This window comes from Rhea pennata, chromosome Z (assembly GCF_028389875.1).
Source record: "Rhea pennata isolate bPtePen1 chromosome Z, bPtePen1.pri, whole genome shotgun sequence".
Taxonomy (NCBI): Eukaryota; Metazoa; Chordata; class Aves; order Rheiformes; family Rheidae; genus Rhea; species Rhea pennata.
The window spans coordinates 55,744,098-56,320,813 of record NC_084702.1 but is presented as its reverse complement, the minus strand read 5'-3'; the positions used below and the strand labels follow the sequence as shown (position 1 = coordinate 56,320,813).

The 576,716-nt window shown below is 38.0% G+C and overlaps 12 protein-coding genes across 24 annotated transcripts; 6 read left to right on the top strand and 6 right to left on the bottom strand.

Annotated features, from left to right (window-relative positions):
* The first annotated feature begins 140,066 nt into the window (after positions 1-140,066).
* On the top strand, positions 140,067-166,441 carry POC5 (POC5 centriolar protein). Of its 3 annotated transcripts, none has more exons than XM_062600223.1 (12): positions 140,067-140,101; positions 143,333-143,432; positions 146,947-147,094; positions 154,066-154,262; positions 154,652-154,828; positions 157,529-157,633; positions 158,621-158,800; positions 160,115-160,277; positions 162,548-162,666; positions 163,447-163,560; positions 164,437-164,580; positions 166,010-166,441. In XM_062600223.1, exons 2-12 carry the CDS (start codon positions 143,349-143,351, stop codon positions 166,157-166,159), a joined length of 1,581 nt encoding a protein of 526 aa, XP_062456207.1. In that variant the 5' UTR covers positions 140,067-140,101; positions 143,333-143,348; the 3' UTR covers positions 166,160-166,441. The 3 variants fall into 3 exon arrangements, with proteins under 3 accessions (XP_062456207.1, XP_062456205.1, XP_062456208.1); XM_062600221.1 differs by having other exon boundaries at positions 164,404-164,580; XM_062600224.1 differs by lacking the exons at positions 140,067-140,101; positions 146,947-147,094 and having other exon boundaries at positions 143,350-143,432; positions 164,404-164,580.
* Positions 166,442-167,061: 620 nt separating this feature from the next.
* ANKDD1B (ankyrin repeat and death domain containing 1B) lies at positions 167,062-198,471 on the bottom strand. Its single transcript, XM_062600497.1, has 14 exons — positions 198,396-198,471; positions 194,017-194,120; positions 188,794-188,892; positions 185,834-185,932; positions 185,626-185,730; positions 184,429-184,527; positions 182,595-182,693; positions 179,504-179,602; positions 178,109-178,207; positions 175,842-175,940; positions 172,586-172,681; positions 169,054-169,252; positions 168,206-168,337; positions 167,062-167,860 (listed from the first exon to the last, which is right to left on the bottom strand). The coding sequence occupies exons 1-14, from the start codon at positions 198,469-198,471 to the stop codon at positions 167,802-167,804; spliced, it is 1,464 nt and encodes a 487-aa protein (XP_062456481.1). The 3' UTR covers positions 167,062-167,801.
* Positions 198,472-202,416: 3,945 nt separating this feature from the next.
* Positions 202,417-238,350, bottom strand: POLK (DNA polymerase kappa). 3 transcript variants are annotated; one of them, XM_062599835.1, is made up of 16 exons: positions 238,103-238,350; positions 235,192-235,281; positions 228,997-229,175; positions 226,403-226,522; positions 219,801-219,953; positions 219,343-219,474; positions 217,630-217,783; positions 215,956-216,177; positions 214,107-214,231; positions 213,734-213,900; positions 211,592-211,624; positions 209,101-209,197; positions 207,649-207,820; positions 205,833-206,783; positions 204,577-204,628; positions 202,417-204,448 (listed from the first exon to the last, which is right to left on the bottom strand). In XM_062599835.1, exons 3-16 carry the CDS (start codon positions 229,132-229,134, stop codon positions 204,364-204,366), a joined length of 2,601 nt encoding a protein of 866 aa, XP_062455819.1. In that variant the 5' UTR covers positions 229,135-229,175; positions 235,192-235,281; positions 238,103-238,350; the 3' UTR covers positions 202,417-204,363. The 3 variants fall into 3 exon arrangements, with proteins under 3 accessions (XP_062455819.1, XP_062455820.1, XP_062455821.1); XM_062599836.1 differs by having other exon boundaries at positions 235,192-235,278; XM_062599837.1 differs by lacking the exons at positions 235,192-235,281; positions 238,103-238,350 and adding an exon at positions 228,390-228,506 and having other exon boundaries at positions 228,997-229,078.
* Positions 238,351-238,525: 175 nt separating this feature from the next.
* CERT1 (ceramide transporter 1) lies at positions 238,526-313,469 on the top strand. 2 transcript variants are annotated; one of them, XM_062599675.1, is made up of 18 exons: positions 238,526-238,960; positions 242,278-242,412; positions 258,366-258,482; positions 282,122-282,229; positions 283,035-283,173; positions 284,053-284,130; positions 291,391-291,548; positions 295,736-295,828; positions 300,443-300,529; positions 300,944-301,036; positions 301,625-301,702; positions 307,437-307,532; positions 308,137-308,269; positions 308,373-308,443; positions 309,795-309,923; positions 310,638-310,767; positions 312,200-312,336; positions 313,235-313,469. In XM_062599675.1, the coding sequence occupies exons 1-17, from the start codon at positions 238,865-238,867 to the stop codon at positions 312,325-312,327; spliced, it is 1,869 nt and encodes a 622-aa protein (XP_062455659.1). In that variant the 5' UTR covers positions 238,526-238,864; the 3' UTR covers positions 312,328-312,336; positions 313,235-313,469. The 2 variants fall into 2 exon arrangements, with proteins under 2 accessions (XP_062455659.1, XP_062455660.1); XM_062599676.1 differs by lacking the exon at positions 301,625-301,702.
* A 7,272-nt stretch (positions 313,470-320,741) lies between these two features.
* Positions 320,742-321,724, bottom strand: MED18 (mediator complex subunit 18). Its single transcript, XM_062600021.1, has 2 exons — positions 321,607-321,724; positions 320,742-321,418 (listed from the first exon to the last, which is right to left on the bottom strand). Exons 1-2 carry the CDS (start codon positions 321,677-321,679, stop codon positions 320,865-320,867), a joined length of 627 nt encoding a protein of 208 aa, XP_062456005.1. The 5' UTR covers positions 321,680-321,724; the 3' UTR covers positions 320,742-320,864.
* Positions 321,725-326,995: 5,271 nt separating this feature from the next.
* Positions 326,996-346,061, bottom strand: HMGCR (3-hydroxy-3-methylglutaryl-CoA reductase). 3 transcript variants are annotated; one of them, XM_062600075.1, is made up of 20 exons: positions 345,967-346,061; positions 342,291-342,486; positions 341,762-341,873; positions 341,195-341,282; positions 341,014-341,098; positions 339,651-339,756; positions 339,195-339,301; positions 338,662-338,778; positions 337,780-337,931; positions 336,576-336,820; positions 336,264-336,436; positions 335,439-335,633; positions 334,586-334,744; positions 334,245-334,402; positions 333,051-333,156; positions 331,955-332,125; positions 329,762-329,902; positions 329,504-329,662; positions 329,067-329,221; positions 326,996-328,930 (listed from the first exon to the last, which is right to left on the bottom strand). In XM_062600075.1, the coding sequence occupies exons 2-20, from the start codon at positions 342,453-342,455 to the stop codon at positions 328,876-328,878; spliced, it is 2,649 nt and encodes an 882-aa protein (XP_062456059.1). In that variant the 5' UTR covers positions 342,456-342,486; positions 345,967-346,061; the 3' UTR covers positions 326,996-328,875. The 3 variants fall into 3 exon arrangements, with proteins under 3 accessions (XP_062456059.1, XP_062456057.1, XP_062456058.1); XM_062600073.1 differs by lacking the exon at positions 345,967-346,061 and adding an exon at positions 345,201-345,250; XM_062600074.1 differs by lacking the exon at positions 345,967-346,061 and adding an exon at positions 345,201-345,250 and having other exon boundaries at positions 336,264-336,409.
* A 2,330-nt stretch (positions 346,062-348,391) lies between these two features.
* ANKRD31 (ankyrin repeat domain 31) lies at positions 348,392-411,641 on the top strand. Its single transcript, XM_062600496.1, is given in 27 exon segments — positions 348,392-348,495; positions 349,345-349,400; positions 351,096-351,178; positions 354,810-354,856; positions 355,459-355,553; positions 356,631-356,677; positions 361,345-361,438; positions 361,441-361,648; positions 361,650-361,989; positions 364,914-365,191; positions 365,521-365,651; positions 368,276-368,455; positions 371,585-371,727; positions 374,127-374,277; positions 376,126-376,187; positions 378,538-379,081; positions 379,639-379,887; positions 385,097-385,309; positions 386,633-386,775; positions 390,127-390,286; positions 390,749-390,858; positions 391,626-391,704; positions 393,949-394,045; positions 396,661-397,711; positions 400,053-400,193; positions 400,811-400,907; positions 411,490-411,641. Coding segments are annotated over 27 exon segments (5,055 nt in total).
* Positions 411,642-432,754: 21,113 nt separating this feature from the next.
* GCNT4 (glucosaminyl (N-acetyl) transferase 4) lies at positions 432,755-434,654 on the top strand. The gene is made up of 2 exons (XM_062600084.1): positions 432,755-434,058; positions 434,526-434,654. The coding sequence occupies exons 1-2, from the start codon at positions 432,755-432,757 to the stop codon at positions 434,638-434,640; spliced, it is 1,419 nt and encodes a 472-aa protein (XP_062456068.1). The 3' UTR covers positions 434,641-434,654.
* Positions 434,655-506,251: 71,597 nt separating this feature from the next.
* On the top strand, positions 506,252-521,531 carry FAM169A (family with sequence similarity 169 member A). Its single transcript, XM_062600076.1, has 12 exons — positions 506,252-506,386; positions 507,913-508,012; positions 509,175-509,260; positions 510,645-510,816; positions 513,458-513,637; positions 514,884-515,012; positions 515,225-515,337; positions 516,172-516,226; positions 516,563-516,701; positions 518,890-519,055; positions 519,983-520,189; positions 520,968-521,531. Exons 1-12 carry the CDS (start codon positions 506,252-506,254, stop codon positions 521,529-521,531), a joined length of 2,046 nt encoding a protein of 681 aa, XP_062456060.1.
* Positions 521,532-527,852: 6,321 nt separating this feature from the next.
* NSA2 (NSA2 ribosome biogenesis factor) lies at positions 527,853-532,423 on the bottom strand. Its single transcript, XM_062599286.1, has 6 exons — positions 532,315-532,423; positions 532,003-532,190; positions 530,734-530,884; positions 530,204-530,383; positions 528,763-528,955; positions 527,853-528,126 (listed from the first exon to the last, which is right to left on the bottom strand). Exons 1-6 carry the CDS (start codon positions 532,315-532,317, stop codon positions 528,059-528,061), a joined length of 783 nt encoding a protein of 260 aa, XP_062455270.1. The 5' UTR covers positions 532,318-532,423; the 3' UTR covers positions 527,853-528,058.
* A 472-nt stretch (positions 532,424-532,895) lies between these two features.
* GFM2 (GTP dependent ribosome recycling factor mitochondrial 2) lies at positions 532,896-564,838 on the top strand. Of its 6 annotated transcripts, none has more exons than XR_009961301.1 (23): positions 532,896-533,008; positions 533,443-533,532; positions 534,214-534,301; positions 536,105-536,150; positions 537,116-537,213; positions 538,279-538,404; positions 538,810-538,898; positions 539,496-539,584; positions 539,822-539,882; positions 539,976-540,161; positions 543,412-543,492; positions 544,204-544,352; positions 544,891-545,031; positions 545,113-545,212; positions 546,076-546,265; positions 547,627-547,703; positions 548,166-548,304; positions 548,409-548,594; positions 550,039-550,154; positions 550,394-550,576; positions 551,136-551,258; positions 551,338-551,546; positions 564,017-564,838. XR_009961301.1 is itself a non-coding variant. In XM_062600603.1 (22 exons), exons 2-22 carry the CDS (start codon positions 533,458-533,460, stop codon positions 564,059-564,061), a joined length of 2,388 nt encoding a protein of 795 aa, XP_062456587.1. In that variant the 5' UTR covers positions 532,896-533,008; positions 533,443-533,457; the 3' UTR covers positions 564,062-564,838. The 6 variants fall into 6 exon arrangements, 4 of the variants coding, with proteins under 4 accessions (XP_062456587.1, XP_062456589.1, XP_062456588.1 ...); XR_009961302.1 differs by lacking the exon at positions 564,017-564,838 and adding an exon at positions 553,774-554,008; XM_062600603.1 differs by lacking the exon at positions 551,338-551,546.
* Positions 550,942-569,060, bottom strand: HEXB (hexosaminidase subunit beta). Its single transcript, XM_062600608.1, has 14 exons — positions 568,738-569,060; positions 568,391-568,542; positions 565,697-565,762; positions 564,874-564,920; positions 564,543-564,653; positions 561,964-562,065; positions 560,320-560,449; positions 558,418-558,598; positions 557,240-557,326; positions 556,626-556,698; positions 555,825-555,999; positions 554,754-554,844; positions 554,454-554,558; positions 550,942-552,388 (listed from the first exon to the last, which is right to left on the bottom strand). Exons 1-14 carry the CDS (start codon positions 569,034-569,036, stop codon positions 552,325-552,327), a joined length of 1,683 nt encoding a protein of 560 aa, XP_062456592.1. The 5' UTR covers positions 569,037-569,060; the 3' UTR covers positions 550,942-552,324.
* Positions 569,061-576,716: the final 7,656 nt, after the last annotated feature.

Genomic DNA, 576,716 nt, shown 5'->3' with positions numbered 1-576,716 from the left:
CTATCTCACATCTGCCATGGTCGTGTTTCCTGCTGCACAGAGAGACGACAGTCTCCTCTGCAAGTACAGACCTATCAGCTGTCAAGAACTGCTATGAACCACTCAAGGGGGGGAGAAGAAATGGAAATAATTCCCCTCACAATGGAGAAAACAGGCAGAAAGCTTGGGGATAGACATCTTGAAGAATATATTTTAAAAGTGTTAACTGAGACTAGAGTTCTAAAAAACAATGGAAAGGAATCCTACCCTCAAAGAAAAATGAAATAATACATTGTAGAAATTCTACAGGGAATAAAATCTGCAAATACAATGGAATCAGCCTCAGGGACTCAAGTAGCCACTTTAGGAATTAATCCATATGAATTTGTGAGGCTCAGGTACTATGAAACAGCAGTCATACAAATATTAGACTGACAGATGCCACAGAACAGCACTTGAGCTCAGGGAGTACATGGAAAGGTTGAGGAGCATCTTGTAGGGCAAACTGTATTACATCTTGGAATCAAGTGCCTTTCCTTTCCTCCTGGAATAAAACAGGAATTTTTCTTACATTTCAGTAGAAAATACAGGAACACCGTCTCAGCTCCCATTGGGAAAAGATTTCTGAAAAGTATCATCCTCTTGTGCTACCCCTTTTCTGCAGGGGCGCCTCATCCCTGTGCCTACAGAACTGAGTCCCAAGACTGTTCTCAATTCTGAACCAATACGTCTGCCAACTCTCTCATTCTCTGCTGCTGGTTTACATCGTCCTCCTCGTGGGGAATCAGCTCTTACAGCCAGCACACATGGATAAGAGAGCAGCAGTTTCCTGGCATAATGTTAAGAGATACTTTAACACCTTGTTTTTCTTAACCTACTGCCTTGCAGGCATTTGGCCATTCATCACTCAAAGCATATACTCTTTTTTATTTTTTAACCTTTAACACCTGTTATTTTGCAACAGGCGATAAAAGGTTGGAAAATAAAATCCTTCTAATTTCATAGTTCTCCTTTCTTAAATGTTTCACTTTGCTACATTTCCAGCATGGCAACAGTTGAACTGTGGGAGACCAAGCATTCACCAATTTGACTTAACTAGCGAGGAGGGAAAAAAAAGAATTGTAGGTGGTAAAAGCACTTGGTATGTAGTTTATCTCAGTAGTGCAATGAAAGAAATGCTGCTGTTAGGCACGGCAAACAATGTACTCTCCAAGGACCATATTAAAATAGAGGTTTATTGTTTCTCTCTCTCATTAAGCTAATGACACAAAAATGCAAGTTTCAGATGGGAATGTATTCCCTTAATGAAATCAACACACGCACAGATTACATTTAATACAGTGCATTAGGTCTGCAGAAGTAGATCTGGGTGCAGGTGAAAAACAGGCTGAACAGGAGTGTGCAGAATGAAAGATGGGCTGCCGCTGCGTTGCATTAGCAAGGGTCTTGCCCGCAGGTTGAGGGAACTGATTTTGCCCCCCTACTTGTGAGGCCACATCTAGACTAGTATGTCCAATTCCCCCCACCACGACCACCCCAATATAAAAGCAAGGCAATGACAAACTGGAGAGAGGATCACAAAGATGTTTAGAGGGCTGGGACATGTGATGTACATGGAGAGGCCAAGGGAGCTGGGTTCATTCAGCCTTGGAGAAGGCTTAAGATGTCTTCCATCACCTAATGAGCGATTACAGAGAAGATGGAGTCAAGCTCTTCTCAGAGGTAAAAAAAAAAAAAAAAAAAAAAGGAAACAGCCACAAACTGCAGCATGGGAAATTCCAACTAGATATATGGAAGAAATTCTTCATGACAAGGATGGGGAAGCGCTGGAACTGCTGCACAGAGGAGCTGTGAGATTCCCAGTCTCACCTAGGTTTGGAGCTATCTTGGTTTTGAGCATAGGATTAGATTAGATAACCTCCTGAGGTCCTTTCCAACCTAAATTATTTTAATTCTAATACAGATCTAAGAAATTTCAGTAGTCTCTTATTATAAAAAAAATGCTTCTTGTAAAAGAAAATTAAATGACACATGCTGAACTTCAGAGTATACAAATGTACTTTTCACAGAATAATTGAGAAGCCTTCAGAATCCAGACTGAATAACTGGAAAAAGGTTAAGGGGAACTTCAGAGGCCTCTGGAGGACTCATGGCATATACAAACCAGCAGGTCATACAGCCTAAAAGGTTGGCTAAACTGCATTGAACAGTCATTGCTGATAGTAGTATCGGAAAATCTCCTGGTTTCACAGAAGTTTGATCTGGAAAAAATTTGGCAAAGATGTCAGATAAGAATATAAATTAAATACAGATCAGGTATTTGTCACATCTCTGCCAAATGACTTTGACTGGCAACATATTTATGCTTTTGCTCTAGTCCAGAAAATTTGTAATGTCCAGAGATTTTGAAATTCACAAAAAATTCACTTCCATTAACTTGCCGGCTATTTCACCTCCGCTTCAGAAAGCAAAGTTAGATGGTATATAGCCTCTACACATTTGCTGTGGAGAATGACTTAGGGTATAAACGCAATATATCACGAATCCTTTAGATTATAAATGCTACAAAGTACAGGAATTTGCTTTTAGACAAGTATCTTAGACAAAATATCTAACCACAGGTAGGCTATTGAATTATTTTCACTTTCCCACTTCGAAATAGTGGCAACTGAAACACAGAAAAGTTGGGTCACTTGCCCAAAGTCACACAGAATGTATCAAAATAGGAGCTAAAATGAATATTTGGTAATTTCCCACATTGTACTTTTAACTGCAGATTTTTTTTTCTTCCTTGTGTTGATCCGTAAACTTGCTACCTGTGAGAGAAAACGACTCAAAGAAACAAACTCAAAAGAGCAGGCTGTCCACTTATGAAGGTAAAAGCTGCACATGGCAGGCATGTATTCTTCAGGTAGAATACAGCAACGAGCAAGTTGATAATAAGAAGTGTACTTGCACATAAAAAGTAACCGTGACTTCCTGAGTCTATGACACAGAGATTCATTAAAACAAGTCAACCATAATCAAGAATGACCAGAAGAGCATTCATTGAGCACTATAATGGAAATTATCTGATAATAGGCAGGTAACAGGTATTTTGGCAAAATGTGTTTTCAATACTTTTGAAGCAGAGCTCTAAATAGCTAATCTTTTTCCTGTATATTTAAATAAGAATTACGTTTAGAGGATTTATATAATTTTATTTGAATTTTCTTTCTGAAAGTTGATGATCTGTCTTCAAGTATCTTGGCACCTCATTCAGCACTCTCTTATTATTTTTTTTTTTATTCTAACATGCTCATGGGAGCATTACAAACTTTTATATTTATCTTATTAGATAAGTCTTTTATTTAATCTAAAAGAGCGAGTATATCTGAAATGAAAGAGGAGAATTTCAATGAACAGATTATTTTATTTTAAAATTAGGCCTCTCCAACACGTTCTTCTCCAACAGTTGTGCAACAAGTACAGCTAGCTTCTTGCTGTAAACAAAGTAATCAGGTTTCTCATACACGTTAGCTTTTTTTCTATTATTCTTAAGAACAGGGTATTTTATAAATTATTCCTCCTGTTCCTTTCAGGGCTTTCCAGAGACTGTTTGCTGCATTCTAGCAACCACTCTAGCAGACATACTGTTTTCACTGGAACATGCTGAGTTGCTATCCAAATGTCTAATATACTAAAATTCATACAAAAAAAGAAAAACATACTTGTATGAGAAACAAAACACAAAAATAAACCTAACTGCAGCAGGCTAACAATACAATTTCCAAAACAAAAGCTACAATGAAAGACAAAGGGTAACACTACTGGATGTGATTAGTTTATTGCATAATGTAAACCAAAATATGACAGCATCAGGTCATCTTTAAATTTAATTCTAAGGTCTGTGTACTGTCTACGTTTTTTGTACTCAACAAATTTCTGCATAATATATATAACTGACATTGTAGAAAAACATTTGTAAACTACCAGAGGTGACACATACTCCCAACTGTATTCCTAAACTAACAAGACAACACATTGCTACCGAAAATGTTTAATTCTCATTATTTGCAAAATGGAGTATCCTAGCAGCCTTTCTGGGAACTGACACGTGCAAGAAACAAAAAACTGAAAAAGGAGGATTCATACAAGTAAATCAACACAAGGGAGAAGATGGATCTATTTATCTTTCTATTTGAGTAAATTAAGCTGTCTCCCAGTATCCTAACTGTTGGTTTCCTTCAGTACTTTGTTTTTGAAGATAAATATAGAACACTGAAAATAAAAATCTTCAAGATTTTTCCAAAAGCTCAAACCGAGATTTAGAAAGTTTCTCACTAAGCTCATTATCAGAAAATCCTTGTGATGAAAACAGAATTAAAAGCTATCTTCAGAGTATGAGTTAATGAAAAGCAGTAAATTCTGTGTTAAAAGCCTATGTTCACAATAACTCATCACTCCGCTTCAGACGTAGCTTAGATATTAAAGATTATGCAGTGTGCTATCCAAATAGAAGGCTAGATCTGCTGCATTCAAAAAAGTGATTTTCTACACTCATAAACTCGTACCGCTCCCCAGGGCAAAATGTAAGTTTAAAGTAGATTTTTTTTTTTTTTTTTTGTCATTAAGTCTGATTCATTGGCTTCCAAATTTTAACCTGGCAGCTACAGTTTTTCAGCAACTACAAGAAAGCTTAAGTCCTAAAATAAATAACAAATCCAAGTGGCTGCATGACCCCCATTAAGTCATAAATTTAAAATTTTAACAGTTTAAAATTGTACATCCCTAGCTGGTTCAAAGTTCATAAGCCTTTATTTTGCAGATTTGATAACCTGGGTGAGATGGGAACACAGAGAGAGAGACTAAAATAATGGATAAACAAACTATATGAAAAAGCAACAGTGTCTAGCTGCTCAGATGCTGCAGCTTAGACCTCTGCTAAAACCAGTTTCTCCGTACGCCAAAGCGCGTTACGCGGTCTGAGTGCTACCTCCGCGTGGCCTTCTCCCCTCGGGTGGAGGACGCAGCACTGTGCATATACAACGCCCTGTCATTTAAAGCACACAACAGTGACACTAACAAAGAAGAGCTGGTGAATATTTTTCAATCTCAGTAAGCTTCAGCTACAGCTTATTTTGAAGACAGCCTCTCTGCCAACCTGAAAGTGTTCTGTTCCCTACATCTAGCCCTGCACAACAAGGTTAGGAGAACCAAAACACCTCAGAAATAAATTCCGCCATATGAAACCATTTTTATTTTATTCTAAAATACAAAGATACATGACAACTGTTTTTTTCTCTGTGTGGCTTATGGGTTTATACAGTATTTCAATTCACTGAGATCCTCAATGTTTCCACTTAGCCTAATTCTTAGCCTGATGCTTAAAATCGGACACTGAAGTGGACCACTTTACTGCGGCTCCATACTCGGCAGTTTTTTCCTCTCCTCCTCTTGACAAGCTTTTAATGATCAGACTGTGAGGGCCCTGGGCACCCCAATAGGCCTTTGGTGCCCACACCAGCCTCAGCTGGGACCCCTGCACTCACTCAGATGGAAATCTGTTGCTCGGGCCACCTCTGCTCACTCCGCTCAGGGACCTTGCCCCATGAGCAGGGCTTGCACTGCCCAGCCTGGGCTGTGGTCACCCTCAGCTCTGAGGTCCCCTCACCTTGGGGAGCAGCCTCGAGCCTGCTGCCCCCACACAGTTAGCTCCAGCAAGGAGCAATTTCTGAGCTTACACGGAGCTCCTGGGCCAGCGGGCAGAGGGTGCCTGGGTGGTGGGGAGGCTGGTGAGGGTCTGTGGGAGCACGCAGGGTCCTGCCAGGTGCTCAGGAGACGCGCTATCAGCTGTTTGCTGAGGGTAGCCCCTGATCTGCACAGCACCCTTAGGGCTGTGAAAGCTCACCAAGAACAGCAGGCTTCTTTACTTCTACGTGCTACCTCCATGTTTTAAAAGTTGGAATAGCAATCATATTTAGAACACCTGATGTGACAATCAGAAAAGCAAAATATTTTTCAAGAATATATGCCACAAAATAAAAAAAAGAATCTATTAATTTCTACAAGTCTGACATCAACCTGGCTTATTCCCTAGAAACCACATATTCCTCAAAAGGTAAGAAGGTAAGAATTACTCCTAAGTTTTTCACCAACTTATTTTAATGTTTGCTAGACTTACAGCAAAAATGTTCTCGCTCTCCACCACTCCAAGTGTAAATAAGGTACCATTCCGACAAGCTGCATTGTAAAGTCATTCGAATCATAGTATGGTAAGGTTGGAAGGGACCTCTGGAGATCATCTAGTCCAACCCTTAGTGTAGCCCATACAGGGACTGAACCCACGACCTTGGCATTAGCAGCACCACGCTCTAACCAGCTGAGCTAAACCATTTCCTTTGAATTTATTTCTCTAGCTTGATTATTTGATATCCACATTTCCACCCTGGCTCTTTGCTGATATTGTCTTTGAACAAAAACCAATCGTAGCTCTTTAGCAGTTACTCAAATACAAAAGCCTTCATAGTCCTATCATGTTCACATTTACCATAGAGACTTTTTGTATAACTAAAAACATTGCTATTATCAGTAAATCAGTGAAGCACTGCTACATCAATCACGTCGTCTGAGTGCCACAGATAAGCTGGACCACACCGTTATCAACACTCAATTACAGGTACTCACAAAGCACACTGAAGCAGCACTATTCACACTTGGCAGGCTCTTCCAATGTTTTTTCACTTGTCTAGTGCTTGGGCAGCAAACTCTTTAGATGTTCCACATTACTAATTGGCATTTATTTCCTTTTTTTTTTCTCTCTACGCTGGTCCTAACGTTATCAGTTTTCTTATTCAAAAGGGACATTAAGACTCCCCCTACTCACTCACAACAGGGCTCCTGGATGACTCATATCAGGTAATAGGTTTGCTTCAACACAGGGATATGATGAGTACATTACCAGTACCAGCTGACCAATGAAGGAAACTGGTGTTATTCTCCGAGTAGGCCTCTTGCCTACTTTGTAGCTAGGGAAGACTGAAGAGACCATAAGAAGAAACAACCACTTATGTACGTATGAAGTTATAAATGAAAAGTAGGAAAAATAAACAATGAGTTAAATTCCAATAAAATACATCAGCCAAGCTCTAAAAGTCATTTTCCTTTTCTGGGGGGAAAATCCAGATGTCATAAATGTTTAAATTCAATAAGCAAAGCAATTTTTAAAAAGAAATTCTTGCTTCATCAGCCAATTAGTTCTCAATTCTAGCTTACAATTAGCTTTCTAAAAGCATCACATTATGGTGGCCTCAGGATATACAGCATATTGATTAAGTGCTTAGAACTGTTCTTTGAACGAATGTGTATTGGCTTTCATTGAAAAAATTACAGTGTTGCAGATAGTAGAGCTGACTCAGTGCTCATTGCTGGCATCCCTAGAGTAAGTTCCAGTCAACATGGGACATTCCTGTTAAGGAAATGCAGTTTTTAATTCAATCCCGATCTTGACCAGATACTATTCTGACATGAGTAAAGGGCTTACAGGAAGAGGAGACCGAATTCCATGACGTACGAACTTTCCATAACATAGACTCTTTATGCCAGTAATCCATTGTGTAAGTAGAACCATAGAATAACTTAGATGTGAAGGACTTCCAGAAGTCTTCTGCTCCAGCCTCCTGCTGAAAGTCAGGCTAGTCTCAAAATGAGAGAAGGTTGCTCAGGACTGTGTCCAATTAAATTCTGAACATCTCCAAGGATATGAATGCCACAGCTTCTCAAGCCTGTCCTAGTGTTTCACCACCTGCACAGTGAAGAATTTCTTCCTAGTTGGAATTTCCATTCCCTAGCCTGACTCCATCTTCTTTATAACCACTCATCAGATGATGGAAGACAGCAATCATGCCTCCCTGCCCCTTCCCTTAGCCTTTACTTCCTAGCTGAGCAAACCCCCAGCCTTTCCCTGCTCCTCCGGTGCCCGAGCCTCCTGCAAGACTGACAGTTTGTCAATGTCTGTCTGTACTGGGTGGGCCTCAAACTGGACCCTGCAATTCTTCTGTTCTGAAAGACTGCACATTGACCAAGCACTAGGAAAACCTACCAGGTAGCAAACATTTCCTTCCTACCCTTACCAAAATAAAACACATCCCTTAGAACATTGACTCTGATGACTTATATAAGCAACATTCACTTCAGATAGAGGAGGGGAGAAAATGGAACAGAAACAACGCCAAGTGCTACGTTGCTCATTCGTAGTAATAAGATGTGATGTATGATCTCTGCAAAAATCCTCACTGTATCTCAAAAGGTAAGGTGATCAAAGTACTGTATAGATGATACTTCTCATCATTTATAAAGTTATTAGGAAGTCATAGAAAGCTTGTCATGCTATGTGGGAATGGGAGCATCATACAGCTAGCAATTTAGTATTCTTCCTAGAGAAGAAGAGCCAAATATGAGAAATAAATATTATTCAAAAGGTTTTGTGAATTTCAATCACAGACAAGGGATTTGAGCACAATTTCCTGAATTCTCACATATACCGAGGAGTCAAAGCTATTAAGTACACTAATACTTTCTAAATTGGTAAGATAAATAATGTCTTTGACACATTATAGGAGAAGCTATCCTAACGTGGGTTATTGTTGAGTTTGTCTTTAACTACTTCAGTTAAAAGATGTCTTAGAGAAATTCTTAGTATTTTCATATTTAATACTTCATTTTTATAGTTGTCTCAGTTTTGTAATCAAAAACAAAATGCTGTTTTACCAGGGAAAAGAAGGGCATTGTTTTAAACACTGGACAAACTTGAACTGGAAGAGAATTTGAGGGAACCTCCTTACACCTTTACAAAGGAAGTTACTCCAAATAAAATACTTCTCGAGATAAAATTATCTCAAAAAGGTAAGGTGCCCAGTACCAAAGTGTTAGGTTTGCTTACAGATTAGTAATGTGCAGTGACACACCTTGGACAGATACTTTCTCCAGGTCCACCTGGACATGCGCAGGGAGTGAAGACGCAAGCTGTAATTCCAGGAAATATCACATGAGATATCTATACCTTGTTGATTTTGATTTTAGTTATTAAGGTTCTTAAGTTAGGAGCATGTTTTTCTCTGTTTCGTTACTAAATAAAGATCTTCCTTTCGTAAGAAATCATTTTAGCCAGTTAACATCCTTTTTATTATCCAGTTTCTACCCGACTTGGAAAGCCCTATGAAATATTTGAAACTTAGGAGTCTTTTTTGATAGTTTAGAACACTTAAAAATATATTATAAATGAAATACAGCACACTTAGTAGCTAAGGGATTAGCCTCTCAATATGCAAATGCAGTGACCTCTACTCATCTAGGAATCTGACTGTTGTACACTTGCAGGAGATACATATCCTTATGTCAGATTTGGCTTGATATTTTTCTATTGCTATACTGAAAGAACATATAAATATATATATATATACACACATACACATATATATATGTATAATATCAAACAACATTCCTCCTTCACACTGTACTGTATATGGTAATATTTAAAAAAATAACTGTAATACTACAGAATAGTGGACTATTCACTCCTTATAGATACTATGCTCTAAGGAAATGTTTTCTTCTGAATTTTACTTGTAAATAGTCAAATTATGCAGCTGATAGGAGCAACACTGCATACGTTCGAATGAGACTGAATGAGACTAGGATGATAAATGGAGCTAAAGGGATGCCATCAACTAGAACTTTATTCTATTTTAAAAACTATTTGAAAGTGATTGCAGTTTTTTTATGCTTCCTCTTTCCTCTTTTCACTCCAGTTCTGTGTGAATGTAGAACCCTTCTAAGTGACAAGAAATGTGGGAAAATCCATGAAACTAGCTATATGTGAAATGATGTGCAGTGAATAAAATCACTGGGGAAAAAGGCTCTTAATTCCTTTAGACAGTCACTTTTTTCTTTGGTAATTTCCATATTTAGTCTTTTTAGATATAATAAGCAACTCCAAAAGGATAAAAAGTATATAAAAATAATATTTTATTTCTTTAAAGCTGAAGGTTTCCCTCTATAATCTTATGTATACATGATTTTATAATATACGGATACACCAAAAAAAAAGTGATTTTTTTTATTTATGGTACTGAGAAACACATCCACCTGAGTTTTCTCATGCTAATTAACATGACAATATCTTCCATGCCTAACCATGTAGTTTCTATTTTAAATTTAAGTATTAGATATCCAGATAGAAGGAATTTTAGGAAAGTACACATTTTCTGGTGAAATGTTTATTTTTTAACAAAATAGTTAAGATATTATATAAAATCAAAGAGGAAATAATGGCTTATGCAGCCCTTTTTATCCAGCAAAATCTCTAGATTGACAGATTTTGAGCCAAATTCACATAGAATGTAATTCCATTCACCTCATCTGAATTACAATGGGGTGTACAGGGACCTATACTAGCGAATATATGTATGTATGTAGATTTATAATAATTTTAATGTGGTTTCCCTCATCTCACAATTGAGATGCAGCCACCTGTGGAGGACATCTTTGTTAACTGGCACTTGAGCCTGTACATAATACTTAATAGCTCAGTGGTACACTTACCTTCATGCTGTTTATACACATTCAGTATTACATGTCTCAAAATATTTTTCATGGATTATCACACTCCAAAAATCATGCACAGTAACATTTTTCTGAGACATAATGGAAAACATTTTCTACAAGAAAAATCAGGGCACCTGTACCAGTGCCAATATTATAACAAAAAGGGACCCATTTTAAGTCATGCTGCTACAGTGTACCCTGTGGTGATGAAGGATAACCACATACTGGGTTGCATTAGCAAGAGGGTTGCATTAGCAAGAGGGTTGCCAGCAACAACTATTCCTTTCTGCTTGTGAAGCCAAGTCTAGCCTCACCACCCTCACCACTGCCACAATATAAGAAAGACAGTGACACACCAGAGAGAGAGGACCATGGAGATGGTCATAGAGGGCTGGGACACCCAATGTACGCATGCACAGAGGCCAAGGAGCTGGGTTCGCCCCGTCTCCAGAGGAGAGGACTTAAGGGGGAATTTAATCACTGCCTTCCATCACCTAATGAGTGATTACAGAGTGGACAGCTCTTCTTAGAGGTGAAGGGGAAAAGGAAAAGAGTAAATAAACACAAGCTGCAGCAAACAAAACTGAACTCCCAACTAGATATATGGAAGACATTCTTCATGATGAGGGTGGCAAAGCACTGGAACAGTTATGCAGAGGAACTCGGGGATCTCCCTCCTTGGGGATACTCAAAGCTCAACTGGACAAGGCTCTGAACAACCTGACCTAACCTTGAAAGTTAGCCCTGATTTCAGAAGCTGGCTGGACGAAATGACCTCTAGGAGTCACTTTAAAGCTAAGTTATTCTATAATCCTTTTGCACTGCTGTAGTATCGTGTAGAAACTTTCTTACCAGTTTTAATTAGCTAGCTTTGGATGGAAGGCAATCTAGCTGCAGCATCACGTTCGTAACTGCGGGATAATCTCAAGCTGTTTAAGGTTCATTCTGAGCATCATACTGTTGTACGACTTGGTAATAGAAACCAGCTAGTTTAAACATCTTCATTATGTTTACAGTATCCTGCAGTCAGTGAAGAGACAGCATACCAATGTAAAGAAAAACAGATGTCATCTGCATAGCAGATGACTCCTACTTGCCTTAATACTCCTATTCTTTTCTGAACAGATCGCTCTTACAAGATTTCCAAACACAGTAATGAGGGTGCTGGCTACAAGTCTGACATCATTTACATGCATTTTTCTTTGATATTCTACCTACTGTCCAAGTTTGATTTGTTTAAGACAACTGACAGGAAAAAGCAGTTGAGTTATTTGAAAAGAAGTTGCTGCTGGCAAACTGAAACAGAATGTTATGCAGGTAAGTGAATCTGGTCTGAGTGGCAGTCTGTTCACCAGTTACACATAAAGAGGTCTCCTGTGAGTCCTGTTCACAAAAGGTGACATCTAGACCCCAAGAAGAATACTGTCCAAAAGTAAAAGATATCATTAACTGCACAGCTGTACACTGATATGAAAAGCAGGAGGCTGAGACAGGTAAGATGTTAATATTCTGTATATTCACCTACTGCATTTAGAGCTCGCTATTTTCCACTCATGGATTTAAAACAAGTTAAGTGTGGCTTAGTTAAAATAATGAGAACTCTGCATTATAAAATAAAGAATATGCATTTTCTAGAATCAGAAGGAGACAGAGTAATAGTTTATCTTTCCTTTCAGCACCAGCCTAGCACGATTTATGAAGAAGCACCCCAATCATTCACAAATCTATAAATCCCCTCAAAGATAGCATCACTACAGGATCCTTTATAATCTCTACAAAGCAATTTACTTCCGTTGGCCTGAGAGTTAAAAAGGAAAATGCCAAATACTATCTGGTGCCTTCATATCTGTACAAGGAAGATATCACAAATGCCCTGCAGAGAGCTTTCAACATGATCAGGAAATGGAAAAACATATATTTGATCTTATCTTTATTGTTGGTGGTGCCTGGATACATTTTGTGATGGAATTTTCCAGTGTGTTACTTTTAAATGAAAATAAATAAGTATCTTGTTCCATTTTTTACAGACTGCAAGGACTTAAGATATACCATTAGCTGTCCAAGAGGAAAGATTTCAAAAATCCACATTGATTTTAAATACAACAACAACAACCTGCAGTTCTGAGGAATCACTCCTTTCTCTGCCTTTGGAGCAGCTCAAAGGATCCCTTCATTTGCAAGGCTGCAGCAATGGCCGGGGTTCCTGAGAAGGGCAGAAACTGCCATGGTCAGGGTGGGAGCAGGGAGTGGTGTGGGTGGAATCTAATCTGCAAAACCACCTTCCTGGGATTAGTACTATTATTCCTACAAAAAGTGTAGTTCTGTTATCCTCCGGCTTTACAGGTCATGAAAATGGTGCCCACTGAAGACCCAAAGGCCCTATCAAATGCTAGGAGCAAAGTTACCTCTCAATTCCACGGCTGTCTGTACTTCTGAACAACGAGTTTCTATGCTGTATTCCCTGGAGCTCTTCCCTATACACAACTCAGACTAGCATCAAAGGGAAAACAAGCCTACGGGCTGCTGAATGCTGCTACCTACTGCACTCATTGCAACTCGGACTGTCGGTCAGAAATCCGCACCTGCTCGTGAGGTGCAGACTACCATCCTAGAACAAAGCACGTAACCAGACCCACGGGGCCCTGACCACAAAAAATATCTCTGTCGAGAAGGGGAGAGCTGGTTACAGGGATGTTGCTTTATCTTAAAAAGAAAAACCTTGCTGCTGGGAAGGAAACATGAAGCAGCAGCAACACCATATTCCTCATGGGTCTCTGATCAATATAAAGCTTTATACCATGTGTGCTGAAACAGCTACATTAAGCGTTAGGTGTTATTCATGTTTTCACTATCATACAGTTCAATTAGAAATGTTTGAATGATTCGAATGTCCATCTAATCTCTGAAATCTGGTGCTTGCTGTTGTGTGTCAAGTCTTTACTGCTAGCTGTTGGTCAGCAGAAATGCAGACAACCATACATAAGATTTCAATCTTAAAAATGAAAGAACATTGCATCTTAAACAATGCACTGCATTACACCGTAAGCAATGCGATGGTTATGTCTGCAGCATGTAAACTTCTACTAGCTTCTCTGGGTGGGGAACCGATAGAGATTTCCAGCCCCAGAGAAGGAAAGAAGGATGTTCTTGGCTCTGCTTATAAAGAGACAACAGTTTCAATCACAGTCATGGTAGAGATATCTGCGTATCATCGTATTTAATGCACATATTTATTTCATTAAAATGGTTATTTTGAGACCAAGCCTGACCGACATACCACAGACCATCAACATTATATTTATATGAGAATAGTTACTTTATATGTTTAGAATGTCTCTAAAAGAACAAAGTAGAAATACACAAAATCACAGATAAATTAAAAGCTTATAAGACTAATTTTTATAGCTATCAACCAGTGTTCTAGGGAAAAAAGAGCCATCATGTTTTATAACATAGTTTTAAGCTAAAAGTGATATGTTTTCTAGTAACTGAAACGGAAAAGAAAAAGATAAATATCTGTTTGCTTACCAATGTTATTATCATCAATACTCTGAGCATACTTCCAATTATTTTTTTCATTTAACTGCTTACAAACACTTAAAAGAAAGCTAGCTCTAAACTCAGTCATCTGGATAATTTTAAAAAGGACTCTGATCTGTTCTAAGATGAAAATATTATGCACTAAACAATACGAAGGCGGTGGCAGCAGCTGGGGGTTCCCTATCATAGGTTTGCAAACACATTTAATCTAACTGATGAGCTTTTGTTTAAACAAGCATTAATATGCATCCTGTGATGCATATAGGTTGCAAAGATTCTCAATAATAAACAGCCCAAGTGATCTGCCTGTACAGATAAAACAACTTTTATCCAATTGAAAATATGAAATATCTTCATTAATACTATTTTCATACAAAAAATATTCTATAATGTTATAGCTGTATTTGTTCTGGTGCCCACTGAAATCTATAATAAAATACCCACTGAGCTGAATGGGAGGATGACGGCTGTTGGGAATAAGCGTTTGCCCTCTGCTTTGGAACACATCATTTTAACAGTTCATTTGAAACAAGCCATTACTCACGTAATCTTATATAATCATGTACATATAATCTCAGTTACACATCTCAGGTTGTCACCTGCAGTCATACTACGTCTTGAAAATATAACTGAATGCTTCACATGATCTTCCTTTGTTGCAAACATCTTTCTTGCATGTTGCTTAGAACTGAGAAGAAAACAACTCTTTCATTTTACAATTATTAAAAATGAATTAATTTCACAAATATATAATCAGAAAACACCTGGCTTGACCTCATTTGATCAAATACAGATCTGTTTTTTCAGAATGCAATGGCATGTGATTTTACAAAAGTTGCCATTAGGGAAAGTCTATGTCTAGTCCATATCACTGATATTCATGGTCATCTTTATTAAATTAGCAGTAGGAATATAGCTTCAGAAACACAGACATTAAACTTTGTTTCTTTTTTTTCCCCTTCAGGTATCATTTAAAAGTACTTGGAGGCACCACGTGTGTCAACAATGTTAATTGGCAAATTGGTTTTTTTTGGTCAATATTTGGCCTACAGGAAGCTTTCCTCCAAATACATAGAAAACTCCGATTGGAATGTACTGTGACTACCTTTCACAGAATTCTGCGTTTCTCAGGAATACAGAAAAGAAATGCTGCCTGTCCTTATGTGTTACAGAAACAGATAAAAACAAAAACCACAACTACCCCAACCGGTAAGATCAAAAGCATGTTACTGTCCAGTAAAATAGCAGAAAACAACGAGTTGACGGGAAAGGAATGGAGGCTCCAATTTACCACAGTGCCTTGTTCTCTACGGAAATATTGAACACGTGATTAATTAAAAGGAAAATGATTATTATTGGAAAAAACAACTGAATGGTAGTTTCCATTCCCACAAGGACCTCAATCTAAGAAAAGAAAATTCATTGAAAACTTCAGTAATTCAGGAGGTCATACAACATAGCAAAGCAGGGCTCTTTCCTATGAAGAACTCAGAGAAAGAACACTTCAGACAGAAGTAAGATATCTACAACGATTCTAATTAGAGAACTTTGTAGTTAATTGTAAATTCACCAGGAAGTTGCTTCCAAAAGCTCCTTACACTTCTGTTTCCTGGTCTATCTGCAATTCCCACAGAAAGCAAAAATCTTCACGTAGTTTGTGCTACCTCCACAGACAAATTCAGCAGCTCCCTCTCCCTCCTCAGGCAGAAGTTGCTGCGAGCTCGCTGCACCGCAGTGCAGCGCAGCCCAAGCACCAGCAGTAGCAGTTGTGCTCGCCTGGGTAGGTTTCCCTCGGGTTGTACTAACCTCTGCAATCCCCCCACCACCGCAGGCACGCTCACCAGCCTCCCAGCCCTTTACGGGAAGGAGAGCAGGATACTATCAGTCGCTGAGGAGCCTCTGGATTATCTCAGCATCTTCCGACGAGCCGACCTCCCTGCTCCCCGCCTACCTTGACCCCCGCCTCCCCGCCTCCTCCTCCCCGTCGGCGCACACGTGCTGCGGCCACCCCGCGCAGCGTGACTCAGCCGCCGCCCTCGCCCCCGGCACGCACCCAGCGCCGGCTGCTCCCCTCGCGTCGCCCAGCCGCGCTGCTCCGCTCGGGGCTGCCAGCCCAGCTCCTCCGCCTCTTCGCGCCCCTCGGGCTCCTCTGCCCTGCAATCCTCATTAAATTAGGAGGGGATCGCCTCAGAAAACCTCACCGCGCCCGAGGCTTTTCCGAACCCCAGGACCCGGACTATCATTTTCCCCACCGTGATTTCACTAAGAGATATGTCCAAGAAATCCACCCTTCTCCGGGCTCCCCTCCCCACACAAGGTACGGCGGGTTCTTAGGATCGAATCTCCAAAGCAGCGGAAAGCAGTAACTTCGCGTGTTTTGGAAAACTCCTTTGTTGAAGCTGTCGGGAAGGGAGTCCCCCCTCCTCCCCTTACGGGTGGCGAATGCTAAACTATTCTCCCAGCGCAGGCAATGTGAGTCACGATCTTTGCAGGCAACCTATAGTAAGAAAAGGAATATAGTTTTCAAAAACACTGAAATTGTTTATTTTTTTCCTTTTCTGTTGCATATTCCGAAACACTGCCTGTTCTCTTTAAACACATCAAAGAAAGTGCCAGTTCCCTACGGAGCTGGAATCTTTACATCCTTCCTGCATCTTTGATTTTCTTTACCATCCTTGCCGCTAGGACATTTGCAAGCTTGTTTTCTTCATGCATGTGAGCCACTACGGACGTACACACCCCTGGTTTTTGCTCCACTAGCGTGCAAAAGTTGTGCCAGCCTTAATATGCTAGTCAGCTTCAAAAGCAGATTAGACATTCACACCACCTCGAATCACAACCTAGTCCCTGTGCAAAAGAGTGAGCGAGCTCAGGAGAGGGCTGGAGCGAGCAGGCGGCAGCAGCGCAAAGTCGGCTCCCGCTCACCGCGAAGGCGCCCTGCACTCCCCTTAGTGCGCGACCTGCCCCAAGAGAGCTCCCCCCACCCCGAGCCCCTCCCCGGCAAGCAAAATCCCTGATAAGTCCTGCGGAAAAGTTGAAGTCCTTCTCTGCCGCATGCATGCATTAATAATAATAATAATAAAAGGGAAAGTTGCCCGGGAGCACAGGCGGCCGAACTCCGCGGAGCCTCACCTACCGCCGGGGCCGGCCCGGGGCCGCGGGGCCAGCGCGGGGAACGGCGGCCGCCGGGCTGCGGGGCGCTCCCGGCTCCCTCCTGCCTCCTGCCTCGGCGCGATGCTGCGGGAGGCAGTGCGGATCCTCCCGGAGGAGTCGCCAAGCGTGACAGACCAGAGGAGGGGCGGGATAGCGCGGCTGTGCGGGCTCCACGTCGCAGTCCCCTCTGCCTCTGCTGCAGTGCCGGGGAGCGGGCGCGGCGCGGCGCGGGCGGCAGCAGCCGCGATCGATAGCTGCGGGCGCGGGAGCGCGGGCAGGGCGATCCCGGCGGCGGCAGGAGCCAGCGCCGGGCGGGAGGCGGGGGGAGGCTGCAAAGCCTCTGCAGAAACAAGCTCCGTTTTCCTGGGAGAAGGGGAAATAAAAATAATAACCTCCCCGCGCACGCACCTCATTTCAGAAGACAGCGCTCGACGAGAGGCAGCAGCAGGGGAGGATGCGAAAGGGCTTGTTTTGTTAGGGGGTGCAACCGGCCTCCCCTCCGCGGCGCGGAGCTGCGCGCCCTCCACCGCCGCGCCTGGCCTGCGAGCCGGTGTAGCGGCTCCAGCAAGCGGGATCTGTGGATCCGAGTGGCAAACTTGCTGTGAGAATGAGGAAGCGTTAAGACAGACTGCCTAGGGCGGTAGCGGAATCACCATTACTGAAGGCTTTTAAGAAAATATCAGAAAAACATACGTGGAAAGGTCTTGGGACAAATGGATAGACTAGATAAGTCTTTTTTTAAACTTATGAACAATAGGAGGTTACAAGGTTTTTTTTAACCACCATCCTCAATATTCTTAACGCACTGGCACTTAAGTGATATTATAACTTTATTGCACTGGACACTAATAGTCACTGTGGAACAAAAAGCATGAAGAGAGCTCCTCCTTTATGGCTACATATGTTTACATCCAATTGCACTAGCAGACAGTGTGTAATGTGCTACAGAGAGTCGTATCACCAAAATGAAGGCAAGAGAGCAAGTGAAAAGAGCAGACAAGATTCTGTATTAAAACTACTTTTCCAAATGGGCAAATTCCATTAACAGACGTGGGCTTTGGGTATATCTCTCCAAAAGGTGTTAAACTACAAATCAGACCAGTGGCAGGAAGTCCGGGTAATGGGCAGACACCAACCCCCACCACCCTGTGCTCTGAACATGCCTAGTGTGTGGCTCCTACAGAGGAATTTCTGATAGCTCATCTGCCTTTGAGACTTCCTGCCAATTCTTGTGAGTCTACAGGCTATTTGTGCTATACAAACAAGAACTAAGGTGAAATGATTTCCCCCATCCATTTGTAGACTATCTAATCACAATAGGAACCTTTCTCTATGTAACATGCATCAAAAAGCTTATTTTATAAAATGCATTTTATTGAAATAAATTGATTAGGACAGCAGACATGCTCCTTATAAGTTCTTGAGCAGATACAGCAACTGAAAAAAACAGTCATGTAGGTTTTGAATAGGAAGGACTAAAATACTAAGGAAAAAAGATCACTGTAATCAAATTACAAAGAAGAGACAGCCTCCACTGATAAAGGGCCCCTGCAGCAGCTACCTTCTTCCTCATCTACCACATTAGAGGGAGAGAAGTCCATGTAACAGATGTATAGGCATCTCCTAAAAACCAGACATATAGACTAAAGGATAAACACAAGAATTTTATGTACAAAACCACAATTTCTGTACCAAGGCAGAGGAGCATGTAAGCAATGTGATAGCAAAGAAACCAAGCAGTGATACATATGAAAGTGCACACTGGAAGAAAACAACAATTTGTATACCCTCACAACAGTGGATACAGTCCTGACGTAACAGGACAGGCAGAGGAGAGGTAAAAGGCTGTGTATCAGGTGGATGGCTCTACCTAAGTGGTATTGCACATGTGCAATGCATCTGGAAGTGCTAAAGGGGAGGATCGAGGGAACTACAGTCCACCAGGACCCTTCAGTAAACCTGCACCTGCCCTTACTGGATTGTAACTGAATTATGCTGAATTTAAAATAATTAGAAAACTGGTCAGCGTATATGTAGTTTTAATCACCCAAAGTGAAAAATACTGCAATATACAAAAAAGATTACTAAAAGAGTATTGTAATTTATTAATATAAATGGATGGTATGGGCTTAGATTGGAATACTGAGTGTGCAGTTTCCTGATCAGATTAACCCATAGTTAGACTGTGTTGAAATGAACAGTTTGTAGACCTGTCTGTATGCTCCACCACTTTCTCAACCCCAGCTTTATTGTGTGTATGGCTTCAGGGTAAGATGGACTGCTGAGCAGATCTGACTGAAAAAATAAGCTTGGCAACCAAAGAAAAGTATGAAAAAGCCTGATGAGTTTGCAGTTAGATCAGTGACTGACTCCCCTGTCTCAGTTAGACTGAGTTAAGCCAACCACGAGACTGCAGCGTGAGTATAGACCTGACTGTGCCAGCGCAGAAAGGGCAGGAGTGTGGGACGCATCAGTGCAGTGGGAGCATGAGGCATCATTTCAGTGAAACTGTTTAGCTTCTCCTGCTGCATTTTCCATACATGAGGAACATCTGTCTTCCCCAAAATGTCCCCATTATAAGTCGGCTGAAAGCAGGTCTCATTCCTACCACCATGAAACACATCCAGAGGTGGATTGCCTGCACACAGGCAATTCTGAGGGAAATAAGGTCTCTTAAATATTTGAAAGAGTTTTATTGAGGGAGTTTATCTACCTCCCCTGTTCCCAGGCCACAGGGCTTAGGCCTTCCCGAAGTTTGCTGTCAAGGACACTCTATCATATCATATATAAAATTTATTCACATATGCAGTCAATTAAGCTCATGACTTCTGATATTCTGTCAGTTTTCTGAAGAGACTACATGATTTATTTACAACTATCACGGACCCAATAACAATATTTTGCTAGCAGGTACTGGAGCCAGGATGCTGCATCAGATGATGCTGGAATATGACTGGCATGCATTGCATTCCACTGCAACAGGACAAAACAGAAGCACTGTATCTAGGTGGATGGAGAAACAACGAAACAGAAGAATCTCTGGAGTTTGTAAAGGAAGTTAAAAATGTAGACCCTGTAATCCTTCCAAATTACACATTCCACGCGAGTTTTAAAAGTACTAGACAAATCAACTTCTGTGAGGAATACTGTACGATTGTCTTTGCTTTTGCTTTTTTTTAAATTTATTTTAACTTGCACCTTCAATGTTTATCCATGTAATCAAATATTAGCTTTGTTTCTCCACTATTTTCTTCACTCCACAAATACAGTTATATCTGGCTACTGAACTAAAAACAGGTCTTTAACTAGCAATAGAATCAGGGTCTTTCACACCATGCTGTATGTTCCTTTGTACAAGGCCCACATTTATCATGGGTTCACTCCTGCAAGTACTTTCATTGACTTAAATGGGACTGATTATGGGAAATCAGTAGAAATCATACAAAAAGTGTCCATCTGCACAGAAATGCTAAGAGTTAATCCTAAACAAGGGATCAGTTAGTCCACAAGGACCTCTCGGTTGTGCTAAACAGGCCCCTGCAGATATTGAAGCACTCTAGGGTTTTAGTACGTGCAGTGCAGACTATACCCACAGCAGTATACTTTAAGCATGTACATAAACATTTGAGACTATACGTGTGTACAGTGACCTAACACAGTGTGACCTAGTCCTGAATAAGACATTTGAATACCATCCGAGTACCACTTTATTTTTTAAAAGTAACATCAGGAAAACTCCATCTAAAAGTACAAAAGGAATTCACTACAGTTCCAGGTAACATAAACAGACCCCCCTCCCTTACAGTCTAAGAAAAAAAGAAGTATTATATCATCTAAAAGAATGTCATTTACCTCAAGTTTTTTTCCAAACTCACAGTTTCACACCAAACAGGCAGGATGTATTAGAGACAAACCTAACTTTACAAGAATATACTGAGGCTGCTTTACTATGCAAAGCTCAACATGTACCACAAAAACAAAACTTACATTTTTGGGCTGGGATTTAAATGAAATCAGGAGGGAAAATGAAGCACAATTTCTGAGTAAAAGCAATCACAGGAGTAGGAATTGGAATGTGATTAAAGACAGCTCCATTATTAGTCTGCTGTATCAGACAAGCAAAGTGTTTCCTCAATAGTTCAGTTTCATAACACAGATTCATAAAGCTTACCCTATATAAAGATTTTTTTGTTATATATGAGATCTTGTCTGGATTTGACCCTAAAGAACATGTATAAGAATATTTTGCCTCACCTACTTGGAAATATTAGACAAATAAAAAAGTGAAAGGTAAAACTCAAATACATAGCTGCCAAATGAAAATCACTTTTTAAATCAACATATATCAACCTATATCAACCTGAATCACATGCCTAATATATGCCAGTCCCCGTTTTCCTGGGGCTTCATGAAACAACAGCAAAAAAATCTTAGTTGAAGGCTGTCATTGATCAAAAGGTCCTCTACCTGTTCTAAAATTAAAGATGGAGAGTCACTAAGTAAATCTTCACATGATGTAAGTAGGAACAACAATATCAGCTGACTAAGTACTCTACCAAGACGAGGGCTATTAATACCTGAATTCTCTTGGTCATGGTACAGATATGAAACAAAGGATATTTCTCCTTCCTGACACAGCACTTTCTTATTTTGTCTCACTGACGTCTAAATTTCAAAATCTTCTGACAAGAATGAGTATATTCCTGGACAATAAGGAATATTACACATACATCTCTTGGGGGTCAGAAGACCCCTAGTTTGAGGTTTTCTGACCTGCTATTCTCATCTTGAGCAGATCATTTCCTCAAGCCCCTGCTTCCTTTTCTTTTCTTTTCTTTTCTTTTCTTTTCTTTTCTTTTCTTTTCTTTTCTTTTCTTTTCTTTTCTTTTCTTTTCTTTTCTTTTCTTTTCTTTTCTTTTCTTTTCTTTTTTTTCTTTTCTTTTCTTTTCTTTTCTTTTCTTTTCTTTTCTTTTCTTTTCTTTTCTTTTCTTTTCTTTTCTTTTCTTTTGCCTGTCTTGTTTATATGTTGTATCTTTAAATACAAGGAATTATGTGATTGTACTGCATGCAGCACTGATCTCAAAATTGTAATCCGTAGCTCTCTGCTTCTAAGAATAATAAAAGAGTTAGGCCTTATTTCCACAAGGACTATGGCGTGATTTTAACTAAAAAGTCCCTAGTAATTTATATTACTAGGGAAGTATATTACTAGGGAACTAGTCCCTAGTTCCTTTATATAAAATAGTCCCACTCAATGCTGTAAATCTTCGCTGGATCAAGATCTAAGTTTGCAACAAAATAAATCCCCCTTTTCTTGATGGTAATGGAAGCTTGACTGAAACATTTGTTTTATTGATTAGATTTATATGTATGTGCCTCTGTGTGTGTGTGTGTGTGTGTGTTTGATCACTCTTGTTCAAGTGATTCTTGGTGCTGTCATGTATCATTTGGAGAGGATTGCTCTTACAGGCTTCCATAGTGTTAGAGCACAGATCATACTAGCACACAAGCTGTATTGGTATATTGGTATGTATCGACAGCTATCACAGCGTAACCGTATATAGGGGCTTTACAGACAAAAGCAAGCAACTGTCTCTTTTACTGGGGACAGCACACAGATATTAGGAAGAAAAATTACTGAACAAAGGACTCAAAAATGAACTTAATCCAGAGAAGAATTAGTTATTCGAAGATATAAAAGTGAAAAGTGATGGCAAAAAGTGCAGAAGTTCTCAAAATTTTGAGTTATTGGATGACAAAATGGTAGATGAATTTAAACGGTGACAAATATGAGTCAATGTGTTTTGGGACAGCAATCTGTTGTATGTGCACAATGATAGGACCCAGAATAGCAAAAATTACCTTGTTTGTATGTTACATTAAATTGAATTTAATTAATTAAATTAATGTCATATTGAATACCTTCAGAGTTTTGTCTTTTTAAACATATTTGCCTTTTTCAAAAAAGTATATATATTCCTATTGTGACATGACTGACTGCTGCAAGCCAGTTTTACAGGTGGTTTTTTCAAATATAACAAGGCACATAGACTATACCATTTTCAATCAAAAAGACTGTAACACATCTTTCTATTTTACTGACCAGCACCTGCGGAAGTACATGGAGGTTGCAGAACAATCTCATATTTCAACAGATACTTATTTGCACCTGTGTTCTCTGAGGTATGTTGTTCTGGGCTAGATAAATGGCTTGAAGGCATAGTGAAATTACACCAGGATTGTCTTTTAAATGAAGAATTTCAGCAACAGCATCTCTTACAACCAAAAATCTGTAAGTGAACTGTGTAAATAATCTGCTCTTTCAGTCATGAATCCACAGCCATGAATCCACAGCAGGTATTGCAGTCATGTATATGATACCCCGAGGGCTGAATATGGCATACATATTTTAGGAATAATGAAAAGGTATGTAAGTTACAAGTGACTGAATGTTTCTTATAGCCTAAATATGTGTCTGAAGAGACTTGCAAACATTGTTTATAGCGAGAAGTTGGAACATATCACACAGAGCAAATGTGAGTTGATATGCTAGTTTGACAAAGAATTACAGAAAATAACTAGTTCAACGGGCTATATCTGAACATTGTTATTTGTTCCTTGCTTTCTTTCTGAAATCTTTCAAAATAAGTAAGGGAAACGAGTGTATTTGTCCCACTGAATTTCTGGAAGAAAGTAGATTAGTCCTGAGACTAATACAAATTCCAGAGAAGACTTTGGGGTTCTTTTCATTACATATATTGCCTCTTTGTTTGGAGCTATGTATAGTCTGATCAGCGATCAGAATCAAGCCACAAGAAACTTAAATTCTAATGATAAAAGAGAAACTAACAGTTGAATAGATCTATATAAAATACATAGTGGTGGGAGTGGATGACTCACTGTGGACTAAAATAAAGTACTTTATTAGAAATGGAAGAAAATAAAAATCAGTAAATATCAGTCAAAGTATCAAGTATGCTTTGCACAGGCACTGTTCATTCTGGATAAAGCTTATTGAGAGAATCTGAATTTCCTGGAATTGTTCTAATGAGCTTGGCATTTCTAGAAGTCTTTCCTTGATTTTTTAATGCTCTGAGCATAAAAGACATCAAAGCCTGGACTACCTTCTTTTCTATTCTATCTTCAGAGATGTGTTGGCAGTTTTTGAACCTTTAATAAACCCATATCTAAAAGGCTCTTCTGTGAGCCCATTTCTGACAGCATTCTCATTTGGGACAGCCCAGTCTGTATCAGAAGCCAAGTTATTTGATGACTGAATGCTTTAGGAAGTCCCTTTCTTTCCCCTTCTCCTCTCTTCCCTTGATTTGGGAGGTTGCTGGGTGTATTTTAACTGTTTCTTTAATGAAACAGTTATGGTTTGATAGGTCATTAAAAAAAAAAGATTGAAACAGTTGGAGAGGCTACAGATCCGTGATATCTTTTGGATTTTGCTAGAAGAGTCTCCAAAGGCAATGAGATTTTGCGTTAGCTCAAGGCACTTGAAATAAATTGATATGGACTCTTACATGTTGAAGAGAGGAGAAGAGGCAGTTTCTGTTAGGACTTAATAAACACCAACTTCTAATCTAAACATTTCAAATGTTCATTTCCCAGAAATAGTAATGTTTTTGGCTATATTTGATTGCAGTGATTTTAAATGTCAGAAATTGTATTTATAAAGGGAACATACTCATAAGCTTAAAAACTCTGCCACTTAAAATATAAAACAGTCTGTGAAACAAAGAAGAAAAAGGGTTCTTAGTGGGTGCCATAAGCAAGTTGTGATAGGGCTATCTGGTTACTTCATGGTCCACATAAATTGCTTTGTTCCTAAGGATATAGGCCAAACTCTCTCTTGCTACCTCTTCTCACTGCACTGACACTAGTGGGATAGTTGATTTACACTGGTGCACAAAAGGAGAACTAGGATTTCTGTGTCTGCTCTAGGATGCACCTTTGTTAAATGCTTCTTTTGTAAAAGGCAATTCTGTTCAAAAGAATAAAATATATGGGTTGAATCTTGCTCTCTATAGACTCTTTACCACCTGGAGCTGGAGGCAATTTCTTTAGAATAAAAGCAAAGACCTTAAGGCTATTTACATTGAAATTCAGGGCAATACTTCAACAAACTGGAGTAATTGAAAGATACAGCAAGGACTGCAGGATTTGGTTTAGGATTTCAGGAACTTAAGGTAAGGTGAATCCTTGAAACAGGCATTCAACCCTTGTGTAGCAACTACCAGTAGTTATAGAACTGAATTCTCCTTTTCTCAATACAAAGGGAAGTAAAATTTGGTGCAAACAGATGAAAATCAGTACTCAATTCTGCAGCAAGACATAAAATCTCTGAGTTAGAATTGCTATTTTTCATGCTCTTGTACAACACGTGGCACAATGGTGTCCTGATTTGCCTGGCTTCCACATGCTACTGTAAAAAACAGCAAATAATATACATGGTAGTGCAATTTATACATTAATTTACTAGCAGTTAAACTGGCATTGTGCATACGAGTAAAACCTGAAATCACAACAAAATTGTTAATAGGGGTCCTCATATCCTATTTTCTTATTAGGGGGTTTCATGCTATCTTCATTCTTTTGGATGTTAAATCCAATTTACAAACACCCCACATGCAGTCACAAGCCCAAGGTCCAAATACCTTATAGCAGGCCATGAGAACGGCACATCAGCTTGCAGTAAGTTATGAGCAAGCTATGAGCGGTGCAATGTAGAGCAACCTTTGAGATGCTTTATACTTAAGGTTCAGGAGACAAATCTTGATCCCACTGAAATCAGTGGAGATTTTCCATTTTGACAGGTGTAGAGATGAACTATAAATCTGCTAAAGAGAATGGGTGGCTCTATGGAAATAAGATGTTCCAAAGGATCGTATAATTTAAAATACATCCTTATTAAATATTCCAGAAATAGAGTGAAGCTATGAGTGCTGGTACAGTCCATCCATTAAGCTTCTTTTGATTCAAAAATAAAGATGCTTTTAATGGTGTATCTAAAGTTCTAGCTGAGTCAACAACATAAATCCAAAATATTCAAATATGAAGCAAGTGTGGCCCCAACTGGAGAAGGAGTAAGTCTAAACTCTGTTGTTTTCTTTCACCCACCCTAGAATTATCTGAATCAGCTATAGCAAACACCTACACACAGTGAGATACCATTTTGGCGATTTATAAGCATTCAGCAGCCCACAATTATCACGTGCTCTTTGAAGGTTAGACTTGGAATGCCCTATTCCTCCTGGTGATCAGTTTTTCACATATGGGGCTCTAATTAAATATCTATGTGACTAACTGCTCACCAATGGTCACGCCTAGCTACCTCACACTAGGTTTCTGAAGGACATTTACTTTCCACTCTGTTTACTTCTAATGATGTCCTATAAGTTCTACATTCTAAAACTTTACCCAAATAATTGGTAAAACAAATCTAAAAGTGCTCAGTAAGCCTTTTCCAATGTCATACAATTAACGTTATCTCAATGTTCGTATGTTCACAGTAAGTCAGTTTGTTAAGATTATTCTCTTTCCTGGGCAGTATCATTTACCTAATGTTTGTCTTGAATAATTTTCCCAACTATACTTTACAGGTCTTCAATTAGTTTTCATTCTTTGATATTACCTTTTTAATATTAAGAATGCTTAGTTCCCACAATAGGAAAAATTGCATAAAAAGCCTACCTGAAGTAAAATTTATTTCTATCTTTAGAGTGCCATAGCTTTTAGAACCAAAACTGATCAACTTGTAACGGGGCTTTAGAATTTTACACAGGTCTCTATTTTTAGAAAGCATATCAGAATACCAACACAAAATGAAATTTGTGGACAGAAAACACTGTATAGGAAATATTCTCCTGAAAGATTTCCGACTTCTGCTGTTTCATAAACCAGTCAATAAGGTGTGTGTCTTTAATTAAGAAATACTATCTAGAAGCACAATACGCCTCTATTGTCTGTGACAATCTAACCCCAAAATGGACCTGAGTGTTCTAAAAATACTGAGAGGATTTAAATTAATCACTTTTTTTCATAAACATGTGCAGCTACTGTTGATCTTATCTTCCACCTAATGATTTATAAACTTTTTTTATAAACAAATTTTATTTTTGCCTTAGATCAAATACACGATATAGTAGCATCTACAGAAGATGACAGGAAGACAGAATTCAGTTTTCTTCATCTAATGACATTTTTCTGAATACACACAATGACCACAACCTCTAAATTGAGAATTTTGTTGCTAGGAGCAACAAGATAAAAAGTATTCTCCCAACTGCCTCAGTCATTACAGTTCCATCTACTTATCACTACATGTATTCTCTACATGTAATGTACTTATTACTAATTTCCCACTCATAACCTTCCAAGCCAACCATTTCTTCCAGAAAGCCTAAAGAGATCTCATCCAAATGGTCATTTGGAGAGGTAGAAAATATCAGAATATAGTTAATGCCAATTTTTGTTTCCCAGAACAAGACATAGAAAATAGCACCTTCTTGCTTCCATTTGAAATTCTCTGACTGATTTTAAATCCAAGTATTATATTAGCTTCCTTAGCCATGGGATAACATTGGAATGTCCTACTCAGCTGGCTAGCCAACATATTTATTGCTTTCCAAGTTCCAGTCCTTCACCCTAAAAGTGTAACCTACATTTGTGGTTGATACATAGATGGCCTTACTATCCAGGTCTAGTCTGCCGGACTCACCTGACATTGCTATTATTGTCTCCATCGGTTTCAGTTTCACAAACTATTTTTTGTTTTCTCCTATACCATTCATAAAGGTATTGGACAATAATGGGCCCTAAAACACAATTCTATTTGATACTATATTGTAATAACTCTTTTTAGATGATGCCCCATTTTCAGTTTTCTTTGAAACTTGTTAACTATTTTTTAACTCTTTTAACATGGACATTTTCACCTACTGTATGGTAATAATTTACACACCTAATAATTTTAATTTGTTGACACAGTTGCACTGAGCGAAGATATTGTCTGGGAAACATATTGTCTGAAGGATTTGTAGAACATAAAATAATGTGAAACTCATAAAACACATTGTTCATTTTTCTCTTGTGTAGCTTTTGATTTCTCTTCCAAAAATTACTTGCGTTTAATCTATACTAACTGTTGATGTTGATACATTCACAAAATTATTTTTGTAAGGTAGGGAGCTCACTAAATTTTGCAGTTATTGACAAGGTTATTTAAAAGTGAACTGAAAAGGGATGTAGAACTATCTAAAAACATATTTATATAGTTAACTTTGGTAATAAAAATAGAATTGCCTCCTGAGAGCTGATAACCAGATAAGCAAACACTGTCAAAACTTCAGTGCTAAAGCTTCTTAGCTGGATGTTCCTTTTTGCAGACATATTTGATGGAGATAAATGAAATAGCTCTCTAGGTAACCGAATCACTTATTTTGTTCTGCAAGATTTGTCATTATCAGAATAATATCTAACCTGGCATCCATTAGCAGAATATACTTTAAAGTGATCTTTCAAGCACTGAGCTAAGATTGTAGCCATTTAATTACTCTGCTTTTTGCATAAAAACTACATAGATGTATAAATAAATAAATAGAACCTTCCTCATAGCATGAACTCAAGGTACTCAAACTCATCCAAAGTTTCAGACATCTCAGTCGTCTATGTTAATGTTTCATCAGAATTGCAACTTTGGGTATCCGGTAGAAATCTCATCTCTTTCAAACACAATTGCCTTCCATTTCAGTATAGGATAACAATTTTTAACAATTATTTTATTTACTAAGACTTTCAGTAAAGCACTTAAATGTGTGCTTTTAAGTCCTGTGCTGAACAGAGGACTTATTTACCAGCCTTTCTAGTGGTTCAGACTCATATTTGGGCACACGTTGAAGCACAGAAAATTTAGTACTTTGGCAGACGTGTCATGAATGAGTTCACGTGCAGGAGCTCATTGTTTGCACTTTTAAAGACAGCCACTGTAAGAAAGTGGGTGTTACTGAACTTTCAGGGGATGAAGCCAACAGCAGATAAAATGATGTTCACCTACATCTTTTGCACTTGTGGAATGGACATAAATTCAATTACTTTTCCTTCTAGATATCTAGCTTATGCTCTGCTATGAATTTATTAGAAAAGTTTGGGTGCTTAGGGAGTTTCTGCTATCTTAAAGGCTAGGACTTTGACTAAATGGGATTTTACATGTTCAGATGCTCGACTTGAAATGCTTAGAGGAATCTAATTGCCAAATTTGTGGGTGCTCAAATCCAAATGAAGATAAATTATACCTTTATTAGGTCTGGGTTTTCAAAAGATCTTTATACTTCTAATGCCAGGGAGCAGCAGGAGCAGGCTGCTCTGTAAGGAAAGGTGAACTAAGCGTGATGGTAAGGCAGGCAGGAGCAGTGACCTCACTGACAAGCCACACAGGCCCACAGGACTCAAACAAGGTGAGCAGAGCAGATCTAATGACAGTAATGAGACTCAGCCCAAGACTACAGGGGTGATGCAAGTCAGGGTCAAGCCAGGAAGTCAAGTTAGTAAGTCAGTGTCAGGATCAGGTCTGGAGACAGTAACGAAGATCAGCCGCAGTCCAATGATAGCCAGACTAGTTCATAGTAATGAGGCAGGTCTGAGATCAAGCAGGTCACAGGTAGGGCCAGGGAGGTACATGGCCAGGCACAGGCACAGCTGCAGCGCAACTAAGGTGAAGACCAATGGGGAGAGCCTGGGGTTAAAAACAGTTCTCAAGTGAAGGGTGAGAAGCCCTACTTCTCACAGCTTTTTCTCGCAAACCTCTTTCCAGACGGCTCATTCATGCAAGGCCAGGCAGCTGCACTACCAAGGCGGACCCTCAGCCCAGGCAGCCAACTCACCTAAAAGGGCGGGTGCGTCCAACTTACTGACACCTAATTCCTATTCCTACCAGGAAAATGGCGTTTATGTTCACCTACTGCACTCTATGCATTCCCTTATCTTTTGTAACACAAAGCTTACTTGCAATTTCTTGGCCTTTCTTGGTTTAGGTTATGTGTTTGAGTGAAAAAAGGTTTGCATCTTAGGATGCAACAAAGACTAGATGGGGAGAAATTTCCAAAGCATTCTTCCCTGTAGTAACAGGTATTATGAATATAATGGCAGTACTCAGCTATATAATACATACTGCCTGTATGTTCACTGTGTTATATACTCATGCATATATTTATGTAAATCTGTACAAACACCCACACAAATACACACATACATATATATATTTATATATTACACATACAAACATGTACATATGTGCGCACACATGTGCACACATAGGTACGTGTATGACCTGAAATATAGCCTATTCACTTCAAGCATTATTCTCAGTATTATAAGTTGTTAAATGTTTTTATAGCACGAAAGAATCCTTTGTTATACACAGAATCTAAAGCAGTACACTTAAGGGGGAGAAAAGGTCAAGCCAAGGTTAATTGCATTTCTTGACATTTCAGAGAAAATATGAGTTCTTTGCATAGTAAAAGTGTAAAGGAGCAGCTGGCAGTACTGGCAGAAGACTATAGAGTTGTGCAGAAATAATCAATATACCATTAAAAGGGAAAAGCTACCCTTTAAGCGTAATTAGTAAGGCATTGTAGAAGAGTGGGAATGATATAATTGTAAGTACAACATTAGCTCAGCAACGATGAAAATAACCCAACTGTTTGCTTTGTGAAAGTGATCTTTTTTTTCCTAAACATACTCTGTTTAGAAACTGGAGAAGAGAAACAAAAACAGAATAAGGGATCAATAATGACTTTCAAAATACTTTAAATTCAAAAGCTTAACACCAAAAATATATGTAATTGAAATGAATATGCATATTTAAAAGAATCTCTCCTATTAAAAATCTAATTTTGGTTACATGTTCTCTGCAGTTTGCAGAGTAAACTTGAACTCAAAGGAAGACGAATGGGAAGACTTGGGAACAGTTATTGTGAAATATAATAAAAAATAAAATCACAGCCAACTGCACTTCTAACAGAACACTAAATTCTAACACATCCAACTTCAGAAATAGCTGTTGCTAAGATTTCATGTGTGTAAACTACATGTACCTCTGATGTTCCTAGATACCTTTTTAACATTTGGGATCCATAACATGGATCTTCCCAAAGCAGTAAGCTGTTTCTACAGCTTACTGTTTGTCAAATGGACAACGGTTATGATAGCCAAGGGAAACCTCTTTCCACTAATCCTGATTTTGATGTTACTAGGCCTTTAAACTGACCATTTGGGGTTAGTGGAAAAGATATACTCAAATCCCTGTGAATCTCAAAGAGAAGGAAATGGAGTAACTTCTACTCTCGTGCTAGATTCACACACTGCTGTAAGAGGTTCACTGAAAAACAGACTGCCCAGATCTCTTTGAGAAGTATTTTTGCAGAAGGAAAAGAAAGAGCTGATGTTCCTTGGGCATTGTAGGCTGCTAGAGCTTTGATTACACAATTAATTCTGTAATCCAGTGTCAGAAGCTCATTACAAATTTTTAAAGACCCTGCCAACAAATCTGTGTGTCACACCTGACAAGTCTGTCAGCCCAAGTTAATCTTTGTATCTGCTCTGTATCTCCAGACTGGAGACTACAGCACTTCCCTACCAGAGTGGGTTAAGGGAAAATATGTACAGTACTCACTAAGACATACAGATACTATAAAGAATGGGCTGTATAAAACAGAAGATTTTTGGCCAAATTCTGAATGTTTTAAACTGCCTTAAATAACTACTAGCCCTGGACAAGTACTACATTCTTCTGTTACAAATTACAAATGATATAGCATCATGACTATGTTTAATGCATTATGAAAGGTGCAGTAAGACAGTATTCTCACTTCATAATGCTTACAGACACTATACTATACACATGCTCAGAGAAAATTCAGTCCTACTCTTTATACCATTGGCAGCTTTGGTATTTGTAGTTGTGTAATTCTAAAGATTACCCTTCTCATGTCTCAGATTTACCATGATTACATTTTTTTTCAAGTCAATGTTACCTGCTCGGAAACAATACATTATGAAGGAATTGAGGGAAAAAAAAAAAAATAAAATAAAAATAAAAAAAGCCAGTCATAAACCTTTCTTATATTTCCTCTTTTTTATTGTAAGACCATGCCTAGTTCGCAATTCCCAGTTTACACTTTTGCTGACATAATGAGCAGAATTTTTATAATCCTGCTCAGTTTTAGTAATCACAGTATATCATCCACAGGCACACTTTAAACAAACAGTAATGCGAGCAGTACAGGGTGAATTGTTGAATAGCATTACAAAGTTGTCAATACAACTGTAGGAAGAAAATATTTTAATAAAAGCAATCTAGTAAAATCTTTAAAGAAAAGCTGCAGTTTGCAGATACAGAATAAATGGTCTATGGAAGGATGGGCAGACATATGCCTGTTCCAGTAGAAAATACTGTCAGAAGTGTCTTGGGTAAGTCAAGTATACTTATGCCTGGATAACAGAACATTTGTGATCTTATTTAAAAACAGGATAACAAGTGGATTTGATTCTGTCATAAAATGGTAAGTTTATCTATCACCAGGCTTATGCTATGTTTATGTATCTGCTGTGAGATTACCCACACATGCTAGGCTTCCTAGATATTCAAAGTGTCTGATCTCTCCATCTTATCTCAGAATGAGACTGTAGTTAAAATGCTGTTGTGTCACCAGCTAATTAGGTCAAAACAGCTGTGTTCATTAGAAACAGTAAGGTCTTGGGTAACACGACTCTAATTACAAGTATAATAGCTGTTCATAATTTATTAAATATGAACAACAAATTATTAGGCAGTTCAGTCTAAGAAGCTGATAGCTATCTGAGATGAGCCTGAGAATAAAAATTAATAAATATACTCCTCTTTCACATTATGGTATTCCTTCAATCATCAATAATTACCTTTTACATAGTATTTTTCACACCAAAGTACTTTTGCACTTCATGAACTTTTAAATTTCATGTCCTACAGAAATGCAGCAAGTATAATGCACCATGCTGAGGTAGAGAACCTGGGTCATAAAACATCAGAGGCATTCATACTTGGAAAAAACATAATGGGATAACATATAGCACTGTGGTTCTCAAGGTATCATCTAAAGGATGTCTGTAGAGAGGATGTAGAAAGGATGTCTGGAAGTATGCTCATTTTGAGGCAAGCATTGAACAGTGGAAAGCAGCCAGCACAATATTATTACTTAATATGAATCTGAAAACTAAACAGGACTTTTTAAAATTTCATAATGGGCAAAGTCATGGGAAGCATTTTAAGAGCATAAATATATAGACAAGCAAAGTCACACACATTTTTTTAATAGATAGAAGTGCTAGAGCAGACAGAGAATGAAGTAAACATCATGTCCTCCCACATCCCAACTTCACTTTTTTTGATAGTGAATTGCTGAGGAACACTACAAGGAAAAACTTTCATTGCACTTTATTTTGGAAAAGTCACGTAAATTGGATATTGATTGTCAGAAGACAGCAGTCAAGGTTGCTCCTCATAAAGTAATTGTTAAAACTTTATTTTTTCTGCAATAAAATAGACTTTCTGAATCTAAAAGGTCCCAGTCTTAAAATTTACTAATGCTATTTACTGAGTGACCCAAAGTTACTATATGCAAATAAAGATCTCATCTTTTCCTCAGCAATAACACTGATGAGTTGCTTACTTGAGAAGTATTTTGGAGTACTAGAAAAGCAGGTTTGGAAGGAACCTCAACACTTCACACCTCTTGCCTACCTCAGAACAGAGTCAGTTATATCTATCTCACTGGTGAAATAGGCATCTCTCTTTAAGATAATTTGTTCTTAAAGAACCACAGTGATTGAGACCCCAGGCCCTCCACAGACAAGCTACCTGAGGGCTTCATTACCCTACCATTAAACTGCTAGTCCGAGTAAAATATATCACAAGCTGGCATGCCATAAAGAAAAAATGATAAGGCAAGATAATGTAAATGTAAAGTAAAAGAAGACTGAGAACGAGTGATGAAATTGTGGCAATCTACTCAGCTCTGTCACCATATCAGACTACAAATACAGGAAGGAAAAACTATACTAAAATAATATAATGTATTGCAATATAAAAACAGCTGCATGACAATTATATCAATAAGATGGAATTAAGAAAAGAAAATTTAGCCCGATCTTTTTAGATGTACGTATAATATGATCTGATGAATTGTGAAACACTCTAGGGAAATAAATGGAAGCCACTGTCACTGGACTTTTAGAACCAGAAGTATAAGCAATATTGGTGGGCCCCATGTTTAAACTGCAACAATATCCCAGTCATAAAAGGTCTACTTCGAATCTGCCAGGTCTTCAAAACCAGTGCAAGAGGCAAGAATCAAATGGGTCATTCTTGTGCCCCTCCAATGATTCTTTATAAAGACTTATTGAGTCAAATCAAGTCTATGGCACTACAGAGGCAAAGGCAGCATAGAAATATTTGAAGTCTAAAGGAGATGGTAGCCTTCCCATGAGCAGTATCAGAAGCAACAGAAATACTCATGGCCATTTGATATAGTTGGTATCCATTCATACTAATGATGGCCCTAAGCCCATGCAAAACCCAACAGTACTATATATATATTCTTTACAAGGGGTTAAAAAAATAAGAAAATAAAACACATCCTGGTATATAAAGCCAGAAGTTCTAACCTAGAATAGACAGAAGAAGCAGGTTAGATGAGCTAAGAAGCTGCCAATGCTATACAGTGACTATTCAATTGGATTTTATGTTTTTAAGTGTCAGGCAACAGCAGCACAGACATAATGAATTAACCCAGGCATTACAAGAGCACTGATTAAATGGGACTGCCATCCATCATGTGGTGCTGCACCTGGTTACTATTAAACCTTAAGTAGTGATTAAAGTCCTGAACAACAGAATTTTGATGGGTTTCTACAAAGACAAATGCTGCAAAAGTTGGCATTTGCTAATGATCTTTAACTGTGAAAGGAGGAGAGAGGGTTTGGTGCTGAATCTATTAAGGGAAAAGTTGGTTTCTGAACCTAAAATGAAGGTCATTTAGGATCTATCAAACTTGCTATTTGCTTATAATAGAATTATCATTTGTGTTACTGGAAGACTATTAGAACCACACTTTACTAACATATTATACTAAAGTTACATTCATGCATTTGAGAGATTAATTTACAGTGTTGATAATTTATGAGAAGAAGATTCTAGGAGGCTAGAGAAAAACTTTAGCATCTTTTACCAATTTACACTGGTGAAATTGTACTACATAGTTATTAGAGATACAGGAACACAATATTCCATAAATATATAACTGTATGTACAATTTATGCATGAAAGTTTCAGCTTTATTAGTGTATTTACTTTTAAAATGACTATTTTTTTTCATCAGTATCTGATTACCACAGTAGTAAACACAGAATTTGGTATTTTTCCAAAAAGCTGCTCTAAAACATGATTGCTGATAAGCTAATAATGAACTTCAAAAAAAATGAAAACTAAACAGCTGTGTATTTGATCTGTAAATCAGATGCAAGAGAGAAAAGTTTGGCATTATAAATCACAGAGACATTCAAGGTTAGGAAGCACCTTGATAGATGAGAAATGGCGGATGAGTTCTAGAGTTCTCCCAGAGAAGACTGAATAGAACAGAAAAATTCTTGTTTCTGTGAACATGCTGATTTGTCTTAACCATGCAAATAAAACCTCAACACCAAAACATATGCTAGAATAGATATTCAACAGACCAAAGGCCCATTTAGCCCACTAATTTGGGCAGTGGTCAGAAGTGGATGCTTAGGCAGGATACAACAGCAGGACAAATGTACGATGATCTATCCTTTCAAGGCATCTTTCCTGCTCTAAGCAATCTGTGGTTGAGGAATCTTCCAAATTAGAAGTTGCCTCTTTATGGATGATTGCTTTGATGGGTGTTTCTTTCTTAAATCTGTCCAAACGCTTTTTGAAAACAAAGGTCATACCAAAGACTTAGTGCTATGGTGACAGTGTAAGGAAGCACTGACATGTGTCATCTGTGAAGCAGGGGCCTACATAGAAAGACTGTCAGCCAAACTGTGAAGAGTATTAGAAAAAGGTGTAACTTTACAACGGATATTTTGACTCTTTCCTGCCTTGCAATGTGATCACACTTGTCTTTCACGTTTTACTGTAATGTAACATTCTCTCTGAGACCTCTCAGGCTGCTGAAAAGAAAGGATCCCTGCCCCCCATTATTTACTGTAACCTTTACTTGTGTTTATTTATTTACCATGGTTTACCTATTTGATTTTTTTCCTGTGTCAAACTCTCTATCCCCCACACGTGAAAATGATACTCAAAATACTTCCTAATACATGCTTAATCCTTGACTGAAGTGGCTAGGCAACATAAATATTTAATAATAATGATGATAGTCAAGGTCTCTGCCTGTCTGCCACAGCAGCTATTGCTGATGAAATACTTAAACATTAAAGTTGAGTCTAAATTGCGAGGCAAATACGTTCTGCCTTCCTGGTTCCCAGATAGATTATGTGCAGAATGGCGCTCGCTGTCTGAGGGCTTCCCATGGAAAGCAGCATGCAGGCATGGGGCACTTCCACCAGGTTTCATCCCAGCATTTAATCAGGAGACATGGAATATAGACATGGAAGTTGGGAATTGCTCCCAAGGTCACCTCAGTTACATACTAAAGTATATCATTATAATTTACCTCATCACTATGGGTATGGAGGTCTTGCTGCTAACACCAACACAGCTGTGTTGGATAAAAGCTATAAAGCCACAAAGAAGGAGACCTTATACTTTCTTTCCCAGAGTTGCCCTATTATTGGATTTTTTACAAAAAATACAATAAAATGTCTAAATTGAATTTTCTAGTATGCTTTTCTGAGCAAGCATGCACAAAGCAAAGTTGAAATTAACTCCATTATGTCTTTGCTGAGTGCTCCCTTATATAGATGCTTGGTAATGAAAAAAGCAATGATATATGTAAATAGCTAGAGTTTACTTGCAAGAAACATTTCATCTCCTCAGAGCTATTTCACAAGCTATTCAACTGCTGTAAAAACTGTAAAAGGATTTAATTCCAAACTCTCTTCCTTCCAGCAGTTTAGAGTATGTACTTGCATAGTCTCTGTGTCTAACCGAATACTGAAATTAGTTCAGTAATTTCTTGAAATAAAAGGATAACTCACTTTAGCCTCTCACTAACTTTCTAGTTATCACCAGTATTTTATCTTTTCTTATTACAGAATACATTTATGGATGCAATTAAAATCAGTATTTTGAATTCTGTTCACTTTTCTGATTTGGCAGTACCTTTTATGTTAACATTAATCCTTTCACAACTCTTTCTTAAACATATTCAGAGAGCTCTTATTTTGCATGGATTTGGTTTAATCTTCATATATATGTGATAAATATGCTAATCTAACCCAACAATCCCTGTGAGATGGGAGAAGCATTCTTTCTATATACTGGAACCTACAAGAAATGAAAAAACTTTAAAAATCTTCCTCCGTTTATCATTATTTTTCTAAGGGTTTTTTTGGCCTTCACTGTGGTATATCCCCATGGAAACAGAGATCATAGGTCACCCAAGCCTAAAAGTCCTTTCATTATTAAAGGACTGCAATCAGCAACATGTTGAGAAATAAGTGACTGCAGCAAATGTTAAATGAAATCTGAAGTGTACCACTTCAGAAACTTAATTTTATCCCTATTGTGATTATAAAAGTTGGACACTAAGTCTGCCAAAACTCTCTGAAAACTAAGTAAGCTAGCACAATGAAACATGAGGATATGGTCTATATCTGTGCTACTTTCTTTCTGCTAATGGACTGACTTACATTTTATGGAACTCATGCATACAAATACAACAAAACCAACAGTTAAGAGAAGAAACAATTGATAAAGCCTTTTTTCCTTCCTCTTTTCTATTGTCAGGTTCTTTTTATGCTCTACTTGTGTACGACAATCAACCTTTATAATTGCCTGACCTTAGTCTGAAAATACAGCATATAAGCAGAAATTATTGACTTACTTTCATACATGTTATGCAAAATACTGCAGGCAGGGATTATGGATACTATATTTGTCACTAAACTGCTATTGCCAATAGAGATCTGCAGCTTGCTTTCAGTCTTTCTAAAGCACATTCTAATATTATCCTGCTGTTATCTCAGATACATACATTTAAAATTGTTGCATACACTAGGAAAAATTCCACTAGCCACAGACACAGCAGAGACCAGACCACCCAGATTCACACAAGGAATGGAAAATCATTAGTGTCAATGTAAAATGTTTTCTGTTTAGGGGTTCTAGGTTTTTTAAAGTGCTCCTTCCTGCACTTCACTTCACCTCAATAATCAAATAATATCTCAGCCACATTTTGTTAGGCACACTGACCACCACCTTATTTACATGGCATTATCTGCAGTGTGATACAGATATCTGGAAAATTTTCTGATTACTATCTGGTGGCAAACAAAGGATTAGGATACCTATCACCCAAGAGTAATAGCTATTCAATGGGATAGAAAAGGTTTCTTCCTGTCATCACAGTACATCATAAGGATCAGCTAGCACCAAAGGTATACAACATTTTTGATTTTGAACTTCAGCAGTTTCTCTTGCTTGCCCAACATCTTCATTTCAGCATGAACTCTGAGCAAGAACAAGCAAAGCTTTGCAGTCACTCCTACATTCTCACTAAGGAAGCTCTGATTTCTGCATGCATGGGCATTATCTTTGTGAAGCACATGCCACCATTCCTAAGGAGAATAGCTGCTGTCATACCACATCTCTAGGTAATCTGAGCATCACAAAATGATATATAAAAGAGTGTCTTAAACATAAGGACCAAGAAACAGCTTTGGCTCCCTTTTCATGAGCTTGCTAAGGAAAAGGAGCTGATGAATCTCTTCATTATTGCTAAAATGTTTAGTGATGCTGTGAACCCTTGGCATGCTGGGAATTAACACACTGGCCTTGATTCTGATTTCTATTACATGAGTAATTACATGAGGTTATGGATTTGAACTTACAGTACTTCCATCTGCCTTCTGTCTTTTAAAGATTCCTGATGAACTGAATAATCTACTAAAATCTGAACTAAATACACAGTTATCATGTTTTCTTACTGATTTTGAAGGTTTATTTTGCTGTAGCCAAAAATGCCCTGGCAAAAATAGAAGGATATGCATCTGTGACATACTCCCTGTGACCTTTGTGGTGCAAGCATGCACCTCAGTATCTTAAAGTCTTTTTGATCATCAGAGGATGTATCTTCTTCTCTTGCCTCTGTGGTGTCCCTATTTCCCTATCTGGTCTTTGCAGATGAAGCAGAGGTCCACTCTGTTAACCCTTGGCTACAACAGGGGATGTGCTGGGGAGCTAGGGAACATATTTGTCACATGTTTGAGAGAAGACTGCCTTATTGCCCAGCTAACTTATATCATGCCTATCATAGGCTACTTATAGGTCAATCTAAACAAAATAATTTATGTATGACATTCCAAATAGACAATATACTTAAAATTTATAAAAGACATAAGTAAATAAACAAGATACTCTTAATTTACTTACACTAAAGCTACATCAGAAATTTTCTCATCCCATTGACTTGCTGCTTTATTCTGTCAAGGCTGCAGCAAGGTTTCAGTCTCTGTGTATGTCTTATGGATGAGGATGCATCTATAAGAGAAAACGCTTCCATGAGAGAAGTCACATAGGAGAGAGTGCATCAAGAGCTTCTTTTAGAGAATTCTTTCAGAAGCTCAAATCCTCCCATCTTTGTGGAATATGTGATGGCATGATTTGAAATCCTAGGAGAGCCTAACAGATACAGCCTTTTACCCTGAAACTCAGTCTTTTCTCTTCTTATCTAGGATTTGATCTGGCCATTATTTAAAAAGTTGTTTCACTTTCTAAAATACAGAAGTATTTCTTCTTTGATTGTTAATTACCCTCTTGATGCAATCACCTGTGCTTGACTGGCTAGTTACTTTCTAGTAGACTGGAGAATTTAATCAGGACAAGGTAATGAGAAAGCTCCCCTGGATGACTTATTGCCATAAATCAGTCATAAGTATTTCTTCCACGAACACTTACTTCTGGATCAAGCTATAAATTAACAAACATATCTGACATAAGAACACTAGGAAAAAATTCTTCATTTGGAAGGTAGTACAACCGTGGAAATGGTTTCACAGAAAGGCTGTGGAATCTCCATTCCTGGAGATACTTTGCATGTGCCTGAACAAAGCCCTGAGCAACTTGATCTGACTTTGAGGTTAATCTTGCTTTGAGCAAGACATCGGACTCCAGAAGTCCCTTTCAATCTTTCTTTTTTTCCTATCATTTATCTAAATGAGACATATGTAAGTAGTTTATGATTTGCTCTTGACTGAGACCAGATGTTACTAAACACTTTGGGGTGACAATGGACTTGGGATGAACTTGGCAGGCTTACAGAAGACCTACATTAATTACATATTTGATTCATTTCTGCTGTTTCTGTTGCTGATGGTAAAATTCCTAGTGAGGTATCTCCAGATAGCCTTTTGTTCTATGGGAATATACCTCTAGTTAACAAAATACCTGCCACTAATCTAGTGCTTATTCATGGCAAATTTTAAATCCTAATAAATATCTAGGCAAGTCTTTGATTGTAAGGAGAGATTCTGTGTAAGAATTTCTGAGCTTAGTGGAAAAATAAACAAACAAGCCTTTTCATAGCAACTGATATCTGACAAAATTGCTTTGCAAATCCACAAAATAGTTTCAATTCATGTACTGCTTCTCATATTCTGTTTGTTGTCATATTATGTTCCTCAGAATATGATATCAATAAGGAAGGTACTAGTAAATGTTGAAAGATAAAAATTAAGGTAAAAAATTAAAATGTAAAAGAAAAAAAAAAGTCCAAATGATGATATTACAATACTGTGAAAATGTTCTTAAATTGACAATGTTTTTACTGATCAGCTCATCTGAAACAAAATAATTGAAAGTATCTGCATTTGCAATTTCCATTACCTTGCCTTTTTTTTCAGTTACACTTTATGCAAAACCATCTTGCAAATACTTTGTATTTTGCTTGCTATTAGCACAGGGAATTCAGACGCAGTCATGTACACTGACAGATATGCTACTTCCATTTTCTTCAGAACAAGAATGTACACAAAAGCATTTGTCACAAAGTAGCTGACACATTGCAATATCATTCCTCACTCAACTTTTCAGTAACTTTTCTGCCAGTGCTCACATTCACATTGCCCAAGAAAGGAAGAAGAAAGATAAAGAAGGAAGAGAAGGAAGGAGAAGAAGGAGAGTAGGTGTAAAATATGCAACCAAGAGTTGAAAAGTGTCAGAAGGCAGTACTTCTCAGTGAGAAAGAAAAATGTCAAACAAATCCTTCCTGCCTCCTGTTTCTGGTGAGGAATTAAAGACAAGCTGCATTTATCAAAAATCTGCCTGGGCAGGATTTTGCAAACAGAAAAGAAGGACTGTCCAGAAAAAGCTCCCTTACTATCTTGGTGAGTCTACGCTGAATTCACTTCATTCTTGTGTGAGGGGTCCAAAACTAGATGAACAATTCTAGATGTGGTCCACTGAGTGCTGAGTAGAGGGATAATCACTTTCTCACTCTGCAGGTTGGATTCTTGTTGTAATACAGCCCAGGATACTCTTGGCTTTCTTTGCTGCCAGGGTACACTGCTGGCTCATGTTCAGCTTGCTACTCCCCACAACTCCAGGGCCTTTTCTGTAGAGCTGCTTCTCAGCCAGTCAGTCCCTTGCCAGTATTGGGACTGTAGCAAAGGGTTCTTCCTTCCCAAGTGCAGGAATCTGCATTTCTCATTGCTGAATTTCCTGAGCTTCCTGTCAGCTCATTCCTCCAGCCTGTCTGGGGACCTCTGAATGACAGCCCTGCCCTCCAGCAGGGCTATATCAACTGGTCACCCCATCCTGGTGTCAACTTCCATCCTGACAAGTGTATACGCAGTCCCCTTTTCCGATTATTGATAAAGATGTTAAACAGGACAGACCTCTACAGTACTACACTTGTTATTAGCAGCCAGATTGAGTACAACCTGTCAACCACTATCCTTTGAGCCTGATCATCCAGTTTTAAACACATTTAGTTGTGCATCCATCCAGACTGTAAGATTGCAACTTATGTACAAGAATATTGCGGCAGATAGTGTTGAAAATCGCATTAAAAGACATGTGCTGTTCTTTTTTCCACTTACATCATTAATTTTTAAAATGGCATACAAATGACATTATTTTCCAGGATAGAGTTAGGATATATACCACCAGATATCAGCACCTTTCACCTACCTTTTGGAGTGAACTTTCTAGTTCACTTTGCTTTGTTTTTCCTGTTTTATATTTCTAAGAGCTACTTTAAAATTTAGTGGAGGCAAGGATGTTGCAAAGGAAAATCATAAATGAGAGTATGAAATGATGGCACTGCAGTTCAAGTGGAAAAGCTCAGTTCCTCTAAGAAAACAGGTCAAAAGTCCTAAATATGATAGACAGTCTGTCGAGAACTCTGGACATGTCAGCAACAGAAGGTCAGTTCTAAAATGCCACATACTCCCTTCAGCCCATCTGATCACATGTATTCTGGAAATCAGAAAAGTTTGAAATGAGGGATAGCTGGGAATGCTCACACTTCTCAGGAAGAGAGAATCTAACAAAAATTAAAATAAGGATAGTGCAACCAGCTACACAAATTCAGAATAATTCTGTGACATTTACTTCCAAAAGTACAGATTCTACCATGTATATTATTCAATCAAGACTGAATAGCAAGGCAATAAAATTAACCACAAATATTACAGAAACACAGTTTTAAGATACACTTTACATATATGATTCCATTTTCCCTAATTACCTGATTAGTTGCCTTTTCTTGATGCAGGTCAACATATCAGCCTAAAGAAAGATTACTGAACTCAACTCAGAAACACTGCTTAACAGAATTTTCCAAAATGAAGTGGATAAAAGTGATCGGACAACCAATCTCTATACAAAAGTACAAAGTCATAATATACTATTTATAAAAAACAGAAGAATTCATTTCAAGAAACTAAAGGTGAATATTGTCCTCCGGATCTTTTTCATGGGGACAAAGCACTAATCTCTATATTGTATTTCAATAAAATGTTTCGTAATTTGGAAAAAGAATTGTAGTACAACCACATTTCAATTTTCAATAAAGTGAAATTAAAAAGCCTCCCTTTCCAAGTTCAAAGCTCCCTTTATTAATACTATCCCAGAAATTTAGGCTAGGGTAAGATGGATACGTAGCCTCTCCAAAATTCTTACTGTATATCCAGAATCATGTAACTACTTAAATACTTTGGTACTTACTAAACACAGATGTTAATATAGCAAATGCTTATTTGAGTATTCCAACCAAAACTCTATAGAAGTTGGAAGTATAATATAGCTGGGCATCAATAGTGAATCATGACAATAATGGAAAATCTCAAAGTTACTACAAAATCAGTGGCAAATAATATGAGGTTGCACATTGTCCCACTCAGTTTTATTATCCAACTCTCTGAGCATCCAAAAGTACATAGTCACCTGAAGACAAACTAAATCTGACCATATCTAAAAGTATAAACTGCACTAAGTTCTTCACTTTCCCAGACAAAATCAAATCACTTGGAATCAAGGAATCCAATAAATTAGAACAGGCTTAACATTCATAGTGATGAAACCTATCCATCCATTGCTAGCAGTTAACCGCTGTTAAGGAAAGATAGCAGTAGCAGTGCTTCATTTTACCATTCAATCATTTCTCCTTATAATTAAAAAAATTGGAAAAAAATATACACATCATTCTCTGAATGTTCTCTGAACACTGCCCAAGCAGCCTATATGATAATTACGATGACCACTATAAAACGCCACCTGTCACTGTTAGCAGCTGGACACTGCACAAGCTGCCCTTCCAATCCAACTCATGAAAATGAACAAAATGTAATGAGAAGTTTTAAAATTCTGTTAAGTTTTAGTGGTGATAATATTCCATCTAAGGATTTTAGAAGACTAGATCTTATTAAGTCCAAACTCTCTGAAATGCTTTGAAATCCCTAAAAAATCCCTAAAAATTAGATGAATTTAGTTGATACTCTCTGTGTGTGCATGTGCATGTGTATGTGTGTGCTTATATGCATACAAGCACACGTACTCAGGGCTCTGTTTACCTCCGTAAGTACTTCTTAAGGAACAAAACCAGGTTTGAGACATCATTTGACACAGCTAGTAGTATTTTTACAGAAAACTAAAACCAAGAATGAATCATTGCCATATAAAGAATTTAGCAAAAGAGATTTTATCAGTTTTGGAATAAGGAGGAGAGAAATCTCTCACCTCTAGTACTTTCTTTAAAGATAGCCGATTCTTGCCTATAAATTTTCAAACTCTAAAAAATCCATGTTATCAAATAGGATTTAGTAAACTGATATCTAGAAGATATCAGACCATTAACTTCAAAGTGAGAAGGCTGGCACGTCATTGGAGTCAGTTTCCTGGCTGTATTTTCATGCTTGTCACATACAATATAAGTGCTTTGTTTTTTCCTATTTCATTTAGTTTATGAAAAGTCATTCCATTTAATTTGTCATTTTTATATAAAGAACCCAAATCTAACTGTGCTAATGCTTTTTTTTTTCCACAGAGCTGTCATCTGAAATTCATGACGAAGCAATCTGAGTCTTCTTTCGCAACACTGAAAATAGGATTTATGCTGAAACCTGATTTAAACTTTGAGTAGGAGATTGGACCAGATGAGCTCCAGAAGTCCCTTCCAAAGTAAATTAGTCTTTGATTCTATACGATATTATTGTGCAACTTTGCTGGTTTAGGAGGCACCAAATCAAAAAGAAAGCTAGTCAAATTGCCAAACTGTCTTCATTGATGCTACGTTTTCTTGGATAAATAAATAAAAATTGTACAGAAGTTTTAGGAGCAATTGTGGAGACCAGTTTTAGCTTAAAAGAATATGTATTAATTTGGATACACATTTGAATCTCTTAGGCCTTCAGAGGACTTCACTTGGTGAGCGAGGCAGTAATTCTGTAGTCAAGCTTGTGGCACTGAAAGATGAGAAGGGTGAAAGAGGACTCCTTTCTAGTTTCATGTACATTTAACGTTCAATTATTTCATGAAAGGTAATAAGAAGGATTTAGAGATGTTTATCCCCAAATACCCTACTAATCATAAAGGTGAATAATTCATCTGAGAGGTTAGTAGATACAAAATCCATTTTGTACATTAACTGTGCATTAATATGTGTCATTAACAAGTACCTGAGCACTTATAGAAGTTTTCTGAGGAAAACACTGGTGGCCAGTCCACTAGGTACTCCTGAGTTCAGAGTCAGGTGAACTGGAGTTTGGGGATGTTTTGCCCTTGAACATCTAAGTTTTATTTGTGGATCTAAGCACTGACGTTTAAAATAGGGCTAAATAAATGGAAAGAACTAACATGGATCTGGCAGCAGTTAAGAAGTCATGTGAGAGAAAGGAAAAGTCCATCAGTCAGTTTGACAGTGGTGAGAGGGTGCTTTTAATACAGGAGAGTGCTCTCTCTGTAATGAAGAAGAAATTGCTGCCAGCAGAATGGAGACCAAAGGGTCAAAGGAACAGCTTTGCCATGCAGAAGAGGCAAAAAAACCCCACACACTTGCATTGGAAATTTAATGGTCAGGTTAAAATTTCTGCAGCAATCTTGCATGCCTCTGTCTTTTAAAATTTTTTCCTTTTCCCCAGTAGCTTTGATGTACATACAAATTTAAATTTTAAACTCTGCTCTAGTTTTGAGCCGAGTTACATTAGCCCAAACTGATTGCTCCGAAGAAGGGTCTGGTCATTTTGAGGTCGATTTCTTTCCTTTCACCCTGCAAATCGTTCCTAACCGGAGAGCTGCACCAGGAACTGACAAAAACAGGGATAAGTTTTCTGGAGATTGCAGGCTGTAAAGGGAAAGGATGTTTTTCAATGGTGAGGAAGGGCTGGCTTGCTCTTACATTTCCTAGCAGGGCTGGGGAAGTCTTACGTGGGTGATTTTTACCCTTCCCTGAGGATGGAGGAGGGGTTTTTTGCTCTTAGTCAGTTCTCTCCCTTACACTGGGAAAGAAAAGAAGAAAGAAACCAGAAATCAATTTCTGGATATCAGCCAAGGAAAGATATGCCTGAGTCCATTAAGCGAGAAGGTTTCATTGTGTAGCTGTTCCAAAAGATTAAGTAGCATGGCTGACTTTGGACTAAAGAACATGAATTAGAATTACAACATTCACTGATATAAGTGACTGACAACGGATGGCAGACTGTACTTTATAGGCCAGCACAATATCCTGTCCTGATGTAAAGGTGACTCAATAGGCCAACAGTGAGAGAACAGAATTTAAATATTAGACTTTGTCCTGCTGAAGTAGAACAAAATTGAAATGGCATTTGAAAATCAAATTATGAAAAAAAGGAAAACACCCTTGTCCTAAGGGAGTATTTATATTTAACCTGGCAAAACTCAAAAATATTTTCAGATAACAACTCGACAGTGCCAACTGGAAAATATATTTGTATTCTCTTTCTTCTCAGCCATGACTAAAGAAGAGATATTGAAAATTAGCACTGCTTTGGTATGATTTCCTCTTTGTCCTCTAATTTATACACAAGTCCAGAAAAAAAACCCAAAACCTGAAGTTAAGACACCCCCCTATACTAAGATCACCAGCAGTTAGGCACAGGAAGAGTAGGGCAGCTTGTTTTCTGCACAATAAAAGAATAGGATGTTCTGTGCAACCAAATGCAGTAACAGTGGCAAGCGAATATACTTTATATTCGTATTTACACAGTCCAAGGAATTTAGTGTCACCTCTTATGATTTATATCAGAGAGTTAAGGTCAGAAGGAAGCAGGTTATCTTGTCTAACTCTCTGTGTCATAGGACACAACATTTGAGGACTTCATATCTTAAGTCATTATCCAGCTCATAAATCATTTTTGTGAACCTTCAAATCTTTTAATCTGCAGAGGACAGAACTGCAGTATTCCAGCAGCAATCTCACCAATAACACAGGCAGAGGTAAAAGTCACTGCCCTTCTTCTTGATGCCACAGTGTCATCCTAGTTCATATGAAGGTACTTGTCCACTATATGCCCTAAAGTCCCCAAATAGAGACCTCATAATGCATGCAGAAATCCCATTCCTTGATTGCAGACCCACAACACTGTGACAGGGTGTTGAAACCACCCCTTGTTTGAAAGGAACAATTTTACCAAATGAGGCAGGTTATTCTATTTTCACTATTTACTCTTCCCCTCACTTTAAATAATCCCATAATGTCAAGATTATAATATTTATAACCTAATTTCAGATCACCGATAAAAAAATAAAAGAAACAGAATCCTTTTGATGATGAATTCCCAACAAATTTTTGAGATCTATCAGTCAGTTCCTAATATTCTTTGACATTTGATCCATCAATCTTAAAGAATGGTAACATTTTGAAACAGGATTCTATGTAATAATGAATTAGCCTTTTATGAAATCTTAAAGTTATTACAACTGTGCCCTTATTTTTATTAATCTAACTTACAGTTTTCTCAAGCATGGAGGATGATGGCTTATTTAAAACAGAAAATGTATCTACCCTATATGGGTATGCCTTGCACATACGCTAAGATAACATATAAAAATAATCATCATTGATCACTCAACTCTCCAACCTTAAGGTACAGCCCTGCCTCATCCTCCTCACCTTTGCATTACAGGCTTATATTTCAAAGATTATTCTTCCATAAACATCCACCTCTTCCAAAATCAAATCTGAGTACAAAGAAGGAAAAACAGGGCAATCCTTATACATTCTCTTGAAACAGAAAACTGGCTTCCTAAAGAAGTATACTACACAAAACCTGTACACTATGGCTCCACTGCAGTGCTAGGCAGTGCTCTCCCTTTCACTACAACACAAGGGGTCGTGTATCTTCCCCTCGGGACGTGTGGTGGTAGGACGTTCCTCAGTTCCAAATCAGAGCTCATTCCCACCACATAATATAGCCACTTATGAACAGGAGTTTGGGGAAGAAGAGCTCAAGTATGATGCTGCTAGAGTCTATACATAGAGTTATAGAGTAAATATTACGGGGAAATGGAAGGAGCAATTTTAAGCAAAAATGGGACTCCTTATGCCTCTGAACGAAGTCTAAGTTTGCAAAAGAGACAGCTGATTTGGGCCTGAGAAGAAGCCACTTCTAGGATGTAAGGACTATCATATAAACAGATTGTTGAGCCAATGGAAGAGAAATATCAGCAAACAAGAACTTCAGAGAATGTCTCATACACTTTATCAATTATACTCCATAGCATTTTGTGGTAGGTACAATTCAGATACCATATGCTATGCACAAATACATAGGAAACAAAAGACAGCCTTTTCAGATTAGTAGGCAAAAAATGCCAAAAATATCTCTTTCAACACTACGACATTAAGAAACACAAAAGACAAAAATGATTATGAGTCACTGCCGAAATATTCCTGCCTTTGTCAGAAGCTACATAAGCATAAAAATAACTATTCACCATGTGTGAAGGAACCCCTCACCAAGATAAAACTGTTCAACATAATTTCTGTGAAATGCGTTGAGGAGAGGTTTGAGTCTTTTGCCATACTTGACAAAATTAATGCTACTTAGCTTATGAAATCTGTAGTATTAGAGCTGCAAAAATTCCCTTGGTCCTCTCAAAAGACAGTGACTTAAAGGAGATAAACTGAACAGAAATGTAGATAGTATTTGTAACACTCCCAGATTATATGAATATGCAGTCAGATTTTCCACTTTTGCTATTTTCACTTTCATTTAAAAAATAAAATAAGTTGCCATTTTAGTGTCCGGAATAGTAATGAATGGTCCCTACGTTCTAGTAGAATGGCTGGAATGACAGTATTGCACTGCTGTTCTGAGGTTTTTTTTTCTTTTTCTTTTTTTCCTCTTGTTAAAGGAGGTTGATTTTGAAGCAATACTTCATGGTAAGTTTTATCAAATGAAAAGCTTCCTGACTTGCTACAATGCAGTCCAATATCTAGATTTTTATTTCATTCATCAGTGTCCCTCAAACACAGTATGACTGCGAGAAACTAGAACAAACACTTAGTAGGAGGTTTTGATTTGATGGTGATTAAAAGTTGGAGAGAGAAATCTCCAGTGAGTTTGGCCTTGGTTTAATACAATTCTGAAAACTCTTTATCAAGGACCTACATCTTCCTCTTTAATTCTACATTATGAAAAAAATTAAAACACGTATCAGGCCGCTCTCCATCATCTTTGAAAGGTCATGGAGAACTGGAGAGGTGCCTGAGGACTGGAAGAAAGCCAACGTCACTCCAGTCTTCAAAAAGGGCAAGGAGGACCCAGGCAACTACAGGCCAGTCAGCCTCACCTCCATCCCTGGTAAGGGGATAGAACAGCTCATTCTGGATGTCATCTCCAGACACGGAGGAAAAGAAGGTGATTAGGAGTAGCCAGCATGGATTCACCAAGGGGAAATCCTGCTTAACCAACCTGATAGCCTTCTATGATGGAATGACTGGCTGGGTGGATGAGGGAAGAGCAGTGGACATTGTCTACCTTGACTTCAGCAAGGCTTTTGACACTGGCTTCCATAACACCCTCCTAGAGAAGCTCAGGAAGTGGGGGTTAAATGAGTGGACAGCGAGGTGGATTGAGAACTGGCTGAAAGGCAGAGCTCAGAGGGTTGTCATCAGTGGGGTGGAGTCCAGTTGGAGGCCTGTGGCTAGTGGCATCTCCCAGGGCTCAGTACTGGGTCCCATCCTGTTCAACTTCTTCATCAACAACCTGGAGGAGGGGACAGAGTGCCTCCTCAGCAAGTTTGCTGATGATACCAAGCTGGGAGGAGTGGCTGACACACCTGAGGGCTGTGCTGCCCTTCAGAGAGCCCTGGCCAGGCTGGAGAGCTGGGCGGACAGGAACCTCCTGAGGTTCAACAAGGGCAAGTGCAGAGTCCTGCACCTAGGGAGAAATAACCCCATGCACCAGTACAAGCCGGGGGCTGACCTTCTGGAGAGCAGCTCTGCAGAGAAGGACCTGGGAGTGCTGGTGGATGACAAGCTGACCATGAGCCAGCAATGTGCCCTTGTGGCCAAGAAAGCCAATGGTCTCCTGGGGTGCATTAGGAAGACCTAATGCAGCAAGTGCCAGCAGGTCGAGGGAGGTGATCCTGCCCCTCTACTCAGCCCTGGTGAGGCCTCATCTCAAGTACTGTGTCCAGTTCTGGGCTCCCCAGTACAAGAGAGCCATGGAGCTACTGGAGAGAGTCCAGCGCAGGGCTACAAAGATGATCAGAGGGCTGGAGCATCTGCCCTATGAGGAACAGCTGTGAGAGCTGGGCCTCTTCAGCCTGGGGAGGAGAAGACGGGGGGGGGGGGATCTTATCAATGTGTAAAAGTACCTGAAGGGAGGGTGTCAAGGGGACGGGGACAAACTCTCTTCAGTTGCCCCATGTGACAGGACAAGAGGCAATGGGCAGAAATTGAAGCACAGGCAGTTCCGCCTGACCGTGAGGGGGAATTTCCTCCCTGTGACAGTGACGGAGCACTGGCACAGGTTGCCCAGAGAGGTGGCGGAGTCTCCTTCTCTAGAGATCTTCAAGGCCCACCTGGAAGCAACCCTGTCTACCATGCTCTAGGTGACCCTGCTTGAGCAGAGAGGTTGGACTAGATGATCTCCAGAGGTCCCTTCCAACCTTACTGATTCTATGATTCTATCATAGAGAACTATGCATGATAGACACTGGAGATGTGATTCCTCCTTCATTTGAAAATGTTTATTACTGTATATGCAAAACCAACTCAGGCCTGGATGCCAGCAGATTTACAGTGCACAGCAACCCACCATTTTTTATACAGATCCAGTCTCAAGACTAGAAGCAAACAGAGGAATGCCTGTAAAGCTTTAAACTAACCAGCTCCTGTCAATTACTAGTCAAATGCTACTAAAGCAAGCCACTGAGAGAATCTGTGCAAACAGTAAGTTTTACACTCACTGTGTGAAAACAGTCTTGTACCAAGCAGGTTTCTAGTGCTACTAAAATTCATTAAGTGTTTCAACTTTTTAGAGAGGAAATTATAATATTAATGACAGAACAGACGAATTAGTCTGAACTCTTCCACATCCATTGCCACACTGTGAAATCAGAATTCTCTAGTTTCCTGGCAATGGACTTATATTTGCTGCCCAAATATTTTAATGTGCTATGTAGAAGAATGGTCCTGTAAAGTTTGAAGCCTCAGATGCAGAGATAAGAAGCCTGAAAATCCAGTCCTAACACTCTAACTGATGTTCCTCTTGAGAAGAAAATCTTGATGGCCTTAAAAACTGAATGTCCCTTTGATTGAGATTAGACAGAGAAAGCTATCCAGTGAACACACAGTACAATCTGGCATTGATTTATTGCCCTACAGAGATGATTTATTTATTATGATTTCCAGTTGTTATGTCACTTAGATTCTGCAATACAGTACAATAATTCAAAATGAAATCTTTAAAGAATAATATTTGAGTAATCTCTAAGTAGCTTGCCATCCTGAAAACACTCCTAAAGCAAATTCCTTTATCAGTCACTTGTTAAAAAACAAAAAAGCACCTGAGGACATCATCTGGCTCTTCATCCTGAACCAAAGTATTTCTGCATAGTATCTAGCCGGAAGTATGCCTCAACTATTTTGGAAAAACTCTGGTCATGATTTCCCTATGCAATTTATTGCTATGCTCCATTATTCTTAGAGTTAGGAGGTTCTTTCTGACATCTAACCAAAGTTATCTTTACAATTTCGGTTTGTTACTTCTCATCTTGTCCTGTGACAAGCTCAAATTGCAGAGGGGGAGATTCGTTTGCATTGGTTTTTATTAGATCAGTGATTTATATGAGGCTACTCATTTTTGCACCAAATTAGAAGTCACAGCTGAGTCACTGACATAACTCTGCTGTCTGATTTCCTCTGTGAAAGAGGGGAACTTTGTCATATTTCTCCCATATGCCCTAATACAGATAAAAGGAGTAATAACACTGGACTCTTCCAAACATTTACTAACTGATTTAACTCAAGACAGCTGCAATATGAAACATCTGTCACTTCCCTGACAATCTAACCTAATCCCTATTTTATAGCGTCTGTAACACATGCATCTCCAGGTACTTCTCTTAAAAAATTCATTAAAACACATATTACACCAAATAAGCTTTTAGAAACAAAGTGTCTTTCACTTCAGTTCCCTGGGTCACAGAGAGATGCGATGCTGTATGTTGAAAGGGTTTACTAGGAAGACGAATCCAGGGAACATTTAGAATACGAATCAAATGAACGCAATGTATTAATATGCTGATTCTTAACATACACCATAAGAGAAAGACAGTGATAAATCTCACGGATGCATCAACAAGATTTTCATATTAATTCCTGCAGCAATTGACAACCAATATACCTGAAACAAAACAAGATCTATAGCATGTGGAATAAAATTAGCTTGCATTAATATGCACGCTGCAGTGTTCATTACTACCTGGGGGAAAGAACTAAAGTAAGATCAAAACAAGACAAAGTCAAACGTTTATCTATTTGTGTTTCTCTTTGCAAAGTTTTAAAACATAGTAAATACATGTATTAAACAACATTTCTTAAATAAGAGAAATGGCACTAAGGAGCATGAATTAAATGCCACTGCAAGATAGTATTACTTCTTTACTTCATTAATCCTTTCAATTTCCATAAAACTTCTTTTAATCGCTATTAAAAAATAAAAATGAAGTCCACTTAAAAACTGATAAACAGAAACAGAAAACATCTTTTCTCAAAACAGAAATGTCAGGAGGTTTTTTTGTTGGTCCTCTTACCATTTCTGTTGGCAATGTACCTTCTTCAAAAGTGTATTAACGGGAATGATGAAAAGTACATAAGAAACAAACAGATTTTTAATACCAGAACTCAGTGCCCTTGAAAAATTATGTTTGTGTACATAAAGATTTCATGTAACCCAAGAATTTCTACTTTAGCAGCCCAATGAACAGACATACTACAAGAAGGCAGAGAAAACTGTATCCTCTAATATTCTGAATGCTGTCTCTGTGAAGCTGAATGATTTCAGATTCTGTTAAGATAGGCACTCATTAGAACAAGTGCAGTAAGTTCATCATCATAGTTTTAATTCTGAGAGATGTTCTTTCTGTATTTGCTCTAAAAAGGGTCCTAGTTTAATTAAGAGCTCTTGAATCTCCATCTTATTTAAATGTTACTATCCCTTTGCCTTTCCTCTCAGGTTATAAACATAAATACTACAATTTAAATGACCAATTTGTAGTTTTAAAGTTAGTTAGGTTGGACTACTCCAAAATGGCTTTGAAATTGGGATATCCAGCTTGATATAATTAGAGCAACCCATATAAAACTGATGAATGCAGATCAAGCCCATACAGATCAGGATTTCCATACAGGTGCAAAAATCTTTATAAACAATTATGCTAAACAAATTTACTGTACAAAAATTTCTGTAAGCCCCAGTAGTTACTGCTAATCTCCATTATACAGAGAGTGAAAAACTAGATGTCCCTAGATGTCTGAATAGATAGGCAAGTTTTTTATATAAATGATGTGTCAGACACAAGATCTTCCCTCTCGTCAGCTGCACTGGGCTACATAGTTGTGTGGATGTGAATATAACCAACAAAATCTCCTAACAGCTGTGATAAATCCAACCTAACCTGACCAGTGTTAGATAGCTTACACTTGCAGTAATAGAGGGTATCATACAACTTTGTCATATCCAGCTCATTTGAAAGTGGCCCAAAGCAAAAAAAAAAAAAAAAAAAAAAAAAAAAAAAAAAAAAAACGAGTAAGAAAACTATAAAAAATATAAAAAAGGACAGAACAAAGAATGTAATTAAAACAGGGCCTACTGGACAAATTAATCATCTCTTTGAGAACAAAAGAATCCCATCTTTCCTGAACTTTAATTTTGTCTCTTTCTGAATACTACCCTTCCTCATCCACATTTTATTCAGAGCAGTGATGGGTTTGTAAAGTTCAAGATCTTACAACTAATTTGGTGTGCAAGGGCAATGGCAAGATCATCTGTTCAGGGGCAGCAGAGATTTAACATCAGAATATGCAACAAGAAAACATGGCTGCCCCAAAAGTCATGCTGTGATTATTTCATCTATGATAAAATTAATGAGAAACACTGTTGGTACTAAGAACATCTACAGACCTTTTGCTGTATTCTGCATATTCCTTTTTGGGCTTTTTGTTCCAGCTTTTATCTCTTCTAGTCTCCTGCTTTTATTTTGTCTCACTTTCAGTTAGTGCATGTGTTGTTGGTCCAAGAATATAAATTAAAATGCTAATGGCACCAGAAGTCTGACAGTATAAGCAGAGGCCAAAAGACAATCTGCTTCAAATTTAAATGAAAAAATGAATAACTAAATACAGGCAATGATAAAGTCTGCCTGGAGATCTAGGCTTGAGAAAACAGAATGTACACAATAATGACTGCATATTCATTTACCAACATGACCGGATATTGCTATTAATTTGTTTTCACTGTGAGAATATCTATGCTTTTTCTGTTTGTTTCTGGTCTCCTTTTCAGCCATGGGAACAACACTGTTTATTTATGCCTACTCATACATTGGTTTGTCTCTGCAGACACCTACTTGCCTGCATGTTCATGGATTTTGTAAGTGCTGTTGTACAGCCATTCTTTTCTTCTTTTCTCGCTTTTGAATACAGTAGTGTGGTTAACACATTGACCATTAAGAAAAAGAAAAAATAGTCATTAGAAACATGCTTGCAGTGGTGATATTGCTTAGGAAATATCAATTTCTTCAGTGTTAATGTAGTTTTTGTAGAGCGAAATCCTTGCCTTCTCAGATCAGTGGTAGATTTACATCTGATTTTGATTGCACTCATGTTTTATCCACAGAAAAGATCTCTTAAGTTCCCTGTCTAAAGACTCAGAATCCCAAACATGTCTTCCTATGATATTGCCAACGACTGCAAATATATTTATACCATATACTATAACATGTATGCATACATGCACACACAGTGCACATGTACACATAGTGCATGTATACATGACATGTCTGTATGCATACCTATATATATGTATATGCACTATAAGAGCACATACCATATATACTAAATATACATCATAGTGAAGTGCATTTTTTACTTCAGTCACCTCTTACTAACTAGCACTTTTCAAAATTCGTATTTCTTATACTGGACAAGAGAACCAGAATAGGCTTATTGGAGATACTGGAAGTTTTAAGACATTCAGTCTACAGCTATTTGAAACACATTAACTGCAAAAGTTGGTTTTTGAGGGTTAGGAAACAATTTTTATAATAGATATATTACAATAATTAATACTAACATAGTGGTAATTGCATTTTATTTCACTATAGTCTTTTATACTTGAGGCAAATTTGCATCTTTTCTGGCTTCCTGTTTAGAAGGTTATTGCGTACAAAGGATTTAATATAGAAATGTCAAACCTGTATCATTCTTTTTCAGTGAATAGTTGAACAGTCACATGAAACTGTGCAACAAAATTGATTATTCTTGTTTTCTCTTTATAATCATAAAGGTAATCTTCCAGCACAGCAGTGGCTGCAAAATTCTGCTCTATCTTGTATCCTTAGCAACGCAACCTATTTCCTTTATTCAGAGAGTTCAGTGTAATATAAAAGTGTCACATCCTTTCTGAAGGGGTATGTATCAACAATTTGTACCACTTAGTATGCAAATACAGTGAGGAGTTCATCAGCTCAACAGAAACATGTAATTTAGGAGGCCAACTGGTGTTACAACTCTAGCCCATCTTCTTTAGAGCTATGCTTCAATTAAAGTGAAATTCATAGTAAAACTGATCTCCTGGTTTTGTCTCTGTTACAGACTGCTCCATTACAGACTACAGTTTATGCTCATAGGTAAAATGCCAAACATATTAAAAAATCCCAACTGCTTCTGTTTAGGATCATGACATTTTGAAAGTTATAGGGACCAATAATTTATTGAACTCAGAGTCAGTCATAATATCACGAACAAGCCAGTGCTAACATCAACATTCAGTGAAAGAAGGTGATTATTAGCTCACTCATATTGATTTCATAAGAACATGAAGAATGCAAAGGAGGAATAGCAAAGCAATAGCACTGATTTTAAAAAATCCTAAAAATGTTAGGTTTTTATTGCTTTGTAATCCACAAAGATGTCATTTCAGTGAGGAAATATATCATTTAATCCTATGCAAAGAACAAGTCATTTACTGTTAATTTTATCTACGATAAAATCTGACTGCTATTCTTTGAAAAGTTATAAAACAAAGTATGGAACCTTTCATGGATTTGATATGGGTGATATTACTGTCACATGAAATCAAAATGAAAACCCATATATGTCTTTAAGTGTAAGAGGTGAAAATGCAAAGTTCTATCTTTTTGATATTGTCAGTTCTTGGTAAATTTTACAACCTTTTACATAAATAATATTTGGAAAAAAATAATTGCACAGCTAATTGCACTCCATTTTTCAGCTCGTAAAAGTAAGCCTAGTGAAATGTATCTTCTTTCAGTAATGACCTGCTTCTTGGTATATTTATGCTATTCTGTTTTTTTCCGTACCTGACACCTATTGATCAGGGCAAACAATGGTACATTTCAGATGTGCCCCTGAAAGCAAAATAATCTCTGAGTACCAGACAGGACTGCTGTTTGGAGATATGTCCTTTGGAGAGATCAGAGAGAGATCCTCTAAGATTCTCTTACTTTTCTTCCAACCCAATTAAGGTTCCATCTGTCTGACCTGTCTGTGTAGTAATACAGATAAACCCGCTCACTGGAGTCAGTCATAACTGCTCTGAAGTGGCTGGACAGTAACAGAGGGTATCTCCCCATTGCAGAGCTTGTATTATGTCCACATTTATTCCATTTCTGACAACAAACACCGCATAGAACTGATATATTTCAGATTATAAAACATCTCCCAGCCTTCTTTTTCTAAACAAGCAGATAGCTCTGATCATTCTTATTAGCAAGCTCTGCCAACTGACTTTATATCTCTATCCAGTGATGTATGCTTATGAGCCTGAATATGCTGTCAGGGCAGAAGGACAAACCACACTTGAGCTCTGTATTTTCAGATATACCCTGTGGATGACCAGGATGTTCATAGAAAAAGAAAAGTAAAAAAAAAAAAAAAATTCTATGCTGGATCGTATTTACCCCTTCAAAACTTCTCCTGACTGCTTCTACAATCTCCTTCCCTCCAAATAAATCCACCTACGGTTAGGTGAAGCAGACAGTCCTAACATAGTGTGCTTTCTGTCTGTGTGACAAAGGCAACCAGTCAGACTGACTGACAACCACCGCAGTTGTCTGGCTTGCTCGTTCACGACACCCCTTCCATTCCCAGCAAGGTATTAGGGTTGACGATCCTCTTCAGTACCAGCTGTTGTCTGGAGAAGAGTGAACCAGTCCACCCGTGACGAATTGGATGGGTAGTTTCTTCTTACTGTTATCAGGCCAGTGTTGGCTGAAATCCTCTGACGTATACACAATACTTACAAAGTCAATACTGATACTTCAGTATAAATGTGACAGTATAAATTAAGTGAGATCCTTCATGAAAACATTTGTCCTTGAAAGATTGCTTCTGATCATCTGATACTTCAAAATGTACTCAGGTTTAATAGAAAGCCATCAAAACTTTCCTGTACTGTATAACAAACCACTTAAAGCATAGTGTTTAAATACACAGTTTTAAGTAAATGAAAATTCACGTCAGATAAGAAATTAGGAATAAAGGAAAAAGGCCAGACAGGAATCAAGTGAAGATGATATAACAGGAGTTTTCTGTGAAATAGTATTAAAAAAAATAGTATTTCTTTGAATGAGATTACCAAATTCCAGTCAGTCCCCCCCACTGGAAAATACTCAAATGAACAGCACATGGGAAAATATTTCATGAGCTAAGTCTCTCTAACAGGCAAACACTTCTGTCATTGCATGGTCTTTAGTAAGTGAAAGAACATACACCTTAATTATCTCAACAGAGTTATATTATTAAATAAGCCAACTTAGATGCATACTTGATGAAGCAGTAATGACATAATATATACAGAAAAGTTTCTACAAAAGCAGTACCAAAAAAAGAATACATCAGTGAAACAGTCAGGCAGCTTCACAAGAAGCCTTCAAAACTCTATTTAAAAAGTTGTTCATTATATTCAAATGAAGTAGACTGAGCAGTCAACCTCTTCCTCTTTTCTAGATACAACTGGAAAATGTGTGGGATTGTGTATAGCTGGGAAAGATGAGAGAAAGAGATAGGCATTAAAATTGATAGCAGTTAAAAGACATAGATATCTCTTCTCAATGCTCTTCTTCACAGCAGATGAAATGCATCTCATCTTCTGAGACAGATGATACATCACATCATCAGAAAAAAATCAATACTTTATGCTTTTAGAAAGTTTATTCTATTTTTCTCCATTGAAATGTTTTTTGACAAAATGAACAGACAAGGTATTGTAGATAATGCAGGCACAGTGGTTTTCCATGTAATTACATTCAGGAGTGTATACTGACAAATATCTATTGGAGATTAAGTTTAAGGAAGTACCATTTCTGACACAATATTCTTTATGGCTGCGATTGCCACAGTCTAAACCGAGGATATGAGAGAAAAGCAGACTCTAGAGGTTTGCTTCATCACACCACAACAGCTCTTGCCAACTTACACTTTTAGGCTACACGGGACAGTGGTAGACTATCATAGTAAGATAACTACAAGGGGAGTGTGTAACTCTTGTCCATTAAAACTTGATCAAAAGGTTAAAACAGTGATAATTCTTCCATACAGTTTATATGTTGCAATTTTAAGATACTATTTCATCATATAATGATGTTTAGCTGCAAACACAGGAGTACTTTGTCAACCACTCAAACACGGCAAGAATTATGCATGGCATTCATTCAGAAATGCATAATTTTATCTGTTGAATTAGAATTTAACAGACTTCTGAAAACTCCAAAAATAAACGGATAAGAATTAAAAGAATATGTGAAACAGTCCAACAGATGAATGTGCGAAATTCAAAGAACTCTATATATGAACAAGTTGAAACTGAAGTGAAGGCTTTTCTTGAATGAAGAAGTATCTGATTTAGATGCAAACATTGTCTAGAGAGAATGTTCATACTGTGCGGATACCAAATTTGGCATAGCAAATTCTAAATTATAACTACCTGAGACTAGCACTTTACAAATCTTGGGAAGTTTAATACCCATGGTAATCTCCTGTGAAATCAATGATTTTTTAATCTGATTTTCCCATTGAAAAATAAAGCTGATAATTCAATTTTATTGAAAAAAGTGCCACAGACATCACTTGGGTCTTCTTCAGAGTCTTCTGAAAAGGTAAGAACACAGGACAAACAACTTTTGCCAAAAGACGTGATTTACTCTTTTATCAAAATTTTACTGTACAAAGTATTGTTGGGATCAGGGCAACAGTTAAAAACATTCCTGCTTCAAGTACTCCCTTGTGAATTCTTTCTGCTGTCAGAGAGCTATGAGGGATGCATAGGACATCAAATTCAGAACCTGAGTTTTCACTTCCAGATTTTGTTTAAAAAGACATCTGCTTTTGCTTTCATAGTATGTGGCACTGCCCTTGAGGATGTATATTGACACGCCATTGAGGATGTACAATGGCACGCCATTCAAAAACACCATTTCTGTTTCCCTGAAAATTTTAAGATCAGCAGAGCCAATAAAGACGGAAAGACACAGTTATGCCTGATGACTAAGAAATTCCTTAAACCAAAGACTGACAAGTGAAATGGATTTAATCTCTCAATAAAAACTGACAGATTATGGTCATGACTGAAAAATCTCCCAAATCAAGTAGCAAACCATAATCACCATATGAATGTGTACTTTGACTAAAAGCCTTATTAGCTCTGAATATCATTTTTCTGCAAACAAATGAGAGAGAAAAAAAAATCAAGGCTTTGAAAACAAAGTATGTAGCTTATGATAAGGGTGTGCAAAGGCATAAACTACAGAGAGCTGTAAATCAGAACAATATCAATTCATGCCAGCAGCTAGTATGGAATAAAAAGGTAAAATCTTTAGGAAATCTGATGGAATGTAAGAAAAGTTCTTCCTGTCCTTAAAAATATAAAAGAAAATACTTTTAAGAACAAAAATCTACTCAGCTATATTCATATCCAAAGTACATGTTACATTATAAGGATGTCTGGAAAAAAGAACCGATCTATTCTGGCCTTTTAAAACTTAATGCTGTATCCTTAGCAAGACATTTATCTATTGAAATGCCTATATTTCCTTCTGACATAAAGAAGTAAAAACATTCTTCCTCATTCTCTTCTGAGATTCAATTGTAGTTCCAGCTTTGCAAGACGCATATTTGCCATATAAGTAAAGATCTGCCCTTTTAAAGGAGAATGAGCATCCAGAACTTGGAAGGAGACCCTGAGGTAACTGTGAGAGGAGGGAGGGAAGAATTCTGTATTCTTTACCAGATTGTCAGGATACAGTGTTTATTTTCTTTTGTCAATTGAAAGGTGACCTGCTTGCTTCAGATTTTGAATTAACATCATAGCTTGTGAGAACAGAGTAGAACTCAACGAAGAGTGAACACTGCTCCCACTGCTCTCGAGTGAAAGTTGGTTTGTAAGAACCTAAAATGAACAAAAAGAGTTGTATTTATGACCTCTGTTGATCTGAAAACCATTTCCTTAAGACATGAAGATCTAGATTCAGCAAATTGTGTTCTTAACACTAACCTTTCTACTAACCTTCAAAAAAGGGTGGATTCATCTGACCTAACATTTGTATCTACATTTACATTTATACTAGTTGTATAAGTTTTCTCTGCAGCCACCAGAAGGTGATTCTTCCTATTTATTTTAGATACTTAATCCAGTATGTTTTGTTTTCCATCCTGGAGTCATCTCCTTTTCTCCATTAACCGTAGAGGAACCCAGGCAACTAGTTTAGCCTAGCTAAAATTAGGTGAGCCCATTACCATCCTGTATGTATTGGTTAATCAGGAGCCATTCAAGCATGTGATCCCACAACTAATAAAAAAGTCGGTCATTATTTTATCTACGGCACATTTTGTTAAAGCCCGAGCAGAATTGTGGTAGTCTAAAAACTGACAGAAAAAGGTAACATTGTAAAGAATTCACTGGTAAGTTTTGAATTTTCTTGCACTTGCAATTCCTGACAAACGATGCAATTGTTTTGTGTACTGGACCTTCATATTTCTAGGGGGCATCTGTTCATTGCAGCTAACAGCCATTTTATGTTCAGCCTAGATGCAGCTCACCACAAATCTCCTGATTCCTCACTTTCTAATATTCTAAAATATGACAAAAATGAATACTTTGAAAGTATGAGTTCGGTACACATTAAAAAAAGTATCATACTCTTATGAAATATGTAAAAAGAAAAATTAAATGAAGAACGATATGTAATTATTTCAAAATGAAAGTAAGATACGTAAAAGCTATTTTCTCTGGTAATGAACCATAATCACATACCAGTAATAACAGCTGTATGATAATTCTTCAATTTTAAGTAACAAGAACCTTCTCTCCAGTTTCTTTCCTCTAAACCTTATTTTTACTATGACAAGTAAATCATAAATAATAGATCTGAAATGAATCTTCTAGATACTCCCTTTCTTATTGTTTGGGTTTTGTAATTCCTATGTGGGATTTCATATATAAGCCACAGAAAAAATTCTGAAACAACAATCTAAAAAAGCCTCTGTAAGCAATTACTGCTAGATTTGCTATGACTTCCAGCCAGTAAATGCAGGATTGTAAACTGAAAATGACAATGTAGTATGAATCCCAGGAGATAAGCCTTCAAACTGTGATGAATGATTCTTGGAACTTCCTGAACTGAGAGGGAAAAAACGTATCACAAACAAACTGCATTGCATTTTAGGCTTTTTCATTTCTCTCACTTCTCTGTAGAAGAACCGTGAAATATTTCATTTTAATAAATATCCAAAGATGCACAATAAATATATGCCTTGATCAGAAATCAGACAAAAATTCTAAGCTATACGTTAAATGGAACACACAACCTAATTGATTATACAAGAGGAAAAATGAACAAAAAGTTTCACTGACTTATGTAAAATAAAATGTAAGGATAAACAAAGCAATTTTAAAGAGTTATTCCTGTTGCCAAACCACAGAAGAGATAAACATATCAGATAGTAATGCCGGATATCAGTTAATTCACAACTTAGAACTATATTTGCAATTTAATTAAACCAATTTTGCTGTTTATATGCATGCCACATAAAAGTGTTTTAACTAAAATACTTTATAAATGTCCTTCTATAAACTTATCCTCTTTTCACAGACAAAAAGGAGTTGGTGAATATGCTATCATTTTTCTATAGTCTCCTTGGGATGAAAATGATATTGATGAGTTCAAAATATACAATGATACTACATTTATAGAGAAGGATAAAAAGGGCCTGTTATCCTTTATCAACTAGCAGAAAATGTGAATTCCAAACTTCAGGCTTTTTAATTCAAAGTTTAAGATCTTAGTGACTTGTCACCCTTAAGTCTCACACTAATTTACTGAAACACATTTACTGAGGGATACCCAAAGGGGGTTCTGATCTGAATCTATTCTTTGAAGAACTGGCCATTATCTACTCAAAATTTAAGATGTAAACACTCAAAGGAATTCTGCACAAATTAACATTCTGAACAACCACAAAAGGGAGCTGAGAGAGCAGATGAGTGTGCATGTTCACCCCTACCTTCTAAGACTGCATTGGTAACTGGCCACATATGACATATGTAATTATTGGTTATCATTTACATATTTTTATTTAACAAATTGAAAACTGTACAGCCATGCACAAGAGGTAGATAGTACCTCTTTCTTAACTTTTGAATTATGCTTTTGAGAACATGTATCTTCTTTTTCACTTGGTTTTTAGGGCCCAACACTCAAAAGTCTCTAGTTCTGATGTGCCACAGGACTAATATCCAGTATGTGTAAGTTGCCTGTGCTTTAAATATCGATCCTGTGAAGACAAATGCAACTAACTGAGTTTATGCACAACAAACCTACCTGTGTATAAACCTAAGTATGTTCATAAAAGCTTGCAAGTTCAGGGCCTTAGACCTGAACTTAGCAATAACTAAGCTTACAATGCATATATAGCTTGCAATGTATATAAACTACTCAAAGATTCCTCATACATATACACACACTTTTTATTACTCCATTTAGAACTGATTCGTAAATAAGTGGTTTGGCAGAAATACCAGCCTTTAGCTCTAACGAGTGAGGCAAGCAATTACTCCCAACAATTCGTTGCTCCCTGTTAATCTCTTCTAGTAAAGCAGCACATTTTACGACGCAACTCACCATAATCTACTGACTTCATCCAAAGGGAAATTCTTATGTAGCTAACCTTGCTAAAAAGAAATGCGGGCACAAAACCCTAGATACTAAAAAAAAGGGAGTATGATCCAAGTATATGAAAACCAGGCATCGCTCCTTTCTCAGGTTTAGATGAAGACACTCAGGCTACACAACATACAGCATACGAGGCCAGAAATTGATTTTCTGAGACAGAGCAATCCCCTTTCTATCTCCATTCCCTTCCAAGTGCTTTGCATTGTAACACAGCCCTTTTTCAAATGTTTTAACAGTGGCTGCTGGCAGCACTTCCTCTCCCACCCATATTATAGCTTCATCTACTCTTGAAGACCATCATTTGGCAAGAAGCTGTGGGATCGCATTGATATTCAAATTTGGTCTAACCATCTGAGGAGCAGCAGGATGGTGATGGGCACACATCTAAAAGTCTGATATTTACATATAGATATATCACTCATCCAAATGAACTGAATGGGAAAAGTCATCTTTCTTCATTGATCATCCCTGACAACATGGAAAGAAGAGATGGAAGGTAAAGACAGTAATTTCTCACAACTAACCTCTTGTCCTATCTGAGAAAGGAGTAAGAAAGGATGCTCTGCTGCAGAGGAAATGAGAAACATATGAATGGGCAGAAAAAGAGAGCGAAGAATTCTCAGCATTGTCTAACCAAAGAAAGGAATTTGCAGCTTACAAAAATGCAGGCTTTGCAAATCTTCTTTGAAAAGCTATCTGCCTTTAAGAGCACCAAGAACTACAATCCATGCCAAAGGGGCTTTTTCCAGTTGTTTTTTTTTTTTTTTTTTTGCTTATGTCTTCACATCAGGTAAAATAATCTTGGTACTCAGATCCATTTATCTCTAAAGAGAAAATCAATTCTGAAGAACAAATAATGGCTTCTTTTTTCTTACATCTCATCTCACTGAAGTAACAAAAACATTTTCACCATCTGCAAATATTTGACAGGATATATGTGTGTACCTGTATGTTTCTGATTTAAAAAATGTAATGCTGGTATTCTCTAAAAAAAGCTAAATTAATTCCATACAAATAATTTTCATCAGGTCCACACCAACACCTAGCATTTGCTTTGGTTATTGTAACTTCACCTTGCATTTCATCAAAACCAAAAACAATTCTAATGCACAACCTAAGTATGCTGACTTAAGAAAATAAAATGTTGTTTTTATAAACAACAAAGACACTGTAACTTCTCTAGGTAATAGAGTCACTCTTGTTTATCAACTTATCTTCAATCAAAATTGATTTATATCAAAGTTCTTAGGCTAATATATCACCCAGCTGTATTCCTGAAAAACTGAAATGCTTTAACTGAGCTAAACATTTGTAACTAGCTTGTTTGATGGCTCTGGCCTCAGTATTTGTATCAGGGATTCTGTGTTCCCAGAAGACTGGGATCTACTTGTTTCTATCAGCTTGCAAAAAAGAACTAAGATGAAAGCACAGTTAAGCTTTTCCCTGACAAAAGAATCAGCTAAACCAGCTAACAAAGTGAACAGGTCAGCAACATCCAAAGCACTCAGGATTTCTTCTTAGCTTCTGAGTTCAAATGTTTGCCTTTGTCACAGCACCACCAGGTACCAGGGGAGGCCCAAGAGCACACAGCTCTGCTTCTCTGCGGACACTGCTTTCTGCAGAAGGTAAGCCTGTGGGTGTGTGCCGGAAGGGATGCACAACACTCCTCAGAGCATCAGGACTCAAGGGCTTGCCACAAAACAGTTAGGCAAAAGGAGTCTAAGATTTTATTTTCCTTTCCTTTACTCAAAGGCCCTAATATTTCATTTTTCTTTTCAAGTCTAATAATTTATTCTAAAAAGCCAATGTACTGTAAAAGCAGAACCTGAGAAACAACTCAGAGATCACAAGGTTGCAGCATCATACAGTTGTTCTGACCTCACTGTACTACTCACTCATCCCCATCTTTCTTCTTCCCTCTGTGTCATGAAATGACAATAGTGAGTATGTGGGTGGAAGGAATTACATGAAGTCGACAATTTGCTACTGTTCTTAGAGCCACACATAACTAAGTAATTGTAGCAGTAGTAGTTTTCTTTTAGTTACAGAGTTGCCCACAGCAAATTGAAGCCTCTTGCTCCTCCTGCACAAGAACATACTTCAGACACAAAAAGGAACACTAATACCTGTAAGTGGCTCAGACTAAAAGAGAAGTAACATAAAGAAGCGAGTATCTGAAAACCACACTTGCCCTTCTCATTTTTAGTAGTTAGATTAGAAAAAAAATACTTTGTGGAATTCAATTTATACTCATAGAGAGGCTAAAGGCATTTATATGACACCTGGGGCACCCATGTCCAAAATATACACCCCAAAAATTACCATCTAAACCTGGAGGCATGTGAGTTTTCTCAGTAAAGTTGTCCAGCTGCTACCGGACAACTATACAATCTAATGGCTGAGAGCGCTCAGTTTTTCTCATGTTAAGCACAAGCAAGAGTTACATAGTAGGAATTCCCCACCTATCTTGCCTCTGGGTCTCAAATTTTACAAGTAGCACTTAGAAAATTACTAACTGCCCCACAAAACAGAGCCAAAAAGAAATGCTGTTTCTCATCCTCTACATCAAATACACATAGCACTCACTCAGAAGCTGGTAGGGAGGTCTTGAAATTCCTTCTGGCTGGATGTAAACTGTTCAACAAACAGGTCACCCGAACAAACAGGTGAAACGTAGGTCCATACCTTAGCATGACAGTATTTTAGTATTTTCAAATATTTTAAATAATATATTTTAAAAATTTATATAGTATTTATTTTGTTTCATTCACAAATGCCGTGTATAGACATCTGACATTCCCCAAGCAATGCATCTAACTTGCGGGGCTGAATTCCAGGTCAAAAAAAGGCATTAAAGAATTAGTTTCTTCAACCTGAAATCTTCCTTATAAGTTTACCTATTGTCTTTTTTACACGAATTAACATAACCTCAAATTCGTCTTTTTTACATGAATTAACATAACCTCAAAGCACATATACAGATATTTCCTACCTTAAACATATGAAAAGCAGGGTCACTTGGCAACTCAGTTTATAACGCTGACAAACAGCAAACGGAAGTGGGATTTCCTCCCACGTTTGTCTGCCATACGACACAGGTCAATTGTCTAAAAAAAATATTTCAGTGGAAATCAAAGGCATCCAGTAACTCACATGCTGTAGTCCTTAAAACCTGAAATATCTGAGATTGTATATCCTAAGACCTGGTCTATCTAGAAAAAAAGTGAAGCTCAAGTTAATATTCAAGGCTCTGTAAAGGAGATTTCTTACCAGCAGATCATCACACAGCACCAGCTTTCAGTAGTACAATAGTGTGTAGCAGAACAAACAACAGATGGATTTTGAGTACCATTTAAAGTTTTCAGTGGGTAGCATCAGCACCAAAACAGAACAGCATGCTAGCAGAAGACGGCAAAGGTGCCCAAACCATACTTGAACGTTTGATTGTAAGATGCGGGTGCCAGACAAACTGATGAAGCCTGAAATTCTTCTGCTTGTACTGTAACTGCCTAATCTCCAAAGTCGGCACTGCCTCAGTCTCTGAAGTATAGATTAGAGATCAGGAAAGAAAAAGTGGATGCGGCTTTTTGTGCAATTCTGTCAACACCATTTAACATTTTTTTTGCGGAAAAAAACGTTTTTGAAACAAAGTACGTGCAACTCTTATGGAGTAAATACGACATACAGCAAAACTTGATCTTCTTACATAGTTTGGCTCCAGATGCTAGAAGCCATGACAACCTCACCAACGAGCAAAATCCACTGTGTGATCTCCTCTGGATTACAGCACTCTATTTCCTCATTTTGCTTACTGACCTCTTCATTCATTCTTGTCAGCAGCATTTCAATACGCACACATGATTTAGAATAGAAAATCAATTCCAAGAATCAAGTTCCCCTTTTCACATAGTTGATGAAATGTTTTGTATTCAAACACATTTGTAAAGAGATCAGGAAAATACCAGTCTTAAACAGGAAAGAAAAAAAGATGAGTTTCAAAGAGGCCTTGCACTTAGTGGATATATTTAATTACAAAAATGAGAGAAAGAGCCTGAATTTAAAACGTTAATTCTACTTCCCTGATAAATTATGCAATTACACACAAGAAAGTATAAGCAATGACCCTGCTGACAGCTGGTGCTTGCCAGTGCATATTGGAGGTTAACACAGTAAGCCTGTAGTAAAAATAAGTCTTTGTTTTCAATATTACACTTCAGTTTTTGCACCTCATATGGCCATATATTACACATCTTTAGAACTAGTACCTTGCAGCTCTTCTGTATCCTACTTTAAAACTTCAAGGATGCTTAATATCTATAGCACTAACAAAAGGCAAGGAATATGGAGAATATACACAAGGGGGAGTGCCCCGGTGCTTGTGAGTGACATTCTTCTATAGTTTCCTTCATCACTACTTTCACCTTTGTCCTGTCTCTTACAGAAAATGATTTTTTAATCTACTACTACAAAGAGAAAAAGATCTTTCTGTTCATACAGGAAGTAAAATACAAAATACAAAACCAGCAAAAGCAAAAGATGGGTACATCATTCTACTTCAGAAGAATGTCATTTGTAATGACATTACAAATTTGTCATTAGTCAGCTGCAAATAGGTTGAAGTATCAACAGCAATTGCCCGTTTCTTTTTTTTTCTATATCTTATCACTCACAAAAGAATGCTTCTAATTATCTTCAGCAAAGGAAGAAATCTTTCTCACTAATATTATAGATGTAAGTATTTTTAAAAGTAAATAAGCCAATACAGAATCTCAGAATCAGAATAATTAAGGTTCAACAGGACCTTTAGTGGACATCTGTTGCAACCCTTCACATAAAGCAGAGTTAACTTTAAAATTATAAGCAACTTCAGAGTTAGATCATGTTGCTCAAGATCATATCCAGTCATGATTTCAGTATCTCTAAAAGTGGAGATTCCATAGCCTCTGTAGGCAACCTGTTCCAAGGTTTGACCACCCTCATTGAAAAATTATGGCCTAATATGTAATCCAAATTTCCCTCGTTGCAAGTTCAGATGTGTCTCATCTGCCTCATGGGCCTGAGTTAACCCAATTTGCTCAACTGGTCTCTAAATCCATCTACCAGTTCTTTCCGAGACTAACAGATCTAGCAGAGCACGTTCCCTAGTCAGCTTGCTCATCAGCTATGTCAAGAAACTGTCTTCAGCACACTCAGAAATCTCCCAGAATGCTTGTGTCCAGGCAGCTCTCAAGAGGTATTGCAGTGGCCAAAGTTCTTCACTAGAACCAGAGCCCACAGAGCTGTGGGCCTTCTTTTGAGAAGAAGGCTCTTTGTCTAGAGAAAGCTTCACCTACTTCTTCTTGATCAGGTGGTCCATAGCAGACACCTACTACGAAGTCATTCTTGTAGGTCTCTCCTTCTCTCCTTTGATGCTTACTCATAAGCTCTCAAATTTGAGCTGCTCTGCACATCTGAGTCACTCATTTGTATAAACTGCAAACTCTTCTCCTTGTTTTCCTGACCTGGAAGCTACTCAAGCAAGCTACCTCACCATGTCTCTGCAATCCTGATGCGACCATAGGCCTGCAGCTGCACATGGACTTCTGTGTGTTTCCCATGCTGCACGCATTTATGTGCAGGCATTTCAGATGGCCTCACAGTCATGCGGCTTTCTCAGCAAAAGGATCATACTCTCCTCCTTCAGCTGACCCTCATGCACTTCCTCAGTGCATCTGATACCTCCCTCCACTTCTCTTGGAGCCCAATATTAACAAGCTGCACCCCACTGGGGACGCTATGGGAGCCCCTAAATTATGCCTACTGGCTTGTGAACATTTCACTTTTCTTTTGCCTCTTTTCAACTCTTTCTGTTCCACTATGATTTAACCACTACCTCATGATGAATTACATCTTTTTTTTAGTTTTCCTCATCTGTCAAAATATTAGTCTTTACTCAGTTCTATACTGAGAAAAGTTACGAAATGTTTCCACCCCAAATTATCAACACAAATTTTATTTAAGAAACGATCACAGATTGTTTGTCTGTACATTAAGACTGATTTAATTAATTAGCTTGTCCCCCATTTAATACTCTTTTCCATATTTGTAAATATCACTGTTCCCCCTCAGTTTCCTTTTCATCAAATTAAGGAACACCAGTGCGTGCACACTTTTCTTGTAGGTCTTATTTGCTAAGCCTCTTATGTTTATTGCTCTTTTTAAATTTACAACAGAATTTTACACTTAATATTCAGAGAATTCTAAGTATTTATTTTACATTGTGCATTGCTATTCTCAAATTAAATCCAAACTCATGTGCATGAATGGATTAGCATATGGAATGCATGTGCATAAAGAAGAGTCATCAGGATCTTCATATGCAAGACAGGAAATAATCCATTCTATTTACTACTAGTATGTTGCACATGCTAGCAGTATGAAAGCTGCACACGTATCTGAAGAAAGATACGGTTCCTTTAGAAAAAAGCTCAAGGGATCCTGGATGATCAGAGGCTTAGGAAAGGTGACATATGAAAGAAGACTGAACGAACTGGATTGATTTAGTCTAGAGAAGATTGATGGGATAAGGAGAACAATCTTAAAATATACACAAGTTTTCCATAAAACATAACAAATGTTCTCCATGCCTCTATGAAACAGACAAGAAATAATGGACTAAATATAGTAAGTGAGATTAGTTTAAACATTAGCAAAAGGTTCTCAGAGGTAAGGCAGTGAAGTAATGGGAGACATTGCCTAAGAAGACTGTAAACTCTCTATCACTGCAGGATTTTTAATAAATTAGTTAGACAAATATCTATCAGGAATTATTTAAGAAAAAATTATCTGGCTTTGGATCAAGGAGATGCCAAAAATGATCGCCTAACATCCTTTCCAGTCCAACTTAGCAAGATTGGATATTTCTCTTACAACTTTCAGAAAACAAAGGGCAGGCCAAGCCAATAAATAGCAAGATAAGGAAGTTCCATTTAAACATAAAAAACCCTCTTTTTTACTTTGAGGGTGGGCAATCACTGGCACAGGTTGCCCAGGTAGGTTATGCAGTCTCCATCCTTGGAAATATTCAAAACCCAACCGGACACGGTCCTGGGCAACCTGCCCTAGCTGACCCTGTTTGAGCAGAGGGCTTAGACTACATGATCTCCAGCGGTGCCTGCAATGTCATCCATTGTGTGTATGAGAGGCAATCAAATATATTTAAACCAATGATCTCCATCTGTCCCTCAGGCTGTTACCAAGGCCTTGGTCCAGCTTCTTTTAAGTTAGTGGTCTTATAATTCATTTATTCTGCCTTTTGTTCAAACTCAGGCTGTCTTGTTTCTCAGATAAACAGCATCAAGAGGTGGCTTGGACAATGGCCTGAAGTGCCAATAACTGCAGTCACACAAATCAGTTCAAAGGGAAGCAGCTCAGGCATCTTGGTATTCGATCATGAATTTGAGCAAAGAATGTCTATTTAAAGAAGTAGACAAATGTTCATGTAAACTGCTAACATGAGCTGTATTAAAGAAGAGTCCTCTCAAGACAATCATGTATTGTAAAAAAACCAACATCGCCTTCCAGTGGAACAGTATGTGTTTCCATCCTATACCACAGAGATTCTTGTGATCGGTGCATTTTTCATCATGATTCTTTTAAATAAACAGTTACTGAAATTGGAACATAGGCATGGAATAACTGCTCTATTTAAAGTGCAAATTAAATTAAGTGCTTGTCTTCGGACAGTAGTAAATAAAACAACTACATCATTTTGCTAAGTTGCACATAGAAAAATAAAGATTTTAGCAATACACAATTCTTCTAATCTTTTAAAGGCATTAAATATTAACAATCTATGTAGTATTTGGAAGTTCTGAAATACATTTTTTTTAGTGCAAGCATTGTGACTAGTTTATATTATAACATCGGATTTTATGAACAGGAAAATATTTAAACACAAGCTAAGCCTCACTTTCCTTTAAAATATCATTTTGTGTGATCTGATTAATGCTGATATATCTAGAGAAGACAAGAACCAACGGCTAAAGCTGCAAACTAGATAAAACTAAATAAACAGACCTGACATTTTAACTGAATACTTAACTGTTTGAGCATCTTCCAAAAACTAGGATGAGTTTTCTGTCCTTGGAAGGCTGAGGTTGTTTTTCTAAAAGATATACTCAAGTTAAAGGAAGACGCATAGCCTAAAGAATGGAGACAGTTGATTACAGATGTAATCAACTGTAAAGATGATTACAAATGTCCCCTCTAGCTTCATAATCAACAAATATGCTAAAGTCCCATGGCTCTTATTGAAATCTGAGAAAATTTAATATCTTGCCAAGTTCAGCCCTAACTGGTTTGTCAGCAAAATGCTTATTTGTTGCCTTTCACTCTTTCCCTTAGCCTCTAGAAACAGTTAATTTTGTAATTATTAGTGTAATACACATTTTATTAGGGTATCTCAATAAATTTGCAATGTAGTTGCTTTCCAAAGCAGCATATTGCCTGAAAGATACCTGTCCAACAGTCATTTTACAGTGCTCAAAATTTTGTATTATATTATTTTGGTTATGGTTACTGAAATTTTCTGTACCTCATAAATTGTATTAATTTTTAATGGAAACCCTGCTCAGAAAGTGGAAGCCATACTCAAAAAAAAAATCCACACAAGTAATATTCAGGAGTATATAAATGAAAATAAACAAGTCAGTAAAACCAGCTGAGAATATGAAATATTTGCAGGCTTTGAAAAGATTTTTAGGGTATTAACAAAACTATTTCTCAGACAGACTATTCTTAGTATTTTCTCTCTGCTCCTAGGTTTATTTCTCAATGTGTCTTTTCATAAGGGTTCTTTCACTCAGACCCATTTACCTGTTTTCTTCAATTGCCTTCTGGTATACCTAGCACTTTAAAAATATATCCCTGATACTTCCATTGTCTTTTACAGATAACTTTAGAGATAAGGGAATATTGAAATTTCTGACTGGTCATGTCACACATTATAAATTTATTCCATTTAATACCAATTTTTTGTCTTAGACACTTTCTAACACATCTAGATGACTATCTACTGTGGTAGTGGATTGCCAGATTTCACTCCCATAAATTAAGGCAGTAATACTAATTTAAGTGAAGATATATCTGGGTTGCAAATTTTTTAATGATTAATTCTTGGTTTAAATTTAGTCTTCATAATGTCTGCTTGCGACATTTTCTTCTTCTGGGTATCCCTGTTGAATTACATATTACTACTAACTGCATAAATTGACTCACTTTTTGTGTTCTTTTGTTATCCTTGTGAAAGGACCTGTTGAGGGGTTTTATTGAATAAATTTTGTTTTCATAACTGATCATTTGTCGCATCTTCATGGTCATGTTGCACTGAGTATTATGGTCATTTTTGCATGTAGGCTGAGCTCAGAAAAAAGCGAAAGCCACTCAGAAAAGCTGAAGATTGCTAACATGCAATTCCTCTTTCTGCTGGCAAAGTAAACAGCAGTGATAAAGAGGAGAAGTGAGGGAATGCGTTCTTGTCTAACACCCATACCTGTATCAAACCATTCATTTCAGGCTACATTTGCTTTAACTGTGAATATTGAATTTTGTAGAAAATAGCCACAGTGAAGAAGTGTATGGATTTTCAAAGGACACAAGTGGGAATAAAGTTTTTTTTTTTTTAATAGTGGGAGAAACTCCTTTCTTATGCTCAAATAACTAATTTGAAAGGATTCTCTTCATATTTTCTCATTAAAAATAATCACTTTTGACAAAGAACAAGCATGAAAAATGCCAGATGAAAAAGTAATTTTCGGAAAGTCACAGAACACTGGAAAAGCTCTGAACACATCTATCTATCCTCTGACCCATAACCACAGAACTCTGAGAACAACGCTATGCTAAAATAAGCCTCGCTCTGCCAAAGCATGAGACAAACTTGTACAGTAATGCTGAAACTACTCTTTGTGCAATGCCAGCAGACATAACATTTTGCTTTCGGTGCCCGCCCACAGCTACTCAGCAGAAAAGACACATGTGCTACACTCGTACAATTAGCCGGGCAGATAGATTATTAGTAACCATTCAGTTCTGCCAGCTAAGGAGAATGGCATTAAAAGTACACCTAATAAGGGTGTAAATGTGACTTTCAATTCATTGCATCTGCAGTGAATCTTCATGAGTCCTCTAACACTGGATAGAATCAAAACTGAAAACTGGTAAATTGCAGATTTCATGGTCTGTAAAGGGCAGGGGACAGTGTCTGGCAATAAACAGATTGCCTCTATGGATGGTGAAGCACAGTGGAAATTAACCCAATCAGAGCGGAAATTCTGAGCGAGAACTGACTCTCCTTACTTTCTCACCATTTATGGAAGGACCTAATGTCATTAAAGCAGCTAAGCATTTCAAGAAATACTGACTCAGGAAAAGAGACAGATTTTGGTGTCACATATATGCACAATGTCTTTTTGCAGGCACAAGCCTCTAGAAGTTACTTTGTAGCATGCAAGATAGGAAGACTCTTAAAAGAAATGGTGATACGAAGAATCTATGAGGAGAAACTCAACAGTGATGACAACCCTACAACAAATGGCTTTGGAGAAGCCACTCAAAGATCTTGCTCTTTCTCACTTCCAAATAGAAGAAGGAATTTTCCCTCAAATTTCTGTGATAAGTGGAAATTATTTTCTATCTTTTCTTTTTCTTATTCCACTGCAACACAAGTCTATCCTGCAAAGAGCAAGAGAATCACACGATCACGTTCAGACCAGTCCACCATCAAGGTAGATTTAGGTACCAAAATTTCACAGAGCAGTGAAATTGCTCTACTGACATCTACTAATGACATCTAATCTGCTGACATTTGCCATCTCTTCAGAACTGTAGATGATAGATCTGTTAAATACCATTGTAGGGAGTCTAATATCTTGTATCAATACAGAAGTCGCAGCACACTTGTATTTTCCCTTGCTTCTTGGCTGTTTTACTTCCTGTGTGGCTACACTGTTACCAGGATTAATAATTTTGTATTATTTATAAATATTCAATTATTTAAACTGCTGTTCTTTTTACTGCCTGCAATATGAACATACTCACAGGTAAAATGTTCTCAGTTTTGTTAAACCTTACACTGGCCACTGCTGTTCTCCCACTGCGAAATATGAAAGCTGGAACAGAGAGCAGAAAACTGTATTGTGTAATAAACTTGAACTGATGCTATTGGCTTATAGAAAGTATAACTATGAGAGTAGATCTAAGGCCAAGTTTCTCCAAGATATGTTTGATTACAAAACTATTTCAGAGAATCTCTAGAAGTAAATTCAAAAAATTCAGCAAATTCAGCATACAAATAAAACATCTATTATGTTTCATCTGTTGTCCCTCCTACCCCAAATAAAGAAATAATCAGAAACCAGTGTCATGCTCAAATGCTGGGGACTTCTGCAGTATTTGTTAATAAAACTACTGATAGGATTTTTTTTCTACTGAATATTTTAAAGGAATCAAAATTGTTTTCTTATAAGGAGTAAGTTACTAGAGACAGTAAAACTGTGGAAAAATTAATATGATGCTTCCATGCTTATGCTGTTTAAGGCCTGGTTCATGTTGCTCACCATGCAGTGAAGGCTGGATGAAGTGGTTCTCACTGCTCGTAAGTCTAAATCCCTCAATGCCAGTTATCCTCCCTCATTTCTTTCTAACCAGATTTGAGCTTCACTGTTATTGAAACTGATCTCGAAAAAACACATCCTTGAGTAATTCCTTTCTTGCCTCATGGTTGGAGGTTGTCCAGTCAAGGACAGACTAGATAAATCCCTGAGCAACCTAATCCAATCTCACAGCTGCCCCGGCTTTGAGCAGGAGGTTGGACTACAGACCTCTTGAGATCCTTTCCAACGTGAATTTTCCTATGATCCTATGCTTGGAAGCAGGACTAGGCACTAGAGTAACAAGAGAGTAATGACAAGCCAGCTAAACATATTGGGTGGAAATAACGTACCTAGAAGTGGAAAGAAAACACATACCAGAGCGGTGTCTTATTGTAACTCTCCAAGACACTCAAATGATTCTCTGATGCTCAGCTGCAGAAACCCCAGGAGCTATTGTAACGCTGCATATAGTAACTTCAGCAGACAGCCATGTCTGAACTTTCTTTTAAATCCACCATTTGTCAGAATACAACAACTACCAAATACAAAGCATTAAAATGCATAAAGCATGTAATTATATGGGTCCATGAAAAGTAACTGAGACAAGAATACCTGCTATCATAGATTCAAATTTGCTTAAGGGAATTTGCACCACAGAAAGTTTAGAAGCCTGCAATCAAATAATATTTGAATATCATACTACTGCTCATTTCATATTCTTTACTTACAGATAAATACCTGATGCCATAACAAAAAAAGAAAGTGAGTTTAGAGTCCTAACGGTTTTCATTCATAACTTCAATGCAAGTGGTTACAGGATTCCATTAAGACCTTTCCATTTCCATTCTTCTCCCTTCCCATACAGAAATCACTGTTAAATCACTATATATATGAGGCAGTTGTAAAAGAACAAACCAAAGAGACTGCTTTCATTCAAATATCTTTGCTTATTTAACAGATCAGCAACACAGAACTCCCACAAATATGAGATTAAATTTCACTTCTAAGTCCATTTATAGTCAATTCCGGAGGCAGACTAATACATCCAGACTGAAGAAAAACCAAAAAAGCAAACTTCACAGTAATACGATTCAAAGAAATCATAACTTGACACAGTGAAGCAATCAGTACAAGTTCCTCCTATATGCAAAGCTGTAAAAAATATGGATGAGAGAAAAAGTAAAGATGATGGTGACATCTAAAGGAAAGACTACAAGAAAATTAGGAGGAATATCCTTTTGCAAGTGAATTTATTTGGAGAAGCAGTTCATCTGCAAACACAAAAGTAAACTTCAATAAAACCTTTGTCATGCATTAAAACAAAACCTGTATGTGCTGAGTATGTTGTAAAAAAAAAAGAAGAAGAAGAAAAAACCCAAGTGACTGTGAAAAATGTTACAACTGAGGTAAATCTCATTCATTTATATACACTTGGAGTTCAGATTTTATAACAACAGACTTGATAATAGAAACTGTCCTGCAGAAGGTAAAGCAGAAATGAGACCTATCATGATTTCCTATTCAGAGAAAAAGACTTATTTAGTCTGGATGATTATCTCCAGTTAAGGAAAACAACAGAAATGACAAAGAAGTTATAAAGCCTCCACATAAAGGGAGACTGACTGACTAATGGCTTGGCAACCAGAGACAACAGTAACAGCTGCCTTTCCAGCATAGTAGTAGAGACCTATACAATTAAACGTAAGTTTACAGAGAAACAAAGCCTGTGTACAATCTGAACTTCCTCCAAATTAAAAGGACTTTGGAAAACAGCCTCTAAATCCTTGGCTCATCCTTGCCAGGGAGAAAAAAGGTTTCCCATTCCAAACTACAGGAGAGAGAACAATTGAAAAAACATATACAGGAAAACTGAATCAACACTTCAAAATATATCTACCAAACAATATGCAACTGAAAAATGCCTAACAAAGAAAGGAATGAATGCATTTACTATTGCAGTCGGCAAGACCTTTCAGCAGAATATGAAAAGTCTCTCCTATACCTCTCAATAGTTTAATTTTACATGGACTATGTACAGCAACTGTCCCTGAGACAGTTACTTCGAGCATGTATGTGTAAACAAAGAAGTAAAAATATGCATTAACTTCAAAGTGGAGAATTTTAGAAACTGAAAGATGACATAGCCATGGGCCACACATTTGCTAGAGCACCAGTGCAAACTAGCCATTGCTTCAAGTTAAGACAATTATGCCTTGTCAAATCTAGTTATATTCTTTAGTATCTTGCTTTAGTTGCCCTCTCCGAAAGAGGTACCCGAGAACAGCATTTGCACAAAGGCAAAACGATGTCAAAGGTAGTGAGGCAGACATGCCTATGCCCACACATTTCTGAAAAGCAACCACCAAAACTAGTTAATTCCAAAAAGCACATACTGTATCTCAGCAAAACCAAAACTCATTTCAGTTAGTTGAATGTGTCTATGCAAGGCTAGTATTTTCTGAGAAGAACAGAAGAGAAATCCATTATAGCAAAGGCAATTAAATGAAAGCTAAAGATTCAAAGCATCAGTAAAAAGAATGAGAAAAATATGCTGTGAAAAAATGAGCACAAGAAGAAAAATAACCAAACTATTTTTCTGAAGGTCAATGAAAATATCAAAGTAACTGTTTAATGGAAACGTCATTAACTCTAAGGTCCTGAGAGTGGAGGCATACGGCAGTTCTTATACAAAAGGTTTGCTGGAAACATACCCTGACTGGCTTTTAGTACAACTACATTTAAATGCGGTATTGTATTGCAACTATGCTTTTGTTTAAAAAAAAAAAAACAAAAAACAAAAAAGTTGCAATCAACATTGTTTCATGTTGCAATGGAGAAAAAGAGAGAACACTCTTTTACTCTTTATTAGCCTAACATACTACACGTAATAAAAGCAAGAAAATCATTGTCTCCGTGAACATAGACATCTTAGAGATGAATGAAGTTGAAATCAGAACCGCAGTGAATCAGGTTTATTTCAACATGTCAAGTTCAGCCAGAAAGTTCAGACGTGTTTTAGTAGATGAACGGCATAGATGAATGGCACCTTCTGTTTTTCCTGTAAACTGGTTTCGATTTCCTGTTGTACAGATTCCTACTATCTCTTTCAGAATACTTCAGTTACATAGAAATAGTTTTGCTTCTTACAAATCCTTCTTATTTTTTAAAATTTCCATAGTAATCCTCAGCAGCTATTTATCCGAATAAATTTTCAGTTTCTGAACAGAGGAAAAATAAAGGCTAAAATTTTCTCACACTTTTGTTTCCTGTTGGAATATGGACTGTGTCTCATTTAGATCAGACAAACAAAATGTCAGGAAACAAGAGAACAGTAAAGAAACATATTAGATCCCCAATATTATTTTAAAATGTAACAGTAGTACTAAAGTCTAGGAATATACCAGAGAACCTAAACTGCAGATTAGCAAAGATGTGAAGAGAGATGGTATTACAGACCTGGTCTCCAGGAAAATAAAACGGACACACACCTTTCAGCCAGGCCAGAACACAATTGGATCTTTCAAAAGAACAGCAGTTCAGCTCACCATTTTTACCATGTAAGTCAATCTTTGAGATGTTTTTAATCTTGTCTAAAAGAGTTACACTTAAATCCAAGGAGGAGATCCCCAGGATTCTGCAGTGTCTGACAAGTGACTAGACAAGACCGAGTATTGGTAATACGTGAAGGCTATGGGTAGTCTAATCAAAACTGACTATAACTAATGAAATCTGGAACCAAGCTAGATACTCTGCCTGCAGTGTTTAGTCTGGATATGCTTATATACTATTTAACACAAGTTTGTAGTTTGTGGTTTTCACTAAGCTGCTTTTTTTCTCATGTGTCAAATAAGTTTCAGTGGAAATTACTGGAATTACATGTGGGGTTTAATTTAGTTGTCAGATATCTCGAAGAGAAGGAAATACGCTTCTGATGTTAGGTCAAGAACTGGTCACAGCTTCCAGAAACTAAGAGCAGATTCCAGCCTTCTCTGAAGCTTACTGGAGTCTCTACAGTCTTCTTTATGTGAGGGAATGACTAACAGTCTGGAAAGAGCATTTATTCTACAATGTTATTTCCACAGTTTGATGAGTCATTTTTAATTGTAGTAATAACATATGACTGTAGTGCTGAATTAAGGACAGACAAGTTCACACAGCTACAGAATTATGATATTTAATAGTAATAGCAATAACAAATGCCCTTAAGAACTAATAGGAAAAATGTACCCTTCTGTTAAGGATAAAAGCTCTCTGGGGTTCTGCTTATATCCTGAACAAGGTGTATGTCCAAATCCCTCACAGTGAAGTAATGAAATGGTATCACAGCTAGCACCAAATAAGCTTACTTAGGTCCTGGAAGCCATCTAGCCATAGTAGTGAAGAACTCCACACTATTCGCATTATACTGTTCTACTTCCCAGGGCAGCTCTTCCAGACCTTGCATCCACTGTATTATGACATGTAGTAAAAATGTATCCACAGCACACAATCTTTTATTGCCTCATTCCCATCTTAACTAGTTCTTCCTTGGGGATCACTTACAATAAAAGACTTGAATCTGCCTTTCCTTCTCCCAAAAGAGACAGAGACAATAAAACCTGTAGATTCTGATTTTGATGAAGTGTTGCCTTTTACTTCAGAGTGGGCAAGTCAATTCAATACTAAGTTTTGGGGTTTCTTTTATTTCAGACACGCTATTTAGCTTGAAATGTTCTGTCACGCATCTTGGAATCATATTATAGGGAACAAAATCCTCAGATGAGCAATGTCAATGGAAATAATATTACAGATACTTTGCCAAGTTTTCCTGTATGCAAAAGTAAGCACCTCGGAGCAGGGCTGGTGAATGAATTTCCAATATAATAATTTTTGAAAATGATGACTTGAATGAGGCAATATTTTGATGTTTTTATCGCTCCAATACAGTTATTTACAGGTTATTAACCAAATCATGTCATTTCACAAAGATTCCACCCTGTAAAGCAGCAGCAAACCTCTCACCTCCAACCTGGAGTACTACCAACTAAAAGTAAGAAGGAACCACCAGCTGCCAAAGAGAAGTCTGGTGTATGATCTGGAAATCTCAATAACTATTACAATAACAAGAGGAAAATATTTAAGATGACTCCAGGCAAAGACGATGATTCACAGGTACAATTTTGATAAAAATCAATTAAAGCCAAGCTTTATATCTCCACTCTTCAAGAAAATAAAACAATATAATTAAAAGTTGAAATTAACCATACAGATAAACATTTAATTAACTAAACTAATTAGAAACTGTCATTTTGATTCTGAAGTGATCTATATTCATCATAGGGATATGCAGATCTCTGAGACAACTGAATCAATTTTACTCTGCAGCAGAAAGTCTGTTAGCTCTGGTAAGATCAAGTCTTGAGTGTCAAGTTGTCACTTTAAATTGAGAATTATTAAAAATGAAGAGTTATTGTATATAATTTTAATAAGGATATAGCACTAACACATAGACGTCTCAGCCAAACTATCAAGAGTCTAGTAGGAAAATAAGAGCTTAAGTGTTGCCATCTCAGCATAACATGTAGACAGCAAGCATCAAAGCCAACTAAGTATCAGTTAACGAGGAAAAAGAATATAGAGACTCAAGTGACAACTTGTGACAACAAGTCCTGCAGATGCAGACAAATATGAAACAGATGTTTATTTTTAAAAGATCCACACACCATCTCTGCGACAAACTCAGATTAACAAAATCATTCCAACACTTTACAACAAATTTAAGACCTGTAGAAAAAATATGATGTTCCAAAGGATGAGAGAAAAGGTTATTCCTAATGATCTAGAGCCCATAACTGAGGATGTTTTAAAAGAAAAATGCCTAAAGACTCCAGAGAAGTGGATCATGTTCCATGTTACAATGAGTGACAAAAGATATGCTGATGACTGTTGCTAATCTGAGAGAAGAAGAAATTTCCTGCTGCCCCATGTCTGGCCAATAAACCATGAATGTATGAGGAGGACACATCAACCCGTTATCTACAGGTTACTCAAATATCCACATATGTATATGCATATACACCATTATTGTGATCATCATTAACATTTGAAAGGAAGAAAGAGAAAAAAACTCCATAAACTAAATTATGTATATAGAGGAAAATGAATTTCTTTCTGGTGATGAGTCTGGAAGCAAGAGATTAAAATAAAATAAATGATGCAAATAATAATCTTATTACATGTCTTTTTGGATTCCAATCCTCTTGGACTGGAGCCAGTGTTCTAAAATTGAAAACATTCTTATATTCTGTCATGCAATCCTTCAGCAGTTTACCAAACACAGAATCAAAAAGGATATAAATTGATACTAAAAATAATTTAGAAAGTAAGGTGGGGAATCTGTCTCCTTCACGGCTAGAACAACATGGTGTCTATAGAGGACATTACAGTAGTTATGTGCCAAATTAAAGGTGATCTCTCCCTTCTCCCAACTAGAGTGTTCATCATTATCAATTTTGACAAAGGAAAGCATTGGCTGAGCCACAGAAAGTCACAGGGAAATTAAAGGAGAGAGCCATGGGATGTACCACAGGTCAAGACTATTTAAAGTAATTTTTTAGGCAAGACCAGTCTACCAATGCACCCACATTTCAGGTCAAGGAGACAGCTTTTCCATTATGTGGAATGGCCCTGAATTCAACTGATGAGTCTGAGTTTTCTTAGAAAGTTGTGGTAAACTTAAGCACATCTAGTTGTTTTATTCTAGCTGATTAGACAAGTGGTAATGCTAGTAACTCAAAGTCTTCTATAAGGATATGCTTGACAGTTGTAATTCTTTTCCTAAAAACTACTAGAAACAATCACATGAAGACCAGCTGCCCCCAGGAATATTTTGGGTAGAACTACTGAATAATGTCTTCTGAATTCACCAGGTAATCCAAAATCCTACTACCAAGACCAAGCCATCTCAACCTGCCTATGTTCTTACCTGCCTTGAGACTTCATGAGGTAGGAGGTCTACTCTCCTTTTAAAGATAAGGAAAATATATTTTCTGTGCATCCATGACATTAGTAGGAATGGGCTAACATCTCATGACTGCATATTTGCTCTTGTAACAGTATCACTGCTGTGACTATTATTTCCAATCTGAAATATATGTTATTTTTTAAAATAAAATGTAGCAGCTCACAGAACTTCAAATCATATTGATCTCCTTTGTTTTTCTCTGTTTTTTTATATATGTACAAATCCATAATGGCTCCATCTTCCATTTCTAAAAATGCAGGCATTCTTTTCAGTTTTCAGTTCTCTTCTGAACAAAGTGCCAAGTATCACTATGTTCTGTTTACTGTGCCTAACAAAAATATATTTGAAAAGTATTATGGCCTATTAAGCAACAGAAAAATAAGAATTGTACTTTATGATAGATACATAGACAGCTTTTGCCAGCCATGTAAATAAATACAGGCCTACCTTCCTTTTTGGAGAAGAGGAGGTAGGAATATGTCCTGTGCCACCGTTAGAGGCCTTTCTGTTCTACCAAGATAGATAGAATATACAACAAGTGTTAACATGGTATAACATGTATATCAAGGGTTAGCAACTTGTTCATCCTACTGCTCCCAGAATAAGGCATATTTTCACTTTTCTGAAATTCTCAGATGACCTTCTTGTATCCTTTAATATATATGTTTGTAACACCCTAGGAGTCCCCATCCTACCTTTTCTAAATAAAATTGTACCTAATCCCAGAAGCTCTCTCAGCCAATCTGTGCTAACACACATCTATTATTCTGCCAGGTCTCATCCTCACTTTTACTTGTGGCAATCAGTGGATGCTTACATATTGAAGAGAGCCTGTTTAAACAAGCTGGTGTGTCCATAATCTGACTCCGGATTTGAATTTTCTGCACTTTTGTCATATGATCTGAAGACTGTTTACAAAAATTAGTTATCTCAGATTAGCACCAGATTTGTTGTGTCTGAAGCTGAAAAAAAAAATCTGTATTTTCATGGAGTTAGTGGTGAAGCTTTTTTGGCAATGGAATGAGTAGCCTAGAATGAATTTCAAGTAATGCTGACTTAACTAGTCATCTAACTACAAAAAGTTTTTTTTCTCTAAACTCAAGACTGAATACTACGCCACCTTCTCTTTCTGAATCTGTTGAAAGTCAGTTTTTGTTAGTGCCTGCCTATTCTAGCTTTGACCACAGCACTGTAATATATAATATTGATACTATACTATATAATATAATTGATACTATAATAACGATACTCATTAGATGCAACATAGTGATATGCAGTGCAAGGAAAAACTGGTAGAGAATCCAGTCAACTCTCTCCAGTATGATGATCTTTACATTTATACAGTTTAGTTATACAAGATACATGATATATTTCAAATGTTAACCTCTTCAATTTACAGTATTACACAAATTCTAGAAACTGTCATGCCAAATTTCTATCTAATCATATTTCATTCTAAAATCTGTTTCCATTTTACTTCTGTTTTGAGTAGGTGTATAACCCACCCATTCTATTAGAAATATGTATCTACAATACTTCTTGAAGTTCTCATAAAACAACTGGCTTTGAGAGAGAAAGGAGCTTACTGGATTGCAATATAAAAAATACGATTAAATAAAGGTAATATCAATCTGGATTCACAGAAATTAGCTTTCTATGACATTGTTTTATGAAAAATATAAGTTAAAAGACTGGGCAATGAAATTACCATGCTCTCTTTTTTAAGCACTAAAGGGAAGAAAGCACTACAGTATGTGATTGGTCTCATGAGAACACTAATAAACACTTAACTTTTAGAAAGTGGTGATTTAGGAAACAGTACGTGGAAACTACCAACAATGTTACTTTGTGTGATTGCATTTTAATTGTTTTCATGGATGATACCAAGCTGTGCATGATCAGATGCTATTTTAATTCTAATCACAAAAAACATCTTTGTATTGCTAAAACAAAACCGCACAAAACTTTTGTAGGACGGTACTGTTGCTGTGACTAACTGTAATTTTAGTTAACAGGATCAAAAGTTACAAGCAAGCTATTGTGGTTTAACCGGCTACCACCTATCAGTTTAAGTATGCAAACTGTTTGTTTACACACTTCCAGTCAGCTGAAATTTGCAGAGGAGAGGTCACCCAAGTCAGTGAAGCTGCTACAGAAAGACATCAAAGCTATTCAAGTTACTTTGTGTTTCTTACAGGCTAAAAGTATGCTCACAATTACTGTGAATTGCCTGATACAGAGTTACTTTTTATTTCATAGTAACTTGTTAATTTTTCTGAGCCCACAGTTATACTTGAATTGTATTTCTTCTTCTAAAACATTTTTAATTTTATTTTTGTTTAACAACTAATTTCTTCTGTGTTGCAAAGAAAATAATCCTCCTAAATTTCTCCTTGCAATGATTTTTCCCTAAAATAAGACTTTTTCCTTGAAGTATGATACAACTTATAAAAGTTACGGTATTTCCAAAATGTGCCTCTCATTTACATTTTTGTTTCAGACTTTCAGTACTTGCAGAATGATTTGGTCTGCAAAGATTTGCTTCTTAAATCACCTGCTGTTTTTCATGACAGTGTGCAGAGGGATAATGGGAGGATTATACACTCATAAACAGCTAATTTAAAAGAGAGAAAGGGAGAGCACCAATACAGACATTTAAAGGAAATAAAGTGCATATCAGCATAAAGGGAATGCTATTTGTACATCAATAATTTCTTTTCTCTAACTGCTTCTTTGACTTGGACCCCATAAAGAAGTGCTGTTTATGAGCTGACACTTTCTCTGGTTCTGTAATATTTTCCAGCTTCTGCTTCCAGTTTTTTTCTACTTGTAACAGTCCTGACAAAAGCAGTAATCTCTGCCACCCCAATTCTCATTTGGAGAAACCTCTTCAGTTTAGACCCAGTTTCAATCTTCTCTTAAGCTGCTGCTTTTCGGTGTACACGTGTGACCCATGGAGCCTGTATGTTGCATCAAGCTGATAAAAAAATTGAAATCATAACACCTAACTGGTTTTCAGTAATTACATATAAGCAGATAAAAAACATCAAAAAGGCAGACATTGCTCAATGGATAGAGCACAGCAATATAGAGACAAAAATCCACGTGTCCATACTCATTTGGAAGGGCAGAAAGACCTCTCCAGTCAACTCAACGACACAGGTTCCATCACATGGTATTTAGCTGGGTATAACGTCTAAAACACTTAGTCATTTACAGCATGGAAGTACCCTCCACCTGGCTTGCTGCAGTGCTAAATTATGCACTCTTCTATATGGAATAGAAAAATGAAGGAGCTGGGCCATTCCCTCATGGTGAAAGACCCTGTTTCTTGCCTACGAGTGCCTCTTAAATTCCTGGCCTCTTCAGCATCAAGGCTCCTCTAGTAACCACATTACCATCAGCACCACAGATGGCTATTGCATATGATTTTGCTTTGGACAAAACAGCCTGAAGGGAGAAATTACCACATATTCCCTCAATTTCATTCTCTTCAGTCCCTGGCCTACTTCCTCTATGCCTGTGATGTGCCACTATGCAGAAATAATATATACCTTTCCAGGACCACCTCTAAGAAGTTGTAATATACTTTTGCTTCCTTTCAGTCACAGCAAATACGTGTATTTTGAACCATAAAGCTATTGAACAGTACAAATGGTATATAACTTAAAAGAACATCATCACAGAGAAATTTTTGAAAAGAAAAACATTTGATTCTATTCTTTAAAGATCTGAGTAATATTCAGTGATGAACTTTGCACATTTTAAGTAATGCCAGATGAATGTTAAATTCAATAATAGGAGAGCTAATAAAATCAAGGGTGCTAGAAATAGAAAAGTCATGTGTGTTCTTTGAGAAGTAATGAAGAAGAATGAAGAAGTGCTCAAGAATAACCTATCCAACACACCAGCTGGGAAGAAAAAATACTGCAAAACAGAAAAATAATAGCTATTATTTACATTTTTTTTACTGTACGTCACAAAAAAGGGTATACAATTTAGGCTGAGGTCAGAGCAGAAGCAGTGTATCACTACGGCTATAGGGGAGCACGCAGAGATCCTCGGCTGACCCAAACCCCCCCCAGTGAGCCCGTCACACAGTCCATATACCTTTGGACTATACAAACTGTCCTTCGCAGGACAACAGGCGTGTGAACAAGCAGAAAAAAGGAGTGAATAACTTCAGGAGAGGGGGCTCCAACAAAACAGACAGTACAATTCTTACAGACAATACATTTTTTCGATAACTGGGAACACAGACTTCAGCAAGGTCATTGCAAAAGTTTTTTTTGCTAGATAGGCCTGTAAAGGCCTAGGAGGCATTAACTGTTTTCCTTCTACAGATGTTAACCATTTTACTTCCACAGTATAACAAAAACACAGAAAAGTTGGCAGGCTTGCAGATTTGGACTTTTCAACACAAAATTATTACAAAGAAACAGAACCATCAACAAAAGTAAGCTTTAATTCAAAACATTTTAGCAAACTGGTAAATTTTCAAGAATGCAATTATAACAATTAAAGGCTGAAGATGGCATTCAGTGATAAGAGAACAGGCTGAAGACCAAAAAGGGTTAGTTTTGGGTGATCTAGAAGTCTTACAACAATTCCATGTTGCACAGTACTTCTCTGATCTGCCACTATTTGCTTATCTTTTCCCTTGCCACTTCTTTCCTACTTTCATTTCTTTCCTTATCTCGGTGACATTTTGTAGCCTCAAAGTTAACCCAGCAATGCCAATGCAACATTGATCAGCCAACAGAGCAGCAGATCCCTGACAACCACAACCTAAAGGCAGCTGTGTACATCAGGATGGGGGTCCGTCAGCAGTTACAAGTTCCTGACATTTTGACCGGCCTCAGTCCTGCAGGCTGCTCTAAATTCAGCCAGTTGACTATGATTATAGCAAATCATACCTAACTTGCAAGTCACAGCTCATTTTTCAGTCTCTAAACACCCCTGAAATTTTCTGAGCTAGGAAAATCATTAGATAACTAAGCATAGGTTTCATCCACACCTACAGATAACAGCTGAAATTGAAGTGAACAATCACATTTGCACATCTTTTCATTTTCTTCACTTTTAATCATAACTTATATGATTATAGCTTATATGCTTATAGCTCATCTGGAGACAGATGGGTATTTATAGTCTTCTCCTTATGAGTTTTATAACACATGACACATTGTATATGTATTTGTGCTCAGAAATACTCTGTTCCTACAACTTAACAACATCTTAGAGATAGTTCCAAGATCTTTTGAGAAATTTTTAACTATTTGGTAAGGTTACCTTTATGTCCTATAAGTATGGATACACACATAGAAACAGAACCAGCATCACTAAAGATTTTATGAGTAAGAGGGAAGTTAATACCATTTAGCTGGCAGAAGTGTCTTAAAAGCGTAATTATTTTCATCTCATGACTACATCCCATCTTCTTCTAGTGATCACTGTCTGCTCATTATGTGGCTGTATTTAGGAACAGGGTTACAACTAAAAATGATGACTGGTATCTTTATAGAGAAAATATCTGCTGTTTTTAATGGGTATCTCTAACATTCCTTCAAGCATTTCATGCAAATTTTACACAAAAACTTTAATGAAACTGTGATTTTTGCACAGATGTAGACACACACATATTTTTTTCATTTCTTTTATCTCCCCACATATAGACAGGAGGGACCAAATATCAAAACTGTAGGAAAGAAGAAATATTAAAGATTCCCCAAATTTAGAAAGATGGAGCTGCAGATTCTGTATTTTATGAAGTCAGTACCCTCTGTTATTCCATTTGAAGTACTTAGCCTCTTCATGATACAGTATATTTAAAAGCTAGAGTTTCTTATTCTCTACCAAGGTGTTTTTCAGGCTATTGATTTTGGTGTAGAAATGCTGCTGAGATTCTGTAGGGGTTGGGAGGATATTTGCAGAAATAAAGCCCTGTTGGAAGCTGATTATATTTGTGATTATAAGAAAAATTCCCCTAGAGATCTTTGTAGGCGGAATTAGCAACCATAAAGACAGGAAAGTTTAATTATATGTACTATTCTTCTGCTCTGCACAATGTAATCTTGACAGGCAGTGCAGATTATCTGTAACATTTTTCTTTTTTTTCATACGTTCAGTATATGCGTATCATCTGCCAGGAACAAAAAAAGCTCTAAAGCTACAGCTAAGGATGTGATAGGAGGGAAGAGATATTGCAGTATTCCTCTTTCTTTTGTTCTTTATGGTTAACTATAGGAAGAGCCATTGTCTGTTTGGAGCATGAATACTTTTAAGAATATGATTACTACTAAAAAAATCGTGACTGGTTTCTCTTCTTTCGTTCAGGAGAAACACTGTATTATGGAAGCTTAAATTTCACTCTGGAGCTGTGCTTTTGAGAAGGCATTTCCATTGCAAGGAGAAATTTCATTCTATTGTTAAGTGCTCCTCCCAACAGACAGCGAGGTGGGGGGGATCCCCGGAGCATCTGCTTGGAAAAGATCTTAAAAGACTACATAAAGAGAATGCATAAAGAGAAAAGAGCTCAACCTTTCTTCTTTTATTGTTTTCACAACAAAAAATAAGAAAGCAGGACATAACATTTTCCTCTCTAGATATTAGTAAAGCACAAATAGCTATGACATGAAATATCAGCTCCTACAAACCGTAGACCTGTTTCAAAATTTATTGAAGACCACAAACTTCCTATGGATTCCCAACAGGCATGCAGAGAACCAGGTGCTTTCAAGCTGCAAAGTCACCAAAGTCAAGCTGCAATCACAAAGCTAATTCCAAATAACAAGAAGGAATTCTGAGAGTAATTACAGAAAGTATGCAGCAGTATACATTGCTGTGTACAATATAGATTGTGAAATGACCAGTTTCTCAAAGGCATTCAGATATTTAGCTCATATGCAAACTCTTAAACCATCCTGTCTAGACCAATATACTCAATCATATACAATCCAGACAATCTGTCATGAAGTCCTACTCCATTTTTGTTTTGTTTCCTAGTAATATCTTCTCAGTACATCACTTGACGTGGTATCATTCAAAAAATAACACACATTTAATTACATATTAAGAAAGTTTAAAGAACAAAAAAAGAATTAACTGGAAATGAGTTTCTGTCCTTATTTAATTTCCCATATTTACTTCAAAAATAATGAGAGAAGATGACGACAATCAACATCTTGGAACACTGCATAGCTTAAAACATACTGTTGACTTTCATTTTAAATAGCAAAACAATGCTAACTGATTTGTATTCCAGTAAATAAAATGAATAACAAGTATCTTTCCCCAGTTTGGAATAAAGTGGCGTACGAACATCACTTGAAAGTGTCATTACAACATCACTTTTCTGGAAAATTTTAGCAGAGAATAAGTGAAGTAGTGGTAAGAAAAGTATGCATTAAAACATCTGACATGAACTATCCCAAGAAGAGAGTAAAAACTGTGCAGTAGAAGTATACAAGAACTTCAACTTACAAAGTTGCACATCAAATTTAAATTTAACTCTTTTTTATGTAAGCAACAGCAAACACCTACAGCAATCTGTACAATAGGTACAGAATATCAACCTGTTCCCTTTCCTGTTCCAGAAAAAAAGTGTTCCTTCTAGGGAGTTATACTGGCATAACCATGTGTTTATTTACTGTATTATTCCCAACCAAAACCGGAAAAAATAACCTGTATACAAGTCTTCCTGAAGAGTGTCCTCAGATCTGACAGGGACTCCTGACTGGGAGGCTTCAAATTAGACATGAATTTGAGCCAGCTGTGTGCCACAGCAAGTTGCCATATCCCTCCAATGGCCCTAACAGGCTAGTATGGAACTTGACAACACAGTAGTGTTACCTCCTTTGCCCTGGTAAGCAGAGCTGGACTCTGTCGTCGAAGGAAACCGCTGCGTTGTAGTAAACTGCCTGTAAATGGCTATCGCAATTTTTGGTCTGCCTCGTATCAGCAACATGCTGTTTACAGGATCTAGGCCACAGAAAGTATCAAAAAGCACAAAAGGAAGTTGGACATAGAGGAATGACCTGTCATATGAAAGCACCAAGAAGGTTCTGAGCCTACATCCATAACACACATCTGACGGAGGAGCTGTGAAACTGCTGAAATTGCATTTAACAACATTGCTTAGTCACACCATATACAAAGGAATTTGGGCTTCTGGTAACAGCTTGCTAGCTAGCCTAGACACTTATTTTTAAAGACAAGATACAGTATTGATGGAAACTAAAAATACAACTAGTAACTCAAATACAGTCATCAGATTGTCAGATTTATCATGAAGAGTATCACTGAACTGTGTTTGACTTATCAAACTAACACACAAACAAAAAAAGGCAAATGCCTTAAGTAGCTAAGTATTGGTGAGGCATTACAGAGAAGTAAAGCAGAGCAGAATGTGGCTACTCTTAATCTGCAGTATATTATTACCCTACTGCATGCTATGACATTGCAGAAATCTAATTTCAGGTACTCCATCCTTTAGATTACATAAAAGCACTGACTGACATATGGAAACAAAGGAAATGTTCTTGCTGAACGCTACCCTAAAATACATTTATAAGCTAATATATCGTTTATCATCAAAATTTGCAGGTTTGCTGTTCATTTCCATTACCTGCAGGTTCACTTCAGCACCTTGTACTATTTATCCCATCAGGAGTTACAATTCCTATGCACTCAGTTACTTAGGACTCTAAACCATGTGAGCAGCCGGTAAGCACAGGGCCAACTTCCATCATTCATGATACTCTGGCATCCTCCGCGACAGCATCAGAAGGGTGGCTCCCAGCTGAAGTCCCATGTGGGGCTGTGCTTCGGGAGGCATGCAAACAGACCTGCCCACTGCAGGGTAGACTGCACTCAAAGATTTTAAGCATTTGTTTAACCCTCAGTGATTGAATAAACCTCACAGATTTCTACAGGTCCAGCTGCCTTTGACATTCTTCCTCCAAGGTGTGAACACAGACTCAAGATCCTCTCCAGAGCATCTGCCTAGAAAATGAGGTATAGTCTCTGTCTTCTCTGTCCTTTCAGCGGCCTCAATGACTGAGCCTGGACAGTGAAGCAGATGTGCTTTACAAAGCATGTTACAGTCCTGGCTCTTGTCTATCCAGATGGGGATTCTGGCTTGAATATGCTGAGTTTTATTTGCCCATGTTTTCCTCTCATAGCAGCTAGGGCAGCATAGGAGCAGACAGCAGTACTATGCATTCCTAGTCTCATCCCAACACGGTATCACGGATTTGGCACACAACTGTAGCATATATCTGGACTTGGGAGTAAACCCTAGGTCTTGGAGCTTAGGCACAGCCAAGAGTATCAGAAGGGGGCAAGCCTGTGCTCATGGTTTTGTTGGGATTTATGAGGGAGGATAAGGTATTTGCCATTTCTCAAGAATTTATGCTGAAATGTACTTACCTCTTTTGGGGCTTGTCTTATACAGCTTTGCATAAATTACATTTTAAAATGTTCTACTAGCAGAATGTTCAGGTATATTTTTGCCATTGGATATCATTTATGATAGCTCATAAAACTTACTATTTTAACAGTAAGTTACTTTTTACTTCTTACATTTTAATTAAGAATGTACTTTTTATACTTTAATTTACATTTTAAGTGTTGTTATTATTAAACTTAATTACATCAAATACATTTTATTAACCTTCTCGGGATGTCATGTGGATCAATTAGTCAATGTATGTATGCACAGCTCTTTTTGAAAACATACAGCACAAAACAAGTGCCGAGTAGCAATATAATACCTAGATCACTATATGAAATTTTGTATGAATATAATTGCAGTCTGAATTGGGACTACTGTTGGTGAATGGCTTAACACATTTGTTGGCATAACCAATGGAAATGACAATAAATAAAATGAAGGCCAAGAAGGGAAAAGATTGCTCTGGATAAGCACATCAGACAGCTGAACACCAGAGACAGAGAATACTACTAGTTCTGACAAAAGAACAAATGGGCATAAAGCGGTCATGACTAAAGCAGTTAGAAGGATTTGAATGATATAAATATACAGAGAATATAGGGGCAAGAAATGTAACTTGTTTTCAGAAGGAATTCAGTAGGTTTCTAACATGAATTATGTGTCATTCTGCTTGTGAGTGAAAATTTGATGATGTAGGAAGTTCCCACCCATCTAAGAAAAATCATCTGTATCAGAAATACTTATATTCAAGACATAAAACTCCCTTTTCCAATATGCTAATTATTCCAGAAAAACATATTTTTAACAGTTACAAAATTGTTATTGAAAAATGTACTACTCCTAATCTTGATGAATCTGATTAATTGTATTTTAATTTCTTATTTGGTGAGAATTATTTCAGGATCAGAGCAGACATAATATTGACCTGAATGCAGGAGTATGTAATCATGTAACTGTGACTAGTTTGTATGACCAAGAATGTTTGCCCAGCTCTAGACTTTCTTATTGAGAGGAGTAACACTCTTATCTTCCTCTTCCTGTAAATCCACATATCCTTCTGGAAAGAAAATCTCTTCTGGATATTTACCATTTGAAGAAAACTTATCAAGACATGTTAGCCCAACAACTTTCTCAAAAGTTCAGAGTAATTAGCCTTTTCCTATATGGAACTTTCATATAATTATTATTTAATACAGAAAACACCGTAAAGAATTCAGCCAGTTTGTAACAGTTAGTCTACACCACAAACATTTTTTTTGATACAGCTATATACACTGATAGTTACAGTGATGCAGTTATGCACTTCTAGAGACGGAGTTACAGCAAATTAGCTGTGATTTTCTATGCGTAAACTTAAATCCTGCCCTGAGTGACATGAAATAGGTTAGAAAAAGGAAATCTGGATCTGTAAGAGATTTTGCAAGCATAACTACATTGTTTAGGGAGGTGATTTCTTTCAACATTTTTAATTGGCACAGTCAGCCCAGCATTAATCTACGGATTAGGCTTCCAGCAGTATTTTATAGAGTGGACTTGAGTTAAGTAATTTTCTTTTCAAACACAGGCATGCTAATTTAACCTATAATGATATATTGAGGTTAACCAAACCAAATCTAACAAGGAAACAAGTAGAATTCTCAATTGATTGATTCTTCCTTTTTTGTTGATAAGAAATGAATGACAAGCCTTCAAGAGACATCCTGTTAAGAAAACTACAGCAGTACCTACACAGTATGGAATCGAAATGGCTGGTCCTCAGTGGTCCTATACTGTAGTCATGGATATAACCAAACCCAGTCTCTTAGCTTTCTAATATATGCTTATACAAACTATCCTCTTAAAATGAATATAGTATCCTCAAAATAAAGATAGCAGTTTACCAAAGAAAAGAGACTTACATAAAATCGTATATTCAGGGTTCTTACATGCTTTCTCAGGTATATTCAGGTCAGAATATATAATTGAAGAGGAAAGACCAGAGGCTTATTCAATTGCATGACCTAGAATCTTCAAGCATTCAATTAGACACCAAATTCCAATAATAAAAATGCAGTTGTTCACATTATTCTAATAGGGATATTACAGGTAATGTCTATGATACTTAACACAATGCTGAGATCTATTTTCAACACTGAATCACAGCCAATACTGTGTATTCCTAAAACTGCAAAGTTACCCAAGTCATCTCAGTGGCAACTGCCAAAGACTGCTCTAGACATCAGAGAAAACATTTGAGCACTCTCTGCAGAACTTACACAGACTTTGAGATAAGCCCTAATACGTGGCTGATTGATTCACAAGTTTAAAACCTTTGGTTAACTGGTTCGAAACACTCTTTCCTGCCACACAACGCACGCTATGCCAGGGATGGTTGATTAGATACAGATGCACTTTTGGTGTTTCTTTCACTGTATACACTTTTGGCTGCCCTAAAAACATTTTCACAATAACCACAATTTAGTAGTATATCTTCCAGTATTATCTCTTTCAGAAAGAGCTCCTAACTTTATTCTGCTTGCTAATCAATCCCCACATAGCCCTTGATTTTTCTTGATAAGAAATGGGCAATTTTGAAACATGATCTTCTGGGGCAATCTGTAGAAATCCTTTGAAATCTGGATGTATCACTGACTCACGTGTCATGACCAAATACTAAAATACTAGAAACACCTGTCATCTGTTTTCAAGATACCCATTTTTGCAGCCCTAAGTAATGAATTCTAGGCACAACAGTAATAAAAGGAGACAATTTGGGGGAAGATCAGGGAATAGTCAGGTTATAGTCAGGTAACAGGCTCACTGCAACAGAAATGTCAAAAGAGAAATATCCAAACTTTCCAAATTCAGAAGCAGAAAGTAAAAAACCAGTCTTCCAATCTTTTGAACAAAGTTATTTTTAGTTACAGTACTTTGGAAGAAAATTTTCCAGTGTTCAATGAGATGTCATATATTTCACAGTCCACAACGGGATAAAGCCACCTATAGAGTGAAAAGGACTCTTTCTGTCAAAAATATGAATAACATTTACCGTATCACCTACTTCACCTCAGCCACATTTTCAGTCGAATAATGTTGCCAGTATCACAAATGCTAATATTGTAGGAAAAATAATACACATCTTTCATATTCAAAATGATTATAAATCACACCCAAAGGAGTCATTGGAAGAGATTCACACAGTGGCAATTTCTCATCACCTTCTTCTAGGTTTTTGTACCAGTCAATTTTTTTTTGTATTTTCCTTCTAGATAACATTTATATAGCAAAATTGTATATAGAAAGTTTGTTTTCACTAATATGAATAAAAAAACCCTCAAAATATTTCCAATGACTTCCACATTATAAAGAACATTAAAAAAAATCCTTTTAAAAAAAATTAAAAAAAACTGCTAGAGTTTTACTGAAGTCTGTCCTCCATACCCTGTGAAAATTATTGAGCCTCATGTCCAGAAAAATTTTCTCCCACATGTTCTAAGTACAGGACTGAATTAGTTTCACAATTTCAAACGAAATTACTTTTTTCAAAGGCTTGCAGTCTGTCCTAACTCTTTTCAGAGCTTATTTCCAATTTATCTAACATGGCAACTTTCCTAGTATTTACAACAGGGTGTAAATCCTGTGGTTTTGCAGTCAAAATAAAATGAATGTAGATAATTAACTGGCACAAAAGCTTGATCTGTAAATGGAGGGTGTCAAATTTGCAAATATTTCACTCCTGCATCACAAAAATGATCCAGAATGTAGTCATTTCAAAATTTAACCTATACTACATATACCTTTTCCTTCACTGAGTGAAAAAATAGGTCACATTATGATAATGTCCACACCGCTATTTATTAGATTACTTGCCTTTAAAAGTCCAGGAAAATTAATTATTTGATATCTCAGATAGCCTCCCCCCTATTTACTGAGATACTCAGAGGAGTTAAAGGCAAATTTGTTGCTTCAACATCAAAAGAAACAAAACTAATCAATGTTTTTCTGGAAGAGAAGCAATTACATTTAAGAAAGTAAAAAAGATGGTTACCAAGCAACTACATTCAGCCTACGTACATTGTCTATTCATACTCTCTAGCAAAGTACAGGAAATGACAGGCTGTCACTACAGAACAGAGACATGTGGAACTATGCCATTTCTTCCTTGTGTTCCCTCCTACAGGAGAAAGATCAATTATATCCTACATACATTGATTAGGTTAAATAACTACAGTAAGTTTAAAATACAAGGGTGTCTCAGAGAAGGCAGAAAATGCAGTGAGAATGCATTCAGGAATATAGCTAGTTACCACTAAGCCATCACTACCACCTCTACTCTGGACAAACACCTCTTGCATTGCTCTCTGGTGACGAGAGGCCGGAGCTTCCCCAGAGTTTTGGGGGCAGAATTAGCATTTGGGTTTGGCCCATCAGTGTTGTAATTTACAAATCATTCTCTTGCTCCTGCAACTATAGCAGATGGGCAGATTGTTGTGCCAGCAGGAAACACCATTAACTGCACTGAGACTCTGCATGGGTGTAACCATCGGTCTACATACAATAAATTACAGGATGAGGGTCTATGATTTTTTTTTTCTAGACTTTTAATAAATGACAGCATCCCACTTTACCAACAGTTCAGCCTTGATTACTTTCTGAATATATGACAAAATGAAAGCCCAAATTAACTCAGTAAGAATTTTGCCATTAACTACCATGACAACTTTATAAACTTTGAAATAATTTTCATACCTGAAAGGATCATGAGACTAAGGGATATTTATTTGCAAAACAAATTTGAAAAAAAAAGGACAGCTTGAAAGCTTACATTGTCACAACTTTAGCAGTATAGCTGAGATAATGAGAACCGATCCCTCTGTTGCAATAATGACAAACATACTTGAATGTGTACTCAGGCAGTATGTGTTTCATTGCCAACAGCAAACCAAACTGTAAAACAAAATTTGGAATTTTGTAAAACCATTCATTTGACCATACATTCTCCATTCCCCTGATTGTTTTCCCAAATAGATTCCTCTTGTCATAGACCAAAAGAGAAAAATAAATTTAAAAACAGTTGGTTTATTAGTTCACCAACTGAAGAAAAAAAGGATACACACTTTCTTCTGTTTTCCAGTAAAATGATAAAACAATAAATAAACTAAACAAACACAAAGATATAGAAACATGAATATCAATATTTGTTTGTCTTTAGATGATGAACTTTATTCTCCAATTTTCTCCATTTTTTCACCCTCTGATCACAAAAAACCTCTTTCGAATGTATGTTCTTTGCCTTGTTACTGCATTCATACAAGTTTTCCCATCCAGGAAAAAGTTCATCTCTTCAAATGCAGGAACTGAGATATTTCCCATCTTAGTTTGTACTAAGATCTATAAATCCCTTACAGAGTTCAGTCCCTTCAAACATCATTATGTATGGAGTTAGAGAAAGGCCAGGAGAGAAGCACAGAGTGGGATCTACTTAGAGGAGCAACAGAAGCTACATCTGCCCCAACCTGAAATACTGTTCGCAAAGAAAATCTATTCTGCTCTCAGATGAGAGTAAAGCAGCCTTTTAGATATCTCCACAACAGCCTGAACAACCATGTAGGTCCAGCACAGGAAACGGCACCTCTTGCACCCATATTCTGTTCCAAATAATACACCCTATAAACAATTTTAATTCAGTTATCATTAATGTTGGGAATATTATAACAAAAGTACCGTTCTGAGGCCAAAAGACCGAATTGCAAAGATTGGCAGGGAGCGAGGAGGAGGGATGCTCAGATATGTAAGAGGTATCAATTTCTTTATGTTGGGCTTCTGAACTACGCATTTCTGGAACCAGTGGAATGCATCATTTATATATGCAATTGTATACACTCAGTGCTTTGTTTAGCATAATAAAAGCCTAAAAATAGTCTGTTGGAGGTTGATACACAAGAAACAGATTTAGGAAATACCTGGCTTACTTATAGGATTTTAATTGACTTAGTCCATGTGTTCACAACCGTGAACAACTACAGTTATTTTAAAAATGGCCCTTGTCATGAAAACAGAGATGCCTCAGAATTTTGCCTGAGCCCTCGATAAGTCAAGAAAAGTGAATAGCATTAAATGAATGATGGTTGTTTCTTCTTACAAAGAACAGGGCTAGACCCTAGGGAGGGGAGAATATAAAAGGAGTAGAATCAACAGTTGCTGTGTGTTCAAAGGAAAAGATGCAAATAAATGATAAAAGATAAGAGAGTGACCACTGATCAAAGTGCAGAAGAGGAGTAGAAATTCTTGAGTTAAAAGATAACAGAAATAACCAGTTCATCATGAACAAAAAAAATCCTTCCACAGCTACAGAAAAATTTTTGCAATTTTTGCTACTAAAATCTGTTTGGAATTTAGTCTCTTTGCTTTCACTTCAAAAAACAAACAAACAAACAGATATATCACTAACTTTTCCCATCTACTGCAAAAGTATTTTCCAACATCCAAATTAATTTTTCTAATGACTTGCTCTCATTAGCGGCAGTGCTTTGCAGTCAGCTCCTTGTTACAATTGTTAAGTATATGTGATATGTACATGATAAAATCACAAAGTGGGACACAGTCCATACCCTGGAATGCCTTTTCAACACAACTCATGTTAAAATTCTGTATCCTTTGCAAGATTAAGTGGTTGTTGGAATAATTCTGGCAATGTGTCCAAAATGATGCTCATAAGCAGAAATACATGCAGTAGAGACTGGATGCCAAACATTTTCTTAAACCTAGGCATTTTAAACAAAAATTTTTTTTTTTTGCTAGTTAGCTTGTGACTAGGAACATCTACAGAAACTCTTCTAAGGGTTAGTTTAGCTAGATGTATGTAACGGCTTTATTATGATAGACAAATAGCTAGTACCCTCGGGTTTTTTTTTCTGTCACTGAACCAGTAAGTTGCCAGTTCAAATGTAGTAACAGAATAACTTTATCTGGAGTAATAAAAAGCTTCAGAATTAATGACTTTGTTCTTGAATTTTTATTAGAGAGGAACTGCTGGCACCGATTTAAATTTCTTAGATTTGAGGAAGGTAAGTATTAACTTACAGTGAGGCAGAGTTGCACCACAAATTGCAAATGCCTGGGTAATAGCTGCTGCTATAAAATGACCATTAGAACAATTTTTCAAGCATTTATTTAGACAGTAGAAGGATTTAGGAGGTGCACAAAGAACCTTGAAAAAAATCGAGAATAAGGGCAAGCAGCAGGAAATTTGTTTATTCTGTGCTCTCATTATTATTTTTAAAGTTGTTTCAGATTTACAGAGGCTGAGAAAGTCTTTTATCTTAATTAGAGACAAGGTAGTGGCGTGTATCAGTAGCAGCTGTTGTAGAGGGAGGCTCATGCTTTCATTTATTAGCCCAGGTGGTGAAATAGAGAAAAAAACAAAACTAAACAAAAGATTCCAGAAGTGCTCTCTCTAGTTTTCCTAAGTTTTTGAACACCTTTTTTAAAGGGTAAAAAGTGTGTGTGTTGGGGGGGGGGGGGGGCAGACGTTAATGTTTAACATTAAGCCCTTCTCACTGCATTAGGCCTAGGAGCAGAATCACTTTCTCATCAGAGCATTAAGTCTCCAGCTTGGAGTCGATGTCACTTGACTTGCAGAGAATCCATTTTGTCAATAGGTTCTTGAAGATGAATAGTCTCAAATGGAGTTTGAGATTTCTCCAATATATAATACAGGCTGGGAGTTCACAGGTGTGGAAGATCTGGATATAGATCTGTATCTAACTATCTCCTTATCATAGGCTATTTACTCCCAGATAGCTAAGATTCAGAAAAAACTTATTTATCAGATGACAGCTAAAGCCCTCCTGTCCCTCTACTTCTGTATTTTTCTGTTTTTCTTTCCTCTCTCCATTCTTTCTTCTTCCCTTTGCTGGAGGAGTTATAAACAATGATAAAGACTTTTATATTTGAAGATGAAGAAGAGAATATTGCATTTTTTGCATCAGTGTGTTAAATTAGAACTGTCTTAAGTACTGCAAAAGCAAGTTTCACAGACCTGCCTTGTTGGTATCAAACTAAGTAACAGCTCTGTAAGTAGCAACACCTATTTTTTAATCTCTAAAGGGCATAGATAAAGATGCAGCCTCCAAAAAACATCATGCTTCATTCATTAATGGATCTGCAGTTTTAGACAAGGATATTGAGTTCAGCCCGGTAACAGATGGAGAATGTAAATCTTTCAAAACATTCTGTGTGAATGGACACACTTTCTCATAAAGCAGGAGATGTAAATAACTGCACCTGCCATGGCTCAGCCTTCCTCTCTGAAAGCAGAAATCTTTTTGGAAAGGAAAGCTTTGAGAAAAGGCATAATCTGTAATGCCCCAATATATTTGTTTGGGCCTTTCTTCTAAAAACCATCAGTATATTGACCATAATGGACCCTTTCCTAGAAAAGCTTTCAGTCTTGATAAATGAACATTTCTCAACTATTCAGAACTCTGTATTGAAAATCCCTAACCAGCTTCAATTCTGAACCAGATGATAATTCTAAATTGTCTTCAAAAGGATCCACTGCCATAAGACACTTAGTCTGACACAAGCAAAACACTAAGGGATGGCTATGGTAAGATTTAGAATGGGGAGATAAAATTTGAAGCTGTTGTTTAGTTACAGACAAAATAACCTGAGTTTCTCATGCCTTCCTGACTTTTAAAAGCAGAAACAAATCCAGCCACGTTTCAGGGCTGAACAGAATGAGTGGCTATGTACCATGAGTTGATTAAACAGCACCAGGCAATGTTCCTGGAAACTGGATTTTGACCACCGATCCCTTTCTGTTGTTAGAATGGTGTCTGGCTGTGTTTAGAGTTGTGACCACTAGTGTTTTCTCAAGCAATGACAGGTTTGGGAACTAACACAGACCAGAGACCAAACTACCTTCTAGGTAGTTTGGATGTGACTACCGTGGTTTAACAGGTAGGAGAATTTAACAGCACAGACACAGACAGCTCTGTGCCAGTTGACATCAGCTGTAGAGAACGGAGGCCCGCATATCTGTTTTTGCTATCATAGCTGTATGGGCTGTACTTTAAGCTAATTTTCAGATTAGTAACACTCCATGATCAATAACACTGAACACTGCTGCTAAGTCTAATATAACTAGTCTGGACATGTACACAATTCTGTTTCCTAAAACTCTCTGCAATACTCAGGTTATCATGTATGTGTAAATATTTAGTGCACATCTTTGAAAACCACCTGACGCTGAATATGGTTTACCATTGCTTTCATAGCAAACTTTTCCACAATAAAACAGACCAGCAGCTTTAGCTTTAGCAGTGACTGTGAAATTTGTTTGTATGAACACAGTGGTTTTTTTTGCAGCAACAAAATGTTGCTGATTAAAGGGTTTGAGAACTAGCTGCCCTCTTTTGGAGAGCTTTCAGCCACGGCTGGCACCATGTCCTCTCTTAACGGCTATAAACACTAGTCAGCAAAAAGGCAACGGTATAATATCACAGAACTTCAATCTGACAGGAAATCTATACAGTACATGCACAAAATATACAGAGTAAGATAAAATATATGATATTAAAAAGGGTCAAATACATACATCTCACATGAGCTTGGGCAAGACTAAACCTCCTTCATCTCAATATGACAAATGATGTGCTTCAGATTAGCAAAATTTGTTTCTAAAGAATTAGTTACATTTTTTATACAAATAAAACATTATCAGAAAGTGAAGGAGATCAATATTATTATCTTAGTGGCTGCCATTGAGAGTTCCAGGATCAGCTGCAGAGTTCTTTTTGTTTTGGTTTGTGTTTTTTGTTTTTCCTGAAATGAACCTTTTAAAGCTTGTTTTACCTTTCTTATGGTGATTTCAAATAGTAGGGACAGGCCTCTGACATCTTCCTGTTGTAGAAATTTTTTATCTGATATTCCTTGTCCAGTATGCTATTGGCAATAAGATATTGGCCTAGAGAAGCCTTTGATTAATCCATTAATGTGATATCCCTGTTCCCACAAGAAGAAAGCAAGATAATACAAGGAAAATGTGTACTGTTTGGCTCACATGTTCATTTATTCCAGTGTCATAAATGGATAAAGCCTGGAAGAGCACTGCACTTTTTTCTTCCTCTCTTAGTTACATTCTCATACTTCTGGTCCATGTGATGCTTTAACACTCATTTCCCAAACACACCAGTGACATTACTATCAGACATGGGGGCTGAAAGCCAACACTAGCACAGGTTGTGGCTGACTTCGTAGTATCATCTGGATGTTATATATAAAACTTCCTTGCCACTACAGTGACCTATAACTTGAAAATGCCATCAATCTCTTCCGTTCACTCTGTTCACTTGCTAAAGTGTGCCAGAGGTGCTCTCCCCTTTCAACATCAAGATCTGGAAAATCCTTGTTTGTAGGACCCTAGATCACCTATTTTCTTCTCATAGATGTCAGCCAAAAGCCCACTAAGGAAAAGGACCGCTTTCTGGCATGTTGTTCATCCATCAGATGGGCAGATTTCATTCTTGGTCCTGCTCAAAATATTCTATCTTAAGAAGTCTCCTCCTGATAAGCGGGCAATAAAAGAACAGCTTGGTACACTTTTCAACAAGAAGTTCAAAAAATCTCTTGGATGAATCCTATCCTCTTTTAACAAATTTTAATTAACTGTATTCACAGAAGATAAATGCGTTTGTCAGTTCTTGAGAAAGCTGATGTCCACAAATATCCAATTCATTAGACAAAAAGGAAAGAACCGAAACATAAGTATCAGGCAGTAAGACAGAAACTTGGCTAAAGAAAGAAACTTCATTTTAAGCTTCTATGGAACTGGTACTCGCATATACTTAATGAGAACATCTAGTTCAGATCAATAATGGGAATGTGTAGTAAGTAACCAGGCCCAGAAAGAGAAAAGACACAAAGCCAACTATGACAGTCACAAAATTAGAATGGTTAACAACAAATATGGAACCCAAACATACTGGATAGCAGAAATGGAACTGCTGAAAGAAAAATGGGTTACTGAATTATGATATTTAAATGTTCCCCTTTGCAATAACTATCTGAAAGAGATACATTTATCTGAGAGAGCTGTGATGCTTTTAAGAAGTATTTGAAGATGCCTCATGAAAACCTGTTTTGATGGTCTTTACTCTTTAACTTATGCAGTATGAAAAACATACAAATTTTCTGTCTTTTGCTCTCCATGAGGTTTGATTTTTCTAGAAAAATATCCACACAAAAAAGTAAATTAAGATGTTGATTTGCCTCCCTAAGCCAGAATGTTTTAGCTGCAGCAAATTTTGTTAAGTTTTCTTAAACTGCTTGAGAGCATATCTTCCTCCCTTTAGTAGCACTAGCAGTAATTACCTGGTGACTTAGACTGTTAGTGTCATTATAAACAACTTGCGCTCTGTACCACAGCAGCTGATCAGGCCAAAGAGTGTCACAAAAAGAAAGTGAAAATATTAACTGGCATGGTAGTTTGTGAGAAATCTTCAGAAAACTGAAATAACTTTTGTTGCTCGTATACAACTAATCTCTCATTTTCCTCTCTTGCTTGTTCTGCAAAGCTTAGAACACACCCCTGCATCCAAGCCAGACTCCAGTCAAAGGTACTATACTATCAGAATTGGAAGCATAAAAGTAGGCCTAAACAAGATTTCTTGGGATTTAAATTTAATTTTTAAACCAATTCTTCAAATGATTTGTAGGATTGAACTGTAGAGGATAAGAATGAAATCAATAGGTAGCAAAAAGCCTTTCTTTACGATTGGTTGATACACATTTTATCTGCAATCTGCACACTAATCTTTTTATGAGTACTCCTTAATTACCTGACATGCTTTACTTCCCCTCTCCTGTGCTGTGAACACCACACCTAAAACACTAAAACAGCACTTGGTACACAGCCACTAGGTCATACAGTATCTATTTGCAAGACTTCTACTCCTTTGTTCATAGAAATTAAATGCAGAGACTGGTGTTTTTAGAAGTACAAAACATTTCTCCAGCCAAACTAATAAAAGGATAATATTTGTTAGCTTAGCAATGTGCAAAAGGATAGCACTTTAAAAATAATGAATAATAATATATGGAATATGAGGTAACAGAAACGACTTGAAATAGCAGGAACATACTGGATGGGATCTGGGATAACACAGAAGCATTATTTCTATTGCATAGTAGTTCATTTATTGCATATTTTATTGCACACAGTAGGCTATATCCAAGGTGTAGGACATGGCAGTGCTCCCCAACGTAAGTGTGCCTGTACAGCTTAGCCACCTCTCAAACCACACTGAGACAATATCCCAATCCACTATTCCCTTCCTTCCCAGGGATGGTAAGGGATGAAAGGAGACCTCCATGCAAGGGCTGGAAGAGAACTCGACCATATACTTTCTGGTGACCTTGGGATCAGGACTTCTGCTACGCTACCACAATAGTACTAGGAGATTCGGGCGTAGATCAGGATGCTAAAACTGAGGTACAGAACAAACTGTCACTTTTTTGATCAAAGTCAGCCTTCCTCTAGACATTTAATGAACAAATAATAACTTGTAAAACATACCGGAGGCAGGTACAGGATTATTATTGTTCCACCTTAAAATCTCCCACATTTATAACGGATAAATGAAAAGCATATTGTCTTTGATATTTTGTCATTCCATTTCTGAACTGGGGGGAGGGGGGGTGATACTTGTGACAGACTGATCCAAATTCTTCTGCAGAAGAACGGTACCTACTTCAGCTAAGTTATACCAAAGATGAACTTGGTCTGTTGTACTCTTTCTTTTGACTGAACTGGCAGGCTTAGATTTCCAAAATGTAGTTTCTCAGATCATCTTTCCCTGAAGGCCTGAGCCTCAGATTGACTCAGGTTAACTTGGTTTTACCTTATGTACTATAAAGATCCAGCTACAGTCTATGCAAGTAACATAACAAAGTCAAGCAAACAGTTTATTTGCTTGGGAGAAAGAAAAGTAAAACACAATCTGTGATACTGTTTATAAAATGGAAAAAAAATTACAGTCTAAGCATTGCGAAGAGGAACACATCACAGACAGGAGAAATATGTGCTGCTAGCAGAACTGGAACATTTGATATGGCACATACTTTTTTTCCAGCAAACTTGCTGGCTTTTCTTTTTTTTTCCAGAAAACTTGCCAATACTGGATTTTCCCAACTGGTAGGGACATACGTTTTCATAGTGACCCACAAAAATTAGATCTTAAGTATATTATTTTATTATAATTGAGGCTAGGAAGGAGAACTAGGAAAAAAAATATCAAGTCCAACATTTACTCTGGGGTAAGTATGTAATTAGATAGCCTCAGGAGGAAAAATGTCCTAAGAGTAAAAAAAAAAAAAAAAAAAAAAGGAAAAAAAAAACAACTTGTGGACCTGTTAAAAACAGAGCATGTTAGGCAAATCAAGAGCAATTAATATGTAACAAAGAGCTTGATATCATCAGATTAGATAGCCACCAGTACGTGTTATACGATGGGATAAGCAAGTGTTATCCCCTGATACAAAACAAAACAGAGTTCTCTTCTATAGCAATCTCTTCTCTTGACTCAGTAGAGGGATCAATAAAAAAATACTACAGTTAAAACGTATTTTCTTACCCTCAAGGAAGTGATCTAAGTTACAGTGCAGTTCCTTTCCCTGTTACCTTGCAAGTGTTACCTTGCAATAAGAACCCTCCAAAGGGAAATATATTTTAGTAATTTAATTATTCAGGAGATAAATATTTTGGCTCTTGTCATTAAGATACAGATAAAAGTAAGTAATAACTAAATTTTCATAGGAAGTAGTGCTTGGAGTATTTCACTTGTTGAGACTGTGTAAGCCTATTTTTATTCTAGATATACTCTAGCTAATGAGCTGAACCAGCATATCTGAAAAATTAGAGAACATAAGCAAAAAAACAGAGCCTGGTTTTGGAAATTTGGACACGCCAAAAGAGTTCCAAACCCAAACATTAAACTTTTTGCCTAATTACACCAAAATTACAGATGAAGTATTTCTGAAAATTAATAAATAATAATGGATCTGACTGATCTCTTGCTAGTGCACCTTGACAGGAGGCACAAAGGAGGATCCTCAGAATCAGACCGCTGAGCATTCAAGAGGCATGTCTGAACAGGTCATATGCTGGAACAGATGGCAGCACAGGACTGAATTAAAATATAAGTTCTTTCAGGAATATACATTATCCTTTTTGTTACTAGGCATCCCATTTCATGGATTTTTTTTTTTTTTTTTTGGTACTGCACATTTGATTTTTTCTTTAAAAAGAGGCCTTGGGCAAAATAAGCCCTCTTAGCACAGCCTTATTGAAAAGGTTGCTCCGAACAGGTAACAGGCTTTCCAAACAAGTCCATTCTGTATGCGTCCTTTTACAGATGCTATACAACCTGCAGCAAAAGGCTCAGTTAAAAATGAAGTAAAAGCCATCCAAAGTACGCATACCATCAAAACTAAAAAGACCAGTTAAGATGCAGGACACAAATGCAGAGCTGTTGCTAGATATAAGCAAATTTTAGAGCTGACAAGCACAGAAGATTCCTGGAGGCAGTAAATTGTCACAATCTACTACTTTGCCTCTATCAGAGCTCTAAAAAAATCATTCACTACTGCTGCCACCACCGAGAGTGGGATCAGTAACTACTACTGGAAGAGAGAGGGGTAGGAAAATGATCTCTCCCTGCAGTGGTAAGTATCACCTGTGAGTCTTCCTTTCTCAAGAAGACGGCAAGAATGGCAGGCTTGATTCTCTGGGACTCTCCCCTGGCTCTCCAGCCCATCTCCAACCTTTCTCTTTTATTACATGTGTCAGCAACAGTCTAATCCTAACCTGGTTTTAGTCTTTTGTCATCTGCACAGCCAAATTGCATTCCAGCTATGTTGTTACAAAGTTTTGAGCTGGCCCTTTCTAAATCAAAACTACAGTGGAAAAACATGAACCTGCAAAGATTCTTCAGACGTGCTCGTTACCAGTCAAATCTGTTCATTAAAATCTCATTCTTAGACCCATATTACTGATTATGAATGTAACATTAAGTTCAATTATTGCACATTTCCAATAATCTCAATTATCTTCATTGAATATTTGAGCTAAGGATGAGTTGTTAAGTAAGAACCATCTCCTGGTATCCTTCACATTAATTAATGGAAAATTTGCAGCTCTGTAGCCAACATGATTTGAAAATCCAAGCCAAACCAACTAAAAGCTAAAAATAGTGGGCTAAAATAAGTTTCCAACCACAGATCAATGTCATGCATAATTAAGGAAGCAGTAAAAAAATCATGTTAGCTTCAAGTCCTACTAGCAGTTCATTTCTAGAAAAGAAGTTTTTAAATGGATAAGATGACAAAACTTAAAAACACCTTTCTCTTCTCCCTTTCCTGACACATATACTTTTTCCAAGTTTTTAAAATGCATTCTGATATATTCCAAAAGCTAGCAAAGTGCAAATGCTCATGCCTGACTTTAACTGTTCATAACTGTATGCTACACTAGATATACATTTGTAATAATATAAATGCTAAAATAAAATATGGTATGACAATACATAGTTAGAAAAATTAAATAATCGCTGTCAATATTTATTAATCAAACAACAATCAGTAATCAGTGTTCAGAACAGATTGCACTACATGCTCGTAGGACTTTGGCACTGCAGCCTGTAAGCACAGTGGGTGAAATCCTAGCCCTTCTCAAGTCCAGAGCAGACCTCTCTGGGACTTCAGCAGGGACAAGGTAAAACACGCCACTGTTACTGTTACCAGAACATTTTCTATCTTCAGTATCAGCCAAGGAAGTTACCCCAGCTTTGGCACTGCCAGAAGGCTTCTGCAGTTTTGTTGCTAAATCACAGCTATGCATATACACACTTTTGAGAGTCCGATAACCTTCTGCTTACACAGGCAGGTCTCCATTACCTCACTGGCCCAAATTCTGTTGGCCTGGAATATTACACTGTACTTCCATGTAAAAGATCGTTATGGAAATGAAATGGCTCTGTTTCTTTTCAGGAGTATTTCACTCACAGATATCCATATGCTCCCAAGCACAGAGAAAAATAATACAAATAGGTTTCTGCAAGAAATATGATTAGAGGAGTAAACTTCCAACATTTTTACTATTGCTTCTTAAAATACAAAGGAAAAATAGGTCTCTTTAAGAAATGTTGGAAATACTGCAAAAGTCAAGCTGGATCCCAACTCTAGCAATTCCAATCAGATTCTCATCCCACAGTCAATATAGTACCTCTCCAGTTTTCTCATCCTGCACCTTGCTGTTCAGTTTTCTTACTGCTTTTAATACGTCTTTTTAAAATTTCCCAGTTAACACCTAATGTAATAATCGGAAAAGGATTTTAAGCCTAAACTACTTTGATTTAAATTCAGGTCAAAACTAAATAAACAAGCTATTGGAAAGGGCAAATGTGACAAAATCTAACAAAGATGCCAGGAAAGGAACATATTTAAGTATGTGCATAAATCTGATCCCTGTTCAGCAAAGCCACTTGGTCATGAACATAACTTTATGTTTAAGTTAAGTTGTCCCCAGCAGGACATAAGAATTTTTAAAAATTTTTTCTAAAGATAGTGCTACAAATAGTTTGCATTATTAGCATTTTTGTACATTTCCATTTAAAGTAGGTGAGGAAAGGGGAAGCAAGGATTAGCTTGATGTACACAGCGTGAGACTAGGTTTTGCAGGTTTAGGACCTCAGCATGTTGTTCTTTCATTTTTTCTCACTCATGCTTTCAAATTATTTTTTTCTCACTCATGCTTCCAAATTTTTATCAGATGGAAGACTGGTCACAGACTGGCATGTGTAATCATGCTAAGAAATAAACAAAACCTAAAATTTTCGTTTTACAATTTATTTAAATGCTTCAGCCAGGAAATCATCACTTCGTTGGCTCCATACTCTGCAAAAGCTGACAAAGCCATTTTGAGCAGACAACTGAGGCTCAAGAAGAAATGATGTTTCCAACAGCCGCTTACAAGAAAGGTATTAGACACTGGCTTGTAATGTTGATTTGACTGAAGAGCAGCTGACAGTTTCATCCAGAACCCCTCTGAAAACTGACATATTAATACCCAAGGCAATCCTATTCCAAGATTTCTCTACACTAATCTGAGGGTCTTCTTCAGTTAAAATTCAGTTATAATTTTCTTTCCATTACAAAAATAGAAAAATAGCTGCATTTTACAGAGTACTAAATCAGTTTGTGGATGGAATTTCAAATGCCAGTAATATCCTGTGAAGGACTGGAAGCAGTAGCACCTTGGATACTGTAATTTTACCACATATTCTCCTCTTTCATTCAAAGCAAGAAAAATCTTTCGTTTTATTTAAGATTTTTTTCTTTCTCACCTCTTCCTCCATATCAGGAATTACAGAGTTTGTCTCCAAAAAAAAAAAAAAAAAAAAAAAGCTGTAAGAAGAACTAGCTATTACAGTTCAGCGATTTAACAAATATCCCTCAGACGTCTTTGTGGAAGATGGAAATGCTGACTGAGATTTCCACAAAAGGTTCAAAAGATGTATATGCCAGTATGGTACTATTATCTTGCCCAGAATTTGGATGACAATGTATTTCAGTTACTACTAGCTATTTTTTTCAAATTCTGCCTGACAATTTTATACTTTAACCAAGCCTGTAGCTATAAAGGAAGATGCTTCTAAATTCCTTACTTGGTTCCATTTGAAAATGTATGCCTTCCATTCTGCAGATAGGGCAAAACTTCAGACAAAAAAACATGTTGAATTTGCATGCCCAAGAAATGAAACTATCCATTCAATTCCTCATCTAAATTTCCATTACATTGATTTAAGAAGCACAGGTTTAAAAAAGGTTAAAACTGTCAGCAAGGCTGTAATTTCCAAACCTAGCCTTAATTGGCATGCCTGCAATTGTTTATACACAGCTCTTTAAGCTGGAATTTTTGACACTGTCACTTGATTTGGACATTGCCACAGATGACGGAATTCAGATTGCTGAGGTCTCATTTTGATGTTCCTTTCCAGTTTTCCCCTTACAACTCCTTAGCTGACTTCTAGTACTTCTACCTCAACTTGCTCATTCTGTGCTGTCAAACAGAAAACCTCATCTCGTACAGCTTCTATTGAAAAAAAAAAAGAACAGACATACCCCATTCTCTCTGAGAAGGACCAATGATTTGCTGTATTAGATAAAATCACATGGTCAAAAAGATTTTAAAAGTTTATTGAAACATGAAATCAATAAAATCTTAAAGCTGCAGAAGCAAAAAGATTACATTTACAACTAAGGTATTAACTGACACAGAGAAATATGGGGAACACACTGAAGGGGAGGTGCATTACAGCCCCAATTATGTTTTGAGGGGCTGTTTGTGTGTATGTGCGTGTGTATGTGTGTGTACACATGTACGCATGCAAGATGAATTTCTGAGCAGGAAATGGCAGGGGGAGAAAACAGCTTTTGTTCCCTGAAGCCAGCTCCTGCTGAGGCAATCAGTGCAAGCTTTCATAACACACACAAGTATATACACACACTGCTGTGAGAAAAGCTTTTAGCATTCTGGACCCTTCCTTTGATTTCCAACCAAAAATAAGTGCGAAACGGGGAAAAAACGAAGAGGGAAAGCAAGGGAAGATCAGATACTCAAATTAACATTTTATTTGCCATTTATACCCAATTGTTTTTTATCTTTGTAATTCCAAAATAATGGTGGCAAATTGCCAATCAAAAGCAAAACTACTGTTTCTGCTGCATTCTATGGATCAGACTTTGGGTATTACACCGCTGTAGAAGCAAAGATCATCCTGAATACTTAAACAGCAGCTATATGAAGATTTCGTTGCTTACGGCGAATTTTTAGCTGCCATGAAGTTGGTATAATTTTTCTTATGGTCTTTTCCCCTTAGTGTAGGGGAATGTAAAATGGCATTTAAGAATCAAAATGTAAGTCTATAAAGCTGATGTTCCTCAGTGTCACAGCATTTTCTAGCTGCCACAACAGCTTCACAGTGGCTTTAGCAGTCAGACACAGCTTGAAATGGCCCAGCACATCTTCAGTTAGACCATAAGGTAAACAAAGACTTGGGCAGCCTCAGAATTGAGACAGGGAGAATAAACATCACACAAAGCAACCCTCCTATTCCCAGGTGCTCTGAATACAAACAGGGAACTGACTACCTCGGTCAGTATTTGTATCCTAAAAGCTTAACCTTTGTACATGTGTATGCTGATATTTCTTGATGATACTTGATGATCTGAACATTTCTAAAATATTATACACCTGTAGTATTTCCTAAACTTAAATGGTTGTATGTTGCTATTTGTATGTTGTACACTGTTTTATATTTACAATAATTACGAGAGGGTCCATGACACTAATTGAGACATTTGGATATAAGCTCTTTGGAAGGATATATTTAAGGCTTTTCTTCACCACATAGACTTCAATCTGCAGCATCACTTCACATTACAACACATTACAACACATTACAACACATTACAACACATTACAACACATTACAAGTGAGGTACTCTGTTGCCAACTTCATTGAGATCAGAGAAAACAAAGCCAGTCTTTCTCACTTTTATATTGCATGCTTCCATGCTAAAACCATTAATAGATTCAAAGGCATAGGACCTAGAATGCAAGTTTCTGGCGACTTAGGCCTTTGTATGAAGATAATGAATTACATTCCTATTCTGCTGTTTTTCATATGGGGCACTTATCTCATTCCACACTGAATGGCCTATGCTCATTTAGTAATTAGCTATTTTGTTTTTTGTATATTGTTTAGTGCAAGGATGCTAAATCCAATTTACACCACTCCATTCAAACCTTTGTCTGATATCAAAAAAAGTATTAAAAATCTGTTGAATTTTTTCAGTATAGTCACGAATTTAATATCTGAGTGCTTTGTAAAGATTGGGGTCCCAATTCAGTTGCTCAATCACAGGTATCTAGTGCTATGCTGTAGAATATATATTATATCTGCACAAGGTAGTCAGATATGACACAGGATCTACAGAAAATTCCTGTCCTTCTAAACTAGCAATTCAAGGCCAAGTGGGATAATTTAGGGAATCTCAAATGACTGCAACTGCAACTGATGCAACTGATACAAACTCTGTAAAGTTTATTTACAAGATATCTAAAACGCTTCCTACAATCCCTTGTCAAATTCAGTGTGAAGCTTTCATTTCTTGCAATAAATGAGGCAGGATACTACAAACAAGAGTTCCCATACTATCATCATACACTATCATCTATAATCTGGAAAATATAACAGAAGGTGAGCTTGAAATTAAAGACAGTTGTAAAGATCATCTACAAAACGGCAACCTTAATTTTTTATTTTTGTGATCTCAACTTTGTGAGAATTTAATACAGTAAATACACACACAATTAAGTTTTAATGAAAGAAAACTGAAAATCCAAAATCCCATCATACATTATCTTAGTGACACCTCCATGAGTCATACCTCTGTCACTTAAACAGAGTAAGCTCAGTTAGGCTGGCATTCTCTTAGCATCTCTGTCAGCATGTTTTACATCTTCTGACCTAGAGGAATTAAATCCTTGATACCATTTCAGAATATAGTTTTCTTCAATGGATGTATATTTTTAACCCATTCCTCTAAGCCTAGACCTCTTGCATTGTTCCTTTCAACAAGTTCTTGTCCCACCTTCACCAGTTCATGACCTCCAGCCTACTCCTATTCTCCTTGTTTAATGAGTCTGGCATTCAGGGTTCTCCTTCCAGTCACAGCCTCCTCATTCTGCCTGACTTAATTACTCTGCCTACATGTCGTATGCATGGTCTTGTCAGTATTAGGAGCTGTATGAGCTTGAAGCCGGCCTGTCCTGACAGACCAGGACAGACCTGACAGACCTTCTAGAGAAGCTCTGGAAGTGTGGGTTAGATGAGTGGAGAGTGACGTGGACTGAGAACTGGCTGAAAGGCAGAGCTCAGAGGGTCATCATCAGTAGCATGGAGTCCAGTTGGAGGCCTGTGGCTAGTGGCGTCCCCCAGGGCTCAGTCCTGGGTCCCATCCTGTTCAACTTCTTCATCAAAGACCTGAAGGAGAGGACAGAGTGCCTCCTCAGCAGGTTTGCTGATGATACCAAGCTGGGAGGAGTGGCTGATACACCTGAGGGCTGTGCTGCCATTCAGAGAGACCTGGACAGGCTGGAGAGTTGGGCGGAGAGGAACCTCCTGAGGTTGAACAAGGGCAAGTGCCCAGTCTGCAGCTAGGGAAAAATAACCCTAGGCACCAGTACAAGCTGGGGGCTGACCTTCTGGAGAGCAGCTCTGCAGAGAAGGACCTGGGAGTGCTGGTGGATGACAAGCTGACCATGAGCCAGCAATGTGCCCTTGTGGCCAAGAAAGCCAATGGTCTCCTGGGGTGCATTAGGAAGAGTGTCACCAGCAGGTCGAGGGAGGTGATCTTCCCCCTCTACACAGCCCTGGTGAGGCCTCATCTCGAGTGCTGTGTCCAGTACTGGGCTCCCCAGTACAAGAGAGACAGGGAGCTACTGGAGAGAGTCCAGCATAGGGCTACGAGGATGATCAGAGCGCTGGAGCATCTGCCCTAGGAGGAACAGCTGCGAGAGCTGGGCCTCTTCAGCCTGGGGAAGAGAAGACTGAGGGGGGATCTTATCAATGTGTATAAGAACCTGAAGGGAAGGTGTCAAGAGGACGGGGACAAACTCTTTTCAGTTGTCCCGTGTGACAGGATGAGAGGCAAGGGGCAGCAACTGAACCACAGGAAGTTCCGCCTGACTGTGAGGGGGAATTTCTTCACTGTGAGAGTGACAGAGCCCTGGCACAGGTTGCCCAGAGAGGTGGTGGAGTCTCCTTCTCTGAAGATCTTCAAGGCCCACCTGGATGCAACCCCATCTAACACGCTCTAGGTGACCCTGCTGAGCAGGGTGGTTGGACTAGATGATCTCCAGAGGTCCCTTCCAACCTTACTGATTCTACAATTCTATGATTTTTTGCAATTTGAGTTCATTAACACTAAAATGCTTATGCATATGTAGATTAGAACTTTTCATGGATTTACATGAACAGAAATGGATAACAGAATGTTATCCAAACCAAAGAAGCATGCCTTTGACTCAAAGGCTATTCCTATGGCAAATTTTAATTCCTTCCAAGAAGGCACAGGAATATCAAATAAAATAATTTTTATTTACCTTTATTCTAAGCACTGCAGAAAAGGGTTTTTTTTTTTTTTTGTCTTTATTCTTAAGACTGGCTGAAAAAAAGTATCACACTGAAGTAAATGACCTACTGGAAAAACTTCAGACCAAGCAATCAAAGTCTGAGCTAATTCTAAGCAAGACTTTCATAATGGGAAATGTTGGGTAAATTTAGGAACAGCTAATAATACCACTCCAAAATATCATACTGAAATCCCTAAAATGAACTTTACCATAGGAGCTAGGCTCAGTTCTTGATATGTGGCACATCTTATGACATGCTTATCATAGTCTGACTACGCAGTCAGACTATAAGAAACATATGTCTTGAAAACTCAATGCATACATATGAAGTCTTCCTTGATTTTTCTCTAAACTTGTAAGATATGGAACTGAGAATCTCATTATATATATACAGTTATCAAAGGCTTGTATTCAAACCAAACTGAAATCAGAAGCTCTTCTCAACAGAAATGTAAGACTGAATTTTAACCTTCTACTGCCAGTGTTTTATTACATATAGTATATATACGCATGCTACATTGCAATATTTTACACGTATCAGACTTCCATGGACAAAAGCATTGATCCACATAGCATGTACATTTTACAGAATTTCCTTTGTCCAGAACTAACCCTCATTGATCAAACAAGAAACCAATATGAAATGAAATATTTCATATCTACAATAGGTTAAGACCATGCTCAGATGCGCCAGGACAGCACTTCTAGCTGATCTTTTAATCATGTTTCTAACCATGTCCATTACCCTATTACACAAGTTTAAGTTGTCCATCTGAACCATATTTCCTAATAGAACATAAACCAGTATATCCCTTGCCTTTCATAAATGACTTCCCCAGCTGCAGTAAATGAAGACCACAGAACATATCATTTCGTCTGTCCACTGTGTAACACAAGCATTTTTTTTCAGTCAATATCCTTTCCATTTTACCCCAATACACATCAAGGATAGTTGCTAGTTAATTCCCAATTAAACAAATTTGTTATACAAAAAAGGAAGAACAGACCAGATAATTACTATGTCTGTTTCACAGTCAAATCATGCTACAAATTAAATATATTAAAATCAAAGCTTCCGTTTAAAAGGACACTATCAAAATATTTGTCATAAAATAATCTTTTCTTTTTTATAACATAATAAAGTATAGAGTAAAAAAATTGAAATCTATTTCTCTGCAAAACCTTTGTCTTTCTTCCATGCATACACACTGCTTTTTTTCTGTATGTTTCCTCAGGAATAATAGTTTGCTGGAAGGTATTCATCCTTTTTAGAAAGTAACAGTAAAACATTTGTTTTGGGAAGAAAAAATAGGTAGACACTGCACTTTGTGCTTGTTTGTATAAAGAGAGAAATACTTACAGCAACTCCCCATGTATTATCTTTGCAAGTTCCTTTCCATGTTTCTATATGAGCTGAAACTCCTCAAGAGGAACACTAACACAAACGCCAGGGAGTCCCTGATGCCTTGAAAGAAGGAGGCTGTGCTCCTATGAATCCCAGTAGAATAATGTTGCTAAAAGGCTCTCCCAACCATTCTCTTACCAGCCAGCATCAGAGCTCTCTGTTGAAACTTGTTGTAGTGATCTTTCCACTAAATTTTAAGTATTTTTCCTTTAAGGGTAAGAGAGAGAATTAAAACTGGCTGGAACAACATTGCATAAATTTACCATTCAGTAGGCTGTGGGGCAATGCGAGCCTACACAAAAGACCCAAGGTTTTCAAGATCTCAAGCCATACTGTGCAAAGTTTGAAGCCTATCAGCTCTGAGTCTGTCAGGCTCAAGCCTAGCAGAACACACTGAGCTTATTTCAGCAAACAAGTAAAGATTTGAACTTTATATGAGTAGCCTACTGAAACTAAACTAACTTGTTTCAAATCAAACATATCAATGACATAGGTCTAAAAATGGTAATCAGATCACCCACATTTCTGGTAAAACTGATTTAGTGTTCCTCATTTGAGCACAATTTTCTTGCGTAGGTAAATAACAATCAAAATACCCTAGCTTCTTGAAGCTTTCCACAATATGCTCTACTTTTCTGAGAACATGGTTTTTCTGTAAAAATAACATGGGTTGCTTCTTTTGCAGCCCTCTGAACTACTATGATCAGACAGGTTGCTCAGCTCCTGTCTTTGAAAAGCTTCATCTCACTATTAAGAAAACACATTAAAAACCGCACAGAGTTGCAGCTTTCTTCTAATGTTCTTTATTACTGTATTTAATATTTAACTTAACTCTACCAAAGTCCACATGATCTCACACCAGATTTATGATCTGCCCTGCTGAAATCAATGGAGTTACAGCTGTGCAAAACTGGTTTGATGTGGCAAAAAAATATCAGGCCTTCAATTTACAGAAACAACCTTTTAGATCATGAACTCTGTTATCTCTGAAGTTAATAGGAGAGGGTATTTTACAAGAAGCTGAACATGTCTTTTTCTGGCTTCACTTCATGGCATGCAGATTAAGCTCGCAATCAAGAACACTAATGAGTTAATATATGAATACCTCTTTTAGATACAATATTGCAAAGACCTGCCGCTCCAGGATTTTTTTAACTGGGCCAGTAATTCGGGGAAATTATCATCGTTCTAAAAGGAAGGTAAGTATATTTTTTCCTGTACTAGTAAATCTTTATGATGATTTTGCAAGGCTGCTTAAAGATTTTTTTCCCTCTTATACACACACAATTACAGTATCACATGTAACTGGGAACAAAGACTACAGGGAACAGAGTTTAATGGACTGTGATTACTGTTCTGGAACAGATTGAACCTCTTTATAGCCTATGAGAAGATGATGTGAACTGAATTCAAACAAAGAACTGATAATGGATTTTACTGAAAGCTACACAGTTAAAAAAAAAGACTCTCATAATTTACAGCTATGCAAGGTATTTCAAAGTAAAAAAAAGGATTCCAAATAAATAACAGCTCTGTTATATGGAAAATAGACTAATGCATTTTTTCTTTACAGTACTCTGTTCCCAAGAAAGGAATACCAATAATATTTTTTACATTAATTTTAAATATTTTCATTAATAGTGTTATGTTCTGGCTTTTTTTGTTTCACTCCTTGCTGTTTATGCAGTTCCGTTCATGCTTCTATCTAATACAAGTCCCTGCTGCTACCAAAGCAAATCAATTTTAATTTAACCAATGCTTTAAAAATAAAGCATATTTAATGTCAGCAATTCTGTTCTGCTCTACTTCTCATTCCAAATGAGCTATCAAGATATTATATTCTTCTGTCATCAGTAACGTGAAGGAAGAGGTGATTTTTCAGCTATCGATAATATTCTTCTTGACTAGCTCACAGCACAGGGTTAGGAAGTGCCTGATCCCTGAATAAATACCCTCCTTTCGGACTATATATGTCATTTCTGATGTACTATCCTTAGTGGCTGTTTTAATCTGATACCTCTCCAACTAGTAGAGGAGTAGGCTGCATCATTCTGAGTAAACAGCTTTTGATTTTTAGTCTGCAGATGAGAAAATTAATTTAAAATATATTTACTGTAGTGCTATCACTGCTTCAAATTCAACCTTTGACACACAGACAGAACCCCGTTTGTAAACCAAAATATATCTTATTAAATTTCTTACCAAATGAGACTGATGGATGAAGAACAATGAGTAACAGCTGCCTGTGCTCTATTACCAATGGTACTATTGAGTTAATCCATAAAACTCACAAACTACTAAAACCCAGTTTGTGATTTCTGATACACATTTTCAAACACCATTTCACTAATGTCAGCCTTGAGAACTGACCCATTACCAGAACTGGGCCCCAAATCTCCATACATAAATCTTCACAGACCTTTTTCACTGTATTGAAGAGAATCTGTTCTCCATATGAGCAATCATTTTCATACCTCAAATTATTTTCTACATTTTTAAAAATAGAAATACTGGTGAGTTTGTAATAAGCAAGCTCAGGCTGAAGTTTTTCTAAAAGGTATTTTTCCTCTAACTTTGAATCCCCCCCACTAGACGCCCACATCCTTCTAGTCTTTTTGTATTGCCTGAGTAACAGACATCTCCACTAGAAAGACTCAAACAATTACCTAATGGTGCAGAACTAGCATGACAGCCCTCGCTGCTGTGCACCCCATTTCAATGAGGATGTGTTTTGTATGACTCAGAATGCATCAGACGAGGAAAGAGAACTGCAGTCCCAGAAATAATAAACAGCAGCACACAATTTGGAATAAAGATACTATGCTGCTTATTCATCAGTGCCCAACAGCTAATTGCATTGCATATTTTATTATATGCCTAATAGGATATGTGTATGGATGTATGATCATGCTCCTAATGAGCTCCACAAAAATGAATCAATGCTCTTTGTTAAAAATACCAAGCCCTACTCAGTTATACTCTGATATTGATAGAAAGCTAGATGCATTATGTAAAGAAAAAAGTGACACAAATAAATTGCATTCCCATGCCCATATATCAGTCACCAAAAGTCAGACTGGTGCCTGGCTGTGGAAAGGGGCACATCACTTAGAAGGAGGCATAAAAATACTTCTTCCAAGCACTCAGCATAAAGGCTAGGCACGACTGAGTTGTGGACTCAAGGTTTCACAAAACGGAGAATATTTATGCAACAGCCATTTCTCATAACTAACCTTACAGACAGCAGAATACTCGCTGCTTTTGGAGGGATAGCAGAGCTGTGATTCCAAGTTTCCCAAAGGAACAGTGCAATACCTATTTCATAGAATCATAGAATCAGTAAGGTTGGAAGGGACCTCTGGAGATCACCTAGTCCAACCACCCTGCTCAGCAGGGTCACCTAGAGCATGGTAGACAGGGTTGCATCCAGGCAGGCCTTGAAGATCTCCAGAGAAGGAGACTCCACCACCTCTCTGGGTGGTGCCAGGGCTCTGTCACTCTCACAGTGAAGAAATTCCCCTTCACGTTCAGGCGGAACCTCCTGTGCTTCAATTTCTGCCCACTGCCATTTAAGTGAACCCAGATGCACGGTCTTCACAGCAAAACCATACACACATTGAGATGCTCTTGACAGTTTCTGCACCTTGCTGTGTGCATGGTTTGGGAACAGCCTGTTACCTCAGAGAGAGCTGTAAAAAGCCACTGAAACATTCCTAGACTGAAGTGACCCCACATTAATTTTTCCTGTGGAAGTACACAAACTCCAGCAAGGGTTACACCAGAACTTGAGCTCTAAACTTTCATCCTAGCTGCGTAGGGCACAACACACTTCCAAATTCAGGTGAGATTTTTTTTCTGCAGGGATAATGTTAAAATCTATAGAAGATATATGCAGTGAAGGTCTGTCCTACCTCAGCCAAAGTTTCTACTGGCTGATGAGTTTGCAGATGAGTGCTGCCCTCTCTTTCATTATCAGCTACTGCTCAGAACCCTACTCTTCTCTTAAGCACGGATTTGAGACATCTGCATTTAATGACAGAAAATCCTACCCTATTTCTCCTTAAAAACAAAAAGGAACAGTCCCTTCGTTAGTTGTTATTTATATATAGTACTTTCAGTAGAAAGGAAAATGAGAGGTTCTCTTAGATAATATAAAGCAACAATAAAATTTCTGCATTTCTGTATCACGTTCCTTTTTTTCTCCCTAATCCTCCAGGTGTTTACTTTCTGGTCTGGTTTAAGTCTAGCTTTTTCTTGCATATATTGATGCTTCTAAGATCAGTAGCTGTTTAATCTGCTTCTTATATTTATATAGAGGGTAGAGACGTCATTTTATTCCCCTTTTTGCATAATGCCTCTTATTTTCATGTATTTTTAGAATGAATAGTTTTTGTAGATCAAATTTTAACAATCCACCATGAAGAGCAATTAACCTCAGTAAAGTCACCAACAAAATTCCATTCCTTTACTTTTAGGAAGAAGTTCAATTTTTAAAATCATTGCACACAACAAAAATCCTTGAGATGTCTCCTGTACTGCACCATCTCACGGCCAGCTGAATCTGTTTAAAAGACTTGAAAGTACTGCAGTACTGCCTTTTTTTCTACAGAGGAACACATTTCCCTGAGGCAGTGTCTCAGGGCTATTGCAGCTGCATAGTTTTCCAAAAATCGTTATTTATTGGTGTTTTCAGTTCATTACCTATATAGACAAAAAAAATGCCAACATTTTACATCCTCAGAGCTGGAAACACAATAGAACTGGGAAGTGCTTCCCTAGAAGATTTCAGCTTTCTCCACAGATAGGAGGCATGAATATGGGTTGGCTTTTTTTCCAACTTAACTCCAACACTTATTTAATATCAAAAATTTAAAAGACAGCACTTTTTTATTTTTAAAAGTAGAAGAAACTAAAAGATAAATGAATTCAACACTCAGCAGTTATGACTACTTTTGTTTTATAATTTCTTCAACAGCTTTCTGTTCTGCCAAGGATGACTGACTACGGGGCTTTGCTTTCCTACCCAGACACTATGCTGCACAAAGATAAGAGAAAGGAGCTCTGGAATCTTCCCACAGACTGATAATGCTCAGAGGCCCCATACTTCATATCACTAACCTCCAAGTCATTTTCTCCCCATAGAAAAGGGAAGATACAAGGAGGTTATTGAAAGGAACCGCAATCAGCGTAAAGGTATTCTAACTTCTTCTGCTATTTTGTCTTCCATCTTTCTCTCATTTATTCTCTCAGATACAGGAGTGCAAGCCTTACTGTACTGAATTCCTGCAGGGCAGAGAGAGTTGCTTGGGGAGAACAGACATAAACTGGGCTTTTCTTCTCCAGATCTCTGCAGGCTAGCAGACGACTGACAGCGCATTACTGCCTATGCAGCATTAGCTTGCTCTCGGGGTCTGAGAAGCTAGCTTAAGGGCAAAAATATTATAGTTAGCAGGGAAATGCAGACCTTTACTAGCAGTGTATTAATCCACCAGGCTGTTTGTACAGACAGATTCCACTGAGCCTTCACAACTAAGTATCTGTAGTCTGGTTTCTGCATACCCTGTGAGCATAGCCTTCAGAATGATCCTGAAATTGCCCTGAAAGAAACTAGACATGTCGACTGAAAAAACATCTTATTTGCAAGCTTTTCAATTAAAAACAACCCAATTAATATAAATCTAAATAATTCTGATTATAGAGTGTTAAAGTGACCAAAGGCACAGGTTAATCATAGGCTTTAATGATCCATATACTTACTCAAATCAACACTTCTGTGAGTCTGGGCTCTAAACTTCAGGATAACTAATACCAAGAAATCAAGATCCAGATTTTTTTTATGCTGAACACAAAAAAGGTAGGTTTCCTGACTGGAGAGGACCATTATCATTATCTACTCAGATTTCTCACATAAGACAGTTCACTGAACCTCACCACTAACTGAGTTGAGCCCAGTACTCAAAGTACATTTTTCTTTCAGAAAGATACCCAAGCAACCAGCAGAAATGGAAATACTGTGCATTATGCCCAGTGATTAACCCCCTGAGTAAGAGCTGTAAAGATGTAAAACTTACAAGCTGCTTTGTGGGTTAAGATTGCTGATGGAAGACCACTCCCTGACTCTGGGCTGCAGATGATAATTATTTCAGATTTCTGCAAAAATGGTGTCACCCACCTCAGACTATAATCCACTCTTTCATATTCAAGACTTTGTTTATTTAGCAGATTAAGTCTATTTTATACTGGGAAAAACACTATGCCATTAGCTCCACACAACAATGGGCAAAGGATTTATTCATATTTTAGGGGAAAAAAAAGCAGGATTAAAATGGTTGAAATTTAAATAATTACAGTAAGAAAACAATTAACTATATTTTAAAGATACTGTCACTCAATAGGAGCTTCAATTCACAAGCAAAACTACTGTGAAGTTAGTGATTAACTAACAGGTTTGAGAATGCTAATGCTTGAAATCATTAAAAAATATATCTCAGTGAACCTCAGTTCCAGAAAAATCATTTAAAAATACATAAAACTGAGAAAAAATCACAACTTTTACCAGGCAAGTGCCCACCTCTTTTTATATTCAGAAGCCTTGAGGTAAAAATCTTACTCTGCTGTTCAAAGCAGATCTCCACACTATCTAAAATTCCCCTTTATACAGAAGGTTCAGTCTGAGCCTAGGAGTTTAGCATTCCTTTTAAGATTAAGGGATATACAATATAAAGTAGTTGTAAAATTATTAAAACGGCTATAAAATTATGAAGTTCAACCACTAAGACGATGACATGATTAATTTTGCATGCGTAACATCAAAGACAATGTACCATGGTATCTGCTGAGATACTGAAGAACAAAAACTTGTAGTTTCTTTTCAGTAGGTCTTCTTAGAGTAGGAGCTCTTTGGAAGAAGAAATATTTTTTCATTGCAGAAGGAGCCTAACAATAAGGGCCTGTAGGAACTGCTTCAGTTATTGCAAGAAAGCAGATGTATCTAAATGCATCTAAAAAACACATATGCAAACATCAGGTCACTATAAAAACTAAGAAGTTCTCCTAAAAGTGGAATATTCTTGTTTCTCGTTCAGATGCAGTAATGGACTGCCCTACGTATACTATCAATCAAGGGCAAAACTTTCTTCTGAGATGATGAATAATTGCCAATCCCAGAACAGACTAGAATTCCTTACTCCACTGTAAAGGCAATTAATAAACAAAAGTGCCACGCCAGGAAAATGTGCAAATGTTCTATCTGCTATTTCACAGTACACTAATACACATGTAAAATATCCAGGATTACACTTCCAGAAGGCTATGTCCAGGACACCATTATATTCTCCTTTGGTAACAGTCAGGAAAGTTGATGGAAACCAAATGCACCATAGTGCTTAGCATACTTGTATTGAGTCTTAAGCCTGCTCTTTAATTCACTGAGTGAGCATAGCTTCAAGCTCTTAAAGAGTCAGATTTGAATGACTTTCAGCATGTTACTATCTTACTGAGCCAGATGGTATCATGGCTTTGAAAAACTGCTAATGCAATTTTCAACCTCCATTTACAGCCTTCCAAAATTTTAGATTATGCTTAGTGGACTCCAGTTCCCGTTCTCATAAATTTACATCAACCTTATACCAACATTAACTGTTTAGTCGGAAGGTATTCCTTCACCTGTTCGTTACTGGATGGAGGTAACTATCTTCTAGTCCTTTCAGCTTCTCATGTTTGCAAGGTGGTTTAATTCAACAGTTTAAGGGAGAGAGGAAAATAGGCAGCCTGTAGGGATGGTCTTCTGCTTCTAACAGCCCACTGTAGCAATGCAGAAAACAGCAATTTAAGCATATTTCTCTCTGTCTCAGGTCACTGTGGACACTGCAGATGTAACAGCCTGTGCATGTATTGCCTAGTTAGGCGTAGTGAAGCTAGGCCTTATTAGCACTTAAGGTGGGGAGCACGTGGGAAACTGCTGAAGAAGAATCAACTCGCATTGCGACTGTCCAGGAGCCACAGGAAGGGAGTGCTATGCTAATGACCACAAGTCGTACCTTGAAAGAACACTAATGAGTTACACAGGTTCAGCTCCAGAGTTCTATACATCCTTTTGTTTTCTATGAGTTTTCTTGAGTAAAGAATATGTAACATGTATTCTGCTTTTAACCTTTGGGGTCAAAAAACAGCACTGCTATCATTGATTTTCACGTTATATATTACATACATACATATATACATACATATATACATACATATATATATATATATAAAAAATGTTATAAAATTGCACTCGATAAGATCTGCAGTAAGTTCCATTATTTGTTACATTAACCCAGGCTTTGCTAGTAAAAATCAGCCCTCAACTCAAATATCTACCCAGTCATAGAACATATATGGAATTCAAAATGTGCATACTGAGATACTTTCCTGCTGATTTCTAGTAGACTGCCACCCCTCTAGTTCCCTAAGGCACACTGATTGTAAACAATATCCAAGAACATCTCTCAACATTGAGCTTATATGCCTATACATGCAAACTGTCAAAATATTCCCCAAAACAATTCTGTCATGTACCAGGTAGCCCTCTCCCAAAGAATGTGCAAGCATGGTTTGGGAGGCAGTGTTCCAGGAACTATTCCTAATAGGGAGTTTGCACACAACCATCCTGTTTTTGAAGGCTAAGTGAATTTAATAACACAGATACAGGACATTATGTGCCAGTTAGTGCCTGGGAGAGTTTTTAACTTACTAGTATAGACACAGCCTTACTTTATCATATTTATTGCTAACAAATGTTTGCATTGGTAGGTGGAAGTAGCAGCTAACTTATTTATTTGATGGTCCACATTATCTGAACAACTGCTGAAGACATCATTAATGAGTCAGACCCAGTAAGATGTTGTGTGGCTCATAAGGGGTACTGAGGATCTTAAATTCCAGCCTACCTCTAGAGGAAAATTCTCAGTACAGCCTCCAAGAATGGAGGGCACAAAAAGGATTATGCATGAATGTGATGATAATACTCATTAGACATTCAGATGCAGTGGTAAGAAAAGGCACTTCAGAAAGAATATAGTAGCTAAAAGTTGGCTCAGTACCTTTCAGGAGTGAACATAGTATCAGTGAATATAACAAAAATAACAAAAGCACTGACAGCAAAAAGCAACTTACACTGGCGAACTGTGTTCAAGTGAGGAACTAGAGAGGTTAATGAGAGAAGGAAAAGAAACAAGCAAAGAGGACTCATCACACCTTTATTTGTCTTCCTCCTATTATTTTCTTATTTCTGCGTACTTTTAGAAATGATTTAAAATTTACACTTACTCATGTCATTGCAAGACATATGTATTTTAAAATTTACCTTTTTACAGAACCTATATCACTGCCTTTCAAATTGGATGGATTTAATAGCCCTTTTCTCGTTCCTTCTCACTTTTCAAATTGCAGATGTTCCTGCTAGAAAATAGGTATGCTTCTCCTTATCAGAATATGTCTTTATATAAGAAAACTGCATTTCTTCTGGAAACACAGTTAACTGAGGCTACTTTTTCATTTACTTTTATAAGAAATCCACAAAATGTTCTGCTGAGTAAAAGAGGGAAAAAAAAGTAAAGACCATAGACCCTTTCCCATTATTCTTTTGCTTGATGAACTGGACTAAAAAGTACCCAGCATTGACAGCAGTTTAGAAGAAAAAAGAATCCCAAGTCTGAGTCTTGTCACAGCCAGTTGCTGTAGCTCCCCTACACAAAACTACATCAGCAGAGATCTGGCTCAGAATCAGAGCAGTTAACAGAAACTATGAAAAAGATACAGGCAGTCTGACTGCTAATGAGCTAGCTAGCCTTACTCCTGAAAGAATGAAAAGCAATGGGATCTCTATGAATCATTACCGGCCATGTTCTGCAAGTTTTGGTTTTTCCTGCAGTACCTTAATACCTGTTATTGTTAACTTCAAGAGTGCCTATGCTACATGAGTAAAGGGAGGAAATGGCTTGTGACTAGCCAAAATTTCCAAGTGTCTGTTAATACTTGCTGACAAGTTCAGCTTCACATGTACTGAACACCTGCAGATTCTACTGCTTTCAGAAGGCTCTGAGTACTCAGCGTTTTGGGGGGAGGGGATAAACAACACAAAGTCCTAAGCTCAGTGGAGACTTTTCTCTGATTCATTCTTGTTTATCTCAGATTTAGCACACCCAAATTGACACATTCAAAATTAACAGCTAATCTGAAATCTGTAAGACTGAAGTTCTCTACACTTTAGTTTCTTAGTTTCTCAAAGCAGGACAGCAGCTTATCATTCAACTGAATGAACCAATTCAGCTACCTCATAATTAAATAATATTTGAATAATATTATGTAAGCATAGACCATGATTAAGACCCATTAGCTTTAGGAATACAAGGCTAACTCCAAAATTCCTATCTTTTATGTCTGTATTTATTTCATTGAATCATGGAATCATCATTTTCTTTCTTCACTCACTCTTCTCCTTTTTTCAAAATGGGGATCCACATTTTTGCTGGAAAATTTCTTTCTGGAATTTCACATACTTCTCTGAGAAAAGTTTTCTTTCTTCAAATATATCCCCACAGTACCTGGAAATCCTGATCACAAAACTGTTCCCCAAAGCCTAGATTTGTTCATTTGCAAGATTATGTGAAATGAACCAGTGAATAAATAAACAATTACAAAGGCTATCTCACAAAATAGAACTAAAAAATTCACAGCACTGTTCTTCTCAGTTCCACAGTCGCAATTGCTTACTTATTAAATATTTTGGGAAAAGAGACAATGCAAAACAATCTAAGCAAATACACAAAGGATTTGTATTTGTGTGAACAGTATCAAGGAATCTTCACACTGGTATCAATTTATCCAGACAGGGGAGGAGCATGACATAATATATAAGTGCTAAATCTTCAGCACAACATAACTGAAATATCCATAACCAAATCTCAAGGGATCTTAATAATAAACATTGAGGAACTAATATATATGAGATCAGATAGAATGATAAAAGTAATTTTTATTTTCTATGAATGTTAAAGATGTTAACATCAAGGAAAAAAAAAAACAAAAACTAAAACACAATCATTACAATAAGCCCGGCAAGTATAACAACCACATTTAGTACTGTCTACTAGGATAAGTTTATCAGAGTATTTCTGAGACAATCTGAGACTACTGTGCAAGCACTGCTTTGTTAAGAAAAACTACCACCAGACATCAGCGAAAACACAGCTTTTGGAAAATGTACTGTAGCAATCAATCAGTCAAATTATAATACTGGACCTCCTTTAAGGCTTTAAAAAACGTATGCTTCTATTTGGGATTAAAAAAGAACAGAAACCACTGAAGAAATCAGTGATTAAGAATACAAATACCTTATAGCTTTCCTAACCATGAGCAGAGTCAGGCATTTCCTTGATTTCCCAAAGCTGTCCTTTCAAATCTCATTTTTCATTCTCATTTTGTTGATCTGCTGGTCTCATTGAATGCTGCCTGTGACCTGAATGTAGAGGGAGTAAATAAAAAAACAAACAGATGAAAAATGATGTTGGATCTGATTGCTTGTTATGAATACTGATTATCTAATAAATAGGGGTACTTTGCTGTATATATTAGAACCTTTTCCAACATGATTTCCAAGTGCTTCACAAACATATTAGGATACCAAGCAATAAATCAGATGTTCTTAATGCCAATTAGTTTCTCTGTCAGGAACAGTAAGTATTTCTCTTTATCAAATTTTAGCATGGGCAGGCAGTAGTATCTTTGTAAATTCTGATTTTCTGTAGAAAGCAAAGAGAAAGCTGCATGCCTAATTTTAGAAATAGATATAGTCAATATAATGTAAAGAAAAATGAAGGGTCAATATCACCAAAACCCCCATCTCTAATTAAATATATTACAACCAATATGTATTTTGTAATGATCTTGTCCCTTAAGTACAAGGAATACAATGAGCCTGGTGTCCCATCTGCATTTCAGACCTAAGAAGTCTCTGTCTCTGGTAAGTGTCTAGACTGCTTGACTTGAAATGTATTGCCATATAACACTGGTGATTATAACACTTAAGTGCTTTGCTCTGATTAAATGTTACATCTAGGCTGTCTGAAAGAAGAAGAAAAAACTACTGCTTTTTGCACAGCAGTGTAAATTTTCTTAAAGGTTTGCAATGGCCACCAGCTAGAGTTCATGAGTCTTTATGGAAAGTTCTTAATACAACACTTAAATTGCTCCCCTTAGAACTAAATAAAAATATTGTTTTAAAGACATAGCAGTCTCTCTGTAAGAGCTCAAGTAGAAATGATAAACTGCAGCACAAGTCAACATTAAGAAGTTAACATACCATCCTGCAAATAGTAAGTCCCAATGGCTAAAAATTAACTATTTAAAGAGGGCACAATTGAGCCTGTGCCGAAGACACCGTCTTATTTCCTCAAAATATGTTGAAAATCTCAACACAGATTATGGTCTTGGCTTACTGCTCACATAACTTTCTTTAAATAAAGCTCTTTTTAAATATATTTTAATATTAATTGAAACAAAATATCTCAAATCGAGAAGTTTAAAGCTTTGTGTCAATTTGAAATGGTCAGAACATTTTAAGAACTAAAGCTTATGAAACTGATACCAACTCTTGAAATAGTTATTCTGTTAGATCTTAAAATTGAAACATAGCTTAACAACGTAATTAGTTAAAGCTTGCTTTTACATTTGCTTCTGTTTTTTTTTTCTAGATTAGACAGTTAAATTTAAGGTTTTCTAGTCCTCTGCTGCATCTCCTCTAGTTTTTCCTCCTCTGCCCTTAGCCACTGTGTATCAAAGTGACCTTATTTCCCAAAAAGAGATTGGTACTGATATATTATTTAAAGGCATACTTCCTATAACAGTCTTCCATGCATTGGTGACTGTGCACACTTTCATAAAGAATCTTCATACACTTTTTTTTTTTACAAGTTTGCCTACTGAAAATTTTGTTTTAAACCTGTTTTCGAACAATCAATTAAATACGATTTAAAATCAGTATTGGTTCTAACAAAACTACCATTCTAGATCAGAGCAAATGTATCCTTTCTCCAAAACAGCATCCAAACAAAAAGAGTTGAAGAATGTAGCAGGCATGTAGGAACACTTCTCCTGTATGATCTCCCAACCTCCAAAAATATGTGACATAGGGACTTCCTCAGTCAGAGATAATATCTTCATATTCAGTCTTCCCTTGAATGCAGGTGATCTTTGTATAGTTAATTTGTGGAGCTTCTCGTGACAGATGCTAAAAGATGAAGAACTCTCTTTTGTTGCCTTTGAACCAGGTTAACTTCATTTGATACTTCCCAGGTTTTTCACTGGAAGAGTGAGTAAACAAGAAATCCCTAACACATCACATTCGTAATAATTTTGCTTTTTTAGCCTTGTTATATTTCCACTGAATAAGCTCTTCTCCACACTGAATAATTCTCGTTTCTTAATTGTTTTTCCTGTGGTACCCACTTTAGATAATACTTTTTGCCTTCCTCTGAACTTTTCCCAATTTGGCTGTATCTTTGTTTTAAGAGGGCAGAATAACAGCAGTAGCATAATGATATACTATGTTTGGTATTCCCTTCCCAATAATTCCTAGCACTTTGTCTACTCTTAAGCACCAAATTGATATTCTTATAAAACTATCTGTAGTTAACTGAAGATCTTGTTCCTGAGTTAAGATGGTCAGCTCAATAACCAACATTTTACGTGTAAAGTTGGGACTGTTTTTACATGCATTACAATGAAAATCTATCTACATTTGCCATTTCAGCCTCTGGTCACTGTCTCTAAGTCTTCTCGTAAAGATAGTCAGAGATGGTCTGTGAGTACTAGACAGTGTTTATTTTACCCTATGCTGCTAGTATTCTTGAGATAAGAAAACCTTGCAAAGTGGTAGCTTCCACAGCAAAAAACCAAATAATTAAAGCTCTGTTATTCTCCCAGGATTTCTGGAACAGTAGCCTATGACTGTGCTGATTAATCAATTCATTGTAAACTTGTCCCATACAAGTGTACATGACACCAATTCTGTTTGGCTTTGCCCCAACATCAAAGCTATTGACATTCTGCCATAACTTTTGTTGCTTATCTACACAAACATGCCTTTATCTTCCTCTGCCTCCTCCTTTCATTTGAGAATGCAAACATTTTCATAAGTATTTTTATTCTCTTAATTTCAGTTCCATCTAACTGATTAGATTTTGTTGACATCATTTCTTTCTTATATCCTTTTCCTATCATCTTTCATAATACTATCTTCCCTAATGCCCCATCTATCAATTTATTTATTTGCACTTTAATACTTCACAAACTTTTATTAAGCATATATTAAGCTTATATTCACAAGCTTATATTAAGCATATAGTTACATTTTGCTCTTTACATTATTGTACAAACTTCAGAGAATAAATTATTTAAATCTTTTAACAGTTTTCTTTTACACTACATTTATTATGTTTTTCTTTCTATAACATAGTGCTCTAGAACAGACAGGCACTAGCAGACTCATCCTTCACCTAATGTAATGGATATTATGTCTACTTACTCCAGAAATGGATTATTCAGATCAATATTTAAGACATACCTTAAGACTTTAGGTGCCCCAAATGAAAAATCTGGGGTTTAATGACCAAAGCCGCTGAGAGTTTCTAGTTCCATTTGAAGTATAACTACATTTGAAAGATAGGAATCATCTCAGCAAACACAAATGTCTAAAACGTAGACATCTGAACTAGCTGTCTAGACTCTCTTTATAGTCACAACAGAGAAATAAGCACTTTTGTGGAATGATTCATCTGACCTTTCAGAAATGTATGAGATCAATTGAATCCTACTGGCAACTATTTATCTACTAGAGCTAAAAAGGACTGAAAAACTTTTCAGATGAAGACACCTACAACTCAGCTGTCCCCCTAAGCAACTAGAAAGTGAATCCAGAACGAGCAGCCCAGAAGTAGATGTCTACAATAAAAAAGCCTCAAGTCAGCGAGATGAATACTACCCAGAACATTCCAGCCTGAAAGTCACAGGCACATAAAGACAAGAGCAGACTTTCTCAACACTTGTTTGAATGTCATTTTTATATCAACTTTTTTTTTTTTTTTTTTTTTTTTAACAATCTGAGTTGGAGATGCCAGTCCTTCAAAGACTAGGAATCTTTCCATTAGCAGAAAGAACTTACATATTAGTTGCGTGCCAGAAAATTTGAAAGAAAAAAACTGCAATATGGCATAAACCATAATGTGTAATATTCTGGATCTTAAAATTCCCTTTAAAATCTGAAAAGGTATCTTTAGTGTACAACATCTAGACTGTCTAGATTAAATGACTTTCTTACTACCAGATAACAGCATTCCATCAAGAAAATGTTGGCAAAGCCAGGAAACATCTTTTGGCTACTATGTTCATGATTCTAGGAGTAATCAAGAATATTGTTCCAGTTGGATGCTTATAAAATTGTATGAAATGGCTAACTAGAACTAATCTACACTAATGAAACTCAGTATCCAGTATTTTCTTGTGACTGTCACAAAAGTAAGTATTTTCACTAGGTCCCCAATTCTAGAAATTCTACAGTTCTAAAAGGTATCCAAAACACTCGATCACATCCTATACTGTGACCCAAGCAAGAAAGACTGAACTGAGTTAAGTGATCTTTGTCCCCCTCTCATCCTAGCGAGTACAGTGGAACACAAATCACAGATTTTAGACAGTTTTATGATTGAGCAAGCTCAAGCTTCACACTAGCATATGCACACCCTGTATCAGTCCTGAGACTGGTCTAGAGAGCTGTCCTATAGCTGAATGTCATGACTTCTCTCAGGGAAAATCTCTCCAAGATGATAGGAGAGTTTATGGGCTCTTTAAAATGGGCAAAGTTCCTTCAAAGTTATCTAAAGGAGCCTTGAGGGGAGGGTTAGTAGTGGACAGAATATGAATAAGAAGGAATGAATGCCTAAAGCTGATTCTTTCTTTCTGTGCTTACTGCATTCTACAGACCGCCATATATGAGAAGCGTGTTTTTTTTTTTTTTTTTTTTTTTTTTTTAATCCAGATCACTAGCACAGCAGCATGATGTGTTGCCATCTTGTGCAGACACGATATAAAAATCTTTGCTGACCTCTGTATGAGTAAAGGCTGTGTCACTGCAGAGGCAAATCTCTGTGCAGAACATCCTAGCAATGTCATCAGCTTTCCTGCTTGCTGACTCATGTCTTGGGAAGAAATCAGCTCTTGAGAAAGCAACTGCCCTCTAGCCTGTGATCCTGTGGAACAGACAGGTAGAGAGACTAGAGAACTTGCCTGAGAAAAGGGAGAGAGGAAGCAATGACTGCTGCCAAAGGAACTGGATGCACCCAAACTGGAAGGCAAATGTACGTGTTTACGTCAACAATGAAAGCGTTGATCCTGCCAGAACATGCTGTAGAGATGCTGAAACATTATGACTGTTACACAATCACTTATGTAAATGGGCTACTCTTAGAGGCAGGATAAGTCTGCTTTACAGTAATCATTTCAGCTTTTCTTGCATGTCAGTTGCCAAACAGATCTGTGCTTTATAATGGAAATCTCACTCAAAGAACCTGCCTAGTATTCTATTGCACAAAGAAACTCTTAAAAGTGAAAAAGCAAATAGAGTGCTCAGGTTTTTTAAGACAGAGATAATGATGACAACAATTGTTATTTATGAAGTCTGTTTTCCTTAGGAATGAAATGTTAATATAATTAAGCTTTGAAAGCCTTTTACTTATTTTCATAGAAAATCGTTTAATTATTGCCAATTACTGTCTGTAGATTTCTGCAAGTTAGATGTTTTTATCTTTCTTTAAAACTCTATACACTGCTGTGAGGAACAATTAGAAACCAAAAACCAGTTTTCTTTCTTCAGACATGATTTTGAATAGCAGATTTATGGACAGCCTTAATGCTAGTCCTAAAAGATGTTGATACTGTTCATTTTATGGTCATTCAATACTCAATAGCACAGTGGTGTTCTATGCCCCTGCAGCAGAATATGTCATCATAAATACGTTATACATGTGCACCCTGCCACTAAAAAACTCTAGGGATGTTGATCTTTTGATTTCCTATCAAAACAGATTTAACTGATCATCTGTTCTCTACAATTTAAAAGGAGAAAAGTTTCTTTACCAGCAAGATAGTTTTTGGAAAATTTTAACACATATTTTTGGGATAAATTGAAAAGTATTTTTATAGTAGGAACATATCCAGGACTCTAGCAGTAGAAGTCATGGATATGTTCCTACTTCCTTCCTGGTTTATCCGGTGTATTCACTGCACTGTAAAATTTTATCAAGGCTTATTATAGTTCTTGTCAATTCAGAAGTTTGTAGCAAAAATTATGCTTTTAATTATTAAAATCAGAAACAAAATACCTTGCTTTACATATTTGACCTAGATGATTCCTTGACAGGAACAGTGTATTTTAGCGACAGTAGCGCTCCTATTATTTGCCACGGAGCAAGAGCTGATTCAGAAAACACATATAGATACACAAAAGAGCTTAGAATATAGAATACAAGCAAGGAATTCAAGCTTCTTCCATTCTGATTCAATATTCAGAATATAACAATCATTGAAACTCCTTTCTTCTAGCCTGCTGGTGATCCCATTTCACCCAGGAACGGTAAACACAGCAGAAGATTCTGTACTTCTCTCATCTGAGAGAAAACATCTGGCAAAGTAAGATCAGGTAACCCTGAGGAAGGCATTTTATGTACATTCAGCCAAAGCATACAGATCTGCTTTTGTATGTGGTAGCACACAGAGAAAAAAAAAAGTTACAGGCTTGAAAAACAGGTAAGTGCAAGTGTTACCAGCTCCACTTAAAGATTTTCAGTTACATGGAAATAAATGTTTCTCTTAATCTAACATGCCAATAAGTCATTGAGGTAGAAGATCCTTTTTTGCAATTCATGCACAGTCCATTCATAACTTTGGTCATCACAGGTTCTGTTACTGATGTGGAAAAGACTGACAGAAAGCTTACTTGAGTGAAAAAACTCAGATACTCTAGCAGAATCCTCTAAGCATGTATGCATATGAACAGGCCTATAACATTTATAGATCCTTCAACAGTCTCCTATAAATAGCCGTCAGGCTATAAACTGATACTTCCATGCAAAAAACGTGAAGATGTATTTTCAGATACAGTAAATACTAGACTCAAGACTATCTTCAGTCTCTCAATACTAACTTAATTCACATCTTTTCTCTGAAAAGTATATCTATAGATGCGTTGAAGTACCATTACATGATAGATGCAATGATTAAAACAGCATTTCTACAAGGGGATAGAGCACTATTTGATAGAAGACCTTTTTAACAATGATGTATCCAGAATTCACAGGACACAATTGTTTACTTCTGTCATCATCATCACAAGGAAAGAATGCCACTAGCTTTCAAAATATACGGAAATGAACTGTCAGTTGCCTAATGCATTATGGGGTACACACTGCCCATATGCATTGTCTCTAGTTATTAGGTTTTGTTTATAATTAGGGTTTCAATTTTGTGAGAAATGCTGATATTTTGAAAAATGTTTCTTTATTTCAATTGGAACAAAATATTTATCTGAATCTTGAAATGTGTGATCTACCAATCAGCTATATCTAATATTTCAGTTCATGTAAAGGGAAAGGAATGGTCCTAGGCCACACAAGCACAAAGACCCATAGTGCAAGGCTGTGGCCATAATGTGTCAGTCCCCCAAAGCCCCCCCAAAACACAGCTCTGTAGTTTCTCTCTGGATTTTGCCTCCACATGCTAGCTCCTTCTGTATGAGGCATGTGAAATCACAGAGTGGAAGTTGAAAAACTGTACTGTGTAAGATCCAGGTCCACCTAGTGGCCAGAGCTGCTTCTAACACTATTCATGAGTCGAGACAAATACTGCATTCATACAGTAAATATCCCAATATTTAATACAGCAGAGTTAAACAGTAATTACTCCACTAGCCACACTTAAGTTATTATAAAGCATCTGTTCCTCTGTCAAACTAACCCTGATACCTACAGGAGAAAAATCACGCTGAACAGGTATATCAACAAGCTATAGAATTACAGATGACACTAAAAATTCATGAATATTTAATGTAAAGTAGACTATGTTTACTTCACACTTTGAATCCTTCAAGAACAATTTCAAAGAACAAGAGATGTGCTCTTGTAGCTGTGCAAATGCTAAATTCCTATTCTAAAACTAATTCCTATTCTGTACAGATGACTGTATTTTTTTCTGGCTCAGGTCACCACTGCAGGTTTTGTTTGGCTAGAGCAAAAAATGAACATATGTAGTCACGAAGGCATGAAATAATCTCCTTCCTTCTGTGAAAATAACTGTATGCTCTAATTTATTATACAATTCAACATTAAAGATGATCAGTATTTTTGATATACAATTAAGAATCAGAAAGTTTCAACAGAAGGTTTTACCAGATACTCCACAAAATCAAAAGTGTGGGAGTAGGATAATTATTGTCATTTCATTGCACTCTCTCTAACTAACTACAATTATCCCTTTATACTAGTAATCAGCTTTATACCATTTGGTCTCCTTTGCTTTTTATCCATCTAATTAGAAAGTAGCAGTAGATTTTTGCATCCCAAAGATTGGTTTGAGTATTGCAATCTGTTTCAATTTTCAGATGTCTGCATTTTCCCAAAGGAAAAGGAAGACTAAAACCTAAACACATATTTAGAGGCTACATCTTACATGCACTGATGGTAGTCATGTATTTTACGCTGAAAGACAGTTCATATTTTTTACAGCAGCAGCATGTAACACAAATTGCATGACAAAGCAGATTTCATTACCAGGTCTAAGACACGGAATTCGTGCCCCATTTTACTAATATGCACTGGACACACTACAGCATAAGACTTGTTGAAAAGTTGGATAATATGTAAAGATATGACTGTCATTTCAAAACAACACAGTATTTCTAAATTCATGTGACCTTATTTTAAATACTAAACAAATATCTAAATTAGGAGGGTAGTTTTATAGTACTGTTAGCAGAATCAGAAAAATTCACGTAGAGACCAACTAGATGCTCTAAAAACACTCTCTGGAAGAGCTTCCGTCATGCTCTTAATTATAGTCTCTTAAACATTAGAGGTATGCATAGAGAAAGTCCTGTGACCAAAAGTCTTGCCCAGCTTCATGAGTACAAATGCTACTGTGCCTCCTGCACTTTAATGCAAGTCAACTCAGTCCAAGTACACACAGTATTATTCATCACAATCCTCAGAATTTTTAGGGATGGTCCAATCCTACAAATTCATGTTAACATTCAGTGGCAACTCTGTTCCCTTTTCCCCAGAGACAGAATTTCAGGAAAAAAATGTTGAATACTTTGGATTATTATAAAATCCTGCTTCAGCTGCTACCTTGCTGTATGGCCAGTTGTGGCAATGAAAAATATGTTACATTTTGTTTTGGTTGTAGGCATTGGTCATCTAGATACACTTACAGATGGATTTGGAGGTTTAATTTATTATTCAAGAAAATTCTGGGACAAGACCTTAGACTAGCATTCTTCCTATTCATGCAGACCTTCCAAAATGCAGGAAAAATCTGAACTCAAAAGTTTCTCTTTTCCCCAGATTTAACCTTAGCTGTAACCCAAGACCCTCTCTATCATACATACCTGCAAACAAAACAATAAAAACATATTTCTGCATTACCATAATCCATCAGCAAAGACAGTTCTTTGCTTTTCAAAAAACTAACCTTAACAAGCATCATCATAGGCCTTAATAAAGCAGAGGTTGCACTATAATTAATGAGTTACTCAGACCTGCTGGAGCTCTTGCTCATCATAATCATGCAGACCCTACCCAAAGATACAGTTAAAACAGCCCTCTGTCCCCACTTTGGCTAAACTCTAGCTCCAAATGTAAGTCTTCAAACTAGACTTAAACAAATTCCATAAAAAATCCAAAAATTGTGACCAGTCAGTCATTTGTGTAGACCTCAGCCTCCTTCCCCTTCCAACCAACTTCACAGTATGTTGAAATGGCAAACAATCTTTAATCACGATGGGTTAGAAACCAAACCTGACTATTTCCCAATCCAGTCATAACCAGAGTTCAGTAAGGCACACATGCAGCAAAAGCAATCACATGCGTCACTTCTACCAATGCAAGGGCTCATCCTGGGTCTCAAGCAATAAACCATGATTTGTATTTATTTTTGCTGCAGATACCGCTCACCTGGCTATAGCCAGAAGTAGGGATGCACTTAGGGCCAAGGTTTGTGAAAAGAATGAACATCTGTTTATTGTTCCATTTCAAGTAAGTAGACGGCTAAGATGAAGCCAACATAGGCAGCGCTGAATATATTACGTTTAATTTTGGAACAAGTATGGATGTACCTTGTTAAGACTTAGATAAGGTTTAAGGTTGGGGCTGTGTTACTGCTTGGTAATCAACAGCTGAAGGGTTTGGTTCATTGCAGGATTCACAGTGACGATATTGCTGAACCCAGGGTGGCACTAATAGGTAGAGAATGATTTAATTTCAGAAAATGTGTAGCACTTTGGAAAAATTCTAGTTGCAGTTAGTTACAATCTTATGAAAAAGAAATGGAAAACTGAATTTATTCCTTGAGCTTCTAGGCCTAAAGGAAAAGTCTAGTGTTGATAAGTGCTGATTGCTTTTGCATTTAATTTTAACCAAGTGAGCACCTCCCTGTGGCTAAGGCTAAACTGAAATTATGATTAAGTCTTTAAAAAAGAAAAACAGAATCCCATATAACAGATGGCTACTGTGTAGACTGCTAGAATGGAGAACTGAAGCTGATAAGGGATAATATTTGCTGTTAATTCAGATAGTTGCTGATCATTTGGATATGGACTGAAGTTAAGGCTGGGATTAGAGATAAGGCTTCAGAAAAGCAGGAATGAAGAATTTAGTTTACTGCATGGAAAGGGTATGGCTGAGCTAAGGAAATGGCTTTTGTTTATGTCTATACAGACATCAGTTACCTGGTTGTGATTAGGGTTAAGCTTGAGTTAAGAACTGGGGAAATATGTTTATGCATCAAAAAATACCTGAACATATTATAAATACTAAAGAGAACAAAGCAACATATTAAAAAAAAGTTATGAGATTTTAAAAATATACCTGGTATGTGCCACGCTAAAAAACTTATCTTGAAATACTTGGAGAAATCTGTAATAAAAAAAAATGAGTGTATCATATTTGTATCAGTCTACTAATTTTAGCAAATCATGCTTAGAAATATTTAAAACTACTAATTTTGTTGTTGATCTAGTTGCACATTTGGGGTTTCAGAGATCACCTAGATAGCATACATTTTTGCAATTAATACAGCTTACACATTATTTGCACAAAACTTCACATAAAGAATTGTATAAAAAAAAAAAAGGATATTGACATTACTATTTCTACATTTCCCTGTTAGGAAAAAAAAACAGTCTTTGGGTGTCCTCAGTATCCTTTACAAGCAATATGAATAAGTATTCAACTTTAGTATGATGTGTGCTAGAGCCTAATCCTTGCATCTCCTTAGGCTTGAGTCCCTTGAAACTAAAGGAATATCCTGGTCTCAAAAGCTTTCTTCGTATCTCTGAAAGAAAAAGATTTAATCTTTTCTAATAAGTTGAAAAAAGTTGCTAGAAAAGAAAAACTTTCCAGTCATTCTTGTCATTAGATGTTGGCAGCCACTTCAGTTTGAAATGTAATCTAAGAGGAAATAAAGTCTTGGTGTGATCATATTCTGTATGGCTCAGACCTAAAATTTTGCTAGAAGTAGCAAAGGCATACTCACTTCAACTTTCTGAAGCTTTCCAACAGATAAGGTTGGCAATTAAGGAGATGCTGCAACAGCTAGCAGTTTAGAGGGAAAAAATATGAAGAAAGCCTTCTATTACTGAAAAAAGGTCTTACTCTGGAAAGAGTGGAATGCCTCCAAGAAAGATGAAATTTTGTGGTGGTTTCCTGACTTCTTTAACAGTGATTCACAGATATAAAATGTTCTAGAATAGGGCAGGTGTATTTCCGTACATATTTACAAAGGCCTAAACAAATAAAACACACATTCTAGTTTTGTGTATGTTTAGATATTTTTACGTATCTTTCCTGTATTATCAAACTACATTTTGGTGTAATATCAAGTATATTCACACATCTAGAGCTTGGCTAGGAGATTTGTGGCTCTAGGATACCAGATGGTACAGCTGTAAACAGAATTCAGTACTGTAAATTACTGTGTAAGGAGTTTCTGTGTCACAGCTTGCATTACAAAAGGAGCAATGAAGATGGTATAAGGATAAATGAAGAATAACAATGGAAGGACTCTCTACTCCCTGGTGCCTAATACAGTATCTTTAAAACTTGATGTTTTTATTTATTCTAGGCCAGAGATAACTGATACAAAAGCATCTCTCTCCTGGATCACATGCAGTAGTTTCTGCTCCAGCTAACACAAAAGCACCAGCTAAAATGGAGTATTGTGTCATTAAACTAGCCACACCTCTCTACCATAGGGTAGACTTAATTCAATCTCTGGATTATATAGCATGTCTGCCTATAAAGTATTTCATGGAAAGAACAGATTGCAGAAAAATGATAAAAAACACAAAGCCACCTGGCGCTCCTTCCGTAAGAGCGCTACAAAAATAATTTCAGGCAGCTACACAGCCGACTTCCCTAGCTTGCGAATTATTGTTTATTTGAAAGATTTGAGTGAAGGAGTTCCAATAAAGATTTCTCTTTTTTAACCTAGAGTCTCCTTTATTTTGCACAGAAATACCTTTTGGCAGCTAATTCTCGACTAGGAGAAAACCGGGCCCTCCTTCCGAGGCCCGTTCGCCAGGAGCGGCCCCAGCTGCGGGGGTGACACAGCCCGCCGACCCCTCAGCGCGCTGGCCCAACGGCGACGCCGCCCCCGCTTCGCCTCTCTAACAAGAGCGCGAACGAAGGCGTGGAGCTGCCGCAGGCCCGGGACGGCGCAGACAACCCGCACTGACTACGCTCGACCAGGCTTCAAGGGCGCGCAGGGGAGACGAAGGACGGGTGCCACGGCTTGCTCGTGCCACCGGCCCCGCAACCGCCGAGCCGCGAGGCCGCCGCCGCTACCGCGCAGCCGCCCCGCCCCGCCCCGAGCCTCGCGCCGCCGCCCCCAACGGCAGCTCGCGGCGCGCGCCCCAGCCCCGCGAACGCTCCCGGCCAATCCGCGCGCGGCAGCCGCTGACGAGCAGGAGCCGCCGGAAAGCGGCGCCTATAGGTAAAGGAGGGACGGGAACGGGAACGACCAGCGTGTCCCGCCCCTGTCGCTAGGCTCTTTAATTGGCTACTTCGCCTCCAGGCTGCCCAATCAGAGAGCTCTTTCTAAAAGCAAGCCGAGCCTATCAGAGAAGTGCTTCTTCTTCCGCCCTGGCAGTTTGAAACTGTCACGCCGGGAGCGGCTGCTGCCCCGCAGGTGAGAGGCGGCGGGCCCGGGAGGGGCGGCGGGGCCGTGCCGTGCCGTGCCGTGCCGTGCCGTGCCGTGCCGTGCCGTGCCCGGCGCCCTCCACCGCGCACCCACGCCGAGCTGTGCACAGCCAAGCTGGGCCCCCGGCCCCCCGCGGGCACCCGCCGTTAGCGCCGCCCGCCGCCCCCTCCCCGGTTAGTTGGGCCAGCTGCTTTAAAAACAAGCGGTCTCAAAAAAAAACCAACCAACAAGCCTGTCCTTTTCGCATATGAACTCGTGTTCCTGCCCGGCTGTGTCCCCCCGGGGGGTGTGACACTTCCACCCCCCACACCCTGTGATTTGGCCCCCTTTTCACTAGCCAGCGTGATAGCGGTCGCTGTAGTCTCACCTGTGCAGGCACCAGGGGAGACTGCAGAGCTGCTGTAGTGCGAAGCTGGAGGACGTGGGTTTGAGCAGTGTTACTTCGTATGGGTACAGTCAAGGGGAAAGGAGGTGTGCAGACTGCACTGGGAGAAGGAGTAGCTTGCATTTTCTGATGTAGACTCCCCTGACTGGAGTGTAACAATATTAAATTATTTGAAATGTATCAGTCAAAACAACGAATTGATTTTCAGTTATAACAAATTCAAAAATGTAAAATACAGAGCAGAGCTCAAGCAATGTAAAATCAAATATAAGAACAGACATGATAGATCAGACCAAGGATCTTTATAATTCTACATCCTATTCCTAAAAGTAGCACTCTTAACACGGGAGTGATATATTTATGGTTTGGAAGAAGTTACTGCTGTTATCAGGAATCTGCCTTTGATGAACTCAGATATATGCATTGGCAGATGCTTGGAGGAGACTGGAAGAACATCCTAAATGTAATGATGCTTGTGTTGCTGCTCTCCCACCATTCAGTGATTTTCAGCGTCACAACTTACTGACTCTGAGCTGGTGTCTTACTTAATACGTGCTGAGAGATTTCTCTTTTAGAAAGGAACCCAGTCCATTTCTTGAACTTAACATGTGCTTGCTGAGATCAAAGCAGATCACTTGGTCTCAGCATAAAGTGGTGGTGATGTCTGCAAAGAACAGCTTCAAAGAATTTAATTTATCATACTAATCTAATCTGTTTTTCTCTATTTGATCAGATGTCTAGTATTCTAGGTTTGCTGGAATTTTTCATTCATTACTGATTTTTAAGCTTGAAATAACTGTTATTGTTCATCTTATTAGAGACCCTAAACACACTGCAGTGGAAGGACCAGAACTCCATAGACCTGATTCGCAGTTTAAAAGGAAAAGGGGGGGGGGGAAAGAGAGATAGACCAGTTCATAGTGTGAGAATATGGTCTGATTTATGATCTAATTGTAATTTCAATTTGTTATTGGCAAAAGCATACAAAAATGTAAGGAAAGGTGGCTAGTCTGATCATCAAGTGGCTTTTGATGGTCAGAGTTCTTCACGCAGATGGCAGAATAAGCAAACTGGTTGCTGGAAAACTGTACTTATGAGCAGTACAGGCTAGCAACTTGGGCTGAGTAGAAGGAAATTAAAAATGATAGGTACAATAGGGATAGCTTATAAAGGATCCTGAAAGTAAGGATAAGCCACTTATGTTTGAGAGAGAAGGAAAGTCATTAAAAGGATTCCTGAAAAAGGTTTAGAAGGTCAAGGGACTAGCTAAGAAACTGACCCCTTGCAGCAGGATTTTGGGTGGACATCTGTATGGAAAGGTTGCATTTATCAAGCTCAGGAAAAGGATGTTGTAATAATCAAATAAGATTATACTCTGAGTAAGTCCTGAGGCCTGTCCGAGTCCTACATCTGCAGGGTTTAGAGTTATCTTTGCTACTAATAATTGGCATTTTCATTTGTCAGTTCATTTTGTGAAGTGAACTGTTAACAGACTAGCTGTTTATGAAGTCCAAAGTTCTTTCAGTGTTTCCATTTCAAATACCTGCTGTTATGGGCATTTAATTTTGTAAAATACAGTCTAGCTAAAATGTGACTTTTTCTGGAAACTTTTTTCCCATAGGTCAGAAGCTAGGGGAATTAGCTTGGCAGAAGCCAAATGTGGAAAAGTCTTACCTGTGGCAGAGCTTTTATACTGCAGGAAAAATCAATACCTAGAATAACTCGAGGAATAAAAAGACAACTAACTTCCATCTGTATTTCTACATAGAGAACTATGAGATTACTGCATTTTTTGACATTTTGAAAAAAGATGATGGCTCTTTTTCTTAATAATTGGCTCCCGCTCATGTTTTTAGTTTCTTCTGTTTCTCCTTGGCCCATATCCTTTAGAGTTCTTTTCCCCATATCCTGTCAAATTTTCTATCAAGTGCTTCAGTTTTGCACTGCAACTACTGCAACTTTGCAAAGTTGTAGTAGATTAAAAAAAACTTCTAGAAAGTCTTCAAGTTTCTTACCAGTTCTGCAACATCACTGTTTCCCAGATATTCAAGAATACCTCACTACCTTTCTTAGAAATTGCTGGAATGACTGACATTACCTGTAGCTAAGGAGGAGTTGCCTGTCCTGTCAGTATCTGGTCATCTTCCTGGGCCTATAAGGTGACAGCTGAAGCAGAGTGTAAGGTGGAAGAAGACTGATGTTGATCACGATGAAGAAGCAGCAAGGTGTTAGTAAGGGCATCATGTCAACTTGGACTGTGGTTGAGGTAGTTCCAGGGGAAAAAACATCACAGTGGAGCTTAGAGATTCCTATGTCACTCTGTAGGAGTTTCATACTGAAACAAGCTAATAAGCTCCAAAATATGAGTAAGATGGAGGAACTGACACAGACATGTAATTATAAATGGAGGCTTCTCTCGCTCTTTATATGTCAATTTTGGTTTTAGTTACTCATATAGTTAATGTAAAATTTTATATTGTGTAACATGAACCATTAGTTATAAGAAGCTTATTCAGTTAACTTAGAACAATAGTAAATTTTTAGTTTGTTGCTTTGGAGTCTTTTGTTTTATTCAGAATCCTTTAAAGTCAGTGGAAGTTTTTTCATGGTTTTGAGTATGGATTGAATCAGACAATTAAATACCTACCAGTCTATACTCATAACATTAATACAGACACTACACAGTAACATCACACACCTTCAGATTAGCACACCAATGGGGAATTGAAGTAGTTACTACAGCGGAGTTTGTGTTGCTAGAAAAAATAGAACATAGGTGAACACAGAGCAAACCAGCTAGAACTAAAAAGTGAAGTTCAGCTTCTGTTTTATAGACTGACTTTGTGCAGAATGTCATCAGATGAAGAGAAAAGCACAAGTCCTGTTTTGCCAAAAGACTCGGTTCGTGGCAGTTCTGTTTCTTCAGATCTTCAGGTAGGAAACAAGCAAGCTCATATGATTCTCTATGACAACTTTTCTTTTTTCTTTGTGGCAAAGGATAATTTTGACGAAATGTTGCAAATAACTCATGCATCCTCTTTATATTTTAGGTGCATGGGAAAGTAATATAAATGTTAGTGGAAGGAAGTAAATTAGACAAGTAAAATTTGAGAGTAAAAAAAATCTTCATTTGGATTTTTCTTTTGTGCATTTCACAAGAAATTCAATATTTGGGAGAAGTTTCATACAACCTTAGGAAACTGATCACTGACAGCTGTAGGTAAAATAGTGCAGATTTCTTTTTTTGTGTGTATTATGTTTTATCTATGTGTTTAGTCCGGTTGAGAAGATTCAATTTGACACAGGAGGATAGAAACCAATTATTTATGAAGGAAATAATATGCTATGTATTAGACTTCATAAACAATATTGTAAGAACGATCTTTTTTTTTAATGTGTAATGGATTTTTTTTCTCTTGGAGTAGGATTGTGCCTAAGCTGGTGTCTCAAAAGAAACATTGTTTTTTTTCCTGCATCAAATGTGCCAAGATATACTAGAACTTTAGTGGTGGGATTTTTTTTTTTTTTTGCTTTGCTTTGCTGTGCTCAGCATTCTTTTGAGAGGATTTGAAGGTACTGGATAAAGTCTTTATCCTGTTGTCTTGAAAGAGGTAGATTTTCATCATTTAATAATTGGCTATTGCAGTTTGGGTGGTATTTTTACCTCGATGGGATTCTATCCAAAACAGGCTACTTTTGCACTAATAACTTTTGCTATTTGTCATGTAGGAATGTGTCCTTACTTTTGTCATCCAAAAAGCAATGGGTGCAATGGATGCAATGGGTGTGTACAGCTGAAGCACTGTTAAATTAACGTTTTCTTCCTGTGAGTTGACTTTGTCCATTTTAAACTATCTGTTTAGGGGGAATTTTGTTTTCATGCTTTTTCAAACTTATGGATAAGATTTCTTAACCTGTATTCAGGAAAAATAGTTAATCTGTCTTTCCAGTGCTTGTTGTAGTTGAAAAACAGGTTGCATGTGTGTAATACATTCTTTTCCTGCTGTTTAGTTACCTTGACTACCATCCAGAGGACAAATTACATGCAGTATCTATAGAATTTTACTATCCTTTAAGAAGGAGGGGGGGGGAGGGAAAACTTCCAAATGCTTTTGTGCCCCTTGCAACACTAATTATTAAAAGATACCTGAGTTCTTTATTATTCTGATATCTCACAGAATCTAAACTGTACTTGCAGAGGAAATAAAACACTTCTTTCATCAGACTTAGAAGTCTGCAAGTTTTAATATCAAGGTTTAATACCAAGATTTCCTTGCTCAGATACCTGTCTGTGTCTCTTTGTTGACCTGGTTAACAATAATGGCTGGTTTTCTGAGTATCAGCTTACGTATTGAAGGTTCTTATGCATTTGGGGCTCAAGCACATCAGAATATGCTAGACAACAATTTGCTTATCATCTTTTGGTCTTCCTATAGCATGAAATATAAAAGAATTATGCTCATATCAAGGAGTTTAAGTAAGTACTTAATAAAGTTACACAATACACAACTGCAGTTAGGCCATGTATATTAGCTTTTTTTAATGAAGCATGTAGTATTATCTTAGGGCTTGCATGTATTCTACAGGAATATTATCCAGTTCTTACACACAGTAAGAACATACATTGAAGAATGGTTCCCCATTAAGAAAAAAATAAGTTTAAGTCAGAATCTGAATCTGGATTTACTTTTGAAATCCAGAAGTCTGGATGTAAACAGTTCACTCTGTAGCTCTATCTTGTTATTTCTGCACTTTTATTATTTCCTTTGGGGGTTAAATCTAAAAAAATGATAATTTGCAAACATATGCTATGCATACTTGTTTGTAACTGTATTGCTTCATATATGATTACTTGGGCTTTTAATTTTAACATGACAGACTAGAAGACGTGGAATGGAAAGTTGAAAGGAAACTAAAATTTAGTTAAAACACAAAACCTAGCTTCTTAAAATGTTCTCTGATTAGTTGAAACCCATGTGAAGGTTACATTGAAAATGTTAAAACATTATGTATTTAAGGTGATCGATTCAGGGAAGTATTACGTGTAACTGGTACATTCAAACTGATTGTTTCCACTCTGACTTCTCCCAGCTTGAACAAGAAAATAATTTTTCAATTCACAATTGGTTTCTGAGCCTTGAGCCCATTAGGATGCTCAGAACTAGTGCTCAGAACTGAACTAGTGAAATAATATTAAGTGAAGAAAAAGCTACTACTTGTGTCCTGGTTTAATACTTTCAAACTAATGTTTCCAAATGTTTCAATTAGTGGCTTTGATCGGTAGGCATTAACTGCAACTGGAAGGTTTTGTTTGTTTCCTTGTTTTTATTACTGTTGGAATGGTTTGTTTAATGTTTAAGCTGTAATGCAGATTGTTCAGTTTCACATTGAGCTCTAAATACTTCCATTCTGAAAATCTGTTTAATTAGGAAACTTCAAGAAAACATTAACTTACTTGGTTTAAATTTCCATGTAGTATAAAGCTGTAGTCCGGTTACACTGGTTCATAATTTTTTAAAGGTCAAGCGTATATATTAGTTTTACACATACACGACCACTGTAACTATATAACTTAATAAATGTGTAATATATGGTGAGAATAACCATATCTAATCTAAAGAAAATATTAGCTAATGATGATTGGCTTTATAACTCCTCCCAAAGAGACTGTAATGTTACAGAATGTGAATGTGACTCTCTGCTTAGTAGCATCTTTGTCATGGATACAAAAATCACAGAATCATAGAATCAGTAAGGTTGGAAGGGACCTCTGGAGATCACCTAGTCCAACCACCCTGCTCAGCAGGGTCACCTAGAGCATGTCAGACAGGGTTGCATCCAGGCGGGCCTTGAAGATCTCCAGAGAAGGAGACTCCACCACCTCTCTGGGCAACCTGTGCCAGGGCTCTGTCACTCTCACAGGGAAGAAATTCCCCCTCACGTTCAGGCAGAACTTCCTGTGCTTCAATTTCTGCCCACTGCCTCTTTTCCTGTCACACGGGACAACTGAAAAGAGTTTGTCCCTGTCCCCTTGACACTCTCCCTTCAGGTACTTTCCCCCCTTCTGTGGTAACAGTGATGCTCAAATATAGTATTAGGTGATTCCTAATCTGGAATCTATTTTCGTAGGTCATATTTTTTGAGGTGCCTATTATACTGTCTAGTTCTGGCATCTAACAAAATCTTCAGGTATAACTACTGTACTGCATCTAGTAGTAAATTGAATGCATTTTAGAACATGAAGCAAGAGAGTGATAAACTACTACAACTAACTTCTAAATACTAAGTAAACAGCTGGCTTTTGCAGTTTTAAGGCAAAATCTTTTAGTTTCAACCACAATACAAAATAATCTAAAAAATTATCTAAAGTCATTTCGACTTTTTCCTTCTTCTACCGAAGTTTTGGATAATCATAGCTTTATAACTATTTGTCCCCATTTTATGACAGGATGAATATGAAGAGCTGCTTCGTTATGCTGTAGTGACTCCAAAGTTTGAACATCATGGCCCAAAGTGGTCAGAACCTGCCTCAGAACTGAGAGCAGGTGACAGGTTTTCAAATATAACAGATGATGTCATTCACCGTGAGACTCCAGGTAATATGTGCAAAGCTGTGAGTTGAGTTTACACAAGCAATGATAAAATTTTGTCAATAAAAGTTTTCTAATAGCTTCTATTTAAAAAGAATATACAGTTCATGTATAATACATTTTGAACAAGAAAAAAATTAGGAAGATACTATGTTCACTGAAGGTTCTCTCTCTAACTTAGCTTTCAAGTGATAGTATTGATGTGCTGACAGTCTAGACATGACATAAAGTGTAAATGTTTAAGGTGGTTGGTGTAATAATGCAGAGGTGGTCCTCACTTAAAGTATTTTTTAAAGAAATTTGAGAGTTCGTGGCTGGTTTTGCTCATACCTGTGTTGCCATGAGAGATACATGTGTGTTTAAAGCATTGTTATTTTGAAGTAAGAATTACCTGAAATGGGCTTTGTGTAATGGCTAATCAAGTCACTGCATGAAAGTCATTCTTCTAGTTCAGTTCAGTAGTTCATTCTGTTCTAGTTCTTGGTCTTTAAGATTGTGTAAATTTTGTGTCTTGTGATGCATTGTGATGTGACGCTTAAGAGTAACTCTGGTATTCATGGTTATGAAGGGAACTTGACTTAAAGAATCATGAAGTACTTACCTTAAACTAATTTCTGTTGTTCAAAAGGTCTGCCATTTCATGATGAAATTACTTACCTACTGTTTTTTGTTACCTGTTTTTCTGTGTCCTGTCCTTAAGGGAAGTTAGGACCTTGATGCCAGGTCTCTCTCTACTATTTAGAGGGGAATGGGGTGTAGAAGTTCTACAAATCATTCTACAAATAGAGATCAAGTGTCTTGAAGTGGTATGTAAACCTGGTGCTAATAATCTTAATCAGAGTAAATTTTGTTCCTGGCTGACATATACAAGAGTTCTGAACAGGCTGATGACAGCTAAGTAACTTTGTGTTAACAGGAGGTTACTAGTGCAATTGCAAAGGACAGTGCAGACACTGGCAGAAGTTTATCTGATACTAGAAAGAACCATGACCAAAAATAAGTACATATTCTGAAATTGCGCACTGTTTTGACTAGAATATACAGCAGCCTTAGTAAGCTATCAGTTGCCATTTAGTTAACTCATGTTAATACATTATAGTATTCTTAAAACAAAAAGCAATATGATTAAAATGAGGAGAGCAGTATTGGTTATGCTCTGTGTGCTTTGCCTCCCACAGTGAATGTGTGCAGTAGAATCTAGGCACATTCAGACCCTCAAATCATTGCACCCCTCCAGCATGCCATAAGGAGAAATGTTTTGTCATTTTATCAAACGCTGGAGCAACTTAGTCTCTGTGGACTTCCCCTCTGTGCAGAATTACTGTAGTTGTTTCTCTGAATATGAGACTCCCGTGGGAAAGTAGAAGGTATGATTTTGTGCTCATTGAAAGCAGGAGAATGGTGGTTTGGAGAGAGCAAATGTTCTGTAATGGAAACAGGATCTGGAATTGGAAAGTGAATTATTTTAGTAAAAATTCTGCTAACATAGAAGTTTCAAGAATAGTCTATGGAACTTCAGGTTTATGAATTTCACAAAAAGAAGTTTATTAACTTCATCCAGCATAGTTATGTCCTATGTGGGAAGTGTGCCAAGACTGTATAAAAAAATGCAACCTGTAGAAGCTGTTGATATTTTGTACCCTGGCAATTATTCCCAAATAGTCAAACATTGTAGAAAAAAAATCCTCTGTAGCAACAGATACTCCTGCAACTCCTAGAATGAAAGCAGTTAGTTATGGGTTAAAAAACAAACAAACAACAATTATGATACAAATTGTTTTAATTTAGGGAGCAAAGCATCCTTATTTGTTGTATCACTAGTGATATAGTCAAGGTAGTGAAAATTGCAGTCTGATAGATTAAGCTGAAGGTTAAAAGTGTCCTGTGGCTAATAGGTTGCCAGTATTCAAATACAATTGCAGAACTCTAGAATTCTAGAGCAATTTCAAGACCACTGCTGGAAACATCTCTGTGCTTGAGAAATTTCTCTTAGAAGATGAACAGAACAATTCCAGTCTGAACCATTTGGAACAACATTATGGAGCAAATCCCTATTCAGATGTCATCCACAGAGTCCTCTGTGCTTATACAGGTAGATCTTGTATGGCTGGCTATCTCTGGCTAATCATATGATTTTTCTTCAGAATTATAAAAATATACAGCAGAGTTTAGTCATTCAGTTTGAGTGGAACTGTATTTTGTAACAGTATTTGTGGTGCATGGTATTGCACGTCCAACTCTTTTACAAAACGCTCAATATTGATATGAGTGACTGAATATTTGAGTGGTATTTGTTACAGGTTTTTTTTTTTTTTTTTTTTTTTTTTTTTTTTTTTGAGTACTGATGACACAAGGCATTGGATGAAAAATGGAAATGTAAACAATTTCAAGCTCAATGTTTCACCTCTGGTATTGGTAGATCAGCAGGTTGTTTCAAGAGGATAGTTTTAACTTTTTTGTTCAGCTCCATTCTTTTGGGATTGCTACAAGTTCATATAACAAACCAGGTTCTTTGACATTCTTTTCCTATCCGGCTATAATGTTGTGACTGTTAAAATACCAAATCATAAATTATTCAGGTTATTATTCTGTAACTTTCTAGAACAAAATGCGGGTCTACACTATGTATAATGTTAAGACAAAATGTTCACTCTTCTGCAGAAATTCTCAAAGCTTCCCCCCCCTCCCTCCCTCCCCACATGGTTTTGGTATTGAGAGAGCAATGGAGTTACCAATGCTACTTGATGCCTTCTCAAATGAAGGTGTGTTTGTGGAATATCTTTTGCTACTACTGCTTGATTTTTTTCAATTTTTTAAAATTAAGGTGACTGTTTTCAAGAATTTGAGTGCCCTAGTGGTGTACTATGACTGTAGTAAATCTAATAACTGGTAACCTTTATTTGTTTCAGCAAATTTAATAATAAATAATTCACTAAACTTCACTAAAAGCTTCCAGTCAAATATGAAAAATAATTGGCATAAAGCTTGCTGTGCTATTCAATCCAATGTCCAGATGCTTTTAAACTTTGAAACCCAGAATTTAATTTCCTGTTCTTGTTATCAGTCTGGTTAATTAAATCTAAAAACATTTAAGACTGGAGCAATAAAGTAGCAAAGAGGTGGAATGGTGACTCATACCCAAACAGTGGGAATTTTTTTTTTTTTTTTTTTTTTTTAATCTTCAGGCTATCAGTCCTTAGTGTTGAGACATTAAACTTGTGAGAGCATTAAAAAAAAAAAAAAAAAAAAAAAAAGATTTGAACAAACTATTACCTCTACCTTGGTCCAATGATAACAGTTCATGTATGAGGTAAAAAATTATATAATCTTTCTAACCTTCATCTGTTAAAGAGAATAGTTTCTGTAGCATGTTTTGAAGGCCAGAAGAAAGAAGTATTTGGTGCTCCTTTTTTTTTGTTTTTGTTTTTTTTGTTGTTGTTGTTGTTTTTTAATTTCCCTGTAGTGCATAAGGAAATAGGGAGTAACTTGTTTTTAGTTTTTATATTGAGAAATATCTTGACTGAGTCTCCTAACTGAAGGCATCTTTCAAAGACAAGTTGAGTAGGACCTAGTTGATCTCAATTAAAATGATAGGGGGTCTTTTATTCGTAGCAATTTCTTCCAAGTATTCTCAATACCTGTTTCACTAAAATTCTCAATCGTGTTTTTCATTCTGACAAAGAATTGTTAAGACTTCAACTTTTTCTAAATTTACTTCTTGCTGAGGAAACAAAATTTGATAATTTGGGGGGCGAGGGGGGAGAGGTGAAATAGAAAAGCTTTTTTTCTCTACGCTTCATGAAAACTGATTAAAATTGTACATTAGGAAAAAGATGGCCATTCATGCATTTATGAATGGGAGCGAATGAGAGCCTCAGCTGTATTCCATGAGATCCTTTATCTACTCTAATGCATATATTTTCTTCCCTGAAAATTTTCTCCTTAAAAGGTGGTATTATAGTATTCTATGCCACTTAATATACCCAGTACTTACAGTATCAGCAGAAAACATTAATCCATAGTGTGCATCTGAAGCATAAAACTGCAGATGTTGCTGGGTTACATGAAAAATAGGCATGCAAATATTTTATCTATTCAGTTTGAGCGGTAACATGACAATTTTAGCCTTAAAAACTAGGATGTTGCTTGCATGCAAATTGAAATAGAACTAATATAGATTCCTGAAAAATTCAGCTGACTAGAGACAACCCTGGGAGTCACGTGGCACATTTTTACAAGACCTAATGCTGAACTGATCAAACTTCAGATAAATTCTTCTTGATTTACTTGATAATTGTATTTTTTCATTTTCTATTATGAAAGTGCAAAGAAGTTGGAGCTCGGTGTTGGTGTTTCTGAAGGCACTTTTAGTATGCTAATATAAAAGGTGCTGAGCAGTTATCATTCAGTATAAATGGAAATCAAGATTATATACTTAGGATACAGTGAATCTCTATTGAAAATAATTTTTGGCTAATTTTACATCTGAATGCTGCTTCTATGCAAATCTGTCAGAGCATATTTACTTAATGAAACCAGAAAAAGTTAGATATTAGAGGCACACAGAAAAATGATCAGTAATACTGGGATAACAGACATCTAGAAAAACAGATAATTTAATGATTTCTGCTATAAAATACAATCTAGAGATTTTGGAGTAAATACATATGGGTATTATTATAGAAAGTACATTCCATGTACTTTCTTGCATTTATTACATCTGGTTCCATGTCCTTGATAACTTAAGTGTACTTAACTGAGTGGCATCATGTAATGAAGTAAAGGACTAGGTGACAAGAATGACTTTTAATATGCACACAGCTGGGAAATTTGGACAGTACTATAATATCAAGATAAATTACATAGGAGGATAATAGAGATATGTAACAAATCCACTCACTGGTTCAGAGGAAGATATATCCTGTGGCAAACAAGAGGGAATGAAAGCTAAGTTAGGACAATCTGTCCTTAGGGAGAATTAAGGTGGGAGCAAGGGGGAGGTGAACTGGCAGTATTACAATCCAGGACAGTGATAGTTGTCAGTCTAGTTTAATATCCTGCTTTTTACCAGTTTCCTTTTTTTCCTTTCTTTATAAGTATCTTGTAAACTGTGCAGTATACACTGGATGTCTTTGCAATCCAAACAAACAATTAAAACCTCCCTTTGTACATTTTACAGCAATGGCAGAGCTGAAGTTGGAGCATGATGCCGCAAAAGGGTGGCAGCAAGTGGTGAAGGACTTGGGAACTGGGAACACTTGATAGTAATAATGCTGCTGAAATATTTTGTACTATGAAACCACAGCCAAATTCTACATCACTGAAAGCAGATGATCAAAACTACTTGAAATACTTCTATTTGGCATGTTACATTTTTTACAGTCCTTTACAGACACAGAATATTCAAATTCTGCCATTATGTGAGCAACACTTTTCTCATTTGCATGAGAAACAATGACAAACTCTGGATGCCAATCTTGGTATACTGGCGTGATTGAGAGTAATCTACTTTTAGACTTCTGCTTAAGTAATGGCGTGTAGAATTTAGTCTAGAGAAATGGTATGTTAGACGGGGCTGCTTCAGGCCAGTCTGATGGTAAGTTTGATGCATAGTTGTACGCGACATTGGAAGAAACGCCAAAAAAGAATGCAACTCTGCCTCTGCACCGCAGCTCATCCTCATCTCCTTATTTTGAAGCACGAGTGAGGTAGTTTCAGTGCAAACTACTTGCTGGGAGTGAATGTTAGCCAGACAGCTCTTCTGTCCATGCACTGTCTCACCTCTTCTGCAGGAGATTTAATACTTCCTGCAATGGTTTGTGACAGTGGCTGTAAAAGTGTCAGTCATCAGTCTCAGATAGTGTTAAGTTAGAAACAAAGATTTCCAGCATCCACCAAAAACACTGCTTTGTGATAAACAGTCCAGCGTATCTGTGCTTGCTTGTACTACAAAGCAGTACCTACCCACTATGAAACCAGACAACATTCATTTTCAAAAATGAAAATTAAAATACTGGAGTTTTGCTCTCTTCATCTATGCAAGAAGGAAAGTGTTCTTCTAAAATTGTCTGAATTGTCATTAATATAAGGAATTTGCTAATCCCTTTTCTTCCCAAATTTTTCAGCTGTCAACTCTAACATTTTCTATAAAGCTCAAGTGACTATGAGACAAGATTTTAATTACCTGTGTTCAGTTAAATGTGAGTCCATTTCATTTAAGCCTGTTTTCTCACCAGTTGGTACTCAAGCCTGTGTCCATTATTTTCTGGGCATATCTTAATTTTTATTGTAGTCGTAGTTAGTGACACAACCTGAAAATATGACCTTATTGTGTAAGGCACTGTCTAACTGCATAGTAGACATTTCCTGTCTCAGAGAGTTCAAAGTATAAATACATGAACAAATTAAAGGATGTAAGGAAAATACTATGAAGAGTTGAACTGGGAGGTGCTAACTCCTAGCTGGGGTGGAGGGGCGAGAAGGGGCCATGCAATGGTTGCTAATACTTACCAACCTTAAAATACGCGCCACAGTGTGCAGCTGCAAATACACAAGGATACCCAAGCCACTGTCCTGCAGAGTTTACAGGCGTGTTGAGGAAAATGGCAAAAGTTTGTAGATTTCTGATGCGAAATGTTTACCTAAAAGCAGTCTACATTAAGAAATAGGCTTTCCGTTTTTGGCAAAACTATTTTCATGGCACTTGCTGTAATCATCATCTTTAACATGAATGACCTCACAAGTTTCATTTTTTTAAAAGAACATTAGTTTTGATTTGACTACTGTTACAGTGCAACTACTGGTTTAAATTATCTGGTTTCTATCTTAGAATCTTGAGTTCAGTTTGTTTTACACAGGAAAAGGAGGGGTTTGGTGATATATATATATTTTTTTTAATGCTTCGTTTCGGACTTGCATCCAGAATTCAGAGCAGTTAGTCTTCCAGAGTATCAATCCTTACTCTGTTTCATTTTTAGTTTTAATGTCAGTGAAGGGGCCTTGTGAGGCCAACATGGAACACCTTTGCCCTGTCCTCTCAGAGGAGACTTCTTCACAAGGATCTGCATGCAGTCCAAGAGAAATCAATGAAGAAATAGTGACTGAATTAACTGTTCCTGATGAAAAAGTGACCCAAATAGAAAACATACTTGATCTCTGGAGCGGAAGTCTTAAGGTATGTATTTTGTATTGAAACCGTAAGAATAACATACAGATGTCAGTGCCTTATCATAGAATAAGTGATAGTGCTGGTAAAGTGTGTGACTGCGCTGGGAAACGGTGGGTTTTGCAGTGGACTTTTGGTGGTGCTGCTGTTTACTGCCTGTATGCACTATCTTGTACAAGAGCTAGGGACCTTTGGAATAATTTTTTCCATTAGGGATGTTCAATTGTTATCATTCAAGGGTTCATAATCTCTGGTAATGCTTATAAAAAGCCTTCATAATGAAAGCTTCACTGTAAATGTTCATGTTCACTTAATCACTGAGTGTTTTAAGATTAAAAGTTTGGGGAGGAGAGAGTATTTTTACTAATTTCACTACTATTTTTCCTTTAACTTTTCAGACAAATGTTCTGACTGAGTTGAAAAAATGGAAACTTAGTTTTATCGAACATCACAAGCTTGAAATGAGACAAGAAAGAGAGAAACACGCTGCACATGTCAGACAATTGAACAATCAATTGGAAAACCTGAAAGAGCTGCTGCATACTTATGAAATCTCTGTTGGCAGAAAAGATGAGGTGATATTTCAAGTTCATAATTCAGTTGTTCTCTCTTTTTACAAATCTCCACATTGACACATTTGCATACATCTTAATTGTACTTGAAGAACAGAATTCTTGCAGCAAGTAAAACGGAAAAGTAAATAACATATTTAGATTCAATAGTAGAAAAAATCATTTCTAATGAAAATCATTTCTATTAACAGTGGAAAGTTAATAGATTTGTCTGTAAATATTTTGCATTTTTTGCTTTTTTGAAATCTAGAGGCTATTCTTGTACTTCGTATGTTGTTACTTTCATGAGACTCACACCAGTCTGGATGAGTCTATTAGCTCTTACACTTGAAGAGCTTTTAATTTTTGTCAAGATTGGATGGGTTTTCCCATATTTAAAATGGACAGCAATCCCCCAAATGTTCAGAGAGTTTCTTATTTGGTGAATTCTTAGGACTGTAGATAGATATGTACTCTTTCAGATACTGTTTTTTTTTACTAGCATAACAATTTTGGAATTAACCAAAATTGTTGGAGTGGATGTAAAATTGCGACAGCCCTACAGTCAGATAACCTAATTGGATCTTCTTATTTCTATGCTGAATTATAACCTTCTACTTGAGAACACTTAATAGAGTTTAGATTTTCAATTCCTGTTTTCTTATTTAAAAAAAAAATGTTTTTGCACTGTAATGTAGAACATCTGCTGAAGGAAGTAAAATGTGGAGAAAGAATGAAAGGTCACGTTCCATGTCCACCCGGAAAACAGTCAGATTTTACAGACCAAGCAAGTACAATGTTGTAACATGACAAGCACAGGATTAGCACAATATCATTTAACTAGTACATACATTCAGACCCATAATTATTTTAGTGTATACCATTCAAATCTACTTAATTCTGTCGGATATCGTTGTACACTGCGCATGTTTAATGTGTCGTAATTCTTGGTGGTACTTATCTGCTAGCAAATGAAACAATTTCCTTATCCAATTTTACTATTCTGTTTCTAAAATTCTTCTTACAGAAAACGATTTGAGTTAACGGTAGGTGGCAGTACTTCCATGTGTGACAGTACGGCCATCAAACCCGATGAATTCTAACATGGTCACAACCTGAAGCCAATCAACCTCACAAACATTATTCACAACTTAGTTTCTTGTTCTTACTTTGGAGTTCTTTTGTAAGATTTCTCATGCTTTTTAATGGCAAAAATGTATTAATTAACAAACCTATTTAGGTCTGTTTGCAGTAGCAAAAGGTGATGGTTTATGTTAGTATATCACTATTTCAACAAAGGTAATAAATTATTTATACTCAGTTTCTTTGCTTTCTCTTTTCTAATTGATTTGTTTGACAATTTGTGAAAATTTAATTTTAGATCAATTCAAATTATTATTTACTATATAAACAACTCATTTTTATTCTGACACTGCAAAAAGTTGAATGTAGTCATACTTAAGCAGAAAAAAGTAGCTTAATTAAATTAGATATATTAAAACATAGGATTATGAAGAACTTATTCTTAAAACTGAAGACAGCTCTGCTCTAATTACTTTCAGTGTGTTAAAATGACATTCATGTGTTGCTAGGTTTGATATTTTCACCACCTTAAGGAAACCAAGCTTTTTCCTAGTAGTATTTCTTAAATATTCTGCAAATTACAACTAGAGCAGTGTGTATGAAATTCTGTACCAAAACTTAGGAGTTTTGAACTATTTGCTAGATAATAGCTTTGATTTAAAGGTAAATTTTATTTTGCATGTTAGTCATTTCATTGACATATGTTCAATGACTAATAGCATATAACATCATAAAATACTGTTCCTTACCATCTTTATGCAGTAATTAGAATAACTTTAAATGCAAGAAACGTTTTTACCCAAATTTGTCAGTGTTACTCATTAGTGTTTCTCACTTATGAGGGGAGAATCTAGCTTAAGAGGCTAGGCAAAAATGTAGAGAACAGCTCAGTGATTTGGTATAACCAATTTGTGTCATACCTGGACTAAATTTTAATCAGTGAACCTCAGGTGTTCCTGTTACACTAATTATAATGTATTTAGAGGTTGGTGCCTGACGTCCTCAGTTACTTTCGCAGCCCAGTAAGCCATCTTGTGTCCCAAATGTTTTGATTGTCACAGGCCTCGGGATAGTATCTTTCATGAGACCTTTTAAAGAGAATGACAATTTTTAATTTGATTATTTTTTCTATTTCTTAGCAATTCTTTAGCTTGCTAATTCTGTTCAGAGCTTTGAATAAATTTTCTGCAGATCAACAGTTGTTTCCTTACATTTTTCAGTCAATCAATTTTGCAGTGAAGCAAACTTTTAACGATATAAATCATAATTGATTCACCAAGCTGTTTTTGTAAATGTTGATTCTTCTGACCTTATTCTACAGTAACATTTGGTTACAAGGAAGTAAAACAGAATCCTGCAGGTGTTGTAGGATGAAATGACAATTCAGTTGATTTTTTTCTAAAACTACTTAATGAAAGTTTCTTAAGTGCCACAGAGTCTTGAGTGTTGAAGCCAAAAGAATTTTACTCCAGATTTGAACACTGATTGTGTTTTGCTTGATTAGACTAAAAGGAAGATTTAACAGTAAGGCTCTTCTAAAAGTGAGTGCTTTAAATGACAAATAACTGATGAAGGCAGTGTATCTTATTTTATCTTACAAAAATTATAGTTATTGATATAATGTTAATAATATTTTTGCAGGTAATTGCTAACTTGACTCAAGCATTAGAGAAGCAAAAGGAGAGAATAGAATTGATGAGAAAATTTATGCAGTGGCGGATTCAGCATGTTGAAGCCAAACAAGAGGTACGTGTGCAAACTAAAAATGAGGCGAAAGTGGAGCCTCTAAACTCAAAAGGGTCAGAGTTGCTGATGTTCTTCTTACAGTTAGAAGAAATGACAGTGTTTCTCTTTTGACATTTTTGGCAGTGTTGAATAACAGTTTGAAAACATCAATTCAAAAAAGAACACTGCTGTCAGAATACCTATGGGATGAAGAAAAAAAAATCAAACGTCTACTTTTTTTTAATATATATATTGATTCAATTATTGTGATCAGCGTACAGTAAATCACTGTAGTTTTATTATCCATAGAGAGAGGCAGCGTTTTCTCTTTTCTTTCACTCCATGCTTAGAAATATGATTTGGGAATTTACACTACTTTTTCTTTTTTCAAATTAATTTCTGAAAAAATAATTTAATTGTGTGTGTGTGTGTGTATATAAAATATATAATATTTATTATTTTTATATATATAATTATATATATACATAATATATGTAATTATATTGTATATGTAATTACATATATTATGTATATATATAATTATGTGTGTGTGTGTGTTTATATACATTTTTTTTCCTAGGTAATTGTATCACAGTTTATGCTAATCATCATGGATCATTGTGAATGCAGGTTTTAAATGGTTCTTGCAGTGACTCAAAATATGCCATGTATCAACTTAATGGCTTTGTACATGTGTGCTGACAGCGTATGTGTGAGATGGTTGTTTAAATGTCATTAAACTAAGATCAAAAAGAGGGTTTTGTGTTATCTAGGAGTTCTCAAATGTATTTTCTATACTGGGAACAGTAACGCTCTTGGATACTTATGCAGGAAGAATCGAACTGTTCATGCAATGTTTATGTGCTGCTTCACTGTAGCACATGTAGCTTAGTTTAGGCATTCCTCCAGTGATCTGTGTAATATCTTGCAAAACAGTCATCCACGCTCTCTTGAGTACTTAAGTTTTCACAAAGCTTGCATATAATGTGGTTGTATTTGTTTCCTAAGGAATATGCAAATCGTATAGCAGACAGACAATTCCAGACAGCTTTGATGAAGAAGGTTTGGGCAGCATGGCGCTGTCTTAGTGAAGCAAGATGGAAAGAAAAAGTAACAAAAGCCTGTCAGTTAAGGGCAGAAGATGTCTGTGTTCAGCTCACTAATGATTATGAAGCCAAAATTGCAGAGGTAAGATAAGGTTTCTTCTTTCTTTCTTCTCTCTCTTGCCCCACCAAGTATCTCTTTCTCAGCAAACTTGAAATACATGAGGACTTTCCAGAAGAATAGCAGAAAAAAGCTCCAAGTACAGGAGGAGATCTGAGGAAATCTAAGATCTCTAGTATGGAAGTTCACTTTCTAGATGTGAATTTTTTTTTAATTTTTTCCTGCAGCTGATATAAAATAATGCTGATCAGCACATGTAAGTGAAAAAAATTTGACTCATCCTGAAATGAGATGAACCTCTGTTTGCCCACCCTGTAAAGCGGATGATACTTGTTTCCTGATAGCACGTTGTTACTATTTGCTGTGCATTTTGAGGTCATCTTAAAGAAGACATAGTGGAAATAAAAGGCTATTACTGTTATGACTTCAATTAGAACTTTTTTTTTTTTGTGTGTGTGTGTGTATATATATATATATATATATATATATATATATATTAGCTATTCCATTAAAAGCTGAATTTAAGTTTGGTTTTGCCTTTGCCTTGCCAGTTAAGCTTATCAAAGTATTTTGAAAGTTTTTAAAGGTGAAATCAATTTGTCAAGATGCATATTGGTACCTAGAGTAAATTAAAGTAAGTTTTAAAATACCTATTTTAAAAGCTGTATATTTTAGCAAAAAGTTAAGCCTAGAAATTTTAAGAATGGCTTACCAGCCATATTTGCTCTGAAATAAAATCTCTTGTATGTACAAGCATAGGCATTTTTTTGATAAATTAGAAATTAAAGCCCAGTTTCTAATGAGTGGGCATTTGACTGAGTCCTTCCAAACAGTAGGAGTTTTGTTATGGGACTTTTGAGAATCCTACCTGAAAATGCTGAATTTTGGAAAATACAATAAAGGAAAATGCAATCAGTGAATTACTAGAGCCACTTGTTTTGTCATTTTTCTTTTTATAATGACTAGAAAAGTGAGATGTCTGATAATTATTGCTCTGACTATTAAGGGAATCCAAATTAATGACAAAATTCAGCCTGGGCTAGTTGCCTAATCTGTAGACAAGAAAAATTAGCAAGATAAATTTCTATTTAGTTGGTTAGGGTCTGCCAGTCCCCCTGAACCCATTCGAGTAACCTCTGTGCTCAAGTATGAATAATATGCTCCAGCAGAAATAGATGACAAATAACTAACTGTCTTTTACCTGATGAACCAGAGATTTTGAAGTGAAAAGGCTTATCTTTGGAAAAGCAGTAAATGGCTTCTAAAGTAATTGAGGAACATACTCAATGATTTGCGTTCAGAAGTACAAAACAGTTGTTCTCTTATTCTCTTTTGTAGCTAAATGCTACTTTGGAACAGACAAAAGCTGAGATTCTGCGACTGCATAGTGAAAGAGAACAGTACGAAGACACCATGAAGAAAGCCTTTATGCGTGGTGTATGTGCTTTGAACCTGGAAGCAATGACCATGTTTCAGGGCAAGGAGAGTAGGACGGATCCTGGTCAGTAAAAAAGCTGTAATCTGATAGTGTTTTTAAAGGATTCTCCCCTTTTCTTTAATGTGAGAGCTTATAGCAACACATGGTTTAACAACTTGTTACTGTTTTTAAAAAAATAATCCCACAGGTTGTTAGGATATAATTTGGTGCTGAACTTTGTACTGCTTTGTTGGGGGAAAGAAAAGTCCTGCAAAGCCTTCCTCTATTCTCTGGAAGCTTACAGTGTACAATGAATATGCTTTTCCCAGACTGTCCTCCCTTTTTTTCTTTCCTAATCTTGCCTGATAATGCAAAAAGGGCAGGAAAGTCTTCTAGGCTCTGCTTTTAGTAGGAGTGCTCTGCTAGTACAGAAAACACCAGTTTAAGTAAGTATTTGAGCAACACACTTACTTACTTACAAAACACCTGCAGCTCTGCATGAACGAGCTATACTCCATTACTGGTGCAAAAAATTCATCCCCTCAAAGTGAAACAAGGTACAGCAGTACAAGCAGCGTCTGGCTGGTGCAGCAGTTCACGTTACAGAGTGCAGCTGTGCTAGCCACATGTACAGCTGTGACATTTCTGCTTAGCTACTAGCCGTGCTGGCAGGAGTTCTTAATGGCCTTAGACAGGTAACTTCAGCTACTAGACTTAACAGTCTTATACCAGAAGTTTCTGAAGTATTTCAGAGAAATTCACGAAGCCAAATCGTCAACACGTTACAGCCTGTGAATGTAGCTGTGAAGAAGAAATAGAAACGTAACGAAGGTGTAAGATCATACTTGTTCGAGTAGCCGTCTGATCTGGTTAAACATACGTGGCCTTTAAATGTATCTACTGGAATAATGTCCAGTTGCTTAGGGAACCAGGATATAACATCAGCTATGTATAGTAGCTATGTGCTACAACAAACAGAATCAGTATTTGGGGAAGGACATGAGGAACTAGTTTTTCAAGATACAGCATGTGGCAATAAAGTTACAGGGCATTGCCAAGTATTTCATTTTCCACTATAAATGCTATAAATGAAGAACTAGTCTCTCTCAAGGCTTTGTCTTCTGCTTGTTTGTTTGTTTTCCAAAAGCACGCAGTGCAGCAGGTCTCACAGGTAACGATGGGTAGCCGAGTGATGGAAAACCGGAAAGCTTTGCTTTGTAAATATTTAAGAAGAGATTGGGCAGGAAGGGAATGAGGAAAACTGAGCTCTAGAGCTGTGACATGACCAGCAGCTGGGATTGATGGACCAACCATTTTTCTTGATTTACAATGAAGTAGGAGCTGATGCTGTAGGCCAGTGCAGCAACGCGAGTCTGCTGCGCTGGACGCTGCAGAGGTGCCTATCTGTGACTGCTGGGACATCCAGCATTGTGCTGCTCAGCTTCCCATAGTCCCTCTAGTCCTCACTGGCTTCAAAACATCTTGTAGCTTCTGTAGCCCTTGCTGCAATACCAGTCATCTCCCCCCAGTGCCTCTCACATCCATCTCCTCCCCTGCCCCAGGCACATGAATCTTTCTTAGAGCTGCCAGGTGCTTTTAATGACCTCAGTTACACAATTAGTTAGCATGGTTGCACAGCCATTGATTTACATACATACCCCTTCAGGAATAATGGGACACCCACCCAGACACTGCAGGATTTAAAACATCATGTTAGACGATTATCATGTTTTGTTCCTGTCTTGTTATCTACGGCCATGAAAACTTCCTTGTGCCACAATGCGTCACTGGTTACGTATTATACAAACACTGAAGCGTCATCTACTTTGGTCCCATAATAGAGTTGTAGGAAGTGGATTGATACTGTGCAAGTATCTCAACCTTAAGGGCTCCATAACACATGGAGTCAATGGTGATCATCAAAAATCTGCCTTGTTGATTTGTTGATGGATTTAAGGAAGTGAGAAGAAGAAGAAATTGTCACCTCTTTATGTATTTAAAGAGAGGGGTATCAAAGCCACAGAATTAATATCCCTTAGTGCAAGTAGCTCTTTGTGGTGGATTTTGTTCATAAGCCATATTCAGAATCCTAGTTCTTTGCACTACCACTATGTGACAAGTGCACTGGCATAATGCATAAATTAGCCCCTTGAAAATTTTATCATCAAGCCTCTGAAAAGAAAGTTCAAATACAGGAAAGTTTTTTAAATATATCCCTACAAAGAACAGAATAATCCCTTTAATTAGATTACACAGAAATCTCAAAGGAATAGTAAAATCTTACTGTGACTCATCTCTATTCCCCTTAGGGTTTGCTAGATTCTGTGCTGATCCCATTACTTTGTGTTTAATAGATGCAGGAAGTAGGAGAGAAGATAATGGTACCGGTGTGGCAGGAAGGCTGCCTTCTTCACAATATAATCCTCCCTCACCACCACCTCCAACAGCAACTAGTCTTCAGCAGGAAGACATGGTGAGTATGCAGCTGGAATAAAACTATGGTCACTAGGGATGAGAACTAATTGCCTGTGTTGGTGCTTTTTAAACATAAATGCAATAGCCTGTGAACTGAAAGAACTTGAACTGAATCTGAGATTTAAAATGAAACCTGCGAGTACATGAGACTGCACTGTGTAAACAAAGTGGCTGTGGCATGGTTTCTGCAACTTACAGGAAGCTTAAGCTCTGTTTTTTCTTCTAGTAAAAAATCATTAAACTAATGAAAACAAGGTCTCTTATAAGCAGAATTTGCTTTCTAAGGATCTTTCTGGTGGGAAAAGTATTGTTTGCAAAGAACCTGAGTTTAATGTAGTCTTAAAAAAAATAGAAGTTACATAAAAAAAAAAAAGGCTTGAAATCAAGGTAAGTATATAGATACTGTTGGTACTCAACTTTCTGTCCTGTCACATCAGCTTAGCCAGGTCATTATCCAGTAGCTTGGATGTTTTGGACCTGCATCATTGGAGTCATGGTGAAGAAGACATAACCATAAAAATTTCATGCTACTGAATAGAATAGAGAATAAATGCTTTCCTCTCCCCCGAGTTTTTCATTCCAATAGTATCAAATATTACTGAGTTTCTAACATCTTTGATGTGTTTTAAATTAGCCAGAAAACAGAGGGAAAACGGCTATAATATCTGTAAAGAAGTTAAATTTAGCAGAGTAATTGGAATAATCAGAAGATTGACTAATTAAAGAGTAAACCAGTATTTCCAGAAAAGTTATTCTTTGTAAACTGCTTCATTTGCAGTTTTCTGCCCACTTGGGTCATGCCAGCACTTCTCAGACCAGGCTAGATTCTGAGTCTCCAGCAATCATCACTAGCACAACTGCAGGACCTGGTCTGGCATCAACTCAAAAACTGGTAACATGCTGAAATTAACCTTTTCATAACAAATACTAGTTTGGATATCTTCTCCTAGTTTTTTTCAGAGCAACATTATGTATTTGAGGAAACTGGTGTAGAGTTTACATAGAAGGGTAAAGAGAGAAGCTTTAAAATGCTCATTAATGTTAAAGAAAAGCCATTCGTATCAACAGCAGTTTAAAATTATTTTGGTGTGTGCGGGGGGGGGGGAAATGTGTGACTAAATAAAATGAAGAATAGGAAAGTATACACATACTTACATACAACACAATGGTAACAATCAGTGTTTCACATGATATCGTGTAGTTTTGGAAAAAGTCTGTTTTGCTTTGTCATCCTGTAGTTTGCAATCTCTTCCCCCTCGCTTCCTTTTTATTTGTTTCTAAACTATCCTTTTTACTTTTCTCCACTGTTCTGCATTGCTCTTCTTTCCTTTTCCCATTTGATAGTTTGCTACCATCATGAGAGAAAGATGCAGCATTTCATTGCATGGAAGCTTTTTCTGTAGCTGCTCTGTCACCGCTAGAACAAGCTGCCAGGGATGCAAATGCCTGCAGCTGTCACTGGTGAACGCAGCTAGAGAGAAAAGCTAACTTAGGCGTGCTGCTTGCTTGTTAGATTAGGCTTAGTCCCTTCAGCCTAACAGTCACTTGTGCTAAACACTGTCTCTTAGAGTGAAAAAAGAATCAAATAAACCAGGTAATTTACTAAGTCCCATAGAATGTAACTGGATTACCAACAGTGTCCCATGTTCTGTTCAGGCACCTGGCTTATAAATTTAAATAGCTATGCTAAATTCTGCTAAGAATTTTTACCAACTAACATCTAGTTTATTTTTAGCCCATGGCAAAAGTAATAACATCTGCTCAACAGAAAGCAGGAAGAACAATCACTGCTCGAATCACAGGCCGATCTGATATGGGACAAAAACCAAGAATTTGTAGTAGTTTAGCAGTGATGGGAGTTGTTCCACCCATGAGTTCAGTCATTGTTGAAAAACATCATCCAGTCACTCAGGTAAGCCAGAAATATGCTTGTAACACTATTCTTTCTATATATGGTAGCGATATTTTTTTAAAATGACCACGATGAAGAGAGACTTGATTCGGCTCAGACTTGAGTCCTGTTTAAAAATAATAAGCAGTACAGGGTAGAAGGTATCACACATTCAGGTTCTGAAGAGGGGACATAAATATTGCAACTTTAGTCTGTCTTGTTTTTGTGGTAGTAATTTCAGAGGTAGATTAGTCTTGGCTGTCTCTTCCGGAATCCGCCTCTTCATAGAAGTGTTCAGGTGGCACTGCAATGATTGCTGTTCTCACCTCGCAACTTACTGACAATTTAAAGACAAGCTTCACCAAGGGCAGGGAGAAGAGTGACTGCCCCACAGGCAGTAGAGATACAGGTTAGACTAACAGGCTGAAGGTAGGGAATCTACTGGAAGAAATTAAAACCTGGGACCAGAGGTAACAAAAATTTATTTATGCTGTATTTTCATACACTACTCCACCCTCCCCATATTTCGTTCAGAAAATACTGTAAGTGCAATAACAGGGTATGAAACACTATGCCAGAGGGCTATGAACAGTGGCCTAAATGGCTTATGCAGTTACTGCACTTTCTTAGATCACTCTCAGCAATTTTTTTTTATTTTACTTTTTTTTTTTAATGACCAGAGGTGTTCAAAATGTCACTTAGTTGATATAACTTAGTTTTGTAAAGTTTTATACTTTAATCTGTAAAGTAGCATCTGAGTGTTCTGTAAGCTATTTAAAAGTCCAGCCTTTCCCGAGTGATGCTACCAGAACAAGCAAAGGTATTTCAGACCTCTTCATCTGAGCTGATGGAGTTACTGGCATCTGTTCCTGTGAGGGATGTTTTGCTTTCAGTTGTGTGACACTCAGAGGTATATACCATGTACTTTTACTGAATTCCAGTTAGGCATTTATTTACAAGAAGATTGAAGTATTTCTTTCAAATTAATCTGACAGCGGAGAAAGCTTACCTTGATGAAAAGCAGTATGACTACTGTCTATTACAGGAACAGTCCTAGCTGTTTCACTCCTGTCAAGGAAATGCAAACCTCTTCTTTTCAGAGACCAATTTAACTTCGTCATAACAAATATTGAACTTAAGGAACGTTGGCATGATTAAATCAGTATTACAGAAAAAGAATGCAAACAATCTGACACAAGATTGAGGTGATACAAGCTCAGGATGCCTAGTTAATCAGAAGTCTAGCACTTTTCATTTGGTGTTCTTAAGAAGTATCTATTACAGATGAGGAAGAAAACAAAAAGAAAAATCACTCACACCTTTAAAGTCACCTTATGATTTTTTTTAGAAGTATATAAATAACAAAACTTTAAACTACAGCTCATTTAAAGCTAATTTAATGGCAATTTTTCATCCTGTAAGTGTTTTGTTGTATCTAATCATTTTTCAGCAAACCATATCCCAAGCTACTGCTGCTAAATACCCTCGAACTGTGCTCCACGCTTCTGGCTCTACCACTGTGAGACCTGCAGGGCACGCAGGGCGAGTGCTTCAGAGCCAGCCTCACAGCAGCGTGCAGTCAATAAAGGTTGTTGACTGAGTGAATCTCGCACGCACACAAATCTTTCTCACTGGTGGAGGGTTTTTACGAAGGTACAATTTAAAGCTCTTCCCAGTGTTTTCAGACTTGACATAGCAAGGCCTCAAGGGTGTATCATGTTTTTACTTTTAAAAAATTGCAAAAATGCTTATAGTAAGCGTGTGGAGGGAGGAAAATGACCTTGAAACATTGTTCTACCTCCAAACTTTTTGAGAACTTATTTTATTAAAGATAAATACTTTATTTAAGGAATCTGTTGAATACTTTTAAATAAAGGATCAAATGTGACATTTTTGTCTGAAGCTCTTTTGTTTAGTTACAATGTTACTAATATCCATTTTCAAGTAAAAATCAGATTTATGTTAGTTACATATGCTCTAAAAGATCCTGTTATAACTTCAGACCTAAATCCTACATCATACTTAAATGAAGAACAAGGGGGTAGCCTTCACAACCAGGATGTGATTTGGTTCAGGTGAGTTACCTAATTCAAATCACTACGCATTTTAATTTTTCAAGCTAATATTGTAGGAATTATAGTTTACCCATTGTAGATCAAACACTTTGTGATTTTTCTCAGATCCCCAGTTTCAAAACCAGGCAGTTGCCTACCTGTTCTTCACTTTCTGGTAGAACTATACAGCCATGTCAAAAGATGTTGCACGCAGGAGGGCAGAGTTCATAAATTTTAATACAAACAGTAAGGTTCAGTAGAAAGTCATTTTAGGTTTAATGAAGGAACTGAAATACTGCCTTGTCTGTCTGTACATAGCTAGAACTGCTGTTTTGGTATAAAGGAGACTAGGAAGATAGATATTTACATTATTTTTTAGATGTAAAATATTTTCAGTAATCTAAACAAAACCTTTAATTATCTTCAGAAAAACACTACCAGCTATTAATTCAAATCATGAACTAGGTAAATATGAATATTCTAAATATGTTAAGTATTACAGTATCAAGTGTCCTTTTTTAAGTATGTATACAAGGATATGCCATGATTGGAGAAGCTCTGCAGCCAGATGGTTATAGACATGGCATTTTTGTGTATTTTCACTACATAAATCAAATGCTTAAAAAGATATATTTGTTTCAGGTCCTAGCACTAATCAAGAGGAAAAGCCCTCTTCAGATAGGAAAATTATAATCCTAGCAATAGACTGTATAAAAACCTGAATCCCAAATGAGGCCAGATGCCAACCTATTTCTGGAACTGTTGATTTATACACATAATTTTCACTTCTTAATTTCTTTCAGCTAGAAAACATCTCAATTATATTTCATGTCAAACAAAATAGCTTAATTGTGCAGTTCCAACAGGGAATTATTATATCAATGTTAAGCCAGCTACAGAAATTTTCACGGGATGGGAGGGGCAGAAAGGGCACCTCTTACTTAACCATGTAGTCATAAATGGCCACCCAGCCATTCGCTCTTAAAAGCTGTAAATTACTGTAGGGCAAAGCACAAGAGAAACAACTAACTGGCATTTCAGGAGTGCAGGTTCTTCTAGGTTAGAAAAAGTTGTACAACTTCAAAATAGATTTTACTTTCCCCCCCCCCAAAAAAAAAATCTGTATTTGAAAGCTACTTTCCATCTGGCATATAATTCCATTGTATATACCATGTTCTCTTGAAGAACTCATAAAATTGCACATTTTCTGGACTCCTTGTCAGTGCTACTTTCAGCTCTGATCTTCTCTGTAAAGCAAGAGGAGGAAATAATTGCTTGAAGGCACTGCGTTTTATAAGGTCAGCACTAATCTAACTGAAGGAGGGCTGAACAGATTTTAACTATGTTTGCAAGAAAAAGGAGGGAAACAGTTTGCATATTTTTCTCTTCCTTCAGAAATACCAAATTTGACTTCAACTCTCTTCCTCAACCACTCTCAACTCCTACCAAGGGCAGATTCCCAGAAGGAAGAGAATGACCTCCAGCTCTGCTGTAGCTATGTATCTCCCCTAGCAGGGCAGGAACCTCAGCATCACACTGTATTTGTGCAGAGGACACCACAAATATGCTACCCACATCATGAAACTACTTACCAGCTAAATGTTGAAATCCTGCTTCCTTTAGATCTTCATATATATGTTTGACAGGATTCTGATGAGCCAGCAATGTACCATGTAACCAGATGAGCAGCATTCTGTGTCCATGTTCCTTATAACTTTTTTTTCCTATGCAATATACAAAGCATTTTTCTGTTCCATATGCTGGAAACATTGTATTTTGTGCTTTTGCACATACAGAGTTCTAAGAGGATTTAAAACCTACTCATTTATTCTTATTTCCTTTCTCACCTTAGAAGCAAAATGAAGACTGAGACTTGTAAAAATGTAGTTTTAACTGAAGGCTAATAGGGGGAAAAAATCAGTGCTAATGGATCTTAATTTCTTCCTTTCACTTTTGTTTAACTTTTTGAAATATGCCCAAGAGTTACTGTAAATGAATGCAGTATGTGCTGTAGAAATATCAATTTCCCACCATTAGCCTTCCCTGGAAAGAGAGACAGCTGCTTCATGAAGGCTGTGAAAGTAGAGCAATGTACAAGGTCCTCCTCTATTACACTGTTGCTGAGAGCTTCCCTTGCAGCAGCAGATGAACTGCAAGACCCTTCCCTGCTGCTCTTTGCTCCTATTTTTGCTTCCCAAAGATGATTTCTTCAGCTAAAGAGGGAAAATGCAAGTGGCCTGTACTTCTGCAGCAGCATTTGCCAGGAACTAGGGACAAGGGTGTATCCGCTCACCTCAAGTTTTTAATATCACTGCTCATTTTTACAAACAATGAAAGCAGCATGGCCAACATGCATCTGGGATACTCTCAGAGCCTAAAAAGCAACTATCTGCCCTGTTGTGATTTATTACTTATGTCTATCCATTCAAATAATTGTTACCTGTCCACTGTTCTTCAATAGCTTTAATTTGTCCATCTGTGAACTTCCAGAACAGAGCCAGTTTCTTCCATGCCTGTGGTTTCAACTGATTATATGCTAGATTCCAAAGGGAGGAACGGATTTGCTTGGTCTGTGTACTGTGATCTTGTTTGAAAGACAAAACAAAGTCTGACTCAGCATCATTATGCTCTAGATGTTCCTAAAATGGAAAGCAGATGATAAATTTTGTAATGAAGGAACACTTTTCTGCTTAGCCTGCAGTGAACACTGTGGTCTATACAGTCATAAGTGGTTGCTGACAGGTGATTTGCTCAGTGCAGATAAAGGAACTATAAGAATTATCTATTTTGCTTGGCTACCAGAGCACTTTGGGGGAAAAAAAATCTTCACATTTTTGGAAAATATCTTAGAACAGGTGACATTATTACAGTTTTAACACCACAACAGACAGGAAAGAAAAGACTTCCTGTGTTTATTGCTATGTATCACTAAGTTAAATACAAAGTAAGACACTTAATTTTGCTAGCACTTGATATACAATAGTAACACAAAGTAATATTCAAGCATTACAATGCTCTTTGGCTGCATCTGCATTACAGGTGATGTTTTAAATGTTTTTGGGTTCAGCCACAGTTCTTACTCTTTCCTCTTACTTAACGCTAACCTCTCCCTAAAAAGAGGCTCGCCACTGTCGGCATGAGGCTTTCTCAAAAACATTCCTGTCTTTGCCCTATCAGTTCTGCTTGGTTGCAGTGGGCCCAACTAGGTCACGCAATGGCAGTACGAACTGCTGGGTTTGGCTTGCAAGGCCCCGTTCAGCAAAATGTCCAAGCACCAATAAACACATGTGCACTGAACCTAGATCCAGTTTTACTGCCTGCATAGGCAAAACCATATATATACACACCAAAACCAAAAACATAACTAAACCACAGGTGTATTACCCACCAGGTTAAAAATGATGTTGCTATAGTATCTGTGGCTTGCCTGAAACAGGAATGATGGGGTTGGTTGCTTCTTGTTTGGGCACCTCTGCAAAAGCAGTTTCCAGCAGTTATTTCAGCCCCAGTTGAGTGCTGCCTAGGGGAAATCCTATTTCCTCATGTAGGTAAGCTCAAACTACTTTGATACTTCATTGTGTTTACATGCTAGTCTTGTTTCAAGTCAGTCTCCAGAATAAAATCTCTTCAGGGAGTTGATATAGGATTTCAAAGCAGATGCTAGACAAGAAAAGGAAATGGCACCATGCTACATTTTAGAGGTGCTAAGCATAAAATACTCCATTCTAGAGTAAATGCCAAGAATTGTAATAACAGTATTATTTCCTAACTGTATGAGAGACTTGCAAGAAAAAAAAATCAGTTCAATAATTAGGCAGTAATACATGCTAGATCACATTTTTCTACTGCAGTCTCTCTCATGGTTCGTGAAGCATGCACGGTGAGGTTTAGGACATGTCACAGGATAACCTTGATGTGGTTCAGGCTCTCTCCAGGACAGTGCTTCCCTTCTGGGCTTAAAAAAAACGATCAAAAACCAAAATCTTCTCTCTCCTCCCTTTCAGCACCACAGCTTCCCTTTGCTGCTAGTTATGTGTCTAGGGTAGGACACAAACAGCAACCCTCAAATCCAGTCAAAAACAGCCTTGGCAAGGGTGGGGAAGGGCAATAAATAGAAAAAAGGAAAAACAGAGAACAAGACAATCTTTCACACAAATCTGTATCATATGCACTTCCTTACAGCAGTGTGATACTTCTTTTTGTAACAGATGCCCTGTCACAGATCACAGTCAGCTCAATATAATAAAAAGATGACTCTTACAGTAATGGTTCAAAACACTGTAGTTTCATGCACGGTAACACTACTTGAATGACTTTATATTCCATAACTGTAACATCTGAACTGCTCCCAATGGCTGCGTGCTTAGCTTAGGTAATGGGATACAAACACATTTCTATTTCCCAACATCTGTTGAGCTCTTGAAGAAACCATCTGCTTAAACATCTTATCCTCAGGCAGTTCAGTAAACAATGCCAAAACATCAGGAGCATCACTATCACTTGCTCACTGCTATCAGACTTGTCATATCTTCTTTGGTAACAAATGATTTCACTTCTAATTTGCCTTCAAGCCAAAAGAAACAATAAAGTACCTGACAACTCTGAACTGAAACAAATCAGCTTCATGTGAACTGCCTGCACAACACATGCAGTTCATGAGTGTGTTTTTCGTTAGAATTAATCTAGATCTATGATTTACCAGCACAGATCCCTGTACCATTAAATATCACAGAAATGGACATGTAGGGCTGGAGGAGATGGTAAAAGACCAGCTAGTTCATGCACCTGCACACAGACAGGATCGAGTATGCCTGTACCACCCCTGAGAGGCACTTGTCTGATCTGGTAAAACAAAAACTTGCTAGCACAAAGCAGGAATGAGAGCAATTTACAAATTTACAGATTTAAATAGCAGCTTAGCAATGAGAAAGAGCAGCAAAATAGTTTTCAAGCTACACACCAAAGCAGAGTCAACCAAATACCTTTCACCAGTCCTTTTAGCCCAGTTTGCTAGTTCAGGTGCTTACAGAATTACTTGCTCTACATAAATAGCTGTAGCACCTTCATTCCTGCAGTTTTTATGGTGTTTGCAACAAAAATAGACAAGTTTTACTCCCTCAGGAGCGCCAATCTGAAAACAGAGCTTTTATGATAGCTTGGGAATTTTAGGTTGCATTATGTCAAAACCCAACAGATTCAATCAATTCCTGGAGCTTGCATAAAACTCTCTCTCCAAACAGCCCAATACAAGACTGAATTATTTATGGAGCATTAGTAAGTCCCAAAATTAACCTTCACCATCCTTTGAAATACTTTCCTTTTATCTTAGCAAGTATGTAGGTATAGCACATTCTTTGTGGTTCACTGCTAATGTCATCACCAGAATAAATACTTTCTCAGAATTGTAGATGGCCCCAATCAAGATCCTGTGCCATCATTAAGCAGCCTATGTTTTAAAGTGTGGCAACTAGAGAAACAAACTTAGAAATTCAATCGAGGCCAATCTAACAATGTCCTTACTTGACATGGTTGCCTGGTTCTTTCCCTTTTTATTTCTTGAGCTTTGTAATTAACTGCATCAAACGGAAGAGGGAGCACTCACTGCAGTAGCTGAGCTCACTGCTCTCACTGGCAAAGAAAGGACAGACACCTGCACTCCATTTTTTTATTTGGCTCATCCCAACTCTGATGTTCATGGCACAGTCTGAATTTGGGTCAGAATATGTCTCCACTTCTTCTTCTGTTTAGTGCATCTTGCTGGAAAATGATACATTCAGTCTACAATTTTATAGTTTGTCAGGGGCAAAACCTGGACTGGATAAAGGCTTTCCAATTTCCACTCCTAATCTCAATTTATCAAGGATAGTCTTACAACTTGTCAAGAGGAAATTATCTCAGGCAAAAGCCACTTTAAGTTCAGCATCAGCTTTTCCCTTATAGCTTCCTTTAGTGTAATGAAAGATGTCTCTTACCTGTTTTCTAGCATAATACCTTTCTGCTTTAATGATCATATCTACGATGAGGGCATAATTGCTCCTTGATGCCACAGCTAGTGCAGTTTTTCCATGCTGAAAGCAGAGATAGTGAATCATAACATGATCTCACATATATATATAAAGAACAAGTACCTTACCGAATTTACAGAGCCCTACTATTTTTTTTCCAGAAATTACATCTACTTCAATGTTCAATGTTATACCTTCCAGGTGGCTATAAGCAAAGTTCTTCTATGCTTTATATGAGTTGCAACCCTTGAATCCAGAGGTGGTCAAATTTTCTCAACATGTGGACCCCTAAAGAATTTCTAGTGAGGTACAGTTGGCTTCAGAAACCTCTTAAATGCAGACCACCGCACACTTTTTAATCAACACACTTTCTTCAGTCACTGTTTCCAAGTTAGCAGAATCCCAGACATCACCCATTCACCCCAGGCTGAAAACTACTGCAAATACAGTTCATCCCCCTGCTACGGTTTAGCTGGCATTTCAGAGGGATTGTGCAATAAAGCTGCAGAACTCCTAAGGATAAACCTATGTCTTGTTCTAGATGGTAGAGCTGAGTCACACAATAAACGGGGACGTTTGCATGACTTCATCATGATAACTGAAGAGTGCACAACCGAAGGCAATGTTTTGAGGGTAATACAATCAAAGGAATTAAAAGACATTGCTTTAATTCCAGTTACAGGGGACTCAGTTCAGTTTAGCTGATTAGTTTATCTGAACTAATCTCTGTTACCAACACTTTGATATATAGCCATTTCAATGGCTTTAAGGGTTCTCTCTGTAATCTTCCACTTTCAGTGGATTCCACTGAGCAGAGCTGCCTCCGATATTAATATCCAGGTATTTTCCACATATCAAGAGCTAGGCATTCTAGAAAACTAAGTCTAAAGAAGCCAACCCCTTAAAATTAGAAGGCTCAGTAATTAAATTATAAGGCATTTCAACTCTCCAGCTATTATGAAGTTCTCTGATGCATCCTTTTGAGTTCTAGCTCCTGGCTCTGTTCAGGATCATTTTAATTATCCCATTTGTAGAAACCATCACATTGGCAGCCAAAGACTTCACATTTTATGAAATCTTTATCGCATAGAAGTACTTAACATGAGGAGATGCTACAGACTGTGAGAGCTCCTTGGGGCCCACATCTGGAAAGGCACTCTGCATTCCCAGGGATGGAGGTGGAAAAAAAAAGAAGGTGCCTGGCCTCCTTTGCCAGCTTCAAGTACCACTTGGATCCTGTATGCACATGCAGCAGAGCAGCCTTATACAGAGAAATTGCTCTCCTGGCTACCAGCACATCCTATCAAAACCATACCTGAAAACAGGGATAAGTAAAGTCTCCCAAGAAAGCAATTCCTGAGCTTTAACAGCAGGCAACTCATACAGATGCATTACACACCCTGGAGACTGCAGATTCCTGCTGCCAGGGAACAGACATCGGAAAGACATGGAGCTGGCAACCCAAGCAGGCTCCCTTCTCCCAGTCTGCTGTTCAGGGAGTAAGAAGGGGAACATCTTTAGCACCCCAGTACCAGTTCAGCTCAAACTCTTGTACTTGCCAACGTTCCTAGCTGTGAAATGGTCCTAGGACTCACCCAGCAAACAGACAAGGAAACAGCTATATCAAGAAAAAAAAAAGCAGTGCAGAAAGATGACAGCATTTACGCTGGCACAAAGCCACACGCTCATAACATGCCTTGAAATCTGTCAACATTGCTATAACATCAGGGCACTATCCAGCTCAAAGGCTTGCAGGTACTTAAGGTCAGAATGAGCATCAAGATGTAATTTTCAGTGTCTCCCTATGGAATATAAAAAGGCAGAGACATTTTTCCAATAGCCAAGGCACTTTCTAAAGTGGACAGGTCCTCAGTCAGGGTTAGCCTATATAAGAATACCAGTTCTCTGACCAGTGTAGGCATGACTGAAGACTTAACTGCACTGCAGTATCTTACTTCAGCCTCCTAAAACATATCAACCACATCACTCATGCTCGTAGCTCTGAGCCTCTTGTCAGACTGGGGAACAAAGTGGTGATTCTAGTTCATAGAATCATAGAATCAGTGAGGTTGGAAGGGACCTCTGGAGATCACCTAGTCCAACCACCCTGCTCAGCAGGGTCACCTAGAGCATGTCAGACAGGGTTGCATCCAGGCGGGCCTTGAAGATCTCCAGAGAAGGAGACTCCACCACCTCTCTGGGCAACCTGTGCCAGTGCTCCGTCACTCTCACAGTGAAGAAATTCCCCCTCACATTCAGGCAGAACTTCCCGTGGTTCAAAAAAAAAAAAAAAAAAAAAAAAAAAAAAGCTTCCATGAAGCCATCTGGTCAGTTTTCTGCATGACAAGTACTTGTCTTCTTTTTTTTCTTTCCTTTTTTTTTTTTTAATGAAGAGCTAGATTTTTCTCACTATATACATCCAATGTCAATTCAATCATACAGAAAATCCATATAGTAAGAGCATAAAAAGGACATGGTTAATCCAGTGGTGACAAAATTAAAAAATAAAATAAAATAAAATACTATTCCCCCAAAACTGACTCAGTGCTCTCTCCCTACACAGCCACTTCCTCAGAGACTTCATTTTGGTATTTCTTCCAGTCATTGCCATTCTTGTCTCAGTCCTTGCAGACTGGACTTTCAGTAACAGATGTCTCACGGTCTAAGCACCCACCTGAATGCATCTTGGAGGAGTCCTGACAGACGCTGGGCACCACAAATTTCAGATGACCCAGTGTACTAAAGAGCAAACTCATCATCACTGCAGTTAGTGAAACCTGAACTCTCTTCGTCCCTGCTGGCAACGCATTTGACTGTGGGTGCACAGCTGTACTGGCTGCACACCACTCCCACTCTGCAAGACTCACGCATCCTTTTCAAATCTGAGGTCTGACAGCGGGGTTTACTCTCCAAACTATGGAGTTTAGAAGTTTTACATTTTTAAGCACACTGGCTTTCACAACATCCGAATGCAAAAACAGCTCTTTGCTAAAACAATTTCAAACCTCTGCAAGCTGCAGGCAAGGCCTTATTAAAGTGGAACTTTTTCTGTAATGAGCTACTAGTAAAAGGAACTTCCCTTGTAACAAACAATGCTTAGCTGCATTCATTTTACTAAAGATGGCTGGACACATACATTTCCTGCATCTTGAGAAGGTTATAAGAAAAATAAAACAAAGAAATCACATAATCCTTGCTTGCATGAGAATTATACACAGTATACCTTATCCACAGTCTTGAGATCACAGCCTGCCTTCAGCAGCAGTTCCACCAGCTCCACGTTGCCAAGATCAGCTGCCAGATGTAAAGGGGTTTCCTGCCTCTAGAAGGAATAACACCAAACAGATAACATGTGAAACTCTCTCAATGAATGGAAATACTTACAATATAAAACTAAATGAGATTCACAATGAGAGACAGTCTTGGCTAGAAAATACTGAACAGAATGAAAACATTTAACTTTTGAATGATCTAACTGCCAATTTTATTTAAAACAAACAAGAGAGCATCTGGGACCTCTACATGAAAAATACACACGAGTTCCAGATGGCTTCAGAAAAGGTCAATGTAATTCCCCACTAGTGTGCTGTAATGTAACAAACTCTTAAATTCTCTTAAAACAAAGTGTTTGTGGAAGAGTGCTTCATGCAACTGCCAACCCCCACATCACCCTCTCAGGTAACCCTTCCCACGCAGAGACAACGAGGTATCCCTAACTTTCGATAGTACATTGTGCCACAGTCTGCAATAGATAGCCAGCCTGCCAAACAGTTGGATTGAGTGGATCTCTGGCAGAACAGAGATCTACCTGCTCCATAATGGTTCCAGTGAACCTTAAACCACAAACAAAAACATTAAACAAAAATAAACTGTTAACAAAAAGTATAGTGACTGGGATGTTCTGCTTCAAGTCTAATCTTTGGGTCCAAAATGAGAGTTGTGTAGTCTCCACGCTGCTACATTTATCCACATAAAACCTAATTATTTATTCTTCTATAGACTGTTATCAAGAAACTCAGTTCTATCAGCAAGCAGGATGGGAATTTAGCAGTCTAATGATCACAGTAGGTATCTATTCCTGCCACAAAGTATTTGCTTCTTGCTCTTCTCTTTACTATTCTCAGTTACAGGAAGGTATTCCAGATTTCTGTGGCTGCAACGCAGCAGCAAATAAAATATGTTATCATTTATAGAAATCTTGCATATCTGGACACATCTCACAGCATGTTTCATATGACACAGCATCCTTTTAATTTGAACTGTTTGTGACTATGCTCGTCCAATAATGCAAGTCTACATTCTGCAGATGTGGTTAGAACACTTTTAAGGTCCTCATGTAACTTAAAATTGTACCTTAAGTTACAGGTTGCAGAGTTAAACAGATCCTTACACATCAAGATACACCAGCTTTAGGGTTCTGCATACAGTCTTACTCAAGGTCTGATCACTACACTGATTACATGACCTCCGACTTCCTCCAACAAAGCATCCTCCTTTTTCCTTCAGTAATTTAGAAATATGTATCTATTGTATCTATTATGTGCAACTTTAAGTATGCTAGAAAAAATGCAACATTTCTAAAAGATATATATGAGAAGTTTACAAAATTGTCTATTCTATTCAACAAAATAGCTTATCACCACACACATTTTGACTCTAGCTACAAACAACAGATTTTGGGGGGTTACCTATCTTCCACAAAAAAACATACAAAATTTCAATAAAATGAACAATGGGATGGGGGAAGCCACAGATTCCACAAAGACTATTTCTTTCCCCCCAAACAATATACATAAACAGAAAAACTCTGCATCTTCAGTGTTCCATGTCTACTTGGGAAGCCTTTATTTTTCTTTCAGTGCACTAATCTTCATGGGATTTCATTGCTTTTCATTAAAAAAGTATCAAGGAGAACCCTTCTAATCTAAAACTATATGACTAGACCTGCCCAGAATTGCTATTAAGAGAAAAAATCCTGAATCAATCAAACCTTCATGTATTAGACTAGTTTTTCAATGGGACAAGTTTGAAGTTAAAAGCGCCGGTGACAAACATCTCTCTCTCTCCATACTTTAGAAAGTTTATAGGGGAAGAAATCTGTGAGCTAAAGACAGGCAAACGGTTCTCTGCCACTGGGTTTCCTTCCAAGAGCCATCTCTCTGAGACATTTTTGTCATTTATTGTTCCTAAACCACAACAAACAAGAAACTAATCCAATAATTTTCTGGATATACACTATTTTGCTATGCAGATCTTGCACAAACAGCACTAGCACAGCCTATACCAGCGACTAACACTGATGCACACACACAAAAAGGTACAGAGGGAGCTGCCTCTTATAGGTGCAATAGCACCTTGAGCCCATGAGGAAAGAAACAAAACAAAGCAAAAAAAATCCAAAGAAACCAAACTTGTGATTTCCATTTCAAACAAAATCCAAATAATCTCTTCTTTCTCAGTGACGTTATAGTGCTTCCCACTTTTTCTTACATGATTTAAGGAGTTTATATCATGATTGGCATCCAAGAGGCTTTTTACTACAGGTAGATGATTTTTGATGACTGCTAAATGGAGAGGGGAATTCTTCTGCTGTGGAGGAAAAAAACACTATTATACTAGGATACTTTCAATTAAAGTTTAATTCAGATAAAAAAAGACATCCTTGTCAAAATGTATCCCCTGCAAATAGGGGACAGGATATGCTCCAGAATAGATTAAAGCTGCAGAAAACACAACTTCATGTGCTGAGTTACACCACTGAGACTCTGTTACAGAGCCGCATGACTAGCCGCCTCCTCCTCATGCGATAACTACAGCAGCCTGTAAACAAATACATTCCAAAATCTATCATTTTTCAGTGCACAGTGCTTACCAGTAAGTATGTCACTGCTTATAAACTGTCAGCAAGGCACTCATTTTAATGTATTCATACGTGAAATGTGGTTCACAGAAAAAGACTTCAGGGCTGCATTTCTTTTCCCTCAGACAACTTGATTTGCCCTCATTTGAATAGACTGGAAACAATATAATTCTAAATCAGGTATACGACTGTCAAAATCTACTTTCTAGGAATAAACTCTTGTAATACATTGCTTCTTTAATATTCTTGTAGATTATACCTAGAAAGAAATTAAGTTTTGTTATTTGAGTGATTATTCATGAAAATAACTGTGGCACAAGTCCAACACCAGTCACAATCCAACCAGAAGATCAATTTGCATGTTGGACCTGTGATTCATTACTTTCTTGTTAAACATAGCTAAACAGAAATCATACCAGTGCCAATCACCAATGCTAGAGATTTATTCATTAGCATCTTTATAAACCACAGCCTCATCTTCAGGGCTACAGGAAAATAATAAAGCTCTTACACAACACTGTACTAGAAATGTTTCCAATGCTTATATTACAATTTTAAGAGTTGCTTTGGCTACAGAAAGTTAAAAAACTGATGGATCTTTAAAATGAATCCTTTCAAAGACATTACAAATTATTCTTTTTGACAACATTAAATGACAGTCAAGTAATTACGGCAAATAAATCACAAAGACTAGATTTCTACTTTCATCCTGTACTGCAGAAGTGTAAAATATTTTCCTATTCACAGAAAGTCCCAGATGTAACAACTGTTGTATCTGAAGTGAGACAACATTTGAATACTAAGAATACTTAAAACATTCAACGTGTTTGTGGAGCAGGAGCTTGTTTTGGTTAGTCCCTTCACACTGCTAACATTCATAAACTATAAAATCATTAATATTTACAGTAAAATAATAAAAGAGCTAGTCAGTCTCATTCAGCTGCAGGAATTCTCAAGGAAGGCCTTAAAGGCAGAACAAATTTGTCCTGCACATCTGCAGAAAAGTTGTGTTAATACATGCTCACCTCTGGTTTAGGGACAAGGTCAATATTCTTATCAAGAAGAAATGTGACCAAGGATAGATGTCCATTCTGGATTGCAATTTGCAAAGCACTGGTATTGTTCTGAAATAAATGTTACAAACAGCAAAAGTTTACGTTTTTGCTATTGGAAAAAACAGTAAGACTATTGCTATCCACGCAGAATATTGCTATCCATATGGAATAATCTTTCATTTAAATTTGTGCTATTTTCCAAAAAAAGGTCCCTTTGATAACATGATATAAAATTAAGTAGGGCATCAGTTAGTATGATTTGGTTTTATAAATACTAAAGGAGCTTTACATCGTTACTATATTACAACAAAAAAACACCAACAGTCCATAGTCCTGTTCAATTTCTCTAAAGGAGAGATAAACAGCTTTGTCAGCTATCCTGTATCACAGACGATGACAATTCCAATAAATCTCCTGGCCCTTCAGTGTGACCTTTAACAAGCAATCACATTCACATGAACAAATTTTTTAAACTGATAGAAATTTCTCCCTTAATACTTCCGCTAAGTAAAACAAGCACTGTCTTCCTGGAACCAAATTCTTGGTTTGCCTCTTGCAAGAGGCAAACCAAGGCTGTTAAAGAAGTCTGAGTTATCCTGGAATCCAGGAACCAGATGTTGATAACAGGTTTATCATCAGCTCAGTCATACGCACTGCCAAAATTGAGGATTTTCAATCACCCTATAATTGGTTACATTTCCTAGCCATATATTTTACTATTGGATAAACAGCAAATATTTGACAGTATGCTGCCAAATAAATCTATACTATATTTCTTCCACATAAAATTTGTGCTCTTAACATTCTCCACATTCTCATTCATATTTTAATAAAATTATTACCTTTCATTGTTTCATAAAAATAAGTAGAATAAATATATTGCTAGCGCACAGAGAAAAGAGAGGATAAAACACTTCCCATAGCCCAGGATGTCCCAGTAACAGCATGTTAAAGGAATATTATTTACATACTTGAGTTAAAAGGTTGATGTCACTCCCTGCTTCCAATAAGAGTTCAGCACATTTTTCATGACCTCCTTCAACAGACAAATAAAAGGGAGTTTCTCCATTCTAAACCAACAAAGGAAAGGAAAATGTCCATTCTAGTTTATATGTATAGCCGATTTTATAAAGTTCTGACACAAGACAGATGAGTTTAATCAGACTCATCCAGATCAAAGCACAAGAGAGATGGTAACAAGAGAATATCACCCAAATGCTCCTATGTGAACACACAAATGAAATGACAACTCACCACCCCTTAAGTGGTGGATGTCATTTATGTCAACATATGTCCATTAAAGTGTAAAGTGTAACTATTTCATAGCTCTTAATTGCGTTCTTTGTTTTGAGAGAACATTACAATCAGCAGACACAGATACAAAGACGATGGGTAGAAATTGCTGCTATTCGGCACAAAACAATGACACTATCATGTCAGCACATGCCACAAAGGCCAGGTTCTGCTAATCCAATGCCACAAATCTCTGATGTATTCTCAGTTCTAGCACTAGTTAAAAGAAGCAGTAATCCTGTTGTGTATTTTTTTCAAAACTTCTCACCTCCCCAAAATCTCCATGTCTCCAAAGCAAGTCTCTAAAATAAGTTACATTAGCTGCCCAATGATCTAACCCCTGCAAGTGAAATATTACAATATGCAGAGGTTTATTTAAAGTTACTCCAGTGTTTCAGCATTCACCGAAGCATTAATAATTCCCTATTTTTCCTTGCCTGAACTTCAGCCACTGTTACTCTGTTAAACTTTAATATATGCTAGTACATTGCTAGTGTTGAGCTCTGTTTATTCACAGAATGGAACATCTCCAGCTAGCACTTTTTAAGCCATGACAGAGTAGGGCCAAAAGTAGTACAAGCTCTGGGTACAGAAGGAATATCTTTCTTGGACAAATGTTAGAAACACAAGGACTTCAAATTTCAAAAGGACTTGTGTCTCAAAGCTTGCACAGCTGCAAAAAAACAGAGTTATTTAGCTAAGAGATAATCCCTCTACCCATAAATCTTTTCTTGATGAATGAAGCAAAGGACCTTCACTAGGAATGAATGTCCTGTACTCATTCTATACAGTCTTCTGCTAGGACAGCAGAAGAGATTGTCAGCCACGAAACATGTTCCTGTGATGGGCATGCCTGCCCACTGAGAACTGAACTAATTCACTCAACTCATTCCAGCTCCCCCACAAAAGAAGTGGAAGAGACAGTTCCTTTTGCAAAGCAATAATTATGAACTGAGTGACTAGACTTAAGCATGCACTCCCCTCCTTCATACCTACTTTATATCTTAAAATGAAGCATGAATTACACATGTACTCATGAGTGCATTAACTCAGGGATACAAACTCCATAGACAGTATGTACTTTATGAATACTCTGGCTGAACTCATCAACACTAACCCGGGGGGGGTGGGGGGGGGAAGTGGGTTGACAATGTCTGAAGTCAGTTTTGTGCAGCCAAGTGAGATCAGGTGAACAACATATAAATCTGAGGCCTCCTTGCTGAGCTGCCTGTGACAGCATGAGGAACTGTCTCACAGAGCGCTATAAAGCACCAGAGGCAGTACAAGGAACAGGATCATGTGGCCAGAAACATTGGAGGACTGCAAACAAGGCAAAGGATTGGACTCATCTCCACTCAGCCACTCATGAAATCATAGCCATGAATTCCTACAAAGTTCAGTAACTGAAAACTAGCGATCAGATTAACATCTTGAGAGGTTGTACAGTCACCACCCTTGGACATATGCTAGAACATAATCTCTATATGTCACAGAAGTAACACCTGCTTAGATTACAACCAGCCACATTTGTTCCACCTTTTGTTCTACCACGGTAGTTAGGGTATGTAAGATGTAGAGGAGGCCACTGCGCATGGAATAGAGGACAGAGTAAGAGACATTGAAGGAGTTAGCACAGCCGAATCTATTGAAGGAGGGACAAAGAAATAGGACACCAACAATGGAAAGCAGCAGAAGTAATGAAGTCTAGTCAGTGCAACTTTTATTATTATTATTATTAGATTTTTTTCCCCTATTCCTGTGTCCTCACCTGATTGAGGTCATTTATTTCTTCCCACTGTTTGAGCAGAATTTCTACAACTTCGCTGTGTCCATTTTTAGCTGCTAGATGCAATGCTGTGTTTCCTTCCTTGGAATTCAAATGACAAAGAAGATGTTTTAAAACCCAGGTTAAAGTAGAAACGTTAAGTAAAAACAATAGCCTGCACTGACATGTATTTAAATATAAAACCTTTGGTCTTTCCAGGTCACACTCTTGCATACAAGGAGAAAGGGGCAGTTCCACAGAATGTTCCAACATTCAGACTTTTTGGTAATTCAAAAGGAGCTTTTTCACATGTACATACACAGACATAACTTTGATGGCCTGCTGAAAGAGAGAACTGAGGACTTCACAGTTTTTTCATAAATTATGAAAACCTCAGAGTATTACCAGTGGAAAGGCCTGAAATTCTAACTCTTAAAGAATGGTTCAGAAGAAAATTGTTAACTTTGGGCACTGGATCCTACAAGGACGCGGATTTGGCCAAGCCTCCTCCCCCCGCCCCCAAAGTAGCAGTGATTTAATAATTTAGGGCCAAAATCTAGGCCTTTGATACCACTGCAATCTTCAGTCCTCGCCAACGGCAGCACAATTCCTTGCTGGTGGAAAAAAAAAACCCAGCACACAAACAAGCAAATAAAAACAAAGAGCAATCTAGATAAGCATTAGAAAGAGAGCAGCAGCTTTTGAGCTAGAAGACGATCGTGGTACAAAAATAAATAGAAAACTGGCTAGAAACAAACTGAAGCTGAAAACTGGGAGAAGGATAACCCTCAGGGGAATTCCAATCTAACCAGTGAGGGAGAAAGGTTCTTTTTTTACAAAAAGGTGCATTTGTTCAGTGATGTACATGTGCAGTGTGATTGCTTATAGTGACCCAAGAGATGAGTTCCTGTCCTGTGTTCTAACCTACTTATTCTGCTTCTAGGATTGCAGCACTCTCCCATCATTGCTGCTTTATCTATTCAGCTGGTTATCTTTCTGGGACAATATGCTCTTTTAACCTCTGCTGATAAAGTGCTTAGCATGGGAGAGCTTCACGCTGTATTGTAGTTTTTAAAGTAACACTGGAATACAAAAGTTTCATTTCTTTTCTAGTGTAACTTACTGGATTAGAGAACACATGGTTCTCTAATAACAAATACCTCCCCCATTTCACAGTTTTTAACGCATTTATCCTTGCAATGCCTAGGATGTAGAGAAACACTGACATCCTCACTCCACAAATAGTGAAGCAAGGAGTAAGCACAGATTTTGAATGGTTGGTTGAGGTTGGAAGGGACTTCTGGAGATCATCTAGTCCAAAAGGTATTTAGACACCTTAAAATTCAATCAGATTTAAGTGTTCAGGTACTTCTGAAAAATCCCTTAAGGGTTTATTTCTGTCTTGAAGTATTTAAAAACCTTTTGAAAAACTTGTCATGCAGGTCATAGCAGTGACATACGGACACAGCTGAGCTGAGCTGAAGGCTGGACTTGGGTCTACCAGTTCTGGAGCTAGCACCTTACTCACTAGACTGTCCCCTTCTTCCAATGGACAGCCTACATTTGTCTTTCTTTACATGAATTATTAATACATATGGAAAAGATTCCTGACAGTAAGACTAGAAATTCCACTGTCCTCCATTAATTATTGAAAAATCATTATCTTTGTGTCACTGTTGGTCCATCCAACATATACCATATCCAATATATAGCACATCCAGCACTATGACATTTGCACACCTTATTCCTATTCCTTGGTTATGCAGTAACTACATTGAAACAAAATAATCTTATAAGCACATTTTCATTTGTACTTCTACTGAAAATAAAACTTTACCTTATCTTTTTCAGATGTAAACAGCTTTAGAGTAATCAAACAGTTCATCATGTCAGCATGGCCTTTTTCAGATGCCAGAAGAAATGGCTTTTTACCTTTCTAGAAAACAATCATGCAAAGAATACAATATTATTGAAAATAAAAATATTCTGCTTCTACTTACTAGATATATCGCATATATATAGGCATGTATACTCTGCATAACTATTTATATATCATATGACTAAGTTTATCAACAAAAACGTAGACATATACAAGAAGCATAAGAATAAAAAAAGGCAAAATTTTTTTTAGGGTAAAAAGCAGAATATTCATCTTACACATCTTGAAGAAAATATTTGAAAACTGACCAGGAAAGGTAACAAATGAAGCAGAGTATGTGCTCCAAACATTGAGTTCTTAATCATTTTTAGTATAGAACTATTCATCATACGAACTGTTTCATTAAAAGACTTGAGATGCTCAGAAACTGGCCCCAAAGCAGCTCAAAGATTTATTTCCATGGCATAAACATTTGAGAAGAATTCTGCAAACATAGTCCACAACCTGTATATCCAAGAAGTTTCATGCAGGAGACCTGAATTTAGTGTTCTACATTTGTTTTCTCTTGGTTAACACCAACAAAAACTCTTCCACCTGCTTACAATTCAACCTAAGAAATTTCTCTTGACATAAAATGGTATCACTGGTCAGACATCTAACCAAAGGCTACCTGATAGTGGCCTTATATTACATGTCTAAGAAAAAAGTGCAAGAAATGCACTGATAGATAATGATGAAATGATCTCATCATAGGTAAGATTCTGAAACACAAAGTCTGAAACATGAAGTTCTGTGAAATTCACTCAGCTTTATTGGCCTTGTCATATGGAGAAAGCATTCAGAATTTTGTAGCATCAGGTTAATACAATACAATGCTCCAAAAGAGGATGGGGAGGTTTGCTATTTTGGGGGTAGACCCTATGTTTTTCCCTCTGTAAAGGTAAAATATCCTACTTGGCTAGACAAGCCTTCAAAGAGAGATCACCACATAGTGAGGTACAGAAATACAAGCACGGAAAACCCATTGAGGACAAGGTTCTCACACGACTGCAGAACTGATGCACCTCCACTTTTCACTATGTAAGATAGCTACATGTAGACCCACATCCTCATTAGATGACATCAAAGAAATAAACAGAAAGTAACATACTGTACCCCATCAGGCTTGTTCAAGTCATTCAGGTGAAGATCTCTGAGAAAATAATCGACTATTTTAACACTGTTGTTCTGAGCTGCAAAATGCAGTACATTCATCCCTTCCTTAAAAAAAAAAGAAAAAAGAAAAAAGCAACTCTGTAAAGACAAGTTCAATCTTTTCATAATAAACATGTTCAGAGTTGATTAAAAATTATCATCAACAAACCTCATTCTTAGCCTTTTGATCAGCACCTGCTTTAACTAATTTTCGCATTATATCCAGATTTCCAGACCAAGCTGCAAGATGAATCACTGTCAGGCCATGCTTCAAATAAAATGAAAAAGGCAGAAATTACCATCAAAATATATATTTATTCTTTTTTAAAAAGAGTATTTTTTAATAATTCAGTGCATGAACGGGTTCTGCTCTGCAGGCACAAGAATGTCAGTTAGAATGTCAATCACCTGGCACTGTGATTGATACTCTTCTCACTTAAATATCATGAATCAATACTTAGCTAAGTGTTCCAGCTCTTTCTCTTCTTAACAAAAGGGCTTCTCCAGAGAGAGATTAATCCCATTCTAAGATAAAGATTTCTAGAGAGAAAATTTCTTACTGTGGCTTACAAACTTGTCCTGAAAAAAGCTTTCAAACTAAACAGAAGAGCAAAATTAAACGTTGATTTTTAAAAGGGTAATTTTAAAAAGACTTTAAACTTCAGACCATAATATTTAAAGGCAGTATCATTAAAAAAAGAAAAGACAAATCTTATGATCGTCTTTTATTCACATCTTCAACTCGCAATCGCATGTGCCCAATTGCAGCAGAAATATTAATATGCCCATAATTCAACATATAACAAAGCATTGACAGAGTAAAGCTCTTAAAACGTACGTTCAGTAGTTCTGTAGCTACTTGGATCACAGCTATAATCTAGAACTAGTTGGTACATGGTAGAAATGCTAAACTGCCTGGAAAACAGGAGCACTATTTTCCCAGTACTAGCAGAAAGTTTTCTCTAAGTCACATTTTCATAAATAAACAAACAACCCCCAACAGGCTAGAATAAAAAGACGTTTCCTATCGTAAACAAGAGGTCCTACTGGAACACCAGGCCTCCGAACGAGCTAAAGCCACTGATGAGAGCCACAAGTGCGATGAAAATTGTTCAAGGACAAAGATATCACGCGAGCACAAAACGGCTTATATTGCTGCTCCAGTTTGCAAGCTGTCTGTGTATAACATAAGAAACCACTTGTGTTTAACTAGAATTAGGTACAGGAGTTAAATCTAAAGTCAGAAAATTTTGCCCAGAAAAGCATATAATGTAGGTGAAATGTAATGAAATGGAATGCATGAAGGTTCAGAAGGGAGTCTTGGGATGTCAGGTCACCTTCCCATATATAGCTGCATTAGTAACACCACATTAAGCCAAAATAGCGACCAATAACAAAAAAATTAATTAGATCTGATAGCCTTCTACAAAGAGACGACTGGCTCAGTGGATGAGAAAAGAACAGTGAATGTTGTTTATCCCAACTTTCGTAAAGGTTTTGACACTGCCTCCTACAACATCCTCTCACACAAACTGATAAAGCACAGGTTAGATAAAGTCAGTGAGATGGACTGAAAACTAGGCGAACTGCTGTGTTCAAAAGGGTTGTGATCAGTGGCATGCAGTCCAGATAGAGGCTAGCCACTAGCAGTGTACCCCAGGTACACTGGCGTGTACCCAATGACACGGATGGCAAGACTGATAGACCCTCAGTAAGTCTGCAGGTAATACAAAATTGGGAGGAGTGCTTGACAGACCAGATGGCTGTGGCACCATTCAACGGGACCTTGGCAGATCAGAGAAATGGGCTGACAGGAACGTCATGAAGTTCAACAAACGGAAGTGTGGAGTCCAGCATCTGTGGACGAATTACCATAGGCACCAGGATAGACTTGGTGCCAACTAGCTAGAGAGCAGCTTGGCAGAAAAGGACCTGGAAGTCCTAGTGGACAAGTTAAACATGGACCAGCCACATACCCTTGCTGCAAAAAAGACCAACAGTATCTTGGGCTGCATGAGGAAGAGTGTAGCTAGCAGTTTGAGGGAGGTGAGCCTTCTACTCTTACCTAGTTAAAGAGCTATCAAACTGTTGATTACAACAGTACAAGATTTGCTTAGGAGCTGATAGAATCCAAAGGAAAGTTATATTTCTTCAAAGAAATGCCTTTCAGCACCTTCCTTCTGCATGCAAGATATTCACAAGAAGGGAAACTCAGCACAATGTTTCAGAGCAAATCAAGCTAAGCTAAACAGGACGTGGGTTTCCTGTACTACAGGCAAGTACTCAAGCTAGAGACTGCTGGTAACTGGGATGAACAGGGCTCTTTCATCTTCTTTTCAATCAAACAGAAAGTGAAAGCAAACTAGGAAGCTTCTTCCCCTCCCACCCACCCGCCCCCTCCCCAACCTAGATTTTGCCTTACTTATAAATTAAACACTGCAGCATACAACGGTAAAGAGAGGAATAAACATGGGATGGAGGAGGAGGAATCTATTTTCATTGCTCTGGTAGAAATATATAAAAAAAGAAACAAATAGCTTATCTGGAAAAAAGGTCCATACACTTACTTTTAAAACTTGTAAAATTTGAATGGCCTGTTATTAATAACACCACAAATTTGGCTTTAACATCTGAATCAAATCCTGCACTATGCATCACCATGCGTGTCACCAGCCATAGACTGCTCAACCCTTAACACCTTGGAGGCTGCAAAGTAGCTGACAGTTTTGCATTAGGCTGCTCACATAAAAATAGAAGAAGGGAACGCCAGCAGTCACCTTCTGAGCTCCTAGTGATCTCTGGATCTAATAAGATTGCTTTTATACAGATGTGGCTATAGATCAATACACGGCTACCACACAGACAGCTTATTTGTACAAGTGGTTTCAACCATCTTTGTTCTCCAACAAAGTATTCAACGTAGCCAACGGTCTGGGCCATGCTTTTCATACCAACAGTTCTTTCATATAAATGTATGCGGCCTTGAAAAAAAATGGAGCATTTACAAAGCATAAAACTTTGTAAAATAAGAAGCACAAGTAAAGTATCTACCTTTATTTTTCCCTAAGTTCCTATAATGTATGAATCAAAATATGTAAAATTATTTTATAAAAAAACAGCTTTGCTTACCTGATCTGCGATGTCAAGTCTAGCTTTGTGATGGAGAAGAAAATCCACTGCAGATACGTGATTTCTTGCAACAGCAAAATGAAGGGCAGTACGCTTCAACTGCAATAAGCAAAGCTTTGGTTGTCAAATCCATAACAGAGCTTTTTTCATTATGTAGATGATCAGAAATTCTGATCATCTTCACAATGAAATGCAAACTGAATTCTCTCCTTATTAACAAATACACATTTGTATATTTCTCTAGCAACAGTCAGAGAAAAGTCTTTATCTGTATTTCTGTTTGCTTAGATAGAATTTAGATATTGATCTTAAAGATTTATAGTAGAACCAGAATGGTTTAGTCACTCTATGTAGCATTATAATCCTTTCACTGAAATTCACTGAAGTGTCAAAAGAGGATAAAGTACTCATACACTGCCTAGAAAAGATGCATGTAATACAAGAAGCATTCAAATTTATTACTTTATTATATGGTTTGATTTGAAAAAAAATTGATTTCTGCAATTAGTTTTCATTTCGGTATCCTACTCGCTTTTGACTCTCTCTTCAACGCACGATGAGACTTCTCCTTCACTCAGTACTAGTCACCTTTCCAAACTGACCCATTATTTAAGTAAATGAAATAAATATTTTTTTTATATATTTAATATAGTCAGTAATTTTTTATATATTTTTAATATTTTTAGTCAGTAATTTCACACTTGTGAATAGGCTCAAGGCTTATCAGAAACACTTGATTAATTTTTCATTTGGTAACTAAAAGCATGAATTTAAAATAGACTGGTTAAACCGAATTAAGCCTTAGTGGAGGCAGCTTCATTTACAATTAAAATAACCATAATTGGGTTTAACATGATTCAGAGAAAGTTCACATACAGAGATATAACGTGATCTAACCAATTAACTTTAAAAGTGAGTTTAGATTAGTTTTCTTGACTTCCATGAAGACTTACTCATGTGTTAAGCTAAATTCACAGCTATACGAGTTAGAAGCATAAAAAGGTAGGATTTATGACTGTCAAACTTATGCCAGAAAGCCTCTTAGCACAGAAGCAGTTATATCAACAAATTCACCTTTTGGCAGCCTAGCTTATTTTGCTTGGAAATAGAGTGGCTGGAATAATCAACACGAACAAAAGAACAGTTTTGCCAGTACAGTCTCGACTATGAACAATCAACACACGACACCCAAGTAGCTACACTGCTAAGTCTCCCACAGGATAGATTTGATTTAAGGATGAGGGAGCAAAAATTCAAATTACTGCTCTGTAAGAGTATTTGGTTTAATTTCCTGTATTCTGGAAAGGAATAAGGTGGCAAGAACTGTATTTAAGTAAGTGTGTTCTACTGTTACTTTCTATGTATTATTTATCGTAATTTGTAGTTACTGGAAACACTATTTCTGTTCTTTGTAACTTTACTCATAAGAGTTCTTATTTTCCTTAGTTTGTTTGTTAACCAAAAAAACCAAAACAAATCAGAAAAAAACCCACTAATTGTACATTCTCATCAACTCCCAGTGGTGAAAAATGCACGTGAGCATGACAAGTAAGTTTTTTTCAGAAGCCACGGTTAAGTAACATTAGGATGTTCATGCTTAGATGATTTATACATAGCCATTGAGAGCAAACTGTTCTTCATTTCTCCTTATCTATTTATGGCAACTCTGAACGCTGATCTCAACCTGAAGACAAAAAGACATGGTAGAACGTGCCTATGTTTCTGCACACATTGAACGATATAATTTCACTGGCATTTTAAATCTCTAATTTTAGCAGCATAAATTCATTCTTTAAGTATCTGTGAGATTAAGTCTTCCCATTCTAAAAAATGGGGAACTTGGGACAAAGAAATTAATCACCCAAGAGCACAGAGGCAACATTAGAGCAAGGACCACAATTCAGAAGTCCTCAGTTCCCAGTTTTATGCGCAAACTACTGGCAAATTCAAAGGCCCATGAGCTTTGCTGCATGAAATCCTACAAAGTCTAACTAGACATGTGAAATACTGCTTACCCAGATTCTAGAAGAGGATTCTTAGCCTCATCATGCTGCTCTTTCATGTGGGTGCTAACAATACAGAGAACAAACTAGACATAATCAAAGAAGACTTCAAGGCCTTGGGCACAGTGGTCAGTGGTCTGGGAGCCCCGGTGGTCTCATCAGTCCTGCCGATTAGGGGGAGGCATAGGAGGAGGAGTAGGAAGATTTTCCAAATCAACAACTGGTTATGCCGCTGGTGTTGGCAACAGGGTTTTGGATTCTATGGCCATGGAACATGGTTTGAAGACCAACAACCGATGGGGAGAGATAGGATTCACCTCACCAAGCGGGGCACATTTCTCTTTGCAAACAGGTTGGCCAGCCTAGTAAAGAGGGCTTTAAACTAGTTGTGTGGCGGATGTCATACAGACAAGGTAGACAACAAAACACAAGTTGGGTTGGGGGGACTCCAACGGGTGCATGCAGCTGGGGATGTGCATTTGGGACATGGCTATGGGGGACCCCCGTACACCCTTCCTGGGAAACCTGCAGGCATGACTGCCTCTCTGAAATGCCTGTACACCAGTGCATACAGCATGGGAAACAGGAGGAGCTGGAGATCTGTGTGGGATCGCAGGGCCATGATCTCATTGCAATCACAGAGACTTGGTGGGATAGCTCACATGACTGGAATACTGTCATGGATGGCTATGTGCTTTTTAGGAGAGACAGGCCAGGAAGGTGAGGTGGTGAAGCTGCTCTTTATGCGAGAGCACAACTGGAATGCATTGAGCTCTGCCTAGGGGTGGAGGAGGCAGTCAAGAGCTTATGCGTAAAGATCAAAGGGCAGACCAACACAGGGGACACTGTTGTGGGTGTCTACTACAGGCCACCTGACCAGGAAGAGAAAGTTGATGAGGCCTTCTATAGACAGCTGGAGGTAGCCTCACGATCACAGGCCCTGGTTCTCATGGGGCACTTCAGCCACTCTGACATCTGCTGGAAGGACTACACAGCAAAGCACAAACAGTCCAGGAGGCTCCTGCAATGCACTGATGATAACTTCTTCTCACAAATGGTGGAGGAGCCTACAAGGAAGGGTGTCCTGCTGGACCTTGTCCTTACCAACAGAGAGGGACTGGTTAGTGATGTGAAGGTTGGGGGCAGCCTTGGCTGCAGTGACCATGAGATGGTAGGGTTCAGGATCCTGCAGGAAAGAGGGCAACAAAAGCAGGACTGCAACCCTGGACTTCAGGAGAGCGGACTTCGGGCTCTTCAGAGATTTAATTGGTGGAGTCTTATGGGTTAAGGCCCTACAAGGAAGGGGGGGGTCCAGGAGAGTTGGCTAGTATTCAAACATCATATCCTCCAAGCTCAAGAGTGGTGCATCCCTATGAGTAAGTGCAGCAAAAGGTGCAGAAGACCTGCATGGGTGAGCAAGGAGCTCCTGGCCAAATTCAGACGGAAGAAGAAAATACACAGACTGTGGAAGAGGGGACAGGCTACTTGGGAGAATTATAGGAACGCAGTCAGAGTATGTAGAGATGCTGCAAGGAAGGCTAAGGCCCAGCTGGAATTGAGTCTGGCAAGGGATGTCAAACACAACAGGAATGGCTTCTTCAAATACATCAGCAGCAAGAGGAGGACTCAGGAAAATGTGGGCCCGCTACTGAATGGGGCAGGGGCCCTGGTGACAAGGGATACAGAGAAGGCAGAATTACTGAATGCCTTCTTTGCTTCAGTCTTCACTGCTAAGGGCAGCCCTCAGGAATCCTGTAGCCTGGATGTGAGGGAGAAAGTCTGGAGAAGGGAAGACTTTCCTTTGGTTGAGGAGGATAGGATTAGAGACCTTCTTGGCAGGCTAGACATCCACAAATCCATGGGCCCGGATGGGATGCGCCCACAGGTACTGAAGGAGCTGGCAGATGTTGTTGCCAGGCTGCGCTCCATCATCTTGGAAAAGTCATGGAGAACTGGAGAGGTGCCTGAGGACTGGAAGAAAGCCAATGTCACTCCAGTCTTCAAAAAGGGCAAGGAGGACTCAGGCAACTACTCAGGTGAGGCCGGTCAGCCTCACCTCCATCCCTGGAAAGGGGATGGAACAGTTCATCCTGGATGTCATCTCCAGACACAGGGAGGAAAAGAAGGTAATCAGGAGTAGCCAGCATGGATTCACCAAGGGGAAATCCTGCTTAACCAACCTGATAGCCTTCTACGATGGAATGACTGGCTGCGTAGATGAGGGCACAGCAGTGGACGTTGTCTACCTTGACTTCAGCAAGGCTTTTGATGCTGGCTCCCATAACACCCTCCTAGAGAAGCTCAGGAAGTGTGGGTTAGACGAGTGGACAGTGAGGTGGATTGAGAACTGGCTAAAAGGCAGAGCTCAGAGGGTTGTCATCAGTGGGGTGGAGTCTAGTTGGAGGCCTGTGGCTAGTGGCATCTCCCAGGGCTCAGTACTGGGTCCCATCCTGTTCAACTTCTTCATCAACAACCTGGAGGAGGGGACAGAGTGCCTCCTCAGCAGGTTTGCTGATGATACCAAGCTGGGAGGAGTGGCTGAGACACCTGAGGGCTGTACTGCCATTCAGAGAGACCTGGCCAGCTGAGCGGAGAGGAACCTCCTGAGGTTCCACAAGGGCAAGTGCAGAGTCCTGCAGCTAGGGAAAAATAACCCTGGGCACCAGTACAAGCTGGGGGCTGACCTGCTGGAGAGCAGCTCTGCAGAGAAGGACCTGGGAGTGCTGGTGGATGACAAGCTGACCATGAGCCAGCAATGTGCCCTTGTGGCCAAGAAGGCGAATCGTGTCCTGGGGTGCATTAGGAAGAGTGTTGCCAGCAGGTCGAGGGAGGTGATCTTCCCCCTCTGCACAGCCCTGGGGAGGCCACATCTCGAGTACTGTGTCCAGTTCTGGGCTCCCCAGCACAAGAGAGACATGGAATTTCTTCCCTGTGAGAGTGACAGAGCACTGGCACAGGTTGCCCAGAGAGGTGGTGGAGTCTCCTTCTCTGGAACTCTTCAAGGCCTGCCTGGATGCAACCCTGTCTAATATGCTCTAGGTGACCCTGCTGAGCAGGGAGGTTGGACTAGATGATCTCCAGAGGCCCCTTCCAACCTTACTGATTCTATGATTCTCTGATCACCTTGCAGCTGACTGCACTAGTTACACCAGGATCCCACTAAACAAACCAACATGACTCACATTTCAGACCACTGATTTGTCATATACTTCATACTCACAGTATCTACAGCATTTATGTTAACATTCTTTTTAAATATTTTTTCCATCGTTTCCAAATTGTTCATTTTAGCAGCATACTGAAATTCTCTCTCATCTGGCAATACTGTGAAAACATGACAAAGAAATTATATTACTAAAGAAATAGCCATAGCAAACTTAAGCGATGATACTGTTCTTACCTTCTGTTATTTGTCCTGATCTAGTATTTCATATGAATCATTTGCTTTTCATCATAGATTGTTCCAGGATTGTATTTTCTCCCCTAGAGACATCTGGCTGATGTTTCTAGTTTCAAATTTTAAGTGCAAACAGATTCCTTGCAGCACAAAGTATCATTACTGTCCACGGTAATGAGAATTCATTTACAAAGTTCCTGCTATCAGAACAGATCTCAATGCATTTTATAAATGAAACAGCCAACAGTACAAACTACAGAATTCATTTCATATCCTTGGAAAAAGTTGCTCTGTTTTACAACAGAATACATCACCAAAATATGTAACAGTGTACACCAGTAACCAAACGGTATGACCCAACTTAATCAGCAGGAGGATTACAGGGGGAAAAAAATAGTACTTGAACTGGATTAGCTAACATGGAAGTCAGAGTATTTCTCTATCAGCATGTTCTACCTTATCATTTAATACTTAAATGAAATTAGGATATTAGTTGCAAGAAATGTTATCAGCTACTCTTAATTTACTAACATATCACAGTCAAAAAAGTTAATTGCTTAGCTTTCAGACTGAAAGACACTAGAGAGGATAGCTAAGAACGCATTTATCCAAGGTTATCAACAAAGAGGACAGCACTATCTATTGAACTAGAAACTGCAGCAACAATTTGTTCCTTAGAGAGATTTCATGTGAGTCTGTCCTCCTGCATTCTGTCTATGTTTATTAACAGCTAATGAAAATACAGCTTGAGGCAGTATGACTGCAGAGCACACTAAAGAAAATCAGCATGGCATTCACTTAATTGCATCTTACACATTACTCATGATTATGATCTCAGTGGGAATAATCACAGTTGTTCTGCACAAAACAAGCTAAAAATTAAACTGGACAGTTCCAAAGTTATTTCCAGGCTTTCCTCCACGCACTTCAAACAACAGAAGCATACTATTTAGCCCATTTTACAGGACAGGGGCCAGGGACCAAGCAAATAAGCAGTGGCAAACAAAAATGCTCATATACACTAAATATTTAAATAGTAATATCGCTATAACTATGATTATTGTCTTAGTTTTCAAATATTAAAAGCAATATCCTGCTTTTATTTTATTTTTTTTTATCAGTTGAAAAAGTCACCCAGTTTCACCAAAACAATGCTATGTTATTACAAAGAATGGTCTCAGCAGATCAGGCCAAAGGTCCATTTGCAGGAATATCCTGCCTCCAACCATGGCCAACAGAAGATGCCTTGGGAAGAGTGTAAGAATTGAACATAGTGGTAGCAATATTTCCAGAGAATATATGTCCAGAATCATGCAAAAATTTTAACCAACGTTACTATTATGCATATGGAAAAATCCATTTCTTCAAATTCTCCATCTCTAAAAATGTGTTATTCGCAAGTTTTCAAATAAACTGTATGTCAGGAGTGTTCCATAAAACTCACATCTGTGACAAAGAGCATGACTGACAACAAAATCAGCACGTGAGCAGCGATCTTTGCAGAATATACACCTCACTTGTAGTTTTCATGGTCTAGAACCCATAAAGAAGTACCTGCCAGAGATCTCCACTATCTCAAACATAGGTATGCCAATGGTCACAAGATATTTTTTTCAAAGAAAATCTGTGGCAAAAACAGAAACAAAATGTAGAGCACTAAACAGATGTAATTGGGTCAAGTCACAATTAGGCCACATCCATTCCCAGTGATTGCTGACAAGCCCTTGTACATACACCTTACATGAAGGTGCAGAGACAAATACTTGCAACACTCAGGAACAATCCCAACGGATTACTTACATTGCCTTCAAGGAACAAGAGAAAGCAATGTTTCTTTATCTGCCCTGGAAAAGACAATTTTGCTGCAGTTCTGAAAAGGAATTAATGATCGCTCTTCTCTGTCCTGTTCACAAGTGATGAACTATAAGTACACAGATAAAAATAAAACCTTTTGCTCAGGGTATGATGTTTTCTAATCTCTCTCTTAACACCTCTTAATTCAGGAAGAACAGCAGCATTCCAGGCACACTGCTGTGCTAACTTTCTGCACAACCTTTTCCTACTTCTGTAATTTTCTGCATGGAAAAAGCATTTTACAGAAGTATAGAATTGTCAGACAACAGATTTATGGAAGCTTTCTGCCACAGCTGCAGTTTCCTGAACTTGGTGTTCCTTGCATTATTAGCAAGAAATATTACTCTATTTTTGAGTAGCAGCAGCAACACATAATCCACTTGCGGCTGTTAATTCTATTTTGTTTTCCATGGCTTCATACAAAATTTCTGGCTCACTGATCTACAGGTTTCAAAGTAATTACTATTTCATTTTCAATTTTCCCTTTTGAGCTAATTAAAAACAGATATTTTACCAGCTGATTTCATCTGTAGACAGTCCTGTCCACAAACAATACATAGCAGGATTTAACAGTGTGTTGGCCATTCCAATATTGTTCCTCTTTTGGAAAAGCAAGGAAGTAAAAAGATGCAGAGAACTAAACAGTTTAACTATCTTCAACAGAAACTCAAGCTTTGAAATCTCTTCAGTTTTTCTCTTCTCATATTTAGCTGTTATTTGTAAGTATGTAAGTGGCCTTCATCCTCCTTTCAGTAATACAACAAATAACAACTTCCACAGAAGTCAAAATGTGAACCAGATATTTCAGTATTCAAAAGACAGAAGTTCATACAGGATTTTTTTTTTCCTCTCTTGAATTTCCTTTTGTGGTATCCACAATATGAAATCTGTCAGTATCTTTAAAAAACTAAGACTAAAACAGGAATTTGGATGGGCTGAAGAGTTCTAAGGAGGGAAAATACAAAAATAATGACAACACTATATCCCAAGTTGTTTTCACTCCAGTTTCTAAAAATTAAATCATAGTAAACATTTTTGGTAACTTTTTTCTTTCAAAATTCTATTTTCATACTTGTTACTGAAAAAAAAGACTAAAGTGTTTATATCTTAAAGTCATGAGAATCTCTCTCTAAAATAATCATTTTCCACTTTAAAGTAATGGGGAAACTATCTATTGAACATTACAGTGATATTTCATTCATACGTTTTCTTTTCCACTCTCATCAGCCTTTTTCGCAAATCTGGAAACAGGAAGCATGACCCAGGCAACAGCGCTTGGTTATCACATCGAGATCACAGGACATGGTCACAGTACGGGTTAACACTTGCCATTCAGTTCCCACAAATAACCCATCTGCACTATTTGCAGCCCGCGCTGTAACACACTGTTCTTGAACAAACTGATTGGCACGATGAAATCTAGAGTCCACAGTCACTGAGTCATGCCACTGACTTTCCCAAGACTAGAACTTCCTCCACTTTTTTTTTCTTCTTTCTCCACCCTCCTCCCCCTTAGACTTAAGGGCCTGAATCAGTTGGGCTGTTCACACATATTTAACCTCACTAGGATTAGTCACCTACTTGAACACCCCTGGACAATTTCAGGAGTGAAATTAAAGTGGGGTGCTAGACAGTTTGCAAGACCAGACTCTTGCAAGATGGACATGCCAAACCCCAACTCCCGATCCCAGATCTTTAAGAGTCTTAATAATAAAGATGCTTCATATACTTGTTGCTATTTTTTACTACATATAAAACAGCTCACGTTTCTCTTCCTTTTGTTCACAACTCATTTTGATCTTTGCTCGAGACAAGAAAGAGACTCAGGTGGACCCAATGGTGCTGGCAACACTGACTTCAGTCTGTGTGCCACCTCGCTCCTGCCTGGCCCGTTGGCTCTGAGCACGGCCTGCAGCTCCTCCGCTGGGGCCTCAGCTTGACCAGAAGAAAATGGTGGACTAGGGCAGCAGTGGTGCAAACCCAGCTCTGCCCACCTCAATTCCTGCTTCCCTGCTTGTTTCCCTGGGACACCAAAGCACAGTGGAGGTCTCAGGCATCACAGGGACCTGCGGAGGGGCAGGAGCCGAGCTGCCTGCTGGGACTGATTGCTCAGGTGGGTGAAGGCAAAAGGAAAACTCCTGGGCTCCCAGGCTGACTCCCATCACAAAGTTCAACGACTACTGATTTTAAAACCCATCTGCTCTCCCCTCATCTCCAGCCCAGCACAGGAGGCACAAAATGCCCTTTGGCGCTTCCAACTATTCACTTCCTGGAGGGACGCTCTGAGCTGCTAACTTAAAGACAGGCCTCGCCTGGTGCCCCGTGCTGCCCTGGTCCAGCTCACTCACGACTCTCGTGGCCGGCTGCTGTGGCTGCCTGCCTCACATCCTCCCTGAAGCCAAACAGATCGCTCAGCCCCTTCATTGCAGTCTTCTTCACGTCCTCTTTCTCCTCCGAGGGAAAGGGCCTCCTGCAGGTGTGCGGAGGGAGGTGCTGGGCATTCGCCGGGGGTGTGTTTTCCCTGCAGCGCTGAAAAACCGGTTGTAGGGCTGTAACTGAGCCAAGCAGAGGCAGGCAGCCTGCGGGCCTGGCAGCGCTCCCCCAGCACGCCTGCAGCCTGCAGCACTGCCTTCCACTAGCACTTGGCCAGGACGGCCTGAAGAGGGAAGGGTGAGTCGTAGTTCTAGGTATTTGCTTCACAAGCCAGGGAGGACTAAATACACAGAGCTTCTGACATTAGCTAGGCAACATGTCGCCATTGCAGAGTCCTGGCGTTAGTTTTAGCTCAGTTGGTCAGAGTGTGGTGCTAATAATGCCAAGGTCATGGGCTCAATCCCTGTATGGGCCAACTTTTGAGGGCTGGACTAGATGATTTCCCGGGGTCCCTTCCAACCTTACCAATTCTATGATACAGAGTACGTTAAGCTGTTCGCCTTGGAAGCAAATAGCAATCGGCACATGTAAACACCCGCATCGACAAAGAGGCGGTCCTACTTATTTCTGCAGCACTTCCCAATCATCACACAAACGAGAAGCACTTTCGAAAGCGATGCCACAAGGAAACACATATGGGCACATACACAGGGGGGTGTGGGTACTCACAGAGTGGGCACTACAGCTTGCATGGACCCCAAGAGCCAGGGAGTGCTATTACTAATCGCAAGGTAGTCACAGAGCTCTGTGTAGGCTGAAGGGCATTTTGGGGGAGAAATTCCTCTCGGAGGTACTCTACATTAGACCAGTGTTCACTGGATCAGAGAGGGAGACTGTGCCCCTTGCAGGCCTGACTCACTATTGGTTTGCTAGTGACTGAAGTGCTTCTGGCATGAATTATTCAGGGCAGAAACATGCACATAAATAGTAATATCACAAGACAGTTAATTTTCAGGTAGAGGATACTCTCTTTCATCCAAGTCCAATTGAAAATTGATACATACATCCCCAAGGTTCAGTTTTAGTGAAATGACATCTTCTTGAGACCTATTTAATCAGAATTCTTGGCTTATCCTGAAATTCTAACTCCACTATTACTTTCATCTACTTAAACCCGCATTGCTGTTTTATTTTATGGTTACCTCAGATTACACAGTTGTCTTAGCTTCTAAAGTTATTAACACTATAAATATCCATGGTAACTTTAATCTGAAAGACTAAGTAGTCTGAATCAAACAAATCTGGATATGAAACTATTTGTTCAAACTCTGCTTATTGTATATAAATGGATTTTATGGTTCTTTTCTCCCTCCCTTCAATATTTTTGATACTGTCAGGCTGTTACGTACAGTATTCAAGTGATACACCTAGGTTTCATAAGATAGTTTTTATCAACTGTACTCTACTAGATGAACTCTATTCAGCTAAAAAAATCAGTAAGAAAATAAACTCTGTGTGGCAAGAACAACTGATTTAGCCATAAGATTTTGCTTTTACTCATTTCCTGTGAGTCAAATGTCCCAGCACATCATCTTAAGAGGAAGAGCTTTATTTTTTATGGGGACTGAACATGTAATACAGGCCCACTGTTTGCAGTATTAGTGCTCCTTCCCCACGTGAAAGAAAAAGAACAATTTTACCATTATTAGATTCACTTCTCACAACTGACACCAAAGACATGATAGATTTGCAGCCTCAAACATAACCAGAGTTGCAGCATGAACCTTGAAACCAGGAACATAGTTGTACATGTAGTCTAGAAACACCGTCTATCAGTTTCAGGTTCTAATCACTATCATACAGTATTATCATTTCATAGCTTATCACTTTTCTCTTAATTAACTTTTTCAGTACAGCTGTTTTATGTACTCCAAAATTGCTAAGTTAACCACGTTCTCTATACAACTCACCACAATAGTGACTCTTTCAAAAGGTCCCAGCAATCTGCAGAAAAAGCCAAGGCAGAAACCATCCATACCAGAGGGCAGAGTAAGGGGTTACTGGAACATCTTCCTCACTTTTCTTCATAGGTCCCTCTCTCCCAGGAACTAAGACGATCAGGAATTCAGAGTATTTGTTAATATCGAGAAGTAAGAAGAAAAAAAAATGTAAAGTGAGAAAAAAAAGTATGGCTTTAAGAAGAAATAACAAACCAAAATTAAGTCTTATAAAAGGAGGTGAGACCTGAAGCTAGTATCGTGGCAGCAAGCATTAGATTTTAATGAAAAGTATTAAACTCTATTGGATTCTGAGTCAAGTGGTGTGTAAATTGTTAGCCTGCGCAACTGTAGCACCTTACAGTTACCCCCCCACTCCCATCTGCTGTTGTTACAACTAGACTAGCTGCTGTGGCTGGCCTCAAGAGCGCTCATGGAGAGGCCTAATCTTGCGCTGTATACCAATAGAAATAAGAAAAGATATGCAAGAGAGCCTACAAAACGTCAGCTGGACAACAAACCGAGGGAACCTGCAGGCTGGCTTGCAGACAATGTGACTCTTGACGACTGTGTTGATACAATCTCTTGCTTGGCTCTGCATGCTACAACGTAAGAGACAGAGGAGGCTATTTTAAACAGGGTAATAATTCCAACAAGAATTAAGCTACTGAAAGACCAATTACAGCCCAAACTCTGTCTTGCTGAAGTTCCTTCCTGTAGGATTACTGCCACTTTAAAGATCAACCTTAGGAGCTTTACAAATTAAACAGCATAAGCGACAGTTTACCAATATTTCCAATGTGAATAACTGGATGTTTTCCAGATCTCCAACCTTTCCAGATACAAAGAATTTATCAAACTCTCAGGTCAGACAGCTAACAGACTTGCACAAAACAAGTGACTGGCATCCAACCACAGCAAGACATTCTATAGACAAGATACTTCAAATCTAAAATAAATGAAGATATTATTATAGATGACAGTAAGCAGATTTAACAGGAAAACGCTATTCTGTAAGTTTTTATGTCCTGCTGATTTACAAGAGACTCAAGTCTTGTACTGAGCAGAGAGAGACATCTCTATGACTATCCTAGTCATGTCAAGCACATAGTCCTTAGAAATAAATGCTCTGTGGCCATGCACATGTTGTCTGCATTTCTCTTCTGAAAAAGTGGTGGACAGAAGAATATAAGATCACAGAAGTGTCATCCTTCTTTCCGTCATACACAACTAGAAGAGAAATTCAAGATGATGTACATATTCAGCCACCGTAAGCAACAGATACTGACACTACATAAAAACTCTCATCACACACAGAATAACCTATACCATAAGTTAGACCCAGGCAAGCCATAAAGAAATTTCCGGATGTAAAAGAAAGCAGATTTTAAGTTAAGGTCAGTTATCACCAATATAACACACAGGTATTATATACATACTATATGCACTGAGAAAAATACAAGACAAAATATTCACTTGCACAGTTTTCTCCCTAAGAGCTGAAGAAACAAAACAAAATCAAACCAGACAAAACATGACAGAAAAGTTACGACATTACTAGAAACCACTTAAGGCTTTCTTTAGATAAAAACACTAATAAGTGCTGTATAACAACTTACGCTGAGTAGAGAAAATGCTTCTGTTTCAAGTTGCAATAAATATTTTGCATGGAAAACATTTAAACAATTTCACTAGACATCTTCTGTAAATATCCAAAATCATTTTTCTAAAAGGTGTTAACATTTTGTATACATCCCAATACAGACATTTCTGGCTTATGAATTTTATTTCCACATTAACTCTAAGATACTCCATAATTTTGATTTTCAATACTCAAAGATAACTATATGACACTCTTGTAGAGACGATAAAATAACTTCCCAGGCTAAGACAGACTTATTTTATTGTTCAAAAATTTACAGTAGTGTTTTTTTTTCCCCTAAGTAATACACAAATAAAAATAAAAATTTTAAAGAAATACACACAAGGATATTGAAGATAGTATTCGAATTCTACACATTTATTGAATCAGATCTTGTTTTAACATGTGACAGTGAGAAACAGTCTAGCAACTCAAATATGGGCTTACGAGGCAGTATACAGACTGATGTAGGCTAATTATGGGACAGATGTTCGCTTTCTAAACAGCAGTGGAAACTTAAGCTATTGCTCCCCCAGTTGCTTTTATGCCTCTCTAACCAAAAGTCTCCATCCCTCAGCTCCATCAGCAGAACAGCACATGTTGAATGCTCACTGACCTGCTCTAAACAAAGTCAACCTAGCTAGCTTACACAGCAGTCTGAACTAGCCCAGCTGATTTGGTCCAAAGGAGATTAGGGAGCACTGACACAAATTCAAATGACCGAGCTGTGGGCATAGTGGCTTCTGGCAAATAAGCAGATATGGGGAGGTAGACATGGTGAATTTTTAAACCATTCCAGCAAATCTGGAAGTGAAGCAGTAGATCCTGGACGTAACCAGAGCATCCAGTACAGCTCACGTACACATTTTTTTTTCTCCTCCAAACAACCCCTCCCCCTGCAACATGCACACACAAAAACCCAGAAAAATAACCAAAAAATCACCACACAGTAATCTCAATACAGTTTGGCAACAAAACAGATGCTTCTATCATCGTCATTTCTTTAAAGATTATACAATTTAAAAAGCAGCTTATATTTCATCAAGGGCTTGTCATTGTTTGTATAATTTTAAGTATGCTAGCATCATAAATTGTTTGATAAAAAGTAGTTAATTATAATAAAATATCTACATTTAAATAATCTGGTGTGGAGAGGAAAATATCTTACCGCAGTATTTTAAATATTTGCACTTTACAACTCCCCCTCCCACACACGTACTCATAAAATACAGTTTATTAAAAAAATACAAAACATTTTTCAAATAGAAACATGAGTAATAATAAGCAAGTTGTTTCATTTCAGCATCATGAATATTTGCATGTCATTCATACAATTATTGCACTGTAAGATTTTTTAGTTAGAATGACTTTCCTGCCTTTGAAAGGTACTGACTTGACAGTTTCAAAGAAACTTGAAGCTCTGTCTCTTTCAAAAAGGCCAAGGATCAAACAGCGTATGTCTGACTAATGTGGAATCATTCTTTTGTCATCAACAGGTTTATTACATTTTTTACATCAGTGAAATCATTTTGTATCTGGTAGGACTGAGCATACTAGGATTGGTGCATCACCTCTTATTCAAGTAATTTCCAGGGACTACAGTGGAAACCTGCCTGGGCTCTGAAATCTTGCTCTTTTCCTTTGAAACTGTAACACTAACCAGTTTTTGTCTCAATTCATGAAACAAATGTTCTTAAGAACTGAAATCAGGAAACGCAACTCTTCTTTACTATAACACAGCTAATACTGCAGTTTGGCTTGGTGCTGAATTGTCAGAGGAAGCACAAGCCCGAATTAGTACGTCTGTCACATGCAACACAGCACTGGTCCTGGCAGAGATGCTAGTGCGGGTGTGTGATGAGCACCCTCGCGTCAGCCCAGCCTGGCACCCTGGCTAACGATGCCTCACCTGGCACCCTGGCTAACGATGCCTGCTTTCCCAGGCAGTTGCCCTGCCAGCTGGCTCACTGGCAGCTCCAACCTCCTTGCTCCATCTGTTGAACAGTGGAGGCAACCCACAAGACTGTTGGCAACTCCAACAAAGTAGTTTCACATTTTCAATATAAACAAACAAAAACTAAGTGCTAGTAAATTTTGTTTCTCAGAAACAACTGAGAAAATTGTATTATTCTCAAAAAAATTAAATGACCTCAGTTGTCTTCTACCTCAAACATCATGTTCATTTTATACTGGCATACAATAACTTAAAAGAGACAGTCATCCGACCCAAGCCTACCACTGATGCTAAGTTAATTTGCAGTCATAAAACATGAAATTCTTCATACAGAATACATTGCTACATAGTCATTTAAAAAACATTTCAATTGTATGCTTGGAATTGCTTGACTTGGCCTTTTTTGATACTGACTGTGAAGTTGCAAGTCCAGACCTAAAGAAAAAAAAATATAAGAGGGAAACATTCACAACACATTCTCATAACTTTACAAAACTGAGTAACTTGATAGTTTTATTATTTTAAAATAAAAGTTGTGTGATCAGTTTCCAGAAAACTCTTACCTTTTTGTTCCTTGTGATGGGTTTGTACACTGTTGTCCTCTACTTAAACTTCCTGAAGAATAATCGGGAACAACCAAAATGAATTACTTATACAGAAAGAATGCTATGGAAAATACACGTCCAGCAAAACTTTTAAAAGAATAGCTCTGGGTAAAGCTTTTCCTCCCCTTTTCTGACATACCTGAACTCAATCTCTCTCAAGAAGCAGGAAACATTTTACTATCTGCAGTTTCAGTACTGTCATTTATAGTAACACATTTAAAAGAGAAAAAACAAAAACCCTTAGTTACAGAATTGTAAGGGATTAATTTGAACCCTATTGCAGTTTTCATAAATATTTCAGCAAAGTGTAGTTCATTTTCAAGCTGGCTTAAAAACTATTAAAAAAAAAAACTTACAAACACATTAAAACTATGTTTTTAAATTGTTTATCCTTTAGGAGAAAAAAGAACCTTTACTAACAGAAATATATTCATTTAAAATAAAGTCTGTCTGCACAGCTAATGACAATACCACTTATAAAATTTTCTTTGTAAAAGATTCATATTGTAAGTCTTAACTGTGTTCTAGTAATTTTAACACATTATCATTTTAATTTTATCTCATTACAAGCTAGGTAAGAAACAAGGTATTTTAAGCAGCTACAGAAGTACCTGTGCACAGCCTCTAATCTTGTCAAGGATTCTTCATCGTCATAACCCCAGAATTAACTCTTCACCAAAAAGAGAAGCTACTTGAATAAACAAGCTACTGGTTTGGCACGTTAAAAGTATAATTCTGTGATACATTTATTGGCGGAGTGAAAGAAAGAAAAAAAAGGGGAGGGGGTTGCAAGTTCCTAACCTCCTCGTTTTTGCCAACACATTACTTAATGGAACTTCTCTGTCAACTGAAAGAAATGACCCAGGTTAAAAACATTTTCACTGATAGAAATCTCAGTGTGACCTTACAAACACCTTTCTGAGCAGGGCGGGGGGGGGGGGGGGGGGGGGACAACCATGGGGTTGGACAGAAATGAGTAATTCCTACATCACCTGCACCACAAAAGAGAATATACTGTGTAATTACCATCTCATTCATAAATCTAATTTGTCATTGAAAGGGATTTGATATTTTCCTTTAAAAAGGTTTACTCTTACATAGTGTGGAAGCTATCTCAAAGCCCTGAAAAGTTCCAAGTATATTATAACCAAATTGTTTTTATTACGCAAATGAGCAATTCGAACAATCAAATAAATCTTAATGTGCATACTCACCAACTCTGTTTGAATTTTCTGTATCATAAGTCTTAGTAGGACAATCATTTTTTTCTGTCAGCTCCTGGATAATGCCTTTGTTTAAGCAGATATCCACATGTCTATTAAATGAGATAAGACTAGCAGTTTTCTGTTCTAAATTACAAACTGGACAAACAAGAACATTGTCTTCTTTGACTTCAAAGAAGCAGGATGAACTAGTTTCTCCCGTATTCTCAGTCTTTTCAAGATGGTCTGCATTCTTTAGAGAAATTCTTTGGGGAACATGACATTGTTTTACACACACGTTTCTAGCCATATCACTGAGTTGGTTAGGCTGTCTTTGTTTGTGAGGTTTATCAACAATTATCTGAGTGAATTTTTCTGCGCTATTGCTAGCAGAGTTGCTAGATGTACTTGCTGACTGGCATGTACCTGCTGACTGATCTGTTTTATTTTTCTGACATACATCATTTTCATTTTTACCGCACGGAAAAAAGTTAAATGTATTTTCTTTTGAACTCTCATTCTCTGATATTTCCACAGTATCTTTAACAAGACTCCCAGCAAGGCACTCATCAATGTGTCTGTTAAGCTCTTCCAAATTACTGCTTCTTTGCTCCTCAAAGCAAACAGGGCAGGTGAAGATTTTACACAGAGTAGAATTCTGTACAGCTGTGACTTTGTTCGTTTCTCCTGCAAAACTTGCTGATTTCTTATCACGAAAGAGCTGTTTATCTGCTGTTTCATTTAGAAAAAGATTCTCACTGTTTTGTTGCCTTGCAGCTCGCTTTTTATCAAAAAAACTCGCCCTGGGAGTTGCTTCTGAATTTTTTGTGCAGTGTTCCTGGTTGGATTTTCCTGGCTCAAGTTTAAGAAAACTGATTTCTTTTCCTGATTTTAGAAAACTCTTAATACTTTTTTGTTGGTATTTCTTCTCCTCTTCACTCAGAAATCCTGATACTCGTACACCTAATGACAAAAAACAAGTTATAATTTATAATACCAATTTTATTAAATGTTGATATTAGTACTTAATGAACCCCTTTCTCAGGTATATATCCACTCAATAAAAGTACACTTAACTCTAAACAGAAGCTATACCACCTGCAAATGCTAAAAGCAGATCATTACATCCATACAACTTTATCATTACACCTGAAGACTTGCCCAACTCTATCACTAACTTCAGTACCCATGAAGTATTAACTGATTGCAGTATAATGAGAGGCTATAATACAGTTACGTAAAATCAAGTCTGAAAGATAGTTCTGCCTGAAATTTCTCCATTAAAATATTTCTTCCTTCAGTATATTTTAACAGAACAAATAAGTTTTATATGTCACTGGATGGTTCACATAGAAAAATGTATAAGCACCTGAAGGAGGTGGATCTTAGAATCCAAACACACAATTTACTTCTGCAAGAAATCCAGTAACTTCTGTCAAAATACAGCATCTTCAAATTAGAAACACTTTAAATTAAGGCTTTTGTTTCTAAAAGCAGTTATGGACAGAAGCTAGTTGTTGCTGTAATACAAAGCAGATTTAGAAGCTCTTTTAAGGCAGCAGAATTAAAGACTGCTATGCATTAAGTTTCTGCTCTCATGCTGATGTGTACATTGTTCCAGGGATAACAGGTGGTAGAAAAGAGTTTGTCAGTCAAGCAATCCTGAGTCATTATTTAGCACTCCAGAACTGTTCCACTTTGCAAAAACTACCAGGGTAATGGAAAAAGTATAAATCCATTTAGATCAATTTTACTTCAGAGTAGAGCCTACTATTTTGATACATGATAATTTCTAACTCTAAAGATGAAAAAGTTTGAAATAGCATACCCATAAGTCTTATCCGTAAAGGATGAGGAGAAACGGCATCAATTTCTGTTCCTAACAAATCTTTAGCAACAGCATATATTTCCTCCTCAGTAGAAACAGAAGATGGCACAGTTGAAGCTCTTGTTTTTACTTCAAAGTTCACGTTCTTCAGCTTCAGGGTAACAGTTTTACCCTACAAAAGAAAGTCAAATATATACCACAGAAACAATTCTTATGTAGCTTCTGTATAAAGACATTAAAGCCATAGTCAAGACTATGGGTATGGCAAGGGGCATTGCCAAGGACTTGTCTATAAAACTCTGCACTTACTCTTAAACTGCTGCCAAAGTCAAACTCTCTAAACTGGTACATTCAGCTATAGTCCCCAGCAGACCATCTGCCAACAGTGTACAGTCAATACATTTCATGCTCTGGCTGCAGCCACAACTTCTGCCCCTCCCTATCAGAAATACATTTCCTGACTTGAGAACTTTAAGCACCAGTTACCTCAACCTTGCTAGCAAAATGAATAAGCATCCTTAGGTGATATCCAGTGAAGAGTCTGGTGAAAACTTCCACCTGCATGGTACTATCACAACAATACACAGCACTTACGTATGTAAATGCCTATATGCAATTCAGTAACTGCACAATAATTCCCAAAATCAGTAATCTGCTAATCTAAAAGTGATTGCCATCTTTTTCTTCAAATATAAACCCTTTGGAAACACTTTCAAAACCATTTGTGTCACTTAGCACATCCATCCAAACATAAATAAATGGCTTGCTCTGGTGCTTTCGAAAGTTTACCCCTTGTCCTTCACAGTCAGTGATTTCCCCTTCTACCTGTCATCTTTTCAGACAACTTTTTATGGCTGAAGAGGGCTAATCAGAATTCTTTTAGGTCTTGAATGTTATTCCTTGCTTTACTATGAAGACCTCCATAGAAAATATGAACTATTCTTTCCACAGAATAAACAGAAATTGGGGGAGAAGAAATATGAGGGTGTTTATATTAGTCATACCATTAGATGGTACAAACAACTTTTCAGCAAGCATAGGACACACTAACTTTTTAGAACTACACTATGGGCTACCAACTGGATCCTCTGTGAATACCTGACAAAATACAGTCCTCTAAACGCATTAGAATTTTATAATTGGTTAAAGCACAGGTCCTAGACAGTCTGCTCTTTTCCTCAGCTCTGTTTATTAATACTGCTTTTTAGCATAAAATGTCTTATATGCCAAATATTCATGAAAAAATAAACTAATTCATCAAGTTATTATTAAACAGCCATCAGTGTAAAATCAAATTTCTGTCTAAATCATGTGCAAATTAAAGAATGGAATCTTTTGAAAACAGAATGCAGGGTAGGATACTGCTGAAAGCATTTGCACTAACACTGCATTTAATAAACTTGAATGCCAAATGCTGTCTTTCTGCAAGTAAATAAAGAATAACATAAATACCTTAAGTCCCTCTTTCTGTAACTCTTGAGCCAAGTCTCTGCAAAGTTCTTGACACAAGCTGTACTGATCTTCTGCTGTGTTAATTTCACTGAACGTTCTAAGATAACGATAAGATTTTTTCAGTATGAATCTTAAAACTTGTTCAGTGACTGCTATCTAAATATACTTTTTATCACTTTAGCAAAAGTGCATCAGAAGAAGGTTGTATGGGTTTAAGTGTTGACTTCAAAAAGAGAATGAATATTAACATGAATATTATACAGAAAGATTTATACACATGCACGTATTTCAAAAAAGATCACAAACTCCTCCAAATAATTTGACATTTCAACTTCTCATGCAGTATTTGAAGATGTAGCAGATTTAAACTCATGAATGCCTAAATATTTACATCAGAGAATACTAATGGCAACTGAATTCATGGAGCCAGCCAAAACATTTGTACATGATCTCCTTTGTACAGTGCTGTGTAACATCAGAAGAAAGAAAGAATTAGAAAGTCAACTTCTGAGCCAAGCAGCAGAAATAAACAAGGCAAATGCTAAGAAAAAGGTTGCCAGCTAGGATAATTAGGCTAGCCTCAGAGGAGGAAAAACTAGCTTTCTGCCCAAAAGAATGCTAACTGTCTTCCTGAGAGCTCCTTAGCAGGGAATGACAGGTGGTTTTTTTGTTTGTTTGTTTGTTGGTGTATATCTGCCTTTCAGTAATAACTGGAGAGGAAAGGTAACCACTAGCCAGCAGTGTTTTTAAGGGAAGCTGGTAGCAAAGCTTATGGCTGCCAGATGCTTTTGGGAAGGTCTCAGAGACCTATTGTTTCACGCTAGCCTTTGTATTTAGGAATGTGAGGTCCCTAAACTTGTGGATTTCACACCTCTAAGTAACATTCAGGTTTACCTGACTGTATTGAAAAGTCATCCCCCTATTATGATTCACATTCCCCTAAGAATGGTTGTAGGCTGTCAGAATAACAAAGGATGAACATTTTACTGTGGGTCCTATAACATTATCCAACTGTTATAAATTATCCAGCTAGTGCTATATTGGCAGCATGTCAACGCTGCAGTAATTGGGAAGCTGTAAAAGCAGTAGCTTTGGAAGGGACAGGATAGAGAGTGCTATTGCAGGCTCATCTCTTCTGCCCATACAATTAATCATATAACTTCAGCAGCTCATCTACCTCACTGGTCTAAACCCATCTCCCTTAGGAAGGGGAGATGAAGGGAAGAAAAACAGATTATCCATCTGCCTCCAAACCAGCACAAGACTACAGCTCTGTATTTCTCAGTTCTGAAAAGGCTCTCCAAATCTTCTGGAGCTTATTTGGGCTGCCCACAACTATTGTTGCACCAGAAGAAGCAGATAAGAAACAACAACAGGGAAAAGAAGGTATCAGGTTTTTCTCAATTTCTCTTTGAAAAAATTGAAGGAGAGACTAAGCAAGAATACATGGGGAAAAGACAGGGAAACTTTCAAGATGATTCACTAAGGTTGTGAAAATGTATCTATGATCTCAAGCATAAGATTATACGGGACTATACCAACTGGGAAAAATACACCGGGAAATGAAAGAGAAAACATAAGAATGTGGCTGGTAACTCAGAAAAATATCTTGGCAAAACTTCATCACAGAAGACACACACAATGCACTTATCTTGGCAAAAAATAGAAACATGCCAAAAAACTATATACACTTTGAGGTTTTCTGTCATTATATAAAGCCCTTTGTGAGCCAATGTGACATATCTGTCAACTGTATACTAAAGAGTACATATCATGCACAGAAACTAATACAACTATTTTGTATTGATGGCCTGGACTCACTAAATCAGGTGATAACATAGAAAAGACAAGGGGTGAGTGCTATATAACAGTCTTAAGTATACAAAAAGGTTTTGCAAGGAAGAAAGAAAGAAATTATCCCTCAGATCAACTAGGGCTTAACTTAACTGACTTAACTTGCAGCAAGTGTGCTCCAAATCATATACCAGTTAAGCAGATTTATCCTAATTGCAAAGACAACGAAGCAGTGAAATAGCTGATCTACAGGAGTTTTCAGGTTTCCCTAGAAATATTTTCTATGATCTCAGGACGGTAGACATTCCTTTAGAATGCAATCAGAACAAGAACAACAATAGTTAAAAACTGGAACACGTTAAAGTCATTAAGCTAAAATACAAAAAAAGAATTCAAATCCTTATATTCCCACCATATATTATGACTTAAAGACCATTTTGATGCATCAGGCATTAGGAGAAGCAGATAATGAGAAAACAGAAGAGATAAATAGACAGGAAGAACTATAAAATTCTAAAGAGGAAAAAAATCTCAATTTGATAATCTGACATACTGAACTTACTGTACATGCAATTAACATGCAAATAATTTTTAACACAGGGAGAGATATAGTGAAGTTATTTGACTAAAAAATTTTCATACTACCTTGTACTACGTAAGTGATTAAGGTAATCTTTTCAATATTAAAAAGGCATACCTTTCAGTGCTCATACTTTTTCTTTCTCCATCCCTTTAAAAAGAAAAAATATTTTATATACTCACTTTACTTAGAATTATTGTCCTTTTAATGAACTCTGAGTCAATCAATTGTGTCTCGATAAGCAACAGCAACCTTTTCTATAATCCGGATGTTAGCTTTTTCTACAAATCTTATGCATCAAACTTAAGAGAGTGCAAAAAGGAAACTGTATTTCTTCATGAAACTTAACCTACTATAGGTGAAGCAGAGTCATAGAATAATCACAGATGTCAATAAAAACTTAAATTTTGTAAAATTAGTCAGCCTTCTGCATTATTAGAAGTCTGTTAAGGTAAAAACTAACAAAACTACAATTCCTGTACTGTCTTACCACGCTATGTACCATGAAGTACTTCAATAAAAATCCTAAACACACTATGAACGTTTAGGATTGTTTTCTAACGGATTGATCTGAGCAATTAGTTTACTTGCTTTCTTAGACTATCGCCCTTTTTAAAGGGGATGTATAGTTTTTTTTTCCTCACATTTGATTTGTTCTTTCGACTGAGCATCCTTTAACAATTCTTCTTTATAAAAGGAGTTCCCCAGATTTTCTTTTCAAGTTCTTTTTCTGTTTATAAGTACAAGAAGTAACAAATTTATTATGCTCACATTTTCCTAAAAAAAGCTGGTCAAAGACAATGACCATAAAATGAAATATTTACTGATGAATCAGACATGTTACAGGCTTGCTTTCTTGACCTTAAAAATCACTGAAATCAAGTTGGTGCAAATAAAAATCAATTTCTTAGACAATACAATTCAAAAGATGAAGGGGAAAATGTTTTTAAATATTTCTATTATTTTTTTAAACATATTACGAGATTTCCCAGACTACACAACACCTAAATAGTGTAAACAAAGGAAGAAAGGTCACCAATTTTTAAATAAGATTGCATTATCAGAATAGAAACAAGTATTAGGACAATCCCATTTTACCTTTTGACAAGTCCCCTTTACAAAATAAACCTTACTGCATATTTTGTTTCAAGTTAAAACTTCCAAAAAGGAAAAGAAAAACCCATTAGACTTGTGGAAGTACATTAGTGGCCTGTGTTAGCCGAAATCCTGACTGCACATATTATTTTGAAGTCAAATGAAAAACGGAAGATCAATTCTTGTCAGAGAAGTAATGGAAATAAAATGAAATAGGTTTTTCTGAAGAACTTAAAGACACTTTGGAACCTAACTCCTAATGAAACCAAACCAAAATCTCAAATTATTTTTAAATAGAATTTCAACACTTTTGAAAGCTACCTATAAGCAATATTTAAGGAAGAGCCCAAAAGTAAGGGCTCAGAATCATAATTAGGATTCTTGTTTACTTAAGACAGAAAAATTTTTGCTTGCTTGTTTGAAGAACAAGACAGAGTTACACATCTGTGCTCAGGGCAGCCTTAGAAGTGATGTATATTATTGAAAAGATGTATTCGCTAATAAGAATCATTTTCTCCCTTTCAAATAGGAGGCTAAAATGCATTCTGATACCCGAGTAGTACAACCTTCAAGGAACAGACACAAAGAGGGATATAAACATCTTCAGTTCTAAGTGCAACAAATTCACAAATTGTTATTTATGTTATTTAATACGCACATAAACATGAAGGGAGACACAGAATTGAAGTCAGATACTTGACTTACTTCCAATAGAAGTATGAAGAAGATCAGACATCAATGTGAATGTTACGATCATATAATAACAATCAAGAGCAACAAAAGTTGCTCTTAGGATCTCTCATTATGATAAAAAATTGATTTGTCATTAGTTATTTCAGTAATTATGAGGTTATCCTAAACAATACTAACTTAATTTCTTGATGTACACTTATGCACAACTTCTTCAACAGACTTTTTTGATTTCACATATTAGACATGGCTGTTACACATAATGACTAAATATTAAAAAGTTTTGTATCGTACCTATAATCATACTAACAACACTGGCATAGCCACAAAACTATTAAAAGATACACATTAAATGAGCCAAATTTGCATTCTGAGGATTTAACAGTAAGATGTGTCTTAAAATGTATTGTATGCAACTCACACAAGAAAGCATTTAGCAAACCGTAAATGCATTAAAAAACTCCTAAAACATACTTTTCCAAATGTGTTGAGCCTAAACCAAGGGAGATATCCAAGAAATTATGCCAAGATGCTTCTGAAAAGAGAAGAGAAAGCAGTGCCCTCTGCTGATAAAGTTCTGAGCAAGTCACAATTCCAAGGGCTTTTAACATCTTCTCTGTTACTTTTCCTATACCTGGCACCTAAAAAAGAGTAAGCATTAATAAGCTGGAAACTTCGTGTTTGTAGATTCAACATCACACAATTTACATCAATAATTACTGGGCAAATTACCTAAAGAAAGGTACATTTCTTCAGTAAAAATCTTGCTTTTAGAGCATAAAAAACATACATGATTGTATAAAACCATAAAAAGTAGATGTCATGTTTGTTTGTTTGTTTGTTTTACCTTCCTAATAGGCAAGTCTTTCACGAAGTCTAGCACAGCTTGTCTGTCAGGTGCGATTCTGTATTGTCCATTAGGTTTATTCTGATCACTGCACATTTTTGCTAACATTGTATTTGGAGCTATTCCTTAAAACAAACAAATAAGCAATAAACACACTTTATTTAAAATACATGACAATCTTTGATTTCAGTTGTCCAAGACCTAAAGGTGCAAGTGTAACCTACACATTTGGCAAAGACTAAACTTAAAGAAAAGGAGATAACAAATTTGTTAGCATCAGTTATAATTCTGCAGAAATGTTTGTAATAGACATGCAAGAACTTAAGCATATAAATACATATGGCAGCTTAAATATAATCAATGCACCAGATGAAGTGTACCGACTATTTTGAGACAGTCAGGGTAACACAACACTAAACAGTCATTAGAGGTTAAATACCACATGTTTAAAAAATAACATCAGTTACATAACTGAACAATTTCATGATAGCAATAACTACAGTAGCAGAAAGGAAATGTTTACAATACTTACAATGAATTCTAATCTAAAGGAGATATTTCTTAGTCACATTTCAGCAAAAGGACTAAATTAATTTTGACAAAACGTACCAAACTAAATTCTTCTGGGGACTATCACTACTATGTAGTTATTTAGTATTAAAAGATAAATATTTCACTGATGCCATTTGGTGGGGAGGAGACTTTTCCATCAAAGTAAATTTTTAAAAATAGTTACTAACAGACAAATAGAATTATTCTGCTCTGCACTCCAAGTGATCTAATTTTTGATTTACTTAATAAATTATTGCTGTAATTTATTAGTCAAAATGGTATAAATAATTCTATTTATTACTGCTTATCAGTATTTTTCAGTTTTCTGTTTTTCACTCTTGGGTATAAAAATCCCTGATGCACTTATGAGAGCTATGTCTACTCTCTAAACAGTAGCTCATCCTTAGGAAGACAAAACTTCAGTAGAACAAAAATCTTATTTTGCTATCACCCATGATATATTATATGCTGCCTCTTTCTGTTAGCAGCTCCTTTACCTCTGCTTACATTTGACATTTCCCTGACTACTTCTTGGCTGCCCATTCTTCCACATCTGCTTCGTAAAGCTCAGCACTCCCTGATGACTCACTGACCTGGATCACAAAGCCACAAGGACAACATCCAAACTAAGTGGCTATGAATTTATTCTTTTCTAAGGAGCTAATCCAGACATCATCAGAACAGTTGAAACTTACAGGTACGTTGCACAGAGTTAAAGATCTAAAACTTGAAAGATAAATATTAAAAAGCTGGTAAATAGCTTATTAACTTTGATGCTTCTCAGAGAGCTGACATTTTAATGAACGTTAATACTGGCATAATCAAGGAATAGTGTGGAGCACTAGAATATTTAACTATATAGAATTCAAACTAACAGCAGCCAGTAACAGATTTCTCTATGACCACAGACTTACAAAAACAATCTACCTGAGGCACTAAAACAAGTGTTAAGTGTCATCAATGTTAAGACTAGCACCTGAGCCCCGGTCATTCTTCCACGTTGCTTCTATTTCAAAAAGAAAGAAAAACTCAATTATATCATTCTTTTTGCTAATGCCATAAGCCACTGCAAATACTAAGAACGCTTTTATAATATATATGCATAACTGCATTTGATTCCTATAACATTTCTTGAGAGACCTGAAAGTCAGTCTTTACAGACCTACAAACAGGGCATACTACTTTGCAGCAAAGAATGCTGTGGTAATGCTGATTCCTTATACCCGTAGTACCCTCTGAGATTTGTGTGTGGAAGACATCATGGTACTACAAAGCATTATCATTCATGTCTGAATACCTGCACTAGCAGTCAGTCTAGTTTTCTGTTCAATTCTAAAGCGAATTTCCTTCACAACTTCCTCTGCAGAAGTTCCAAAGACAACTGATTTCACTGCTGACGGACCTCTTTGTTCAGGGTGGCCATCTGTCAGAGACGTGTTGTCTTCAAACAGCAGTGGTGAAGAAGAGAATGCATCTTCATTTAAACCGAGTTTGGCAGAAATATTTGTATCCTGTTTATCTACGTTATAAAAGAATTCACAATTAATTAATCTATATACAATGTATATTTTATTGACTGCCTTCTGCAGTCACTGAAGAGTTGAATAGCAATTTCACTTTTTCAGTTTGAATTTTAAAAAGTATGTAATTATTTACCTAAAATAATTGCATTCCTTTTTTTTTCAAGAAAGGGGAGCCACAACTGCTTTGTTCTAATCTAAAATCAATCCCAAATTGTAGTAAGAAGAATTGACTAGGAGATTGGACTTTACTTCCAGAAAAACATCAAGGTTTAAACCCTGTTGCTGTAACAGCAGAATAATGTCAAGCTTTTTGCATTATTTTTGTTTCATATTAGAGTGAAGGACAAAGGGTCCCCTTTTTTGCAGAAGTAGAAATCCTTCAGAGAAGTGCTTTTTTTTCCCCCCCAATGTTCTCCAAGAAAATTAAGGTTCTAGAGTATCTGGTTCTAAAATAGCCAGCCTCAGGAGTTTATTTGTGCCTGCAGTCATCACAGAGATTGTAAAATCAGCAGTCTTGTATCTAATTCTACAAGCACTTTCCTATTACAGGTTCACATTCTGACTGTTTGTCTTTCAAAAGAACATAGACTTGAAAAAAAGCAGAAGAGACATGTCACTACACATCAATGACACTTCCTTTGTAAAGAAAATATCAGTTTGTTTCTTTTTGTTTTACTGATTTTTTCAGTATAATGTATCCTCGATTATCCTCTTGGCTATTTCAAAGGCTACTTCAGTCATTTTTGAATACTGAGAATATAAATGTTTTGGTTTGTACATCAAGCATTAGCATGACTCCTCCTTTTATATTTGTCCCAACTGTGCAAACAGCTGTGGTTGTGGTTCCAACTACACCTTCTAGAGTCAAATGAAAAGCAGTCATATTTTAATCATTACTGTACTGTTGCAAAGCTCACTTTTTTAATATATTTTTATTCTTGTGAAACAGTCATATTAATAGAGCTTATGTACACTGTCTTTCCAAGGTAATTTCTCATGTTCCTGCTATACAGGACTTACTGCACCACTAGGAAACACCCTTTAAAATATCAGTAACTTTACCTTAACATTTATTTATTCTACCACCTTTTTAAGTCATAAAGTTATTACTACTCACTTGTACAATTAACATGTTGAATTGTAAATGCAAAATACATATCTAAAACTTTCAATTGGAATTAACAAACCTAGCACCATTTTTCACAGGTAATCATTCACAAGTTAAAAGAAAAGAATATTCCCTCAACTCTGATTCATCAGTAGCACACCTTTTATGCATGGGTGAGTAGTAGAGAAAGTTAACGTGTAACCTATAGAAAAAACAGAGGCAGAGAACATATAGGAGTATAAATTATCTGAGGACTTGTATTTAAGTACTTGCACTTTTAAATTGGTGCAGTTTATTTGATGTATACATTATGTGCACGAAATTACAATAATCAGCTTACCATTCTCTGCAGTGCTTTCTGTGTTAAAGTACCACCTTCTCTTATCTTCAGGCCAGTTCAATCTTTCCTCCAAGTACTCTGTTATATTCAGATAGGCTTCATCTAGGCCCATAGGCATAAAATTGGGATCATATTCAGCCAATATTTCTCTAACCTTAATAAACATAGATTGAATATTTGAAGCTTTTTGCTGTAACAGCAGAACTAAACACACAATTATCAGGTGAACTAAGGTGCTCTGAAGCTTCAAAATGACCAAGCAATACTTAAGACATTTATAGAACAAAAATTTGCATTGAAAGTAAAATATATAGTGCTGATTCTCACAAGTAGTAAGATATCAGTAATAAGTAAGAATTAAGCAGGGGTTTTGAGCAACATCTTTTACTGTAGAGGTGACTAAGATGAGTGTATAATGACCCCGCAGACACTAGGTTCAGAGACACTGCAGCAACCTCATGAGCAAAACACTGGGGATCTGGGAATGTGTTAGAACTCTGGAATGAGCACATGATGTGAAGGGGCTTTCTTGCACTGTGCATTGGACAGATAATTTAAGAAAAACTAAGCTTTAGTTACAATCAAACTAAAGTAATAGCCAACAGTTTGGGGATAGTTTAGAGTATTGATCAGGACCAACAGGCAAAACTTATCAGAATTCTTTAATGATAGCTGCATCCTCCCAAAACATAACATCTTAAAACAAATGGCCATATTTGGTCACATGTAATTCATCTTTCAAAAACTGATTAAAGATAGGATTCGCTGCACAGATTTCGATGACAAAATGAAATACATCAAAATATTTTCAACTCTAATCCCAAGAGGAAAGTATAAATATAAAACCAATCAATCTGCACCTTTAACACTTTTCCTCTTATCTGAAATAACAAATGAAATACATAGAATGTAATCTGAGATCCCTAACAAGTTCAAAGCCATTCTGAAATACTTTTATATATTTACTTAAAGCAGAAGTGAGTAAATTTAAATTCAATCAAAATTAGTGATTAGCTTATTTTTATCCATGTGAAAAAAATCATGCTTTAAAAAAGCAGTGTTGGCATAATTTTACTGAAGTCAACAGACTTGTACCATGCAGAAGTTTGATTTAAGATCTACAAAACACTTTTTCTTTTCTTTTCTTAAAAAAAAAAAAAAAAAAAGTATTTCTCCTGCTGCTAAGTAAAATCACTTCCTTGGATAAAGATGTAATTTCTTTCCCTCCTAACTATTTGCACTTTATTTCAATCCCTCCTTTTAAAACAAATCCATCTTCATTTGGAACTCACCACTATGTCTTACTTCTCTTTCCAGTAATTAGCACTGCAAATGATTATCATGCTTCATATGAAACAATTATCTCCAAGTTTCATATGTAGTTGTAGCTTCCTAATAACGGGATTATGCTCCATGGTTTTGAAGAGGAGTACAATAGGGGTCAATTAGTATTACTAGTTCAATACATAGTTTTGAAAACCTCTACCAGCATCACTACTGACTTCATTAAAATTATAGTATGGATGAATATAACTCTTTTTCAGCTCCTTGCCAAAAAGCACAATGTTCCATCTAATTCATATTAAAAGCCACGTCACTGAAGAGTTTAACATTAAAACTATAACTTTTCATGTTATTTAAAACTGATATATTCATAAGGTCTAAAACAAAGCACATTGACTTTTTATTAGAGAGTACTTCTTTCAGACTTACCTCTTTACTCACTTTCCCATATTTTTCAAAGTTTAACGGCACTATAGTTAGATGTGGGCATAGCTTCTTAGCAATAAACCCAGGCATGGCTGCACGTACACCAAATCTCCTAGCATGGTAATTGGAGGTGGACTTAGGAGAGAAAAAATAGGTTTAGTTTTCAACAATCCAACCGCAAAGCTCCACACAGAAAGGACTGATGCAGCTGAGGTTCAATATGCAAGGTTTTTTTCCTCCCTTTCAGCCTGTTTAAGCTTTTAAAATTTCATCACTACACTTCCCTGAAAAATAAAATCCAAACTTATACAGTATATGAATAGATGTTTTCTCTATTGTTATTTTTCCCACACACACTCAATAAAAATCATCTTTGTAACAGTATCATTATGTTATGCTATTATGTGTTTTATTTTTCTTCAAGTTTATGATTTCTGTACTAGCTTGACATTTGGCCTTACCAACATACTCATTGATCCCACTGCTATAGGTTTTTCCTTCAGCTCTGGATTGTCTCGCATTTCTACAGCTGCATAGAAGGCATCCATGTCAATGTGTACAATAGTACAGCTAAGGTTACGGCTCTGTTCCAGTTCCATCACAAGTTTGTCCACCTGAACAGTGTATACAACCAATAATTAGAAACCTGTTAACCTGGCAGAAGTGCATTAGTATAGATGGTACCAAAAACTTGAAAGTATCTGGCACATAGTTAAACACAGACACACACACACACACACAGTTTCTGATGCAGCTCATTCTCTGAGAGAACACAACTGCAGCAAAAGTTCTAAAAAGTAATAAAAAAGGTTTTGTTCATTCATGCATAGTCATTCACCGTTTTTACCTGGTATGTACTGACACTCAAATTCTTTTTACTAGATATCTTTAAATGCACTGATATGCATCTATACTGAGGTCCTCGTGATACGCTGAACAAATCTGTATCCCACTTCAGATATATGAAACACCAAGATATACAAGCAGCAAATCTTGTTTGGCTGTACCTGTTAGAATGCTGCTATTACATGAACAACCTCATCTTCCTAAGTGGTGACAAAAATTGGTACAGCCTTTTCCTTTAACCCTCAGTTCCTTCACTATCAGACTCCTGCTTGCATTAGACCCTACAGCAAAAGGCTGAGAAAACAATAGAATATACATATACTGATGGTTACATTTAAATTCTTCTGGTCTTTAAGAACTGTCATTACTATACAATTTAGCAATCTATTCTTCTTTTAAGAACTGCATGTATGTACAGCATTTCAGAAAGTTCCCTTGCAAAAACACCTAAGTGTTGGAATCTTGAACTAGAAATGAATTAAGAAAAAATAGGGAAAAACAATATTCTTCCCTGTAAATGCTTGTTTCAATCAAGGAGGCTTCAACGATGGTGTAATGTTCAGTAAAAATCCGTGCAAGTTTCACTGACACAAAACATTTCTCACAAACACTATCAATGTGGAACGAGTTTTGGTTGAAAGGACAAAGGTTCCTTCTAGAGGTTTACTGAGTTACAACAAGTAACACTGAAGAAAATACAATTATAGATTTGTTTAACTGAAATAATTCGTCCTTTCATCTTATTTTTTTGATAAGTTGTATGCAAGTCAGGGAGAGGGAGGGTGGAAACTAATTGCATAGCTTTTTAAGTTCAAAAATCAGATTGCTTTACACATATCCAGTGTCTGCAGCTTCCCTTAGAACTTTGTGGGACAGAAAAAAATGAAAAAAAAAAACATACATGACTTGATTCAGACAGAAGCCTAGTAAAATCCACTGAAGACACAGCTTTAGCTAATGTGACACAGGTTACTGAAACAAAATAAAACAAGCTAGAGTGTAAACTTCCAACACTCCTAATTGAAGTTATCACACTTCAGAAAACTGGCTTAGGCAGGTAAAAAGGAGACCAACAATTCAAAGGGCAGATCCATCTATCTTGTCCTATCACAAATAAGTAGGTCTCAGAAACAAACAGGTCCCTGTCCTGCTTAGTATATTACTGTTACTCCCTTCTTAATATGTCTCAATATCCATTATAAGAACACATATCCTATAAAGGTGGATTGCTAGCAAAACTGCAAGGTGACTTTGGCAAGAAGTGCCTATATGGAAAGGAGTGAGTTTCTCTTACGTGTTAAAGACATATCTTCCTCCCTCAACAAGCTGTATCTCCCTGTACACTGAGCAGTACTCTGCTCGATCAGCTCTACCATGGTCCAAGGCAGAGGCCAGGCGCACAGTTCTCACCACAAAATATTTTCTTGATTGTGCTTCTTAATTTGTTTGCATTCCTTTACAAAAAGGCTTGCAGATGCTGTGTTTGTTTCTCAAGTATCCTTCAAATATGAAGCATGAACTGCGAGTTTCATTAGTAAGCATGACTGCATTACTTAACAGGTAATTTTTTAGATTTTTAAATTACTGATTTAAGACAAGTATATGGTCAATAGCACACACCATTTTGGAAGCAAGAGAAGCAAATCTCAAAGAAAAGGGGAAAAAAGAAAGAAAGAAAGAAACAAAGGAAGTGCTATCAATGATCACTATGCTAACCACTATTTACACAGCAAAAGGCTGTTGCTGTTAGGGGGGAAATAAAAAAAAAAAAAAAAAAAAAGATCAGCAAGCTTCAGGCATTAAAGAGCTCAAGAAATACATGTAAAGAAATGCAACTTAAGTTTCACTTTGCTTGCAAGTACAAGGACACTCACATACCTATGACATCAAGGTACCAGTGCAGAAGCATCTCCGGCTTCATTGCACTGGGTCCTGAAGAAAAATATTTGTGTGCAATTTGCACAGTTACTTAAACATGGCTTCTCTTTTTTTCCCCTCTGAACAGAGTTGGTTATTAAAAAAAATGAAAAACTAACCCAAAGAAACATCCTTAGAGATGAAGATATTTGAACAAAGATAGGTGAACAAAGAGTGCTGCATCTGAGTAATGATTTATTAACCCTTTTTCTTGGTTTGCTCCAAGCGTAGAAAGGCTAGAATGGGTCCTCAAATTAGGCTACTCCATAAAGAAAAACAGAGTATGTTCCCCGAGTTTACTGTGCTTGGCAAAACGGTTTGGACAAATTTAGGGCTAAGCCATTAAAACAGCAACCAAAGAAATAGCGGAAAAGTTACATAGAACAGATTGTTACATTTAAATTCTTCAGGACTAAGCTTATTTGCATTATGCTATTAATGTTGTAAGGGTTAACTCCCTCTATCATCCACAAAAGGACGTCTTTACGTTCTTTTTTTAAATATTATATTTTACAAGTCATTTGCAGGTTACTCTCAAATTCAAATTACTTACTTTCAAGAATACTCTCTCTTGCTTCTCCAGTTACATAACTTAATTTTTATTTTGGTTTATCATATTTATAAGATTTTCTTTTGCTTTTTCTTCCCAGATGTATGTCTAAAATGATACTTACCGATTAGTTAATGTAACCTTAAAAAAGTAAAATTACATTAAACTGATCAGAAATATAAAAATTTAACTCCTCAAATAGAAAAAGAAAAGTAATATGCCAAAACAAATACATGCAGACTTACTTTAAGAGTCTTACACACCTATGCTTCCCTAGTAAGATAAAGAAAGTCATAGAACAGTTTCTTAGAGGCAAGTCAGGCTGAGAAGTTTTATTGTTGAGAAATTTAATTTTGTTTGTACCTATTTTTAGACAATCTAAAGAGTAACCTTGCATTGTTTCTTATCCCATGTAAAACGTAAGTTTTCCATCTTAAATTGCATTAAAAAAATTACTCTTTCAAAGTAAGATATGAAAAATTTATACAAAAATCTTTTATCCTTGTAAAACCATCTGACAGGGTGGAGAGAGACCAAACACTGATACTGCTTAATAAGATCACAGTAATTATTTACAGAGGAAAAATGTATCCCAGGAAAATCTGGAATAAAATCCATATGGATAAAAATAGCAAACATCATAGAACACTTTGCAAATCTGGTAGCAGCTGGATACATTTTAAAGTATTATAACTTCTGTTGCACTTCAAGCAATTGCACTCTAAGTAGTAAGGCCTATTATTGTAATTTCTCAAAAATAAAAAACTACATGATACTGTACAGGGTATATATATGTGCGTGTGTGCATAATATACACATATATACATATATGCATACATATACATTTTATATATATACATACACATATACGTATGTGTGTGTATACACTCACACACACAAAATTCCCTTTCCCTTATAATAAAGACAATGACATTCATTAAGAAAACTCCAAAACAGCTTTTTACCTTTCAGTTCATTAAAAAAAGAAAAATTAACATGGGAATGGCAGCTTTTAAAAGATTTACCTTCTAATAGCTAACATTTACAAAACTAATGGTGGTAAATGGTATTCTGCAAAGAGGGCTTTTTAAAGAAAATGGTAAAAATATTAACAGACATTTTAGTTTTCCTAAAATACCATCAAAGGTATCTTGGCACACACACGTTCCAGTACTGAGAAAGAGAGCATGATGTTGCAGATTCTGTTTTGTTTACATTATTGTTTCCAACATGCAATCAGGATTTTGTCCAATAAATTCAGTAACACCATGGGGTTTTTAGTTGACATTATGGCACTTGCAGTAACTGTCAACTTAAGAAGTCATATCTCTGCCTCTAACCATCTTACAAACCAGGAAGACTTGATCTGAAGATAGAAACTTGTAGTGTTAATGGAAGCAGATATATGTATACCTTTTTACTTCCAGAACATCTCTCACTTACAAACTTCAGGAAAAGAACAGATTCCCTCATGGTACATTAAAAGGTAGTACTGAAAAGAGGAAGAATTTGATAGACAGGGACAATAAAGAAAGACAGACCACAATGAGAGTCGAACCTGTATCTAAGAAACCTAGAGAAGCTGACTAAACAATACAAATCACATACTTAAAGGACAAATCAGACTTCAAACGTTAACAGTGGAGATAATACACTGGGGAAGAGTATCTGAAGGGTATGTGACAAGGAACGGGGGAAGCATTTATGACCCTAGACAGTAAGAGAGAAAGACCAACTGGGCCAGGAGATGGGGACTTAAATGAGGCACCTTGGGGTAAAGACAGGGATTGCTTTGGAAAGATTAATAGTAATCTGGGCACGTGTGACAAAGAGGGAAAGATTTAGGATAGGATAGATTCAAAGGAAGGAGAGGAAGGAGAAAAGGGGGTCAGAACTTGGGATGAAGATACTTGGTAACAAAAACCACAGACTAGAGTACATTCACCTACAAAGAGCGGAACAAAGTGCAGGATTTCCAAATGTTTTACAGCTTGGTTGCCAGCAAAGATCTGAAATCTGAACTGTCAAAAAAGTGTAACTCTAATCTCCTTCTAATGACTGTTCTCATGCAGGATGGCAGCTGAGATAGTAGTTACTCCACTGAAACTAAAGGACACTGCTATTTGAGCAAGTGGCACATAGATTTCAAATCTAAGCCTTGAAATGCAGGTTCTAGTAGGGCAAAGATTTTCACTCTTTTGCAATTTTCTTTGAAATGAAATTTCATTTAAAAAAATCCAAAGAAAAGACAGTGTGGCAAGACCAAAGAAACAAGTTCAGAAGAAGATAGCATTTAAGCTGTCTAAGCAATTCAAATTTGATGGCTTTCATATATTTGTAATAGAAGAATGTATGGTACAATCATACACTATTTTTATAGGATCTGCTTCATTCATTTTATACAACTGTTCTCTGTAAAAAGAGAGATCTGCATTGAAGAAAGCTGAAAACGGAAGTATAGATTTCATGGCTAAATGATGATACCACAGAAAAGTCAGAAAACTGACAGGCAGAGACTTCCTAACTCATTCATGTTAAAGATGAACCAAAACAGTTGAGGTATGCGAGATTATAACAAACTTTTTGAAGGTACACAGTAATTGCAAGCTTTTCTGGGCCCCAATTTGAGACACTGACTAATTTATGGAAGTGATTTGCAGATCTGTAATATACAAATAAAGATTGTACACCAAAACTCAGGACCTGTAAGCCTCATAGCAGCATCCAAAATTAATGGATACATTTAATCTTTACTTGCCTCAGTTCTTTCTGCAAAACAAGAATATCACTTTACTTTGCAGGAGTATTGTTAGAACTTTTAAAGAATTCACACTATGTGGTGTACAACAGAGTAAAGCCTGTGAGGAAGTCAATAATCCTGCACTCAAAACTGTATTAGCCCAGTGTATAAGAAACAAGGCTTGAGGCTACCCATTGAACAATGAGGACAAGAGCAGATATTGAATAATTGCTTATTTAGTGAACACACTGTGCACTGAATGAAGCAGGAATCCCGTTAAGGAAAAAATGCACACAATCATGTAATTAAAGACTGAATCACAGTATGAACAACAAAGGAAACAAATTAAGCCTGTACAAGCAACCTGAATTCTGTTGTGCTTAAGAATGTTTAGTGTAGAACCTTAATATTGCAGTTTTCTTTTAACAAGCTTTGATACGTAGTACTATTTAGGATATTATATATCACTGTAGTGTCTGAAGAGAAATATTCTCTTCATCATTCAAGTTCAGCAAGAGTTATATTTCTTACGACTGCTTACCGTGATGATTTTTTCATTAATACCATAAATAAGAAATAAATTAGCTGCAGAAGAGTTTACAACTCCGACTCCCTCCCATCCCATTGTAGGCCTTTTAGTACAAATATATATATATATATAAAAAATATAGGGGAGTAAGCTTATGATACTTACTAACAAAATACTTAATAAAAATTTTCACAAACCACAATAATATCCTTTTAAATTGTTCAGACTTAAAAGAATAGGAATTACTTTGCTTCATTTTTGTATATAGAAAACATTTCAGATACACTTTAAAATATATTTAGTTTTCTTCTAGCAAATTTATAATAAGCTTACATCACCAAAACATTGTACAGACTTCTACTCACATGACTAACACCAAATTACTGGTTAGCATTGTGCTCAGCACGAGAATTTAACATAAACCACACTGAAATATTTATTATTCCCCATTTACTCTTAATAGTCTTTACAAGATTAGTACCTGCAGCTGTGCTTTCAAAAGATGTTGGCTCGTAATTTTCTCTTTTAGCTGCATCATTTTTTCAATTCGTTGGTTAACTTGCTTATCTTTTTTAAGTTCATTTTCATAAAATCTAGAACCCTGCAAAAAAATTGCAAAAACACTAAGGTTTTTATTCATTTACCTTTTCCTATAAACAGCTAAACATTTCTATACTTTAAATTGAACATTTTAATAACAATTATTTAAAAAGACTTAGAATTATCAAATTTAAATACAGACAACCTAAAATACAGTAACGTTTTCTAATATTTTGGATTTTTATAAAACTGAAACAAGAGAGACTGACAGTGCTTCTCAAATGACACAAATTTAGTACTCTTCCTTCTCAGATCCACTCAAGAGTTTGGGAGACTATTCAGAAAACTTATGTTTACAGAAAACAATTAAAAATGGTAAATAAATGTCAAACTGTTCTTTGCATTATCCCCAAGACAGCAGGTATAAAACAAAATAATTGTTTCACCACATTCCCATACAGTTGAATCTATATGGAAATAAATAATGGTATCATAAAAGTCAAATCCACATAGAATGCTGAATACTTTACTAATCATGAAGGATATCTTGAAGGATATTGCAGAAATAGAAGCTACTTAGAAAAAGGTAAGTAGTAAATGGGCATGAAAAAAACCTCTCATCTGCCAGTTTGTAATTGCTTCTTCAAGAAAAGGAATGAATAAAAGGAGACATAAGTGAAGTATACAAGGATGACAATGGTGTAGAGAAGATGTATTGTGACTTCCTTTCCTGACTTATAACAAAAGAAAAGAGGAACTATTCTGAAATGAAAAACCAGAAAATTCAAAGCTGAGAAAAAATATTTTTCACACATCATCTATTTAGTTTATAAGATAAGCAACACTCGTAGCGAGAGGTAATATCATTTCTTGTGCCAGCTGATAAAATTGGAGAGTGGACAAATTTTCAGTTCAAACTCTTTGACTACCAGACAATGGTACTGAGGCCAAGAATTTAGCAACAGTCATATAAGAACCAAGCATTTATTTGAAAAGCAAAAAAATCCTTTTAAAGCAATTGCTTTTAAAGCACTTTTATAGCAATGATATAAAGGATTAGCGGAAAGATTATAACACATCACATCTCATTGCTTAGAGGAAAACGCTGATTAGAAGACATTAGAGTATATTTTCTTTCAATATCAAGACATGCATTTCATCTTTTCTCCCCTTTGCAAACAAACATTACTTTTGGAGTCTAGTTGAGAGAAGTTACTACTAAAGTGCTAGTGTGGCAATCAACTCAATATTTAAGATTGTTATTTATCTATTTTTTAATGATTCTTGCAGTATTTCACATTTGCACTGTTGAAATATTATAGGATCTTATTGCAATACAACAGTGGGTAGTGTGTGTAGGTGTAGTTTTGAAAGGAGTGAAAAAGGAAGAAAGGTTTAAGAAAAAATAGAGCTTCTTTTCAGACTTCTAGAGATACCCTGATATTATTTTCTCTTGCTTTATTTAACACAAATACATTCTTACAGATAGAAGACTGTATGTCTTCAGATTTGAAAGTCCATCTTACACCTCATTATATCTCAAAACAGGAGATGAAACAGCAGCTGTTCCACAAGAATAAATTCTTCAAATACCATTATTAGGGATAGGTTTGACAAAGCACTAAGCTTTGAAAAAACAACAAGCAAAGGAGAAAAAACATCCAATAAATTAGTCTTAATATCATACAAGTATCACCAAAATAGTGCAAACACAAGCAAAAAAAAAAGTTTGCCATAGAATAGCTGTTTGTAAATCAGATTTTTTTCTACCCCACCAAAGTTTACCACAGAGCAATAGTAGTCACACAGAATTCACAAGGCTATCTAAGTAAATCACCTATGGCCATAGTGACACCAAATGAAATACATACTTTTGCAAGAAAAAGTAACAAGAACAAGAGGCAGCTCAAAGTGTTATTCTTATACACCTTTATTTGAAGATCCTCCAAAAATGAGTGAGAGGACTAATATTTCAATGCCTTGTGGATTTCTAGCCTCCTCTATGGATCCTTGCAACCAAAGTTACACCCTCCTGGACACCTCTCCTTGAATACCAAGAGGGAAAAGACAAGACAGATGGTAAGCACACAGGAATTCTACTGGAATAGTATTAAAAAAATCTGGTCATATTAATCTTACTACTCTTATTAAGGTGATAAATAGATACAGATCTGCTGGACTGATTAAAGATAGAGTGGTCAAACGGAATAGAAAGAGGCAAAGCAAGAGTCTTAGGGAAGCTGAAGCCTTCTACCTCAGCACGGTGCAATGCTACATGTGCACTGTCTCATGTAACAAGGTGAGCTCTTAAGGACCCATTCAGTTCACTTCTTTCATCAACTCAGTGGATGAACTCAACCTTGATTTGGCGCTCTAACCTGGAGTCTCACTCCCTCCTCCTCAGACATTGATTTCTACTGAGAAGTTGCCCTCCTTTTACACAGTGGAGGGAGAAAATTTGGGGAAGTGAAGAAGGGGGCCTGTTGATGCTGTGTAACAGATAAAGCACAAGAAAAAAAAAGCAAACAAACCAACCTTGGTAGCCTCCATGATGATTTTATTGATTTTCTCTTTATCCAAACCTTGCATTCCAGCTTTGTTATCGTTGAGGCCCATTCTAAGTAGAACTCCATCATTATTAGGGTTGTTATCTACTTTTTTAATGTTGTCCATAACACTTGTTGAAAACAAGAACTTGTTCAAAGACTTAGTACCTGTAAAAAGAATTTAAGTCATATAACTTTTTCCAACTTTCAGGAGAACAACACAAAAACAATTTGTGGAATTCATCTGATGTATGCTATGTATATTGTTTTCATGTATATGTATATCACAAATACAAAGACTTACATTTCTGTAAAGTGGCTGAGTTCCCACACTCACTAAATAAAGCCACCTGTAACTCTATCAGTGTTTGAAGACTGTAAGATTTTACTTTTCTAGTAAATTGAACGCCCTCTTCTAAAAATTTTCTTACGGAAATAACTGGGTACCACCAACTTCAGGTAAAGACCAGAACCTTACACATATACATGAGATTTATATCTATATGGTAGCCTGTAAGAAGAAATACTACTGCCTTAGACACAAAATAACACTGTTCACTAGACTATTACATTAAAAAAGGGATGATTTCAAATTCAAATTGCAGCAGATCAGTGTTCATTTAGTCCCCACTCCCGCTTGAAACAAGCCGTAAAATCTTTCCCAGTAATTCATATCTCAAATTCAAAACTTTTGTTTGATTTATAACTCATCTTTTAGAAAGAAATAGTTTCAATTAAAACCTTGGAATAAAACTTTACTGTTTAATTCAGAGTTAAATTCCTGCATTCCATGCATTTTTCCCCATGAATGTTTATAGCCATGGCAACCAAATACTAGACCCTATCAAGCTTCACCACTCAATTAGTACCATCAGTAACTTCTTACACATGCAGGTACTTCTGATATGCAAATTTGTGACACTTCCCTTGCTCTTTGTGAAAGTAAATAGCTGAACTCTTCCATAATCACTAGTTACATGGTAAATTTAGATATTACATTAATATTTTAATATATATATACACACAAATGTTACCCTCTGTAGCATGATCTTGTGATCTTATTTTTCTGGGTTAGCACACAGGCAGGGTCCAAGCATGACACTGGCATACTTAATATGTATTTATTATTGAAAAAGCATACAGGGGGAGTTTCTTCCTACCCTGAGCTGCTAACTCAAACAATCTCAGCTTTACTCTCAAGCAGGAAGCACATTTGCTCCTAAACTTCCCCTTTGAGCTGCTCCTTGTGACAGTAGCCCTTCCTGTTGGGAGCCACGCTCTTTCAGGCATGTACAGCAGCTCCAGTGTACAGCACTAAATACAGTCACAAACTACCCAAACTTCGAGTGTTACAATTTATCTAGAAGGATATTTAAAGTGCTGCTTTCTCAGTCCAGGAGTTAAGTAGTACTTATTACCAACCAAGCTGAAGGATGTCATTAAGTATTTGTGCATTTAGAGTTGAATATTTATTGTTAAAGAGTAACACAGGTGACTTTTTTTAAACTAATGGTGCCAATGTCACTTTCCTGAAAATCTCCTTCTGAAACACACTAGCCAGTTGAAGTCATCTATTAAAGTCATGCTTTTAAAAAAAGTGTCAACAAAAATATTCCAATTTTAGTCATATCCCATTACTTCTGATTATTACTCATGATGTCTTCAGAAGATGCAATGCAATACTGTGATTATCACCAGCCTATTGCATTTCAAGAACACAAGAAACCAGCACTCTCCTGTTGACCTTTCAGTAGCACTTTAGCTACTGTAATGCCACCTGGTAATCGGTAGCTTCATACCTCTATGTGCATCTATCAAGTAAAAGACTATGATGGCAAATATTTTCATAAGTTTTGCACTTACAATTGGACAACCTCTTACAGTTAACATACACTTTTACCAGAATGAGGCTGCTAGACTTCAATTAAAGGAAAAAGCACTGCACTGCACGTATCAGCTCCATGGTTCCTCCAAAGCTCATAAACACTTCTTGTGTCAATGAGTTCCACAGTGATTACACTGAACTGGTAATTTCTGGTAAGTAATGAGTATAATTCCCAGTAAACTCTTTCCTCAGGGTAAATGCCCTCAGATCCTCCACTATTCTCCTTAGCTCTTTTAGCATTAATTCTTTCCAAGAAGATGACATGAAGACAAGATTATTGTTTCCAGTTACCATTCCAGCCTCTGCAACTTTTTTTGTGCTGCTCTGTATTTTGGAAAAAGTATCTTTATCCGTAGGATATAGAGATCGTCTCCTTCCTCATTCAGATCATTCTTAAAGGCTGGCTGTTTCCTTCCCCCCTCCAAGGGGCTTCAAACATTAATTCGTATTGGTCAAATGCCTTCTCTATCATACTGTTATATAACCTGGGAGAAAACTGACTACAGTAACATCAGTGAGGAAAAAATAATAATCTTTAAAATGTGATGTGAATGCTGGTCTCCTAATATGTTTTATCTTTTCAGCTTCTTGTGTAACAACAGAGTACACTGCTTGTACTGAATAATAAGGTGTACAAATATTAATTAATAGCTTAAGGAATTGAGAAGAAATCATCCACTTGGGGGCATGATGTCAGTTCTCCACCAAAGATCAAAAGTGTACATAAGAGAAAGATTACTAATAACGACAACTTTTAGTTGCTTAAGGAAAAGAAAACCTGAAGATACCCTAGTTTTTAGAATGACAGGTCTGAAAAAATATTTAATATATTTAAATGAATCATAGAAGCTACAGTAAGACAACAGGCACACCACTGTCAGATAAAACCACAGATCATCTGCCCATGATAAAATGAAAATATTTAAGGAAACACAAGAGAAACAATTTGAAACACCATGTAAAATGTGAAACTGGCACAGGTGAGTATCAATGGTTTCAATGCAAAGTCAACCTAGGGAAAAATTTAGCTTGCAGTAACATGTTCTTGTTAAAGTTTTCCCTAAAACAACTTGGGGGAAAAAAAAAAGGGGGGGGTAAAGGATCATAACGTGATGATACACTAACTCGGGACAGTCTAGGCAAAGAGTGACATATTTTTGGCATGCTGTCACCTCAAGACTGCTGCAAGACTGAGCTGTTTCTTCTAATTCAGGACATGTTAAATCTCTCAGTGTCACACTGAGTAAGTAGGGTGTGAAATCGGGGAAGTGAAGGCAGTCCACAATTAAACACGATCCTTTTATTCCTTTGATTTGGGGCTGGGAGAAGATAGCAGGAGAATCACTATCTTGGAGTGATGGAGGAGGTAACTTTCAAATTGCTACTGAAAGAACTTGTAAAGAGGAAGAGTTGATGCCAATTAATGGAAAAAAAAGTGGAGAGGAATCACAGGATAACATTACTGTATAGGAAGCTTTGTTACCAACCCGAGATCTACAGGAAGGTAGGAGACTCCCAAAAAAATCCCAGTTAAGCTCTTCCAGGAGCAAGCACAGAAACTGAACTGAATTAATCAGGGTTATATACTATATATGAAAGTGTCGTAGACACTTTCATCGTGTCTCAGTGGAAATGTCACAAGACTGAAACAAGAATACAATTAGGATCTACAATTTAATTTCAAGTGCTTGCACCTTTATTCAAAAATTAGCATCTTTTTGTATGGTTGACTCAACTAGCTTGAAGGAAACTGCTTGTATTTGACACTGTGCTACTTCTCCAGCTTATCCTCATAAAAATCTAGCAATTCCAGCATCGGAAACAGTGCGTTGTGTGAAAATTTCATCCTATCGTATAAAAATAATAATAAATGAGAAAAAGAAAGGCCAAAATATTTCTAAGAATATTCAGTTTCGTGAACACAGTATTATTAGCAAAGTAATAACATTTTTAAAGTTTGTTAACAGTTTGCCTTTTATTGACAGTGTAACAGCTTGCTAAAGAGAAATACAAGGACTGGAAAATGACACCAATATGGAAAACCTTGGAAGAGCATTTACTCATACACTGAATGATGATTTGATGCATATAAATTGTGTACTAGTCCTCATAAAGGAAAACAAGTTGTCATCTTTGCCATCAGATGCTTATGCCAGGAAGAGTGAGATGCAAAGAAGTTACTAAGATGTACCACTTCTAATCTCCCCTTCTCAAAAGCAGACGGTAAGATTCAAGCAGTATACTACAGACAAGTAAGGAACCATCTTTTACATCTAGATTGCCCAAAGTGAATCTTCAAAGTATGTAAAAAAAATACTGATACTGGAAATAGCAATACAATTATTTCAAACATCTTTTTTAAAAATTATTTTTAGGAAGCTACAGCAAGGGTCACAATGAAATGGCACCTTAAATTTCTGTAAAACGTATAAAAAACACTCATAATATTTAATTCAAATCTGGCACCTCATTTTGTTACAGTACAAGCCTGAAATAAACTTCCAATTTTCTCCAGAATAAAATCCATTTTGAACATTTTTTTTACCTTATTTTCCAAAATGTCTATTTTATAAGCACAAAGCAAAATGTCAGAGCTACCTCACATACAAATGTTGAAAGCAGGTGAAGGGATAACTTCAGCAATCCAGTCACTAGACAGTCACACCAAAAAAAAATAAATGTTACTGACATTTTGGCCTTGTTAATGAAATTACTTGTAAGAGTTATGTAAATGCACTGAAAGCACAACAGACAATTAAATTAGATGAAGGACTTCCTTTATCCATTTTTGATCACAAAGAATCACTTTCAAGCTTTTGTCAAAAATCAGGCTTAGTATTGTGCAGATCATTATGTTATGTGGGCCTCTGAAATTAGTACTACACTAAAAACATCAATGGGAAGAAAAAAAAACTTCCTTTGAGATTTGAAAGTACAGCTGAGACTCCTGACTTTTCTTTTTAATTAAAAAAAAAAAAAAAAAAAAAAACAGAAATGACCTATTATCAAATACTACTAAAATTTAGAGCACTCAGTGAAAAGTATCTTCCATGTTGTACTTAAAAAGATATCTTGGGTACATTTAAAACAATCACATTCGTATAGAGAACGGTTGTGAGGAAACTCGAACTTCTTGAGTACTTCCTAAGATCAGAGAGCCTCAGAAGTCAACTACGAGTGAAATATCTAGTTACAACACATTCCAGTAAGACAGTTAATTCAGCAATTTAAGATTCAAAATTATTTCAGTTACTTCAAGAAATACATTTGTCGTAAAGACATTTGTGTTCACATTTGTGTTCACTGGGTCCCCACCTCACCGTAATACATCTTGTGTCAACTGACAAACTCATAAGCCAAGACAAGCAACACGAATGAAAGTAAGTTGGGTAAGTGCCTCTCTCTAGTATGAATGTTACAAAAAACATCACTGATAACCACCTTTTGCAGTTACTTGCTTTTGCACTGAGACGAAATTAAAGCTTATTGTTGTAAGCAGCTTCCCCAATAAAGAAAATATTAACGATACAGATACCCTTACTCATGAACAGCCGCTGTTCTAGATTGCAGACAGAAAATCTTGTATTCATCCATCTGCCAAAATTTCAGTCTACATAAATGTAAAATATAAAACATACTCCAAAGAAATTGTGTAGGAAGTCATACACATACTGATTCAAAGGACAAACAAGCAAGAGCGCTCGCTCTCGCGCTCTCTCTCTCTCTCTTTTTTTTTTTTTTTTTTTTTGAATCTTGACAGCTGTTCTGAAAAGAAGTCTGGAAAATGGTTAAACTCCAGCACAAGCGAATGCAGATATTCTTGGAAGTGAGGATCACTTGTACCAAAGAAAATCCTCCATAAGCAAGTCTGAAGTACGTTCTGTATCTACTGCATCACTTTTTGCTACATATAGAAGAATACTTGAAGAATACAGAATTGAGGAACAAATGCAGAACAAACAGGACAAGCAGACTGCTTCAAGGGTAACTCTCAATTCCAGCCCTTCAAATGCCTCCCTTGCACTAGAAATCATTTCAGTCAGGCCATCTCAAAATAGGCCTCTGAGTACTACTGAAAGAATACAGTAAGTAATAAATAGACTACATCAAATCTTCACAGTAAGAGCACATTTTTAATATACATCACTTTGTTTTTGATCACATTGCTAATTAACATTCAACTGGTGGCCACACAAGTAGTTTTCTTATTCCACTCACTGCAGAGAATAATCTTCATCTGAGCTGTGCATGTAACTGTTTGCAGCACCATCTTTAAAGAAATAAATCTCAGCTACCTACCTCGGTATAAGCATTAATCCATCAATAGAACTGGGCCATCTGAACCTGGGTTTTCTTCCACAAATGCATTGCTTTATCCTCTTTATCCTACTGTAAAAACAAACATATATTCCTTATCAGTTTTCATTCAGCAAATTAGGAAAATTCAACCCTATCAAAATATTTTGAACATCTCTGATATTTAAAAGGTTACACTACAGTATTACATTTGATTTCATAATGCTTGATTTATCTCTTATTTGCCAAGTATTTTATTCCAACAGAGTAACATTATGTTACATACTTTTCTTTAACAAGTGCACCTGCCTCTTCTGAGTACTCATCTAGCAAAAATCATTAAGGTTGACAGGATCAAATTTAACAAACTCTTTAACTTTTATTTCCTTGTAAAAACATATCCTTGATAACGATTTACGTGTCAGCTGTTATAAAGTCTCTGCTTCTCAGCAGAATAAACCACCAACAAACAAAGACACGTGCAAGCAGGCACATCAAACTGTCCTTCTGAACTATCTGCTCAATTCTTTTCAGTCACAGGGGGTTTGATATTTATTAGAGCCTTGGTTCCTGAATAGCCCTGAGAAGTGGGCTCCTGTCAGTTTTAATCCTGTAGTGAGTTATAAGCATAGAGCTGGCAGGAGAAACTGCCCAACAGTGCAATTAGCATGTAAACATCCATAGTGTTAACCACTTAGGTTCCCTACTGGCACATTCAAAAAACTGCTATTGTTTTGCTTCTCGCTCTCTGGCTCTGTAACATAATTTTAGATTTTTAGAATACAGAATCTGCTAAGAAGGATTTAAGTATTTTTATAACTGTAAACAAAAAAGGTAGAGGATGCATCAATGTTGCTGAACAGGAAACTGGGCCAGAATTCACAGGAGTGAAAATTCTGAGTGCCCAAGCTAACACAGCTGAATTGAACTATTTTACAAATAGCAGTTGACTCAGCACTTTATAAAAACTTGGACTCCATCCAAGTATCTAGAGTCAGCCTTCAGAAAAAAGCCCCTAGAACCATATCTCTTCCAAAATCATTAGCTTACAGGTCTAACAACATAAAGACAGTTTAAGCCTTTTAAAAATAAACCATTCACACCGTAAACAGATAAAGACTGCTTCCAACAATGACAAAAATGAAGATTAAAAAAAAATCTATGCTCTTCATTATACTATTTGAATTATTCTTATCTATGAAGAGCTAAATAAAATAACCAGACTATCCATCCCTGATTAATTTTCTGTACGCAAGATGTGCTTCAACTCTGTAATAAATCCCTTTTTCAGTGCTGTGTAGCTTTGTCTAAAAAACTTACATGACTTTAAAACTTCAATGTTTATTCCAAGGGCAAATAATTTGGCAAGTACCTTTTCCTGTCTCAATTACTATTCAGCCTTTTACAAGACCTCCTAAACTGAAAAAGATTTATCTTAGTTTCTAGCCAAGATTTCCTACAAGAATTCCTGTTATAATTTTTAATTCAGAAAGAATAATTTTTGGAATAGCTTGTATCTCAGAGCCTATTAGCTATTAGATGTTCATTCAGTCTGATACAGGAAACACGACCACTTTTCAAGGTGAAGTCACTTAACTACATAAATGAGCTGGGAAGAACTACAGATTCTTCTTATATATAAAAATATACACAAAACTCAATTGTCCAGCTTACTTAATAGATACAAAACACTGCAACAGACAATAAAAGTATCTTTGTTTCTGCTCAAACAGCTGGTAAACCAAACAACAGTTTCTCAACTTTTTAATAAATCAGAATCACCAAAAGCAGTATCCACTATCAACTTGCATTAAAAATTTTTCAGTGCCTTCCAGTGATTACACAAGTATTAAAACTTCTGTTACACTCCATTACTTCTTGTTGCTTATGACCATGATGTTGCTTTACCATCCACTCTCAATGCTGTAGATTTATTTTCATTGCAAATATCTTCATACTGCAGACTTTGAGCTGATACTAATATTATCTAACTTCTAGCAGTCACCTATGTGGAAAATGCATGTAAATAATAATGTTAACAGTTCTTCTTTCAAAATATAACCACTCCTTAATGAAAATGTTTAAGCAGTATAATCTAGGGAAACTACACAATGATCTGCCACAGGGAGGAAGCCAGAGAAAATACAATTTTACAGCACTGCTCATAAGGTATAACTAGGACTATATGACCCAACACTAAAGCTTCCACATTCAAAACTAGTTTTTAACATGAACTTTTCAAGAAATCACGAGAAAGGTGATGAGCCAGGACAAATCTTAAGTCCTTTACAAACTACTACATCTGTTCCTCAGATGCAAAAATGATAACTTTCAACTTCCCTGTAATGCAAAGGGTCTTTTTTGTTGCTGCTTTTTTGCAAATATATCTCTGCTTATAAATATCAGAGAGGATACACGTCTGATACGCATTTTTGGAAAAAAAAACAAAAAAAAAATTTTTTTTCATTTCATTCCCTGAACTGCTAAGACATTACACAAATAGAAACGGAGGGCACCGCTGCCTCTTGCGAGGCTTCTGACCGCCACCGCCACTCTGCTCCCAGCACACCCTTACAGAGAGGCGGTAAAGCAAACCGCACAGCCGCGGCGCAGAGGCCACTGGCAGCCCAAACCGCAGCGTGCGGGACCTCGCCCCAGCCCCCGAGCGGTTTAGAAAAAAAGGAGAGAAGAAAAAAAAGACGGCGCGAGGGGGCGGCCTCAGCAGCCTCTCTCCTCCCGGGCCGCGGAGAGCGGCCCCGCGCAGCCGGGCCCCGGCGGGCGGCGGAGCCGCATCACCTGCGGTGGGACGGGCACACGCCCGGCGCTGCCCCGCACCGCGGCCGGCGGCGCCTTCCGCCCCTTCCTGCGGCCTCCGCAACCACCATTTTTGTTGAGGGAACGGCTGGCGACTCACCCCCGACTCCCACCGCTTCGGGGCAGGGAAGGAGTCGTCGTTCCTCCCTCGCGCCCAATGCCCACACCAGGGAGCGAGTAAGACCGGCGAGACGCCTCACTTCACTCGAGGGAGAGGAAAAAAAAAGAAACAGTCAGCCCGAGCAGCCCTCACTCGGAGCTCCCCTCCTCGTCAGGCCACGAAAGGGAAAAACGCCCTTTGCGTTGCGCGGAAGGTGGCACCAAGATGGCGGCCGCGCCCGGGACGCAGCGGGCTGCCGCGCGCGCGGCGCTCCGCGAGGCCCCCGAACCACCTTTCCCAAGATGCAACGGCAGCCGCGGGAAGACTACAGCTCCCAGGAGGCGGCGCGCGGCCCGCGGGGGGCCTGGAGGGGGCGGGGCTGGCGGTGGCGGCGCCGCGCACCCGCCTCGCGTAAGATGGCGGCGGCGGCGCGCTGAGTGGAGCGAGCGGCAGACGGGCGCGCGCTCGCCCCTCCTCCCCCCTCCCCGCTGCCGCCTCTATGTTGTGGCTCTCGCTGCGGGCTGGGGCCGCGGTGCTGCAGTGAGGGGCGAGCCTGAGGCCCGGCGGCTCGTTGGCAGGGGCGGGCTCGGGCTGGGCTGGGCTGGGCTGGTGCCACCGCGGAGCGGTGCCGCGCAGGTAGCGCCCTCCCCCGCCGCCCCCCCGCCGTCGCCGCCGTCCCCTCGGCAGGAGGAGGCTGAGGCTGCTGTGGGCGGGGGCCGCGCGGCGTTTCCCTGCTCGGCGGTGGCTGCGGCGCGGGTCTCCATGTCGGACAACCAGAGCTGGAACTCCTCCGGCTCCGAGGAGGACCCCGAGACCGAGCTCGGGCTGCCTGTTGAGCTCTGCGGGGTGCTCAGCAAGGTGAGGCGTGCTGCGCCCCCCCCCTCCCCCGCGGCTCCGCTGCCCTCCGGCGCCGGCCCCCTCCCCCCTTCCTTCCCCCGGCGGCGCGGCTCTCGGCGCCCTCCTCTGCCCCTGCCCGCCCTTCCCCTCCGCCGCCCGAGGGCCTGGCGGCGGCCGGGGCGGCGGCCGGGCCGGGGCAGCCGCCACCTGACAGGGCGGCCCGCGCCCTCTCGCTGGCGCCGAGGCCCCGGCCGCCGCCTCAGCGCCGGGCCCGGCGGCGGCGTGAGGGAGCCCTTGGTCGGGGGCGAGGCGGCCCCGCCGCGGCGGCTCGGGCGCGGCGCGTTTCTGCCTCCCTTCGTCAGGTCCCGGCTCAGCGAGCGGCGCCGCCGGCGGCGGGCAGCGCGCACCGGCGGGCAGCGCGCACCGGCGCAGCCTTTAGCCCGGGTGTCCGCGCCGTGAAATACCCGGCAGCGAGAGGGCTGCGAGGTGGCGAGGGGAGGAGGGAAAATGGCACTCGCGCCCGCTTGTTTCCCCCCTCAAAAAAGTGCTTGCTACTGAACGTCTTTTTTTCTATCGCTTAAAATAAGATGACTTGCAAGTATGTCCTAGATGAGATGGGGATATTTTATTTTTAATAGTACTTTAAAGGTAATTGCATACTTAATTTTCGAACTGTGTGCGTTTGTATGTGTGTGTATGTATATATATATATATATATATATATATTCATATATATAAAAATTTAGCAAGTAACTTGACAATAATATTGAAACGTCTTTAAAGCACTATGTTTCAAATTTCTTTCCTGTAGTACATCATAAGGATGGGCATAAGCCAGTGTAGAACGCACAGGTCATGGGATACTGAGATCATGAGCAGGCCTAGGATATTAAAAAAAAAAAAAAAAAGTTGTGCTGGAGCCAGGACTTAGTTTTTTGTGAGGGACTCTGAACTCTTTCCAATTTGAAAATGTTTGTGAGCCCAGAGATGGGAGGAATGCTGAGGAAAAAGAAGGGCTTGGCTCTCATCTATGAGATCTTGTCCTCTAATACTGATTTGGAGAGGGAAAGCATGCAAGAGAGACATGAGATGTTACAGCAGTTGAAATGCGATGTTTTTCGTTCAGTAGTGTGGTTATATTGCTAGTTTTTCTTCCGCAAAGTTTTCTTTTAACTAGATGATTCTCATCATTAGAAATTTTGATATTTGTATGATAATCATTTTTATGTTGGCAAATTAAATATAAATCTGGGTGCTATTTCAGGAGCAGAAGGTAAAGCCATGGCTTCTTCTGAAGATCTGTAGCTTATTATGAAGCTAGATATATGCAGACTTCATGTTTTTCTAGATGGTTTTGCTGGCTAGCTGAGGCTGCCTTTGCTGTGAGAAAGCAGGGGCTATAATCCAAAGAGTCAAGTATGATAACCTGTTGCAATGAATGTTCTTGAGGGCTAATTTCCCCTTTAATACCTGAGAAGTAAAATGAAATGGTTGCATACCAAACTTACTACTGTGGAAATATTTTATTTTTAAAAAATTTATTGTGTATAATTAAATTCAGACTCAGTAAGAGTAGGCTACAATTCTTTGAATACATGAACAAACAGCTGAACATTCAACTGTTCTGTGATAAAGAGGGAAACTGAAGAAAATAGAATAATTTGGTAAGAGAGGTTTATTAAAAGAACACCTTCCAAAATGTCTTAAAAGACAAGTAATTCTAGGCTTTATTCCATTTTATTTATTGCTTACAATTTTAAGGTGGATACAAACTGAGGACTTTGATATGGATCCATCTGTTCTTGATGCACAGGTATCTAGATGCTTGAACTAGTGGTCTTTAGTTTGCCACAACCTTTTTTTCTACCCAGTATTCTTTAACAAGTCTTGTAACTCATGTCGTCTTTCAGTTGCAACAGCAAATTTTGATTACAACAGCAAATGCAAGATTGACTGCTATATTTGCCTCACTTAACTGTGTCAAAGGAGGAAAGGTGATTCCCTTGTTCTTTTGTCCAAGATAACCTTGGAATTTGCGTCTCCAATCTGGGAACGGTAGGACTGCTTGGATATTGTTAGAAACTTCCCAGCTAACAGTGTTTACTTTCGTTCTTATCATGTAGACCTCTTGTTCCTAACAAAGCTAGCACTCAGCCATAAGATATGTATAAACTGATGTATATGCTATATTGTAGAAGCTAGTCTATTAGCCCACTTTTTTTTTCTTCTTTTCCATTTATTTATTACAAAATGGTAAATAGTAGTTTGGATTGTATGCTAAAAAGACACGTTTTACAACTATTCCATGTGTGTGTCTTCTCAAATAACTATCATCAAGGAAATGCTTAAATGATAAAGTTCTTTTGAACATATTTTTTTAATTTTTCCCATTATTATCTAACTTGCAATTCTTGCACTGTAAGTAGTTAAAGACCAAATGCTAATCTGTAGCTGGAGTTGCGTGGGACAGATTGTAGAATTGTGATACTGATACAAGTGCAGTTCAAATGTCATTGGCAAGATACTGCAAACTTAAGAGGCTAACGGTCAGCATGTCATAAGTCACTTTTAACTAGGTTTTTGTATGATGAAGCTAGGGCTTGTCACTGGAATATGAATTTAATTCTGTGTATGGGGTCACTAGAAAAATTACAATAACAAGAGAATGATGGGGCATCTCCTGATAAGCAAGTATCTTAATGAGAAAGTAGCTATGAAATTAAAATCTGAAGCAACATCTGTCTTTTCAGCATCTGTAGTCTTACTCTCTGAGCAATATGAAAATGACTTAATATCAAGAGTAATTAGTTCTTTAATTGTTATATACTGTAGTTGATGAGATAATGGAAGGTGTGTATGTAGATAATCTAGTAAGATCTGTTTTTAGAAATAATCTTTTAATTTAAAAAAAATGTTGTTTAGTGTTCTACTTTAAATTTGACTTGTTGTGTAAATAGATTCTAAATCAGACTAAAACTCAACTTATTGATGAATGTTTAATTTCTTCCATGAACATACTTTCTGTCACTGATATGCTTAACACCTCTCTTTCAGGTGGCCTTGGCACCACAGTTTCAGTGAAGAGATCTGTTTTCTTACTGTTCATTTGAAGCAACACTCTTTTTTATAATCTGACATTAACAAATGGCTTGCAAAAGTGGTTTTAAGAGCTGTGGACAGAACAGCAATAAAGTTCTCAATTGGGAAGAACTTTCAAAAACTGCAGCTTTTTTCCTGGTACTCAAAAGCTTGAGAAATACCAACAAAACTTTTTTTTTTTTTTTTTTTTTGTTATTTTTCCATTAGCTGACGTCTCAATTTCTTTCCCTTTTTTGCAGTGGACCAACTACATTCATGGGTGGCAGGATCGATGGGTAGTTCTGAAAAGCAACACACTCAGTTATTACAAGTCTGAAGACGAAACAGAGTATGGCTGCAGAGGCTCTATCTGTCTGAGCAAGGCTGTGATTACAGTAAGCACTATTTCAGAATTGCCATCTTTTCCTGTTTCAGGGTGTTATATATTTTTAGTCAACTTCTAGTGAAAGCAAATATCAATATGATGGATTAATTTTATTATGTCACTTATATTAGTGATATCAGTGCAGCACTGTGGAGCAGGGCAAGGAGTTGCCAGTCAGAAAAAACTGTCTCAATTTGCAGCTGCAGTAAAGAGTGTTTCATCTCTGCTACAGAGGTTTCTACAGGGATGAGTAGAGTTTGCTTATAGAGAAGAGATTCCTTGGGGTCAGCCTAAGACCATGCCTTGAATTCCTAAAGGAGGTAGCATCTATCACAGTCCTGTTGACCCTCTCTAGTGCAAAATATGTTTGTTTGACTGTACTTTCTGTAACTCAATTCTATAGAATGTTTCCAAAAACAGTGCTCTACCACATGCTTCTTTCTTAGAACAGTGTCATGTGTGTTCCTCTTGCCTAATGCTAGAAGATCCAATACTATACTGGTAAGAATAAAGAGCCTACGTATAAATGAAATCCATGTTAACATTATTTTGAGCTAAAAAGTCAGCCTTAAGTCTAACTAGCTAATTTTTAGGAACTATTAGCTGGACTCTTATGTAGCGTGTAAGTGTACAAAAACAATAATATTTAATCTTACTACTTTTTAATCTCTCAGATGTGTTTATTCTAACTGAACTGGGGATGACAAATGAGAAGGATTCTCACTTACTAATATTTAGCTTACAATACTGTTATCAAAGCATACTTTGATATGAAAAAAATGTGATTGTATTAATTACAGCATTTTGGAAAATGTGCACAGCAATGGGCTTTAGAGGTACTCATTTAAATTTACATCTGGCAGTCTGTAGTAGCAGCCTATGATCAAGAGTTACAAAAGGATCTCATTCACTAGTAAGTGGCTTAATAGTCCAACTAGGGAAAGACAGGAAGATGGAGACGAGGAGGTAAGCCCAAGAAGGTCTTAAAGTATGCTGTAGAGCAGCTTGAATGTCAATTTTGGAGGTGAAGAGAAAGATAATAGCGATGCTGATATTGTTGCCGGAATGTTTTGATGAATTGCCCTTGGTGAAGGGAAGTTGCAGTGCTGCTTATCTTCTGGCTAGGAAGTATGTAACTCTGAAACTTCTTACAGATTGCTTTCTCTTCTCTCTTGTCTGGCACTTGTTACATCTGGTAACTTGGACTTGAATTGTTACTTTTGTTTTCCACCTTCTTGAGCTTGAGGAAGATACGGTATTGGGGAAAAAGAAGAGAAACTATGCACCTTTCTGTAATTTAAGTTGATGCTCTAGTTCATTCTTTTTTTGGGGGGGGGGCGGGGGGGGATTATGTGTTAGAGCTGTATTTGACAGTTTAGTAGTTTGACCGTAGTTTTAAATGGCATCTCTGAAACCTGATAAACTCTTGTTTATTACCCCTACCTGCAGTTACCAGTGATTGTTGCATAAGTACTAGAGATTCGGGTATACTGTTGGATCATTTGATGTTTCTTTAGAATTTGGAATCTTGCCTTTGAAACTGCAGAGAGTTTTTGTTTATCGCTTATTTTTCAGAAGTTATTCTTTTGTGCCAGAACTGTAGAATGAACACTTCTGGTTTGGTAGCTGTTTGGTAGCAAATTGAATAGCTTTTTTGTTTGTTCAGAGCCTACTACTTTATCAATAGTAGAAAATGAATTCCAGTCAAACATTGTAAATACTCATCCTTAGATTCTTCCTGAGGCAGATAGTTAATCTTTACTTTCATGTACTTGTTATATCTCAGTATCTGCATAATGCATTTAAACACATAGGAAAATGTGAAAAGCTGATGAAGTAAATGATGATTAACAACTTACTCTTTACTGTACATATCTGTGATTACTTTGGAAGAGAGGGGAAGTCAGGTTTCTTATTGAGTTAATGCTCAGTAGCACTGATGTAGTTGGGATCTTCATCATGAATATTTTTGTAAGACTTGTATTACACTTTAGATTTAGTTTTCCTTGATCTTGCTGATCTAGTCAGGTGTGGTTAAGTAACTGCCTCCTAGCCTGGTTTGTTAAAAGGAGTTTTCCTTCAGCACAAAGCAGGACATATGTGGTTTGGGATGGTGTTGATGGCTGTAATGTTTGTTGAGGGGGTTGGGTTCTCATGAATCTTTCCTTTAGGCAGTAATGCTAGGTATACATAGGTGTTTAGTTTCAACTGAGGACATAATAATTTCTTGTAAGTACTTGATGCTACTAGTATAGAATGCCTCCTTTTTATTGATATTTAGGCATAAATGTAGACAGCTGCTGTCACTGAGTAGTTTTACTATACTACCAGCATGAAGATCAGGGTAATATGTTGTAGTATTAACTATGAGATACGAATATTGTATTAAGATAGCCCCGGTCCCCTCTGATCTTGTTATATCATTCCCTACTATTGGGCAGAGATTGATAGGTAATTCTGCAAGATATTTTATAGTAAGAGACTCCTTCCCCTCCCCCCCTTTTTTAAGTGGGAAAACTTCTTAAATTATCAAAATAGCATTATCAGATATCTCAAATGTATTATCACAGTGCTATCCCTCCAAAACTATTAGGTTCCTGGGAAAATACACTTGAATTGGATGGAAACTGCGGGATTTGGTTAGACTGCTCTTTGTTAACCACTGAGCCTAAAAGGAGTTGATTTCTTGGGACAGAGGAATAAGGATGAATACTGATTGTATATTCTGTGGATTATATCGAGTAATGAAATGTCAAGACCTGGACACATATGAATTAAGTTGTGAAGGAGTACAGTGAAAGTCAGTAGGTAATGCTGACTTAGTTACTTGTAGCCAGACAAGGAAAGCACCTAGAATAAAACTTTAAGAGTTGTTTGAAGCATGAACTCTGAGTTAAGAGTTCTGCTACATGGATAAAACCTATGAAGAAATCATGAGCCTTAAATACTTAGCATAACACAGATTTAAGCTTTGTTCTACTACTGTAGCCTGGGCTTCATAAATTATTGTTGTAGTTGTTTAAAAAATATTGTCTAGCTTTGTCTAAGATATCCTTCATTAACATCAAGGCTTGTAGAAAGTCGAACTTTCAATAGGGATTTGTATGTACATGGTTAGAAATGAGTGTTGATGGTAGTTCTGCAGCAGTGGATCCACAGGATTCAGCTTTGGAATAGGAAGGTCCAGGGTCTATTACTAAAAGACCAAATGCACACAGATGCTTTATAGAGGTTGGAAGTCTGCCTTTCTCTCATTTCTAGTGGAAACTGGTCTTTCAGCTTGTACTATCTTTGCCATGATTATTGGCTCTAATCTAATAGTGTCATCAATGCTCTAACTCATGGAGTGACATGATCATACAATCATACTTCTTGATAGCATAGAATAATTCAGGCTGAAAGAGACCATGAGAGGTCATCTGCTGTAAGCCCTTCCCTGCCTCCTCTACATCCACCTACCTCCACACTCATAGCAAGACCAACAGTAACTTAATTTTAGTGGGAGTTTGTATTAATAAACTTTTTAAACCTATTTGAGCTCTTAACAGTAAAGATTTATTTCATGAGTTCTAGGCTTGGCTAGTGAGAACAGCTTTTCTGCATGGATTCATATAGAAGACATATGAATTTGGAAAGTGGAGAAATGTCATGCTTGGATTTTAAAAATCTTTGGAATCAGCCATGTGTGTGCTTTGTATTTGTTATCACGAGGTGACTATACAAGAGGAGTTAAAAAAGTTTGTGTTCCAACTTATATTTAAGCCTTTTTTTTTTTTCTTTTCACTAGGATTCATAGAACTAGTAAGGTAGGGAGGGACCTCTGGAGATCCGTATCTTCATTTTAATTTTTGTATACCAAATATAGAAAATCTTAATTTCCTAATTTGGTAGATGAAACAAGATTTGATAACTGATGCAGTGATTTTCCTTGTTTTTCGCTTATACTGAAATGATGCATACTCATGTCAAAATCTAAATGGGAATATATTCTTAGTTACTAGTCCTTATTTTCCCAGAATATTTCATTATTATTATTGTGTTCTAAACAGACAACTGGACAACTCTGTGGCAACTGTTTCAGCTAGGATTGAGTAATAAATATAGTTTACATAAGAGGAATTTTTAGTGAACTAGTTTGTTTCCAGAAACATTAATTAGGAAGAACTGTTGCTTAATGAAGGCAGTAAGGATGATCTATGATAATATAGCAGTTGCAAGTCATTCCCCTTCAGAATGGACTTCTGAAAGGGTGTATTTCCTGTGTCTTGCTGGAGAATGTCTGGAGCTCAGGACAGACAAGAAACTAGAAAACTGAGCTCTGCCTGAGGGGTACAGCCTGGTTAATTCTTAGCTTTTTTTTTTTTTTTTTTTTTTTTTTTTTTTTTTAAGTAAATGTTACTGTAAAACACTTAATACGTATTCATATTATAAATTGAGAGGCAGAGTAAACATACCTTAGTGGGAGTTAACCAGAGGCACAAGAATTTCTTACACGAAAGAGCAAAACTGTCAGTTTCCATTTTTAAAGCTTCTCATTTCTTTGCAAATAGTCTGAAGAAAGTAGACGTGGTTCTTTTCAGAAATCAACTGCCAATAATAAAAGCTTTTAACACGTTATTTTTTCAAGATACTCTAACATCGTCATTTAATTTAATATTTTTAATGTGCATCCTCTGACTAGATGTTTCTGGTTTATTTGCTGTATAATTCTGGTCACCATTAATAACTGGGCACTTATGGGAAGTATGGACTGACATTTCTAAAAATAGATTGATTAGTTAGCAGAGGATGCTTCATACATTTGTCAATTAAAACAGATACAGAAGTTCCCGAGAACTCTCTTCACAGAAGCTTTAGGCTCTAGAAATACTAAATTCTAAATTAAAGGTGTTTTATTGAAGGAAATGTCAGTGCTGAACACCTTAAGTGTTGCTTAAAGTGCTTGATGCATGATGAATCATGTCTTTCAAAATACTTCCAAAATCTTACTGTGATGTTAAGTTGATGTGTTTTTTCTTTTAAATTGTATAAAATGGAAAATAATATCTCAATGGGCCAGCTTTGAGGACTTATACAAGTAAACTTTAGGTTAACTTTTTCTAGCTGCTGCTCCAACCTTTGGTCTTTTAAACATAACTACATATGTTAGAAGAATTATGGTTGAAGTTTTTATCTACTGATAAGTTTGAGTCTGTTAGCTGCTAGATAAGTTGAATACTAACTGATTGCTTTCAGTTGGCAAAAGCTTTTGTAAAAAACCTCATCTGTAAATTCACCATATCAGTGAATTTATAATATTCACTAATTGCATTGAAATATAGTAATTTGTTTTTTTCAGCCTCATACAGTTGGAAACAATCTATTTTAGTATGAAATGATGTGCATATAATTAAATATTTCACTTTCTGTAATTTGATAAAGTGCTTCCTCAGCCTAAATTGTTACTAAAAAGATGATCTGAGTAAACTAAGTCAGAGAATACAACATTAACTAGATAGAGTTAGGACATACGCAGTTAGTACTTCTGTCCTTTAATATCTGCTTGAAATAACCAAATAGTTATTTCTGGCTTGCTAGAAAATCTGGAGTGGATGGGAGAGGAAATCTAAATGCAGATTTTAGACAGTACATCTAGAAAAGCCTACAAACGCAAGTGGGTTCAGGAATGCTTACTTATATGTAAAAGGCATGAAGTGCTCCTTATCTGGAGAATAAAATGCCAAAGGACAACAGAAGAGTGAGGGAGCAAAGGAGAACTGGTGTGTGGGAGATGAGATGGGCTGCTGGGAACATGGGATTGAATCTCTTGGACAACTCCTAGAATTCAGGTCCTGCGTACAAACTCTGAGTTGTCTGAATCAATAATGGATAGATTGATGCACAAAGTAAATAAGGCAACTTTCTGACATTTTCATCTAAGAATGCTAATATTCTTGAGAGACAGCGCAGTTTGATTTTTGGGGGTGGAGAAATGGAAGGTTTCTTCCTTGGTATGTATTGAGAAAGTTAAGTCAGAAGTGAAAATCAGGCATCCAGATTTGCTTAATTTAAAATGTTATGATGAATAATTCTGCAGTGATTCAGATGGGGGGGGGATAGGGAATACTCAGTAACATTAAATAGCTAAATATTTTAGGGTAGCTTAGTATTGCTGCAGAAGATTTCTGCTTAAGTACTTGTATATAATCATATGTTACTGTGTACTATGAAATTAGGGCTGTAATCCGACAGTACTTCTATCTACTACTTCTATTAACAATTAGAATATTGTTCCCACACTTAACTTTTTTTCCTATATTAAGAGATTTAACAGCATTCATGACTTAATATCCACTTCATAAGCGTGCTTCCTGCCCATGGGTTGTATTTGAGTATTTTGTGCTGTGGAATACTTCTCACAGGTGTTATACCACGCCTCAGATAATTTCAGTGTTGCGTTTGGTGTTACAGTTTTATACTTGGCCATTTTTTTTTTTGTTTTCCACTCTGTAATCTTGCTGAATCTGAATTTCTATATGCTTTCATAGATTGCTTTGTAGTAGATGTAGTAGTGGATACAGCTTGTTCATCTGATACCCATCTCCAGTGGTCTAGTCTCATTCAATAGTCCTGCTAGGCAGCCCCTAGCTGATTATTTAATAGCTATCTTGGAATAGCTATTAATGACATGTTTTTAGTATTTCCACTGAGAATTTGTAGAATACCAGGCCTCATTTTTTTTCTATGCATTCCTGTTCTGGAACTCTGAATAAAAGGATCAGAACATTATTTTATCTATTTATATGCTGCTGCATAAGGCCTTCTCCTATCTGGTTGCCTCAAAGTTGCTATCTCATCACCCTTTGGGTCTGTTCGTGCACACGAAGGAGTTCTTCAAGATAGTTCTCTTGCAGATGACACGTCAGCATTGCTTTTTGGAGTTCATCTTTTTGCCTCCCTCTTTAGATGTAAGCTTTTATACTGCTTTTACCATGTTACTCATGTATTCTAGGCAGTGTAGTTTAGATCAAATATTCTAGGAGACTTCAACAACTCCTCAGTTGGTTTGGTACTTCTTTCTACTGAATTGTACTTTAATCAACTGAAATCTACCATTCCCTGGTTAAAAGAGGAACAGTCAGACGGAACTTGTTACCTCATGTCTCTAGGCACTTAAGAACCAGGTTGTCTGGGATTAGGGTCCTACATATTATATAATGACTTCAAGCTGCAGGAGGGTAAGGTTGCATTTCAACTAAATGTGTACTTCCCCCGCCTTCCCCGCCCCCAAAGAAATTAGAGGTTGTTGTGATGAGACTGACAGATGAATTTTAAGCTTTAAAACAAAGCTTTTTGACATTCATTAGCAACATATTTTGTTCTAATAGTTCTTGCACGTTATTAATCATTATCACTACATATTAGTTCTTACATGTTTTCAATCATTATATAATCAAAGCAATTTGTCTTTAGTACTTGGATCCTAAAGTAGCTGGGAGTGTGCAGCACTGTGGAGATGATGCTGTGTAGTCAGCCTGGGATCTGTGTCTTTGGTCCTGACTGCTGAGGTCAGGGTGACCAGACCGGGGAGCTGTTCAACAAGGGGAGGGGCAGAATTGAAGTGGGCATTTTTTTCCTACTCCCTGAACTTGGGATCCTTTTATAAGATGGCTGAATTTCTAGATGATTCCTAGCCCTTGGCTCCTGCCCCTGAGCCATGTGGTGTGCAGTGCTGGCGAGTGTTGCTTTTCCAGGCTGCAGCAGGTGCCTTAACCTATTGCTTGGCTGTGGTGCGGGTTTTTTTTTTTTTTTTCCTGTTTTGTTTAAATTCCCCCCCTACACACACAAAAAAGTCCTTCTGTAGCTGCTACTTCTTGCAGCGAAGGCAGTTCTCCCAGCTCTTAAGGTTGTACTTTCTCACTGACCAGTAGGTGACCGTCAGTGAGTTATTTACATTCCTACTTTTGGCCTGTGCCCATATTTTCAAGGCCTTTTCTGTTATCTTATGCTTAAACTGTACATTGTAACAGGAGACAGCTGGTACTAAGCTCTGGTTCACAGAGCAAGTTTTCGTAACAAGTTGATAACAAGACTAATAGACCAGGTCTGGGGACTTGCATAGTTAACCTAAGGCCTGTGGCCTGTTACTCGTGATGGCAGTATTATCTTTACAGAAATGCTGGTACAGTTGTACTGTGTATGTTTGAATCAAAACAAGCTAATTTTAGTATTAGTGTGTTTCTGTTTTCGTAGTACAACAGGCCTCTGCTTTAGCTACACCCCCTCCACCTCCCCCATAGACCTTGGGGTGGGAATTTGCCATTCCCGTTGCCATGAGCCTGAATCCAGGATACTGTGCTCTCCCTGCTGGCTCAAGACGCCAAGGCTACTGCTATAAAGCATGCTGTCTCCTAGGGTAGATAACTATAGATTTCACTGCATTTTTGTGAAATCTGTACAAAGTCTCCAGTGCTCCTAGTTTTACAGGCACGTGTACAGGTACAGCTCTCGGAACTTCCGTGGCACACAGCAGTACATATGAAAAGTTGTGAAGAAAAGACAGCCAATTAATACACAAATAGTGATTAAGAGGTGCAGCTGTATACGTGTGATTCCCATTTCATTAGTTGACCATCTTGTGGTGATATAATTTTTTTCCGTAGCTGATGCATGATATGGGTGGATGTTGCAAATATTTTGCCCTACTGGATACTCTAAAAAAAAAAATGTCGCATGTGCATTCTTCTGTAGGGTACTCAGGTCTCTGACATAATTCCTTTCAAGGAGACAACACACTTTAGTTTCCTGCATCATATGGTCTAGAATCATTAAGTGCTAGTGGCCTCTGCACATGAGTGGTATCCACTTCATTAGAAATGTAGAGTTCTTCAAACAGGACGGGCCTATTGGTCATATCTCCATTTTTCAGAGTGCCTATATAAATCTGTTAATACCTTATCACTAATCAATTCAGCTTTTGCAGAGTATCCACAATAACTGAAAGATCACTTAAGACAGTGGCTATGTGTATACACTGTTCTACAATGATGTATTTTGGCCCTCACTACTTTTAATAACACAGTGCCATGCTATTCCATTTATTTGATCAAAGCTTAACCAATATTTCAGAAGTTCTATTGTTCTCTAGATTTTATTATCATGAGTCATTGTTTTTTCAGTGGACAGTTGGGAATAACATGCAAGGTGTGTTAATATAAAACCAGTACAGCATGATATACATAATTCCACAATGAGCATTATTAACAGGGCAATAATTGGATAAAATACTAAATAGTTGAATACTTATTACTAAAAAAATGTTTTCTATAATTTGTTATGCACCAGAACCCCTCTGGGTATGAGAGCACAGTGAATCTGGTGTTCTGTTCTTGCAAAGCATAAGCTTCAACTTCAAAAATATGGTTGCCATCCTCTTGACACCCTCCTTTAAGATATTTGTAGACACTGACAAGATCCCCTCTTAGTCTTCTCCTGGCTAAACAGACCCAGCTCTCGCAGCCTTTCCTCATGGGAGAGGTACTCCAGTCCTCTGATCATCTTTGTAGCCCTGTGCTGGACTCTCTCCAGTAGGTCCATGGCTCTCTTGTACTGGGGAGCCCAGAACTGGACACAGTACTTGAGATGAGGCCTCACTAGGGCTGAGTACAGGGGCAGGATCACCTCCCTCGATCTGCTTGCAACAGTCTTCCTAATGCACCCCAGGACACCATTGCCACCCCAGGACACCATTGGCCACCTTGGCCACAAGAGCACCTTGCTGGCTCATGGTCAGCTTGTCATCCACCAGTACTCCCAGGTCCTTCTCTGCAGAGCTGCTCTCCAGCAGGTCAGCCCCCAGCTTGTACTGGTGCCCAGGGTTATTTTTCCCTAGGTGCAGGACTCTGCACTTGCCCTTGTGGAACCTCGGGAGGTTCCTCTCTGCCCAGCTCTCCAGCCTGGCCAGGTCTCTCTGAAGGGCAGCACAGCCCTCAGGTGCGTCAGCCACTCCTTCCAGCTTGGTATCATCAGCAAACTTGCTGAGGAGGCACTCTGTCCCCTCCTCCAGGTCATTGAGGGAGAAGTTGAACAGGATGGGACCCAGGACTGAGCCCTGGGTGACACCACTGATGACGACCCTCTGAGCTCTGCCTTTCAGCCGGTTCTCAGTCCACCTCACTGTCCACTCGTCTAACCCACACTTCCTGAGCTTCTCTAGGAGGATGTAATGGGAGACAGCATCAAAAGCCTTGCTGAAATCAAGGTAGACAACGTCCACTGCTCTCCCCTCATCTACCCAGCCAGTCATTCCATCCTAGAAGACTATCAGACTGGTTAAGTATGATTTCTTTACCTTGGTGAATCCATGCTGGCTACTCCTGATCACCTTCTTTTCCTCCCTATGTCTGGAGATGACCTCCAGAAGGAACTGTTCCATCCCCTTTCCAGGAATGGAGGTGAGGCTGACTGGCCTGTAGTTTCCTGGATCTGCCTTCTTGCCCTTTTTGAAGACTGGAGTTACATTGACTTTCTTGCAGTCGTCAGGCACTTCTCCATTTTTATTCCTTGATTTTGTTATCTGTCGCAATTTTACTAGCTTCCCCTTATTTGTATCAAATAAGCTACTAAACGTTTGCTAGCATCATATTTCTGTAGCTCATCATACGAGATGTTGGCCTTCTCTGTTCCATGTGTGTTTGTCCAAGATTCCCTAAATTTCAAATGCACATCTCAGTGCCTCTCTCTGTATTGCCCAGTGGCTATTGTGAGGAGCATACAGTCCTGGTCTTGAGCTTGTCCGTTTCAAAAGTAACTTCAGAGGAGAGATGCAGCTTAGTGATGCTGCATGTACCCCTCTATCCTTTCTTCTCCTTCACATATTGTCCTCGGATGATCTTCTGGAGTCCCTGTTGGAATCTAGGGAGGATGGAGGGGATTCCTGGATTTCAGTGAGTAGGTCCAAGTCCTGAGCCTATTAGGCTTACTGGTTTAAGATGTAAGTTTAGGTGACTTTGTAATCAAACTGAATGTTTTTCTTAAAAATTTTCATTTGTGTTCTTAATTTTCTATTAAGTACCTCTCCAAATTTTTTTCAGGCTGAAACTATCCTTAAGTTTGTAGGGGAAAAGTGAGGAATGTTTTGTTAACATGCTTTGAACTGTGGATATTAAGAGAAGGAAAGGCAAAAAATAGTTCTACCACTAAAGTCTTTGTTAATGATTAAAAGCTGACTTATTACCAGAGACGAAATATTCAAACTTAACTCCCTTAAGAGAATTTTGTAAAGCGTGATTAATCAAAACAAAATGCATTGCTTTACAATATCCATTTTCTAAAGCAATGATTGCTCACAATTTTATAATACTTTTATTGGAAGGAATAAAACAAGTAGCACCTAAGTATTTTTTGATTCTGAAATTACTCTTGTATGAATATAGTTCTTTTATGAGCTCATCTGGCTGTGATAACTCAATCTAAGGAAAAGCAAATGCATTTTTCTAGCAGGATGAATACCAAAGCTAGCATTATGAAGCTTTCTGTAATCTAACTTCAAGAACAATGGCTTTCCAAATTTGCCCTGAACTTTGAAATTCCAGAATGTAGTAAAAGACGAAGAAGTATATGCAGCAGTTAGACAGGTTTGCGCATTTTGCTATGAGCAAAATCCAACTGCTGCAGCTATGCTAAATATTTTTCTTTCTAGATCTTATATGAAAAAAATGCCATCACAAAATTAAAAAACAACTTACATCAAAACTTCAGGGATAAATCGTTTTGTATTGCTGAATGAAGTGGTGTTTTTACTGGGTTTTTGTCTGTTGTTGCAGTGTACAATGGTGTGTTGCAACCCACAGTTATCTTTATAGCAGCATATAATATTGTTCTGCTAATAACTTCGGAGCCAGCATAGATAACATACTGCCTCTCTCATGTTTATGTTGGTTTCATTCCTGTTTGAGAGAGAACTGAAGTATGGCAATTTTTTTCGTGCAGACCTGGATCATTAGTGACTAATGTCCTAGTACTCTCTCTGCTCAGTATTGTTTTTCAATAGGAAAAACAAAAAATTCAAAGTAAGCTTACTGTAGATTGGTTTTAGTTCTGCAGTGGGGATAGCAGCACAGACATAGCAGATCCAAGCCAAGATCCAAGTCTACACATCACAATCATCAGCTATAAACTGCTCTGGCTTGCCTCTGAGAAAAGAGGCAATTCTCCTGCTGAAAGGGAAGAAACACCATTTAGAGTAGTGGGACAGACTGACTTAGCAAGCAGAAGTTTTTTTCATTCAAGTATTTTCTTTAATGGAGTTTTCTGGAAACTTAAAAACTATATGAAAACACTTACCTCTCTATGTGATTCACTTAAACCAGTATTTTCAAGTAGACACTCTAAAGCTTGTTTCATGAATAGCTCGAACATGAGAGCTGTATAGCAGGAAGGATTCTGTGGCAATGCTGTCAGCTATGACTCATGAGACCTGAGCTAGCTACAGACTTCCTCAGTAACTGTAGCCAAGTAAATGTTTCTTTATGTAAACTGCTCTTGCTTGTTTAGGAGCTAATACCTTGTTGGCTTTACCCTCCAAGATCTGTGAGGGTTAAATGCCTACAATAGCCTTCCTATTGGCAGCATTCTCTACAGGTGCCTCAAAAGATAGGAAGGAGACAGAAAGGATGCTTGGGAATGCTAGAGAACTGTTGGCCAGTGCAGTGTTTCAAGCAGCATATTCTTGCATGGAATTATGATTTGGATATTTTTCTTTGAAATATTGGTTCTAGAAGGAGCCTTTGGCACATACAGAGTGCCTCTGCCGCAAGACTTCTAACAGTCTGCCAACCTCAGCTTTGAAAAATCCGTAAGGGTTTTCAGATGCTCTCACTCATAGTATCATGTTGGTCTGCTGGCTTTTTGTTTTCCTAGTGCCCTTTCAATTTATGTATGACTTTATGCTACTTGAGGCTGCCAGGGGGTGGGTAGGAAAAAAACAGCTAAAGTTCTCCACCTTGCTCTAGGTCCTGAGAGTAGATAGCAATTTCTGCTAGCTTTCTACTTCCCTGTGTGACTAAAACATTCTTCTCTTCCTTGCTTTATATTGGTTGTGAAAGAGCCAGAAGAAGAAGGACATATCCTGGCCTCAACACAGGTTTTTAGTGTATTACCTATGAAAATCCCTATTTATTCCTCCAGCATCTTGTCAGGTGGCTGACGGGGAATATGTCATTTTATAATTGCTTCTGAGGCTATGGAGGAGAGTGAACAGTAGGCTAGAAACAGTGAACTTCATGAAAAAAAAGAGAAATAAATGAAATGAGGTATATAAGATCCTACAGGAAGAAAGAGAAAGAAATGGAAATCTTAAAGTAGTATTAAGGAGAGTTAAACTAGTCTAAGGAGGAATTTAGAATAAAGGACAGACCTGAAAAGGGTGATAAACACTTCATGGTCTCTACTATCCACAACTAGAGAAAACAGCAAAAGCATATTCATAGCAAGAGCAAAAATGAGCAGTTTGCCCACTGCTCAGTGGGGAGAGGAAGATAACAGATGATACCAAAGTCATTACATATTTAACAATCTGCCTACTTATTAATGAAATGAAGTATGAACTCATACTGGGTTGTGAGAAAAGGGTTCAATGGCAGTAACTTGACATATTGTGATTAAGAAAAGAACAAGTTGCATGCAATTACGGTGTTTTATTTGATCTTGGTAAAATGCATAGTAGAGATCTTAGAATTGGCTGGAAGTGAAAGATAAACCAGATTCTAGAGGGTTATCTAGATCTCATCGTTTTGAAAGGAGGTAGAGGAAAAGGAGGGAAGTTAGTCTGACATCTCTTGCTAGAAAAATAGGAAAATAGCAAGCAAGATGGTAAATAGGTAATGTATTTGTCAAGAGCAAACCATGTCATGCCTACTGCGTTTCCTTTTGATGCAATATTAAACATTGTTAGTGAAGATTGCTTTGTTTAAGTAACTTGTCTAACAGGACCACGTGTTAGACTGGCTTTTCTGTAATACAAATTTGTACAGCAAGCTGGATGTAACCCTAGACTCTCTAATACATTGCGTAGTCTCTTAACTTTCCTCATCTTCTATTGAATAATGAAGAAGTTTATGTTCAGTCTATAGCCCAGAAAGTGTTTGGAAGGTTTGGCTAGACCGCAAGGGAAGTATTTCTCCTCTGTGTCCAAAAGAGGCATAGTTCTCCAAATATATTAAAAGCTGCTATGCAAAGAAAGGGAGTACACAAACATGTCTTTAAATAGGACAAAGAGGTAATGATCTTAAATCACTTAAAACACTGTTTAGGATAGAGATGGCAAATATAGTTGTGCACTGGAACGAGTTGCTTAAGGAAGAGTGGTTCACTAACACTGTCAGTTTTTAAGATGAATTTTGTCAAGGCGACCCGACAGGGTAGACTAATTGCTTTCAAATCCTCCCAAAGGCCCTCAGAGAGAAGAGAGCAAGAGAGCAGTGCCGCAAGAGGAACAATCTGGGTTTTTACATATTTGCTTTTCTGGGAGACCCTTCCTTCCTTCATAGTTGCTGCGGGCATATCCTCCATCACATGGCCAAAGGAGGGCCTAGGAAAGGAGTGGCTTGTGAACAGGGCCTGACAAAAAGGGGCCTGGACTTGATGTCCCATACATACCTATGTTCTGTGATTTCTGTGTGAAAACTAAGTAGTATATAACTAGGTTTTAAACTTTCTTAATTGAATGAAGTCATGGTCATAATGGTCAGATATTAAATAATTAGTAGCTGGATTCATGTGACAGGGTTGCTGACTTTCCTGAGGGGAGTTTAAAGTTCAAGTGCCTGAGCAAGTATGCAGAGCGGGGGGGGGGGGGGGGAGGGGGAAGGCTTCGTATACTCTTCTTTAAACCTTTTCCAAGCTCATTCTTTTTGCAAATGAGCTTCTGTTGTCCTATTTGTTTCCTCAGTATACTTAAGCAAGAAATGCTGTATTCTGTGAAAGTAGCTTCTGATTCCAGATCCTTTGAAAACAAATTCCACTGACATAAACATGCATGATACAGCAGACTAGATTTGCTTTTAAGTTACTTCTGTGGAGTGTTTCATGAGTGACCCATAGTGCTTCAGTTGCCTGTAAGATTAATGAACATATAGAGCAGTTCTTATAAAATTGCTAACCTCTAGAGTCTTGTCTTTGATATCCTGGATCCATATTCATGATCCTCCAGATCACACCATTTTCCTTACTTTAGAGCCTGTTACCTTCCTGCAGTTATGAGTACATAATTTGTCATTCAAATATAGCAGAAATTTCAAAAGCCATTCAACAGTACCCATGTTATGTTTGCTTTGTTTGAAGGATAGTCTTCCGTGAAGAAAAAACATCTTGCTAGGCTTTATTTTAGATATTTGTTAGGAACAAGATTTTGAAGTGACAGCATGTGGGCACTAGGCAGATTAGATAGCTGTTTTGTTCCCCCTGTAGTTTCCTGACCAGCTTCATTGCAATATTAATAAAAGTTTTTTAGTTTATTAGGTGTGTGACTGAAAGCTAATGTGTTGGATGGTATGGGAAGAGGTTGCAAGTTGCTCCCCATTATCTGACAGCCCCATCTTAGATGGTGAAGATAAGAGGTGGAGGCAGAGGATGATGCAGCTTCATTTAGTTTTTTTTTTCTTGTCATTTTGCTGTAATCTCTTTTTTTGTTCTGTACTGGTGCTGTTTGCTATGATGTTTGTATTCCTTCATCTAAATATGATGTTTGTATTCCTTCCATCTTAAACCATTTAGTTTTTCTGTTTCAGAAGACTGGTGTTTTTCATTATGAAAATGTATGTTCATTCATTATTTCAGACATCTGTAGAAAACAAAATTTAAAACTAGCAGTTACTCAAGACAATGTAAACTACAATTCTTCTTAAACTACATTTATAGTGTCAAACGTTCTGTGAAATATTCTTGATTGCGAATTCTGACTACTCTTACGCTTTTCATTTACAGCCTCATGACTTTGATGAATGCAGATTTGATATTAGCGTAAATGATAGTGTTTGGTACCTCCGAGCCCAGGACCCAGACCACAGACAGCAGTGGGTAGATGCGATAGAACAACACAAGGTATGTGTTTTTTCTGATTACTTTTCTCCTTCATTAGAACTGTTGGTGCTTGTGGAGAGTTGGAATCTTCACTGTACAGTCAGTAGGAGAACTCAAGGTATGGATGACTGACAAAAGCTCTGAGACAAAAGTGCAATATTCAATAAGCTCCAAAGGAGTTGGCTTGGTTATCCTTCACAGATAAGAGTTTAGAGAAGCGGGAGTTAACAGCTTTGAACCTTTCTTCAGCCCCTCTTTAGCTTAAAAAAATCTTGCTTTATGTTTGAGTGGTTTTTCAATAATTCTATCCATCCTCTCACCAATTTTTGAATTTTCTTCTCTATTCTAGATGTTAACCTTCTTAGTCTTAAGAGTCTGTGCCTAGGTTATCATTCTGGTTCTAAGCTAATCTGTTTTCTTTTGACTTTTTACTGTATCTGATACTGGCTCTTGTCCCCTTGCTTTTTAAGGCCCTCCTCTTCATTAGCATTTTAGTTCAACTTCCTGATTTATGCCTTTTTTCTTCCAATGAACTCAGTTGTTTTCATTTTACATAGAGTAGAACACTGCGTTTTCATGTACAAGGTAGTCAGTCCTACAGCTTGACTTATACAATGCCCAGTGTAGTACAACTCCTGTATCTGGGGTATACAAGTGTTACAGAAATACATATAGATATCTAAGTAGATAAATATTTTTATACTGAACCTTTTCAAGTGTTGCTTATAGAAGTACTTTATATAACTAGGAAGCTTCATCTTTTATTGGGCAACCCTTGTTACAAGGAGTAAGTATTCTTAAAAGGCTGTCTTTTGATAACAGCTCACTATAAAAATAACCTCTCAATTAAATACTAGTCCATTTATGGCCTAGCATTTTGCCTTCACTTTGGGACAGAGTTAACATTTAAAACATACAGAATTAAGCTGCAAAATCAGATTTATTTTCTGTAATCTAGTGAGAAAATACAAAGCTAACCATTGAATTTTTCTCAGACAAAAAGGCTGCAGCTTCTTGTTCTTGCAGTATCTGGAAGAAATGACTCAGGACAATGCACTGAGCATGCTGCTAGATTATATGTCTATAGAGATGGCACCAGAATCTTTGTTTTGTAGGCATAGGGTAGTGGGGACGTAGCACTTGAGTTGCTTAACCTTGGGCTGAAATTCAGTTTAGGTTTGTGTGATTTAACCAGTGAATTGCAGAGTTAACACACAGGGCAGCTTAAGCAGAACATGCGCTGAATCATCGTGCTCCACTATGAAGGAGTGGAGGGGATGGGGGAGAGGTGGACAACAAATCCTGTTCTTAAAACTGTACTGTCAGCCACCTAAAAGGGGAGTCTGCTGATGTTGTTCTTCAGTCTTATAAGGCTGTCCTTATATGCTGCTGAGCACTGAGCTGACAATATTTTTTAACCATGTATTTATATTATGAAAGTATTGAGTGGTAGTAGTTTTAAGGTTTATCACTGTATATGTAAATTTAGAATAGTCTATGTCACAAAAAGACTTGCATATATCAACACGGAATTTTCTTCTGTCCCATTGCCCAGTCACTATCATGAGGTATCTGTTTGCTTCTATTTTTTTCTTATCTTGATTAGCCTGATGGTGCCAGTAAACTTAGCAGTATTTTTCAACCTCCTGTTCAGGTCACTAATGTTGAACAGCATGGATTCTAGCATTCTTCTGTATGAAGGAAATATTAATTATGCATTTTAATTTATTAAATGAAGAGATTCTGCTTTAAATATTAATTTGGGTTTGGACAATTTAAACTTCTATAGTTTGCAAGAAAACAGTGACCTTTTTTAAAAAAAGGGGGGGGGGAAGGGAAAAAAGACAACGTATATGGGGGGGGAAAGACAACTTGTTTCAGCCTTTATTATTTTCACTTAGGGAGTGCAGTCAGGTTTTCTAGAAGCTAATTCACCTGTCCAGCTTTTTTGGTATTTACCTGGAGTCTGATATCAGGTTAGGGATCACAAGGGCTTGTTTCATGGTTTTATTAGAGTTATCTTTCTGCTTGTTATTAAAAACCTGAGTTTTGTGTTCCAGAGTTTTATATAAACTGGAAAAGTACATCTGCAAGTAGGAAGTGGAAATAAAATTCTTTGTGCATGCTGAACTGACAAAAAATAGTTCAGTTTGCTTTTTGCTATTCCCACGTGGTAACACTGGACTTTCACTGTCAGAAATCTGGCTTTGTTCTTGTTGTTTGCAGTTTTGTGGCTATGTGCTATTTTTCAAGGTTTTATATTTACTCTTTTTAATCCTGTACTGTTTACTGTGTTCAAGACATAGCAGTAGTTTGCATCCCTAAAAGGAGAAGAAAGTGATATGGCACCTCACTTCTAAATAAATTGTCAAACCATTTAATATATTAAAGCAATACATTATTTAAAAGCATTCTATTTGTTGTATGGAACTAAACACCATGATCAATGCAAGACAAGGCAAACAGTAAAAGGTTTTGGCTGTTTTGTAATAAAAGCCCAGACTGAACATATAAATATATTAAAAAAAAACTTGGAAAAAGCATTTTTAGTGCAATATTTATCTGTAGCTTACTGAGTGGGAAGGTAGTTGAAGTAGGCTGCTTAAGCTGTTTGCTAACAAAAGTGTGTTTGTGAGACTTACTGTAGCATGTCACAAGGTTGTTTAGAGTATGAAAGAAAGACTGAAACTTTGCAACTATGTCTCATTGTGCTCTGAACAGAGGAAATGCTGATTTAAAATGAACTTTGTATTAAATTAGAGTATGAGCAGACTTAAAACTTACTGCTTAGCAATACTAATAAGTAGCTGGTGGCAGAGAAATGTAAAACATCTAATATTTAAGCATAAAAATTCTGCTAGAATTTGTTGCTCTTTGTTTTTTGGGATTGCATTAGCATTTCCCTGTTTTGAGGATTCCTGAGTATTTACCAGATTAAATGTTTCAGGTATGCCTTACAGCTTCTACAGTATTTCTTAATCTCCCCAAACTGGAGGGAGGAAAACTGAGGACGGTGATAAGACCCTCAGTTAACCAAACGAGGAAATAATTTACGCATCACCAGCAGTCCTTTCTTGAATTTAAATGTTTCATGTTCATGCTACTGAGCAAGTACTCATCTGCAAAATAATCTCATCGTGAGGGTAGTGCATTATTGGGAAGCTTCCCTCTCTTTTGCTACCATAAGAGGTAGTCAGGTGCAAGATAGCTAATGACCTCTCCTTAGATGGAGCTAGTAGCTAGAGTAAAAGGACTCAACAGCACAGCTGGCTCCCTTATTTCTCCAGTGTGGAAGTACTGATGGTGCATGAGCGCAAGGTATTGATAGTTGTAGAAAGCTGCTTTCCTCTGAAGTTAAATATTCAAGGACTGACTTGAAGTTTCTACCAGGTTTTGAAAATGCAGTATGGAATTTCTAATGTGAATTTAGAGTAACTGACTTAAATGTCGTTCTTTTTTGTGAGAAAGAATGAGGAAAATGTCTGAGTTTGTTTCTAGAGTTTGTTTGTACATGGACTTTTGTAGCATGTGACTCCTCATAAGTAAAGAGCATGGTATTCTACATACTGTGAATAAACATACAAGACTTCTAACTTTTTGCTTAAGCTGAATGCTTTTTTTTTTTTTTACATATACTTAAAGTTTCTACTTCTATTTTATTTGATTTATTTGATATTTATCTTTTCCCTCTGTTTTGTTAGAGTAGATATGTTTACTTACTAACTTTTATTTTTCCCCTGAGATGTGAATGAGGGAACTGAATTGCAGGTCATTCTAAGAACCATCTCGATAACTTAAGTTAACTTGCTCCAAGTTTATTTTTCTTGAACACTGAAATTCACATTGGCTTAGCATCAAAACTGAGTATCTTGAAAAAGGATTTCTTGTGATATCTTTACATCCCAAGCTTTTTCTCTGTATTAGCTGTATAGGTACAGATCTAGTTAGAACAGTGAAGAATCAAAAAAATCGGCTTTGGCAGGCTAATGGTGTCAAATTCATATAAAAGTACTAAAACAATTTATTCACTTCCTGTAACAAACACTGTATGTTTCCAAACTTGTAAACTGAAATTACGATGTTAAGTTTTGAAATGTTTCTTTTCTATATGTGGATCCTAATTCATAGTTTTATTTAGTGGTTTTGCTTGAAACATTCACAAATAAGATGCAATACAGTAAAGATTTTAAGGCAGAAACTTTAAAGTAGAAATTCTGCATAAGTGATTTGTACTATAAAAATACTGTTTCTGTCATAGAAACATCTTTTCTGCTTCTTAAGCAAAAATTACTGATCCATTTTTTCGTTCATGTTTCTTTTTAGTTGTATTTAGAAAGATGAGCTCTTTTTTGAGACATCTGTACAGATGAAATTTCTTCAGTACAATTTATTCTTCTGTTAGTTGTAGTTGTAAAGCATAGGGGATGGCATAAACTAATATTCAAGCATCTTGCCTACATACAAGCTCTCAATTTTTGATCATGCTAATTTTGATTGCGGTTAATAAGGATACTTTATAATATTCTTGTGAAAAGAACTTTGTCAGTTGGAAATTAATTTCACGTTAAATGTTTGTTAACCATTGAATATCGTTGTATATAAGCTGTCACCTTTTTTAGGTTATGTGGAAAACAAAGTATTAGAAGTCATTAATTTCACTTTTAATGACATCTGCATTTGCTTTGTCTTGTCCATGTACTTTTCAGGAGTTCTTGAATGTGCTATTATACCCTAAAAAAAAATGCAGCTAACAGTAATTGTGCTTGTCTTGAAGCAACAAAAGCAGGAGGCAGGTATCTGATTAAAGGGTGAGGGGTAGAGGTGCTTTTGATACGATCTAACATGAGTGCAACAAAAAAACAAAGCCTCCAAATGTCTGAAGACAGAGCACCATAGTGCTGTGCCCATGAGAAATAGCTTTAATAGTACTTAGTGGGCTTTTCATTATATTTAAGAAGTCCCTTGAAACCATTTTGATTGTTGCAATTCCAAAAGGTCAAGCTAATGGCAGGTTGCTTAAATCTTATTGTTAATATAAATCAGCTCCTGGGTAAACAGTATGAGGACATAAGGTACAATATTAAAGCATTTCTTAAAATTAGTCTTGGCCTTCTGCCTTTGTGTTATTCCCCTTATGAACTGAAGGAAAAGAGATTATACCAGAACAATTTATCTTTTTTTCAAGCTCAGAGGAAATCTTAAGTTTCATTTCCAACTTGATAAGAACTGCCCAATCTCAGCTGGACTTTTGCCCTTAGAAACTACATTCACTACATGTTCATAGTGCCTTGCTCTATAATTGAAGTATTTCACACTCGGATTGAGACCTGAGTGCATCTACCTAGCCCTTCAATCCAGAAGTAGGTTGCTCAGGAAGTTTCATATTAACAATTGATAAGTCAAGTTTTAAATATGGTATGTAAATAAATACTGATCTGTGATATTATTTTTAGTTGGCTGAACTAATAAAATATTGAAAAATAGCTAATTGAAATAAGTTTCTGGAAGTGTCACTTTGTACTGGTACTACTTAACACTTCATTTTATTTGCTATGGATGCTATAACCAGATAACCTGATCAGAAACTAACAATGAGGAAGTGAAAACCAATAGGAAATGAAGGGTGTAGGAGAGTACTTGGCATTTAACTTGTTCACCAGTTTTCTGCAACTGTGGAGAAGATTATAAAATCCTGAAAGGGCAGGGGCTTTATATTCTGCTTTTCTACTCCTCTCTTCTACTGCCATGAGATAAGCTAATTTTCTAGGAGGAAGGAGAAAGGGGGAGGGGGGGGCATGGTCTGGACTTTAATATTAGCAAGCTAATTAATATCAGACTGAATAGGAAAGTATATGCAGAGTAGAAGCACTATAGAAGTATTTTTATTCAACATACTGACCTGATAAGCTGTTTTTAATAGAAACTAAGCAAGTGTACATTTCTACCACCAGTGATTAATTTTGTACATTAAATACTCTTTTACTACTTCTCTGGCAGGTTTTGTGGAACTGCTAAAATCATAGTTCAGATGGATTCTTATATAGGATATCTGTATGTGCATGAATAAGTACTGTGCAAATGGCCTTCAGAAGTCATTTTTCAATATGAATATATAATAACTTTTTGATAACACTTGCTGACAGGCATTCTTGAAAGTAATTTGTAGCGAACAGTGCCTTTTCTCCTAATGTTGATCACTGAATGCTAATACAATTCACTTGATTTATTTAGAAATAAACTCTTTCCAATGGTATAATTTCAGACATCTCCTTAAATCTGTTGATTTTGTTTGGCATCTTGTCCTAACACCAGTCCTTCTATTTATACATCTGCTTAAGTCTTCGCTGATACCAATAACAGATGGAAACAGCAGTGCAGAGATAGGAAAGTATGGGAATAGGTAAACATTTACCTCTTTGTTTTGTTTCATGGATTCATAGTAAGGACTGCAGGAGCATACTGACTAGGCCTTTTTTTTTTTTTTTTTTTTTTTCCCTACTCAGGCAACAGTGGCTTAAGTGTTGGAATCAGCTTCTTGTTAAGTAGTTTTGGTGTTAGCTGCTATTCCTTATTAAATTGATTCAGGTTGCAATATTATCTTGCCTGGTGTTCATGAGCAAATAAAGTTCAAGATTTTCCTTCTGGAAGCTGACAATTAGGAATGTATATTTAGTCTCTGCTGTAAGAATTTTACCAGCTAGTATGAATGTAGTTCATGTGTACACAGTGCACAAATGCTGGAGTGAAGTGGATTTTGCATACAGACATGAAAAGGCTAATCTTTAAAAGGGCCTTAAAGTAACTACTTCTGACAGAAGGTAAGGATTGGTGTAGAAGAGAGAGCCAGCTAAATTATGGAGATCATGGTATCTTTTCAGTACTACTAGAATACAGTTTTTGCTTTGTATGTTAAAATGTTCAGATTTACAGATTAATTCTTGATGTAGTTACTTGTGTAACATATTTTTAAGTCAAGTAAAAACATAGTCTTCCTGAACTCTGCAGTAATTGACTGGCTTGCTTTTGATTTTGACTTGAATATTTTTCAGACTAAAAGTGGGAAATAAACAAGAGAATAATGTTAGAGACTAAGTGCCTTGTCAGTCTTCTGCTGAAGTTCACCAGCCCTTTAACCTGTGAATACTGGCTTTCCCTTTTTGATCTTCAAGGACATCTTACTGTCATTCTTACTGGCATTTGGTATTAGAGGAGAAGGAAGCTAACAGGGATGTCCTCAAGAGCTCTAAAAGTTCATCCTAATCCCTTAATATCATGTGAACTAAAAATCATTGTTACTGGATGATATGTTAGTTTAGAAGTTCATTAAGTATTAAGCAATCTGATAGCCTTCTAGGATGGAATGACTGGCTGGGTAGATGAGGGGAGAACAGTGGATGTTGTCTACCTTGACTTCAGCAAGGCTTTTGACGCTGGCTCCCATAACATCCTCCTAGAGAAGCTCAGGAAGTGTGGGTTAAACGAGTGGACAGCGAGGTGGATTGAGAACTGGCTGAAAGGCAGAGCTCAGAGGGTTGTCACCAGTGGCATGGAGTGCAGTTGGAGGCCTGTGGCTAGTGGTGTCCCCCAGGGCTCAGTCCTGGGTCCCATCCTGTTCAACTTCTCCCTCAATGACCTGGAGGAGGGGACAGCGTGCCTCCTCAGCAAGTTTGCTGATGATACCAAGCTGGGAGGAGTGGCTGATGCACCTGAGGGCTGTGCTGCCATTCAGAGAGACCTGGCCAGGCTGGAGAGCTGGGCAGAGAGGAACCTCCCGAGGTTCCACAAGGGCAAGTGCAGAGTCCTGCACCTAGGGAAAAATAACCCTGGGCACCAGTACAAGCTGGGGGCTGACCTGCTGGAGAGCAGCACTGCAGAGAAGGACCTGGGAGTGCTGGTGGATGACAAGTTTACCATGAGCCAGCAACGTGCCCTTGTGGCCAAGAAGGCGAATGGTGTCCTGGGGTGCATTAGGAAGAGTGTTGCCAGCAGGTCGAGGGAGGTGATCTTCCCCTTCTACACAGCCCTGGGGAGGCCACATCTCGAGCACTGTGTCCAGTTCTGGGCTCCCCAGTACGAGAGAGACATGGAACTACTGGAGAGAGTCCAGCGCAGGGCTACAAAGATGATCAGAGGGCTGGAGCATCTGCCCTATGAGGAACGGCTGCGAGAGCTGGGCCTCTTCAGCCTGGGGAAGAGGAGACTGAGGGGGGATCTTATCAATGTGCACAAGTACCTGAAGGGAGGGTGTCAAGGGGATGGGGACAAACTCTTTTCAGTTGTCCCGTGTGACAGGACGAGAGGCAATGGGCAGAAATTGAAGCACAGGAAGTTCCGCCTGACCGTGAGGGGGAATTTCTTCCCTGGGAGAGTGACGGAGCACTGGCACAGGTTGTCCAGAGAGGTTGTGGAGTCTCCTTCTCTGGAGATCTTCAAGGCCTGCCTGGATGCAATCCTGTATAACATGCTCTATGTGATCTTGCTGAGCGGAGAGGTTGGACTAGATGATCTCCAGAGGTCCCTTCCAACCTTACTGATTCTATGATTATAATAGTGACAGATTGTCAAATCAGTTTAGCTTGTTTCTGCTGTTAAAGATTTCCCCCCACCACCACCATCCTCCTCAAATCTGAGTTCTCTTATAGGCTAGTACTATTCACAGTCAATATGGAGAACAGACTATTTGCTTCATCTTTGCAACATTTAAAACTTCTTGTCTTCTCTGTTAGTCTAAACAGCTCTGCTTTCCTCAATCTTTCTTCTCATTGACATGTTTTATAGTTTTCTGATACTTTGTGTTGCTCTCCTCTGAACTCATTCATCTCTCTGTGATGTACAGCACCTAGAATCGGACTTAGTATTCCTGCTAAGTGTCTCAAGTGTTGAACAGAATGCAAGATTATTCCATGGGTCTTGCAGACTCCTATTTTGCAACATCATGTTTTTTCTAACTTCTTCAAGTTGGGAACCAGTAAATCTGATTTCTCTCTAGAACCAACCACTACCTGGCAGATTGCTACCTATCCTATATTTGTGCAGTATACTTTTTCCTATAACCATATAGAAACTTCATTTTTCTTCAGTTTAGATTTTTTCTTTTGTTATGTTCTTCCATCAATTTCAATCTTTTCTTATCTTGGACTTTGATTTCCTTTCAGAAATAATCCTTTGTGCTGCTTGGCTATGGTTCAGTTTCTTAAGGGATTGTGTTTATTAATCTAGTACTTTCTTAAGAACGGTCAGAACAAACTGGCTGGCTGGTGACAGACTAGATCGTTTAGTGGTATCTTGCTTAAAAGCTGAGTTTGCACGTTACTCTGATTGGAGCTGCTTATCTGATTCTGAAGCATGTATGTATATGTGGACTTAATATGAGATATTTGTATCCATTAGAGCTGTGACAGTGTGCTGTATGTTCCCTCCTCCATCTTGTCGGAGCATTAACAGGTAGTTTCTGTAACCTCAGCACAGAGATTACAGAATTTTCCCTTCTCTCAAAGGCCTGCTTCCAAACAGTAGTTAACTTGATGCTTTACTTTCACTTGAATTAGCTAAATACATGGATTGACTATTTAAAGGTTAAAATACTCTTTTGATCACTTTGTAGCCAGGTTAGTTTAGCAGGTTGTTTTGAATTGTATGGAAGAATGTCTAAAGAATAACGTCTGAATGGCTATAGGCCAAAATACAAAATCTGCAAAGCTTTCCCTTGTTGATGCCACACCATGTGAAAGATAATGTTTTGAAAAGTGCTAACTCAAGATCGGGTAGCATGAAAGGCTGGGACACAGCTGCTAAGCTGTTCGGAGTCTGTCAGTCAGTATTTTTGATGACAGTATTATAATACTATTTAAGGAAGGGTAATAGACATCCCTAAAATAATCTTGGTGCTCTTCTCAATGATCAGACATAAGCTATTGTACTAAATATGCAGCTGGCCATGCCATAAGTAACTAGTCCCATTGCTGTAAACAAGTGGGTGTTATGGGAAACTCAAGGGTGTTATAGATTCACTTTGAAAATTGTAGATAATTTTGATAGCATATCCTGTATTCTGTATTGTAATGAGGGGAATGTCAGGGCTTATAACTGGCAGGATGATGCACATTATTTTAAAGACTGCCAGGGACAACTTTTTTTTGCTTTGTCTACTTCAGAAACTATTAATCTTAGAGACCTGTGTCAAGATGGACTTTAGAGGCAAATACCCCTTCAAAGGGTATAGTGTAAGTGCTATGAAAAAAAGGGAAGTACAGAGCTGCAAACATGAAAGTAGTGAGTGGTTAAACTGCTAAAAGTTGACGTTTACCAAACAGATCTGTGTGCTGTTTACTCAGAATTATTGCTTATCAATTCAGTGCTGGGTAGCGAGTTTAATAGATAACTTGGTAGATGGAAGCATATACAGCATCCAAGTTTTTTTTTTTTTTTTCTTTCTTTCTTTCTTTCTTTCTTTCTTTCTTTCTAAAAGGACTAAGGGCTGACTTTCTTCACTGAGTAGGGAACTTTAGTTAAAGCGAAACTCGTTGCTGAGCTGATGTTAACAGAACAGAGTTACACCCTATCCATTGGGATTTGATACTGCTCAGCCACGTGGGTGGGGTGCACAGGCAGCAATGGTACCGGGTCAGTAACGGTCACTGGAGGTAGCTTTGAACCAAGGCCTCTCTGGCTTTTTGTTTTGTTACACACACCCTCCACCGCCTGTTGCTCCGTGGCCCTCCCAAAAAAGCAAATTGTGGATAGAGAGCAGCTAATGTGAGTCTAAAAAGCTGCAGGAGACTTGAGAAATTCCTTTAAAAAGAGCAGGAGTTGAGGTCTGGTTGTTTGAGTTTTCTGTTGCCCAAATTGAAAGCTTTTAAAGTGATTCTTTTAATGCAAGTTATGCAGTAGAAAAATAAGCAGGATTTTTTTTTTGTCTCTGTAAAAACAGACAGTGCTCTAAAATAGGAATTGGCTATCTATTTAGTGTCACATAGGTAAATGGATTCATTGCAGAGGAATCAAGATTCCAGTATGTTGAACAGATTTTAAATGGGAGAAGGGGAGGAAGAGTAGTTTAATATTAAACTCCTAGTATTTAAGTGTAAGATATATTGATTGGTATGAAGATGAGTATTAGTATGCTGAGTTTTGGAGGGGTAGAGGTGCTTAAATCTAAAATCTGTTTTCCTCCAGTTTCTCCTGTGGAATCCACAATACTGGAGATACTTCTGGGTATTTCTGTATTACTTCAAAGTTGTTGGTTTAAGCAAGTATAGCAGGGGCTGGTGAGCATTACTTGACCTAATCTGCATTACAGTGCTGATACTTGTATAGAAGCTGTTCTTTCGGGGAAGGATTAGATGTATGGTTCAGCTAATAGTCTTTTAAAGAAACTTGTTACTCCAATTAAGATTAAATCAAACATGCTCTTCCAAAAACAAAAGGCGAACTTACATGTCATAAACATTCTATTATTGTAGCATTGCTATCAGCAGGTGTTCTTAATACATATGGTGTTGCTTGTTGTCTAATGGTACTAAATCTGCCAAGCACACTTCATTGCTAGTCATTGTACGTTTCCTGGAAGATGACTTTGGGGCTAGCTAGTGAATCAGCAGTTTTAGATTACTACATAAGCATATGCTGCAGTAAACCTAAATGCTGTCATTTGCAAACTGTTGAGACTTCCCTATCAGGAAAGACAGAAAGAAGTTCTTTGTCTTTCTTGGCACCCCTTCGCTGTTCTTGGTTCCATGTTCTAACAGCAGCTCTAAGTTGAAGCTTTATTAATAAGTAGTTACAGTTGAAACTGGTTAAACCTCAACTACAATTTTTCAGTCAGTTCCAGCCCAACACACTTGATTAATTATAAACAGTGTAGCTTGTTTCACTTTGACCAATGCAGGGGTTTTTTTGCCTGTGTATTCCACTTACATTTCATAATAATCCTTTTTTTATTTTAAATCAAAATCATTTTTGATTTTAAAACTAAATTATTATTCTCTGAAAAATACATTCTTGTGGGTTGAAGGACAGGAACAAGTACATTGGGTATACTTTGAGCAGGAGGTTGTATGAGAGGTCCCTTGCAGCCTAAGTTAGTCTGAAATTGTACAGTAATATCACATTTCTTTTTATAAAGGTTAAATTCTGGTTCCTTGTTTATGTCAATATTTTCTGCTTCAAATCAGAAGGACTTTCCATTCCTGTCTTGAAATTACTCTTTTTTTCTTTCTTTCTTTTTCTTTTTTTTAACAGTGAGATTTTTATGGCCTGGAAGTTGCAAATTTTCAGACTTCATAAAATAAAAGATCTGGTTTAACTCAGTCTCTGTGGAGTTTTTGCATTCTTCTGAGGTGCAGCTACTTATCATACTTATTTCCATTCTTGTTTAAACCTGTCCTCAGATATGCCAAACTGGGTAGAGCTGGAAATGCACCATCTATTCCATGCATTGTGGTGTGGTATGAGAAATTTCACAATGTTAGGTAAGCCTACCATTTTGAAATTTAAAATAGGAAAATGTGAAGATAACATAACAGCTAATTAAACTACATTTCCCATAATCAAATCAAACAACAGATAAGATTTGGGAAAGTATTTGAGTACATCTAATTGATCTTCAGAGACTTACTGGTTTTGGCTTTAATTGTTTGGAAGATGTCATCATGGTTGCTAGACTCATTTTGTTAGCAACATAGATGAAGAGTGCTCTGCCAACTATACAAAACTGAACCATCACCACCTACGCAATCTGTTTAACTCTTGGCTGCTTCTTTTTTTTGTGATTCCTGTGAGTAGACAGGTATTCCCCTATGCACCTAGAGTAAAACCCATGCTCCAAATATGTATTTGGGCTTGGTCACAGGAAGAGGAAGTCTGCAATATGTGGCCTAAGGCTGCAATTAGACACACTAGCTTGTATGTGTCACCTGGCTGGAAAACCAGTGTTTTACTGCTTTACTACCAGCCTCATTTATCTGTAGCGAGTGTGTCACTATACAGAATGCTTGGAGAGGAGTTATCTTCATAGATCCCTGTAATACATGGGCAGTCTGCAAAATTTTATTTTACTATTCTCTACTGTGGAGTTGCTTTGAATCTAGGGTACTTTTGCATGAAAAAGGTGTAGGTTCAGCCTTCTGTTTCTGCTGACGCTTTATGCATGAGCTAGGCTGCATACAGACCTGCCTGAAGGTAAAGATTAGACGCCAGAGCCTGCGTTTCATCACTGATGTGGACATGGGCAGGGAACACATTGCTTGCTTACCAGCAGGCTGCCTTCTCTTTCTTGCCTAGCAGCGGAGAGAAGCCAGCTTTTAACGTATTGCAGAGCAGGTAGCAGCCAGACTATAGCTGTTCACCTGGAGAGTTACCTACCCCCAAGTCCAGTGTCTGCAGACAAGGGCATCAGTACCTGCAGCAGTTACCCAGCTCTTAACCCCGGGGTGGTTTCTCCCAATGAATTCTGCAGGGATGTATTACTTTATGGGAACTAGCAGTGGGATTGGATTTTAACAGTGTGTAGAGAATATGTGAACCTGTAAAATACTTTATTCCGAAGACACATATTCAGTATGTCTCTGTGGTAGTCCAGCCTTCTAGCAGTACAGTGTGCAGCTAAGGCACAGTGTTCTTGCCAGAAGTGCTTATATGGCGTATGCTGAACACAGTGCTGCCGCAATTGAATAAGGCGGGCTATTAGGAGAAGGCTGAGTTACAGAAGGCTGCTGAACTATTTGTTTTATTGCTAGTACACTATGTAGCTTATTGTGGAGAGCACTTTGTGTCGGTACCCAGCACTGCGCTGGCTTTGTTTCTTGTGGTTCAAAGCACTTTACTCCTCTGGAAAAGAGCATTAGGAAAAAGCAGATAAAACAAATATAGCTTAATGCATAACTTAAAGATGCTACAGCCACCAGTATTGCAATCCAGTATGGGTGATAGTGTTTATCTTGGAAGCCTCGAGTGTTTTGGAACCCAGATCCCTCTGTTTGCTATAGCCCGGGGTCCTGGAAGCAGCGCTTTGTGGGCTGCGCTTCCCTAGTTCCCAGGTTTGCAGCTTCAAGGGCCGGGCAGGTCAGCTCACCGTGGAGACCGGCACTGTGCTTGAAGTTGTTTTCCCATTGTCTTGCACAGAGGGTGTTGCCTTTCAGCAAATAAAAGCAGATTGTTTCTTTTTGCATGAATGAGTAATAGTAGGGTGGTTTTTTGTTTTTTTTTTTTTTTATTTTGTTTTGTTTTGTTTTTCCCACTGGTAGATGAAGCTGGACTTTATATTTTTATGGATATATTTGCTGATATTATATATGTAATGTAAGATAACATTTTTAATTATCAAAGACTAGATTTCTGAAAGTTGCATTACAGAAAACAGCTGTATAAGTAACTGTCTAAATAAGCTTGTTTGTTTAACTACAGTGGGGGAAATGAGTTATATTTCAAATGAAATAACTTTCTCCTGCATGACCCGTTATGATTTTGAAAGGGTTTAGCTAGAACTTTATTTTTCTGATGCTTCTCGATGTGCATATGCATACAAGGAAACCTAGTTTGGTGAGAACCTACTTAATACGTTCTCTATACATAAACCTTATGCCTACTAATCTGGCTACTGTATGTAACTTTTACAGTGAGCTCTATTTGACTGCTGCATGCTAATTAGCAGTTGTATTTGAGCAACAGACCTTTATTTGTACGTGGATACGTGAGATGGCAATGTTTACTTTTCTGTAGGTCATAAATAAATCTTCATTTAAAAAAATATAAACAACATTACCCTAATTATTTAAAAATGTTAAATGAAGTTTTAAGAAATCTGTGCCTAGGCACTTGCCTGTGCTTAATTTGGTGCTAATGGCTTTGGACAATCTTAATTGGGAATTTAACATGCTGTTAGCTCACTGTTTTGAGCTGCCAATTTCGGAGGCCTAACTTCAGAATAATTTCAGTAATTGCTGTTAAAATGTTGTGTGCAACTTCTAATTTATTGTCATTCAGTAATAGATGTTGCTTCTTGCATACAGTGCAGAAGAAAACTTAATACTCATTTATCAGTTTGTTTTAAATGTAATTATAAGGGCTAAAGGTAGAACTGCTCTGTTTTTAATTGTCTGCCAAGAAAAGGTTTATGTGCGGAGAGACTGAAGCAGAAACAGGGCAAGGGTTACTTTTGGGCTTTGACCAATAGTAACCTTCGGATGTGCCCGTTTTCCTTCTCGCTATTTCCCTCTAGTGGTCACAAAGTATATTGACTTGGGGAGTTAATTATATTGGTTCTTTTAAAATGCTTACACATATTGATAAATAACCCAGCAGCAACAGAGGGTCTGTGGAAACTTAATTTGTTCAGTTGTGACCTGCTAAAATGCAGTGTATTATATGATATTTCATAATGGGAACATACGTTCTGCTTCACATGGGTGACTCAACTACATTTGGGAGATGTGAGTTTTCATCTTTTTGAATACCCAGATGTGCCCTTTCTTTGAAACTCAGCCATACAGAGTTTTTAGCATAAGCTAAACTTGTCTGCAAAGTGCTTTGAGCCATATGAAGTGAGAGCTGTACTACCAGAAAGTTTTTGCCTTTCTATTTCTGGAACTAGGTGTTATTTCTAAATGCCTCATGTTAATTTATCACTTAAATATGATAAAAACAAAATGCTAGACTCGTTCTTGGCCCACAAATAGAATTGGGTCGTGTTAGTCTTTGTAAACCAATTCATGTTTTCATTTCACTTTTTAAAAAATTCTTTCTTAATGTAGATGTATCTATTGTATATTAGATATTTGACTTAAGATCTTACAGATGGTTTTTATAGTTCAAACTCTTTTTGTTTGTCATGATGAACTGCTTTTTTATATAGTTATTCTTTCAGAGCTTTGTCATTATTTTCTATCTAATATATTATTCTCTGGGTGGGGGGACTATTGGACAGGATTATTGCCTAGTTAGTTTATGCTTAAGACATGAAATCTTTATTTTGCAATGTTAATGTTGGAAACACTTTAAAAACCTCTATTGATAGCAGGATTCTATGTGCAGAAAGAGTTTTTAAACCAAACTGCGTTTTTTTTCTAGACAAATATAGTTAATTTTGAGACAAGTAGAAGGACTGGAGCCCTGGATGGGAATCTGGATAATGTGACATAATACAAAATAATGTATATAATTTTATGTGACCAAGGGAGTACCTTATTTCATATAACTCATTCGTTACTGTTTTTTAAATCTGATCTAATGGATGCAAAGAGCCTTCATTGGGGAGGTATTTGGGGAGAGTTTTGAGTGAAGTAGATTTTGAGAGCTGATTAGATGGCAGCTACAGCAAGAAGAAAATGGAAAGAATAGAGAATAAGCCTTGAAAGCCATGAAAGGTGTGTTAAATTTGATGGGATTTGAGATGCAAAACAAGCACTGCATTTAATGTAAAACTCACTTTTTCCTTTGCCTAAATTACTGTTGTAAAATTGTAACGTAGAATAAATGTGTTCCCGTAATTGTTCTTCAGGTGTTGGATTGCCTTTTCTTAAATCCTTCATCAAACATTATACGGACTCTTCCATCCTTGACAATTTCAACTTTCTTCAGCCTCCAGTGCTTGCTGCCTATTGCATATGCTGGAGTACACAAAACATTTAGTAGGGATTTCTAGTCTGCTGGCTAGGTGAATGTCTAAGGGCTGAATGGAGAGGGGAAACAAGCTGTTCCTGTGTGGCAGCAACAAGATAACTGTTAATTGAAGGAGATGAACAGGAGACAATAATACTTGTTTTTCGTCTAGAAGCATTTTGTTGGTAGTTTATCTGCCTGTTGATAAGCCTTCTGGGACACATGCCTATCACTATTAGTTCTGCATTGCTCTGAAGCTGCCTGTTGGATAACAACAGTACTATGCAGGTGAGAATGTCGCCTTCACAACAAGGGTGCTGTGCTTCGTGTTCTAGAGTTTCCTGATGTGGGAACATTTCTTCTGAATGACCCAAGTCTAGGCTTGGTAATGCAAAGGTCGAAGCTGACTGAGATTTGCAACAAGTAACCCTTCGAGCAAAGGAGGGAAAAGCTTTGCTGTTTAACCATGACCTCTCTTTTGAAATCTGATTGTAATCTCCAGTCCAGGGCGCTTCAGCGTAATACTGATTATAGATTTGGGTTTCTATTTCTGTAGAAAGGCGATATGCAATTGAATACATTAAGCAGTTGGAAAACAACAACAACAAACCCAAATGGATATGAGATTATCACTCTTTCTATTACTTTGAAGGAAAAACAAGACATTACCTGAATGCCTGTGTTGACTGTAAAAGCAATTTAGTTGAATGTATCGGCTAAGCAATATTAACTGCTGCAGCTACCCTGCAATGTCAGAGTGCCGGTGGGCACCTCACTCTTGCCTGCCCACCGTTGCTGTCTGCTTTCCATGCCTGCTCCAGACTCACCAGCGTGTTAGTACTTGTGCATCGTCCACCATCACTTCCCTTCTTATGCCTAACTGATGTGGTAGCTTAACTATTAAATATATCTTAATAGGCCTATTAAAAAGGAGAGCAATTTGGCAAATGCCTCCAATTATGATCAGAACTGTTCTCCCTTTTAAAGGGGTAGTTGTGCATGTGGGCTACCCTTTAACAAAGATTAAGCAGTATGTATTTGAATAAACTTACTCTTCAAAATCTGTGGTAACTTCTGGTTTTCAAAGCCTTGAAGCAAGTTGAAAATCAATTTCGGTATATTGGTAGCTGAGACCAGAACATCAGTGCAGTTTCCACAGAGGTTCCCAAGTTTACAAAGCAGGATTTCCAAGACATTCTGTTCCTGCTGTTTCCTGTGGGCTCCTGGGTGTCTTTGCACATAGCATACTGACTCTTTTAAACTCTTTTGGCAGTGCATGTCCCTCCCTGTTCAGCTGGCGTAGAACACTAGTATTTAACGTGGAGGTAAGAGGTTTAAAGTTAGTAAGTCGTATTTGGTAAATAGCATCTTCCTGCATATTAATTGTTGGGAGGTATTGGAAAAATAGCATACTAGTACTGCTAGATACAGTTAAATATGGCTGTGAACTATATGGATAAGGAACATTGGAGGCCAGTCACTTTGTAGGTAGGCCTTGCTCTTCTCCTTGTGCTCCTGCTCCTTGCAGCTGTGTCTCTTTGTCAACCACTGTTCTTCTCTGTTTTGTGTATTAGTACTGCTGCTTGCCTATCTTCCTTTCTTTAGGAAATTGTATGTGTTTCCAGAGCTTATTAAGCAGTGCACCACTCTAGCTCATGCAACTATTAAAGATGCCTATTGTCTGGAGGCAACACAAAGTGACTTACCAAAAGTATATGGAGCATAAGGTCTTTGAACTCTTTAGTTCTCGTATTACTTTGATGAGTGTATATAACAGTTGATAATCTCTGTGCTACATTGCCGTAGTCTCCATTGTTTATCCCTTGTCATATTACGTATACTTTTCGACTCCGCCTATTTTTCCTTCTATGTACATATCCTTATTTCCTGTGGAATTGCAACACTTATCACTGTAGGAAGAAAAATATATATATGTCTATGATTCTTTTTCTGTCTTTGCAGTTGTCAAGAAAGGGCATGTTAGAAACCAAAACAAGCTAAAAAGGTACTACGAGCCTCCTGTGCCATGCTTGGGAGGGCTACATGCAGTAGGAAACATTGTCCAGCTGCTGTGACCTGCGTTATGAAATTTCTTTCTCTGCCTTCTTGCTGATTAGTGACCTCCTCTGTTTGGAAACCTAAGATTTCCATTTTCAAAGCCTGTAGAACAATTGGTAAAGCAGACCAACAGATGCACGTTAATTCTTTTTTTTTTTTTTTTTTTTTTTTTTTTTTTTTTAAGTCCAGATAAATACATCCTGGACTGCCCCACATGAATGTGTGGTGTTCTGCTTACTGTCTGCAGGCATCCCTCTACAGCCTTCATTAGCTCATCCCTCTACAGCCTTCATGAGCTCATCCTAGCATTATCTACTCTTTCTTCAAGCACTGAGTTCTTTGCAGTGTGTCCAAAAATGCTTTTGGAGCATGAGTGTTTGACAGACCTCCCCTGCTTAGTCCCTGCTAACTCTTTCATAGTACCTTCTAACTCCTTTCCATTTGTTTTTTCTTGTTTTGTTCTCCTGTAGTCTTGGTTTTTGTAAGGTGTTGTAGTTTGAGCTCTTAAATATTTTATTTTGGGGAATGACAGCAGTAGGATTTTACCCAGCTACTGCAGAGAACGTGATTAGAATCACTGCATCCTGACGTCTGTTGTGGCACCTCCTAGGGTGAACCGTATGTCTTGGAGGGAGGAGCTGCTGCTTGTGTGTTATGTAAAGTAATAAATAATTTATAACGCAAACAGAAAATATCTGTCTTGATGGACAAACATACATGTTGAAGCACTTAACAGGTATTAAATCAAGACATAATCAAAAGAATTCTTGGAAACATGAGAGATTTTTTTTTTTTTTTTTTAAGGTGGAGAGCTTTCCCATGAGTCTGTGCTTTACTCTAGAGTATTATTGACCCACTTTAAGAAATCCTTAACTGGTGGATCAGTGTGGGCTATAATGAAGATCTGCAATATGATTCTGCGAATACTCTAGCTATTTTACTGAAAGCAGCTTTTCTGATGTCCTGCCTTGTTGCTCACACCATCACCTGCTACAGTAAAGAATCACATGAAGCGCTGGATCATGTGGCTCTTTCCTTTCATCCATCATAGTGAAAAAGCATTTTGAAAGGATTAATGGATTTTGTGCAGCAGTATAGAAGCTGAAGGTGTTACAGTGTACTAACAAGTACCGGTTCTCGGTATAGCTTTGAGGCTACTGCATATGCATGGAATACCAAAGAACTATCTCTAGCTAATGAGCATGGTAATTCAGCATTAGTGCTTAATGCTATAGGCTGATACAGCTTCTGAGTTACTTTGTTTTCAAGCAGTGACTTTTGGCTTCTATCATATGGATCCTACTTGCTTTTTCAATTTTTATCCTGGGAAACTAAAAATTCTGTAAAGAGAAGAAGCTTATGTCAACATTCCTCGTCTCAGTGTAACTAAGTGTTTCTGCAGTGAATAGTTAATGATGATCTGCTTCGCAAGACATAAGCGCGGCAGTGACCTGCTCTGTTTTAGATGTTGCGGTAGTAGAATGGTGGGGCTTTGCACGGTGCATGCTTTGTTGTTCGTGTTAAGCTGCTTGTGCGTGCCTGCAGTGAGCTGGATGACTTGTTGGTGCGTCAGTTCTAAAGCAATACTTTGGGGGGGGTTTTTTCCCCTCCCCCCATATCAAATGAATCAAAAGAATCAAATAAGGATTCTTGATTTAACTTTCTTCTTTTTATCTTCCCTTTGGTTATTAAAACACAGTTCTATGAGGCAGTTTCATCAACATGATCTGTAAATGCGCATGCTTTAGATTCTTAGTGGGCTGTTCACACAGCTGAGCTTGCTACTTAGTTACAAATAGTTAAAATTGCCTAAATGCTTTTCATGTAGCAGCTTTTTATTGGTTTTGCAAGCTGATAGGTCACTGTCTTGAACAATTTTGAATCATGGAAAAACTGTTTAATGGAACTATTAATCACAAGCAGAAATGACTGTCAATTACATGTACTCTTACAATTACTGCTGAAAAGGTATGTCTTAAAAATAAAATAAAGAGGAGAAGGCTTTGCTTTTATTCTCTGAATTAAATAATCATTGAATGTAGGGGTAATAGTGGAAGGAATGGATGATACGCAGAATATAAGTCATAAGGCTTTTTCTTTCTAATTAAGGCTGTATCCTTCAGATAAAAGCTTTATTTGGATCTAGTTTTTGCATAGTTATCTTGCTCATTTATTCTTGTAGGAGAAAACAATAAGGAGATGTTTTGCTATTCTCTGTTATAAAGAGTTATATAGAGACAAAATGTTCAGACCTCAATGACATGGATATTTTTGCTAATTTTAAAATTTATCTGCTCATGAAATCATTGCTACGAAAAATCTTACCCTCTTACTAGTTTATGCAACTCAACCAGAAAACAGACTGTGTTCCCGTGTTTCAAAGTAACTATAGTAAAACCATATTCAGTGACATCTGAATATTTATAGCCTATGATTAAGTAAACGCTGACAGTACCAGTAAAATGGTGTGTTTTTGTTTAGATTTCCGTTTAGAGGAAGTCTTGGCAAAAATATTTTATGATGATCCGAGGCTTTAAAACTTTTATAAATATTCTCTTGATGTTCATGCTCAACAAACACTTTTTTTTGAAATGAAATAACAGTATCATGTGGCTGAAGTTCTCGGTTGTCCTTTTTTAATCCTTTTATCCCCATATGTGCTTTGCTTTCATTTTTCAGGCCTTTGAAAGACTTAAGGTCCACAAAAAGATCTGAAAGCTGTTACTTGAGTATTTGCAGAAAATACTATTTTCAGAAGTAACCAAAGCTTTTCATTATTTAACTTCTAAATATTTAAGATCCTAAAACAGTAAAGTGCAATCTTTGCACTGTAATGCAAAGGCATTATAATTGAAAATATGGTCCAGTATCCCAAATACATTACTATGGTATGCTGCTTAATACTTGAACTGACATTCCAAGACCCCTGTGTATTCATTGCAAATATTTTTACCAAAACATTTGTTCCAATATGTATAAGCCATGCTCTGAAATGAATAGTAATATAGATTCTAAAAAATGGAGTGGTTAGAGCCTTTGTTGCTTCACTTCTGTAGTTTCTAGAGCTCTTCCTCTTTATAAAATAGTATTTTCTGCTAAAGATGCTGTATTAAAGCTAAGTGGTGTAAACCTTGAAGAGTATGTCTTAATAAGGAAATTGCATCTTGTATTCATTCATTTCACTCTAAGCTGTCAATGAACTTAAGTTTCAGTTTCTGCTGTTCCAAGTAAGTTATGTTTCTGTTTTTGCTGAAATGAGTAATGAAACTAAGGCATGACTAGTTTAATTCTCCTAAATCTAAAGAGTTTTTATTCCAAATATTTTGCAAATTAAAATTGCAAATTAGTTTTGCAAATCACTTTGCCTTCTTCCTGCAAGACTTTAAGTACCTTTAGCTTACCACATCTCTTTACCATGCTATTTTTTCAACTTCTCTTTTATTTTTAATACTCATACTGTTTGTTTTTAAAGCACTATTATCTGCTCAGCACTTTCTTGTCTTCTGCCTCATTCTTCTAACAGGCCTAACATTCTTCTAACTCTATTCTTTCTTGCTTGTTTCTGCTGCATAATCTTATTCATTCATTTTCATTCAGGTATTATGTGGACAACTCTGGGATTCATGTGTTTTTTCAGTCACATTTTGTTCCTCCAAAACTATGTTTCTGTACTGTAGCCAAATATATATTGTCCTACATGTCCAAATAGTCTTGTTTCAGCCAGCACTTGAAACAACTTTTTTCTCCTTCCTCTTTGTTTTTAATACTCTTCAAGTTCATTTGTGTCTAAAATTTTCTGCTAGAAATCCTGTATTTTAAAAATTCAGATTTTTAGCATATCAGTCTATCAGCACTTTTCTGCCTTCCGAAACCTGTGCTGCTTCCAGTTTTCCCATTAGAGGTTCAACAGCTGTAATTTAATTGCAACTTCTTGCTTGTTCCATATCATTCAGTCTTTCCTTCCTCCTCCTCTTTTGGAATTGCTCTGCTACTACAGAATTTTTTATTCCTGTTAAAGGTCTTTCACAATGCTGTCCCCATCTACTTGATCAAACTCATATTTTAACAGAATTTCAGGTATTACTTCTCAACCATTTATTTATTGCATTCTGTTTCAGAGTTTTCCTAATTAGTTATATATGAACCACTCATTAACATGTAGGGAAATATTTTGCTTCCATTTCTTCAATATCTGCTTCTGCAGTTTCATTTGTGAGAAAATTGTCAAACGTAATAGTTCTGGAACTTTTTCATACTATTTTAAGCATAAGATTTTCTCATGACTGTGTAATTTAGTTGCTACTGTTACATTCTCCCTTTTACTTTCATTATTACACCTTGCTTTATGTAGGTTTTTGTTCTTTGCTACCAAAACAATTCAATTCTAGCACACATAGTATATAGTAGTTTGGAAAAAGCAAATTTTTTAAGATATCAGTAATATCTGCTTTTTTATGATCTTTGCTTATTTTGCTGCTTTTAAAATAAAATACCTCAATGATGTGGCAGCATTTGAATGACTGAAGGATTGACTCTGGCTGTTTGAAGCCATGTTAATCCTGTGATTAGTTGTAGAGCGCTGTAGTTCCTTTGAATGCTATGTGAAATTGCGTCCTAGGAATTACAGATAGATAGCTAAAAGACAAACTTTATCCCTTTTTTTGACTCCTTAAATATTTACTGTTTTCCTATTTTGGGAGGACTTAGTAGGTTGTGGATAAGTGTTTTTTGGTTTATTATGATATCAAAAAACATAGGTTCATAATAATCTTACAGATGCTACATAAACTATACCCTTAAATTTGTAGACAAAATTTGGGTTACTAAGCCCCTACCACTTCCTGGCAAGAAACAAATGGGCTGGTTTTAGAGGAAATGTCATTAATCTTGTTTTCTTCTTTTAATCATGATTTCTTCTTTTATCAGAAGCGTTAGCACTCTAGTTCTGTATGTGTATTTTCTTTTTTTTTTTTTTTTTTTTTTTTTTTTTTTTTTTTTTTTCCTAGACTGAATCTGGCTATGGATCAGAATCAAGTTTACGACGCCATGGATCCATGGTGTCTCTTGTTTCTGGAGCAAGTGGATACTCTGCAACATCCACCTCTTCATTCAAGGTTAGTAACTAATATTTTCTTAGTATTGGTATGAGAATAAAATACTTAGGTAGCTAGAAAGGAAATAATTTCAAATATGTGAAGACTTGCTCACAATTATAAAAATGTAAAATACCAAAATTTTGGTTTACTGAAAGTGTTAATAATTCAGCATATGATGATGGACAGGTGATACAAGAACTTTTTGCATGCCTCTGTGCAGTTGTCCCTCTTTAATTGGTGTCATCTTCCATTGGCAAGAAAATGAAACCTGTAGGAGGGATTAACCTTTCCTAGCACGCTTTTGCAAATAGCAGAGCTTATGACTGAAAGAAAATGTTGATTCCTTGACTTAACAAACATGATTAATAATAGCTGACAAATGATGGCTTTCCTTTGTTTTGATGCATATAAATATTTAACGCTTGCATTTAGGTGGGCCATACTTCTGGTGAGTGAGCAACAGAGAAGCAACACAAGAAAGGAGAGGAAAAAATAGTCTACGTAACAAAGATTTTACACTAGAGCTGACTGTTTTCAGGCAAATTGGCATAAATGTTGTAGTATGCGAGATGCAGTCAAAAGGAAAAATAAATGCCCTTGGATTTGCATGTATACAGTTTCTTATGCTAAAGTTTTTTAAATGTGAACAGTTATTTCTTAGCTTCAGTGTAGCTGAAGAATTTGCTTCTCATGGTAGGGGAAAAGCTTTTTATATATATATATATATATATTTTTTTTTAATTTAGGCATTGAACTACTGCTAATTACTCCTAATTATATAATTATATAAAGCATTTAAGGCTCTTTTCTCTTGGATTTTCAGAAGGGCCATAGCTTACGTGAGAAGCTTGCAGAAATGGAAACCTTTAGAGACATCTTGTGTAGACAAGTTGATACTTTGCAGAAATATTTTGATGCTTGTGCAGATGCAGTTTCAAAAGATGAACTCCAGAGGGATAAAGGTAAAACTGTGATTGAAAGCTCTAACTCTGTAGAATCTAACTTTTTACGCAGTAAACAATAGCCCTTGAAATACTGTTTGATCCCATATACACCAGATAAGTATCTTATACAAATTTCTTAGCATAATGAGCAATCATAGCTATTTCTGCATGAACAGTATTAACTGTTTTCATTTTTGAAGTTGGATTCCCGTGAAAATCTATTGAACTTTGTTACTAAGCTGTAGCTCTTAACCTTACTGAAATCATGTTCTTTTAAGCATTTGATTTTACTGAATGGTAGTTGCTTAACTCGTAAGATGAAGTCAAGTTAGTTTACTGTTGCATCTCTTACTGTTATTGTGGCAAACCAGTAGAATATTAGATGATCTCCAGAGCTCCTTTCCAACCTTACCGTTCTATAGCAGTTTTAATTGCTAGGAACGATCTCCTCTTTTATAAGACCAAATCTGTGAAAAAACAGTAGATAATAAGCACAATTAAGTATTTTTTTGGCAAACTCTACTGTGGAAGAACACAGTAAGAAGATAGTTGATGACTCATGATTCCTTGTTTATCCAGTTGAAACCATCCAGTTAAAAGCTATGTTTCTTAGAGAAGAACTAATTCTTAGTTCTAAGTTCTAAGAACTTGGTTCTTCTTAGAACTGAGGGCTAAATTTGGACGCTGAGCAAATATTAATCTCCTAATGGCTTTTGACAATTGATAGTGGCCTCAAATAAATACCAGGGGTTGGTAACTGTTTTTAATTGTTGTAGGAAAAAGTTACCATAAATGCTGCTTACCTGTGAAGGTGCTTTTAATTTTTTCTTGCTCACTAAAGAGTTTGGGAAAAGATTTTTCTCTCTTTCATGACTACAAATTCTCTCTCAAATTTAGTCGTAGAAGATGATGAAGATGATTTCCCTACAATGCGTTCTGATGGTGATTTTTTACATAACAGTAATAAGGAAAAATGTAAGTATGTCTAAACTGTATTCCCACAGAAAACTCCTGCATAGTATGAATAGCCTGGTATAGCAGGTTGGTAAATATGCTCTTTTCTAAAAAGAAAACTTACAAGGATAGTTATATTTGAACTTAGGTGACAAACTTCTTATCTGTGTAAAAGCCATCACTCATTAGTTGCTTTTCATGATTCTTTGAGCTCTATTTAATTTAATGCACATCAGTATTAATAGTGCAAGCTTGTCAGTCTTCCTACCCTCTGTCCAAAGCGATGTCTGTATTACAAAATTTTGAAAAAGTTGTCATTCGTATTTTCAGAACTGAGGTTTGTAATAGATAACTGCAGTTTTTCTTCCAAAAGTATCATCTTGCTTTGATGGAGTAGTGTGGCACACTTAAATCGCCAAAGCGTTTCTAGTTGGGTGTTCGCAAGTGTTCATTCCTTCCCTGCCCCACGTCAAGGTTTTTTGGCTGCTTAAGTAGCATTATGGTACTGATTCTCACTCATCATCATTTCAGTACTTTTTTTCCCTGTATTTCCCAGTGTTGAACAGAATTTTCGTTTTTATTCTTGCATTAAATGATCTCATGCTCTCACTGCATCCATGCAGCAAATACGAAGAAATCATGCAAATCCTGCTGTTCTAAAAATCATGATACTCCTGGCCTGCTAAAAGGCCATTTAAATCTTTCTGTAATTGTGACACTTTCCTGTATTTCCTGACTAAAGTGATTCCAGTGTTTACATTCTTTGGCTCTGACAGTTCAGTTAAAAGTTATTTGTTAGACTTCAGTTCTCAAAACAATGAAGTTGTACTAGCTCCAGTTTGGAATCTGATGGAGTCGCCAAAAGAACTACTTACCAAAAGTGTTTCTTAAATGTAAGCCCTTTCAGCAAGAAACTGGAAAATATATGGGCAAAACAAGCCTTTTCTGTGTCTTTTGTTATCTTTTTAACAACTTGCTATAGTCCCTGCATCCTAGATCTTTCGTTATTGTATTATATTGTACTCTCTTTCTCGAGTACTGCTGAAACCTTTATGAGGAAGGGAGAGGAAGGGATATAGAAGGAGTTTTTCACACACTCCCAGAATTAATCATGAGTAGAATCTTCAGTGATAATGAATGCTTCCTCTGCAAAGGATCGACTGTAGTGCTACAGTGAAACATTCAGAGTGTACCTGAAGTTTTGAATAATCTCCCATGCCTCTTATGAGCACAAATAAGCTTGCAAAACTCACCTGTAAACAAGCCACAGATAACGATTGATCCTATTTTGTATTAAAAGGCCTACCTTTTTGAGGACTGCTAAGTCATCAGAACAAACTTTAGAAAATCAAGAAGCTTTCTTTTAAAAATGTTAAGGGAGAATTTAACTTCATTGCATGATTCATTTTGAAAGAGATGTCGTTGTCAAACCGAATTTTTGTAGGATGATGTAGGAGTTTCAGCTTAATTTGCCATTAGAACTTTCCTTCATATTTGCATTTTTCTGGTGTATCTGCTATATATAAATCTGATATGTGAAATTTCATTAGGAAAGTATTTTTGTACATCTGGTCATCTTAGAACACTTAAATGCAAAGTGGATTCATTATGCTTTCTTCAGGTTTTGTGTGTTTATTCAACAGGAATTTGAGGTGATAGCTGCATTCCTCATGAAAAAGTTTGTATTAAGTCTCTGAACTTCTGTGCTAAGAAATTGCAATATGCTATGGATATCTTTGTGTAAAATCATGTATTATAGCTCATTGCACAAAATAAGCACTGCAGCCCTTTGTTTTTGCTGAAGTTAAAATTCCAGTTCTCATCATTCCTGACTTTCTGAACTTTTAACAAAAATGATTGATAAAAAGGAAGAGATTAATCTACATTTTAGTTTTTTCTGTGCTGCAGTTTCTAATTTGTAAGTAAAGATGTAAAAGCTGAGTGCTGGAATGCCGAATTGGAAGTAGGAAATTAGACTTCCTAGCCCGTAGTAGAATCTTCAGTCTTAAGCTGTCTAGTGGAAGAAATGAGTGTGTCAGGTTAAGAATGGTTATCCAAAAGACATGTATTTGGGCAGAAAAATATTCAGACTAACAGATAATGAAAGATTTATCTTAAGTTTCAGGAAAGGGTGAGGCTTAGCTTCAGAGCAGCTGTTAAGATTTAGTTTCTCAGGCTTCAAGTTCCCTTCTTGAGTAGACCTCCCTATCCAGTCTTGGGAAGACTAGATAATCCTTTTAACTGTAGCTGAGAAGTTGTTGCCTGTGTATTCTAAGCATGGGACTGTTGTGCAGCCAGTGCTCCAGCAAGTGCAAAGTATGGTTTCAGCCTCTTAGCCTACTATGAGAACAGAGAGAGTTTGAACCTATTGCTCAGAAGAGAGCTCTAGCAGCTGACTGAAAACACATTTAATGAATGTGTTCACATTATCTTTCAAAATTTGTTCTTGTCTGCACCTTCACTGGGTAGGAGGAAAAAGGTTAGCATGGCACTATAACTTTGTGTCCTGTTCTGAAGGAGACATTTGGATAAGGAGTTTTCTTCTGTGTTCTCTGGGACCTTTGCATGAAAGATTAAAAAGAGAGCACTATAAAAGTATTTAAATTTAATGCTCACTTTCCAATTGTAAGTGAAACAATGATCATTTGTATAAAGTACCAAGCAAAAGCCTGGTTGATGTTTATTTGCCTATCTGGATCTTACATTCTAAAAATACAGAATATAAGAATCTTGATCAGGAAGTGTACCCAGTTATCTGCTCAAGAAGATGAAGGGATTTGGACTTAAATTATGTAGAAATAAGAAGAGCAGGTGAAACTTACTTAAGCAACTCTTGAGGATAAATTTTTGTACTAGAATGACAAAGTTCTCAACCAAAGTTGAAGACTCTGAGCTTAAATTCAGAGACTGAAGGAGAAGAATGTGATATAAAAAACACATTGGAATTCATGGTGGATTTTTGTGCACTGAATGGAGAAACAATATTTACCAGTATATTGCTGAAGTAATGAGATGGTTGTTAAAAGAAAATAAATCATATTGATTCTAGTGCTATCCACAGAAGACTAACAATGACAGATACCTAACTCATTTTTTTTAATTGGCATTCAGCTGTTATTCTCATTTAGAATTAGTTTAGTGAGCTAAAATGTAAAAATAACACATCTTTTTCTACTTACTATCTTTAAATCAGTTTTCCACTGGAATATATATATTTTAAGCCTATTGATCAAACAGATAATATTTGGGTCATTTGGGAAAGTGTTGGAAACATCTTAGGAACAAGAAGGAGAAACCAATCTATTCAAAAGATAGATGTATAGAAGAGAAGGGCTAAAAGCTACTGAAGAAGGCAAAAACATGATATGAAAAAAGTCTCCTACTGTGGAAGAAGAGTGAAAACAATTCAGAAATAAAGCAGAATGATTAAAAGGCAAGGTAGTTAAAAAGGAACCACTTGACTCAATGTTGAAATTATGCAGGAAAAAAAAATCACTTTTCTGCTTGTTTCAATTGGCTAAATGTAGATAGATCACCAAGGTAGATGAACAGTTGCAGGGATGAGAATACGCTCCTATTAGCCTTTAACCTGAACCTATGGAAGATCTTCCTGTCTGATACAAGATGTCATTTTGAAACACCTAATCTTGCAGTTAGTATGTAAAAGCTAGGTCAAACAAGAAAAAGTTCTTCAGGCTCTACAAACAGAAAGATCTTATGGCAAATAGTTCTGATGTTCTGAAGTTCAAACGTTGAAACTAAGGCAAGAAGTTTCCTTCCGGTGTGTTCTGGGAAGACAAATTGTTTCTTGTGATTAGGGCTAAATCAAAGCGCTGACATCTACAGTGCAGAGTTGCTTCAGGAAATAGCCTTTATTCCTTTCTGCAACAAATTCATGTTTTGTCCAAAAGATTAGAATGGCTGAAAGGAGCTATGGACAGACCTGGAGTGGAACTGCAAGCTGTGTACGAATCACTGCTGCTTGGAGACTAATCATTGAAGAATAAATCATAGAGCTAATGATAGCCAAAACTGTATGGAAGTATTAATGACAGCAAGTTTTCAGATGATAGTCCTTTTAATGAAATTCTTACTACAGGTGGGGAGTGTCTTACTACAAATGTGTGTTTTGGGTAATCTATTATTTCAAAGCACTGCTCTATGTTTCTGTATCACTTATAAGTGTGGTAAACCACTTAGTAGTATAAAAGTGAAGCCCTACCTAAATGAGGCAAATTAAAGGAGCTTTTGCATATACCATTTTGGGCATCAAGAAGACTTCATTAAGATCTGAACTTAAGATCTTTTTGAAGTTTTTTTTGGGGGTGAGGGGGTAAGATACAAATAGAGAATTTGTAGTATACTTAGTGGTTTGAGCAAGTAACAGAGGTGTGTGGGGAGATGGAAAAGACAGCTAGAAAAACCTGGAGCTAAGGTATGCTAACGTAGAAGAGCATTACACTCCAGAGTAAAGGCTCTAAAGAGGGAACTTGGTTTTGGTATTTTGTTTTTGTGGAGCTCACATATTCAGAGGACTAGAAATGCTTACATGCTTCGGCCCTGTGGTACCACTTAAAAGAACCTGAGAGAGATATGTGGAAAAAAAGATTAATTTTCCCTGCTTTAGAAGCACAGAAGGTGTGATAAGATGGTCTTCATGTGCTTGTACAACCAAGAATGTGTATTACCTGACAGAGCAAGCAGGGGTTGAGGCAGCTGCCAAGTGTGAGCTGCAGTCCATGCTGCCAGCTAGAGTTTACACCTAGAGATGCTTCTGTGTCTCAGAGCTGGCAACTGAGCAGATCCCCACGTGGACCCTTACTCTTGGATAGGCAATGTTATTTCTTCTGTTACTAAATTATTTCACGAGTATGTTTTATAATAGCTGTTGTCCTACTTTTTTGCACGCAGAAAAGTCTTAAACTCTGTAATTTCCACAAAGCACCGTAAACACCAGTTGCTTATGAGTCAGCACGTACCTTTGCCTTTCACGTTTATCCCTGAATTTTTTATTGTAGTTTCAGATAAGCTATATATCATTGTGATCATTGATCTTACTCTAGGGGTGGCTAGGCTACAGAATGGCATTGGTTGTTTGCGAGCTGTCCTCCAGTGATCTGTAGTTTTTACCATCTAGTTTTTTTTTTTTTTTTTAAAAAAAATGTTTTAAAAGCCTTGTTGAGTTCTGGGTAATGGTATTTGTATATAACAACGTTTCAAGTTACCTCTGTAAAAGACAAGTGCAGAACGTAAGTTACTTTTCTTTGTAAATGTTTGAGGAAAAGATGCATTATGATCACTTTCACTTATTTTCCTTTTCAATGACTACGTATGTAGTTGTAAATAAATATATGAATTTGTTCAATGCACTTGGATTATGATGGTAGAAAGCAAATAGTTAAGGTTTTAAGAATGCAATCATCTGCTAGGAAGTAAGAGTACTCAAAACTGTTTTATGTCTAACATGAAATAACTTCAGCCTTCTGAAAAGGTTGAGACTAGGCAGTGAAATCTAAAACACTTTCTTTTGTTCATGATGATAGGTCAGTTTTATGTTAGCTGTGATAGTTACTTTTTGAGTTGTAGCTGAGATTCAAAAATAGTCAAGAAAAGCAGACTGACTTTTTTCTAGGAAATGACTGTATTGCTACATCCCTATTACAGTCTATTATACAGATTTCTGAAATAATTCTGCATCCGATAGTAGTTTCTTCAGCATGTTGGGTACTTAAGGATAAGAAAATACCACCTTTATAAGCAGCGTAGTTGTGCTGGTAAGCCTGCATGCAGGCTAAACCAACAGGAAGGTTTATTTTACTGGTATAAGCTGCTTTCTTTTTGCTTTTTTGTTTTGTTTTTTCAAGTAAAGAAGTATTTTTATGGTGAAGGTTCTGTTTGTATAACTTTCATTATTCTCAGTGAATCCACTGCATCATTCCCTTGCCAGCTTATACCACTTCTACAGTTTTGGCCTCCTCCCCGTGTTCCCTCTGCAGCTGTTGGGGGAAGGAGGACTGATCTGCACATTATTGTTTCTGGAGCAGTTTTTTTTTTTTTTTTTTTCTTCCATTTCTCTCCAGCCCCCACCATCTCTAGCTTTTAAGAATTATTCTTGATTCATATGAAAAAAAAAAAAAAAAGAGCTGTATTCTTCACAGCATACGCTATTTCAGATACCTCAGTAAGCAATGTATAGTCATTAATCATGTGTTTGAAAATTGTTTGATCCCTAGTGAAAGGAGGGCGTATATAAAAACCCCTGGAGACTTATAAAGCCATTGCTTCAAGACCATGTGACACTTGCTATTCTCTTCGGTGCAGATATTGTGCTCTACTGTTAGAGAACAATTGTATTTCTGATACCTACAAGAACTGAGCTGCCTGAAAGCTCTAGTTCACCCTTGCAGACAGACAAACTTGCACAGTATTTATCTGTACTTTCTAAATCATGAAACAGTGCCATGTTGACAAACTGACAGAGTAAAAAATGTGCAAGTCCCAGCAGGGTAGTAATTAGTGAGCTTGCCCCATGGCATAGCAGGAGTTACTTTAACTTGCCAGGCTCAGTCAACTACGACACGGGTGTTACTTCTACTTTCTAATATTTATGACGTTAATGTGTTGTACTTGATTTGTTATTCTGTCAACCTATATATGAGTTTGACATATAATAGGTATTTTTTTTGTCACACGTTTTTAAGTGATTTGTTTAAATAGCCTTAGCAACAGATGGCTTGCTTGACAGCACGAAGTAGTTGTTGGAACTGCAAAACCCACAGTACTTGGATAATTCAGCATATTTGATACAACTTTTATCTTACGCATATACATTTGAGTTTTTAATATATAATTACTTAAAACTGCCATGACTATTACATTTGGGGTTTGATTGCATTTTGAAATTTTTGCTTTCTTAGTATTGTATCAGATATGTTTTAAGGTTGCCTTAATTAGGCCTCACTTCAAGCTGTCAAACTGCTATTGTTACAAAGTATTACCACTCCCTCCACCCACATGATCTGCAGAGTGCAGAGTAATACAGCATTACAAGCAGACTTGAAGAAATACAGTATAGCAAGATGAAGCTTAGGGGATGCGTTCCCCCTTCTGAATCTCTTTCCTTATTATGTGGCTAGCTGAAAAATTATTAGCACTTTGTGTTTTTAAATTATCTAGCCAGTGTGATGTTTTCTTCAAACACTTTATATAAAAAGCATACATGTAAAAATGTTCATCTGAGTTAAAGATAGGTATCAGTGAATGATTCATGTTTGTTTTTAGTGTTTCCGCATGTGGCACCTAAAGGAATTAATGGCATAGACTTTAAAGGAGAAGCTATAACTTTCAAGGCAACTACTGCTGGAATCCTTGCTACACTCTCTCATTGTATTGAACTCATGGTCAAACGTGAAGAAAGCTGGCAAAAAAGGCTAGATAAGGTAAGATCATCTTCCTTTCACTTTTGTTTTTAAAAAAAATGGGGTTTTTTAGCTTGACATTTGGGTTGTTCTTTAATCTTTCTACTCTAGGTATTGCTTTTATTTTTATGTACATTATTAGTTTTAGGTACTCTCATTTACTCCAATAAAATGTTAAAGCCTCGTTTTGGCTTTTGGCGATACAGTAACATTGCCCATTATTTTTTCTTTTCCTTTGTTCAGATAGTATTCCTATGTTTTTTAATATAAATAATATCTGACAGTAATTCCATAGTAGTAAGCATAATACTTGCAGCCTTTTAAGAAAGACTTAACTACCAAGCTTGCAAAATGATGTACAAATATCTGAAATGCTTTAACCATAAGAGATGGTGACAATACTGAGGAACAGTCAATTCTAACTTTAAAGGTCTGTTTAAAATAAGATCCTTTATTTCACTTAAATTATTTTCTTAAAGCTAATAAACTTATGTTAGTTGATTAGTGTTTTAGGTGTGTGGGCTTTTAATCTGTCTTCTGCTGACAGTGATAGTTCATGCTAAGCTTACTCAACCACTATAGTAGCTCAAAAGGAGCAGTATTTTCTCTGTTCAGATGAGATGGCTGGAAGCTTGGGAGGTTGCACTTCAGGCTTTGACTTTTAGAGTCCTACCATCACTGGCTAGAGTTCTGGGCAGTCCTTTGGCTGCTGTTGTCTATTGGTTTTAATTTAACATGTTTCCACATGGTGTGCATCATGCTTCAGCTCTTACTGTGTGTGCATTAATGGCATGCAAAGCAAAGAATTAAGGCAGTTGGAAAAAATACTTGCACATTTGGATCCTTGTCCCTATTTTCAGACTTTTTTTGTCAGTGTGTCGAAGTCTCAGTCCTATCTAACTATATTACTAAATCTTTCAATACTTAATGTGTTATTGCTGCACGTAGTAGTTGGAAGAGCAGATTCAGGACGGAGAAGCTTTTTCACAGGATCAGAGGATCATTCAGGTTGAAAGGGATCTCAAGAAGTCTCTAGTCCAACCTCTTGCTCAAAGCAGGGGCAGCTTATGAGGTCGGGCCAGATTGCTCAGGGCTTTATTGAGTCTGGTCTCAAACTGTTGAGGCTGGAGACTGCACAGCCTTGATGTTTGTGGCACACTCATGGCAAAGTAATGTAATTCTAATATAAAGTAATTGTTTTTCTTTTGGACTGCCTTAATTGCTAGCCTTCTAGAAGAGGTGATTTTTGATAGGACTAATACAAAATTTGAAGGCAGCACTTCTCTCTATTCAGAGCTCTACTAGTATTTCACTTTAGTTGTGAGTCTTTAGTTTGTTTCTTATTGTTTAGTGGCTAAATATGTCTTTGTAAAATTGTCTTCTCTTTTACTGTGGGCCTGGGCAAAAGCTATTGCTCTGTCATCTCATAAATGTAGGTGGAGAAGTGTGTTGATCTTTGTACTCTTGGACTTTATACTGCTCTGAGAAGGAAGTCAATATTGTCAGATAATTGTGTTTAAGAATACCTTCTCTGAGAGGTAATAGAGAGAAAAACTCTCTGAAATGGGGCAGCTGTTTTGCATTTATGTTCTAGCTAGGATAGGAGAATTTTTTTGAGCTCTTGTAACTTTGTGTTCAGTACATGTAGAAGACCAACTAGAGGAGTAAAAGGGAGCAGTCAAGTTTGTCCTTCGACTCCCAGCAGATTCCCTCGTCAGGGTTCGTTCTGTGCGGGCTTGTCAGTGACTAAAATTAATGACTATTTTGGAAGTAGTGTAGACTCCATTGTAATCGAGCCCTTTGCTTTTCCTTTCCTCTCCAGCTTTCTCACTCCAGTAGTTTTCTTATCTATGCAAAGCACAACTTATTTACCAAGCAAGAGTCCTACTACCTCATATGGGATCTGGGCTATCCCAAATAGGCCTCATCTTGTAGAGGGCCAAATTAATCTAAACTGACAGATTTATCTGTCTGCTAAACTTGAAATATAATTTCAGTTAACTCTCATAAAATGTCTCTAATATTAAAGAAGCTCAAGGTCAACAGAGCTTGTTGAATCCAGGGGTGACTACAGTTTGAAATTAGTTGGGTGCAGTGCTATGAAGAGTGGGTGTCTTTCGCTAGAAGCAATTGCCCTTTTTTTGCAAACAGATGAAAAAGAATGTTTTTAAAATTATACTCTAAAGGTTGGGAGTTTTATTTCTGAATATCTGAAAACAAACACGTTGTAGAAGCATCTCAGTTTTGAAAGAGAATACTTAAATAGTGCACTTAAACGAAATATAAATTTCTAAATTTAGAATCATTCTCTGTTACTAAAACAGAGACAAGAATAAAATTAATACAAAAGTATGTAATTAATCCACAGGTAGCTACAGCTTTAGTTTGGAGCTTTTCTTCCTAGCTGTTAAGAAGGAATAAATCCAATCATGAGCTCAGGTTTTTTGTTGTCCCAGTGCAGTGAAATTTTCAATATGAGGCTCTTGAATGCATTTTAAAGTTGAGTTTGCTTAAATAGGGATGATAAACTTGGAAACCATTTGCTCTCCAGTATCTGGTCCATTGTTACATTCATAACAAAACCCTAAGTCACAGGACTGTAGTTTTTGTTTCCTTTGGTCTTATTAATTAATATTTATGAATTTATTTATGAACTTATTTTTTGAAAATTAACTTTTACCTAAAGATTAACATTTTTAGTAAGTAGTTTATTTTGTCCACTTTTGACATTTGTAATAAAAATGTCTCACTAGATGCTCCAAAATTTTAATATATCAGTAATTTTTTTGCTGTGCAGTCAGTCTCATTTTCTACATTACTTGATGTTGTTGCCAACTGGAGCTGGCAGATTTGGAGTGAAGAGTTTTCTTTTGACACACATCTGAATTATCAGTAACTTGCAAATTGAAGTACAGAAAGTGTGATTTGTACTCAGAGTATTCTGGTGAAATTTCTGTGCTTTCTCGTAATGATTTATACTCTAGTCATGTTTTGTACATCTTCAGGGCTCTCTGGTTACTTTCAAAATAGGGAAACTTGTAAATTTTTCTGAAAATTTTTCTATTAACAGGTATAGCCTGTTTGATAGTATTTCAGGAAGGGAAAGTCTGCATTCACAGATAATGACAGTCTTGTGTCTTTTTTATTATTTATTTTATTTTTTTTTTAATCTCCAAGTGAAGCTTTTCTCCTAAGATTTTTTCCTGTGGAAAACTATACTGTTCTCCTTTCTAGTTTCTAAGCTTAAAGTACCTGTTTCAAAGTGAATGTGACTGCTGAATTCCCAGTGGTAAATCAAGCCTGTTAGTGTGTTTTAGCAGGTTTATCTACCAAATCTTGCAAGTTGAAACTCAGTTGCTGAATAATTGTATTTGTAGCTGCAAGTAGTAATGTGCAGTGTCCAGCTGTCACCTGTGAGACTTAACACTTTCTTCCACCTGAAAGTGATTCTGAAAAGGAACAGAAACATCTCATGCGCTAAAGCTGTGAAACAGGGGAATTAAAAGTGTTTATACCTGTTCACAGGGAACATGTGCCAGTGTATAGAGTTCAAGGAGGGAATCTCAGTTTCTTTCCAGTGTAACTTCTGATTTACTTGAAATACACAGTGGCATAGGCTGTGGTGGCTCTAGCACAGACACACACCTGTTAGGGGAGAAGGATGTTGGGCTCTTAGTCTTTGCATGGAGTTCATGAAATGATTCACGTGGATGCTATGCAGGCTAATTATAGATGCAAGCTTACATGCTGTGACTCATCTCACATTATTCAACAAGTTAGCTTTTTACCAGTCTTACTATTCTCTCTGTGCCCGAGCATCTGTGTCAGGGAGGTTTATGTAAACCATCAGTCACACACAAAATCTGACCCTTAACAAACCAGGAATAGCTATGTTTAAGCTAAACAGCAGTTTCTGCATGCTGAATTAGTATTTTTCACATGAGTTAAGCTGTTCCAAAGGTAAGTAGTTACTTCCCTTTGTTGTGTGTGTGTGTGTGTGTAAAAATAGATATTTTATATTTATATATATGTATACACACACATATATATATAACACAAATACATAATTCCTGTATGTAAATAAAAGTAGAAAAGCAGGAAATCTAGCAGCCTTGCAAACTTTACTTGGAAGAAAAAAGAATATTGACATATTTACTATTACCAGTGGATTCGTTCTACCTGCCTCAAATACTCATGTAATTTTACAGGAGATTGAGAAAAGGAGAAGAATAGAAGAAGCATACAAAAATGCTGTGACAGAACTGAAGAAGAAGTCTCATTTTGGAGGGCCAGACTATGAGGTACAGGTTATGCTTTTGAAAATTGAGAACCTTAAAACTTACAAAGTTTGGTTTGTTTCTCGAAGTGATGTGTATGTGTGTAAATTGTGGTGTTTGGCTTGTGCAAGTGATGTATGTGTTTATGCCACTTCTTTTTTTCCATCTTGGAAGTTGCATGAAGAATCTCAATCCTTAAATCTTTTGAGAATGAAGAGGTCTGTCTTCACCTCTGATTTCATTATTCTGTTCTTGTCTAGAACATTTTGCTTGCAGATATTTCTGGTGTGTCTTTTATACACTTGATAGTGCTCATATACAAACAGTTTCATGTTTTCTGTATTGAATGGGCGGCTGGAGAGAGATGAAATACTAAAATCCTGACTGCAGAGGCAGCCCTAGAATGGGAAATTTAAGCTAAACTGATTCTAACTTGCCATTGCCACTTTAAGCAAGTTCATAAATTCAGTGTTTTTAGGTTCTGCTTCACTTAAATTGCATATTTCAGCAGTTAAGTATTTAGTCAAATTCTGAGTTGTTTAAACAACCTTCTGAAAAATAACATGAGCTAATGCACCTATAATGTAGCTTGGCTAATTTGTAAGCATTTCTAAGACTATTGAACGTGTTCTTACAAATCGTAGCCTGAGGAATAGGTAGACTAGATATTTGAGCTTAGGTTGTCTACTGTGAATGAGGCGTAACTATAAAAGATAGGTGGCAGTTCTGCTTTGTCCACCTGATTATGAGCTCCCTAAGTAGCCGAGTATGACACGTGCTTTGAAGTTTGAGGTTGTTCCCTTTTCATCTCAACCCAAAATATGACCAGTATGTTACCAAGGAGGCAGTAGTGGCAGAAGATGGCCTATTTCTTTCTAACAAATTCTTTACTCCATCAAACTATCTGAAGCTTCAGCTCCAAAATAGGAACCTTTATCCTTTATCTTTACTGATCTCTGCATGAAATACATGTAGTGATTTATTCATTTATTCACACTCCCTTGTTTATTTATTAAGGAGTTAAAATTCAGAGAATTAAAGCAGAAATTGCTTTTGCTTCAACATCTAACTACTGTCAAGTTTCTAGTGAAATTCTGAAATAAACGTGTTTGTAAACATCTTAGTAATTACTAAGAGGAACTCTACAAGAGAGACTGGAAATGTACTATAATTTACTTTCATAGATTAAACCTAGTTCAAAATCACTTCTCTTCTGTACCTTTTTTGCTTTATAATACAGAATGTTGGTTTTGTTAAAACTGGCAACATGAGAGTCGAGAAATATATCGCACTTCATTTTTCAAGTAATGATCTGCCTGGATGTTTAAATTCTCTGACTTGATTTGTTTTGAAAAGTAAAATAGAGAGCAGAGAATCTTGCTATACAGCTGTGTACATCTGATAGAGCTAACAACATCTCTCTTGTGAGACAGGGGTAATACAGTGCGCAGAAAACTGAGCTTTTAGTAGGTACCTGAGCTCTTAAAAATCCCTTCAAGGATACTGTAATTCTGCCCCTAAAATTTGCGTAACTACAGATTAGGTTTATAGTACGGGGTTGTCTTTATCTTCCCACTTACAAATATACTTTCTCTTTTGGAGAAGATTATTTAGAGGTGTTGATACCAGACAGGAGAAGCATCCTGAATATGCAAGATAAGCTAGGTGTTACCCGTGCACAACCTGAATCTTTAGCTGAAAATGCACATTCCTCACTACACTGCTGTATCTGCATGGCTGCATAGGTTACAAAAGGAAACAGAATGTCCTGGGTAGCATGTCTGGCGGCAAAGATAAGGAAGTCTTTGCACCTATAGATAGGCCAGGAAATAGGCAACATGGTCCGCAGGCTAAGCAGAATAATGTTGTGTAACTACCTGAGGAATCTAGTGTGCAAGTGGCCAACTTGTAAGGTCGTTAGAAGGAAAGGGTGAGGAAGACCATGGATGACCACCAGGGGACCCCAGAAGACCCTCGAAACTTATGAGACGACCACCCAAGGAGCAGACTGTGCATGATCACTGATTAATGTATATTCAAATAAGTTCTGGGAATTTAATGAATAATAATGAACCATGTTGTATATATGCTTACAAATAGGAAGTGCCAGCACGCACACCTGGAGGAAGTATCTCCTGTGCGCCTGGCGCCACAAGTAAAGCATGCCTGCTTTCCAGAACTCCAACACGAGTCTTAGAGTTTAATTGCTGACTTACAGTCACAGTGTCCTTACTGGACAAGGAGATCATTGCTACTTCTGTTCTTTCACTATTCCTGTTACTGTCACCTGAAAGCCAGCTTCACTTTAGAGAATAGCTTGCGACAACAAATAGCTCTTGATTTTGAAACTGAACAGCAGATAAGCATGCACTGTTTATTTTGTTTTCATTTTCTGTAGCCTCAGGGTAGTTTTTTAGTCTTCATACCCATTAAATACTTGCTTTTTTTGTGGAGTCTCTTTCGCTGGAGATCTCTAAAACCTTGCCGCTTGGTGCGATCCTGTCTAACTTGCTCTAGGTGACCCTGCTTGAGCAGGGGGGTTGGACTAGATCTCCAGAGGTCCCTTCCAACCTCAACTGTTCTGTGATTCTGTGGGGGTTTTTTTTATGCTTCTGAATAGTACTTTCCCAAATATTGACAGTGCTGATATGCTGCTTTCAGTTGACTGAATCATTTTCTCAATCAGAGAGGGAAGTTACTCTGTAAAGCTACCAAACAATTTTGATGTCCTTTTATCTCAAATCTTAGTTTTTGTTTCAGAAACTCACCTGTTCTTACTGTCCATAGGATACCAAATAATATTGCTGAGATGGCATTCACCTGTGAATTACATTTGATTTCCAGTTTCAAATCATTTCTGTAACAATCTGTACTGGAAATAGTTGTCTTTTTAAATGAACGGTTACAAAAACAGGAAACATCTATACCATCTCTGAATGTTAATGTGTTGAGGAAAGTTTTAAGTTAATCCATGTTCTAGGGATATCCTGGTACATTTTCAGATTTTTAAGTACTCTGTGGAACACTTTCACCTATATATGTTCTTGTTCTTACATATTTCTTTTTTATTCTGCTGTGAGCCCCAAAACAGTATATTAGTGTCTGTAGGGAAAGAAAGAATTGGAGGCATGAGAGATTTTAGCCTATCCAAAGCAGACCTATGCTCAAGTGGTAGCAGAACAGTCTGTTTAAAGACTGCCTGAGGTCTGCCCTCTGAAAAGGGAGTTCTGTAGTGTCTGAAATGAGGGAGTGGAGAAGTTTTTATTTCTAGATGGAAAACTTGAAGTTTGCTGTCTCTGCAGATAGTTGCCTGCATTGTATGGTGTGTTTTCTGTTTCTCTTCCCCGTTGTTTCAATATCTGTTTTCCCTTATGCCTTTCTTCCTCCCTCAATTCCTTACATTGATCCCCAGGTTTCCTTTATATTTTTCATCCTACCATTAGTATTTCCTGTCTACCTTCATATTTCTCTTCCTCTTCTAGAGCTCCATGACTGTGGAAGAAATACTACATTCCCTTTCTTGCATCTCTTTTCCTCATCCTGGTCCATTTTCACCTTTTAGTCTCCAAATTTGGTACCTAATGCGCAACATCTGCCTCAGTTGTGTAGCTAAAATTAAAAAAAACTTCTAAAGGGTATAAATGGTTTCTAAAAATCTTTGAGTAGTGTTATATGTGGTTTCTTTCTTTTTTTAAAAAAAAAAAAAAAACTTCTGTAAGCAACTGCCTACTTAGTTTTGTTCTTTACAAGACTGAATACTGCAAAGCTAAACAAGTAAGGGGGTGGAAACTGTGCTTGAATTATGTACTGTAACTCAAACTTTTGTGGAAAATGATTTTCAGTCAAACATTGTGAGACTAAAGAATAGCAGGCAGAGTATTTAAAAACCCTGAAAACTTTAGTCAGAGGAATTGAAAGTTAAACCTTGGAGAGCTAGTGTCAATACTAACTACAAAAACTTCTAGTTCTCCCAGTTGTAAAGCACTTTTAATTTGAAAATTCCTTTTAAATTCTGTGAGACCATAGTCTGTCTTACAATATAGTCAAAGCTGTAAACTTGTTTAAGTCGGCATTTTATGGCGTATTAGTTTTGAGTTTTAGTAGTGGTTGATGCAGCTCTGCCTGCTGTTTTAGTGTTAAATACTCTTTCCAAGAATTCTCAATAAAGACATCCTCAGGATTTCGTTCTGTCATGTCATGCACATGCCTGAAATCTGCCTGAGGCACTGTAATATTATCAAGGAAGTCTAATTACACAATTAAAATGTTTACAGTGTGACATAAATGTAAGCATGTTAACACAAGAGATGATGTGTAATTAAAACATAAATCTGAGGGCAAATTATATTGACTTTGTTCTTCAGTCCTCAGTTTCTGGAAATTTTTTTCTGCTCGTTAATATAACGATCCCTAAGTTACCCGTAGAGATTAGGAATATCTTTTTTTTTTAGAAAAACATGTAGGGTTTTCAGATGAACCGTAATCTAAGAATGTTGGTGAAAAGACTTGAGGTCAGTGGAGAAATGTCTCCTTCAATCAGTTATATACTCAATAGCTGGACTTCTTTTTTGTTGTTAAACTTAAATGCAACTCTCATGTCTTCTGAATTTTGAACTGATTATGTTTCTTATGATCTAGGAGGGTCCTAATAGTCTGATTAATGAAGAAGAATTTTTTGATGCTGTTGAAGCTGCTCTCGATAGACAAGATAAAATGGAAGAACAGGTACTGATACTTGCAAAATGTGTTAATGGCAGGTATTTCATGCATGCTTTCTATTAAGTTCTCTTGGGGTACCACTCCTAAAACTCCAGATGCTTTATATTGGCATTTATAAGCATATTTCAGTTCTTAATATTTGTAGAGTTAAATATTTTTGCTAAATATTAATTTTGAGGAAATGGATTCACAGCTTTTGTAGAAAAGGGCAGTATAAATATTAACTTGTTTGAATGTCTCTGGTTTCTGATTGCTAAATATGTAAGTGTATATGAATCCTTTATAAAAGTCATCTTCAAAAATGATGCAAATATGTAAATAAGAATGTAAATAAGAATGTAGAATACTGCAGATATTTATCAAGATCTAGTTATTGCCCTGAATAGCTAACTAATAATAACTAAATCCATCTCATTGCAGTCTCAAAGTGAAAAGGTCAGATTACATTGGCCAGTATCCTTACCCTCTGGAGATGCATATTCTGCTGTGGGGACTCATAGATTTGTCCAGAAGGTAAGATGTTTCCCATCATCTCAGAGTAATGGGTTGACTTACGATATTTCTATTTTTTAATATTTTGTGTGGGTAGGTGAGATTGAATTTGTAGATGTTTCTAGTAACTTCTAATGGATTACTCATTTTTAATTGAAGTAACCAGAACTGGAGAAAGACTGTTTTCTCTCTTGGCTCAAAAAATACTGATCTGAGTAGTTATTTATCCTGACTTGTATCAAGGGTGTCAGTTTGAGATATTAAATAAGAGAAAAACCACCATGCTAACTTGATAGTGTATATAAGATACCTTCAACAAAATTTATTGAGCTGAGTAAACTAGAAAAAATCCAGTTACTTATATCAGAACCAGTTGACATTTTTTTAGTGTTACTTCTAGTGTTACTGGAAACACTGCACTCCTCTCAAGGCTACACTGGGAGTATAATACATAATAGGTGCATGAAATCAGCATTTGCTGCTGTGCTTGCTGCTTATGGTGCTTTTGTTTTCCTTTTCTTCATTATCTTGTGCTTGGAAGTTGGTACTGAATGCTCTGTTGTGCCTTTGTTCTGATTACTTGGTTTTTTCTTTGTCTGTCTCTGGTAGCCCTATAGTCGCTCTTCCTCCATGTCTTCCATTGATCTAGTCAGTGCCTCTGATGATGTTCACAGATTCAGCGCCCAGGTACTGTATGAATGCGTAGAGTGGGGGTTGCACATCTTTGCTGTATTTCATCCTCTTCTCTGGAACCTGGGTATTTGTTACATAAATCACTGCTTGCTTTAAACTAGTACATTGAGACAAACAAAGGAGTTCTCTATTCCTATACTAAATGGATGTCTCTTTTACATTCTGCTTGCGTGCATATCACTCCTGCAGAGGCCCAAATCTTGTGAGACTGTTGAATTGATTTCAGTAGCTTTAATAAAAATACGTACAACTTAATCTGTATTTCTGATTATTATAAAAGTAGAATAACACCTGTTTTATGTGGGCTAGAGATAGACTTGACTTATTTGAATTTAGATTTTTTTTCTTGCTTTTAAATTAGTCAAAGGTTTAACTTTATCTTCTATGCTTTTTTGTGTTGCTTGTAATGACATTAAGATGCTGAATGCTAAGATTCAGTAGTACTGTTTTTACATCTGCAACTAGTCTTAGTACTAGAAGGTCATTATAATGCATCTTTACCAAGATTGCAGATGTGAGCTTACTGAAGAGTTTGAATATATTCATTGGTCCTTCAGAAAGTTAGTCTGACATACTAAATTTGGGCATGCAGTCACTGTGCCATTCCGTTAGTGCACAAAATTCCTCTGTGCTTGCTCTGAAGACTGCAGTTACAAAGTTGGACTAGACAGGTGGATTCATTTGTCTACTCCTTAGTCTCAATGTTGTTCAGACATGGCATTGCTGCTGTAAGGTTCCTTCTGCTATGGCCTGTATGTTCTTAAGCAGCGAACTGGACTTTGCTCTGAAATTTATAATTTGGTTCTGTTGGAAGCTGCTTACTAACACTAAACCACCTGCTTTTTCAAATAAAAGGAATGGACTGCCTCTGAATAGCGGAGTCTGGATTCATGCCACCTGTTGGTTTTATTCTCAATTTTGAGCAGAAGCCTAACATTTAATGACTTGCTCTTTGGACTGAAATCCCAACATTTGCCTTGGCCTATTGCAACTAGTTACATCTCTAGAATTTTGACTTGCAGCAAGGCAAAAAATATGCAGGTCACATTACAAAACATTGACACACTGACTGGACTGCTAGTAGTCAAGTTAGTATTTTAGGGTTTTTTTGGAGGGGGATGGGAGGACAGGTGTGCCAAGTAATAGCACCTTTGATTCTGAAGATGGGAACTGGATGCTTATTGAGCTGTGAGTACGTGGCTAATTCAATTGAAGGGCAACTCTGCTAAAATGTACGGGCCTTCTCATTTTTGCCTCTTATGCTTGTGGTGGCATTTGTGCATACACATGGTAAACTTGAATATTGGAGCACTAGTGTTACTGTAAAACCAGCTATCAAAAATAAATAAAGTTGACCAGATCCTCATTGCAAGAATGCAAATTCATGTTAAAGATAAGGAACAGAGTTAAATGGACTGGAATGTGGAGTCAAACTGTTGCTCTTTAGCTCTGCATGGGTTATGCTAAATTGAAGTGACTACCCACTGCCTTAGGATGCAGTTTCAAGTTAATAGACTTACTGCAGAAAAGATGATCTTGTTAATTTACAGAAAACTACTCTGTTCACCTTCTTCCCCTACACCCTAGAATAGATTTCTCTTGGATCAACAAATTGGTCCACTTACTCTAGAGCCTCAGTGCTGGTGAGCAGACAGTGAAAGACAGCAGGGTCTTGTAGGGGGAAAAACAGGATATCTTCTCTTGGTGACAACCTGCTGTAGACTTGATAATATGAAATCAATATCCATCTCAGGCTCAGGATTTGACTTTTTCATAAAGTAAATGAGTATCTGATGTCCTGGTTCTGAATAAATGGGACTTGTTTCTAGATTTAATTCATAGCAATGGAATTTTGATATCAGTAAAAGATCAAGTAGAAACTTGTAGCTTTGTTTTTAAAATTGATAAGCACAAATGTTCTTGATTGCTGAGGCACCACTGTAGGCAAGATCCTCCTGCTAAAGGTGTCTTCCTAAGAGTGTGCATTTTTACCATAGTTTGGAACATCTTCAGTCATCCTGAGATGGAAGAGATTTCTGTGATCAAGATACCAATATGATGACCAAAGCTACAATGAGCTCTAGTATCTCCCTCAGAAGATTCAGTATCTGTTTATACCTTGAATAAATGTTAGAGATCTGTCATTAGCACTGAAGCTTAAGTTGTTTGTTCCAGAACAAAGAGCAGTAAAGTTCCTGTAGAAACTATTGTCATGTGGCTCCTGGCAGCTCTATGTGTGCCTGAATAGTTCAAATAAAAGTTGAATAGATATTCTGTGATTTCGCTGGAATATTATGATTCCTGTAGGAGTAAAAATGTGGTTCAAGTGGTGAAAACATGTTGAATTAGGTCAATATCTTCCATCTGTTGTGTGAGAAGGTACTGAAATGTTACCACATATTGCCAACTTCGACGCTGTGAAGAGAGATGATTGTGGAAGTTTTGGGGCATAGAGGGAGTAGTGCAGTGATTGGAGCACTTCTCTCTGTAAGAGTGACCTTGGCATTTTCAGTCTAGAAATATTTCTAGTCCCAGAGGATTATTCAGAACTCCCTAAAAATTAATTATGGTGCTGGTTTAAAAATGGACCGGATATGTGAATGATTCATGGCTTAGTTTAGCTTCTTCACTTGCTGTTGAAGAACATGAGTATTACCAAGGTGCTTAATTTTGCTGTGGGGCATTACGAGTTCCAAGACTATTCATTTGGCTTCGTTGTTTATTAGATTAATTTCAGCTGTTTTAGGAGTACTATTTAAAGTACTTCTAAAATGTAGCTCCCTTCTGTTATGTCGCTTGTTTCATTCCTGAAAGGCTTGATAGCCTTTTGTAATCTTTCTGTAAAACCTTTGCAGCCTGTTTTGAACCCTTTAACATCTCTCTCCTACCCCTGGGGAATCCTCAGTAGAAAGGAAATACTCTTTTATAATGCTGGCCACTGCCTGATATTACACTGGGGCTTTTCACCCTCTTCAGTTGAAGGATCATCTAATCTTTTCAATAGGGCAAAGGATAATTCAGGTATTGCACTCTATTATTTTGGGGTATTTGGAAAAGAAGGTAATTATGTGACAGGTTAAAAAATATCCTTTTCCTGCAAATCAATTATTTTGTTTATGTATGTCAATGGAAGCTATTTCCTCAGTGTGCCTTCAGAAAGGTATTGATTTGTTTTGCCAGTTAAGTGAGAGGTTTGGCTTTAAACTCTACAGATGTTTTGCAGATGACTTTCATTTCTTAATGGACTATCAATTCTCTAAACAGCTTGAGCTGTTTTGAGGGTCTTTTAAGTGAAGGTCTGTCCACTCAAGGTTGCAGACTTAGTGTACGTGACAGAAGATACAAATACATTTGCAGGCTGTTCCTGCAGCTTGCCAGGAACCCAGAGGGAATCGTGTGTCCTACCTAGCAGCAAAGCAGCTGTGAATCTTGACTGTGTGCCCAGTGTGGCAGCTGGAATAGATGCAGGCTGACAGAGAGTGACCTGTGGGTAAATTGCATGCTGGTTGGTCAGGCAGCATGCACAAGCCGGTTGTGGGCACTGCAGTTCCTTGGTCAAGTAGAAGTAATTGCTTTTGTTAGTGGAATGAAGCGTTCACTCCACTCTGAAAGTTGCGGGGGTGATCCCTCTCTCCTGCTAACTTAAGGAGTAGCTCTGTGAAAGGTGATCCGAGTCATGTGTCTTATTAGCAGGAGTGAAACTTTACCATCTAAAGTAAGACGGGGGGGGGGGGGGAGGAATCAATATATGCTTAAAAACCTTCCGAGGTTTCAGAGGAATTTGGGAGCCAGCTGCTGAGAAATTCCAAAGGCTTTAAGCTGTTTGGCACATGCTGCTGTGGGTGGGTGCCTGTGGCTTGTCTTTCCTTGCCCTTCCTCTCCTTCCACTCCATTTAGCATACATAAAGCAGAAGCAGCAAAATACAGAACATATAAAGTAAACAGTATCCATAGAAGGTTAAGACCTGGTGGAGGAGAGAGAGGGGGACCTGAAGATATTGCAGGGGAAGTTTGGGAGCATGGTGAGGAACCTCTTCTGAAAGAAGTGCAGCCTAGTGCTAATAAACTGAAGTTTTAAATAGTCTACCTTTTTACCTCACTTGGACTGTGCTATCATAGTGTCCCAAGAAAGAAAATAGACATTTTGTAGGAAGCCATTTAGTAACTGACAGGAAAAGATGGCCTTCATAGAAGCAAAAACGCGAGTCTTGTGCCAGTTTTCCTAGTTTGTAGCATTACCTGCAACAGAAAGGGGGAAAAAATTTTGTACTCTTAACTTGTGTTTCTGTAGCAAAATCTGCAGCTAAAGTAAGATAAAGCAAAAATTCCATCCATTGTATTTTACTTTGTTATACATGGAGGATGTTGATCTGGATCAGTTACCTTTTTTCCTTCTAGTCTTTTGTTTCCCAAAAGGAATATAGTATGAACAATTTACATTTACATTAAACATAAATAAGACCTTTCAATTCCATATTGTATTAGAAAAGGTCATCAAATATTCCTTAGTTTCGCTCTCTACTTGTATTACTTGCTCAGTTGAAGGTATTATATTTTATGAAGCTCTGTGTGTGTATATGTATAAAATGTTTTCTGAAGTTGTACAAAAAACACTTACAGATTCAGGGTACTAATGTTGTGATTGTGCGCTCCTTAGATTAATCAGTGTATTCATCAATCAGCTAAGCTTTTTCTTTAATTAAAAAAAAATGTCTAGTTAATCAGGAAAATAGTGACAATCAGATTTACTTGTTGTAACAAGTTTTCTAGTAGTCACTTACCTTTACGTTTTGGAGATGGAAGAAGTTATCTAATTGTTTTCAATGTTTGTGAATGTTAAATGCAAGTGGATACCTTATTTCCCTCCTTTTTTTTAAGAGTGCTAAACCTAAATTTGGCTATTGACAGTATTTGTAAAATAGTGACGGATATAGTGGAGAGTGGGAAACAAAAGAAACAAGGTTATAGAATAAGATTATAGATTTTAAAAAGTCTGTCTTGTCCTACTACCTCTTGTATGTCAATCACATGGAGTAAAAAATTAGCTATTCATATAGCTTGAGTAAGACTTTTGAGTAAGCAGACTTTTTAAGAAAAGCACCCAGCTGTCCTATTTAAGCCTAACTCCTTAAATATTTAAAAATAATGGAGTTTCTGCATCATCTTAATTTTTTTAGAATGTAAGCATTTCTGTTCTTAAATTCTTTCCATTTTACTGTGTAAAGATACTGCTGAAAGAATAGGGTGTACTTTGCTCACGACTGAGGTTCCAACAAGTTTTTGATATTATTCACATTATTAGGTGGTCTGTCCTTTTTTCCTCAACTTTTTTTAAGCTTTCTAAGTGCTCTTTGCTAAATCATGGCTTTCAAATCTTGCAGTGCATCGTAATTCTATTTAGAGATGTGATTTTTTTTTTTTTTTTTTAATATGTTAAAATAAAATGGTCAGTAGGTGGCAATAGTGAATTTTGACAAGTTAGAGCCATAAAGGGAGAACAGGAAGAATCTATAAAGAAAAGTTAGAGGTTGAATCAAGTTTTTTGCTTTTTGTTTCTGAATACCAGAAGTATCTGCTTGCCCTCTCTTTCAATGGAGAGTTCTGTTGAAGGTCAGCTCCTGCACAAAGATCTGAAGCCTTAACTTGTTGTGGTTTCCAGTACTATACAGTTTCCAGTCTAAGAAAATGTAAGGAATATTTTTAAAATTTGTGCTTTTTTCTTTTAAAGGTAGAAGAGGTGGTACAAAACCATATGACTTATTCTTTACAAGATGTAGGAGGAGATGCAAATTGGCAACTAGTGGTCGAAGAAGGAGAAATGAAGGTAAATAGTTTAACCTTTTGTTTCTTTACTTAGCTGATATAAGATGGTATGCTATTAAGAAGAAGAAATTTTTTTCTCCTCATTTTGAATGCTATCACACAGCAAATTGTTAATAATTGTCTCTGAGAATAGCATTGTTCAAATTAGGGCTGGAGTCCACAAGACCTATAGCCACGAGTCAATTCAGTCATGCAGAATCCTATTTAACTTTTATGAGAGCTTTTACATCATTGCAGATTCCTTCCTTATTTTCTCCTACTTAAAATTTGTTATCAGTGGCATAAATTTGTATGAAATATTATATGATAGTAAGTTACTGTTTCATTTACTCTACTATAAGTATTTGTAATGATCCTTGTGCCTAGTGTAAATAAGGTAGCCAAATTGGTTTTGGAGAAGAGATTCAAAATACTGGCTCACTCACTTTATTGTGAAGTGCTATGTGAGAATATCCACATTGGGAATTACCAGGGAGCACTGACATGACAAATTTGTTAGTCTTCTAAGTAAGTGCTTTTGTTTTTTAAGCTGATTAAATTTTAAACAATTAAAATACAATCATTTTAACGTTTTCTATTCCTCATTTCTTTGTTTTTGGCCACAGGTATACAGAAGAGAGGTGGAAGAGAATGGAATAGTTTTAGATCCTTTGAAGGCAACACATGCAGTTAAAGGTGTAACGGGGCATGAAGTTTGCCACTATTTCTGGAATGTCGATGTTCGTAACGACTGGGAAAGTAAGGATTGATTCTTATGTTTTGTTTATCAGTAAGCATATTGTTTAGAATCGTGGCCTACTTTCTGTATATGTGTTTACTAATGGTTTTTTTTTTCTTTTAGCAACAGTTGAAAATTTCCACGTTGTGGAAACTTTAGCTGACAACGCGATCATCATTTACCAGACACATAAGGTAATAATGCTTCAGCTGTATACACCGCCTTACTGAGACAACTTCAGGCATTTGTTTTAATGTATTATGAAACACTTCAATCTCTTAACAGCTTAAAATACTGCTTGAAACAACAGTTCAGAACTAGCTCTGTATTAAACTGAACTGTGTTAATTTTTGGAAGTTGGTTTGATGGTGCAATTGGCTGTGGGTCTATGTGATAGAACTAGTAATAACAGATGAGAACTCTTTAATCTCTAAGTATATATCACTGCCAGCAAAACAGGGTCATCTAAAGCAAATTAAAGCAGTAAATTAGCAGTGATTACAAGCAAGACAAACTAACACCATTGTATCGCGTGGTGTTTTTTTGATGCAATAATACTTGCTGTTGACATACACACTTGCATTGTGAGTGGTATATATGCTGATGTAACAGTATAATACATTTTTTTAACATGCATTATTTTTTTTCCACCAACCAGTTCTAGTGAATCTTTATCAAAATGCTCGTTCCAAGTATAACCCAAGAATTATAACAGTTGGATTCAATAAAAAATTGGCAAGGAAGTATACAGATTGATCCTTAGTCTTACGTGGTTCTGAGTATTAGTTTACTTGGATATTAAGACAAATTGTTTTCTTGGACCATTTCAGCAGTAGTGTAGGTACCTGGTAACTGCCATAACAGAAGACTGATTTTTAATAAAGCAGTTGTGTGTACTCTATGGTGTGGTAAAATTTAGATAGAGTTGATTCTCTTTCCTCTGCCCACCCGGAGAATCAGGAAAGTGGCTTCTGTAGCTTACTTTATTGTATCAGAACGTTTACTTCTGAAACATTGTCTTAACAGTATCAGTTTACCGTATCTCACTGAAGTGATAGCTCTATAAAAATACTTCTGTTAAATGTTTCTCTTTCTCTCCATATGTATGTATATGGAGATATTCTAACTGTAGATTCATCTACTTACTGCTAAGCCACAAGCTGAACTAGCAGGTACAAGTATCAGCTAAAATGTAAACCTGCTGTTCAGAAAGCTGCAGGGGAGCTGCCTCTTTGTTTACTGAAAAACAGCTGTTGCATCTAGGTTCCTTGCCTTTCAAAGATCTTCATCTTTTGCCTTAAACTTTTTAAATTAAGTTTGTCTTAAAATAAATATAGCTATGTAACACTGTATGTATCTGCACAATAACTGTATTCTGTTTTAGTTCTGGAAAGTGCATGCAACTTAAGCCTTTTTCCTTAAAAATAACATGACTAACTATACATAACTTATTTATAATGCTTCTGTTTTCCTTTATCAAATGACAGTAGTCAGATACTTAATTTGCAAAATTGGAAGAGCTTATAACCGAATGCTTTTCTACAGAGGGTGTGGCCTGCTTCTCAAAGGGATGTGCTGTATTTGTCTGCCATCAGAAAGATACCAGCATTCAGTGAAAATGACCCTGAAACGTGGATTGTGTGCAACTTCTCTGTGGAACATGACAGTGCTCCTGTAAGTAGTATTTTCATTGTGCAAGTCCGGCTTCTAAAATACCATTTTCTGTTATGTGATGATGATATTGCAATGCTAGTGTAAAGAAGAAACTTCGAAGGAAAAGCCATACAATTTGTTTAAATCTGTTGATACAATGACCTGATGAGCCAAAAGCTGTTTTGCCTTTTCTCAGCAGTGAGTTGATTTGAGGTATTGCACAAGCACAGAAGCAAAATTTCTGGAGACGTGATAACACTTAAAAGAATTGAGATTATACTGATTCGATTCCACACAAGAACTCTTCAATATTGTCAGATAATGTTATGGGGATAAGTTTGTATAACTGTAGATATGAGATCTGTTAAGCCTTCAGCCTACTGAGTTCTGTCTTGGTTCTCCCTATTTATAATGGAAAAGTTACCAACTTATATTTGTAGATGCTAGTATATTTTTTTAAAAATGCTTCCTTCCTCAATTGTCATAATAAGCAAAGTAACTCATTACTAATGTATTAAGCAAACAGGGATCTGAGAATTAGGCATTTTGTTTTAACCCTTTCCCTATTCACCAGGCACCTTTCTCTTCATTCACGTTTGTTACATCCATGTAGTGCTAGAATGCAAGTTCTCTTGACTTTCAAAGTATCTTAGACTTACCATAAATTAAAATATTGATCAAGGATGCTGAAATAAACTTGGTTTGAGGATAACTAAATATTTCATTCTTTGGCAGCTGAACAATCGATGTGTCCGTGCAAAAATAAATGTTGCTATGATTTGTCAGACGTTAGTAAGCCCACCAGAGGGGAACAAGGAAATAAGCAGGGACAATATCCTATGCAAGATTACATATGTAGCTAATGGTAAGTATAATTTTTGCAATATGGCATTCGCTGTGTATGCTAATTCTAGGGGACCTGAGTGCTGGCAAAAAAAAGATTGAAGTTTAAAAGAAAAATTACTTTAGGATTGTGTCTGTGTTCTTTATGTTCAGAAAGACTTGAAATTATGTGGTACAACAGTCAATGGAATCATTCATTGTTTGGTACTGTGGGAGGAATAAATGGAAATACTGTGTAGCCTGGTCCTAAAAACCTCCTTGGGAGAGGGGAGGAGGAAATGTCTGCAACTGGGTTGATTTGGCGTAGCTTTTAGTTTCAGTAATAGTATACTTCTTGTTCATTTGTTGTTGTAAAATTCTTTTCCTGATTCAGCCTTTTAAACTGAAGAGCCGATGGTAGTAAAGATATAGTTCTTGCCTTCAGTGTTAAGAAAGTACAAATGTATGATGTTTGCAAGCTCTACAATCCAGTCCTTACATTTTTTGATTTTTTTTTTAATAATGGTAGAATCCTTATAACTGACTGCAAAATTATCAAAGACAAACTGTATTGTTACTGTATCCAGTTTTTAGAAATGTACTAATAATATTGGATTATTGGGATACAATAAATTCTAAAATTTCTAAGGGTAGCTTATCTACTTAATTTTTTAACCACTTATTACATGGCCTACCAAAGAATAGAAGCCTGAACAATCATTCTCATGGCTCCAGTAACCGTTTCTCTTGTATAATAGTGATACAATTTGTTATAAATCCTGCAAAAATAATACTATATGATGTTAAACTCTGGAGTAAGCTGTTTTGGTTTCTATTGAGATGTTTCCAAACTGTTAGAAAAAGTTTTCATTGGCAAATCAAATTTTCATCTACGATTATATGAGAAGTAGTAACTTTCAGAAAAATATTTGACCTCTGAATTCAAACATATTTTAGAATCTGTTCAAATTTTGTTTAAAATGCTTTACAAATCTATAAAATAATAGCATGAAGCAATTTTGCAGACGATTGCAATAATTATTGAGAAGTTGACAAACAGTAAGTTGATTTTCATTTTTCTTTAAAATAATAAATAAATCTTTTTTCCCTGTTGTTTCTTAAAAGTACTTAGGGAGTATAATCTTCCATTTGGATATTTTCCAAAGACTCTCAACACAAAACTTTTTCTCTATATAGACTGGCACCATAAAAATGAACGAAACTTTTATAGTCTTTCACAGGGCTTGCTGTGTCTCACTGTCTTTCCTACTATTCTTACAGTCCTGCAGCCTGAATGCTGCCCTGCTATTCAGGTGATGACCTTTGTGTGGAAGCACTTAGCCTCTCTGGTATAATTCCCAGGCTTGTCTGGAGCTGGAATCTGACATAGTATATTCATGACATATACCTGCTGATTTGACCATATACATGGTTTGTGGAATTCAATTTAAATTGAGCTTAATGTCTACTTCCAGTGAACCCAGGTGGATGGGCACCAGCATCAGTGTTACGGGCAGTGGCAAAACGAGAATATCCCAAGTTCTTGAAGCGTTTTACATCGTATGTGCAAGAGAAAACAGCAGGAAAGCCTATTTTATTCTAGTATTAGCAGGTATGCTTTTTTTTTTTCTTTCCTTGCTTCACTGCTCTAAATAATTAAGTCCAAATAGAGGAATCCAGTCTAGAAATGTCTTATCCACCATAGCATGAATTTAATGCATATTTTCAATTCTGTAGGCAAACATTGATGAAATATTATGAAGGCCAAATCATTCTTTTGTATTAGCAGATTGATTTTTGATTCAGGATTTTGATTAATAGTGGAGCCTTTCTGACAGAAAAGAAGAGACGTTCAATCACTAGAGCATTTAAAATACTGTCTCACATTTTCAGTCTTTCTGGTGGGCTTGATAAAGAAAAGGAAGTCTGTGGATATATTTTAATGGTTTGTGTCATTGGACTAATCTAAAATTACTTTAATATTAAAAAATTAAATCATGATGTGTCAGGAGATTAGAAAAGCATTTCCCCATCTCCTGGTGGACTGTCTGAATTTGTCAGACATAAGCTTTTGTTTTTTGTGATAGTGTGTAGACTCTTACAATATATTTATTATGTACCACTGTAGTGTCAAGTCATAGAATTTCAGCTGCACAGTAGTATTTGGTAGCTCTATTATTAGAGCATGATCTGAAAATGTGTTTTTTATCACTTTTTTGTGCATGACTTAAAGCTACCTCTGTTTTTAGGTTCCATTTAGTATGTCAGACTCCAAGAGTCTTAGTCATTTGTTCTTTCTGGAACAGATATCCCGTAAGATCTGATTCACGTTTTTAATTGTATTTTGTTAAAGAACTGGTGTAGGTGAACCATTAAAAACTGAGCTGTCACGCATCAATTCAAATACAATAGTAGTATTGTTTCTAAATCATTTAAGGGCTTTCATAATTTCTTACCAATTTTTGTTTTCTTGTTTGTGTTCAGAATTTATTTTCTTTGCCTTTCTACAGTGACTGGAGCAAGACTGGGTGAGCATTCCGCGTTGGAGAAGTAACCATGTATAGAGCACTCCATGCTGGAACGAAGGATCTACAGTCTTTCTATAGCCCAAGTTCTAGGCTTTGTATACCGAAGTGAAGAGATGTTGCAACACCATGAGGCTGAATATTTAACACTAGCTCTCTCCTGCTAACTTTTCTTGCTGAATCAGTGTGTAATTATAAATACATGTGTTGATAACATGTATATGGCTCTATTTTTATTTGCTTGTTTCAAAGGAGGAAGAACGTACAACTTTGAATCACCAACTTGGGTTACTGCTTTAATTTTAAACAACTTGCAGAATTTTACTGTCAACCCTTCCTAGGATACTTGAGCAGTTTTTGTGCATGTCTAAAAAGCACAAAAGACAAATGCACATATAGCATACTGTATGTGCTTTATATGCACAAAAACCTGTGGTATTTGGCAGGGAGGAGTTCAGTAAAGCCTAGATGACTTACTGGCAGGTTTTGTTTTGCTTTGTATAATCATAGTTCATTGCTGCTGGTTTCTATAATGAATCATCTTGTTATGTAAAATGTCAGTTAATAACTGAGGGCTGTCAATATCCTTATGACTTTGCCTTTTCTATTGTCTTACTCTTATGAAGATCTTTGGGTCTGAAGGAGTAAGAGTGTGAAAAGCTTTATTTTTTCCAGATATCTTTATATTTCTATTGTATTTTTTAGTTATGTAATATGTGCTACAGAATTTGTTATTAAACATGATCCAGAAATTTCTAGGTAGATTCTGTATAAGAGGGCATGAAAGCTAGAAGCTGAAAGCTAGAAGTCATCTGTCCATGCTACATGTGGACTGCTTTCTTCCATGAAATCCAGGGCTTTCCTGAAGCTGTGAGAAGGTACACTATAATATTTATTGAAGCAATTTGGACTACATAAGACAACATTCCCAGTCTGGAAATGAGGATGAGTACATTATTTTCTGATCCTGCATGTTTTTCTCCCCCTCATCTTAAAGCCATGCTATGAGGTTCGTGTAGAAAATGTGAGTCACTTTAATACTTACCTCTTGATCAAAAATCCAGTAGAGCTATGAGGATACATGGTTCTTATGGAAAGTTCCCCTTCGTTGCTGTGAGAATTTAAAAGTCAGATATTTTACCTGCCTTTGATTCTGGAGATGCTCATTAGGAGAGAACTGTGGCAGACCAGTACTCCCTTTTGAGATCTTTTTATTCATGTCCTATAGTTGGAGACTATTCAGAGGCTGCCAGGTGTTTCACTAACCTGGGTATCTCAAAGCAAAAGATTCAGATATATTTTTTTCAAAAGAAAGCTGAAAGTCTTATTTGATATATTATAGTAGGTGCCTGAAAGTAAATAGAAGGTAGTTGTTTAATGAAGATTTGGCAAATGATTAAGTGTCATCTGCACAATGTTGAAAAAAACTTTTACCTGTTCATCTTCCCTGTAGAGATGAAAGCATACATAACACATTATACATGCACGCAGATTTCATGCTCCATAACTTTTCCTTTTTTATTTGCCTTTCTCTAATGGTGTGCATGGAATATGCCTTATTACAGAATTATTCTGTTGATTTGACTATGTAGAAAAGTGCCTATATGGTAATGCTAGTAAGGCAAATAAGATGAAAATTTGTACATGTTTACTATATCACCAGTGAGCATTTTATATAGTAATGTTTAAAAAAAAAATTATTACCTCAAATGTACTTCATCTTTTTACAATCAACCAAATGATGGTTCATTCACCATAGCCACTGATGGGAATTTAAAAAAAGGAAAAAAAGAAAAAAGAAAAAAAAAGAAAAAAAAGAAAGGAGGAGAAAAACTGTCCAAAATAGAAAAAGTTTAACTCCTTATTTGCTATTTCTGGTAATTGTTGAACACAGGCGAGTAACTGTTTCTTAATTTAATTGGATAGCTTTATTTTACAAAGGTATGGAAAGTTTACAAAGCAGTATATAAATCTTATATCATTAGTTGCATTTGCACTAAATGTGATGTACTTTTGTGATTTATTCTGTAAATAAAATTACACTACAGATACTATTCTGCTTCTGGATGAAGGCACTGGTACTTCATGACAGCTAGCCCTGCCCAATCAGAACTGTAAGAGGCTTCTGACTGAATATGGAAGGAGTTGCAATACTTAGACACTGAAGAGGTCAATCAGTACCTATAAAACGATCTTTAGACCTTTCAGACTGTCCATATGTGAGTAGCAGTTATGTACTTTCTTCTGGAAGTGATCTTTTTATGGTTTTGTAAGATATTTTTTTTCCCCCTGTCTCTTGAGGCCACTGGTTTCTCCAGTCACTGGCCCACATATGTGCACTTTGAGTTCTCTTCTTCAGTTGCTGGAACTATTACATTTGTACAACAAAGGGGCTTCTTCTGGGAAGAAAACCAAATCAGAATGGATATTTTATAGATTGAACCAATGTGAAGAGCTGAGAATGCAGCTATCAGTTTTCTGAATATCTGCCTCTGTTCTGGAGAATTTGGATATGTTGCCAAACTAGATCCAAAAGAAATTACTTTATAGAACTTGTATTGGCAATAAGGATGAGAGACAGTCATTCTCCAGCCTGAAGACCTGAATATCTTATTTTTACAAATTTTCTGTAGAAAAGATGTCATGCACTTTGGGGGGGGGGGGAAGTACCTTTTTAATTAATTGGGCTGAGCTGGTTTATCTGAAGTTGTGCTGATTCTCTTTAATCAGATTGTCCACCTGTATTTTTGTCAAGTTGTACAGATAACGCTCTATTTGAATTGCCACTGTTCATCTACAGACTCAAAACATGAATCATATTTTTGAGTACCCTGAGTGTGTAGAGTGTAACTGTTCATTCTATAATAGCTTTATGATCCTAATGATAAGTTTTAAAAATTTAAAGAAGTTGGCTTTTCCATGTTACAATCACAAATTTAAAACCAATATTTAAAAGTGAAAAGTATTAAAAATATTATGAAGAAAAATCCTGGTTTGTAGTTATTTTTAACACATAGTGCTTTGGATAAACTTCTATTTAGAACATTTTACCTTGTAACCAACTTGCAGATCGTGTACATCCTATATAAATGTATAGGATTATACATTTAATCCTATAATGCATGTAAAACTTAACAGGAAAGCAGCTTGCTTGTATTATTGAGGTTACTGAAATGAAAACCTGAATGCAGCATTAGCTGTCTCTGTGTAGAAAAGCTCATTTTGTATTAGCTTATCAGAAGCATGTTAAAAGGTGTTTTATATTGAAACTGCACTGTATGGCAACATCTCCCAAAATCAACTGATAAGTAGTAAACAGTTTTTTTTGGATTAGGTTGTAAGCATTGCCTTCTAAAATTCAGTTAAGACTTTGGTGCATGTATTTGTTTCTGTAAAGGGAATGGAGACTTCTGTGTATCAAATAACATTTTAATGTTATTTTGCTAGCTTAAAACTGTGTATTATGCTGGTGTGCTAATAAGCTTCAGGTGGCTCAGATGGAACAGCTACATCAGGTCTTTAAAGTCTCCAGCTATCCACCTGTCATCAGAAGACTCAAAATTCATAAGCACAGATCATAGCTGCTCATGCTTAAGTGTCTGCTCGGGCTGCTTTAGCCTAGTCAGCAGGAGCAAGATCCCAGAATCTGATCCAGTAGGTGTTGTAGGTAGCATCTCTTTGGGATCAGGAGAGACTGCATTATGTCTGTTTACCCAACTCTGTACAGTTTATACAACTGCAGATGATCAACAGGACTAATTGAAGCATGAGCTGCTTGGTTATACTCATGTTGCTATCCTTATGGTTGTTCTCATATTCCAAGAAGATTTGAAGATGATGATGATGATGAAGGTATGCAGTCAGATTGCAGCAAATAAAGAGGAATGTGATTTGACTTGAGGGTGAAAAGGCTGCTATTTAAATTACTGTTTGAACATAATTAACTGTTCATTCAGGAAAACTTAACTACTAAATCAGGTCGGGCTAAATATCACTCCGAGTCTAATCTTTGACATTAATTAGTTGTGGATCCCCAGGGAAGGATGCAAGTTAAGAAAGGGCTTGTCTTAACATGCCTAGTTGTGAGAAGGTATCAAATCTGTGTTTATCTAAGTATTTATTTTATTTATTTAAATGTCATTACGGTGAAAAGGCGTATTCTGAGAAACAGAATCTCTCTTTAGAAAAGTTGAATATTTTATTTGGCTTTAAATCTGAGCCGGAATAATAATAATAATAATGTGAAATATCTCGAAGATTATTTCCTCTGTATTGACTAAAGATTTTATCAGCATAAAAGGTGAAGAGAATAACAGCACCACCAATGAGCCAAGCTATCACAAAAATAAAATTATATTTAAGCCTTTGTCTTCTCCTGTACAGAAACAACACTAAGAATGTTTCTTTGGGAAGAATGGAGATCCAGAACTGTGAAAGTGTTTGCCAGAGGATAAACTTTGTGTTCTTTCTAAAGTATGGAGAGTTAAGAGCTGTGCTTTTAGTAGACCACTGAGGTTCAGATGAGCTTCAGTAGCGCAAACTTTCTTGATAGCGGGAATAGCTGGTACTTCATGGATCAGTAATGATTGTGCCTTTATTTATTGTGCCAGGATTTCTGCTCTTTATATAGTAATCAACAAAGCTGTAGAAACATTACAAGAAGGTACCACTGGAGAAAGTTTGAAACAGAAGGCACACCTGGACGAAAAGAAAATTTATCAAAAAACTTTTAAGAGCTTGACGGTATCAGGCCTTAGGTAATGCAATGCAATAAATGCAGAGCCCTTACCTGATTATGCCTTTGCAAAACGCAATTGTTTTAGCTGGTGCAAAAAAAAAAAAAAAATAAAAGGGAACACAGTTGCAATTAATTGTAAGCATAACTTACGAGACCAAGAAAAATACACAATTGTTAGGAGAGGCTGGGTTCTTCTGTAGTCGTGTATAACTAAAGATAATTTGGCTCTAGATAATGAGTTAGCAATAGGTTAAGGTTATGCCATGCAATTTACCAGTGTTATAGTATTGTTGTTAGCTTCAGTCTTTGGCTAGAGAAGTTTTGTAGGAGAAGAAAAGTATGTATCATTAGGTAAAGAACAGAAAGCATGTACTTGGGAGTTTTGTGTGTCTGGAAATGTTCATTTTTCTCCAGCTGTAACCATTGACACAATGTTATTTCTCTGTACGCATCTGCCTCTTGTACGTGTAGACTGCAGCTAGAACAGACAGCTTAGTAATGTGGATTGCAGCAATTTTTATTATTAAATGGGTTTTAATGTTTTTAAACTAAGCCTCCTTAAAATAAACTTTTTTGAGAGAGAAGTTAGACCAAGCAACAGTTAGTCTGTCATCTAAAGCCTAAACTTTTATTAGAGGGACCTTTCCATTCAGTAGTCTTTGCCTGAGCTGGTCTGTCCAGAGTTCTTTGTGGGATTTTTCTCTCTACCACCATTAGAGTAACCAGCCTTTTTCTCCCCTTAGAAAAAAGCAGAGTGCTTAAACGTGCATAGTTTGTTTTTGAGCACCATCTCCTTACATTTTTAGAGAGGAAAAAACGCAGGAACAGGGAAAATCAGAAGTGTACACTGAAGTCTGAAGTTTCTTTTACCCCACAGCATGTTTTTAATGCCTCAGTTGAGCCTCCTGGAGATAAGTTGACTCCTTTGTTCTTGCTTTTCTGAGCCTTTAGACTAAAGCCATCATTGCTGATAGTCAATGGCATGAGCACATATAGTCTTCTATAGTCACTTCACCAAGTCTTTTATGTTTGTTTTGTCCCTACATGTGCTAATTATCTTCCAAGTTTTTTTCCAAGTTATTTTCAGATGCAATGGGAAAGACCTATTTGTTGTTTTCTATGTATTTGAGTGCATATCTAAAGGAAAGCACCCTTTAAAAAGCTAGCATATGATGCCGAACTTTTCTGATTCACTGAATTGCTTTCTAAAATTTCATGTCACAAGAGACAGGTTGTGCATCTTCAAAGCCTGTGGCAAGGGATATTTCCAGCCAGTATTACACAGGCAGGATGGGACACAACCCTGAGGAACACCACCAGGTGGAGTGCAAGCTGAATCATGGAGCAACCCAGCAAGTTCAGCTTCCTCCCACAGCCAGTAAAACTATGTCATGTAATGACAGGAGTTGTATAGAATTATGCTAAAGACACAGATCCAAAACCCCAGGATAACATGCAATCTAACAAGGGTAAGTTATGCTTCAGTATGGACAAAATAATTGTAGAGGTGTTCTCACCCTCAAAACATTTCAAGCCTAGATAATGAGCAAAATCACACAGGCTGTGTCATCATTTATGTCCTGGTTGAAAACCATTGGTATGCATCAATATAATGGCATTCTTTAGCCAGTTGGCTTAGCAAACCTGTGTTAGAATATTCAGTTGTTCCTTTCCCTCCTGGCTTAAAGCATGCATCACAGGACCATTTGAGATGCATGCACTCATTGAGCACTAATCCAGTTAATATGGTTTAACCTGCCCAAATACCAGTGTTGAAAATACAGTTAACTTGAAATTTCTTCCTGAAGTTTCACATAGGAATGCATTTGGTCATCACCCTTAGCTGTTATATGCTGAGTAGTATATTAAAAGACGACAGTGTCACTAACAGAGGCTGCTGTGTTTTATTAACAAAAACTGGAATGGTTGCCTTCTAAGTTTCTGTAAAAGAATGAGAAATTTAAATATGCTTTCATTACCTTTGCTGGTTTTCCAAACCTTTCCTCTTTGAACTATTATTTGAAAACTCAAATTTCAAGTATCACTGAAGTACAGGGTAAGCAACTATCGTACTATCAAGATGCTAAACAAAATGATTACTGTAGTAGCTTCACAGCTGTATGATACTCTTTAATTGTTTTTAACTAACACACATTTAAAATGTTTCAGTTTAATCTATTACCATCAGCTGTGAGGGTTCTAATAAAAAAAAATCTGTAATTTACTATCTTATTAGCTGAGAGGGTCATACTAGATAAAAGGAGAATTTGAATACCTCTTGTGCTTGTAATTTTAATTTTGGCTGTTGTCAGAAACAGTTTCACTATAAAGTATCTTCTGTTCTAGGTGCTATCTGTATTATTATTTACTGTAAATAGGTATATACTTATCCTCTTATACTGTGTACAGTTCCTGGTTTTATGTTAAACAGCGCTTTGTATCCTCTTGCATTAAGGGATATTATTTGGAAGAAAAAGAATTGCTAGGTAGTATGTGAGAATGGTATTTTTTTTAAAAAAAAAAAAAAAAAAAAAAAAAAGGCAGCACTGAGATATAGATACAGAGAAGCATGAATTCCAGTAAGTTTGATGTTTCAGAGTGTTAGGCCATATCTTTTCTAACTGATTTTTCACTAATAAGAAAACTACTGATATTAGTGTTTTCTGGGATTCTGAATGGAATTACTCTTAATTTTTAAGTGTCAGCTTTTATTCATATCTACAAATGAAAAAAAAAGAGCAACTGCAAGTGATGAAACATCAGTGTGTAATCCTTTATTCCCCTCCACCAGTTCTGATTTGCCCTAGGAAGGCGTTTTGAAGGAGGAGCCTCTGGAAACATTAGCACCACCGCTGCTGTAACTGTCCAGCCTTTCGGTCACATTAACCTTTTCGGGTCAATTTTTTCCAGGTGAACTAACGGCTTTAGCTGCTCAGCAAAGTTCCTCATGTCGTCGGAAACGACGTCCTGTCCCGCTGGCGCCACCACGTTGAGCTCGACGAGGTAGGAGAGAGACAGCGGCTCGATGCTCTCCGTGTTGCCCGGCATTAGGATGCGGAAGATCTTGTACACGACGATCTTCATGATGCCCTTGCGGAACACGTGCCCCTTGGCCACGAACTCGTGGTCCATGCGGAAGCCCATCTCCACCAGGAAGTCCGTCAGGTTGTCCGAGGTCGCGATGTCGACGCAGTTGCGCACCAGCGCGTGCCGGCTCTTGTCGCCGATCTCGGGCTGGCCGAGGTAGCGCAGGTGCCAGGGCGCGCCGGCGCGGCCCAGCGCGCGCCGCGCGCGCAGCACGAACGGGCTCGCCTGCTGCCCCTTCAGCAGGAACACCAGCTCGTGGTCCACGAAGCTCTCGGGCTCCATGTTGTCGCACAGCCCGCGCAGCCGGTGCAGCAGGCTCTCCAGGCTCTGGTCCAAAACGCTGCCTGCGGGGCACAGGGGCGGCCCCTCGCCGTGAGCGGGGCCTCCCGCCGCGCCCCGCCCCCCCCCCCTCCCACGCGGGACACGGACCCCCCCTCCCGCCCGCCCCGCCGCGCCCCGCCCCCCCCCCCCCCACGCGGGACACGGACCCCCGCCTCCCGCCCGCCCCGCCGCGGCCCCGCGCCGCGCCCACCTTGCAGCAGGTACTCCATCATGTTGATGGTGCCGCCCGTGACGGGCATCATGGTGACGGGCGGCGCCTCCATGCTGCCGCGCAGACCGGACCCGACCCGCCCGCGACTCGCCCGGCCCGGCCCTGCGCGGCGCGACGTGACGTGACGTGACGGCGCGGCGGGGCGGAGCCGCCCCCCGCCGCCCCCAGCCGCGGCAGCGCCCCCTCGCGGCCCGGCGGCGCCGCGACGCCCTCGGCCCGCGCGGCGGGACGCGCTGAGGGGAGGCGCGGGCGGCGCGGCCGCGCCGGGCAGCCGAGGCGAGCCCGCCGGTCGTCGTCTTCTCCCCTCTTTTTCTTTTGCTCCCTCTTCTTCTTTTTTTCTCCTCTTTTCTTTTTTTTCATTTTTTTTCCTTTTTCCCCCTCTTCTTTTCTTAATCAAAATCATCTGTACAAAATCAGCACAGCGTGAGGGAAAATGTGCAGTTTTATGGTGCATACTGACATTTTCAATTTAAATAATCTATAATGATGTGCTGCATGTAACTGACCATTTTCTATTAATCATGTATTTTAAAACGTAAAATGATTGCTGATTTTTTTTGGTGGGGGGAGGAATTTTCATAATTTATAGTCACTCCTTTGGTTATAGCTAGAAGCAGAAAGTCTCAGTTTTGGTTTCTTTTTCAGTGAAAGCCACAAGTAACTCTTGTATGAAATTTTCCGCAGGTGCTGCTGGGTTGCCCCTGCCACGGTGATGCAGGCAACTGTGATTTCTGCGACCCGTCTGAGCTTGCGCCTCGGTAGGTTTTCGCTCAGCACTGATCTATGTGAAGATATAGGGAATTTATTGCAGGAGGATGTCGGGGGCTTGTTTTCGAATAGCTGTGATAAGCGTGTAGGATAGCAGAGCGTGAAACAGGACTTGAGACGATACGGTTGTAGAAAGCAGAGCCCCCGCCCCTTGGTTTCTCATCAGGACGCTGCAGGTTTTGCCACCGTGTGTCTGGAGGGATCAGCCTCCGTTTTGAGAAGCAGTCGGACGCTGCTTCTTGCACCTTGCAAATTCAGAGCTATCTTGGTTTTTCCTATGTCATTTCTGTACAACCCTTGTCATTTTTGAACACTGTGTCATTTTTGTAACAGCCCTTCATGCCACACGGAAAGTAAACAGTATAACGTGTGTCTTTCCACTATCAGTATCTCCACAACAGTGCTGTTGTCCCCTATCTCCCATAAATAAAGAACATAAATACTGACACAAGCTGAAGACCTCCAAAGGAGAAATTGCAAAAATGTGCTCTACCACCACAGCAATAGGCTTTGTTTAAACACTGATATATCTGAGCGAGTCGGGAGTACAGCCCTAAAGGGCACAGTAAAATTCACCCAGGAGATGTCTGTTCCTGCAGAAGAAACCACACCCCAGGTGACCGCCACAGCTTGCGCAGTGTACGCATTGCCCTGGTTGCTGAAAGAGGCCTGTGGTGAAATACACGAAGAAAATAATAAACAAAATGTTTGACCTACAATTCAAAAGCTTCCTTAAACTTCTAAAAACATGAATTAGATTTTCTCTTGTATACATATTAGCTTTTGTTAACATGGCCATAATGCAGTTAAGATGAAATATATATATATATATATATATATATATACACATATATATATGTATGTATATACACACACACACACACACACACACACACATATATACCCCTGCATGTGTGACTATAAAAAAAATAGCTAGGAAAAGTAAAAAAGTCAAAAATGCACTTCAGGGTTTTGCAGGTATAGTTTCTATAAGACATCATTTCTTTCCCCTTTTCTGGTGATAAAAAGTTTATCAGCTTATTCTGCTTAAGAGGTGCATGACAGTATTACCACAAATGCTTGAGAAAAAATGATAGTAAGAAGAGGGTGTCTACCATTCTACTTTGACATGCACATCATTTGAAGTTCTCCAACTGCAGCTGCCTCAAGTAGCTCTGCCCCAGTCTAAGGATCTATAAAAAAAACAATGCAGAAAATGAATCTTAGCCTAAACTGCACAAACTGCTGGTAGGACTAAGCAAAATAGGTGGGCTCAAGTGGCTTTTTCCCCTTGCACAAACAGAACATCCTAAAAGCCCCTCACCAGTTGTGTCAAAGGTAGCACTGACACAGTCCTGTAGCTATTGGGCTGCTTTAGGGCCTTGGTTTTGGAAGCCCTAAAGTGCACCATATACCCTGAAGGTAAATAAATAGGGCCTTGTTCTGCACTTGCTGAAGACAAGCAGCAGGCACAAAAGTGGTCAGACAGATGAAAGCGATAGATGATAGAGAAAAATTGGAATAGAAATAGACAGTAGATGCCTTACTCCTAGCCACCTAGGATCTGTTCAGCTCCTTTTGATGCCTTTCTTATACAACTGGCTGTGTCAGGGAAATAATTGGATGCACATCTTGTGCTAGATCTTTTTAACTCAGCTCTGGAACTCAAATTTTTCATGCACAGAGCCCTCCCCACAGAACTCCTGAAAGGAAATGTCTGATGAAACGTGTGATCCAGCCCTTGTTTGTACATTGAAGTATCATGAATGCTAAGGCAGGGTCAATTAGATGATATAAGCTGTATGTATTTTTTTCTTTCTTGTTATTAGACTTTTTATCTAGCTGTTTCACAGACTTTGGGCCTGACTGCTCATTTTTCCACCTCTTTCTTTGTATCAGAACTGCTTTCAGAGTAGGTGTATAGCACTTTCCATTCATTAATGTTGAATTCAATACAAAAAGCCTTCCACCTCACAAATCTGCATGCAAGGCTGTTGTTACAAAAAGAATTACTCCGTTCAGCTATATAATATATAATTAGTCTATTACATAATATAAATTTTTAAAAGTTGCTGACAGAATTTCAACACTGGGCTGATTCATTGAGTAATTCTATTTTTTTCTTAGTAGGTAACTCAAGGAGGTTTCATTATTCATTTCACCACAAGCAAGGATGTGTCAATTGGTGAGAGACCATCTTACATTAAGGGCATACATAAGCTTACAGAGAGTGACAGAACCAGAAGACAACACAATCATGTAACCAATGATCTATAATCATTACTAGCCTCAGTATTAATGCAAATTATAATTTATTCTGCATCATCTAGCAAAGTAGGAAAATTTTCAAGTGGGATGGTTTAAAGAGCTGGCCAGCCTAACCCATGGTGGCTTCCAGAGTTGACTCTGAAACTTGTATTACCAAAACAAAAGCTGAAATTAGTTTTGGTTTTCTGTGCTATAGAAACTTGTCCCTTAAGATTTTGTATTACCATTTTTAGTGGCGTGCTTTGTTTTAAATGTTGAAGAAGTTGCCGTGAGAAAATTTCTTTAGTGATTGTCAAATTCATTAGCCTTGCGGAGAAACAATTATCACATGGGAAACCCAAGACAGTTCGTGAAAAAGTGGTGCTCTGTTTATTGAAAAACTCTTCAAACAGTGATGTCTGTGTCTCTGGCAGGTCTGCCCATTTTAAACACTATCTGGGCAAAAGGGTAGAAACACTGCCCATTCATTTTGAGGGTGAGGTATGGTTTTCAGTGAACCTTTACACAGCAGCCAGGTGCACCTGAAGGCCTGTTTTCTGAGAAAGTGGATTAAAGACTGTGCAGGCTAAGGCATACCCCTTGGGATTGCTTTCCATTTGTTTGTAGAGCCCAATAATTTTTACAGGGTAAATGGGAAGCAATTTGGTAAACTGTGTTGGGGTAGCTGCTGGAGAGCTGAAAGCTACAGCTTTATGCAACTAGTCTTGCAATGATGAGCTTGATTGATAGACTTGCCCTGGTCTAGTCTTTCTGCTGGTGGTTCTAGGTCAGGCTCGTCAGCAGTGTAATTTTATGGCACAGTTATTTCATCTCTGTGCTCTTCCTGATGAAGATGGACTAACCTACACCTTTCTTTTCTGGAAGAGGGAGTGGTCTTTATTTGGCTGTTGTGGACCTCAGCAGATAACTGTTGCCAAGATGTAGATTCTTCACCCCCTCCCCCCAAAGAAAAAAAAAGACTAAGAGTCCTAGTAGGAGCGTTACTAGATTCTGTAATTGGGGAAGATCAATGAAAGCTGGGGCTGGAGGCCCTAGTGTTTCCATGTGGTAGATGAACCATCTGCTCAAGCTTTTTTCAGGGTTGTATCCACATTATGTGGAAAGTGCAGATATGCAATGCTAATTGTAGTACCAAGAATGAAAATTATGCTGTGTATAACAACATGCAGTGCACAGACAGACTTAGACTTGAACTTGGCTGGTTTAGTCATGTTCTTCTCTGGGAACTGATGTGCAATGTGTGTGCTAGGGCTCCCTGCTGAGGCTTACGCATTCAGTAACCAAGGAAGCATTCCCTACAAACTTCTGCTGTCTTAGACATGAATGGGATTTGCATCACTTACCTGTTTGAGCAGAAGCCACTAGTCCTGTCAGTAAGACTAGGTAAGATATACTTAAAAGGTAACTTACTATGCTGGCTGAGGAAAATTAAGGTGGACAAAAATCAGTACAACTGCAGCTGCTGCAGAGCTTCAAAGTCTCACAAATCTGAAACTTTCATTACAGCAGAAAAGGAACTGTAACACACAGAAGAAAGGAGGTAAAGCTAGGCAAAAGGGGAGCAAATTAGTTATAATCAAATACAGATTTACTAGTTTTAATTTTTTCTAGGGCTTCAGAACATTTGAAAAAACATGTTAATTGTAATAGTATATCAGGTAGATTGCTGCAGCTCTAGGAACTTGATTCCAGCCAGCTGCTTTAGTTTTCCAAAGGAAAAGTTCCTAGTTAAGTTGGACTTAACTACATGGCTGTAGCACACTGTTGAAGATCCAGGACTGGAGCTCTAACCTTTTAATAGTTTCCAAGATTTTTAGTGGCATATTGACTAAATGCTTAATCCATTATCTGCTAACATGGACTATGGAGTTCTTACTGGAACGTTCCAGTATCAGACAGTTCGTGTGGTACTGACAGGTTCTTTACTCTTGCAAGAATTATACTTAAACAATGCTATGTATTTTGATAGAATTACATTTTTCTGGTGAATGCAGTGCAGAAATTCAGATGCCAACTAGCAGATAAAAAGCACCCCTGAACATCTTTTGGTGGGCACATAAGCCTGCCAAAGGTATAATTAATCAGTTATCTGCAAGATAGGAGAAACACCCAAATGGGCTTCAACAAAAGACATCACTAATGCTGAAGTGAATTAATTCTCCTATTTGGGCAAACTGAGTAATTCCACTTTAAGGAGACTAAATGTATACAGGTTTCTGCAAACAACTATCATATCCCTGCTGCACTGACTTTCTGTCTAGTTTCATTTCCCGTAACTCTCTTACCTCACTAAGTCATGAATTAAACTTAAAATATCACAATTAAGCCAGTATGTTTTCCATTGTTTTACTGAAACTGAAAAAGTAGTCTGTACCAAAATGTACACAATTTAGTAGTAATACAAAATGTTAATTCTGCAAGACAGAATGTCAGTTAAATTCACCAAAATGAACACTGAACCACCATTTATTGCCAGTACAGTGTTACTTTAAATAAGATCACTGAATGAACATAGAAACATAGTAGTTCCAACTTTCCTTAAATAAAATGGTAACTATTAACAATACCTGCAGGAAGATGAACATTCATGATATTTACATGCTATCATAGCATTTAGCATGTAGTATGTCTTCGTGCTTGTACATTAGTTTTATGAGATCATTACAATAATATTAATGTGTTGATGGAATACAAAACAACCCATCATGATTTGTACCAAATTTGCACATTAGAAGAGCACCTTTGCTAGTCACCCCTTTAGAAATGCCACTGCATTCCTGTAAGAAACCCAGCTAGGCCAATCCACTGGTAATTTTCTTTCTAACTGAAAAGAAAATTTAAAGAGCCGCCTCCCCGCCAAAAAAATACCAATAAAATTCCCCAAGCATATTAACAGATTCTGTGATTAGCTAGATAGCATTTAGCAAGCTTCCCAATGGCAAATCAAACCAGAAAAAAACAGGTTTCCTGTATTACATTAAGAACACCTGAGGCTGCTTCACTGGTCCAAATACAGTATTTTAATACAAAACTGTTGCATTAACTTGTCATTTCACTGGATTCCCTTAGTAAATATTTCTCATTAAAAAAATAAAAAAGGACAATGCAAGAGTTTTTCTTAAAATAAATACTCCCCCCTTCAAAAAAAAGTTTAAAAAGGAATTAACACATAGAAAAAATAGTATTAAAGAGCAGTGTGATTTTCTGGCTTTATTTTATCTCAGTTTAAGTAGTGGATACACACTTACTCCGTAGGAGTAAGTGAGAAATACTAAAAAAAAAAAAAAAAAAAAATAGTATGCAAACACTGCACTTCAAGAGATTTCTTTTAAAAGAAGTGTAAACATCTGTCCTTGACTCCTGTTGTCTGAATCCACTCCCATCAAAAGGAGTTTAACAAACTGCATTTACTTAAAGTATTACTGTCTGACACGCAGTCCTTTTTTGGAGTTACTGGTTTCAGAATCTTTTTCTCTACCTGACCAAAACAACAAAACAGTTGAAGACACTGTTTTTTCCTGCTTCAGTAAAGGATTACATTTAATACACTCCATACATCACAAATTTTCCTTAAAAGAATAACCTAAATTGTGGAGTTAAAACATTGAGTGCTGCTTAGCTGAAAAAGCAGCAAATGAAGTACTATAAATAGACTGATGCTTCTATAAAACTAATATGACTCATAAAATCATCTCATAGCCTAAACCTTAAGTTTAAACTGTGAACAAAATTAAAACTGGGAGTTCATAGAAAGTGATTAGGCTTGCCATCACTTTAAAAATATACCTTGCTAACCAGAAAATAGAGATGGCAAGGACCAGTGTATTCTAGCCAAGTTTAGACAATTTTTTTTTTTAAACATACAGAGTACATTTTATCTCTTTTCGTCTTGGTAGTAACTAGGAGTTTACTAGTCAAAATACTCTCAACCTGTAAAAACATAGGACTGACCCTTCAGAAAACCATGAGTAAGAGTAAGAATTCTAAAGCCATATTCAAGACCACTGAGAGGACTTCTTGAGAAGTCCTAAGGAAGGTCAAAGGCATAAGTTGTTTCACTGATTGCAAGTCCATTGATCTTTCAGTTTATCTTCCACAGAAGTAATTGAGCTGAAGGTGATTTTCATTCTAAACTTCTCAGATTACATTAATTCTTCTTGTGCACCTTGTCAGTTTCTAAAACAATTCTTTGTTTCAAAGCTATTTTACTATTCAAGCTGCTTTCTTTGTGCAGGTTCCCTGAAGGTCTTGCAGATTCATTTTTGACCTAAAATAAATAAATAAATAAATAAGATGACCATATTAGGTGACACATTACTATTAACAATTGTTAATATAATTATTATTGAGTCTTCTAGTATGGATGGAAGAAGGGGGAAACAGCAGAGAAAGTTTGCACTTGCCTGTTGTGGATCATGTGGCTTTTGACTAGATGCCCAGCTGCAAGAGCTGCCATTAGTGATAATTCCCCTGCCATCACAGTAGCACATACAATTTTAGCAAGCTGACGGGCATTTTCACCAGGATTATCTTGGCTTGCACCTTGAACCCCTAACATCTGGAGAGAAAAAATAAAATGTTATCCTATAAAACATTTATATTTAGGCTAAATTTAAGTTTTCAAATTATATCCAATTAATTAGCTTTAAATCTCTTTAATAGTAAAAATACTAAGCTTTAAAAATTAGATGCATGAAGATAATTAGGAAATTCTAGAATTTGCATCTCATGGAATTTCTAGAGGACCCTTCCTGACAACATCATTCAGGCACAATATATACAACATGAAAACAAGCTATGATTTAAGAAGGTAAGTGGCTTTAAACTTTCTGCTTTGTACCTGCAGACAGGCCTGCTGTGGGAGCAAGTTGGTGCCTCCACCTACAGTTCCTATTTCTATAGAGGGCATTGTACAGCTGATATACAGGTCTTCATTGGCAGAACCAGTTCGCTCCATCAGAGTGATGCAATTAGAACTGCCCACATTCTGTGCAGCATCCTTTAATTAAAGAAAGCAAAAAAACCCAAAACACTCAAAAAGTGTCCAATACAGAATTAACTGAAGTAAGAAAGGCTGACTTCCTACAGAACAACTTACCTGACCACAAGCAATGTAGATGGCTGTAACAATGTTTGCTGCATGTGCATTGTAGCCACCTATGCTACCAGCCATAGCAGAACCCACCAAGTTTTTGTTTATATTAACTTCAACTATATCTTCTGTAGTAGTCTTCAATACCTAGGCAAAGCAATACACTTTTATTACACATTTCCTTAGGCATCAGTTACAATACTCTTATTTCATGTTAATAAGGCCTCCATAGTATACTTCCACATAGAGTTTGACTCTGTTCTGTATCTACTTTATTTTTGTTCAAAAGAAACCCTTTCAGATACAGACAGTACCTATCAAATAAAAACAGAAAAGTCAGTGCTGAGCATTTGGTTTTCCTTAGAGGTACAGAACTCTAAGGAAAATTAAATTAATTACCTTCTCTCACCTTTTCAAATACTCATTTATCTTCAGTATGAAACATACAAAAAGTGTATGTAAATCTGACACATAACACAAAAGAAAACCCCAATAATTCACCTTGACATGATAGCATCTTTTCTCACAAGTTGCTCCAGGCAGTAAATCTCCTCAATTTTGCTCTAAATACTACAAAACTAAACCAAAGAGTTGTAAAAAAAAAAAAAAAAAAAAGACACTTGAAAATAAACATTCTATTGCATAATAATAGCAAATTAAGTGATATAAATATACCATACTGACTGGATTTTGAAAGTTTCAGGTAAGAGGTTTACACTGAATTTAGTATTAAAATGATCAAAGGGAACAAACATGATACTGCCATAAGAAAAAAAAAAAAAAAAAAACCTAAGAAATTCCAGTACAGTAAGAATGAAATCAGATGATAAACATCTGCACAAGAATCTGATACTGATAAAGATACGAAGTAATTTAGAGAGTTCAATACAGATATGCATGTACATGGTCAGGGAAAAAAAAAAAGCCTAAAGTTACTGAAACTATGATGGCCTCGCCATTATTACTCTGGCATGAAATCTTGGGGTTATAATAGATATTGCTCTGACACTTCCACTGAAGTAGTAGTCAAAAAGGCAAACAATTAGAAAATTAATAGAAAAGAAAATCCAGAAAACATAATTATGCCAGTGTATAAATCCAAGCTACAAACACTTTGAATACTACATCCAACTGTCTCCAGAATTTGGAAAGGATACGCTACAACCAAAAAAGATCCACAGGTGACAAACATGTGCAAAGGTATGCTAAGACAATCTGGTTATTCATGCCTGATACAGAAACTAGCTCACTTCTGTCTGAAAATGAGATAACTAGGAAAGCAGAAGGGGCTCTTTTAGAGAGCTATAGAGTCTTGAGAGGTATAGAAAAAGTTTGTTAATTGTTTCTTTCCATAACTAATTAAGGCATCATCAAATAATATTAACAAAAAGTTCTTCTCACAAGGTGAAACTGAGCTGTGGAATTCTGTTTAGGATATTAATGCTGAAAGTTTGTATCACACACACACACACAAAAAAAAAAGATCGATTGTACGCAAAAACAGCAACTGAGAAAATCTGGGGCAGAAAGTGTGTTGCAAGTATTGTATGTTAAACTCTTCCTCGGATATTGTGTCTTGGCCAATACTGGAGACAAGGTTAACAGGCAAGACACACACACACAGCCAACCCGATCCTACACATAGATTTCTCTTTCACTTGAGCTGGCAAGATTGGCTCTAAGATAGCACTTATGATGTAGGACAAGTTTGCCAGTGACTAGCACCGGCATGGTTATAAATGTTGCATTTAGTCATCATAGAAAGTAAGGTAGTCTTGGAATTAAAGTGAAGCACCTGACTTATCTGTTCTCATTGTAGTACAGGGCAAGTGAACTTTAAAAGAGAATGCCAGGATTGTGCAAGAGACAAGAAATAAATAAAACAATCAGAATGAATAGGTTCTGTCAGACAAAACTCCAAGTGTAAGATCAAACAATAGAATAGTTTTCAAAGGAAAAGTGAGGGATCACATTCATCATAAAATATGTAGCACAGCATCTTAGAAAAGACAGTAAAAAACATCTACTGTTATGATGTGCTCAATAGAAATGACTCATCCTACAACAACAGTCTGAAAATATGCGTAGAAATCATCTCTACATGGAACATACATTTCATATTTATGAAGTAAAGTAAGTTTGTTATCAATTTTGTAAAATATATGCATTTTAAACAAATTAAATAAAGCAAACACTCACTTCTCTGACAACCTTGGCTGGAATCACTGCCTCACAGACAACAGACTTGCCTCTTCCTTCTATCCAATTTATGGCAGCAGGCTTTTTGTCTGTACAGTAGTTACCACTAATAGCTATAACCTGAACATCAGGAAACTCTTCATTCAACCTTGCCAATGCTTTTTCAGTACCCTGTTAAAAGAAACAGATAACATTAAAAACTAGTATCTCATTAGGGTTGTAGAACATTAAGCAAGGACAGCAGAACAGCAAGATTCAATTAAACCTTTAAACTATCAGTTATAGCTGAGAAAAAGTACAGAGTTTTCAGACGGAATCTTAAAGAGGAGCAAATGGTGGTATCATTGCTATTGTTTTCTAACCATTTGCAAATATGGGAATAATAAATTGTAATAAATAAGCCCTTGGTCCTTCCTAGTGTGTATGGACTCTCTAAATAAACTGTACGTGATTGGCCATAAGACAGAGCCTGAACCAAGTGAAACACTACAGGCATGAAAAGGATTCATTTTGGATGAAGTGGGAAGGAGCTTCTATACATTAGGAAGTCAGACAAATTTCAAGTAGACTTAGTGCCTGTGTATGGCCTGATCCTTTATGTAGTTACTCTGAGTAAATGTGACAGGCAGTCAGTATCAAAGTCTTAAGCCGTACAAGGCTTCCCCTCTGTCTCAAACCATGAATCATGCCCAGTTTCTTCTGCATGGCTGCTCTTGCTGCCACTCATCAGATTCCTAATCCTTTCTTCAAAAGGACTGGTAAGCACAGCAACAGATTAATTACTGCTGGATAAAGTCTTTGGCCCAAAGGAACCAAGCAGACAGTCCTACATTATCAAGAATACTCTTTTAAAAAAAGAAACACACAAGAAAAGCTCCCACACAAAGTGACTTTAACCCTTTCTTTTACTGTTCATATCCTGTTTGTGTAAAGCAAACAGTTTTTTCATTTTATAGCACTGGAAACAAATGTGGCTTGCCTGCAAGTCCTATCTCTGTCTTCACATGCCAGGCAGTCACAGATGAGCGGGACACTATTTATTTATTTATTCATGAAACGTATGTTTTTTACAAGATTTAAAGAGACTGGGCCTTACTTTTGAAATCATATTCATTCCCATTGCATCCCCCGTTTTAGACTGAAAACGGATATAAAGATTACGACCAGCCAAGCTGATGAGAAGTTTTTGTAGGCGAGCAAACCTGCAAGAAAATGAAATGATTACTTACAACTTTCAAGGACAGCAAATTATTATAGACGTTTCCATGAACCTCACTTATCTGCATTCTTCTCCCCTCAGTGTGGGAAAATAAATTTTCAGCTATCATGCACATAGTTCTCTCAAGATAAACACTTTCAAACCTTATGTTTCACTGCTCCTGAAAAAAAACAGTGAAACGTTTTGCTGATTCCTTATGTTTTCTAGCCCTGAACTTCATGAAACGTAGAATCCTGAAGTGCTAATGCAAATTCTACCCCGTGAAATTCCACCAAATATCTGACTACCTACTACCAACAAAAAGTGAGGACTTGGAAAATTCTTGCATCTTCTACAGCAGGTAAAGAAAAAAAAAAAGAGGAAAAAAGAAAGGGGGAATTATATTCCGTAACAGCGCAAGCTCCACAGGTCAGAGCTTTATTCATGCAGATTAAAGGCAAACAAAAGTTGGAAAATACTGCTTTTAAACAGCAGCACAAGTGACTGTTGTTGAAAGGCATGCATGTCCTTGGCTGACACTCATAAGATTAGTAAGAAACATAACTCATATGGCAATCTTTCTCTAAAAGTTCACAAATAAGGCAGGTAATTACAAGTCTTGGAAGAAAGTCTTGTGCTTAAAATAACTTTAATACTGTTTTACGTTTCTTAGCCTTTCAGATCTAGCATTAGTTTATCTTATGGTTTCTGAGGCCTTGCATATTAATATCTGAAAACCTAGATTTCAAACTTTAAACTGCTTCTGGCATCTGAAGATCCAAGTGAATGGTATATTTATTTTAAATGCTTAGACAAAATAAAACACACATCGAATACTCTCAATTCCAACTTGTTACTATGATCCAGTCATTTACTGCTTATCATCAGAAAATATTTATTACTAGCCTTGATAGATAACCACAGCAACAATAATAAAAAAAAAAAATGTTTTCTTAGATTCATGCTACATGAGACGGCCAAAGTGAATATGTAATTTCCTAAAGTACAGTATGTAGAAATACAATTGGGAGCTTTTAGGGTCCACAGAAGTCTTGCATCAGAAAATAAGGTCCAAGTAACTATTATACTAACCTACTTGTGCTGTCAAAAGCTTCTTTTATTATCTTAAACCCTTCAGAGCTTTCAAGCCAAACTTTCACTTCCGCAGCCTGGCAAGCAGTGGGGAGCCTTACAACAGGCCCTCGGGTCATCCCATCTGCTAGAATACGACTGCTTGCTCCTCCACCAAGCTAAAATCAAAACAGAAATAAAGCAAGATTACCAAAACTGAATTTTAGATTTTAGGAAACCAAAAACATGCCTCAAATCCTCCCCACCTCCTAAAAAAGGCATATAAAATGTTTTATATTATAGAAAATGTTTAAGCTGATCAAGCAATTTAACAGGGAGTCTTCTTTCTAGAAGTTACTTACACATATTGCTCTACAACCTCTATTTGTGCTTGCCACAAGACATCCTTCTGTTGTTGCCATTGGAACTTGAAACTCTTTGTTATCCAAGAACAGTGGCCCTGCTACGCCTACAGGAATAGGCATATATCCAATCACGTTTTCACAGCAAGCTCCCATAACCTTACAAGAATACAAAAGGTGTTAAGATTATATAGTATGCTATCGTGGTACATATATGTGAACACAAAAAGCTGTCTTAGCGAAAAACCCACAACTCTACCCATGAGGCAACTTTCACCTCAACACATTATAGCTTTAAGTTCCTTCTACTATGACCAACTCATCAATAAAATCCAATACTTCATAACAAAAATCATACAAAATTCTGTACGATTATCAAACTTCAAGTATGAGTAAACTGTTCTAATTTGCGTCAGCTATTTATAGCTAGACCTATCAACAGCTACTTCTGTTAAAGATCTATTTGACAGATCTGTTGAATCTTATTAAGTCTTAAATACTATTAAAACAATTTTAACTTAATACTGTAAAATGAATTTTAAGTAAGCTTCCATTTTAACTTGAGCTAAAACTTTCACTCAACTGACGGAAGACTTAGTGTTAGCAGAATCCCACGTCTATGAGATAAGGCAATTGCATACCTTGGTAGGAAATTGTTCTTTTGGTTAAGCTGCAAAATTTTTGTTTAAAAGCAATCCAAAGCAATACTCAATAGTACTTTGCATTTGCAATTTTAACAGCAGTTTTGACCAAGCTTATTGCTCATTCATCTGTCTGCTTGAAGTGATGTATATATCTCATACATTTGGAAAATGGTTTTACATTGAACTCTGCTCGTCTGCCTTCTACTCACCAAAGAGTAATTGTAATTCCTATAAGGAAGATACTGCAAAGATGAAGGTTCGGGGAGTTTCTTAGATAACATCTGTCGACGAATGGACACACCACGCTCCTGAGTTTCCATCAAGGTTTCCAGTTTGTATGCAGGAATATGCTTAGCATTAACTAAGCTGATAACCTCAGCATCAGTGAGGAATTTTGCTCCCTTCTGGAAATGTAAAGGGTGAGGGAAAAAAAAAAAAAAAAGAGCAGACATTGTCTTGGTGAAAATAGTTTGGAATGTGGAATGTTTCCAAATGAAAAAGGGTAGCAACTTTACTTTGAGCATTATCAGATTATATCCAAAGGAGCTAACTGTCAGTGTGAGGTTTCATAGCAGGCAAGAACATGGCAAAAGGCCTTTCATTCAAACACCCACTCATGTGCATGATTTACAGTAAAGCTTGAATTACTTGGTATGTCATGAATGAAGGTAGAAGCTGCCTTTTTGCCCCTCTCTTATATTGGGAGTAAAGGTGGAAGACTCATAATGAAATATTATTTATAACTTGAGAAAAAACAGACAAATGTACACTTTCTATCTGTAGTAAAAAAAGTAACAGAAGCAGAAACTGACTGAAGCAGAAATGTCTAAAAGGCGTAGAGGTTTTTGTATTGAAAGAGAAGACTAGTCTAGGGTTCTATGCCATAATATTTACACACTCACCTAGTTATAAAAGCTCTATAGCTCTCTGAAGTAAGACACCACAATCAATAGGATCATTTAAACACTAGAAAGTGATTTTTAAGAGCTCTTAATTAGAAGTTACAGCGGAGGTTAAAAAAATTTTTCCCATACCTCTGCATTTCCAAGTATACGAACACATTCCTCAATAGAACGTGGTTCTTTAGGTAATTCAAGTTCTTCCTCTTTTCTATTAAGGATTGCAGAAGTTTCCACAGGGTTGCAACTGCCAACTACAAACGTAGCCCTGGTTGAAGACTCTGTTAATAGAGGTTTTATGACTTCAGCTGCATAAAAACAAATCAAAATGAACTTCAGTTTACAAAAATCTTAAGTTTTGGTTCTAAATACAACATGCTGCACAGAATTCACTATTTGATATAAATATTTGAGAGTAAGTTCAGACTTTACAATGCTCAAAATTACCATTTCCATCTTTAGCAATTAAAGTTTCTTCTGCTGTGTTAGATTTCTGATTGTTTTGCAGAATTCCAGATTGTTTCCTGCAACAATTCTCGGGGACCTTTTTCTGAACCATCATCGGAGATGTTATGGGATTCTTCAGCGAGAGCGTGGATTCAGTCTCTGTTTGTTCAAAGAAAATGTATTTCACAGCAAGAAGAAGGGCTAATCCAAGAGTGATTACTTGCTCAATATCCATACTGGTCATTCTTAAAGAAAAAGAGGAGGAGGAAAAAAGAAATAAATACACAGGATATGTAATCTAATAGTTTATAACAACATTCTAACATCCTTTTGCTTTAGAAAGCGTAAGAGTTTGATCATAATTTTTCAGTTACTAAGATTCTAGTCAAATGATGTTTTATAACAATATCAGAATATTCAGGTGTCCTAGACTGGAATACAGAAATCATTCTTTGTATTAACACTGTAATAAGTTTCAGTCATCCCTAAACTTTTATTTAATCCTAGGGGAAAAAAAAAAAAAAAAAGAAAAAGAGCACGCGAGCAATCCCAGTGAGAGAAGTTACTGGAAAATATTCACTATTGAACAGTTAGGTCAAATTCATTTAACACCGATCTCCAAATTATGAAGCAGAAAGTCAGTTATTACCCTCTGCCAATCACAACTACCAAGATGTAAGTTAAGCTGGTAGGAAGGGGAAAAAAGCTAAGAGAAACAGTGCTGTGTTTTCTGAAGTAATGTAGAATCACAATTTCCACTTCAGTAGAGCTGTGGGCCAATAGCATGTTTTAGTTGCACTCTTATCTTCAGGAAAAAAAAAACTACAAGAAAAAAGAATGACTTGGACCATCTCTTGCACTTGTGTGAGAAGGGTCAGAAATTCTGCACCAATTGACTCCTGTGCTGTCACAGAACTTATTTTCCAGTCTGGTCTGAAATGTGCCAATGCTATCAGGAAAAGACAGTATTATGATGCATCCAGAACAGCTGGTTCCTGACCATGATCATACTATTTTAAGAAGATCATAAGAATGGCATACTACTGAAATACTTCTTATTATATGTCATCTCAGGCTCTAAGGAATCCTACAGCAGCCAGAGCTGCTGGTTTGCAACAGCATTGTACCTGAAGATCATCACTGGCAGCAATGGAGAATACACCATAATCAATGAAATGCATTTCTCTTCTGTGAAGGCACCTACCGAGAAAGATAGAACTGCCATAATGAAACATTAGGTTCAATTCTCTTTGGTGCGTTCTCATCCAATCCCACTGAGTTTTCTACAGTAGCGTTTTGAGCAGCTGGTTCTGCTATCCAGCGACTGTGGGCATGAACAAGAACCAAACCTAGTGACTGTATTAAAAAAAAAAAAAACAAATAGAAAACAATCATTAAGTTTTTAACTGTAACTAGGCATCGAATGTACTGAGATTAAACACTTTACTTTAAAATTTTTTTACATAACTCAGAAGTCTAATACAGATGTTCCACACTTCTTGTCAACATCATTTTCAGGCTGTATATTCATTTACATACATAAACTTTTGCTGGTTCCATACAGAAGCAAGTGTTTCACACAATTTGAAACTTGGCTAATACAACCAGAAGTCATTTGGGCAAGAGGGAGACTATCAGACAAAACAAATAAGCCAAACAGAAAGATCTCCAAGACACTAAACTTTCACCAATTTCATGAAAACCAGCAACACACAGGAGACAGGAACCCCACCCTATCATGGTCCTGAGTGAAGAGAAGACTGCAATGTTAGCTCATCACATTTTCTTTAGCTTTTCTGGCTTATAGGACTAGTAGCTTTGAACCAGCCCCAGCACACCCTTCTTCTTGCTCAAGTAATAGAAGGAGAAAGCTGAGGGTACTGTACAGGAGAACGGGAGAGAATTAGGGCATGTGAGGTCATGACAGCATTGTGAGCATAAATGGCATATGCAGGAAGACTTTAGAGAGGATGTTAGAATTAGCAAGATGGGCAAGAGTACTAGGATGCAGGATTCAAGTCTACAGGAAACAAAACCTTTATTCACTGTGCGTATTACATAAATATAGATGAAAAAAGTCACAAACCATGATCATTTTGACCCGCTGTGTTACAGGGTTCGGTTTATTTTCTTCTTCTTCCAGAACACGAGCAAAATGACTGAGCTGCCATATAGGACGCCCTTCACGACTCTCTCGAGAAAGCTGCAAAGACAGCAATTTAAAAATAGATCCTGTTCAGTACATGTTAAGAAACACAACAATAAACAAGCTTCAACATTTTCTTTTTCTTTTTTTTTTTTCTTTTTTTTTTTTTTTTTAATTAAGACTTTATCAACAAGACAGTGAACCTACAGTAAACTTTAAATAGTGAAAGGCCCTGGAGAGCTATTAGCTTGAAGTATGATTTGTTTACTCTCAGTTAGATCAAAACCCACACTATTGACTGAGACTGACAATGGGTAACAAATTATTGTCCATCAATTGAGCCACTTTAACTTTTCTGGTGCATGTCTCCTTGTCTGCTTCAACAGAAAGACAAACATGCTGGCATACACCTTAATGAAGAAATGTACATGGTTTGAACACTAAGCTGGATGCTCTTTTGAAGTTGGTCTTACCTCTAATACTAAGGACACGCAAGCTGGGAAGAAGGTCATGAAGACAAAGTAGTTGGCAAGAACAGACATACAGCCAAAGCAGCACATAATTTCAAGTTGTCGTACCCCTACATTAAAAATAAATAGATAAATAAAAATAAATCAAAAAAAAAGAAACATTTGAATATGCAACAGGCTTTCTATGTATTTCAAGTGTTGCGAAATTAAGAAACCATTATATTGACACTGCAGATTTATTGCAAAATGAATAGGACTAAACATGCTTGGTTTTCATTACTTATTTTAATACATAGTTAAAAATATAAGCTATTTAGGAAAGTAAATAGATAGTTAAACAGATTGAGTCACTCCACTCCCACAGATAACATCTATCATTTGAAACCCTGAATATCTCAAAGCCTTTCAAAGGTCTTTTTTACCTGGAAAGGTTTAGACCCTCAGACTTTAACCACTCACCTGACATAGTACCTACACCAATAACTAGGCATTCCACAAGGGCATCCAGTGTAAACGTAGGGCCTAAAATTGCCATTCCACGTGAAATATTTTCTCTTACTTCATCCTTAAAAAATGAGATTTCTGCATGTTAGCATAAAGACATAAAGAAAAATGCACAAACATTCGGTTCTTGGAGAAGTGGATTCTATGATGAAAACTATGAAATAAAAACATGAAACTATGTTAAGGAGACTGGTTTCAAATTTGTTTCTGATATTCCTTTCAAGTCTCTTTCTAACATGGCAAAAAAGGAGTCAGCCCTCAGAGTACATAACATGGATTGCTTCTTCATAAGGTGTGCAGATACTGTGTTTAGTAAACTCACTACAGTGGTAAGACTCTATAAAACACTTTGAAATATAATAGTTGGGTGAACTGAAATGACTAACGCATATATTCTTTCACAATAATTAATTTCTCAACAGTCTTTATTTATACCACAAGATTATTTAATGATGAAAAACTATTTTTGGCTGATGAGTAGTCTAAGCCCCTACAAAAATCAATTGGCATAGACTTTAATTAAGCTTTAAGCTCTAAACTTTAAGATATAGACGTATGTGCATGTGTGCACGCACAGTTTTTTTTTTTTTTTAGCATAAATCGACACTTACATCACAGCATCTCAAAAGTTTTGGGAACCACATATCCATATCCTAACTTTATTTTTATCTTGCTCTCTAGACTCAGCTGACAGAAATGTACATAAGAAGAAATGTACATATATAATAGTTGCACTTATTACAATCTATTACCCTGTACAGTATTTATAGGTATAAAGTAATTTAGTTCAAGATACTTTATTTTAGAACTTCATATATTAGGAAATAATGATTCTTATGTATCATAGGCTAAGTTTACTGTTAATCCTTCATATTGTACTATGTGAATTACATCAGAGCATGAATGTGTCTATATACACATACGCACATGTCATTGTTCCACTAAGTTTTTCTCTAGAAATATGCTTTTCCCTGCACCTGCACTGTAACATTAGGAACAGTATGTAAATCAAAATCTAAGCCCTACAAATATGCTTTCCTATTTCTGTAACTGCTCTAACGAAGACTTTGGTAAAGGAATTCTAGCTGCCTTAAACAGCAATGCTTGCAGTTCTTCCACAGAAGCTGATGTCCCATAAGTATTCATACATACAACTAATTTAGCTAAAAGATAATACAGAATATCTAGACTAAAGCTAATTCTTTTTATATATTACTATTATAGCGGTCACTCGTATGTTTCTCCATCTGAGGTATGTTCACATTTTAAATTCAAAAGCTGCATTATGAAACAAAATAAAAAGAACAAAAACACTGACCTGTGAGTTGGAACTAAGTGCAAATTTGGCTAATGCACTCGCTCTTGAAAGATCAATAAGAAGCAGGAAGAATGGTAAAGCTTCACTGAAATAAGAGGAACATTTTTAAGAATAAATTCAAGGTTTATTGTATAGGAAAACATTTCAAACAAGAAATACAGAATAAGCATCCATTACTTACTTTAAACCTGTCAATTCTTTATCCAAAAAGTGAATTACCACTGTACTAAAGACAAAACTTGAGAAGATTGTGAAAAGGCCAGCAATACCTTAAGGAAAAAAAAATACATAAAAATAATACCTTTAAGCTCACTTCTGAAGCAAATAAATCGGTAATTCTCATCTTTCATATTACATGCAAAAAGGCCGAGATACAAACTGATGTGAACACTGTTTTTACATGGATATTTAAAATCATGCTGCATTCAAATTAATATTCTGAGAAATAAAAGCTAAAAATCTCTCACTTCTTATCAGCAAGAATAAAAATTGGCTTAAACCATTTCACATAATAAATGGTTATTTCAAGAACTGTATTTCCAGTCTTTATAAAATCCTATGTAATCTCTCATAAAAAAGAATTGCTGTCGTCTATGCAGAACCCCAATATTTATCAGGCTGTCTACCAAAGAAATAAAATAAGCCAATCCTGTATGTTAGTATTAACATTCTAGCATTTATTCATTACCAGATTTATTAAAAATACAATTCAAATGTGTAAAGCAAATAGAAAAATCAGATACGCTACCTAAAATGTACTTTGACCCAAGTTGCCTCAGGTTCTGAAACTGGAAGTATATGTAAAGGATTGCTATACAGCGGGTGATTGTCAGGATTATGATGTCGCTGCTCAGAACATCCTGTTCAAATTACAAAGGGCTTTAGTTAGCTTTTACATTAGGAACTTCAGTAACAAGATTTAAACTGTGAAGCTGCACAAAAATGAAATTCTGCAAGAAAATAAGCATCACTGTTAGCCTCCCTTTTTAAGAAATAAAATATTGCGAACAATATTAATATCAAAATCCTTCCTGTTCACTAGATATCCAGCAACCAAATACTCTAATTAAAACCTCCTGTAGCTCACTACCATTTGCATACAGCTTTACTATCCAGCATGGGAAAAGTAGGCAATAAAGAAAGGAATTTCTGTGCAACTGTTTTGTTTTTAATACATAACAGCCTGTTCTTATTGTATAAGAAGCCCTATATTTTAAGAGGCATTTCAGGATCCATCAATTAAAAACAAGTATTATAACATGAATTTAAATTCTTACTTCTTCAAGTTTTGGGCACTCATAATTCCAGCCACAGATCTTATCATTTCCAGTGAACATCTTCATGGACATCATACAGATGGTGAGAGTCACTGTTCCAACAATAACTTCCCATGGATGAGAGGCTACAAAAAGGCCATGCATTCGAAACAGCCTGGACAACATTTTCAGGATTGTTTTTCTAAACCTAGAAAACCTGCAATAGAAGAATGTTTTGTATAAGCAAGCAGAAGAATTTGGGGAATAAAGAACAGAATTTTAGAATTTCATGCAAGTCACTGCTCAAAATCTGTTTTGTTGCAAACAAACACAGTTAAGTAACAGATGAGTAAGGAATCACACCTTCATCTGTTTACTTTCCATTTATAAGCATACTTATTTCTAATCTTCTGAAATAGATTATCATCTGCTCTCCTGCCTTCTCAAACCACAAGTTTTCACCTCTCCCATAATTCCTACATCCCCCTTGTTTCTTTAGAAAGGATTTTTTATTAGTATCTCAAAGTCCCAAACAGAAGTTAACTCTCCTCTCCAGCAGTGCTGGCAGCTCTTAGCATCCACTACTGCCACACAATTTTGATACCATTTTTACTCCAACTTACTGTTTTGCACCATCTCTCAATATAAGCTTTCACTGAATCCTATTTCTTTACTCAGTCCTCCTACTCAGATCATGATTAACTTTATCTATATAAATTACCAACACACCATGCGCTTCAATGGCAGTAACATCAATGTTATCTTTGTCTTATTGTGTATCCTCTACTTCCTGCTAAATATTCTTTAGTCATTCAGGTTAATCACATTCAAGACAGTTGTTCTTCCTTCACCTCAAAAATATGAATCTTTCTCACATACAGCATTCGGCCTACAGTTCTTTGGCACCTGTAACTAATTCCCAAGTTACTGATGCATTTCATCATCCCTCTATGCTTTTAATAGACAATAAGCACTCAGCAGAAGCTCTCACACCTTTTCCTCATGAAACTGGTAACATGAATGTTCTGTACATGGTTCAGTTACAAGAACTACACACTGGTTTATCTGCTCTGTGTTGTACTTTTAGACTCTAAACTCATCAAGGATGTTTAATCATGTTCTATAGTATAGAAATAATGTGCCATAAAATTCTCTTAAATATATTAGTACTGAGATTTGTTTCTTTCTCATTGCCTAATCAATTGCATACTTGCATAATCAAAAACCTCTAAAGCTCTACAATGAGTTTTAGATATATAACTATACCTTAAAGCAAAAATTAAAGATATTTAAATAATAACCTGACTTTATAGAGACTATATGTTCGTTATTTACATACAAACCTAGTACTAGACTCCCATAGGGGCTGGAAGCCTCTACACATTATCACATCTAGGAGAATAAAAATCTCTTTTTGTTATCTTAAAACCTAGTGAATAGGTTGTTTCCCTTTAAGACAACTGTCTTTCCAGTATTATTCCTTTTGCTTGGACATAACAAATGATACTGTCATTCAATGGAGAAAATAACTCAGAGGAATAATGAATCTGTGCAGTGTTTCCTGAAGAATCACCTTCAGTGACAGAATGCTTTCCTACCATTGCCAGTCTTAATAATACAGTCATAAGTAGCACCAATATATTTTTCTTGATCCTTCCACAATGAAGGTGTGGCAGTATTTTTGTGATTTATGGGAATACTGAAACCATTTGGGGAAACACCATGGACTGGCTTTCCCAGGAACAAATTCTTTCATTCCCTGGCAGAAAGCTTTATTTCTTCCTTTTCCCTCCTCCCCCAAAGTCCTTTAAAGTCAACATTACCCTTTGCTTTTCTCTGTACAATAACACATATACTGCTTTGTAAATTTATGCTCTTGCAAGATTTCTGTTCCACAGTGGTACTATGGACTTTTCTTCAGCAGCACACAGGGAATATTTTAATTCTAAAATAAAACACAACCAGAGAAATGTCTCGGTGCCAAAGATTCTGAAACAAAATAAAGGATAGAAAAGGCTTGGCGATAGCCTATGGATATAAATTACTAATGTGTTTATTCCAGAAAAATCAGAATTTACCACATGACTATGCAAAGTCCTGCCAGCTCTAAAATTAATAATTCAATGCTTAGGATTTCAACTATCAGAATTTTATTTTGGTAGATAACAAACTGATATTAGATTCAGAAAGATTCCAAACATCTTTCCTCAAATATATCTATAAGCAACACAAACAGAAAACCTGTGTTAATAAGTAAAATAGCTTCACAAAAATCCATGAGGGAAAATGCATTAATTTGACTATGAAAGTAACCACCTATAATGCCTATTATCAGCCAACATTTTATAATTAACTGCTAGTATCAGTATATAAAAATATAGGATGCCTCACTGCTAATCCTGGGCTCCAATAACTGGCAACAACTCCTAACCTAAAAACATCTTTTAAACCTTCATGCTTAACAAGCCTTATTTTATTTTGCCATATAGCTGACATTATAAAAAAATCTTAAAGAAAGACTTCATACACAGATCTTGTATACATAGGGCACTACTGAGTAGTGTTTAAAACAAAACAAAACACATACGATGGGCTCACATTCCTAATTGTTAATATTTTCCTGACTTATAGCTTAACCTGACTTATAGTTTGAAATTAGCAAAATGTATCTTTAAAAATAAAGCTAAAGTTTATCATTAACATTGTTTTGTTAAATTCCAAAATGGTAGTTCCAAAGACACGTCTCGTAAATCTCATCCATTTCCTACCTGCCTTCCTTGTTCAATCAAAAATTGACAGGAAAATATTAAGCAAAGCAAAGCATAAAAAGCAAACTAGATCTGTTGTATGTAATCGTTTACACCACTGATCTATCCCTTAGCTGTAGAACTATTCAGCTTAAACACCTAAGATCTGCCAGCCAGGTCTCACCTCAGAGCAGCTCTCTGCAATACCATTTATAACACCAGCACAGCTTTCCCATCCCGTGTTGCCTGACTCAGCAATAGCCACAGCATTACAAAGGAACCGAGGGGCAAAAATCAGCGGGCGAAACCCTGTCCGGAGCTCCCCCGAAAGAAACCCGGCGCACGGCACGGACACCTCAAACCGCCACGCCGAGCTGCGCGCCGGGAAGGAGACTCTCCCCTCCCCTCCCCTCCCCGCTCCCTCGGCTCCACCCCAGCGGCACCGCCACCCCCACGCAAGGGCGGGGGCAGCCCTGCGCCGGGGCCGGCGCCGCGCCGCCCGCAGCCGCCCCCACGCACCCCCCGGCGCGGCGGCCCCGCGGCGGGCAGCGCAGCGGGGGGGGGGGGGGGGGGAGGGAGGCTGCTGCTGCCGCGGCTGCCACGGAAAAGGCCCCGGGACACCGGCTCCGACCTGCCCCGCTCGCCCCGAGGGCGACGGGCGAAGCGGGCGCGGGGCCGGCGCCGCCGCCGCGCCGGGGGCAGCGGAGAGGACGGTGACGGCCCGCTCCTCCCCCCACTGTTTCCGCGGAAACGGGAAGCGCCGCGCCCCGCTCAGAGCCGCCCGCCGCCACCCAGGACCCGTGTCGCAATGGCGGGTGCCCTCAACGCGGCCGCGGACCCCGGCCCCCCGGCCCGGCCCGGCCCGGCGCAGCGCCCCGCCGCAGCGCCTCGCCGCAGCGGCCCGGAGCCCGCCCCGGCGCTCGCGCGGCGCCGCGGCTGACAGGCGGTACCTTCCTCCTCCTTCCCGCCGCGCCGCGCCGCAGACTGACGCGGCCGCTCCTTCCCGGGCAAGGACACCCGGGGCGCGACACTCCAGCCGCCGCCATCGCCCGATCGCGCAGCCAATGGCGAGGACCCAACACGCCCCGCCCAGGGCGCGTCACTCGCTGCGTCGCCGGGGCAACCGCCCGGCGAACGCCGCACAGCTCGAGGATTGATCAGGAGGGGGGAACACGCCATCTCGCCATGGGCTGCCCGCCAATAGGCGGCCGCGCTCCCCTCGCCGTGTTTTCTGATTGGGCAGCAGGGTGCGACTTATTTCCATATGCTGATGGGCAGACAGCCCCGCGACGGCCCAGGTGTGCTGCGGCCAGGGCGCCCCCACGCACCTGGAGCCCCCGCTCGCTGCTCAGCGGGGCACCGGCCCGGCCCTGCCTCACCTCGTGCGGGCAGCTTAGCGTCCGGGTACTTCTGGGCAAGCCAAAGGGAGGGAGCGAGGGGGGACACGGCATGGCAACAGTTTTTATGCTTTTATTGTTCCAGGGCATCATTTGCACACGGGTGATGTAAAAACCCACCTACCCTGTGCCTTGCAGTTACCAGGTGGGTGCGCTTGGTACCGGCTCGTTAAAAATGCCATCCACTATGATTTGCAGCTTGTAGAAAGGAGTAGGGTCTCTTGATGTTCAAAAGAGCTACAATATACTTGCATTTCTGGCTTTTGGCCAACCTTTTTTTTTTTTTTTTTTTTTTTTTTTTTTTTTTTTTAGCTATGCACACAGATACTTTTGGCATGTGAAGTACAGGGGGCTCTCTGGTCTCTGTGAGTGTTGCCCACCATGTAATAGATGCAATATACTGTTCTTAATTACAATTAATTGTTCCCACTTTGTGTAGCCAGTTTGTGTCACCAGGTCTGAGCAAGTTCTAGGCAAACAAGTTTTAAATACAAACAAAATAAAATCTGCCAGGATTTCACTGAAGATAACTTATACTCCAGCTTTTTCAAAACTGCTTCTTACATGGGCCATTTCATTTAGAAATATTTCAAGTACCTTCACATGGCACCATGTTGTAGAATGTAAATGTAATCCTCCAAAGATGAACTGATTAAAGTAAGTTCCCAGAGAGCTCCAGCAAAGAACATGTTATCATTGACAATTTTTTTTCTTGCCAGCTCAGTCATTTAATGTGTACTCTTCATTCTTACATCTTCAAAGTGACATATCTAATCCTGATGACTTGCTGCTGTTTTTTTCTGCTAGTTTCCTTCTCCGCACTCATCTTCTCAAGTATCTCTTTATCACCTGAAAAGAGTAAAATATTCCCAGTCAAGTTTTCTGCAGTAATTTGATGATATGCACAGCAATTGCTGTAATTGCATTTGGATATGACCAAGTTAAAACAAAATAGAAATTTTCACACACTTGCTACAAATACATATAATTGGTAACTAATTTAATATGATCTTTAATATCTTGCTATGTTTTCCATCCTTTTTCTCAAGTAGTAATTTTCTTGAATATTCTGTGATGAGCCTGATTTGTCAAGTGGTAAAAATGGTAATTTTATCATCAGGTTTCCTGCAAACAGGAGTCATTACTATGATTTGAAATTTGTTGTGCAAATATATGTCAAAACTTTCAGTCATAAACCATTTTTGTATTAGTACTTCTCCCTGTAACCTGCCTACAGCCTCTCCCACCTCTGCACACTGCAAGAGGCCATGAGAGCAGCACTGTGGCAGCAGCTGGAGAGAGGCGTAAGGCAAAGCTGAGGCACAACAGGTCTGTCCAGTAAAAACAGCACTGTGTTATCAACAGAGCCACTGCAGCATTACATCCACGACTACTATTGCAAATACTGTAAAAATACTGGCAATTAATAATTTGGCATATCCAACACATTCCTAATCTCAGGCGCACAATGCATGCATTGCACTCAAGACAGCAGATGAAGTTAGCACCTTCAACATGGCCCTAGCAGCCCAGAGATTAGGAAAAAGACACAATGCCGAAAGGCCGAGAGGCTTGGTACGCCTGTGCTGCCAGCTCAGCGGCTCTGCAGGAGGACGCACACAGGCAAGGCGAGGCAGGCGAGAAGCGCTAAGCCGTGTGGAAGGCGTGTGCGCGGCGCAGGCCTGCCACGCAGCAAAGGCAGACACGCAACGACAACCGTCATCAACACAGTCCTTCCCAACGGCTCCAAAGGCAGAGCTACCTTTGGTTTCTTCTTAGCCGCCATGCCACCTCACGCGAGTTCGAGAGGTGCCACTTCACGCAGGACACCCACCCTCCCCGGCATCCGGGAGCGGCGCCCACAAGATGGCTGCCAGGGAGGAGCCCGCGCGCCGAGGCGGCCGTTGGGGGCGGGGCCTGGACGGCGGCCGTGGCGGCGGCGCCCTGAGGGGAGCGCGGCGGCTGTGGCGGCGGCGCAATGGGGGAGCGGGGTGGCGGTTGGGACAGCGATAGCGACGAGACAGTCGTGGAGGGCTCGGTGACAGAGAGCGATGTGGAGGGAGAGGAGCTCCACAGCAGGAGGTGACGGGGGCTGCGTGCCCGTGCTGTGTGTGCCGTGCCTGTGGGCCAGAGCAGGTGTGGTGTCGGGGGAAGCCCGCGCTGCCCGGGCTCCTCTGAGGCGGCGCCGCCGCCGGGGCGCGGGGTCCCCGCATCACCTCGAAAAACCCAGGCTCGTGGGAGCACTGCCGCCCTCTGCCTCTCAAATCCCGCAGAGCGGAACGTCGGTGAAACAGCCGGTTTAGCTTATTGATTGAATCGGCTATTTCATAAATATGTATTTTATTTCATTCCCCCCCCACCTTTTTTTTTTTTTTTTTTTTTGTTAGGACATTTTTGTATGCTCCTAGATTTAACAACTGCCAGCTCTGAAAATGGACCCATTGACTGTGCGACATCCTGTGGGCCTGTGCATTTATACCATGGACCCTATACAATAAGATTTCAGTTAATGGAAGCTAAGCACATCAGAGCCCTGGCCAGAGAAAATAAAAATAAAGAAACTATCAGCAGACAAGATTACCACTAATGCAGTTATTTTTCTGCCATTTTCATTTCGGTGTGTTCCGGATACTTTCTTCTGTATTCTTGCAGCATTGGATCCTCCCAGCAGTTTTGCTATTTATTTGTGGTAAAGCAATGCTGTACCTCCCCACTTGAGGTTTTCTCACCAATTTTTATAGAATCAGGTGTGTTTTCACAGTTTGAGGATGCTTTAAAATTGGTGTTTGTATTAGAGGCCTGCTCGTTTAGCATGATGTTGCAGCAAAGGAAGTTAGGTTGGCCTCTGCGGGCCACACTGTCCTGTGGATTTACAGGATTGAAAAGATGATGATGCAGCTGTTTTATTTATTTATTTATTTATTTTGAAAGGTTATCTTTTGTTAGTAAGGATGTGTCTTTAACAACTACAGTAAGAACTGATGAAGGTAAGAGAATTGCCTTTTAAAATCTGTGTTGTTTTTCCTGTGTGCTTTTCCCTGGATATTACTTGAGTTCATAATATTTAAATTAAAATGTTTCATGAAATATTCAAACAAAATAATTTTCACTTTTATGAACTGAATATAATATCTTAGGAAGTCTTTATTTTTTAGCTAATATTCTAGAAAAATTTTCAGCACCTTTTAAATAAATGAAAAATTTGTGTTTTTTTCTTAATTTCTCCGTTCTTCTTGTACATTATAACTGAGAATGCCTGACTTAGGAAGTATATGAAAGATATAGAGAGATATCCTTTTTAATTGGATATGCATATGTGTATTTGAAGAGAATAAATGACATGTATATACACCTAGTAGACATATGTAGGTAGAGTAGCATATAGTATTGAAATAACTTTAATGTATCTGTTCTCTTTAAATGTAATGTACAATATTCAGATAGCTATATTTAAGTATATTATTTTAAGGTATTATTTTAAGTGTAAATGCATGATAATTCATTAAAGCCATAAAATCTTCCTTAATAATTTCCTTAAAAGTAGATTGTATAAACAAACATATAGTAATTGCGTAATATTTTTAATGGTAACTTGTTGGCTTCTTATATAGTGCATTTTATTTGTATATCTGTATATTTTGTGCTGGCAACACAAACATTGACTGCCTACTCTGTAAGTGACACAGGGTGTTCTTAGTGCTCTTCAAAATTTTTGTTTGCTTTGCCAATTTAAAGACCTGAGTGGATTCAAAACTACCATGTTATATCTACCTGCTCTGAGGTAGCGTAAATCTTACCCACAGCCCATTGAAATGTGTGAAAATCTTTACTATTGCTCTCATTTCCTGATGCATTATTAAAACAACTTTACTTGGTTTCTTAGTGGGCAAGTCTAAGGAGAGAACTCTGACCCCTTTTGAACTTACCTATGGCCATCCACTGAAATTAAAACTTAGCAACATTGAGCCCATAGGGTTTAAAGCATGTTTATTTGACTCATTGCTCTGTTTGTGAGAGTAAGAATTTGTCTGAGGTTTTTTGTCTCTGTAAATATAATTATTTATGGTATTTTTAGCACGCCCCTATAGTATTCTATATTTAGTCTGTTAGAGTTAGCATTTAATTTTTCATATATTCATGCATGCTTGTATGATAGCAATTCAGAGATGAGAACTGCATATTCTAAACACTAACTTGTTGAGTATTTTGTTAATCTCAATAACAGTGATGCAGTTTTGAAACGTAAGGGTCCAAATGTAAGGTTTTCTTTTTTTCCAGAGAAGTTCCTCCTCTGTATAATCATTAAAAGAAATTCTAAAAAAGAATACAAACATTTTTAGTTTAAAAGGTCAGGCAGCTTACTAGAATTGCTGTTCTTAATTTAAAATTAAAAAGAATAAAGAGAGAAAAGAGTTAATTTCTAATATGAACGCAGGAAGTTTCAGAATACTTTAGATGAGAGAAATTTTTCTTCTAGCTTGTGTTATTTATTTCTGACATCTCCTATATTGTTCTTCCAAAATCTAGCTAGACTGACTAACCACTTAATTTTGTTGAATATCAGAGCTTTGATTTACATATATCTCAATTGCTGAGATATGTAGAAATTTGTGGGACGATAAGACAGCAAAACTGCCTTTAATTTCTATGTTTTTTATTTTTTTTTCTTTCTTTTTCTGTAGGAACCCCTTCTCCAGAGATCTGTTTTATCCATAAAGTTCACGATCATCCTTACGCTTTGAAGGAAGAAAAACAGATAAATCTAGTATGTATAGAAATAATAAGTCTTCTGCTACACATACATAGCTACTAGTAATTCATAAAATCACTGGGTCTTCCATTCTTTATGCACAAAATAACACAGTGGCTTACTACTGAAATGGATTTTATGGGAGGACAGTTACCAGATGTGTAGCACATTCTTTCCAGGAATATACTGAAGTCTCTTCCTGGTATTTCATGAGAGTATGAGCTTTCAAATTTTTGTAATGAATTTATGACAAAAATGAAGAAGTCTTCGAGTGTAAACTGTTTTGTAATACATAATTTTTATGTAATATGTTTCCTTCAGCAGGTAAAAGATAACTATCTGGATTAGTGATGCCAGAATACACCCTTGGTTACTCATTCTAAGATTAGATGTGATTTGATCTTTGGAGAATTGTTTATTTGAAAAAGAAACAGATAGTAATCTGAAATGCAGAATAAAATGTCTCTTGGCATGATGTGGGGTAATTATTCTACTCTATGATAATTCTGAATTCTGTAATCTGCTAGATACCTTTTAATATATTTGCCACAGTCTGTAGCCAACCCATAATATTACTTTCTATTCCACTAAGCAATCAGCTTTCCACCTACATGTGTCATCCTCATGTAACAATTAGAAACAAACATATTCCTACTCTTTTAACTCAATTTCTTTTAACACCTGTGGCTATTCTTCTACTGACAATACTGTATATACACCAGTTTGGACCTCTAAGTATACATCCTTTTTTCCAGTGCAAGAAGAGTTTTTTAAAGAATTATTCTTAGATCACTTCCTAAATGACAAAAGCTACATTAAAAAAGACACTCGCCTGTTGGAATGAATTTGTTTCTACTGGGAGTGTGAAAAAAAAAGATGAAAAAGTTCAAGGGGATGCCTTTGTTTAAAAAGTTTTCTACAGAAGTTTTTTTTCACTGTTTGCAAGTCCCAAGCTTGTCTTGACTGAAGTTTGTAACAGCTTGCTAATGGCACAGGAAAGGAGGAGAGCACCTCTTTACGCTTTCCCTTTCTCCTCTGGCAGCTGATCTGACCATCTGCTGGCAGACCTACTTCTTTGGCTTCATGTAATCCATTTAAGCTTACATCACTGTAAGTTCAAAGGAATCCTTCTCCCAAGTCTAAGAAAGCTGATATTCCTTTCCTCATAAAGAAAGTCAGAAAAGCAAAGATTCCCCTCATACTTTTCACCAAATAGTTTGGGTAACTCTCACTGTTTTTTGTCAGAACTATAAATTATGCCATTGACAGCTTGGTCATCCACAGTGTGGGGTCAGCATCAAATTTAAATCTTAATGAAGAAATATTTTTGTAGATACTGGCATAATTAGATTGCAGCAGTGTGGCTCTTCAATCACTCTGGGAGCTGACATGGAATATGATTACACAGAGGCTTGTCCTCGTGCTGTACCCTCAGAAATTATCTTATGTGAATATGTTGTTTTGATGTAATACGATATGAGGATCATGCGGCCCAGAATGGCTGTGATTTTTTTCAGAAAATATAACATCTGTTCTCTGTTCTGAGGAGTCTTGAAAAGAGTTTTTTTCTCATATTCAGGTGGAACTTCCTGTTTCAATTTGTGCCCACTGCCTTTTGTCCTGTCACTGGGCATCACTGAGAAGAGTCTGGCCCCATTCTCTTGATACCCTCCCTTAAGGTATTTGTAGACATTGAAAAGACTCCTCCTCCCCCCTCAGTCTTCTCTTCTCCAGGCTAAACAGACCCAGCTCTCGCAGCCTTTCCTCATAGGGGAGATGCTGCCGTCCTCTAGTCATCTTTGTAGCCCTACGCTGGACTCTCCAGTAGCTCCATGTCTCTCTTGTATTGAGGAGCCCAAAACTAAACACAGTACTCCAGAAGAGCTCTCACCAGGGCTGAGTGGAGGGGCAGGATCACCTTACTCCACCTGCTGGCAACAATCCTCCTAATGCAGCCCAGGACACCATTGGCCTTCCTGGCCACAAGGGCACATTGCTGGCTCATGCTCAACTTATCGTCCACCAGCACTCCCAGGTCCTTCTCTGCAGAGCTGCTCTCCAGCAGGTCAACCCCTGACCTGTGCTGGTGCCCAGGGTTATTTTTCCCTAGCTGCAGGACTCTGCACTTGCCCTTGTTGAACCTCAGGAGGTTCCTCTCCGCCCAGCTCTCCAGCCTGTCCAGGGCTCTCTGAAGGGCAGCACAGCCCTCAGGTGTGTCAGCCACTCCTCCCAGCTTGGTATCATCAGCAAACTTGCTGAGGAGGCACTCTGTCCCCTCCTCGAGGTCATTGAGGGAGAAGTTGAACAGGATGGGAACCAGGACTGAGCCCTGGGGGACACCACTGATGATGATCCTCTGAGCTCTGCCTTTCAGCCAGTTCTCAATCCACCTTACTATCCACTCGTCTAACCCACGCTTCCTGAGCTTGCCTGTGAGGATGTTATGGGAGCCAGCGTCAAAAGCCTTGCTGAAGTCAAGGTAGACAACATCCACTGCTCTCCCCTCATCTACCCAGCCAGTCATGCCATCCTGGAAGGCTATCTGATTAGTTAAGTATGATTTTTACCTTGGTGAATCCATGCTGACTACTCCTGGTCACCTTCTTGTCCTCCACATGCTTAGTGTTGACATCCAGGATGAGCTGTTGCATCCCCTTTCCAGGAATGGAGGTGAGGCTGACTGGCCTATAATTTCCTGGGCCCTCCTCCTTGACCTTTTTGAAGACTGGAGTGACACTGGCTTTCTTCCAGTCCTCAGGCACCTCTCTAGTTCTCCAGGACCTTTCAAAGATGATGGAGAGTGACACAGCAATGACATCTGCCAGCTCCCTCAGCATACATGGGTGCTTCCCATCCAGGCCCATGGATTTGTGGATGTCAAGTTTGCCTAAATGATCTCTAACCTGATCCTCCTCAACCAAGGGAATGTTTTCCGTTCTGCAGACTTTTCTCTGGTCATCATTTCATGTTCACACCAAGATGTTCTTTGCCCATGTTTTCAAAGTCTTGCACATTTCCCCACAGTATGTCAATAACTTATTTGAAATCACAGCCAGTATGCTGATGGTCTACTTGTAATCCTCAGTCTTAAGCTCATCTGGAGAGAACCATTCTGCAGTTCCCTTGCCCATCTCAGTCATTCCTAGGTTACCTTAGACTTTGCATAAAGGCTTATTTTTCCACATTTGAGGAGGGGATCTCTCTCTTTCCTCAAGAGTGTGTATTAAGTGATCTCTGGAGCAACATCCCCTGTTGATTGATTGGAAGAGGGAATTGTTACAAAAAAGACCAAATTGGGTGTTGAAATAAAACTAACTTATATTTTGGTCTTTTGGTGTATAAGACAGCTGAAGCTTAAAGCAATCATATTTTAATAAGGTAGGTGTATTTTCCAATATGGATAACTTTAGTCTTTCATAATCTTGATGTATTTTCCAACATTTTTGGAAATACCTCAAATGAAAAAAAGGACTTAACTGGAATGTCTTTTGTATCATGTTAGTAAAGTATGTAAAGGTCTGGTCTAAAAAATCTGTTTCCCAAATCACTTACAGAAAAAAAGAAAATCACATAGTTATGCTGAGAAAATAATTTGGAAATACTTTGTTTTACTAAGCTGTTAAAATCTTTTTTTTTTTCAAATTAGATACCTCAGGAGATGAATACATCTGACCAATCTCAGTCTCTACTGCAGTGAGTATAATGTGTCACACACACATTCCATTCAGCCATGCTATAATTAAACAATCACCATATAGTCCTTTTGAATGCTATTTTATTTTCAGTACTCTACTATGAAGCAGTTTTCTTGCTTGCTTAGAAAAAGATGTATGTTTATGCCAGAGATAGTTCTATGTCCAGTGTGGGTCAGACTGTTTCTGTGTTTGTTCTTATTGATGGTATCACCTTTAATGGCATAAGGATATAAGCAACAAGAATGAAAATAGATTACTCGGGGAAAAATTTCAGGCAAGAATTTGTAATAGATTTGTTAGACTTTTTTGCCTAAGAAACTTTGGAATGACTTCAGTAGAAATTGAATTTAAAATAGAAGTACAGAAATAAGTAATTAAAAAAAAAAGCATGGCTAGCTCAACTTAGGAAATCAGGAAGTCTTAGTTGCTGCATGTCCTTCTGATTTGGAGAAGTGTACCTCTAAAATGACTGCAATTGCTCCTGCAATTAACTGTAAGTACAAAACTTCGTAAACCTTAACTACTACAAAAACTTTCTTAAAACAAGCTGATCAGGCTACAGTTCTTTCTGAATCTTTTTATTATGTTATTTAATTTTAGGGGCTGGATAAACTGTCCTTCACTTTCTGAAAATATTTCAGAGCCTGTTTTTTCACTAAATGCTGCAGTGGAGGGACAGCAAAATAATTCTCTAGGTATGTTTCATTTTATACAAAACTGAAAGTTGCTCTAACTGTGGCAGAATCATATGAGAAGCTGAAGATGAGTATCCGTATAGGATTATTTGGAATCTGGCTATTTGTGGCCTTTACAACAATTGTTTAGTTTTCATAGTTGCTTTGGGATACAAGTTATGTTTTTTGTTTTGTTTTGTTTTTGTTTTTTTTTTTGCAAGTATTCTGTTAGAATTGTCTGAAATAATAACTACTTTCCCAAGGTAGTAGTGCCAACTTAAAATTGTTTCATTGCTGTGGAATTTTCTGGTAAAAGTAAGAGGCATGTGGTGCCCAAGTGCCTTATGGAGGATGTGTAAGGTAAGCATGGATGTGAGTAACAGTTGTTGAGGGTCCCCATATGCTTCTTACTGGCATTCCCAAGAATCAAATATATGCTTAAGAAAAGGGAAGAAAAACTTCTACCAGTCCTTTCCCAAATCTGGCTGTAGTGTAATGACCTGCTACTTCAGCTGTGCATTCATCTCTGCTCCCGACAGTGCAGTGCTGTCCCATCTGTTTTGCTTGCTCCCTGTTTAAACAAATTTCTGCAGTTCCAGCAGATAATTCACTTTTTCTTTTTTCCTGGTTAGCTTTCTGCCAGCTTACTGCATCAAATCAGTTTCCCAGGGAGTCAGGTGAATATCAAAACAGAGTGATGGGAGCAAGGGGTGTGGGATCAGCCCATCTGAGCCCATTCTGTAAATGATTAAATTGGCTCAACTGTATTGTCTAATTGCATTGTAATTACAGGAAGCAGGCCACACCCTCTGAAATGTATGGTAGTTCCAACTGCATGATAATCTTTGAAAACACAGGCCTCTACTCCACAGTTAAGAAGAAAGGTGACAAAGTAACTCTGTAATATAATTTGGTGATCAACAGAGCCTACATAGAATACTCATTATCAGTTCCTGCCAGAGAACTTGAATGTGGTTGTTTTTAAGAATGTTTGAAAGTTTAGCATTAATCAGGAAGAAGGAGCCATTTTATTATAGAAGAAGAGAACTTTCAAAAGTGAAATTCAGTGATAACTGAAATATTTGTTTATTGTCCTAGATTTAAATATCAAAGTGGTTGGATATCTGAAAGATTCAGAGGATAAGGTTAGTGTATTTTTAGAACTGAATGCATGTAAAATATCATTTGATTAAATTAGCATTGGAGAATATTTTCCTGAAAAACAGTAGGTTCTGACGTTTTAAAAAGCAGATGTCTAGCTGTCAAATCCTGTACTGAGCACATTAGGTTAGTTTTTAGCATGTTTCACTTAAGCCTTATTCAGCTTTCTGCTCTTTGGGTAGGAACTACAGTTATTAAGCTTAGAAGACACAAGCATAGGAGAGGTACAATAATGAAGAAATATGAAAGATATTGTCATGAGACAGAATCTGTAAGGGCTATAACTTAAGCGAATAGGAACTTTCCTAAGAAGCTGCAGATGGCAGCGTGTTTCCCACCAAAGATTATGGGAGAGACATTAGGAAGGTCTTTGAGGAGGAACAGAGTATCTGTAACTGCCTTCTGTTTGTATATGACGACTCACTTGTTGCCAATAATAGGTAACACCACTCTCTGTTTCTTCTCTTTGCTAATCCTAAAGCTGCTCATAGGCAGTGGGTTATTCTGCTGACCACGTAAAAGCGATGGAGTAGCTTCAGAGCTACCTTTCCCCCTAGTATGTTAGCTTCTTTCTCAGTGATTTTGAATCCGTGATGATTTTGCCGTAGTGTAAGCCTTTCTGATTTGCTGTTGCATTGTACTGCCCATTTCCCTTGCCGTGTGTTTCTTCTGCTTCCTTTGGGTTTGTTTGAGCCCAAGTGTGAAGCAGGTTTTGGGGAACTGTTCGTCAGACATGGTTCACTTTTTATAGTGTGTTAGTTTTCTGCCAGATTATTTTTTCAAGACAGTTTACCAGAAGATAAAGTAACTGCCAATAGAGTGCAAGAGAGGATGTGGAAATGTATATTTAAAGGCAATGGAAGGATGCAACTATAGCAAGGCTAATTTACATGAGCTTAATACAACCTGAATATTATGAATGTAACTTACAAAGAATACTGATTATTTTAGTAATTATCTGCTTGCATGCATTGCCTTTGTACATAAAACAAGTAAAACCTTGGAGAAGAGAGAGAATTCCTCACAGTTTTCAGAGAAGGTAGTAACAAAAAATCAACAATGTATCAGTAAGTAAAAAAATCCAACTCAGAAGTGCCCAGGGTAGGAGTTGAAGGTTCTGCAATCACTGACATAAACATCCAGTGATTAAATGTTCCTTTGATGCTCCACTTCCCATCTCCCTTATTTCCTTCCGACACTCATTCTTTGACATTAGTGAAGTCCAAGCACCAGAGAAGGACTTGAACAGATCTATCTCCATGCCGCAGAGCAGCATTTCATGAGGGGTTCTTGGCCTTTGCCTTGGTATCATCTGTCTGTATGTTGTTGTTTGCAACCATGATGCTACTTACAGCTGCTCTGCTACCTCTGCATTGTTATCTCATTCCACTGATGCTGTGAGCCACAATGCCATCTTTGTGGGTTTTGATTGTGGCCTCAATTCATCCCTGTGCAGTTCACTGATTTCAGGTCCATTGTTGCTGGACAAAGAAGCTGTCATTGGACTTTACTCTGCTGCTGTTTCTACAGCAAAAAGGGACTGCCGTTACCACCTCTTACTGCAATGTCATCTACAGTTGTGAGAATCTCTACAGCATTGGTGAGATCAGCTGCAGGGGTCCTAGAGAAAGGAGAGCCTTACTGAGTACATATAAGTGTACTGAGTACATACAAGTGAAAACTCCCATTAGCTTACAGCAGGGTACCAGATCCAGTGTTTACTCTGACATTCCAGTGTAGAACAGATTTCTCAGCATATGCAGAGTAATTATCTGCTGAAATAGTCTATGTAAAGGAGAATCTACAGCATTATGACTGATTTGCTTAGTGCCATAGGTTTGTACATATAAAAGAAATTAGACTTCAATATAAATCAATTTTATTTTTCTCTTTTCATGGAGCTTGAGTCAGATAGTAAGGTTAATGTTGGGAAAAAAACAATCTGCTAAAATTCACTAAAGAAAATGTTGAGAGTAATGTAGCAAATTTTATGTTATCTTGTAGCAGATAGCATTAAATGACCCAGTATCCCTTATTTTAAAATAAACACACGTACACACAAAATCCCAAATCCTCCAATCTATTCCTTTTTTTGAAAATTATGTATCTACATACCAAATTTATAGAATAAAACATTCCCATTGTGCAGAATTGATTAAGTGGAACAAAATCTAAGTGTCTTCAAAGCAAAGATTAGCTGTGATTAATAACTCCTGGAGAACAGGCAAATCAACTGCCTTGAGAAGATGCTCAGAGAGGGTATTTTAGGAACTTGGAATAAAAATGTTGGAATTAATTGCTATGATAAATTATAGTTTTTGTATATTGGCTGATCTTGGCATTTAAAGGATGCAGGTGCTGCAATAGCCATTGCAGGCTTCCATGTACTGACTTGAAGGAGGGGCAGGATAGACCCTTTAACAGTCAGCAGTGAGTCATTAGACAAATCAGCTTTGTAGCTCTGCTCCTGAAAATACAAAAGTTTATTGACATAATAGATATATAGAAATTGTAGTGCTTTGAGGCTTAGGCATTTGGTCTAGTGAGATTATTAACCAGCACCTTTTATATCCACAGTTAGTTAAGGGTCTTTTAGATGAAATCTGTAGTTGACTGCACAGTCCTACCTTTTTCTTCTGTGAGAGTTTCTTCGTCAGCTGAGGCTGGAGTTGATAGTAGCCATGCTCAGCTGATACCCAGTATATGCTTTCTGACGAACATGGGGAGATGAGAGCTGCTGGGCTGATGCTAGAGGGCCAGCAGGAATTGTGCCTGTGCCTGTTAAGGAGCACCTTGGTATAAGTTTGTACTGGGAGTAACTGAAATGTGAGGATAGTGGGTTTTGAACCAAGGCTTTCAAAGTAGCATGAGCATGCTCACACATGAGATTCACAGACGCTATGTTACTGACCAGAGGGCTGTCTAAAATAGTTAACAAGAGACGGATGGCATTCAAACCCTGAAGAGAATTGGATATCTAATGTGAAAGAGAGGCCTTTTCTCTCTGGTATTCTTAGCTAGGAATACCCTCTTGAAATGAATTGTCTGAAGCATAGCCCTGCTGCTGGAGAATGGACCTGAATCTGCATTTCCCGTAACGCAGGTATTTTAGCATTGAGCTATTGACTGATGGGAAATCCTGCTCCTCTTCTGAGGCTTAGTACCCTATGTATCTTCAGACCAAATGTACGAGATGGAGGCCCATAAGTGAGAAACTGGTTCAGAATGCTACTGATGCTTCAGCTCAGTTTGCAGCTGCTCAGCCTTGCTCCTCCTTCGGCAATTCTCTAAGTGCCTTCATCAGCCAGTGACAGCTGAGTAGGGGTTTTGGAGAAGGAAAGTTTGGACTTTATTGTGTTCTGCAGAATTTAATGTGTAGATCTAGTCCCACTGGATTTTACCAGTGGAAACTGGAGCATTAGAGCTAGATGGTGTTTTAATGAACACCAGTCACATTAAGTGTTGGATTTCAGTTGGATTTGAGTGCTTAGAACCTTGCAGAATTAGCCACTTGTGCCTGCCTGGTCCTTCTCCACTAACATGAATGTCTGTTTCACCTCCTTTTCAATAGGTGCACCAAGCCTTTTTTGTAGTAAGTTTATAATTGGTAATATATACATGTCATGTACACCACATTTCTTCAAGTACAGAAAGCTTATGACAGTGCTTTTTTTCCTCAGTCTTTTAAAGTCTGTGCAAATTGGAAAAGTGATCTAAAATAAACTGTAATTAAATATAGCAAAGTAAAAAGTACTCAGTACTGGAAAAGGAACAATTAGCTGCACAAGTATAAGATGGGAAACAACTGACTAGGGAATATTTTTTCAACAAAGGGTCAGGCTTATAATGGCTTACAAACTGAATGTGAGTCAACAGCATCAGGTTTTGTTTTGTTTTATTTTTTTTGTTGTGTATGAGCTTTATCAAAATTTGTTACCTGCTGTGTTAAAGAATTCTTGCACTGCACATTATTGCCACTTGCTGGCAGCAGAGTCTAAAAATGTATTGAAAGAAAATCTCTTTTAAGATTTTCTTAAGCAACACCACTGTTATATACACACACATTATTTAGAAAAAAAGATTTTTAGGCTTGCTGGGCATCTGATTTTCTCCTGCAGAAGCATTTGAAACAAGAATTAGAAAAAAAGGGAAGAAGAGAATTAATTGGTATTAGTTGGTATAAAAGCAGTGCATCTCTTGGAAAGCAGATCAAAGGGATTAGAAAAACAGCAGAAGTATTACTTTTCCAAGAACACTTAACAGTTTTGTGAATCTGTTCTCAGTGTGGAAACTCAGACATGCAGTCCCCAAAGATACTCCAGAGATTTTGAAGTGAAGTTCATGAGGCATAAGTGCTTCATACCTTGGAATTCTTACCATAAGGATTACCTTACATAACCTTACCTTACATAAACAAAACTGAAAGAGTGTATTGTGTTTTACTAACTGTTTTTTTATATTGTGTTGTGAGTGTGTCCACTTCCATTGTTTCTGGAGGACAGAAATTTTTAATGTCTTTTAACACCTCAGGTCATTGGCAATAAAATATGTATATAGTGATGATTTGTAAAGTGAATGTTGATTATGTGCTTTTTAGAAAGAGTTGTTCCATTCCTTTTTTGTAAATGTTTCTTACGTTTAGATTTCACAGAAATTAAGTGATGAAGATCTCTCTCCAGAAACAAGCCTGTGTCTAGATGCATTTCTGGAGAAGCTAATAATGGTTCCAAAAGATCAGACGCTGCAAAATTTCCACGTGTTTTGGAAGATTGCCAGAGAACGAGCATGACTGTTATTGACACAGATAACACAGTAAAAGAACTTTCCCTTACAGATACAGATCCCTCATTGACATCCTTAGGGAAGATTTTAATGGAATTATTCTCTGAACAGAGAATAGTGATGGGTGAATTTGAAATCAGTGGTTTGTTGAAACCTCTCAGTGATTCAGAGTCCTAGAATGATAAACCCATTACGTGACATGTTAGAGTGTCAGGGTCATGCATTATCCATTGATACATTAGCGGATGAGAATAGTGATGCCCTGCCAATTGAGCTTGTGACAGCTCTGAACTCCCTGTCAAGATGTGTAGTACAGCCTATCACTCCTGGATTGCCAAACAAGTGGCAGCTTAGCACTGAGGAAGAGCAGTTAAATTCAGAACCCAGTATTCCTCAGCTAGATGATGACTGTTCACAACTAACAAATACATTTGAGCCTCAGCTTCCTATAGTTCAGGTGGAAGAAATAAAAGCCATAACAGGATCTAATTTGTAAAGGACAACAAGTGAGCAAGTACATATGCTCATTTGTAGTTGAAAGGTTATGTGTATCTTATAATATCTTCCAGAATAGTCCAAATATTTGGATATATAAGTCCTACTGAAGAACAAACTGGTATCAATAATTTACATGTTTAATAGCTTTTCAGTGGTTTTGTTTTGAAAGTCCGCTAATGTTTTTCTGTTTTGATACATTCTTATAAAAATGGCTGAGCTTGCTGAGATAGGAAATCCTAGTACAGTTAAATTTTTTGTTTATTTGTTTTTAATCAATGACTGTCATGCGTAGAATCAGCAGGGGAATTTTTAAAACTCCTGTTCCCTCTGTATATCTTCCTTGTCTCACATCTTCTCCAAAGAAAGTGCCAAAACTCTGTTCTGATATGCCATTATAGCACACTGGCATAAACTAGCTGATTTCAACCTGTTTTCTACCCTGTTCTGTTTTGTTTACTTTTCCACACTATAGTATGCTGTGTTTCTGCTTCTATAGCTCCTGTCTTTGTAGCATACAAATGCTTTGCAAGTATTACAAAAAGAAATTATAACTGTCTTCCCTATAGACTAGCAAGATTGCTTACAGAGATTTACGTGTATGTTTAGGAGTGTTGAGTGTCTATGTTGTTTAGTTCTGTCTATGAGAGGCTTACTGAAGAAACTGAGACAAGATTTCATGTTTATGTCCTTCCCCCAAGATGCTGGTATGTATGGATACAAGCTGTGATCCTTCCTTCTATTTTGCCTCCTATCCTGTGCTGTTCACAACATATGTCATGTCCTGCAAAGATGATCTGCAACAGGTCATTTGAATTCAACAAGATGAATGCAAAAATCTAGAGGGGGACATGAAAGCAACATTATAATCTCTTCCTGTTCAGGTTGTCTGAAAGAAAGAGAAAGACCAACATGTTTGTGCTATGGAGTGCAATATATATCCCATGTAAATATGGAATCAGATCTTCTATTTTGCTTCATCTCTGCGTAATCTCGTGTTGCAAAATCAACAATAAACCACTATAGCTAGTTAAGGTTGTTTTACAGCCACATTTCTTTCACAGAATGGCATAAAGCATCTAAAGAATATCAAGTAATTCTCTCTTTTATTGGTTACATTAACTGAATATCACAACATGTAATAAAATGTGCTGCAAAGGTAGCTAATTTCAGGGTGCTGAAAGCTCTCTAGGCTTGTTCTCTCAAAACTATAGTAACTTGTAAAGCTTGTGTCAGTGAAGTGTAGATTTTTGAAATTTGTAGCGCGGATTGTGGAGCTTAATGTGTAGATTTACTCACTGTTAAGATTGTGAGTCAGGGTCCTCTGGGAATGTGGATCCATAATCTCTTTTTGATTAATAATTAATTTTAGCTTTTTGATATCTTACTGAAGACAGAAGGTATGGGGGCAGATTAATGAGGGAAAACTCCAGGTTACTTTATTAGTAATTGTGTTCTGACAGTATGTTCCTCTCCTTGGTCTTTCTTCACCCTTGCTTCTTCACAGTATCCTTATTCTGAATGGTAAAACAGGTATTCAGAAGAGAAGCGCCTGTATTGTTTTATAGATGCAACAATGATGCTATATAGGTCATCTGTTGTAATATATGGTCCCTTATAAAAACAAATGGCTTTTTTCTCTTTGAAATATTTTCTTTGCTTTCTCTTACCCTCCTTCTTTAGCAAATGCTATCATGGAGAGTATCATGGAGAGTACTGGATTGATAGTTTTGTACACTGAAATGTTTGATTCCCTGCAGCTGCCATGCTAGTGTACATCATGTATTGACCAGGAGAGACCACTTCTAGGAATGCAGTTCACCCTTTCAGGATCCTCTCTACTGAATACCTCAATTAAAAACAAACAAACAAACAAACAACAACAACAACAACAACAAAAACAGTGAACCCTTCATTTTCATCCGTGTCCCAAGGAAGCACTGGCAAGCTTTCTCACATCACTGAGAAAGAATTTGTAGCATTGTGCCAGTGTTTCATGTGTATTGAGAGTGTGCCGTAAGAGCATTCAGCACTACTCAAGGGAATAATAAGCTCATGTGCACCCAGGCCATTAGAGCAACTTCAGTGATACTCGACATGTTCACATTCAGTTGACTAAAATAGAGAATTAACTTGAGTAACTCGAGTTAACTACCCTGTGATAATTCATCCTTGGGATGGGATTCCTCTCACTGTTAGAGATAAGCATCAAGTATACATATATAAGCATCTAGTTAGGCTCCCCTTAATACGCCTTAGGACAAGATGAGTCAGTCTGTGAAAGTGGCTGTTCCTCTTCATTGATGATAGGGATAATAGGGAGAACCAGGATGCTTAGTGACATCTACATGTCTCACTTTTAGATGGCTGCAGGTAAGTGAGATAAATCTCATCTGTGGTGGTGATAGCTCAGGGATCAAGATGGTATGTTTTTAGAAATAACTTCACAGCTAGGAATTACTGAAACTGTCGAAACACTGTTCCTGACCCTGTGCACATTTCTAGACTTGTGTAAGATTGGAATAAAATGGACTAGCTTAAGGCGTCTTAACATCACATAATTTTTTAGGACTAGAACTCATGTCCACTGGGAAATAAAATGAATCTGTTAAGTCATTTCACATGTCCAACTAAACAACTTTCAGATATCAATTTTTGTTCTGAGTATTCTGAGTATCATACTTCCCTTGGCTAATTCTCCCAGTGCCACATGATGTGGCATTACTTCAGAAGTGCCTCTCTCTGTGGAAACCTGTCTGTGGTATCTATGTAGAATTCCAATTATCATTTAAGTAACCCCTCCATTCTCTGTGTTTTCTTCCACTGTCTGTGAGCAAATACGTAATCTATAAGATGATGTAGTTCGAGCCCTTTAAATTAATACAGCTGTTATTTTAACAGTTTGTTTACTGGTTACTTGTAGTACTTCTTTTCTTGTCATAGCTTGTGGGTGATCAGCAGAGAGAGAAAGAAGTAGTTTCAGATCAATGGAATGCCAACTCTCATGAAAAGCCCACTGAGGAGAGAAGTTCACATTCAGTGGAGACTGACTTGTGTGCAGGAACTACCAAAGCAACATCAAGGAGAGCAAAGCAGTTAAGAGAGTCTTCTTCAAGAAAGTGTAGAGATAGTGTTTCCGGTTGTGACCAAATACTACAAGAAACTCAGCAGAGAATATCTCACAATGGCAATACAATAAGAAACAAAGCTAAGGATTTTGAGTATGACAAAATCATGCATAATATTCTTAAATTCCTCTTTGTGTTAATGTAACAAATTTGATGTAGACTGTTCATTCCTCATGTTAATAATTTTAAATAGTCAAAAGGTAAAGCTTTTAACATCTTAAAGAGCTGAGAGTCAGTTTCTGCCTTGATTTACCTTCTTTTCAGTACTACCAAAAGTAGCAAATACATTTGCATGCTATTATAAATGTCATTTTTAAATTAAACATATTTACACTTTTAGCTCTACTATAAACCTACTCTACTATGATTTACTGTATATGGAGAAGATATTTTTGTTGATTCTAAATCAAATCTCTTGTCAGAAAAATTCAGAAGTCTACTTCTAAAGAAAAGCAGGATCTAGAAACCAACATATGTCAAGGGATGGTAACTCTCAATGGGAATGGAAAAGCTGAACAGACAAGGAGAAGCGAAAGAATCAAAAAGAAAATTAGTAAGATGTTCTGTGATATTTATTTATCTTTTCTTTTTATTTGAGCAAGTAATCAAATATAATTCATAGTCTTTCCAGTTTATTATGGCATGTATTTATTTAAAAAAGATGCTGTAAACATTCATTGTTAAAATTACTGATAATATACACAATTTCCTTCACTTGTTTAAACATATGCATTAGCAACATAACAGTTGACTTGGGTACATAAACTCTTTACAAACCGTAAGAAACTGTTCAGGATGCTATTTTTATCACATAATACTATATATAAAAGATTTACAGTGTATTCTGAAAAACAAAGGTACAAATATGTTCATACAGAGTGAAGATGTAGATCCTGATTCTGTGATCTAGTATTCTTGGTGCAACATCTTTTTGAAGACAATGCCATCCTCAAGAATTGACTTATACGAAGCAGGTTGTTCTATTTTAAATGCCTGTTGTTATTTTGTCTGTTTTAAATATAAGGCCTTCACTGCTACAGTCACTAAGCACTCTTTGAAGTATTCTTCCTTCCAACATGCTTTGTCAGAGAAAAAGATTCTTGTTTTTCATCCTTTAAAGATGAGGAACTGACATGCAAAGAAATTCTCTGGCTCACCCAGGAAGTGTGTGGGAGAATACAGAATTCACTTATTTGCTCACTCCAGAGCCAGCTTTTTTTAGGAGAAGAATCTTAAAAGTTTTTTTCTTTAAGCCCATTCTATTTGGCGTTATCAATGCACCTACAATTGTTTAAAAACTTACAAAGTTTGGAAGAATTTGAACTGCAACAGCTATGTTACAGACCTTATAAAATATAAATAATTCTACTACTATTTAGCAACCCTTCTCTCTTACAGGGCTTTCATTATTCTCTTGGAAGCACCATTTTTATGAGATTTAAGGTTGGATAACTAACCAGTCTTGTATTTCAAATTGACTCAATAATTTCCACTTGAAAAACAAGTTGTTGGTGTTTTTAGCATGATTTCTACAGAAAGAGTGAGCTTGTAGAGGTAGTTACATGTTAATCCAATCTAACAAGGTTACCTTCATTTTGCATCAGATCTATTGATCAAGAGGCTATGATTCATCTTTGCTTGGTAATTCACCAAAAAACCACAGCCCCAAGATCGACAAGCACTACTTGTTTTGCACAGTGCTGGGTCTGACACAGGGAAGGTAGGGTAAAGGTGACAGGGAATAAGTCCTCATGAAGTTACAATGTGTAGTTAAATTGGATTAAGTGTAACATAAAACTGCCCCTTGTTCTATTTATGTCTATATGATTTTGTCCTTCTTGAACTGCTTGGCTGATTTCAACTAGCTTTGACCAGGGACTGTAGTATCATGGATGACTAAGGTCTTGCAAGGTCAGACCTTGCAAAGGAAGACCTTTCATGTGCTCAGCTGAGAAGGTGCTTAGCCGTACCAACTGGTTTCCAAAAAGCTGCACAGGATCAAACAGTTAAGGCTGGGAATGATTTAATCTGAATTTATAGTCTATCATGATGCACAAAGCAGTAGAGACATGAGGCTTTGTGAGTTCCAGCTCTAATAGAACTATGTGTTTTTAATATAGTGGTTAAAACAAAATGTCTATTCTTACCAGCTCAGTAGAGTTTTAGAGCCAGTGAGCTACATCTGCTACTACTGATTGTAGAGAAAAACAGTGAATATAGCCTATTGTCCCTCTGAACCCAAGATTTTTATCTGGTAGATCAAGATAGTCCTGGGCCAGACGCCGTGCTTTCCTGCAAGTCATCCTTCCCTCCCTCCCTCTCTATTTTCTAGAAGAGGCAGTAGTATAGATGCTCTTCTCTATCGTATGAAGAGATGGTACTCTGCTGGTAAAGTAGGGGACAGCTTATCTATACGGCAGATATCAGTTCACCAAAACTGAAAACTATAATGGCTGCATAGTGGGAGATAGAATTTGTTTTGTAACATAATAAACTAATAATTAAAACAATATTTGTTATACATATGTGTGTTTATGTTTAGGCCTCTGACTCACAAGCAGGGATAATTTTCAGTGAGAAAGCTAATGAAGTTTTTGTCTCAACTGTTCACTTTTCCCTCATTACACAAATAACTGAGCTGCTGGTGGAGCAAAGGGATAAGGTAGTCTGAGGGAGCTAATCTCATTCACTATCCTAGTGTAAATCCTTTACGCTCATGTGGCAAAGGCTTTAAAACATAAATGAGTACAAAAGAATTGCTGATAAATATGGTTTTAAGAGAAATTATTAAATAACTAATTAGCTATTGAAATATTCATCTTGTAATGAATTGTAACCTACAATAGCAATTTTATTAACCAATTGGAAACAATGCACTTTGCAAAATGTTATTAAAAAGCAAAAAAATAAATTTAAAACATTTTAAAAAGTCTTATTCCTCTGTGCTGAACTTTAGTTAGATTGTTGTTATGGAATTCATGGTAAAATGCATGTTTTATTGAATGGGATTATTATTTAATTGGTAGCATCTCTTTTGAAATATTTATTTCCATTAAACTGGATGAACATTTTTTTTGTCTTCAGAAAGCTTGTTCACTAACTGAAATGCAAACTAAAGCCAAAGTAAGACAGGAAATTTTATTTTCTGTTCAACAGACCTTTTAAATTATTTTTCAGGACAAGAAGCCTCTATTAGGAGTTCTGTAAATCCTGTCTTCCCCATTTCACTTTCAAGAATCAATAGAAAGAATATTTTTGGTGAGACCTTACTGCATAAAGCTGTTGCTAATGAAGATATAGACCTTGTATGTAATATAATAAAAGCTGGTGCAAATGTAAATGTTCAGGATTATGCTGGTAAGTTGCAATTGTAGTTAAAATATAATTACTATTTTCAAAACTAGTATCTAGATATAAGTAATATATGTACCTATTACAATTTTGTGCAATGAGGGATATTGTAGTTTTTTGACTAGTCAGTAGATTGTTGAATTTCTCTTGGTTTGACTTGGTAACTGTTCATGAGAAAATATATAGACCCTATATATAAAAGAATATTAGAAAAGAAAATTTTCCTGAAAAAGTAAGTACTCAAAAATAGAAGAAATGCTGAAATTAAGTTTGCCTGGCCTTAATTCAGCTACTTGTGCGTACTCATCAGGAAATAGTTCCTTAATTATGCAATCAATGAATTGTTTTCCACAGAATATTTTTTTTTGTTTTTTCATTTCAGTGGCCAACTTGAGATTCCAAGAATTAGATTTTCCAGTTTGACTTTGCAGCTTACATCTTGAAAACACAGCTTTATAGCTTAGAATTACTTTGATTCAGTTAATTTGTGGGTGCTTGAAATTTCTCATTTTGTTTCATCATGGGCACAAAAAATGAATGACAAACAATGGCCAGCTGTGAACATTTTCATTTAAACAATTGACCATATCTAGCTTCATATGTGATAGTAACTTTCCCTGAAATATCAGTTGGTTGATACTGAGCTGCCTCACTCGGTAGAAAACTTTGATTCATTTCTAGAACATATCTGCCTCATACGGTGGCTGAAAACTTCACAGCTATTCTGTGGAAACAGGAAAAGAGGTGCAATTAGTTATTGCATAGCGCATGAGTATAACAGACCAAAATTAAGTTAGAAATTCTGTCTTCTGAAACATACTGACCTACAGATTGGTCAGCAGCAGGATTCAGACTTTGTAACTTAGGACTTTGCTGCTTGAGCTAGCAGAGTGACTCTCCGAATGCTTGAGGTAAGTAAATGAGAAAAAAAAATCTGTTTGTCGGTTTCAAAGCCATCTGCTGACAATGGAAAAAGGTATCGTGGGTTCAGCTGCAGGCTTTATGAGGAAGTGCACTGAAGTGCAGTGCTTCCAGATTTTGGCCTCACTGCTGCTTCCTTTTTCTCCCTTTGCATCTTTTGTCAGGCTGCTGTTTCTTCATTCCCACAGACTCTAGCTGCTGCCTTTTGGTGTGAAAGGAGCACAACTGCATAAAACGTGCTTTAACTGAACTCCTTGAAGAGATGAGAGCCTGACCTGACCCTCCTTCTTTCTTTTCTAGTGAGGAAGGTGTATTCAGAAAGAAGTAGAGTTGCTAGACTTGTGCTGTTCTGAAATGTGCTTTTATCTTGCAGGCTGGGAATTACTACTCAAATTGTTATATTCTGTCCCTGTGTCCTGTGTCTTCCTTTAATGCTCTCTACCAGTAATTATCCATATTTTTTGCTAGTTTCTTTCTTTTCATCTGCTTCAGTGCTCTGCTTCAGTATCTTACTGAATTCATGTTTGTTTGATTTTTTTTCTTCTTCTCACTGCCTGGGTATAAGTACAAGGATTATGGAGAGAGAATCTCCATGCTCTCAGTCTGAGAATTGATTCAGAGTGTCTGGAGGGAGCTGAAAAAGTAGTTGCAAAGAAAATTCTGCTTCTCAGTCTGGAGCATGCACAGAGTCCTTGGAGAATCATGTTGCTAAACTGCTGTGGTTATCTATTAAACATATGCTAGCTGCAGTTTCTCAGAGGCTCATTATTGTATCAGATACAGCATAATATTTAATGGAAGAGAAATAGGCATCTTTACCCAAGTGAAACTTCTTTCCCCTCTCCTTACCAGATTTCAGGCTTTTGTTCCAAAATGTGAAGTTACTAGAATTTATTAATGAAATAGTTGTAAGGCATTATAAAATAAAAGTAAATATTCTGTAGATGATGCTATCAAAAATACTCGTATTGAAGCAGTGTCAGCGTTAGACAGTATAGTTAAAACAGCTGCGTTTCAAGCAATTGAGAGCAACACCTTCTAATAGAAAGTTTTTGGGCAACCTGATGCAACGTACTTTGCCCACAATGAACCAAATTCTGTAGATACATGCGTTATTGCAGGTTGGTTGGTGAATAAGAGAGCACCAGGAGTTTGCTTCTCTTTTTGACAAATTAGAGATTTTGACTTAATGAGAGCAGAACAGTCTTAATAAGCAATCTATATTTAATAAGTGGATCTATATTTAAACTTATTTTTAAATCTAGATTTAAATCTGTATTTAGTATGTGGATTAGGCCTGGACAACCTTCCGGTAATGGGAGATAGTTGAAGAAGAAGGTTGTTCGTCAGAATGGTCTTCTGGAGGGTATGGTGGTTTGGGGCTGGAACATAGGACTGGAAGGTCCTCTGTCTTTTTCACTTACTTTTCTCACCCTACAAAATACTGTCATATAATGACTATTTAAAGAGCTGGTGCAAGGCTATGCTAAGCCAATTCAAAGGCTTACAGTCAACCTTTTATTTTTCCTCAGTTGTGATTCAGGATAGAATCATTCTATAGGTCATAATGATGATGTCTTGATTCCCAAGGTAAGATTCCTTCCATAGAACTAGGAATGGGTATGGAATTTCAGTAAGGATTTTTCATTGTTTTCTTTGGAAACTCCAACTGTTTTTGGATAGTCTTAAAAAAACATTTTTTTTGGAGATGCTGCCCTGTTGTTTTTAATGACAATATGTGTTGCTAAGATAAAAGTATGTTGCCATATACATAGCTCCAGGTCTTTATTTTCTCCTTTCTTACTTACCCTCTTCGCCATCACCTAGTAGACAAAAGGACATCATGAAAAATTATCTTGTGCTTAGAAGAGCATATACATTTTATTCAGGAAGAAATGACTAAGTTGTGAGTGGAATAATTTTTGTTCTCTTCTTTCACAACAGAACTAGCAAGTCTAAAATCAATATTGTTATAATAGCACCTGATTCTTCAGTAAGTGCAAATTTTGACAACAGAATGAGATCTTCCAACCCTTGTAGCTTTTAATACAAATTTCTTCATTCAAATTACAGTGAAATCCAACAATTTTTAGTGTTTTAGCATATCTCTGAAATCCTGCTGGCACGTTTGGATGGTCTGTTTGGTAATTTCTACAAAGTATTTTATCTAAATACGAAATACAAGTTTTAGTTGCCTGTTTTCCTCTTTCATAGGCTGGACAGCTCTACATGAAGCAAGTGTGGAAGGCTTTTATAGCATAGCAAATGAGCTTTTGAAAGCAGGAGCTGATGTTAATGCTAGAGGAAGTGAACAAATAACACCATTACATGATGCAGTTAAAGAAGGTCATTATAAGGTATATTCTAATTTGAGCACAAATTATGGTTTAGGTATACAAGTTCTTGTTGGTAGTTCAGAAAGGCATGTAGTGTTATTGCATGTGGGCTGATCTTTTCCTATTAGGAGTAGATTTAGGCAATTTTAAGTCCTTTCTGCCCATCTTCTGTTCAGACCATCATGTGATGGTCTTTACAAGATTTGTCTGATAGCAAAAGAAATTAACTGTCTTTCAAACTGTTAGGGACAATGGCTGATATACAGAGGAACAGGTTACTACTGTTTAATATTAGTTGTTTTGCTTATCTTATATTCACTTTGCAGAATCATCATATGACCTGAGCATTCTCCTCGAGTTGTAGTAATTCTTTTTCATGTTTTAGTAAATGTGCATGTATGGTGTGCAGCCACACAAACCTTTTTTGTGTGGTAACATATAGATGGACTATTATGAAAACATAGCTTTTTATTTTACATAGTCTTAAACAGAATGTCAGCTGAATAGTCAGTGTGAATTGATTAGAATTCTTATTGCCAAATGCTGTGGCTTCATTGCCTGTGTCTGAATTCTGGATCCTCTTTCACTCCAACACTTTTCCTCTCCCTATCTGTGCATGATCCTGATGTGACCAAGATGTATGCAGGAAGACTGCGTGTCCCGTTTAGCTGCTTGCTATTTCCTTCTTTAAAAGTGTGCATTTACTACCTAATACTTACTCATTTCTGAGTTTTTAAAATGTTTTGTGGGATGTGGTAAGTTTTGTCCCTAAACATTTGCTCTCTCTCAGTTTCTCAGCTGAGGTAGGACTTAATCTGTTTCTCCTCAAGTCTCCCTGGAGCAAAGAGCAAGGGTTAATGTTTTTCTCTGAGACTTGAGAGACCTGAGCTTGACTTCTCTTCTCTTCAGTGTTTTCAGCTTGTGTAGTGCAGACGCTTGAGAGTTCATGAAATATTTCTAAGAGATCCTTGGAAGTACCCAAGTCCATGTCCAAGACATGCAGGACTCTGCATCTTCATAAATTATTTTCAGGGGTCAGCAACTTGAACAATGTTGGAAAAACACTGTTCTCTCACTTGGGGAAGATCAACATCATTCAACACAAAGCTGTGTTAAGAGTTACATGAGCTTCTATATCCATAGGGAATGGTACTGCAGGGTGGGGCTGTGTTTGCTTGAAAGAAGTATAGTTGTATCACTGCAGTAGTTAGCTGCATGGAGTTAGATGGAGTTAGCTTTTTGTTGCTTCTGATTAGCCCAGGCGGAGCATCATAGTGATTCAGTAGTATCACTTTTGATACATGGAGTTGTCTCTTTCAAAGCTATGTTTTTTGTGTGGTATTGTTATTGTTAGAGATTGGAAGAGCACTTTTTGACTGCTCTATCCCTTTCCTTGTCTGCAACATGGCAAAATTACTTTCTTTTTTTCACAGAAGTGGTAAGTATGTGAAAGACTATGAAACTTTCTAATAGTATGGGTTAGGGGAGAGCATGGAAGTGTGATGTGTAGCTCAAGATCTTGTTAGGGAAGAAGAGTTCTCAACATTCCTAGTTGAAAGAATCTGCGGATACAGGACAAGGGTTTTTTGCTGTATATCAAACCCTTTCTTACTTGCTCTGCTATTAGGAGTATGAATGGAAAAAGAACTTCAGTAGTGATCCTGTCAGTGACAGATTGGTTAGAAATAATGAGGGATTTTTAATGCAAGGTGAAGGATGTGAATCAAGCCCACTCTGAAATGGCAGTAGATGCTGAAGAGAGAGAAAGGCAGAGGTACAAGTAAAACCACTCTAGTTTAGGAACCAAATGGCAGGATTGGCCTCAGAAAGGAAATCATCAGATTTTAAATTTTCCATGACTTAAAGTATTCTACAAAGGTAGATGAAATGTTTTGCTAAAATAATCATCTTTTTGAATAGCAGTGGGTTAGGCTTTACATTTTGTAAAGAAATCATGTCAGTAAGACTCTCTAGATGGGTTTCATCTGACCAAATGTGCATTTGTAGTTACAAGAAAGAAATAGGCACACCTAGAGCACGATTTATTTTCTCCTGAGGTAGGCATCTTAAATAGGTAAACTGACTCATACCCTAAAATCGCTGGTTATTTTCCACCAATTAAGAGCTTAGGGAAGATGAATCATATCCTTTATTTTTTGAGACCTTGGCTTAAGACTGGCATCATGTTAATCACTGGAACCAGTTTATAACAATGAAAATAATAAGATGTTAGGAGAATGATGCATCTAGGGGAATGCTTGGGATGTATTACCTGGTATAGGGAGGGATTATTTGGGACAAGCCTTAGATTTCTTCTTAGTAGTTCATGTTGTTGAGTACATCAGAGAGAAGCCTGTAAAAGGAAGGATTATGAAAAATATGATTAGACTAGAAACAATCTGAAAAAACTATTTTTTTAGTTGGCAGAGTTATTACTTTGGTATGGAGCTGATCCTTTATTAAAAGATGAGATGGGGAGGTGCGCAATAGAAGAAGCGTCTGACCAATCTATGAAGAAACTACTTAAAAGCTATATAGCAAAATCCAGAAGAGATTCAGAAGAGATATCAGGTAGGAATTAACCCTTTCAACATAGTCATCACTATTAAATTAAATGGAGAATTTAAAAAAGTCTGTTTCACTGTATTTCCTTCCTTGCAACTAATAATTGCATGGATTTCACTCTGTGATGCCTGAGTTCCAGTGAGCGCTCCTTAACCAGTACAATTTGTGCACATTGGCAAATTATGTAAGGCAGTGGTGTCCAGCTTTTTCTTTTTCTACCTTTAAATTTGAGGTGAAGATGTGAAGCACAATAGATATGGTCTATTTAAATTTAAGATGGGGCATGATGTGGCTTAGAGCTAGGGATAGGATTTTGCTCTAAACTGGCATGGAGGTTGGGTTTAGAAGAAACCATCATATTAGGTTTAAAAACGGAGCCTGCAAGGGCATTTGGCTAGGATTAGATCTAGATTTTAGGAGCTGCTAAACTTTAACTCCTTAGGGGTAGTGTTAGCTTAGATGAACTAAGGTAAAGGCTGAGTTTACAAGGGATAGGTAAGCAAACATATATGGGTAAGGTTAAAGTTGGATCTCGTACAGTGTTATGAGTTAAGCTGTGAAGATTGAGAAGGGGCCACTTGGTTAGAGGCTGGACTGGTAGAGAGAGGTGTCACAAGGCTACTAAGAAGCCTTGATTAGAGTTAGAATTAGATCTATTGAACACTGATAAGCCCGTGTGGGTTGTGGTATGGTTAAATCTGGAAGGAATTCCCAGGATAAGTTGAGTCAGGGCTGTAAGGAGTGAGCAGCAGTTTCTGGCTTTAAACGTGAGTCAAAGTTAACATCAGAGATTGGTAAGCTAAAACTATGTTCAAGGTTATAGTTTGGATTAGGATTTGGCCTACTCAGTGCTTGACAATGAGGCCATTTAGTTTGATTTAGAATGAAGACTGGCAGGGTCTGCTGAACTAAGATCAATCACAGAGTTAACAGCTGGCATGTGGAATTCCCCGAAGTGGCAGAGGAAGAGTTGCCATACTGTGAAATGCCTGTTAAATTTAAGGCTGACTCCAGTGTGGGTTACTGGGTTAGCCTTAGGGCTGGGGTTAGGATTCATGTTGGGGTGCAAAATAACAAAGGATGAAGAGCCAGATTTTTGCAGTATGTGGTGTGGCCAGTTTAGATTTAAGAACATGTTGGGCAGAACTAAATGCATAGACTTGTGTGGCTTGAGTATATTGAGATGTAGGGTCAGATCTTGGTAGTTGCTCTGTTCTTGTTATGCCATTTTATCAGCATGAAAAGAGGGTAGTTGGAAGGCTAAAACAAATCACTAGTAAGGCTTTAAAGGGATACCGAGGAGTATAGTGGTGACCTGGCTTGTAACTACTCTGTTCCTTTCCCCAGCCAAGTATGTGATACAGCAAAAGATATAAGCTAGGTTATTGTTTCACCCATTGCAGGCTTCAGAAAAGTCTCCATGGGAACAGGGAAGCCTATTACAAGGTAGAAAAATGTAGTAGCTGCCCTAAATTTCAAAAAGAATTGCCCAGGTCACTAATCTTCTGAAGAATTTGGAAGCATAAAGTCATATTTTACTCCTTCCTCTCCTTGTTTGTGCAAGATCCCTTCTAAAATCAAGATCAAGCCCCAAGATTTTAATATGTATTTTATATGTTTATATGTTTTGCATTGTAATAAAACCCCTAGGGCTTGCTATTTTTTTCCAGCTAGCTACATGTGGTAGGTACTATTCACACAGGATTCTGGAAAAAAGATCCAATATATATATACAGCAAAAATTTTGATCCTCTGTCAACACTAGTTTCTTTCTGTCTTTTTTTTCCTTTCTTTCTTTTTTTGTTTTCTCTTTTCTTTCTTTTTTTCTTTTTTCTTTTTCTTTTTTTTTTTCAGCTGGAGAAGATGCAGAGAATATGTTAAGTGCTCAAAGCTTAGATGATACAAACCTGCACCAGGTACATCTTTACAGGGAATCCTCCGATGTTAATTGTTAATTTGATATTGAACTGTTATGGGCTTTTTAGGAGTCTTCAGTAAACTAAAGCAGAAGAGTATTTTTGAAAATTTTGAAAATTTTGTTTCAAAAATAGCATGTAACATACTAAATGCTTAATACCCACTCAGCAGGGGCTGAAGCAAGGTGATACTCAACGTTGTGTGGATTCTTAGGCAGAGAGTTGCTGATGCCTGCTCGTAAAGCTGCAGCCTCATGAAGATGCAAGACAGAGGCAATCAGCTGGCTCAGGCTGTGGTGCGCTGTTGAGCTTTTGCAAGTGCTGCAAGAGATAATTTACGACAAGCATGGTTCATTGGTGCCTCTTTGTACTTGCAGAAACCTGACTAAAGCTGTGAGCTGTTGCCTACAGTGTAGTAGTAGAATAACTGCTTCTTGCCTCTGTGCAATAGTTTGTTTGTGGTGAGTTTCTATAGGAAAGGGTAAGGGAGCCTTTACCTTGCACTGGGGTTGCACAGGTCTGCTGTGAGACCTCACCGAGATGTGGAAACTGGTGCTTCACAGGAAGGTGAGGCACCACGGTTGTCACTTAGCTGCACCTTGTTTGTATCAGCACAGCAACTTTTGGCATTCACAAAAGTCTAAAGCCATATTTGCTCCCTCCCATTTTCTCCACTTTGTACGCTGATAACCGGTAATAATTGAAACACGTAATGCAGCTCACAGGTGATTTTTCCTATGATAAATGTCCCTGTTAGTCAGTTATTACTGACAATATCCTTAGAAATGTTGTGCTACAACAGCTTCCATGGTGTCTACTCTTAAATTACACTTTAAAACATTAATTTGTTGACAAAGAACATTCTCCAAATAGGAAGTGTTACAAACACTTAACCGGAAAAATGTATTACTGATAGCTGTATAACTGAGGATTTCAAACAAATGTGTTACTTGTTGCTGTGTTTGTGCTCTATCTCTAAATACAATGTAATCAATAGGAGCATTCTAGGTAATCATCTGCCATTAGAGCAGTTTTGTTGCAAAATTGTCAAGAATTAGTTATTCCTATTTTTACTGTGTTATTTTCTCTTCTTTATAATTTGCTAAGATCATTGCAGAGAGATTTTCCCAGAAATGTGCAATTGCAACTCTAGTATATGACCATAGTAATGAAGTAGGTTTGATTTTTTAAAGACAGAATGTCAAACTAAAATCAGATTAATTTTCAGAAATAAATAAAAATGTAAAGCACTTCAGTAATATTTTGATTTCATCCATTAATTTTTACATGTATGCATGTCAGTTCTTTAATTTCTCTCTCCTGCTGTCTTAAAAAAGCTGCACTAGCAGAGGAAATCAGCTAATTTTATAATAGAACTTTTTTTTCAATATATAATAAAGCAGTTTATCACAAAGTGAAATGAATTATATATATTATTTTGTAGACAGAATTAAACCCAGATGGCACAATTCAACATGACTATACTAAAACATCAAAGGAAGGCTTTGCTAAAAACGAACAAAGCAGAAAAACAGATTTGGTGACATATACAAAAAATAAAGTTCTTCAGGATCTGGAAGGCAGAAGAGTGAGTGAAGAAAATTTGAAAAATACAAATTCAGATTCAAAAAAGACAAAGAAATCTGTTATTGATATGGCAAAGGCTGCTGTTGAGAGTAAAATTACTCAGAAAAGTAGTAAACATGAGACATATGTGTCTTCTTTATGTCCCTCTACAAACCAAGGAACAATTACAGTACAGAACGCAGTTTTCTCTGATGTTGGACCAAATGAAATGGGCTTCAGTGTTGATGTTTCTGATCATAATTACTGGAGCACAATTGATATTGAAGGAAAATTGAGCTTGCCAAATCAGACAGAAATGCTACAGGAACATGGATTCAGTAGTGGTAACAAAGGAAATCTGTTTACAGAAGAAAAAAGAATCAGTGGAAGCACAGCAACTTCTGTCATCACAGGGGAGGAGGAGACCAGTTTGCATTGCCCCACATCATCAGCACCTGTGGAAAAAATATCTGTGAGGCATTCTCAGACTACTGATTTAACAGAACGTGATTCTCAGCCAATACTTTCTTTGACTTCATTTCACAGTTTGTCACTTTCAAAGTTACAACAGGAAATCAAGAGTTATGATAGTGATCAACATAGTCTTAAGCAGAGTAGCAAAGACAGCTTGACTGACAAGAATCTAAATACTGATATGAGGATATCTTCAGAACAAATTATTTCTTTGAAAAACTTGACACATCAAGTTAAATCTGATGTTGATGGAAACAAAATTAATGGAGAGGCTTTAAGTTTAAAATTCTCCTTGCCCCTGTTGCAAGAGATTTCTTTACAGATAAATGAGTCAGAATCAGCATGTGCAAATGCTACTGATTCAGACAGCAGAGATATATTGCAACAGACTATTACAAACGAGGTGCAAAATATTTATACAAATACATCTGAAGAGGGAACCAATTGTACTGAACAAGCACTTCAAACAAATACAGAAACACTGTTACCACATGAAGTTTTAGCAGCTACCAATGGAGAAAGTGTTTCCAAAAGTCCCCTAAAACGTAGCAGTGGGGTGCTAAGCTCTGTTGAAGGTAAAGCTCAACCACCAGAGGAGGGAAGGAGAGTCCTGCTTAATGCAGAAGAAAATGCTAAAAGATTTCTCACTGAGACAGCTGAAAATGCTAGCAATTCAGAGATCAGGTCTACAGCTTTACAACTCCACGAAAAGGAAGCACTTCAGAGAAAGAGACAGAATCTTCAGGAGACCAACCAAAAAACAGATTTGCATTTCAGTATTAATGCAGACAAGAAATCTCTTTATTATTCTCAGATAATGCAAAATACAGAGCAGGAAACCTCACAGAAAACAGGTGCCTTGTTTTGTTTGAAAATAATTAGTTTAGGAGTTTGTTGTGAGCATTCTGTAAATTTTATATGTATATTTATAAAATAGAACTGTGGATCTCTAGAGTATGTGTATCACCATAAATAAATGATAAAAACATGGGAAGGGTTGTGGTATGGTCCACTATGCCTGATGAACTACTTTTTGCTTTGTATTTTGGGGGCTGTTCTGCATGCAAGTCCACTTGTACTTACCAAAATGCAACCATAATATTCATTACATTATTTAGAATGAAATTCTTAATACTTTAATATTTAAATATTGAAGAAAAATAATGGCCATATTTTCACAAAGAATCTTTGAACTCTCTAATTCAGTCTCAACAAATTAATATGCAGTGAAGAGTGGATAAAATATTTATTATATTTAAAGTATTTTCAAAAATTGAATGAGTTACTGCAAGGATATTTTAATCAAAACTAGATAGTCGTTTTGACAGTGATTTTTAATATCAAGTGCTATTTCTGAAATTACTGAGCGTTGTACCATAAGATATTCCAAGTTCTTTTGTTTAACCAACAGATGAAGGGATGTTTGCTGAAATAACTGGAACAGAAGGCACTGAAAAAAACAAAGAAGAAAGAAATGCAAAGAGTGATGTGCTCTCACAGTTTACTGAAACAGAAGCAATCCAAACTAAGAGAGTAAAATTAGACCCTCAGAAGACAAGCCAAAAGACAGATTTGTGTTCCAGTAGCAGTAAAAGCAAGCTTTCATTGAGTCAATCACAATTCAGTCAAGGATCAAAACAGCAAACATCTAAGAAATCAGGTGAAAGATTAATAACATTTTATAAAAACAGGTCCCCCCCCACAGATATCTAGTAAGAAGACTTTTTGGTATATTTGGAAAAATATATATAGCATATGGAGTAAATATTCCAGTGTGTTTCAGATTCTTGAAATATTGTCAGAACTTCTGTACAGAACGCACACACTTACTGTGTTTTGTTTATTCTATGTTCATGAGTCATTTCAGTGTGATAACACAGGAGGCTGCAGAATCATAACTGAGAGCTCAAAATAATGTCAGATGGGTCCTCAGTTAACTATTTTATGTGTTGTAGAATAAAATCTGACTCTCTTCTCTGTTCTTTATATTTGGCAGACATATATCCACTTATATTTTGTAGACCATATCCTCAGCAGGTACAAATCATCATAGGCTCTGATTGTTCTGTACATTTGGTTTTAGTTGTAGTATACAGACAAACTTACTTATATGCGGATAAATGATCTAGCATTTGTATCTGACAAATATATTCTCTTTTACCTGCACATAGAGCTTTCTCTTCAGCCATTTTGTCCTGTATTTAAGACTTGCATTTATCTTTTAGCCTTTATCATGCTATCATGATAAAGCTCAGGTCCAACTGATTACTGATCATAACCTGCAAGTATTTTTCGCTTACTGCTCTTTGATAAAGTTGAAAGTCCTCTTTTGTATTTTATTTCTTCCTGGAATCTGCATAGTACTCTAAGACTTAGAAACCTCTTCTCTTAGAACTTTTGGATGTAATATATGTGGACTGCAGATTCAAAAATGTTAATCTTCCTATCATCTGGCACTGTCATTAACTTGTGCTGAAATGAAAAGAAATGGGTCGTTGGATGATAGAAGTACTTTGTGTCACTTTGCCTTGATACGGAATAGAGTATTAGTGTTTTCTGATTATCTTAGACAATTTTGTCATTTCGCTATAGTAATTGTGAGTTTGGGAAAGATTTTTGTTCTATACGTTTTTAAATACTACCTTCTTGAGGTCTTAGCTGTTTGTGACTCTCTCCTTGCATTTTTTTTGTTTCCTATTGCAGTTTTCTACAATTCCTTATTTATAGTTGCTGCTAGTCACTTCCCATTTTTTTTTTCTTCTCATTTACTGTTGCTCTCTAATTTCATTCCTAAACTGGATTGATTTTTGAATCAGTGTAGCTTTTTGTCTTGTGTGCGGAATATATTGTGAAATATTTCCTGATTATCATTCGTGTTTTTCTACTGAATTTTTTTTTCTGCTGACTGGTTTTTATTTATAATTATTTCAGCTCCATGAAATTGGCCCTTTTAAAGAGCTACAGAGTCAGTGTAAATGTATGCTTTGTACACATGTACATAATAAAATGTATATTAAAGATACAGGTTTATAGAAGTATGTGTGAATTCATGTGTAAATACATGCATGCATATGACATTTGATTTTTTTCAAGTGTATTCATCAAAAAATTCACTACTTCTGCAAAAAATATTTGTCTTGCGGGATATTATTTCGATTTCTAGCTTTTCTAGCAAGGATTGTCTTCTCTTTAGGGACTTTTGTCTGGATACTTACAAGTCTTATATGTTTAATTAAGGAGTGATCAGCCAGTCTCTACCTTGCCCTGTAACACTTACCATACCACGACCAACTCTTCCACAGTTTCCTGGATACTCCTAGCTATGTGAAATTCTTGCTAAACCTTTTTTCTTTGACAGTTGGTCTTCTTGTCCTCTTCTGCTTTCAGCTATTCAGAATGCTGTTTCCTTTTTCTGCCTCAGGTGATAAATAGTTTCTAACTCAGCTTAGGTTTCTGCTCTCTCTCTTTTTTTTTTTTTTTTTTTTTTTTTTTTTGGGGGGGGGGGGGGGTGTTACCAGCTTCTTGGTTTTGGAAGTGGAAGGGAGATGGAAACGAGCAGGTGCTTCCTGTTGTTAATTGTTATTAGCTTTTCCAATATTTGTCAGTGCAGCAGCTAGCTTTCACATTTTCAAATTGGTTCTTCCTGTTGTAGGAATCCCTTGTTACTTCACTCATGAAAGAAAACATGGCATATCTGATAGATGTCATCACCTGATGCTAATTATTGCAAGAATAAACACTGAACATAGAAATTATTCCTTTCCCTACAGATACTCAGCTTTGCAGCTGCTGTCTGTTCTTGCTCTATCTTGAGGTCTATGTTTATTTACAGATCTGTAATGTAACTGTATTTATTTTATGTTACTGTATGTCTTTTGTATATGGATTTTTTCCCCTTTTTGGCCTATTATGAATACAGTTATAATACAAAATCCAACTTTATCCCAAACATAGGTCTTGCATTGTCGCTTCTCTGAAATATCATTTCACAGATTGCTTTTTCCACAAGAGAGAATCTTCAGGTAACGACTTATTCAGCTAAAATTTAATTATTTCCATCATCCCAGAAGGAGGTAGCTGTTTTGAGAGGTCATGGGAGAAAGTATAGCCCTTTGTATAGCTGAAGGCATTAATAGCTTTGGGGACTGGGACAATGGCATTCAACTTGCAGCAGAAAAAAAAAAGGAAGACAGGATGATGTTTCCTGGTTTGTGGGGTTTTTCTCTTTTCTTCCCCCCTTCCCCATTCCTCTTCTTCATTAACTGGCTTTTGCGTCTTACCTGATTGTCCCCATGTCCCTGTAGTCTTCTTTACGTCATTCTGTTCTTGAATAAAAGTCTTTTCTTTCTAAGTGAGCACATATGCAGTGTCACCTTCACCTGTCTACAGTCAGTCACCTTCTAGGCTCTGTACATTCCTATTCTACTCATATAGAAGAAAGGTAAAAACAGCTTGTGTCTCTTCTTACAGTTTGAGCTGTGGAAGGAATTGCTCATCAGCCAGTGACAAAGTATTCAAGTGGCTGTTTAAAGGAGGATATCCTTGAAGTTGTTGAAATATGGCAGTCTAATCTCATCTAACTGCTGGCTACAGTAATCTCTCCGCTTTGTCTTTGTACATGCACTCACTGGATTTTGTATTGCCAAGTTCCTAATCTTGCCGGTTTATGACCTATCTGGCAATGCACTCTGCAGAGAACCAGTGCTTTGTGATTCATGTAACAATAACCTGTTACTCTTTTGCAAATATTTCATAGCAGTCATGAAGAAAACTGTTGTGCAGGACAACTCAACTGGAAAACTTTGCAATTATTTCTGTTCACTTGCGGCCATTATTGCTAAGGGTCATTAGCTTAATGGGCTGTTGTGCATCTTTTTTTTTTTTTTTTTTCCTTACCTCTCTAAAGAGTCCCTTGGACATTCTCCCATGAATTGGAGGGGACAAAAAGTGAGAATCAGAAAGCAGATGATTGCTTTGGGAGTTCAGACCCAGAAGCTTTTAGATAAAATAAACTCTTCAGTTGTCCCATGTGACAGGACAAGAGGCAATGGGCAGAAACTGAAGCACAGGAAGTTCCGCCTGACCGTGAGGGGGAATTTCTTCCCTGTGAGAGTGACGGAGCCCTGGCACAGGTTGCCCAGAGAGCTTGTGGAGTCTCCTTCTCTGGAGATCTTCAAGGCCCGCCTGGATGCAACCTTGTCTAACACGCTGTAGGTGACCCTGCTGAGCGGGGGGGGGGAGGGGGGGGGGTTGGATTAGATGATCTCCAGAGGTCCTTCCAACCTCACTGATTCTATGATTCTATGATGTTACAGAAAAGTATGTCTCATATTGGAGGAGTGTGTTGAATTATGTGACCTCTCTGTGTGCTCCAGAATCTCAGTTTTCATTTTAAAAAGAAAGTATTTAGCTCTCATGGTTGGCACTACAATGTGGGCCAAGTGCAACCATGCAAATATGACTGCCTGAATGCTTTCTGGCAGGTTAAAATAATCTACTCTGAACTCCACGCTACCATGCACTGACTGCAGCAGTACCTGAGCAAGCTAGTTTAAAATTAGTATGGATATATCCTTTAACATAGTTGCAGCATATTTTTAATATGTTTCCAAACAGTCCTGGATGACAGGTACTTTACTTTAAAGGAAATCTTGGAAAAGGTTGGAGTAACCTTAAAAAAAAGTCAGCTGCCAAATCATGGAAGATGTTTGATAGCAATGGATATTGGTAACTGGAATATTTGAGAAGACAGCTTGTCTGATGAGAAGAAGAAAAGTTTGGGATGCAACAACTAATTGTTCACTGAATAATTGAAAAAGATGGCTAAGAGTTGCAAAATACTCATGTAAAACTTTACAATTCAATTTTTGGACAAATTACAGATTTTCAAGAAATCAGAGAAAGAACATACTATTTTCTTTCTTTTTTTTTTGACAATGTGTTTGCACAATATTAAAGAAGCAGGAAGAGGAGCAAAAAAAGTTAACATGCATGGCAGGACTTTTTGAGATTTACACATACACACTGTCTTTGCAAGTTTTTTCTTTTTTTTCTTTTTCTTTTTTTTCTTTTTTTTTTTTTTTTTAGAGGGGGGTGGGGAATGAGGGCCTGTCCTCACTCTATACACAGAAACAGTGAGTGGCCTTGCTCTTTTAATCTGTTCTCTTCTTTATATTTCTTACAATTTTGTATGTCTGTTTCTTGAACTCTGAGAGTTAGGTCCTTTTTTGAGTATTAGATGACAAAATTTCAAGCAGATGTTGTCTATTTTGGTAAATCTGTAAGAGAAGGGTTAAATTAAGTTTATTTTGAGTCATGAATTTTAGCCCGCACAGGTTTAAATTAAAAGACAGTTGAGCTGTGTCAGCTCACATTTGTCAAAGATTTGTATTGAATCTGTAGGGCTCTGTCATGCCACAGCAGTAAAAATACCTTGCATTAAAGCGTATCTTTTCCCTAATGCAGGATCAGGAATAGGAAAGAGGTGACAGTCAAGTCTTCACTTTTGTATAGTTTCTTAAATAACCTTTATCTGTACACTTTATATATCTAGCAGGCATGCCTGGTAACTTCAAAAACAGTCCATGAAGAAATGTGACATGTTTGCTGCCTTCATATAGTATAAATCTACCCAATGTTGTTAGTTTTTTTTGATAGCTAATCCATTATACCTTTGTTAAATCATTTAGATGTGAACGGTAAATTCTTTGGCAAAGGGTCTGTGTGTTATCTGATCTATTATGCAGTACCTGTTTCACCTTTTGATGTAGCCAATTAATATTAATGAATAATTAAGGCAAAAGTATTGCACAGATTTACATTAATTCAAATGAGTTAGGAAGGTTAATTCCTTGTTTATAATTAAATAGTTTTTATTGTTCCTAATGACAATCCAATATGTTTAGAAACATCCAAAAAAGAAGCTGCAGTTTTACATGTCGCCTATAATACAAGAGCTTGGATGAAGAAGAGAAATGCAAAAGGAGAAAATCAGCTGCATATTGCTGCTAAGAGAGGAGATTTGTCTTTGGTGAAAACTCTGATATCATCTGGAATTTGTGTCAATGAGAAGGACAACGCAGGTTTGAATATTGCTATTTTATGGACTTGTTTTAGAATATAATTTGTATATAGTTTTATATTTTTTATTTTTAAAATTTATATGGCTTTATGTAATTAATATTTTTATATAATTATGGGCTCTTGAATAATGATATAAATATTGTGGTATTTCTTGAAACAGTGCAACCAGAATGCTTTAGAAGATAGCTTCTCTTCATTATTGTTAAATATTTATTGAATAAGCAGCATAGATTATTTCTATAAAATATTTCAATTTCAAAAATGTTTATAATAAAAACTGTTTCAAGTAACACGAACTCTTGGACATACATTATACTGACCAGCAGAGCAAGGATGATTTTGTAGATAGGTATGGATGCTCATGAAGACATATGTGCACACATATTTCTCACGTATAGCATTTACATGAAACCTATATAGCTATGGAGTGTGTGATAAACTGTGGATAGTCATGTAAGTATGACTGCTTGAAACTGATTCATTTCTCACCTGATGTGTGGAATTATTGGTAAGAAAAAATGTATCTACATACATAAATTGAGGACTGGATCCAACTTCTCAGATGAGGGAGGAAGAAGATGAGTGCAAGAAGAACCAGTAAATATCAGTTTCCCTGGATTTCCATCTCAGGGCGGAGCAAATGCAGCCTTTCCCTCAGCAGAGGCATTAGTCAGGCCATGTGGATGGAAAGCTGGTGTGGGCCAGGCCTCTGGCCTCTCTCTCACCAATTTTTGGTGAAAATTGACCAGTGGATTTAGCATTTAAGAGGGCACTGATGCTCATGCACAGCAATAAATTCATGTGTGTGAGGCACAATCACACAAACCTCATTTCCTTAGGAGATGAGTCTAAAAATCAAATGACAAGATTATTTTTCCCCTCTTTCTTTCTAAATGTACAATTCATGTCTATTTTTGTAGTCTTGGAATGGATTATATTCCATTCTGGATCCGTGACAGACTTGATATCATAAAGTGTCACTGTGATTATAAATCAGATTATTAATATTATGCTTCTGAATTTTTGTATTCTTTCTACTCTATTCTTTCTACTTTCTATTTTTTTGGGGGGGTTATTGTTTTAGTAGTGTAGTAGAAAAGTAAGCACTATTTTTCAGGGTAGTATTGGATACATTTTTCTCTAAAGTAAGCTGAATTAAATAATTTCTTTGTTTAAGATTTACCTTAAAGACAGTAGTCTGACATTTGTTGTACATCAAATACAGCAAAATGTATAATTGCTCATTAGTGATCTGTAAGGATTTTTTCAAAATGATGCATGTTTTCAGATGCATGTTGTACATGTCATCTTGCTTTTATTAGGCTGGACAGCAATTCATGAAGCTTCCAATAGGGGATTTACTGAAGTGATCTTAGAGTTGCTGAAAGCTGGTGCTAATATTAACAGCAGAAGCCTGGATGGTACTTTGCCAATACATGATGCTGTTTCTGGCAACTATTTGGAGGTACAGTTCTTTTACGTTGCTTCTCTTGGGTCTGATTTCCAGAAATGGGCAAATAAAGCAAAATCCTGGTTTTGGGAAAACATGGGAAATCAAAGTTATTAATACAATTATATTGTATATTTGCACTTAGGAAATAAACCATCATTCTTTTAAGTAGTTAAAATTAAATGAAGTCTTCAACAGTTAGTTGACGTTTTCAGTCCATCAGGTGAATCTCCCCCCAAAATCAGAATTTCCCCATGGTACCCTCGCACACTTTTGGCTTTTTTCAAATAATACCGAAACCCTCAGTACTCTCAAGTTACAAAAGGATGTTTTGATGTAGATATTTTCCCTTTAGAAGAAATTAAAACAACCATAATTAACCTCACAGAACTTAATTTTAAAAAGAAGATGAGAATGTTTAAAGAAAAGCAATAGTTTTTTTTCAAATAATTATATCAAAAATTAATCCTTTCAGAAAAACTGTGTGTCAGAATTGACCAAAATTAATGAATAATTCTGGTAACACTCACACCTGCATATTTTGGAAAACAGACTATTAATCAGAAGAATTTAATTAAGCTCTCATGCATAGGTCTTCTTTTGAAACATGTTGGAGTTGAGTACATGTATCAGAAGACAAAATACTGCCCTAAGAGTGGAGAGACCTTTTGTAGCCCAGAAAAAGAGGCAAATCTGTACTAGTTAGTGAAAAAATGTTTGATTTTTAAACAGTAGATTTTTTTCTTTACATAAAATTAGGAGTTAGTTCCACTGAAGGAAGCAATGCTATGACCAAAGAAAAGATCAGATCTAGTATTTAAAAAATGTATTCAGTCATTTTTTTCCCTTATGTCAAATTATTCTGAATCATAAATGTTTTCTTCAGTCCTGTTTAAAAATACTTCAGTTTACTATTAAGGAAATGTATCTCAACTTAAACTCTATTTTAAGAGTGTGGGAGAAATTGTGATGTCTTTTCAACAATCTAAGTAAAGGATACATTTTAAGATCACTTAACATTGCATACATGAAACAACAGCCACCTGCCCGTGGCCATTCTACAACAGGTTGTTTTTAAAGGGCCAGCTGTCAAAAAATATTTCTGGAAACAGTTCCAATAAAAGAGTAATCCTACATGGGAGAGCCTTACTGATGCTCTCTTGCAGCGGCATTTAGTTTGTCTGGGTTGTTTCCCTCCTGCATTTCAATGAGAATGTAACAAAATTATATTAGCTAAATAATGAGAGAAAATCATTGCTATAAATAAACACTGTATCTCATATATTTTTCCTATATTTAAAACTGTCTATAGGCACTCAGAAAGCTCACTGTATTATGCATAAGAAAACAGTCAGGAGAGAAACAGAGCTGAAATCAGAAAGCCGTGACTGCCAGCAAGGCAACTCATGGGTGATTTATATCCTCAAGGAAATCTTGTGGTTCTTTGTAGTATATCTGGACCTTGACACGGAGCAGTTCAGCTAAGGCAACATGTTTCCTTTGGAAGGGTAGGGTCAACTCATCCTGAATCTCAGTCTGAAAGCATTCAAAGGTACAAAGCAACAGACTATGTAAATTAACACAGCAATATTATGTAGAGAAATCAGAGACAAAATGTGAAAACATCACTATAAACTGTAACTGGGTGGTCACTTATATACCTAGTCTAACTGCAAGGTGAGAGAGCCTATGAGCAGGCTGGAGAGTAAGTTTAAGCTGCCAGTAGATGTTTTTTGTCTGTGCTCTTGGAAATTGCCCCCCCTTAAATCAGATCTAAATGATCTGTACTATACTGAAGGAAAAACAAAGTTCAGAATGTGATGATAGGCTTGACTGTTCAATACTTCATATGTCTGTGTGTAGTCCATCCAGACCCCAAAATAAGGGCATGAGTGTTGCATGTAGACAGCTATGCTGTGGCTCCAAGGCAGTTTAAGACCATCTGTTCCAGATGCTGCATTCCTACCTGTTGTCACATGGACATGTGAGCGTACCTCATTCTTTGCATTGGTGTGAGCTTTTCTGTGATCACATATAAAGCTAGTTCAGGGAGCTGAACTAACTAAAAACTAACCCTACAAAAACAAGGTTTTGTTTAGATCAGCCACCTAAAACTGTTTAGGTGGCTGACCTAAACATGCTAGTGTAAGGAAAGGAATGAGGCTGTGTGGTCCAGGATAGAGATGGAGGATTGTGGCAACCCCAACACAGACCAGTGTAGGCTGCTGTGGAGCTGAGACCTCTGCGTGCTTGAGTTCCCTCGCCCTGGAAACCTCCCAAATGCAGGCTGGGGCTTCCTCTTAATGTGGACTTACGGGTTGAAAAACCTAGTTGTGGGAGCCGCTTTGGATCTCTCTTAACGGATAGTATAAACACACTCCTTGAGCTCAGTCAAATGTCTGCCTTTTGTTTGAATGAACAAATAAAAAAATGTTGTTTTGGCACAGTGAGTTCCAGGCAACTGAGCAAAAAAAAAGATGTCAGATTGACTCAAACATACCACCTCTATTCCTGTCAAAAGAACTCATTTTTCATCACACTTACCTTTTCCATGAGGAAAGATAAAATGAAGGGGGTGATTTCACAGGCCTGGTACTTAACTGTCAGTAGGATTCTTGAAAATAGTTAATATTCTGTAGGGGTTTTTTTTTGAAAAACAGTGGAGAAGGTTATGACTGATTACTTCATTGTTCTAAAGACAGCACAAGAGATTTTGAATTTCTACAAAGTATTTTTTTCTGATGCTTACTAGCACTCTGAATATTCATCACAAATCCGAAACACCAATGTAAGAAAGAAGTAGAAATGCTAAAGATGGGGAAATCACACATAAGAAAATTCTTTAACATCCAGACTCTGACCCTGTCAACACTTTTGTATGAGCTGAATTTTAAAGGATGGATAGTACTACTGACACCACTAATTTCCACATTTTAAAATGAAGCAGAGATACACAAGTGATTTAGCACTAGGACAGAAATCATCAGTGCACATAGCTGAAAAACAGAAATACTATTAAATGCCTAAAGAAAAAAATCCACTTCTTTTCTCTACTCTGTTCATAATGCAGTTTACCCGTTTCTTTTAAAGTAGATCTTTGATGTCTCTGTAACAATACCTTAAAGATGGTAAGTTTAACAAGTTGTGAATTATTTGTTTATTTTAATGGAAAAATTGAATGTGTAAAATGCAGATCTGTGTTGTTAAAAGCCAGTTAAACCTGTTTGTTGAATTGTGAGTGTAAATGTAATAGATTTTAGTATATCTTATTTGAATCTTTATTGTTTGTATCTTGTAATAAATGCAATACATATAGTTCTGTTATATGTAAACATGAGTAATTACAATACCAGCAATATATAATAGGCAGTGAGAATTCTACTACAGCATGGAGCAAATCCCCATGAGAGGGATGATTCTGGCGAAAGTGCTTTGGATAAAACTTGTGATGATGAAATGAAAGAATTGCTTAAGTCTTATGGTGCTATTGACTCTGGACTTTCTGTTAAAACTACTGGGGTTACAGGTATGTTGGTTCCATAATGCAAATCATAGGTTTATACTGTAGTCTCGAGGCAAAAAATGAACTTAGAATGCTGCTGATTTGCAGAGGTGCATCTTGCCTGACCCTGATATTTTTAAAGTTATTAATTTAAACTCTTGATTATTATTTATTTGTTGTCAGGAAATAGGATATATGATTTTTTTTCCCCTAGAGAGTTTGAGGAATAAGGACATGTTTGGCTCCTTAGATTTTCTTTATCTTCCATATTTTCCTTTATATGAACCTTGGGTTTTTGAAAATAGTATTAGTAGCTTTAAAGACTGTTTCTCTAGGCTACCTAAATTTGATCTTATCTGCATATACAAGATATTTTCTCATTATGTAATCTGCCATTTCATCTTTGTAACCTATATTAGCTAATCTAACCTATTATGCTGCCACAATTTGTTTATAAATTATATTTATTCTTTCTTAATTGTGGAGAGAGGAAATATAATCAACCTACTAGGTCAAGAAAATCCAAACTTGTTTGTTATGACTGCTGTAAAAATGATGATGCAGCTTTGGTGCCACAACATGAAAATTACAGTGAAGTAAGTATAGGAAATAAGAGCTTTGTAATACTGCTTCATAGTGTAGTACTGTATAATGTCATTTATTGACTGAATAATATTAAAATATCATTAAAATAATTAACCCTTCAGAGTCTGTTTAGAGAACAGCATTGTGCCGAGCAAATGGTGACTTAGTGTATGCTAGGTTTGTATATTACCACTTCTCTCTGTTCATGATTCCGATATATTTGCACTTATTGTAGGCAACACTTACATACATTTTTTTATAGCTCATGTGAATGGAAAATGGTCAGAGATCATGAATTTTTTCATCAGATTTTCAAAATGGCTATTTGGAAGCATAATCATTTTTCTTCATAAAAATGAAAGTATTTAGAAATAGTTTAATTTTAGTTTGAAATACACCCAAAGATTTTTGCAGAAACTTTATCTTAGGAGAGCTTTTGCTGATAACTAGAGAGTGTGTCCACATTATCCAGGTGATGTTATCATGGTAAAATTCACTGTTTAATCTTTGCAGTGCACTGAAAGCTGGGACTCTAAGAGTAGACTTGTTCAAATGCCTGGATAAATCCTGGTTGTGACAGTCCCTTGCAGAACATACCCTTGGCACTCTGAATGGCTTTCATACCATGCCCTGTTGCCTCCACACAGTAGTTGTTCCCTTGTGTGAAATGACTTGAGTCTACCAATATTTATCCTGTGAGCCATTTATCATGACCTGTGGATTGTGTAGTACACTTTTCTCTACCTATTATGATTATTTCTGTATCTGTTAGGATGAGTCTGTTGCTGTCATACAAGATACAGTACAGAGGCAAAAAGAACTGTTGCTCCTTGAATTGAGAACTTCCAAAGATGCAGGTACAAGTAAATTTAAGCTGTTTAAGTAATTTTTTGGTGAATATTTGCTAGCACTGTTTTAAAAATAATACTGCAAGTAATGTATTTGAACATCTTTTGGAAAATTCATCTTGAGAATAAGATTTTAATCTCAGATATGTGTACAGGAGTACTTCCAATTTGTACAGGAATGGATATGATAACAAAAAAAGGAAGCATGCCACCTGGAAGCATAAAAATATTGTGTGTCAGGTAAACCTAAAAAGGGATCATTATATAAGAATGCACACTGTTGGCAACATTCCTTAGTGATGAGTGCATGAGGTTCTGCTGGAGCCCCTCCATGGCCAAGAGCACCTATGTCTGTATATATAACAGTGGATGCATCATTTTCACTATAGTGTAGCTGCATTTCCAGAGGCCTATAATAATTTATGAGGAAAAAAAGAAAAATCTTAAGACAGACATTGTAGATGATGGGCAGTTTCAGAAATGCTGGTGCCTGGAGGTGTCATTTGTCTTAAATGTATCAAATCTTGGTTTAGATTAGTCTCAAGAGCCTACTAAGAGACACTGACTTCCTAGGAGATTACAATGCTGGTGCTCCACAGCAGCTTGAGTCTCTTGTGTCTGCCATGACAGTTCAAGTGGCAGAGCATATTGCAGAAAGGCCTTTTATAAAAGTCTCTCTAGACTTTATCATCTAGTCATAGCTTTGTACTTTGGAGCAATTCTAGCCCATGAAAGTTCTAGCCCCTGACAGAAAAGTTCTTTAATCCCCTCCATCCCTCCAAGTCTATTTCTATGTTAATTTCTACTACTCAGAGCCCAGATCTATGACTATGTTTGTGAAATCTGTTGTAGCTCCCAGCTGAAAATAGCTTGGAGCTTTCAAATTACTCAAATTATATTTAAAATGGTCAATTCATACCTTTTAGAATAAATACAAAACATGAAGTTATACAGCTGTATAGCTTCCAAGTAAAATCTATGCAATAATAACTGCTAATTAAAATCATTAAGTTTACTTGAAAAATGTTTGACAAACAAATAGGTGGTATTATAGGCTGAGGCCTGTATGCATGGTAAAGCTGAAGCATTTGTGCCTGATTAGGCTGAAACAGATCTATGCAATTCCCTAACTCAAGAAAATAAGAAGTATCAGATGTTTTCTGGTTTGGAGCATGAGAGAAATTAACATTGTGATTCATAACCACTACTGATAAAAACATTCATAATCTGGCACCTCTCAAATTAAACTATAGCTGTTGCTTATGAGAAGGCCAATGAGACTGAACAAGACCACAGAAGAATATTGACAGTTTTACACCTCAGAGTGTTTACGTGCAAAAAAAATCTGCTCTAAATGATAGTCTTTCTCTATTAAGCTGCTTTAATAAGAGAAATATTTTATTATTTTTCTATTTTAATAAATAAGTAGATGTTGGTAGATCCTATGAAACAGCTTTCTGGAAACATTTCATAAATCTTATTTTTAATCCTGTAATTTCTCTTTTTCTACAATAATATAAAATTTTAATTTATTTTTTTGGAATTTCAAGAATTAAATTTAACATATTATCCCAGTAGTATCCCCTGGTCATGACTACTAAGCTTTCTGTTGCATTGTGTATCTAAGAAAAGAGGATATCTAAAGAATTTTAACTGCTCTTCTTATTTTCAGAGAAATACAGCTAACAGCAAGGGAAAATTTGTAAACCATTTTCATTTTATAATATGTAGTTGAAACTACGTAAAACTATGATACATGTATTTTTATTACATATTTAACTTGGAACAGTTGAAGCTTGTCAAACTATTTTATAATTCTTCAAACATAAGCACTTTAGCCACCTTCTTAAGACTGTGCAGCCTCTGCAGATGGGCTCCCATATAACTGTCATGCAGTTCTTTGCAACACAAAGACTTTCAGAAAGGTTTCAGTGCTTATCAGCCCTAGGACAGTGCTTTAATCTGTCCTGTTCTTTTAATAACTTCCTAGAAAAGGCTATTGCTGGTCAACATTTTCTAGTACTTAGGCTATTTATCTTTAATGTAAATTTATGTTTCATTCTTCCTATGAAGAATATCATTAAAAGTACTTACTTGTAAATAGCTTTTAACATGCATGAGAGTATCAGCTAATGCTGTAACAGTATTTTCATTTTTTGCCTGTGTATTTGCTGCATTGAAAATGTTATTATTATAATTATTCTCTACTTCTTATTACCATCATCATTTTGGTTATGTCAAAATATTGGACAGATGCATATATCCAAAAGCTGTCTCAGATACAAGATACTTTGAATGAAATGCTTGCAAAACAGAAAACTGAAAGGGATGCCCTTGCTAAAAAATACAGGTAGGTAGAATACAAAGTTTTTATTTTTAGGAGTCTTTTTTTTGAAGCAGCACTGATAGAGATTATTAGTTAGAGGCTACATAGTAACATGAAAGAAAAACTGTGTGCTTTTCATTCAGATTTTGCTGAAGCATGATTCATATTAGACTCAATTACCTCCAATAAGAGTTCACATCAAGGAAGAACTTCGAGGTTTAGCTAACTCATATTAATCATTTACTGTACACACCATGAGCACTACTTTTAGGCAGTGAACACAGATGAAAGGTGAAAGAAAAACCTGTAGCAGAAGTTAGGGAATGGAGGTGCCGAGCAGTTAGATGACTTTTGCAGCATCATGGAGGAAAGCAGGAGCAACTCAGACACTACACTGAGTGTCGCTATCTGCAGTGCTATTTCTTTAGCAATCCTAGATTAGGAGTGATCAACCAACAGCTCTCAAGAGTGATTCAGAACAAAGGCTTGCAGTGTACTCACAACTGTTCTCTTTCACGAGGACCCCTCAGATGCAGTCTGGAGAAGACAGGAACTATGTAACTGTCAACTTCCTGCTGCTGTATCTTAGAAGGCCTTTTGGCTGAGGCTTCCTTCTGAGAGGGATTACCTGAAGACTGGTCATATCATGGGTGCACAGCTAATAATATGGCGTAGTATTCACATGCTGCTAGGCCATCTGATAAAGGTGACTAGATGTAGCCCATGTTAGCAGTATTTGGTCATGTAAAAGCTACAGTGTGCAACTTTCAAGTTGGTCTATGGCAAACCATATAACCTGTCTGAGCAAAAAAGACTACAATACCTTTGTCACAGGCATTTTCCCAACTATAAGAGATAAGATGCATAGATTACACAGATTAAAAGGAAAAAAGGATATTTTTATATGTGGAAAAGTTAGGATTCCAAATCATCCTTGTGAACAAACTAGTGACTAAATAAAGAAATAAGGACATCATAAATAATTTAGCATTTATAAAAATGTATTTGCCTTCTAATGTTGAGTAAAGCTGTTCCAGAGCAAAGTGATAAATATTTCCAAAATAATACAGATGCCCTTCAGATAATGCAACAGCTATCCATCAAATGCAATGAGCTGCATGCCAGATTACATTGTATTTCTTTTCTATTATTTATATGGCAAACGTTATATTTTTAATTAATTAGCATATAACCTTTTGTCACATGATACATGAATGTACAGAAGATGAGGAAGCATCAGCATGTTTTCCATTTTTCTGTTCAGATAGTTGGCCTAGTGAGAGATCCTACTAATAGTTCTCCATTTTTATTTGTTCCTTTGAGGATATTAAAATGTGTCTCCCCTTTAAGAAAAATGAGCCAAAAAGCATTGTATTCATTAGTGGCTGTAAGTTACTTTGCCTGTGTCATTCAAGACATCACTATTTTTCCCTCTTACTTTCTCTTCGTTTGTGGTTGTATCAAGAAGCTTTGTAACTTCTTCTGTACCTGTGTAGCGATGAAATAACAAAGCTTCCCTGAAGAAACACTGCTAGAAAAAGTACACAGAGTGTCACTGCCTTCAGTAGGGTTCCATACTAGTCAGGGCTTACTCATACCTGAGACTGACTGATGCTAATATGCTGATAGTATCATGGCTTATGAATACATGCGGTAGCAAACAATGCGACAGTGCAACATTGGACACCAATACTGCCACACTGTAATTTAGTCCTGCTTAGACTTGTTCAGCACCAAATGATCTTACCGTACTTTTGATCCCCTCGGCAGTCTCTCTTTTGCCCAGACTGGTATAGTGTTACCTGCATAGCATCTCTGCTAAGGATGGGATCAAAAACAAGCCATATATTGCTATTCTTTTTCCCATACCTTGTAGTGCTCCTCTGTCTCCAGCAAAGTGCCAGAGCAGTGGTGCAATCAACTGTTCCAGGAAAAGGGGGTTAGGAGAAAAGGGACTTGTGCCAAAAGAAATGGAGAAATACAGGGAATTCCCTTGCAGCATGAGGAAGGTGCTTGGGGAATGAGTCTTAGAGAAATCAGCTCAACTAGGGAGCAGAGTCTGATGAGTGGAGAGAAGTTCCCAAACTAACATACAGTGTCCTAAACTTCTCTGACTCCTGATCTCAAAGGTCTTTTTGGTATTACTACAACTGTGGTTTCACAAAATGTTGTGTGGTGTAAATACAGTACAAAAATACAGTACAAAACTTCTGATAATATCCATTAGTAGCTCATCCTGAGCTTGTTGTAAAATAATCCAAATTAGTACTGCAAAGGCACTGAATTCAATGAACTAATGTGTTCTGTGGTGATAAGAGACCAGCCAGTGACAATACAGACCAAACTTCAATTCTGTGAATTAAGAGTGATATAAGGACAAGACTATTACTGTAGTTTTGATGCTTTGCTTTGAGGCCTACTTCTAGACAGGATTCTGCAGTTTGTCATGCCTAAAGCCTGGGATTTCAACCATAAACTTTATATATTTATACATGATAAAAAGGTTATTCAAATTTTGGAGGCTGGCAAAGTACCTTTAAGCACATTCCTGCCCTTTGTGGATTACATCTATTAAACTGCTTTTGTATGTCTTCAGAATAGCTGTGGTGTCTTTATTTTTACTTTTCTATTTCCTATAGGGCTTCAGTGGAATCTTTTAAAAAAGGAGCACTGAGGGAAAAATTAGTTAAGCTTGCTTCTAGACAAAAGAGTCTGTTGACTGTAGCCCAGAACCAGAAGGAATTAGTCCAGAAAATACAAAATTACAGAAAAGAAAAGCAAGTGTATGCAACACATGCAAAGAAACAAATCTCAAACACAGTTATTTGCTATGGAAATGGTAAAGGACAAGATTTAACTGCTGATAAAATCATGTGTCCTGATGTAGTTACATTTAGCACAGGGCCTAGTGCCAGCATGCCTAATGGAAACAGAGTAGAAGCACATCTCTCTCTAGAAAATAGATTTTCAGCTCAGGAATGCAGCCAACATCCAAACAGCCGCTTGGATAAGACAGGAGCAAATAAAGAAGCAATTAGAAGCAAAGAGTATTCTGATCATGCTTTGGCATCTGAAAACAGGATAAGAGAATATCCTTTCAATAACATGTTAAAGTTGACAAATGCTGTAGAAGTGGTAACATTGCCTTCAGAACCTACAGTTTCCATTACTGAAACAAAATGCTTACAGCAAAAAGACATTGATTGTGTAGCGATTGCAGAGCAAGGAATCAAGTCTCTAAATCCCACTTCAGTGACCAACACATTAAATATTTCAGAAGCCCGAAGTGCTGTCATCAGTAACAATGTCTGTCAGCCGACCAGTGGTTGTGAGCAGGTTCTTACTGCTGAGGATCTACACAGATATGTAAATAAGAAAGACACTTTCCAGCAGCAGCAAGTGATTGCATCAACATCCACAGAGAATTTTCGTAATGCTCCACAACAAATGATCATTCAGAGTAGTGTTGAAACATTTAATGCCAACTCAGTGCTTACAAGTCTGGTCTCAAATACAGATTGTCCAATAAACCTCAACCAGAAATCTTCTTCCCAGAGCTGTAATAGTCAGGATTATGAACGAAAACAATTGAAGTACAGACGAAATAATAGGAAAAAACTTCAGTTGATAGATCTACTTCAATTGGGAAGGATTAAGCCAGGAGAAAATGTTTTAGAATTCAAACTTCAGGTAATTGGTGAGATATAATAATGTTACTGTTAACAAATAATGAAAAAATAGACTACTAAAAGGGGGAAACAACAGTTCTCATAGTTCAGTCTCTGTCTTCAGCACCTAATATTGAAAATTTTTATTTATTATTTACACATCATATTTTATGGGTTTTAAGGGAAAATGCTACAATGGATGACATCATCTGTCAGACCATGATTTTAATATCCAAAATATGCATATGTAAAATTTTTGTTTAACTTTGCATATCGGTTTGTTAACATTTGTTATTATTAAGAACAGAGTAGAGTGATTGGTCTACATTGTGTAACATCTGATCTTAAAATTGGTAGGAGGAGGGATGTTAAAGTTTTAATGACTAAATGTGATTCTTGGAAGGCATTATCGAGTCCCTCAGATCAAGAAATGTAATATCAAGGATTTCATTGTATGCAAAATTACTTGTTTATATGCCAGCTGGTTCCAGAATTTACACACTAGTATTCACCAAACCTGTAAAAAAAAAAAAAAAAAAAAAAAAAAAGCAACTTCTTTTTAATATAAAAACATGCCTCTGTGCCTCCAAATACAGAGCACATTTACATGGCAGCTGCCAGGGAACTGACTTAGTACTTAGCAAGGGATGGAATTATTGAGGGTTGTTATTGACTGAATTCCCAGCTGTAAGCTAGTTTATTTCCAGGGCAACATATTGATTAAAACATGAAAGGTTCTTTTCAGCTAACTCATCAGGTGTAGTTAATGTAGAAAAGACTCCCTTTTCTGCACCTATAATCTGCTCAAGAATGCTTATTCTGCTGAGATTAGTGATTTTGTGTGTTCTCATGTTCCATAATGTAATACTTTGTGAGTAGGTTGCAAACTGCGCTACACTGGGTCATATCATAGACATATGCACATTCTTCTTTTCTTTGAAGGACATGTAATATTCTTCAAAATGCCAAGCTGACCAAATTGAAAGATGAAGAATTCAATATGCTTACTGTCATTTCTCAAGACTTGTTATCTGTGATAATAGCTTGATGGATGTGGGTCTTAGGGACTTAAAACCTACTGTAGAAACATTGATATTCTGAGCATAGAAAAATTAATCTCTGTATTAATCTGAAAGTGACACTCATTTTTTGTATTGGTATGTAGCATTTTGCTACCTTTGTGGAGTTTGAAGTTCAGAGGCAGTATCTATTGCGTTTCAAAGAGGTGAAGATCAGTAAAGCTTCCTCCTATATGGTTATGGATGTTTACTTGGTAAGAACATATAGTTAGTACTAGTCTTTTCCTAAAGTTAGCTTAGGGCAGACAGGATGCAGATTTTGAACATTTTATGCCCAAAGTACGAAACTGTGTATGGGATTTAGTGTTCATTGCAATGTTTGAGTTAAAAATCTTGGTTTAGATTCTTACAGATACAGAGCCAAACCATTGGATATTGTAAGAAGACATTCAATATTTTATAATGGAGCATTCATTTATTCTATTGTTTAACCATGTATATACAAAGCAACCTTAATAAGTTATAACACAGTTTATTAGCAACTCATTTTAACGTATTTTAACCATGTTAGCCTAACTGAGCCCTGTATAACAAAACCGTAATTTACTGAATGGTGAACAGCTATAAGCCATGCTTGCTGAGGTGCATATGCATTTGCAGAACTGGGCTTTGCTTAACCAAAGGGAGAATAACAATAAATTCTTTTATAATTAATTTTGCATAATTTCAGGCCATCAGTTTCCTCTTAAAAAAAAAATAGGTGATTATGCTTAATACTTGATACAACTACTGATTTAGGAATTCTGATTTTAATGTCTGTTGACATCAATGAAATGCAGTTTTCATGCAAAATACATGTTTCTTCTTTGAATTGTCAGGATATCACTCGAGCATGCATTTGTTCCACACATGTAAGGCAGATGATTGATTTTGAATAACAGTTTCTTGGTAGACAGACTTGCTCCCTGTGAGTTCCTGAGTTTGTCATTGCAAGTTAATTATAGTCATAGCTCCCTTATGTCTAAGAGGAACTAAAATGCAAGTAGTGATCTTGTAAACACATGCTATTTAAAGGAATTTTATCTCACACATAGGGGAATTTGTCCTCTGGCAGTGGTATCTTTGTGACCAAAGCATCTCATTCTGGAATAAATCATCGTATTTTATGTATCATAGCTTATGATAGTGGCATTGGATTCTTTAAAAATTCTTTAGCAAAATATTGAATTAGCTGCAGCTTTTCAGTAATATGATCCTTCAGAATTTTGTTCATGTTTTAAGGATATTAATTCAGAATTGTTAATTTATAAGTTGTAATTTTATTTCTTATCTTTTCTTTGTTAGGAATTCAGTCATAAAGCCACACTCTTGGAGAATGGCAAGATTAAAACCAGTAACAGAAGAATACTTCAGAATCCAGTTCAGTGGGTTAAAGAACTACTAGGAAGTGATATTTCAGTGACCTGGAAGTATGTATGGAATAAGGTAGGCCTAATTTTACTCCTAAAAATAGTGATAACAAATTGGAATAACAAATCTCACAGATGAATCATTTATAAGATAAAAACACTTAGAAAATATTTTCACTTTTTTGGATCTCCTTGTAGTTCTTAAAGGAAAAGAGCACACAAGCCCAAATTAAAAACAAACAAACAAACAAAAACAGAAAAAACCCTTCTTACTGTTAATGAATAAGAGCAAACAAATATAGCCCCCTAAAAAGAGTAGCTGTATTGTGATGAAGTGTTGAGAAAGCGTGGAACTCTGTGAGTTGTTGGTGCTTTTTAAAAAATGATTAAGAGACTGGCAGAAAAAAATGAGAAGTTATTAAGAGAATGAAAAGTAGCAAGCTCATTAAAGTATCAAGGTACCATGGACAAATGTTGCAAAAGTATTTGCAGAGTACAGAGGGCTTCCAAGATATGTTATGATTTTTCCTTCAGAATTCAAATTAGCAGAAATGTTAATTTATCTTGATAGACACAGATCAGACTGTTAAATGCATAATCCCAATTTTGAAAGAAAAGTGAAATGTTTACGCCTATCACAAACCCCACAAATAACTAAAATGACGAGTTATCCATTTAGATTTCTTTGAACAGGTTACATATCTTGGGATACAGTTGTCAAAATTTCTTGTTGAAGAAGTGTCTATTTCTAATGACCTGGAATTACCATCACAACAAAGAGAGCCTGTGGGTATGTACCAGTTAAAATCTAATATTCACCAGGATTAGAAGTACCAGCAAGTGATTTCTAAAGAGCTTAGATTTCACAATTCCACTATTGCGTAGTGATTTCTTCTGAGCTGCATGCTTATCACAGGTCTACACTTGGGAAAATAGTGACAGAAATTACACTGCCTCTTTAAAATAAAATATGGCTTTCTTTTCTTCCATAAAGTGGTTGAGTGAAGAGAATAATTATTAATGATTTAGTTGCTAAGTAACTTTATGTTAAACAAGGTTTTAACTTTAACATAAATTTACTTAGCAACTAAATCATTAATAATAATTAATTATTATTAAACAAGGTTTAATATATAGAGAAAAAAAGCTTTTAATGGCCTAATATAATACTTGCTTACTGTGATGGGAACTCAGATACACAAACATAATTTTCAAACACATGTACATATTAAAATCAAAATAAATAATCTGTGTTGGTGGAGATCACACTGTGTCCAGCTAACAGTAATAACTGGAGGAATATTTTATTCTCTAAAAATAAGTAAATCATAAGAAACAGAGCACGATAATTTGACATATGACACTAAACAACTTTTTCAGAACTGGCTAGGAAACTTAAAAACTTTAGCTTAATTTTAATAAATAATGTGTTCCCAGGGAAACCTGATTACTTTGATAGTCAATGGCACTTAGACTTGGCAAAGCTTTAGGGTGGTTGTGACTGGTTGTGTTAACGATAATTCAGTGCACCTCATGTGAACAGGGTTATCAGGCTTTGTCTGTTCTTAATCTACTAAAAGTAAGTTCAAATATCGTCCTTTACAATATCTAATTTGATGTTTGAAACACTATATGTTTGTGTCAGGTTAAGAGCATCCAGATGGTGGGTTTACATTGCCCTTCTTCTGTAACCTTTTTTTTCTCACAAATAGTTCAAGATAACAGTGGTGCTTAATCATCAGCCTAGGTGGGAACTTGAGAGAGGTAATGCTAAAGATGATAATCACACTGGAAAGTATGTATTCTTGGTTTCAGTTCTATTTCAGGTGCCATATGGCCACATATGTACTGGGAAATTGAGCAGTGCCTTAAAAGTTCCAGATGATTAACCTGCACCATTATATTGTGAGAACAGTTGTGAACTTTTAGGCACCTCCTAGACAATTTTCAGGCCTGGTTTGAGATTTAACATGTTCCAAGTGACATTCCCAAAGAGCAGTTTGCCTGCAGTGAGCCTGCTTGGAAACACAGGAGAGTTTGTTATGGTGGATGTGAGCTATTCTGTGCCACTTGCCCAGGTACATTCCCAGGCATTATTAATTTTCTAGTATACGTATACCATGTGTACATTTTATAAAGTAAAAGTTTATTCTGATTTTTTAAGGAATTGATCTTGTCTTTGTGGATTAATGAATTGTATTTTCTTCTAGTCAACCCAGAGCATCTTTAAAAGAGAAGGCTGAGGTCTGATAATTTGAGCATTTTTAGAGGAGGAGAATTCCCCCTCCCCCCCAACCCTCCAGCTTCCCATATCTTAGCTCAGTATTCTGGTCGCTGTTTTGTGAAGAGGATGGAGAAATTGAAAGAAAATAATAAAGGCTGTAGTTTTGCTTCTTTCTAGCCATCTCTTAACAGAAAGAAGCATCTACCATGACATTTTACCTGGCCTGATATAGGAAGCATGTCATAAGAACCCCGACCAAATCAAGGTCCCTAGGAAAGACAGATGAAGGAGTTCCTGTTCTGTGGGTGCTGACAGCATAAGAAAGGTACCATTTTTTCAGTGCTACTCAGACTCAGGAAACTCCAGGTTTGTACAGCAGCAGAATTTTGAGAGCAATGCAGGTTTTTAGCAGAAGCTTTAAGGATGGCAATTTTGGAGTTAGTCACCTAAATCCTAACTAAATTTCTTTGGACCTGTATATCTCTCTGAGTCTGGGCCTTTAGTCTGTCCTAGAATCATGCTAGCAGAAAGCGGTACTCTATTTAAGTGCGAGAGAGAACTAAATATTAAGAAGATAAACAGTATTTTTTTGGCTGTCTATATGTAGGAATGCAGAAGAAACTGATTATGTGGCTTGGAATTTATCCCTCTCTGTTTTCTGATACATGTAGTAGAGACTTAATGTTTACTAAAAAATGGCCAAGAATAAACAAAGATTAAGAAGCAGATGTCAGCTGAATAGCAGGTGTTATCTGCAGAGCAGATGTTGGTGTCAGAAATTTCACATTCAAATTTCAATGAAATGACTTAAAATAGCAGCATAATAAATACAATTTTAATAAGTGCAATGTGAAAATTCAGAACCTCCTTTCACTGGAAAACCTTGCCTTCATGTTTTTGGAGGAAAGCTGAGAAAGATAACAAATGTAATTTAGTAGTTTAGAAATCAGGACACAGACTAAGAACTTCAAATTTAAAATTGCTTCTTTATCCAAATGTCATGACTTAAAGGAGACTGACTAAGAATATGTAAATCTTCCGGGTTGGGTATTACTGAAATAGTAGTAAATCATCACCATCAATAATACTAATAATAACTTGGGAGGGGAGAAGTGTAAAAACCTCCCAGCATCTGACAAATGACTTTTCTATGTAACCTATAGCAGAATGTTCTATTAACTACACAATGTCCCCATTTATGTGATTATAAAAGACAGGGAGATATACTGTATATACTTTGTATTTCATACTTTGGAAACAAAGTGAGATAGTAGATGAATACCTGTACCCAGAGTATTTTTTGCATCTTAAAGGTATTTCTAAGTGCTGCTGTTATTTGAGTTCTAGCTTCAAAATGAATCTTTGATGATATTTGAATGTATACTGTGTTCTGTTCTTTAAGGCCTACAGGCAAAATACTTAGAAGTATTTTCTAATACTTATAACTTCCAGACATTTGCCTTAGGTAGTTACATACTTTACAAAGAAGCAAACAGTTCTGCTTGCAGACTTTACAAAGCCTTATATTTTCTGATAACTTCGCATACCATGACTGAAGTACAGGCTCACGTCAACAACACATTTGTCCTTTCCAAAATCCTGTACCTACTCTTATTTGACCATCAGTTAATGAGGAACATCTGATCGTGACTTACTTGGAGTTGAGCTGAGTGGCTATCAAGAACCCCCCAAAAATCCCCTTTTTAGGACCTAGAAAGGAATTAAAAAAGCTCCCAAGAGCTACATGTCATGTAACCCTATTCTAATAATTGAGTTCTGGTAATTCAATATCTGTGGTTTCTTATCTGTAAGTCAGTTTTGTCTGAAACTGGCATATCGCTTCAAAAGTGACTAGGTGGCAGTCAGTGTGATCAGACAGAATTATAGGCTAATGTAGGTTAGATGGGGCCTCTGGATGTTTCTAGTCCAACCTCTTGTTCAGAGTAGGACTAACTTTCAAGTTAGATCATGTTGCTCGGGGCCTTGTCCAGTCAAATTCTGAATGTCTCCAAGGATGGGCATTCCACAGCATCTCTGCACATCCTGTTCCAGTGCTTAACTATGCTCATGGTGAATTTGTTTTCCATGTATCTATCTATTTGGAATCTCTATTGTTGCAACTTGTGACTATTGCCCCTTTTTGCTGCTAAGGAAACAACAGAGATGTCTAAGATGTTTCCTTAGAAAATTGGACTAAAAGCAAACTAAATGACTCCTAATTAGTAGCTTTAAACATTTTCTTTCTGGCATTTTTACTTTGGGAAACAAGTTGTAAAAGAAATCCTTTGATAATCAATTCATCTTCTTAATTCATCAACTACTCCATAACATTTTCATAATTTTCATTGTGAAAACAGAGAAGACTGAGACAAATAGAATTATTGTAAATAATCTTATTACACATCCATCTTTTCCTATCTTACTTATGAAAACAGTAAATGAAAGAGAATGTGATAAACAACAAGCCTCAAGAGGCAATGGCTTCGGCTACTGCGTTGTTCGAAACATTTCTAAAGGAAAAGACAGACTTTTTACACTGCACTCTAGTAGTGTCAAATGAATGCATGTAGGAGACTACCTGGTGATCCTGCTCACCTTGGTAAACATTCAGACTGTATCACATTTCTGTTTTTTCTTTCAGGAGCGAGTTTTAACAAAGTTGGAATAAAGCTTCTAAACAAAACAAAATTCAAGTTTTAAATCACCACACAATCATAACTGGAGGAAAACTCCAAAAGTTGCTCCGCAGCTGCACATAAAACCCACTGAACGAGTCACAGCTCCTGTAGATTGTACCAGTGCATGAAAAACATGAGCTGCTGTTTTTTATGTCAAATAGTTGTTTTGACCTCAGCAGTAACTTGATTTATGCTGTCTTCTATCTGTTTCTTCCAATTTGCTCTTTGTTGTTTTATGAACTGCAAGAATTTTAAAGTAAGTTGGCTTCTTTTAATTATGTAAGATTGGCCCTGGAACTGTGTCTAATCCACTAACTTGACACATTAAATTCACAGTTTATAAAATGGTTCAAAATAATTTTAGGGAACGGTGCATTTTTCTTTGAAATGAGAATCCAAGTAAATCATTACATAACCAAGTATATAGTCATTCAAAATAATATATTTAAAAGGAAAGAAACACAAGGTGGGAAACTGCAGCCTGCTAGTGATACCAAAAAATAGTCTCTCAGTTATCCTTTTAAAACAATCTTACTAGCTTTTAACAAAGGATACTAGTGAATGCATTTGTTGTTGTTTGAAAAATCAATAATTTTTTAATTAAACAGGGTGATGAACTTAATTCAGCTTTAGATTTCTGAAACTGAAAGGTCACCTGCACAGCTGTGTAAAAATGTTTATATTAGGAAAATGGAATTAGGCATTATATTTCAAAAGTACTTGTTTTATTACATTTTTATTTCTTTATAAATTCAATCTTGAATGTAAACTTTTACAGGAGACTGTAGACATTTCCAGATTGGTATTTACACGTATGTTAATTATGCCATCTCCATTTTGGGGAAAGAATTTTATTTTAGAATAGAAGGCATGAATTCCTTACCTCTAATCATGCTTGCAAATCCTTTTTCCATCTAGGCATATCTTTAATTTTCATAAATAGAGAGTAACAGAAATGATCACTGGATCAGTAGTGAAAATACATTCAGAGAAGAGTGATTCTAGATACACAATTTTTTTCCTACTCTGTGACACTGCTTCTGTAATCTCTGTTGCAGGAAAGAACTATTGTTCTTTACTGAGTCGACAAAGAAACATTACTTTCTCAATCTAACATTTTATCTAGACTCAAGAGAACAGAATAATAATACATATGAATTAAATTCCAAGTTATTTTCCTACAAATTCTATATATAGGAAAATGATGAACTGAACCTACAGATCATCCATAGTGAATAGTATCAAGGAGTAGCATCATGTGAAGGAAAGAACTGTAGGCTGAATGAGTATCAGAAGGTGGTTTATGTCCTCCTGGCACAATTTTAGCTGTGCCATGAACCATCTACAGTCAGTTTAATCCATTAAGTAATTTCTAAACTGAAATGATTTAATTATTTAACAAGAAGTTATAAATAGCCTTCAGATTTTCCAAAATATATTAATTAAAAAATACAGCATTTGTAATTTAGGGCCACCTGATAAATTAGTTTTTTGGGAAAGGGTTCTTTCAGAATCTGGGTGGGGGAGGATAAGGAGTCACAAAGCAATTAGCCAACAGTCCATGCTGGCTTATACTGTTTAGGAGGTGGAAACCACATGGCACATCTAATTTTTAGGATAAAATCGTCCCTTACTGATCTGTTTGTAAAAGCTTGAACTTCAGAATTCACAGGCAGAAAAATCTGTTGAAATGAAGATCTGTATCACATGAAGTGGATTAGGAACTGTGGAGAGCCCTGGCTAAAAGGCCATTTTCAGGAAAAAAAAAATGATGTAAGGTGTGGTCAGAGAAATAACCAGTCTTGTAATGATGACTGGTCCACTGATATCTCTTTTTTCAAGATAGCAGATCTTAAACAGATAAAGGAAAAGCTGTTTTCAAAATCACCACTAGCATGGGAAGAATTAATCTGCCTCAGATCAATGGCTGCCTTAAGAGTCACTGGATCTAAGAATGCTGTTTTTGAGAGACATTGGCTTTCATTTCCAAGACCTTATTTGATCTGTAGGGTCAGTAACTACTGTGGTTCTTGGATTATAACTGTTCTTCTCTGTTGTTAAGTTCTTGAGAGGTGTGTGGAAAAGGCACGAGAAACGTTTAAGCTTATCAAGAGAAGTTTTTTTCCTAATATATTATAGAATTCTAGGTCAAAGACTGTCATCTTTAAGCGTGTAGATCTTTTGTTGGTTATCCAAGTATAGCCTACCTCTAGGATAGCTGCACATAACCAGATCCATTTTACTCAGAAGAATAACATTGCTTGTGACTTTGCCACAGGTATCACAAATCAGTTAAGCATTTTCTGAAGTATAATGATAATCTCTACCTGTATTACTGAAGTATTTAAACTAAAATCACTAGTACATGTAAATGACTCAGACATTTTGGTGGTTAAAATGCAAAAGCATTTCAATCTCTATTACAAATAATTTACAGCAGTAACAAAGCTATAAAATTCGTAACTATCTCTGGATGATTCCAACACTTTCTTATTTAGGAAAAGTAAGGAGGGTACAGATGGTATAAGGATATTTAAAAACTGAACTTTCAGAGAGTATTTCAATGATCAGAGAATGGTGGCTCTGCACAGAAGTAGAAATCGTTGGTGATGATTAACCTTTAGGCAACTGGAGATTCTGCTCTGAAGTTTAGTATTTTTGTGCCACTAGTTAGAATTCTCCTTAAATACAGTTCTCAGGTTCTCACTACTGCTGAAAACAGGGTGTCATAAAGCTACAACGAAATGGAAACAAAAGTTGAAATGCATTTGGAACTGTATTGAGACTATTAGCCTAATACAAATGTTAACAAAGACAGAAAAGCTATTGGCAAGCAGGGTGGAAAAAGTACCAAGGGAAGAAATGTGTTTTCCTCATTTATACAAAAAGCTCGTTCTGATATTGATACCAATTGCAGTGATACTTCATGTTGTGGTTCATGAAGGTGGCAGAAAACTTAGAGCAACTAACAGCACAGCAAAGCTGTTAAAGCAAAAAGAGAACATTGCTACGTGCATACTACCTGTCTAAGCTTCTTGTCTATGTGCCTGAGGTTCTGTTTTGGACAGTAGTATTGGAACAGTTCTCTGCGAAAAGCCTGTGAGCTGCCTGCCTTTTGTAAGGGAATGAGAGTTAACAGAAGTCAAAAGGGAGAAAGGGAACTTTAGATCAGGTTTTAAAAGGTTAAAAGTAATAGTAAGCACGGAAGGAAAAAAAAGTGAGAAGGAAAAATGAAAATAGGAAAGATGTTAATCAGCTATCAACTTTTCTTGTTCACTTAGGTAAATTTGGATTCATCATAAGGGAGAATGCTGACATTTAATTTACAAAATCTTAATCCAATAGGTAAAAGATGAATTTGACCCAAAGGAGTCAGCTAGGAAACCCATCAACTGCTAAAAAAGTTTTTCAATAGATTTATTCTAATAATATATACACATATGTATGTGTACATAATATATAATATATATATAAAAATATATAACATAACAGTTATATAATATGTAATATTTATAATGTTATGCAATATTTAATAATAATAATAATAGAAATATACATAATAATACCTGTATTACACTTTCAAATTTGATTTTAGAATTTTTGTAAATGAGTTAGAATATTTCAGTGAGGGCTGAAAGGATTAGGTCCAGTTTCATACATTGTCAGAGACCAGAGCCAGCGATAATGGCTTTTTTTGGTGGCAGTACTCCTCCTTCCCTAACAGGTTGTTGTTTGTTTGTGCTTGAAATAGCTATGAAAAGGAAGAAAAAAAGCCTTTTAGAAATCAGGAAAACAAAACTGGAGGGAATTACATGCTGAAATGTATACGGCTATTTTATTTTTGCAAAAGTAATATCCATGAGCAAGTGGAAGTAGAAAATGTGAACTAAATTTATTTGATGAAATTCTTCAATAAAGGGCTCGAAAATTATAATTTTTCAGGCACATTGGTGGCTAAGGATTGGACTGCAGAGCATTTATACCTGTGCTCTTTCATCAGAAGCTGCTTATTTCACAGTCTCAGAGTTTAGAAACAAATCTAAAGCTGTTGATTTAAAGAGGTTACAAGTTCCACAGTCTGTGCCAATTGAGATCTAATGTGCTCTGCAAAACTTCTCAAAGACTTTGTAATATATAAACATAACACTTACTAAAATCTGAAAATACCTAAGAGCTTTGCATTTTCATAGGAATTAAATGCAGAATTTTAGACCTAAGTTCATTATTAAAACAATCATATACCACATTCTCAAGATATATATCTATTTATCTCTAAATATTTTGAATAATTCCTATGTTAAAAGCCACTATTTAGAAAAAGAAGATATTTCCAAAAGTTAAATGGGGAATGTCTTTTCTCCAGTTGTGATTTCTCAAAATAGATTGTTAAATTGACTTTAGACTTTGCTAAGAAATTTTCCTGTGCTTAGAAACAACATATAGACATTTCAGGAGGAAATGTATTTGTTTTCAGCACATCAAAAGGGGTTGTAGTCACACCTGTCATGGGAATTACTATGGGAATTGGCAACAAGTATGCTACTACAGATTCGGTATTAAAGATGACCTTTCAGCTCAGTTTATGCCATAAACCTGTCTAAGTATCAAAAAATCTCCAGACTTATTTCAAAGATCATTGTTTCTGGGGATGTTGTTCTTAAAACTATTCCATGGCTTCCCATGAAGCATTCCTTTTTATACTATTTGACACATTGCTTCTGGTTATATATGTAGGTGACTTCCTCTGGTGTGACTAACCACTATTCATAAAGGGCAAAGACTTTGTGTGAGGAGCACTGTAATATAACCTCTTGGAGAGGACGCAAGTGTTCAGTCTGTCAGTCTTTGTGTGTCATAGTCAAGGGTGCTTGAATATACCCTAGACATCAGGCTGTATCTCCCGCATGCTTTTTGTTTCATTATGGCATTGAAGATTCTCTGATTTAAGATACTGAAGGAAATCCTATTCTCACTGAAGTCAGACATTTTACTGTGAGTGTTATGGGTATGGAACAGTGTATATCCTTCTGTGCAAGATTGTGTGTTTGTGATTCTGAACACAGAGCTGATGGTAATAATTCACCAGTTCAGCACCCTGCTGCTTTGGGTGGTGAGATCCTTTAGTTTGGGAAGTTGCAGGCAAATCCGTGCTGAAGATGACTTTCAGACTTAAAAAAAGATACACTAGATTTAAAGGAAGATACACTACAAGATGCACTGATTTCTTTTACCATTGGGACCTATCAGTGCTGTCACATGCATGAACGTTATCATATGTTGTATTCTAGCATCAGTGTAGGTGACACAGTTGGAAAACGTTGGTGAAAGAGAAAGACTAACTTTTGTAATTTCACATTGTATCCAAAAAACAAGTGCAAGCTAAACGAACAACTGGTGTAGCTTCAAACATGCTTTGTCTGCATTTTAATAATCTAATTAGATCTGGCTGATCTAATCATCTTGAAATACTTACCCTATTTTGCCTTTTTAAATACTTGAATGTTATCTGAACACTGTTTTTATTTTGTTTTGTTTTAAAGTAGAGGCCATCCCTTTTATGATAACCCTCTTTCTCTTAGTAGCAGCTGCTAAATATAACAGTTTTGTCCTCACTGACAGTTTCTGTGTTGGGCAGGTTGTGGCAGCTTACTTGCTCTGATGTTTTGTGCAAAGGAATTTAAGGGATATGGATGAAAGATGAACAAAAGCGAATTCCTGTGCAAACCCAAATGCCTTTTGCATTCTGTGCCGTCATGGAGAAAGTGTCTTGTAATATTTGTTATTTCTGGATCTTTATACTGCAATTTTCTTAATAATTTTAACAGCGAAAATGAGAACGCTAGGGGTCTGATTCTCCTGCAGTAACACTAATGCCTTAGTTTATGCATTGCAGTAGTTGCTTCAGCCCATCAGATATTTAAATATTGCAAATACCCGTTGTTCAATCCTGCAGTTTCTTGTATTCAGATGTGCTCCTCCCTCTTTATATAGTCCACTCAGGACTGTAGGAAGGGCATGGTGAGAGGAATTCCTTTATTTTTGGCAAGTATACTGAACCTATTCATTTGTGGAGATCATAGAATCATAGAACTGGTAAAGTTGGAAGGGACCTCTGGAGATCATCTAGTCCAGATAAAAGTGAAATTCAAGCAGTCCTGAAGAACTGCATTTTTTTACATATTTCCACAGGAAATTGGAAATATTGGAAATTGGAAATATTGGAAATGTCTGGAAGGATTGATTTCTCACCTTGGGCACCAAGCAGTGTAATACTACCCTTGTCTCAATGAAGTCTGGGTTCAGTGTTGTGCCTGTACCACAGATTACATGACTGTTACAGGATTCTTAGGACACAGGGATCTGCAATGCTTTACATGCTTCTAAAAAGCTATAAATCTAGATAATAGTGACAAATTGCCTTCTATTATTTTAATATAAACTTTCTAATTATTTGCCTTCATTTCCAACAGGCTCTTCTGTCCAGTTCAACTCATTAGAAAATACGATACAATTTCTTCTATTCAATGAGATAGTAATAGTGCATAAAGATGAGTTTCTACCATGTCATATAATGGAAAAACATTGGAATTTCTACAAAGAATGTGAAGATTTTGGATTTTAAAACTTCTTGAGTGCTGAGGGGTTTTTACTTCACCATCACTTAAAAGTAAACGTTTGAATTTTAGAATTAAATGTTTTATTACCATCATTTTGATAGATCATTTGCCGAGCACTTAGAACGGACTGAAAGATTCCTTGGATAAATCAGGAACTGGAGAGTACTTTGTAGCAGGTGAGGATAACAGTCAGTATTGAATTTTGTTCTGTAGGATTATGAAATGAAGAACAAGACAAGGACCTGTTTTACACTGGTATTCACTGAAAATTGTATTGCATGCTGATAATTTCATATGAAACTCCACTGATTTCCATGGCTTCATATCTGCCCGTGTTCAGTTTGGCTCCATGGAAGCAGATAGGTATCAACACTGATGGTCACTTTTTACGTGTAACTTCAGAACCAGTCTGCCTGAGCATATGCTATTGGAAATGGCAGCAAATGTTTGTGTAATAACATAAGCTGTTGGGTTAGGCAAAAATCAGCTTTGAAAATCGCAAACAACTTTGCTTTACATGATACGGATATATTCAGATATTGAGAGGAGGTGTATGCTGCGAAAGGTTAAAAAAAGAATCTGAACCACTTGAAGTACTCAAACGGGGAAATTGCATTGATGTTCCAAACAAACACATCTAATAGTCAGAAAATGTGCTAGCATATGGCAGGAGATACAATGAGCTCATTTCTGGTAAATGATTTTTTCAGTCAAAAGACATCTTAGATACTCACCCAGATCTCTGAAGGATTTCTGTTTGTTTTAATTTTACAGTATGTGAATCTGCCTCAGTAGCATATTTATACACATTTGACTGTCATGAGAATTATCTCTGTTCAAATTGCATTCTCATTCTTCCATTCTCTGAATTAGAAAGAGCGATGTAATAATCACACCTACTCCTCCTAACTCCAGTGAATGGGATGAGGAATGTCTCCTGTCAATATGAAACAAGCTCAGCTAGCTTTCTGGAGTGGGAAGAGCTGTTCTGAAGGGATTTTATTAGTGTCTTAAACAGAAGAAGGTTTAGGGGAGAGAGGGTTCCGACGAGCAGGGTGTTAATACTGTACCCTAGGATGCATGAGCAATCATTACTTGATGGGTCTGTAAGGGTGAAAACATGCAAACTGCCAGGAAGCCAAAAAAAGTAAAAGGCTAGTGGGTGATAGGTGTTTTTTAGAGGTCAGATTCCACATAGAAAGAAAATGGAACATTCTCACAACTGCTGTGGCAAAGCAAACGTAAAGGCATATTGATTTAAAAGAACTGTTCATTCAAATAGCTCAAAACATCTGTAGAAGAGGGTATCAGTTCCCCATTAAAAGTGAAATATTTTTGACTGTTAAAATTACTACCAAGTTACTTATTTATGAGTTTGGCAATATTTCTTTGTTATAAGATGTTTAATAAAATTAACATATAAAAACTGGGAGGACTTGACAGTAATACTTTAGTCCATTGTATTAACATGATTATGTGACTTAACGCAATAATGAGATGCAGTGTCAGAAAGTCCGATTGATTCAGGATGGATGAAGAGGTAAAAAGGCGAAGTGTTACATGAAAATGCTGTTGCTCACTGACACCACATGTAAAAGTAAGTTACAACTTTTTTTCAATATTTATGTAAACATTTTAAGAATGTGTTAGCTTGACAATATAATCCATTTTAATATGGCTAACAGGTATAGGGTTCTACCTCCTAAATCTTCTTGTAAGCATGAATTTTCCAAATTCTGCCTACTTGAATCTCTTTTTGATGTAAAGACCCATTAAGACATGGCAAGAGACATGCTGTCATGAACAGGATGCTTTGTTTTCTCTATTTAAATGTGTGCTTTCTAAGCGTACTTTTGCATAAAAGTTTAAGCTGTTATTACACATGTGCCAAACAGCAGAGGTTAGGTCCCCCCAGTTCCTCATGTGCATTTCATTATTCAGTTCTCTTACTTAGTAGACCACTTCTCTACTCCTAGGCTCTGAAATAGTGTATATTTTGTGCAGAGTAGAATAAAGGAAAACAGGATGTACAATGCAAAGAATACAAAAAAGCTGCCATACTGTCTGCTGTTAATATCCAGATAGGGACTAAGAGGAGAAAGAGATGAGGCAGGGAACAAAAGCGGTGATTTCAGATTCATATTCCCACTGATTTTTTTTTTCACCAAGATGGAGTAAAAAAAAATCAGTGAGAAGATTAATACCAGTGAGGAAGAATGCAAGGCACAAAACAAAAGCGTGAGAGTGAGAAGGAAGATAAGCAGCTGGGAGGCAGACAATAGAACACACAGTCGTAGATTTTAAGGCCAGAAGGGACCAACGTGATAATCTGACCTCCTGAACAGCAGAGGCCATAGGTTATGAAACGGCATAAGGAAGGGAGACAAGAGCCACTGAAACAAAGGCAAAGGTACAGATCACACTGAATTCTCTCTAGGCAGAGGATCGGCACAAAACATTGCATCTTCTTGCTGCGCAAAGCTGAATTATTTAGGAAGAACAGATAAGGTAAGAGAAACATGGGAATAAAGGCCGGCTTTGGAAAGGTGTTTAAAGTGCTGTAAGATGCAAATACCCATTGGTTTTTTGATGGTGGTGCCTATGGAAATTCTACTGAAAGTGAACAGGGGAAAAGGGTGAAAGAAATACCAGAATAATGTTGCTATGGGAATTTGAATAAATTCTTGAAACTAGTTGGTAAATATTATTATATTTTTATATAATATATATATTATATATATTATATATATTATATATAAATTATTATTATTACTATAAATTATGATATGGAAGTGAAGATTTTTTTTTCTAATTTACAAACCTTAATTGTTAATTGGGGGACAGCATCTATTCAATTGATTAAGAAAATGAACAACTTATGTATGAGGTCTAGGGTCTTTTTCTGGTCCCCAATCATCAAGTAACTAGTCAGATAGGAAATCATATAAACCATCTGGAATTTGAATGTTTAAGTTTTTTTTTGTTGTTGTTGTTGTTTTTTGCAAAATAGTATTAAATCTGTAATGGTCTAAGCATATATGTAACATAAATTTTATATATTGAAATATTATCTTTTATTCACTACCTGGAAAAAAATAGATGAGTTTTTAGGCATAGAAGTCCTTCATGTATACAGAAACTTTAAACCTTGCTCCATAGACTTAATAGCTTAATAGCATGGACTGAGACTTACGAGCTGCAGTGACTAAAATGTGGCTTTTGAAATGAACCTGTTTGTGGTGACGAGGCAATGTGGGAGTGATAACAAGAGGAGTGTCTTTTTTTTTTTTTTTTTTTTTTTTTTATGTCACTGTGGAAGTGTGCCAGGCCAGACGAAAAGAACAGAAATGTAATCAGTTAAAAGATGGGACTGTATTCAAAGAACTTTGAAACTTATATACATATATATTTTTTTCTTTTGGTAAGCTTTTGGCTTTGTCCCTGGGAGGAAGTCTGAGTTACACTAATATTATTATAGCAGTGTAATCACCAGGTGTATTGTCCAGCAGGCAGGCGACCCTTCGATTTTGCTTATGTTACTGTGGAAAGAGTTCAGACACTTAGTTAAATATAACTCAGTTATAGTGGTTTAAGCAATTAGTATCCATCAGCTAAGCTGTCGTAACTGTGCCCAGCTGCAGGTAAGCTAACTCTGAGCTCGAGGCTAATGGAGCAGGCAGATGTGCTCTGAAATTCCCGTGCAATCTGTGCTCCAGAGGTGCAGGCCCTCCGAAAGCGTGCCAGTGCTGCCGTCCTGCGCCGAGCAGCTTACGCTGCTCTCACAGCACTGGGCTTCGTCAGGAACTGGTTGAGGACCTGGAATATTCCAGTGCAAAGGTGGCTTATTTCAGCCTAAGCAGTGCTTTCAACCCAGACCGCAGCTCCCTGGTTTCGTACAAGGGCAGCGGCAGCCACGGCCCGCGTCCTGCAGGGAGCCCCGCCGGCACGCGCGGAGGCGGCTCCGCGGGCGGCGGCAGCCTGGCGGCCCCCCGCGGCTGCTCCGCGCCGCGCCGCGCCGCGCCCTCCCGCGCCGCCGCAGCGCTGCCCCGGGGCGAGGCTCTCCCGCCGGCGGCGGCAGGCGCCCAGCCCGGCCGGCCCCGGCCCCGGCGCCGCTGCGGAGAGCGAGCGCGGCCCGGGAGCGCAGCCGAGCCTCGGGGGCTAGAACCGCCCCGCTCGGCCCCGCTGCCCGGCGGCTGCCGCCCGGGGCAGCCCGGGCGCAGGGCACGGCTTGTCTCGGCGGCCGGGCCGGGCCGGGCCGGGCCCCCGCGCCGCGCCCCGGCTGTTGCAGAGCAGCAGTTTAGTCCTGCGCTTCCTCCCCTGCCTCCCCGTTTTCTCGGTGGCAGCGGCGGAGGCAGGTCCGCGCCGCTGGGCTGGGGTTTGCGCGGGGGCAGCGGGCGGACGAGGGGCCGCGCTGCCGCCCCGCGGGCCGCGCCGCCTCCGCGCCAGGTTGCCGGGCGGGCGGCGGCCCCTCCTTTTTCCACCACGTCATGGGGTGCCGCGGCCGCACGCGCTCCCACCCACGCTCACACTCACGCTCCCGCTCACACTCACGCTCCCGCTCACACTCACACTCACGCTCCGAGCGGCGGCAGCGCGTCCTGCCAGCAGCTGCCGCCCGCGACGGCCCCGCTCCGCCGCGGTGAGTGCGCTGCGCGGGAGCGCGGCGCGGCGCGGCAGCCCCAACTTTTCGCGCGCAGAGGTGCGCTGGGGCGGCGGCTCCTGCCTCTCCCCTTCCCCTTCTCCGCCTCGCACGGCCCCGCCGCGCTGCTCCCTTCGGGGCCGGGAGTCTCCGCGCAAACTTAGAGGCTCGGCCAACGCCGCGGCGGCGGAGTTTGGAGAGGGGGAAAGGGGGCCGCCAGCAGCCGCGGGCGCGCAGCGGGGAGGGGGCGGCGGCGCTGCCCGTCCGCGCCGGCCCCGCGCTCCGCGGGGGAAGGAGCCCGCGGCGGCCGGGGACGGCGGCGCTGCCGGCGGCGGGCGGGCGAGAGGGGGCGGCGGCAGCGCGGTGCTGCCGGGCAGCCGCGCCGAGAACGCGCCGGGTGTCTTCAAACTTCATTACAGGGGAATTTTGCGGCTGGGGAGGAAAAAAGAAAAGGAAAAAGAAACCCCCCCAAAGCGCTGGTGGTTTAGCAGGCTGCGGGCAGGTGTATGCCTTCGCTTCAGCCACACGCTGCGACCGCGCCGGTAGTCTGGTCGGCAGTAGCTGTGCACAGCTGTTAGAGCCAGAGGCTTTTCTTGAGCAACAGCACTTAATTATATCAACTTAACATGTGGTTTTGCAACAAACTGAATTTTGTTATGATGTTGGCTGAAGTTCCTAACGTTTTGTCAGCTCTCAGGCAATTGCTAAAAAACGTACTGTTAATCTGTTGCTTCATTTGATACACCAAGTACACCCACTCTTTTTTTTTTTTTTTTTTCCAGTACATGAAGAGGGTATTTTTTCTTGTGGGGAAATGAGAGTAACAAAACACTAAAAAAGAAAGCATATTTCCTTCAAGAAGAGAAAGTAACAGTTTGTGTTTCTTTGTGGGGTGAACCTGCCTGACTGGAGGAAAGCTTGTGGAGGGAGACTTTCAAGAGAGCTTTCCTTGAAGCTTTCTGTAATACAGCTTTTGAGGTTAACTATTCCAGCGTGTCCCGCCTGCAGATACGCTCTCTTCAGTGCCCCCTAAATTGTTCTAAATATCTAGTCCATAAATCAGCATGTTAAAATAAATTTTCTTAAGAATTAATTTTCTTAATTTCTTTCCTTTTTTTTGACTAACTTTTTTTTTTATTTTTTTTTATTTATTTTTTTTTTTTATTTGATAGCCTGAAAGAGAAACGACTGAGTGGGGATCTGGTAGATAAACTTCTCACTGGAGTGAAGGTGGTGAATCGGGAACAGTTGTTTGCTGTTTTTCAGAACAAGATTACAGCAGACAAATGACGCTAAAAGACAGAAGGTACAAAACAAGCAAAAAAAAAAAAAAGTGTTCTTTTATGCAATACCCAGGTCAGCCATAGAATACTTCATCCTGCAGTCTTTTGGATGTCAAAAAATTTACATGGGTTCAAAAGCAATTGGACAAATTCTTGGAGGAAAAATACATTAGACACTCCAAAATAATAATAATAAAAAAGGTAGCCCCATGCAAGGGGCTTTCTAGACTTCTGAGCCATAAGTGGAGGCTGAAAGAATATGTGGAGAAAATGTTGGAATGTACTTGCACTATTTCTGTTCTTTCTCCTCTTCCCAAGCATCTGCTTTTGGGTACTCTGAGATCCAGACCAGACTGGGCTGGATGGGCCCTGTGTGGGGGATCTGATGTGTCTCTCTTCTCATACATATAGCTTTTCCAAGACAGTCATTGAAAAGGAAGTGAAATGCCACTCTGTTTGTATACCTATGACTTTTGATCTTACTATGAGACTGGTGGGTTTTGGTCCAACTTTTGCACCTTTCTGTATATGCTGTCCACCTGTAAGAGCATTTAAAGGTCATTAACAATACTGTCTAATGCTTTTTTGATGCATGATTCATAAAATGGCCAATTACGAAGGACTACAAATGTTTGAAAAGCAGTAATGGAGGTAAGGGAATGTTGGCTATGTTTTACATTGCTCATATTGACACAGTGCTTGTTGTGCTGAGATTACAGTGGGAATGCAGGAAAGGGAAGTCCACTTGAATTATGACTGCCCAGCCTTTCTGGATGATAACTTGTATTGCACATGCTCTTTGTTGGCTTAATGTGAGCAAACTATGCTAAGTTAGCCACCAGACTGTTATCATCTTTAAAGTGGCTTGTTGGCTTAGACTAGAGCTCTGGAATTCTTTAGAAGCAATCCAGGTGACCCAGGAAGAGGTAACCAAAAGTAAATGTCAAGAAGTACAAAGAGTCAAGCCAAATGCCATCATTAGGTGTAAAGAAACTGCTGAGTGCTAATGTATAGGATTCAGAGAAGCCAAGAAGATGTTGAAACTTTTTGTTGACAGCAAACATGGGAGTCTGAAGGTTTTTGGTCACACAGATCTTGTCTATCTGTCAGCTGACTAGCCTGGCCAGCTATGGTTGAGAGTGCAATTGGATGTCCTCAACATACAGAATGCATATAATTTCAAGGAAAATACTTATGAGACTGGTTCTTCCTTGTGGTATTTGTATGTCAATTAACAGAACAGAAAAAGAGCATTTTCAGACTTCAGCAAAAAGATTTGAGTATAGATAGATAAAGGCAAAATAGAGATTTCGGAAGGATGTTAGCTGTTGCTCAAAGCTAGGAATTGAACATTGGAGAGGTATTGACATAACTGCTACACTCTTATTGTTGGTAGTTACTGTGTACATAAATAGCAAATAGTGCAACTTGAGATAGAAGAATCGTAAGGAATGGGAGCTGTCCTAGTGCATGATCTCCAGGCTATCTGGTGGAATATGTTTGCTCTGGCTAATAAACGATGCTAAAAGGACTTTAGCAAGAGTTTATGGTGTTTGCCCAGCTATTACAGCTACAAAAAGGCATGAGAAATCATACAGTGACTATTTAGTATTTGAGGTTTTCCAGGAAATATCAATAAGATAGGAACTAAGAGATGCAGCAGATGAGTCACAAAAAAGCTAATTTCTGGAACATAAACTGCAGGGCACCTTATCTAGCAAGATAAGTTTTGTATAACTCTGTCAACAAGTCAAGCCTCATCAGATCTCTCACTGAAAAATTAAGAGAAGAACAACAGTTCACAGGGATTTGTAATGTGACAAAATGCTATGTGCTGGTCTCTCTACTTCAAGTATTAGAAGGACAAGTATGAAGAAATTGGAGTTCTCAAATCACATCATGTAAAGACAGATACTTTATTAAGTAGCCATTCCATGCCCCGAATGATAGAGTGCAAATCAGCCCTAATCACTGTTGAAGACGTGGATGTCCTTGTGCTCTGTCTTACGTTTAACAGTGACATGGCTTGCCTAATACGTCGGGAAGTTAGCCCACAGGCCTGGGCAGAAATCACTGACATTAGTAAAGGACTTTTTCCTTTTGGACTGATGAGTGCAGAACGCTAGATCTGCATGCCTTTTTGTGGTGCAGCATTGTTTGACAGAGGTCTTTTTGTACGTTTATTTTTCAGGAAAGGAAAAACTGTCAGCCCAAATCTTATGCAGAAGTAGCACAGTTATCTGAAGACCTTTTCTGCTTTTCCATGTGCTGGGAGCTTTTATCTTGTAGGAAGTTCCTGTAATCTCTGTAATTTCTATCTTCCTAAATTTTCGTCTATTAATAACATTGATACAATTGTCTACTCTTTCTTCCTCCATGATACCACAGAGGTGTAAGGTTAACCCTCAGTCAGCTATTTTCATACAGCAGTGTGCTTGATGCATGTAGGGAGTTCCAACTGTTAAGCAGGAATTTGGACACTGTTCCTGCCCTTTGAATTCACTGCGCTAGGTCCATCAAGCTATGTCAGAACTGCTGGTTCCAAGGGAAATTTCAGTATTAAAGGATATGTGGATCTGCAGTACCCAAAATTCTCTTTGGAGATTGAAAGTCAGGTCTGTCTATTCCTGCCAAATATGAGAATGGTGCACAAATAATAAGCTCCATAGTACAGAGATGTGCAATTTATAAATCCCTATGAACTGAAAGGCTGATGATGAGAAGTACACCTTCTCATCAGTAGTGACTATACTGTGCACTCCTCACGGGGAAATACTGTGATACTTGTTTGTGGTACATATGAATAGTACAAATTATAGTTCCTCAAATTTCTTCATAACTGTTAAGTGTATTTGTACGAGAAAAATATGCTTTTCTCCATATATGAGACATTGTATACCAAATAAGGTACTTGTATGTGAACGATCTTGCAATGCAGATCACCTTATTTAAACAAAGTTTCAAAAAGTGTTACCAGGACTATACACGTAATAACAGGAGCTGAAATTTCTGATCTTGTCTCCGTAAGGAAGCTATTTTATCCGGTGGAATGAGGAAGGCCTTTGAGATGTGAAGTCAAAGGATCCATGAGGCTGAAACCAACTGACTTAAGAAACGAACTCTCACTCTCTTTGTGGCTGATTGAAGATCATAGGTAGCATGTTCGTACTGAATCCATGTCACTAAGATGTTCAGCTAACAGTGCATGATGTGAACGAAGGCTCCACTGAGCGGAGAGAGGACCCTTGGCCTCTGCTAGAACAGGTCCGCTCCATCCGTAGCTGGCCATGCAATGGCCCAGTGTGGATCCAGCTGAGCTTGCTAGCTTGGGCCTTGAGTACCACCTCGTTTCTGCTGGTGTGTCTCAGGATGGAAGCTCATCTTAGTGGATTTGTAGTTCTAGAGTACTCTACACTTCCCCAGCTGGCTTGTGAAAATGCCATGCGAGTCTTTAATTTCAGTAAGATTTTTGACACAGACTCATCACATCTGGTGCTTTTTTTGCTCTCCACAAGTTCTGTTACCCTGTTGCAGAAGTAAACTAGGATGCTTTAACATGATTTATTCTTTCTATGATTTTTTCCATCTTCTTGATACTTAGAAATACTTTGTAAGCATAATAAAGATATATGCTAATTATACAGATAATGGCTTCTGTGGCTTACATACAAATCTTCTATAGTCACTACTTTTCAGCTAACATTTTATACTTTTTTCTTCTATCTTTGCAGGCAATAATGATGTCCTTGCTACTCATGTACATACGGCTTCGTACTCGCTTGAAACATAGATAAACCTGGGTGCTGTGGCTACCAGCAGGATGGAGCAGGCAATCAGACTTTTTTTAACCATGGAGTTGGTTGTGCCTGTGTGGTTCTTCATGGACAAAGCATCCTAAAGAACTTTGCAAAGGAAAGATATTAAAGCAAAGTCCAGGAGGTAGGTCTGAAACTTATATGATATAACTGATTTTACAACTTGAATTGCGAAGACTTTGACTTGGGAAGAAATGAAGTATGTGATTTACAGCTAGGGTTCACAGAAGAGCTTCTACAAGGAGCTTGGTAGAGATGTGAAGTGATTACCAAAGAATTGTTTGGAGAAATGGAGAAAGAGCTGTTAATTGCAGCTTTTTCAGAGCACTATACAGTTTCTCCTGCCTCCCTTTCTAACAGAAAACTTCCGCCCTCTCTTACACTAATCGCCCTTGACAATGTACACAAATTCTGTCCCTTTGGGCTTGATTTTTATAGTGTGCAGTAGTTTGGGGATAAAGATTAACCCTCACTCCACTATATTATTATTACTGTTTTATACTCTCACATGATTTGGATAGAAGCACTAAAATTCTAGATTGTCCAAATTAGCAGAGAGTAAACTCTGTTTACCTGTTGGGTTTGGTTTTTGTTTTTTAATCTGACTCTTCTCTTGATGATGCATTGAAGTCCTTAGAAAATGTAAATACTCCCATCTCTTAAAGGCAGGTCCAGAAAATTTAAATACTCAACTTATAGACATTCAGTCTTGAGAGTTTCAATGACTAACTATCCATGGGCTTTCTAAACAGTTCTTTGCTCTAATGGGGATGCAAATCATCTATCTGGCAGGACAAAATAGTTTGGAACTTATGAAAGGATTTGCCTTGAGATTTTTTTAGGCCTGCACCAGAGCAGTGTCAAGCAAAACCTTTTGCAAAGAATTCTAGATTAGCTGGGGATGCAGCATACCCAGGTTCACATCTCTCTTGTGCTGCTGTCTTCTTGCATGACCCAGAGCAGGGAAATGCAGGTCAGAAAACTGGGTGGGAGAGTAGACAAACTTGATAGAATCAACTCATCTAGATTTAATGCCAATAAAAAGTACTCCTACATAAGCTCTGAGATCACTATCAATACATAAATTTGCAAAGAAAATAACCAGCTAGCAGCAATATATACTAATCCATGCATAAATTAACTTTCCTAGTTAGCAGCATGAAACAATCAACTAGAGATGAGGGATTTCCTCAGCCAAACAGTTTAACAACAAAAAAAAAATTACTTAGCAAAGCTCATCACTGCTTTTGTCCATCCCTAGCTTCCTGGGAACCTTGTCTTTTCTAGTTCCCCCAGAGACCTATCAACTGACTTGATTTGTATGGAGTAGAGGGAAAAATAGAAGGAACTACTTATTTCTGCAAAGCTGTTAATAGAAACAACCAAATTTTCATTGCTGTGAGGAGCAGCAGTGTATTAAGCAAACAGATCTTTTATCAGGGAGAGAAGAAAGGAGTTTTATTTCCAAAGACTTTTTGCCTAGAGGACAGTGAAGTATTCCTGTTCTTCCTGCTGTTAGATGGTAATGTTGTTGATTGTACTGAAATATACTATATCCTAGTTTTCAAAGAAAAATGTAGACACTGGTTTTGCCTCAGGGACCTTTGAGGGATGGAGGAGTGTCATGTCAGACAAAGCACCTATTTTGCTGCTCTGTTTGCATTTGGTTTTAATGCTGCCTACATGAAAGTACCTCTCTGATCCCTCCCTCCGTTCCCCTCCTCCATCATTTCCCAACTTCTGTTCTGGTGCTCTTATTTTTCTCTGCCTCTATTCCTTTTTCTTTACAAAAAGAAAATATACTTCAGGAAGGACTGGCAGAGGATGGAGTAAGAGGGCCAGCGGATAGTAACTGATGCATATTTTATGTTCCTCAGGAAAACTGTAATACATTGATTATTGTAGGCAGACACGTCATGAACTCCCTTAGATAGCTCTGCCTGTGCACTCTGTGGCTGACTGTTGCTTTCAGTGCTGTGCCTGGACTGCCTTCCCTTTTCCCCAGGCTGTATGTCGCCAGCCTGTTCTGAACAGAGAACTCTGCAGTGTCAGCAGACAACAAACACCCTCTAAAGCAGGATCTTCACCCTTCTGCCAGTGGCGGAGCTTCCATGCGTCTCGGCTGCTCCGACTCTGGACTTCCAGAGAGGGACTGTGGGTGGTGCATGACAGCTCCTCCCTGCTGGGGACATCCAGAGTGTATAGATCTACCCAGCAGCTTCCAACTTGAATGACTGAAGTACTTGCATTTAGTGCCGCACAAGCTATAACAGAAAAGGTGCAATGAGAATATGGAATAAAGTGCTGGAGAATTGCAGGATTGTGTATAGTCCAAATAACCTGTGGTAGGTGAGCTCCAAATAAAGCAGGCTAACTTAAACAAAGAGAAACTGGAAATGCATCCACAGTGCTCAGGAAAGGCTGGAAGAAGAGTGCACAAGTAACTTTTGTGTAGTGTCACATTTACCTTCTCAGACTGGTTAAATCGAAGTTTTAATCAGATACTTTTTAGACCTGAAAATTACACGTGGTCTTGATCAAAAGTAGTTTCTGAACTCTCACTGTTTTTCTTGGTTATCTTTGCCCTTGCTAGATGAGGAGGAAGTGAAAAGAGTAGAAGTTAAAATGGCAATATCCAAAGGTCTTTGACTTCTGGGTTAAAGAAAAGTACCTTGAATAATGTGGCTGTTACTTTAATGGAATAGCTATTTGGAAACTGGTTAATTCCCAAGCAGGCTGTTTCAAATAGCCATTCGTGAGTCATTTGCCAAAAAGGAAGAGAGGCTTTTGGAGGGGCTATGGCTGATTCTTCACTGATGGAGGGGTCTGGTATCTTTTTTGCAGTGAGAAAAGCAATCGGTTTTCATGGTCTTCCAATTTGTACTGCTGATACAGGGGTACGAGTGGTGACTGATTGTGTGGGTTGCCGGTAAGACTTACTGTGCAGGACAAAAGGAAGGTGAAAGTCAGTAATTTGTTACTGCTGCAGAGTGAAGGGAGCTGCAAAGTCCTGCTTACAGAAAAGATGTTGGCATTGTTGAGTTATAAAAACTGGAATTTGCTGTTACTCTGTGTACATGCAGTTTATGGAAACAGAAATAATAGTATGAGGAGCAGCAGTAAAATGTTAGGCTCTCTCAGGGACTGAAGTCCTCCATATGTAAATCATTAGGATCTTAATAAAGTGAAAACATGCCTTCAGAGATGCAGCACAAGCCCACAGCCTGTGAGTTTCTCTCCTCTGCCTGAGGAAATCTGTGCATTTCTGTTGATTGTTTAAATTTCTGTTTAACTCTTTCTAGTAATGCAATCTCAAAGAGAAATGAAAGTAACGGATAGAAAAGCTGTGGGTTGTCAGGCAGAGCAGGGGGACTCTGGCAGTCTCAGTTCTGCAGAAGTCCCAGACTCTCACCAGCCTGAACAGTTTCCAGGCTGGCCTTTCTCTGCAGCTCTTGAGCACCACTTTTGAGTTGCTCTGCCTCTGCAGAGGAATTATTGCTGTGTTACTGGCAGATCAGGGTCCATTACAGTGCTGATAGTTGCTAAAATACTTCAGAATGGCAATCCCATGACGAGGCTGTGCCCCTGTAAGTGGAGCTGGCAGAGCTTGTGGCGCAAACCCAAAAGTTGGGTGTCCAGTCTAAGACTGTAGTCCTGGCTCCTGCAGTCATTGGGGCAGTGACTTTCCTGGGGAAGCCTCACCCAGTCCGTCTCACGGCCTTTCTCCCGGGAGAAATTCATTGCTCTTTGCAGTTCCTTGAACCTTTCCACTGACTACGGAGGGAGCTCAGATGCTTAGTCTGACAAACATTGGGCAAGATGAGTCACCCATGCATAGGACTATTACCAGAAAACAGGACAAATTCTTTGCTATTTTTTTTCTTTTTTTCAAATCCAATTCAAAAGCTGTAATTCAGTTCAAAAGTGCTACAAGTGATTAAGTTCTATCACATTGCTTTTTGGTAGCCACCATAAAATATTCCTAGATATTCTCTGATAATGCCAAGCAATCCACTGGAAATGTATGACGCCACAGTATGAGTATATGGTTTCTCATGCTCTATAATCAACATGAGTGGTACTTTAAACTTGGCTTTATTCTGAAGGATTACAAGTGGATGTAGGTCTTGTAACAAATGTAGTTCCCGATAAATTAATTAACTTGCGTACTGCATACTCTCAGGAGGGCTCTTTAAAGCAGAAATTTGCCTTTGGACTATCACATGTCATATAAAGTACAAACTCAGCTGGTTGATATCTGACTGTTTTGTCCCTCCTCCAACAGGCAGCATCAGCAGCTCTATTTTTTCTTTCCAGGGCTGTGAGCCTGCAAAAAATGGGGAAAATGTTTTTTATTTTCCCCACTCATTTTTGCCTTCTGAAGGTCTACTTTCCTCCAGGCAAGAGATACTGGACTAGGTGGGAGATATCATATACTATCCTAATTTGCTGTTCAGCAGGTGAACTAATCTGATTTATTTGTCTGCACAGCACTCAGAAAATGCAACAGTTTAAAAGGTCCAGTTTTGCAGTGATTTGATTAAAACAGTGAAACTTCATGTATGTATATTCAAGGCTAATTTAAATGTAGCTTACACAGCTGATTATACAGCTGATTACTGTTATTTCCACAGCATCTTAGATGTTCAGTGTTGCAGAACTATAAATAATACAAATTAAGTAATATGGGAGAGCTGCAGACTTGACCTGGAGTGACATTACTACTTCTGTAATAGTGCACAGTGGCTTTAGCCGGTCTGTTTAGATCAGAATATGATAAAAATCATATAGTATGCAGCTGTAAGAGAGCTTTTTAGGCAGGCAGATCCTCACTTGCACTACCTATATTTTATTTTGGAGGTTAGGGCTACCACTACTACTTTTAACCAATTTTTGACATAAGAGAATGATTTAACATTTTTTCAGCCATTTTTTATAATGAAAAATGCAAATGAATAAATAGTCATTGCTCTTATCCAGCAGAGTTTTGCCTATAATCTGTGCTGAAACAAAAAAACTAAACACAAAACAAGCCAGGGTTGGACTAGATGATCTCCAGAGGTCCCTTCCAAACTCAACCATTCTGTGTGATTCTGTAAAGGCAAAACATGGATTTTTGCTATTTCTGATATATGTTGATATTTTTCCTGTTCAGAATGGGATCTCTTTAGAACTTTTTTCAGTTCTATCTAAAATTAAAAATCCTGAAATAGAAAATGTTCCTTTCAAGTTTGAAAGAAATATATTGACTTCAGGCAAAACAGTTGGGTTTTTTTGAAAGTGCCAGTGAAATGAAAGATCATATTTATTCACATAGTTTACAGATGAGAGTTGTAGCCCAGATATTCAGGATCCTCAGACAGCATCTGATGTCACCAGCACACCTGATTTTTTCTGAACCCTTTTAGGGATGGCCATCTAAATTTCCATACTATGAAAAGTACCATAGAGCCTTGCTATCCGTCAGAACAATTGTCATTAATGTGTGTGGTTCGTGAGTGGAAGCTTTTGGCCTGACCTCTCCCCAGCCACAACTTTGCTCTTCCACCTGAAGCCTGAGTGCCTGCAGATGGAATTTGCTCTTCTTCATAATTACTGCATTCATTTCTGAATGGTGATTGAATCTTGAGCAGTTGCATGGCTTTATGAATAAAGAAACCTTCAATACAGTAATCTTTGCAGCTAGGAGCAAAAAATACTCTTTAACAGAAGAGGTTAAGAAGCTGCAGTGTGTCCTTGGGGGGTGGACACCTTGCCTTCGTCCATTTTCTCTGAATGTAAGGAGCAGTTGTGAAGGGAGATCCCCCCCCCCTTTTTTTTTTTGACTTGCATTATGGGGCTAGTAACATGGGAAACAGGCCTGTAAAGGCCTAGAGCTCATGTACTCTTTGAGTTATTGTCAGTGAAAATTCTGAAGCTTTTCTGTTTGCAGGAGTCGGGGTAGTAGGGATGGGATGGTGATGTTCTCCTGGCTGGAAGGGCTGGCACAGATAAGAGTGAATAGTCTGAGGCTGTGCTATATTGCTGATTCCTGTCTCTTCCCCCTCTCAGCTCCCAGGAACAGGAGTCCTGAAGCCAGGATTGCTCCCAGATCAGCATGGGAAGGAGAGGGGGTGAAGTGACGTGCTGTTGGTATTGTTTTATTCTGCTAGTGTCTAGTAGATGTTCTATCTGATATGTGTCCCATGTGCAGCAGTCTTTGCTCATGACAAATCTGGACCAGCCACTCCCAAAGACACATTTAGAGAAGTCCACAGAGTGTGTTTCTGGTGCTGTGCTGGAATGCTATGAGCCTATCAAGCTAGAATTATAACTGATTTAATGCTTTTTTCCCTCCCAAAAGAATCCTAAAAGCAGGTTTTAATTTATCTATAATTAGCTTTTCCTTGGGTTTCACCTTGCAAGCAGTTAACATTTCAAGTGGTTACAGCCTCTCAGTAGGAATTCAACATTTCTGTGTTGTAGCAATCATACAGTAAAACCCACTAGAGAAATAGCCACTACTTCAATTTGCCTATCTGACCCTGTAGGTGATTTTATTTTCACTTGTGTAAAACTGCCCTAGCACAAGATTGATGTCAAGTGTGCTATATGACTAACCCAAGCAGGTAACCTATGTATGGTGTGCAGATGCAAATACCACTTTTCATGTTTATGATGTACCTTGTGCAGGAATTTGTACACTTTGGGGTACTCTGCAGCTTTAGCAGCTGTTAATTTGTATTTACAGAATGCTGGAATAAGATTCAATAACTGACAAGCAGGAGCAACGTTTTTTTGCCAGTAAGAGAAACTCCCGTGCAACTAGCTAATAGCAGCAGGAAGTGAATATTGAAGTAACAGGTCTTCTACATTCATTCCCTGGAGTATCTGTATCTGTAATCTGCACTTGACTTCGCTTCCCCAAACCTTTGTTATGCTATCCAAAGTTTGCATATATATACATATACATACATATACATATATGTACTATTCCATCTATTTTTATTTCTATATCAATTCTCTTCTTTCCCTGTTGCTGTAAGTCAGTTGAAACCAAGATCTAATTCTAGTTTTTGTTCTTATGTGCATTTTCTAGTGTATTTCTGCTCTCTGTTTGGCCTTCCTTCCCTGTGCTTCCCAGCTTCTTAGCTGGCTATAGGTCTGTTCATAATTTTCAATGCTTTTAATACTCTGTGAATTCATGAGACTAAGGAACAGAGGAAGGCTACAGTCCTACTCTCTTACAGGCTTTCCATCAGTTTAGCTGTGATAACACTAAGTTACCCTGATGTAAAAGTGAGTCAGAATCCAGTTTGCATGGCTAGTGTTTGAAGAAAAGGGGAAAAAAGTCTATACTCTGTTTTAGGGGTTTTATAGGCATGCGTAGGATGGAGTGGAGCTCTGTTGCCAACCTGAAGAGTGTAAGGTGTTTTCTGGTCCTTCCCCAAGCCCAGTGTCCCTGCCCTAAATGGACACAGACAGCTGAGCCTGGCTTGGAGTGCCTGGGAGGCAACGGCTGAGAATTTGAATTTAAGAGCAGCTGGCTCAGTCTTCACTCAGTCCCTTTTGGGAGGGATTATTCTGCTGACTTAGACCAGCACAGCTCTTGCACTCGGGAGGTGGGAGGTTGGAGCTGACCTCTTTCTTGAGAGAGCAACATTCTTCCCCTCTGCCACTTCAAACCTCTTTTTGTGTAAAAGCCAAATACAGTTTGCAAAAGCCAAATGATGTGAATTGTTTTAAGGTGTATAAAGCTGCTCAAAACAGCTTCCTGAAGGGAGGAAAATAAGAGAGAGAGAGAAAAGACAAGATAGAGAAATATGCCAAGGGAAAACCTAGCTATTCTCTGGGTGGAATATGATTACTGCTGTCATGGGTCTAACTAGGGATTACTATTGTAGTCCAACAAAAGATAAAAGCAGATGCAGAGAACAGAGGAATGGTCAGAATAAAAGTTTTTGTTGGTAAAAATTTCCAGCTGGAGCTGTTAGCAGCTCGTGATTGCCTTATGTCATGTTCCAGAGAGTTTAGCCTTCTGTCTATTTATGTCTTGGCTAATGTAACTCTGGATATTCCCATTAGTCAGCCAGTTGCCTAATTCTTTCTTGAACCCTGCTGAGTCATGGTCTTTAGGATACCTTATGACAGGCTATAATTATGTGTTGCATAAGGAAGTGTTTCCCTTGTATTTGTTGCATACCTGTTTTCTTGCATTACGCTTGCAAAGGATAAATAAAAACACCCTAATTATCTTCTCTGAATCAGTCAGTTCTTTGCATCTTACTCAGTAAGCCCTTGATCAGGTAAGACACTGTGAGTGTTTATATACCAGCTGTGCAATATGATGTGGGCTGCAAGATGAGATCAGTCTCCCTTAATTTCTTCAGGAATCTTCTCGCATTCATATAGAAGTGAAAGTGCAAACATTTTGTGAAAGAAGGCAAGATGGCAATACCATGCTCCCTTCCTAATATAAAATTCTTATATAGGAGAGGGAGCATTGATCCTGCATATAGTAAAATTTCTCTGATGTTAACGTCAGAGAAAAAAATATTCGTGAACAACGTAACCAGAGGTGGCTGCCACTGGGCAGTGCTACCTCAGATAAGGCTCTTCCACTGCCCAGACGTGTCAGGTCATTGCAGGTGGGTCTCTTATCGCCTGTTGCATGCCATTCATTCCCCCCTTCTCCAGGGAGAACTGCGTGTGCAGCACTGTGCTATGTCTGGGTGCGACTTTAAGTGCTGCGTGTGTTTAGAAACCAGAGCTTTGCACTTGAGTCAAGAACTGACAAGATCTGTGGTGACCCTTCTAACCTGAGAAATTCATTCCAGAGTCTCACATCGTTCCTCAAGAAATCCCTATCTGTTGCAGAAACTATTTTTATTCCTCATTTGAGGCAAACTTCTTCTGCCTAAAAAGCAGAGTTGTTGCCCTTATAACAGTAACTGATGTGCTTGCCCTGGCTGTGGAGTGCCTAGGAGGTAAAGTCAGAGAATATGAATTTAAAGTGATAAGTCCATGGATGGAGCAGGAGGGACAGTGGCGTGTTGGTAGTGGTAAACTGCACTGATGGAGAGATGTTACAGTGCTTAAGACATGGGATTTAAGGGTTCAGTTTCAAAAGGCCCTTCATTCATGCTCTGATACTGTCTGAACCACTGTCTTGACAGTGATATAGCTGTGTTATAAAAATATGGTATGAATGGAGTGTGAATATTGGTCCTTCACTCATCAACAGTAAGATGGATTCCTCGGTGCCGTCTAAGTGATTTCTTGCATGTCCTGGTCTGACTCCAGATTGTACCAGATTCCAGAAGTTTAGATTAGTTGCAACTGGGTACGTGTGGCTTACTGGCTTTTTTATTAATTTGCCTACGAAGTGAAGGTTTGATGTTAGACAGTAGTTGGCTAGAACTGATATATTTAGATGTTTTGGGGGAGAACTAACAAATTAGTTCAGTCTTTACAGGCTGAGTTCTGATTGTGCTGCTACAGCTTGTGAGGCCTGACATTTAAAGATACCTAGGTTAGTCTCATGGTAAGTGTTGCATGTGCAACTCAATACTTGATTTTATATGTAGATGTGGAATCTGTAGACACCTGAGCCACTTCTTGTGGTCCCAGCTTTTTTTTTTTTTTTTACCACTTAATGCATCTTTAAAACTGAGGAAAGGGGGAAGGAAAGATCCAGTATTTGGCTCATTTTGTTATTGTATGTGGAAGCACAGCTGCTACTGAAGTCAGTAGAGCTGAGGAGAATAGGACACAAAGTATTACAGATGTTTGTGTTATGCTTATTGCGGGAATTAAAGGAGAAAGATTGTACTGATCTAGCCAGCCACCCAGCTCAAATGCTGTGACTGACTGGGAGCTGTTTTGCCCCAGCATTACCATCATTTGCATGACTTCAGGAACCTTGGAGTGCACCATGCTCTGCCCGCGCCCCCTACCCTGCATCTGCCATGGGGGGAGACAGGGAGTGAATGATGTAGACAGATCGTGAGACAAGCTGTAGGCTGCCTAGGGATTCTCCTGTTGTTGAAACTAGGTACTGTCTTCCTCAGTCTTCTCTTTTCTTTGCAAATACCTATGTTGTTGTTGCACTTAGCACTTTGTTCTTTTCTGAAGCTTTTCTTGTCTTGTAATGGCATTGCATAACATTTACAGCACTTTACATGTACGCTTCCACTAATTGTGCACTTACAGAATTTCAAAGCCAATAACATGTCTGAACATAAGCTGGCAAAGTGGGTTGGTATTTCCTTCACTCTGAAACATACTGAAACAGCTTCTTTTCAAAAGAAGATACTGGAGTTTGTTGTGCATGAACAATTCCATTAAGAGAGAAAATAGACTTTAAACTAATGCTGCACCTTGATGTGAATTCTGGTCTAATTTAAATTCAGTGATAGCAGCAATGCTGTTTGCACTCAGCTTGTAAAAAGCAAAACTGTGTGGAAACAGGATCATTGCATTTAGCTTCATGGCAATAATACCTCAGTTAAGAACTTGCTACACAGAGATGTATATTATTACATACCTTGTTGCATAAAAAGGGACCATATCTGTGCTTTTGCAATCCACAGCTCAGAGTTGCACCACACAGCAGAGAACAGGATAATGTACTACAGCTTACTGCTGCCTTTCCTGCCTCTAAGTTATATTCTCTCTCCAGTGGATGGAAGTGTTGTTTCATCTCTCTCCTTCAGGGCAGGTTATCATCACTGCCCAGATGTCTGGACATGGGGACTTCAGATATGTCAGACCCTGTAGGAGAGGATGGGAAAGAAGTTTATTTCCCCTTGGGCATGTTCGTGGCCAGCCCCAGTGCTAGAGACAATGAGGATGCTCTGGCTGACTTTTAAAGCTTTCAGCTTTAATGCTTTATTTTTAAAAATATTAATACCTACCATTAAGCATGCATTCTCTGCAGATTCATAAGAGATTCCTTTGCTATTCCCATTGGATTCCTTGGAGTTACTCAGGAGAATGAACTGTCCTTCCTACTCAGAGAACAGTCATGTTTCTGCCCAAGAGGGGTTTATTGTACCTCCGTTGGTGGCTCATAAAAACTAAAAAAGTTTTGGAAACAGGAGGAGTTTTATTCCAACACTCTTGTTCTGTTGGATACTATCTCAAATATGACTTGTTTTCTCGCCTTTAGTCAGCTAATTTCGAGTAAGGAACTACTCTTTGTCAGTTTTTGAGTTAACATGAATATGAACAATGAATATTTAAATAGAAGAAACTATTTGCAGAGTTCCAGTGCCCTGTCCTGCTACGGTGGTGTTTATGCTACAGCCAGACCAGTGTGCTCGTGTCTTTGTTAGAAGCTGGATTGCCTCTGATGTATTGTTCCTGATTTAAAATATGTTCTATCTTTGTCTTCCTACAGAATGAAGAGACATAAGTGTCCCTACAAATGTCCTATAAGAAAGAAGATTCTGATCCTGTGTTTTACGGGGTGGCTGCTTGCACTGCTGAAACTCCTCCACGTTGAAAGACTCTTTTTTCCACATAAGGGCATTTATTTGGTTGAGCACTTCTTAAGCACTTCTTCTTATGTTAGAAACAGGTATTCCAACCTTAGAAATGACTTCCATTATGAAATTAATTGTTCATCTATATATGAACAAGATCCTGGTGAAATTGGCAAGAGTTTAGAGATAAGAAGAAAAGATATAATTGATTTAGAAGATGAAGACATTGTAGCAATGACAAGCGATTGCCATCTGTATCGTACACTTAGGAAATACCACCTAAAACCTGTTTCTCCAGAGGAGGAGAATTTTCCATTAGCCTATTCTTTGGTTGTTCATAAAGATGCAGTAATGGTAGAAAGGCTTATACATTCACTGTATGGCCATCAAAATATATACTGCATTCATTATGACCAAAAAGCAGCAAAAAAATTCAAATCTGCTATGAACAATCTAGCTAAATGTTTCCCCAATATTTTCATTGCATCAAAATTGGAAACAGTGGAGTATGCACATATTTCAAGGCTGCAAGCAGATTTCAATTGTTTGTCTGATTTGATGGATTCTTCAGTTCCCTGGAAGTATGTTATTAATTTGTGTGGCCAAGATTTCCCTTTGAGGTCAAATTTCCAGTTGGTCGCTGAACTGAAAAAACTCAATGGGGGAAATATGCTGGAAACTATAAAGCCAAGCAGTAGCAAAAGAGAACGATTTACTTATCACCATGAACTTATGAAAGTGCCTTATGAATACATGCAGATGCCAGTGAAAACCAACATTTCCAAGAATTCACCACCCCATAATATTGAGGTTTTTGTAGGCAGTGCCTATTTTGTTTTAAGTCGAGGATTTATTCAATATACCCTTGAAAGCTCTCTTGCAAAAGATTTTTTTGATTGGTCAAGAGATACTTACTCTCCAGATGAACACTTCTGGGCCACTCTTGCACGTGTTCCTGGGGTCCCTGGGGAAATCCCAAGGTCAGCACAGGATATAACAGATTTACAAAGCAAAACACGTTTAGTGAAATGGAATTATCTTGAAGACCATTTGTATCCCCCATGCACAGGTATCCACCTTCGCAGCGTATGCATCTATGGGGCTGCAGAATTAAGATGGCTTATGAATTATGGGCATTGGTTTGCTAATAAATTTGACTCTAAAGTAGACCCTGTCCTAATAAAATGCTTGGCAGAAAAACTGGCAGAACAACAGAAAGAGTGGGTTCACTTATCCTCTGATAGCTATTTTCTGCATAAAAGTTCTGTGAATGTCTCTGTATAGCAGCACCATAATCCCTACTGCCAGTACTGCGTACTGTTACAGCACAGGGCCTGAACCTCCTCTGCCTTGACCTACTGCAGAATGCTAGCAAATTAAATGTTCATAAATGTTCATTCTGCATAAAGTTCAGGGATCTGGAGAGTTGGATACCTGGTCATTTATTTATGAAAGATCATGCCTTTCTGATTAACTATTCTCTAACTTGCTACAATAATCATGTAATTGTTCTACAAGGGGATTTTTGAAGGATAAGGTTTGCTTTTGGAGGCTCTAGCACTGTCTGTCCTAATGGAATATTTCAGAAATGTGTTTCACATTGAGTTTGTTTGCATCTTTCCTGAGAAACTCCAACATATCTGTTTGCTGGTCCCCTTTTTTTCTTCACTTTTATTTTCCTTTAAAGACTTGAGACAAAGACCTTTATATCTGCTGCAACAGGAAAACTGGAAGAGCCCAGTTGCCAGACAAAACTAAAAGAGAAAAGTATGAGAACAAATGAGCCATGTGGCCTGACTTAGAGACCTGAAGTCCCAAGCTCCCCACTTGTGGGATCTAACAAATCTTTGCAATGTGAATATGACTGGATGACGTAAGGGAGAAAAATCCTTAGGTACCACACTACAAGGAACATTGTTTTCTCTTTCCAGATCATCTCTGCATTTAGTTTTTCTCTCTGTGAAGTTTGTGTTCAGATGCTGTGCCATACCTATGAAATTGATGGTGATTGCTTGAAACAGTATTATATTCTGAAATCCTTTCAAAGCACTATGTGTGCCTCCTAAGTGCAGTTTTTAAAGCCCTTTAAAGTAGAAGTCCACACCAGATGTCTGTCTTCATTTCTGTCTCTTCCGGTAGAAATATCCTCTTGTGAAATCCCAGTCCTTTTCAAGACAGTATATTTACACGCAGTGGATAACCAGTGCTGTTTCTAATTAGCATTCAGCAGTGTGGTGCTATGCTAAAATGTAAAACATGTTAAATCCAGAAGTAATCATAAAAATAGTCATATTGCAGAAATGAAGACCCTTGCAGCAGTGGCTTTCTCTACAAGCCTTACAGCCGTGTGCTGCCACAATTCCAAGCTGCTGAGTGCCTGACCAAGCCCTGGTTCGACTTCAGAGCAATTGTATTCCGAACAGCCTGTGCTTCTGGGCGCCCCCACCAGCCCTCCGGGGAGCTAAGCGGTCCTGCAGCCTTCTCTCTGCTACGCTCCTCATGCTGCAGCGTAAGGAAAGTGTCAGTGCAGGGATTTCTTTAGAAACTCTTGCAACTCATGAATGTCCTTTTCCATTTTGGGGGATTCTCTGGAACGTTGTTCTGCAACAAATTCGATTTTGATCATTCTAAGGGACCCTGGGATCTAGCTTACTCAATGCTACTTCCCATTTCTAGGCATCTGGCTTTCATTAGAGTGCCTCCTCCCACAAATGTCTCTGGAGTATCTGATTTTATTAATTTGCAAACTGCCACAATAATGATCAGCTGTACCTACGATAAATCTTTTTTTCTTATTTGAGTTGAAAGAACCAAGTACAATGCAAGTAAGTTTTTCGTCTCAGCTTTTATTTATACATTTAATCATGGTTTAGTCTTCTGTGGCTTGAGAATGGCTTTGAGAGTCAGGAGTCATGGGCCTTTCCCCCCATTTCTGACCTATGAATGATGTCTGTTGGGGGTTAGTTGTATTAATTGCTTATCAAAACTATTTATGAAGTCTGTGAATGCACAGGTCAGGTATTTCTTTGATGTACTGTTTCTCGAATAAATGAGGATTATTTTTAAAGTGTGTGTTGCTCACTTTGGTGGCTTGTCATGATTCCACAAGGCTGTTCTGACCTCATGTGATTCATAGAAATTTTGTAGATTATGAACTATTGACAGTATTTACAGATTCATACATTAGTACTTATAAATAATGCAGGAAGTTCCTGTATGGAAAGAAGTGAGGATGCCAGAGAGCCAAGCCTAGGCTTGCTGTACACAAAAATAGATGTTTAATGATAGATTTAAATTTTTGATTTAGTTAAACTAGCTTTGTATTTTTATTTGTAGTACATAAAAATACTTTATATATATATTATACATCTACATACGTTATATATACTTTTCTTTCTATATATGTATGTATATATACTTATATACACATCCCCATTACTGTTTAATCTGAGTGGTTCACTTTAACGTAAGTTTATAAACAAAATCAAAATCCATCAGTATATTAAATAAATAAGTTTAATCAACATGCAACTTTGCACTACTTTAAATGAATTGGATTGAACAATATCTTTTATTTAACTACTCTGAAATAAGGCAGTTCATGCTTCCTAGGTGATGAAGAAGTGGAGGCAGAGGCAACACAATGTGAGGTAGCACCACGCATTACGGTGGTATTTTTGCTAGTTAGGGGAGTACAAGTTGTGCGCAGTTGCAACTTCATGAAATGCAAGTATCCTAGTGAGTTCAAGTAATTCTTTTTTTTTTTTAAGGTGATATTGAAGGTATCCAAGCTTGTAGAAAGGCATTTCTCAAAATCATAGAGTTTGAAAGGGGCCTCAACAGATCATCTAGTCCAACCTCCTGCACAAGGTAGGGTCAACACTGCGTTCGGACTGGCTTGCTTCAGCTTTGTCCAATAGAGTTGTGCAAATCTCTGAGGACAAAGATTCTGCAACCTCTTAAGGCAACCTGTTCCAATGTTTCTAAATGAAAGAAAGACCAGCATATAAATTCCAAAAACTTTTGGATCATTTTCTATTTTTCGACTTTGCCATTAGCAGCATAGATGTTATCATCTGAGGCTTCCTAAGTGATTAGACTGTAAGAGCAAGGAACAGCTTTATTATTTACCTTTGAATTCCTTGTCTTTGTCCTCTGTAAAGATAGATCTTTACCGAAACTTAGTGAACCTAAGGCATGATCCACAAGCCCCTTTCTCTCTGTGAGAAAAGTGGCTGAACGTCATTTATGCTGTAATAAACAGGAAGTTTTATTTGAGCTGGAATTTAGATTATAGGCAATTCTTCATGAAGGTCAAATTTCCCTCTCCTATCCTTCTTCTCCCCTTTCTCACTGTTCCACACAAAAAGATTATTTTTGTGAGTTATTTAATAGAATTTGAATTGCATGTATGTTTGCACGTATTAGATGGTCCCTTCTGTTTTTGTTCTGTGAAAGAAGCCATATCCTGGCTTTCTTCCATCCTCTCTGCCCAGTGCTGGCAGCACAGAGCAGCTGGACTGTCATTTAACCTGGAGAGAAGACAATATTCGTGTGTGGGAAGGGTGTGTGGGCAGGACACTAGTGCTGTTCCTGGCTGTCAGGACAGGCTCACAGGTCCAGCCCAGTATTTTTTTAGTGGCTGAAAATAAACAAAAATGCTGAATGTGTTTTAACATGAAAATATTAAGTGGAAAAGAAGATGAAATAATGAGCTTTGAAGAAAAGAGACATGGAAACAACATTTGTACAACTTGTCTCACTAATGAATTTATTAGGGTGGACATGGAGTCAGGAAGATAGTAAATACAAACATAAATGTCTCACTAAATATTTTTTTTGATGTTGAAATGAAAGGATTTGAAAGGAAAGGCTACAAATTAGGCATCTAGTCTATAACTATAATTAAAAAAGACTTAATTTGTTCAGCATTTCCATGGCTGCTATGTCATTACTGGAGCATTTGAATCAGAATGTGTAAACACAAGGAAACAGTATTTGGACAGGAAATATGGAGTGTATGTGGCGTGTTACTAGCTGTTTATAGTGTGACCTTGAGTTTTAGTTCAGGTATAATATCTGTTTGTATCTGATGTTTTTATAGAACTTGAATAGTTCTTGGTGGCGATAATTTCCATTTACATAGATTTTTTTCTTCTTTTTTTCTTCAGAACAATGTGATCTGTTAGTCACGTGTGATAACTCTGTACTGAAAATAGCGTTTCAAGTCAAGGGTTGAACATGCTCTCTTTGTCTTTCTTTTTCAAAACTATCCAACTGTTTGAATTTTCTGTGGGGATTACTAATGCGTGTAGTGGTACTTCTTAGAAAGAGGAGAACAGCAACAGCCATGAGACTTTGGACCAGAAATTTTCTCATGAGGCAGGAAGGAGCCAGGTGGCATGTTGAAGAGGGAGAGAGAGACAGTATGTTTTCTTGTCACAGAGCTGCCGCAGATGTATCTTAGCTGAAATTTGCTTAAGTGAAAAATGCTTGCATATAGCATGGTTGCAGTTGCCATCTATGATTAAGGTAAGCAAGAGCTGAGTTAATACATTCTGAAAACAAAAATTATTTAGGAGAAAATGCCCTGAGCCTGTATCGGTTTCTCTTCTTGTAGGAAATAAGTACTCTGAAAAATCTTGAAGATTTACTCTACTTGACTAGAGGGTAACAAGGACTGAGAAGACTACTGTTTGCATTGGAGAAGGCAGAAAAAGGAGCCTCTGAATTTTTTTTACTTAAGGCAGGTCAATGTTTTTTAATGATGCTTTCTGTGTTATTTGTAGAAACCAATTTAAAGATGTGCTAATGTGAAAAACTGGTGACTGACTTCTACCTTGCGTCTCAAGTGTTTGCTATAACACATTTAAGTTAACTTGAAAGATTCTTCCCTGGGCTACAATTAGGAACTTCGTTGTGATTTAATTAAAGGCAGCAGCATTTCTATTGCTGGGCCTTTTTTCCTCTGCCTGAGTTTGTTCTCTGAGACAGAAAGGATGGTAAGTCTAAGTTTTGCCTGGGGTGATGAGGAGATTAGAGAGTACACAGAGATGTTGCAGGTGGTATTGTTATCACTGTAGCATGACAGGTTGCAAAACAAGGACAACTACATCTTATACTGTAAAGTTTCAAGCCACTGTTTATCCACAAATTGAATAGGTATCGGAAATCATACAGTTGGAAGTGAAGGCATCCAAACATTTAGGCACTAAATTGCTGGTTGCTGTAGGAAGTGGGATGAAGAATATCAGTGGGATCTGCATTATGCTCTAACACATGGAAAATTACCTCTACATAAGGAATTACATGAGCTTTCATTTAGCAGAAAAGTTAAAGTGCTCCTCCTACAGCTTTGCAAAATGGCAGAATTGAAAGTATTAGATATTTCTTTTCTCCAAGAGATATTATGCTTGCTTTTGTTTCTTATGGTTGTTTCTTACCTTTCTACTGCAGCAGTTCTAGCTTATTTATTGCCTTAAGATACAAATATCAATTAATTTTTATCATTTATGTCTCATTTTTTTCTAAACTATGATGGAGTCCAGAATCCTGTAACAGCTGTAAGGGCTCTTAAGATAATCACAGTCACATGTGTGAACATGACTGAATTTCCATTTAATTGGATTTACTGGGACATATACATGTGCTTAGTTACTCTGGACCTGAATTGTTACAACAATCATAAGCTTCCTTAGCCTATATTGTCTGTATTTTGCTCAGGTGATATTTCAAGGAAAACTTACCACCTATCTTCTGTTTTTGTGTCAAACTTACCTTATCTCTTTTGTCCCAAATTCTGCTTGCTACAGGCAGAGCCAGATATCAATTACCTCTGTCGATACGATTTGTCCAAAGGAGTAATATTATGTACATCACCCAAAAAGGGGGGAAATGTTTTAGAATAAAAATTAATTCAATTAATTGAAAAACTGGATGATTTTGGGACTGAACAGGGATGCATGCAGCTGTTAGCTAGTTGAGGAGTCTCTTCTCTGACTGCTGTATTGCTCCGACTGTTTTATAAAAAGCATTCTTACACCCAAGCTTTTGCTGAGCTAGGCTGCAAATGCCAGCACTTGGTAAAGTTTCACACCACTTTGCAGAATGGAGAGTTGTACCCTGTGAAACCGTAAGCATGTTTAGACTGTTTATTTCTTTGCCAGACCTCAGATTCCAGCCTTGCTTTAAGATACAACATTACTAGAAAAGCATCTGGTCGTTGGCACGCCTGCGAGCAGACAGCACACCCTCCCGTGGACGGGGCTGCTTCAGCAAATGGAGCTGGAGCGGGAATCAGTCTGCTCAGCCAACAGAACAAACACTGGCTCTGTTTCATTTCATTAGAGCATATCATCATTACAATTTTCAAAAACAGTCAGCTAACCGTATTATTGTTGTTGTTTTCGTTGGCAGAAGTTTGTGATCTTGAAATTCCCTCATGGCTTTTCTAAATGAAGATTTACTTAAAATCTCTTTACATATATTTTGTGAATAGACCTAATATGTCTTGTTGTACTGTGTATGTTGTCCTCATTTGAAACCAAGGCAACCAAATCTGTGGCTTGAACTCATACATCCATGAAGAGCCAAAGGCACAGAGAGCTGAGTCATCCTAAAGTTAAGTAGCCTTAGCGTTTTGCTTCTCTATGGTCATTAAGTATACAGTTCTATATTCAATTTCTTCTGAAGCACTTCATAAATCTGAATAGCAAGAAATCAAGATATTAAAGTAAAACTTACCTGGAGCACTTACTTGGAAGATTTTCTGTCAGTCTATATGAAAAGAACATTTTTTTTCTGTGGTCACAATTCTATTACAGTTTATTGTCTTTATGAGAGGTTTAAAATCATCTTCTACTTTGGATTTCCAGACAACTGAGTTCTGCTTGGTGGTTCAAGTTCAGCTGAGGGGGAAGAATGACAAAAACTTGGTTTCAGCCACCCTAGAGCCTTTTTACAATTGCCAGGTTGGCTGATGATAGTGTGGAGTTTGGGTGTTTCTAACAGACAGTTTAAAATTAAACTAAGATATTTCCTGTTAATCAAGTTCCATTTGACACTGTGTCTGAGAGAAGTGGCTCAGACTGTCCAGCATGCTGGTGGTCAGTGCCTTCTTCAATGCAGGGCTTGATGAGGCAAGGATGTTATCTGAACTTCTGTGCTCCAGGAAGTGCAATACATACTGGGCTGTAAAGTATAAGGGAGAGGTACCATGTCTTCTTTTGGGTGCACCTGACTGCTGTTAACTGAGCTGACTGTTCAAGTTGGGTTTCACCGTCTATGCAGTCAAAGCTTAGGGATGAGGCAAATGCTTGTTCATCAGTTAAGGTTTGACTGGTTTTGTGTAGTGTCAGAAAGTGATTCAGTCCTGGCATTCCTGGCAGGTTGTTAGTGGAAAGATAGGGTACCTGGCAGCTTCTCCAAGGTTGGGTGATGCTTTTGAAGACTGGAATGTTGAATTTGGGGGAGAGGGTTGTAGAGCTGTTGAATCCAGTCCTGTGTTATTACAATGTTTCACAACAATCCAGTTCCTAAAGCCTTGCTAGGAGTAGGTTAGTTCTCATTTCCCTCTGGCTGATGGGTAAAAGCTCTTGAAAAATCCTTGGGAGATATTTTCTTTTGAATCTACTGTTGCAATCAACCATTTGATCATGTTCTTTATTTCTGTGATTTGCATAGAAAAAACAAGTCCATGCAACATGCATCTTCTCCCTGCTGAGGAGTCCTGGAAGGCGCAGAGTTGGGCAATTGTTCATCACTGCAGTTGATCTAGCTGATGCAAATGAACCATGTGCTGAATGTTTAATAGAAACTGAGTTATGGATGAGTAATTTGACCAGATAAAAGTAAAATAATACCCACAGGGAAGGGAAAGCAGCCAAAAAGAAGTTATGTCAGTGCTTCTGATGGATGGAGTTACCTGTCCTTTTTCACCCTCAGGCAAAAAAGCAAATTGATCTCAGGCCGTAAATCCATGCAGAACGTGAACAAATCAGCTACTACAGTATTGCTTAATCTAGCAGACAGAAATATAATGAAGGTCCAGTGGCTGGAACATGAAGCCAGATATTAGCAATAAAATTCAAATTATTACTTTTTTCCAGTAAGGGAATTTACTACTGGAACAAATTACCAAGGAGTGTATTTGATCCTATGTCATTTGAAGATATCGTTAGTTTAGCTGTAATGTGGAGGCTTGATGTAGGAATTACTCTGATGTTTCATCGTTTGTACAATGCAGAATTCAAGCTTCATTTGATTAAGACTATAGATAAAGTCATAGACTCAAGAAAAAATACAGCTGAATTCGAGTGGCAGTGGGAGTTGCTCATATTGACCATTACAAACATAAAGGGCTCTTGTATTAACGACCACCAGTGATGATTCGTCTATATGTAAAAATGACTTGCTATAATTATTCTACTCTTGTTAAAGCAGCTGAAGCCCTACTACTGGGAGCAGTTGCACTTCTTGGACAATGCTTATCCTTACGTAGTTTATTTCTAGTAAGGAATAATAGGAGTAGTCAGGGGGAAGGTCATTCTTACAGTATGTATACCAGCAGCTGCATCAGTAGCAAGGTATAAGCCTAATCAAAGTTTGACTGGTAAAGGTATTTCAACATAAAGATCCAAAAACCTGAGATCAGGGAACCTGGTGTGGAGCCGGTGATTTGAACAGTCTGCAGTAGCCGTGCAGCTCAGCAGCCGGGGTGTCGGGGCTCGGCTGTCTGCCCCACCTGATGGGGCTCCTTGTGCGGGGCCGGGGCGGAAGCTGCAACTCTCACCTACAGTTGTTGGTCCTGGAGCGATAGCATGGTTTACGTGAGCCTGCCTGTCACAGCCTCCTGCAACAACACACCTGCTTGGAGTCCTGGTGTACAAGTTAAGAAGAAATTTAACAGTCAGTGATGCCAGCTCAATGTAAAAGTTGAGCTGAAGCTTAAATTCATGACATGTTGTTACAGAAAATAAACCTCTGCGACCGGAAATTAATGACGAGGTGCCACTGCTGCACACTCACACAAAGAATAGATCTTTGTGTAAAGTACCTGCTGTTTCTCCTTTCTGTTTGTTGCCTGTACAGGAATCACATTCCTGCCACCAAACTACTTTAAAAATTGTAGAAGGCATTTACTGAAAGGCTTTCTGAGAAGCCTAATTCGTGATGGTGGCCAAGCATCTGTTCCTGGTCCAGAAATTTCTTTCCATTTCCTGAAAAAGAGTTTTAAACTCCACTTTGCCAGGCTCTGTGGAGCCTCCCTCAGAGGAAGATTAAAGTTTAATTAAATATCAGAAGGAAGGAGAAACAGTTGATGTGTGAACTACGAGCCATGGAAGCAAAAGGTAACTTCTGTTAGTAACTGCGGCTGTCATCTTACAAGCATGTCTGTGCGCTTGGAGTCGAGGGCAGCCTCCTTTCTGGGGCCACTGCCGGCATGCAGTCGCGGGAGGGATGTGCTCTGGCCTCCCGCAATACTCACTGCAGTCACACTCCTGACTCCTTGTTTCCAGTGTCAAGAGTGGCCTCTAGAGCAAATCAGCATTACACGCCCGTGCTTATGAATATCGGAAATAGTTAATGAACCAGAAATGGATTTTGTGGTTTTTTGGCAACAGGAGTGCTAAGAAGTAGACCCTGCTTTTGCAACGGCATTGGACTTGACAAGTGTATTACCCTGCATCTATGAAAAAGTTTGTTTTGCATTTAAATTGGTAAAAAATCCACTTGTCTTCCGTTTGTGGGCACGGCTTTGGGAGCAGGGTTACTTCATGAAGGCAACAGTGTCCCCTGGGGCTGATGGCAGAGCTGAGGGCCCTGCTGCCGGGAGACTGCGGGAGGGAGGGAGGTTGCCCCCGGGCCCAAACTGCACCCATCCGCTGAGCGGAGGGAGCTCAGGGAGGCCAGCGGGGCAGGCAACCGGGCTGCCAGGGATGTGTGGGATTGCTTAGGTTGTAGGGACTGGCAAAAAGCCAGGGCTAGGGGGAGGCAGAGAAGGGAGTTTCTGCATGAAGGTGGTGAAGAGCTACATGTAGATTATATATAAGAGCAGGAGGACTTGACGGCTTTCATTTTTTTAATACGTATTTTATTGTTTTAGTTTCTGTCAATACTTTTCCATTATTACTTCTATTACTTTGAAAAATGTAGCTTATCTTAAATTGGAGGTCATCTTAAATTTGTGCCAATGCAGTAATTTACATGCCTGAGGCCTTATCTTCTTATTAGATGTGTGTGTAAAGAAACAGCAATATCTGAGGGCCTAAATGTAGCAGAAACAGTGCCATTTTGTGTATATTGACTTTGTGGTGCTTAAATGAGCCATCATTCAAGCAGCATTGCTTTCTCTCTTTCTCCTCCAGTATCAGTACAGAGTAATTGTTGTACATCAGTAATTGCAGGCAGCTCCTAAATTTGCATTTTGGATACTGTAAGGTGTGAGACCAAGCTGAAGCATGAGTGAAGCTGTGACAAAGAGACAAGGCATCACCGATGCAGAACGCAGAAGGAAAAAAGTTTAAAAGTACAAATAAACTAGTATCACTTGGATGACGGAATCATTTAAAGTATTGTTGATTGGATGTTAATTATATTCTGATTTGGAAGCAAAACTCTGAGCTTGATTTTGAATTATTATATGGCTTTGCATAAGTTACCAGTACACTTGTCAAGCAAAGTCTGCTGAAAATGCTCTTCTAGAGAATATTGAACTTTTTTTTTTTCTCTCTGACTATGTTGAAATTCCTTTGGGGAAAAAAAGTTTTGAAAGAGTCTTTTTGATTTTGCTGTTGCTTGAATATGAAAAACCTAGATGTTCAGGGGAAATGTTTTTTCAGTGAAAATACCTCTAATCACTATAAGGTTGTATTATCATGTAACATGCTATTGGCAGTGATTAGGTAATGTTTGCAAAATGTTTTGAAGATCAGAACTGCTAATAAGAGTTATGTGAACTAATCTCAAGATAGTGTTTGGTATAATAACTTGATGTCATACATAATCTCTTCAAACATATTCCATTTTCTGCTGGCTTCTTTTCTCCTCATTCCTATCTGGCTGAGTGTATGAGGTTTTCTTTTTGGCACTTGGGGCTAGATAAATTCCACTCTGCAGCTTCCTTGTAATAGCACTTCTCTCTGGTGAAATAAAGAAAAATTTATTACTAAGATATATAGCATCTCTGACAGCAGGGAAGGAAAACCTTCTTGTCTTATTCTTCAAACCTGTGGTCTAAAACAAGTAAGAAAGTAATACAGACAGAAGCTAAAACTTTCTGGACTTCACCCATCCAACAGGCACATAACTGGAATATTCAGAATACACACTGAAATTCTGATTCTTGAAGCCACTTATAAAATAAAAAGAGTAAATGATTCTTAAAAAGCAAACTAATAATAAATGCTAAGCAATCATGGTACCTCTAACAGAAGGTAAACCATCTGCAAACATTAAGTATATCCATGAATGTGGATGTATGTCCATACTGCATCTCTCGCCTGAATTGCCATGAATAAACATTTGATTCATTGATTTTAGTGTTGCTTGGCACATAGGTTTTCAATCAGCACATATGTAGTGAATTATACAGCAGTTACCAATGTGATATTTATTTCTGGAAGCTGAAAATTTGTTTTGCTTCAATAATTTATGAAAATGAATCATGCTTTCTCCATCAGCTTTGGGAATATCTGCAGCATACATCAGTCCAGAGAGGTCACACTGAGAATCTTTGTCTGATTGCTTTATGGTAACTTCCTCCCACAGTATTAAAAGAAAAAGCTTCTGCTCAGTATATTCTGCCCAATTATATAGATGAGCATAAATAAATGGATATGAGAATGCCTCGTGTGTGTGTGTGTGAGTGAGTATGTTTTTGTTTTCACTGTGATCTTATAGGTCCTGCTTAAGGGTTTTCTGTCCTTATTTGACCAGTTTATTATTTATTTTGTGCTTCTTTCCTTCCTTGCCTACATAATTGTCTTGCAAAGACCAGGAAGCCCACAGAGCTGTTCTTGTGCTGCTCGTAAGGACAGAGCAGTTGAGCAGCAGACTTTAATACGGCTGAACTTGGCTGGAATAAATGTTATTTATACTTCAGAATCTAGGGCAACCAGAAGTCAAGAATATGAGGTCTGTCATGGAAAACAAGTAAGAGAGCAAATGCATTAAATCTGGCTACAACTGTTGACACAGCACATGCGGATTCTATGGACTATCTTTAGAGAACTAACAAAGTTATGGCCATAATAGTTTACTAATGACAGTTCATTCAATCTCTTTATATATTAGCTTACTTTCAGCTTACTCATGTACATGTGCTTATAAAAGTCATCTGTATTTTTGTGTGTTAAAAGGTACAATTCCCTCTTCTTTTCCCCGAGAACTTCCTCACTGATTGAGGAAGCCAGTCTATTTCTCTGCAGATGTGCATTGTAATGACATGGGGTTTGTCAGTCATCTGCCTACACGGCAACTGCGCCTTATATTTCTCTAGAAGATCTTCCTTCGCTCTGGGGCCAGTAGTAAGAACAAAATTTACGGATTACAAAAAGGAAGTGGGACGAGAAGTATGAAATTCCTGCATTTATCCAGCATACTGTAGGATCTGAAACATCATTCTGTACTGCTTCTGATGGTTGTAATGGACTACATCATTAAAAACCCCTCTTTTCCAGAGCTTCTAGAGGAAGAGGAGGAATGTTTAGCAGGGCTTTGGAACAATGAGGAGCTGTTTAGAACAGATAATAATTTAGAAAAATAGCAATACTGCAGTTTAGACCTCTCTTAGATAGGTGTCTCAACGTGAAGAAAGTCAGTGCTGTTATTCAAAGTACAGAAAATGTAGTGTGCTTTTTTCCAGAGCAAGGGATTCTGAGTCACCCTGATTTGGAATGCCAAAACACTTCATTTGGACCAAAACTTCGTATTTCTTTCCAGTATAAATTGATACTCAACTGGGCTTTATTTGCTATTACAGTCAGAGCTTCACATTTGAGAATATTTGCAGGTAAGAGTTATCATTTAATCCTAACCCTTTTATTAGACCTTAGTATAGTAGTTAACATAGGATAATATAGAGATTAATATATGATAACCATTAAAGGTAGAATAAGTTAAGAGTGTAAGTAGTAGTTTAGCATATGTGAATAAATATTAAAGGGAGCCTAGGTCAATTTGATGTTAGGCTAACAAGTATCAGATAGTCAGAAAATGTCAGAGGCAAAAGAAAGACCTGAGCTGGGGCTTTTCACAAACAAATGGCTACCAAGTAGCTAGCATTTTTGTCTTACTAAGATGATGTGATCGTATGCAGTTATACACATATTATTAGTTAAGATAGTAAATGGTCTGACCCATAATTGTGCTCCTCTGAATGTAGTGGTTCATGTTTGCAAATATGCAAACCCTGGTAAAGCTTGAGGAAATTCAGTAAGATTCTGACCAAATAGGGAATTTCCCTAATAGTGCTTCTCTGAGATAATCTTTGCTCTTGATTTTAAAGGTCTATATTTCTTCCTTTTATGATTGTTGTTATATTCATTCTATATTCACGTAGCCATCACTTGCATACGTTTCATACTACTGTAAAATTCAATTTGTCCTGTAACATCCATATTGGGGTAGATTCCTTGAGCTCTTGGGATTTCTCAGATAATATCTGTGGTTATCACTGCTTTTTCTCATGTAAGAAACAGAATGTCTAGAAATATGGAACTGCAATATATTAATCTCTTTCAAATTAATTCAATATGCATTGTATTGAATGGATTTTTAATTGCTTAATAAAATGTTTGCTTTGTGGTTGTGGACCCTCACACAGCAAAGTTACCAGTGAGTTGCTGTGAGCATGCAGAATGCAGCCCTGTAGTTCAGGCAGCAACGTTTGTCACAAGGCCAGGAAGTGATGCAACCGAGAGGAAAATGATTTTTGAAAAAATTTGCTGCTTCAGGTGCAAGCAAAGTGATACCCATGAATAGTAAGGAGAAGTGAAAAATACCAGAAAGATCTAATTCCTGAAAATTGCTGATGTGTGTTTTGTGTGAGAGGTTCCTGTGATTTTCACACGAGGAGGAAGCTGGAGCACACAGTCTTCAGGGTAGCTCATGTAACTGGAAGCTGCAAGCAGTAGAATTTGCAGGAAGAAAGAAAAGAAGTACAGTGTGGTAGCTCACTTCTATAGCAACAACAGAACAAATGCATCATAGGGCAGAAACTTACTGGCTTACGAAGCCTAATGCTCCACTTCCCTTTTCATATCAGACAGCTCTTGCATGAGAAGCCGTTAGAAAAACTCCCTGAAAGACAACGTGTCATGCTTTGTACAGGTCACTTGAGAAAAAGGTACTTATCATGCCTTTCTGAAACACGTGGTGATGACCTGAAAGGGTTGTTGAGATTGTTTTAGGCTTGGCCTTATTGCAGAGAATACAAATGGTGAAGGTCACTATTTTCTCAGTGTTGGAGTAATGATTTTTATTCTTTTGTTCCTTTTTAATCTTTGGTTCGTGAGGACTCCAGGAGGAGACTTAGTACCTAAATCTCATTTAGGAGTCACTTCAGATAGTGACCTTCAAAACAATGAGTCAGTCAGTGATAGAAGCAATTCAGAAATATGGTCTTCCTTTCAACAAAATCACTGCCTCTGCTTTCGTGAGCGACAGTGCTTCATAAAGGACAAAAAAGTGGGCTTGGGCACTCAAGGCAGTATTTCCGAATGGTAAATATGCTGAGACTTACACAAAGCACCTGCACGGTTTGCACGGTGACACACAGATGCTGGTTTGTAACTGGAAAGTTTGTGTCAAAGCTGTAAAAGTTCTTGTCATAGCTGCTTCCCCACAAAAGGAAACAGAGATGTAAAGTTTCATGTCAGTCACCTTGGTGATTTATACAGGGTGGTTGTTCTGCAGGGGTTTTTTTAAGTAAAGTTGAAATTCAGCTGTAGGTAGAGAAAGTAGAGAATGAGCCAGACACACAGATTTGGAAGTCAGGGCTGCTTTGAGGGAAACTTTATGGCTGATCTGAAATGTCACCATTTTTCCATGCATTCAGAGACCCATTTATAGGCCACCCATGTCAAAGGGTGAAAGAGGTGGCTGTGCTTGGCCAGGCCGCTCAAGTTCAGAGGTGATTGTTTTGCGAGGTCCTATGCCTCTGCCTCTGCCGTGTAGCCCTGCTATGAGCTTTGCTTCTGGCGGAGCCAGCATGGTGCACGCAGGCACTGAGGCCGAGCGCCTGGCGGCTCGCCAGCTCCTGCCCTGTGTAGCGGTGGCTCTAGCTTGCCACAGGTTTGTCCTGGCCAGGTGAGAGCACTGCAAGAATTCAGCATGCTGCCCTGGCAAATCTCCTTGAGTCTGATAATGAAACTTTTCTCTCCTCTTGCACCACGGACTTGAGCTTTTACACTTCTCAAAACCTGCTGCCTCTAAGTTCAGAGTAACCCTCTCTCAGTGTCTCCTGCAGATTTCTGTATAGTAATATGCTCTCCCTTAAGCAAGGCATAAGAATTTTAATGTTAAGGACAAAACTATAATTTGTATAAAGTTTCTTCTCTCCTTTTCCTCCACAGTAGAGTATTGATCTCAACGTTTCTTAACTCTATAGTCTCTGGAAATTACATTAGGGATTTCCTCATACTCCTACAAAAGAAATAAATGGGAAAGGTGAGTACGGGTACTAATATCTTTGATTTCCTCACCTGAGCAACTGCAGCTCTGCTGCATCTTCTTCGGTGTAGTATTGTCTTGCAGGAAAGAGGTACAACCTACTGAATTCCTGACCAATGTCATTGTAATACTTGATTATTCCTGGGATGTTTTGGTCTTGTGTGGTACTGATACAGAACCATACTAGACTCACAGTACAAGGTGCAATGGTTTCAGGAGAGATAAACCTGTGCAGTCTGCCTCTGTCAGTGGGAAAATCAGTGGCATATCGGGCACTTTGTGTGGGCAAAGTGGAGTGACTGCAGCGCTAGAAGCTGGAAGCAATACGTGATCCCTGGTGCTCAATTGCATTAGCCATTGTATAAACAGACATTAAGGTCCTGCTTTTAATATCTATTTGTTTCATAAAAAAACTATTAAAATATTGTTTAAAGCATTTTCAAGACATGTTTTTTTGCAGAGATATCTACTGGCACAGGAAAATCTTCCAGCTCTGTGTAATCCAGCCCACAGTAATTAGGACTTCTTACAAATGAAACAGGTCATCATCCTACCAGGACAAGAGGTATCAAAGATATGATTAATTTAATGAAAAATTACATTAAAATTAGAACAGAGTGCTGTAGTATGTGCCAGCTAGTCACACACATCCATAATCACTAAGAAGATTTCTGTCAAATGACATGAGAATTTAATTCCATGAATTCGTAACAACTCCCCTCCTCTTTCCCGGTGCAGAAACCCAATCATCAGTTGAACATGAATGATATATCACATTTTTCACAGAGATAACTGTTAAAAACAATCTGGTGTCCTGTTGCCAGTACTTGTCTAGTAGTAAGTGACATGTTGTATCACTCGTGGAATAGGAAAGGTATGATCAGTGGTGAGAGTAAAAACACCACAGAAGGGGTTGCCCAGTTCAGCTAACCATGACCTATTAACATTTACCCATTAAAAACTACTCAAATGATGTAAATTAAGGCTGTGCTTAACTGAATAACCAGGGGGAGAGAAGGTGTAGTTTATGATTAAAATATAAGGGAGATTCAAGCAAGCTAATATCTGCAAGAAAAATGATTCGAAGCTCAGAACTGAGTTTCTCTGGGTGAGAACAGGCAGGTCAAAGGCAGCAAAGTAATAGCAAAACTAGTAACAGAAATGGGATAGGGATAGGATAGAGCTGAGGTTATTTGATATAGGGTAGGGCAAAGTTATCTGAACTGAATGCACATAAGCAATATGTAAGAGAATGATTGATGCCTCTGTAGAAATTGAGGAAGTTCAATTTTCCACTATGCGGTTGGAGTTTTACTGGATTTTCATAAACAAATTGGTGTCTAGCAGCCTGTGGCTTTGTTTCTTATAAGCCTTAGCAGTGAGTCATGTTTGTTCCTACCCACAAATCTGACTTGCTGGCAAAAGTTGCCTTTGCTGTGTTACAGACAGTTGTCTTTGCTTGTGGACAGTGGAACCAAAAGATTGTGTTTCAATGGGCACCAATTTATTGTTCCCCAGAGAAGTGGCTCAGACTGTGTAGGTTGCTTGAGAATATCATGAGACCAGAACTTAGGTGTTTAACTTCATATGGAAAAATCCTCTAGGATTTGCCGTGAAATGGTCTTTCTGAATAGTGGTTGGAAGAATCCTATAGGACAAGCAGCTGAAGATTCTGCTGCAGAATTTAAAGATAGTTTTTTTCTAATATCCATAGAAATGTTACCATTCACTGGGAATGATATGCCACTGTTGGCTTTAGGAAAATGTTCTCCATGTTTGTTTTCCCATGATCAGAACAATGCTACTTTCCTTGCTATGTTTTGTACTTCCTTTACTTATCAAATTTGGCTCTAAGTAAAGATAATGCTCTGTATGAGCTCCAGCAGAAGAACAATAATGGGAAAGACAGGAAAGGAGGCGCTAATGTTAAAGATGCTGTCCTCTGGAGGGATGCGACTGGTTTTGTCTCTGGATCTTCAAGCAAGTGCCAGGCTGGTGCAATTCCTCTGGCAGAGGCCTGGAGGACAGGCAAGGAGCAGTGGGGAATGGATTATACACTGCAAACCTGCAGAGTAAAGGAGATGCTTCTGTATATACCCTATGAGACTGACTTCAGGTTGCTCAGATCCTTTAATGAGCTGCTGATTACTTACAGCCTTTTGATTCTCTAAATAGATGAAGGTGCTCCAAAGTATATCAGCAAGACTTGTAGTATTTCAGGATGTAGCCTTCTGTTCTCATTATGTGTTTTTAGTAAAGCAGTGTTCGTCTTTTGGGGGAATTTGGTTTTACTTTGGAGCTGCCTGCAGTAACTGGAAGGCTAGACTCTCTCTGTGTTACAAGATGAAGAGTGTTCTTTGAAGAAAGTAGCAGAGACAGTAAAATAGAAAAGAAGAAGTAAAGGGGCCTTGGTTTGAACTTTGCAAATTAATTTCATTGCAGGTATGTGTTATACATGTGAGAACATGGTAAAAAACATATATACTGAATAGTAAAATCTCAGAAAGTCTTAAGCCTGGTTACTAGGAGTGCTCTCTCCTTTTCAGTTGTGTATATAATACCAAAAAGACTTAAGGGCAATGAAGAGACCCTGACTTGATGGGTAGAAATCGTTCATTTTGAAGTCACAGTCAAGCTGATATAAGTGATTGAAAACTAGATTCTTTGGCCTGTGAAAGCAGTGGTGGTGTTCCTGAATTGCAAGTGACAGGGTCATGGACTACATGCTAAGTGAAAGGCTACTGCAACCCCTGGATGAGCTCCTGCGGGACTTCCCCAAGGAAAAGTCCTAACCACTTCAGCAGTGTGTCTTCTTCCTCACCCCAGCTCATTATTGACTTTCGCTTACTTCGTTCTCTTGGTAGCTGGAGTGCAGATAAGCAAGAAACTGATTCCACAAAGATGTAGTACCTCTCCTGTTGTTTTGCAGAGCTTCCTTTTGCTTTGCTCCAGCTCTTTATCATGCAAGCCTGGGTAAGCTTGAAGGCCAAAACCTGTTGTAAGAGATAAGGATGGGAGTTTGCATTGTGGTCTGAGGAGGAAGAATTAATATAAATGTCAGATACGTTTTCAAAGAAATGCCACGACAGAAAAAACCTCTTGCTCTTTCAGAATTAACAGCCTCCTGGGAAACAGGAAAGTTTGCATAGACCTGTGCTTTCTTGCAGGAGTACTCTTAAACAATGAAACAGCCTGATAGGTTCTAGATGGAGGAAATATGACTGCGGCCACAAGGACTGCCTGATGTAACCACAAGCCTCTTCTTTTTTTCTTGTAAGAATTGTCAGCAGTGTTGCTTCTATGTTAATGAGACTAGACTCTGATGAATCCTGCTAGGAAGGGAGCTCTAACAGTTTTGGGGAAAACAGAAAATTCTTTGTTTCAGAGAATAGTCTCATAAATGGCTGTTTGTGTGGCAGGAAGTTCTACCATTTCCATGCTGCTTGCTGGACTCTGGTACTTGGCAAGTTGTCACTGGTGCGTGGCGAGCAGTGTATGAGAGGCTGTTCTATGCTGATTGCTATAAGGAGATCTTCAGATTTCTGTTCCAGCCAACACTGGGTTCAAAGTATGCTACATTCATGCTGCAGGACTTTGCATCCAGTCACCTCACTGGAGATAGAATTTAGTCTTGCTGCCTCTTGTAGCTCACTGTACCAGAGACAGCAAATACAGTATCTTTGTATAAGTGTGTATACATATATACGTGTGCGTGTGTATGTATACAGATATATTTATATATTTACATGTATAAATGCACACTTGTATGCATACATAGACACATAAAATATATATTCCAAATGAAAGGTTTTATATTCTGCTGATTTACACGGATTAATTACACAGATTTTGTCTTTCAAAAAAAATTACAAACAGCGTGTACAAGCTGTACAATTCTCTTTGGTCTCAGAGAATTTGCAGAGGCTCAAGGCATGTCTTATTTCTGTCTGTCCTTAGGTAGACCCTTTCATGAGTTCAAAATGTATATTAATGACACCATCTGGCCAACTTCTTCCCATTTTATTGGAGTGGCCATGAAGCGTTTTGTGGTAGTTTGCTCAGATATGAATGAACTCCTTTCCAGTCTTGCCATAGGACATGGCCTAGATTTGATCTTTGGGATGTCCCTCTAATATTTCCAGAATTTTCACTGGGAATTTTGAAATCTTGTTTTTAAAAAATAAGAACAAGGGATGTAAATTTAGGAATGCTTGAACTGAATTTGATCAAATTACCCTGACTGTAATAGCAGAATTTGGCTCAGTCACTAGCCAGAACTTCATGCCCTTTTGGGTTGTTCCAGGTCACAACAACCCATCCCAGGTGCTTACAGACAGCCTAGACAAAAGGGAGAGCTCAGTACTTTTGCTGCTCCTATACCCACCTCTTCAGGATTCCAAACTATCCCTGTGCTGGAGGTTCTTAAGGGAAATAGTATAGGCCATAAAAAATGCTGGGAGGCTTTCTGACAGCTGGGAGATCAGCATTCAGAATCTGTTCTTTTGTCCTGCTTTTGCTGGTCCTGTACAACCCATATTCACAAAACACTATGCCATTACTCCTTTTTTTCCCTCTTCTTTCTAGTGTGTCAAAAACACTCAACTATTTCTTCCCCTTCTTTCTTCACGTCTGCTTTCATTGTGTCCTAGTTTCCAGGAATCTCCTTCCTCATGTCTTTAAATCCCATAAAACATTTCTTCCTGAGGCCCTGATCATCTCCTCAGACAATAAAAGTAAATCTGCTAGAACCTTCAAAAGGTTGTCATTACCTGGCAAAACATCTACAGCTCTTGTTGCTATGGCTGTGTCCTCTCTCTCTAGCAAACGCTTTCCTGCCACTGTTTGCTGTTGCCACTTGTCCAATAATACTTTAATGTATGGTCTTGTGGGTCTTGTGGACATGGGCAGGCTTTGCTTGTGAATTAGCTCAAGAGAAACAGGTGATTCAGAGTGTATTTTACATCAAAGTAAATCTACAATAGCTTTTTTCACTTTAGTGGATCTGCTGTGTTTTCCTGCCGCTGTAGGTAAGAGCTTGGCCGTAAGAAGTTAACTGTATGGGCAAGGTCTGCTTAAAAGAATAAGGCGCACAAAATGCAGCTGCTGGATTGTAAGCTCATTCATGTAAGGACCATATCTCTATATAGATAAACATCTTGGAAATACATACAAAATTCCTGGGAAAATTCATCATCTGATGTATACAAAAGTGTGAAAATCACAAAAAGTTCCTTTCTGTGCTTTGAAGGAATTTATTGTTCAGAGTGTGTATGTATGTGTAGCAGGAATATCGAGAATTAATGAGAATCAAGTAGAAACTGATTCTGATTATAATATTATATCATATGAGAAAATGCAGAAGGAAACAATCAATAGATTAGATTATCACTGAGGGCATTTGTAGCTTGTTTCCTGTTAAAAGCTCAGGCTGTCCATTTGACAGAACGTGAAACTTAAGCCTTTTGTGTGAATGTGAGTAGTTCTGTCTGTGGAGATGTAAGTACAGGTTGCAATCGATCAACTGTGAGTAGAGCAGACAAATTGTTTTCCAGTCAAATGTTTCACGGACTTGTCTGCAAACACTGCATAGTAAATAACCTTCCTCTGAAGTCCTTTTGGACATCTAGATAAAGAGGATCATGAGCCATATCAAGGATTTGGAACCCCTGTCTTGGTTCATTGCTGATGTTAGAGTTTACACTGGCTGTTTGCAATACCCAAGAGAGTACTGGATCCAGCCATGGAAACAGAATATTAGGATATATAAGTTTTCAGCCTCGAGAACTTACATTTCTGTCTGCCTGACTGCATACTCATAAACTTCTGAAATGCTTTTCAACTCTTTACCAAGAACAAAGTTCATTATTATTCTCAGGCAATTGTCAGTGGGGAAAATACTAATTACTTACAACACTTTGAATATACCAAGCATTTTATTAAGGGTTGAAACTGCAGTGGTCTCCATGCTCAAAGAAGTTTGCATTTAGCTGCCTCCTTGAGGTCACGGAATCACAGAATGGTTGAGGTTGGAAGGGACCTCTGGAGATCAACTAGTCCAACCTCCCTGCTCAAGCAGGGTCACCTAGAGCATGTTAGACAGGGTTGCATCCAGGCAGGTTTTGAATATCTCCAGAGAAGGAGACTCCACAGCCTCTCTGGGCAACCTGTGCCAGTGCTCTATCACTCTCACAAGAAAGAAGATCTTCCTTATATTCAGATGGAATTTCCTGTGTTTCAGCTTGTGCGCATTGCCTCTTGTCCTGTTGCTTGGCACCACTGAGAAGAGTTTGTCCCCATCCTCTTGACACCCTCTCTTCAGGTACTTATAAACATTGACAAGATCCCCCCTCAGTCTTCTCTTCCCCAGGCTAAAGAGGCCCAGCTCTCACAGCCTTTCCTCATGGGAGAGATGCTCAGCCCTCTGATCATCCTCATAGCCCTACGCTGGACTCTCTCCAGTAGCTCCATGTCTCTCTCATACTGGGGAGCCCAGAACTGAACACAGTACTCGAGATGTGGCCTCACCAGGGCTGAGTAGAGGGGCAGGATCACTTCCCTCAACCTGCTTGCAACACTCTTCCTAATGCAGCCCAGGATATCATTGGCCTTCCTGGCCACAGGGGCATATTGCTGGCTCACGGTAAACTTGTCCACCAGAACTCCCAGGTCCTTCTCCACAGAACCGCTTTCCAGCAGGTCCTGTGTGACTTCTTTTGAAAGCCATCGTATTAGCATTAATTCATCAAAGGAACAAGTACAACAAAAGCCTTCTTGCTTCATGCCTTCAGTCAGTGGGATGCCATTAAAGTGAGCATAAAGCATCTGCTGAACTTGACTCTTTGTTAACAGGCCTCTTTGTTTAGTGCCATCCTGGTTTGTATTTACACTGGTTTTATATAGGCAGGAGGAAAACACAAGGCAGGTGGATTTCCACAAGGCAGGAGGAAATCAGCCAGAAAGGAGAGCAAGGATTTTTGATGTTTCAGCCTGTGGCTAAGAGCATACACATTGACATTCTAAGTCAGGTGAAGTTCTCCAGCACTGGAAGCTCGTACTTTATAGCACTGTCTGCATCACTGAGCAAGATGTGTGAGAAAACAGAGCTAGCTTTAACGAAAGGGTAAGAAAGCAATGGCTCTGGGTAGCAAATTGGTGTGGCCTCAGTTTTGTCTGTCCCAGATCATTGGGAAGCTGGCTGGTGGTGCTGCTTCTGCCTAGAGAGGGGTTGGAGTATACAGAGCTTCCTGCTCCCAGTGGCAACATTGCTTTTCTTGCTCATACCTAACGGTAAAGGAATGGCAAGGTTAACCCTCTGCAGTCCCTTTTCCACTTTTTTCACTTTTTGGGTAAGAAGCAGTATGACCTTGGTCTAGCCCTGGCACCATTTTCCTGAAGCAGCCACACAAGCCTTGGGCAGTTCCGTGGGAAGAGACCAAACCTGAACCTGCTGTGCTGGTAAATTGGTGTTCTTTGAAAAGAAAAGAAAATGAAGTATAGTTCTATTGTACTTGGACAGTAAATGGGGCAATTGCTGAGACTCTTCCCTGCAAGAAGACTAGTCATGTATCTGTGTCAGTCAGAGAGGTATGCAGAGAAATCTTTGTGGTTCCTAGGCCAATGAGTTAGTTAAAAAGGTGAAACATCCTGTTATTATGAATAGTTTGTACTGCTGAAGAGTTCAAAGCACTTGGCAATGCCTTCTGCAATTCATTCCTACCTGTACTGACACAGCAGGCACAGAGCAATTCTGTAGCTAAAGGGTTCTCTGCATCCAAGAAAGTGGGGCTGCATGTTGCATGGCAGTGCAAAACAGAGCAATCAGTTCTGTATCGTTTTGTTCTACCACTATCCAGAAATAAAAGCTATCCTCCAAATCTGGACCCATTTGGTTTAATGACCAAATTAGCCAAATCAAAACATTTGGGATTATTGGATTCTGTTTAGATGGCTAATTCTGGGCAGGTGTGAGTTCCCTTTCAAAGCCTTAAAAATGCCTGTGTATTGCCACTGTCTGTGCAGGGAAGATATGTGTTCATTTTAGGAAGACAGCTTTGCTAAGTACTTAAAATTCAGTTTACTTAGTTATAGTTTGGGCGTCTCAGTCAAGCAGACTAAATCCTATCCTGACATCCAACAGAAAGCTGGGCTTGTCTGGGCCCTGACAAGGTAAAACCAAAGTGTGTTTGGTGGGGCTTCTGTATTAATTCATTGCAGAGAACATGGTACTTGCTAACAACCAGGAGCAAAAGGAACTGATGAGAGATAGTAGTCTGGAATGGTTCATTTGCATTGACAGAAATGCTCTAGATGCAAATAAGATTCCCACTCAAATCATTTATAAGTAATCTTATTTTACTTAACCTTAAATGAGAGCTGCAAGCTCTTTAACCTACCGTGGACTGTTATATCATCATAGCTTGTTTCGTGATCTATGAATAAATGTTTACCTTCTCATTAGGTCACACACTTGATGAGGTGCGACACACCTGATGAGGTGACATACACATTTTGTTATGTCAAACCCCAATTTCAAGAGGATTTCCCTTTCTCTAACTGCATTTCTCTTTCTTTGTTGCTTTTCTTACAGTAATGCAAGACAGGAAAACATCGGGCTTGGCCTGATTTTCAGTATTTTCTGCCTTGTACCCTGAGCTCTTCTCTGATAGTATTGTTTTGTGGTCTGATATGTGACTTGTTTTTCAAGTGAGTAAGACAACATCTCCTGTTATGTATGTTAGCACAGAAAGTTTGGTAATGAGAATTTTGTTAGGGTGGTATTTCATTGCTATTCGGTTTTTGAATTTCCTGTTCACTGTTGAGTGACATGGTAGCATATCTTGTAACTGAAGTACAGGCAAATGGGTTCAGAAGAGATGGGAACAGGTTGCAGTTAGAACATGTGAAGATCAGAAATTGCAGGTGTTTTTTTCTTAGTAATTAGTGAAGCCAGTTTCTGTGACTCTAGCTACAAAAGCCACAATGCTAGATTACATTAAAAGCCTTCTCATGATATAAACCACTCAGAATGGTTCCTGGAGGGATCTTCTCTGACCAGCCAGAGAGCTTAATGCTTCTAACTTAGGCAGCTCTGTTTGTTGCCAAAAATTAAATGGTATGGCTGTTCTACCTCAGCTTGGCTGGGAACCAGTCATACGTGCTTTATGAAGCATAGTGTCACGGAGTAGATAAGCTTGTGTAGCTGTGCCTAGTTTCTTTCAAGCCATGTGATTCTCCTATTGCTTCTACTGCTTCTTGTCATCCTTTTTATGGACCTACTGCAAAAGAAGATTATGATTTCTTCATAGATGTATTGAGAAGGTCAGATGTCAAACCATAACATCCTGGCCTGGTGCAGAATTCAGGCTACCCAGTACACAAATATTAATATCTGTATCTGACAAAACCTGTCTCTGATGGACTCTGGTTAACAGTAACAAAGAGCAGTGATGTAATGAATCTATGTGTAGGGCACAGTTCTCCCGGGTCTGCATGAGCGCTCTTGAAAACGGTTGGGTGTTTGTAAATTTAAACCCTCAAGACCCCAATGTAAGGCTGTACAGAGCCCAACAAGAAAAGAATTCAAGAAGTACATGGCAACAGACCTTGCAAGCAAAAGAAATCAAAGCCTGCTTTGTGCCACCTTGTGGTTATAGCAGTGAGTCAAACTGATCTTTATGGCCAATTGCTAGTCCCACTTGCATGGAAGGGCTCTCAGGAGTAGTGTGGCAGCTGTGCTCACACACACTACCTAGTTCCTTGTGTACCCCTCACATAAGGAGGGTGAGAAGCGGAAAGCGAGGAGTTACAGCAGGGATCCTCCAAACTCCATCTCCCAGCACAATCCCTTGGAGGCTTCTCAGAGTTTTTCTAGGCACCAGATCAACCATATGGCCGTATGCGGGTGAAAGCGTATAAATGTCCCACAGCTTTCATACATCACCACTATACTGTAGGCAAAAGCGAGCATTAGACAATACACACCTTGATTAGGAAATATAATTCACGAAACAAGTTTCAACTTTCTGCAGCAATGCAGACAAATTAAACCAGTGCAAACCTCCCCCACATCTACCCTCAATTTGTCCCTTCTAAAGGCAGCCAGGTGTGTATCTCTCCCTGAGGGTAGCAATGTGGAAAGGAAGGAGTTTTCAGCACTCATCACAGTGCCCGAATCAGATTTCATCTCTTCAGAAGCTGGTTGCTGAGGTCTCTACTTCCCCTGGGTCTTTTCTGGCCCTCGAGAAGAGGTTCCCTGACAGGCTTACAAGCTTTATGCCATGTGATTTAGAATTGCCTAACAGAGTTCATTAATGCCTCTATGATCTATAAAATCTATGCAGCTCAGCAAAAGAAAACAAAGCTCCTAAACAGATGCTCAGGACTCTCTTAGATGGGCATTTTTGGTGCAGTAGAGTTGCTGTGTGGTGGCAGAGCATAGCAACGCTGTTTTCCTGCATTACTTTCCTTGGCAGGATCTGGCAGTACTGCTCAAACAAACCTGATGGTGGCATGATGTTGGAATTGCTGCTGCATGTGGGCGCGGTTAGAATTAAACCCACCGTATTTCAGCTGGATTATTCCTCCGTTTGATCAGTCCTTTTTTCCTCAGCTGCATGCAGAAGCATGACACAGTTTCACTGACAGAGATGTGACAGGAGGTTTGGCTGCAAGGGAAAAGCTACTCTGGTGTCTCTTCAGTGACCCCCTTTACATGCTGGCTCTCCCTCTGATGCAGGCGCTGAGCAGGGAGGGCTTCCTGAGGCTGGTGCTGCACTGGAAGAGCAGGCGTGCAGCTTCCGCGGCCAGCAGCCCAAGTGCATCCCCATGGGGGTGATCAGCTTACAGCATGCATCAGGCACACAGCTCTTTGAGGTTGCTGAGGGTGACAGCAGACAAGCAGGGCAGCCAAATTCAAGTCTGTTTGAGGATTTTGTCTCTTATCAACTTGGTCCACTGGGTCTGACAATCTGATCAAACAGTCATTTTCATTTGTAGTCAAGCTTAATATGAGGAGCAACCACTGTAGTTGTTTGTTAAGAAGGAGCTCATTTAGTACATGAAAGCTTTTCCAGTAATACTTTTTCTCCTACGGGGAGTGGGAGATACTCAAAGATGCTCATGGTTATCTTCTCTTCTGCTAAAAAGACAGCAGGCACTTTACCTCTGTTTTATCAGCTCTCTTCTTTTTCTCCCCAGTCTCTATGTGACTCATCACCAGGAGATGGAACAGAATTTTCTGCATGCTGACTACTTTTGCAAATCCTGCTTTTCATTTCTCTATTCTACTTACCTTGGGGTACAGATCTGGGAACCGGATCTTGAACTTTGATTATTATTACTTTATGCATGTTGCCTGATCTCTGTGTGCCTCTAGTTTAGCTGTCTCTACAGCTAAATGAAAACAGTACAGTTCTCATAATATACAGCTCCCCTGCTGCTTTTCTAAATAACCTAAGCTGCCTGTGGAAAGGCAGGGCAGTTGTGGGAGGAGAACAGCTTGGAAAAGGCAGACATCTAAAAAGGGAAGTCATTAGTTCTGAGCACCAGGGTGTTACAGCTGCTAAGATCGGGCATGACAGGGGCCAGAATCAGATACAAAGCCAGTATACACCACTTTGCAGCTGGGAATGTGGTGGTGGTTGTGAGGGTGGACCTGCTGAGTTTAGTGGTGAAGGTTTCATTGAACTTGATGCAGATAAGATCTCAATAACAGGGTGAGAAGTAAGTACAAGTGTGATCAAAATCAGTTTCAATCTATACACTGATGAAAACTGATGAAATCCAAAGTGGTATGAGCCAAGGGCTCCTTGTTTACCTTTCTTTGAAATGTCTGCTCTTTGATGCTCTCTGGCAGGGCTGAGAGTTGTCTGGGCCCCACCTCGTCCGGCCTGGCAGAGCTTACGCACAGTGTAGTGGAGTCTGTATGCTTCCCAGGACCTGTAGTCCTGCTCTGGGGGTCAGTCAGAGCCGAGGAGCTCTGCAGCCCCTGTCAGGCCCCTGTCGTGCCTTGCCTTCCCTGCCAAAAGGGGCCAGGCTGAAGAGGCAGTGCGTACAGATGCCTTGTCCTGGTGTGCAGCCAGCATGAGCAACAAGGGGATTGGCACCGCAGGGTGCGTTAGGTGCCTGGGTGCAGAGTTTCTCCATCCTCTAGCTCATTTTAGGGATCATCGTTTAAAAAGAAGAGATGGGAACAGAATGGTGTTCCCAGAGTACTCTCCTCTGTGTGGGGACATTTAGAGGCCGTTCCCAACAGGATGAGTTTGGGAAGCAGAGAGTGCAATGGGAGCCAGAGCAGGGAGCAGCTACTACAGCCCTGTTCATCTGAGCTGTTCTGTGCTGTTCTGCAGAGCAGCCCAGGGGCTATTATCACCTCTGTAATTACAGCTTCAAGTATCCTAAGCCACTTCATCAGGCTGTACATGCAGGGGTACTGTTTCTAATCCAGGGCTTAATAAAGCACAGCTACTGAATTCTTCTTATGCTGCTGATGCCAGAGGCAGAAAGATAGACTAAGGCTGCATCTCTTGTAGGATGCAGCACATAATATGGCTGGCCAAGCCACAGGTATTTATTATTGGTGTGGTGCTAGAGTTTGGTGCAGTTTGACAATGGCAAGAGATGACAATTTTTAAAAATAAATTTTATAACAGAGTAGGAGCCTCTCATTTGTTTTCTGTCCTCATCCTGGTATTCCTTACTCCGGGCATAAGCATATGCTTCAGAGTGAAGGGATTTTGTGTGTTTTTTTTTTTTTTTTGTCTTGTTTTGTTCATAAATATGAATGTTTCATTTGTCTTGTGTCTTTTTTAGTGGTTATTTTCATTTCAGAGTGTTTTCAGTTTCCTGCCTGCGGGTGGCATATTTGGGAACAGACTACACAAAGCACTGCATTGTCTGGAGTCTCAGCATCTTTCTCCAGGCTTGACCTGTTCCTTGTTTACCAGTTGTGCACTATGGATCTAAGGAGTCATCTCTCAGTCCAGTGAAGAAATGGTCCTTTAATTTCAATAGATTATTGTCTATGTTGCCTTTAGAAGCAACGTCTACGTTGGACTGGGACTTTGTCAAAATGTACTTTAACCTTCAGTAGAAACTTCTGTCTTGCTAAACTGACATCAGTATGTGCAGGTTATTTCAGTATTAGGGCTTAAATGTGCTTCTCTCTTAAAGGCATGTTTATATTTAGATACTGCAACATGTCATAATTGGTTGGAATATTCCCTCTAGTCCAGATGAAATAACTTTCTACTTTTCCAATTCATCTGATATTCACCTGGCATTTTTCAGCACTCCAGTCTGGGAATTTTTAATTTCACACTCTGAATATGAGATTTTATATTTACCTTTTAGGATGCCAAAGTCAACTAGATTTTTTAAAAGCGAAGCCATCAGAAGAGAGATAGGGTAAGTTTCTGTTTAGTTTCACTGGTGGAACACTAGTGATTGGATAACCTTTCAGGAGGGATTTGATAAAGGGAAAGGTGACGTTAGTGTCTGGAAGACTATATCAACTTTAAGAGGGTGCTAGTGAAGGAAACTATAGAAGGGTTGGTACAAAATCGTAATGTGCTATTTGGATAGAGCAGATGATAAAGTCTTTTGCTCTTATCTTCAGAATGTGGATGGGAGATGTCCACATGCCTGCTTTTAGTTTAAACTGAAGTAAGCAAAGATACTGGTTTGTGATTCTTGAATTATGAATTTCATCACTTTCTAATCTTTGGGCTTTTTAAGTAACTCTAACTCCTTAGTGTTGTACTTCAATTTACTGGATATTTATTTACTACTTTACCTATATCTTTTTGGTCTACTACCCATCAATTTTTCACCCGCTGGAATGCTGTTTTTCTATACTCGCATATTCTGTTTCCTTAGGAGACTTCCCACTGAAAGCAAGAAAAACCTAATAGCTTGAAAACTACCCATGCCAGTGGTAAGGAGGCAGGTTCATACAGAAGTAAACATACAGTTGTGGCACTATTTTCTGCTCTTTGTGTCATACATTGTATGTTGATTATATTTTTTCTTTTCTATTCCAAAGCAAGCATGCAGTATTTCTCTATGCTATTAAAACCTACTGTATTCTACTCCAGAGGTAACTGCACATGAAAACTGATATATGAACAGATTCTGGGCTGTGTTCTCTAGGCATATGGGGAGTTCTCACATAGTCTGTTCACGATTTTGCCTTTCCTTCCTTTCTGTAGTGTTTTGGCACTTTTCGTGAGTTTTGTTATCCAATACAGTTAGTTTTATTCATACAAGATCCCCTCATTATCACACCACAGGAAAGATTATGTGAGGTTATTCACTTGGATTTTTTCTCTCACTTTTTGTCTCCTGTGTCGTTATTTGACACGACTGGAACAAGATGAGAGAAATTACCTTGCAATTCAGTAGCATGTTGTGGAAGAAATGCGTATGGTCATCTTGAGGGATTTGCTACTATACTGTAGTATGTATTGTAAAAGCATAGATGCTTTTGGCCTTCTGAGTAGCTTTATCTTAGTGTTCACCCAGATCAAATTGTCCTTAAGCATCTGCAGAAGAGATGCATAAGTTGTGAAATACTTGGTTTTCCAAACATATTTGCAAAAGTACTCAGTATTTCAGCTATCCTGTCCTGTTACTGCTCTTTGCCTTTTTTTGTACCCAGCAGAAAGTATCCAGTCCAGATTTACAGCAGTTAATATAAGAGCATTTCTGTGCCAACACTGTGATTTGCTGACTATATAAATTATTAAAGCACCTTGTTGTAGGAATGTATTTCAGAGAAAGCTTTGTATGCCTTTGGCATTAGCAATACTATGACAAGATAATCTGAGAACTTTTAGGTACCTTGAGGAACCCAACTTGCCAGCAGTCAAGTCAGAGGAAATCCATCTGTTGTCTCACCTGCAGTGAGCAAAAGTCCAGAAAGACATAAAAAAGTGGTTCATGGTAATAATACGAAGTTGCTAGATTGCTGTCTCTCTTTAGGAGAGACAGTTACTGTGTGTCTAACTGTGCTGCTGCATGTGTAACTACTTCCAGACTCTCAGATCCTGCTGGCAATGGGTTCATCAGAGCCTATTGCCATACCTCTCCATCCTTGGTGCTGCGTGCAATGTGTGCCAGTCGCCATCTGTACAGCAGTCAGGGCTGAAGAGAGCTGAAAGCTTCAGGATTCAGTTGTGAGCACAGAGTCAGAGTGGCTGCAAGGAGCATGTGCACCTAAAGCGTTGGACTGAAATGTCCAACCTGAGGGAGGAAACACAATAGAATCCAGAGAAGGTGAAGCAAAGGGCAGTTCCCTAGCTGAGATACGCTCTGCTTCTACCACATCAGGAGGCGGTACAGGTCTTCAGTTTTTGATTTCACTATTTGCAGCAGATGTCTGTGGAAGAGCAAGTCATTTCCAGCATCCAAGCAAAGAGTTAGTCACATTGGTGGAACACAGCTGTTCTAGTGCAGATTTGGATTTAAATTGGCATGGAGTAGCTCGTGCCAGGTGGCAACCTGCTGCTGGCCTGGCAGTGTTTTTGCTTTTGCAGTGTCTTACCTGATTTTCAGCTGGTAGGATGCTGTGCCAGCTGTTGTAAATGTCAAAAGAAACCTAGCAGTAGATCTTCAGCTGGGCTGTGACCAGGCCTTCCCGTGATTTAAAACTGGTTTGTCTGATCAGGTTTGTGAAGGGAATTATAAGGAATACATATAGGGAATTATATAAAAAGAAATTGATACAAGTCCTAAAAGTCTAGGAGGGAAAATACTGAACATCCTACTTCTTATTTTATGTTTTGAAACATGATCCCATTAGTTTACTGATTAAATGCCACATTAGATATTTAATTTCAATATTAAAATTTTAATTTGATCTAGATTAACTATGGAAGCTATTTCATTTCTATATTTAGTATCTGTTCCCTTCCATGTAACCCAGAAGGGTTATAGATATGGTGCGCAAGTTGAATTTCCATCTTGCTCTTGTACAATTGCACTACATTACTGAATGATGCATGTAGTCAAGAAATAATTAGTGCAATGGAGAGGGAACAGATTTTTCCCTTTAAAAAATAATGAAGTTAGATGAGATTTTAATAGAAAAGGATGAATACCAGGAGGCCTGGAAAAGTGATATGAAGGGGAGAATATGCCTGTTCACCGTAGGGTTATGGAAAAGGAGAGAGCAATGCATGTGAAAGATATTGTACAATCAGAAAAAAATGGAAAGCCAGCTGACTGCAGAGAGAATGTTTTTGTGCTTTGGAGAGAAACATCTCGGGTTAAGTATTAGCCAGACAGTTAAGGAAATCCCTCTGTGCTATGCGTATGGTCATGTGCCTTTTCATAGTCTGTTTTGATATATCATTTTTACTGCTCATTTCCTCAAAAATGATACTGGAGGGCACTTTAGTACTCTGGCTGTTGAAACAATGAACTCTACTTGTATTGAGTAAAGAAGGCAACTACTGGCTTAATGTGGGTTATCGCAGTTAACATTAAGAAGTGTATTTGGTGGTTCACTCTCAAAGGCGGTGTTCCTGGATTTATTTCTAACTTCTTCATGAATTAAACTAAAGCTTGTCGAAGTCAATGAGAGTCTCTGACTTCACTGGGAGTAAGGGTGTTAATGAATTACTGTGTGATATATCATGGGTAAATGACTTAGCCTCTCAGTGTCTCTATACATCAATTTTCAAAATAAACTCATTACCTGCTTTGTGGAAGTATAATACTGGCTTTGTGTGCACTGTTGAAGGCCTATGAGACTAGAAGTGATGCTGCTAATCATTTCTGTGCACCTTTGTTAGTTAGAATTAAATCTAGGTCTCAGTGTGAGATTAAACTCTGCAGACTTTGACACTCTTGTACTTCAGTTCCTTGTGGGTGGCCTTTGAAGAGTGTTATGAAGTGTTTGAGACTTTCTGAGAATGGATATAGTAGGTGTCTGGTGGGATTAGTCCTTCTGAATGAAATGTGTCATAAATTTGCTTAAGATTGTGGGGAACTGACTGAATGACCCTGACAGGCTCCTCCAGTTTTATGTTCTTCTGTGGTCTCCCTGAAGAGAGGGGAAGGCCTCTGCTTTCCTCCCTCCTCATGTATTAGTATCTTGGGTTGATGGCCTGTATCACCAGAGGTGACATGCCCTTTTTGAGAGGCACGTCCATGGATATGATGCTGTGTTAAAATGAAAAAGGGGCATGTATTTTCAGAGACCAGTATTTCAATGCTCTTTTTTGTAATGTCCACCAGGAAATGGAGGACAGCCAGTAATGGGAGCTATATCCTATACGTTTGAGGCCTTAGTGCCAATTTTTTCTGATGGCAACACTATTCTGGACCAAGTGCACTTGTTCAATATGAGACATGGGGATATTACATACCATGAGACTTTCAGAAGCATCCAGAGGATTTATGATCAGAATATAAGGTCTTCTAAAAGTCAGTAGGGCTACTGTCCCTACATCTTTTAGCTAGCTCTTAAACACACTCTTGTAGACTGCAAATGGCCAGGAAAAAAGGAAGGAGCTTGTAACAGTTGTATTAGAAAATCAGCAGCTGTGTCACTGCAAGGGAGAAGTTGCATACATCTTTTGCAAGCAGAAATTTCCGAATACTGAGAGGCCCTTGCAGCTGTATTATTGCAAACTGCATCCCAGGAATTCTCTCAGTGATGACCCACTCTCCTTGTTAATTATTCAAGAAGTTATTTGACTGACAAGAAGTATTTGTCTGAGTGCTGGTACATGTGAATTTCCCAAAGTCAATCTCGTCTGAGACAGAAGAGAAAAAGTTACCTATCTCTTCTCTTTGTGTCCTTGTGCTATGGACTATAAAAGCACATTGTAAGTAAGGCTCAGAATGCCATTATATATATAATGGTATAAAAAGAAAAATAAGTTCTGGGCTTGGAATGTATCTGTAAGCTCTACTTCATGGTGATATCAGATGCCTGATGGATTGCAGATAAGATAACTATATAAACTGCTGGGAGTGGTGAGGAACTTGTGTTAGAATAGCCAACAAAATTATTCTGTCTGAAACAGTAAAGACAAAAGTTGCCTGACCCAAACCATCTGCCATCAGTTTGGAGATACACATATATTATATTTAATTTGGAGCTACATTCTCCTCTCTGTTTGTTTTCTAAATTGTTTTTCTTCATTCAATTTCTCTTCATCAAAATTATGTCCGAGGCGGTACTTGAACACAAGCAGTAACTAACTGCTTCCTGAGCCTGGATAAACCCGTTGTGATCACAATGACCTGTGTAATTCAACTGAATAAGAGTAAGCTTCATAATAAGGTAAGTCATAGTGAGAGTTTAGATCCATTTGAAGTAGAGATAGTGCTCAAATATTTCAAGCTATTTAACAGTCCTTCCTTTTTTAATCCATAGAAATGAAAAATTTTCACTATTTCACAAGAACTATTATTACTCAGATACTAGGACAGGCTGACCTCTCTTGAGTAATGATTCATGTTTCGAGGGCATAACACAGTTAGTTTTGAAACTATGAAGAGACAGAAGATGAATTATAAGTCTTTAAAGATCCCACTCCAGAGGTTTCTAGGTAAAAAAATTTTCTTTTCGTAAGGAGGATTCTGCCTGTTGTTAAGTAAAACAGCTGCAGTAGAACCCTAAAATATAAGTCATGTGGTAGAAAATACATTGTCATAACCAAATTTGATTAATAATTAGGTCAGGATGGGGCTTTAACAGGCAACATATAACAAGGGCTGAAAGTGGAGGTCAAACAAATTATAACTGTGAAGTATGTGGAAAGAAAAGAGGGTTGTCTGCCTGTTCTTACCAGTGAGAACAATTAACTACTTCCTATAATCTTTTTTTCTCCCTCAGGGACTTCTTTCTCTCCATTTGTGGACTTCATACTGAAAAGGGAGATGCTTTGAAAAAGTATGCTATAACTGACTGAGAAATTATTGTCTTGCTAACTACTTGTGAAATACGATACCCTATATTTTACCAGAGATCATACCACAGATTCAAAAATCTGTGAATAGGCTCAAAGTTTTTTCTAAGACTTTATAAAATAGGAGACCAGAATTAGTTTCTTTTATCTTGGGCCTTACATGCAATTTCCTCTGGTATGGTCTTCTGACCGAAGTGTTGCTATGAAAGTAAAAGAATTGTTCTGTAAGAGCTTGGATGGCATCTATTAGAAAAGAAGACAAGAAATTTGGAATCCAATTTTGGAGGTAGCTGCAGATGAAAGCATAGAGTTAGGAATGAATGAACCACTGTGATCTGTGAACTATAACTCATAGGTGGTTTCATAGTGCATAGGAGAGAATCACTGCCTGCTTATTTATTTTTTGTGTGAGTCTGATTAAAACTTAAAGGAAACTGTATCTGAGGTTTACACTTTCTTAAATATTAAAATATCTCTTGAGACAGTCTACATAATATATTAAGTATTCTTCTAAATCTTTAAGTATTTTTCTAGTATCATTCCTACTGTATTTCATATAAAGAAATAGATGATAAATAGGTAACCCCAATGATAACCTGAATGAAAATTCAGATTTCAATTTCACTCAGAATAGGCTGGGATATATTTATATAATCATTATATTTAGGATTAGGATTTTTATCACAATAAAGCTCATTGTTCTCATTCATTCATTGAGACCAAGGCTTAATGTTTGACAGAATACATGGTAAAGCCTTAAACACTATAACAAAAGAATGATGCTTCACTGCTCAAATGAGACTGGTTGCTAAGAACTCTTTAGAACATCTTAAATATAGATCGTGATGTTCAAAGCTGAAGGTAAATTAATTCTGAGTAATTCAAAATTCAGTAGAGTTCAGATGCCAAAGAATGGTCAATGACTAGAGATTTCTCTCTGCTCTTTCAGGAATTTTCTTCCTGTCTTAGAGGAAAAACTCTCAGTATAAATATCTGAAAAACATGAAGAATTTTGGCACCATCCCAAAATGGTCATCATAGAATCATAGAATCAGTAAGGTTGGAAGGGACCTCTGGAGATCACCTAGTCCAACCTCCCTGCTCAGCAGGGTCACCTAGAGCATGGTAGACAGGGTTGCATCCAGGCGGGCCTTGAATATCTCCAGAGAAGGAGACTCCACAACCTCTCTGGGCAACCTGTGCCAGTGCTCCGTCACTCTCACAGGGAAGTAATTCCCTAGTCTAGGGTAGCCTCAGTTCTTGTGTTCTGATGGGAAGAACACATCCAGGACCTCCTCAAACCTCCATTCTCCTTTTAATCCCACTGCCTCCATTCCTCCCCTACCACATACACCCTCCTCCCCCTTAAATACCTCTGTGCATATATAGTCCCCTCACTTCCTTCAAATGTCTCTGGTACCTTCCATGTGTCACCTCCACGTGTTACAGGATGCCTAGTTGCTGCCCAGGTTTCCAGATTTAGACTGTGGGAGAAGAATTTGTTGCTGTAGTGCTTTGTCGTAGGACTGCTCTTCTGAATTCCTGCAGGCTCTTCCAAAGACAGTGAAACAGAGCTGTCAAATAACCTCAGAGTTAGGAAATCAGTTTCCTGTACTTATTTCCTGGAGTATCAGAAAGCTCATTTCAAATCTCTTCTCACAGCATCTATATCGCCACACATCGTAGCAGTTTTGTAGAAATACTGGGAGAAATACTAGAAGTACAAAAACAAGAAATAACATACATTTCCATCAGTCTATGTCTATGTGGTGTAAGCAATGGTAAATCCTGTGGCCTTTGTAGGAATGAAGTAATATAACTTTAAAATGACCCACATGTTATTTTTGTATCATGGAATTTAATGCATTTGTATCTGCAGATATCCAAATCTCTCTGGGAACCATGGAAAGTTAATTAGTCTCTTTGAAAGATTACCTAATATTTATAGAAAGTCATTTTGTGGACAGTGCAATTAGTGAGGTGTGGTTTCCTACAGATTTCTGTCCCTTTTCTTCTCCAGCTGTTTGCATGTGCCCTGGGAATCCCACCCCCATCAAACTGTCAGGTCCTTCTAATGCTTCAAGACCTTATCACCAGCCTCAGCACCTCTCATGTCTCAGATGTGGCAACTGTGTGAAAAATGAAAAAATTTAAAGTGATTTCCTAACTTATTGCTTGTGGTGGAGGACTTGAAAACCCAAAGACTTAAGACCCACAGACAACAAAGCAAGCATGAATATTCCATGTTGCCATTGTTGTTTTATGTTGTGATTTTTTTATAAGATTCTTCTTGTGACTAGGAGGGCACCAATAGCATTTTATTCTTGAATCCATTGGTTGGCAATAATACTTTGTGTTTATTCCTTGCATCTTATTGACATATTCAGTGCTCCCCTGTGGGTTTCCATGAGAGGGTCATTCATAAAGAACGCCTAGATAGACTGATTAGTTAAGTTTCCTTGATACAAGAGAAACTGTTGAGGTCAGATCATTCCTGTTCTTTTGTTTTGCACAGTACTTCTTTCCTGGGAACTAGATAAATGGCTAGCAAGTCTAATGGGAAACCATAAAAGCTATTAGGTTTCGAGCCATATCTGATAACAGGTGCAGCAATAGATTATTTATTGTCTGATGGTTTCAGACTATGTTTGTGGTAGTGTCTTGGCACTAATCTTAGTATGCAGTTGCAGAATACATTAGCAAAGTCTCCATTGTTTAAACCTCTATTAAAGGGCAATGAGACATTGCATGAATTAATGCAAACCGCGGTCAAACCCTGTCTTTGGAAAGAGTCATGAGCAGACCTGGCCCAATTTCTTCCCAGAGGAAGAGGTAGGTGCAGCCGAGGTCTCTCAGTTCTCACTGGCTGGGGATGGAGAGCTTGGGGTATAACACCATCCTCAGATAGGGCCAATGGCACGTAGCTTTGAGCTGCGTTTGTCGACATGTGTGATCTTTCTAGGTTCCATACAGATAAGAAAAATATGTCTCAGTTCTAAGCAAAAAAAGCAGCTGAATTTGTCAGGAAAATTTTCAAGAAATTATTACTTCTTCTGTATTCCACTAAGAGCAGCTGGAGAGTTAATTGAATCAATTTTCTGGAAATCATTCTTCAAAAAGCCCTTTCTGTCCACAGCCATCATTCAGGCTATTATATTTAAAACTTTTCAAATTTTCAGTCTCACTGGATATTTTTAATTTATTTTCAGCAAATCCAAACCTAGCTCCCAAGTCCCATGACTCATTTGTCTGTATCTGTTGATGTGGCATGAAAGGAAGGATTTTGTCTCTAATAAAATTAAGCTCAGGATTGCAAGTCTTTATTGTCTTTATTGCAATAACAGTCTTTATTGCATTTTTGTTGCAATATCTTAAGCCATTCTTAGTTATACCATCTGGTTAACTAAATTTGATTGTTTGCTCCCTAGTGAAAACAAGGAGATGTCTTGGGCTAGGAGTATATCACAATATTTTTGGTTTTGACATCTATTAGCTTCATTATAGCTGAATAATATTTATTAGGCATCATAATAGTAGGATACTTGCTGTCCCCTAGTGGCTAGTTCATTTTCAGAGTTCAGTACATCCACTATGATTTCTATCATACTATCAGTAATTATAAACTGGCTTGCAGTTTGATTTACACCAAACACATAGACTTAAAAATCTTGGATAAAAATATTTTCTAGCATTCAAACTGGCTACATGATAAAAGTCTTATGAAATAATCAGCAATTGTGTCTGTGTAGTGCCTTTTAACAAAAACTCATGGTGAAAGAGGAGAGCAGTGGAACCTGGAAACAGAGAAAAAATGTATTTTTAATTGAAATAATTACTGATGTTTCAACACTGTGCTGAATTTGCTTAATTTGTTGATACAGTGAGATGCTCTAGACAATCTCTGAGAGGGCAGAAATGGCACAAAGCAATTCTCGCTCCTCTGCATCCTGATGTCAAACACAGCTTGTACACCCAGATCCCATTACCTGCTGGTTTAAAAACATTTGCGCAAGACATAGCTGAACAGATGGCTGCGTTGCCTGACATGTGGCACAGAGACTGCAATCATTTTGTGAGAGGAGATTAAAAGGAGCTTTACGAGTGACCCGCATGTCACGTTACTGGTCCCAAACGATGGGGTCCTCCTTCCACTGAAGTGAGAGTAAGAGCCTGACTGACTCCAGCAGAAGCCAAAGATGGGGATAACTTACGAAGCTGGCAGATGTGCAGAGTCACTGCAGAACAGAAGAGGCTATGAATGTGCAGCTCATATGTTACAGCTCATTTCAAAGCTCTTACGTAGAATTGGCAAAGTTTCTGTAAGCCTCTATAGAGTGAATCTGAGAGGTATGTGGTGTGGTTCTCCCATCTCAGCACATTTTATCTCCTTTTATCACTGTTTTTTATCATTATTTATCATTATTTTATATTATATATTATCATTATTATATTATTATTTATCACTGTTGAAAGATTTTTTTTTTATTTCTACACTTTGTGAGCATGCTATAAGGGTCTTCAAGTGTGTAGCAAGAGTTCTGGCCTCTAGAGAGCTTCAACTGTGTTCTGTCGTCCTTCTTCCAGTCAGGGGAGTTGTTTACATGAGAGCAGTTCACAGGGGAGCTATGCTGGAGCTTTAGCAGAACAGTGAGAATATTCTATTAGGGCAGCTTTTCCTATTAAGCTGATGGACCCAGCAATCAGTCAGGGTTTCTCATAAGCTGTGCTCTGAGAAGCTGGAAGTGCTGTCAGTATAGCCAACACTCAGTATTTCAAAGCGACTCTGGCAATATTGGTGTTTTTTATGAAATCTTGGCTTCTAGAATCATGTTGCAATCCATTTTAGGCAGTAATGTGCTGGCACACAGGGCTGTGGACTGGGGTGATTGAGAGGCCGTGGATGGCTCTGCGCTGGTGAGGACTGCACTGGGCCTGGTAAAACTGAGCAGATTCAGAACCCTTTGGGAGTACACATCCTTCCAGGCGCTGAAAGGTCTGGTTAGCTGAGACTCAGCACCAGGCTCAGACTCATTCCACACATCATTGGCATGGTGGCCGTGCATGAGCTGAGTTAGCCTGTTTCCAAAATTCAGAGCACAAGGAGGACAGTATGACTGGTTTTTTTGTTAACTGCTTTGATTAGCTGAAATGCTTTGGGGAATGACAGTGGGTAGATGGAAATAAGAAAAGTGTTTGGGTATGAGAAGGCTTGGGAAGAATCTGCCTGGCAGCTCAGAGGAGGGGACAACCAGAAAGCAGATGGAAAACAGAGAAAATTTTGCAGTTTTCACATATTTGCTTGGGACTGGAACACAAGAAATACGAGGAAGGGTTGAGAGATCTAGATTTGCTCAGCCTTAGGAAAAGGAGGCTATGGGGACACCTTTATGTTGTCTTCAGGTACCTAATGGGATACTGTGGAGAAGATGGAGTCAGACTTTTCTTGGAAGTGTATAGTGACAGGACAAGAGGCAATGGATGCAAGTGAGGCATGGGAAATTCTGATCAGGTATAATGAAAAAAAAATTTACCATGAAGGTGGTCAAATACTGGATGTCCAAAGAGGTGGTGGAGTCTCCATCCTTGGAGATAATCAAAACTTAACAAGGCCTTGCTCAGTCTGATTCAGCTGGACGTGCTTTGAGCAGAGGCCTACGTGACCTTTAGAAATCCCTTTCAATCTAAATTCTTCTATATTTCTAAGATATTTTGCTGTCATTTAGCTAGTCAGTATTTCAGGGTCCATCTTTGAGTCTTTATGTGCAAACTCTGTCATAAGGAGGTATTAAGCTGGATGCTATCAGGACAGAATAACGATTAATCAATAAAAATAATGAATCTTTTCAAAGGGACTGGGCTTGCCCTAGATTCATCCAGATACACAAGTATTCCGATCTCAGTAGTTTTGCGTGGGAGTAATGGTGATAGAAGAATAATTGGATATCTGAAAAACAGGTTTTTGGTGTAGCTTACAAATAGGTATGTCATATACACATGCAGTATTTTTGTATGTAAATCTACAGCCCCTCAGAGCATTCTTGATGGCCAAGTCTTAGCTGGAGTTTTCAAAGGGACTCAAATTATATTCAAGTTCAATGGAAGTTGCACCTGAAACTCCATGAAACTTTGAAAATGGGGCCAGTTTTGCAAAGGGGTTCTAGGCTGAAGGAAAATGTCTAGCAGGAATGGCGAGGTGCCTCTAGACCTCTCACGTTAATGGAAGTCCTGTTTGTTACTACTTCACTTATTACATCAATAGCTATAAAGTGCCTAGTCGGGAGGGGAGAGGTGGGATTATAATTTGGGCAGGCACCACGTCTTAACCACATCTATAACCACGTGTAATATTTAACAAGTGTCTGTGGTGAATGCTTTTTTCCTACAGTTTTTTTTTTTTGCGGTGGATTCTTTGATATAGATACTACTTAACTGTTTTTTTTATTATTCCATAGTACCCAAAATGAACCTTATTCAAGATGCCTGTTTTCCATCTGCTAGACACATCAATAATAAACAAAAAAATTCATTTGTCCTTTAGTTTTCCCGTAATAGCACAGAAAAAAAGAAAGATTTGCTCATTTATCTACTGCTCTGTTGTTGATACAAAGCCAAATATAGTCTTTATTTTCAAGTCAGTGGAGCTACTACATTGATGAATTTGAGCATATTGAACAAATCACACAAAACAATCTCTTATTTTGTTTGCAAATCATACATGGTGTAAAGAGCAATAGAACAGAATAACAGATGCTTCTGTATTCTTTTTTTTTCTACTAAGTCTTCAACCAACAGTGAAACTGTATTTGTTAAAATACTAAAACCTGATGCAACCAATATATTCATAATGGATTTTTATGATCTACTCTTGTATCCCCAAAGGCTCATTTACAGAGCTTAATGTGATATTCCAAAAGCTGAAAAATGTAATTCATAGTAGCTTTCTGGTCTAAAATCACATTGATTCACAAATTCACGGTTTATAGCTTCTTGTTGCAGGCAAGAGTGTTTCTTGCAGGCAAGATCTTTGTTGATATGTAAAATGTGTAAATGTAAAATAGCTAAAGACCCTCTTTCTTCAGCTGAAATCATCCTGAAAAGTATTTAACCACAACTGCACAGGGTTCAAATACATTTTAAAATTTAAGCATATGCTTAAAGATTCTTCCAGAATAAAGAGGCCTTTCTAAACAAGTGACAAAGAGAGTAGAGATGAGCTTGTCTACTAAAAAACTGAAGGAGACAAACTACAATGCACATTAATTAAAGCCTGTTTAACTCTTCAGTTAAAACTTGCATTCCAGAATAGGGCAGCCATAGTTTTTTTGTAGCTTAAGCTTTCCTGAGTATCCACAGGTGAACATGGACTAAGTCTTTGGTAATATTCTTTCGAACAATTGCTGTTATCAGAGGGATTAAAGTATTTAACTTGATCTATATTTTTAATTTATGAGAACAGAAGTCAAGAATCTCAATTACATATGCAAAACAAACAGCAGCAAAAATACAATAAATATAGTAAACAAGTCACCATGTGAACAAGAGACCATCTATTTGTTTGATCTGCTGCAAAAATACTCAGCCATGGGGCACTAAATACCCATAAACTACATGTTCATATTGCAAGAGCTTTTTCTAATGTACAGGCCTGGTGAATCTCCTTGCCAAAAACGAAGTTCTTACCTGTTTTACAGTAATTGCAAATAAAACTTCTCACCCTTCTTGTAAAAAAGTTATTGGTATTCAGTTATTGGTTAAAAGTTATTGGTATATTTTGTGGAGTTAAAATTATAGTTTTCTTTAAACAAAACTAATACTTGTTGCTATTCATCTTTAGGTGAAACTATATACAGTCCATCCTTCAGAGCCAGAGAACTGCTGGCAGAAGCAAGCTTTGGTTCCTCACCAAACACAGAAGTTGGATAATATCCTGCCACCATACTTACCTGAGGAGTCCTATGACTTTGGTAGGACTGATATGTTAATTGAACATGTCTTGCAACACTCCTAAGGTAAACAGTACTTTCTTCTTTACAGCTGGAAAAAAATAAGTCTACGGGAGTTTAAAAGACCTAGGCAGGAACATTCAAAGTCTAGCTGGCCACTTTGCTGTCTGAGCCTGTCAGTGCTGGAGATTTTGATATTAAAGTTCCTCTGATGCCTGAAGGTCTTCTTCCAGGCATACTCAGAAGCACTTGTTGCTGCTGCACAGATCAGCACACACCTCAAGCCTAAACCTGTCGGGATTCACAAATCTGCTTCTTCCTTGACCAGCGTGTTCAAGAAACATTTCTTGTGCATGCCCAGAGACAGCTACTTTGGCTTCAACATAAAATGCAAGCTTTTCCTGCTGGTGTTGCAGTGAAGCAACACCTTTTTCTTCTTCATGGCTTGATATAGGAGGTTTGGTCTCTGTTCCCACATTTAACTGGCAGCTTTGCTCTAATCACCATGCTACAAGGTCTTTGGCTCAAAGAGAAGTTGAGGAAAATGCCTCAGCTCTCCACATGAAGTCATTCTGCTGCCAAAAAATAAATATAATGGACACCAATATAGGCTGAGAGTAGAAGCATGACTATAGGCAAGTGGTTTGGTTCTTACCTGGCAGTAGGCATCCATGCTCCAAAGCCTGCTTGTGTATTTTAAATAACTGAGTATCCCCTTTGCAGCTGACTTCCCTACCATTAGTTTTAGAGGTAGCCTTTGTCACAACTGTTGCTTGAATTAAAATGAAACAGAAAACCATTTGGAAATGGAACAGAAAATCAACTTCTATCCTGGAAAATAACCTGTAGCCAAGTGTCTAGGACACTTTTTAGAGAGCTCTGTGTTTTAGTGTTCTCAGGCAAAAGTGAAAACAGAATTCAAATCTTCTGCAGCCTGGCTCTGAGCTGTAACTATTTAGTACTGAAAGAAAGTGCATCACATTCTGTAGGAGCTGTGTTTGAAGCACAAGAGTATCCAGTAGCACAGCGTAAAGCACTGAGGGCTCAATATAGACAAGGTTTTGAGGCACACACTTTCATATGGCATCACCTTTCAGGTTATTTTCGGTGTCCCCCTGCACAGCAGGCTGCCTTTTGTGCTTTCCATTCAGAAGACTTTGATTCCCATAGGCATTTAATTGAAAGCTGAACAGGGAAGCAAGGATTTCTCTACAGAGGTGAGGACTTACTGGCTGGATGCTGTGACACTGAGTGTCCCAGTGCCACTGTGGATAAGGGCTTAAAGTTCTTATTTAAGGATAAATCACAAGGGTTCAATTCTGGAGAAGAAAAACAAACAACAAAACAACTGAGGCTTATTCCCTTAACTCTTCCTTTTCTGATGGAGGCTCAGAAGTGATTCAGTTCATCTAGATGGGTGAAGTTTCCTTCCCATAAACAGATACTTGTACAGCCTGGTGGCACAGAGCGTTGCCAGGTTCCTCTCAGCATCTCTTCAGAGGAGATCAGGGTGCAGGCACTTCAATTTGCAGCCTTGCCACTCAGAAAACCAATGAAATTGCTGACTATTTTAGTTAAAAATGATTCAGACCTGGAAGTTACCAGAGAAAGGCAGGCAGTCCTCTGAGCCTTTTCACTGAGAAGCTGCAGGCGGCTTGAAAACAGCACCATCTCCTGGAAATGTCTCATAATCAGACACAGGAAAAGGTTGCTTTGCTTTTCAAGTTTGCTGTCATGCAAATTGATGGTAAACAAACTTGTTTTGGCTAAGATATCTCATTGTATCAGTAATATTTCCACGTCATGCATGCATATTTTTTCCCAGTGCACCCTAAGTAACTTTAAACCAGATGTGGCACATCCATAGGGCAGCTGTAACAGCATAAAAACTGAGGACATACCTTATTCGCCACTGAGGAACACCAGGGTTCCTCGGACAGCTAACTGAAACCCTTTGGACTACTAACCTGGAATGCAATCTAACCTAACTTTTGCACTTTCTTTAAAGCCTTGAACAGAAAGCTGATTTTTCTGAAAAAAAAGAAGAAGAAAAAAAAGAACAATTGATGTAACCTCACACAACTCTCCTGTGATTTTCCCAGTATACTTTCCCATACTACTTATTATTCTTGCATTGCTTCCTGTTATGTGCTGGTCATCTCACAGCCTAACACAGTTCTGTAGTCAACACATTGCACTGCCAAACTACCTAACATCCAGATTACAGGGCACGTTTCTTTGTTAGTAGCTTTCAATTACAGCAATAACAGGTTCATTTTAAGCTAAAACTTCCGTGTATTAATCAAGTCAAATGGCAAAACTACTTCACAGGTACATTTGCCATGTGCAAACTGCAGGAGATGCAAGATTATAACTTTACATAACTTGTAGGAGTCTTGGCTGAAAGTATGCAATGTTACCTGTTAGGGTAACAATGTTACCTGATTTAGGGTGTTAATAAAGGAAATATATCTTACTTCTTGTCATAAATACAGTCATAGTATTTGTTTTCTCCATATTTTCAAACTGCTGCCTGATACTTTTGTATCTCAGTAAGAGTTTTTCTAAAGGAACATCAGTGTTATTTCATTCGAACAGACACAAATGTAGATAACATAATCTAGGTAGTCACATTTTTTAGATAAAATCTCTGGCAAGCTTTAAGGCGCTACACTGTTATGAATATATGTTACAATGTAGGCAAACCAACTGAAAATTGGCAAAAAAGCCAGTTAATTATTAAATGTGTGGGGATAATTTGCATAATACAATTGGAAGGGTTACATGTGGCAAATTGGAAGGCTTTGCTATTGAAATCTAGGGTTGCTTATATTTTTCCTGGTAAGTGTGGCATTATGGCTTTTTTACTTATACTGCCTTAACTGAATGCTATCTAAGTACACACTTTGCTTTCTGCTAAAGGGGAAGGACCATTCTTTACATTACCCACTAGATTTCTTAATGCTATGACATGACTGAATCTTTTTCTTTCCTGATGAAATCCAGACTCAAGATGAAGCAGCTGGTTGCAAAGGTAGGACAAGATGTTCTGCTTCATTGCCTTTCCTCTTCAAGTGGACTGTGTTTCAGATACTAAGTCACATAGGTCTGAATTTGGGCTTTGCAGGGGACTCATAGGTATTCGTATGTGCCTTTTTTTTCAATACCTCAAAAAAAAAGAGAGAAAAAAAAAAAGAAAGTCCTTCTGTACCTTATGGTCTATCATTAAAAACATTGTCTGCTTTTTGCTTCTTCTAAAACAGATAAAAGAGAAGAGTATGTAACTCCCAACTTAACCTTTTACCATAAATCATTAGTGGCAGATGGATATGGGCTTATTTGGGATTTCAACTTGTACCTCTAACTTTGAACCTCATACTCTCACACTGTGTTTTCTTTCTGTTTTTCATTCTTCTTAGTCTATGAATCTCAGTCTGACCTGTCCCAGAACACTTTTGCCTCCATTCTCTTCTCTCACATCTCTCCCACAAAACATTACATTATTTGGAACAGATAAAGGACTTTAACAAAACCTTCTTTTGTTTTCTTTCAGGAAAGGGGGAAATGGCTTCGACAGAAGAACATTCCAGTCCGTGTCATCCTTTTTTTTTTCCCCCCCAAGGCAAGCTTAAACTATTTATCTTTGTTAAAATTGGTTAAAACTAAACCCAAGGTCAACTGAATTTCAACTAATGCTTTCGATGCTGATAGTCATATGTGCTACACTTTCTTCTGCTAATAAGCCATGGCTTGTGGAATGAAGAATAGATTGTTTAATAAAACAAAACCCTTCACATTCCACTGGTGATGGACAATACTTTGTCACGCTTTACAGTATGCAGATGCAGTGTGATGAACACAGAATTCAGACAGCTGTCATTACAGAATAAGAGCTCCTTTTCATTTAATGTTAAACTAAAAGAAAGATTTTAAAGGAAAATATCATGTTGCTGTGCCAAAAGATTTCCTAAAAGAAGAATGGCCTTTACTGAGGAGTCTAAATACATAGTTAGTAAGTAAATAAATTTATTTGTTAAAAATAAGAGGGAAATTCCAGCAGGTGCCTGGCTGCAGAGCAGTTAAGTAGCAGACACCGACCTGTGTGGCCTCTGTGTCCCTGGTACCTAGATACGAAAACAGGCCCTTTGACTGTGTCTGCTCTGCTATTCTTTCTGTGCAGCGTTTCTCATCCTGCTGCCTGAGCACCTTAATGGCTGTGCATCCAGGTTGGGCTTAGAGAAGCCTGAAAAGGGACACTAGTCACCTTAAGATATTCAGGGAGCTATTAAGATACTTAGCGTGTTGCCTGTGTTTGGTAGCCTCTCCCATCATTTTGCACTAGCAACTACCGAGGAGAGGAGGGGGAGGGAGGGACATGATGTGTCTTCCTTTCAGTTAGGATTATGACACTGCAGGCATTGCTATATCCTAAAACTTCTGACTATTTCTTGGAAGCCCAAGAAAAGTCAGAAATGGTCAAGGAAGTACTGAAATCAATAAAACTATGGACAGGCTTTATGTCAAATTTAGTTACAAGCAAGTATTTGAACACTGCAGTTTAGATCTCAGTTCTACTGTTAAAGATAATTTTACTGTTATGCTCTATACATAAATATTAATAAACATAATATTGGCCTTACCATGTTTGGACATAGAGTTAAGCAAGAGTAATATTTTGTATTAATATTCACATATCATTTTTTTAATTTGAGGATTAATTTTGGTCAACAGTGAACTTTCCAATTTAAGCATATGACAGAGTATGCATATGTCACTTAAAAGATGGTAGAGATCTGTTTTGTAACATATTTTTGATAAGAATCTGTTGGTTAACTACTGAAATCTGTTACTTTATACTGGCCACTGTGACTTTCAAATGAGTTCTAGATGAAATGTTGAATGGTAAATTAACTTTTGAACTAGTGATTTACCCTTGCATTTATTCTAGAATCTGTTTGGATAGTATCTCAGAAACCTAAAATGTCCTTAGAAAAGAATATCTAAATCTAAAAGTAGAAAAAAAGCTGAACTTTTTTGAGCAATCTTTCCAAAAGTTTTTAGAGGTCTCCAGATCATCCCTGAAAAAAATAGTTGTTTTTTCATACTGGTCTAGTCTGCTTTCAGTTTGGATGGCTGAATTCTGCCTAGATAAATTTTGCCCTACAATTCCAGTTAGTCACTTCTTGTCCTAAACCACTGTTTGTGTTTGCAATAGCCTGCTCTGCCAGCTCCCACAGGAGCAGTAGGATATTCTAAATTCCACTGTTTAGCTGTCTACATTCAACAGAAATGCAATATCAGAACAGTCTGCTCCTCATTTATTATAGTACACAAAGGGTGTTGTAAGAGGCGAAATTACAGTTGCGACTAATGAGTAGAGTCTTAATTGCAGTGAAACTAGGACAACAGCATTTCAGCTGCGGCATAACTGGTTGAGGTAAAATAAGTATATTCTCCTCATATTATCCTGGGACTTTTGAAAGGATCAGATACTAGGATGCAAGTACTTCATGAATGTACCATGGTCTTATTTGTGCAGTTCAGTCTATGGCTGCAATGAGAAGAAGGCACTATTCATACAACGTCGAAACAACATAACAGAGAGGATGAATCTGGTAGCCTGACAGGACGGATAGACAGACGGATGGATGGACGTTCACTAGTGATGTACACTGACATGGGCACCCTTGCTCGCTCCGGTTGCTGGCACCACAGGCACATGGGCCCCTGTGCCCATCGTCTTTACTCCAGCGGCAGGCACTTAGACCTCTGTGCACACATGTGCACACAGAATAGAGACACCCTGACCCAGGAGCATAGTTAAAAAACAGTGTTTAATCTGAAGATAGGACAGACTGTGCAAATCAGTGCAGAACGTGGCCAGAGAGGCATACTGATCAGCAACATGTTTATGCCCAAATGGCCACTTTTATCCCCTGTCCCCCTGTTTTCCCACACGAGTTCTCCCCAAATCACCTTGATCCCTTCCCTTTCCTCACCTCTGGTTCCTCCCCTAAACATCCCAACTCCATGACTCATGTCAGCCAACTCCACACAGCAGCATCTCTTTTTTGCTTTGGATCTTGTCTGGAACTTATCAAAATAATGTCTTTTACTGAAGTAATTTGCTTATTTTTTAATAGATAGTACAAATTAAAGTTAGATTGATAAATATGCAAAAAATAACGTTTCTCAGCTAACATAATATCTTCCTACAGAATAATTAATTTTCTATTTGGATAATATAATTATTTGTACAATGAGTATAACTTAAAGAATTAAACCAAATATGGCTCCTAGTCCTGCAGGAATATACATGAATACTTAATATTATTCACTCTGAACAAGTTGAATGTTAAAAACAGATAGTAGATCTCTAGGAATCAAGAAAGAATTTCATTCTATTTGGCTTGCCATGAATATTGGCTACAGAATAAATATCCCTCTAGATCACCTCTAGCCCCCTTTTCAGAAGCTGTCTTACATTAAGGAAAAAAACTTTAGTTTGCTTGTTTCTAGATAAATTGAGGTTTAGGGATCCTCATCACAAATGCTCCAAAGCAGAGCAGCTGCTTGTAGATCACTACTCTTAAAAAGCTTAAAAACTCCTTCTTGGCAGGTGGAGAGATCAGTCTTTTCCCAGGAGAGAAGGTTCTATTCAAAGCCTCATTAAGAGCTTGTCCTTGAAAAACAAAGTTGTGAATTAAAGTTATATGTATTCTAGCATTTTGAAGTAAGGCATATTCAGAGTCACCCATCAATTTCATTTTATCCTATATTTACATTTGCTCATCCTCTTGAATATTTGATTTTGGCAGGTGAAAGTCACAGATTGATATTTGGAAATGTCAAAGGACATATGTATTTGAAGAGAACAGAACATGAAGATCAATTTGAGATTGGAATTCAGTTTGTAGCTTTTGAGACTGGATCACTGACCCCATAGACCTTTTCTGTGAAGGTATTCCTGCTTCTCAGGAAGCTCTGTGGAGGATCTCAGGCTGAAGTGTTCCTCTGCTGTTGTGCTACACCTGCTCAAAAGACTTAGCAAATGGCTTGCAAAGGTGTCACAAGTAACGTCGTGCAGTAGGCTGTTGCTCTGCAATTTGGGAAAAAGCTCTTACAAACAGTGAGTGATTCTTAGAAAGGGGAGATATAGTAGCAACAGAGTGGTCAGTGGACTTGAGAAAAAGCAAACTCAGGAAATGGCAGAGAGGAGCTCTTTGGGAGCAACGGTAAAAGGGAAAAAACAGTGAGGAGGAGGAATAGCATTTGTTCCAAGACACAGTATTGCAAACACAACTGCAAATGACTCTGGGATACCTTCTGGGAGTGACCCTTCCTACTGAGCTTGACCTTTTAGGTTACTATCAAGATGGCAGGCATGAATTACCCTCTGGATGGTCTAGTCTAAAGCGTGCTGTTAGGCTATGGGACTAATTATGGCAAAAGATGCAGGAGAGATCAAAGTCTTCAGTGCCCACTTTCTGCAGTTTTCAGGAAACAGATAACTGTGATAAATTATTATGGTTAATTTTAACACAAGGAATTGGAACAGAATAGTTAAAGGGTAGGCAGAATAATCCTTAAGGAAATTGGTCATGTTCCAGTTAGTTAGACTGCTAAAAATCATTCCCATCTACTTTAGAAAATGGTTGAAGCAGTCTCTGACCTGTCAATATTTATCTTCAGGGATGGAGAATGTGGTGATTTCCAAACAGAGCATGAGTTTTTAACAGGAAGAAAAATAAGGAAGTGGAGAGCTATAGACCTATCAGCCTAGCTTTTCTACCCAGGCAATTACTGGAATAAATTCTTATACAATCATTTACTAGACAGCAAGTGATCAAGAATAGCCCAGTAGGGATTTGTCAGGTACTAGATAAGCCAATTCTTCTTTGACAGGATAGATGTTTAGCACATAAAGAGGAAACACCTGAGGTGATGTTTTTCACTTTGGCAAGACTCACAAAACTGGTCTCATCTGATAATTACATAAACAAGCATGTAAACATGTTCTGGATGAAATCTCAATGTGGTGTATGCATAACTGGTAGAAAAACTCCACTCAGAGAGTGGTTATCCGTAGTCTGCTATCTAGCTGTGAAGGAACTCCAAACAGCATTCCCGAGAGAGCTCCCTTACCTCCTGTTCTCTCTGATATTCTCATGGCTATCTCAGATGAGGCGGTAGAGAGTGTCTTTTATTATTTGTGGGTGACAACCAACTTGAAGGAAATACAGGCATGGAATATAAATACTGGAATTCAAAGAAATCTTGACAAATTGAACTAAATTTCACTATACTGATTTTAGAAAAAAAAAAACAAAACAGCACAAGCACTGTATTTGGAGAGGAGAAATCAAATGCACACCCTTTACACAGGGACTAATAGGGTGGGTAGTTGTCCTTAGGAAAGGATCTGAGTATTACAGCACATCATAAATTGAATAAGGGTCAGCAATGGTATATTACTGGCAGGAAAGCAATTCTTTCATAGGATCATAGGATAATTCAGGTTTGACCTCAGGAGGTCTCTAGTCCAGCTTCCTGCTCAAAGCAAGGTCAGGCTGTGAGGTCAGACCCAGGTTCCTCAGGGCTTTATCCAGCCTGATCTACGAGAATGGAGACTGCACAGCCTCTCTGGGCAACCTGTCTCAATGCTTGACTATCTTCAGCATGAAGAAGTTTTGCCTTATATCCAGTCAGCATCTCTTGTTTCAACTTTCGAGGATGTGTTAGTAGAAGTAATGATAACTTGGACTGGCAACATCTCGGTGGTATATTTTGCCCGGTTTGGTGTACTGCAGTTAAAACAGTATATTGACAAGCTGAAGTGTCTAGAGAAGAACAATGAAGGGTGAGGACTGGAAACGTGATCTCTGAGACAGGCATGAAAAACAGGAGGTGGTTAGTGCAGACATGTGAAAACTGAACGTACAGCACTGCACATGGAAACACTCTCTTTGGACATAAGGGGACTGTGATCAACCAGACTCACTGACACAGTGACAAGGGGCAATGAAAGTAACTGAATTATATTGATGTGAAGTCTGGTTAGATATCAAGAAAAGTGTAGAAGTGTTTTTTTTTTTTTTTTTTTTTTTTTTTTTTTTTTTTATATATATATATACATATATATATAAAGCTAGTGTATTCTTCACTGGAGGTTTAAAAGAGCAAGTTAGATGAGTATCTGCCAGAGCTGTGCCTGTGCTCAGTTCTCCTTCAGTACAAAGGGAAGGACTAGGGGTCCTCCCAGTCTGCATTTCTCAGAAGGGGCTTCCTGCTATTAGGTGGAGAAGAAAAAGATGTAAAAATTTAAACTAGATTGTCAGGCAGCCTCTCTGTCCCTCTTACACCCCTATCTGTTGTGATCAAAGTACTCCATCTTCAGAGTTTCCAGATACACCTTTAGAAGTTCATCCTACTGTCTCCCCAACAAACCCTCTCTGTTCTTCCTCAGACAGAATACAATTCAAGAGTGACTAAAAGAAATGAAGACCTGACATTTGTAATCCTTCACTGCAGGAACACGCTGGCACCGCAGCTGCTCTCCTACTTCCTGTGGAGTGAGCGGGGATGTGCAGGCATCGATACGGCAGTGAGGGCTGCCACCACCACCGTAGTGTACGGCCGCAGCACGCCCGGAATGTACAGACACATCCTCTCCATCTACACAGGGATTAGCGTATACACGCAAAGTACATAGGGAGAGCTGCAGAGGAATTTTAAAAGAAATGTTTACTCTGAATTTTGGAGTAAAAAAGTAGAAGAGAAGAATTTAATTCTAAGTATGTGACTGTCCAATAGGTGTCTGGTCTTCAAGCAATTAAAAAAAAAAAAAAAAGAAGAAGAAAAAGTAAAATGCAAAGACTTATTCACAACAGTTACTGAATCCCTGCTTTGTAGTAAGAAATACATAGAGATATCTGTCGATGAACGAAAGTGTTAAGTGTATTCTGTTTAGGTTTTTGTCATTATATATACTGTTAGAGCAATTGTTTTCAGTCTTTTCCAAGTTGCAAATCTCCTATGTAGTAAAATTAAGCTAATGACTGCAAAGCTGCTCTTCTTAATTCTATCTCAAAAATCCTTTAAAAGTTGTCTCAAGCCTACAGGGATACATGTCCATATGTTAAAAATCACTCTTTTAGACAAGAGAATAAATCAGGTTATAAAAACTTAGTATAAGCGAAATTCCTGTCACATGCAAACAACATATGCTTCTTTTGTATGCTTTGAAGCTATAGGATGAAATCTTGGTCGCAGGATTAACATAATGTGTGGATTAACTTAATGTGTGCCTTTATTTTAGGACAAAGACTAAAATGTGCTTCCATTTTCTCCTTTGTGGTGTTAAGATGAGAAATCTTATCTGTGACCAGAGGATTGCTCCTGTTCCAGAGAAGCAGCAATCTCATTGTAAGAAAGGGAACAGGAGGGCTCATGGGCTGACAGAAGCAGGAGCTAACAGTGACAGTGACTGACCAGTCAGATAAGGAGTGGGCCAAGCCCATCAGTGGTCTGTATCTGCCATCGAGTTTTTGTAGCTATCACAGCAAAGAAAAGTTTTAAGGAAGGATTTGAAGAAAGCCAGTGGGAGGGAGCTGCTTTGGTATTTATTGAGAAATTCTCTTAAGCACAAGGGAGTTTTGTGTATTTCTGGCAAAAGTTAGAGGAAAAGTGCAGAAAAAACTTTGTTTTCTTTTAAACAAATGAAAAGGGTAACCCTCTTGGAATTACCTTATACTCTCAGAGTAGCTACTGTACATTAGTTAACACACTATAAAAGCACACCATGAATTGCTTCGCACTAACTTGTTCTTGTCACTGTGTGCTAAGATAAGATAAATTGACCTTGCTCACCTTAACTCTTTCTGCTCTTCACTAAGTAATGTCTTGTAAAGGTGGTATAAACTTTTCAGTGCAATTTAACTGCATACCTTTTCCTGCTATGTCTTTTCCTTCTTTTTTCCCATGTGTGCACTGCAGAGAGCCTCTCTGACTCTCAACGACTGCGAAGAGTGAACGCCTGCTTGACTTTTTCCTGCACGGAGCAGATGGGATTGCTGCGGTATTTCATTTCACACTAGGGAGGCTGTGAGGGGCCATAGGCCTTGGAGCCAGCAGGAGCAGTAAGTCATGGGGCCAGTGAGAGGACAGAGCCCTCAGGACAAAGGTTTCAAATTAACTGCATAGTAAGAGCATTGTACAGGGAGATGCAGGGTAAGGGATATGCATCCTGTGGAGGCCAGACTACTGATTGCGGGCAGTCCCAATACTGAAACATGTGGAGGGTAAAACAGTAAAGAATCTACACGTTTAAGCAAGCTACGGGCACAGTCTTAGCATTGTTAGAGCTGTTTTTCAGCCTATATGACATGTTCCCTGGTGGCTTGCTCTGTGATGGTAAAGCTCTAGTAGAGCACTTCATAACTAAAATCCCACTTGGCAGTTCTCAGTGCTACTAATGCCATTTTGCTGTGAACATCAGCATAAATAAAGATAATGAGATGACATTACATTTACTGGAGTGAGCCATGTAAGGGCGCTCATATAATGCCAAGATTGCATTTGCCTGTGCTTCAATGGCCAGCAGAAGAGGTTAAAGAGGAGGAATCTGGAAGGTGGATGTACCTGACAGCTCTTTAACATTTCCTAAAAGTTGTCAGTAAAAGAAATTGCAAGATGCATGTTTCTTTCTTGGATGCCTGCTTTTCCACTTTGAAGACTGCTGTGTCTAGGAGTGGAAGGAAATAAATACAAGATGTTCAGTGGCTGTGATTTTACATCTTATGTATTATTTGGTTATTTGTATCTTAGGATGCCTTGTTCTTGTTAGATAAACAGTCTTGTCCCTTTTTCCAGATGGATTAAGCTCTCCTGAATCATAGTGATAAACTATCAACTCCACCTCAACTATCAAATCTGTCTGGCCTACCTGTGCACTTCAACAGCCTTGCAGGAACTGGAGTTTTCCCAAGGATAACCCTGCTACCAGTCCCTGACTTGTCAAACCCATGTCTCTCACAGGTAAATGCTTGTATTTTGGCTATAAAATTCTTGATTTTCTACAGTGATAAGTCCAAGGACCACCAGCTGTAACATCTGCGAATGCATGTATTTCAAGCACATCAGATGCCACTGGAACATATGTTTCAGAGCAGAATTCACAAAAGCTGTAGTGAATGTACACTCATGCATGTTTTGTATCTACATATCATGCTTGTACATTAATTAAGGCACTGAGCATATAATATTCAGTAAGATGACATGGTGGGAACTTGCTACCTTTCTTTTGCCTTCCTTACTGAAAAACAAACAAACAAACAAAAAAAACCCCCACCTTTAAACCAGGTTATTTAGGCAGCTTGTGGGAATTTCCTTCACCGGAGATGATAATAATAATAATAAAAAAATATCGCCCTGCAACAAACGTCTGCCAGACTTGGTATTACCTCAGTGAAGGATGGGCTACACAATCTGTTGAGGTGGTTTCCAATCTGACATTTCTTGGAAAGTATCAGTTGCTCTAACAGACTTGAGAGAGATATTAAAACACATGGTAAGATGCTAGACCTTCCACTTCTACATCACCTCTTTGGTGCAATGGTTTTATAAAAATATTTAGTTGCGGGAGTACCTGCATTTCGTATACACTATTAGAGCTGTGATAGAGTATGACCTTTACTGTAAAAAGCAGTAATACATAAACATGTATTATGTAAAACATAATAGCAACAAAACCCTAAGGGAGAGATAAAGGTCATTTTGACTGGAGGGTGAATAGATATATATGTGTGTGTGTGTATACATGTATTTATAATCTATTGCATATATATATATATATATATATGCAAAATTTCATCCCAGTCTTACAGAATGTAATTTTAAGATCCCCCACTCCATATGTTGAACTTCATTAGTGTGAACAGCAAGGTTGAAAATGCTCTAAAATATTTTCAAGGTAAGCAAGATACAGGAGAGAACAAGCAGATACAGAAATTCACAGTGAAAATAACATGATTACCTGAAAAAGTACTAGCTATTTCCAGTGATCTTTTTTCAGGACTTCTGTAAGCCTCACAACACAAATTCATTTAAAGAGAAACTGGATATTTCTTTGTGATTTTGCATGGAGTTTCTTCCAGACATAAAAGATGACATGAGTTATAATAATAACGAAATAACAAATATAATAATAGGAACAGGAATAATAACAAAACAAAATGCAAATCTATTTCAAAGCAATAATGGAGGTTAACTGTGAAGGCAGTAATTTGTTGGAGGAATTTTGTCCGAATTTTTCTGTCCGAGGATTGTATCTGTCTTTGCATTTCTTTTTACTTTTCCTGAAAAACTTCATGACCAGGATTTTAATAGCACATTCAAATCCTAAGCAATTAACAAGGAAATTATTTTATTAAATTAGAATATGTACTGTTACTGTTTCCTTATCACTTTTACGCTATGTAGTATATAGCTATGATGAAAGATGGATGAAAAATTTTTCTCCAGAAAAAGGACCAAACCTTCTTGGTCCCTCCATCAAAGCGTTAGCAAAAAAACGAAGAACTCGCAACCGATTTCTAGGTCGTTTTCCTCATTTGCCATGAAAGGAAAATACAGGCAGTGGGGACAGCAGGGCGGTATTTCAGAATTTCCTGACGGATCCGAACTCCGGGATCAGCCGGCAGCGCCCGGAGCCCCGCAGCTCGCCACGGGCCCGCAGTGCCCGGCCGGCGCCCGCGGCGGGTGGGGCGGGGAGGGGCGGCGCGGCCCGGCGCGGCGCGGCGCGGCCCGGCCCGGCCCGGCCCGGCCATCCCGCCGGCAGCGCCCCGCGCCCCTTTGTGCCGGCGCCCGGGCCGGGCCGGGCCGAGCCCCGCGCCGCCGCCGCCGCCATCATGGCGGGCGCAGCAGCGGGCCGCCGGGCGTGCGTCAGCGGCGAGGGGCGGGCGGGGCGCCGGCCGGCGGCGCCGTGAACGCCCCCAGCGAGCCCGCCCGCCGCCGCCGCCGCCTTCATTCATCCGCCCGCCCGCCCATCCCCGCGCCGCCGCCGCATCCTCCTGCCGCCGCGGGACGCTGCCCGCTGAGGTGAGGCGCGGCCGTGGGCAGAGCCGCGGCCCCGGGCACAGGGGAGCCCGGCGCGGCCGGGGCCGCGGGGCCGCTGCCGCCGGGGCAGGTGGGGGCGGCGCGGCGCGGCCCTGCCCGCGGCCCCCGGCTCCGCCCGCCGCCGCAGGCCCGTGCGCCAGGTGCCCGCCGCCGCGCCGGGGAGGCCGAGGGGGCCGCGCCGGGCCCGCCGCGGCCGCCGCTCTGCGGCGCCGGGGGCGGCGGGGCGCGGGCGGCGGCGGCGGGGCGGCCTCGCCTCGCCTCCCCCCGGTGCGGCGCGGCGCGGCGCGGCGCGGGGGGCCGGGGCCGCGGTGCCAAGTTTTGCGCGAGTTTTCAGGGAAACGGCCACCTCCTGGCCCGGCCCCGCTGCGTTTGGTAGAGCCAGCCATCTTTTGTGGAAGGCATCTGTTGTAGCGTCGTGATTTACATGCACGTATGTACATACACACGGGCGTGCACGTATGTGTGTACGTGCACATCTAGGCGCGTGTGCACACACACCTACATACATATCTATACACACACATGTGCACGCACACGGTTCTGTTTTCCAGTATGTAATAGGTGTGTGTGTTTTAATTTTTCTTTGAGGTGGGGTTGATTCTTCCCCCTTAAACCAAAGAGGAAACTTCTTGCTTAAGATACCTTGTTGGCGTAGCATTGCTGCCCTGCTTATAGAGTGCTAAATCCAGCTCAAGAAAGTGGGTTACTCTAGGAGCTAACGCTCAAGCAAATGTTTTACTAGCACTGGTGAAAAATAAGGTATAATAAAACCAGCTCTTTTTATACACTTGTGAATGTCCCATTTGGGGGAAATGGTTAAAAAACTAGCTTTAAATATAGGCTGTTCCATGATGCAGTGTTTTTATTGTTAATAATGAGAATTTGGGGGTGAGCTAGCTGGTAGTATGGGGACACAGTCCAGCTGATGCTTGGTTTGTGTATGCATCTGTGTGATGGAGGGAAGACGGTGGTGGGGGGACAACTCTTTCTCCGTTTTGCTCGGTAAGTGCAGATATTTGTTCGGTATGATGGGCAACACTGTTGGTCATAGTTGGGTATACAACCCACTAGTTCTCTAGTGCTATATGTGTTGTGGCAGGGTGATCACCATAATGAAATCAGTGCTGCTTCATTGAACACCGTATAAAAGATCGCCAAAGATCAGAGTGATCGTGGTCTTTCTTCTCCTTCAGACTTCCTACAGGCACCGAGTGTGTTGCGTCTTTGTTGCTCCCTCAACTACAAGAGCACTTTTGTTGTTTAATTGAACTCTGACTAATTTAAATGTTTAGCAACTTCTCACCTTACAAGTGGGGTTACTAACATTCTAGCAGCTATTTCATAGAGGACAACATAATGGCAGAAAGAGGTTTACAATATAAACGTTTAAGTTCAAGTGTTCGGTGATCATCTCAGTTTCAGCATCAACTGTTTTATGAATGAAAAGCCTCTTGGGACTCATATATAGCAGACTTGCATTGCAGTTTGTTCTCCATTTCCCCCTTCCCAATCTGTTCTTACTTAGCATCTGCTCTGTATGGAAGCAAACATTTTGAAGCACCTTTCTTTACTGTTCTGGCGTATGACTAATTTAACGGGATTCTGCTGTACCTGGCCGATGAGCTCTCTCCAACAATGCATGATCAAGACGCAGTATCTTTACCAAGTCCTTTTGGAGTGTTTCATAACCCAGCTCCTTTACAAAGGGGCACTACTTTGACAAATGACTTATAAAACACTCTTAATTTCTCTTCTATGCATATTTATACAGATAAGGTCTCTTCAATTTATTAAATTTTTTTAATGACTATTAGTATTGCAAAGATACAGCTCAGTGAACTTAAATCTCCTTACTTATCCAAACATCCTATCTGTGTAGGTTTGTTTAAATAGTTGTAATTGCACAGGTGTTAAAGTGCAGAATCTGTATTTGTCAGTGCAAGATGGAGCTCACTTGAGTGTTCAGGCTGACATCTAACAGTGCTTTTGCTTTTGTTTTTAAATGTAAAATATGGAAATCTTTTATAAGAAATCACTGAGAGGAGAAGATGGCATTCCATAGTGTTAGAGAGGAACTTGTCAGAGTGGAACAGCCCTCTATTTGCTTAGTTCCTTTAATTTGATAAGGTTTGGTTTGTTGATATTTCCAACTTGTCTATAAATATCAAGCAGCAGTAATAATTTAAAGGTGTTACCAGTTACGTTTATAAACCTCAAAATATGAACAGTGTTATTAGAGCTGAAGTGAAGTATATTTATGCTTATTTTCATATTGCTATTCCTTAAATATTTTTGTACTCAAGTTACTAGCTTCTCGTTTTCTCAAAGAAAAATGCCTTCTCCCAGCCCCATAAAGTTGTAACCTAGTCATCAAATCCTATCGGTTATACATTCCAGAAAGCATTAGTCATCCTTTGGTCTATGAAATGCAGAAAGTTTGGGGCAGCTGTGGTAGAGATGCATAGTTCTTTGGAACAATTTCTATCAATGAGTGATTCCTGGTGTACTCACTCTGTAAACTGATAATAACACTTCTTCATACAATAGGAATAGGGAAAAACTCTTATAAAAGCTAACCCTCCTCCCAAACTTCTGTTTTCAGCAATTTTTGTAGGAATTAAATTATGCTAACTTTAATGTTTGTGTTATTTAGAACATGACTGAAATGGCATATGTGGTATGTCTTGATAGCTATTACCTGGCATTCTTGCAGTTTCTTTTTTTTTTCTTTTTTTTTTTTTTTAACAATGTACTATGACAACATATATTTTTATTTTAGTTGGTGTTCTCCAGTGAGTCTGGGATTTCAAAGAAGCTTTGAAAAATCTCCCTAAAATATTTAAGAATCCTTCATAAAAGATGTGACAAGCTTTCAAATCTTCCCTAAAATCTTTATTACAACTTAGTGAGAACTATTAGTCCTAACATTCTTTTCTTTGTGTTTTCTAAGTTAACTGGAAAAATCTACCAGTGTTCTAAAGGATATTACCTACCTATCTATGTTTTAAATGATCCCTTGAGTTGCAAATCTAGCAGGATGAATTTAGCTAAATGGTGTACTGAACTGAATGTTGTACAGCTATTCAAAACAGAATTTTAGATTTCTGATTTGTTTCCCAATATTATGGTATGTTCCTCTCTTCATGCTGTTTTTGTAGTAAAATAACTGTTTTATTACTGAGCAAGGGACCTACAAGTTCATGATAGCAATCTTTCTTCTCTCTTTTTGGTTACAGGTTGTTTATGGGGCAGGATGAACAGAATGCAGTGTTACTCTCTTCTAGGTTGAATTAAAACATGTAGAGTATGCATGGCTAAGTAAGTTTCCTTCCTTCTGTGGAATCACTGAAGGAAAAGAATAACCATTAAAGGTGTAGTCTCCATCAGTTCAGTAGCCCCTGAGGCAGTACTAGAATACACCTTATTCAGAAGTTCTAACATAGTAGTGATTATGAGCCTACCACCGTAGCAGCCTTTGCCAAGCATGAATATGTCTCTCCATGAGCTTCAAATGGCAAGGAGGGCTGCACTAACCATAATTAATTTTATAATTTTCATACGTCAGTTGTCAAGTGTAAAGTGTGTTTAGATTAGCAAATGTGTTGCTAGAAAACCAGCCTTTTTTTCTGGTCTGTAAATTTTTGAAGGTAGCAAAGCAGTTTAGAGGATAAAGGCTTTCTAGCTTGAATAGCACTTCTCAAAGCTTTTGTAGCAATTAAACTGCAAAATTTAATATTTGGAGGAATTTGAGTGATTTATGAATTGATAATAATAACATAGTTGGAGATGTTAATAGTAACATAAATGTTATTGTGCAGCACTGACAACCTAAAGGATTTTAAAATGTTGAGGTATTCTGTTTCTTTTGGTACTAGAGCATTGAAAGTTTGAGCTGTCAGCCTTTCCTCTGAAGCTGCTGGGATGAGAAGTTGCTTGTCGTTGCTCTAAACACGTCCCTACTATGCAAGGGACATCTGCATTTCTAGAGAAAATCAGTTCTTAAGCTGTTCTAAAAGTCAAGTCCATCCAGAACAGGTTAACGTAGATGCTAAGAGGTATAACTTGGAAGCCTGTAGTGTACAAATATGTGTGAGAGAGGCAGGGGAAATGCAGTGTATTCACAGAAGCGTGTAAATTCCTGGAAGGGTGTCAGGATGGTTGGTGGTGCAGACGAGGACAGGATGATGCCAGGGAGGAGGCTGTGTGTGAATTCCTTTCCACTATTAGTGACATTCTTGATGCTGAGCTTCTGTCCTGTGCTAACACGTTCACTGACAGCTAGTGAGCGCATGTCAGTGCTGTGATAGATTGGGTATAATCATTGCTATTTCATTTCAGGCAGTTGAGGGGTGGGGGAAACTATTTTGGAGGTAGGTGAGAGTACTGGCAATCTCCCAGCTGCTACTGTGAGACTGCTGAAAGTGAAGGCAAAGAGAGCTGCTCAGGAATGGGAACTATCTGGCAAGGAGTTTGCTAGGTACTGGTTCTGATAGCAATAGGTATGGATGATGAGGAGGGATGATTCAGTTTGGGTAAGACAGCATGCCCTGAGCTCATTTGTGCAGCCCCCTTGAAAAGCTTAGAAAACAGGGATACGAGTCAGTTGATGTCTGAACAGATTCCTGAGGGCTTTGAGCAGTGAAATATTCTTTTGATGTTTGATTCTTCCTTTGTTCTGAGAACAGGACTTCCACATAAACAAGAAATTCCAGACCTTGATAATTACATTTTCTTCTAGCCTGAGTAGCCTGTAAGATGCCTGACTCTTTGCTACCTTCTGAGTCATATTGATGTTAGGTTTGAATTTGTTCTTCTGTAATACTCATTTTTTTTCAAATGATGAAGTTTATTTCTTGTTTTAGAGCATGCTTGCCTCTCTTTCCATCCTTATGGAGATGGGATGATGAAAGAAGAAACATACTTGCAAATGGGGGGTTGGGATAATCTGTCTGCATGGCCTTTGTAAAGGTTAGAGTGCCTTAGTGCTGTTCTGCACGGGTTTATGCTCACTGTTGTATTTGCTATAATGGTATCAACTGGGATGGTAACTTGAAATACTCTTCACAAAGTGACTGGGCTCATGTTGACACTTAGTAATGATCTCATCATGTCCCTAGCCCAAGTATGGTGTCTGAAAGTCCTAATTAGCGCTTTGAACATTATACTTAAATGTCTGTAGTATTCTCCTCATCTGACTTTCATCCTATCTTTTCCTTATCTTGGAAAGTTGCAGTCTTTCTCTTGTCTTTCTAGTTATCTGTGTCACTAACTCCTCTGGTGTTCTTTGATCCTATGCGTTTTGATAAGTCTGCTTGCTAACTGTCCTGCCGAAGAGGTTCATCATTCTGTTTTACGTTGTCAAGCTTTCAGGTGTGTGCAGCTGAAAGAATTCACCAGTGTGGAACATTAACTGAGGTAACAGTATCAGCTAAAACTCAAAATTCTCTCTTACTCAACACTATTTCTAACCACCTGCCATCTTTTGAAGGTAGTTGTGATAATGATTAGAGATATCTGCCTAGATGCTTTCTGAAAAAAATGCAACTCATGATTTAAAGTCAGGCTAAAATTCTTACTGTTCTAAAAGTGTTATACTTACTGAAATGCTGGCTTCAAGATTCTGTTCCCAAGGTATGGTAGATGGGCCAGAGGGCCGTATAGTCAGACTCTAGAACTTCTCAATTCTGTGTGCGTGTGGTCTGCAAGAAAATTCTGGGGTTGGTAGAGATCTGGTGTTGCTGTCTTGTCTAACTACATTCCCTGCTTTGCTTCGTGTGACTTACTCCTAGCACTGGAAAGATCCAGTGTTAGTTTCTATCCAATTTCTACATTTTCATCCAAATCACACATGAAAATTAGGCTTTTGCTTTTTTTTTTTCTGTTGGTAGTCTGTGGCTACCATTGACTTAATAGCCAGTAGATAATTTTTTACTTCAAGATCTGAAGTACTATAGTACTTGAATTTCCTGCAGCTCTGGAACATCCACAGGCTTTATGTGGCATAGTTGTAGCTTGTTCTAGTAACTCCTTAAGTATGGAGGGTATGATTGCAAAGCGTAATGAACTGCTGCTCACTGTTAGTAACCATGGTCACCATCATATTTGAGTTTGCATTTGGAATATTCTTGAAGCACTCATAAAGAGAGTTACTGTTGTTTAGCTGATGAGCAGTAATTCATTAAACTGTGGTAACAGGCATCTGCAGTGACTAACCTGATCTGCACAGCCTAGAGGCCCACCTGGGTGGTGGGGATAGGGGGAAGACAGCACTGTCAAGAGTTTAAAAACAAATGGAAATGCATACATAGGGTTGCTGCAGTATCAGTCTCGCTAGTGTGTTAGGCTGGTATGGTACAGTTTGACAGTCCACGAGAATGTCTAACAATATTAGGTGGTGGGTTTTTGTAAGTATGGTCAAGAGAAGAGTTTGTTGTTCTTATCTGTCTGAAATAACTGAATATATTTATGGGCTGCTGCTCCCAAAATGGAGGAGTAACGTGATAGAAAGCATGGAGGTTTGAAAACTGAATAAGCTGATAAGGAACGTGGGCACCAAGTAGGAGTGGGAGATAGTCTTCTGATAGAGACTGACAAGTAAAACTGCAGAAACTCAGAGAGGAGGCAGGAGGGAGGAGGCTTCTCTTACAGATTTGTTGAAGAGGTGCCTGGAGAAGCAGGAGGAGCATGTGGGGATACAGAGTTGTGGAAGGCGAGGAGGGCAATGCAGTGCGGCCAGATGCCGCCTGGGGAGGGCGGCTGGGTGAGCGTTAAAAGCGCTGAGCTGTTGAATCTTTAATCCGATCACCTTTAAGAGGTGATTCTGTGGGGTGTGAAGTCAGGAGTAAACTTGGAGAGGGCTGAGCATGGAGCTGGAGAGCTTGAAAACTGCTGGGGCATGAGAGGAGAGAGAAAGAACAGTAACTAGAGAGGAGAGGTGGCTCATTGTGGGTGGATGGGTGTTTTTGGTGGTTCTTTTGTGTTTGGTTGTTTTTCTTTTTTTTTTATAAGACACTAAGCATGCTCGTCATGTGGAAGGAAGAGGAGATAGTGGGAGATTAAGAAGAAGAGCGAGAGCTGAAATATGTCAAGGAGATGAGGATCTAAGGAGTAAAATCGCACTTAGGACTATGTTTCGGTCTTCTAGGTGTTAATTGTTTTCAAACACAACTGAAATGAATTTCCTTATATGCATGCTTGGATTAACTTTGAATTTGAGAAGCTGAAAGGTGAAAGAGGTGAAAGACTTCTCCAAGAACAACTCATTCTCAGAAATGTTTGTCAAGTGAGAGTATTCTGAGTGATTTCAAACACAGCATTATAATTTGGTAGATCCTACACACTTTTGTAGGAAACGGTTGTGCATAGTGATTTCCCAGATTTCTATACAGAAAAAACTGTTTAGGAAGCCAAATGATCTCATGAAGATGTGAGACGTTAGGAAGGTGTAAATAGCAGGTTAGTGTTTTGTCTGCCTAAGAACTTGGTCTTCGATGAAGTAGGCTACCTAATCAGGAGACTAATTTTAATCACTTAAGCAAAACATCAGTGGTGTTACATAAGTGCTTAATTAGGCATACGTTTAAGAATCTTACCTACCCACGATGAGTTTTAGAGTGAAGGTGTGTTAATGCTCATACTCCTCTGTTACATCAGTTTTGACAACTGATAAGATTTCAGTCCTGTTTTCAATTAAAACTATAAACTTTTAAGGCTGTTAATGGAGATCATGTATTTCCTATTTTGCAATTCTAACCACTATTTAATTAAAAACACTCTTCAGGGTGGTTATTTATATACTGTATTAAGAGTATCTAGTTTTGTATTAGTACATTTTGGTGGCAGTTTAGGCTTCTAGAATTGCTCACATGTTAACATTTTTTTTCGTTGCAAATTAGAACCTTCTTAATATAGTTAATCCTAAAAATGAACTTTTTATACTTAGATTGTATTCTGGTTTCAAAAACATTTTGGTTTATTCACATTTTACAAGAATTTTTTTAAAGTAAAATAAAATGTGTGAAGTACATATATACACATACACACAAATATATATATATATATATATATATTTTATATATATATATATAATATATAAAAAATACACACATACTGTTCAGTGTTTAGTTCCAGAGGAAACTATTTGAACCCAATCATATACACCTTTCAAAAATAATTGTTGCTGATTTCCACTGAAATTACATTTTATGCCAGGATTGGAGAGTTGGATCCTTCATTTAGCAAAAGATTTTATAATTCTGTATTATTCAAGTGAATTAACATAAATTATGGTGGTTAATTAGTGTTGGGTGAACAGAAAGGATTGATTATATTTGTTTGTTTATTTGCATTCAAATCAACAGCTTCGATTAGTATCTCTAATAGAAAATCAGAGCTGCATAAGCTGCTTCAAGCAGATTACAAATAATGTGGCTGGCGTATTAATCCAGAGCTCTTGGTAGATGTTGACAAGATTTCTAGACTACTGTGCTGTATTCTGTTTGGAATTTTCTATTTGGGATTTTATACTGTATGTGTTATTTAGAGTTTTATGCTCCTGTTTTAATTTGCACAGATTTCAGACTGGGAGACCCTAAAGATTTATTTTTTTTCAAAAAAAAAAAAAAAAAAAGAAAGAAAAGAATGGCTTTGCCATTAACACAGACATCTGAGTGGCCTGTTCTATGGGGCAAATAATGTTCTGTTGATAGTTTTTTTTTTTTTCCAAGTCTGTGCAATTATCAGGAAATCCGAATACATACTATATTACTAATACATAATAGATACTGTATTGTATTACAAAAAAAAGAAAGTAAAACCAACTTTCCTTTCCTAAAATGCCTTTATTTTCCCTCAGTATGTGTTACAAATTAAATTGAATAGAGCTTCAAGAGACAGGTACGCTTATAAAACATAAAAGCTTTGTACACTTACGGTCTAAACTGGTAGTTATGGAACAAGTTTTCCCTATGTATTTCAGTCCACAAGACTCATAATAGATCAGGTAGGTACTCACTTTGCATATTTAAATTATTAATTGTCTTAACATAAGTTTAATATTTACTTTTTTTCTGTATTAGAAAAGGATGAACAACTTCTATATACGTAAACTTGCTTCAGACTGTGTGTGAATAGAAATGAGAAAGAAGTTCAAACGTGTAGTATGTTAAAACAACAAACAAAACAAACCCCCCTTATAAAGTACTTGATGTTGCATAAGGAACAACAAAAATGATGAAAACATGTTTTGTGAATATGACAGCTGGCTAGTCTAAACAAAGAAACATTTGTGTAAATAAGTTAGCTGAGCTTGTGCTTCTAGTCAATAGAATTTCACAATTTTAGAAGTGGCAGATGCCATCCTTGCAACTCATTTTTAAGTCAAAACTAGATGAGCAAATATACTATTTTTTTACCCAAGTTTTATGTCATTTTTCAGCTTTCACTGAACTAGTGATTGAACTTAGCAAGTTGAGAAGCTAACCTAGCAAAACAAGGATGATGCTCCCCAGCTCTGATAGAGAAGATGACTGCTGGTTTAGTTCATCAGGACTGGCTCTGCAGCATGGCTGAGGGCCTCCCTGGCCCCCACCTTGGTCTGCGCTGGGACATCAGCAGCTAGTGTAAATGAAGGTTCAGTTTGTCATTTAAAAATCTCTTCTCACAGTGCTGCCCAGCTGTAGCTTTTTTGTAGCCTGGGAGGGCATGGCAAGATGTCTGTAGAACAGTCTCATCTTTCTAGTGGCGTTTTGTTTTATTTTGTTTTTTTGATCAAATCATGCTCAAGGTCATAATTTGAGCACCTTAGTGTATGTTCTCATAACTTAAATAGTTTCTCTTTTAATTTAAATTTGAAGTATATTTTTGAACCCTAGTTTAAATCTTAAAATTGATCACCCTGCTGTCTAGTTGTTGATTTAGTTTTGCATGTATGTATTATAGTATATATGTTTGTGTTAGTTATTTAAAGTTGGAAGGTTCTTGGTGGATTGTTTATAATTTTAAAAGAAAATCAGCCCTGCAAATAAGTTGTGCTAATTGTCTGCTTCCAGTAGTTGTGAAGTTCTGCTACAATTACGCTTCTGATTCTCATGGTCGTGGTAAAGTATTTCTCATTCTGGTCTCTCTGAGGTCACTATTATTGCTGTTTCCTAGGTGCAGAGTTGAAGCAGATAGAGATTAAGTAACATGTCTGAGTTCCCATGAAAAAGTCTGTGGCAGAGCTAGAAATTTATCCTGATTCCTCTAAATCCTTGGCTAGCAGCCTAAACACTTAAACTACAGTTCCTCATAGAAAAGGGCACCCCAAAACTGTTTTAAGCTGCATTTAAGCCTTGTGACATGCTGTAGAAACTCTGTAGCTCTTGGCTTCCTTTAACTTTCTGCTGTTTGCTGGCAGTGTGCAGTGAGGGCCTGTGTCAGTGGTGCCCAGCTCTCGCTTCCAGGAGCCTTGGGAATCCTCTGCCGGCCTCGGAGCCGCATCTGCAGTGCGTCTCTCCCTCCTGTGCTTCTAAAGAGTAAATAGCGGTTGCAAGTGGCATTCAGAAATCTGTAATTTGAATCGATCTCCAAGATTGTCCGCTTACTCTCCATTTCAAGAAAAAAGAAATCAAGAATAATCTTTCCACCTTAATGCTTAGGTTAATGAAGATTTCATGATTGGGAATTTTCTCAGCTGCAGAGAAGTGTATTCACTCATCTTGTTAAATGTGTGTGTTGTTGTTGTTCCTTGAATTGATCTTTACCCTCTGTTGCTGCAGCTGTTTCTAGCAAGGACGTGTCACTTCTCACATAGTAAGTTGTACGATGTTGGGAAGGGGAAAAATGATGTAATTCCGTGTTAAAGCAAAATATTGCTCGTTCGAGTTCATTTCATACAATCTTTAAAACTGTTATGTGAAATGATGTTTATGAAGAGTGTAAGACATACTTTTCTTTCTATTGAAGCATGAAAAGCTTTATTTGCTTCATATAAAAAAATAAAATTGGATTTTTTTTCTGCTCTCCTCTACTCTTAATCCCCATTTTGCACAAATGGTTGTGATGAGCGTGGTTGCTTAAGGCTGTGTTGGGTGTGCTCAGTCAGCCCGACTGTCTGCCAGCCAATTGGCATGGTACCCCACGAGCAGAGCGTGGACCCACAGCGTGTGACAAGGATTTGACCTGACAGTTCTACAGTCGTGCAACACATGGAGGCTTAGAGCAACAGCAAAGGGTGCAGTGGGCTGCCTGGTGGAGACCTGTGCTGTCCTGTGCTGTGAAAAATGTGTAATGCTCTTCACAAGAAAAACTGAAAAGCTATTTTCTCTCCCTCTTCCTCCCTCACGAGCCTTTCAGAAACTTTTTGAAGGAGAAAGCCCTCAGTATGTTTCCTTTGTAAAGACACTGACAGAGAAATTGCTTTTTTGTGTGTGAGGAAATTTGTTCACTTACTACAACTGGCAGTCACTTGATTTCTTTGGTAGGTTAATTTGCTAGAAGGAAAGATTCTTATATATTAGTGTTAGATTACCTTCTCGTGCTCTGCTGAAGACTGGTAAATCAAAGGGCGTTCTCTTGTTATCAGCTTTTCAGTCCTTTTAATGCAATTTGATTGCTTTCTGTTTATAGTTCAATGATTTCTTCAGGGAATGGCAAACACGTCTTGTGAAATACCTGGTCTCATCAACAGTAAGATACAAATTGCATCGCAAAAGTGTTTGAGAGGTCTTAACTTTAAATGTTTAATCTGTTGCACAGTACAAAAGACGTGTTTTTTAAACACGGATGCCGAGTAGGTTTTCTTTGAGGTTGCTTCTGAAGATTGATCTATATTGGTTTTTTTTTTCTGTGTAACTGCTTCTCCCCTAAATGCTGTAAGGTGAAAATTCAAACATAATGAATATAGCCGAGTTCAGATTGGGGGATGGATAATATAAATACAAAATTACCTGAACATGTGGCTAAACAACCCTCCAAAAAAGCAAAAAACCCCTCATTTTTATTTTTATCAAGGTGGAACATAGTTGGAGCTTCTCAGGCTCTGTCCCTGCTTTGACAGCAGGGCTTGGAATTCGTGCATTATTGATACCAACTGAATAGAAAGAAGGTCTTTGCATGATGCTGAGGGTAATTCTATATATTTATTAATTAGCATAAAAAATTTTGTCCTTGTTTACCTATAAGCAAAGGTATCGTTGGTGTTGTTTTGATCGTGCTGTAGTGATCAGAACTCAGATAATCTACTGCGTTTCTTGCTGCATGCTTTCTGCTTTTAGTCCTGTAGCATTTTATTCTAAAAATGTCAGGAATTACAACCTGGAGGCTTTTAGTTCGAGCTTGTAGCCTGCATGCCTCTTTGTCATGTAACAATGAAACTCATCTGAAGTCATTTATTTTCAGAGTTGTCCAAGCATTTCAGTATTTCTTTAATAGGATTCTTTTTCTTCCTGCGAGGATGTATAAAATTAAATTTTAAATTGTTGATGTGTCTATATCCCCCCTAAAGCAGAATTTGCCCAATATGTTGTAGCTAACCAGCTCCTAAAGCCTCATGCTGTTACAGGAGCAGTGACATGTAACTCACATTTCACCTTTGTTCCTGTTCAGACTGGAGCTCTTGCAGTGTGTGTGTGTGTTGTATCAGCAGTTCCAGATTTCTTCAGCTATTTTGTGAAGGCTGAATGTTTTTGGCCTGGTTTCTTGGTGTTAGTTACAAAGCAGCACTTTGTGCAGAACTAGGCAACGCAAAGATACGCATTTAGGCTTGGATTCTTCCTGCCTAACTTCAGGCATTTCGCTGCAATGCCTGAAGCTCAGAGCTGGAACAGCCCTTGCTGATCAATTGGGAGAATAAATTACCAAGTGCAGGGGTCTGTCTCTGTTGTGACTGATTAGAAGAGGAGCTGAAGAGAGTTATGCTCCTGACATGGCAGCCTCAGTTAAGTGCTTGGATTTAGTGGGATGGATCCATACCTTAAGGCGGACAGAGCTGAGATGTCCAGAAGAGACCAGAAGGGAGATGTTTAAGATGGGCTCTGTCTGCCTCAAGGGCTTGACCGTACTAGAATATATAGTGCATTTAAAACGTGCACACGTTGCTAGCGTGTTTAGAGCTCTGTAGATCTGGCGTATTAATCCAGAGCTCTTGGTAGATGTTGACAAGATTTCTAGACTACTGTGCTGTATTCTGTTTGGAATTTTCTATTTGGGATTTTATACTATATGTGTTATTTAGAGTTTTATGCTCCTATTTTAATTTGCACAGATTTCAGACTGGGAGACCCTAAAGATTTCCTCCCCCCCCCAAAAAAAAAAAAAAGAGAGAGAGAATGGCTTTGCTGTTAACACAGACATTTGAGTGGCCTGATTTAGAGTGGCCTACCTCATGTAGATAGATAAACTGTACTGTTGTCTGCCGGAGGTGAGGGAGACCGCTGGTGCTTCCCTTGCCAGCAGCTCCTCTGGCTGCTCTGGGTTATTGCTGCAAGCAAAGGCAGCCGTGCCTGGTCTGCAGCTCTTGAACTGCCTTCCCTTCCCAGCTGGGGGGGAAATGGAGCTCGTTAGTGCCGGATATCTCTTGCCTGCCTCTGTCCCTTTAGCCATGGCAGCTCCTGGAGGGGGAAGGAAACGGATATAGAACTGAGGGGTGCGGCTATGCATCTGGAAGGGGGTAAGGGGCAGTTGGAGGAGGAATATGAGAGACTAGAAGAGAAGGCGAGAGAATACCCAAATAACGGATAATGGAAAAGAACGAGCTAGATCTAAAAGGAAATTGCTGTGGGGAATGTGTGTGTGTGTGTATATAATAATATCTTTAAAAAATAGCATTAATGGAAAGCTTTTCTTTCAACAGCTGCAAATGCCAATGAAATCATATCTGAGTTTGTTTTCTAGTTTTAACATTAAAAATCTGCCTTTTGTGTGGAAAGAATGGCCTCATCTATTCAAGCAACTTCTTAGTAGTATATTATTGCCACTAAAAAGCTTTTAAAATGTACTTTGTACTTGCCACTAGGTGAGTTGAAATCAAAGGGTCTTTTGCATATGATTTACCAGGGCCCATACTAAGTTGCAGATGAAAGGGAGAGGGCTGGAAAAAAGGGAGAATAAACTGAGACTATTAATCTTAAATCCCATCGGAAAAACACTGTGCTCGTCTGAAAGTTAGGTGGTGAGTTGCTGGGAGCAATGGGGGGAGAGATGAAGAGATCTAGTATTCTTCTAGGACAAACCTGTGAACTAGCCTGTGCTTGTGTGGGTCTGGGCCATAGCCCAAAAGAGGCCAGTGTGTCTGGTTTTGGGTATAGCCCTACAGACCTGCAGCAGCCGTAGCTGAAGAGCATTCAGTGAATTCCAGTAGCTATGCTCGTCTTAATTTGGTGCTACTTTGCAAGGAGAATTTGAATCAAAGAAAACTTCCAAGGTTTCAAGCTATTGCCACCACGGTCTTCCGTGCTTTAGCTTTGGTTTGCTTTCCGCCTTAATAAAGTGTCACTTAAATCTGATGCAGGCTGTTGGTTTTTTTTCAGTAGCTTTTGCCATGTCTTATCTACAATTGAAATGCTTTTGAGAACAGTCAGCTGGCAGGAGAGAGTATTTCTGAACAGCTCATCAGCCTCTTCAGAGAGGGGTTTAAATGCAAACACTCCCAAAATAAATGAAGTTCTTCATGTTGGTTTTGAACTGTTTACCTCTTGTCTGACTGGCCACCTATTGCTTAATTGGTGGTCTCAAAAACATCAGCTGTGAGGGATTTAATTGTGCAGCTCAGTCCATGGTTTTTGCCTGCTTTATGAAAGCAGCAGGCACAGCCATCCGTGGACTGATCTTGCAAGAGATGCACACTGGTACATAGCTTGCAGCTGGAGTTCTTTGAGTTGAGGAACACAGTGAAGGCGTATGAAGGATTTTTGTAAGCAGTGATGTGGGAGAAGGTGCTAGCAGAAGTATTGCAGAGAGTTGCTGGCTGCACAAGCAGCAGAGTGGTTGAAAATAAATTAATGGTCTGTCTGCTTGTGCTAGTGACTTGTAAAACGCTTGTTAAGTTTGCATGATATTTAGATCTTGTTGCTTTTTACTTCAGCTCAAATGATCAGCATAAAGGAAACCTGTTGAAAAAGTTTGGGTTCATGGTGAAGACAAGCTAACTGAAAGCATGGGGTTTCAATGTTTCTGCCTGTCAGTCCCACACAGAAATACATATGCATGCGTCTTGTGAGTCTTGACACCTCTGGACAGTGTGTGGCCTGTGTACCTGTGCTGCAAAAACGATTTTTGTGTGCTGGAAATCTTTCACGTTTGGGTCTAGAGGGATCTGTTGGCTAAAACCTCCTTTTCTGCTTCTGACCCCAGATGGGGTTCATGTATCGTTTTACAGGCTAGATGTTAACAGGCATACCCTAACTGAACATCTGGCACATCTCTCTTCCTGGCTCAGAGGTGGAAGCTACGATGATATATATGTCCTTTGTAGCTGCCACAAAATAAATAACGTGGGGGGAGAGACAGGCAAAAGAGGAGGAGAAAAAAGTAGGTTTATTTTGAACACAGCGGTGCCCACCTTGCCCTAGTCTGTCTGTCCAATTAGCCCCAGCTACACAGCTTGGTTTCCTGAGTGTCATGCTCAGTGTTAGTGCTTTATTTGGACAGCCTCTCAGGAAAGGATTGGAGGGAGATGTTCAACAGTCTTCCTAGTTGCATTTTTAGTAGGAATATATAGTAGTCTATACACTGTATCCCTCAGGTTTTCCTGCAGTAATAATCATGTTACTTTTTTCCTCAAGATGATGGCATTCCCTGTGGATATGTTGAATGGCTATAGTCATGAGGACTTGGAGAGCTCTGCAGAGGACTACATGTCTGACCTGCGATGTGGAGATCCAAATCGTCCTGAATTCTTGTCCTTGCCAGACCACAGCAAAGTAAGAACCAGCAAATACCTTCATGATTTTCTTGATATGCTTTTGATATGACTTAAAAGATGTAGGGAAAAACCCATGTTGAATGATGTTACTATTTTAAGATGGCTTTTATATCTTAAGAATTCCCTATTATGTGTTAAGCTCTGTTCAAAGTTTTGTTTTGTGAGGTGGGTTTAGATCTCTGTCAGTCACTTCATCCTTCAGGGCAATAGCTGTATAGGCACTGTGTAACTTATTAAAAAAAAATCTTGATCTCAACTGATTGCTTAAACTCTTTCCTAAAGACACCAACTCATGTAGTCATTAAAAACTTATTTTCATAACTCAGACTTTACTGAAACTGACTGACTGTTTTTATTCCAGTCCTTCAGTGATCTTTGCTGTTGAGCTGAACTCTTGATATGCAAGTTCCACTAGTGTCATAAATGATCCTTTTCTTTTTTTATCTGAAATATTCCCTACTGTTAGTGAGCGCTCTAATAGAGACTGGCTATGGCATTACATGTTTTAAACACTTGAGGGATAAGTTGTCCGATGTTGGCTCCATCTAGATAAATGCTTCTGTTTAGTACCAGGAAAAGTAGTGGTTTGTAACTTCAGAGAAAAATAAGTGAGGTGAGAGGATTCCCAATGGGCATAAATGGTCAGTGCTGCAGGTTGCTTTGCAGAAGCAGAGTCTTGAGTGCTTTCCAACATTTGTGGTAAGGGCAGGTGGTATATGCCTAAATATTTGTCTGTATGAACATCATAATTTGTGGCAGAGCATATCATAATCTTCTTATAGATTGTTTTTGGGTACGCAAGTCTATTTACCGCACCATTAACACTTATTTATTTTCTGTGATGCACTAATTAAATACTGAAAACATGCAAATTGAAATATCAAAAGGAATTTCCACAAAGGTCCTTAACTCCTGAGCTTTGACTTTTGCTTTGACTTTTCTTACACTGATCCAGAGGGAAAATCAAACAGACAAATTTAAATTTTCTAAAATGTGTGCAGGTCTAGGGAAGAAAATCCTTTTGAATCTAAAGTTCCTGCTTTAGTATGTTAGCGCTATTTTCAACAAACTTTGGCAATTTAGCTGTGCCAGTTTGGTATTCCTGTACCTGCTGCCTGCCTGCTTCATTCTCCTGTTGAGTTTGACAGCTTGTGTAGCTATGGCAGTTGAAGTGAACATATGCTTGCTCTTCACACATCTCACTTCAGTTGTGCGCATTAGCACATGCTGCTGACCGCATAAATTGCTGCAGCTAAATCTGCCAATGCTTGAGAGTTGGAGCTCTTTAGTTTTTTTTTTGTTTTGTTTTGTTTTTTTTTTTTTTTCCTCCCCTCCCTTCATAAAGACAGACTGTGTTACGAAGAAGTCAGTAAGGACCAGGATCTGATACTGGTCTTCTACAGCTAACTGTTAAGCACTCAGTTTTCAAAACTCATCTTGCTTATCCTGCTGAATGTTCTCTGTATATTTTACTAATGTTGTATTAGCAAGAGTCTATTGAAGTATTGTACGCTCTTGTTTCAGATTCCTATTAGCTTGTCAACTGTGGGCTTCGTTCCTCTTTATGGTGGAGAGCAGACACACAAAGTTCTTGCTTTGTTTGCACCAGAGGACTCGCTCACAGGTTTCATTTTAAGATTCTAATCTCTGTGTTGCTCTTTCTTTTTCTATGACAAATACATGTAACCAGGCCCTTGCACATTCCATGCTAGTGTTCCTCATAACTTTGCCACTTTTCCATTTGTTGTTCACTCTTGTCATGTTCCCATACTACTTTTTGCTGTGGATTCATATACACAAATAATAGAACTTTGCACACTAATCAGAGTTGACCTGGACACGTTACGTTCAGAAGATAACTGGCAGCATAAAAGAGAGCTTGTCTGATTCAATGCACTTAGTTAACTAAGTACAACACGTGTCTCTTGGTTGCTTGATGTACCTCATGTCTCCAGAATGAGTTTACTGAGCTTTCATAGAATCCATACTGTTGGCCATTAATTTGGATGCTCTTTATTAGCAGTGATCAATCAGTATCAAGTTTAAATTTGTCCTTGCCTGCAAGTCCTTACATAACTCTGACCAGGTAATATCTTATTTTTGGAGTTTTCTTTTCTTTTTTTTTTTTTTTTTTTTGTTTGCTTTCCCTTCCAGTCCTCCCTAACAAACTCAGAGCTATGGCTTGTTTCCTTCTCTTCCCATACAACCTCATATATATGAGTTCTGAGTTTGCCATAAACACAAATGACTCAAACTCTTTCCTGATTCCTAATCATATGGCCATCAGCCATTTTAAATCCATCTTACTCAGACTTGCACAGTTTCAATGTCAATATCCACTGTCAATCCAAAACTAAAATACGTGTGTGTGTGTGTGTGTGTGTGTGTACATACATACACCTATGCATGACTCTTGACAGGGCCAGTTTTTACTGGAAAGAGGCACTGGAGCACAACAAAAAGGGATAGTGGTTATGGGTGAAAAACACTTTTTGTCATGTTGCACAAAACCTGCATCTAGTTTCTCTTATTCTCAACTTTCAAACAGGTGTTGGACCAGAGTGTTACCTATGTGGTGTAGATCTTCCCCCCCCCCCCCCAGTATGTACTATACACCACATATGTTGTGCTAAGATAGTAAGAACTGCATTAATATAGTGCTGATTAGAAGATGCTTGACTTGGTTGCTACAGTGATATTCCTAACTGTTTAGTGACTTTAATGAATATGTTTCTTTTGGAATAGTGACAATCACTAACTTTTAATTTCTACTTGTTTCTTTCAAGCTGTAGCCCTGTATCTTGCTGACCAGTGGTGGTCAATTGATGACATTGTGAAAACATCTGTACCTTCTAGAGAGGGGCTTCAGCAGGTAAAGAGCTCTAATGTTCACCTAGCGTTTGTTCTTATACTTCAAGATAATGGCAAATAGCTGGTGTATGAGATGTAATGTGTTTTGTTTTGATTTGGAAATGAGTTAGCCATCTCACATAACAGCAAGATTAATAAAAATAGTGGAATTGGTACTCGGGGAAGGGAATTTGGTTGTGAAGATACTGTCTAGAGAGAGTGCTTCTTCTGCAGTCACTTTATATGCAAACTATTTTGCTATTAATGATGGGTTTTCATCACTCTTTAGGATATAATATATCTAGTTGTATTGAAACATTTTGGGAGAGAGGTGCATTGTGTTGTAGGAATACCTGTCAGTCTTATCAGGTGATTAGTAGGCTAGAAATACTGAAAAGAAACTCTTTTGATAGAAGAGAGTTGGAGTTGTTGGCCTCCAGTGCTGATATAGGGGGTTTGGGAACATATAAGTTGCCTGGTGTTTGCTTTTCTTGTTTCATGAGGCTTTGTTACCCTTCCTGATGCCTATGTAGTTCAGCTTTTTGTTTTTCCAAAATTGTAAACATGTTTTTCTTTCCAGCGCTGTTTGTATCTGCTCATGGAATTTGGGTACTTGTCTTGGTGGGGGTGTTTGGGGGTGTGTGTGGTGTTTTTTTTTTTTTTTTTTTTTTTTTAATTTACTTTAAAGAATACAGCATACAGCCTTGTGGTTTCTGTGTGCTTCATAATGGTAGGAGGTGAGTACCTCAGGAAAGCTGAATCTCTTACAGGTAGGTTAGCTGGAATCTCTGACATGGGGAGAGAAGCGTAGCTCCTCCGTTATGGGTAGGATAGTAGTAGTGACCTTCAATTTCATGTGTAAAAGCAACACTGTGGGAAGGAGAAAAGGATAATGAATTCTTTGTTTAATACCACAGAAGCTGTTGTAACTGTTTCTTCCACAGCATCATGTCCTGTTGTCTGCCACTCTTATCAGCAGTTGGAGTGTGCCAAGTCCTGCAGCCCGGTGAGGTTCATCATGAGTTCTTTGTAGGACTCCAGTTACCTGCTGGCCTGAGAAGTCTAAATACTGGCATACTGCTATTTGATGTGATGAATATTTCTCAAGTCCAAAAATAGTTCTAAGTTAAATCAAAACATTCTCCTCCCAACCCCAGGCTTTTACCTTTTGGGTTGGGACTGATGCTGGTTATGAAATACTCTGTGGTAGTGCCTTACACCTAACCTATTGCTATGGCTTTAGAGCATCTCGTGTCCTTCAAATGCAGAGCTTTGTCCTGCTTGAGCATTTGCAGCTTCTGTTGAAATTGCAATTCTGTTAGCTGGCACTTATGAAAAATAAGATCCCTGATATGTGAGTATCAGCTAAACTAACCACTCTTCTAAAATGTTCTGTGTTTCCTTAGGTGAAGTCTGTTGGAGAGAGGGTGGTTCTCTATGTTCTGAATCGAATTATCTATCGGAAACAAGAAATAGAAAAAAATGAGATCCCATTTCTCTGTCATGGTAGCAATGACTATGCTAAGATCATATGGAAAAAAGGAGAGGCTATTGGGTTCTATTCTGTTAAACCTACAGGTAAAAAACTTGTGTTGTGGGGGTTGTTTTTTACTAGAGGTGGGGGAAGAGGTAAAATGGTGGAATATATTTGAAAAATACTGTGTTTAGACCTTACAAGCTGTGCAGGCCTAGCGAGGTAGTGTTTTCTTGAACTTGTAAAAGGTCAAACTGCATAAATTAAAATTTCCAGAAGTAGCTTAAATGCTTGTGTGATTTAGGAATCTAAGAAGGTACTTCTTGAATCTATTTTGTAGAGTACTAAGATACCTGAACCCATAAAAATGAGAAGAGCTTGAAATCTTCTCTTCCATAGGACAGTTTTTTAGTGTTGAATTGGCATATGTTTGTTTGTTTTTAAGGGGTAGTAGTATAGTTTAAAATTAGTTTACAAGCAAATCTTACCTTCCTTTGAAGCTAATGAAGTATGCCAATATGAGAACATAGCTGCGCTCTGTGCTTTGTGCTGAGTTCTGGTATCCGTATCAAGCGCTTTTCTGCTTCTCTGGCTTCCACTGTCTATGTGTTTACATTAATTGAAGGTTAGAAAATTTATCTAATGCTCTTCCCTTTTTAATTTTGAACCTGTGCACTTGTGCTGTGTGATGACATACTGGTAATGTGAAAGCACAAGGGTATTCTAAGTTTGTTTGTTTTTTTTTTTTTTTTTTTTTCACATGTATTGGACAAGGTCGTCATCATCGAGTCTGAAATTCACTGGGGAGTAGAAAGAATGTGGAAGTTAGAGTAATCCTGTATTTTGTCTGCTTGAGTTCTGACTAGCTGCAGAAAGTGGAGCTCCTGTTTATCTGAAATCAGATGAACATTTTTAGAATCAGATATCATTAACTTAAATATTTTACAGCAGGAAAACCTCAGTCATGGGCGCAAGACTCAGCTATGCTTAGTATTGACAAAAAGGAGATTCACTTTCCTTCCATGCAATGCACTCCCTCAGGATTTAGAATTTAGCTAACACTTTTATGCCATTAATCTTACAAATTTTCCGGTTTTCCTGTTTTCCTAAAACATTTTAATTCCCTTTTAGTTATTTTGGACTTTACTGTGATTTTTCAATTTTTGTTGAATCAAATTTGTATTTATTAATAGGCTATTTAGTACATTGATGGCACTTCATAGTTCTGGATCAAGGAGGAACACTGGCATTGTTATTTTACCTCTAGAAGGAGTTAATGAATTCTGGGTTAATTATAGTACTGGAGACTCACTGAAGGCATCCTCCATCTTTAGCGTAAATATATACCTTTGCAAGCTCTTAAAATACAATAGTAAACTGTCTGCGTAATTGACCTGTTCTGGTCTGATAATCAACATAGAAAAGCAGTCTGGTAATGGCATGTTTTTGTACTGCTTGTCAGAGCTCTATTTGTTAGAAATAAAGTATTTCATATACATGTTCTAATTTTTTGTTTCTTTTTTTTTTTCCTGATGTCAGAATTGCTTTAGTGTGGTAGTCACAAAGTGGTACTTGCACTGCAGTGCTTTAAGTTCTGGGGCTTACAAAGTTACAAATTAGAATAGTGATTTTATTTTTAGTGTGAAATGGGGGCAGTTGCTTATGTGGCAGTGAAGTTTTACCATATGTTGTACCAAGATGCTCATTTGTTACATTTTTTCATGCTGTTCTGCCTATTTTATCCTGAGTGAGCAAACACTCAAGGTTTGTCCTACTAGGTATTATCAGTATTTCGCTCGTATTTGGTTGCATATTGTATTCTCCATATGAGTACATCGTGTGGAGAAAGAGAGCTCTGGATACAGATGGTTAGAAAAGTGTTGGAGCCTGACAAATATCCCAAAAGGTGTCTGAGTAATGTAACCTTTCTGCTTAATTTCCCTTACTTGAAAATGAAGGTAAGTATGTTCACTGGTCTGAAAAGGTATTTTTACCTTTATTAGAAGCTAAATTCTATAGAAGATTATATGTTTATCTCAAGCTTTATTAGAGGAAAGGACCTTTTACTGGCATGATTCACACTGACTGGCAAAATGTGTGGAAATATGAAAATGATTGAAATCTCAAAAGTGGATTGAATAGTTGAAGCGCTGTTCTAATACCATTAAATGACATCACTTTGGCATCACTGAGTCGACAGCTACCCTCTGGTACTGAAGTACCTGTTTTATCACAATCTGTTTCGTCTTCATTTTAACTATGGATAATACGTGCTATTTATGGGAAAAATTCAATGTAAAGCTTCTTGGGTTTTTGGTGTGTCATTTCATTTCAAAAGCTGAAATTGTTTCAATCCTTAAAAAGAGCTGAATTGCAGTTTTCATATTTGTCCTGAAGAGTTATGTAACCAATAGAAAAGTGCAATTCATTATTTTTTGGCTCCTTTTCCTTCCTTCCCCTTTCAGCTTCATTTTGAGTCTGATTTCCTAAGGAACTGTGCAGTGAGATTTTTTTTTTTTTAAGTGAGCCTTTCTCTTATCTCTCTACTGCTCTTCTTTCTTTCAACAACTTTTTCCAGTATTTTAATCTATGAAGTATCTTAGCACCTTTGTAATGCTTGTCCAGAGAACCAGTAAATGGCTTATGGCAATTACAGCCTGTCTTTAATTGAAAATGCTAAAATCCATGCTGCAGCATGTCAGTGCTGAAATATTGACTGATGTTTTCTGCCTCCTGTTATTTTAGGAAGTGTTTGTAGCTCTTACCTTACTCAGAGTTACCAGCTTCCAGTGTTAGACACGATGTTTGTAAGAAAGAAACATCGTGGGAAAGACTTTGGGCTAATGATGTTGGAAGACTTTGTGGATTCCTTTACTGAAGACACACTTGGCTTACGATATCCACTGTCGTCCTTCATGTATACAGGCAAGCTGTTTGATTTGTTATTCTGATAGTTTTTTTTTTATTCCAGCTCCGCGATAGCGCTCTGTGTTTGTGGCTGTATTATAGAGTCATAGGTTAGTTGAGGTTGGAAGGGTCCTCTACAGGTAATCTGTTTGAACCCCCACATTCAAGCATGTTGTGCAGGGCAACCTGTTCCAGCATTCAACCACCCTAATAGTGAGGGTCTTTTAAATGTCCTACTCTTCCATTAAGATTAAAAAACCTCATTTGGGTTAGATGGTGAAAATATTTCTTTATAAAATTGTAATCCTCTGTGTGTGAGATTTGATTCTGGAAATGATGTTGCTTGAGACTGTGTATGTTCAAGCAAGCGGAACTTCATTTGCCCAATTTCTCAAGGCTTTCTTTGTCTTGTCCTGCTCTCAGTGTGTCTGCCAGGCTTCTCTCTATTCAGGTTTTCATCATGCCTCTTTGCTAAGCCACTGAAAACTTTCTGCTGTTATAAATACCCTACTCTGTTGGATCTATGGAGACCTTGTTTGGCCAACTGTCTCAAGCACAATTTAATGACTAATTCATTTCCCTGGCCAAGGAGTGATATGTCAAGATCTTGTCCACAGAGGTTATGCATCAGCAGAGCACCATTTGAAAAACGGCTGTTTTCCTAGGACCCCCTATCAAACAGTTTCATAACACACTTCTCCAAATGCATGTTTGCTGTGTGCAGTGGGAGCAAAAAGGTGAAGGGATAGCAGAGAAAAAAAAAATTCCAAAAGTGAATGATACGTGGATGATGCTGGTAAACCACACAGTGGCAACATGATTGCATTCCAAAGAATACTTTTAGCAAGGGCCTATAAAAACACTTGTTTGCAAAATCACTTGACTACATTTTTCTACCTAAGCACCTTTCTGTCCCAATTTGGTCTTGTGATTGGCAAAGACAGGAACCAGTGAAACTGTAAAACTGCAACATGGATGTTCAGAGAAGAAAAAAAGAGAAGTGGCAGCCATTTTTTGCAGTTCAATGTACTAGTAGAAAGTGCTTAAACCTGAAGGAGGGATTTACTGAGAAAAGGAGACTGGGATATAGCAATGTTATGGTTATTCAGATTAAACTACTTGTTGAATGATTCTTTTCTGGTGGCTTATGTGTTTAATGGAAGATGATGAATAAATTTATTTCAGGTAATTTTTTAAAAATGGAAGTACACCTGAGTATATAGCATACATAGCAGGTTTTTTCTCTTAAATTGCATTTGTTCAGTTTGTAAGCGCTACTTCGAGAAGTACCCTGGGGATCATGACCTTTTATGGGAAGTGGAGGGAGCAGGACACTGGTTCCAGAGGACACCTATTACCACTGTATTGCAAAGGGAAAAGCTCAAAATTACAGGTATGATGCTTTATTTTGTTATTTTATGACACTGTAAGAGTTGTACTGTAGGGTGCTTGTTCTATATGGATTCCCTTGAATGTTGTCCTTAGAAGCTGGAGAAATTTTAGTTGTCCTGAGATCTGTGAGATCATGTTCAGAATGGCTAATTGTTAAATAAAAATACTGTAATCTTTCTTTTTCCTGCTGCCCCTTTTAACTGCTGTTAACAGAAGAGGCCTCTCGGAAAGAAAACAGGAGTTTTCAGACAGAGGAGTATTTTCTGCAATCAGTAGTGGGATCTGAAGCCAATGAACAGAACACAGAACCAGAAACACAGCTAAGTGTAGGTACACAGAACGTTTTCCATCTCTTAAAAGCTCTCAAGCTTTTTATATTTTTTTCTATAATCATGTAATGTATCTCATCCTATTCCGTCATCTTTAGTTGCCTGTTCTTTATTTTATATTCATTAAGTATCTTTAACTTTTACAAAAGAATACAATTCTGAAGTTCAAAAATGAATGATTGTAGCAGATTGATTCTGTGGATGGTTTCGGTGACCCAATTAAAAAAAAGTGCATCACTTTCTGGTGAAAGTTATAGGTTTTGTCAAATTGGCTGCCCTACAAAGTGAAAAGGTATGGAAAGTACAAGCTCTCTACATAACCCAAGACAGTTTAAGAACATAAATGGAAACAGATCTCAAACAAGCATAAAATATCATTTATGAAACGTATCAAAGTAGGAGAAAAGTTCATTGTGCATCTCAAAATTTAGTTGGCTTGAGTCTCTGTTATCTCTGGATGGGTGTTAAGTTTCCCGCTGCGTGGGACCCACACAGTGTGTTCCCCTGTGTTGGGATTAGAATAAAGAGCAGAAAAACTATTAATGCTTCAACTAAGGACCATGGCATCAAAAACTTCGTCTGGTCTGAGACATGAGATGCATGTACACGCACATGTGTGTGTGTATGCATATATGTACTCTATTTGTATATAATAATTGTATAATATACTTTTATCCCATACATTCTATAAAATATAAAAAAAAAATTGTAAGAATGGCTGTAGCCATTCTTCTGTAGTATCACTACTATAAAATAATGCTTCAAGAGAGTGCAGCCAGAGATGGGGAGATGCAGATATTTAAAATAACATTGATCTTTCTTTCACTTTAGACTGAATCTCAAAAAGGCAAAGAATCATTAGATGTCCATGCAAGCACATCTGAAGGTAAAAATGACACTGACTATCAGTATTGTGATTATTATGGATTACTAGGTTGTCTGGCTCTTTGTAGCTTAGCGTACTCATGTGCAAAGTGGGTAAAAACATACCTTGCTCTAAGGTGCTAGGGTCCAACTCCATAAAATTAATTGTTACATGTCTTAGTAATAAGACAGCTTATGTGTGTTCAGGAAATAAGTACCACAGTAAAATGCTGTTTCACTTTTTTCTTACGCTAACTTGCTTTAATGAAACAATTAGAGGAAAAATTCTTTATGTACAGTATTCCCTGGACTGCTTTTTTTCACTTGTATTTATTTATACATTTTTTCCTCTTCTAAGAGCCTACTGTAACACCTGTTTCCATTCGGACGCGGAGCAGTCATTTAAAACGCCCCAGGATAGGAAAAAATACCCAGGAATCTGAACCTGAAATTTCCAAAGGAGATGAGGAAAATGCTCTTCACATGGCAGAAAGCAGGTAAAGGAGCCTGTATTATGTTGATATTATTATCTTGTTGCTTAGGCATTCACAAACTACGGGGCCTCCACCAGTGTGGTACTTGACATTTCCTCTCCCTTTTTCCTGCTTTGCTTACTTGCTTGAAAATAAAGCGTGTGAAAAAGGAAATTAAAATGTCACCTGAAGAGTGATTGTATCAAAATGTCTGGTGTTTCTGAAAGCTCAACAAATCTTGGAAAGAACAGTAAGAAAACAGTGAGGACTGAGGGTGTATTTACAAGAGGAGTGTATTCTGTTATAAACAAGTCTGTATTAAGGTAAAAAACATCTATATTCACACAGCATGATTCCTTTTAATGATATAGTTGGACATCTACCCACAGTGCCAATGTGCAGTCTTTGGAGAGAAGTCCCTTCCTGACCTCTTCTTATGGTAGCGTTTTAAAGTTAAATAAAATCTGACTGTTTAGTTTGGGAGTTGGTTACTGCTTGCCACTTAATAACCAGATAGTTTCAGGGAGCCATCTGTCTTCAAAGAAAAGCCCTTTGTTTACATAAATCCTAATTTAGAACTGTCATATCCAGACTTACACTTCCTAGAAAAAAAAGGTTTATATTCTTAGTTATTTTTTTTCCATCCAGAAAGCAAAGCTATGGTTATTTTTTTTTTTTAAAAAAAAAAAAAAAGCCCCTTCCTCCCCTTCCTATGTATGCATGTCCTCTTCCCTTCCACCACCCCTGAAAATCTGCCTTTTTTTAAACTGAAGAGAATCTGCTTATTTTCTGGAAAAATCTCTCAAACTTTTGTTCCACTAGGTTTGTTCCACTAGGTTTCTTAACAAAACAAAGAAACCAAAAAAAAAAAAAACAAACCCCAAACCAGTTTTTCAAGTAAGGTTGGATATTCCGTTGCAACATTCTTGTATTGGACACTGCTCCTCTGCTTGTAACACCTGGAATGCAGTTTGTGCAAAAGCTTAGCCATCAGACATCTGTTTTCATGATTTGCTCTCCAGAGAGAAATTTGACCCACTTTTTCAAGAAACTGATTTCAGCTGGCTGCCAAGCTAGGTGGCTTCCCATGTTTCTTCAGCTAGCTACAGCCTAACTTTTGCCTGCTACTTGCTCTGTAAAACTGTAGAGGCACAGTGCTGCTCCTAGCTGGTTTGGAACAGGTCACATGGCAGGGGCTGACTTTGACACATGTTGAAGTTCTGTCCTGTGACTACTAATAATTGGCTAGTTGGGTATGAAAGAGGACTGGCCTGTTATTGAAAGCCAGTATTTTGGGCTTTGCAAGGTGAAGTAGAACAAGAGGCTGCTGCTCCTCTGAATGAGATGTGTAATGTGCTACTTGTAAACAGGGCTCAAGCAAATCCTGATAGCAGTAGGGGCAGGATGGCATTTTGCTCTGCCCTTCTGTGTGCTTTAGCAAACAGAGCAGAGTCTTCTCTCAGGGACTTGACCCCTACCTGGAGCTGTTCTCCTGTGTGGTGCCTCCATCTCAGACTGCCATTTGGCATGAGACCCTCTAATACTGTGCTTATTATGAAACTGTGAAGCAGCCTTGTGCAAATCTGCGTACTTGATTTGCGTATACTACTTCAGTGCACCTAAGAGTTATCATTTCAAAAATGAGAATTGAGCATTTGAGATGGTGTCACTACATGTCAGGTGCATCAAAGCTTCGTCTTTGGCTGTTTGCTGGCTTAATCTCTAGCTGGTTTTATCTTGAGCCAGGATGTGTTTATCAGCTTGAATTGTTATTCAGTCGTGGTTGTCTTAAGTCATGCATGTTCAATGGTTATATAAACATATTTGCTTATGAAGCTGCATAATTTTTTAACTGTTCCTGCAGTGAAGTGGGGTGAAGCTGCTTCCTCTCTCACCCCTTTGTAGCTTTTAAATATGTAATGGATTGCTATTTTAAAACTTTCAAATAACAAACTTACTTAGATAAGCTTACACATAATGGAGGTGAGATAGGTGTCTCCATTTTATAATTGCCACAGCAATTTTGTCTAGTTAATATCTTTCTTCTCATTAGGAGCTAGCCATTCTTAGATGCATTTGTTTCTGGATTCATATTTCCTATGGCAAGTGTTGCCAACTTAAAATTGGTCGTGAGAATGATTTCCCTGCTGAAATTACCAAAGTTATGTATTATTTAAACAATTTAAATGAGATATCTTAATACCTGCTGCAGGCTGGAACTGCTTGCCCACACATCTGAAAGCTCAGAAGACTTAGCAGAAGAACCTGAGGAGAACGCTGTTGAGAACGATGAGGAAATGATTGTTGAAAATGAGGACCAGTCTGTACTGGAAGCAGAGCTGCATGCATCACCACCTGAGAAACTGAATGAGAAAGAGGTGAGTTGGGTTTTGATTGACGAGACTCAGTCCAAAAGAGATGCAAGTGATAGTGACGGTAGATAAACTGTAGTTTCATATTGAAAAATAGCTGTGTTTAAATGTGGTCCTTAGCTGCCTCGATCCATGTGTTTATTGACTCTTAGATTGCCATACCAATGCGTTGTTAAGAACTCCATGTTAAAAGCTAAAGCTGTACAGAATCAGTGTCAGGGGAATATTCCTTAAGCTTACTTTGGTCTGTTAGAGTTTACTGTGAAGTGAAACACTGGTGACGTACGTAGTAAAGTGAATTTCTAGCTTGTCTATTGAGATAGCTTTTATAATTGATTTGTCCTACTCACATGTTATGGAGTGCTGTAATAGGGTCAAGAACTGATCTAGTATCTCTTAGGAAAAAAAAAGCCTTAGTTGAAGGAGCTAATACCTAGCATACTTCAGTGACTGCTGAGTATTTTTCTTCCTCCCCACCTGCCCTCCCCAGCTTACACTTTTATATTTAAATTTGAATTTTTTTTCACAAGACTTGTTACTAGGTGAATTTAGTCTTGGCATACCCACTGTGTCCAGCAATACCTTCAGAGCCTTATGTTCCTGTGGATCTGTGAGCAAGTAGACCTTACACTGTGTTTGGTTCATTAACCTACAATTTGAAGGAATGACTACAGCTTGCTTATTTGTGAGATGTGTAAAAAGTACTTAACACTGCTGCTAACAGTGTAATCAGAAGTATAGTGCAGCTGATAACACAAAGCAGTAGCTTCTACCTTGAGCTCTGCCTTCTTAGTATAATTTTCTAGGTACCTGAGCTAGCTGCTTTTCACATGAAACTGCAAATTTAGATCACAAATGTGTGAGCTGATGTCTGGGAGCAATGACTGGGCACAACCTTGACTTAAAAATGTGATTTATTTATTTATTTACAAGGAAATTCCACCAGAACCTCTTAATGGTGAGATAACAGAAGAAACTGGTAAGACCTCATATATGGCTGAAGAGGAGACAGTAAATGAAGTTTTGGGTGGTGAATCAAAATTGCAGTCTGAGAGTCGAGGAGAAGAACCCTTAACACTGTTCGTTCCATTAATCCTTGAACCTCCAACAAAACCTTCAGAAGATACTGTATCAGATAAGGTGAGAGAAGTGCAGCAGAACTAAGTCCTTCTCTTCAGTGTATATGCATTTTATTGTTTTTTTTTTCTTTTAAGTAATGGATAGGAAACACCTCTCCCCGTCATTGCTATATGAATTTTTTTGGAAGAAAAAATTATCAGGACAAATTAAATGAATTCATAAACAGACTGTATTAAAGTTTATTTTAATGTGCAGAAGCAGAGAGTGCATGCAGATGGTACCTAAGAGAAAGATACTCCAGTTTACCTTGGCAGTGTTGAAGTAGTTATTTCCCCCTACATTACTTGGATATGTGTGAAAAGCAACAACCTTGGTTTGTGTGGTAGTCTTCCGTGATGAAGTGTACAAGCAATTCTTGATAGAATACCCTTCAAGAACACAGTTCGTATTAGTTTGTTTATGGTGTAAAATCAGGTTGTTATGTGACTTTATGCTAGCAAAATGATGATAATTGTCCAAAATAAAATATATATCTATATATATAGAGAGAGAGAGAGAAAGAGAGAGAGAGATATTTTTTCCCTGTGGATTAATTTCACAATGTTCGTGTTGTGTCTAAGCCCAAATTACAAGTTTGGGAATAGAAGACCATCTCTGAATATCAAATGCAGTCTACAAATATGTCCTAGGTCAAGAGGAGGAGAGGACTCGTTTACTGACCATGCATGTAATACTGGCAACAGTTGAATGCCAAAATTTCCTCCGAGGTTGCTAGGTAGGATGTTCAGTAGTGTTCAGTATCTTTGATTGTCCTTTTGTCTCTTCTCCTCCCCCCCAGGCTTTAAATGAAAATGATTCAGGGGTGCTGACTGAAGAAAGTCCATCTGTAGAGAAGGAGGGCGCTGAAGAAGAGCAGCAAGAAGCTGAAAGGAGGAAATCATCAAAGGAAGAAAATGCAGCTGCAGCTGCTTCGGCTTCAAGGGATGAACCCTCAGACAATGGCCTGCCAAACTCTGTGGTGACTGAAGCAGCAGAGGAATCAGTTTCTGAAAACGTGTCACCCAAAACAACTTCCTCAGTGGAAGAACAAAATGAGGAAGCAGGACACAACTCACAGGAGGCCCCTGTTGCCTTGGGTCAGAGTTCTTTGATAGTGGTAGAACTTGAGGGTGTTTCTTTTCAGCAGCCTCCTGCACAGGAAGGCCAGAAGAACCAGTCAGAAGAGCAGTCGGAAGAGTCTGCTGAGCAGATGGATCAGTACACACAGACAGCAGCAGAGCGGGCTGCTGACAGCAGCTCTGAGGAAGCAGAAATTGAGGTACCCATTGTAGATCGGAGAAACTTGCGGAGAAAGGCCAAAGGTTACAAAGGTCCCCCCAAGAAAAAAGGAAAGCCAGCTTAAACATGACATACTGATCAATTCCTCTGTTTGTAAGGAAGTTGTTATTTTGTTTAAAACACTAGGGTATAACTAAACCGTATGGGACACAGGACACACATGTTTAAAATACTGGGTTGGACTTCCTTTTGGGATTTATCACCTTTCCTCAAGTTTTCTTGAATTTTTAACCACTATACAATGAGCTTCATCAGAGTATGAAAGTAAATGGCCAGTCTCCTCCTTTTATAAAGGATACATGCTGAATAAATACAGAAGTTGTGCTAGCAAAGGAACTGTTTGCATATTTAAGGTGGCAGTCTTGGGGAAAAAAAGTATGAAATCCTGGCTCTATTAAGGTCACTTAAATTCCCACAGACATCGCTAGAATTTTTATGATCTTGTGTTCTGTACTGTGGAGAGAAGCAGAATGAACAAGGAACATGTTTCTTCTCTTCTTGTCTCCTTTCCATAGACTTTCTCAGATGAGATTAAAAGAATGTAAGATTAAATAATTCTAGGTTTCAAAATATACGAGCAGGTATAACTCAGATCAAAGCGACATAAGCAGCATCTATATTTTGCTGAAATCAGACCGGAGACTTTCCACTTCTGATTTCCAGCTACTGGTTGCTAATCACTTGAAACAGCTGAGTCAGCAGAGACACTGTTAACACAGTATCTACCATAGCGCACACTGATAATCAAGTTCTTTAAGTGGAGATTTAGAGATGCCTACGCAGTAAACTGTGTTTGTGACTTCCAGAGTGAGTGTCCTGCTAAGCGTGAGTTTCCCAGAACGTATGGAGTGCAGATTCCAGCATGCCTACAGAGTTCCTTGAACTGCCTTCCTAACTATTTCTGGGTGTTGAATGGATACTTTGTGATTTACTTTTTACATGACAGGAAAAAGATACTGCAACTTTTGAGCTAGCATTGGTCTGAATGGAAGTGGTGCTTTGTGTTTTTCAAATACTCAGCTAGTGCTTTGGGGTAATTAAAATGTTGTATCTGCCAGATGTGTGACTGCTGTGAGCTCTGGCATTCCAGGTGGATGTGACATTCATTAGTGTGAATATTAGTGGGGGATTTCAGCAAATGCTTGTTTGCCAAACTCCTATGCCTTCAGGAATTAGCAGGAGATTGCTGCAAATACTTCTAATTCCCACTTCCTTTGTCTAACTTGGATGTAATTCCTGGGATAATAGCTTCCCAGTTTATAGCTTTCTTAAAAGCAGCAACCAAACTTTGCAATATGCAGACAGGCAGAAATCAGAACGGGCTATTCATGCATGTTTCCCTTCAGAGGTACTCTTGGCAAAACTGCGTATTTTAACTTAAATTGCCACATACGCTATAGTCTATTTCCTAATTTGCTGTATGTTTCTTTCAATAAATGAAGCTCCTCTCATAATGGGTTAAAAACTCAGGAATAAGAACAACAGTGGTTCTAAGAACAGGAAATCACACAACTTTGTCCTGCTATGTCTTTTCTAAGATTAGTAAACCGATCTCCTGCAGTGTCTCAAGGTATCTGGAAATTGCTGTTTAGGATTTCTAAGTGCAAGGTTCACTTGAATAATTGCAATGCTGTCTTTACTTTTTATCTCCCTATGAAGCGAATATGTTTTTTGATTTTTATGCTTATACAGTTTAACTGTATTTGTAAGATATTTTAACTGTATAAGATATGTTCAGTCAGCTGAAAAGAACAAAACCAGGCTCCTTTTTAATTTGTTCAGAGACACTAAAAAAAAAAAAAAAAAAAAAAAAGCAGGTTTTTAAAACTATGTATTGCCTAAACTTTGGATTTAGGGTACATGGGCTCACTGAGTTAAACCTGGGTTTCTTGAGGTGTTGCACTTAGCAGTAGCTTCCTATCAGTGTACAGGTACTGCTATGAACTGATTAATGTTGGCTGATAAAGATCTTTCATGATTGTTTATAAACCTATTCAAGTGAACCTTAAGCATTTCTGAAACTAATTAAACATGAAGCTCATGAGACAATTTCTGTTACCCATAATATGGCTTCTCTTTTAGTCCTAAGATTTTTTTTGTAAAAAGATGAGAACACGATGGCTAGAAAATATATATTGCTTTGCTAGGAATTGGGCTCTGTTAGGATTGATGATAGTTAAAATGAGGGGTTGTATAAACTATATTGTAACCCCATCTTTTGTTTGTTAGACTAAGCTTTCCTAAATATTAATCTATTGAATAATTCATTTGATAAAAATGTATCTACTTCTAATAATTTAAGGATTCTTTTGTTTAAGAAAAGTGAGTCCCAGTTATTTCAATTACTTCTAACTGGATTTTTGATGCATATATTTATATCACTTGTACTCCCTTTAAGGTTGGAAAACAGTGTTAATGAGAAACGGTTTGCTCATTTGGCTCTTTCTTTTTACAGCGAAATCAGTATTGATTTCAGTTAATACCTTATTTTTAAGATGTGCATATTGAATGCATAAATATTGCAACAGCACTATTGGTTAAGTCTTGGATTCTACTGAGATCAACTAGATTTCTGACCTAATTTCAGTGAGCTAGAGAGGGTGTTTAAACGTGTGAATTCAAGTTCAGTATTTAAGTGTACTCTTGAGTAACTATTTCTGTAAATCGAGGGTACCTGAGATAGTAGCTGATGGCCTGATTGTTAAGAACACAATAGGGCAGTTGAGGTGTGATCAGGAATTCTGATACCCGATAGGATCTTGAACTCGAGACAGCTCTAGCTGTGATTGCAGTAGTACATTGAATTAAAGGGCACAGTGTATTTTCTGTAGTAACTTCTTTGGCATCAATCATCTTGGAGTAAATACTAAGTGACAAAATCAAAGTACCATCATTAAATAGTATTTGTTGCAGTACTGATTGTCCCATTGAAACCGTAGTTTAATAATCTATACTTTCTGTTACATTGATGCAAGAGAATATATCTGACAACTGTGGTGACTCAAGTGTTTTACCTTGGGAAAACCAGCATTTTTTAGGCTTGGACAAATTTTTTTCCTCTAACTGTCTGGCTTATTACCATTGAATTGTTAAAAGAATTTTTAAGATCTTAATGCACCAGCAATCAACAATTAGAACATCGACTTTCTACAACTTTATACCAAATCTTATTACAACGTGCTTTGGAACTACATGTGTACAATGAAAGGAAGCGGTATTCTTTTTGAGCTTTATTTAGTCTAGGAATAGGGCTTAAAGAATGTTAATTTGTGACTTCAGCCTTGCTCTTCAATGGTAAATGGTTTTGTATTTGAATCCAGCATTTGTTCAAATGTCTGTCTTGTGCTGCTTGTCAAGTTTTGCTTTTTTTTTTTTTTTATTTTGAGTCTTTCCCTCATTTCATGCAGAGTTCTTGTTCACTGTTCTCATGTTTCATAGCCCTTTACATGAAAATGTATACATGTCTTACTTCAAAAGTACTTTTTAACTTATTTTAAATGATGTCTGACCTTAGGTTGTTTTTTATATCATTTCATTCTGTAGATGTCAGTAATCAAATTGGTCATTTACAATGACATCAACATTACTAAGTTAAACATAGCAATAAATAGGCCTAAGTTTCAGCTTCTCTGCTCTGAGTGACCATTATAAAATTTTATTTCCAAGAATAAGATACACTTCTAAATTTATTTTCATAAATGTGGTGTTAGATGTTTCCTGAAGTAGTGATACCCTGTTATAAATCTGCTGTTTATAAATCTTATGAAAGATGTGTTGCTATTCTGCAGTACTGTATTAAGTCTTGTTAGTGTGTTTCAGTTTTTCCTTTTTTTAGTATTGTGTTGACTGGTTTTGAAATGTTTTGAACTAGTAATTAAACTTATATTTTATGATTTTTTTCCTGGCTTTTAGTATTTGAGCCCTGCTATACAGGAGGCATCTTCCTAATTGCATAAGTTCACTAGAGCAAAATGTTTAACTATCATCATATTTAATATTTTGTAATCCATCTGCTACCAAGGAGCTCTAAAAGCTCAAAATTACTCTGTTTGTTTGTTTTTACCTTTTAAAGCAATTTGCTGTACTTTAAGTGGCTTATATGTCAGATCTTTTTTTAAGAAGGCTTTAGAACAGGCTGTTCTGAATGTTACTGTTAGGCAACCTGCAGTTTACACCATCCTGCATAGTTGATATCAACTTAGCAGTTTAATCTAGTTAGTCTATTTTGTTACAGGCAAGCCAATTAGAAATTCTGCAGTACATTCCCAACAGAACTTTTTTTTAAAGCCAACATGCAGTGCGATGTTACAGATATTGAAAGTCTTGCTTTGTGCAGCTCCATCAGAACATCACAAGAATGTCTTTTTCATTGCAAAAGTTTTATTATTCAGCTAACAAGAAATCGTGCATTTACAATGCAGAAAAATGTAGTAGTAGTGTTCTTGAGGTAGCTGTATTTTATGAGGGAGAATCCAACCGTGCAATAGAAAATTTGAACACTGTTCATGTTATTTGTTAATGTGCAGTCAAAGCTGAAACAGGAAGTCCTTAAGTACAGGCTCAGCTATCTTTACAAAATGCCTTCTCTCCAAGCAAACGACGTACCTGCTTGTGACTCTCTCAGCTTCAAATCCTTCCTTTTACTCACAAATAAGTAAAAAATCATGGTAAGTTACAGGCTATTTCATTAGTTTAACACATTCCCCTAGACTAGACTAAGAGGAGAAAACTTAAATGTTAACGGGGCAACGCTTTTATTTTATTTTTTTTTTTTTAACAGTGTAATAGACATTACAAAGCTGGTACAAAAAGCAGACAGTTTTACTTCCTGGCTAGAGCTGTAGTAGCAGATCTTCCAGTCTCTTAATCGTCTCTCTCTAAGAGGAGGCTGAGAGAGCTGGGACTGTTTGGCCTGGAGAAGTGAAGGCTTGGTAGAGGGGGATCTTACCAATGAGTATAAATGCCTGATGGGAGGGTGTAAAGAAGATGGAAGCAGATTTTTCTCAGGGGTGCCTGGTGACAGGACAAGAGGCAGTGGTATTTATTGTAATTATATATATAATATGTAAAAAGCTTTTTCTTCAAATTCAAATGGAATCTTATTTTTTTTTAAATGGTGTGAGGGTGGCTGCCTAAAGGTTTTGGATTCTCCATCTTTGGAAATATTTGAAAACCTGACTGAGCAATGTCCTGAACAGCCTGTTCTAGTTGACTGTCTAGCCCAACTCCCCGCTTAACACAATTTCCACAGTCCTTCCCAACTTCAACCATTTTGTGATTCTATATTTTATCTGCCAGACTGTCTGTTTCTGTGGCTTATTTTATGTATGACATAGACATAGTGATTGCTAGTCCTAAAATTTCATTATTGTAAAGGCCAGAAAAAATGAGTGGAAAAACTGTTCACACTCTGGCTTCTGAAATATCTTAAGAGCTTTGATATTTTTTTTCTTAAAACACTGAGGGGTAAGAATGCATTCATAAAACTGGAGAAACTCTTTATAATGATTTGATTCTGAATTCATGTTAAAAGGTCTTCAGCTGCAAGTATTGCTTAATCGTAGGAACACAAAATGTGTATATGTATGTGTATTTGTAGTAGTAGAGGGTGCTAAGTTTGATTACTACCAAATTCTTAACTTGAAAGTTAGTATTTGTATCTCTGAAAGATTACTGATACAGTTTTAAGTACAGTATCACTGATAACTTCCTGTTTAGAAGCAGCTTTTGTTTCTTGTTATTTTCTGAGGATGCAAGCTAAACTAGTCACAAGCATCAGCTGGTCAATGTATATTTAATTTAAATGTTTCTTAAAACAATCACAATGGCTATGAGTACTTGTAGCTGTGTTTTTATGCCACTGATTTTGCATTATCCTAAAACCACCAAAACTTTACAGTTTGAACTTGTAAAGCTGTTCTTCTCCATGGAAGCACTTGCACTTTTCTGTAATGCAGTCATGGATACAAAAAGGAGAAAGAAGGGAGGTAAAATGGAAAAGAAACACCCTTCTAGTTACCTTCCCTTCCCCCACCTCCCGCCTTCCACTGTGCTGCTGCTGCTGCTGTCTCAAGCACGTGCTTCTATATGGGCAAGTACCAAATCAGGAGTTTAATTTATAGAGTCAGTCTGCAGTAAAATTTTTGGCTGCATTCAATCCAGTTGTACTGATTCTCCAGAAGCAGAATGCAAGTTAGCATGCTGTCCTATACCTGCAGCTATTACAGTGGGGTTCCCAGTCTGGCCATCATGGGAGATAATGGCTGTATTTCTCACCACTAAGAGCTGTGAGCAGAATATTTATGCTATGAATTTAAGTCAGAAAACTGCTACTGTAAAAATAACCAAGAACATTTAGGTCAAATCCACACCATGTTACAAAATGTGAAAATTGATTTACTTTATTTGGACAATGTTCAGCTGAACAAACAGTAATAAATATAAAAATCTGAGCAGTCAGTCTGGCAAGTCTGAGTTCCTCACCAGCTTGTGGGGTCAGTGTTCTTCAATGGATCCAGAGATCTTGCAAACCTTTTGAAACTGCACTGATTCTGTGGGAGCCTCTGTCCATTGCTTAGTCTCAGATACCACTTAGACAAGGAGAACAGCATTAATGCAGCCATCATTTTCTGGATTGTTTGTTACTTGTGCATATTTCCCTAAAGAAAAAATGGAGTTTAACGTAAAAGTCTACAAAAGCTTGAAGTTTGCACATAATAAACTAAATCAGAATTTTCCATATTTGCAAGTTTAATCCACAACTCTGTTTAGAAGTCTAGGAAACTCCTGTTCCAAGTAAATGCATTTTAAAATGCAACTCCAGTTTCTGATGAGCTGGAAATGAGATTTTTAAAATATTTTTCTTCAGGCTGTTTTGTAAGTGTTTCACCTCAAGTTCTCAGTACGTTTTTTAAAAAAAATCAAAAAACCTCCCTAAGTTCTTTTAACAGGGAGGCTGGCTTAGACTGTAGTACAAGTCAGTCTGATCCTGTGGACACACTTCTAGTTAGAAGTTGCACCAAAACCACACTGGTTAATATAAAACATAGCCAAGTGAGTGAAGCCATTTTTATGAACTTCACCTAATTTGATGTTGAAAGTAAGAAGCAAAAGTCCAAGATTAAAACTTGCAACTTGCATTTTTATAGCTGTCTAGTGGTTGCATCTGCTACAGCCCCCAAACTAACATGTAAGAATTGATTAATGCTGACAATCTATAGGATACAGGCTTAAACCTCTGTTGCCTCATGTGCTGTTAAAACTAGTTCTGCAGTACAGCTGGCTTGGCTACTTACCCCAGATGACTTTGCCTCCTTGGGTCACAAGGCCAAGCTCACTCACATTCACCTCAATGACGGTACCTTTAGTAATTACACCCAATGTTGTATACAAAGGAGAAGAAGGATTCTTCTTTACACCAAGGATAGGCAGGCAAAAAGTAGCTTTAAGTTCAGGATGCGTCACATGTGCTTTCTTGAAACGTAAGCCCTGTTGCACAAGGAGTGTTAGAACAAGTTAATATTTACTTCAAGCTCTTGTGATTAATTTAAAATTTCTGGCATTTTATCTTCAACTTCATACATTTTAAGAGAATAGAAATAATGAAAACTTAGAATGTACAATATTATCTATATGCTATAGAATGTTAGACTTGCTAAAATCTGATTGATGACAAGGTGAGATGAAATTCTTTATGTATATTTTCAGGATGCCAATTTTTAATAGTAGTGCAAGAAGAATGCTTGCTACCACAGATGGCTTCTGTCACATGAAGAAATCAGGATCTAATGGTAAAGCATTTTAGTCTTACTGGTTTTCAGACTTTTATTTTTGTAAACCTAAAAAAAATTTTTCACATATTGTATTATTAAACGCTCATCTCTTACAGCATGTGCTATCTAGTGACCTGAAAGTACTCTGCAGAGGAGAATTTACAGCACTGTAACTCTTTGTGTCAGTTAAAAAAAAAAAAAAAACATATATATATGTGTGTGTGTGTGTATATATATATATGTGTGTGTGTGTGTGTATATATATATATATATATATACATATCAAAGGCCTCTGTAAAATAACTATCTTACAGTAATGGAGTATAATCTAACAGGCAACAAATGCTTTTGTCTGCTCCTGAGAAGAAAGAGGAGTAGCTGTCTATAGTAAAACTACACTGTCCTGGGCAGTCTAACTTCTCCTGTGTGCTGCCAGACAGCTGGAGCCTACAAATTGTTCTTGCATCTACATAGGAAAAGGCCAGGCTGGAGGCACAGCACTGTTGCTACCTACTGGCACTGCTGTGCTTCAGGCTGGGTGCTCGTGCTCATCAGCAAACTAGAAAGAGTAGCAGAGAGCCTTGGCCTCTGCAACACACAGAATTGCAGCAGGTTGGGGGAGTGGAGGGTGGGGAAGAAGTCATCAACTTTATATGCTATATCAAAATGCATCCATTAGAGACTGCCCTATGCTAATCTAGGAGCTGGTAGTTTTAACCTCCTCCTGTAATTCAGATGATGTCAATAAGCATAGAGATATTTAAGTGTAGAGAGACGGATATGACTGCAGGCTCCACCGAGGTATTCTTATGTTTAAGAAATCTAAACTTAGAATATTATAAATCAGTAGTTTAACCAAGTGTCATAACCAAGTATCATAAAAACAAAGTCTCCCTGCCATTAGAACTCAGAGCAGCAAGTAAACAGAGTTACTTAAATATTCTTTAAGTCTCAAGAACATTACCATTGGTCGAATGAATCGTTCGTATTTAGGAGGCTTCCTAGTAAAGCCATCTCCAACAAAACAAACTTTTGTAACCATTCTCTTCCAGGCCTTCTTCTTTCTCTTTCCTGTACGGATTACTTTTAAAACTTCTGTTTCTCCTTGTGCACGGACTTTTGGCACAGGAACCTCCCATTTGCCCTGGAGAGGAAGAAGAGAGGGAAAAAAATGCTAGTAGTCTTATATGCACACATGCAGCCTTGGTAAATGAAAGGGGAGAAAGAATAAAGTACAATTTCACTAAAGTTTTATAAACCATACCTCTTATATAACTTGGAGCTTTTCAGTTTAGTTAACAATTAAATTTATGATAAAATAATACATATGTTTAGTTTGTCCTAAATGGCTAAGTGATTTAAGTTTTAGGTTTTGTACAGTATCAATATTTAGATTTTGCTTGCAGGCTGTGAGTCATCTGAGCATCAACAATTCAAAGTGATCATCATCACAAGCAACAGTAAGTATCTGAATTCATTAATACAGTTACTTACAGCCTTTTCCTTTCTCTTCTGTTTGATCATGTTAGACAGAACTTTAGCTCGGGACTGGCCCTCTCTGTCCAAAAGGTATGCTGGTACGGCTCCTTTAGGTGTTTTTTCATCATTCTTTTCCTTTGTATTTCTTTTTTCATGCATTTTAATGCTACAAGAAAAGAAAAACTTTTAAAAAACCCACTCAGTATTGAGAGCAGAAAAAGTACTTTTGTAGATGAGATATGAAACACTATTCTTTCAACTTTAAAGTAAGCTCTGAGTAGGCACAAGTTTAAGAGATGTATTTGTGTAAACACATTAAAGTAGTACACATTTATATTGAGGATTAATGCCAAGTGTGTTTCATGAGAAACTGGTGATTTCATGTAACATAACAATTCTGATAGACTGTACAAGTGCGTGGAAAGTCTGCCAGTTTCTATCAAGACAACTCTCAAAGCCAAGCACTTGGCTTAATACTTGGTTAATAGCCTTCCTCTTTGAAAAAAACAAAATTCTACTATTCTTTTGAGACTTAATGGCAGCACTTAAATTTTGGGTGGTGGTTGTCTCTAAAGGCACTGATGCAGTCGTGATCTGTTACCTAGGAGGCCACCTTCCAAAAAAAAAAAAAAAAAAAAAAAAAGCAGACCCCCACCCCCAAAAAACCCACCTCCTTTTCCCGCCCTGTAATCAAATACCTTACAGATAGCTGAGAAAATAACCTGCTACAGTTGGAAATCAATAAAAACAACACATAATAATAGATACTGAGTTCACTAGCAATCCATGAAAGCTGTAAATATTTTTGATTTCAAGTCCTGAACAGTAAAGAAAGTTCAGAGAAAAATGCTTTTCTCTATCTAAGCTTGATACTGTAATTTAGCCTGGCATTCTGCTTGAATGTACACTGTATGTTACTGTATTTTTTTCCTGTTAACACCGTTAATCGAAGGCATTTTTTATGGTAATACAGTAGTCAAGGTAAAAAAAAAACTCCACAAAAGTGGATTCGCGTTTTTGTGACAAAAATACAATTACCTTTCAGTAGTCGCTGTTGCGAGTTAAAGTGCATCTTAGGGCTTGCTTTCCGTGACAGCCTCCGCGCTCCCCCGTCACGGCGGCCCCCCCCCCCCCCCCCCCCGGGCGGAGCGGGCCCGGTCGGGGCCCAGCGGCGCCGCCTGCTCCCGGCGCCGCGGCGCCACCCGCTTCGCCCGCGGCACCCGGGGAAACGTGGGGCCTCCCCAAGGGCTCCGCGAGCTGCGCCCCAGGGCAGCCCCTACTCACGTCTTCTTCATCTGGATCTTCTCCGCGTGGCGCTGCTTATGGTAGAGCTTGGCCTTCAGCCCTATCATCTTCTTGGCCTTCCTCGAGCGCTCGTGCGCCTCGCGGCCCTCCTTCTTCCTCCTCCTCTCGTGGTAGTCGAGGCGGCGCCCGTGCCGCTTGCGGTGCAGCTCGATGTGCTCGTTCTGCGGCTGGGGGCGAGCGGCGGGCGCCCGTCAGCGGGCAGCGGCCGCCGCCCGGCCCCGGCCCCGCCGCCCGGCCCCGGCCCCGCCGCCCCCCCCGCGCCCCGCCGGGCCCGCGCCCCGCGCCCCTCACCATGGCGCCGGCCCCTCTCGCTCAGCGGCCGCGCCGAGCAGCCGCCCCGCGCCCAGCGGAAAGGGCGGTGCCGCCGAGGAGCGGCCCCGGCTGGGCGCGCTCGCTCCGCGCGCCCTGGTTCCGCCAGCCGGGGCGGCGGCTGCCTGCGCCCGCCGAGGGCTCGGCGCCGCGGGAGCGGGAGCGGGGAAGCGGCGGGCGGAAGGGCCGGGGCGGCCTTTCCGCGCGGCCGCCCCGTTCTGCCGCGGCCGGGCCGGGGCCCGGAACCGGGGCGACGAGCAGGGCGCGCCGGCCGGAGGGGAAAGGCGGCGAATCCCGTTCCGCCGGCGCGGAGCCCGCTGGGAGCGCGGCCGGCGCGGAGCGCCCGGGCCCGTGAGCGCCCCGCAGGCCGCGGCCGCCGGAGCGAGTCCGCCGGCGGCGGCGAGAGGCTCGGCGAGGCGGCCGGGCGGGCGCCGCCGGGCGGGCCGTGGAGCCGCAGGCGCCGGAGCGGCGTCCGCGGGCCCGGCGAGCTCGGCGCAGCTGAAGCGGCAGCTTCCAGCGCGGAGAGCGGCCGCTCGCGCCGCTTTGCTCCGCAGCGGGCCCCGGCGGCGGCGGCGGCGGCGCGGGGCCGGTGCCTCGGCGGCGAGGCGCAAGGTTTCCTCTCCTCGCGGTAGCTAAAGGGCGTCCGAAACGCGCGTTGTTGGACTGCGCCTGCCAGGTGGGTAGCGATTTTGTTTTCAAAATTTTTGCTCTTCAGTGTCATGTCACAGCAGCCTCGGTGATGCTTAAAAATTCGTAGTGCTTAATTTCCACACCCAGTGTCGGAAGGACTGCTTATAGTTTACTAACTTATAATTAGTATTTTAGAGTCCTTTTGAGTGTGAGTATAGAGTGTGCTATTAATTTTTCTGCTTTATTGGTTGTAAGCTTCCTTGAAAAATCTGTTAGTGCGTGTAGGCATACAGTTATACTGCATTTTTAAGGCCTAATACCATTACTTTTATGGGTTTAACACTGATTTAACAATAACCTGAAAAAAATAACTTGACTAACATGAAAAACAATAAGTTTTTTACTGTTTTATATGGAAGTGGTGTAGCTACCTGCTTTCTATCATAAATATTTTGTACAATGGTTTACTTATCTTGGCAGGGAACATCTTCAGACATGGGAGCCACAATGTTGAGGATTACAAGGAATTTTTTGGTGAATGCATTGAAGTCATCAAGTCTGTGCAGTGAGGTAATTTTTTTTTCAAATTTTGATACTCTGAACAAAAACCATACTTTATTTATTCAGAATAGATGTATTTTTTTGCCTTGACTTCAAATTAAAAAGGATATCTAAATAAAATATATAATCTATTTCTTATTACACCCAGGCTTTACGTAAGTCAGAGTGTTGAAACCGTATTTGTAGTGTTCTTGTAAACTTTCTTGGTTATCTGTGTTTTTAATTACTTCTAAGTAATTTTTCACTTTAAATTTATATGATTTTAAAAAATACTTAGGTGTGTTAAGCTGTTGTAGCTATTGACAACTTATATAATCACAGATTTCTGCTAGACTTCACAAATATAATTGGGGCTGGATTTGGGTTAAACCGTGATGCTACTGTCTTCAGGTTTAGCTCAGCTGGTTACAGCGTGGTGCTGCTAATGCCACGGCCGCGGGTTCGGGCCCCCTACGGGCTGTGCTGAGGGTTGGACTAGATGACCTTCAGAGGTCCCTTCCAGCCTTACCATTCTGTGATTCGTGGTCCTGTTTGCAAATAAGGGGTAATTTGAGTTTATGTAAATACCAAACAACAGTTCTGTTCATGCAGATTTTATTTGTATCTGCTTTTCTATAACTGGCAAAAATATATCTGCAAAGTAATCATTTATAATAACAACCTTTTTTCTATGATTTTTTTCCTGTTAAGTGGATGCATTCCTGGAAGAAAAGGATGAGAATCCCAAGAAGTCTGACACAACAGGGCTGTAGTCAGAGAAACTACAGTTCCCTACCAGGTACAAGTTTTAAATTTTCTTGTTTTACTGAATTTAGTTTATGGCTTAATAGTAGTAGCAGTCACTGTAAAGATTAGTAAGAATGCTTCCTGTACTGTGTTTTATTACATTCTTTTAGTATTTTTTTATAGAGTTTGATGTACAAAATACCAAGTAGAAAGTAGATAAAATGTTCAGGGACTTAAAAGATGCCTTCTATATAGCTGTCTTTTTCTCAGTAGACATATGGTATGAAGCCTTTAAGAAATAAAAACCAAAATATATAGATGGATAAGAAGACAGGTCACCTGTGCAGGAACTTCTGCCTGATTGCCTGAAGCATTAATGTGTGATCAGTGATGGATGATAGCCAGCCTGCTGAACAAGGAGGAAAGACAGGAATTTCTGATTAAAGAGAATGAATCTTTAAGTTATCATTAGTGAATCTTCTTTGCACAGTCAGGATTAACAAGAGATAGAGGAAAAAAAGATGCCTAGAAAACAAAATTTTGATTAAAATCGACTTTTATTGCTTTCTGAGTGTCTGCATTGCTGTTCAGTGGAAATCAATTAATAAGACAGTGTTGGAAGTCAGAACCAGTTTTTTTTACAACAATTTTGATGAAGAAGGAGACTGATCATATGTGGGTAACCAACTTCTGTGTTTATGGATTCAACACTGTGCATGTCTTAATCTGCAGTCGTGCATCTGAGGAGATTTCCTCTCCTAAGTTCCTAGAGGCATTGTACTCAATGTTGCTGGAGGGTACTGGTTTTATGTAGTTGTTTATGCGATGTCCTTGCATGCTGTTTGCTGTGCTGAATACCTCAGTGTGTCGCCTGAAGGTTTGTTCCGTACACAGGAAGATAACATGACTTAAACAAGCAGAAGGTCTCAAAAATACTCATGACAGTTACTTTGCTTTTTTTCTCTGGTTTCTAAAATAGTGTTAGTTGGAATTCTTATTGGGAGGTTTTTTTTGGTGAATTTTCAGCCTGCCAGCTTGTTTCTCACAATTGCTTTCTCACAGTTGGGATATTAACCTATAAGATATCTCTGTAATGTTATCTGTGATAAAAAGGATGATTTGAGGATGGTGAAGGAATGTTAGTTTAAATATTGTTGAATTTTGTCTGGCATTATCAAAAATAATTTAAGACGGAAAAACGTGTTAGGAAAGTGAGTAGCTTGAACAGAATTTAAATGGCATATTTAAGTAACTGAATTATAGATTAGTTTCATAAACGTTTAGCTTGGCAATTTATTTTCCAGTTAAATATTGTGAGAGAGAAGAAACATCTTTCAATAAAGTAGGAATTTAAAACTCTTAAGCCATGTTTTCATAACCAAAGTCAGTTTACATCTTCATTCTAAGAAACATGGTATATCTTTAGCTCTTAACAAATTCCAGAAGCTTTTTCTCTGTTATATAATACCTATTTCAGATGAATTTCAGCGTCACAATTGTCTTGAACTATGGTATGTATTTGGTATCACTCCTAGCAGTAGGATATGGCTGTGCTGATGATACTATTTGCTGATTTTGTCCTACTGTTTCTAAATTAGATCTCTTTGAAGAGTTGTTTTTTTTGTTCTTGTGAGACCTGTTGAAAATCCAACACACGTTGTCTACAGAAGTTTCAGAGGTTATAGGGATTAGAGATGGTCATGAATTATGGCTCCATCTGAATCTTTTTTTTTTCTTTCTTTCTTTCCCCAGACAGGCTTTCTAGTGTTCTTAAGTATATTTAATTTTGTTAAAATCTGTTGTTTCTATGTTGAGGTCAGTCTGGCAAAACTTTCTCTTTGTTCCTTTTTTCAAGGCGATGTTAAGTCTCTACGTTCTGTCATTAGCCCTCATATATCCAGGTAAGCAATGCTAACTTATTTTCTCTATGTAACAGACAGTCAAGGTAATTGATTTGGCAAAATGTCACGGGTTATTGCCGAGCACGTTGTCTGTTCTAAATCACAGTTAGCGTTTCCTTACTTCTACCTTTTTGAGGTTTCAGTACAGAGCAATTGTTAATGTGGTTGTCCCAGACTGGTAAAAGGGGAGTCTTCTGTTCATGTCATCAGAATCAGAGTTGCCCTCTTAGAGAGAAGATCAAAATCCACAGCAGTCGCTGAGAGCTGAGTGTCAGGGGAGGCAACCAGAGCACCATGATGGGCAGAGCTGTACTTTGTGTTCCTGAGAGAGCTCAGCCGTGTCAGATGAGGGCCTGAACACCGAGGTCAAGGTGGTGAGGGCCTGAGCTGTCAGAGGAAAGCTGTGGGGATGAAGTTGCCTCGGAAGACTGCCTCGATCCCATAAGCCAGTTAGGCTGGGATTAATGGTGAGGGTGGGGGCTGATCACGGGGCCTTTGCTGATGATGTCCAGAGCCAGTAAAGCAATGTTGTCACTGAGAGGTGAGCTGCTTGGGAGAATGACACTGGGCCGAACAGAATCGGGGCAGCTCCGTGGGGGCTTGGGTGCCAGGTTCGGGGTGCAAAGGGGGGTGTGCACAATGGATGGTTGCAGTCATCGCTGAGACAGGGCAGAGGGCTGAGGGGCTGTTCCTGTACGTGGAGAGGGCAGCTGGGTGCAGAGCGGGCCGAACCGCTGCGGAAGCGAAGTATGGAAGCCTGTTCCGAAAGGCTGTTATCAGTTTAGAGAAAGTCCAACATTTCAATACGATTGTACTTCAGCATCAGAACATAAACTGTATTAGTTATGCAGCAAAGGAAAATCTTACTTATCTGATGTGCTATTGAATATGACTGGTTTGTTCAGACAGCAGCATCACTGAATGAAAAGTTATCGCAGTTAAGGAAATGTTTTTGCTTTATGCAGAATCCGTAACATTGGCATCATGGCCCACATTGATGCAGGGAAAACTACAACAACAGAGAGAATGCTGTATTATTCTGGATATATAAGAACACTTGGAGGTTAGAACTACATTTTGTATACTGGTAGCTTTGAGAGATTTAACTGTAATATGCAATAATACGCAATGTAGTTAGAGACAGCTGTTAGAATATTTTATGTAGAAGCCAGTTGTTTCAAAATTCTACACTATAATGAAAGTATAATGTATAGAGACATTGAGAGACAGCAAATTATTTTTTTTTTTTTTTTGTTAAATTTTGCTCATTGGCTATTCTGGCAAAACTATTTTTCCTGTTTCCTTTTGAAATGTAAAGAAACCAGATTAACAGAAAGTGGCTGTTTATTTTGAAAGCTGTAACACAGGGGAGAATTCCTTGCTAAAACAGCTCTCACAGATCTTCATAAATCCTGTTGGAAGGAGTGAGACTGAAGTGGACTGTAGCATGTAATTATTGTCATGGGGAAAATGATAGAACTTAGTTCCTCTGCAGTCTCTCCAGCCCTTGAAGGAATTCAGTATCAGGATAGACTCAGCATTGAAAGGGTCACTGCAGTCTCCGGTTGCGCTACCTTTTGACCTTTTAAGCTGAACTGCCTGTTATCTCCTGCATATGGCAATGTTAGGAGACGTGGAGCCTGTGGAGTGAACTTGGTGGCCCTACTCATTTGGAAATACGGGACTGCTTCCTTTTTTATTAAGAGGCAAAAGACTCTTATTCAACTTAACTTTAGTTTTAATTTAACTAAATTAACTTTTAATTATTAACTTTTAAAATGTCAGATTCCATACAATAAGTGCAGCTAAGTTTTTTTTTAAACAGTGTAGATTGTTCAGAATTTTCAGTTTTGTTTTAATTTTTAAATTTCTTACAATATTGCATTAATTAAAAAGAACAAAAAAAGTTGTTCGAAGTGTTTCTCTTTATGGAGCATTTCTTTTCAAGAAATGGAGTCTAGGTAAATTGCCTGATAATATCTTTCTCTGAATAAGTGATAGTTTTCATAGCTTGTACATATACAAAAGGGACAGTATTTCCAAATCTCCCCCACCATCTTTATTCCAAGACAGCTTCATCTTTTGAATTAATTATTTATTCAACCGTTTTCCTGATTTTTCTTCACAGATGTTGATGATGGGGATACAGTGACAGACTTCATGGTACAGGAGCGAGAACGGGGTATTACCATTCAGTCCGCTGCTGTTACTTTTGACTGGAAAGACTATAGAATCAATCTGATTGACACCCCAGGTACTGCATTTTAGGAGTGCCCGTGTTATTAGGAGAGAGTAGATGAGGTGAGGTGTCACAGGACGTTAAGTCTTGGCTTTGAAATACAGTGTGATATTTAACTGGTTGATTGGTTGAATTGCTGAAGTAAATAAGCCTATGCTGAGTCCTTTTCACCTTTGACTATTCACTGGTGCCTAAAGCAAGCTTCTTTCTCAGATGTTTCTACACTAATTTGCTTTCAGTTCTGGGACTGCAGTGTAACTGTCCTGTGTATTTCAATGACTGCTGAGCATGTATCTCTGAAAGGGAAGACAGAGGGTTTTTTGGCATGGTGGGAAAAAAAAAAAAGTATGTACATATATAATGACTTACTGATGCTGCCTGTTTGAATTATGACAGTGCAAAATGAAAATTGTTTTTCAGGTCATGTGGACTTTACAGTGGAAGTTGAGCGTTGCTTGAGAGTCCTGGATGGAGCAGTAGCTGTATTTGATGCATCAGCTGGTGTTGAGGTAAAAATAACTGGTAGAATTTCTCATGTCTAGTTACTTAAAGAAGACTGAAATAACAGTGATATAGAGATGTTGCTCTGCATTACTTCAGTTCATGCTTTTAGCAAAATTTGCCTGAGCTCAGAAGCTGAGCATTTAATTTTAAGTCCTATGGGGTACAGAAATTTCCATGGTTGTTTTTTTTCTCCCCCTCCTTATAAATTTAGATTTGGATTAATAGTTCTGGCTAGCTCCACCAGTAAAAAAGAAATGAAATCTGTTCACTACTTATTAACAGATTTCATGTAGAAAATGAATCATTTTCAAACAGGATTTCAGCCTCCCCACTAGTGCGTGTTTAATGCGTCCTTTGGGGCATCTTGCAGAAAAGGTAGAGGCAGGCTGTAATTTGAGTTTGTAAGATGAGATGCTCAAGTAGTTGGAGGAAACTTGCATGCTTTGAAAGCCCAGTGTTCCACAGCACGTCCTTTGCCGTATAGAAAGGATAGGAGAACTGTGGATCAGTGTTAGTTGCATTGTTTAACAAGAAACATGGTATCTCATATTAGGGAGTCCGTTGTTCCAACTGTCAGCACAGATGCTTTTCTTTTGCTTTAGGCCCAAACTCTGACAGTGTGGAGACAAGCAGACAAGCATCAGATACCGCGAATTTGCTTTTTAAACAAGATGGACAAAAACGGAGCAAGGTATTACTTTAATCATTGTTAAAGACCTAATGTGTCTAATCAAATTAAGGTATGTTCTGTTAAGCAGGAAGTGAGCAAATTATGTTAATACTTAGTATGCATATCTTTGTGATAATTATACAGATGCTTATTTTTGTGTAATTGTGGGAGTAATTTTTGCCGTGACTAGGAATGGTAAACTTAGTTGACTGTATTGCTACATTTTAAGTAACTTTTAAAATCTGTTCTTTAATACAGTTTTACATACGCTGTTGAGAGCATCAAACAGAAGTTGAAGACAAAACCTTTGCTTTTACAAGTAAGCTTAGACATTATATGCTGATCTACTTTTCTTTGAATGGATTCCTCTCTTATTGTTTTGTAATTACCTAAATTTCTGTTCTATTTGCAGTTGCCCATAGGGGAAGCCAAGGCCTTCAGAGGACTGGTTGATGTTGTGACTAAGGAACAAATTATTTGGAAATCTATTTCTGGTTTGGATGATGGAAAAAATTTTGAGCAAAAGCCACTGCTGGAGGCTGATGATCCTAACTTGTTCCAAGAACTCCAGGATGCCAGAAATACCTTAATAGAACAAGTAAAGTTCTAAAGTAAATATATTATGTATTTTAAATTATTATTTAGAATTGTAGGAAAAACAGGCTGGAAGGGACCTCTGGAGGTGTCTGGTCCAGTGTCCTGCTCAAAGCAGATCTAATTTTGGAATTAGACCAGGTTGCTCACAGGGCCTTGTCCAGTCAAGTTTTCAAACTCTCCAAGGGTGGAAATCTGGCTGCCTCTCTAGGCAGCAAGTCCAAATGCTTGACCACCCTTGTGGTGAAGGATTATTTCCAACTGGAATTTCCCGTGTTGCAATCTGCGACAGTGCCTCTTTGCCTTCACTTGTGCTACTCTGAAAAGAACCTGGCTTTATTTTTTCTGAAACAGGTCCACCACCAGCTCTTCAGATATTAGAAGACAGCACTTTTATCCTCCCTTAGCCTTCTCTTCTCCAGGCTGGACAAACCTATCCCTCTTGGCCTCTAGCTGAGCTTTGGCATACTGCCTTAGCGGCTTTTCACTGTCTAGTCTTTTATATCCCACAGTTTGTCAATCTCTCTTGTGCTGGGGAACCTATAACCGAACACAGTATTTTACTCTGCGCACAAGTGCCAAGCAGAGGGCATTAATCATTTCCGTCCTCTGTGGGCTATGCTCTTGCTAATACAGCCCGCTATGCAGTTAGCTTTCATCACTGCAAGCAGAGTGCACTTGTCCTCCAGACCCTCTGGTCATCTTCTGCAGAGTTGTTTCCTAGCCAGCTGATCCCCAGTCTGTACCGGTGTATGGATTTGTTCTGTCCCAGGTAGAGGGTTCTGTATTTGTCCTTGTTGAACTAATTTCATATTTTCTTCACTTACTTTGCATTTGTCAAAGACACTTACTGCACACTATAAACCATAATGCACGATGGCAAAACTGGCTGTTTTATGCGCCGTTGGACTCTCTGGCTGCAGAATACATGTGTGAAATAGGAAATGCTCCCCACTTCATAAATAGCAAACTGAAGAATACAAACAGACACTAAATTTAGCGTTCGTTTGGCTAGGATGGCATCTTGTACAACCTTGCATACCAGAATACACTTGAGATGTTCACATGAGCCCTGTCAGATCTGACCCAAGAACTACAGGTAGTCTTTGCCTTTCTGGAGTGGCAGCTAGAGGCTGGGTGGAAGGCTCCAGACTGTTTAAAAGACACTAAATGCTGTGTTACAGGCAGCTAAATGCCATCGAAAACCCTGTTCCAGCTTCATCCAAAAAATCTGTAGGAGAGATGAGAATAGAACAATGTAAATATTTCTTTCACAGATTGCCATACTCTGAAGCTAAGAAAGTGTAACAGAAACCTGATCTAGGACTAGAGTCTTATTGAAATTTGCACAGTTAAGACAGTTTAGAAGCAGTGAAGAATGAAAGAACAATAGAGAGAAGGAATAAATTGCCTGTCCAGAGTGTTTTTCTTCTCTACTCAGCTTGCATTTTAAGATCTTGCACTACTTTGGCTTATTTATATAACAGTATTGCAAGAGTTAGTTTTACTTGAGTGGTTTTAAGCAAATTTCCTCTCCAAGTAAAGAATGCCAAAAGAAAAATCCTTTTTACTTTTGTTACTTGTAAGAATAAGTGTGTAGTAGAGTTTATATTTGAATGTATACTTTGATAACTAAAAATACATGAAGCTTTAAAATTACGATCCCTTGAATGACACAGAAGTGCATAAGCAGAAGATGCTGGATTTCCAGTAGTTTGCTTTGAAACATCAAAGGGGAAGAAATTTGCTTTATATTCCTTAGAGTTCAGAAAAACATGCACACAATCTGTTTTTAAATATTTCCAAGCTTTAATGGGGATGTTATTACTCAGCCTCTTCTATAAAGAAATTTGTTGTCAGACAGAAAGCTACGTAAGAGCAGCATGTTTTTCTTTGGTTTGTGGTCCATTCCTGAAGCAGGAAGGGGTGGCCAAGCAGTGTGATAACTGAGATAACTTGTATTTCTACAATATATTTCTACTATATTTCCCATTCTATTAATTTTTTTTCCTTTTTGGCCAGAAATACTGTAAAATTCAGTAGCTTGAATAGCAGACATTTTGTGCATTTCCTTTTCATTTAACTAAAGGAATGCTTTCCTTTATCTTTCATGTTTTACCTGTTAGCTTAGTAAGACTTCTAATTGCTTATCAATAATTAATTTAATTATTTGTTCACCTGCTGTCACAGCTGCTAGAGGGAGCATAGTGCCTCACTGCAGTGTGTGTGAGGTGGATCTGCAATGGTCAGGGGAATATGTGAGGTGAGGTTTAGAGAGCCGTGCGTTTTGTTTGGTGCCATTGGAAAGCACAGATGGGCTCTTCTCCCTACAGTCCTTAGGCGTGAGGAAAGTAAAATGCCATGAAAGCTTGTCTGGTTTTTTTTTCAGCTGTATCAGTTTGGCTGTATTAGTTATTTACTTCTTGCTTAAACTTTGCGTTGTTTGTAGATTTGAAATACATTCGAAGTCAAACTTTTCAGCACTGTCCCTGTCTTGCTGCAGATTTTATCAGTTTCAGGAGAGGTGCACAAGCGTGCTCTCTCCCACTGACGAGTTTGCCCGATAGCAACTTCATGAAGCAACTTTTTGTGCTTTTTTTCCCCTGTCCTTCCTTTAAATCTTCATTTGCATTATTTTCTGTGTAAAAGTGATTCGCTGAAGGCTCTGCCTTTTTTTTCTTCATTTTTTAGAAATACTCTAAAAGCCTTAGAACCCGAAGTACTGCAAAAGTGTGTCCTAGTTGCCTGTGGTGATCAAGCAGAATGTGGTTAAATTTGATGTATATATTTTATATATATATATCAAATATATGTTATATTTTTATATATATATATGTAAATATATATATAATATATATATTATATAAATTTATTTATATTTTTTATATATATAAATATAACATATATAAAATATATTTATTAAGACACTTTGCTTGCAATAAACTGAGTGGAAGAATGGTAGTATATTTTTGCTGTTAAAAGTAACAAATTCCTTAATGTAAAGGAATACTTACTTTTTTGAAGTAAAAAGGCTAATTAAGTTTTTGAGGCTGCAAAAAGGAATTATAATAGTTGGGTTGAAATTTGAGTTATGGAGTGCATAATCAGTATTTCTTGGTTTGAGTTTATGATCTCTGGTATCTTTAAAGGCTTCATTCCTGCTCCAGTTAGTTAATTCCTAAATAATTAAGATTGGTAACTTATCTGCGAAAGTGCTATATATTAAATAACAAAGTAGAAATATTTTCTTGAAGGTTGCAGATCTGGATGATGAATTTGCTGAACTGGTTCTAGGAGAGTATAGTGAAAATTTTGACTTACTACCAGCTGATAAGGTAAATTTTACCTTTAATTAGAAATATTTTTACTAACTGTCATTCTGAGGAGCAGGGTTGTGTTTTCCTTTGACAAATATGGTTTGGATTTTGCAAATATGCATTTTTTTTCAATCAGTAAAAAGTGTCACACCAGCTTTTGTGGTGATTTTAAAGTACTGTGAACTTAGGAGAAAGTATATTCAAGCTTAATATGAACTTTCATGTGTTAATACGCTAACTATGATTCTTAAATATGCTGAGCCTAATTCTAAAAGCATGGTGCATTTGTTATGGATGTTTTTATTGAAAGTTAGGCTGCCAAAAGAGTTTCAGCAAAGATGAATGGAGCTTTCAGTTAGTGTCAGGCCAATTTGTGTATAAGCTATTGATTCTTGCTAACAAAAATAACATCTGTTTCCCTGTGAACTGACTGGATCTTCAGATGTTGCATATAGAAAATGGTGAGGCAAAAACTTTCTGAATAAAAAGGAATGATAAAGAATAAGAACACAGATCTGCAAAAAATGTGTAGAAATGTGGTATCTTATGTTTTAGCATCTGAGCGTCTGGATTTATGGTTCATCCAGAGCCCTTTAAAGTCAGTGAAAGGAGTTTGGATGAGTGATTGTTGTATTTGAATCACAGTTCTTAACTTTATTGGGATCTGTAATGCTAAATAAATATGGGACTGTGCAGCAAGCATAATCTGAAAATAATTACTTTCTGCAGTTACAGTCTGCTATACGTAGAGTCACGCTATCTCAGAAAGCAGTGCCTGTTCTCTGTGGCAGCGCGTTGAAGAATAAAGGAGTGCAGCCGTTGCTGGATGCTGTTACTGCGTACTTGCCTGCACCTAATGAGCGTTCATATGAGTTTCTGTAAGTATGAGGAGAAAAGGCAGGGGAGAATGGGAGTGGTAGGAAAAAGGAAAAACAAGTAGGAAAAGGTAAAAGGAGAAAAATATTTTTTGTAATTAAAAAGTTGATGTCTTTAAAAAGATTTACTAATTTGGGATATTAAATAGCAGTTAAGGTACATAGAATGAAATATTTGAGTCCTGAGCCTGTTTTGGCCAGTGCTACTGAAATTGTGTGCATTTATCTCCAACTGCCAAACTTGTGGTTCGTAGTTTTAGAGGTTTCTCAGTTTTTAAGCTGAGGACACAAAGCTGGAGTCTAGGGATCATCTGTAGTACTCACTGAGTCACATGACATCTTATTATGCATCTCTTCCTCTGTAGCCAGAGCAGCTTAGATTAATATTTTTGTCTAAATTATGTTTTTTTTAAAATCTCTTTTTATAAATATTACAACTAAGAAACATATAACATCCTAAATAAGTGGAAATTCAGATAAATCTGGATTTGAAGTGAGTTGATCTTACAAGTTTGCTTTTTGTTGTGTTTTTATTTTGCAGAAAGTGGTACAATGATGACCTGTGTGCCTTAGCATTTAAAGTTCTCCATGATAAATGTCGTGGACCACTAGTTTTCATTCGCATTTATTCAGGTTCAGTGAAACCTCAATCAGCTGTATATAATATTAACCGAAGTTGCACGTGAGTAGGAATGAGGTACAGTTTACTGTAGAATTGGAATATCTATTAAAGTAATGAGTAATTCAAGAATTTCATTTGCAGGGAGAGAATGAGCCGGCTGCTCCTGCCTTTTGCTGATCAGCAAATTGAAATACCATCGCTAATGGCTGGCAACATTGCCCTTACTGTTGGGTTAAAACAGGTAATGGAAAAAATTGATCCTAAAAGGAATCACAGACTATCGTGGGGGTTGGAGGGGACCTCTGGAGATCTTCTGGTCCAGTCTCACTGCTCAAGCAAGGTTGTCTAGGGCAGGTTGCTTAGGACCAAGCTTGCAGCTTGTTGCGATACTGTACTTTTCACTTCTATGATATTATGTCTTATGTATGGCGTCCTTTTTTTGTGTTGGTTGTACACTTTATTTGGAGTACATATGCTTCCTCCTAAAATGAAAAATTACAATGCACGGGTGTCAGTGATTTACCTGGGGAGATGCAGTGCTGTTTAGGTGGGAAGGGCCAAAAATTGCAACAACTTTAGTAGGATTCTGATGTGTTTATATTGTGACTCTTACAATACCAATGCAATATAATGCTATGAAGAGACCTCAAATGGCAAGACGAGTGACGTTGCAAATAAGTTACCCAATATCAACAGTAAATACGTTCCATGGTTTCATGGTTCTGTTGGATAGTTTACTAATCCTGTGTTTTAGTGTTTGAACAGAATAGATTTCATTTTAGTTCTTTCTTAAATGTAACCAATTTTGACATGCATAAGGAAATTTTCCTATGCCAATATTGGCTTTCTGTGGCTTTTTATCGTGAGCGATAAGATAGATTAAGTGATAAGATGTGATGAGCTTGATAAAGAAAACGTAGTCTAAAGTTGAGCAAAATTTTTCCTCCTCTTCCAAATCATTTTAATTATTCAAAGAGAGAAGTTAAAGTAGTTATTTATAAATAAGTGGAGTTGAGCACAACTGGCATTGAGGAAGGAAGATGATGAGTTGCTTTTTTCCCTGCTTCATCTCTCTCTCGTGGGTTGCTGGGTGTTGATGTATAGAGTGCCACTGGAGATACCATAGTGTCATCGAAGGCCTCAGCTGCAGCAGCAGCGCGCCGAGCTGGAAGGGACGCTGGTGGAGAGCAGAGGCATACCAGTGAAGCAGAGAGCCTTCTGCTGGCTGGTGTTGAAGTCCCCGAGCCGGTATTCTTTTGTACAATCGAACCACCTTCAATGGCCAAACAACAAGGTACAGCATGCTTGCACACTTGGAATTATGCTGTATCCCGATCCATGCACACCTGCTTGATATCTCTGAGCTGTACAAATTTATTTGTCTGTGATCTAAAAAGGCCCTTATTGGTGTTCTGCACAGATATGATATATCGTACGATTTTTCTGTCTTGAAGAGTACTAGTTCTTCACTTTAAAAGAAGAGATGGAGGCAGTTCACTCGTTTCCTTTCCTTCACTCTTACTGTCATGCTTAGTTTTGCTGCAGTCAGGCTAGAGCGCTGTGCGATCTGCCTCTGACTACAGCCTGGCCTTAAAACCTAGGTGTGCGCTTCAGTCAGCGCTTGCAATTTCCATCTGTGGCATTTATAAACGTGGCGTTTCCTGCCCCTCTGTAGTCAGTGAGCGTTCACCCATGCAGCGTGACTCTGGTCTTGCTGCCTTTCCCAAAATAAGCGTATCAGAGAGTTGGTAAATACTTTGAGAGCTGGAAATACTGTGCACTCCCTGTCTTCACTGCAACAAAGCTGAGCTCGGTTGCACGCTGGGATTTCACTGAGGAAAGGGAGGAAGGACAAACACCGGTATGGGATGATGGAATGGAGCAAGGTAAAACGTGGGTTTGGAGCTATGTGCCTGCAGACTGAGACACTGTATTGTGGGTATTTCCTTTTTTTCAAAAGCTGCAAGGTGAATAAATACAGTTTCAGTTGTGAGTTCATTGTGCTGTAGTTGTTTTTCTACAGCTGTTTCCCTCAGTAGTTAAGTAAGGTGATGGAAAATCAGAAGAACTGACTTCATTTGAACCCGTTTTGTTGTTGAATTCATCTTGAAATCTTCATGCAAATCAGTTAAGAGCCAGCTTAAAATTTTTATTACCTGTAGAAGGGGAGCAATATTTTTCGCTCATTTGATAAAGGACTTACGGGTTCTGTTAGGTCTTTATACAAGTTCAAAATATCACTTAGAAAATGCTGTTGTTAACAATGAAATTATTTTTTTCATAAGTCATTATTTTTAAGTTGGACAGTCATTATTTTAGTTAAAGAGCTCTTTTCTCTAAAATTTACACATAGCTTCCTTGATGTTATTAAATTTTGCTGTTAAAAAAATCAAATCAGTCATGGAAATACTCTACAGCCTGCAGTTAATTTATTGGAGAGAATGAGAAGTTGAAAGTTGCTTGTAATTAGAGTTAATTTTTGTCTGCCAAAATCTGTTTGCTTAGGTTCCCATTCCTTTTGAGAATAAAATTTGACTGTAGGAGGAATGTGAGGTTTAGGCATTGTGCCTAATGAGACAACTGACATTACAAAATGAGCAATTCACATTACTGAAGTCTCATTATGGTGTTTGATATTTATGTATTTATGTATAGACTTGGATAACGCACTGAACTGCCTTCAACGTGAAGATCCAAGTTTAAAAGTGAAGCTAGATCCTGACACAGGACAAGTAAGATAAAAACTTCCATTGCTTACCTTATAATCAATCTTAACTTTAGGACTGTTAAGATCACCCTTCAGTTGGTTCATTCACATGTTGAGACTAAAAATGTATAAAGTTGAGTCTAAAAATGTACAAAGTTATGTGCTCACAGCAAACTAGAATGATGCTGTATTCTGCAGAGTATGTTTTTGACAGCCCTTTTTGAACTTAGGAAAGTTTGAAATATGAAATATTGAAACTAGTACAATATGTCCTTTTCTATAGTGGGCACAGTAGCAATAACTCCCATCTCCCCTGTAAGATGTTTAAGTCAGGAGATCTAAAGCAGACCTGTTTTTGTACCTCTGGGCTCCTTAGAATTTTGAAATAATTTTAGAGGCTATGAAAAGTGTATAGGCAGAGTCCTTGCTTAAACAGTCTGTATTAAAACCTGAGTTTTGTATGTCCCTCCTCCTCTCTTCTAACTAGACTATTCTGTGCGGCATGGGAGAACTGCATATAGAGATTATTCATGACCGAATCAAACGTGAATATGGAATTGAGACTTACTTGGGACCTCTTCAAATAGCATACAGAGAAACTATCCTAAATGCTGCCCAAGCTACAGGTAAGAACAAGTGAATATAAGGAATATTTTCTTCTGGTTTTGTGGCTTGCTTTATTTGAAATGATCTTTAATTGTGCTTAATTACTTCATTTTTTTTTCTGTAGATACATTGGACAAAACAGTAGGAGATAAACGGCAGTTTGTAACTGCAGAGCTAGAGGTGAGGCCGAGGTCGGGGGAGAGAGCAACACCACCACCAGTCATAGAGTATGCTGAAAATGTCATTGAGCTGCTTCCCAAAGAACTTCAAGGAGCAATAGAAAATGGAATCACTAATTCATGCATTCAGGGTAAAGGAAGTGCTGTGACAGCTACATTTTTCTAACTTTTATATAAGAAGTAATTTAAGAGATTTCTTGGAGGAAAGATTCCATGGTAGCTTGAAAACTGAAGGACATTACCTATTAACATTACAAATGTGAGGAAAAAAAAAAAGAATTTCCTTAACTACAAAAATTGCTGAACACTAGTTTTTCCATGCCAGAAATGGAAGTCAGCCTGCTTTCAGTTTTAAGCTTGATTTCTTCTAAGTAACTCAACAACAAGCTTGGTTTTTCTTTTTTCTTTAATCTGGTATAACAGGTAGGACCTTTACTTGATGAGATTGTGTACAGCGCAGTGATGTGATGGAACTGGCTTAGGAGGCCAGCATGTAAATACTGCACTTCTATTAGATACTGATGTTTTTTTCAAATTTTTTCAAATTTGTTAGATCAATGGAAGTAATAATAAAAAGCTTGGCCTAATTGCAAAGTATAGGCTCTCTATAGGACTAAACTGTGCTTTACTTTTGGTTCAAAATAGGATATATTTATTAACTTGTAGCCAAATAACTTACAGTAAAACTAAGACAGTAGATTAAATGATAAATGAGAATTATTCTAGAAGCAGCATGTCCCGTGTCTTCTGTGTTGCTTTATTCAGTTGCAAAGCATCTCTCATCTCTAGCTGTGGAATGAATCTCAATTCTGGTCCTCAAAGCTTGCCTGCGTGCTTTCCCCACAGTCCCTGAAGACCGTTAGAACTGTGCTGTCTCAGGCCTAAAATCCAACCCTCCAAGAGCAGTTAAAAAAGAGATGATCAGGCCATGTGGTCTGTATGAAGAAAGTTGTGTGTTTTAATTTTCTGAGATCTTGTTCCACCCTCCCATCTAGTCTCACAAGAGTTCTTGGTCTAGTTGAGAATCCTGGAGCAGGGAGGTAACCTAGCAGATTACCTGGGGGGGCAGTTCACGCCTCCTAGAGTTGGGTCAACCCTGCGCTTTGGGCAGTGGGTTAATATCTGGCCTTTACTGGGATCACATTGTGTTGACAAGGAAAATGCAGAAGACATCATTCTGTCTACAGCTTAAGCAAAATTTTTCGCAACTTCAAACAAAGTAAATGTTCTTGTTTCAGTAGACATGGTTTAGATACTACTTTGTAATTTTTTTTCTTTTTAAGATTAATTTTTAGGAATAAGGTAAGGATGAATGCACTCAGGAACTTTGGTTCTGAAAAATTTTGGCTCTGTAGTTGGTAGACAGAATAAAGAAGTATGACTCTGCATTCCTTTGTCTCTTGTGGCAAAGCTAGATAAAATTATAGAAGTAAGGAATGAGATAAGTGGTCGTCCCCTTGTGGAGAGGGAAGACAAAGGAGAAGGGCGAGAAGAAAGACAGAAGCTACAAATTAATCCTGAAACTATTTTTTTTTCTATTATAAAAAATATACTATTTTTTTTCTCCCCCCCCAGGACCTTTGCTAGGATTCCCAGTTCAGGATATAGAAGTGACAGTGCAATCACTGACAGTGCATCCTGACACCTCCCATACGATGATATCAGCCTGTGTCTCCCGTTGCATGCAAAAGGTACAACTAAGCTATACATTGTGCTCCTGCATTGTAAAAGAGTCTACTGTTAGAAACAATGTGTATGTCAGGATCTAGTAATTGTTCTTATCCAAAAGTGTAATGCTCTCACTGAGGACTGCATAGTTTTTGGAAGCAGAGAATTTGAGAGTAGTGTTACCTGAAGTGTATAATCTTTTCCTATGTGAATTTGTTCTTAAAAAGGAATCAGCATAACCCTTTCTCTCTCTTTCATGTAGGCTTTGAAAAAAGCCACCATACAAATACTGGAGCCCCTGATGAACTTAGAAATCACAGTGAGTGAAGATCATCTCAGTGCAGCGCTCGCTGACCTTGCACAGCGCAGAGGCAGTATTCAGGAGATCCAGAGTCGTCAAGATAACAGAGTTATAGTTGCTACTATTCCTCTAGCAGAAACAATGGTAGGTGTTTATCTTGTTAATGGTAAATGGCAAAAAAAAAAAAAAAAAAAGCACAGTAAGCATGTAAAAAGTGGTAAAAAAAATAATTAGGCTTTGATTAGCCTTTCCTGTTGTTATGTATGAATAAGTTTAGAATAGATATTTTAAATTGTATTTTAATTGCAGTGAAGGTCTGAAGCAAGCTATCCAGAGGGTACAGGGTGTTAAGGGCTACTTGGTTACTACACTTAAAAATGTAATAGTATTTTGTGCCTAATTCAGGTTGCTAAACTAGCATGTTTTCAATTTTAAGTAAGTAAGTCAGAGAAGTAGTAAAAACTAGTAAACTAGTTTTACAGAGAACTAGTTAAAAGAAAGAACATTCATTCATTCATACATTCCTTTATTGGTGGATGTTACTGCACTTTCAATACATTAAAAAAAAAAAAACTTTCTGGAATGTAGCAGTACACTTACCCCTCTTAGCCCTAAACAGCTTTCTGTGCTAATAAATCTTCCCTGTATCCTAAATTGACTGACAATAATAAATATCTTTATACATGTTCTGTATTTTGTCCAGGGTTACTCAACAGTTCTGCGTTCTCTAACATCTGGCTCCGCAACCTTCACTTTGGAACTAGCCAGTTATCAAGCCCTGAACAGTCACGAGCAAAGCACACTTCTTCAGAGGAAGAAGGAGCTGGTATGAGTTGGTATGATCACTTTACTCTGTACAATGAAAATGTCATGTATGTTCTATCCTCCCTATTAAATATTTTCAGAAGACTGGTTAGATGCACCACTATGTTCTTCTGTGACTCCCTAATTATGGTAAGTGAGAGATTCTCAGCTGCACGAGCAGACTGTGTTTTTGACTTTCCAAGACAAAAGAGAAGATGAGTGAACTGGGTCAGACACTGCCATCTAATGCAAAGCAATTGAACCAGAGATGCAACCACAATTTGCTGCCTTCACAGTTCAGATCTTACAGGTATCAATCTGGACTTTTGTTTTCAGCAGAATATGAGAATATGGTTAAGGATATGGTTATATCTTAAACTGTAGGTATTCCCACATTGTTAGAAGACAGCTTGAAATACTTTTTTAGACGTTTAGGAAAATGCACAGTAACATTTACCCGAGTTTGCTTTAGCAAATAAGTGGAGTGGATGCTTCTGCAAATTAATTAAGATCTGTTCAAAAACCATTAAGAAATACAGAATTCTCCCAAACCAGTAACCCCTGTCTACCGGCTTGGAGCATTTTGGGGTTTTTGTGTGTAGATTTTTTTTTGACCTTTAAATCAATTAGGTCAAAAGGCTAAGGTGTAATGGTACAGTTCTGATGTGCTGTATGTTGCAATTCATAATTCATCTGTAATTTACTGTTGTATACTTATTTAGAAAAGCAGCAAATGATAAAACAATTTAAAATAAAGGTAGTTTGCTCTTTATCTTCAAACAGTATCTTTCCTTTATTTTTCCTCCAATGTATCTAATATGCAAGGAAAGTGGAATGGTAACTGACTGTATGGTAGCGAGTTCACAGTGAATAATCTCTACTTCTAATGAAAGCTTAACATACAATTAGTCTCATCATCTGAGGCTTAAAAAAAAGCCCACAATTTTTACCCCAAGAGCAGTTTGACAAATTAACATAACTTTATTTTAAAATTGAAAGTTTTAAATTTGTTTAAAAAGCAAACCACATATACACACAGTCCCACCTCAGAGGCACTTCAGGTTGTTTAGTAGATGTCCTTGTAGCAGTTACCGCCCTCTTGCTTCATGAGCACAGTATCCAACAAACACAGGTTCAGCTGCTATCCCACGCCTGTTTAAAATTTTAATGCATGTGGTATAATCAGTTTATGGTATAATCAGACAACTGGCTGGCTTGGTAGGCAAGATGAGAGATAGTGGTAATTAATTTAATCTGCTTTCTGCAAACAAAGCTACTGCCAAAAAGTAACAAATGGCTTGTTTAGGTAAGGAAGAAAGTTTGCCATAGTCTGAGGCTGGTTTCATCCAGTTTATTAACCAAACTTTTGCCAGGTACACTAAAAGGTAAATTATTTTGTTTTTATGTGGCTTTTCAAGAGAAAAAAAAATTGCCTTAGCTTCTTATGGTAGCAGGATGCACAGGAAATAGTTGCAATGCTGGAGCCTGGCTTTAGCTTTCAAATGTATTTCACAAAGCTTTTGTAATAATTTATTCCGGTTCAGTAAGATAGTATAGAAGATGTTTCAGACTGAAACCTGTTGTACTCAAATTCTGCTCGAGTATTTAAGAGCTAGATCCTATTGCTACAGTGGTATACAGGGTAATAAATATTGGTGTTGTTTAAATTGGTCTTACGAGCTGCAATAGAAGAACTTGGAAACGGAATTAGCTTAGGTGAACTATTGCTTGGTCCTAGGCAAGACTTACTTACTGTTATTCACTGGTAAAAGAAAAGTTTGTTGTCTAGGTCTGTGGAATATATGCCTATCATCTGCTCTTTTCCATTCTCCAGTCAACATTTGTCTGCAATTCAGCCTGCTGTATCCCACTACAGGAAGCTGAGTTTGGCAGCTACTGCTTTTATAGTACTGTGTCACTAGCATAACCTTGATCTTGGATAGGAAGATCTTGCAGTGATACGATCTAGCCATTACAGTGTTCTGACCTGCCCGTTCATCCACCCTGGTGCCCAGTTATGTAGCGCAACCAAAAACTGTCATACTTGAAAAGGCTTCTCGGCCTGCAAGGACTGCCATAGGCTTTGTATGTATAGTAAATGTAAATACAAATATTACATATGAAAACTAGTGAGGACACAGAGTGTGGGCTTGACTAAGACCTTACCAATAGACTATTTGTTAAATCAGCTCTTTGGAATTCAAGCAAAGCGAAGTCTGTTGGTCTCATGGAAGGTCTGTCTATATAAAAGGTAACACAACTGCAGATCCAAAGAATGAGCATTTAATCTATGGACAGAAAATGGTTTCTTTCTTTAGTGTTTTTTTTCTGGTTCAAAGCCTACATAAAGGGAATGCTTTTAAGGAACACGCATGTCATAACAAGACTTGTTCCATATGGGTTTGCCAGCAAAGCAGCTCTAGGGCATTGTATAAGCACCTGAAATACTTCATTAAAAACAAAAAAAAAAAAAAAGTGACAGTATTATACAGGAGTAGTCATTACTCTGTCCCTGCTCTCCTTCTCTCTCTTGCTAGCACTACCTGGTCAACTGCAGTCACCTGGATCAGCTGTCTGTACAGTAACAGAAGCACAAGTGCCACTGTCAAGGCAGAGAAGGTGGCATCATTAAGGCAGCAGTGGCTAGCCCAGGTCCAGGAATAGCAGCTACCTCTCCTTGATGGCTTAGTTCATTATAAAACCCTAATCCCAGAGGGCACTGCCAGTGAACACTTGAATGTGAAAGAATCGCTTGCTCAAGCTCACCTGTCATGCAAGAAGCTGCATTTGATTGCCTGCTGCAGCTCTCTAGTATTAATTTTAATAATTTAATAGAACAAATGCAACTTGCTTTTTCTGTCTGTGCACTCCTTCCACAAACCATTTTGCACCCTTTATTGTTTGAAAGACGTCAATCAAGATGTTAGGTTTTCCTTTAGAGGAAAGAAGGACAGAGAAAAGTTTTAATACTTCACTGAAGAGGGTTAACAGGTTCTAGGAGTGTTAGACAGCTGCAAAAATGTTTGGAACCCCTGTATTAATGCATCTGTTCTTCTTCCTTTGAGGATATGAAGACAACACAGGGTGATATTTATGCTGTCAGATTAGGCTGTTAGTTCTCTTCCCTTCACCTTTGGGTCAGCAATTTAAGCTTGTACTTGAATTCCAGTGGTTCTAAGGCACGAGCATCAAGCTTTACTAGCACTATTAATCTTACCTGAGCATACGGCATCGATGACTAGATAGCCTTTTATAAGCATCCTTTAAATCAGTCACATTCCTGCTGCTCCAGAGTCTTTCCCCTACAGCACTTGCACGAGGCCTGTAAAAGCATACTGAGTTTTAGAGTATGTAAATGCTGTTACCAAGAATTGATTAAGGTCTTTCATACCGAATCTTATTTTTATAGTGGCTTATTATCAGCATCAGAAAAATAGTACTACTAACAAAGTGCTGTTGAATTAATTTGTGCTCACTGTATCTAACTTTAAGTATCTAAAGATAGGGAAGTTCATACCATAATCTTGGTGTGAGGTTGGTGGCATCCACAAATTCCCCCCACAGGCAGGCTTCTCCACCTATTACAAGCTTTTTTTGCTTTTCAGATCCTGTATTCAAGGCAGAAAATTAGAATTGTTATTTGCCCAGAAGATGGATATATGTACTCATTTTTTGAGTACTTACTTAGAAGTATTGTTGTTTTGTTGATGTTTACTTTATCAAAAAATACTTATCCTGAGCACTAACTTAATGTTTGGGTAGTCTTGTTACTGGATGTGGGAATTATCAGACTATTTGCCCAGAGAATCCAAGCTTTCTTCAAACTTTTCCTTTGTCTGGCAGAAAGAATTCTTATCTTTATCCTTCAAAAACATGCCTCAGCCTTTAAACATTTTTGATTGGAGATTTCAACCCTGGTTGTAACTGTTCATTTTATTACACATTGAGCATTCCTTGAAAAAGCTATGGAATTCAGCTGTTCTACCTAACCAGCATAGAGAGATATCTTATATAAAATGAAAGCTAAGAAAAGCAGGAGATATGTTTGTATCAGTTTTAGCCAGAAAACCTGGATTTTCCTGTAGGTAGAAATTTATTCCTTGAATTACTGAGTCAAACAAAACAAAAGCAACTTGCATCTCCTCCAGCTGGGAATAGGTAGGACCAAAATCCCCTCCCCACCCCAGAGCTAATTTCTAATATGAACTAAGCTTACTCAAAAAAAAAAAAAAAAAAAAAAAAAAATCAATATAAGCATTTTGGTATACTGTCTACCAACAGCCATTTTGCACATCCGTATCCCTAATGCATAAGGTACCTGACCACCCAGTCCAGCATCTTATCTCACAAACAAGCACTTGTGCTGATGCTCAAGAAAGGCATGTAACACTTTCTTTTGACAAGTGGAAAGTTGCAAATTTTCACACTTCTATGGGGCATTAAAGTCCTTTGTCCTTTACATACAGTCCCTCTGTTCATACTTATAGCATGACATCTCTAAATAAAATTATCTTTTCCATTTACACCTTATTATGAACCAAAGACTTTTTAATGCACACAACAGGCACATAAAAATTAATTAACAAACCAGGGAAGTTAAGTGGTTCAGCAGTGTAGTATTTCTTCCAGTCCTGCCCATAACTAATGTAGTCTAAGTACCAGGGAGCTGCAAGGATAGCAGTGAAGCCTGCTCCTGTGACACTGCTTAGTTCTTGAACGTAGTTGTTTCCCATCCAGACTTCAACGACAGTGTCCGGTTTTAGCTAGAGAAGGGGACAGAAAATTAACATGAAAGATAAGATGGATTTGCTATTACTAGGTAAAAGAATGATGAATTTCAAAACTGAGAGGTGTACTTCTAAAGATGAGCACTTCAGAAGCCTCCTTTGGCAGTTGTTTCTTCCAGAAACGGTCTCAAGCTAGTTACCAATTTCTTGGTTTTAAACGGAGTTCATACTAGAGTGAAGCCCAGATCATATTAGAGACAGTTAATGCCTAGACAGGGTTCTTATATATACACAGTGATCTGTGAATAGCTCAGACTTCAAGCACATGGTATTACTGGTCCAGCTGCAGAATAATGTGAGAAATTTTAAAATGCAGAAATCCATAGAAACTTCCCTACTCTACTTCAATGTTCTGAAGTATGTTATAGTGTCTGTTTTCACCTTTATAAACCACTTCAACCCTGAAGTTCTCGTTCCACCTATTTTATCATGTTTGATAGATGGTGGTTTCAAGTTAGGCCCCACCCTTGGGAAGGCTTGTATTGTTCTGCTAAAGCCATCAGATATGCTTTAGTTCTTAAGATACTTAATAGTGTATTTTGGAAGCCTCCCACAATACTGTGCTGTAAAGGAAGAGTATCTTATTTCTTTCCCCATCTTACCTGTGCTTTATTATCAAACACTTCTTGCCAGACCATATATCCCTTGTTATAGGAAGAAACAACATCCAAAATCCTAGAATTTAGAAATCAGATCATGTTTGTGAATTTCCATGAGTTCAGTGCATACACATGAAATGGCCTGTTTCCACCCTAAAACACACTAGGCCCTCCCCAGTGCTGTTTACTGGACCAAAAGAAGCCAGGGTTTTATGTTTCTGTTCCTCAGTGCTCTGCCTAGAAGAGGACTTCTCCCATGCCAGTACAGTAACAAAAACTGAGGTTCAGAATTTAAGCCATCAACTCCTAAAGGCAGCAAAATCTGTGTTATTTAAGAATGAGGAGAAAAATATATGGCTATTAAAACCTTGGACCTTTTTTTCCTCCACTCCATGAACTGACATTAGAGGAGGTACTTGGTTTAAGAAATGCCAGAGCGTGCTTAGAACTGGTCAACATTTGATTCTGTCCCACAGTTTAAAGAACTTTACATTCAGTATATAAAGAGGAAAAAGTGAGCATGAGAATTTATGAAACCAAAGCAGCCTAACCTAAAACAGTTTCAGTATCTGAACACCAACAAAAAAGCTAGGCACAAAGAAAAACTTGCAACTTACTTCTGAATGTAGTAAGATTCCAGTTTAGCATAGTCAATGCCAAATCCTTGCTTCTTCATGAACTCTCTTACTTCAGGGTTAGATTTCCTTAATAATAATAATAAACCAAGTCAAAAAGAACCACACTTCTTGTTTTAAAACAGACTTTCCAGCCAGTTTCACCTGTGCAGCAAGGGGCTGCTGACTGCAAAACACTAGCTGATGCCTTAGGCTTGCCCCCACCTGGAATGCATAACAGAGCAAAGACAGCAGGATACATGATTTACTTATTTGGTGTTTCATCCTGATCTGAAGCAAATCCAGGAGTCCTGGTTTTCTGGGAAAGCTGTTAGGAGTCCCTGTTTTGAAGCAGTTTCTGGCAGGCTGCCTCAAGCTTAGAGGTTCCTAGCTCCTCTGCAATTTAGGGGGAAGACTGCCTGCAGGCCTGGAAACTGAGCAGCCATAATACCAGGAGCTTTGTCGCACTGACATCAAGGCTTAAGCTTGGGAAAATGTCCCAAAAGCAAACCAACACTTTGTGATAACGCATTTGTCAGAATTTATCTTTGTTTTTAAAAATTTAAGTTCCGAGTGTTCAGATCTGATATTTCAGAAGACTGTACAAATACTAACTAGATCAAATTAAATATTCATCTTATTAGATCAGATCAAAGTTCTGTATCATTAGTTACTCCAGCAGAGAAATTCCAAAATATTCAACATCCACAACCACTTGAAGAACTGTATTAATAGATGCCATTGCTTTTAATACAAGCACACAAGAGTCAGTACTGTAATTCTTAATGTTAGTAGATTTTCTGGAAGTCAGAACTCTATGGAAAGGATTGCTTTTCATTTATCCCACTGTATTTAAAATAGTAATTATCTTAGACAGTACTTTTCTTCCACGCTGATTCTTTTTTCCTGCCAGATTAGTTTTCATACATAAGCACTTTAGATTACCTAAATGTTTGTGAAACTACTCATCAAAATGAAATTCTGCAGAATAACTAACTCCTACAATACTTGCTTGTTGAGAGTCACAGATGCTATGCTAATAAATTGTTATAGAAGTGGGAGTGGAAAAGATCTTTGGGCTAAGCAGGGAAAACTGTCTCACCCAACTGAGTGCCATAATTGCTAGATTTAGGCAAGTTTAAAGAGGCACTAGACATTTATTCTTTGAACTGTCACCATACCAACAAGCGAAGCTCACTTCATCTCCTCCGAGGTGAATGTAGTCATCAGGAAATACACTGCTGATTTCTTTGAAGAATTTAGTCATGAAGTCATAAGTCATATTCAAAATGGGATTTACAGGTCCAAAGGCCCCACTTGGCTGCGTTCCACTGTAACAAGGGGTGAGGAGATCTTTTTGACCTAACAGAAACAATTAATATAGGATATTCAGTTCTGTGTTGTGCTAACTTTGCTACCAGGAAAACAGTTGCTCATATTACAATGGTTAATATTCATCACTTAAGTGTTCATTTATTCTAGGTAAAATGAAATAGAGGCAAGGTGGAAAAAAACCCAACTTGCCCAAGGCTGAATGTACCCCTCTAAACAGAAATTAGGACTCCGGCTTTTAGATTTCTGATTTTAAAACACTAATTTATGAAACATGGCAGTACCTGAAAAACAACTCCTGGGTGACTACTTGAATGGCAAAGCTTTAACAGATGTAGGAAGTAAGCCAAATAGGCCTCCTGAGCACAGGCTCATTATCTTTTCTTTTTATTACCTTACTTCCTGCCTACTTATGTGCTGAAAAAGTATTTGGCTCAAGGTAGCTGCCCTACCCCTGTCTACTAGGAAATTATCTCTGCACAAGAAAGGAAGGCTGGACAAAAATCAAAACCATTAGTTTTTGAGCCAGGTTATCTGAAGCAACATGAGACAGAATAACAAAATAGGAAAAGGTTTAAGTGTAGACTAGCGATTCCCAAGTTCTATTTACTTGGTAAAATGTGATTACAGCAGCAGCAGCTTCCCATAGCCAGACCCACTCTCTGTGGTCCCTGCTCCAAGCACACTCCCCAAAACAGTGTCCTAGTGGGACATTTGTTCTCTCACCCACCCTCCACTCTTGTCATCAGGCCTCTCTCCAGCATCTTGAATTTGAATACAGGCAAAGCATAGCTAGAGCTCCCACGTCATAGGCAAACCCAGGACTGGCTGCAGTGCATCATGTACAAAAAGCTATCATATAAGAAGCGATCAGGAACAGCAGATTTTAGGCTAGAGCACTAGATCTTGCTTAGAGCACTAAATCTGAATGTAGGTCAGTCATCCACATGTCACTGGGCAAGGCAGTGGATTTTGTTAATGCCTTATGAGAGTAGAGACTACATCAGATGAAGGATTCAAGAGGAGTATTTAGCAAATATAGCTTTTGTATTGTTCCTTTCCTCCTCATTTAAAATTAGTGAGAAGGAACCTGAAGCATCTTCTACCATTTTATAGCTACATTCCCACCAGCTGAGTGCAAGACTTATCCTGTGGCTAAAGCTACCAGGCACCAGAAAATCTTTACCAATTCCAGTTTAGCTAACAACATCATTTTAACTTCAGTGAAATAACAGTCTGTACATCTCTTTCCCTTCTGAGTTAAGGCAAAGGGATCCCCGGTCCTTGACTTTATGAATCCTAAAATTGGTGGTTTTTTACAAGTGCTGCTTCCCTTTACCCCCCCCCCCCCCCCCAATAATAACCTTCCCAAAGGAGAAATCTCTGCTCTGGAAAGAACAGTCACTACTTCTAGCTATTGCCTTATTACTCTAAATTCAAGAGGACTGGATGGTGTGATAATGATACATGTAGTCTAAGGCAGACAGAAGACTACCAGAAGACTGCCTTTGCACACACATCCTGCAAAGGAAACAACTGCTCAGTTTCAGTTTCCTCCATTCACTTCAGTTCTTCCAACATGTAAAGGTCATGACCATCACTGATTCCTCCCCTTGCTTACTGCTTAGCAAGAGCCTTTTATATCACTTTCAAGGAGCTTTTAACAAATCCAGTTGCTTTTATATAGCAATATTATGCTGTATCTTACTTAAATCACAATCTTTTAACTATTAATGCTTTCTTGGACATACCTTGTCCCCAAGACTGCGTGTGTCCTGGAGTATCAAACTCTGGGATAACTCTAATGCCTCTTAACCGGGCATACTCAATCACCAGATGGACATCAGTAGGAGTATAGATGTGGTTATAGGAATAAGCTCCCTGTGAAGTGTTCACATTTAGAGACAATTTACAAGATGTTATACCAGCAGCTCACAGAATTGGGATTAAAGTGTTATAATATAGATGAGAGAGCGATTTTACAAATTGACCTTTTCTGACTTATGACATGTACAACTACACTGATAAAACTTTTTGGTTGACTAGTGAAAAAAAGAACCACCTTTTCACACTAAGATAAATCTGAGGAGATCTTTCTTTCTTCGTTATGTCTGGCTCTCAATCATTTACAAAAGCAAACAGGCTAGTTTTCCACTCCACCTTTGCATCAGTAATTCTGAATCAGAGGACCCTTGTTGCTACATGACATACAAGACTAGTCAAAAAACTCAGCTAAGTCAGGAAAAAAATGGCTTCTTCATATGACATCTCTGCTTGTCAGTTTTGATACATCACCTAATTTGGCATCAGGGCACGTTTGTATTGTGGTGCCGAATTTGAGCATTATTCCACTCCCACACTGCAAACAAAACCATGACAAATGATCCACAGTTTGGTGGAACAGATGCTCACTAAAGACCAAAATTGCAGAAGAAAAGCATCCAAACACCTCATGATTAATAACATTTGTCTGGAAACTGTTTCCACAGCTGAGTTACTAAAAAAGCAAGCAAACAAGAAGCTTTCTAAAAGAAGGTTACTCTTGCAGAGGACATCTCCCTCTCCTCTCTACAGCCATTACTAAGAAAACTAGTCTGATTGCATCATCTGCCATCCACAATCTTTGATTTTTAAATTCTTCATGACATCTGCTTTAAGTGCTGCCTATATATTTTTCATATGAAGGTCAAATTCTAAAAAGTACTTTAAAATAGAATTGTAAGTCTTGTGCATAGGCTCAATCTGCTTAATTATTAGCGCTTTGATTTGGCTACTATTGTACTGTGATTGACCAAGAATCTCATGATAGTTTTAATTAATTAGAAAGATCTGTTGTGAATCAAGAAAAGAGGTACATTACACTGCAATTGTTTTAGGAAACATCATCTTATGTTTGGACCTCTTACAGAAGTGTACATTGTAAAATTAACTAGATCTCAGAAAGAGCAAAAATAGTACTGCAGTAGTTCTAAACCTACAGCCAATGAGAAATTCTCTTAGATTTCCTGCCACCACAATAAATGCAAGTGTTAAAAAAACAAAACAAAAAACTAGTGTTTACCACAAAAAGCTATTTGCACAGCATTACTGCTTGAAGGCCTGCAAACACTGAGGATCACTATCACATTTGAATTGTAGAGTCAGCAAGGTCATTTACCGTGCATCCAAATATGGTCCAAGCAGACCCTCCAGCAGGATATTAAGTATGAATTTGCTGGTACTTACTGGTCTTCAGTACTGTTTCACAATCAACCAAGGCAGGTTTATTCCACCATTTATAGTGCTCTCATGTCTTCTTTTTTTTTTTTTCTTTTTTTTTTTCTTTTTTTTTTTTTTCCAATGAAATACATGCCAGAGTTCTGCCCTCCCACCCTGTTACAATGATATTTACTCACCTGGTTACTCAACTCAGGGAAATAAATACTCTGGTAAGGGAATGACTGATCATCTACTATATGCCAGTGGAGAACATTGAATTTATTAAAAGCCATTGCATCCTGTAATACACAATGAAACACAGTCTAGTTAAGCACTTCACTCCCATAGAGAAACCGTGCAAAAAAAGGTGTTCTTGTCCTAGTACTAGCTGAAGATTTCCACTATTCCACTGTAACATCCTGCAGGCCTAAAGCAGCAACTTAAAAAAGCAAAAAAACCCACAAAACTTGTGTACCATCCTTCATTCAATCCTTAAAGTTTACACCAAAATGCACCAACCTGTTTATATTAGTTTTTTTCCTCAGCTGTCTATTTGCTCCGCTTCTATCAACAAGCAGATCTGATCATGCTAAACTAGTGGCTAATGGCAAACTGTTGTAAGTTTTGATGAATCTTCTTCCACTTCAACAACATGTCTGAGTAATTCTCTATGTGCTATCAGCTGTTTCACTGCTTATGGCTTTTCTGTCTAAATACTTTAGACTTCAAAACTAAACAGCACGAGAGAGATTCCCACCAGTTGGTACATCCCTACAGTTAGTAACTTCTCCCAGAATTCATTTCAAATGTATAGAAAATAAATTATGCACTTCCCTTCCCTCCTCTCCCCTCCCCCAGAAGGGTGTTCCTCTTTTATTTTGAGTTAATACAGTGTCAATACTTCCCCTTTGTCCATTATACAAAATCAAGATAAATGTGTTAACATTTATTACAGAATCATGACTCAAACTGGGCAGTTAATTATGTATCCTAAGTTATACAAGGTTGTTAAAAAAAAAAAGTCAGAGTCAGTAGGCGTGGTCTGTGGTGAGAATGGAGGGAGGGAGTGTTCTCTACATCCTAAGTTATCTACATAGTTACCAATTGCTTGCCACATATTTTTTTCCTCTTTTCTTTGAGCTGTTTTTAAAGAAGTAACAAAATCTCTTTATGTAACTTTTCCTTAATTCAAAGGAAGATTTATACTTTATCCATTCTCCAAAATTGTCTCATCTGCTTAGCTAGATGACAAGCAGTATTAATTACCACTTATCTACATGTGCTTTAGCAAATACTATCTTTCCATATGGAAAATAATACCTCCTGACCTTGTTTTCTGTGCCGCTACCCCAGACAGTGCCTGCCCTTACTGGAGCTACAGTACAGCAGTGAGACACAAACAGGAAATGTACTTAAACTGCTACTTCAAGCATCTAATTACCACATGTCAGTGAAGGAATTACTGCCGCTCTTTATTAGGTTAGGATTTAAGCAGACACAAAGGTAGGAGAAGTACACTTGTTCTTAAACCAGCAAAAGGGCATAAAACAGCTCTGGGGAAATATCAGAGCCACAGAAATAATTTAAGGAAAAAAAAAATCTAGACAATCAACAGTTACAGATATACAAAAATGGTTAGGAACACAAGTCTCAAAAGTCAAGTTAGCCTTGGACAGATGTCTGCTCTTTTCTAAAAGAAGCAAATATTGACACAGGAGCTACTTGAGCTGTTGGAGCATTCTCAGTTGTGCTTGCACAAATACTACTTGCTGAGCAAGGACTGATTCTAAAGGTAAATACAAGTGGTCAAATACCCACAGAGGTGAAAGCCCCAACATAGCTCTAAGCACACAGTTCAAGAATGACCTCAAAAATAAAGGTGGTTTTAACTATTCTCCCTCCATGTTCATCTCAAGTCTGCTCTGAGTCCTGAAACATGGAAATATCTAAAAACATGGTTTCTCCTGGAAAAGCAGCAGAAACACACGACAGGAAATTGCATGTGTCCAATCCCCCTGCCCCGAAAAGGCTCCTCTATTTCATCCCACTAAAGAAGCCCTGTTACCAGGGTTTTAACAGGGAAAAGGGCATGGAAAAAACAGAACAAAACAACCCAAAACACAGTTCCGGGTGTTATAATCAAATTCATTGTCTTCCATTCAGTTCAAGGTGTGCTCTAAGTAAGCTCTTAAGCTGGGGGAAACAGGCTTTCTCTTTTTTTATTTTTCTTTCTTTCTTTCTTTTTTCCAGGGGCCTAGCAGCAAGGACCTGAAAGAAATCAGTAACTTCCAATGAACAGGTTGGAATCTCCACTCTCTACTTTGTTACTGAATTGTTCTTAGCAACCTAAGCTACATAAGAGAGGAACACCAAAGCCTGGTATAGAAATGACTGGAGTTTTCCTGTGATTATAGGAACTTAGTCTAGGACTTGTAGGGGCTCCCCAGTATTGCGCAGTGACAGTTATTTGTCTCAGAATGTGCTTCCAAGAAATGCATGAGCTGGACTAGCTAACAGAAAATGCTGAAAATTCAAGGTGCCATAAATCCCAGTCTCCTTCACAGATTTACTAATGACTGAATCTGCCCACTCAGGATCTTCATTCCTCTCCAGTGCAGGCTGACCTCCATTCAGCAAAATTTACTCTGTCCTTTTAGAGGTCAGCCAGAGGAAGCAAGTTTTCCTTTCATATCAGCATCTATTATTGAGACTTCAGTTTGGAAAAATTCAACAGCTAAAAGTCTTCACTATTAGCAATACAAAATCATCCACTTACCAGGTTTGTAAGAATAGATTTCACAGGTAAATAATGCCTTGACGTATCAAGCAAAATTCCTCTATGAGCAAATCTTGGGAAGTCGTGGATCTCGGATGCATTGACAAGAAACTATGGGAGTGAGACTGAAAATTAGAATTCCCATTGTACGTTCATCATTATGAACGGGAAATACATTTACATTTCACTGTGTTAACAGTATTCTAAAAACATTTTCTGGAAGAGCAGTCAATGAATCTAGCAGAAAATCTACTGCTTCTAGAAGAACACCTAATAAAGAATGTGGCTGATTGCGATCAGGTCTGTGTTTTTAGTTAATAGCTATACTCACACTTCCATAATCATCTTCATGAACCAACTGGCTGAAGGTTTCCAAACCTGAAAAAAATCCAAGAAACGGACTTGGAGCACAATCCAGTACTTGTCCTTAAAACTTCAATTTAAAAACAGGACCATAACTATTTATGGGCATTCACATAGCTAGAAAGAATGCTTTGTACTTAAGTTTCTTTCTCTTCACCACAATTTCCTTAGTTGCTCAAAGACCACACTTATTGAAGTACTGTGAGAAAGAACTCTATTAAATAATGTAGAAAGAGTACTAAATATTATCACCACTGCTCCAGTGTGCCAAATAAACCCTAGAATAGAATGGAAGGTAATGCATGTCTAATGTTGTCATGCATATATATTCCTGTAATTTCTGGAACTGGTGAAGCTTCTAATTTAGCATGAAAAAATAACTAGTTTAGATAACATTTGTCTTTCAAAAAGAACAGCAGACAAACTTCGTTATAGTCTTTTTGGTAACGTGTTCAGTACATTCAGGTTTAGGTGCAGGCAGAGAAGAATTTGTCTACACTGCAGATCAGAGGGTTTTTTTTTAGCATCAAGGTTGGCTATCCAGACAGGAGCTGGATATTTCAGGTGCAGCAATAGTGCACTTACGGTGTGTCACTGGATCTGGGCTGCTGAGCAGCCGGACTGAGAGCGTGGCCAGTGCACATCTTGGCACTGTTCAGTCCACCTGCTCAAGTTTCCTTCTCATGAAGGACTGAATGAGAGCAAGGCCCAGGAATCAGCTCGTTCTTAGCCTATCACAGAGTTTGCATATGGCTAGAACAAATAGCTCTATATGAAAAGAATCATCTTACCTCTTAAAGCCCCCCATACCTCATCTGCTTTCAACACGGCCACAGGATCAGTTACGGTTAAATGATCTAAAGAAAAGAAGAAAAAGCTATCATTCAAAAACACAGATTAAGAGACTCTTCAAGTCCAGATTCTCCCTTACCTTGTAGTATTTTTCAGTTCTAACCAACACTGTTTTTAATAGTAATACTGTGCAGCTATTTTTAATTTGCTTATGTGGTCCTGAAATACTGTGACCTACTAGGCTGAGAGTCGAAGTAATCAATAAAATGATAAAGCAAATATAGTGGTTAATAATGTCAGTGGTAAATATCACACATGGGCCAAAATTCCAGCCTAGTTTAGCCCATATGATTTAAAGCATATCAAATGTTATTTTTGCATTTCATACATAGGCAATGAGGACTGGGTAACTAAGCCAGACCTAACCACAAAAGTTTACTTGTCCTTTTACCCTCCTTTTATATACTTTGTGCTTACATATTTTTTAGAAATATAGCTTGTCAAGTAATATTATTTGGTGCTTATTATAAAGGTCTAATTACAGAAGGTAAAAAACCCTCAAAACTATCTGGTGAGTATGTTTAGCAGGGCAATATGGTAAAGGAGGAATAAAAGTAAATGATATCTGAAGGGATCTGTAATAATCCCCCTTAAGTTTGAAGAAGTTTCATTGACCACAAAGTGCTAAAAAAAACCCACAGCTCAAGTCATTCTGTTTTTCCATTTTAAGTGGTTCAGTAAGTTTTAGTAAAGAAACAAGTATCTTTTAAATATGTCAGTTTAAAAATATCTCCTGATAGAAACAGTCTATTTAAACATTCAAGCAATAATAAACTGACCAGAGTCATGTATTTGAAACAAAGGGGGGGGGGGGAAAATAGCAAGGGGTAAATTCCTGCATGATAATTTGTTGAGTATACCTCAGTAAGAAACAATAGTTAGTTATAAATGATACATTATAAGTGTTTGACTGAACTACCAGAGGAAACAAGTCAGGGACAAAAAAAAAAAAAAAAAAAAAAAAAAAAAAAAAAATCTTCAAGCTTCCATTTTAATCTAAACAGACTTTTCTATGAATATTGGAAGTTCTGGTTAAGAAACATAGAACTTTGAAGAGGATCCTAATCTCTACAGATCTTTTAGTCCAAAATTGTAGTTCTGGTCATGGATTTGCTTCAAAGCAAGCAGTTTTTTCTGAACACATATCATACCTTAAATGAATGCAGCAAAACAAGTTTTATATAGCTGTATGGAACCTTTTACGCAAAGGGGCAAAGAAGCCAGTAGGTAGAAGGGCAGATAATGTGTACTTTGCATAGGTATCCAATATTCTTGCTGTGGAATCACTGGTGACTGAGCCATGCTGTCTCTGTTAAGATACAGAACCAAACTTGCTATCCAGCAAGTGATAGTAACTACATGTTTCAAAATTGTTCCCTGAACAAGCCATTCCATGAAAAACAGAGTTAAAACCTTGCAGAAATCTGGAGAACTCAGCTTACTATACTAAAAAAAAAAAAAAAAAAAAAAAAAAAAAAAAAAAAAAAAAACCACTGTGTTATTTGTAATAGGAAATAGCTTTCCTACAGCAGAAGGAACTCTGACTGTTGCAAAGAATGCAACCTAAAAAAAAAAAAAAAAAAAAACATGATCTGACAGACTCTCTGTCAGAAGGGAATTAGCTTCGGTTAAAATCTGAAGTTCAGAAACCAGTTCAAAGTTCAGCTAGAAGTATGACTTAAGATTAAAAAGATCTTTTTCTAAGGATGTATATCTTGGATACCAAACACAACTGCCTAAGCTAATACAGACCTAGAAGATTGTCTCAAGAAGAATTAAATGAATTGACTTCTCATTCTGTGTTAACTTACTGGCATAATAAACACAATCACCCACTCATTTTTATTTAATGAATGAGACTTCTCTGGTAATTAGGACTTGATTTTAAGAGTATTTCTCCAATCTAGACTTTAGCCATGAAACCAAAGAAGCCCAGCAGAACATATTCTATATAATCAACATGTTTTTAAACCTTTTTTTCCTCTCTCATAACTACTAACAGAATGAAAACATTTATAATACTACAAGAGGAATGACAAGAACTTCAGTGAACACTTTGTTTGTCTTGGAAAAAAAAAACAGAAATACCAAGTACATAAGCCAGTGTAGTACTTCAAATGTAGCTGTTTCAAGACAGAATGGATGAACAAGCAAAGCCAGATTCATTCAACAGTCATCACTGAAAGAAAGGATGATTTGACTATTTACAGATCCAATCACCCATAATTAGATATAGTATAGCATTATACCTGTGATATTTAATGATAGTTATTAGAAAGGATAGCAGCAGGTATATGCTATTTAAACTGAGGAAGTCATAGACTGTGTTTCTAACCAACTCCATTATTCACTGTGAGTAAAAATTCATTGTAAAAGCAAGAATTTGCCTCAGGTTGCCACTGCTGTGTTTTCAAGAGCTCCAGTGAGCCAGTTACTTCCCAGTCCTTTACAAATAGCTGATCACAAATGTGATTGGAAAACAAGCACTAATGATGAGAGGCCTATATGAACCGTGGAAGAGGCAAGGAGAGGGGAAAAAAAAAAAAAAAAAAAAAAAAAAAAAAAAAGAAAAGAAAAGACCTAATATAAACCATCACGTTTTCTGCTGCGAGCTCCCTTGGCACAATACTCACAGGCCTCGCTGGACGCTAGCTGCGGGTAGCCGTTGCAGCCGGGCTCCGGGGACGTGATCACGACCTGCAGCTGCGCTAACTCCGGCCTGGCAGCGAGCCCTTTTCGACCCCGCTGTCGCCACCGGGAGTACCCGAACATGTACTCGTAATACCTGCCGGGGAAGCACAGGCACCGCGGCGCTCTCAGCTGACTGCTCCCGCCGCCTCAGCCGCACGGGGCACTCCGAAGGTAGAGGCCGACCTCTCCCCCTCCACTGCCCCCTCCCCGGCTGCCCCCCCCTGCGGGCCGCCACCGGCAGCCTCGCCCCGGCCCCCGCGCGGCAGCCCGGGCGGCCGCCGGCCCTCACCTGCGGAAGGCGTCCTGCAGGAGGGCGCAGGCCGGCCCCGCCGAGGAGCCGGCCCCGTGCACTATCTGGAAGCGGTCCGGGGCCAGCTGGAGCTGGTGGGCGGATGCGCGGAGCGACTGCGGCAGCGGCCACAGCAAGTCCTCGGGGAAGGTGCCCGAGCCCGGGTCCCACTCGGCCAGCTCCAGCTCAGGCTCGGGCCCGCCCCGCGGGACGCCATGGCGAAGGCTGGTGCCCACCAGCACGGCGGAGACGAGGCACAACCCCACGAGGAGCCCCGCTAGCCCCATGGCTCTGCCCATAGCACTACGGCCGCGGCAGGCAGCGCGGCACCGCCCCAGAGACCGCCCCGCCCCGCCCGCGCCATCACGGGACTGGCGGGGGCGGGCCACGGCTCGCTCCTCTCGGGGCCGCGCGCGGGGCCCCTCCTCAACCGCCTCGCGCGAGGGGCGCCGCCCAACGGCCGCGCGCGGGGCCCCTCCTCAACCGCCGCGCGCGAGATCCTTCCTCAACCGCCGCGCGCGAGGGGCGCCGCCCAGCGGCCGCGCGCGGGGCCCCTCCTCAACCGCCGCGCGCGAGGGGCGCCGCCCAGCGGCCGCGCGCGGGGCCCCTCCTCAACCGCCGCGCGCGAGGGGCCCCTCCTCAACCGCCGCGCGCGAGGGGCCCCTCCTCAACCGCCGCGCGCGAGGTCCTTCCTCAACCGCCGCGCGCGAGGCCGCCCAACGGACACCTGCTGGCTGTCTGAGGCCGTTCAACGGTCAGTGCCCTTCAAGGGCCTCTCGTTAGTGGCCGGGCGCCCCTCAGCGCTAGACCCCGCTATTGCCTCCTGCCCTGTGGGGTCCGTGTCGTCTCTACTGGCCCCGTGCTTGTACATCTTCCTGGAGGAGCCAGCAGCCATCAGTCACGGTGCGTCGGCCGTTTGGCCTTTGCCTCCTGCCCTTCTAACTGGTGGCCCAATGCCGTGGCATTGCCCGTGGGCATGGAGCCAGCTACGGTCCCTCAGGGTGACTGCTGTGGCGGTGGCTGTCCTCCAGTGGGCACCCCGGGCGGTGGAGAAGGTCAGGCATGCTGCGGGTGGGCCACTAGCTCCTTGCGGCTTGGTGCGCTGCCTTGCAAGAGTTTGCCGCCTCTAGTGTTGTGGCTTATATCACAGACTCCTATTTGTAAAACTGATCAAAGAAGTATTTGTGGAACATTGCTAGGTCAGAAATTGCTTTTGATCAATTTTTATGTAGAAAAGTCTTGACATTGAAAACTTCCTTTTTAAAGGAAAATACAGAGTCATGTGTATGAACAAAACAGTCTTAACAGAATTTTTCTCTTTTCTCTTGAAAAGGCTGTGTCTGCAGATTGTATTATAAACTAATGTGAATAAACAAAAAGTCTGACTTGCAGTTAAGTGTTACAAATTTTATGTAAACTAGGTATTTTGTCACTTCCCAAGGTAAATTTTTGAAAATTGATGTGTTCAGAAGCAAAACCAAATGTTTGAAAGCTGGAAATTCCAATGGAAAGGCAATTCTGACTTTGAGCCATCTCTAATTAAACGGTCAATGAATTACACTGAAGTTTCATCACTGTTGCTTAGATTGATACACCAGTTACACCAGTTAAACTAAGAGAAGAGTTCATGCCTGCATGCTGTTATTGCAGAGGACCTAAGGATTCACCACTGTCTCAGCTATGCTGTATATAGGAAGGGTTGTCTGTAGTCTTGAATTTTAGTCCTGAAAGCACTGCAAATAAACAAAAAAATCTCTTCTCCATAATGAAGGCTACATTTATTTCCAAGAGCACAGATATCTTGCTGTTAGTTATTTTAAAAAATATTCTTACAGGGTACGTCATCCTCTTTTGCTATGTCACTGCAAATCTGAAGAAGAACATCTTTCTACTTACTATGTGTCAAGAACGCTCCCCTTGGAAAATGCTGAAGCTTCATCCATTTAGTGGAAAATTGTAGAGTGAGGTCCATCGGCATTTAAGAGGAGGTAAGTCCAAACTGCTACACACACACTGAAACTACAGCTTAAGGAAATGAATCACATAACATCCCAGATTTGTTGTTTGCTCTTGTCAGTTCATGCCATCGGCATGTGAATCCTTAAGCTGTTTAATGGAGGTTTATCCTTAGCAGAATGTTATTTACTCTTCCTCTATTGTAAGTAAAAAGCAATTATTATATAGCACTGAGCATGCATACAACACACAGTCACATTTTTAAATCCCCTCCCAGCATGCAGTGAGATCAGTGTAGATGGAGATGACAGTGTTGTCTTTTCTGGCTTTTTCAAGGCCATACATTTCTATTCAGGTAGTGGCAGAGGTTTTGGGTTGCTTGTTACACCTTTTCTGTGCCTGATGTCATTGTCTCTTGAGTTATGCTGGCTCAGCTGTTATGTCACCCACTTCTGTTCATGTTTTTAGGTATATTTAGAAAGTCTGGATTATTGTACATGTTTTTTTGGCACAACTGAGAGAAAAGTAAGCTGTGCAGGAAGTGGAGGGTAAGGATGAGTATCTGAAAGTTGGTAGAGGCGGTAGGATTTGGTTTGTCTGGATGTGCTGAGGGTTTTTTGGTTTTAGTTCTGCTTTCTGTGGTTGTAGCTTCAGTAGAGCAAGGATGTTTTATAGCAGTTAGGTAGATGTCTTTATTATTCTCACTCTTCAAACAAGCTGTTCAGTGCACAGAAAACTAGTGAAGCTAGTTTTGCATTTTTTTCTTCTCTGGGTGGATTTTCTGGTATTTAAGAAAGATAGCAAGCAGTCTTTCTTTGTGTAAGTTTACAGGCCATGAACAGGCCATGAATATGGCCTTTGTTTTACTCAGTTGTCTACTTTGATGAAGCTTGTAGGAACTTAATATTTCTGAGGCAGCTTCCTCTCTGGCAATTTTGCTTGAAATTGGCTACTGGAGTGTAAAAGTTATTGGCTGAAACAGTGGAGTAGACAGACATGAATGTGCTGTCCTCATTTCCTGAGAAAACCTGGCTAAAAAGTCCTGTAGTGTTTTGAATAACTGTAAGCAATCTGGGTTTGCCTATGCATTATTAGATGCTATGAAGTGCTGTAATATACTCTAGTTTTATATTACATCTAATGATTGGTTTTAAACTTACAGAGAAGAAATAGAGAGGTGTAAAACTGAAGAGTACTTGATTGCAGGCTGTAGTCTTCCAGTACGTTGTATGGCAGCTGACTGCCTCTTCAGAGGCCTGTTGATTTTTCCTGAGGTTTCCACTGAGCATAGCAAACTGTGGCTGTGAAGAAACTGCAGGGCTGGGGCTGTCGGGTGTTATTTTAAGCACATGCACAAGGAGTTGAATGAAAAGACAGCAGTGCAATTCAAGACAACAAGCTATTAAAAGGGATTTAGAGGATTCAGGGAATATATTAAGGAGAAACTTAACATCAGTGAAGAAACTGGATTAGTACTGCAGAGATATGAAATGGAGTGTGAGGTTAGACAGTAACAAGTTGATGAGTGCCTGTGCTTTTCCTCTGCACTTTGTTGGCAGAGAAAGAGCTGAAAGATTAAATGGACCCAAACACGTACAGCTGTGTGTGTCATTCCTTAAAGACAGGTAACAAAGCAGTCAGAAAGTATGATGTCCATGACATGAATCAGTTGTCAATGTGAATAATCATCCTTTAAATCAATTAGTCCCCCAAACAAAGCCTTCAAAAAAACTTCAAAAGAGTACAGGGAAAACAGCCATACATATTATTTAAGGCAAGGAAATGGAAGACTACCTGGCTGGACAGCATGTTTTTGTTGCCTTGTCTCCTGGGGTCCTCATGTCTCCCCGGCAAGATTCCTTCCATTTCCCTCTCCCCAAACAACTTGTAACACATACAGTATGTCCCATGTGCTTCCTCTGCAGCACTATCACAAACCCTGCTCTCAGTGATAGTAACACATCCATGCAGGGGCGGAGCAAGTTATTTCTTATGTTCTTAGGGGAAGGCAGGACATCAGTGGAAGGTATTTGATGTAGTGTATAATTATTTCCTATTAGTCTGTGACAGGGATCTGAGAGATAAGGGCTTCCTTAGTGGAAGTTACTAATCAAAAATGTAAATGGCAAGTTAGTCTGAAGAATACACACAGTTAGATTTAATTCTTGAATATTTTTTTGTCTTCTCTGAAATCAGTAGTTGTTTCTAACTTGCTTTTTTTCGGGGAGCCATATATGGATACTGGTAGTGAAGGAGAGAGGCAAGAGGAGATGCAGTAGAGAGAATAAATATGGCTAAAACGGGAGTCTGAGAAAGAAGGAAACCTTTGCTGTTATTCGTGGAAATAATGGGGCCACAACAGTTGGGAACAGTGGTGGAGAGAACACCTCAGCTGAAACATTTCAACATCATTTGTACAGTGAGGCTTTGACAATGGGAATAAATTTCAGGTAAGAGCTGCATGTTATTTTAGGTACTCATTATAGCTGGTTAAAGAAATAGCACAATTAACTGGGAGGGAGTTTTTCTGTTTTGTTTGTTTTCTTTTTAAAATGTATAGGTAGACATATATTGGAGCTGTTTAAGTGATAACTAAGACCAACTTTAATGGCAATAGAGATGGTTATGCTTCTAGAGAGTACTACTATTAGCCAATGTTGTAGCTGAAGTGTCTGTGAGGTATTTCTAACTTTGCCTCTAATTCGTGGGGTAGTCTAGGGAAACAGGATGTTTCTCAAAGATTGCTTAGCTCCAGTATCAGCTCAGAGTGCAGGATGTGGAAAGCTGTCTTGGGACCTCTTTATCCTTAATCTATTTCATGTTGTACTTCTGAGAGGTAACATTTTGATTATTGTTCAAAGGCGTCTCTTTATTGATTTTTGCTTGGATTGTAACCTGTTTAGAACAGGAAACAGGCTCTTATCTACACCTGTAAAGTCTTACATATTTTTACAGGTTATATGTATCTATTAAAAAGGTGCTGGAAGTACTACTTTGTTTCTGTGGAAATTTTAAAAACTGCAAAGAAAAATCAATATTGATTTAAGGAATTTGCATACCCTTTTCCATCAGAGATGACTTTTGAATTCTCTAAAGTTAAAATTAAGTATTAGAGTTAAAATATAGCTCTTTCTTCTGGGAAGTCCCAAAAAGGGAAACAGTGGCTGAAATAATAATAATAATAATAAAACCTTTACATGAATGGTATGAATGTAGCTAGGCTTGACTTCTACAGTAGAATTGTACAGATTCCTTCCACACATGCATATTTTTTGTTAAAAAAGAAAGAGATTCCAACTTTAAGGAATCTTATAGGTTCCTCTTCCTAACCATAATGGCAGAATAATGCTGGATAGAAATACCTGTTATAGGAGGAAGCAGTAAAGGTGTTTGCAAGTTACTGGATCTGGCTCTCAGTGCTTTCAGTTCTGCTGTGGCTGTAGCAGTCATTTCAAGGTGACTAGTCTCCTCTTATTGGTGTTTCCAGGTGTGCAGAGGGATTTACCATATGGTGTTTGCTCCCCTTCTTACTCGAGAAGTAAGTCAGTATTTCCGCTCTGCCTCCTTGTTATTATCACTGAGTAATATTTTGTAGCCACTGTGGTCTGGTCAACATATGGGAATTCACTGCCTGGTAAACAAGGATGTGAATTGACAACATGTTGAGAATTGCACTTTGACTCTTGAAGACAGTTTTAGGGTATGTTCAGGGCCTGTTCACTAATTTTTTGAAATAAATTATTAAAGTTAGCAGGAAGTATAACTTTCCCATTATTTGGAAATCAGATGATATTTTATTTGATGTTTTTCCAAGTTAAGCTAAATTTCTAAACTAACTCAAACTGAGTTGATTTGTTGAATTCTGAGTAAGTGTTTTCAGTGATTGTAAGCCATTCAGCTGTTCCACTACGTGAGTTAGTTATTAGGGCTTGTCTGCAAAGGATAGCACCTTTATTTGCAATAGCTACTCTGTCCTGAAATGGCAGCCAGCTGAAGTGCTTGCCTACAATGAGGTGTTGTGGCAGAGTGAGGTAGGATCATAATTTCATAGTACAAGGAGCTGCTTGCATTAACTCCCTACAGGGAGTGCTTGTAATATGCTGTAAAGTTTCTGCAGTTTGAGAATTGAATAAACTTCTAGCATAGAGTTACTTGCTGCAGTGTAATTTCCTCACCTAATTTACAGACAGTCTTCTGTATGGCAATCATATGACCAGGTTTTGCTGGACATACCTTCTCTTTTCTCCTGGAAACTTTGTACAGATGGATTTTAAGGACATTTTTAAAATCAGAGGTATCCAGGCATCTGTAAGATCTAAAAGGCTGGAAACCTCCAAAAGCCTGGAAATCCCGTGTCATCACAGAGTGCACGAGCTATGGGCTTAGGCCTAGCTGACTTCACGTATGTTTGTTGGCTAGATAGAATCTCAAAATGGAAGAAGATTATATATGAGCTGTGTGTGATCTACACACTGAGAATGCTGGTACTTATGCTGACTGAGTGATTAGGAATGAGAACTAACCAAAACAGGATGCTTAACTGATGTAACTTGAAGAAAACTCACAGGCCAAAACAGCTTCAATAATAGCAAGGATAGTTTGTGAATATATGCACATGCCAGAAGCATGATTAGCATATGTAAGTATGTGAACCACCTACAAACCAAGTTGTTAACACAGCATATGTAATATACGTATGTTGTTTTATAAAGGGAATTGTGGTTTAGCTGTTAGCTTTACTGTATATTACTGTCAGGGTAGTGCTTCAATGTTTGCTATATTTGAATACAAGAAAATCTGAAGATTGTTCTGGTACTGAGTCAAGTCTACTGAGTATTTAAGTCCCTAGAAGGTGTGAAAGACAGATGTTGGGAGAAAGAGCTAGCATTACCAGATGCAGGAACATTTTAGTTTACTGTCCTTTTGGCTGATTATAAGAGACCTCATGGTTTTTCTTGACCTTGTCTTTTTGCTTCACAGCTATCTGGGAATCCTGAGGTCTGGAATGGCACTAACTTCAGGTTTGGGAATTTCAGACCGATGGAGTCAGCTGTTTTATTGTTCTGGTGGAGAATTACTGCTGCCAGACAGATCATTCCAGTGTGTGTAGTTTCATTAGCCCTGGTCCTTTGGTCTCCAGTGATCACAGTGAGATATTAGAGGGTGAAGAAGGCAGAAGTAAGTCAGAGATCTTGTTGAGTCTGTCACTTAGCAGTGATGTGTGCCTTGTTTCTTGCTGCTTTCTCAGATGACTGGCCATCACCACTCACACAGTTTGGCAAGCTAGGGTGAGGTAGGGTTGTGCTGGATTAGAAAGGGCAGTCAGCAGACAGGTTGCCATTTTGAACACAGAGGAATAACGACTGTTCAAACAGGAGGAGAAATCCTTACCCTTCTAGGACCCTCTATCTAGAGATGCCCAGGTCTTTTACTACTGCAGCCCAAACATTCAAGCACTTCTGGCCTTCTATTAAACAAAATTAATCTTAAAAACAGCTTGTTCTCCATGGCTGGATGTCATTTCTAAGCATGTGAAGGAAAATAAGGTGATCAGGAGTAGCCAGCATGGATTTACCAGGAGGAAATCATACTTAACCAATCTGATAGCTTTCTGTGATGGAATGACTGGCTGGGTTCATGAGGGGAGAGCATTGTCTACCTTTACTTCAGCAAGGCTTTCAACACTGTGTCCCATAACTTCCTCATAGGTAAGCTCAGGAAGCATAGGTTAGATGAATGGGCAGTGAGGTAGATTGAGAACTGGCTGACAGGCAGAACTCTGAGGGTTGTCATCAGTGGGGCGGAGTCTAATTGGAGGCCTGTAGTTAGTGGTGTCTGCCAGGGCTCAGTGCTGGGGCCAGTCTTGTTCAACTAGTTCATCAGTGACCTGTATGAAGGAACAGAGTGCCTCCTCAGCAAGTTTGCTGATGATACAAAACTGACAGGAGTGGCTGATACACCAGAAGGCTGTGCTGCCATTCAGAGAGAGCTGGACAAGCTGCAGTTAGGCCGAGAGGAACCTC

What these genes read in the sequence shown, in the direction of transcription:
- POLK (XM_062599835.1), bottom strand. Translation starts at nt 229,134, where the DNA reads ATGGACAACATTAAAAAAGTAGATAACAACCCTAATAATGATGGAGTT. An exon ending in TAGACTGACTGCTAGTGCAG is followed by an intron (nt 214,232 to 215,955) that starts GTATTCAGACAT and finishes GTTTGTTTTAAG; the next exon opens with GAATAGCTCCAAATACAATG. An exon ending in AAAAGTATGAGCACTGAAAG is followed by an intron (nt 209,198 to 211,591) that starts GTATGCCTTTTT and finishes TCGTTATCTTAG; the next exon opens with AACGTTCAGTGAAATTAACA.
- ANKDD1B (XM_062600497.1), bottom strand. Translation starts at nt 198,471, where the DNA reads ATGAAGGGGCTGAGCGATCTGTTTGGCTTCAGGGAGGATGTGAGGCAG. An exon ending in ACTTGAACAAGCCTGATGGG is followed by an intron (nt 184,528 to 185,625) that starts GTACAGTATGTT and finishes ATTGTTTTCTAG; the next exon opens with AAAGGTAAAAAGCCATTTCT. An exon ending in TATTGAAGAACAGTGGACAG is followed by an intron (nt 168,338 to 169,053) that starts GTAACAATTATT and finishes TATATTGCATAG; the next exon opens with GAAAAAAAAGTTATAAGGAA.
- HEXB (XM_062600608.1), bottom strand. Translation starts at nt 569,036, where the DNA reads ATGGGCAGAGCCATGGGGCTAGCGGGGCTCCTCGTGGGGTTGTGCCTC. An exon ending in CTGCAGGACGCCTTCCGCAG is followed by an intron (nt 568,543 to 568,737) that starts GTGAGGGCCGGC and finishes CTTCCCCGGCAG; the next exon opens with GTATTACGAGTACATGTTCG. An exon ending in TGTTTGATAATAAAGCACAG is followed by an intron (nt 556,000 to 556,625) that starts GTAAGATGGGGA and finishes CCCCTTCTCTAG; the next exon opens with CTAAAACCGGACACTGTCGT.
- MED18 (XM_062600021.1), bottom strand. Translation starts at nt 321,679, where the DNA reads ATGGAGGCGCCGCCCGTCACCATGATGCCCGTCACGGGCGGCACCATC. An exon ending in GATGGAGTACCTGCTGCAAG is followed by an intron (nt 321,419 to 321,606) that starts GTGGGCGCGGCG and finishes TGTGCCCCGCAG; the next exon opens with GCAGCGTTTTGGACCAGAGC.
- GCNT4 (XM_062600084.1), top strand. Translation starts at nt 432,755, where the DNA reads ATGAAGAGACATAAGTGTCCCTACAAATGTCCTATAAGAAAGAAGATT. An exon ending in CTGGCAGAACAACAGAAAGA is followed by an intron (nt 434,059 to 434,525) that starts GTGGGTTCACTT and finishes TTTCCTTTAAAG; the next exon opens with ACTTGAGACAAAGACCTTTA.
- NSA2 (XM_062599286.1), bottom strand. An exon ending in AACGATTCATTCGACCAATG is followed by an intron (nt 528,956 to 530,203) that starts GTAATGTTCTTG and finishes CTTGTGCAACAG; the next exon opens with GGCTTACGTTTCAAGAAAGC. An exon ending in AGGAGGCAAAGTCATCTGGG is followed by an intron (nt 528,127 to 528,762) that starts GTAAGTAGCCAA and finishes TTTTTTCTTTAG; the next exon opens with GGAAATATGCACAAGTAACA.
- CERT1 (XM_062599675.1), top strand. Translation starts at nt 238,865, where the DNA reads ATGTCGGACAACCAGAGCTGGAACTCCTCCGGCTCCGAGGAGGACCCC. An exon ending in TCTGCGGGGTGCTCAGCAAG is followed by an intron (nt 238,961 to 242,277) that starts GTGAGGCGTGCT and finishes CCTTTTTTGCAG; the next exon opens with TGGACCAACTACATTCATGG. An exon ending in GGCAAAAAAGGCTAGATAAG is followed by an intron (nt 291,549 to 295,735) that starts GTAAGATCATCT and finishes GTAATTTTACAG; the next exon opens with GAGATTGAGAAAAGGAGAAG.
- POC5 (XM_062600221.1), top strand. Translation starts at nt 143,349, where the DNA reads ATGTCATCAGATGAAGAGAAAAGCACAAGTCCTGTTTTGCCAAAAGAC. An exon ending in CTGTTTCTTCAGATCTTCAG is followed by an intron (nt 143,433 to 146,946) that starts GTAGGAAACAAG and finishes ATTTTATGACAG; the next exon opens with GATGAATATGAAGAGCTGCT. An exon ending in ATGAAGCCAAAATTGCAGAG is followed by an intron (nt 158,801 to 160,114) that starts GTAAGATAAGGT and finishes TCTCTTTTGTAG; the next exon opens with CTAAATGCTACTTTGGAACA.
- HMGCR (XM_062600073.1), bottom strand. Translation starts at nt 345,226, where the DNA reads ATGGTATTGCAGAGAGCTGCTCTGAG. An exon ending in TGGTGTAGGTACTATGTCAG is followed by an intron (nt 339,302 to 339,650) that starts GTGAGTGGTTAA and finishes TTTTTAATGTAG; the next exon opens with GGGTACGACAACTTGAAATT. An exon ending in GCGTGTCCTTAGTATTAGAG is followed by an intron (nt 338,779 to 339,194) that starts GTAAGACCAACT and finishes CTGTCTTTGCAG; the next exon opens with CTTTCTCGAGAGAGTCGTGA.
- GFM2 (XM_062600603.1), top strand. Translation starts at nt 533,458, where the DNA reads ATGGGAGCCACAATGTTGAGGATTACAAGGAATTTTTTGGTGAATGCA. An exon ending in AAATGCTGCCCAAGCTACAG is followed by an intron (nt 548,305 to 548,408) that starts GTAAGAACAAGT and finishes TTTTTTCTGTAG; the next exon opens with ATACATTGGACAAAACAGTA. An exon ending in TTCCTCTAGCAGAAACAATG is followed by an intron (nt 550,577 to 551,135) that starts GTAGGTGTTTAT and finishes TATTTTGTCCAG; the next exon opens with GGTTACTCAACAGTTCTGCG.
- FAM169A (XM_062600076.1), top strand. Translation starts at nt 506,252, where the DNA reads ATGGCATTCCCTGTGGATATGTTGAATGGCTATAGTCATGAGGACTTG. An exon ending in CCTTGCCAGACCACAGCAAA is followed by an intron (nt 506,387 to 507,912) that starts GTAAGAACCAGC and finishes CTCTTGTTTCAG; the next exon opens with ATTCCTATTAGCTTGTCAAC. An exon ending in GGAAAAGCTCAAAATTACAG is followed by an intron (nt 515,013 to 515,224) that starts GTATGATGCTTT and finishes TGCTGTTAACAG; the next exon opens with AAGAGGCCTCTCGGAAAGAA.